This window comes from Cololabis saira, chromosome 21, assembly GCF_033807715.1.
Source record: "Cololabis saira isolate AMF1-May2022 chromosome 21, fColSai1.1, whole genome shotgun sequence".
Lineage (NCBI taxonomy): Eukaryota > Metazoa > Chordata > Actinopteri > Beloniformes > Belonidae > Cololabis > Cololabis saira.
The window spans coordinates 22,681,323-23,255,940 of NC_084607.1; the positions used below are offsets into that span (position 1 = coordinate 22,681,323).

The window sequence follows — 574,618 nt, forward strand, 5'->3', positions numbered from 1 at the left end:
GTGGATTTAATATTTGATAAGGCTTCCTTAAACATTTAAGCAGTTCATGCCAATTGTTCATTAAGTAGGCGTTCGTGCACACGGAAACAGACACAAACACATTCATAAGCACCATAAACAGACGTGCACACAGCGGTGAATAATCAGCCTGAGTCTCGTGTCTTCATGAGACCCGACAAGCGAGCAGCATCACAGCATGGATGCGAGGCACTCATGCCTGAGCAACTCTGAATCCCCACGAACATGCACTGGTCCAAGTGCACAGGTGACCATGTTAGGGAATGAGCAGCCTTACCTTGACTTAACCACCAGACGGAATACAATATATTGTATTAACTGTGTACAGAGGCAGTAGAAAGAAGAGTCAGCTCCGAATCTACCAAGATTTGACAAAAGAAGAGATGGGGAATGACCTGGGGGTGCTTAATGCAGGTGAAAATCAAGTGGGAAGGAAAGCGTTTAGAAGTTCTGGGGCATTACGAGCCACTCTCACACATACGCGCACACCTTTATTAAAAATCCCCTGTCTGTCTGTTGTGGGTTGACTGGGTTTGTTCAGCACCATGGACAGCTACCAAGCAGCAGAGCCGCTTTGGCGCTGTCCAAGGTGCTGAAAAAGTCTCGTTTGGAAATACAGTACACATCAATGCAGACCATTACTTTCTTGTTACCTCCATGTGTCTGCCTTTCCCTCCTCTACAGAGGAGTCAGCCCACCATGTATCTTTCTCAGAGACTCTCAAAATAATTTAATGCCTGAGGTTCAGTGCTGGGTCATTCTTCTTTAACCTCGCGGTCAAATACTGTCTAAGTAAAAATTATTTTTTACTTAATTACGTGTGACATCAGGAGACGGATGCAATCTCACACGTGCTGATTAACATCAGTATAGAAGAGAGTTTGATGCTAGTTTGTCATTCATGTCTTTAAGTTGTGACATCAACAGTTGTCACCAATCAGTAATTTTACACAACATAGATGAACATAAAAAGCTTTAAAAAAGCTTTCAAGGCATTGTAATAATCTTTAAAATGTCAAGGGGAATTAATAGGCATCCCAAAATCTAAAAATATTTGGAATAATGTTAATTTGTGATCTGTTGGGAATTATGCTTCACAAATTTCCGATCAATTGATCACACTCTTTTACATGCCAGGCCAGACGTTTTGAAAGCAGTGCTAACTGCTGTGAAACAAGTATATCAACATGTTTTAGACACTCTCAAGATGTATTAACAGCAACATGCTTATTAGAGCACTTTAGTGCTCCACAAAAGAAATGGGCTAGATGGGCGTAACTAGCATGTTTTTCCATTGTGAGGTTATGACTAATTCAACACACCATGTGTAAAAATACCGCTACTTGCCAGTTTGAAGTAAAGTGCCTTATTCATAAGTTGTGAATAATTAAGGTCCAGGGAATGCTGTTGGTGGCAGGGATGTTGGCTTACGGTGTGCTTTGTATGGGTTGGCACTTATGAAGACCTACAAAGCATGGGATTAGGCCATAGGCAGGCAGAACAAAAGTACAGAAAATTGGCATTCTGTTTTTTCTTTTTCTGACAAAAAAATGTAGATACAAATATGAATAAAATGTCTTTTTTCTATCTCAATTGGATAATAGTAAAAGAAAATGCAAATTTTATTTCACATTTGCTAGATTTTAGTTAGATTTAGTTAGAGTTTTACTTACATTATCCTATCAACACAGACTCACTTAAAGTTCACAGCTATAGCACTGACATTCCTATCAGGTTAAAATCGTTTTCATGGGGACCAACAGTTTCAGTGGCACATAACACAGAGATCTCTTAAATTACTTTTGATCACAGAGGACGTGATCAAAGATGCACCTGCAGCACTCCAAACAAACCACCACTTTAAGCATATAAAGACAATTTCCAACAAAAAATCCACAATTACAATGGGAAGCAGTTAAATGAAAACATTGAAAAAAGACGAGAATACCACTATTCTATTCTATTTCACTATCATAAATCATATCCCAGTGTAAAATGCAACACAATTCTTGCAATTGCAAGTCTATGTATGTATGTATGTCAATTTCTGGCAAGTTGTATGAAAACTACAGAGAATGTCAAACATACAATCTTTGATTTATTCTGATGGGACAAGACCTGAAGTAACTTGTGAACTGCCCATCAATTGTATTGACTGTGAACATTTTATAAAGGGGTCATTGACCTTAATTCGTCAAGCAATTCCATAGATATGGACTTGTGTAAACATCCACAAATGAGCAAATGTTCCACCTGTTTGCCCATAGTGTAAACACTTCAGAGATTAAACCACCCCAAAACAACCATATTTGAAAGAAATTTATATAATTGTGAATTGTGTATATGAAATTAAAAAAGTTATATAGATTAGTCAGTCCCTAAAAATGTCCATTTTGGAAAGTATCTCCAAACATTTCCTCTTGACAGTGTGGCACTCCAGCTGCACGGAAGCAGACAGGAAGAGGCTGCAGAGGGTGGCAAACACAGCACGGAAGATCATCGGCTGCCCTCTGCCCTCTCTGCCCTCCCTGTCTGACATCTACAGCTCCCGCTGCCTCAACAGGGCAAGGAACATTTTAAAGGACAACACCCACCCCGGTTTCCACCTTTTTGACCTGTTGCCCTCTGGGAGGCGCTTCAGGTCCTTACGATCCCGAACCAACAGACTCAGGGACAGCTTCTTCCCCAAAGCTGTGAACTTTTTGAACTCTTAAGCTACCTCACACTGTGCAATACTTCCTATTTCCTGTCCATAATGTCTATATATATTTAATGTGCAATACTCTTCCATCCTTTCAGTGCAATATTCTCCCACCCACCCAAGTGCAATATTCCTCCACCCATTCATTCATGTACATTTTTATTTTATTCTCCATTCACTCTTTCCTTATAGTGTATATATATATATTTATGTTTACTTTTTTTGTTCATTTTTGTTGTGTACAGTCTACTTGTTTATATAGTTTATATAGTCTTTTTGTTTTGCACTTTGACGGAGCTGCTGCCTAATTCCATTGTAGAAATATAATGATAATAAAGGCTTTCTATTTCTATTTTTCTATTTTTCTATTTCTTTAAAAACCTCTCTAAAACTCTGTTACACAACAGAACCACCAGATTTGGTACAATAAATGGTAGGATGCAATAGAACATTAGGTTGGTTTTTAGGTTGTAACTGCATGAATCCAAAGAGATATGCGCCCCAAAAATGTCATATTTGGTCAGATGGAGAATTTATTAATGAATTATTTAATTGTTCGTTCCCAATCTTCATGTACGATGGTCTGGTAATATATATACTTAATCTTACACTTCTGCTGTAATCTCACATGTTACCCTTATCAGGACGCTCAAAAATAGAACTAGTCAGGAAGGGTAAGTAAATAATCTGATCAGTTTGAAATGCAATGTTATGCTGGGAAACCACGGTTCTTGACACACATGTTTATCATTACTAATGACATATACCACCACATATACCACCTTAACATTACTGCAGACAAAGCAAGCACTCCGTGACAGCCTCTGTCTTTTGAACAATGCAGAATAGTAATAAAACAAAAGAGCAGCCCCACAAAATTTGATAAAGTGTGAATTGATTTGTCTTCCAATCCTTCCAGATCCCAACTGTGTTGAGTTTCTGTAGCAGTGTTTTTATGAACTGGCCCAATCCACACAGGCTTCATACCACAGACCACATTGTGACACTCCACAACCCCCCTCCCTCTTGGTGGTATGATACCGGGTCCTGAACAATATTAGGCTGTTGGTTGTAATGTTATAGCTGATGCCCATGAAAGAAATGTGAACTGTTTTGCATCACATCATGGAACTCATGGGACATCATGTCACCTCGTGCCAGAGCACATCTTATCACATCAGGTCAATTCTTGTCACATTGTATGACATCACAATACAGCATTCCAATAATGCTGTAACATCATGACTCACTGTGTCTCTTTGTTTCTGTATTATTTATAATAATAATAATAAATTTTATTAATCTGTGCTTTTCATGACATTTAAGGTCACTCTACAGATAAAACCGTTTATTTTTATCGTTATCTTAACTTAAAGGCTTTTTTACACTATGGCTGTAGATCCTGGGAATTAAAGGCTTTCAGTATCTGCCGTGATGATGCTGAGTAACAGTGTGCTTATCAATATTTACATCAGAAATTTAGCGCTTACTTGAGCAAAAGACTGATTTTAATCTTTAACTGCATTTCACTGAGGGATTATGTGAAACATTTCTGTCCTTGTTATGCTATCTGGTGTATATTCACCTAAAAAAGAAGGAATGGTGCGGTGAAAACAGCTAGCAGTTAAAATACATTTACCCACCATTATGCACACCTACTTATGTTTAATGAAAAACATTAGGAACTTAGAAAGAGTTTCTTTGTTTTGTAGTAGCATAAATATATTATGTTTGAGTCTGACATTATAGTCAAGCTCATTCAAAGCATGTGTGTCTGAAATATCACGTGAAACTTTGTTTAAATCTGGTATGTCAGTTTGGATGACTACACTGATAGATGGCGGTTTCTACAGAGAAGTCAGTTGCACACAGCCGCCGGGGCTGCTGGGAAGAGATAGGCTATATCCCAAGATGTGCGTGTGTGTGTGTGTGTATGTGGTGGTGGCAGTGTTTAAGTGTAAAAGTGTGCCTTCTCACCCTTTCTGACTAGAGATAAGGAGGGATTTTGGAGGTACCTGAGTATAGAGGGATATGGGGAAAACTGATTAGTGCCATTGACAAACACCAGGCAGTCTCTAAACACAACTGACAATTAACCGTCACCACCTAGGTAGCCTCACTCAATAAGAAAAACATGCACATCTTATACACACATGAAAGAAGCTTGTTGTGTAAGTCTGGGTGTCATGCTCAAAAAAAGAGACACAACGCACATCCATCACTCACAGGTGACGTGAAAGACTTGTCTCCACTGTCAAACTGATCTTCTGTCATACTGTATCTTTTATGTCTAACGTAAAGCATTTTATGCTTGCCTGCCACTATCCTCACATACATACACCCACTTTGTCTCTGTATTGTGTTCACTTTCTGTACAGCTATACAAATGAGGTTTATATTGTGTTATGATGATGCATTTGGAGCCTCAGCAGATGAAACATATTTTCATTTTTGAGGATATAAGGCATTCCACATGTTTACAAGTGGATGAGTGCCACATCCATCACCAGGCCTTGCTAAAGCGTACATAAGTCATGTTATTCCTTCTGGTGAAGGAGTAAGATGGCACTGCAGAAAGACATTCTACAAAAATAAAGAAGAGTAAAAACAGAGAACAAAGAGTGCATGATTGCAAGTAAAGAGAAAGACTAAGAAATCAGGAACTTTGAGGTTGTGGAGTAACTATTATCCAATAACTGAAGATAGGATAAGAAGCTTGCATGGCATAGGATATGAAATAAAAAATATACATTGTAATTTAAACTAGAATAATGAATAAAATTTAAAAAAAAAACAGCTGCTTTCTATCTCAGCACTGAGACATGATAAAAGTAAAATGACAACCGTCAAAGCAGAACAGGATTGACCGGCACTTCATAAGAGCTTTGTGTTTAAGTTATGAAGGTCTTGAATTGGGCACATTCAGATTCATTCTCCCCATCATAATTCAAAATGAAAGAGAATCTCTGTTCAGAGATTGTAGCTGAAAATCTCCTGGATTGAAGCCTCTGCCAAACTTTAAAAGCACCACTTGATAACCTGCTAGATAATGTCAAGGTTCCAAGAGTTTGTATAAACACCCCTGAGCTTAAATATCGTATTTGTTATGGACAAGTAGCACAGCATCTCCAAAAGCAAAACATTGCTTAAGTTCTGATCAAGACCCAACCCTATCCAAATAACGCAGAACCATTGCAGGGCCTCCTTCAGGTTGTTAATCGACATAAGGGCTGTCTATTGCTCATATAAGATTTGTTCACCTGAACTCCATGAGCAGAGGCCTAACCACCAGGTTCTCACAGATAAGCTTTCCCCCCAGGTCTGGCTAAGGGGAAAGCCCCAGTATTCCTAATCTCGGTGGGGTGTCTGGGTGCCTTACTGAATTAATCATAAGAGGTTTCAAATTGCTCTTTGTGCAACACTTCAACAAGGAATGATATGCCCTGGGACACCCTACTAGTGGTGGAGAACATAGCTCCGGGGATCACTGTGACCCACCATGATAATGTGGTTATTCATGACGGGGCCCATTTTAACTCCCTTCCATCAAATTTTTGCTTTTGTGACTGTGTTGATTAAGTGGTAAAAACTGACAACACTGACCATTTTACAATGTGCTTTGTTCACATCTTATAATCATATAAAAATCGTAGTTTTTGAGACGGGCCGAGTTTTAAAAAAATCATATCAGCACAGTAAATTTAGAAAAAGATTTTTTAAATTAATTTTACAAAAACAAAAAATCCAAAAAGAACATAACTCTTAATAACTTTGGGCCCATAAAAGAGGTCAACAAAATCCAACTTTACCAGAGCCAACCATAAAAAACTGAAGCATGAGGGAGACATATATACTGGCTGATCAGGCCATTTTGACACAGAGGGGGAAAACAATATATCTTAAAAAAATTACACCAAAAAAATTAACTAATCAATACAGTACTAAGCAATAACCCATGGGAAATAGAATCTAAACAATTAAACTCTTGAAATAAAAAGGTAAAAGCAAAAATCTACCAAAATAGGAAACCTAAACATCCCCTAACCCTTGTCTTTGAATCTAGTGGATGAGTCCAATAAGACTTTATCCCCACAGACCTGGCAACTCCCCCCTCACAGCAGCCTTTCCAGAACTGTCAACTCAAAGAAAGATCTATTAACCCAAAGAAAACCAAATCAACAAGGTGACAAAAAAATAAGTTAACTAAATGTTTGCAGCCAACAGTCAACTATTGCCAAAACTTGTTAATAAGAAAATGTCAAAGTAAAAGTGTAAATCTACTTGTGACTTTAAATTAAAACAAACATTTTTACCAGACTTGTTTGGTGCGTGTGTGGCGGTTCATGCTTCCATCAGAGTTTTATATTTGTATTAATACCTCTGCATGTTGTAATTGAACAAATATTTGAATCAACATGCATATTAACACTTTAAATGATGTGTTTACTTTCTGCTGTATGTCTATCCATTATGTCTGCTTGCTTATTCAGATTCAGGGTTACGGGGATGCGCTGTAGTCTACCCGAGCTCTTTTCCAGTGAAAGCTAGGGCTAGACCCTGCACTACTGCACACGTGCTTCCCAAAATGCCCTTTACTTGAAAATCCCTTTGAGAGGCACAGAAACACGCTCGCACGCATGATCATTCACAACAAATTCATGGACTTTCGTCTTCAACTACAGTCTCATTTCACAGTCTGCTCTTTACCCACCGTAAATCTCCCTGGAGGGATTTAGTAAATACAAAGCTAGTTTGTACTTTCCATTAGAGCCTAATTCTATTACGCAGTCGGTTCTTATCGATTCAAATGTTCAGGGAGACATACAAGAAAAGTAGCAAGTGGAGCCCAGCGGAGGCTAATCTGGCTTGAGTAGGGGGGCAGGAAAAGGTGAAAAGGCAAGGGGGTACATATGGTAAAATGAAAAAGTTAAAAAAAATAAAGAGAAATAGATTGAAATAAGAAGGGAAAGAGAGAACTCCACCTGAATGATCTTGGTTTAATCAATGGCACACTCAAGAAGATTACATCTTTTTGAAAACACCAATTTGTTCTGTTGACAAGAAGCTGACAAATACAATGAACCTGTAAAATATTTATGTTAATGTCACCGGAAGAAAATGTTCTATGCAGAATAAAAGTGCAAGTGCATTTTTTTTTTTTTTCTTTGAGAGATGTCGTATTTGCAGAAGACGATTTGCTTGAACCTGGTAATCCAAAGAAATTGACTTTAGTTACCACAGGCTAGTAATTTTACCATATCTTTGTCTATGCTTACCTTTGATGCTAACTAGTATTGCAGTTCATTAATCCCACAACATTAGTTGATGTCAAATCAGTCCATCCCCTCCAGTAATTGCTGGCTGGCCTTAAAGATGAGGTTTTCAACCAGTCTGCCAAGGTGTCTCAGTCGGAGCAGGCAGTGACAGCTGTAGTAGAAGTGACCTGTGTACCTCATATGTATATATATATATATATATTCCTGAGGTCAGATTATTGTCAAAGTGCTAGGAAGGGATATAGTAAAATATACTGTATATACTTTAATCTTGATACTATTAAATATAGTATATTAGGATATACAGTCATTAGCTAAGTAGCTGATGACTGGCTTGGAAAAGACCTGGTTATTATTACCTCCGCCGATGAAGCAGGGCCTCCTTGGTGGAGGTTGTGCTTTCTTTGGCATTGGTTTGTTTGTCTGTTCGCAAAATAACTCAATGTTTATACGGAAGAGTATTAGGGCCAGGCAGGAGAAAAATAAAAATAATATTTTAAAGGAATTTTTTTTTTTCATTATGCACTTTGAGAAAGAAGTCGAAATGTCGAGAAAAAAGTCGAAATGAGAAAAAAGTCGAAATGTTGAGAAAAAAGTCGAAATGTTGAGGAAAAAGTCGAAATGTCGAGATTAATGTTGAAGTACAATTTCGACTTTATTCACGAAATTGTATTTCAACTTTATTCTCAAAATTTCGACTTTATTCACGAAATTTTGACTTTTTTCTCGAAATTTCGACATTTTTCTCGAAATTGTATTTCAACATTATTCTCGACATTTCGACATTTTTCTTGAAGTGCACAATAAAAAAAAATCTTCCCCTCTCAAATATTTTTTTCCTGCATGGCCCTAATACTCTTCCGTAATGTTTATGAACAACTTTTTATGACATTTTCAGGATAGGTTAGCAATGACGCAGGGACCAATTGAGTAGGTTTCGGTGGTGATCCGGGGTGTTGTGCCAAAAAGTGATTGCCTGCCAAAATCTGATTTCTCCCCTGGAAATGGGTCTTTTTACCTGCCAAAAATTGATTGAAGGCCAAATACAGTTAATGAAAAGTAGTTTCTGCCTAAATATGACTTGATCTCATTCTTGAGCTTCATAATCTGAAAATCTGACGTTTTAGCGCTATCGTTCAACGTGCTGCTGGGTGCGCTTCCGCGACCAGAAATCAGAAGAAATCAGATTCTGGCAGGCAATCACTTTTTGCCACAACACCGGTGTTCTGCCAATTTCTGCTACCTGCCGAGAAATGCTACTTTATGGTTATGCGCATGCGCACAGTCAATTTTCAAAGTTTGATTGCCACGCCAATCATTTCTTGCACAAAATACACTACCCATGACATGAATCGCATTACACTTTGTGAACATTTTATAAAGAGAGAAAAAAACAATTCTATAGCTTTATTTGATATTCATTCAGTCATTCGCCTTTATTTAACCAGGCAGGTCATTAAGAACACATTATTATTTACAATAACGGCCTGGCAAGTGACAAGGACCAATTGGGGGAAACGGACGTGGTTTAGGGAGTAAAACACAGTAAAATAGTAGCTCTACAAAAGGTAGAAACCCATTAGGTAGCATTTTTTGGCAAAGCAGCAAAAAATGGCAGAACACCGGACCGCTGTCTGGATCCAGGGACGTGTTGAAGGGGACGGAGCTGATTGGCGGAGGTCTGCGCTTCCCGACTACGCTTTAGTTTCGCTGCTGTTGAGACTTTTTTTTCTCCGTTTACTGAGCTGATGGCAAAACACAACACTTCTCTACGTGGGAGACAGAGCTGATCTCCAGTTGAGCACTTTGGACAGTTCAGGGCACACAAACCTGAAAGCACGCAGCCGCCAAAATTAAATGAAATGGCAGAAAAATCGATACATTTAAGTTCGGGACTTCCTTACACAACCACAACCACAACATGCCACGGCGGCCCGGAAATCATAAAATAAAACCACAGTCTTACCGCAGTTGTTACGGGGGGGGGGGGATTCTCCTGGGCTTTGAATGAATAATAATCCGAACTGTAGTGATCTGCTCCAGTACCATAACCCACCTTTTAATCACCGAATTTCCCTCAAGACATCAGTCAGTCTGACTGGGAAAGATGAAGTTCGTTTATATTTTTGGGTAGGCTATATTAAATAGGTACTAAATGTTCATGGAAATTAAGAAAAAAAACAACAATGAAACATTTAAAGCAAACTAAATCTAGTAAGAAAATGTGTAAAAATGCATGTCTCCACTGGGCGGGCCTGGCCACAGCCCCGCCCCCGTTGGAGAACAGAAACACACATATTAGAAACCCACCAAGCACCATGGTGTTGGCCAACTTATTGTGGGTGTAAAAGTAGCACAGTAAAAGGTTTGGTTCATGTTTTCAACTGAGAGAGTTCACGTGTGTTACCTGCTGCGTGTGACGTCATCAGCTGTTGTTTTTTATGATTTCTGCAGGTTCCAGCTTCTCTTTCTGCTATACTCCATACCCTTCAACAGTTTTCCATCTGATGTTTATTTAGATTTTTACCTTTTTTACTTTATTATATACTTTCTAATAATTTTACTGAACTTTATTTTAAAGTATTATTCTTTTCAATTCAAAGGTCAGACATACAGTATCGTCATTCTCTGGGACATGCAGGTAAAGGTCTTTTGACAAGTTCCTCTTAGCCTTAACTTTCCTGATGTCAGAGTTGACCAGGTTGTCACTGGAAAATGAGAGGGAATAATACTGGAAACAGTGTAATACAAAAATAAATATTCTATTTCTTACCACTCACAAGAAAAAAAAATCATTTTTCTGGAAACCTAAAGACAGAAAGAAGAGCTCCAGCTCTCTGCCTGACAGTTGGACCCGCCCTGTCAAAACCCTCCTGTCTGAACTGTTCACCAGAAGCTACAGACGCCAGCAACACTACCCTTCCCTTCACAGGGCTGGTTCCCATTGCTTAGGTATTTTCTTTGCTTTAGGAAACTAATGCAAGAAAAAATAGAAATGAACACTAATAAGAAAAAAGCTATGCCTTCTTGGTTCAAAATTACATATTAATTATATTTCTCAGAGTTAATATACTACAGTCGTACTTAGGCTGTCCAGAGCAAGATAAGTTGTAGCAGTAAGGTTATCTAACCACTTGCTTTGTGCTCATTATACATGTAATGCCTTTCTCTATGAGAGGTAATTCCTTCTCATCATATCTCTATTGGAAGGTGCCATTTACAGGCCCAGTGAAGCATATTTCATTCAAGAGGTTCACTCACCAACTATAATCATTCTTATCAGTCAGTTGCCACTCACAATTTGGCGGCAACACTGACATGGCATCTATGTTATCTGTCTATGTCACTGCTATAAACTGCAATGTACTGATGACTCAAAAGCATGTCCCTACATATGCATTATTGTGACTTTATATAATTTTAGATTAAATAAATGAAAATTCTCATTTATAGTTTTTATAGAAGTGAAATACAGCCATGGACACCAAAACCACTTTTTTGCATCAGGCTGTAAATATGTTTATTTCATCCAGTAAAGGTGGACATTTCAACAGAAAAAGCCAGTGGAGACTGATTCATGTTTGGACTCTGCCCCTAGTGGTCCTTTGATGAACTGCACTTTTCCTTACTGGCGTAGTGGCTTTAGCTTTGAAAACTCAAAACTCCCCTTTGGCCATGATGCAAACACATTCACTGCGTGGTTGCACAGTTCTGCAGAAAACGCTGATTGAAACTGACAGCATGCCAGTCAGTTGAATAGTGTTGGGAACTGATTGTCACATATACACATGGACTGTTAATTGTGTATGTGTAAACAGATATTAAAGGTGAGTACAGCGAGACTGAGCCAGACAGAAAGGAAAAATAAAAAAATGACATGTCAGCAGGAGAAATCTGGGGAGCGTGCACCGTACAGCAGAGAGACTGCAGTCCTGTGTTTAGTGTCTAACCCAGACACTTCTTGCAACCAGAGATGTGGTCACACCTGACTCACCCTGCCTGAAGGGGAGAGTGTAAGTAAACCTGAAAAATAAGGGCAAGATTATAAGGGACATTTCTTCAGAGGCGTCAGTAGATGGAGGGTGGGAGAAAAAGGTGGTGGCTCAGAGGTAGCGGAGCGGATAAAGCAGGAGATGAGCTCAGACAAAACTGTGAAGGACCAAAGGCGATATCGAGGAACAGGGAGTTGAACAGAAAATAATTTTGAAAAAATAAAAAAATCAGAAACATATAAAAATACAATGCAGACGTCACTGCTGTGAGAATCTCAGAAAAGATTTTTGGTTTGCTGTGTATGTCCACTCTGTCAGAAGTAAAACACAAAGACAGATCCTGACCAAATATAGACTCAGTGCCCACAAACAAGCCATAGAAAGACACTGAAAGAGCGTGATGAGAAAAAAAAAATGAAAACAAAACCACATGGATATGAATGAACATGTGTTTGATTGTCAGGAATAAAGAGTCACTATTTGTTTTTGGTCAAATAGCAAGAGAAAAAGCTTGCTTTCTTCATTTTAATTGGATGAGGGCAACGTGGTCATTTTGAGTCTATTTTTACTTTTAAATCGAAGAAACTGGGAGACAGTAAGTAAGGCTGTTCGCACAATCTGCTAGACAAAGTAAGCCAACAATGGACTATAGATGGGGTGGAAGATGTTGTGGAACATCCACTTTGAAATCCCTCCCTTGTGTTTACAGTCGACAATAAGCAAACTAACAAGAGCACCAACTGGATTAGAGCTTCATATGCTGATTTTATCATTGATGAACACCCACAATCATACTTTGTGTCATCTTCCTCAATGTCGATTTGTCATCCAGAACAATGTTTCATTTGACAGCTCTGTATTCACAAAATGAAAGACAACGTTAGTCGAGCATGTTCTGCTATTTCTGGGTGGTTACTCTACCCTACCCAACCCCCACCCCCCAACATGAACTGTATATTGTTCTTATAGAGAAAACGAAAAAGTCCTCAACTTGGCCTGCAGTTTTCTTGGTTTTAATGGGATATCTAAATTGTCATTCTAAAAGTGTGAAACTTGCTTTTAATCCTGTATTTAATGGCTTCAGTTACCTTATGGACCATGACCAGATCGAGTAGTTAAAGTTTTGCTGCTTTTATGAGGCCGATGCAGAAGTTACAGGAGCATTAACAGAAAATAATGTTTAATTCTTGACTAAAATAGTGAAGACATTGCCTAAAGCACATTGATGATGATGTTGTTACTGGAAACATTTTAGGCTCTGCACATATTTAGATTGATGCCTCATAATGCCCATAGTAAGAAACAACTAGTTTTTGGTTGTCTATGCACAGCAAGAGTTTTTGAACTGAGACAAAAACCAACAAATGTATCTAAAGTGACATGGAGAGTAAAATATGCTCAAACCCGAATGAGTGTCAGCTAATTTCCAATGCTAAAAACATGACATATTCATCGAAGACAGTTCATCAGTAGTGAAAAAAAACTGCATTTCTAAAATAAGTCTCCAGTGATTCAGCTGAGCAGACAGGTCACTGTGTACTGCCACTCAGTCTCGCCCTGACAGCCAAAAGGTCTGGGTCTAAACTCTTCTACTTTTAGCATTTATGACTCATTTACACTCCTGCCAAGTGTTATGTGGGTCAGATGTGGGCCTGATGCCATGACCTTGGCTTAACTTGGATGAGGGATTATAAAGTCAAGTTTGATACTAGAGCATTTTAAAATAATAATAACATACTAAAAATATGATGATATTAGGAATATCAATATCCTGCTGAGCAAGCACTGAAAGCTTGTGGACTTAGGGCTGGATAATAAGCGGATATGGTGTCGACATGAAAGTACAGTCCATTGTACAGATAAAGGCTCTCCAGCATAAGGGGCCAGGATTGAGTTAAGTATTTTGATGGCTCAGGTTTGGCCTAAGGGGCTCCGAACAAAATGCAAATTGGGTCTATGTCTGGTGGATGTGGGGCTGAGTTTGTGCAGCAACACTCACCCTGAGCCAACGCTGTCAGTCAAGATCAAATGTGGTACACAGAAAACAGCAGATGTGGGTCATGTTTGGGCCAAACACACTGCTGTGTGGTTAAGGTCTGACTGCCACAGGGTGTCAGCGGTAGGATAGCCCCCTGCATACCGTATGGCACCAGGAGCAAACATTTACATTCAGCTTACACCGTCACACTGTATAACTAAGGATCAGATCAGTTAACAGATATGACAAACTCCCTGTGTCATTGGATCCAAAGAAGGATCTTGATGTTTCCCTGCTCTCAAATTAAAACCTAACACGTCCGTGTTTCTAGCAGAACTGCTGCAGTCAATGTCATCCAAACGCAGCAGACAAGTCAAGTAAACAACAGTGACTCTGACAAACATGTGAGGTGCATTTTAAATCTGTTGGAGGTTACGTGTGATTAACACACCCTCACACACACACTCAGTTATGGTATTTCATATGTACGCATTGCTTCACTTGGATCAAATTAACAAAAGTTGTGTTTGCTTCATCTACTTAGCTGTTTCTGTGACAGAAAGTTTGATAAGATAATTGCTTTTCAAGAATAACCAAGTTGTACAGCTAAAGATACGAAAGACTCACACTTACTCTGCCACGGATATCCGTCTGCAACCCCCACACAAAACCACACAGTCCCCTAAGAAGGAAAAGTGACGACAGTGCATCCTGCCCTCCAAGCTGCCACAGCTGTTTTGCAGTTTATCTGAAAAAAAACATGCAGTTCCCTCTTTTTCAACTACAATATGTACCTGTGAAGGACACACACAACATCTTGGTGTAGACAAAAAGATGGATAAAGGTGTATATCATGTTATATTGCAGCGTAAGATATGATGAAGTGCTCTTCCAGTGATACAAGCTGGACCCTTTCCACTCATTAGTATTGTGAGTGGATCCTTATGTCAACACAGAGGAGCTCTATGCCCCCACTTGGTCAGAAAAGACATTGCTACATAGAGTAGCTTTAATGTTTGTAATTATATGTTTTTTTTGTTTTTTTTTCTCACACTGATATTTATATATAAATGTTTTATTTGATACATCTTTGGGGGATTTCAGCAAGATGTCAGGGTCACAACTAAGCTCAGTTTCTGTCAGGCACAGAGGACAACCGAGGAATAGTGATGACCTTCTAGACATCAGATCGCAGGCAAACACATGTTAAACCTTCTCGTTTCGTCTGCTGTTTTACTTGAAAAGAGAAAATTACGTAACTTCCTAAATTTCCTGTAAAATATTGCTGTTCTTAAATTGTTTCTGCTTATAATCTATATGTTTATGGCTGCAACAAATAATAAAATAAGCCACTAAACAAAGTTGCTTTAAGCTCTGTCCTTTGACATGTGTCTGTAACGTATGGTATTATGCCAGAGGCTCCCGTTGTATGTTTATGACGCGGTAACTCTTAATTTTCTTCAGAAATAGAACATAATAACTCTCTCACAAAACGTGCATCTCAGTCAGAAGCAGTTGTGTTAAAAAGAGGATTTATAACTACATGCAGAAATACTCTACAGTTTGGACCATGCAACTGTAAATATCCATGCAAATGCAATATCAGAGAAAGGAGGCTGCAAAAACTTCAGAAAGCGAAGAGCAACATAACCTGGGAAAAAAATGACTTTGGTTGAGTTGGGCAAAGTTAAAAAGGAGGAGACAGGGTGGATATTGGTTCCAAAGTGACTTGCAGCAGAATGCACATGACATAGAGGCAGAGGCAGTTTAAACACAGCACTTTATTTAAAACGGCATCCAGTTGGAAGCATTTGAAGGCCACCAAATGCTGGTGGTCAAAGTGTGTTGATAATGGACATGAAACCGTATAAAAACATTTCTTCTTTTGACCTTGTTGATTTGAGATCTCCTACAGTAAGTTAAAGCTTATCTTAAAACAAATCCTTGCTGTTTTATTTCCATTGAAGATGTATGTTGCACAATGGCTCGGCCCCAGAAAGACAGTGAGATCACTGAACCCTCACTTTAGTCTTGACATTCATGTCCATGATCCATATGAACTTCTGACCGGAACCAAAGTCCTGTTTTCCACCCATCGCTGCACATGCAGCACACTATGTAAGCTGATGCGTCAGTTAAACTCACATTTATTTGCCATTTCTGCAGAACGCAAATGCAGCAGTGCAGTGAGCTCATGGCGGGCCCACGCACATCTCAATGTGTGCCTGATGGCTTTGGTGCAGAAATCTGGAGTCATGCTGGCGCTAAATATAGACAGGGGTTTTATGTAAGCTGAGGTGAATCATTCTATTGCACACATTTCAGTACATTTACTCACATCCACTGAGTAAGTGACATGGCACAGGTGGAAGAAAAGAATACTAGTGACAAACATTAAATACTATCCATTTGAAAGAAATTTGGGGGCCTGTCTGCTGAGTGAAATCATTTATGTTTTCATATATCAATGCGAATGATTGGATGATGTGTTCCTCTTACAATGCAAGTAATTTTAATATTTGATCAAAATGTGGAACGTGGTTGATTTCAAGTGTTTTAATGGATGCCAGATCTTCTTGCAAGCATCAGACAACACTAAGCTGATCCAACATTTACAACATGAATGCGCACAATTGCTCAGCCGCTGTCTGGAAACATGTTAGTCAGCACAACGGCTCACAGTCTGAGGTGTGCCATCAGTGTGTGAGCTTTGCTAAAGAGAAAGGGCGGAGTACATCCTCAAGACAAACTAAAATTATCCGCACGGATGCAGAGCAAACAGCGCTGGAGATCGATCTTGTCTGACACAAAATAATGGGGACAGGATGTGTTAAAATTAGTTATTTCCAATTAAGATTGAGGAGGAGGGATGCAGTGGAGCCCAGGATACACCAGGAGGGGAGGATGGGCGATACAATTCAACAGAGGAAGATCAAGTGAGAAAAAGAAGGTTTGGTGGAATAAAATAAGGAAGAGACATCGATTGGGGGGGGGGGGGGCATGAATACAAACACACACTTGTTGAATACAAACTAAAAAGAAAGCAAAGGGCAGATGAAAACATCCCACTGGCTTTTATCTTAAATGATCAGAGGAAGGAAATCTATTCTCCCAAATGAGCATTGTTATTCACTTCCTCTTTTCTTTCCATTTCTCTTTAAATCACATGCACACACATTTCTCTCTGTTACATCAGATTAGCTTATTTTAATCCTCAAGAGGTACATGCATAACAATTGAGCGTGCCTGGATTTTTTTGCTTCGATCTGATTCCTCTTCCATCTCTTTATCCTTTCATGTAGGACATGTTGGTCAGCTGATGAGGGTAGAACTATAGCATATATGTTCAGGACAATTATCCTTTTCTTTTATTTACCACGGTTCTAAGCACAAAACATGTTTGATAACAAAAACTTATTTGTCTAAAAAAAAGAGTAAATTTGATTAGGAATTCTTACCTTTATTCCCAGCTGATGTTAGATTAAAGTGTTCTTTTTTTCTCTTGTAATTGGACAGACAAAGAATAACAAACTGGTATTGGTACCCAAGGTTTAACAGAGTGGAATATTAAAGTAAAACAACACTGACATCTACAGGTTTACTTGGCTTATTACAGAATTTATTTTATTATTTTTTAAATTTTCTTTTCTTTTCTTATTCTTTGACTTCTACCTGTTTGACTCAGGAAACCAATAAAAAAAAATCCATTCTGTATTTGCAAAAGAATAAAAATGAAACATATGGCTTTTATATTAATACAACTGAGACTTTCCAACCAACTCATCATAATGAAATAAAGTTAAGTCTTAGTTGAGGAACAGAATTCAAATGAACAAATCGGATCAGTTCTTGAGGATGTCTGTCTGTTATTCTGCCTGTACGTGCTCAAGACAGATATCGGCTCTATTTGCTCTTAAACAAAATAAGCAAATACGGATGAATTATATACACGCTTCCTAGGGAGTTGACCGAAGTGTGCAAATTATATATGTACATCTGTCTTGAAAGATACAAATAAAGTCATCAGTAGTCCTTGGTACTCTTGCAGGATCATTTATAAAATCAGTAATATAAGATAGTGATAACCCAGTAAGAGTTTACAACAAACTCAACCTGAAAATCCATCCTGACCTGGAGAAGGAAGTGAGGACAGTATTGGAGCCTCAGTCACGGTGGAGAAAAGTGGCCTGACCAACAGAACATTGCAGTGGTCAAAGCAAGTCAAGACGAAAACATGCACGGTTATTTCATACTCTGAAAAAGATGGGAAAGACTAGAAAAGTATGGATAAAAAAGCCTATTTATGATTCTGCCAACATAAATATTTTGTTTACCCAAGTTAGAAGCCATGGTCTGTATGGGATCCAATGTTGGGTACCAGAAGCATAAAATCATTACTTGGGGTCGAAGTCTGAGACGCTTCACTGAGAACTCAATTGTCAGCTCCAAGCAAAGTTTGGAACTATTATATCTGAGTAAACTCAAATTATCAAGCACAGATGATCACAGAGAAAGACAAGGATTATGCTTCAGACACAGAAATATTTTAATGGACAAGAAAAAAACTTTTAACACATTTGAGATGCTTGAAGTTGTAGACAGACACAGCAGACATCTTTCTTAAAAGGACCCTCTTTAACAGACACTGTTAGAACCTCAGCTTTGCAGTGTTGGAATGTCAAAGAAACATATCATAGAGCACTTCTTGGCAGGTTAGTAAAAGGTGATGTCATTCCATCTCGTTCTTTTCAACAGATCTCGACATACTACAAAGCTAAAACATTAAACTCTTATGTTAGGTTTGCTTTTTGATCAGAAGCTTTATCGGGTGTGTAGAAAGGCGAGTGTGTGCAGATCTGAAGATTCTGACTTGATGGATCTTATCATTAAATGCTTCTGTGATTGCTACCATCTACTCTCAACAAGCACCTGCATTATGTGATAAGCATTTAAAGCTGGATTAGATTCTATTCCTTTGGCAAAATGTTTTCTGAGCCCAGAAAATTAAATGAAGAAGACAAAATATAACAGAATTGACATCCAAAGATTCACTGGAAGATGGGCGTTTATTTGATCTCGACGCTCCTGATGCGAGCCTCCCCATCAAATCTGAAGAAGGAGTATTTCTCTGCACCCATTCGGTTGGGGAAGTGGATTGCAGAGCCGTCGGACAAAGTCACTACGAACTCCGGCGGTGTGAATTCGATGAGGATCTAAGTGGCACGATGAGATAACAATAAAGAGAAAAATAATTACAAACACTAGGATGCTTCATAGTGCACCTTTCAGAAAGGAAAAGGAAAAGGAAAAGTTTTCGTTATTTTACCCTGTCAAAATCATGATAGAGATAGCTCGGATACATTGATGCACGTGTTTTTAAAAAGATCACAAAGCAAGAATAATGGGAATGTCCTCGCATCTACAAACACATGCACAGCAACACAATGTACACAGTTAGTATCTCCCACCGTGAACTCCTCTCCTTGTTGGAAGGGAAATCCTCCCTCTCGGTGCTCCTCACACCAACTACCGCCCTCGAATGAGTTGCAGACAATCGCATTCTCGTCTCCGTGGGCATTAAAACGAGGGTTGATGTGCATCGTGATATCCACCTCATTGGGGCCAATATTCACCTCAAAACTATCAGAGAAAGAATCACTCTTCAATCACGTTGACTCTGTGTCTTAATTTCAAAACGTACATTTTAAAAACCTTTGCACGCCATGACAAGAATTTTTGTTAGTGGAAACATTATGTGAATTATTTTTAACATAAATATTCATACATATAAGAAGATAGAGTTCAGTACTTACTTTGTAGCGTCAGGTTTAGCCACTCCAACAATAGTCATGGTTTGTCCAACCTTGAAGGACATGTTGTTTATGATCATTCCCTGTGCACAGAGAGGGAGGACAGTGACACTGCATTATTGCACGGTGAGGCGGCAAGTAACGTTAGGAGATCCATTGATTACAGCCTCGGGGAGAAAACAGTCCTGATGATGGATCTCAACTCACCAGGCCGCACTTTATAATTAGAAAAGCAGAACATGTGTTTTCAGTTATACTCCCATTAACTGGCTGGGCAAAGATCCCAGCTCTCCCTTTTCCTACTGTTGAGGAAATGTTCATACTTTGCCAAATTCTGTCCGAGGCCAAAAAATGTTAAAAAAAGATGAGGGGTTCCTATAAGTAAAAATTTCCACTGATAGTAACCACACATTGGAAAAAGTGAAGCACGGTGTTCTTTCTTAACTCAACTGCTTCTGTACATGTGGAGGGGAAATCTGGTCTGCAAAGTAATAATGATCTTGTAATTCACTTGCAAACGTACACATTTACAGTGTTTTTAAGATTACAGCATGCAAAATTAAGTGGCTAGAGAAATTAATATTACTCATATAAGAGGTTAAAAAATTATAAATTATAAAGGCACTCATTATATTGTGAAACATGTGCTAAACATGTACTGGTTTGTTAAGAAACAACACAGTAGAAAGCATCTGAAATCATGAGTTGTACCATTTCCAGTCAGAAAAACTATGAGAAACAGGACATTTTTTGGATATGTTTAATCATATATTGATATATATTGTGCATTGCTATCCAACACGAAATTTAGCTTTTTTAATTTATTTTCTATCAGATATTTATTTGAAATACTTATTTCTTTATTAGCTTTGATGAAAAGGAAAAAAATGAATAAAAAGCCCATAAAAAACAAACAAACAAAAAAATCACATACAGACTAAAATGACAGGCCAGGACAAAGTGGAGGGGCATGGGTAAGACATTCTCTCCATGTTCGAGTCCATCTGTAAAGTGTGTTGGTGACACATATCACTGAGACTTGCTGGGCTGGGCCGGGGTCAGAGGTGGCACTGCATCTCTCTGGCATCTGCATGCTGTTCCATGTCCTCACCAAAAGTAGCTGCAATCTGTTACTTTCCTAAACTTCTTACTCACACTATAACAATTTGAGACTCCTCACTACACGAAACAGTCCTAATATGTTCAGTATGACTACTAAACTACCAAAATCAAATAAAGGTCGTCCTCCTGGAACTTCTGATTGGCAAAAACAGGCTACTGATAATATATGATGCATTTTCTGATGAAATTGTCTTCCAAATGTCATTAGTGACAAATCACGTATAACTTGTTCTATTAGGAACATAAAATTGAGAGGTACAGCTTTGTTGCGTCAATTCTGGTGTCTGTATTATAACTTCATTTCATCTATTTTCAAAATTGATTTAAGCCACATTCGACTTGTCCAAAAGTGTTTACCCCTGAGGCCAGTAAACATCTGAAATAACACAAAGCCTTCGTTGTAAGCTGCTGAGTTTATGAACCCAAAGGGTGCAGAATGCATTTGTGCCTGCTTTTTTACAGAAACACTAAGAAGGTGTGGCTGAAAAGAAATGGACAATTGTCTCTACAGAATGTCTCTTTTGCAGTGTTAACATTCAGGCAACACAGGAAGGGTGAACATGATCATTTGACTTTTATTTCCAGTTTAAAAAACTGATTAAAGCATGACTATTAATCACGTGTGCACCACAATACATATTTTGACCATAAAAGGGATTATAAGGGGTCCACAAGGCCTTATCTCTGAAAAGCTGAATTAAGTCCTATGCTGTGATCTGCTTCAGTTGCAGCATAGCTCAGCTGCTTTAGTTACATCGGCCTTGGGGGAAAAAAAAGACCGAGAGCCAGCTGTCATTTCCACATTGACAACATGACCTAAGACTGTCCCTGTCAGTCATACAATACCGAGGAATAAAGTATTGAAAGTGTGTTGAAAATTGTACTTACTTTTGCCATCTTCACAGCTCTAAGCAGTCCAAGCAGATGTAAGAAGTAGTGAGATTGCTGCAGGGCCTCGCCTCTCTGCTGCACCCTGAGAGATGAGTTTATACAGAGTGGGAGGCTCCTTCAGTTTGACTGACAGTCCACACAGCAAATAGAAGAGAGGCTTTGCTTGGCCTCAACCAAAGCAAAACTATAGACAATGAACATGTAACCGTTAGTATTTAAGTGATTGTATTCCTCACCTAAGACAGGATAACTACTGATAGATCCGTTGTTGATTTGAGACTGGTATTTTACAACCTGGTGCAGCTGAGTATGTCTGTGAGAGGGAACACTGCCCAGAGTAGCAGACCAAAATAGAAATATATTTGTTGCCAGGGAGACGACTAAATATTTAGCCCAGGAAGCAGTCTCAGTATCCGTCCACTGTATGTAGCCCAGAAGTTACAGTAAGGTCCAATTTCAGGGCTGGAGGTAAGTCTGAGTAAGTGAAATTTATAGGGGAAAAATATGCCAAAAGTAAATTATTCGTTAGCTCTTCAATCTGCAGGAATGCCTGACTTACAGGCAGTAATAGGTTCGATTTTATTTTAAACCCAGAGCTGCAGTTGAAGCTACAAAGAGCAGGTCAAGATCAAAAGGAGCAACTATTCTTCAACAGTTTATCCCATTTCATTTGATAAAAAGATGATCTAATACCAAAGTGGTATGGTGAATTAGAATAAAGAACATATGTTAATGTATATGTGCAAAGCTTTGTTTCTCTCTTTTTGCTGGGAACATTTTGATCAGTTAATACATAAAATGATCGTGTTTGTTATTGTTCTCTGGTGAAAGGTATTCATTAGTGTCTGAATAGCTCTCTGTGTATGTGGATCAGGGTGTCTTTACAAGTCTTTCCTCCACAGACAGCCAGACTTGTAACACCACTCTCCTCCGGTCTGATCCCGATCACTGGAGCAACACAGCTCTGTTCAGAGTCCACTGTTATATTCACGTTACACTCTTCACCATACTCCTAAATGCTCTACATACATAACACACATAGGACAAAACATGTCCAACTGATGTCACGAAAGATTAATAGCAGATTATTGTCACTAAAATAAATAACTCTAATACAGTTTATCATTATGTCAGATCTTTGGCTCTTACTCTCACTACATCTAAAAAAGTGTCCAGTCACTCATGTGCAAAAGAGTAGATTTAAAGGAGCTTGAGGCCGGATTGTGGCAGGATTTATGAAAAAAATCCGTATACATTTTAAGTTTTCTAGTAATAATGTCAGATGAAGCGTTCCAAACCCAAAAGAATGAGCCCTCTAGTGTATCTCTCCTTTGCCTTGAACAGGCTGTGTGCTGCAAAATGTGCTGCAATTCGGTCCCGAATTTCCCGCGCTGGGCTGTGGATGTGACGTCACATGACGCTGCATGTGCGTTCTCCCCGTTCTCCCGTGCCGGCTTCACTGTTGGCTGCAGTACCCCCGACGGCCGTCGTGGTGAAGGGTGGCGCTAGAGAGTCTCATTTCTTTAAAGGAGCCTCAAGCTTTAAAAAAAAAAGTCAATGTTTAAAAAAATATTGTGTCATCGAACGATTGAACAATGTCTAAAAGAGAGTCTGCACTTGTGGATTGGCAGTTTTGTATTGACTGTGGCAATCAGTAAGGAAAATGCTGCTGTCGTTCCCTGCGTATGACTGGTTTAGTTCAAGCACCTGCTCTTCTGTTCCTTCTGCATACCGGGACCTGAAGACACCGTTGGAGAGACTCACCTGACCTGGACATCAAACTCTATGAAGCCCATCCTACCCTTCAGCTGAGTTTCATTTAGTTTAACTTAGAAAATGGGAATTATACCCTTGTGTCTCTGTGTTGTACTTGCTGCGTACAGTTTAACTAATACAAATAACCTTAACCTGCCTTTGTGTGTTCTGCTTGTAGAGCATACTAATCTGACTAAACATTTTGATTTATTAATTACATTTATGTAATTATCTATCTTATGTTGCGCCTCATTATCCCCAACAAGCTATTTGATTGTGACTGTGAAGAAACCCTTTTCACAATCCAACTGGGCATCAATGACAAACCGGTGTCATAGTTTTAAAGTATCTTAAATCTTAATGTTAGTATTTCCTTCATTACAATCATTATATGTAAACATCATTGTCCAGTTTCTGAGGAAATATTTAGAAATGCTCAGACTATTTTATTTCCCTGACGTTGGTTGTATTAGGAAATTGTATTTGTTATCTGAAAGTAATGCCAAGTATGTCAGCAGCACCAGATGTGAACTCTGTCAGAGGTTGTCTGATGTTGGTGACAGGCAAGTCTCCCAGCTGATGATAAATAAATGAATACTACTGTATACTTCTGTTTTTGTTTATCATCATTATTACTTTTGTGGATTGAGTAATAAATTCAACATCCTTCTAGTATAGGGAAACATGTCAGTACTGACAGTGTCTTTGTTTGTTTTAGTCAAGCATCTCCAGGCAACACCAGACACTGGAGGACTGCAGCAAGAGCAACAGAAAGTATCTCAAAAGAATTAGAAAGAGAAAAGCAGTCCATATCAAGAATTTATTGAGGAACAATTCTAAAATGGGACAGAGAAAGATGTGGGCAAGGAATTGTGGAAGGAAAAATAAAACAAATAAATAATCTGAGTGAAAGGCAACAGAGGAAGAGGAGAAGGAATCAGGAGCATTTTCAGCGGGAATCAAGTAAAGACAGACTCAACCAATAACCGTAGATAGTTAATGAGATGTTTCGCGTGAGAGCACCGACAAAAAGGCACTGTGAGAAAAAAAGTGAGAGGCTTGAAATAATCTTTTTTCTCCTTGTCCCTTTTCGCTTCCTTGGTCAAGACTCCCTCGACTTACAGTAAAGACACTGTGATATACAACCCAGTCCTGTCCTCACCTATTCTCCCTGTCACCCACAAGATGGCACTATAGAGTAATGAAAGCTCCTAAGATAGATAGATAGATAGATAGATAGATAGATAGATAGATAGATAGATAGATAGATAGATAGATAGATAGATAGATAGATAGATAGATAGATAGATAGATAGATAGATAGATAGATAGATAGATAGATAGATAGATAGATAGATAGATAGATAATGTTATTATCTATTGTCTCTTCAATTACCTCATATTCAACCTACAATTCCACATCAACATAGTATCCAAGCTGGTTTTCTCATCAAATTTGATGTGCGCTCAGTGCACAATAAGACACCAAGGGACAGAAGCATGCAGTTTTGCTCAGCCTAAAACTGTCAAATACATTTGCAGAGCAATGCTGACATCTAACCGCCTTCATGGTGAATTGCAGAAAATACTGGTCCACTTCTTTTCTACTCTTTACTCTTTTATCTTCAAGTTGGAACAGTTTCCAGATGTTAAAATGAAATGTCTATGACATCAACATACTGCAAAGATACAGCACAATATTCCTTTTTAAACTCCCTTTTTTTTTTACACATTTGTTCATAGCCATTTTTTAGGAGGCGTAAAGATCATCTAATATCACATTGTATTACCATAGTATCCAGTGTACTATACATTTTCTTACAGTTCAAGCTATAAACTATTTCCCTGTTCAGCTTTGGACAATTGTTGCTTATTTCTCTTTTACACAAGAAGATGTGGAACTGACCCCCAGATGTTAAAACACCACTGGCAGTAACAGCGACATGGTCTTTAGTCAGTCAGTACATGCTACAGTAAATACACACCTTTAAAACCAATCCATGTAGTAATATCACTTGTGATCACATGGGGGGAGGGTATACAGTAGATCTATGAAAGAGCTGCAACACTGTACTGATAAGAAGGGATGATCCACACCGTGTAATGTCATTTATACCACTAGAGTTGTGCTTTGTTGGGACCAGGCCTGCATACGTGGACTTTGTGCTCAGATGCTGCCTCCATGTGGTCAGCAGTGGTATTGCAACTCCAACCATCTTTCATTAATGAGTACTTCTAGATTGCATGTTTCATGTTTCAGCCTCTTTACTAACAACATAACCACAGGGAGTAATGAGCAACAACTTTACTCGCTGTCCTGATCCTCAAACTCAGAACGACATGTGGACACTTTAGGTTTTCTTTCATTTATTTTTTCATTTGATTTAAGCCACAACTAACTTTCCCAAAATTGTTTACCCTTTGGGGGAACCAAAGTCCCCAATAACAGAAGGCCTTCTTTGCAATCAGATGAGTTTATGAACCCAAAAAGAAGCTGAATGTGTTTTTGCCTGTTGTTCACACCATATTTCTTTCACATTGTCATCATTCATATATTACAGAAAGAATATTTATATATCAATCCCGTTCTGTGGAATCAGAGGCTGTGAGCTCTCCTCGCTTTAGATTTATTAACATTAAATTTTAGGAAATCAGAAATCAACTTGTATGGACAAGATAGCAGTAAGTGGATGGTGATATCTGTGCAAACTGTCATTTGTACGCACAAAAAGTTCTAATATGTTTGGAGGGAACCTGTCAATCACAATCACTGAAGTGGAACGACATTTTAGAGTCTCGTCAAAGACTTAAAATGGTTTGTTATGTCAGTTGTTATATATAAAGCTGTAGGTGAAAGGTTTAGGAAGCACAGAAAGGTGGAGTAAATAAAAGAAACAGATATAAATTAAAGGAAGAAATACAAGTGGTAAGAGAGAAAAGAGGAACTGTGAAAAAATGAGTAATGAAAATGATAAACTGTCTGATTTGAATATGTGAATTACCAGAAGCTGCGGTTTACATTTTTATCCCTGAACCCTCAAATGACAGCTTTCAATAAGGAAGTACAAGAGTAACACAATATGGACCACAGTGGCCCTGGGGCACCGGCCTTACACATTTGACATACCGGTAGGTCTGGAATCTGTGCCTAGTTAGCGTTATTGGTTTTTTTTGCTTTGGTTTTCGTTATCCCTCAATTACCAGGCTTGAAGCTGCGCTGCAGCGAGTCAGGTGCTGAGTTGCTGTGTTGCCTTCACTTGCTGGTAGGGCTGAAAGAGAAGTTGATTATTTGAAAAAACTATTTCAATATATCTTTATACATATTTGAATATACTATCAGATGGTTTTAGTCTTGTGTTTGAAGGCCAACCCATTGACTGTAACAATTGCCATTGAACCATTTTTTTTTCCCATTCAGGCACATGGAAAAAGCACCATGAGAAGCACTTTAATTCATGTCAAATCTGTTTCCTAAACATTTGCTGACCTTTGCATCGTTGGTGCCATGTTCTCTTTTATTAACAGTAAGCTACAGCATGTCTCAGTGGAAGATAAGAAAAGTCTCACTTGAAATAACCTTAAAACGTGCACATCTTGTGTTTTTGGTTAAAGGCGGGACAGGAAACTAACACTAAACACTTCACTTTTGTTGAGAAGTCCATCCTTGGGAAAGGAAGATTTCATAAAAACATGATGGATGAGAGAGCAGTGAACTTTGAACAACTGAGAAAAAGAGAGAGAACGCAAAGGACGACGAGAAAGTGAAAGTAGCAGAGTGGAGTATTTGTGAGAGGACAAAGGGATGAGGAATCATTATTCACCGTTGTAATATTTTGTCCTCAATTTTTTAGTACACTGTAGTGTACTTATTTAAAAATTTGAAGCTCATAATGTTTAACTTCGATGAGGGTTGCATAGTGAAAAGTATTTTTTGAGCTGAGCTGGAGGTGTCGATCGGGATCTCCTGTCGGAGACCCCAGGATAAGGAGATAATTGGCCGGGTTTCCCAGATCAGTTAAGTAGTTCTTAACAGCGAAAGACTTCTTTCAAACCTTCTTAAGGAGCCTGTGAAAGAAAATCGCGTTTCCCAGAGTTGCTCTTAGCTTAAGTATCTCTTTCATTAAGAAGGAAATGAAAGATGCTGCTGACCCAGTCTTTACAACCATCTTAGTGAACAAAGACTCACAGATCCAGCCGCGTCAGGCAAATCAATATCACACCAAGCAATGAGATATTAAAACAATGCACCCCGCACAAATTTTGATTTATTTTATACTTTAGATTTATATTGTTTAGCATTTATTGGTGACAGCAAAGGGGGAAAAAAAGAAAAATAAGGAATAACAAGTGTGTTCCTGTATATGCTTTATGCGCACAAATAAAACGATCATCATGAATATCATGTATTTGATAATTTGGCTGCTATACAGCATGTTCTCGCTGCAAATCAACCGCGTCACCGTGCGCGAAGCAGAACTGTTTATATGAACGCATTCGTGCGTCAGCACTTCAGTCCCCTGGACGTGTGTCGGACCGGGCTGTCAGGCAGCCGGGACACCTGCGCCGTGCCCGAGCCCGAGCCCCTATGTGATGACAGGGAAGCAGCAGCTGAAGAACGAGATCCTTTGATGAATCGTTCATACAGTCTCAAATATAATCAATGGTGTCGGTTTATATTAAAGAATCTTTTTGCCCAGAAGAAAAAAGAGCGAAGACAACGACCCATAACTATTTTCTTCTCTTGAAAAAACCCACCTGCCGACTCGCGCTGTATACAGCGCGAGTCGGGATGCAGCATCATTCAGAAGAGGAGGAATACGTGCGAGGCGGGGATGATCTCTGCAATCTGAAGCCCTCTATAATTGTAAAAAGAATTTCACTTATCACGGGTTCTTTTTGGAACATAACCCCTGCGAAAAACCAGGGTTTGCTGTAATTCCACGTTGCGATTTGCGAAACTCGCCTTCTCTTGGCTCATGTTTTTGAACGCACACACACGCCCACCCCGTTTACTCCCGGTCTCCGTGTGTGGGGAAAAAAAGCCTCACTGTAGCCAGAAATAACGGAGTAACACACCGTTTGGATGAAAAAGGGTCATTGAATTATATTTATCATCTTAATTTTTTATTATAACGCACAGGCAGCAGTGAATTAGTGCGTTAGGCAGCAGTGCTGCGTGTGAAAATGCGCTGATAGTGATCGGTGATCGATTTGCCTGGCATCGATTGATTTGGTTTCAGAACCGGACAGCTGCTCCAAAGAGCGTCTGAAAGAGCGAAACTAAAGGACGGTGTTAAGAAGTCATCTGGGAAACACCCGAATCTTAGGATTCTCTCTTAGTTCAAACCTTCTTTGAACCTCTCTTAAATCCTTAAGAGAGGTTGGATCTGGGAAACCCGGCCAATGAGGATAAACGCCCCTTTGATTCCAGTGTTGAAACTGGGATCAGTACATGGTTCAACTTTATCCTAGTAGCAGGGTCAAAAGTACTTGTAGAACACTTTACCCTAATATTTACCATTTCCAACAAAGTTTTTAATACCACAACAGGTTCTTTGTTCAAACGTGAGATACAGTAGTTTGTTTTGCATGTAAAAAGGTGCAAAGCCAAGTAAACAGGAAGTGGCGAGTGCTTCCTCTGCCTCCGCTGCGGTTTTTGTGGCAGAGAAGCAAATTCACCGTTATTAGATTCAGATCTGTAGAAAAACAAGAAATAGGGTGGAGCTTGTAAGCATGTGTCCAATGCAAAATACATGTTGTATATTTTCCTTAGTGATATATAAATTGCAAACATGCAGACATAAATATGAAGTTTGAGCTTTTTCAAGTGCCCTATTGACAGTACATTACACAATCAATCAATAATGCTTTTTCTCCACCTGTTTAATGGTAGGCATGTGAGGGGAAGAAAAAGAAACAAGACAAGAAACATTTCCCGTTTTTTTCTCACTCTGTTGACAGCTGCAAACTCAGCAGCAGTGTCAGCCGAGATGATTCCTGAGAAAATCTTTCTGACAATCCTTAACTGAAACACATTCAGGCAGTGTAATAACATCAAGCAACCCTGAAGTCAGTGGATTGTATAAAATATCTCTCCCTGAGGATGGGAGATATCCCCCATCATTCCACAGTCTGATAACTCCTGAGCCTGCCAGGATGTGTAGCAGGTTCCTTCTATTCTGTAGGAATGGTGCCAAAAGAGACAACTAACATCTATTTAATGGAATCACTTGGTTCATTTTCAAATTCTTAGTGAGATGGCAGGGTTATGACCACATGTATCACTTTTAACTGCGGCTTGGTGCAGATGTTTTTGTCATCCAGGTCATAATGAGTCTCAAAGGCTTAAATCAGGGCAACTGGACTTCCTTTGCTTTTGTTCTTGAAAGTTGAATCTCAAGAACAAAAGAAACAAAGTCCAGTTACCTCGATTCAAGCAATTCAATTGATATTTCCAACAGCGTAGTTTGATACCTCAATCACATAAGAGGATTTCTTTTCCCCAAAATGCACATACCCAGGATGAAAGACCTGCTGCAGTGGTGGGCCCACAACCACACACAGCTAGTTAGCTGTTCCAGCTGCAACATTCCAGGCAAGAGGATTTCCTCTCTACTATCGCAGGACAGAGGGAGAGACATCCTTCCTGAAGCTGGCACTCATATTATTATTTATTTATTTTTTTAAATATTTTTATTGATTTTGGTTTTAAAGTAAGAAAACATGACAAGGAAATATAAGAACATCATATTCTTCAGTGAGGTGTTACAAACAACATTCCGCTTGGTTCAAACTCAAGTATAGGCTTCTCTAGGGATATATGTCCATATAAGACCGTAGAGGCCTCTCTGCAAAGTTTGTGCACGCTCTGTTCCAATGTAGTCCAAGAATGGGTCCCAAATTTTATAAAACAATGAGGGTTTGTCCTTAAGCCAGTAGGTCGTGGCTTCCAGAGGGATGAGTTCCAATATACTTTGTTGCCACTGTGAAAGCTTAGGAGGTTTGTCAGAAATCCACTGACGTAAAATGCACCTTCTGGCACCAAACAAAAAACATCAAGCAGTTTTACCATGTGGGGTTTAATATTCAGAGTAGAATGTAATCCAAGAATACAGGAAAGTGGTTTAAGACCTAGATTTTTACCAAATATTACAGAAATTTCATCAGAAAACTTTCCCCAGAAACTTTTGATAAAGGGATGTAGCAGGGCGAGTGCTACCGGGGCCGACCGAAGGATGGAGAGACACGGAGTTTCGTGCAGACCCGTTTATTCAAACACGAAACACCGCCAACACGTGCACAAGCACATCAGCATACCAGCTTCTTCGACCTCTTTGCTGCTATCCAGCTCCGCCTTATAAGGCAGGCAGGGTGGAGAGAACCAGCCACTCAGGTTGATGGGACACAGGTGCGTGTGTCCCATCATTTTCTCCACCCTGCCACAAGGGACAATCAAAAATACAGTGGAAGTAAGACCCATCAGAAATCCTGCATTTGTTACAATATTTGGGAAATATAGGATTAAATTTATTCCGTAACACTGGTGCAATCTGGAGCCCATGAATTATTCTAAACTGTAACTCGTTGAACTTGTTGGTTGACAAACAACCACATGAGCTCAACCAAACATCTCCCCACTCATCATCTGAGATTGTTATGCCCAGGTCAGCCTCCCAGAGTAATTTAAGATGACCCATGCCCTCTGCTGGTGGGAACAAAGCATTGTAAAACCTGGTAGTCAATTTTCGGGGCTCGGGATCTTGTAAGACTTCTTCTACAGGAGAGCGAGAGAACCCACTCGGGTGTAGCCTTACTTTTGAGGAGACAAAACTACGGACCTGCAGGTACCTGAAAAAGTGTTTGTTGGGAAGGTCATACTGCTCCTTGAGCTGGTTAAAAGATTTAACAGCACCGTTAGCCACCAAGTCCTCTATAGTACATATACCCTTCTCAGACCACAAAAGAAATGCACGGTCCTCGAGACCAGGGGGAAAATCCGGGTTTAAATGAATGGGGGTGAGGAGAGAGAGGGAATCGCTCTGAGTCCCTATCTTCCTAATAGTTCTCCATACCTTTACTGTGTTCTGAAGAATAAGGTTGCCCTTTACTTTGTCTGAAACCCACTTTTTAGTAGCAACTCATATTATTTTAAAGGAGCATGAGGCAGGATTGAGGCAGGATTTATGAAAAAAATTCATATAGGTTTTAAGTTTTCTATTAATAATGTCAGATGAAGCGTTCCAAACCAAAAAGAATGAGCCCTCTAGTGCAGGGATTCCCAAAGTGTGGTGCGCGCACCCCCAGGGGTGCGCAAGCTGCCTCTAGGGGGTGCGCGAGATGAAAAATGTAATGGCGGTCTGATAATTTTTTTTTTTTCACACAATAAAGATGTGTAAATAAACATTTCCTTTGTAAAAATTTTAAATCAAAAACTGTAATTTTAATGAATAAATAAATGCAATGGCAAAGAGAAGAATAGATATTTCCTCACAAAGACTGTTACACTGGATATTTTCGAGTAACCTACATTACCCAGACCTATAAAGCTGGTAGAGGTGTGCCCAAATTCAGAGCGCACTCCACATGCGCTTTGCCACCTCGGTGGTAAAGCTTTATTCTGGGGTGCCAATGACGTGATCTGTAGTTTGCATTATTCGTTTTGCAGAAAATGCAGAAAACGGCCTGATGGTTTTATTATAAAACCATCAGGCCAACCTTAAGCCAAATAGTCGCCTCAGTGGCAAGTTTCTTTCTGCAAGGAGCAGTCAATCACTCGATTCTTTCTCTCTCTTCCTCTCTTCTTTTTTTCTACCTCTCCATAAAGTTACCGTCAATCCAAAACACTCGCGCTCCAGCGCGTGCTCGAGGGGGCGCGCATTGGAGCTGCAGCTCATACTAGTGTGTGTGTCGGGGAGGAGAGAGGGGGGGGGGGGGGGGTGAAGGAGCAGAGGGGCGCCTATAATTACGTGCTGCTGTTATTAATCATATACATTACACACAAACGCTGTTAAATACAGAAAATGCACATTTCAAATCTTTTTCAAACATGAGCAACGAGAGGCTCCTCAGTCTCTCTGTGAGCGTCGTCGCTCTGACGGCTCTGGTCCTGTTGACGACTAAAAAAAGGCTCCACGGAGCAACTTGTAACAGGCAATGCTATCAGAATACGATGCAAACAGTTAATCTTGGATAAAACATCTTTGTCGCAGGAGTCTAAGACTTCAATAATGGACGGGAACTTGTGTCCGCCATCCACCTTCCGTTTGATGAGTTGTCTGAAGGCTGATTTATGGTTCCGCGTTACACCGACGCAGAGCCTACGGCGTAGGGTACGCGGCGACGCACACTGTACGTTGTGCATCGCCCCGTACCCTACGCCGTAGGCTACGCCGTCTATTTAACGCGGAACCATAATTTAGGTTTAACAGTCCAGCTGCCGCGACACATCGCCTGACGGGGGTTTTACATGCAAAAATAAGATTTTTTATTTTGAATTATTTTGAACATCATGATTACATACTAATAGCCTAGGTTTAGAATACAACATGTTAGTAAGACTATACCAAAAAACAAAACAAAAAAGCATCACATTTTTGGGTGGGGGATTGGGGGTGCGTCAACCGGGTTGAGACATAGAAGGGGGTGCGCGGTTAAAAAAGTTTGGGAACCGCTGCTCTAGTGTATCTCTCCGTTGCCTTGAACAGGCTGTGTGCTGCAAAATGTGCTGCAATTGTGGGGCCGAATGCGAATGCGCGTTCTCCCCGTTCACCCGTGCCGGCGTCGCTGTTGGCTGCAGTACCCCCGACGGCCGTCGTGGCGAAGGGTGGCGCTAGAGAGTCTCATTTCTTAAAAGGAGCCTCATGCTCCTTTAAATGAAACTGGGATTGAAAAACAAAAACCTTGTTCGTGCAAGCCTACAAGCAAAACCCTTCAATGAGTATTGTTTTCCTCGTCACAACTACCAAGATTGGCATGAGTATTTCCAGTTTTCATACATAGGAGTTACAAGAGCTGCTGATGTTGTGATTCATTTGCATGTGGTGTAACATATATTGCTTTAGACTGTATCTTTTTATGTATTTTTGTATCTTTCTGTTCTGTATGCACATTTAAGATATCTGAGATATTTGTTGTCAGCGTTAACTGCGCACCCCCCGGCCGGGGGAGGCCCGCCCCCCCGGACCCGGCCCACGCCCCCACAGCGGACACCCCAGAAGCCCCGGAGTCCCCGCAGACGCCGGGGCACGCGGCCCTCGCCCTGCGACGACGGCCCAAGGCAGCAATGCTCCCCCAGGGCAGACAGCCACCCCCCACCCAGGCAGAGCCGAGCCCTCTGAGCAGGACCCCCACACCCCAGCCCACCCGGAATGGTCCGGAGACGCCCAGCCCGCGGCCCTCCCCAACCACCCCACCCACCGCCATGATCTTTCATATTATAAATGGAATCGAGTCCAAGTCCAGCAGAGACTTGTGAAATTATGAAACCATTGGCTTTAGGTCAGGGCTCATTGAGTTAATTAGAAGCAGTGTCATTCTTTAAGCAGTGCATATTGGGTCATTATTCTGCACTGCAGATTTTGTTCCTGGATGCTTTGATAGTTGTGAAACTTACCGTAATTGAAAGCAAAGATTCAAGACCCCTGTGCCAGATGCCACAGAGGATAACCAAGTCCCATCCACGAGTCACATTGGCACGATGAAATGATAAATTAGTATTTAGCACACTTCTAAATGGCCTATCCTCTAATCGTCTGGTCTTGTGGCCTTCTATGGTGTTATTGTTGCTCCGTAAAGTTAAACTGTATGTAACTATAACTCTTTTATAGGGCATTATACGAGTTCTTGTATAATGCCCATAGTATAATTCTCATAGTTCTCTGTGTATAGTTAAACTTTAGACAAACTGTAGACTTTACTCTCTGTTTCCATATTCTTATGTCATCAAATGTTATGCTTTTCCGCCAAGGCAGACATTTTAATCTTCTAACTCATGTCCTGCTTTTCTTCTGTTTTTCTATTTTTTAAGATTTCTTTCATCTCATCTCGTCATACTTCCTATAAAAAGTTGTTGCTCTTTGGAGCAAGATTGTTGAACATGATCAGAACCCCATTTCAACAGAGTAATTTTTTTCTCCTCACTAAATATTTCTTTCTCATATAATATTAGCCTTCGACCACAAATGTGGCAATGAGACTAGGAAAGTGTACATCAGTTGGCTGTTAGGTTTTTGTTTTTTTTTTTCCTCCAGGTTCTTACGCTCAAACTCGAGCGATAAAGTTCATGAGGAGAGTTGGATATAGAGTTATATAATTTAACAAAACCTACACAACAAAAGACACATCCAGTCTTAAAGCAAATTGGAATACTTTTAGTATGGACAGCAACATCAGCACTCAGAGGGAGTCAACTCGTTATTGACTTAACGCTGACAACAAATATCTCAGACATCTTAAATGTGCATACAGAACAGAAAGATACAAAAATACATAAAAAGATAGTCTAAAGCAATATCTGTTACACCACATGCAAATTAATCACAACATCAGCAGCTCTTGAAACTCCTCTGCATGTATGAAAACTGGAAATACTCATGCCAATCTTGGTAGTTGTGATGACCTGAACATGTATCTGATTTTGAGCTGCTGTATAACCCGAATTTCCCCTCTGGGGATCAATAAAGGACTAATTTATCTTATCTTATAAGGAAAAAGACAAAGTCAAAAACTGCATTGCATATATTGTACTCATGCTTTCTTTTTTATTTCTTTTTTCCTTTTACACGATCTCAAAGCTCTTGATGCGGACATCCCCAACAAAGCTGAAGAAGTTGTATTTCAGTGCACCGAGACGGTTAGGGAAGCGAATTGTGGAGCCATCAGACAATACCACCACAAACCCTGCCGGGGTGAATATGATGATGATCTGAGAGAGATAGAGATAGAGAGAGGTGCATAAAAAATGTTACTAACATCAGTCTACCTGTTGGATATACTTCAGATTAAGCAAAACACCATACAAGATTTACAATGGCACATATTTTGAGACAGAGATGTATGGTTAAGACGTGACTGCACACCTTGAAAGCCTGTCCCTGGTAGAAAGGAAAACCTCCTTCACGGAGCTCTGCTTGCCACTTTCCTCCACACTTTGAATTCAAAACCAGTTTATTTGTTTCTCCGTGGGAATTCAGACGAGGGTTGATGTGCAACGCAACGTTCTCCTCGTTGATGCCGATATTCACACAGAAACTATAGCAGCAAAGAGCACAGAGATTTATTTGATTTTCATTGTAATTCTTCACTTTCAAGGCAATTCAAAAACACACAACAATTGCATGATTTTCCTGTGAACCATCAAGTTTATTAATTCCTTGCAATGAGGTGAAGTCAAAAGCTAAGACACTAAATATTTTTCCTGTTATAGTGGAGTTAAGACAAGAAATAATCAAACAGGAAGACGTGTCACAGACAAACTTTTCACGCCTTAGTTAGTTTGGAGTAACTGAGGAAGAGAAACTAAACTAAGAAAAAGCATTCCAACCATTCAAAATGAATACTCACTTTTTTGCACCTGATGGGATTACTCCATTGAGAGTTAGAATTTTTCCAGCTTTGAAGGACATTTGATTCACAATCATACCCTGTGCACAAAGGGAGGAAGAAGACTGTTATTACAAGGCTACTGTGCTGAAATAGATATATCTTTTTTTAATTTCCTCTCTGGTTAGAAACCCGAAACTGTGAGAAAAGATAAAACATTTATTTCAAAGACATTTGATTGAGTCTTTTAAAACAATTGTCTCTACATTTGAGAAAGCATCGTGTTTATAATTTGGATTTCTGTTCATCATCTATGAGAATTTATGTTTGTATTTAGAAACAATATGTTTTCCTCAAGGTTTCAGAGGTTAGAAAATAGCCTGTTTATGTGAACACAACAAGAGTTAGAACCGTTTGTGAGTTTAAAGCTGCAGCTCTCAGGACAAATTATTTGTCAGTCAGTCAATTTTTCTGACTTTTATTGACACTGAGAGGAAAGCTTTAGAGGATTTACCTTGACAGGAATTGAGAAATTCTGTCCAAACAATTACACATTTTAAGGAAACCTAAGTAAAGCTGATGGAATTAGGGCATTGTTCTCAAACGATACTTACTGCCATTTTGAAGGTTTGCACCAGTCCGTTAACCACAGCAGAGAAGTGAAAGTGAAGCAAAAAGTGAATCTGAAGCAGGGCTTTATTCTTCTCTGTTCAATGACGTCACACAGAGTGGGAGGTGGTTGTAAAGTAAGGGCCAATCCCGATACACCCCCTACTTTCTACCACTAAACCTCACTCACTACCACTAGCCCTAAAAATGAAGCCACAAACCTTAGGGCCCTTGTAATCTTCCCTAGGGATTGGGACACCACTTGCTACTTCACTGCGTGGTTTACGTTCAGGTACGTAAGCGACTGCGTAGTTATGTTTGCACATACAGTACGTCACACCACATCAGGAAGCCGACAGTTAAAAGCAGGCTAGTAGCTGTTTTAATTTCTGCTGTAGCGCTGTTAATATGCCACTTTATAAAGTTTTAATATTTTTTCAGGCGTAAAAGTAACCGTTAAGATCCCCAACCTGGGCTCAGTTTATCCAAATAACGCCTGTTAAGAAATTTGCTCCGACGTTTTCGGGATGAGAACAGCCTGCCGGCTCGAGAGCTGATTTATGGTTCCGCGTTAAATCGTACGTCGCGCGTTGCCGCGTAACTTACACTGTAGGCTCTGCGTTGGTGTAACGCGGAACCATAAATCAGCCTTTATTCTGGCGAGATCTTTGCAACAACGGGCAAACGAGTGATTATGTACATTCACTGGGTGAATATTATGAAAGTAAAAAATATATTTCTGGCTAGAAATGTAATCAAAACGCATTTTTATGCAGAAACTAACTCAAAATATAGATTTTATTCACTAAAAAATAAGAAATGTCCGCCATGTTGTTTTTTTTTATTCAGTCTGCAAATGATGACGTAAAACATTCTGATAAATTTTCTCAGGCCCTCGGTCGCGAAGTCAGCATCTGAAATCCCTCGCTCTGAACGGCTAGATTGATACCCCCTATCCCTCGATATGTCCACTAACCCTAGATGAAAAGAGGAATTGGGACACCACTACCCTCACGGGAACGCGCAAAATTTAGGGGTAGGGCTGAAAAGTAAGTAGGATCTGATAAGAACATCTAGAGTTGACATAATTATGTCATATACACATTCTCAGAGTGAAAAAGAGCACTCCATGCACTCCACTTTTTTTTATCTATAAACAACACAACTACTTTTAAGTCTAACCTTTCACGATTCACAATATAGTAAGAAACAAAAATCATCTGCAGCTAACCAAGGTTTTAATTAGGTAAATACAACTTCACATTTCAGAAAAATATGTTCATCATTCTCAAGCACTGAAATAGAGGACTTTTTATTTGTTTATTTGTTTCCATTAAAGCTCTGCAGACTCTATTGTGACTGGTCCTTGGAACCAGGAAAAACATTTGCCAAATCCAATTTGGAGGAAGACCCAAGGCGGACCCACAACAAGTTTTATCTTTTGCCTGGCTTGGCAATGCCTTTGTATTCCCCCAGAAAAGCAGCAAGAAGTGGCAGGGGAGAGAGAGGTCTGGGCCTCACTGCTGTTGCTGCTGCCCACACGACATGGATTTGAATGGATCTAATGGAGAGATGGATGGAAGGTCCTCTTTAAATTGGAGATGCAATGCTAAAATTAAAGCTGCAAGCAGCGATGAACGGGCCCGCGCACCCTTGTGTACGTTCAGGCGTGCTGCAGTGGAAGTGCTTGTATGACTTGCATGTAGATTCTTCAGGCCTGGACATTTAGCGGATGACACCAGCCACGACTCTCTATATCAGGGATTCCCAAAGTGTGGTGCGCGCACCCCCAGGGGTGCGCAAGCTGCCTCTAGGGGGTGCGCGAGATGAAAAATGTAATGGCGGTCTGATAATTTTTTTTTTTTCACACAATAAAGATGTGTAAATAAACATTTCCTTTGTAAAAATTTTAAATCAAAAACTGTAATTTTAATGAATAAATAAATGCAATGGCAAAGAGAAGAATAGATATTTCCTCACAAAGACTGTTACACTGGATATTTTCGAGTAACCTACATTACCCAGACCTATAAAGCTGGTAGAGGTGTGCCCAAATTCAGAGCGCACTCCACATGCGCTTTGCCACCTCGGTGGTAAAGCTTTATTCTGGGGTGCCAATGACGTGATCTGTAGTTTGCATTATTCGTTTTGCAGAAAATGCAGAAAACGGCCTGATGGTTTTATTATAAAACCATCAGGCCAACCTTAAGCCAAATAGTCGCCTCAGTGGCAAGTTTCTTTCTGCAAGGAGCAGTCAATCACTCGATTCTTTCTCTCTCTTCCTCTCTTCTTTTTTTCTACCTCTCCATAAAGTTACCGTCAATCCAAAACACTCGCGCTCCAGCGCGTGCTCGAGGGGGCGCGCATTGGAGCTGCAGCTCATACTAGTGTGTGTGTCGGGGAGGAGAGAGGGGGGGGGGGGGGGGGGGTGAAGGAGCAGAGGGGCGCCTATAATTACGTGCTGCTGTTATTAATCATATACATTACACACAAACGCTGTTAAATACAGAAAATGCACATTTCAAATCTTTTTCAAACATGAGCAACGAGAGGCTCCTCAGTCTCTCTGTGAGCGTCGTCGCTCTGACGGCTCTGGTCCTGTTGACGACTAAAAAAAGGCTCCACGGAGCAACTTGTAACAGGCAATGCTATCAGAATACGATGCAAACAGTTAATCTTGGATAAAACATCTTTGTCGCAGGAGTCTAAGACTTCAATAATGGACGGGAACTTGTGTCCGCCATCCACCTTCCGTTTGATGAGTTGTCTGAAGGCTGATTTATGGTTCCGCGTTACACCGACGCAGAGCCTACGGCGTAGGGTACGCGGCGACGCACACTGTACGTTGTGCATCGCCCCGTACCCTACGCCGTAGGCTACGCCGTCTATTTAACGCGGAACCATAATTTAGGTTTAACAGTCCAGCTGCCGCGACACATCGCCTGACGGGGGTTTTACATGCAAAAATAAGATTTTTTATTTTGAATTATTTTGAACATCATGATTACATACTAATAGCCTAGGTTTAGAATACAACATGTTAGTAAGACTATACCAAAAAACAAAACAAAAAAGCATCACATTTTTGGGTGGGGGATTGGGGGTGCGTCAACCGGGTTGAGACATAGAAGGGGGTGCGCGGTTAAAAAAGTTTGGGAACCGCTGCTCTATATCAAACCATTCAAAAGTTATGGCAGAAAGTAGGGATTATAAAATATCGACCAATCAGAAGAAGGGGCGGGGCTAATTAATGCCAATCTTTATGTCAAACCATTCAAAAGTTATGGCAGAAATTAGGAACTATCAAATATGGACCTATGTTGCAACATGATACAGGTGTGCACCGATTTTCATGCATGTACGTCAAACTGTATTGTGGGGCTTGAGGCACAAAGTATTCTAGGGGGCGCTGTTGAGCCGTTAGGCCACGCCCATTAATGCAAACCATGAAATATAAAATTTATCGCCAGGCCTGGCTTGCGTGCACTTTTAGGGAACTATCAAATATGGACCAATCAGATGAAGGGGGGGCCCGCCTTTTGCCGTCTAGCGTCGCCACGGTAAGGCTTTTGACTGAGAAAAGTAATGCGTGTCGTTGCAGGATGGAGACGCACATTTTTGATGTATAACACACCTGGGTGCACGTTACGGTTCAGGCCATATTAACTGACGATGGATTGGCATAAATTGCGCCAAAATTACAGGATTAATTCAAAATGGCCGACTTCCTGTTCGGTTTCGGCCATGGCGCCAAGAGACTTTTCTTTAAGTTGCGGGTTTGAGGCACAAAGCTTTCTAGGGGGCGCTGTTGAGCCATTTTGCCACGCCCATTAATGCAATGGGTGAAGGCACAAGGATGGTTCTGTATCTAGATCTGTATCTAGATTCAAATTGCAGCTTGTTGGTATGCACTGGTTTTAAGCCAAAGACTAGATTTAACAAAACTATGGTTTTGTTTAGTTTTTCTGTTTTTTGGTTGTTGTTTTTTTTTCAGCAGTTTTTTTATCTATACTCATACATGCAGTGAGCATTAATTGATATGTGATGCGTGATTATGGTGGTTTAACTTGGATGGAGATCTCTTCTGACACTGAACAAAATCAACACTGGAATAAATGCAGAGATGATCAGAAGATCAATTTTGTTATCAAATTGGCATCTCAAAATGAACCAGTGTGCATGTAGCATTATCTATTATTGGTTTTGTAGGAGGCTGCCCCCAAAATCAACGGAAAAAAAATAATTTTAGACTAAATTTACCTTTCTGTCTTTGCAGCAGAGAGCTAGTCCTTTCTGAAAAGGACCTGCATGTGTCACATTTAGGGGGTAAATAAGTTATCCTCCCAAAAAGATTTAAAACTTCACTCAAATCAGAATATATCAAGCAAGAAACAGAGAAACACATTGAATTAAAGTGATGCATTGTTGGTGAATTGTTACTTACTGTTGCCATCTTGGGAGATTCACAGCAGACAGCTAAGTTCTAGTGCTAGTTCTAGGCTAAATAATGCTGCTTTTGCATTGCTTCCTGGTAGCAAACAGTAGAACGAAATGGGGTCTGTGTGTCTGCAGTTACATCATTTGTTTTTTGGATAAAAACATCTATCACATAGTATCATTTCTAGTTTCCAAAGATATAAAAATATAAAAGCCATAATGATTTGAATATATTTGGCTGCATTTGAATACAGGAATGTTCTGAAACTGTTCAAATATTCAAATAAAGTTAAAATATTACCATGCCCAAGCATTACAATCATTGAAATCTCTTATTACTGCTACTTTATTTAACAAAAACAATATTATTCACTGCATCCAAAATGTACCACTTACAACACAAAACAATAAACAATATAATACCGGTACTAATTTCAAACTATTATCTGTATTCACATTAGGAGTAAGAAACGTTTGCAAATTGCAGATTTGTTTTCCACATTTATGTCAGGTTCTCCATGTTTTGCAGAAACAGAATTACCATTTCCTTCTTTTCTGTTCCCTTGAGTGAGGTTCATTTGTTGCTTTTTGATGAGAACCAGGTTCACATTGCTGCACTTCCCCTACCGATGCTGCTGAAGCTAATAGGGTCACATTTGACTTGTTTTGACATTTAACAGCAGTAAAACATTATTTTATCCTGAAATGTCATGGCTTTTCCTAAAAAACAGCTAAAGTACTCAAAAATTAAAATACTTTAAAATTGTGCATATTCATTCAGGTGTTACAATTTTTTACACACCAAGACTGTGTTGGGTCAAATTTAACCCTTGCGTATAGCTATAGATGGGTTTTCGATCTATAAAGTTTAGTAAGATCAAAGTACCTACATGTATACATGTATACATGTATACATGTATACACACACACATACACACATATAAACATACAGTTCGCCCGGCCTCCCGGAACCCTTCCTAAACTGTCTTGACCTAGAAGTCAACTACAGTTCTAGTTCAGCAAATGCAGACTTGCATTCTCGGTAGTTGAGAAATGGCCCCTGTGCTTTTAGTTCTTTGACTTCCCATGATCCTCACTGTTTGCATCTGGGTCTCTTCAGCTGCTGTGTGTGTATGTTGTCTTATTTTTCCCTTCCTCCATGCTGGTCTGGCTGTTCGTCATCCTAGTTGTGTTTCTCCTGTTTGTCTGGTTTTCCTCATTTTGGATTTATTTGGTTCTTTGTTGGAGATCTTTTAGTAATACTGGGAAATCCAAATCATTTTTCACCAGGGTTTTCCCCTTTGAAATCATATTTTATACGGTTTTGTGACTTACTGTTTTATTTTGAAGCCCGTGTCTTTCTGTTTGAGTTCTTGTTTGACATTCCTGTTTCCAATCTGCCCTGATCGTCTGCACCTGTGTCTCGTTAACCCTTGTGTATATCTGGTCTTGTCTTTCCCTTGCTCCCTGCTGGTCCATACTGTTTGTTCGTCCGTGGTTTCTGCTCAGGTTTTTGTAGTTTGATTCTTGTTTTAAGCTCTGGTTATTTGTATCCTGTTCAGCAGTGCTTTTGGTTTTGTTTGGACTAATAATCACTGTTTTTGGAAACTCCTGGCTTCTGGGGCCTGTACTACGAAGCAAGTTCAACATATCCAGGATATCTTTTCCTTATCCAGATTCACTAAGCGGGACAATTGCAATCACGCTAAGCGGTCACACGACGGTGGATATCAATATTGGTATTGATATCCCAATATTGATATTGGTTCAGCGCATGACCAATCGCAAGCATGGAGAAGTCCGCTGTCAGAGCCGCTTACTTCAGCAGTGAAGAGCAAACTTTAATTCTCCAGAAATACGATGAGTATAGGAACATTATACAGGCAAAAAGCAACACAGTTGCAGCTGCAAAATCCAGGAAGGACAGCTGGCAAAAGATCGCTGACTGTGTAAATGCGTAAGTTCATAGGGATATAAACATCACTGCACCATCATTAGGGCATAAGTAGATCTGACTATAATTACAGTTGTCTATTCTGTTAAATGCATGTGTTGCTTAGATGTATTCGTATGGCGTGTATGACAATTGTAGCCTCATTCCTTCAGCTGCAACCCCAGCGGAGTAAAAAGGACATGGGAGCAAATAAAAAAATAAATACAAAAACATAATTCAAAGCGGTAAGTAGGCTTTTATATCTTAGAAGTACAACAAGTACAAGGCTTTAGTGTTGTTAGGATTTAATGAAATTATTGAAGCTCAAAACTGTCTAAGCTCTCTCTTCAAAGTAATCTCATTCTGATTAAGAGCAAAAGGTTTAAATTAGATTAGAAGTGAAATACAATACACATATTGTTGGAGAGGAAACGGGGGAAAAAGGCGACACCTTAAGGTGACTTTCCTTGAAGCTGGCTCTTCCAATTAAATTAATTAGCAATACACATACAATTTGTTGAGAGAAGACAATGGGCAGAAACAGATGTTTAGCATTGGGGGGTCTGGTCTGCGGTCTGGTTTGACACCTCAGATGGGAGACAGTTAAAGGAAATGTAGAGCTGGAAGTGACAAAGTTCGGGGGTTTTTTCCCGTAGCTGACTCCCTCCACCAATGAAATTCACTTGCAAAGAACATCCTCCTTTTCAGTATAAATTCAACTGGACTCGTGAAAACGTGGTGCATTTCTCTCCGACTCACGCGGTCTGAAAGAAGTGTACCCCGGCCGGAGACAACTGTACCTCCGGCCGGAAAAAAAACCTTGTGCTTGACATGATTAAAAGTTGAATTAACCTGTAATTCTTTCCACTAGTCTTTCTTGATTCACCAGACAAAAGAACAAATATCTTTCAGTGTTTCTATCACTCTCTGTTTTAGGATGATATCAGTAGGCTATACAAAAGCACAATGAAATAGCATTGACATTACTTGCAGCAAACCAGAAGAAAAATGACAAAAAGAAGACAGGAGGGGGCCCTCCTACGCAGGAGTACACTCCTGCTGAGGAGCTGGCCCTCTCCAACAACGAAGGGCGTCCTTTAATGGATGGGGTAGAAGGGGGTGTCTCTTCAGACCCTGGTGGCAGTGGCAGCTGCTCCCAACAGGCCACATTTGTACAGGGTAAGTGTCAATGTTAAAAGACTGAGTTGCTAATAAAACAAAATTATATACAAATTATTGTGGGAGTAAGTAACATCGTTTTACTTCCTCTACAGTTGATGGGGAGACATTGGTGCTGCTGCCACCACCACCCACATATACTCTGTCCCATACAGAGGTAACAATGGAAACAACTGCCATGTCATCTGTGGTTGCTGATCATGGATTAAATAGACCATTTACATGTCCTGTGTTTTCAGGTGGAGGATGATGAGACAGTCTCTGTCTGTTCAGAGAGAGCTTTGGCGGTACACTTAAGTCTTTTTTTAATCAATTTTATTCAGTTGTCAATTTGCCCATCTTAACACAGGTGGTGAGAGTGTGGACACTTGGCTGTAATTGATTTCCCTTTAATTTCTTGCCAATGGTGGTGGTCTGCACATGGGAGTAAAAACTGCTTCAAGTGCTCTCTATCCTAATATGAATCAATTGCTTCCATTGCTATGATCCTAATTTTGCAGGAAGAAGGAAATCTTCCTCCCCCTGAGCCTATGGCCTCCACATCTAGGCCAAGGGGATCACAAGTGGTAATGAATTAACCTTCATTTAAATAGGGTAGTCAAGAGTAACATTTGCACCTTTCTTCAAGTTACCATAGCAAAGTGACAATGCTTAAATGTCACAGCTACTGTATTATGTGTTTGATTTGTTTCAGGTTGGAGCAGACAATGTGAGAGCTCTTTATAAAAGGACTCTGGAGCTGGAGATCGAGTACAAGAAGTACAAGATAAAGAAAGTAAAACTTGAGGTGGAGAAACTGGAGTATGAAAAGAAGGTAATTCAGTAACGTAATTCATCATGGGAAACAAACTAAAATGTTTCTTCCTTTATTCCAGGAAACAAACTAAAATGTTTCTTCCTTTATTCCAGGAAACAAACTAAAATGTTTCTTCCTTTTTTCCCTCAGGAACGGGAGAGCAGAAGATAGAAGGATGGAAGGAAAAAAAATAATTATTAAAAGAATAACTGAAATACAAGGCCTGTTATTTCTTTGTTCAGGCAAAAAATTGGTCTGTGATGGCCTCTCTCACAGCCCTGCCAGTAGGGTAGTCGAGGGTGATGGGGTCCACCACATCAGGGGGTTGTTGGTCGACAGGAGGGGCCCTCTCCCTCCGTATGGTGGCGACATTGTGGAGCACAACACATGCTGCAACAATCCTGCTAGCTCGGTCTGGGGCCACTCTGAGCCCACGAAGGCAGGTGAAGCGGGCCTTCAGGATGCCAAATGTCATTTCTATCCTGACCCTGGTTCTGGAAAGGGCCACGTTGAATCTAGTTTGTGGCCCTGCATCAGGGTCAGGATAGGGGGTCATCAAGAAGGGCTGGCAGGCATATCCCCTGTCACCGACAAGCACTCCACTGAACAGCCCTGACGATAAAAAGGAATGATGCCATGATCAGTATCACAGAATGCAGTTTAAAGAACATAAGACATATATGCAGAGTAAAGTTGCCATACCTTGCTCCAGTCTGTGGCACAGTGTGGACTCCCTGAAGATCCGGGAGTCATGGACCGACCCAGGCCACTTGGCGTCGATGCTCGTGACCATGCAATTATGGTCACATGTCATCTGCAAAAGCATTTGTGGTTAACAATCCACAAGATAATAGCATTGAAGTCATTGTAGCATCAATGTGCATTTGACAGGACCTGAGCCGTGTCATTTTGTCCTTATGTGCATATATTTCCACATGTGCTAAAAGGGAATTACTTTTAATTATCCAGGCTACTGCATTTCCTGCAATGTGCCAGTATGACCAAACAATTAGTACCCTTATTAGATAACTTTATTTATTCCCAAGGGGAATGTTTAGTGTTACAGCAGCTATCACATAAATGACAGACTTACACAAGACACACGTAGCTTAAAACAAACACAATGAGGTGTGTGGATTACCATAGAGATATACATATGTGTATTCCCATGCCTGGAAATGAATTGCGTTACTGAATTACCTTCTCATACTCCAGTTTCGCCACCTCAAGTTTTACTTTCTTTATCTTGTACTCTATGTCAAGCTTTTTGTATTCTATATATATATACACACACACACATGGACAGTACTAAACTAGATGAAAATAAGTGGAGAACTAACAAACGGTTACAAGTTCTAACTTAAGGCAACATATTGCTATTAAGTGCCAAATTGAATGTACAATGTGTATTGCAAATTACCATTGCAAACTTTACCTGAACGTTGAGGCTGTGGAATGACTTGCGGTTGACATAGTCCGCTTCATTCTCACCCAGACGTGCGGAGATGGGAATGTGCGTACAATCTATGGCACCGATCACTCTGGGGAACCCTATGACGGGAGTAGGCTGCATTTAATATACAATAGTATACGTCATAGGGTGTACATTATTTATAGATGAAGTAGTTAAATAGGTTGATGTATATTTTACCTGCTATGGCATAAAACCCCTCTTTAACAGACTGCGTCGGCAAGTGGCCAGGGAACACAACAAATCCATCCAGCATGTCTGTGAGGGCACGTGCCACTTTATGGATGCCATTGCAGACTGTATTCTTGCTTAGATTTTCAGCATCACCCACAGCATACAGGTAGGTACCCGTGGCGAAGTACCGCAGGGCAATGCAGATGGTTTGGGGCACTGTGAGCGCACGACTCCGACGTGTGGCACTGGCCACATACGGGTCGAGCAGCTGACACAAATATGCCATGCTCTCCGTTGAGAATCTGTATCGTTCATACAGGTACTCATCAGGGAAAGCAAAGGGGTTTTGGCGGTCCCTGAATACGCGTTCTCTTCGGAGGGATCCTCTCACGATCCGCGCACCAAGCTCCACTGGATTCTCTTCGAAAGGGCATGCCATTTTCCAAGAGAGCTGATTGGTCAGTGGGCGGTGCTTTTACACCCGGCGATCTGTATCTCGAACATAACCTGCTCCGGAGCAGGTTAGCGGTTCAGCATAAGTTACCATGGCGATGTGCCCCGCTAAGAAGTGAACCACCGTCGTAGTCCTGAAAACCCAGGGTTAAACCTGAAGTTACCTCGCTAACCCCAAATCCCGCTTCGTAGTACAGGCCCCTGGTCTCCTGCATCTGAGTCCCACTCCAACCGCTCCCCGACAAAGTTCTGGCACTGCTTTCTTTCACCCATGCAATATTGCCAAATGAAAAAAAAAAAAATAATCTTATCTTACTCATTAAATAAAAATAATCTATTCAATGTTTTCTTTATTTAAAGGAGCTGTATGTAAGAGCAATAATAAAACGAATCATAAAATGACCCCGATATGTCAACAGACATTTAAAAATCATGTTAATTTCAAATACTTATGTCACTGACAACAGCACTCAAGCCAGGATATTCCAGTTTAAAAAGAGGAGTTGCAGCCCTCAACTGATGTTTATGTTGTCATTTTTTGTTTTGGCCTGATCTCCACCCTCCACCTATCTCCCAATCACGAAGTCAGTAATATTTCGGCATCCGGGTTGCCAGCTCGGCTCTAATTATCGCAGCAGCCGCTACGAACGTGTTGGATGAAAAAATGTCTAGCTTTCCAAAACCTAAAAGACCTCGTTATGAAAACGAGTTACGTCGTGACAAGGTCCGAAATAAAACAAGGATTTGTATAGGAGATGCTTTTGATAGATGGAGACGGCGGAAAGCGGAGAAGAATTTGAAGACAGACGCCAACGTTGCTGATTTTCTCCTGGACAGGTAAGATTCATGTGGTGTTGTCAAAAAATTACCTATCTGACATTTCATATATAAACCGTATTTTCGCGACCATACGGGGGCCGTGTGGAAAGGCGCACCCTCAGTTTTGTGTCATTTCTGTATTTAAAACACACACACGGCGCACCGAACCTAAAGGCGCCGTTTACACACACACACACACACACACACGCGCGCACGCACTGCAGAACACACACACAAGCACACGAGTGTGCGTATTTAAAAATAGAGCGGGAGCAAAACTTTGTTTGATTGTAGGCTACTTTATTTCAGTTTTTACATTAATCAAACCCATCGAAGTCTCATCCTCTGTTTTTCTGCATTAAAGAGCTCCGCTAAATCAGCTGTGCCAGTCCGAATTTCCTCGCTGTCAGAGTCTCTTTCCGTGCCGTGCGGCGCCTCAGACTTGCCGGCTTTTGCAAAAGCTCGCAAAATAGTCCCAGCAGACACGTTAGCCCACGCGTCAACAATACATCTGCAAACTGTGGCATAACTTGACCGGCGCTGCTTTCCACTCTTGGTGAAACTGTGTTCTCCCTCAGTCATCCATCGCTCCCACGCCGCTGCAGCCTTAAGGCTGATTTATGGTTCCGCGTAACACCAACGCAGAGCCTACGCCGTAGGGTACGCGGCGACGCACACGTACGGTGCGCTTCGGTAACATTTACGATTCTGTTTGGCTAATCGCCATTAGTAAATTTTGCAGTACATTATTACTTCGCAAAATAAACTTACTGTGTAGGACTCGTCGCTTGCCATGGCAGCCTACGTTCCTGCTGCATTCTGCAGCCTACCTGGCAACCTCTGGTCGGGGAGGAGGGGGGGGGGGGGGGGTTACACGCCGCTCAACAGTATTTTGAAAGTGACTGCAGTACCAGTTTTGGCTATTTCTTACACACGGCTCCTTTAAAATTGGACAACTGCAATTTCTTGTAAGCAAGATTAAATGCCTGTGTACAGAGTTCTGCTTTACAGACTGTCACCAATCTTATACGGTCTTTTTTGGCTTAGATATGAAGCCTTTACAGGCCAACACACGGCCAAAGTTCCGGGGGCCGTCCTGGGGATCACGCAGACAGTTCGGGGGGGTCGCCCACAAGGCCGGGCCGACCGGGGAGTCACCCACGGGGCGGGGCAGACGGGATGCGGGGAGCTGGCCTAGGGGCAGACAGGATGCGGGGAGCCGGCCTAGGGGCAGACGGGATGCGGGGAGCCGGCCTAGGAGCAGACGGGATGCGGGGAGCCGGCCTAGGGGCAGACGGGATGCGGGGAGCCGGCCTAGGGGCAGACGGGATGCGGGGAGCCGGCCTAGGAGCTGGTTTTGGGTGACAAAGGATCCTCATAAGCTGGCTCGGGGGGACCCCTAGTCCTTCGAGCCGGCCGAGGGGGAACCTGGGTCCTCGGCGCTGGCTGCGGGGGTCCGGGAACATCACCGGAGCAGTGGCTGATGAGTCCGGGACCACCGCCGACACAGGAGCAAGCTGGGGCTGGGGCTGGCGCCGACGCTGTCGTCGTCGTCTCCCCTGAGCCTGAAGGCTCCTGGGCCCACCCAGAGCCAAGTGTGTTCCCCGGAAGGGGGACTCCTCCTCCTCGACCCAGCGCATGTTCTTCGCCGACTCCAGGCAGAAGAACTCAAGCAGCGTCATGAGCTCTCCCGCTGGGTCCATCTGGTTGGTTCGTTCTGTCAGGGTGTGGTTGTTGAGGACCCAAATGCAGGAGAGCGAGAGGCAGGAGTTGGCAAAAAGGCAGAATTTATTGAACTGAACAAAACCAAAAACGCTGCAGAGCAGGATCACCAAGGCAGAGCAAAAAACAGGAATCCAAAAAACTAGAGGAGAACATGGAGGGAGCAAACAGTACGGACCAACAGGGAGCAGGGGAAAGACAAGACTAGATATACACAGGGGATAACGAGACACAGGTGCGGCAATCAGGGCAGATGGGAAACAGGAGGGGCAGAACTGAAAACTCAAAACTGGGGGAAATGTCAAAACCCTGACAAAATCAAAATGATAGGGTTGCACAGTTTCATAAAAAAAATTATATTGACTAGAGAGAGGCTTTTGAGCATTTCTTGTGTGATATGCTATGTTATACTGTTCCAGCTTACTATATAACTTGGTTACAAACCTGACCTAGGCTTGCGACCCGTCCCTTGAAATGCGGAATTGTTACGTAATTGGGAATTAAAAGTTGCGTTCCGTATTGAACCAATACGGAACGCAGTTTATTCCGTATTTCACAATTGTCCCATGCATGTCTGTCACACACGCACACACTAGTTAAAGGAGCATGAGGCTCCTTTTAAGAAATGACACTCTCTAGCGCCACCCTTCGCCACGACGGCCGTTGGGGGTACTGCAGCCAACAGCGAAGCCGGCACGGGAGAACGGGGAGAACGCGCATGCAGCGTCACATGTGACGTCACATCCGCAGGACAGTGCGGGAAATTCGGCCCCCGAATTGCAGCACATTTTGCAGCACACAGCCTGTTCAAGGCAACGGAGAGATACAAGAGGGCTCATTCTTTTTGGAACGCTTCATCTGACATTATTACTAGAAAACTTAAAACGTATACAAATTTTTTTCATAAATCCTGCCTCAATCCTGCCTCAGGCTCCTTTAAGCCTAATTAAGCCTAAATTATGGTTTTGCGTTAAATCGACGCAGAGCCTACACCGTAGGGTACGCAGCAACGCGCACCGTACGGTGTGCGTCGCCACGCGCGGATTTAAAAAAAAGTCAAGTCAAGATGTCTACAGAGGCTCCAGACACCCCACCTCGTCCTAAGAAAGGAAACAGACACCGCACCTTGTCCTAAAAGAGGAAACAGACACCCCACCTCGTCCTAAAAGGGGAAACAGACACCCCACCTCATCCTAAAAGAGGCTCCAGACACCCCACCTGGTCCTAAAAGAGGAAACAGAGGTCTCCCGGAGGTGTGTCAGACAGCATGCTGCAGGGGACCCTCCACAAACGTAATATAACATCCCAGAGGAGCCAGGCATCTGTTGCACAGTTCTTCATACCTGAAACATCCCTTGAGCTTGATATGGTATGATATGGGACATATATTATGCTCTTATTTATTGGTCATAATATACAGGTGAAGGTCGGAAAATTAGAATATATTGCTAAACTTAATTCGTTTCAGTAAATTCAACTAAACGTGAAACAAATATATTATTTCCCACTACATGCAAAGTGAGATATTTCAAGCCTTTATTTGTTATAATTTTGATGATTATGGCTCACAGCTTATGAAAATCCCAAATAAAATAAAAAATCTCAAAAGATTTGAATATTTTATTAAATCAATAAAGAATTAAATAATCAAAATTATAACAAATAAAGGCTTAAAATATAGTGCTTTGCTCAGTGGAGCTCATGATGTGAGCTCCTCATCACTGAACTTTGAGCAGACCTGTTCAGAGTTCCACACCACAGTTCTGAAAGACAAGGAGCTGCTTGTCTTTTGTCGTTTTGTCATTTAATTTAGGTGCGGTTCTGTTTAACTGCCCAATGCAGGCAGACTTTGTTTAATTTACGATGAGCATGCTCAGGTTCAGGCTGTTTGTACAGTCATGAAAGTTCAATGCTATTAAAGCATTTTGTTTTTTCATATATAATATATACATTTCCATGCATTTTAGACGTTTTGGGAAACTCCCTTTTTTTTTGGCGCTCGCGAAAATCGCTTATTTCTATTTCTGAAAGGTGGCAACCCTACTTCTAACTGTAGAAGGTCAGATACCTTAAAGAAAATCTAATAACACAACGTGGAGTTCTTTTTCAATTAAACAAACAACAAAGCCACAATGTTATGTTCGGTAATCCAGTGGTTTATCACAGAGGCAGTTTACATGATCTCAAAGCTTTGGATGCAGGCATCCACATAAAAGCTGAAGAAGTTGAACTTCTGTTCACCAAGACGGTTCGGGAAGCGGACTATAGAGCCCACAAATTAAATCACCAAAAACCCTGTCTGGGTGAATATGACGTGATCTGAGCCAAAGAGACAGAGATAAAAAAGAAGAACAGTGTACAGGCAGTTTGGAGAGACAAAATGTTAATACTAGTCTCCCCATTTAATTGTGGACAATTATCAGCTTCAAACCATTTCACTATGTCAAAATACTGGAGCCTTTATTACAACAGAAGGAAACACTAGTCAGACATAAATCAGTTATTTTAAAATCTATCTTGATTTACATGATAGTGTGTAGACTAGATGAGTGAGAATGAGATGTCTCATAAAGGAACCTTTAATGCATCTTCTGTGCAACTGAGGAAGAGAAACTAAACCCAAAAAAGTAATTTCACTTTTGTTTATGGTCATCCCCTGTGTATAAAAAGAGGAAGAAGACAGTAGGACTGTACATTATTGTGAAGTCATACTGAAATACCCCACTTTCTCAAGCTTCAACCAAAAATCAGATCATGAACTCTCTATGGTTCCCTTTCTGTGGTCAGAAATTATGATTCTGCTCTTTATTTTCCAGCAAAAAATGTTCTCACAGTCTAAGAAGAATTGGAAAAACCCTCTGGGACATGACCCGTAGACTGTCTGAAAGATGGAGATGACACTTTGTGCTGGATACTTATGTAAGAGTTTAGTAAGGACTAGTGAGTACCCGTAACTAAGAATGTCAATGTAAGAAACCATCTCCTGATTTTGCCGATTACACTCTTTTCGTCTTCTTCTCCTTCTGAGTTAGCATCAGCAAGAGGAATATCTCTTTCCATACACCTTGTCTTCGTAATCCTGCCTTGTCCGAATTCTCGAATAAAATGATCAGAATTGCGTTTTGGGTATTTCGCTTTTTCTACATTTTAGGCTGTAACATTTTACTTTTTTCCCTCTTTTTTACAGGAAGCCATTGGAGTAGGCTACTTAAGGCTGAGTTATGGTTCTGCGTCAAAACGACGCTGTATGGTACGCGTCGACGCGTACCACACGCCGTCACTGACGCCATCATTGACGTGCACCTCCCAAAAATTGTAACTACGCGTTGAGGCGATGCAGACCAAACGCAGACGAGAGGGCTGTGATTGGTTTGCTTGGTAGCAACACATTTCCGGTTTCCAGTTTGAAGCAGTCGTGAACTTTCAGTGCTCTTTTCTTCGTGTATGTGTGATTTTTTTGTTTTGGTTTCTTGCACAGTATCTCTTTGATTCACTGTGACCGGAAAAGTCGGATAAACCATTCAGGAAAAGATTGCGATCCCCTAGCGGTTGCGGGGGGTATTGCACCGCGGCGAAGTGGAGTGACGGAGAAGTCCGAAGGGTTCACGACGGCGTCACGGTGACGGCGTAGGGACGGCGTAGGGACGGCGTAGGGACGGCGTCGATTTGACGCAAAACCATAACTCAGGCTTAAGACACTCTGCCTCAGCAAACCATCTAACAGGTGCTGCAAACTGTGGATAAAGGCCACAGAATCCGAGTAAAGCAAGGGGTCAAAGCAGGTGAAAGAGGAGGAATCAATGTGTCAATGGGAACTTTTTGAACAGAGAATGCAATTAACTATACTACTACGATAGTCAGGAGAAGAGTAGCGGAGGATAGTGAATAAGCTACCTGGTCAGCCACACAAACCCAACAATAACTGAACAAAGACTGCACAGATAATGTTCAGTTAGGGTCCTGATTAAATGGAGCCATCCCACCAAAACAGTGTAGTGAGCTGAAGCAACTGCTCTTTAAATCTTTCAAACATATTTTGAAATATTTATATATTTCACAATTGGTGTTTGTTTGTTATTATTACCATTACTTTATTTTTAATGTATCTCTTTTTGTCATAAACTTTGTTTATGTCAGACTGAAGTTTTAACTCGGCTCACAGACCGGACACACAGCGTTACTCAGGAAGAACTGAAAAAGAGCAGCTGGACTAAAGGTCCACTGATGTACATGTGGCCAAGAACTGAGCTGTTTCCTGCTGACGACACCACCCAGTTTTGGTAGAGATGGGAACTCCAAATATGGCTGTCTGTTCATAGTTTTCAGTGAATTCAACCTGGGTGCTTACTGACATCTAGCGGACATTATTTGCTACTACAACATTACTTCAAACATAAAGTTGATCAATGATTGACCCTCTGTAAACAGAAAACCAAGTGACCTAGAAAGCTCTTGCAACCCTATTAAAGATTCTAAATTATAAGGACTAAGGACAGCTTAAATGTGTCTTTAGCTTAAAATATGTTGTTATTAGACAAGAGTTTTCTTGTTAGGATTGCTATTTTGTTTTTACCAGAGAGAACAATTATGTAGTTCTGATGTCTTAAAGTTTTGTCCAACTTCATTTTTTTTAGTTCTTAACTTAAAAGGTCTGAGAGCACGTACGTTTAATTTTTTCACTGTATGAATTGTTGAATACCTCGAGCTCAGATTGATGTATCTAGGTCATGGACAGTCCGGTGCTATCTTCACTTTAATTGGATCGCTCTTTGACTCATGAGCAGGATCAGAACTGCATACCCTTCTCATGTCATGGGAAAAAGGCAAAAAAGGGAGGAAAAAAAGTTGAAAATATTCACCAATCCAATAAATACATATGCTTCATTCTACAGTGGGAACGGGAGTGTATTCCAGCTGTTGGTGATGGCATTTCTGTGCCGTGTTCACACATGGCTTCTTTAAATAGAGCTTGACCCTTCAGTTGTGGTTCTGTGAATCTGTGTTCTTAAACAGGGATTTATGCAAGTGCCCTCCACAGAATCATGCCCCTTATTAAGGCACTGCCACCTGAAATGAAATTTGAGCTGAGATCAATAATAATTTGTTTATCCCTACAGGGAAATTGTGTTGTTGTAGTGTAAATTGTGCTGCCTACCCAAAAACAGGTCACTGCCTGTGTTTAAGGTACAAGCCTCCGATTGGATAATTACTGCATGGACAAAGTATAAAGATTGGAAGATCATGTGGTCTGATGAGTGCAGATTTACCATGTCCTGCCTGTGGGGCCAGTGCTATGATCTGCAGTTGCTGCAGCTGGTCAGGTCTAGGTTCAGCAACATTATGTTCCCAAAGAAGGAGGCCAGCTGATTAATGTAATACATGAATGTACATGTCTGAAAGATGGGGCATATCCTGAAAACCGAATGTACTACATTAATGTAATAAATGACCAGATTATTCCAGGAAGGGATTTTTTCATTCCTGATGGTTCGGACATGTTTCAAGATAACATCATTCTCATATATGGATTTGCCATGTCCGGACCTTAACCTCAGTGAGAATCTTTGAGATTGTGATGGAAAGACTTTGCATCTCCTCCATCATCAATACAAGATCTTGATGTAAAATGAATCCAACTCTGGAAGGAAACAAATGTGATTCTGCACAAGCTTATTGGAACGATACCACAGCAAATGTGTGCTATAATAAAAGCAAAAAGGTGGTAGGCTACAAGGAAATATAAATGTATTCATTTCAACATTCGCTATTTATTTTTTGTTCTACTGTGAATCAAATGTGGGTTTGTGTGTTTGTGTGTGTGTGTGTGTGTGTGTGTGTGTGTGTGTGTGTGTGTGTGTGTGTGTGTGTCAAATGTTTTGAATTAGCTTTCTCTTTCTATTTCAAGATTATATATTTTAATCACTTCCAAAATTACGCCATAACTCATTGATGCATCATCCCAACGAACAATGATTTGTTACATAGACACTTACAGTACATAAAAGTTATGAAGGACAATAAACAATGCAGGATACAGAGAACACACAAACCCACTGTTTATAAAATCACACACACTCAAATTTATGGGTCTGATTAAATACAAAACACCACAAATAATGTTCTGGGCAAGGAATAATCTACTACCAAAAAATATCAGAGGAATGTTGACAGAGAGAGAAAGGGGCTATAATCTAAGGGGAGAACTAAATTTTAGAAAACAAAGTACGAACAACAATGAAAAGCATGTGCATATCGAACTGTGGAGTGACTTTGTGGAACAGGAGCAGGAAATGAAACAAAGTACTAACATAAATCTGTTTAAAAAGAGATACAAAAATGATTTGTAAACAGGTATATGGAAGAGGAATTGGGTTAATGAGGAGTGTGATAAACAAATAAAATAGGGAAAAATGGTATATTATACTTGCTTAAGATATGTTTAGATATTTATGCGGATATTTCTGTAGTATATATTATATGTTGAGAGGGATAGTTATAATGATGTAATATATGTTATATATTTTTTATGTATGTAGCATATATATATTTATAAGGATATTTATGTAGTTTATATAGTGTATATTTATAAAGATTTATATAATATTTGTATTTTCTATATATGGATATAATATTTATGTAATATTTATATTTTCTATATAGCCTACTTATATGGATAATTATGTAGTAATAGGCATGTTTACGTAGTATTTATATAGACTATATTTATAGGGTATTTATAGGGTTGTGTATAATAATAGCAATAATGTAAATTCATAGTTATAAGGAACTAGGAAAAAGTGTATACTTCTTCCTACTCCTTTTTTCGAACCTACATATGAAGATGAACTGTTTATTTTTATTTTATTTTTATTTTTTATATACATGTTCGAAATAAATTCATTCATTCATTCATTCAAGGATATATGAACTTATAATATGTAAAAACCAGGAAATAACATATCGGTTTGTGTTTCCATGACATCGTTCAGGGGTGTTTCAAAGTGATTACAACAGCCATTGTAGGCAAATAAACGTGTAATAGGCTGCCTGAACTAAATGCTGATTTATCGTTATACCAACGCAGACCTTACGCCGTACCCTACGGCGTAGGCTCTGCGGCGCTTGAACGCAGAACCATAATTCAGGCTTAATACTATGAAGAGCGACCCCCCCTCCGCCATTGGTCCGCTGGTAATTATTCACAGCGTAAACGACGCTATTGGGGGACAGAAAGTCAACATACACCTCTCTCCTGAATATTGATGAGGTGGTAACAATTATGTTATTAAATACACCGAATACACACTGGCGGGTTTAAATGTTGGACATGTTGCTGTAATGTGTGTTAAAGTGTGACCGAGCCGCTCATTATTACTGTATAAGCGCAGCGTCGCTATAGCGGTATTAGTTGGAGACTGAGGGGGAGTGAAGGCTGCGAGTGGAGGAGTTTCGACTGACACGTGGACGAATTGTTTGGAGGGAGAGGTTTGGCGGTTGTGCATAAACTGATCTGTGAATGGACTAGGATGGCGGGTAGTGGCGATTGGGAGAGTGGGAGTGAGGATATGGATGAAAGTGACTGGAAGGTAGTACAGAATAAAAGAAAGGAGCGTAGTGGAAGTGGTAGTAGCTATGATGAGCGAGAGGAAGGCAGGGAGGTGAAGAGGAGGAATGAGGAGAAAGAAGGGTTTAAAGTGATTTTGAGGTTCAAGGAAGGGCATGATATAAGGAAGGTTAGTCCGGTGGAATTAACTCGCTGGTTGAAGGAGAAGATTGGCGAAATCGTGGCGGCGAAAGTGTTGAGTGATGGCGGACTGTTCATGAAGTGTAAAAACGAGGAGCAGAGAAAGAAAGTAATGAAGTTGACAAAAGTGTGCAATAAAGTGGTGGAAATAGCCAAGAAGACAGGCGATGGGCGATTTGTCAGAGGTGTAATCTATGGTATCCCTGTAGATGAAAAGTTGGAGGATATGAGGGCAAACATAAGAGGTGGTAAAGTTATTGGCATAAAACGTCTGCAAACAAGAAGGGGAGGAGAGAGACTGGATAGTTTGTCAGTCTTGCTGGATTTTCAAGACAAAGTGCTGCCAGATAAAGTGACTGTGGGATACATAAGTTACAATGTTAGGGCTTATGTCCCGCCACCTTTGAGGTGTTTCAAATGCCAGAAATATGGACACATTGCAGCAGGGTGCAGAGGTAAACAAAAGTGTGGAAAGTGTGGAGGGGATCATGAATACGGGAAATGCGAGGTTGGGGCACAGCTGAAATGTGTCAATTGTGGAGGTGCACATAGTGTGGCCTATGGGGGTTGTGAAGAGAGAAAGAAGGCAGTGGAAGTGCAGAAGCTAAGAGTGAACAGTGATCTATCTTATGCAGAAGCAGTGAAGGTGGTTCAGAGGGAGCACAGAGTGGAGAGGAGAGAAAAAGAAACAACAGAGAAGGAAATGCCAACTGAACGAAATGTGAGAAACAGTCAGATGGAAGATGAAAACGTATTGCTGGTAAATAAGGAGAATTTTGTGTATTTCATGGCTGAAGTAATTAACTGCACATTCCAAGCAAAAGGGAGATCTGAGAAGATTGAGATCATCGTAAAGAGTGCAGCAAGATATTTAAATATTCATGGAGTATCTGGGTTGAATGTTCAAGAAGAGCTTAAAAGACAGGGACAGTTGGACAAAGAATTATGTTCGCTGGATTAAAATTAATTATGTTACTTCTTCAGTGGAATGCAAGAAGTCTGCTGGCGAATGGACAAGAATTTAAAGGATTTCTTGAGGCTTTAAAAAGTAAACCAGATATAATATGTGTAGAAGAGACATGGCTGAAACCTAATTTAGATTTTGTGATTCAAGGATATGTGTGTATAAGAAGGGATAGAGAAGAGAGTAATGGGGGAGGATGTGCTACCTTTATTAGGCAAGGTGTTTCATATAGAGAACTAGAAAAAGGGAAAGATCTGGAGTATGTAGTGGTTGAGGTTTGGGTAGGAGATGGGAGTTTGGTTATAGTGAATTTCTATAATCCATGTCAGAGGATGGAATTGGAAACACTGGAGGCAATAAAGGGAGTAGATAAGAGGAGGGTCATTTGGTGTGGTGATTTCAATGCCCACAGTACACTTTGGGGAGGGGACAGAAATGATAGGAATGGTTTGATAGTGGAGGATTTGATGGATTCTTTGGGACTTGTATGTTTAAATGATGGGAGTTTCACACGGATTGATTGTAGTTCAGGAAAAGAGTCAAGTTTAGACTTAACACTAGTATCACAGTCCTTGGCAGGTATTTGTTTGTGGGAGGTGATGAAGAAGACAACAGTTGGAAGTGATCATTACCCAATTTTGTGTAAAATAGGTAATGAAAGTAGGCTGGGTTTAGAAGATGCATTAGAAAGGTGGAGGTTTGGAAAGGCCCAGTGGGATAAATTCAGAGAGATAAGTGAATCAAGTTTCAGGAATATAGATAGAGAACAGGATATAGAAATATTGAATGAAAGTGTAAGAGATGCTATAATTGGGGCTGCCAGGCAGACAATTGTAAGAAAAGCTGGAACAAAAAGGCGGAAGTTGGTTCCATGGTGGAATGAGGAATGTAGGATGGTAATAAAGAAACGTAATAAGGCTTTTAAGGTATTAAAGAATACTCATAATTTTCAAAATTTCATACAATATAAAAGAATGCAAGCAGTGGTGAGAAAGACTATTAAAGAGGCTAAAAGGAAGTACTGGAGAACATTTTGTGATTCAATAGGGAGAACCACACCAATTAGCCAAGTTTGGGGAATGATTAAGAAAATGGGGGGAGTAAGACGTGAATGGGGGTACCCAGTTTTGGAAAGTGGTGGGGTCCTGGCTATTGAAGATCAAGAAAAAGCAGATATGTTAGGAAAGGCTTTGGTTGAGGTACATAGCTCTGGAAATATGTCTGAAGAGGGGAGAAAAGGAAGACAGGAAACAAGTGAAAGAAATAAAGAGTTGCTGGAAAGAGAGGAAGAGAAGGATGATGTAATTAACACCCCCTTCACATTAGAAGAAATGAAAAGGGCGCTAGGTAAAGCAGGACTAACTGCTCCGGGAAAAGATCAGATATGCTATATCATGTTGAGACATCTGTCTGATAATTCATTAGAGGTCATATTACACTTTTACAACAAAATTTGGCAGGAAGGGAAATTACCACAAAGTTGGAAACATGCAGTCATAGTACCAATCAGGAAACCAGGAAAAGATCCTACTAATCCAAGCAACTATAGACCAATCGCATTGACGTCTCATATGTGTAAAGTCATGGAGCGTATGATCACTGAAAGGCTAACATATTATTTGGAAATAAGAAATCTTAGATCACAACATCAAAGTGGGTTTAGAAAAGGAAGGGGAACAATGGATCCAATACTATGTCTAGAAACAGAGGTGAGGAAGGCACAAGTCAATAAGGAGGTGGTGGTAGCAGTATTTTTTGATGTAGAAAAAGCATATGATTTATTGTGGAAAGAAGGTTTATTGATTAAAATGAAAAGTTTAGGTATAACAGGTAAAATGTTCAGATGGGTGAAGGAATTTTTGTATGAACGTTCTATAGAGGTGAGGGTGGGGAAAACATTTTCAGCAAGGTATGGTGTGGATAACGGAACACCGCAAGGAAGCATAATAAGTCCCTTGTTATTTTCAATAATGATTGATGATGTATATGAAGATATTGGACAAACTATAGGGAAATCTCTGTTTGCTGATGATGGAGCAATATGGAATACAGGAAGAAATGTGAAATATGTAGTCAAACAGTTACAGGAAACAATTAAAAGAGTGGAGCAGTGGTCATTGAAATGGGGATTTAAATTTTCCGTAGAGAAAACAAACACCCTTTTCTTTACAAGGAAGAAAATTGGATCAGAAGTCAAACTATATCTGTATGGCAAGGAGCTGAAAAGGGTGGAATCATTCAAATTACTGGGAATATGGTTTGATTCAAGGCTCACCTGGAAAGTACATATTGATAAAATTGGTGAGAAATGTAAAAAGGTTATAAATGTCATGAGGTGTTTAATGGGTACAGAGTGGGGAGCTGACAGGTCTTCTTTGAAAGCTATATATACAGGTTTAATAAGATCAGTACTGGACTATGGGTGTGTTGCATATGGGTCGGCATGTAAATCTTTGTTGGGGAGGTTGGACAGGATTCAGGCTCAAGCACTGAGGTTATGTTGTGGGGCTTTCAAAACTACATCTGTACCTGCATTGCAGGTGGAAATGGGGGAGATGCCACTGGAATTTAGAAGACAGCAACTCATGATGACATACTGGGCAAATTTGCAAGGTCACAATAATCATCCGACAATAAGTACAACTGAGCCATGCTGGGAACACGGGAAAAAGCAAATGAAGAGCTTTGGATGGGTGGTTGAGAGGAGAGCAAGGGAGATGGGAATACTGGAGTTGAGTTTTTCGCCAACTGTTGTGTTGCCGGCTGTTCCACCTTGGCTACTGCCACAGGCAGAGGTAGATCTGAGCCTCCTGGACTGGGGAAAAGAACAAGAGAGAAATAGTAACAGTGTAAATTCATACATTAGAAGGAATTACTATGGTCATTTACATATATACACAGATGGTTCAAAAGATCCAGAGACAGGCAGAACAGCAGCAGCAGTAGTCATCCCTGAAGTGAACATCGTATGCAGGAAGAGACTATCGGATGAATTATCAGTGTTTACAAGCGAAATGATGGCTATAATAATTGCATTGCAGTGGGTAGAGGACAGCAGGCCAGAAAGAGTGGTTATACTATCAGATTCAGCAGCAGCATTAAAGAGCTTATTGTATTGCAACACCACATGCAGAGAAGACCTATTATTTGAAATAATGATGCAATTATTTAGATTTAAGCATATGCAATTGTCCGTCATTTTTGTGTGGGTTCCTGCACACATCGGGATTGAAGGGAATGAGAGGGCAGATGGAGCAGCCAAAGGGGCTTTGAGGAGTGAACATCAACTCCATGTGAACATCAGCAAATCAGAAGTCAAAGGGGTGATAAAGAGACAAATCAGGAAAAAGTGGCAAAATGAGTGGAACAAAGAAAGTAAAGGGCGGTATCTTTTTAAGAATAAACCATTAGTTGGGAATGCAGGATCAGGCGGGCGGAACAGGACCGAGGAAAGAGTAATGACAAGATTGAGGAATGGGCATACTGGGCTGAATAGATCTCTATTTTTAATTAAAAAACATAATACAGGAAAGTGTGAACATTGTGGAGAGGAGGAAACAGTGGACCATGTTCTATTAGACTGCAACAAATATATAACAGAGAGAGATGTGTTAAAGCAGGAAATAAGAAAGCTAGGGGAAGTCAATATCATAAATATATTACGGAAATCTTCAGGTGATGAGTGCTGGAAAAAGCTAATACATTTTTTAAAATCAACTAGATTAATGAATAGGATATAAGGCCGGGTTATTTGATTTAAGTGAATTTGGTTGTTTTGTTTTGTTTGTTTGTTTTGTTTGTTTTGATTTATTTATTTATTTATTTATTATTTTGTTTGGTTTGTAGTGTTTGACATACATTCATTTTTAGAGATCGGTTAGATACCTAGTCCATATTCCAGATCAGTGGGTGGCGGTAATGCACCCGAAAGCTGTTTGCCAACCGCCAATAAAACTAAGAGAAGAAGAAGAAGAAGCGGTATTAGTTGACAACAACCGTAAACGTGTCGAGCTCGCGGTTCGCGCCTCTGCGTGTTTGTTTGCAGGTCGTTATCACAACAATTTACACGTCCTGCAATCTAGTACAAAGTTGGAGCGGCGATGGCATCCCCGGCAGCGGCACAGGAGCCCGGCCTGAGCCCGGGCTGCGCGCCCCTCGCTGACGCGCTGGTCCCGGCCAGCATGTTCGCCCCGGAGCGGGGCGGCTGCGGGGAGGACAGCGGGGATGAGAGCTGCGAGGACGGGGACGCGCTCAACGGCGAGTCCGAGGATCGAGCCATCGACTTCACCAGCAAGGTAGCGGGCCAGGCCCTGCGATGAATGAATGAGCATATGTGTGCGTTTCTCTGAGGCTGGGGTCTGATTGTGCGACACTGCACGCTGATGCACGGTGCAAGTAATGAGTCACATTTGTACCACAGTGTTTCACACCGCTCGGGACTGCTTTTACTGGCGTTTAATGGAATAGTTAGCCTTTCTGTGGCTAACGCTAGCGCCAGCTGACATCAGCTGCACAGACAGGACCTTTGCAGCAGCTGCTGCTCCACACTACCACATACAATAATAATAATAATATAATAATAATATACATATCTGGGGGAATGGCAACCAGAACACACCCTGCAAACCTGGAATATTTCAGACTTGTCACAGTTTTATAACCTTATATATATATATATATATATATATATATATATATATATATATATATATATATATATATATATATATATATTAGGGGTGGGGACGATATGGGTAACTCACAATTCAATACTGTGGCGATATGGCCCACAATAACGATAATATCACGATACACGATATCTACGATATTTGATATATTGTAAAAAATATCATCAACGATATATCACGATATATGTGAAAAATACACATAAAAAGGAAAACGTCTGTAGTTATTTATTTATTCAATGCCAAAACTTCATACAATGTGCAAAGAAAGTACATTTGTATAGAGCCTCACTGCCTCCTAGGCTTGTAAATGTAAACACTACAGCTGGACGAATTAATGTGCATGAACAATAGTGCGGTGACAACCGCGTAAATCCGTTATGTGTGTTGTAATAAAATATCCTTATTTCCGTCAGTTTATCGTTTATTTATTGCGACAGAGAGCGCAACAATATATTGCAATATCCATTTTTTTCCCCCACCACTTATATATATATATATATATATATATATATATATATATATATATATATATATATATATATATATATATATATATATATATATATATATATGTATATATATGTATATATATATATGTGTATATATACATATATATATATATATATATATGTATATGTATTATGTGTATGTATGTGTACGTGTGTGTATATATATTTTTATTTATATATTTATACATATACATATATATAGCATACATACTGATAAAACAGAACAATTGAATGTTTTCAGTATACCAGCATCATCAGGCTGTTTGCCTCTTGCGAAATATTCAAAAAGTTTTGTTAAGCATCAAGAATCATTAAATCATTAAAGCAACAGTTTTAACCTGATGTAACCCATGGTATTTGCATGCAAGAGACAGAGAACAATCAGCTTACTTCCTGGAAGAGTCAAATTACACTTTGTAAGGGTGTTTTATGTTCCATAAACAAATTGCAAAGAGTTGCATCAGATGGCAGTACTCTGTTGACCATTGGCTCCTGTCAGTTTAATCAGTTTGTTCACGTGCTATATCAGTTTTCTGATATTCTATAACTTTATCAATAACCCTATGGTTTTATACTTACCTAGATGCTTTTAATGACATTACCGTTTATAGAATAGAATAGAATACAATATATAGATGTATTATAGGTGCATTGTTACACAATGACACTGAATTTTTGTGTTTCTGAAGTGCTTTGAATTTACATCAGAGTAATGTTATTGTTACAACACAATTATAAACCGAGGACACATGTGCATTCATAATCTTGATATCAAAATAACCAAATTCACAGCTTCATTCAAGGATCATGATTATTTTCTTCTTTTTATAATGACCTGCATGGAAAAATTAAAGGCTTTTTGTTCCTTTTAGTTTCAATGAAATAACATACTTTCACAGCATGTAGTAAATTTGGTGGCAAGAACCATGTTTTGGTCTCATTTTACTAGTAATAGTAATCTACAGATTGTTAATATTGATGACATTAGTTGTGATATTAATATGTCAAATCCATGAAATTGAAATTACCCGGTAATATACAGCTCAATGCCATGTTTACTGTGATACTCCTGTTGCACTGGAGGGTTTTGGGTCCATATCAGTTGGAATAATGGTACTTGGTAATAAGTAACATTACCATATCTCGTGGGAAAACAACCATCTGTGTATGAAAATGCAAAGAACAGCTTTTGAACACACCATTCCCTTCATATTTTCTCTCTTGCTGATATCTGGAATATGAATCCTGTCTGTAAAAAAAAATAAAAAGTTGGGCATTAATAAAACTCTGGTTCACTGATATTATATAGAGGGCAACCAAATCTGATACATTGACATTTGTTATATTTTTTTATTACCGGTATCATTATTTTCAAAAGTAAAATGTTTTCCCTTTCTTTATTTTCCTTCTCTCTGGATTCCAAAAGCTGGCACTTGTGAGCCCCAATGGAGAGCAGTACGACTCTTTACTTCGGCAGCTTCGGGACAGAATGGAGGAGGGCTGTGGAGAGACCATATATGTGGTTGGGATGGGCTCTGGTGAGAAACAAACATTCCCTCTATAAAGTCTAAAGAAACAGTAAGGTGTAGATGATTTTCTTCTTTTTAATCGCTCTATTCGCTCTGTAAAATCTCGCTAGATGGTGGTGACTGGGGTCTAAATGAGAACGATATGGAGGCGTCTGTAGCAACTGTTCACTCCATGTGTGAGCAGCTGGACGCTGACCTTATACCTCTACGAGACCGCAACGAGGCTGCCGGGTTGGTGCGGGACTATCTGATCCGGAGACGTGTGGGCGAACTGGATTTTTTGGAAGTCAGGTTAGTAGCCAGGCCATCGCAGTTACAGCCCAGAAGTGGATTTCTCTTTGTGATTTGGATTGATTCTGTAATTCACTGATGTCATATTGGAAGGATAACACCACTTAAAAAAAAAAACAAAATAAAATTCAACCCTTTTAAGTTTTTATCCGTATTGGTTAACAGCGTATATATATTGGAATTGAATTGGAACAACAACAAAAAAGAGTGCAACTCTTTTTCTTTTTTTTGCTTTTTAATCATCGAAAATAATGCTGTTCAAATTATATTTTGATACTCTTCTGTCCCTCAGGGTTGCCGTGGTGGGCAATGTTGATGCCGGTAAGAGTACTTTGCTTGGAGTGTTGACACATGGGGAGCTGGATAATGGCAGGGGCTTTGCCCGCCAGAAGCTTTTCAGGCACAAACACGAGATGGAGAGTGGCAGGACCAGCAGCGTGGGCAACGACATCCTGGGGTTCGACCAGGAAGGACAGGTGAGCGCTAGCCAGGTGGCAGAAAGCAGTCGCCTTCCAGTTATCATGTTAGTAAGAACAGTACAACTAAAAGGATAAATGGTTTTGATGTTGGTTCCCATGATTCATAATTGCGCTGTACGATGGATTGCCATAAAAAAAAAAATCAGGTGTAGTTCTATAAGAGGAGGAAAAAGGCCAGTTAATTCTAATGTGTAGCATTCAGATGAAGAAAGACGGTGCCAGTAAATGTGGAATGTGATACATCTGTCATACAGGGTTCAGGATGTTAAGATAAACTCCTTTTTACGTGACATGAGGATGGTGCCCAAGTGTAATTTTGTCTACGTCCATCGTCTAGTTCTGTTTAGTAGTTGAAGTGTATGGTTTTACTTGCTATCCTATGTTTATATGCTATCTAGATATGGTTTATGATACATGCATGTCTGTGTACAGGTGGTGAACAAACCAGACAGTCACGGAGGAAGCTTGGACTGGACCAAAATCTGTGAGAAGTCCTCGAAAGTCATTACCTTCATAGACCTGGCTGGCCATGAGAAGTACCTGAAGACCACAGTGTTTGGGATGACTGGACACCTTCCCGACTTCTGTATGCTCATGGTTAGTAAGGGGGAGGGGCTATGGTTGTTGGTAAGCGGTGGAAATTTGTGTCCCTCATAGAAAACTATTATTATATGTTGCAGTCTGTATTAATGAAACATTTCAGGGATTACAGTGATGAGCTCTGAATTTAACACACACTTGTTTTATTACTTAATATTGGCTTAGACACAGTAGATTTCCACATAAAAGAAGTCAACTTTGTAATGGATATATATAGATATAGTTTTGTCTTTCCCTGCCTTTCTAGGTTGGCAGTAATGCGGGTATAGTGGGGATGACCAAAGAACACCTGGGTCTGGCTTTAGCTCTGAATGTGCCGGTGTTTGTTGTAGTAACAAAGATAGACATGTGTCCAGCCAACATCTTGCAAGGTCAGTTTTCTCCCATTATCATTTTTTTTAAAACACTTTTTACATTTTAAACAATATACAAAGGACTTTAAGTTAATTTCTTTGTTACTAATATCTAATATTACAAGGACGACCACTGACTCACTCACATTTGGTGCATTCAAGTGATCTTGCTTCTCTTAACAGAAACTTTGAAGCTCCTTCAGAGGTTACTGAAATCCCCCGGTTGCAGGAAGATCCCAGTTCTGGTCCAAAACAAGGATGATGTCATAGTTGCAGCTTCAAACTTCAGCTCAGAGAGGTGCTGAGTTTATCCAGGCCATGTGTGCAGCTAGAGTTTAAATACTTATGTGTAACCTGTTCTTTTGTTGTTGTTGTTGTTGTTTCAGGATGTGCCCCATCTTTCAGATTTCTAATGTCACCGGAGAGAACATGGACCTGCTGAAAATGTTTCTGAACCTGCTCTCCTCCAGGACATCCTACAGAGATGACCAGCCTGCAGAGTTTCAGATAGATGATACCTACTCTGTACCGGTACTGAGCACTGAAAGACTCATATCATGTACTTGGCTGTGAAAAAAAATCTCACCTTCAAAATGCTTAGCAAACTACTGGTGACATTCTATCCGTGTCTCAGGGAGTGGGAACGGTGGTATCGGGGACCACTTTACGTGGGCTCATACGTCTGAACGATACCATGCTGCTGGGGCCAGATCCTCTTGGGAGCTTCATTCCCATTGCTGTTAAATCAATCCACCGCAAGAGGATGCCTGTGAAGGAGGTTAGAGGTGGACAGACTGCCTCGTTTGCACTCAAAAAGGTAGGAAGGGAAACCTTACCTAAAGTATCTTCTAGTGCAGGGCTCGGCAACCCGCGGCTCTAGAGCCGCATGCGGCTGTTTAGCGCCGCCCTAGTGGCTCCTGGAGCTTTTTCAAAAATGTTTGACCTTTTTTTTTGTCTTTTTTTCTTCTTTTCCTCTTTTTTCTCCTTTTTTTCCTTTTTTCTCTTTTTTCTCCCCTTTTCCTTTCCTTTTTAATCTCGACATTTCGACTTTTTCTCGTAATTTCGACTTTTTTCTCGACATTTCGACTTTTTCTCGTAATTTTGAATTTCTTCTCGACATTTCGACTTTTTTCTCGACATTTCAAATTTTTTCTCGACATTTCGACTTTCTCGAAGTGCATAATGAAAAAAAAATCTTCCCCTAGTTATAACTAATATAGAAACATGCAGCATGTGTTGTACCTTCATTCTAAGACTTTTCATTTTTTTTGCGGCTCCAGACATATTTGTTTTTTGTGTTTTTGGTCCAATATGGCTCTTTCAACATTTTGTGTTGCCGACCCCTGTTCTAGTGGAAATGGTTGGATTTGCAAAGGCTTGACAGTCTTTAGGCTGTTAGGCTACTCATTACAATACTCATGATCCCCATGTCTGGTCCTCAGGGCCGCTGCACTGCATGTTTTTATCCCAGCTTTAACTAGAATCGAAGAATACTGCATTACTCATTCTGCAAGGTCTGAAAAGAAAACAATCTGGATTGTACAATAACAAATCAGAAACATTTGGGGTGATGTGGGAAATATTATTATCCCAGCTCTGTGTCATTGTGCATATGGAGCTGACTTCTGAAATGCCACTTAAAACTTTGCTTTAAACAAAAAAAAATTAAGAAAAACTTATTTTAATCTCGTCCATAGATGGCTTCAATGCCTCTTGGATCAAAGGCATTTGGGTTGCAGGATAACAGTGGAATTGAAAAGGACTATTCAGACTGTTATCTGCAACAAAAGCCAAAAGCCCGGCTCAGCAGTGAGGCTGCACAGTCTATCCTTCCATAACCTCTTATCTTTGTTCTGTCTTCCTAAAGATCAAGCGCTCATCCATAAGAAAAGGCATGGTGATGGTATCCCCTAAGTTAAACCCCCAGGCAACTTGGGAGTTTGAGGCAGAGATCCTTGTGCTGCATCATCCCACTACGATATCTCCCAGATACCAGGCAATGGGTGAGTAACAGTAACCACGATTTTGCTAAATAGATTTACAGAACTGTCTCTGACACCCGACAAGTTATTCACCTCTTTGGTTGCCCACTGTTAGAAAAACAATATGCATTAACTCATCTTCCACTTTTTGCAAATTCTCTCCCTCATTTTACAACCAGTCCACTGTGGCAGTATACGGCAGACAGCCACCATCCTGTCCATGAACAGAGACTGCTTACGAACAGGCGACAAAGCTTCCGTCCACTTCCGCTTCATCAAAACCCCCGAGTACCTGCACTGCGAACAGAGGCTGGTGTTCAGAGAGGGCCGCACCAAGGCTGTGGGGACAATCACTAAGGTGAACACATTGTTCGTTGGGATTTTAATGATTCGACCAGTGGTGGACAGTAACGGAGTAAATTTACTTGAGTACTGTACTTAAGTACATATCCAGAGGATTTGTACTTTACTTGAGTATTAGATTTCTTTGGTACTTATTACTCTTACTTGAATACATTTCCAAGACAAATATTTTTACTTTTACTCGAGTAAATTTCTAGGAAGGCTGAAGAGTACTTGTTACTTTCAGGTCTGCTCTTTTTCTTCTTCCCTAAAATCCTATTGGACACAAGCTGTTTTTGTCAAAGGAGGAGACCTATCAGTGCTCGCTCTCCACTGGGATGTACGTAAAGCGGAAATACGTCAAGCCTCCTCAAAATGATACCGCCAAAGTAGCCTGCGTTTGTCAAGACAGAGCCGCAACAATGGCTACGCCTGCGTCAGGAGAAGAAAGACAATCCGCTGAATCGTCTAAGTCTGATAATGAGCCGGACTCGGAGCAGGGACTTTCACAAAATCCTTGGCCGTATCTTAACTCAATGTTTGAGTTCGACCGAGTAAAAAACGAGGGCACAGAAAAACCACAGACAAAATAAAAAAATTTAATTAAATTAAAATTAAAAAATATAGTAATTTACTGATGTGGAAAATAAGAAATTTACTCTTACCCTTACTTTTACTTAAAGTAAATTTAAAAGCATTTACTTTTGGATACTTAAGTACCTTTAAAAGCAAGTACTTTTCTACTTTTACTTGTAACGGAGTAAATTTTGACCAGTAGTATTTGTATTCTTACTCAAGTACTGGGGTCGAGTACTCTGTCCACCTCTGGATTCGGCCCATTATGTTTAAAAGTAATACGGCTCCTAATGTGGTCTGAGAGGTTTATTCTCAATACACAAGAGTTTACTCCTCACGTATTGACTCACCTTCCTTCCAGCTGTTGCAGTCCACCAATAATATGCCATCAAACTCAAAACCCCCTCAAATCAAAATGCAGTCCACAAAGAAGACGCCACTCCGAAAAGAAGATGGTACCGTGGTAACTGGTGACGATGGAGCTACGATAGCACAGCCCCTGGGCCCAAACGCGTCACAACCGGTGAGTCAGTGAAAGATGTTCAAACATATTAACATTGTATAATAAAATACGCCACATGCGTCAAGTAGACGTGTTAAGAGTTTGTTGGAATTTCTCTTCTCTCTTTGAATACTTGTCCTGACATTCCTGATTCCTTAACTTCTGTGTCCTTTTATTTTCTTCACATTCAACATCCTATTTATCAACCTCTGCACTCTTTTCTTGTCTCGATTTATCCTCCTCCCCAACTCTGTCACATCACATTCCTCCTTGATCTTTTGTGTCTGCTTTGCTTGCGTGGCTGGCTTCCAAAGGGAGAGGGTGATGATGACCCTCAAATAAAAGAGGGCAACAAAGAGAACAAGGTAAAACGTGTTGATGAAACATAAGAACTGAAGTGTGGAGACCAAAATAGATGGTAAAGTCAAAAGCCTGGTATGGCAAAAAAATAAGGTTCAACTAGTTTACAGTTTTAAATATAGCTTTTAGAAAAATGAAATGTGAATGTCTTGTTTTGCAACAGCTAATCCAGACTTTGCACCGTCTGTCCTTTTGCAGCCAAAGTCTGGAGGTGGTGGAAGGAGAAGGGGCGGCCAGCGGCACAAAGGGAAGGGCCAGAACAGCAGCATGAACTCGACAGCAGCAGCCTCCTCAACAGGGACAGGAAACTGCTGAACTGCAGATAATCCCCTCGCTATCATTTCACCAACCGTCATTTCACATCAAAGATCGAGATGTTTGGAGCCAGACAAACTTACCCCTTCGCCTTTTGACACGAGGTCACGTTGTTTTTGTTTTCTGAAAGAATACACCTCTCATGCATTATCAAGTCTACTGCCTTTCACTACCAAAACTGGAAAGCAGTGTTGGTTTTGAGGTTTTCCTCACACGATGAGGATTCGTGTAATTTTATTTGTACCAGTGAAACCAGTCCTCAGGCTGCGGTGGAGGAATACCAGTAGCTTAAACAAGAAACAAGGATCCAGCCACAACATGAGCAGCTATAAGTTAAACTTCCTCTTACATTCCCTGTTTATTTGCAATGTTGTTCTATTTATACCGCAAATGTAAAATTGCTGTGGATTTGATTGGAAAGATGACATTTTTGCAAAATGTTTCATAATTACAAATGTAGCAGAGGGCACAGTGATTCAAAATCCTAGACAGATGGAAAATAAAACCTGTTATTTTATAATTATCAATTATTTATTTGGCATACACGCACATTTATTCCTAGATTACCAGAATCTATCTAATCTCACTTGTGCTCTTAGATTCAGTAGTTTCTGTCCAACTTCGTCAGTTCATGTACAAGCCTTATATCAGTAGTGTTTGTACAAATACTGCTCATAACTTGTTGCTTAAGCGGTTGTTGATTATAATGCAGTACTTGTTCCTCTAGTACTTATGCATTAATGCCTGTTGCTGTTTACATGTGACATTTTAAAAATCACATTGCAAAACAAAAAACATTGATATACAAACTAATAAACTTTTCAACAGTGCTGATTTCTGAATTTTTCTTTTCAAAAACTGTCTGAAATGTGTTTAAAATAGTTTTCAGCTTGGAATAATCTTTCAGACTTTTTCCTCTCTTCTATGTCTTTGTTTATTTAAAGTAGATTTAGAAATAGGAGTGTTGATGTCTCATATTTCACAGTTGGAATGAGGTGACTTGGTGGGTCATATTTGTATACAGGACTGTCTCAGAAAATTAGAATATTATGATAAAGTTCTTTATTTTCTGTAATTAAATTAAAAAAAACAAATGTCATACATTCTGGATTCATTACAAAACTGAAATATTGCAAGCCTTTTATTATTTTAATATTGCCGATTATGGCTTACAGTTTAAGATTAAGATTCCCAGAATATTCAAATTTTTTGAGATAGGATATTTGAGTTTTCTTAAGCTGTAAGCCATGATCAGCAATATTTAAATAATAAAAGGCTTGCAATATTTCAGTTGATTTGTAATGAATCCAGAATGTATGACATTTTTGTTTTTGTAATTGCATTACAGAAAATCACAATATTCTAATTTTCTGAGGCAGTCCTGTATATGAGATATATATTGTAGTATACATGATGTATATTCCTATTATTATATATGACAAAGTAAATAATTGATTACCTGCATTACAGCTACAATCATGGAAATCAAGACTTAAGTTGGTTGCAGTTTCTTTGAATGGGAAAACAAAAATCTAGGGATAAATGACTCACTGAACATACACATTGCATCAAAAGTACAAACACATTTAGGATAAATAAAGAAAAAAAAATGCAAAAAGTATAGATTATATATTTTTATGTAACATACAGTATCTACTCAGTATACATATTATACAAGTGCATTTTCTCTGGCACCGTTCAGGTGGCACATACTTTCTGAATCGCCACCTGAAAAGGCTTTTTACTCGGCATGTACAACTTTACAGTACACTTCGACAAGAGACATTTCTTGGATTTCAGGACATTGAGAAAATCTTTCCCCTAAAAATAGTTTGATTCCTTATACAGCAAATATGTGGTCAAACCCAGCATACACTTAGCTTCATTTTGGTCTTAAATTTGGCAACTTAGGATATTAAAACATCTTGTGTTTGTCGGAATGATGACCTATAAATGTGCAAGAGAAACTAAACATGTCAAACTCATGCACAAACACACTGAAAAGGACAAAACAGAGTACTGAAGAAGAACTTAGTGCCGAGACAAGTAGAGATTGCAGGATGTTGTTCTTTTAACCTTGTAGTGAAACGATATACTGGGAATGAATAAAAATAAAGTACGCACCAAACTATTTCCATGCTTGAATACATCCTGTACAAACCAGCTGCACTTTATGACAAGATTGACGGTCATTATTTGAGTGTTTCTGGAGTCCACGGCTGGCGTCGGAAAGGGGGTTTGAAACAACAGCTCCTTTAGCCGAAAACAGGCATCTATTTTAATTTGCATTTGTAATTACCAGCTGAAGAGACATTAAAAATACAGATACACAGCACAGGGTAACACGGAGCCACTTCGGCTGCATGTTCAGCCATCAATGTCCCAACTGAACAGGTGATGTTTCACCAACATGTCCTGCACTCCCTCCTTCAGCGGTTTCTGCTCCTTCTCCTGGAAACACAGTCAAAGCAAAAATCAACATGTCAGAGAGAGCAACTGTAACCACACAACTGTCTTTCTGCTTTAAGAAAGGAGGGAGGAGAAAGAAAGGAAGCTATTGAAATGGACACAATGAAATCTTATAATACTAATAAGCATTTGTTTCTACATAGTGGTGAGTGCTGAGATGCAAGGACTCAAAAAAATAACCTTATTATAGTAAAGCAGAGTTTTAATAAAAATCAAGTAATTTGCACATGTACGACTCATCACCGGAGGAAAAGCCTAACACCTGGCTTTTCCTCCGGGGATGAGTCGTACATGAGCAAATTATTTGATGAGAACAGGAGGGTTTACAAAAGGCAGCTAACTGACAGCCAGCATTCACTTTTTTTCCCCCCGCAATCGTCATCTTTGTGTTGGAATACTGCAACATCACACGGTTTCCCTTTGAAATGAATCACTTTACTCCAAAGATGAAGTCAAGGGTAGAGCAAAAATATTTAGTGAGCCAATCAGCGCAACAAATCAATAGGTAAATAAAAATTGTCGATATACAAAAAAAAAATATATATATATCATCTCTTGTAAGATGTTATACCAAGATTATCCAATTTATAAAAAAAATATATAGTTGTGAGATCAAACCTTATGGGGAATGAACACACACACACACGAGGTGATGCAGAAACATTGCATTAATAGCTTGTGTTCTTAGTGCAGGAGGTTTCTAAAACAGCAGGAAACATTTTTGCTCTGAATTCTAACATTTTTCTTTTAATAATAATTATATGTTCATGCTGATACTCCAAGGGAATCCTGTGGACATCATTTAGCTCACCTCTTTCTTGTCGGGCAGCTCACAGTCCTGGGAGAGACTGAAGGCAAACTTTGAGAGGACCCTGAGGAAACAAAAAACATTGATCAAATAAAGCTACATAACTAATTTATCCTTTTTAATGTAGGCTTTTTGTGTAACACACCACACACACACCCCCCCCACACACACCCCCCCCACACACACACACACACACACACACACACACACACACACACACACACACACACACACACAATAAATACTCTGTGTGTGTGTGTAAGTATTTATTTAATATTGGTAAAAACTGCATGACATAAGTGGGGATGGTGGAGGGGTAAGTACATTTAATGCTGCTAACCAAGAAGGGCCAACTGTCTTTAGTTCTTTTCTTGCGTACCTGAGCTCACACTTGATCTGCACCCATCCAGGACTCCGCAGGAATGACCATGGATGATACCACTTTTCTACAGCAGCCATGCTAGAGCACAACACCTCCAACCATAAATGCAGCACCTGCTCACTGGAAACATAGATGTGTTGAGAAGCAAATCCATACATTTGTGAACTTCAAAGATTGCGCATATTTGTATCATTTAAAAGTTATGTATTAGTAGTGTGCGAGTGAAAACTCACTTCAGGCCAACGCAGACAACAGACCTAAACTTGACATCCATCTGAGCGTGTGCTGAGTCGTGGCTCATGTTCACCGACTGCACTGCCTGGAAATAGCAGGCAGGGGGCACTCAAAGTGTATCATTACTGAAACCACTGAAATATATCCTTTTATGATGTTTGTTAAAACACTGATTGAATGTCGACTTACTCTGTATAGAAGCTCCTCTGGTGTTAGTACTTTTCCATCTTCATCTAACCTGGTAAATACAAAACACTGACTTGTTACTTCAAAACACAGCACTCATGGGAAACAATTCAGATGTACATGTTCAAATATTTGTTTTCTATCCATCTCATCTGGAGAACAAGTAGGGGGATGTTTGGTAGGGGAGGGAGGCTGCCTAAGATTTACCTGTAGGTTTTACACAGCACAAGTCTTGAGTAGACAGAATTGAAGTCCCTCTCCACCTCCCTACTGGCGGCCTAAAAGCACAAGACAGAATGGAATATTTTTTTATTTTTGTATTTCATATGAATATGTTGCAATGGCTGGAATATGCATATGCATCCACCTCCTCTATGAATAACCATGGGTGACAGGGCCCTCCCAGTAGAGATGCTTTCTTAAGTCCATGCTGAAAGATGGCTTTGAGGGCTGGACACAGCGTTCCCCTGACCAGGTCCGTCACCGCCTCCGTCACAGAGTCGTCCCCTGCAAGGGAATACTGGGAACAAATCCACAACATGTTTGTATCAATTTCCTATAGGACTATGACGCGATGATGACAGATAGTACATGGTGTTGGACATATGCTGGTCACATCAGAGCCTTTAAAAGCACTTGGCTAAACAATTTTCTGAGTCCTGGATGACATAGTTTGTGACATGCTTTGGCCAACGCACCACAGAGATTTAGTGCAAAAACTCCCTTTTCTATCATGTCACAACAACTCTTTTGTACCCGCTGGTTTTAGGGTCTGGATCAGCCACTCAACTTCTCTCTCCCTCCCGTGTACAAGGAGCTTCCCTTTTTACTGAAATGTCCTACAGCTTATTGTTGAAAACGTCCTGGATGTAGAAAATGCAGCATGAAACAAAGCTGGGTGGAGATTAATAAATGGACAATTCTACTCTGATCTGGGTCTGTTATGTCACAGAGCTCTACAAATCTGAGCAGGTCACTAAATATTCTCAGACCAACAAACCCCAAAACAAAAAAGGGACAGGATTTTGTTATTTCCAACTTTTTGAAAAGACCCCCCACCCTATACCGTGTACTTTTTAAGCTAAAAACATAAATTAATCCATACCTCCTTGCTTCTTTCATCTAGCATCTCCACAAACTTGGCTGGAAACCAACCTGTCACAAGAAGACAGAAAATGTATGTTGCAAGACAGATTACACCTTTACTCAGCATTATTACCTGTTGATTAGGCAGAAGAGGATACAAAAGTACACACCTCTAAGGCCATTGAGCTCTCCAACCCAACAGTGTTCATCCTTTTGTGAGATGATCTGACAAAGATGGAGAGAAAAACATGGTGGTCTAAAAAGCCCGAGATGCTTGAGCAAAATGAAATAGTATTTTATTTGTGAACATCTCAGTGTAATGTTCCTTGGACCAAATCGCCACATCACTGTGAAACAAATTCAATTTAGTGGGAATTGTCACTGTGGTTAATCAGGCTCGCAATGCAGCTCGAGGAAAGTTCAGCTCTGTTGAATTTTGACTGCAGTGCATCGTGATGAGCACTGGCACAATCCGTAGACAGAAGGCATTCATCCAGAAAAAGACGCCAAATTGAAAGAAAAGCGGATAGTGTGCATGTGTGAGGGAGAAGTCACTGAACTGTAAGACACAAGTTTGCCGTGATCTCCCTTTTCCTCACATGACCACTATCAGAGCACAGCACATTTCTGTTTTGCATTTCAGATTACCAAGTGTGCCAAACTCTTTTTTTCCGCTCCTTTTTCTTCTCTTGGGTAGTGAAGATACTTTGATTTCATTTGCATTTACTTTACTTTTAGTTGGACTGTTGCATCTCATTTCCTGGCAGCATAGATGCTCCATACAACAGTCAATTCTTTCCCACCAACAAAATCATAAGATAAATCTTTTTTTAAATTCTCTGTGCCGTGCCATTTTGCTAACCATCAAGCTAAATGCAGTGGTGATCACAGCAAGTCATTACTCACAGTGATGATGTCATTCTTTCTGAAGCCCAATTCATCATCATCGTGACGCTCGAAGTCCAATAAAGCTTTTGCCCTTCTCCGTCTATTACGTGATACTACAAGAAAGTTTTCATGATCTCGCTGGTGGCTCTCCATTGAGTAGTCTGGAGTCAGGTCCTAGAGACATGAAGCAAATAGTCAAGATAGACAGATGCGTTTACAGTGAGACCAAGAATCAGAAGAGTTTACCGTACATTTAGAACTGAACTATATATAGTATTGCATACATACAAAAACACAAATGCTTCTTATATCAGCGTACTCATATTTCCAAACAGGACATGACACACGGTGTCCGTACTCACAGTGCTGGAGTGACGAGGGTCCAGACAGTGGAAGTGCTCTGCAGTGCGGGCTATGGCCTCTCGCAGGGCGGCCACCAACTCCGTTTGCTTAATGTTCTTGGATTTCAGGGCTTCTGCCTCATCCTCTCCAAACAGCAGAGAGGTCAGAGTTGATTTTCTACGCAAGGACTGTCTCCTCACCACCTAAAATATATAAGGACGCAAGCTATTTTTGACATCAAAACTTAAGAATCAACACATACTGTATAACTCTTAATCTCTGAAAACCACATGACTCTGTTAAGTTTACAAAACTAAAAAAAAGGACAAATGTCATCTCTTCCTTAGTCACTGACAAAATAACATTTCACAACTTTTTCAGGATTACTACAGCTGACCTTGTTGAGACTGACGGGTGTGTTGTTGCCATTGTTGAGCTGGGCCTGTTCATTAAGGATATAGGCAAGATGTTTGTGACGTTGAGCTTCCAGGGTTTCTTGAGTTAATGTCCCCGCTAGCCTCATTGCTTCCCCAAGCACAGTAGGTCCATCTCTTAGTTGACTTGGCAAGTCTGACAGAGTATTAAAAATGGATGCAGAGTTCTCTGATGATACAAGCTCTTCCTCCTGGATTTGAGAAGCAAAGAAAGATAATCTCTTGAACACAAGTTTTTTTTTTTAAAAGTAGTTTGACTTTGTTTCTGTGGGAATGTTTCCTAGCGGTGATGGTGTATAATATCTGTTGTTACTGTATTAATGGCTTTGATTACTCATCTTCCAACCAAAAGAAAACTATGCCACGGTATCACACTGTTAAATCAAATTTAGTGGGGCAGTCCCATTACCTTGATTTTGAGCATGCCCAGCGTGATTTGGAAGAGCACCAGTGAACCCTGGTAAAAGAGCAGATCCCAGATCCTAAGGAGCAGACGGATGTCCACCACACTAGCAAAGGATGTCAGGAACCAGTGCAGTGTGATCAGCGACAACTCTGCATGAACAGGAGGAAGATGTTATATACGGCATACAAAATACAGTTTATCCTCATAAGAGTACATCCAGTTGACAACTGCACTCTATTTTTAAATTAACGCACACCTTCATCAAATGCCCTTATTTCCTATGTGATACCATGCACCACAGTGTCACCATATATTCTACTCATCTAGGGCTGGGCGATATGGACCAAAAGTCATATCTCGATATTTTCTAGCTAAATGGCGATACTCGATATATATATCTCGATATTTTTTCTGTGCCATAATTGGGGTTTCCCCCAAAGCATTATAGCATAGCATCTCTGTTAGCTTCATTTCTTTCTGAGGCAAACTCTTAAAAAAACTGTCAGTTTTAATACAAAGCCTCGTGCCAAATGTCACACAGGTACCTTTGTTAACAGAGGTCTGCACAATATCAAAATGTATAAAACAAATGAAATAAAAATAAACTGCCTGCATATATAGAATAAAAATGCTTAAAAATAAAACAAATATCCCTTTCCTGCATAACAATTAAATTAAAATACACCGTGCAATTAATACAATGTAGACAGTAACAGGCAGACTTTTCCACTGAGGTTGACAGTTTGTGCAAATCTCAAATAAAACATTCAAGTCAATTTGTCACAAAATAAGCTATATCAAAATCATTAAAAAAAAAAAATGTAAAAAAATTATATAATATAATATTTATTTATTTATTTATTTTTTAAATCGATATAAACGATATTGTCTCGTACCATATCGTGTTTGAAAATATATCGATATATATTAAAATCTCGATATATCGCCCAGCCCTATACTCATCCTTACCAATGTCATGCTCCTGGAGAAGGCGGTCAAGGGCTGGTAGGTACTGAACGATCAGCTGCCGGAGAACTCTCTGGTCCGTTTGGACTCCCAGCAGAGTTGAGGAGAAGTAGGATGGAGGAAGCAGGTCTTCAATCAGGGCACACATCATCCACAGTGAATCCTCCTCTTCCAGAAAAAGCAACAGGCAGGAAATAACCTGGATGGGATTAGGTAATTACAGATTTGGAAATGTCATAAATAAAGATGAAAGCGTTACCATAAATCGTACAGTTGATGGTGTGTATGTTCTCTCACCATGCCAGTGCCTTGGCAGTATCCAATATCTGGGTATAGCCACGCAAGGCCCCTCAGAACCCGTCTCAGCCTCGGCACTCCAACACTGGTCATACTACTGAAACATGCATTGGATGGCATCGTCCGCAAAAGGTCCTTCTCTATCTGAAGGCGGGGGTTAAGAAGGGAAAATATATCATTAGTTCATTTTCAGAAATACAGACAGATTGGGGAAAAAAAAATGTATTATAAAAAATACTGTGTGACCTAATAATCTACTTTCAATCAATTCCATGAGACATCTTTGTCTCGATATGTATTTTTAGCTTTATGGCAGTGGTTCCTCATCTATATCATCTTCAAGTTTGTTGATACAGAGTTGACTACTAGGTAAGTACTTTGTACCTTAACTTCAATTGTGTATATATTTAGGACAGGTGTAAAAGTTGGAGAGTTCACCTGTTTAGATGTTGTGGTGTCATCATTAGAGCTGTTCTTGACAATTTCTTTATAGGAGATCTCGGAAGTCCTCTTCTTCTGCAGCGCTCCAGACAAACGCATCCACAGCTAAAAAATGAAATTATTTTAAAAACAAACAGGGTCTGCTACAAACAATTCACCAATAGGTGGGATTCCAATCGCAAGGGTCCTTGGCAAAAACCTAGAAGGCTAAACTGCAGCAGCGCCAAGCTCCATTCCATCGTTTTAGTCGTCATGTCTCCATTACAGCGGCAGACACACCAGAATCCAATGGCCCTGCAAGCTAACACGGTATACCACTCGGTTGCTATAACATACCATTTTTACTGTTTGACAACCACCAATAAAATAAAGGATAATAATGAAGAACATAACAACAAAAAACAGAACAATGAACTAAAAATAAGAGGAATTTGCATACACGGTAATGATGGCAATGAGTGACAGGAGACCAACTTGAAGGAGACATTGACAGAGCTGAACAATGTTATCTCCTGTCAACAGCATATCCAATCAGCACCAAAACACCACCACACCCTACCCAGCAGTTTATCAGGGTCACACTAAAGTATCTAATACAAGCCAAGGACTTTTCTCAGCCCCAAATAACACCTATTGTGGAGTTTTTTCCTCAAATAGAGACACACTGACAGTCAGGGTCTCTGGATCCTGTTAATGGAAACCCCCTACTGGCATGAAAGCATGCTTACCTGTGGCCTCATGCTGTGTGGTATGCCACCGAGCACCAGGGAACGCAGCCGCTCCGAGCGTCGAAGGATGGGCTCAATGAGGTCCCAGGTTAGATCCCCCACTGTGTGGTTGTGGGTGAACTCCAGGTGGGCTTGCCAGCGCAGTCGCTGCTGGGGGTCTTCGCGCTGAGGTGAGCCCTCAGATCCCAGCCAGGACTTGGGCTCTCCACCATCTGAGAGAGGAGTTGGTGATATATCAAGCTTTAGTAACATTTGTTTTATTTCAGATTATGACATAAATAAAATGTGCAACCTCCAATATCAAGGGAAATAGAATACTGAAAAAGGTTTGACTGAAATTAAAGCCTGAGGGAGCCATGGTAGAACAAAGACTGGTTTTAGACATTTTAGAGACACACAAGACTCCTTTAAAAGTCTCCTTTAAAAGTGAAAGCATACACTTTGTGTGTTTATGTTAATAACTATCAAGGAAATATAACGCCAGACTGCTCAGTATTATGACAACAGTGCTGCTAATAGAAATATTGGATTAATTCAAGTAGAGAAAAAAGCTGGTTTTCAACCAGAACATTACAGCAGCCCACATTTTCCCAGCCTTCAACCCAATCTAAAAATATTATGAAAGAGCAGTTCTAAAATCACGAGTCCATTTGTGAACATAATATACTTATTATGCCCAAATACAAAGACTTCTTTGTGCTTCTTGACCTATTTGCAAGAACTGTACCAGTGTAAAAAAGAAACATGGGATGGGAAAGGAATGTTTGTGTGTGTTAGAAAAATACCCTCGGTGTTTACTTTGAAGCCAAACTCATCATACTGCAGTTCCTCCTGCTCTATTGGGTCTTTCTGTAGAGACAAAAATGAAAAACACACATTTAAACAGCACACATCTCACAGGGGAATATAGAAAGACGATTTAATATACTGCTCAAGACGGCTGAAAATCTTTTGCAAACTAACAAAATAGAGCAAAGTTTAAAAAAAAAAGATTTTGTTCATCTTTGCCATGAAAGTATGTATGCAGACTGTATGTTTAAAAAAAAAAAGAAAAAGAAAAGAGCACCTCCAGAGGCTGTTTATTACAGGGTAACTAAAGTAATATTTACCATTTACAATAGATGGGATCATAATTCATAATGTTGTTTATGAAGCTAATAAAGTGAACAAATTTACTAATGCACATTCTGTTTTGTTCTGACTACATTCAAAAGCACTTACTTGATGGTACTTAGCCAAAATGTCCTGTGGCCACATGCTTGGGGTGAGAGCAGAAAATGGTCCCCCAGGAGCTGGTGTGTAGGTACCTAACACAGAGGGAAAAGACACATCTATGCTCAATTCATATATTGATACATTTTACAAGTTGTGTTAAAAATGAAATGAAACCTTGCAAATCCTTACCAGACATTTTGTTAATTGAGTGAAAGGCTTCAATGTGGATAGACTACAATCACTCTGCAGAAAGTGCATCAGCTGACATGAACTCTGTGGGATGGAAGAAGACAGACGGCCAGTTACAGTTTTGGATTTCTTAAGAAAAGACAACAAACATCAGGGGACTCCAGGTGTTTTCATCGAGGGAATATTGGGGGTAGAAATGCTAATATGTTTATAAATGTAGCTGATCTAGTCATTTCTGTAACCATGTTTACAAAAGTCATGTGGTGTTTGAAATCCTCACGATATAATCTGGCATTTTGTCCCTCACATGGTTTCGCTTATGTTGTTTTAAGATTATCCACCCATTCAAAATTTCTCAAACATTTACCTGCCACTGTTTATGTAATGATTGCTTGAGAGTCAGGTTCTGGCTTGAGTGAATTTGCATGGCAGCTTTGTTCAATTCATTAGACTACTGTCTCAGTGGTCTCCGTGTTTGACCTGGATGATTCTTGGTGTTGCACAACACTTTCATAGTGCGGATTGTAAAGGGAAAAAACAAGGAAAACAAAACAAAGAGCTAAGCAAGAAGGCAAACCAAAGAAAATGATACATTTGTTTGTTTGCTGTCGATAACAGTTTGATATGAGGTCATAAAACATCCTCTTCTCTGTAAATAATGACAAAGCTCACACTCGTCTAGTTTACCACAGTCGCTGGATATTAACTGATAAATTCAGACTAAATGACAAAACTTCCCAACAACTCCAGATATTATTTACATGTTGTGAATTTATCTTGTGCTAAAATAACCATGTAAAATGAAATGCAACAATCTTAAAAACAGATGCATATAAGGAACCACAACATATCTTGAGAAAGCACCACTACTTGGACGGAGTAATTCTCGGCAGAAGCACTGTTACACACAATCAGAGTTTACGAGCGAGTACAACATACTTTGTGAATTATGCATTATGATTACTATTATAGTAATTCAAGCAATGGACAACTGTCTTTGAAGCTCACTTGACATAAGGCTTTTTTTTTACCCCACTTAAATTCAATCAAAGCTGAAAAAATCCTGTGCTCGTGACACAGAAATTTTATTAAAACTTAAATGATTTCATAGGCTAATAGCTACAGTTATTAAGTTGCAGTTTGGCATACTTACTGTTATGAACGCTTTCCTCAGTTTAAAAAAAGCACGAGGAAAATCTCAAGTCATACAACTGTTGGTTGTTTTTTTTGTCACTGAACAATTACACAAATGTCAGATGTCCCAAAAAAAGAAATGAAATAAAATCTAACATAATTAAGATAATGTGATGAAGAAAGTTAAATCATTAAGTAAAATATGAAAGCAATTCATGACTGAAAAGAGGCTTGAGAATGTAAAGTCAAAGTCCTTCTCCTCACTAGGGGCTGCATCATGTCCCTGTGGAAAGCCGTTGCCAAATGTAATGTTGGAGTGTATTTTAAGATGTAGAAAACAGAAAAGTTTGCAATTATACCTGGCAGAAGATATTGTGAGATAAGACAAGTTTTTTGTAGATAACAAAACACGCTTAAGGACTGATAATCTGATACATAGGTTTGTTTGCATTTGGATTACTCTTATTTTTAGATTCCCAGTGACCTAGAAAGAAGACTAATCAGTTTTGGAGAAAATTTAAGATATTCATTGTGAAAGTTTTATTGCAAATGCAGATTAACATTTTTAGAAATAAAATTTGAGCAACTAGTAACATTTGGAAATCATAATTATCTAACCAAAACAAGTACATGCATGTAAACTGGTCTGTCCAATACATCTACAAGTCTCAGTTCCTATGAACAAAGACTCGGTTAAAAGGGCACTACATAAAAACGTTTATGGATCATTTACAATTTACTTCACCACGGAAATAAATACATCTGACAATAAGGACTGGTGATTCTGTGAGAGAAAATATTCAGTATAGCTGTTAGAGGAAATGTACCGTAAGTGCAAAGTATACACCAAGATACACACAAGCAGACTACTGTAAACTGGAAAAGAGGCTCACCAGCATGCAAACACCCTGCCAAGATGATTCACTCTAGCAGCAGGCTCGCAGCCTTTCAGGGGGGATTTAAGACTTAAGAGAGATGAGAAATCAATTTGAGGTTGGATGGATGGCCAAGTGTCTTCAGAAAAGCTCTGTGTGTAACCCAGGGGAGTTCACGGAGTTTAGAGCTTCTCCCTAACAAGAACGTTGACAGTTTAATCACATGCCAAGAAAACAAACATCATAGCTCTTTTTTTAAAATCCATTGCCCACACTAATAACCTATATGCAACAATATTCTGACAAAGGCATTGGAAAGTTAATCTGAAACAGTCCATCCCATTTAAATTCTTAGTTTTCCAAACAGTCCTTTTCTCAAAAATCTATTCTGAATATGTTGTGGAGAACAAAAAGAAAAAAAAGGGAAATACATCAGGTTTTTATTAACAAAGTGTGCTAAAGTGTTTGGTTGCAGTTTTTCTTTGCTTATATACCTGCACTAAAACAAAATTTTATTGTAAGAGTTTTATAATGTCAGAAGTGTGAATACACTGTATTAGAAAAAAAAAAAAAAAAGACCCTTTTCCACCCTTGTCTGAATTTAAAATCCGACTAAACTTTTCCTGCATTAGGTCAGTTAGAATTACATTACCAAACATTTCCATTTACTAAATGCCACAATAAGTAGAGGGATAATTTATCAGATAATACTTTTATTACTTTATTCAAAGTTAAAGTCGACATAAATGTCCGTGATATTTCATTGCATCCTTTTAAAAATGTCAAATGTTTTGGTTGTTCTTCCACAAGCTTCTCACAAGAGCTTGCTGGAATTTTGGCTCATTCCTTCTGACAGAACTGGTGAAACTGAGTGAGGTTTGTATGCCACCTTGTAGATACACACTTTGTCAACTATACCTTTATTGTTAAAGCATTTGCCTCTAAGCTTTAACTTCCTGGCTGATGTCTGGAGATGTTTCTTCAATATTTCTACAGAATGTCTATTCTGCATGGGCTCGTACTTGGTGAAGTGCACCGGTCCCTGCTGTAGCTAAACTCCCCACAACATAATGTTGCCACCCTGTATTTGCAAGCTGGGATGATGCTCTCAGACTTGCAAGTGTTCCCCTCTTTCCTCCAAATGTAATAATGGTCATCAAGGCAAAACAGTTACATTTTAGTTTCACTGGACCACATGACATTTCTCCGAAAATGAAGGACTATGGCACTGCGCATTTGCAAACTGTAATATGACTTTTTTATGTTGCTTTCAGAGTAATGCCTTCTTCCTCACTGAATAGCCTTTCAACCCATGCTGGTACAGGACCGCAATTCTCTTCCCAATATCTTGATTTCTTTTGAACTTCCCATGTCACACAAGGAAGGAGTGTATTTGAGATGTGCCTTAAAACACATTCAAGCCTGAAAAGCTGTATACCGAACCAGCCTGTGAGAGGAGGCAATACATCCTCACTACCCCCAGCGACTTCTTTCTCCCCAGAGAAGTGCACATAGTGACTAATGTAGTCACTTTAGTCACTTAGTAATAATATACAATTATATTTAATGTGAGGTGTATGTGTATGTATATGTATATATATATATATATATATATATATATATATATATATATATATATATATATATATATATATATATATATATATAAATAAATAAAATAATTAAATTGCGCTACACATATACTCAGGATAGAAGACAGCTGGAATTGCCTTGCAAATTGAGCGCATAATCTCACCCCTATAATAATCTCACCCCTATAATTAACCTATCAAAAGCTTTCAAAACCATGACATAATCATCTACGGCTTTCCCAAATTGTTGAAAAGGGCATAGTAAACCAAGTGCGTGTCAATGTCTGACTTTGAGGAGAGTAGAAAAATAAAAATGTATCTTATAAAGTCTCCCTCTCATTGTTGTGGATTTTAGCAAACAGAAACAATTTTGGTTATCCTAATTTACCGTATTTTGCGGACCCTTAGGCACACCTCATTATAAAAGGCACAATTATCAATGAACGGATCTATTTTCATACATAAGCCGCACCGGGTTATAAGATGCATGATAAAACGTATATAAAACAAAAAAGACAGCCTGGTAAGTCGAACTTTATTCAACTCATTCACAACAACTCAGAATATTGTTCAGCTGTAGCTAATACAGAAAAATACACTCACGTTTTAAATCATTCGTCTTTCACAAATAAAAAGTGGTGGAGGTAAGCATCGTACTACGTTCTGTTCTCTGATCGGTTCATCGTTGCCAGCGTCCCTGTGTCAGCCGGGAATGGTCCGACAATCGGAGCGGCTTCGTAGCTTACCAAAGTCGCACTAAAACATTTTGACAGACCACTCTTAACTCTGCCTCTTTATATTTTTGAGTGTTGTTAATTTACCAAAAATAAGACAAAATGTGTAACAAGAGTAAATGTATTAAATTGATAGTATTTTTTTCTTGAAAAAATGTTCAGTAACAATAATATTGTGAAATATTTTTCGCTATAATAAATGTGTCATATGATTTCATCTTCTAACAGCCCTAGATGGTGACAACTTTTCAGCTTTGTGAGCAGTGATTTTGTGTCCATGTACTCTTCATTATCAACTAACCATCACTGTGACAAGGCATACGGGCATACATTTATTTTTCTTCAAAATTGCTGAGTCTATTTCTAGTACTTTACATAGCAAATCTTAAAAGCTACATTGATTTAATTTCTACCACCTTTTGCATGGATTGGTATAATTACAGAATTAACTCAAACAGTTAGCGGTCTCTAATGCAAGGCTTTACCTTTCCACTTGAAGGTATGGCAGGTTGCTATTTATTTAGATTTTACAAAACAAGAAACCATGTCTGATTTAATGTCATACAGTAAAGGGGGGGGGGGGGGCGGGGCTGTGTGTCTTTTTATGTTTTGTATGCTAACATACGGTTTCAACTGTAATTTTGTTTTTCTTTTTTGTAATCCTTTTACATTTAAATTAACATTTAAGTTCAATTCAATATAGTATATTATATACCGTCTATTCCAATACAAGTTGCCTCTCTGTACTTCCAGAGACAAAGAACATGACATTTTTTGCTAGATATAACTTTGTAAATTACAGTGTAAATTGTTTTAAAGTCTGGTGTCTGTGCACCCGAAGCATGGTCATTTTTTATCTATTTTTAAATCAGTTAGCTTTCATGTATTTGCTGGAGCTAAAGAGAGAACCAGCCACGATGACCCGCAAGAAAGGAGCATATGGCAAGTTGACATATGGCTCAGCATAAGGAAGAGCAATACAAATGCCACTTAAGTCAAATTTATAGTGGAAAATGCAATGTTGTTCAGTGGAGAAATAATCTAGAAGAAAAATCTAGAGGAGGAAATACGTAACTCATGACAAACAGAGATTGTGATCCATCATAAGCAAGCATTTAAAGTGGTAATGTAGTTCCTCTTAAAGGCTTAAAAAGCAAGAAAAATTGATGGTTCCTCATTTAAACATTGTGTGTGAACATTATTCTGGATGGTTTTGTTTTGTGAGATATCAACAGTCCGTAAATCCGAAGGAAAAATTCACCTTCTTCAATTGCTGAATATTACAAGAGTTGGAACAACTGGAATCAATTATCGTTGCTGTTCCATTAAGGAAAAGCATGTATAACAAACTCAATTATGACATTTTGTAGTGATGTTCACTCAAGGAAATAAATCTTGGACACACCGACTGACAAAACAAATGACTTCTTGGAGGAACTCGTGAACATCCTTTCCATTTTGAGGCGTGTCTTTGTTCACCTGTGTTTGCACACAGTAGTCACCACCCTATTGCACCAACAGCAGTAACATCCTGTTTTGGAGACAAGGCTGTGCATGGCAAAACTTTTCCTTTCAACAGCTTTTTTTCCTTTTTAAAACCAGTCTGTGTTGCCATGCCAGCCTGCCCAGGTAACTCCCCCTCTTTTACAGCTGTTCCCCGACCACAACAGTGGTGACTCATTTCTCTTTTCCCACAGACGCCACATCCCCAAAATACATCACTGGCATGTCACTTCCTGAAGACAAGAAGCCTCTGTAAAATACTCTAGATCCTATGAGGAAACATCAGCCTGCATGCTCATTCACAATAACATTGTGCTCTTCATAATTTCCCCCTGTAATCCATGTCTTTGTTTAATAACAGCTGTTTGTTAAGCGAATACATGGTGCTGTAGTTTATATGCCAAACTGAAAACACATGACATAAATAAGAGGTCACATGAAGTGTTAGGTTTTTGTGTTCTTATACTTACAAAACCTTACATTTCAACTGTTGCTTATTAATTGGCGTTACGTCAAACCACAGCTGACGTCCGATTCAGTACGAAAACAATTGCATTCAATTTGTCAGTGCAAGGCATCTTTATTCGCATTCAGTGACATATGGCACAAACTACAAAAAACGCGTAGCCCCATAATAAAGATACATCTTCCCCGAGATAATACTCCAAACTAATTTCCCAAAGACTCAGATTCATGTGTTCACTCTCACTTCTCATCTGATAGCCGTAGTGCTATTTAGCTTTGAGCTAATAGTTGCAAACAGCGGTGATAGTAGGTTGTCATTACTTACCGTGACATTAGTGCAGAAAAGGCAGTAAAAAATAAGGGTGATAGTGGAAAACCCTGCTGTCCTTCGATATGCAAAGCACCATATCCCGAGCCGTCGTCTCAGCTGTGATGATTCCCCTACGTGCACCTGCTGGCGACGTGCAGCTTCAGCGTATTCCTGCGCCCACAAGGTCTGTCCCGCTTATCCACCCTGAAAAGTAGTTCCGCTTCCCGGTGTTGTGCCGAAAAACACCGGAACTACTGAAACATATCCTTCCGCAGGGATTATGTGACGCAGGCGCCCCACGTTCATTTCCATTCATTCATTTTCTGGAGCGTCACACCTCCGTTGCCAGTTGAGAGATAAATGCCGCGTTCCATTTGTCCTCGGAAGTGGGGATTTCCCAGTTCCCAGTCGGAATTTTAAACTGGAACGCCCATCGAAGTGGGATTCCCACTGGGAAAGTGGGAGCGTCTTCACCACCCCCGAGTTCACATTCCAAGATGGCTGCCCCGGTTGTAAACAGTAGAAGAGAGCTCTGTAAAAATTCGTAGCACTTCATTCTAGTTTTGGTCACACTAAATCAGTCGTATACAAGTATTGTTCGGCATATATATGCTGCTATAGTGTAATTTACCTTTTTCATGTGGTATATGCGAACTACAAACTTGTTTACCTACTTTGTAACTGGAACGCTGATAACTCGGCTGTGACGTCATTCCGAGTTCCGAGTTCCGACTTCCGAGGTAAATGGAACGCAGCATACGGCAGTAGTCACGATTCACTTACAGGTCATAGGTAACTTATTATCGCTTATAAATGATGGAATAATAATAATAATGGATTTTATTTATAACGCATTTTATATTTAGTAATCTCAAAATGCTACCGAGTAGAAAAATAAAACATGAACATTTTTTTTAAAATATATTTGGTCTATTTGGAGAGCCATTTTAATTGTCATTGTCAACTGACTGTTGAAACGTTGTTAAAAAAATTATTAATCAATTTTCCAGTACCGTAAATGTACCAGGTTTATAACACACTTTATATTTAGTAAAGTGCTACCAAGTAGAAACATAAAACATGGACATTTTTTTTAGATATATATAACTGAGTCTATTTGGAGGAATATTTTAATTGTCATTGTCAACTGACTGTTGAAACTTTGTCAAAAAAATTATTAATCAATTTTCCAGTACCGTATCTCTATTATTTTACAGATTAACATGTTTTTTTTGTATCTAACCTATGCATTGATTTACATGTGCTTTAGCCTACTGTAAGAACGATCAATTCAATTCAATTCAATTCAATTTCATTTATATAGTGTGTATTACAACAGAAGTTGTCTCTAGGCTCTTTCCAGAGACCCAGTATATCCAGACCCCCGAGCAATTATTACATAAACATAACATAAACACTGGCAGGTTAAAACTCCCCTAATGGGAGAAAAACCTTAAGCCAAACAGTGGCAAGGAAAAACTCCCCTTCAGGAGGGAAGAAACATTGAGCGTGGCACTGTATTTCTTAATAGCTCTCTAAGTGACAGGGGTCTGCTGGAGCCTATCCCATGCTCTCTCCAGGCAACAGCCAGAACTACAAACTGGAAAGATCGCCACTCCAACACATGCGTTTTTTAAATTTTTCTTAAAAATGATTATATACTGTGAGAGAACATGCAAAACACCACACAGGCAGGCCCAAGCTTTTGAAGCAGGAACCTTCGAGCTGTGAGGCTACACACTTATCTTCTTGAGGGACTGTAAGAGTTGATTATTGCAGTTTTGTGCTAACCATCAGTTCCATTTTTAATCGCTTACAAATTCATAAATTTACTTCCAACTCCAGGAACATTTGCAAATTCATCACATTTTTTTTTTCTTTATTAGTGTGAAATTCCTACCCTGGTGCAGCTCCACCCTTAGGTCGTATATTTTTTCAAGGGGTAACAAAAGACCTCTTCTTGTCAGCACTGGTTATACATTGCTCAGGCAGTTAAATTAAGGCCTGACAGTTTGTCATCCACATGGCTCTACTCGCCATTGCATAACCACATTAAAACGTTACAAAGACAGACTTTTTTTTCAAATGTGCAGTTAGATTGTTTTTATATTGTCAAAGATGAATTAATTACATTGGTTCATTACTTTAAGGATAACAGCTTTTGAAAAGTAATTCTTCATATTGTTATATTTTATTTTTATATATTATTTTATAAATTTCACAGGAGAATCCGGCCGATAGTCGAACCTCGGATTCAAGAGGAATAAAGCGGTTTTCGTCCCGGTCGTTGGACACTGGATCAGTTCTATGTCCTCCGCAGGGGGCTTGAAGGTTCATGGGAAGTTGCTGAAACAGTCCACATGTGCTTTGTGGATCTGGAGAAGGCATTCGACTGTGTCCCCGTGGCATTCTGTGGGGGATGCTCAGTGAGTATGGAGTCTGGGGCCCTTTGCCCTGTCCGGTCTCTATATGATCTGAGCAGGAGTTTGGTTCGCATTGCCGGCAGTAGATCAGACTTGTTCCCGGTGCATGTTGGACTTTGGCAGGGCTGCCCTTTGTCACCAGTTCTGTTCAAATTTTTTATGGACAGGATTTCTAGGCGTAGCCAGGGGCCGGAGAGGATCCATTTTGGGAACCACAGGATTTCATCTCTGCTTTTTGCAGATGATGTTTTCCTTTTGGCTTCAGCAGGACAGGACGGTTTGTTTAATAACAAATTGAGTGCGGTTTGGAGCCGAGCGCGCTGCGGCTGGGATGAGAATCAGCACCTCCAAAACCGAGGCCATGGTTCTCCACTGGGAAAGGGTGGCGTGCCTTCTCCGGGTGGGTGGAGAAGTCCTGCCTCAGGTGGAGGAGTTCAAATATCTCAGGGTCTTGTTCATCACGAGTGAGGGAACGATGGAGCGGGAGATTGACAGACGGATCGGTGCAGCGTCCGCAGTTATGCGGTCAATGTACCGGACCATCGTGATGAAGAAAGAACTGAGCCGAAAGGCGAAGCTCTCGATTTACCGGTCAATTGACGCACTTACCCTCACCTATGGTCATGAACTCACTGGGTAGTGACCGAAAGGACAAGATACCTGATACAAGCGGCCAAGATGAGTTTCCTCCGCAGGGTGGCTGGACGCTCCCTTAGAGATAGGGTGAGGAGTTCGGTCACCCGGGAGGAGCTCGGAGTCGAGCCGCTGCTCCTTCACATTGAGAGGAGTCAGCTGAGGTGGCTTGGGCATCTGTATCGGATCCTCCTGGACGCCTCCCTAGGGAGGTGTTCCAGGCATGTCCCTCTTCCTTAGGGAGGTGTTCCAGGCATGTCCCTCCTCCCTAGGGAGGTCTTCCAGGCATGTCCCTCCGGGAGGAGACCCCGGGGAACACCCAGGACACGCTGGAGAGACTATGTCTCTTGACTGGCCTGGGAACGCCTCAGACTCCCCCCTGGAAGAGCTGAAGGAAGTGTCTGGGGTGAAGGAAGTTTGGGCATCTCTGCTGAGACTGCTGCCCCCACGACCCTGTAACAGATGAGCGGAAGAAAATGGATGGATGGACGGATGGACATTTTCATTTTCCAATATGTCCTAGTCCATATTATAGTACATTTTTACTCTTGGGTTGACAGTTTTGTCGCTATTTTATTTATCCACAAATTTAGCATAGGGAAATTCTGACTTTTATTTTTCTACACTAAAATCCAAACTTAAACATATGACTTGCTTTTGCTGTGTTTCAAGAGCCCCTGAAAGTGATTCTTGTGGCTTTGTGCCAGCTTTGCCTTTGCATAGTTGCAGTTGTGTAGTCATATCACAAACTGGTCCTTATCTTATCTAAGCAGTATGTGGAAACTAAATCAGCATTAGAACCAAATGATCAGCTATTTTTGCCTCTGAAGATATTCATGCATGGAGTTGAAAATTTTACATGATGAGATACTGCATTTTAATTTTGTGTGTGCATGTGTGTATGTGTGTGCACATGCACATGAAAAACCTTTGTAGTATTGCCTCCACACCAAGAACTTGTAATCCTTTAAAATGCTAATCACCATTACAATTACACAACAGTTAACCCTTCACTTCTGGGATTTGTCTTCCTGACTTCTTTTATTGAACTGTACCTGTTTTGCTTCTGAATCTGTGGAAGAGTATGCTGTTTCTCAAAAAATGAATTCAAAAGCTGACATATTTTCTTTCCTTTTTCTGTTTGCTGACACACTAAAGGGACTTTGTTCTTTTTCAAGCCCCTTGGAAAGTGCGAGCACTGTGTTTGCTGCACCCTGCCAGGGTGAATCACTTCATTAAAAATGCTGAACCCATCAACCTTGCCCACAGCTTTCTGGCCAAATAGCCCAAATAGTTCATTCACCCGATATGCCACAGCAGTCAGGGTGTAGTTCAGACCTTTGTTGCCACGTCTTACTCCCCGACTCTACCTCTTCATCTGTCATTGTTTATGTTTACAGAATCATGTGCACTGACAAGCAAGCCCTGTCTTACACTGCGGTTACCATGACGTCAGGCGGAGGCAGAGCGAGATGCCCAGAGAAGAGCGGGGAGACAGAGACAAACATCGAGAAATACAGAAGAAAGGAGAATACATGGGGGAGGAAGGAAAGCGAGGCGATGTTGCCACAATGGAAATATACATAAATAAAAGGAGGAGAAAAAGATTCGACTAACAAGATGTGTGTGCTTGTGTGAGTGTGTGTTTCTTTGTGTCTGCGGATGAAGGAGGAGGGAAAAGGAACCACTGAGAGCATGGTAAAGCATAAAGACAAAGCTACAGGAATCAAGGAAACTAGAATAAGAAGACATTTGGGCTGAAAGAGGGATTTTTCAGTCAGAAAAAACTGATATGCTCAGCATTGTTCTTGTGGGTTGATTCACAGCTCCAAGTCAACAGTTTGCTCACATTTTTGTGTCCTGTTTTTCGTAAAAGGAAAACTTTAGAGATCAACATGAATCAGTGTGTTATCCTTAATCCAAGCAAAAAGAGAAACAGAGATAACCACTTGTTCACACCGGATCAATTTGCTGCATTCTTGCAGTTATTTTTCAGGACAGAAGATGGCAGTGTTGCACTGCATCAAGCCATTATCAAGAAAACTATGCATGTGGGCAATACAGTTGATTAAATGGTAAAGGTAATTGTGCATGTATCCTTTTATATGTGGATGGATGAAAGCATGATGTGATGAAACTACACCTGTGAGTTAACATGTTTCAATGATTTTCATGCAAACCCATTTATAAGCCTACGCAAATGAATATATTCAACATTTTTCTTTCCACTGTCAAGGAGTGATGTAGCAAATTTTTTATGAATTGCAATGAATGTTACCTTGTCTGTAAGTACTCTTTAGAAAAAAATAAATTTTGGATGTAACCTGACTCAACTTAAAATCATTAAACCGTAACATGAATAAATCTGCATGTCTCTGCCGTCATACTGGAATTGCACAGGGCAGGCTCAAAGCACAGTGTGCACGTTTATGTAACTTGCATGATGCAGCCTCTGCCCTTGACATAATTCAGTTCATGTATGCAAATAAGTCCAGGCAAGACCAAGCCAGGCTGGGTCTCTGGGGCTGGATCGTGAGTTTTCCACACAGCTGTTGTCCCAGTCTCAGAGGGCTTATCCTAGGATGAGGAAGATTGAAGTTAACGGGGAACGGGCTCTGTTGCTACAAACTGTAATGGTAAATGATTTCTCTTGGGTGCTGTAATGGTGGTGGTATTTGTATTGGTGTGTTTTTAATCTATACTTTGAAGTATGGTGTAAAAGACCATTGAATGAAACCAAACTTCATACCACTATCATCAATGTGGAAACAAATAGATAAACAATCATATAAAACCACAACATGATAAAATTTAGTAAAGCATGTTGTAATTTATGTTCTTGTTTATTTTTTCTAGACCCTGGCATGGAAAAAAGGTTTTAAAAAGGAGGGTAAAATAGATCAGATGACCATGTGGCTTTTAATGCACTTCTGGAAAAAAATATATTTTGTAGTTCTTTATGTATGTCTTTATCATTGATGGAGGTCGAACCACTTGACAAATGAGGAACTGAGATACAACAAATAAGAAAACACCTTCATACACCCTGGGAGCTGATGTGATGTAATGCAAAGAGGGTGAGTTTGAGGGCGGATGCAAAGGTTGAGAGAGAGAGCAAGTGCTGAAATGAAGCAGAGACAAGAATGTGACTTTGATTTTTCAATGTGAGGTGTGAAATAGAGGACCAGATAGCAATCGTAAAACTATAGGGCACAATTTTTAGATGCTAATTTCACCACAGCAAATAAAAGACCAGCATTATAGCACTGCTGCAATAAAATGTATGTATTTCAGCCTTGAAACCCAATACTAGATAGTACAGCCAATAGGCTGTAGCCATAAAAGGCTTCATCATTTTTGTAATAAACAGGACTGCAGTTTGGTATCTTTCACAGCAATGACTTTTTGGCAATTTGTGAAGTGTTTGCACAAATAGACGTTGAATCTACCAACAGTTGACCCATTATGCTGTAATGCTCTTACAAGATGTGTTCATGGTCTGTTGTGTATTTTATAGTTGTGAATTATATACATGTGCCTGTTTTTGCAGGATTCATGTCAGTTCATTCTACACTTCAGCTGTAGTTATGTGGATATAACGGTAGGGATTATTTGACTTAGTGACAGACACTGATGAACAGATCCTGAAGGAACATAAATCCTTCTAACTTCCTATTACCCATTTATCTTTTTTGCATGCCCTTGAACATAATGCTCATTCACCTGTTAATCTGCAGTGTATATGTGTACTATATATATTATATGATTTCATGAACATGTTCACATTGAGGCACAGTGGACAAAGTTGTAATCTGAACACTGCTGACACAACTACAGTTTTTGTCAGCACTCAATTTCCATGCACTCATGCTCATTTGCTGTAGCTATCATGATGTTGCAAAAACAAAAGTATGTTCATTTCCAAGTAAATTTAACAAACTGGTCCCATATCACTCCCATAGTTATTGTCTATGAAAGAAGAGGTTATGGGAAAGGCATCTGAAAAACATGAAGTGCAATGCAACTGATTGCTATGCATTTCTGTGTACACGGGCACTTACAAGAGGTTTATATTTGTTTTTACTGTAAGTGTTTGCTAAGAGGATAAAAGAGCAAGATGTCCTTGATCCATATGCTGACTTCTTTCACTATTACAATAACAATGAGTGCGTAGATTCTGCATTGGCGGTAATGGCTGTAACCATGAAATCATTTTGCAAAGAGATGAAAACCTAATGGGTATAAAGCATGAAAATGTGTAGGGGAAAGACCATCAATCACTTAAGTTTTCATATGCTAAATTACAAAATGCACAACTGTGTGAGACTGTTCATACACTTTTAAAGAAAAATGAATAAAATAACTGTGGTGCCAACATATGAAATGCTATAAATAATGTTCATGGGTGCTCGGAAGTTGATGAACAATGTGTAATTTTCTATAGTTTTGCTTAAATTGGACCTAAAAGATAATCAGATTTCTATACACTGCAATGTTTCTAAAATAAACCCTATGCAATAAATAAAAAAAAGCCATTATAATTATAACATTGGTATATTGAAGAAAATATCAGAATGCAACATGCATAATGTAAGTGATTGTAGTGGCTGAGGGGTTGGTGCTGTTGCCTCACAGTGGGAAGGTTCCTAGTTTGACTCCTGGCAGGGAACTGTCTGCGGTGGATTTGCGTGTTTCCCCCATGCATGTGGATTTTGATGCTCTGGCGACCCCTTCTCCACATGTTGGGAATAAGCTGTAATGTCAAACAAAGCCATGATTGTCTTGGTGTGACAGAAATGTGTGAACTATGGTGTGTAAGAAAAGGTGACCCTCATGCATTGCTAAAACTAATTTCCAGTAACTGTTGTTAAACCCTGCTGTTTTTTTTAGCTTTAATTCTGGAATGAATGATTTGATGGGTTGCCATCAGGCTCTTTCAAAAATACAACTTTCTCTTTCAATTATCTCTCAACTCTCTTTTGGCTTTTTCCCTTAGAGGTCACCACAGTGGATTATGTATTTATATTTTACCTTGTCTTTTACCTCTTCCCCTGTAATTCCAACCCACTTCATCACATTCCGAAACCTACTCTTCGGTTTTTGCTTTCTTTTCTTTTGCCTGGCACTTCTATCTCCAACACCCTTCTACTATGATATGCACTTTCCCTCTTCTTTATGTGCCAAACCATCTCAGTGTAGCATCCCTCACACATACTGATTTGTGAAGGATTTTGGTTTTAAAAGATTGTTACAATGCTACATAAAAATAAAATTCACTGACCTATGACCTAAATATTAATGCACAAAAGCAGAAACAAACCCATATTTTCATTACAGTAGGCAAATTATGTTTCTGGATTAATTTAGAGTAATGAGGTGACCGGGGGAAGCATTTTACTTACCAACATAAATATTCAGTTATAAACAATTATGGTGATCAAAGTCAAACATGACCTATCCTTTATACTAGATCAACATTTACTCCTCAACACTTAAAAGCACTCTATATAGCAATATCACTCCAGACTCAGTGGGAGCAGCGTATAATAAGAAGGTTCATGACCCAGTGAAACGCTAGTAACCCCAAAGTCACCCCCACCCCACCTCCCTGTTTACAACAGCAACTGTACAATGTAGTACAATGAAGCTGTTGTACAACATTCTGCATTGCAACTTAAGTACAAATATTTCAATATAAACAATAGTTTAGGCAACTTAATCTAGAAGAAACATTTACACATCTACATCACATTTTAGTCGTTAATTTGGTAATCCTGATCAGGTGAAACCAGTGTTAATGCTGACCTTCTTTATGTCCCTTCTTTTTATCTCTCCTTCTCTCTGACATGAGAAATGGGTTTTTCATGGGAGAGGTTGCTGGTGGTGGCAAGGCAAGTCATTTCCCCTCATTGGCTGCAGCCTGACTGGAGTCACACACTTCACAGTCTGACAGTGACTCTGTAACCCAACTGGCCTCCAAACTCTTGCTGTCAACAAAGCACACGCTGGAAATGAGGCGTTACCAAAACTTGTTTATTTGAAAATGGACCAAGGGAAGAAACAGAGGTGCATGTTGTTTTGTGTTATAATTTGTTAAGAACCTTGGAAAAGAAAACAGACAACAAACATGGGTAAATGAATAGATCAGCACATGCACTACAGAGAGCAGGGGGCGAGTCAAAAATAGTTTGGAATGAAAAAGTAGTTCTCTAGTCAAATTGTGGAAGGGTGTGTCGTGTCTACAGCAGCTCCACTGTGTTCCACGAGAGTTCCTTCGTCACAATGACACCAGCTCATTCCTTCCTCTTGCATTGGCAGTGCTTCAAATGGGGATCCCCCAGGACATATGACCTACTAAGATATCCGTCCACAGTCAGAGATGGCTCGCTGGTAGTTGTTCTTTCTGACAGATGACTGCTCACCAATTTGTTCCTGGCCCCTCTGTAAAGTTTGTCTAAATGGTCTATCCAGCAGTCCTCTCATCTTGAGTGACAGGTCAGCCAGTATATCTTCCTCTGCTTGCATAAAGGCAGACCAAAAGCTACAATGACTTATATCACCTCTCTAAATAAGTATACATGTATGATTTGTGATGCCTAATTCTGAACTATTTGGAGCTTGTGAAGAAATTTCTGAGGGAAACCAAGCAGATGTGAGTTTGTAGTAGTAGTCAAGCTAACAAGACTGTGAACCAGTGTCAGGTATGAGGTAAGCTGTGTGAGGTGTGAGGTGAGAACTGAAGTGGCTCATGCCACAAAGATGGAAGTACATGTATAATGACTAGGTTATGTTGTTTATGTGGAAAGTAAAGGAAAGTGTGAAGTCAAACAGAACACCCGGACTCTTGGGGGGTGGATACTAGACTTATCAATGGTTATAGTACAACTGTGGGATTTGTTTAGGGAGAATGGTACCAATGAGTAACTTTTCTGTTTTATCATTGTTTAATTTAAGGACATTGGATGTCAACCAGGATTTTATCTCGGCTAGGCAGTCAGCAAGTGAAGAGGGAGGAAGTGTGGAGTCAGGTTTGGTGGAGTTGAAGAGCTGGGTGTCATCCACAGAGCAATATGGAACAACCAAGTGGAAGTAAGTAGTTGATGCAAAGCAATGCTCCCAGGACAGAACCTTGATAAAAACCAGTGGAAACTGGAAGCAAGTGTGAAGTGAAGGATTTTAATTGGATGAACTGATTGCGGCTAGATAGATAAGGTTTACGCCAGTCAAGCGATGTACAGTATGTGAGATACACCAATAGCACAAAGCCTGTCCAGAGGGATGTTGCATGAGATGGTGTAGAAGGCTGAACTCAGATCAAGCAGGATGAGGACCAATAGGGAACCAGAAACAGCTGCAAGAAGAAGATCATTCATTATTTTAATTAATGCTGTTTCAGTTGAATGGAGAGGACGGAAACCAGAATGGAATTGATCATACAGATTATTACAGGAGAGATACGTGTGGAGCTGAGAAGCAAAGGTTTTTTCAAGGATTTTGGAAAGGAATAGAAGATTAGAAGTGGTTCAAAGATTATTGAGGTCATAGGGATCTGCACCAGGCTTCCTACTGTAAATGTAGGAATGAAAACAGCTATCTTGAGAGGTAATGGAACAATTCCAGTGAGAAAAAATGAGTGGATTATGCAAGTGATAATAGGGGGGAAAGGAGGAAATCATGGCCGTGATAAGGGGAGTTCGAGGAGGATCTAACTGACAAGGTGAGGATTTTGATTTGATGATTAAAATCAGAAGTTTCAACAGGAGAAAGGAATACAGAAAGTGACTGAGGAGAGATCACTGAGGGAGCAGAGCCAGATAGATTTGAGTGGTTGGAAAGTGTAAGCTGCTGGTGTATATTTTGTATTTTCGAGCAGAAATAGTAAACAAGTGTATTACAGAAGAAGGTAGAATACATGTACGAAGGGCGCAAATCAGAAGGTTGAATGATAAAGCAGTGAAAACAGAGATTTTGAATCATGTTGATTCAAATGGATTAAACCAAAGTATTTAGTAAATTTAGCTTTCAGAACACAATCCTTACAAAAAGAAATATAGTTAAAAAAGCATGTTCTTGTGTACAGTGAGTGAGACCAGTGTTTCTATACAGACTTTCAAATTAACACCCTTAAGTTTTAAGTAATCTGAGAGTGGGGGTGAACCAAGGTAAGGATCGGAGTAAAGTGACAGATCTAGACCTAAGAGGGGCCAAGTTATTTAGCAGTTTAAAAAAAAAACATGTATCATTATAGTAGGAGACCAATTGATTGGGTATACAGAAACTGTCTGCACTGGGGAGACAGTAAATAGCAGCAGAGAGAGAGTGTCCATATAAATGAACTTGATATTTCTGAAATGCATGGTATTTGTTGGATTGCTTTTAAAGAGTGTTTAGTTGAGATTAAAAGACATGAACAATGCCAGACAACAGAAAAAATCCAACATATGTCCTTTAGAGTGTGTTGGAAAATGAATATATTGTTGCATTCGAAAACCTTCAAGACAAGATGTAAAATCCTGGGTCAAGGTGTCAGTGGTATTGTCCATATGAATATTAAAGTCATGAGTATTATATTGCAAGTGATGTAGACAGATGTGTCAAGAATGCAGCAGAGTTATTTAAAAACTCCTTGTTCGGTTTGGGAAGACGGTACCCTATGGCAATGATTGCACGACTAACTCCAGGTAAGATCATTGATTCAAAAGGGGTGGAATGCAGGAGTAGGGACTGGTGAGTGAGACTCTCCACTTGTTGGGGTAGAATATTGTTATACTTCCTCCCCAGCCAGATGGTCAACAGTCACAAACAGAGCCAGTCAAACTCTGTTAGTTACGAAACAGAGCCAAAGGAACCCAGCAGCCAAGTACTGCACAATCCCTGTCACCGGTTTATGGAAAACTGCCATGAAATACCAGAAGAGTACACACCAGAGGTAGGTCATGCCAGCCAACATGGTTAGGCAGTAGAATGGCAAAACAAAGAAATTAGCCAGCAACTCTGGCCCAAAATCCATGTGAGCACCCTGGCAGTTGAGCAGTCAGTAAGCTAAGAATAAAAACAGGATGAACTTCTTATTTAAGCGATCCATAAATCACAGTCAATTTGTCCATGCATCAAACAAGCGCTTTAACATAAAAATAATGCACTTTTGACTCTTGTTGCATCGGCAGCCAAACGCATCAGTATTCACTCCCCGAAGTCCACCAACTAGCCAATCACAGTATTAATTACAATGTCCTTGTACATTTCAGATATGTTTCAAATAACCCAGAAACCAATATCACTGCAAATATAATTTCCCATTTCAATGACATAAACATTCATCCAATCCACCTTGTCATCTTTCAGTAACTAATAGGAAATGATTATGAATACAAATGATAAACCCTGGGCAACAGTTACACAATGTCTGGCAATGATCTTTTGGCCCATGAGTGCAGATAAACACCAGCAGGACTCAGTGGTGATATTCACTGGTATTACAAATTAATGAGGTCCCTGTAGCTCTGATATACATAAACGGATAGAGACAGGGTTGCACACATTCTGTTAACGCTGGCTGTTGATAAGCAATGTTGCTTCTCTGTATGTGTATCCAAAAAGGTTACAGCCACGTGCATACACAGCAATACAGGACAATACTAAATGATGAGACCCTCCTTAGCTTGGAACAGCCTCAATTCAATCCATGTGTATCACATCATTTCTGCAGATTTGTGGACATTTATGTATAAATCTGCTATTGTACCACATCATAAGGCACTGTACCAGATTTACATGTGATGATTGGGCCGGGGCCAGGAAAGCAGGCCACACGGAAACATGAGAAGATGATCAAAACATGGTATTAAAGATCATGATTACACCTCCACCAGTCTTCTTTTGACAAGGTTGGGTCCTTGATTTTAAATTCAAAGACTTTCATCTATGTCCTGTTGAAAACATTGAGATTCATCAGACCAGATGCCAGGGATTTCAAGTTTAGGCTTCTGTAGCTCAAGTCAATACACTTCAAGGTTTGATCTAATTTGTAATCTGAGACTCTGAATTCTCTCAGCTTTAAAGCAAAAATGGCAGGTTTTCCGACTAATATGGCATTTTTTTAAGTTAAAGGCGTTTTATGATATGTTTCTCTTTCAGGCACAAGCAAGCACAAGCTCTCATAGCACTTCTTATTGTATTATCCAACTACCAACCTTACTTTGGTGGATGACCTGTTCTGTCTGCTCAACCAAAGTCGCCTACAAATCTCCTTGGAAATGTCACCAAAGGAGGTCCCACATTGCAACTTTAAAGATTTCTTGATGCCTGATACCATAAGACACCTTCAGAGGTCTCGTGGAGTCCATGTCTCAAAAGGTCAACGCTGTTTTGGCTGGACAGAGACCTATACAATATTTGACAGCTAGTGCATGTATTAGTGATGGTGTGGGGGCAAAGAAGGTTTGCAGCTTCAAGTAAAAAGGACATTTTCTTGAGATGTCCTTGATAAACTCATTATAAGTCTCTTCTATGAGAAAACGGAGGAAGCAGCCAATAACTCACAGCCATGAGTTATGGAAATTAAACACCAACAGTATGAAGCACAACAACATAATAAAAAATACTCTGCAACAAAGATTCATTTAAAACCCTGGGTGCAATTTGGAAGCAAAAGCTGCCTGAAATGTTACCACTGAGACTTCATTAAAACCTGTTTTGAGTAAATACATCCCAGTGGGTGTCTAAACCAAATGAGAAACAATAATGCCTCCAAATTTTTAATTACTCCTTCTCTAGGTGAAGTAGAATTCAACTGAGCACATTTAAAACACAAAATTTGGTATCTTAATTTTTTTTACTTTTATTTTCACAAACATGCAAATATATTGCATAATAAAGTTCACTCCAGGGTGTGTTCATGAATGTGTACTGTATGTGGTTGCACAAGTTACGCTTAAAATATCTTTCACAGTAAGTTTACACGTTATCCACACAGAAGGAAATGTTCAAAACCCCTAAAAAATCACTAAGTTACTTATCAACAACAGCAGCAAAACTTCTTTCACCATAGTTTTAGTCTGTACCTAAGCCATCACAGACAATGAAAAGTATTACCATGTGCCATAATTGATAGGCTACACAAGATCCGCTAGTAGATATCTTACTATTTTAGACTAGTTGGTCAGAAACCCAAGTTTGGGTATCGCACTTATGTGTTGGCCTAATCAAATGTATCAGCCAAGGATTCAACAAGAGTCTATGTTTCTGAAAAATGCACTCCAGCAGCAATGCAACCGAATGGTCAGCATTGTAAGAACATACTCACACAGCAGCAGAACAGCAGTTTGATATACACAGTGCCATGCATCTTGTACGCAAAATGAAACCTGTTGATCGGCAGCATCAGAAACTACGTGTCTGCAGTGGAATCATGAACTGTCCAGAGTTCACTGCTGCTTCCCAACAAAACAGCGACCCCATGACTGAATTGCAGATAAAATGAACAAAATAAAAATGGTGAAAGGATATATCCATCCATTTTCTATACCCACTTTATCCTTTGCAGGGTCACGGGGGTCTGCTGGAGCCTATCCCAGCTCATTACAGGTGAGAGGCAGGGGTAACACCCTGGACAGATCACCAGTCCATCGTAGGGCCACATATACAGACAGACAGAAACAATCACACCTACGGGAATTTATAATCATCAATTAACCTAGTATGCATGTTTTTGGACTGTGGGAAGAAGCCGGAGTACCCGGAGGGAACCCACGCAAGCACAGGGAGAACATGCAAACTCCACACAGAAAGACCCCCGCCGGGCCTGGGAGTTGAACCGGGAACCTTCTTGCTGTGAGGCCACAGTGCTAACCACCAAGCCACCGTGCTGCTGTGAAATGATATATAAATAACCAAAAAATATTGTATGGTGGATTTGCCCTAAGGGGGAACAAGGTAATAGCAGTCATTCAGGAGAGGCTCAGACTAGATCTAACAGGTGGATGGATGTTTTGCCCATGTTGCACCAGGTGGAGACCCGGACTAACGAAAGAGAACTCCTTCTACTAGCTTGGGAAGACCGTATTGTCTCCTGGTAAATGTTGAACGGGTTTATTTTCATACATAAGGCGCAGCGGGTCGTAACCAGCATGATTAAACATATAAAGCGAAACAAAACAGTCTGGTAAGTCGAACTTTATTCAAATCATTCACAATAACTCTGAATATCATTCAGTTGTAAATAATACAAAAAAATACCCTCACATTTTAAATCATTCATCTTCCACGAATCCACAAATAAAAAGTGTAGGAGGTAAGCGTTGTGCTACGTCCTATTTTCTGGTTGGTTCATTGTTGCCAGTGATAGCGGAGACCTGAAGTTAGTGTGAGGTTGGAACAACGTTGTATCCCAAAATCGGCGTTGGCTTGACATCTAATTACAGTAAGGTAACATTGACTAGATGTTGGATGATGATTGCTTGCCAGCACTACATAATTAGTTATTCTAACGTTGTCTGACGTTGCAACCTGTATCCAACCAAGGAACGACTTTAATACAACGTCCCCGTGTCAGCTGGGAATGGTCCAACAATCAGTCAAGGGGAGCGGCTTTGTCACTACCAAAGTCGCACTAAAACATTTTGACAGATTTTTGAATGCAGTGTACCTCATAAAACTGGTTCGAGGTCAGTAAGCACAACAAAATGCATACCGTATTTTCGCGACCATAAGGCGCAACTTTTTTTTTTTTTTTTTTTTTTAAATGTGCCGGGCGCCTTAAGAAACGGTGCGCCGTGTCTATTACCTGAATTACGGTAATGTAAGGCCGGCCACCATGTGAATGGTAAAAAGAGAAGGGGGCGGGGGAAGCCCCCGTGAGTTGCGACGTGAATGAGACTCCACTGAGCTGATTAATGCGAAACATTAAGGATTTGCTTGATGTGTAAAGTGAAATAAAATACAATCAAACTAAGTTTTGCTTCCGCTCTATTTAAATAAGCACACTTGTTCTGCAGCGCGCCTGTGTTTTGCATGTCGGGAACCGAGGAAGCACCTGCCGTGGGTTTGCGGGTCCGATCGCCGGTTCCCCGGGGCAGATCCGGCTGAAATTCCAGTGCTCTTTCCCCGGGAGCCCCTACAACAGTGCAGGCGGGCTCCTCCGGTCCCGGCTGGTCGGAACCGTCCACGTTCCCCGGTTAAAGCAGCGGCTGGAGCAGCGCGGTGATCGGCGCTGCTGCAGCCGACTTCCTGGTTCCCCAAGCGGGGTCCGATGACCTGGTTCCCGGCCGCTTTGCTAGCAGAGATTTCAGGGGTCTGTCCCAGGTCGGATCAACTTCAACCTGCGAGATTTTCAGGCAAATCTGTCGGTTTGATCTCCAGTAACCAAGATGCAGAGGATGCGCTCAGGAGCCGCCAGGCTCCCGCCGCGGGTTTGCCGGGCCAGGGCGCACCATCCCCGGGGCAGATCCGGCCGAAATGCCGCTGGTCTTTCCGCGGGAGCCCCTGCTCCCATACAGGTGGATGGCTTCGGTGTCGGCCGGTCCGAACAGGTCACATTCCCGGTTAAAGCCGCTGTGACGCGCGCTGCTGCAACCCGACTTCCAGGTTCCCGAAGCTGGATCAGATCAAATTCTCCTGGTTCCCACCCGCTTTAGGAGCAGGGATTTCAGGGGTCTGTCCCAGGTCGGATCAACTTCAACCTGCGAGATTTTCAGGCAAATCTGTCGGTTTGATCTCCGGTAACCAAGATGCAGAGGATGCGCTCAGGAGCCGCCAGGCTCCCGCCGCGGGTTTGCCGGGCCAGGGCGCACCATCCCCGGGGCAGATCCGGCCGAAATGCCGCTGGTCTTTCCCCGGGAGCCCCTGCTCTCATACAGGTGGATGGCTTCGGTCCCAGCCGGTCCGAACAGGTCACATTCCCGGTTAAAGCCGCTGTGACGCGCGCTGCTCCACCCCGCTGGGGAGAGACGGGCTCTGCGCGGTGGAGGATCCGCACAACGGGGTATGAAAAGTTTATTTACTGTTGTGCAGAAAGTGACTGACACCGAGGAAATTCGGACTGGCGCAGCTGAATTAGCGGAGCTCTTTAATGCAGAAACAGAGGTTTTGCTCCCGCTCTATTTTTTAAATAAGCGCTTGTGTGCTTGTGTGTGCGTTCTGCATGTGTGTGCGTTCTGCAGCGGGTGTGTGTGTTTTCCGGCCGGCGTGTTTTGCGGCACGCGTGTGTGCAGCTCTGCTCTGTAGACTGCGCCTTTTGGGTCGGTGCGCCATATGTATGTTTTAAATCTAAAAATGACACACAAAAATGAGGGTGCGCCTTTCCACACGGTGCGCCGAATGGTCGCGAAAATACGGTACATAAGATGCGCCTGATTATAGGGTGCACCGATTTTTGAGAAAAATTAAGGTTTTTAAGTGCGTATAAGTTGTTTTTTTCTGGTTATATAAATGTTAACTAGATGAGGTTGATGTAACTATGGGAAACCACTCTTAACTCTGCCCTTCATATTTTGAGTGTTGTTAATTTACCAAAAATAAAAGACAAAATGTCTAACAAAAGTAAATGTATTAAATTAACTGGTAGAATTTTTCTCTTGAAAAAATGTTCAGGAACAATAATATTACAGCCCTAGATGGTGATAACTTTTCAGCTTTGTGAGCAGTGATTTCATTATCTTGAAACTAACCATCACTGTGACAAGGCATATGGACATACATTCATTTTTCTTCAAATATGCCGAGTTTACTTTCCAGTGCTTTGCATACCTAATCTTAAAGCTACATTGATTTAAATTCTACCACTTTTTGCATGGGTTGGTATAATTACAGAATTAACTCAAACAGTTAGCGGTCCCTAGTGCTCATATGTTGAATGAAATTGTTCCATTAAATGTGTACTTACAAGGCTTTACTTTTGCATATCCTGGTTTATCCACTTGAAGGTATTGGAGATTGCTATTTATTTAGATTTTACAACACATAGCAAAGTAAAAGGGTAACAAAAAGGGGACTTTGTCTTTGTTTGACTATTTCTGAGATGTGGACATAAGTTGTTGAAGTCTGAAAGTGACAAATAATTACACACTTTTATCTTAATGTAAATGACTGCAAAGCCTGAAATGTTCAGATAGTAGTCTTTTCAAGCAGTCAGAGCATGCTTTTTCATGGCAGTAAGTGCTACCTAGGTTTAATTAAAAATTAAGAGTCTCCTTTCACCTCACCCGTCCTTGAAGGTTCTCTGCAGAGAATTAAATATTTACACTCTGTGTTTTAATAAACAAGTTTAGCAAGTTGCACGCACAAGCAATTACACACACTGGGAGTTTTGTGTACACATATTCAGCCATGCATGTATAATGGTGCATCTAAATTTAAAAGCAAAGCACCATCTGTCAAATACATCATACAAAAGACAACACAAAATGCATTTTAATGTTGTGATGTTTTAGGGTCTATGGGATATCACTAAACTGATCTGTTGTTTGCAAAGCATTTGTTCAAGATACTGTCAACTTAATGTTCAGTTGTGGCTAAAAGTTTTGCCATTGATGCATTTTGAGTTTAGCAATTTTCTTTAATACTTCAATATAATGTGAGGATCGTGGGTACAAATACATTTTTATCACAAAAAATATATAATTGATGTCAATAACTATTATGCTGACTGAATAATAAGAACAGATTGAATATATTGTCCTCTGGTGTTAGAGATGACCTCAGAAAAAATGTCTTCACAGCTTTGAATCAAAATGGTATCACATGCAAGGACATTTTTGCTAAAAATATTGCATTGTAAAGCACTATATCCTGCTATATCAGGAACTTCAAAGAAAGAGGTATAGCTGCAGAGAAGAGACCTCAGGAGAGCTTCCAGCAGGTACCTGAACCATGTACCCGAGGCAAAAAGGCTTAGAGACAAAAGGCAGTAAAAGGACAAGCATGCAATTCTAAACTGTGATCAAGTTGGAGCGAAATGGATCTTTGTCTGCCAGGATTTGGCCCAGAAGTGTTATCCAACATCCCAAACAAAGCTGCAGATATTTTTTTTGGTTATTAAAAAAAATCCCAGAGTAAAATAATTTGAGATAGAGGTTTCAGTGTATTACCTTTTAAAATCTAAGCTACATTATTAATGCTAACCCACACTATTCATGCTTTCATTATTCATGCTTTCATATAAAGTACATTTTTAGCCATATAATACTCAGACTGTGTACACTAAGGATTTGCTTATTTTGTATTCCTTCATCAAGTTGGTTTGAAGCTGCCTCAGTATTCCGACATTTTATTTTCAGGCTGCACAGCGTGTTTAGACAGTGAGTACATGATTAATATTTCATATTTCTAATAACATAAATGTCACTGCAATCTGCAAGTAAAATCTGCACTGATCTCCCGTAGCTCCCGCCGTCATCTTCACATTTCTTTCAATCTTCATCAACTTTAATCCTTTCATGTTATCAGTAGTTTGCTTTCAGCACAGATTCAAGTGTCATTATGTATACCTCATTTCTCTCTCCCAGTCATTTGTCCACAGTTGGTGCTGTCAATCCTCTCTCTTTCTGTCTCTCCAGTCATCTGAGACTCCCTCCATCATCTTTTTCATTCTCTGTTCATACACTCATTCACCTTCCTCCTCGCTGACAGACAGCCTTCCCACTTTCTGTTCTCGGCCTCTCTACCTGATAACAAGCAGGGTAGTGAAATGCTATGCTTCACTTGTTTCCTTCCCTGCTGCACATGAAGAATCTGAATGGTGAACAGGGAGAAGCTGCAGGAGCACTCCCGTGGAAACAGGCAGTTCCAACACACCCGAGTTCATGCACTTCAAACACATATGTGCACAAACACTTACTGTAAGCTACCCACTAAAATCTATTTGATTTATTCATTTTCACTGAGTCATTAGACTGGTAAGAGTTTAGCACCCATAATGAAATAATTAAATGTAAAAATGTTCAGTTGGAAGCAGTGATCATGAAGCAGGGTAAGCAGTGGGATATGAACATTAATAATGTCAGAATTCAAGAACATTAATCCATCTTGCTTTCCAGATCTACATCTCCATGATACATGTTACATAGATCAAGGTTTTTTGTTGCAAACTACTCAGAAAAAGTCAGTTTGGATCCATCCATACCCACTCCACTATGTTCAAGGTTCCTTACCCAGTGAGGAAAGAGGTAGGGATGTAGGCTGGATTTGTTTTGTACACTAAACAGCGAAATAAACAAAAGTAAGGCTGGACATTTTTTAATCACATAGTAGTGGTAATATTATTGAAATTCAGTCAGTAATTACTAATGGGTTACTGGTCATAGTTTGCTGTAATAACATTTGTTACCTATCCTTCACAGGACCTGCTTGACGAAGCCAAAGTTTTTATAGAAAACTCATGCAGGAATGCAGGAACATGGCAACAACACACAGAACGGCATCAGTTAAGACGCTTACACCCTTATTGTATAATGACAATCATTTCTTTATAAAAATGTACAAGATGAAATTGAGCCTCTTTTTTCAATAGTTATATTTGAGCAGATAATATAACAGATGCTAACTATTCTACCTTTGAAAATCAGACTGAAAGCTTTTTTATTCAATACAAAAAAGTTCACAGAGCTGTATTGTTATGAATGACCAAAGCATAATACCAGCCAATAAGCGGTTCTCTGCTCTTCCAGCAGTCTGACAGTCTGCACACAATGCTGCTACAAAAACAGATTGTTGACCAGCAGGAGCTGAATATTAGTTGACAGGGTAACCTCTCTTGACAGCTACACCTGTCTGAAAATAATGAAACTGTACAGACAAGAAACAGTCTGACAAACCGGATGTATGACTATGCACCCAGCCGAGTCTAATAAGCGAGCTTATGAATTACATGACATATAATGGTGCTTGCTGTTGGGCATTTGTTTTTTTTTTCTGTTCTTGGCGAGCCATGTTACAAAATGGACTCTCCAGGAATGAGATCCGGCCTTGCATCTTTGGCCTAACCCCAAGAGTTTCATACATAATATGATGCATTTTTTTAATCTAATGACGTGAAAAGTTGATGACCATAGGTGAGGGTGGGAGCGTAGATTGACTGGTAAATTGAGAGCTTCACCTTTCGACTCAGTTCCTTCTTCACCATGATGTACAACAATCGCACCGATAGAGTATGAGATTGACGGACCTATCCTTCCATCAATCTCATACTCTCTTTCCCTTACTCGTGAACAAGACCCCGATATATTTCAACTCCTCCACCTGAGGCAGGACATCTCCACCTATCTGGATAGGGCATGTGGAGAACCATGTCCTTGGATTTGGAGGTGCTGATTCTCATCCCAGCCGCTTCGCACTCAGAATCAGAATAAGAATCAGAATCAGCTTTAATGACAAAGTTTGAACATATCAAACAGGGAATTTGACTTCGGTTAACACCGTTGGCACCATTGTTGTTATTTTTTTCCAAAAGAGGATGACACTGGGATGGAGGAGGGAAAAAAGGCATCTTCACCCTGTGTATAAATACACAGTGTCAAGGTGCAAAAAACACCTCAGCACAGAAAAGCAATATACAGAGAGCAGCAGCGGAGCAGATAGGGAGGGAGCGGGAGCAGAAAAGCGTCCGCCATCACCGAGAGCAGGAAGAAACTCAACTCCAAACTGCCCCAGCACATGCTGAAGGCCACGGTGTGATGAAACCAACAAGACAACATCATCTGCAAAAAGCAGAGATGAAATCCTGTGGTTCCCAAAACCGGATCCCCTCCGGCCCCTGGCTACGCCTAGAAATCCTGTCCATAAAAATTATGAACAGAATTGGTGACAAAGGGCAGCCCTGCTGAAGTCCAACATGCACTGGGAACAAGTCTGACTTACTGCCGGCAATGCGAACCAAACTGCTGCTCCAATCATACAGAGACTTAACCGCCCTTGGCAAAGGGGCCCGGACCGCATACTCGCATAATGACTGAAAATGTCATGGTTTCTCAGTTGGATATGTTTTTTACTTGTTGACTCACTCTCCTGTCGTTCCAGATCCTGCCACCCTCATCAGCCAAAAATCCACTAATTCCCTTCACCTATGCTTCCCCAGCCCTGCTCCACACCTGGTTTCCCTCATCAGCAGTTCCCCTCATATACCGGCCCATTTCCACCTTCTAGTTTGCCAGATTGTCGAGTGTTTGTGCCTCACTTTCCAGCGTTCCCGATTTCTGATCAGTTTTCTGCCTGCCTGCCTGTCTGTCTGCCTGCGACCCTGCGTGATTCCGTTTTTTTTTTATTTTTGCCTGCCCCCTTGGATTGTTTGCCTGATCTGCCTGACTACCCGATTTTGACCCCTGCCTGCCTTTGACCCTGATTAAAGCCTCTTGGACTCTGATTCTGTTTGGCGTCGTGCTTTTGGGTTCTCTGTCTTTGAGCCGTGACAGAAAAGACAAGATTGGGTATATAAGCGGCTGAGATGAGTTTCTTCCGCAGGGTGGCTGGACACTCCCTTAGAGATAGGGTGAGAAGCTCAGTCACTCGGGAGGAGCTCGGAGTCGAGCCGCTGCTCCTTCACATTGAGAGGAGTCAGCTGAGGTGGCTTGGGTATCTGTATCGGATCCTCCTGGATGCCTCCCTAGAGAGGGTTTCCAGGCATGTCCCACTGGGAGGAGACACGCTGGGGAGACTATATCTCTTGACTGGCCTGGGAATGCCTCGGAGTCCCCCCGGAAGAGCTGGAGGAAGTGTCTTTGAGGGAAGTCGGGGCATCTCTGCTTACAGTATAATGCTGCCCCCAAGACCCGGTTTCGGATAAGCGGAAGAAGATGGATGGATATGTGAAAAGTTATGTGCAGAAATTACATTCAAATAGAATGCAGAAATATATGGTATTTCTGTGTAATGAAAGAGTATCATGGTAAAAAGTTGGGAAGTAAAAATGATGGTAAAATAGTAATGTAGTAGCCTAGTAATCTAGGCATACAAATTTAAATTCATCTCACAGGTACTGTACAACAAACTACCTTTTTTTGGAGCTCAGTAAGCTCCTGACTTCCGTCCGGGCAGCCACAGTATTTCAGCGCCCCTGACTTTTTTGTATTTTTTAGTGTAAATAGTGCATCTTAGCCACCATGCGGCATATCTTCCACCGGAATACCCTCCTATCCATCAGGGAATCTATGGCTTTTGAGTTTTCAACTTCTCCCAACTTTTTTGACTCCTTTGGAGGAAATAAAGGAGTGCGTTTCCGCCAGAGGAAATCTGAAATGCAGACTGACAGTTGTGCGTCCCTCCCGGTGCTACAGGGGGCAGCGGGCCGGGAGGAATGTTCAATGTACGCTCTCTGTGCAATAAAATGGATGAAATCAGCATTCTGCTAAGGACTAACAAGAACTTCCAGAGGAACTCTGCTCTCTTCTTCTGTGAGACCTGGCTGCATGATGGAGTTTCCGACGCCGCTGTGAAGTTACGTGGATTCCAGCTGATCAGAGCGGACCGGGATACAGAGGCCAGTGGGAAATCGAAGGGAGGAAATTTGTGTTTTTACTTAAATAGTAACTGGTGCACAGATGCAGTGATATTACACTAACACTGTTGCAAACATCCTGGAATAAGTTTTTATTGAGTGTTAACCTTACTACTCCCCAAAAAAGTTTTCCTCCATCATCCTCGCGGGAGTTTACATCACTCCGCAAGCCCCCGTCTGCTAAGCACTATAACGGCTGATTAAGCAGATCTCCAACGTGGAAACCTCTCAGCCAAACTCGATAGTTCTGGTGATGGGAGATTTCAACAGCTGTAATCTCTCATAGGAGCTGCTGAACTACAAACAGCTGGTGACGTGTGCTCCGCGGGACAACAACACCCTGTACCACTTCTACTCCATAAAACCCCATGCACCCCTTGGACACTCAGAGACCACAGCATTATACTGATGGTCCCCACATACAGGCAGCAACTGAAAAGGTCCAAACCATCCAGGACTATAGTGAGGAGGTGGACTCCAGAGGCAAAGGACATGCTCCAGGACTGCATGGAGTCTACTGACAGAAAGTCACTGACGGCCCCTGAGGATGAAAACGGCAGTTTTGCTTACACTGTATATTCTTAAATGGGCTTCTGTGAGCAGGTCTGCCTCCCAACCAAAGCCCTGGTTCTCCAAGCAGCTCAGAGAGCTAAGACGCCAGAAAGAGCAAGCGTACAGAGAAGGTGGCATGGACACATTCAGGCTGGCCAGACAGGACCTCAAGAGGGAAAAATGAATGGGATTCAGGCACAAAAGACTCTGCAGCTGTGTGGAGGACCTTCAGAACCATCACCAACTACAAAAGAAAAAGCCCTGTCATCACCCCCTCCACCGGACTGGCTGATGATCTCAACACTTTTTACACCAGATTTGAGAGACCTCATGCCCCCCTATAGTCTCCACTCCCCTGCTCCCTCCTTCCTCTCCCCAATGGCACTGTGAGCCCCCCCACTCTTCACGCCCCCATAACTCACTTACTCACTGCACCCCACCCCTCATCTCCCCTTCCCCGTCTCCCCCCTTGCCTGCCTCCTACCCATTACCTTCACAAAGAGAGACGTTATCAAGGTCTTCACTCGGCTGAAGCCCAGAAAAGCCCCGGGGGCTGATGGCGTCTCCCCAGCAACACTGAAGCACTGTATCATCCAGCTGTCACCGGTGTTTTCAGACATATTCAACTGGTCCACCTCTGAATGTTGTGTGCCACCTTGTCTCAAGACATCCATCATCGTTCCAGTTGCAAAGAAGGACAGGATTGCGTGCCTGAATGAGTACACGCCTGTCGCCCTGACATCTGTAGTCATGAAGAGCCTTGAGAAGCTCATCCTGTCCTACCTCAAACCAATCACGGACCCCCTCCTGGACCCTTTACAGTTTGCCTACACAGCAAATCATTCTGTTAACATCAACCTCAGCCTCTACGACATACTCAGGCACCTGGACCAGCCGAGCTCCTACTATATGTACCTAATAATGATAATAATGACTTGGATTTATATAGCGCCCTTCTAGGCACCCAGAGCGCTTTACAGAAATCATTATTCATTCATACACATTCTCACCAGTGGTGGTAAGCTACATGTAGCCACAGCTGCCCTGGGGCAGACTGACGGAAGCGTGGCTGCCATATCGCCTGTCTCATATCGCCACCAACATTCATACACATTCAAACACATTCACACGGGGCAAGGTGGGTAAGGTGTCTTGCCCAAGGACACTACGACAGCAAACTGGGACAGAGCGGGATTCGAACCGCCGACCTTCCGATCATTGGACGACCCGCTCTACCACCTGAGCTACTGCCACCTAGTCCCATCTGTCAGTGGATCACTGACTTCCTCACCAACAGGGAGCACCAAGTGTGGGCTGGCAGCCATCTGTCGGCCCCCCTCATCACCAACACTGGTGCTCACAAGGTTGTGTCCTCTCCCCCTACCTGTTCTCCCTGTACACCAATGATGGCCTTTCCAGCCACTCATCCATCAAGCTGGTCAAGTTTGCAGATGACACCACGAGCCTGGGCCTCATCAAAGACGACGATGAGACAGCGTACACGGACACGGTGTCACAGCTGGCAGCGTGGTGTACACTGAACAACCTGGAGCTCAACACCAACAAGACAGTGGAGATGGACATGGTCATGGACTTCTGGAGACAGGCTACAGAAAAGGTTTAATTTGCCAGTTAGCTCCACTAGTAGCTAATTGGGATGTAGTGAAAACCAAGCTTCAACCACCTGACTTCCGGGTTGAGGGTCATGGGGAACTAAGATTCATTGCAGTTCCTCAATTGGCTGCTCAAGACTGGCTCCAAAAGTGAGTCAATCTCCATTGACTCCCACGTTAAAATGTCTAACTTTACAGTCTGGTTTGAAAAACCATTTTGATCTCAAGGGGTCTGTACAAGCTAAGAGAATTTACTAAAGCATTGAAATGTATTTTTAATATGATTGAGTGACGGTTGGCTCAGCCAATGGCTAGCCACTATCACTTCCTCATCCGTAATTGTTATGCTGCCACACTTAGCAAAACAACCACCTGTTTGTATCAACCCAGCGTCGGCTAAATGCCAAAGTAATCTTTATTTCACCGTCAAGTCAACGTCTAAACATGTAAACGTCTAACGCCAGCACTCAAGATATTTCTGTGGAGATCTCTTTAAGGAGCTGGAGGATAGCCAAAATTAACTTTGATTGAGATATGCTGGGTTTGTTCCCATCAGCCTCTTGAGCAACTTGGCTGCACCCTGTATACGAAGAAAGACAGGCTTCAAAATTGCTCATCGTAAACCGAGGGTTCATGTGACCTAATGCTTCATTCATTTCTTCTTATGCAGTCTACGGTGAAAACTCACTGGTGGTTGTGTCTCCCTGTTGATTGCTCTGATGGAGGACCAAGTGAAAGAGGTTAACACATTTGGATTTTTGGTCCTGCAACTTGGCATCCTGGCACCTGGCTGATATTCTGCATATGTACATATACATATACATATGCATATACAGTATTGGTCATTGACATCCTGAAACCCCGTTTATGACAGGAATTTGATTGGCTACACACCTATTGCATCAGAATTAGCAATATAGTAGGTGACTGTCCTCTGGATCATTTTCAGACCCTACATCTTTCTAGATTTCGGTCTGATCTATAGGATTTACACACCAGGTTATTACCACATACAATATACAAATGTTACACCAAGTTACCTGAAATTAAAAACAAAATGCTTTCACTTATTCACTCGTCTTTGTATTGCTAAGTCTCAAAATAGTGTGTCTTAAAAAAGAAATTGAGGTCAGGATTATTACTGGATTTACCACCTGTCATGACTTAAAAAGAGAAAAGAAGACTAGCAAAAACCTAATTAGCAAGCTATTAACCATAAATAATCTAAACAATTTCAATGCAGCTTATTGTCGACATTGCCATACAGAAGGCCTTCTAGAAAACAAATTTAATCGTATTAATATAAATTCGGGCTTCTGGTCTCAACAACCATCCAGCCGCTTTAAATGGAAAGATGGTGCTGAGAATAAGAAGTGATGAAAGATGAATTATGCTGCTTATTTATAACCAATAAAAAAAGAGCATATTTCACAATTTGGGCAGGATTATTAAGTCAGCCAGTTTGCCCATATGGTTTGCTTTAGGCTGATTGTTGTAATAAATGATAGTTAATTTATTAATTTAGTTATCTTTATTTCACATTTAGAGCCACTGAGCTTGTATGAGGCAGTTTTCAAAAGCCATGGTGTTATGTGGCAGGATGGTGGTGTGGAAAGGCCAAGTAGTTCATGTCAGCATGACAGGAAACTTCCACTCATCCATTATGTTTTTTGAACTGACTCTAAACTTTAACCATTCTACAAAATCATAGTACAACATTAAATGTTTTTACATCAAACCCAGGTCCCTGGGCAATACGTCAACACACACACATACACAAATAGATAAAAAGGCTGATGTATTGAGATCACATCAAACATAGTGTGTATAAATAAATATTTGTGCCTAAAAAACTATTATTACATATCTTTTGTCTTTTATGGTCCAACTGTTACTCAGGTAATCCACTAAATGGATGGTTAAGGTTTGGTTTCCAGTTTCCTCAGGCAAGACAACCCACTGATATGTTCATGCTGTGTGTGTGTGTATGCATGCCTGGTGTCCTCGGGAAGATTTATTTAGTCGTCTAAAGTGACTACCTTATTAAAAACTCCAATACAACATAATCTTGTCACTTTGTTGCCACACAATGTCTATCAATGAGCCGTTCAAATTTACAGGACACTGTGACATCACAGACCCAAATTAGAGAAGAATTATTCAGCTTACTATTTGTTATTTCTACCTGTCTTCGCATTATGATTTCATTTTCTGACCTCGGAAGTTGGTTGTGTGAAGTCATAACACCGAAAACTAAAGAGGCCCAAGAGCTTGGGTGCTGAATCTGACTCCAACCCTTTAAACTGCCTGCATTTGACTGAGCTTTAAAAAAGGCATGGTGGCAAAAAAGTAGAAGCAATACTGTATTTGTCTATGATTTTAACCAAAGCATGTCACAGACATTTCATTAAGAGCCCAGAATGCATCAGGTTTTGAAAAATGGCAGGAGATGTTTCCTTTGATCAAGCAGTGTCATCAACTCAAAAAAATTGCAGTTGCATTCCCTAATACGTCTTTTTGTGACAACATACTTTCAGATGAAAAAATAAATAATATTAAAAAAAAACTTAAATAACTAAACAACTAACTTGCATGTGCATATGCGTAATGTGAAAAACCACAAACACTGCGTGTGGCAGAATAAGTTTGAGTGTGTCATGGTTTAGTTACACGCATTTGTTAGCATTTGCTCACAGCTACACTGGCTAAATACTAGCTCACAGACCCCCTAGAGAGGCTTTAGACTCTTAATCTTGTTATGTTTATGCAAGACATGAAGGCTTGACAGCTTTTCTATACTTTGTAATGACTGTTTAATGCTGCAATTGAGATTAGGAAGAAAAGTCAGCTGCTAAAGATAATCCTGACTACAAGCAGCGAGAGAAAAGGGAGGTACAAAAGCAACAAGGTCATGAAAAGGAAACTTAAAGCAAGGCAATTACAGCGCACACAAGAATGCAATTGGAAGAAGCAAAGAAGGAAGAAAGTTACGAAGAACGAAGGGGAGAGCAAAAAGAAGTCATAAGAAGATGATGAGAAAAGAGGATTGGGCTCCTCTTGGATGTAATTAAGGCTCCTATTGCCATTGACCGCTGGAGCTTGAGTTAGATGAGGGGAAGCGATGTGCAAGTGAAGATACAATGAGAAGGCACAAAACCCAAAGGAGTTCCACAGGGGTCTTCAGTGATAGAAAACTGAGATGGTAAAATGTTTGGCAAGCATTCAAATAAGTGGTCTGTCTGTCTATCTATCTATTTTCCTTCTTAATATTTTATTGTAGCATTGAAAAAGTGAGAAGATATAATAAAAATCAGAATGCCTGTATAGGGTTGTACCCCTTTAATAAAAAAAATGGTTTACCTTCAGCTGGAAGTAATTTGAAGGCTGCAGATGAATCAACTCAAGCGACGTCTGGATTTAGAGATTATGTGCATTGCTAAAACACTGTATAACACATCATTCTGAAAAATTGCACACTTGTGAAAGTGTCTTGCCTTTGTGAGAACAGTTGGGATTGTCTGCCTCCCACAGGACACAGAAATGAAACAGAACATTTTTGCTCTTGTTTGCACTGTAGCACTGATCCTATTACATTGGAAATGTGTTGAAACACACAACTGAGGACGCCCCTAACTAACAAGGATTCTCAATAACTTTTTTCTGATATTTGGCTTCAAGTGAATGTGCATAAACATGGTGATTACTAATATGAACAAGCCTTTATTCATTATCATTTAAAATGATCATCAAACCACAAGATATCACTGTAAGTGTGATTCTGGAAGGATTTTCAGTTTGACCCTGGAGAGCATAACTGATGATGACAGTTCACCACCAGTTCAGCTTGATGAAATGAAGCATAATGATGATTTGAAAAGTCATCATAATTTGCACTGACAGTTGTGGGATGGCAGAGCGTTGGGTGCCATTTCCCTTCTGAAAGGAGGTTTGGTGCTGAAAGCACCTGGCCACATTTGATCGCTGCTAATCCAGAGCTGCCCTGGGTGCTGTGGTGACTCAGTTCCATGTCGCACTTCATTCAGTTTAACACAGACAACCTCTGGGGACACTATGACTGATTCTTCCCTACAGTGTCTTGTTGCTGAATGTGTATGTTTGTCTCTTTATGTCTTAGAAAGAATGTGCATATTCTTTGTGACCCTGCAAAATTACAAATACACAAACATATGTGCAAAAGCCAGGCTCACTGTTGATGTCAAATGCTTTGACCGGTGGGAAATTGGAGGAAATTTAAGTCATAAGAAAGATATGTGTTACGACAGTATGACAGACAGAATTTGCAGAGCTGTAGTGTGCTAAGAGCCAATTACTGCTCGACACACTTGTGCCATCTACAGCCATCATGCTTGTGTTTGTCAGTATGTTGTCATTTTTAACTGCCAAAGCTTGACGAGGAATGTTGCCCTGCATTTGATCATAAGGTCACACAGCCGGTAATGGGTGCACTTTGATTTTTAATGAGAGCATTGTTGTGGTAAGAGAGTGGTCATCGCAATACAGGAGGCATGAGTAGTCAATGATAAAGTCCTTTAGTTAGAGCCAAACATGCTGCCAAAGCAGGATATTCAAAAACCAGGAACCAAACCAGAAGGCAACACAAAAGAAGAAACAATGATTTCAACAATGATGAACTCAGGGAGAAGAAAAGATGGGCAGAAGTACAAACAGAGAGACAGGTAGAAAGATGATGGACAAGCAGGGAACGAATGAGTCAAAGGACAATATTGTCACTGACAGACACCAAAGTGGTTATGAGACACAAGTGTGATCAATCAAGACTGAGTGAGAGATGCACAGGGGAAAACATGTTCAAAGTAAATAAGGAATTGAGCCAATGAGAAAACTTAAAAAACAGGGGCTTCACTAGAAAAAGATCAAGACTTAAGTTGCAGAAAACTAACAAAAATAGACAGAAGATATACATAAAATAAAACAAGGAAACTAATAGCAAGCAGAAACATTTGATTATAACAGAAGAGGTGTTGAACCAGGCTGCAAAATACAGATGGCACCACTTAGAATAGCTTTTTCAAGCATATTTCCAATCAGTGGGCATTTTCCATGTTGCAGCATGGTGGGGCTCGAACCATGATCCTGGCAGGGACTTACTGGAAGGTGAATTGACTCAGCATGAAACATCTGGTCTGTCTGAGTGGCTGCATCTGTATGCAGCTATTTTGGATATTCATCCATGTGTGTACATACACTGGACACAAAAAATAAAATTAACACTTGTCTTGTAACATAACTGTAATGTTGTGTCGATAAACTGCTGAGACTGTGTTGGTGTATTATACTTCTGTCTCTGTCTGTTATAGTTGCAGGTACCAGTAGGAGCCTACTGGGAGTCTATTGTAAGAGAAAACAGTGCTGCTCTACGTGATGAAATGTTTACTTTGCAAATCCTCCAATGACACAACTAAAAATCTGAAAAGAAATGAAATTACTATATCAAACTCTAAACACCAAAAATGTGATTATTTCATTCAATTCCTGGGACTACTAATGTTCTAGTATTCCTTTTTTTAAATCACGTACATCAAAGATGCTTTTTTGTTACTTTATTTGTTTGTCTCTTTGTGAGCAAAATGACTCCATCCATCCATCCATCCATCCATCCATCCATCCATCCATCTTATTCCGCTTATCGGTTCCCGGGTCGCGGGGGCAGCAGTCTCAACAGAGATGTCCAGACTTCCTTCACCCCAGACACTTCCTCCAGCTCTTCCGAGGGGAGTCTGAGACGTTCCCAGGCCAGCCGAGAGACATAGTCTCTCCAGCGTGTCCTGGGTCTTCCCCGGGGTCTCCTCCTGGTGGGACATGCCTGGAACACCTCCCTAGGGAGGCGTCCAGGAGGATCCGGTACAGATGCCCAAGCCACCTCAGCTGACTCCTCTCAATGTGAAGGAGCAGCGGCTCGACTCCGAGCTCCTCCCGGGTGACCGAACTCCTCACCCTATCTCTAAAGGAGCGTCCAGCCACCCTGCGGAGGAAACTCATCTCGGCTGTTCATGACCATAGGTGAGGGTAATTCTAGGATCGGTGACGCCGATCCGGGCAACGTAACGGTCTTTTGGTTTTTCTCCTCCATGATTGGCGTTGTGAACCGCTCTTAGTCTGGCCTGTCACCTAGGACCAGTTTGCCATAGGAGACCCTACCAGGGGCGTAATGCCCCCGACAACATAGCTCCTAAGATCACTCGGGCAACACAAACCCCTCCACCACAGTAAAGTGGCGGTTCAAGGAGGGGATTTTACTCACTCCATGACATACAGTACTATAGGTATGTTCATACAAAATGGAAAAAGTTAAGACTGAACATTTTTAAGCAATATTTGATGTTGACGTTGACCATGGTTTGGTATAGGGCAGTCATGACCAGCAAGCAGATACCTTATATCTTTAAATGGCTTGACTTATACAGGATTCTTTTTTTTCTATCTTACTATGCACATCATCATCATATGACATGTTTGCAACAGGGTTTCCATTATATATTTTAGTTGGCAAAATATCAGAATTAGTGTGTGGTAGACCCAGGTGAAGAGCTTTAAGAGCCGTTTCTAACAAGAATAAGCTAATAGTCTGTCACAGTGTTGTAGAAGAGTTTTGTCCCACTCTTTTTTATTTCTATTTTACTAAGGTTTGAAGGAAGATGTCAATGTACATTTTGATTAAAATACTTTCGATTCCTTTCTTTTCTGTTTTGATTCTTGCTGGTGTCCTTGGTCACATCATCTTCTTGCTTGACCCACTTTCTCAAAACTTATTTTGTTAGATGGGTGGCCTCGGATTTGACTTGACGACTTGACTTGGCTCCCAGGTCTCATAGCTGCATAACAACCCCAAATCATCACCCTATCCAACAGAGTGCTTGACAGAATATTGTTTTCTCCAGGGTGGTCTCATGTCAAGGGGAGACCAAGAAGTCATGTGGTACAGATGCAGACTTTGCAAACTGAAGCTATGCTGGGATGTTTTCATTAAAATGTTTCCTCCTGGCAAACCTAAACCAGCAATGTTTGTAGACTTTTTCTAATTTATTGTTATGAACTTTAACACTTAGCTTGCAAACTGAGTAGAGTAGAGTCTGAGATTTAATTTCTTTTTTTCTAGTTATTTGTCTGACCTTGTGTTCAGACTCCTGGGACTTCCATTCCTGGGATGATTTGCAGCTGTACTGAACACTATCTTCAAGTGAACAAACTGTCTCGCACTGAATAACTATGGGCTTCACATAGTTGCAGATCGCCTTATTACTACGCTGTATGCCCTTAGGTAATTTTAATTTCATAAACTCTTTTGAATAACAGAAAATTTATCTCAGCAAAACCCAAATCTACGAGACCAGGGAGCTGGATAGTAGAAAACAACCTTCATATTTAAATAAAAAAGGGCTACCACAGCAGTCTATCCACAAACCTATAAAAGCCTCATGATTGTTGACAAGAGACAGGCGAGTAACACAAGCAGCAACACAGGGATCAACATGGGAAGCATGACAAACACAATGACGAATAGAATGACAATGGACTAGCATGGGAGGCGGAAAAGACAAAGCTATATATACACAGTGACAAACACTCAAGGATAACGAGGCATTGGTGGTGTAAATTAGAACAGAAAAAAACAAAGTAAGTCAACAAGATACCACACATAAAGAAAAAAGACTTTCAAAATAAAACCGGAAGTCAGCAAAACAGCAACTCCTGTCTTTGAACTGAAGATATTTTGGAGCTTTGAAACATAAATTGTTACCTACTTCTGTCATGGTTCTGTTCTTTAAGGACCCAAGTGCAGGAGACAGAGGGAGGCTGGAGGCAGGAGTTCTCAAAAACAAAGGGGTTTAATCCAAAAGGGCAAAAGCAAAGCGCTGCAGAGCAGGATAAAATACAAAAACCAGGAACAGGAACAAAAACCACGAGGAGACATGGAGGAGAGAACAGTACGGACCGACAGGGAACCAAGGAATGACAAGACAAGATATACTGAAGGGATAACGAGACATGACGAGACACAGGTGCAGACACAATCAGGGCAGATGGGACACAGGCGGGGCAAGACAGAAACTGAAAGTCAAAAACTGGGGGGAAGTGTCAAACCCTGACAGTACCCCCCCCTCAAGGGACAGATCCCAGATGTCCCCAGAGTCCTAACCCAGGGTGGGCGGAGGGGGCCTGGAGGAGGGCCCAGGCCACACACGGCCAAAGCTCCGGGGGCCGCCCTCGGGACCGAGCAGACCAGCGAGAGAGCTCGGGGGGCGTCCCCGAGGCCTAGGCCTGGGTCTTGGCGGGGGGCGTGACGGGGATTCCTGGCGGGACTCGGGAACCTGACGGGACTCGGGAACCTGACGGGACTCGGGAACCTGACGGGGCTCTGGAACCTGACGGGGCTGCGGGACCGCCTCAGGAACAGAGGGCTGCGGGACCGCCTCAGGAACAGAGGGCTGCGGGACCGCCTCAGAAACAGAGGGCTGCGGGACCGCCTCAGGAACAGAGGGCTGCGGGACCGCCTCAGGAACAGAGGGCTGCGGGACCGCCTCAGGAACAGAGGGCTGCAGGACCGCCTCAGGAACAGAGGACTGCGGGACCGCCTCAGGATCCGGAGTCGGGGCTGGAGCAGACAGGATGCGGGGAACCGGAACAGGAGCAGACAGGATGCGGGGAACCGGAACAGGAGCAGACAGGATGCGGGGAACCGGAACAGGAGCAGACAGGATGCGGGGAGCCGGAACAGGAGCAGACAGGATGCGTGGAGCCGGAGTCGGGGGGCAGAGGATCCCCGGAGCTGCCCGAGTGGGGACCCGGGTCCGTGGCGCTGGCTGCGGGGGTACCCGGGTCCGGGGGTACCCGGGTCCGAGGTGCTGGCCCCCCCTCAAGGGACAGATCCCAGATGTCCCCACAGTCCACATCCAGGGCGGGCTGGGGGGGAACACGGGTCCCCGGAGCGGGATGAGGGGGGGGCACGGGTCCTCGGAGCCGGCTGAGGGGGGGCACGGGTCCTCGGAGCCGGCTGAGGGGGGGCACGGGTCCTCGGAGCCGGCTGAGGGGGGACATGGGTCCTCGGAGCTGGCTGAGGGGGGGCACGGGTCCTCGGAGCTGGCCGAGGGGGGGCACGGGTCCTCGGAGCTGGCTGAGGGGGGTCCAGAACCATCACCAGAGGAGGAACTCCAGCAGGAGCTGAGGCGTCCAGGACCACCGCTGGAGCCAGAAAAGGGGGCGATGCGTCCAGGACCACCGCTGGAGCAGGAACAGGCTGGGGCTGGCGCTGACGCCGTCGCTTCCCCTGGGGCTGAGAACCCCTGGGCCCGCCTCGAGCCAGGCGTGTTCCCCAGAAGGGGGAAACAGGCTGGGATGCGTCCAGGACCACCTCGGGAACAGGAAGAGGTGCGTCCAGGGCCCCCACCGGAACAGGCTGGGGCTGGGGCTGGCGCTGACGCCGTCGCTTCCCCTGGGCCTGCAGGCTCCTGGGCCCACCCAGAGCCAGGCGTGTTCCCCAAAAGGGGTCCCAGTACTCCTCCTGGCGCAAAAACTCCATGAGGGTGAGGTAGTCTCCCGCTGGGTCCATATGGTCGGTCCGTTCTGTCATGGTTCTGTTCTTTAAGGACCCAAGTGCAGGAGACAGAGGGAGGCTGGAGGCAGGAGTTCTCAAAAACAAAGGGGTTTAATCCAAAAGGGCAAAAGCAAAGCGCTGCAGAGCAGGATAAAATACAAAAACCAGGAACAGGAACAAAAACCACGAGGAGACATGGAGGAGAGAACAGTACGGACCGACAGGGAACCAAGGAATGACAAGACAAGATATACTGAAGGGATAACGAGACATGACGAGACACAGGTGCAGACACAATCAGGGCAGATGGGACACAGGCGGGGCAAGACAGAAACTGAAAGTCAAAAACTGGGGGGAAGTGTCAAACCCTGACAACTTCGATGGCTGCTACTCTAGGATTTGTTGAGGACTTCCATGTGTTAAAATGAAAAGTTTGCAGGAATGAGTCAACAATTCAATACATTTTTTCTTGTTCCTTTAATAAGTGTGTGTTAGTTCCTTAAAAAAGAAAGATGTAGCATGCAGGGTGGAAGGTCCCAGCAGCTTTCCCATAGTTGAAATGTTTGTGTTATTGTTGTTATTGTTTGTGTTATTTATTTAAATGGGGAAAGCTGAATATGCAGTTCTTGGACAGCCCATGTAAATCTGTATTTGCCCAGAATTAACTCAATAATTCATCTTTCTTTATATAAAAATAAATGTATTAAAATTAAAATTTGCAGTGATGTCAGGGAGCATTAAAAGATATGTTTCTGCCATGAATAAGTACGAGTGATAGCAATTTCATGTGAACTGACAAATGAATATCCCTGAATTTTGTTTGTACTAATGTGATATGTGAAGGAAACTTCACATTGTTCTTTAAATAACTTCCAAGTCGACACAGTCACTTTGCACAACTGTGTGTCATAAGAACAGAAGAAGTCCCCAGTGTTCTCTTTCAATCAGCCCATGCTGTCCAGCCACTGCTTTCTGCTAATGCCTGTTAAGGAACAACGATGTGGGTGTCTTTCAGGGAAGGCTTAGCGTGGGATAAGTACAAGAGTGCAGGGGTGCAGGAGATAAGCGAGTGAAATAACATCTACACAGAGCAGTAAACACTTCAAAAAAACTACCATGTCTCCTTCATCTCATCGAATCTCAGCTTACATTTGCTTTCACTTATCTTGTTTTCTTTTATCTCCCGTCCTCTTTTGACCACATTATTGATCCAACCTGATACACTCCAACTGGTAGTGATAAAAATAATGGACCAAATAATAACATTGTTTTGATATAAATATCTGTAAGGGATAATGCCCGACGAGGTGTACATTATCATAAATATATGTGACGGTTTGCCTCCGCGAAGTCCTTATATTTATGATAATGTACACCTCGTCGGGCATTATCCCTTACATATATTTATATAGTACACCTCGCAGGGCATTATCCCGCTTATACCGTATACAGTAAATATATTTGTTTCAAAGAATCAAAGTCCACAGATAGTTTCCTAAATCCTTTTATTAAGCTACATATATGATATATGTATATATATATATATATATATATATATATATATTAAGATTTGCCGGACTTCGGCTCTTTACCATCCTCTTCTTCTCTTAATCTCCGTTGCCGTGGTTACCATCTGGCAGTTGATCTAGCACAATGATATTAAATTTATCAGGCAATTTGACCGAACTTGTTTTCTAAGTGTAGGTTATTACTTTTAACCTACACCTGCCAGCCAATCAGAATCGAGTATTCGCACAGACCGTGGTGTAAATATATATATATATATATATATATATATATATATATATATATATATATATATATATATATATATATATATATATATATATATACATATATATACATACATACATATATATACATATATATATACATATATATATATATACATATATATATATACATATATATATATATATATATATATATATATATATATATATATATATATATATATATATATATATATATATATATATATGTATATATGTTGTCTTTTCTGTTTAAAGCTGTATTCAGGCACTACAGTATATTTTTGCCCTTTAGGTAAGAAGGGGTAATGTAATTATCACAAGAACTTCTCATGGATAGTAAACCCATCGAAATGGCTCTAGTCAGCACTTTTTGTGAATTAAATGCCCTCGTGCCAGTGAGGATTGGGCCGTTTTTCACCTTCCAGTGCACTCTAAACATTACTGAGGGTTATTACAGCCCTCTGTGGATTTAATTCCACATTGATTTAATGTGCGAATGCATACTTCTTCTTTTCTATTAAGCATGTTTTTCTTAATGTAAATTTTAGAATTTGACCAAGTGTTATATTCAGATTTTATATTAAACAAACACAGTATGGTCATATTTATACATAGAACATCTGAATGAAAATCACTATCCTGTATGAAAAATGAAAAATGACTATTTTTTGCATACTAGTATAATCTCTTAACACCACATCCGTCAATATCTCACAGATGGTCTTTTCTGATTGTTACAATGTAAATTTGTAATCCTAAAAGTATTATAATAATATGTGAATATCATTGAACCACAACATAATCGAAAACAGCGATGGCAAAGCCTTTTGACTTGATCCACAATCTTGCCTCTTCTCATCAAACCCCTTACCTAAATTACAAGGGATCTGTGAAAAAGTTAAATTAAAAATTTGTTCAAGCAAAAACTCCAACAGACATCTCAGCTGGAGTTAAAACTGATGTCTCGAAGGACTGAAACCTCAGATTTTCTTTTTCTCGAAGCTAATTCAAATATTTACAAGGCCATAATTAGCTGAAGTTACTCTATACTAATATACTAATTGCTGCGCAGTGACTGGCATCTAAAGCTTCTTTTTTGCATTCACGTTTTGATGTGAACTTAAGCTGCTTAAATTATACATTTTTCAGTATTCCAGTTGTCAGTGTGAGACAGCCAGAGAATAAAAGACCATTAATTAGTGCGTGTGTGAGTTGTTCCTTCCCTTGTGTATGCACACGTGTTTCCATCTAATTAGAAGCGAGTTCAAACCTCCACAATGGCCCTTCAACTGTGTAAATTATCATGATCATGTTTTTCTGAGTAGTCTGACTCCGTTCTGCCCTCTTGTTCATCTTATTGCTACTCGCATTGCCTCTCTCAATGATGTTTCTGCAGCAGCGAGGTAATTGCAGACTGAGCAGACAAACACACACGCGCGCACACACACACACACACACACACACACACACACACACACACACACACACACACACACACACACACACACACACACACACACACACACACACACACACACACACACACACACACACAGAGTGAAGGTCTTGCATGAGGAAATAGAGCACATTCAATATTTATGGGGCCACTCTGAGAGGTTATTTCTCCCTGAAATTTTCATGTCTCTTCTCAGGTGGAACCCTGCACAGACACACTGTACATGCGTATTTCTCTTAAGCCTTAGGTAAGAACTGGGCAAAAGGGTAAAATCTACTTTATGAATGTGGAACATGTCATCACAAAATCTGTAAGTGAGCATTTGGAATTCCTCTGTGTTTTTAAATAAATCACTGTAATACAAAATAGACACAAGCAACACACAACTAGAACAGCTGAAATAGATGAATCACAATCATACAGTATTATGAATTGTCACTATCTGACAGTGCTGGTGCTGCAAAAACTATCAACATTATCAAATACAAGAAAAGAATGAGGAAAAAAAAGAAATTAAATGATAAATCTGTTTTAGACCTTTGATGTCTATTTTCTGATTCATTTTTTATTCATTGTAAAACAGTGTTATATGAACAAAAAAAAATGCAAATAAAAGATTCAATTAGAAATAACTGGAACATAAATTATGCCCTCTTTCCGATTCTGAGAGGATACGACAGAACAAATGCCTCTTTAGTAAGCAGCCTTATGTTCCTCTAAAAGGACAAAGAGGTCTGTGGCCATGACAGCCTGTCAGTTGGCGTCCAATTCGTGATGAGCTCCGAGTGGAGCATAACAGGCCTGTAGTGTGGGCTCATGGTGCACAGCCTTCTGGGAAGGTCAGTCCTGCAGGCAGCGGGTGAGAGGTAAAGGTTAGTCGTAGAGCTACAGGGAGCATGAGGGTCGGAAAGGAGAGGTGAAATCAGCTTGTAGGATGTGAATGTGCAGGGATAAATACATGTAAAGTTGAAATGACTTGAATGACTTTGTTCTGTGCTTTTAATGTCCATAAACAGGATAATTTTCTCTTCCTTTGCCTCGAAGGCAATGCATTCTGCATCTGCTGAGGTCTTTAATTGTACCCAAGATTAAGCAGATGCAAGTCATTTAGTTCGAGGTTTAATGGTCTTTTGTCATTTTGCATGTCATCAAACTCAAATATTCTGGAGGATATTAACTGTCTGCTGCCTACACACAGTAAGTACAGTAGTTATCTTACACATCCATACATGAAACATGTGTCCTCTGTGACCACAGACATGGTGGGCAAACAATTCCCTAAAATGTGAGAACACAAACTGCACGTATGCTCTTGTATTCACATATGTAAAATTATAGATGAAAAACACTCATGGAGCCTTTCACGTCCTTACAAGGAGGACTGAAGACCGAACGCATGGCAAATGTATTTGTTGATTTTTTTGGGGAGTACTACAGAGGGGGGCTTGGGCTGGAGGACCCAGATTCATGCCCTGGAATGGCAACCAAGATGAACCACCTTGGGCCCCTGAGCAAGGCCTTAACACTAATTGCTCCATGGTGTGTGTGTCTCAGAAGTAAGTCGCTTTGGATAAAAGTGTCTGCTAAATGACAGTAGTAGTAGTAGTAGTAGTAGTAGTAGTAGTAGTAGTAGTAGTAGTAGTTTAACATATTTAACATTCATCATTTCAAACATAAAAGGCAAGTCAAGGTTTCAAGATTATGAAGAACAGAAAAGGGTTAAAAATAGGGAATACAACTGAGCAACAGTTGCTTAAATGAATAAGTAAATGGAGATGTGTAAGTTATTATTACACTCTCTAACTGTAGGTTATATGGAGCTGCCCACTCAGTGGGTAATAAAGAAGAACATAATCAACTCATTACCTCCTGATTGTGTTTGAAATTACTCAAAGATGAATATGCCTCGTTCGTTCATAAGCTGCACATGCACTGAAGGCTTTTGAATGAAAATCTGTCTTTACAATGCTGACATTTATTCGTGCAGTTGATTTGTGTATCAAATACACTGACACAATTTCAAGTGAAGAATAATCATATTACATAGGCCACGGTCACATGATGTTTTTTAATTCGGAATTAATTATTCAGAATTAAATAATTCCGAATTAAACTATTTTCCTTCGAGTTTACATGGAAATAGTAATTCCGAATTGAGGTTAACATGGAAAACATGTTTGATCGGCTTTATCCAATTCTGCTTAAGGTCTGGGGGTTGGGAATGGATCTGATTGGATAGGGGGGCGCACCAGAAGTTACGTCTACCGGAAGAAAAACAAACTTAGCCGCTTAGCCGCTACAACTTTGAAAAGCTCACAATTTTTATGTTTTCTGCCATGTGTTCTTTTAATTATTTCCAAGTCCTCCAAGCTATTTATTAAATAAATCGTCTCTGCTCTTGACCACCGTTTACTGTGTACTGCCATCTTGAAACTTTGTTTGGAAAACAAGCCCAGCGCGGAATATAAGTGTCATCGCGACAGACGGGCAAGGGAACAAGCATGCGGATTAAATTTTAATTCTGAATTAAAGAGGAATTAAACTTCCCATGTAAACGCACTCATAGTTGGGTTTTTCTTTCCCATTTCTGGACAAGTGAGTGTTTGATTCTGCTTCCCAGCTGGGAGACATAACCTCTCCAGCGTGTCTGGCTCTGCCTTGAGGCCTTCTCCCAGTTGGACATGAAGGAGACATCAAGGGGACATCCTCACCAGATACCTAAACCACCTCAAATAGTTCCTTTCAATGTGAAGGAAACTTCTCGCCCGATTTCTGAGAGAGAGTCTAGGCACTCTGCGGGGGAAACTAATTTCAGCTGCTTGTTTCTGGGATCAAATTCTTTCGGTCATTACCTACATATCATGACCATATGGATGGGGACATGGAGAAACTGGTAAACAGACAGCCGGCTTAGCTCCCTCTTCACCAGGATTCAAAAAATGAGCTGTGACTTGGTGATTTTGTCATTGTCTTTTTCTTTTCATTCTATGATGCACATCTTGTCAAACATGTATGCTCTGTGTTTAGCCAAAGAAACTTGAATTGTCTGCACCGAGCATGTTATTTGTGTTCAGTTTTAAATTGCCACAGCTGCATCTGTGGTCTGCTTTAAGGCTGAATGGGGCTTGCCAGTCTTATCCATGTTGCCAGTCACTTGAAATCTCATTTGTAGATGATTGTACCTAGATAGAAATGATTTAGTTCAAAAAGTCCTGAGATCTTGTGAAATCCCTAGCCAGCCTTAAAGAAATCCTCAACCTTTATTCTGAAGGCCCACGAGAGCTCCTCAGATCTCGTCACCATGACATAACACACTTCAGTAGCAAAGAGAGAAACACATCTCAGTTTCAAAGGTTAATTCAAGTCATGGTTGACATGTCACTGCCTTTTAATCATTGTCATCTGTTTGAAACACAAGTTTTGACTTTAATGGATCAGATTGTGTGGTGTTTATATGATATTTATATTTTATTTGAAGCATCAATGCCTGTAAAATATTTGTCATTCATTTGTGTCAGTTGCTGTAATTGAAAGAAATGTTTCCAAGAAGGTCAGTTATTTGCTTATTGAAAATTAAAATGGGCTTTAGCAGTGGAACCGTCTTAAAATGCTTCATATTTATCCTGCATTTCCTTCAGCTGGGAAGATTCAGAGATACCACCGTTCATGAGGAGTCTCATTGGCATAGCTGCCTTTGTGAAAGACATCTTTGCACACCAAGAAGAACTGCTGCTGGGTAAACAAGCATCAGGCATCAAGAAAGGCACTTGGGTATGTGAATGTCTGTTGGCGATTACTCAGAGCGCCGTGTTCATAAGCCTCAGTTTACATCGACGCTGAGCTGAGGTCTAACATTGATACGCTTCAGTTAACAGCTCTGAGACCCGGACGTGTTTGTGTTTTCTTTATCGGGCTGATATTCCATGACTGGAGTGTCACTGACTGTGCTCATAGTAGTGAATGTAACTGCAGAGGTTTGGCCTCAGCATCTGACGGATGACAGGGAAACGCTGTGTCAATGAGGCTGCGGGAACTGTGCCTTCAATCACACCCGAACACATCTATTACATGATGAATCCCACCATAGCCCTTTTCATCTCTGTTCACCGCTTTTATTATCCTTTTCCTATCTCAGTTACAGTAACACACACATGCACAAACACACACACAATCATATCCACCTGAGACTGTTTCACCAAATGTTGTTTTTATGTGACTAGAACAGCTGCCACTGGATAAACATGCTAAAAGGACCAGAGAGTTCAGAGGGGCAGATGCTTTCACAACTGACTTTTAATTCTTAATAGCACTGGTTGTCATGTTCAAAGTAACTTATTAAATATTTTCTCGTGCCCGCCAGAGCCACCTGTGCAAAATTCAAATGCAGATGCAGGAACAGCTCAGAGTATCTGCCAATGGCAGCAGTGGCACGATTGGGACTTAATCTCTCATGTAGCTGTCCAATACTTCAAGATGTCACAACTCGATGTGAACTTATGAGAGTTTGATGAAATGACCAGGTCTAAGAAGACGAATGAGCACGAGAGGGAAATCAACTCTAATGTAGGAACATGGCCATCTGTTTCGAGAGTCCTGTACATATAACCCATGCCGTATTAACTGGGAATGTTTAATAGGGATCAGTTGCTCCAGGCGAAACATTTTACCTAAAACTGTCATTCTTGCAAACAATTGCAGCATGTTTTAAATTTCATCATACACTTTTCATTAAACAATGTTACGTAACATTCCCTTAGGATATTTTCCAAATTTCACTCTGTGGCGTCATTATGACCCTTTGACTGACTCTGTGGCAGACTCATGATCACTTCATGACGCTGATGAGGAGGAAAGAGCACGGCAGTGAATAAAACTGACTGAAGAGGTATTAGTGGAAGACAGAAGTATAATTTTCGACCTCATTTATGCCAAACTGACGGAGTTGTGCTTTTCAGCTAATTTAGGAGTGATGGAGCTTAAATGCTTCCCAATTTAGTTGGGCAAAAATATTTCATGCTGCACGATTTTGTCAGTGGTTTTCATAGCAATAGATAATTAGTGGCAGTTATCTCAAACATGAGAAGTGAAAATGCAGGATCACTGGAATTTTGGATTATTTTTTTCACCTGAACTTTTGCATTTGTTTTTTGTAAATAAATCCAGCTCTCAATGCAATTTTTTTCCTATTTCTGATGATTTTATCTATAAAACATCCTTTCATTTCATTTCATTTCATTCATTGATTCATTCCAGACATGTCAGAACCATGGTATAGAGCATAAGAACGTTAACACTAGTAGAAATCATATATATATATATATATATATATATATATATATATATATATATATATATATATATATATATATATATATATATATATATGTATGTATATATATATATATATATATATATGTATATATATGTATATATATATGTATATATATATGTATATATATATGTGTATATATTTATATATATATATATATATATATATATATATATATATATATATATATATATATATATATATATATATATATATATATATATATATATATATATATATATATATATATATAATAGATATACATACACATGTACACACATGCATACACACACATTTTGAAAATACAATCCCTTGTAAATAAATTTATTTAAATGAATGAATATATGTAAACAGAATGTACACAAAATAAATACATCTATAAAGTAAATATATACCAAATGTGCACAGGGGTAGGAAGAAGTCAAACTTATTTAATCCTATCCCTTCTCCAATATTCAATATTTACACATGTCAATGTTTTATGAGTCTTGTGAATTTATACAAAAAAACAACAACAAAAAACAAACAAACAAACAAACATATATAGAGTAATGCAGAAAGTAATCTAATATTATTTTAATGCTATATTTTAGTATTGTTAATTGACATTCAGATAAGACTTTCATATCCAACTACACACTGATACTGCTATATACATTCACAACCACATGAATGTGGTGCTGAGAAAGAGTAGTAAAGAGTTTCTGTATGTTATCTGGTAGTTGTTTGTTTCTGGCTCCATACATCAGTTGAGCAGTTTGAAACTTTACCAGATCTGTGAGTTTTAGTTGGCAGGAGTTTCTAAATAACTCATTAGTGTGATCCTGGAAACCTGCCTTATGAACCGTTCTGATGGCTCTTTTCTGGAGTGTGCACAACGGTCGGAGTGAGGATTTGTAGGTGTTGCCCCAAACTTCCACACAATAATTAAAATATGGCAAAATAAGTGAGCAATATACAATATGTAATGGTTTGTTCTTCAATAGATATTTAGCTTCACTGAGGACTTTAGCTTGAACATGTTGAATGTGAGGTTTCCAGCTGATCTTGTGGTCGTTCACCACACCCAGAAACTTCATTTCATTAACTCTATCTACACTTTGTTTGGTCCAAATGTAATGAAAGTTCATTGATATCAAACCTCTGCTAAAACCATTGCCATATAAATGAATACAAAATTCAAATTCAACCACTCACTAATAAAACAATCCAGTGTTAGATAGTACAAAAATGTTCACTTCTTTTCACAAGCTACAACATGGTTTGGTTGAATTAAATAAATTAATGAATAAAAAGAGAGATAACATTCCAAAACGACCTCATTGGTAGTAGGGTGGACACAAAATGTATAAGGGTGTCTTTTGAAACATATTACATACAGAGCCGCCTGGGAGATTTGCTAGGCCCTGTGCGAAATGGCCAGGGGGGGCCCTCGCGCGAAATTTTTGGGGTTTTTTGGGTCGGATCGGGTGTCTATATGCGCAATTTTAACTCTCCAATTAGCAAAATACTGGATACCTTCCCCTGCCTCATCATCATCTGGGCTTTCCTCGACGCGGGGCCCCATGACTGCTTGCATTAAACTTCCATTTTCTTTAGTTTTTTTCGTTTTTCATCCCCTGATGGAAATTTCCTGAATCTGTCTCGTTCTCTCGACATTGTGTGACAGTTTGTTCCAACTCCACCGTCTGGATCAGAGCAGCTTGTGTCTGCTTTTGGTCTGATCAGTTGTATTGAACAACAGACACGCGCATCATTGCACATATATTTATTGATATGCACAGACTAGTACACATTTAGGTCCGTAATGGAACGTGACTGTTGATATTTATAAGGGAAAAAACGAAAAAATAAATAAATAAAAAAATTTGAAAATAAAAAAATTTTGAAAAAAAAAAAAAAAAACGGCCCATATCGCGAGGCCCCTTGGAGCGCGAGGCCCCGTGCGGTCGCACGGTTCGCACACCCCTTGCGGCGGCTCTGATTACATAGTTTGAATGTGATTTTGTGTCCAGTTCGTCCCTCACAACAATGATGGGGCTGTTGTCTTATTTGAAGCTTGTCGCAAGCAATTATTTGTCTAAATAATGTGAATTAGACAATTTTACTGCTCCAAATGAACTCGGCGCCTGCCTGATGAGCCACCTTTACCTCCGACTGAAAACTCAATGACAATGTGTAGACCGGACAGCGTCACCAACCAGATGTTGTGTAGTGTTATAGCTCACAAACATGAAAGTAAAACAAAACACATCCAAAACCAAAATAATGCCAATTTGTAGAATAATGTCAAAAACATGTGTATAATGTGTCATACAAGATATACTTTTTTCCAAAAGTCACTTTTCATTAAAGAAATTTCATGTCTTTAGGAAACACAGCGGTGAAAAAGTTAGTAAAAGCATTTGGTGCACAATTTTGCAGTCTGACTGAATCATCTAGTTTACATGTTTGGAGGTTCATAATATTAGAAATCAGGTGAGACACTCCTTATGTCTGTGCTTTTTTTTTTAAATCTGTTAAGATTTGAAAGTCACCTCATGTATTAACAACTAATAAGTAAATTAACACAGAAATGACAGTCAGTCACTAACACTTGTCCATCCATCTGTTAATTTCTACTTATCTGGCTTCGGCTCACGTGGGAAGCAGCCAAGAGGCCCAGACACTGCTCTCTCTGGCCGACTCCTCCGGTTTCTCTGGGAGAATACTGCAGTGGTTGGGCATGCTCAAAAACTCCTCCACTGGGTGGCATCCAGGAGGCATCCTAAAGACTGTAGATGCACAAAACCAACTCAGTTGGATCCTCTTGATGTGTAGGGGTTAGGACTCTCCTCCATATCCCTCTCAGATGGTAGAACTTCACAACATATCTCTAAGGGAGAGTTAGCACCCTGCAGGGAAATCTTCTGAGACATCTGAGTTGCTTGCATCTATAACCCTACTGTATATGAGGGTAAGAATGTAAATTTTGCCTTTTGAATTTCGCCACCACTGTAAAAGCGATACAAATCCATTTCATTATGCCCATGTTGTACCATATGAGAAAACACATAGTGCATACTGCTGGAAAAATCACAAGTACTGTTGGAACTATATTTCTATAATACTGAAACAGTTTCCCTGACAATGACCAAGTTAGAGCAACATTTTGCAGGTTTTTGCTCAGCACTGCAAGAACATTTCTCTCAAATATATAAAAAGCTGTGGGTGGATGTAACATTGGAATGATGGATGCCACTCTGTGCAGTTGACAGCAGAGCAGTCTGTTGCTCCATTGTGACGCCTGAGAAAGGTGCAAATCTTAATGGATGTGTTATGTGTGAGTACAGTAGGTGCTCATTCAGGTACACAAATATGTGCACTTAAGTACAGAAAAGAAAAATTATATAATAAGCCTGGGAGGGTCAGGCAAAATGTCCTTGATAGATAAGAGAGATCTACAGTTAATGTTGATGAAATGAAAGAAAAAATAAAGATCTGATGAAATTGTAGGGTGCAGTGACTGCGATGATAACGGCAGCAGTGTGTGAAGTGCATCCAATATAATTATCAGAATAACTATCCGGGTAACACCCCCCACCCCCTCCCAACTGGCCTTTAGCTGATTTGCCCGGCTGGGGAATTCAGCTGCTTTGAAAATCAGGCTGCCCTGATTCCAGCTGTAAATACAAATATTAGACATTATCGTCATTAAGGCTCTGATGCTGATAAGCATTTTGCTGACTGATGATAAAAGCAAAAGGGTAATGTCAAAAGAAAGTCTAAGCCAGTCTTACTTCCAAATGAATCATGGCGCTTGTAGTGCTGAGATAAGTTGAGTTGTTCACATTTTGAAATGCAGCCAAATTTGGTGGAAATCTGGTACAGAAACATGAACTCACACGCTTGCATAGAAGAATACATGAATTCCTCCCTGTGTTGTAACATCCGATTGATTTGATATCTTTAATCTTCTATCACGCTCAGTATTTATCACTCATACACAATCAATGGAGCTAAATCCTGCAGAGAGAACACACACTCGAATGATCAAGTTGAGTATAAACAAGTATGTTCAAAACACATTCAGAATTCACCACATGCCATTTATATTTAAGCACAATGAATAAAACATCTGGCAGAATCTTGAATGCATCATTCTACATTAAAAATGCAGAGGATCCTTCCAACAGGGTTTTAATGAGCCTGATTGGCTGGAGGAGCCATGTGAATGAGTACTCATTACAGTCATCTTATTAGGACACTATTCACTATTTCATAATACAGTTGTTTTCAAGCTCTCCCTTCACTGATAAATTAACATCTCTGTTGGTCTGCTGTTGGCTACAGCAGGACCCCACTGTGAACATCAGTGCCATCCATCCATTATCCATACCCACTAATTCCTATTCAGGGTCACAGAGGTGCACCCTGGACTGTTCTGTCTATCAGGGCCACATTTAGACAAACTACCATTTGCACTCTTATAGGGAATTTCAAATGACCAGTTAACCTGACATAGATGTTTTTTAACTATGGGAATAAGCTGGAGTAAACTATTATAAGCTAGAAAACCCACGTAAACATAGGAAGAACATACATCCTCCACACAGAAAATACAACCAAATACAAAATACAAACCTTCTTGCTGTGACAAAATATTATAAGGAGAACATGAAAACATCATGGTACAGAAAGTATTTGGGGAATAAACAAATCTACTCAGCAGACTCAGTGTCCTGGTAATTTCCAGCAAAGCTGGATGTAAGCTTTGTCATTTGTTATTAGCTCAAGGCTATCTCATCAGTACTGGTCTGTATGACTGAGCTAGCTACACAAAATCAAATGTGAAATTTCCGCCATGTCAACAGAGGATTTCTTGACATGGGAGTGGGTTTGACTCATGCTAAGATGACCCAGCAAGTTTTCCCCGTGGACTGTGTAAAACAACGGAGAAAGCATTAGGCAATGTGACCCACTGTTTTGTTTTTTTAAAGGAGCTTGAGGCAGGATGGAGGCAGGATTTATGAAAAAAATTCGTAAACGTTTTAAGTTTTCTAGTAATAAGGTCAGAGGAAGCGTTCCAAACCAAAACGAATGAGCCCTCTACCGTATCTCTCCGTTGCCTTGAACAGGCTGTGTGCTGCAAAATGTGCTGCAGTGCTGGGGCCGAGTTTCCCGCGCTGGGCTGCAGATGTGACGTCAAATGACGCTGCATGCACGTTCTCCCCGTTCTCCCCGTTCTCCCCGTTCTCCCTGTTCTCCCGTGCCGGCTTCGCTGTTGGCTGCAGTACCTCCGACGGCCGTCGTGGCGAAGGGTGGCGCTAGAGAGTCTCATTTCTTAAAAGGAGCCTCATGCTTCTTTAAAGATTTTTTGGCATTAGTGGTATTTATTTGAAGTAGGTAGACAGGAAAAGGGTATAGAGAGAGGGTGGAAGACATGCAGGAAAGAGCGTCAGGCCGGGATTTTAACCTGCGCTGCCTGCACGAGGGCCTGTAAATGGTGCCTGCTCAACCCTGAGCTAGCCACTGATTTCTGAAGAACGGTTTTCAAGCCTCTTTTTCTTCATAAAGGGCACAGACAGGTTGCTCGGCAAGCCAACAGTCGTTCCTTGCCTATTTCAGCGGATCTCCTCAGAAATATCTCCAGCGCTGTCAACAGACATTTACAGCAGAATATACTGTTTGACATGTTGACTTGATGACAAAATAAAAAAGATTACTGTTGCGTTTAGCCAATGGTGGGTTCATACAAACGGGTGGTTGTTTTGCTAAGCGTGGGAGCATGACAATTACAGATACGGAAGTGTTAACGGTTAGCCATTGGCTCACCCAACTGTCAATCAGTCACATTAGAAATCAATCCAATGCTTTATATGAATTCTGCTGGAGAGTTTGACAGTTTTCATTTATTGTTAATATTTGGCACCAGACAAGTAACAGGGGACACAATTCAGAACTAGGAAAAGTATTAAAAATGTGCATTTAAGGTCTTTTTGGGTGTTGTTGAGATGTTCGGGTAATAATGACCAGAACGGTGGACAACCAGCCAGAAGAGGACGGAAACAGACTGAGTAATGGCAGTGCTCCAACATCAGTAGCCAAGCATGTAAAGAGAGGATACAAGGAGTGATGAACATAAGAGAAATATGACAGGATTAAGAGATGGGGAGGTTTAAAAATGTAAAAAGGAGGAATGAAGAGATTCAAATGAACGTTAATAGTTTTATAATCACTGAGTAATTCCTGACATGCTTTTCATGTGGAGGCTTTTGAGTAATTACATGGGTGCCATGGAAGGTTTTTAAATCCTTACCACCACAGCTGACACAGATGTAATTTTGTTAGAAAAAAACATTGTGGACAGTTACTCTTCATCAATGCACACTAATATTTTCATTATATGTGCGCCTGCACATTTTTTTTTTTGAAATGTCAGGAATTATTAAAGATATTTTATGTACTGCACCATGACGTTCAAATAGCCAACAAAGTACTAAGTGTAAAAATGCATATGTAGTTTTGAATGGACTAATCAGTTATGCGTTTTTATAAATGCTTTCATGAACCATCTTTAACTGCATTTCATCTCTTTTTTTTCAAAACTCCATGAAACGTATACAGTAAGATGGAAGTCCTGCAAATTGGATTCATGCTGCAGACTACATGTCAGATGGTCAGATGGTGTCAATTCCCCATCTTCCTGCACCCTTCCTAAGCTGGACAAGCAGTGTCTCTTTCACTCAATATCTGTGACTCTATGAAACTGACAATCTGACATTCTCAGCAGCCTCACACCATTAAGCAAGAGGGGGGCTGTGTACTACACTAAATTCCTATTTGTGGCATTTGTCTGGTGTGAAATCCGTCACTGTGAATATCTCCCTAAAGATGTTTTTTTGGAAATCTCTCCTATTATATACAGCATTTACATGATTTTTGCATCAAACTCTGCTGCTTTATTGTTACCAGACATAATTAGACAACATGTCATCAAAAAACAGTGATGTTGATATTGAGTTTTGGTCTTTTCATGCAGATGTCCTCAAGCCAGTGCAGAAGAAGGTTTGCAGTAACATCATTCTTCTGCACTATAGCAGCAGATAGACCTAGAGATACTATGTATGGGAGTAGGAATTCTATTCTGTGTTTGAAACAGAATACTATGCTGCTAGCATGCACTGATTTTGTCACAATGCTTTGTGCATTATGAGGCATGCAAACAATTGCAAAACAAGTGAACATTTTACAGCTGATGAGTTTAGCTCACGTACTGTATTCCATCATGCAAATGGGAAACCGGATGGACACAACAGGATGGAAGAATAGTAAGTAGTCAGAGCTATTGTCTACACTTGCTTCCCTAAATGAGATAGGCCTACTAGCCATGAATGCTGCAGCTGAGACAAAATTAAGTGCCTTTATGTTGGTATACTCTATACAAACTACAAACAAAGTACGTACTGCATGCTGTAAAACGTGCTACGACTGCAGCCTAAGGAATCTTTAAATCAGCCTTAATATTACTGTATGTGTAGTTTCACTGAATGGACATAATTTTGTACCAACCAACCTCTTAACTTTAAAACATAGACTAATAGCAAAAGACACAAGTTAATGTAAGAAAAATATAATTCAAACCTGCCTGTTCATCACAGCCTGCCAATAGTTTGCCAATTGAAATAGACAGGTTTTGTCATAGTAGCAGCAGTGTTGTCGTTTTAGAGCAAAACTGATCTGTTCAAATAGGCTGAGCTGGACTTTGATCAAAAACTAGCCTGTGATGACTTTGCTAAAACAGTCGAACACATCAGTGCAAAAACAGAAGACAGTGGTTAGGATTTGATGGAAAGCAAAAGCATGCCCTGCCCCCACTTATTAATCAGAGAGCAGTACTTACAGCAACCTCTAGTTATATAGTCAACATCCTTTGTTTTTCCCAGAATTAAGAGCCCCGTCTACTAGGAAAAGGATTTGGTAAAAATGTACAACTGCAAAGTGCTAACCGGTGGGGTTTTGGTCAGAAAAAGGCTTTGAACTCTTCAGTTATTTATGCATGCTTAGTCTTAAAGTCCCAACATGATGTTACATTTGTTCTGCACTGGTTCCGTGAGGAGCTGTGCACTTTACACACTTACAGTTTTGTACTAGTTGTCAATTGATTACATTATCAAAAATATGTGAAAGGACCCTTACATAGATTCTTCCCTTTTTTGTGCTGTTGTCAACCCTTTAACTAATTGTTGTAAATGAAGAATAGAATTAGAATGGCCCAGTAGGGACTTAATCCGTGTTTGTTGTCTAATCAGATTTGTTCTTTCTAGTTTTTCCTGCTACTTTCTCCTTTTCATTAAATCAACTATGGTCATCACCTTTCCATTTAAAGCCAAAGGTTTCATGTGAGCCTTTTCATAAATCCTTTACTTATTACATAAAGGGCACACAATGTACTCAGTAATTAGTCACTTCAGCATACAATTAACTTTGTCAGCCAAAAGAAAGACTGTTGAAGACAAGTTTTCAGATTGATATGGCTTTTAGCTGCAGAGCAGAGGAATGAAGACCTGGAAAACTACAATCAAGCCACGTACATACAGTAACCATCTTGCTCCCTGATTTTTTTTTGCTTGTCAGCTGACCTTTGACAAACAGTCACCAAAATATGTGGGGAATGTCAATGTATTTCAATGGAGATTTTTTGTGATACACACCCATTCCATTGCGATCTATTGTCTTCCTGCTTACTTTGCCTCTTGTGGTCAGATTCGGCCTCATGGAATCTTCCAGGTCTTCATAACTCCGCTCTGCAGCCGCAACAAAATCCTCCAACTCTTTATTTTTCTTAAAACAAGTAATCCCTTGCACTTGCTTTGTGGTCTTGGGGTTAATTGTATTTTGTTTATTTCTTTAAATTTTACATTAAAATTGGAACCCAATTTTTGGCAATTCAATTTAACCATTTTATCAACATAGACAGTAAAGAATAGCCAACTTACACTTTATCCATAGTTTCACAAGTGTAGAGCTGCAGGGCTTTGACATGCTTCACACTCAAAGTCCTTCAGAACAGAGAAAGTGTAACTCTGAATTATCAGTGAAAGTTCAGATAGTTCTTCTGGAGAACTTCTGTTCTGCCCAGGGTTGCTGACAGTAGCCTTGTTAGCAAGGACTCTGCACATTCTTCTTCCCTCAGCTGTCACATACAACAACCGGAGGATCTGTCAGCCATCTCAGTCCCATTAAATGCTCTGTTCCAAATATCTTGAACTGTATGCACTGTTTTTATACTAAAAGTACTTTCAGTTTGTTTTTTTATTGCAATTTTTTAGTAATCTTTAAATGTATTAGTTTCATGTAAACAATTTTAGAAGTTTCAACCTATTCCACACAAAAACATTGAAAGGAAATAGTAATAAACTCTGATCTTCTCATTTCCATCTCATATGTATCGCCCAGTTTTGAAAGGAGGAAACTGAGCACGAAAAAACCCAGGAGGGTTCCCAGGATAAACAGTGTTGTGTAATTATTCAATGTTATTCAGAAATGACAACATGTAATCGTCAGATATTAATATGACATTTTTCTCTATGCACATATGGTACATGACATATTTAGTGTATAAAACTTTAAAAGATAGTTGCTCAGTTTCAGTAAAGGAGCTTTAGTATTGGAGAGTTAGTTTTAGCTCTTTCAGTGGTGCGTCTGCTTGTAGAAATATGAAACCTGGCTTTAACCTGGCTTGCCTAATTATAGAGCAATGAACAGTTGTCAACAATCAAGCAAGCTGTACTTTGTTTCAGAAGGACTGGGAATAATAGTAATGTTGTACAGGTATGTTGCAGTCATTAAGAACAAAATCAAGTCTTTTAGCAGATTTAAAAAGTTTAAAGCTTAGTGATAACTCTTGCTGAACACAAATGTGTAATCTTTTCATTGATTTCGGCTTTTAAACCTTAAAAGTTCATCAAGCTTTCAGCTTCATCTGTAGTTTGGTGAAGTATGACAGAAGGAGACTTTAGTCACCCTGAGTCTTTGGGCTGTCAATTAAATTTAACCATAAAGAGCTTTACATTTCTTTGAATTTAGGTAATTTAGCCATTTTCAGCCTGTTTCAGGCAAAATGTGCTCATGCAGCAACAATATATTATTTATTTAATTTTATTAAGGTAGTTTTGATAAAGTTTTGATACCTTTTGATGAAAGATAAATTCAAATACATTTGGCCCGGCTGATATCAACAGCTGCACAAACCTTAACAATTACAAACATTTGCTAAAAACAAAGAAGGTCAAACTGAGATTAGTCTCACAGTCACTTCTTCAATAAAGATGTTAAGCCCTTAAAAATGTAGAGCTCCTCCGTGTTTTCCATTTTCTTCTGGCACAATGTATATGCAACAAAAATACTCTAACACAATGAAGTACAATGACGGCTTTGACAGGACAGGATTAAATGTTAGTAATAAAAATGGGGAACGTGGGGTTAAGCCAGCCCCCTAATCCTGAGGCAATAAAGGGCTCTGTGTGTATGGTTTAGAGTTATGATTATTTAGAAATATGTGATATTATTGTAGCTGCCAAGTTTGGCTTAAACAATTCTCAGTAGGAAGGTTAAAGCAACAATGAAAAGAGGATAAAGCAAGGGGAGAATATTGTTAGAGAGAAAGGGGGAAAGAGGGTGAGTGATGAAAAATAGGAGGAAAGAGACAATTTGAAAGAGCAGTGTTGGCAGACACTGAAAGGGAAATTATTTTTATTTTTTAATGATACATGGATGGGAAAAAATGCAAGAAGGGGATAGAAAAGGAGCAAAAAAAAGGAGGAATAGGTTACAGAAGCAAAGCATGATAAATGATGTCATGCAGTCAAAAATAGACAGAGACAGATAACCAGTCTGGCAAATCAGATTTTTCAGCCTTCAGCTACAACAGTTGAGATTATGTAAAGACTGTTTTACACCTTTAATTGGGCTAATTAGACCTGAAACAGTTGATGTATGTATTATGACATACATTATGATCTATGCTGCTGGTACCACGGGAAAAAAAGAAAAGATGCTGGTATGATGTTGATCTTTAGTATTCTCTTTTGAATCCTCACCTGGCTTCATGAGATACATCTCTAAAATCATCACACCACCGTAGGCTTTATAGAGCTGAAAAGCCCTCCTTCAATATTTTACTGTTTGTATATGTAGAAAGAGAGTTTGCATTTTCTCCCCGTGCTTGCGTGGGTTTCCTCCGGGTGCTTCGGCTTCCTCCCACAGTCCAAAAACATGCATAGTAGGTTCATTGATGATTCTTAATTGCCCGTAGGTGTGAGTGTGAGTGTGCATGGTCTCTTGTCTGTATATGTGGCCCTGCTATAGACTGGCGACCTGTCCAGTGTGTACCCCTGCCTCTCGCCTGTAATAAGCTAGGAAAGGCTCAAGAGACCGCCGTGACCCTGCAAAGGATAAAACGGGTATAAAAAATGGATGGATGGGTATGTTGAATGAGATAGACTAAGATAGACAGGACACCAGTCCTTGAGGACCAGGATTGCTCACCCCTGACATATACAAACCTGTAGTGGCAATATTATGATGCTTACTTCAGCTGGTCTGATTTTAGTTCAGCAACATCATCCGTCCAGGAAATTGGTAGCAAATGTTCCTGGTAGTTTCTCCCACTGCACATTGGTCCTTAGGGACAAAAAATTAGTCTAAACCAACATGGTAAAGAAAAAGCAGGGTGCCACATATCCCTCGTCCTGAAGTTGGTTACTAGGACCCCACCTTGGAGCCAGACCTGGGGGAAGGGCAAGTGCCTGATTTTTGGCCCTTACTCATTGGGCCTGGCCGCGCTCAGCCCGAATGAACAACATGGGTTTGCTCTCCTGTGAGCTCATCACTTGCAGGAGGAGCTTTGCCGGTCAAGTTCGTCGTGTCATGGGAAAAAGTCAGAGGTTTGGGCATGGCATGCTGATCCTTGCCTTCATAAACTGGCTCTTGGGACATAGAATGTCGCTTCTGTGGAAGCCTCCTCAAATTTAGGTTGAGAGGTTCTGGCTAAATACAGTCGGGCTCACTTTAACACAAAGTACAGGTTTCAGAACCAATCACTTTGGTGGCTGGGCATTGCTCTACTCTGAAGTTACCCATGGTGAGAGGTATTGGGTTTTTAGTAAGCTGTAGTTGCTTACAACCTCCTGGCTTGGAGCCGGTACTTTGGGGTTTTCTCTTGAGGACAAAAGGGTAGCTTGCCTTTGCTCTGGGGAACAGATTCCAACTGGTTCCAACTAGAGCTGGGTATCATCACTGACCTACCGATACGATACCATTCCGATACACTAGGTCCCAAGTCGATACGATTTCCGATACGATTTCCGATACGATTTCCGATGCGATTCAATATAGATATTCTAATTACAATACCAATTTTGCTTTGGTAATGGAAGGGATTCTCAAAAAAATAATAAAAAAAAAAATAATAAAAATCGAGGGGCACGGTGCCGCAGCTGGTAGTGCAGCCCTCTCACAGCAAGAAGGTCCTAGGTTCAATTCCTGCCTGGGACGCTGTGGGTACTGAATGCGTGTTAAAGTTCCCCCATGACTTCAGTGCCCACACCCTGGGTGGGGTTGGCGAAAGGGCCTTTCTGTGTGGAGTTTGCATGTTCTCCCCGTGTTCCCTTGGGTAGCTAATGTGAGCTACCCTCACAAAAACATGCAGCAGGCCTTGGCTGTACATGCCCCCTCTGGCCATCCGGGGCGCCAGATGGGGTGGGGAGGATCTGGCCGTAATAACGTGATCCTTCCACGCGCTACGTCCGGCCAGAGAAGCCCCACCCTGTCTGGTGAAAAGAAGCAGCCTGCTCACTCCTCAGGTTAAGGAGGAGACCTGAGCTCAGTGCAGGGCCCTCCCGGGGTTGGTAGAGGGAGCAATGCCCAGGACCGACTTAGGTAGGAGCACTGGGTGGTAAAATTGGGATAACATTTTTTTTTAAATCGATACTTGGATTTATGTATCGATAATCGTTCCTACACATGTATATCGATAAAATACCGATATATCCATATTTTTAACCAAGCCCTAGTTCCAACTGCTTCTCCTAAAGAGCAGTTCTTGGAGTACCTGGTAGGTGTGCTCCTTTAGGGGACAGCATTTCCTACTGGGGGACTTCAATAATAATAGTTCTATCTGGAAGAATATGAGAGCGAGGAGCAGCCTCTCCAACCTGAACCTGAGATATGTTGTTTTGTTGGACTTCTGTCCTGATCACAGTTTGTCCATGCTGAACACTATGTTTGAATATAAAGGTGTCCAGAAGTTCAAATGAGTTTTATTTTGATGATAATTGTATAATTGCATTTGTGGCATGTATGTTTTGATGTTTTGGTGAAGAGCAGAGGTGATCTGTCAACTCATCACCTCCTGGTGGTGAGAAGATTTAGATGGTGAATGAAGATGCCAAACAGACCCAGCAGGCCCAAATATCTAGCAAAGGTTTGCTGTGGACGTCTGGAAGAAGAGTGTATCAGAAAGATTTTTAATTGTCACCTCCGGCAGAGCTTCAACCACAACTTGAGGAAGGTGGGGGGACATCGAGTCAGACTTGACCTTGCACCATGCCTCCATTGCTGAGACAGTTGACTGGAGCTGTGGCTGCAAGGTACTGGTGGCTGCTGTGGCACTGATTACCAAACTCAGTTGTGAGCACCCCAGGTGAATACCACACAGATTAGCCATTACAGAGTCCACAACTTATTTTTATGATCAATTTTGAGAAGACTTTGAACACTGATCCAGCCCTCCTATCATCAGTACAAGAACTTGGTGATAAACGGATGCAACTCTGATTGGGAATAAACATAGTGACTAGGTTAATTTAAATTGTTCAACTTTAAATTAATAGATAATGAAAGCTAAAAGTGATCCAATAAAATACGACTGACTTTCTATCATATACAGTAGTCTACTAAAGCCTTTTGATGACTCATTATTTCTCTATAGCAACTATATTTAAGATCAGAGAATATAGGGAAAAAGCAAGATAATTAGAAGGCCTTTCTAACTTTACACATCCCCTTAATCAGAGATTTGCTGTTTGAATTCATCTCTCATTAACTTCATTGGGGTCGCAATGGAATAAAGGAGCTCTGCCTCTAATCATACTGAGTTGAATAACTTTGCACATTTCAAGTTAGTTCTTATGAAAAGCCTGAGAAGACTAAATCTCCATATCTGACCTTTTCATCTTTTTTTCATTTTGTATTGTGGGAAAAAAAAAGGTTTTGTTGAGCAGAAGTTGGGGCTGGATCAGGTCCTGAGTGGTAATTAAAGAAACCTATCTGGTGAGACTCACTTCTTGTAATTGATTTTAATTTATGTTTGTACCACCACTACTACTACTTGTTACCCTCATTGGAGTGCGTCTCTTATAAGAGCCTGAAACGGTTTGGCATAATTTCTGTTGGATTTACACTTCCACATGTTTGCAGCCCAGCATTCAGTGGACTGCAGTCATGTTTCCAAAGTGGATGGGCTAGATCAGGGATCGGCAACCCGCGGCTCTAGAGCCGCATGCGGCTCTTTAGCGCTGCCCTAGTGGCTCCTGGAGCTTTTTCAAAAATGTTTGACCTTTTTTTTTCCTTTTTTTCTTCTTCTTTTTCTTTTATTTTCTTCCTGTTTCCTTTCCTTTGTAATCTCAACATTTCAGCTTTTTTCTCGAAATTTTGACTAGTTCCTCGACATTTCAACTTTTTTCTCAACATTTTGACTTTTCCTCTAAATTTCCAGCGAAATTTAGACTTTTTTCTCGAAATTTTGACTTTTTCCTCAACATTTCAACTTTTTTCTCGAGATTGTACTTCAACATTAATCTCGACATTTCAACTTTTTTCTCGACATTTCAACTTTTTTCTCAACATTTCAACTTTTTTCTCGAAGTGAATAATGAAAAAAAAAAATCTTCCCCTAGTTATAACTAATATAGCTACATGCAGCATGTGTTGCCTTCATTCTAAGGCTTATAAAAGACTTTTCATTTTTTGCGGCTCCAGACATATTTGTTTTTTTTTGCATTTTTGGTCCAATATGGCTCTTTCAACATTTTGGGTTGCCGACCCCTGGGCTAGATTAACGAGAATGTGAGAATTGCTGTTTCTAAAGGTACTGTATCTCTGCAACTCATCAATGCAGAGGATATGGATTCCCAGACGCCACATAATATGCAGACGGAGAATGCTGCAATAGTTGGGAAAGACAAAACATTTTACAGCTAAAATGTTGGAACTTCCTCGACCTTTTCAGGTGCGGTTGCAACAGAATCCTTGTGTATGTTGGTGACATCTATAACTTCTCAGATCACTGCAAAGAACCAAGTAGGCTGCAAGCCGAAGAACAAGTGATTATACTGTAGCACTGTGTTGCTGTCACAGTCTGCATGTGCAATGAGGCATCTCAAGCATGCCTTTGACTGAAGACCCTCCTTAATCATCATGTCTCACTTGGATTGAATTGGTTTATAAAAGAATTTGAAATTGAATAAATAGAACTGGAACATAATTTGACTGAAATGAACTGCGCTGAATTTGTTTACTTTTTTGGGAGGGTAATGTGCCCTGAGGTGACTATTTAATTACACTGAATTGTATTGAATAATCTCTGTTTTTGATCAGTCTGTTGTTTCTTATTTATGCAAAAAATATTCCAATAACACATCTGAGAAATGTGAGCCCTTACAAGGCCCTGAATCTTTGTTTGTCAGTTGTTGAATTGACTCATTTCAGTGATACAGCAGATAATATAAGTGCATGCCAATATTGAAATGTTGGTTGAAAAATGGTCTCATTATAGTCTATATTTTATGCATATAATTCCCATTACAGTGTATTGCTTTCTTTCCCTTCTGACTTCCCTTTGTTTTGTTGTCACTGATTTGTACATCAAGCTTTGTACACATACAATTATTATTCTTTTTCACAAAAGCTGCACTTTGAATACCACAAGCAAACTATACATCAGTGGATCTGAGGTGGTTTGGGTGTTTTTCAGAAATGACTGAATTGTTGACCCATTTGTATATTGGAGAGACCAGTCCCCTGAATAAAATAAATACACAAGCCACATTCTACACATTACATGCAGTACCCACATTTTGAAAAGAAACTTTAAACAGGTCCTTTTTGAAATTGCTTTTATTAGAAATATATTGCAAATATATAAATAGATCTTTTGTACAGAAAATGCAAAGGGGAAAATGTCAATATAAGCAAGGGATTCATAAACAAAACCAGGAAGCCAAGAGTTGTGTCCGTCAGTCCAAACCTTTGTCTTTTCTGTCCATATTTAGTCATTCATCACATTGATGAAACCCACGGTCTAATTAGATTTGAATACAAAACAACTAAAGGACTAAAGATTTAATAGAATTATGAGGATTTCTGCTTTCATTTTATTGAGCAAATGCAACAATGTCACTAACATGTCCAAAGAGAAACTAAACTGCTATGATGATGAGGTGAGAATTTGCTTTGCCCCCCTGGTTTGGCGTCCAACAAACGGTGGTAAATGCTTCAGTAGTTATAACTTACATTACTGTATTTGGTTCTAGTCTGGGCTTTGAGAGGTTTTTATACCAAGCTGTAACAACCTAGAAACTCCATATACTACAAATCAGCACTATGATTGTTTTAACTATTTCTTGAAGCTCTTTCTATCCGTGAGTTCTCAAAGGTAAATATTTAATGCTTTTGTTGCTGCAAGGTCAAGCCATTATTAGCTTACAAACAAATCAACCCGACATTTAATTTCTTCAGTAAGTTGCGGATGCTTCCTCTTCTCTGTCATTCTTGCCCAGACTTAAAGCCATTTTTGGAAGCTGCCGAGCCTTAAATCCCTGGTGCTGGCAAGGCCAATCATTTTGCTCTCAGGGTACCTCAGAACTGGCTTGTGTGTTTGGAATAGCAATGAATGCCTTGCTGCTGCCGCCGCCGCCGCTGCTGCTGCTACTGCTGCTATCTGTGAGTGCGGAAAACATTAACATCGATCTGACTGATGGGCCTCTGACACAGACTCTGCATCTAGTCTCGCCACCGTGGGGCCTTTTAGCAAGTTTCACCTCTCCGGAAGTGGGGGTAGAGAAATGGGAGCTTTGAATTAAAGATTCGTCTCCAGCACTCATCATAAACATTTGCTTTATCTGATTAAAGGGCAGTTTTATCCCATTAAAAATAACTCAAGAAACTCCTTGGGTAATATAACATGGCTACGTTGACATGATGATGATCAGAATATGCTTGGAGGTTAATACATTTGATATTCTTTTCGTAATTGACACAAGGAAACCTCTATGGTTTTGGCAAGGACTGAAGCACAAATACCTTAGCTGGAGAGTGTGAGTAGTATCACTGCACAAAGTAATAATGGCTTTGACTTATGGCTTGCTGTCATTGCATGAACTGTAACACAATAACTTATGTATCAGCCGAGCTCCAGTAGGTGTTATAAACAAATTATGGGAGGTATGTCTGCCCCACTTCCTCTTCTCTCCTGTACTCTGCCCACTCGGTGCAGTGGTATATACATATTCTTAATTAATTTCCTCCACTCTATTTTCATTCAATCATGGTATCTTCAGTTTTGGTCTCTACTTTGCCATTTCTTGTCTCCCAGTCAAGTTGACACACACCCTATATTATACAAGACAGATGATAAAAGACTTATTTACAAGTGGCAGGGTAGAAGGTGAAGTTAATTAACTGGAGAGAGAGCCAGGAGCTGTAAGACCAAAGGAAGAGGAATAAAAACCACTTATTTCACTAAGAGCAACTGGGCCAAAGCTAAAGGAGGAGCTGCTGATGCTGCATTCATTTAGCAATGACTTCTAATTGATGTATTGAGATAAGGCTCAAACCGTTAGATTATCCACTGTGAGCAAGCCCGCGTCACTTCAGCACGCTCCCCTTATGTTGTAATGTTTTTAATCAGAGGGAAATGGCTGAATTAAAAGAAAATAGTGCCTCAAACTGTGACATGGCCCTGATTTAAGACAAGAAGGCTGATTCTCACGTGCGTCACGGAAAATGATCTGTGTTAACCACCAACTTTAAATGGCTGGCCCGTCTTTGCCCTGCAAACCCCTCCATGTTGTGTATCGATATGATATGATCATCCAAATGAACAGCAGTTGGCAAGAATGTAAACACAAATCACGAGAAAGAGATGCAGCAAAAAACCTACATGGTCAAATCAAAAGTATTTGACAATGCTGTATTTTGGCCCTACTTTTTTTTTTTTTTTTCATTGTATGTCCACTCATTGATTCATTGTACACAACAATATAGTTTTGTCTCTCAAAAAAATACAGGGAATCATGCAAATATAAGAACTTCTCTTTTTATGTAGTACACAAGTGAGCTTTCTCTTATTCTTAAACCTTTATAACACATGACACGGCAAGTATTTAAAGTCAGTCCATTGATTTCCAGTAACCCCACCCCTCACCCCGTCCTGAACAACCCAAACAAACTCAAATAGACAAATAATCAACTAAAATTAGAGAAGCACACAGACATGTCAAGAGATCAGGCTGAGTATAAAACATCTATAGAAGTATTTCTAACCTTAATAGATATGTTTTTTTTTTCTTTTATCTAATGTACAAAATTCACAGATATTTCACAGACTGAAGTCCTTTTATCCCATCTTTGGAAACTGGGTCCAATCCAGTGGCAAACCTTAGCCCCACTTGCCTCAAGTGCTCTTCTGCTCAGAAACCCAAATAACTGAACATTGCTAGTGGAGTCGAAAACATCCTGATTGCATTGTGGATCGTGTTTTGCTTTTGTTTTTTTTCACCATTTCGTTTTGCTTTTGAGTGCTTGGCAGCTAGAAAGGAAAAGCCGGCTGTACTCGGCTTGTCAGAGCTGGATGAAACGTGACCATGAAATCAGTCACACCAGGAGATGTTTCATTTGTCCCAACTGACTTGGCTTTTCATTACTGAAATAGTTTCACATAAGAGCTATATACACACAAAAAGAGATGCGTTTGATTTTATCCCACAAGCTCTTCAATGGCTGTTATTAAAAAAAAGAAACAGCTTACCATTTATCATATATGACACATTATTCACACAGGCTAATCTCCCGTACAGTATGCTCGTCTGAAAGGAATATTAGAGAAAAGGTCTAAAGATAAAGGATAAATAACCTTGCTGGCAGGGTTGATATTGTCCTCTCACAAAGTTCAAATGAGGCTGCAAAATGAGCTTTAAAGGGGAGATGCTTTCAGTTGTTAGAAATCCTGAATAACTTTTTTATCTTGTATAGTTCTCCTCAGTTGAACTAACCAAGAGGATGAGTGTATACGGATCCATGCGTGGTCGGTTTAGGTGTGGCCATGATTTCATCACAAACAGCTCCACAATGATGTAGCTAGCAGGAGAACGACAAAGCTCGGATGAGTCAAAGAAAAATAAATCTGGATCCACACAGGAGTTTTGATGCAGAGGCGATTACATTACATTAAATACAGCCATCTCGTGACAGCCTTTCGCTGAAGGAAGTGACTGCAAAGTGACGCATTGTCCTATGATTCTCACACCACACGGGCTTCAACATCTAATCTGGAACACCACCAAATATCAGAGTATCTTATTTGTTTTGTCAAATGGGCCTCACGCAAGGTCATTGTTTGTCACTACACTGATAACTACAGTTGTTAGCCTTGTCTCTTCATCTGCGCTAAATGCAAAGAAGTACACAGTATATAATATATGTTAAATCCTCCTTTGAAGTTTCACTTTAACAGGGCATTGGTGGATTTCAAACTGAAAAATGCCTTTTGACTTTAGCAGCGTGTCAGCAGAGGAGAGAAACCAAAGCCAGCCTCTTACAGAGTGATTCAACATTAATTAGAGACGGCTTTTTCATGTCTTGCTTTCCTCTGGCTATGAGACAAAACAACAGTGATGACGCTACAAAGAGGAGCATCCCTAAAAACAAGCCACCATCCTGGCCTTCAATGAGAATATTTGCTAAGAAGGAGGCTTGTATTTATTCATTTTTAATCAATACTTTGTGGGTTGAAAACAATCTCATCACTGGTGATTTGAGTTTTGAATCATTTCAGAGAATTATTTCTCTTTTTTATAAATTCAGGTGCAAATATTTCATTGAGACCTTGTGGAAGGATAATTGCAGAGAGTATAACTTGCATCAGCACTGTACTAACAAGTTTTTTATTTTTAGAAACATTAGACACCAAGGTTAATTAATGCAACAGCAAGGTTTACCCTAAAACGTCAATTATAGTTTTGCAATCAGTGATAATCAGCCGAGGACTGTTTGAGTCCAGGGCCATCAACAGTTATTCCCAGCTTGTTCTGTTTACAGTGTATTTTTGAATGCTGTATTGTGTGGATGAGTGATTAAGTAACTGTCTACAAGAATGTGCTTTAATCTAGCTTTTGTTTCACGTTTTTTGAGTCTGGTTGTTAAATGACATAATCTGTGACCGTGGACGTGAGCAGAAGAGCAGTTGAGCCTCTATAACCTGAACACACACATTGATGTGTAAATATGTTAATACAAATAAAGAATGCAAAAAATTAAAAGTCATTCATGGTAATTATTAACAAACAGTATTTTCTGTCACAATTTATTTTTCCAGGTTGATGAACACGAATCGCTGCTGAAATGATGACCATCCTGATATTCTTAGATATTCCTAAATTACTGTTACACTTTTCTTCCGTGTCCATTTCTGTGTGCTTGTTACAGCAGAGGAAAGTGTGGGGAACTGAATGCACCAAGTTTCTTCCGTGGGTTTACATGCTTTTACTCATACCAGCAAAATATAAAGTAAAGTACAATTTTCACTGATTTGGTGAATTTTATACATGTTCCTTTGGAAACATTGTTTGTTCAGACATTTGGAGAGCTGAAAAATATGAATAAATAAACTTTTCCAAAACTGTATTCCATGTTCATCAAATGAGAACAAAGCCAGATGAGGCAGTACATCCCAGATATGCTATTACTCAAATACCACAGTGAGGAACTTTGATTTATGCAGACACAACTATCACAGCGGAACATTGAATCCAAGAGATGCAATGTTTGACCCTGACTGTGTCCACACATGTTGATAAAAACAAGGAAAAAGAAAAAAAAGGAATATATTTAACATGAAAACAAAGAGGAAGGAAGGAAGTAATACATAGATCAGTATGGAGATACATGAACATACTTTTGCATATTTCCTGTTCAACTTGCATTCAAGAGATTTAAGAAGAACACTTTAAAAAACCAACAGAAAATGAAAAGAAAAAGAAAAGTAGTTTAAAAATGTTATTCCCTGCCTTTAAAGATGCTCATCATTAAAAAGGGAAAAAATATCAGAGCAAGTTATGTTTAGGTAGTCCTGGCCAACCATGCTAAATCTGTCCTTTTTAAATGAACAGAATTAGTTGGATTCCCCTTGAATTTTACTTTGATCTCCAAGGGGCAGCCTCAATCATTACAGGAGAAACTGCGTCTGGACACTGTTGGCCAAAACATACAACCTATCATGTAATGAAGGCAGAGCGACAAGTAGACTATTTTCGACGAAAGACATCCAAAACCCTGATGAATTACAGTAGATTTTTCTTAAAGAACAGGACTTTAAGTGCAGTGCCTTGTTGGGGTTTTAAAGACTCAATAGGTGCGTTGTCCATTAGTGGGGGTTTTGGGTAGTTTTTCAGGGGCCATTGACGTGTGTCTCCATTAGCAGGAATGGTCCTGCAAAAGTGGCCTTCAGGAATATTTGCGGGGCGGAAAACGTTCCTGTCGTAGGAAAGGTACTTCAATTGGCTTAGAGGAACCACCTGGCAGGAGGCGATCTGCTCACATGAACATAGTATATGAGCACAACTCATTGGAACCATTTGAACCAGAAATATCTCTTTAAGAGTCCATTTGATGAATATGGAGAAAAAACAATGGATGGACTAATGAGGAGGTTCAGGTTTAGTTGGCATATTGCACCAATGAAGAGGTCCAATAAATTGTTTTTTCTTAACATTTTTTTTTAAATGCATTAAATATCTCTATATATCCCTTCCATGTTTACTTGTTTCTCCTTCTATTTCGTCTTTTGCTGCATTCCTCTTTTTCTTCTCTTTTTATGCCATTGGTTGTTTGCAAAAACTGCTCATTATCACGTCACATGCTGTTACTTGTTCGGTCAGCGGTTCAGTGCTACAGTGTAATGGAGACACGCCGGCTGAAGGGGCTGAGGTGGGAGTTGGCTCTTTTAGAGGTTCACATCTAGCAGTTTTACCTGGAACCCCCACTAATGGAAAAGCACCTTATATGGTCCTGGTCATTCAAATCAGAGTAGAGAACTTTTTCGAACCATTGCCCCGTATCATCGGCAGTCATCTTAACATTGTTTTTTTGAACAGAGGCTCTTGAAAACTCCACCATGAATCATAACATATAGCTCATTCCCATCCTGTTGGGATGGGAGGGCTACCAAACTCACGTTATGGGAGAATTTTCAAAGCGAAAAGTGATAGCTGGCCAGGCTACTGTCCACGGGAAATGTCAAAGCAGGGAAAGTAATGTTTGAAAAAAAAAAAAATAAATAATTATATATATGAAGAGTTTAAACTGTTCCTGCAATTCATTTATGAATGATGACTTTGAACAAAAATGTAGATATATACACAAATACAATTTTCACATTTTTAGGGCAGAGTGTCTCAAATGAAGGAGAATGTAAGTGCAATCAGAAATGTCTGCGATAACAGTATAATTTTGGAACATAACAAGTAAATACTTTTAGTGGAAAACTCTGGAGATTACACTCATGTGATGTCCAGACCATGATGAAAATACAGCTAACATGTATGACATCTGTACATTTGTACATGCCATTAATATTCTAATATTGTTTAGACTCAGACGACCAGTCACTGGGCAAAAATATCGACAAATATTAATTTAAGTTAGTTTTGGCATATACAATATAATCTGACAAGGCATGCCTACACCCGCTTACAATGACCACTGTGTACCACACGCACAATCATGAGGCTAAAGTGCAAGCTGACATGCCTGCCACAAGTTTGTTAATTAGGTTATCAATTAAAGACAACAACAGCATCAATTTCCATCACAGAACAGACACATCGGCAGTAATTAGAAATGTCCTTTCCCACTGTGCCTTTTTCTGTTTAATGCGAGAGAAAGGATTTGGAATGTATTGTGGTACTCACATTGAATGATGACAATAGACGGGTTTCTGTGCAAAGTCATCACAGAGGTGTGTGCACAACAGGGGGAGCAGGAAGCATTTTGTTTGGCAGAATAAAGCTCTGAAGGACAAGGCAGTTTACTTTACAAACTGACAAAAAAGATGGATTGAAACTTTCCAGTATACCATGAGAACCAGAATCCTTTCACAAGAGTAGAAGATAGAGAGGACAGGGCAAATTCCAAATGGCAAGGAAAGTTTCTGCAGTGGCAATGTTACATCCTGAAATGCAAAGCTCTGATCCAATGTTTTTAGACTTTATCTCTTTTAATTACACAGAGAACATAATTGCATTCATATAAAGATTCTTATGCACACAGATTTTATTTGCGCAGATGCAGGGCTTACAAATGTCTAAATTGTCAAGAACAGTATCAGGATCTGATCATTTCTTTGCGACTAATTTTCTGATGGAGGCGGTATTGTCCAAGCTACTGTCAAAGGTCCTGGAACCTCTGTCCCTCTGTAAAATTATTTTATATAGTATATTTACGGTGGATGCAATCCCTGTTAGATGTGGTGGCTTGTAAAGTAATTTCATAAAGAACAATTTTAAGAACAACCAGATCGGATCATTCAGAAAAACTGACTGTTCAGATTTTTTACAAATTTGAAACGCACTACTATGAAATACATTTTTTCTGAATGAGTTATTTTATTTTTGAGTTAATATGAATTTACAAATAATGAAAATCTTTTGCATTATAAAGAAAAAGTTTACTACAATCTTGTGACTGTCAGCTGCAGTTTTACCCCCTGGATGCACACACATCAATAAATGTCTGTAAGCAAGAAACCCATCTCTGATCTACCTTTAACAAGCTTGTGACCTACTTAAGTTCCCTCAAGCTGCAAAATAAAACAATACTGAAAAAAGGAGCAAAATAAAAGTATAATTTTAGTTCTTTTTTTATTTTTCTGTCACATATGTTCACATCTCATGTTACTTTTTATGAGGAGACAATATGAGTTCATGTGTAATTTGTTTTTAATGATCTCATTAAACATTAAGTTGCACCTGAGGGGATCATTCAATTGCCCTCTGTACTGTGTGTACTATGATCACAATTCTGAATAGCAGTCAGGCAAATGCTGTTCAGGACAGTTCAATTCATTTGTAGGACCATGATCTTTATTCACCTCACTCACAAAACAATGCAAGAGTGTTATGAAAATATGTTTAACACTTAATACAAAATCACTGTTTCACCTTAGTCTCTCTCTCTCTCTCTCTCACGATTTATAATGTTACACAATCTACAAACCCACTTTCCTGTCTTCCTCTTGTTAATATGTTAATTTCTTTGCAGTTATCCCTTTCTTTGTGACAAATACCGTTGTGATGCAAATACCTCAGCATAAAGAAGCATCTAAGAGAAAGGAAACAGGTACTGCATTTGACAACTGTTAAATAATCCATTGTCGTCAATTTTAACAAAGCGCTTATACCACCCTCTCATAGTTTCTTTCATTTAATAGTCTAAACATATTCTTGAGGAGGCTGCAAATGGATGCAGAATCCAGAACAAAACTTGAAACATCTTGGATCAAACAAGCTTGAGATGAATCATGGCACTGGTAAAAAAGGTCCGTAGGATCACAAAACGTGACCACACGGAAGAGTACTAAATTACACAATTGGCATTTGTTCCCTGTATATTAAATGAAACCCACAAACACGAAATAAGAATGAAAAAAGTGCTACCATGAAGTGTAAAAATTAACACTGTAATGACTCTCCGATCCCAGGCACAGTTTCACAGTACTTGCTTTTAGCACAATATTCTAGACACCTAGCATGCCAGAAACAAAAAGAAAGAAACAAAGGAAAGAAAGAAAGAACTAAAACCCCAAAGGCAAATATTTGTCCTACTTTTTTCTTCCCATGATCTTCAGATACTTGGTCCACAGGCTGACCAGGAAAAGAAGTGCTTAAACTCTACTCTCACGCCGCTCAACTTTGGTCCCCAGTCACAGCTTCTGCTGGGCAGACACACCCTTCCAATAATCAAGGATGTCATGCAGGTCCTCACCTTTGGCAAACTGAACCTTTTTTCGAAGAGCGTTTCCAGCCGTCACATAACAGGCTTCATCACGTGGGCCTTTCCGATATGGACGAAAACGCTCCCAGATCCGCAGTGAGCTCTCTGAGGAATACTCTGGGCTAGAGGAGTATCCAGAGTAACTTGAGTGATGGCGGGCAGGCGAAAGCTGAGAATAAGATGCTGCATCCCTGCGGGAGCGCGTCAGCGGTTTTAAGAACGAAACTCTCTGGGCTGGGGAGCCATGGTGGGACCCTTCATAGTAAAGAGCTGGGACGGAGTGGCGGTGCTCCGAGCAGTGGTAGTCCTGCTGCACCTCCAACTGCTGCTGCTGTTGCTGTACCTGTTGTTGTTGATGATAGTGGTGTGGCTTCTGGTTGTCATGATGTTGGGCACCAACACCACCACTGTCGCAACCACCACCACCCCCTCCAGCACAGCTCCCACTTCCCACTAAAGGTAACCTTTCTAGAGGTTCCCCACAGCCCACGGGACTGGCCCGGTCTGGATATTGCTGCTGTTGTTGATTACAGGTATCGGGGCTCCTTGGTTCAGGAACATCCAAGCTATACACTCTAGCTGCGCCACGGTCCCTGTCCCGGCCCACAGAGCCACAAGAAGCGGTGCTGCTCTGTTTCTTGACAGAATTTGCAATAACCACAGCTGCATCAGCACTCATTTGACGCTGAATGGGACGTGTGGCAGAGACTGGAGGAGGATGTCTGTATGGGGGAGTGACAACAAAGCCACCGCCGCTTATACCTGGGCGCTCGGACAGAGGGGCATTCAAAGCAGGGAGTGGTGGAGGAGGGGGTATTTTGTTGGGGGCAATGATTTGACCTGTCTCTGTGGCTCCTGGGGACAATGGAATTAGGCCACGCGTAAGGGAGGATGTGCTGGTGGGTGGGGGGGAAGTGGGATTGGAGGAAGCTGTTGGGTTAGTTGAGGCGGCTGAAGCAGCTACTGCTGCGGCATCCAGTTTCAATGCATCAATGCAATTGTTGATGATCTGGTTGACCTTGTCAACCTCCATGGCAATAGTGGAGATCTCTGAAGCAGAGCCTTGTCCATCATCATCTGAGTCATCAACAAGATCATCATCATCCCTCAAATCTTCCCCTCTTATCCCTCCATGGCCACCATCTAGCATTCTCTCCTTTCCTGCTCCTGCGCTTCTCACATCCATATAGTTTCCTTTAGTTGTGGTCAGGGCTTCTGAGAAGGCTGTCGCCATCTTTTCTACTTGAGGAATAGAAGAAAGTCTTGAGGAGGTGGTGTTGGCAGAGTGGAGCATTCCAGAGCTCGAAGATGTGGACAGTTTTCCTCCATGGTGGTGCTGATACTGGTGATGTTCCCTGGACTGCTCCTGAAGCTTGTGGACTGCTGATGGATCATTTGCTACTGCTGCAGCAACTTCTGGCCCATAGCGCATTTCCAGTATAGTTTTCTTGACACAGATAGATTTCTTCTTGTCATCGTGCATTCGTTTCTTCCGTAGACAATAGTACACAACTCCTAAAACTATAAGCATACCAAAAAGGCAGCCCACGATGGTCATTATGTAGTGAGTAGTGGTCGAGGGCGTGGGCAGCATGTCATCTGGATTTTGACTCCGAGTGGAAAACTGGAGGCAGGTGTGGTTATAGCGTTGAGAGTTGCGTATGGAGGCTACACAGAAGGTGTAATTGTTATTAGGCTTGAGCTTGTTGAGAGTGATCATCTGCTTCTTGTTTTTCAAATTCATTACATCAGATACGTATGTTTGATTGTATTGTGTTAGAATATACATTTTACTGTAAGGCCTCGGGATCTTAACAAGCAAAGACGCCGATAACATAGAAACATGATGGAGCTTAATGCTGGGACTGAAGCTGTCTTCTGGAGATGATGAAGATGTGGTTGGTTGGTGGTATGGCCCCACAGCACCAAACATCTCTGATCCGATCCCGGAAGGTCCATCCAGATCTGGTGGAAGGGAGGTCATGCCTGGGATCATCACGCCATCTCGGCAGTGATGGTGCAAAATGTTTTTGGCATTTCGCCCAGCGTGACCAGCAGAAATAGGACTCAGTAAGGGGTAGCCAAACATTTCCCGTGGTGTCTCACATTGGAGGCGATCATAGGTGTGTGACACATTGTTGAAGAACTCCAACCAGGTTAAGAACCCATAAAGATCACAACCACAATGAAATGGATTTGCTGCCAGTTCACACACCATTAGCCGATTGAGAACGGTGAATGTGGACGGATCAATTCGAGAGAGTTTGTTGGATGACAGGTCAATGCTGCTGAGACTGGGACACTCCCAGAATGCATTGCTGGCAATAACCTCAATTAGGTTGTGCTGCAGGAAGAGACACTGCAGACGGCCTAATCCTCTCATCATACCTTCAGTTAAGTTTGTCAGCTTATTGTAGCCCAGTTGAAGAACCTGCAAGAAACACAAAATACAATAATGGTAGCTTTATCATTTAAATTTTAATAAATAAAAAACATTATCGAAAAATAAACTTAAGTACTTAAAGTAAGCTAATTCGATTCCTGCATCTGAATTTGTATTTATTAACCTAGTCAGAGTGTCTTTAAATGTTTTAAGATCAAAACTTTTAACACTGATTTCATCATCACCTGTAGATTAGCTTGTCCTGCGAAGGCCCCGTCTTCAATGTAGCCGATTTCATTCTTGGTGAGGTTGAGGTCAGTCAAATTGGTGAAGCGGTACATAGAACTGAAAAGCACAGCTTTCAGCTTGTTTTCATTCAATCTCAAGTCATGGACCGTATTGTTGATGTGTTGTGGGATGGTCTCATAGGGAGGCTGGTTCTGACTGCATATAGCCAGCCAAACATAGCCTTTGTCTCCCTCAATAAGCCAGCAGTCCCCACTGACCACGTTGGGGAAATAGGAAAAGAATAAGAGGGAGGAAAAAATTAGAGGGAAGAGAGTGGAGGTACCACAACCACCCTGCATGATGCCAATGAAAAAAAAATACAGAGAAGGGAGGCTAAGATATAGGGTAATGCAGGGGAAAAGGATGTGTTTGTAGAAGAAAGGGAAGCAACAAGTGTTGCTTGGAAAAGTTCCCTATAAAGGGATGGGTCTGGTCTGGGTGCTGACAAGGGAGTGAGGGCTTCACAAAGCCAATCTTAGCATCATGATGATCAGCAGGGGACCTGTGTTAAGTCATTTCCTAAACTGAAAAATGAGTAGACACGGATTGTCTTCATACTCCCTCTGTAGGCTTCACTTGTGTCAAACTTGAATGGGTAACCCTTGGTATCACCTGTGGAGAAAAAACAAACAAGAAGTGTAATTAAGAAAATAATTACTACATGCTCTTTCACCTCATACAATATATAAAGTCATTATACTTTGGCTGATACTTAGTGTACAGTGTTTGCGCTTGTCGATATCCAAGACAGTTTTTTTTTTCCTTTTTAAAACTTAAAGTGCAGCATTAGTCACCCAAATGCTGACAGCATATTGTCTTTACAGACGTTCCCTCTCATGACATCATTCTGCTGAATCCTAAGCTCTCTAACCCATCGGCATGTCATTTGAATAGCAGTCAAGCATTTACATATGGAAAGGATTAGATGCCTGTTGCGTCATGAGACATTTTCCTCTTGTTGGCTCAATATCTGACAGAATTATGCTTATAAATACACTCAGATAGCACAAACATGTTCTCCAAGAAATGTATGCATGAGCACACATATACACAAAATCATGTCCTTGTATATTATACTTGCTGGCAAGTGACTCTACATTAGACAAAAACCTTTATCTTTTTTATTTTCCTAAATCTTACCACTTGCATCTAAGTCAATACAAAAAATTGCTTCATTCTTCTATTAATTTGACAAAAAAAGAAAAATGCAAAGAAAACATATTCCTACTTTGGCTGATAAGTCAAATGGCATTTTTGTGCTCTAAATTCAGGCTTCTCTCTAATTCTAGCAAAGAGCTGAACTCATTACAGTTTATTCTGGTCTATGCTCCCATGTGGTGCAAAAAAATCAGACCCATACCCTTTTCACTCTACTTATCACGCATGAATGCTGTCATGTTTGTCTTGTGTAAAATATTAACCAAAATTGATTATCACATTAGAAATACAGGAAGTGAAAAATGTGTTTCATAAACTGAATGACTGTATTTGACTAAAATATAAACAAATGCTTTTTACCAGTTGACCCTTGTTTGGGGGTATTCATTTAATGTCTGTGAGATGCTTTTGGTCAAAATGTCAGAGACACAAGAATATGCTTTTTAACCTTTCTAGCTGGGGATTTTTCTGCATGGAGTTTTTTTTATATTTTTCCTTTACTTGCATGGGTTTCCCATGGATATTACAGTTTCCTCCTAAGTCCTAAAACATGCGTGCCAGGCAAACTGGTGTTTCTAAGCTGACAGTAGGAGTGAGTGTGAGTGTGTGGTTCTTTGTTTATATGTGGCCCTGGGATTGAAAGGTGACCTGTTCAGGGTGTACCCTGCCTTTCAGGCAAAGACATCTGAGATTGCCTCCAGCAGAACCCTGTGACCCTAATTAGGAAGAAAGAGGTATGGATAATGGATGCAACGGTATCTATGATGACACCTTAATGGCTAAATCTTAATGGCTCACTAAGGTTGTGGTATGTAAGAAAATGTAAGATGTCAGTCTCTTCAAACATCTGAATATATGTTCTCAAATAGGAAAAAAAAAAAAATCTTCTTTTCCGCAATATGTCTCCTTTAGTCAAGGCAAGGCAAGTTTATTTATATAGCACAATTCAACAACAAGGTGGTTCAAATTGCTTTACAGAGACATTAAAACATCACATAAAGAAAAAAGCATGATTTAACCAATGACCCTTTATCTGCAAATATAGGTCTCCCGGGGAAAAAAAAATATTTGGATATGATAAACAATATAATCTGCTTTTCATCTGTCCCATTTCTCCTCTATTCAGCCCATCACGAGGGTGTTTTGGGACACCCCTTTGCTATTCATTGTCTTGCTCTCTCGTTGGAGGTTTATCCCCTCCACATGAGACATGATCTCATTTGGTGCTCCACATAGTGAAACCCAGAGGGTTTAAACGAGGGGAGGCAGGAGACACAGTATGTCTGCATGAGTACATGTTAAGGTATCAGATTATATCATTAGGAATAATGGAACATGCAGCGACACCTAACTCAAAGAGACAACAACTGGGCTTAAAACTGATCCATTTGTAACTGCAAAAATATAGGATTCAGTATCAGGCTTTACCCCCTTCACTGTTGCTGCATGCTATAAAAGACTTCTGAGCAATTTGGCATTTCATATTATGCACTTTTGAGGTGAACCTTGAAACAGTGATAAGCTCCAGGGAGAGCGGGAGTCTATCCTAGTTGTTAATGGATAAAAGGAGGTGTTTACTCTGGACATCAGACAGCTACACTGAGACAAACGAGACAGATAATCATCCACACTCACACTCACTGCTGTCAATTTGGAGCCATCAAGCAATCTAACATGCATGTTTGCAGACCGTGGGATGAAACCAAGTGCATGATGAAAACTCACTCAGGAATGGGAGTGTCCAAACCCAGCCTGGAGAAAAATATATCTACCCAGTGTTTAAAAATCAATGTTTGAGTAAATGTACGATGGTATCATTACTACATGTTGGACGTTGTACATTCAGTTTTGCTGATTTATTCTAGGAAGTCTACTAACATGCTAGTTTAAGCTTCAAGTGTCAACTGCTCTGTCATTAGCTAAGGTCGCTTTCAGGATGTGTACCTGTGTACTTGAGTACGGATGTCCTGATCCGATCACGTGATCGGAAATCCGGCCCGATCCCGTTGTTTCAGACTTGATTGAAATTGGACGTTGCATCCCGATCAGGGATCAGACATATATTTTATTCTCATTATTTTGATCAGCGCGTCAATCAGACTAAGGAAAAAATGCTTAACAACTGGTGTATCAACAAGTGACGGGTCCACGTAATTTTGCGCGACAACACTGCTAATATGGAGAAAGTTATGGGTGAGGTAGGGGTGCAGACTGTGGGCTGTATCACGCAAAGTGAGTTAAATAAAGTTGTTTGTTTTTGGTGATCTGTGCATCCGCACAGCAGTGTTACAGTGGAGGCAAAATGTGCTATAACATATAACTATTTATTTAATAAATAAAAGTTAAGTTACAACAGTGATTGAAAACCGAACGAAGCCAGCGTCTGTGTTGCCTTCCTAAGCAAAAAGTAAGAGTACAGTCTACAAAGCACTTTACTGGCCTTACTTTATGACACTGTTGCACTTTTATTTGCTTATTTGTTTACATGCCTGCTGGGTATTTTAAGTTGAGCTGCTGTTTTTATTTAATTCAAATTTATGTTCACATTTGCACTATTTTCACTAGTTAATAGTTGCACTATAATTACTTGATTGTTCTAACAACCTCCAAGGGAAGTGCAATATTTAAGTGCAAAATGATAAAATAAGGTGAATAAAATAAAAATAGGGGACAACCTGTATCTGTTTATTTTGTATTTGTTCATTTTTTTTAATGTGTTACGAAAGTATCGGATTGGGACTCTGTATCGGCAGATACTCAAAATCAAATGAGTCGGATCGGATCGGGACATCCCTAGCTTTGAGTATTGAAGTCATTTTGCTGTTCATATTATAATCTGACAGCAACTCTGTCACAAAATGAAGCACAACCACATTCAAAATGCTGATTATCTGAAAGGCATATGATTTAAAAAAAGAAAATAAAAAACACAAGAAATGCATTGGCACAAGTGGGTACCAGGGATAGTCTGTGCCACAGAGAAAGCTGAAGAGGACTAAAATTAAATCTGACTGCAAGTATTATGTTATGGTGCATTGTGTATGCGTCTTCCTTTGCTTCACGGGTTTTCCTTTCAGTATGCCTTTCTCACTGTAACCTCACCAAGTGTGCTGCTGCCTTATTAGCTGCAGCTTGGATGGGGAGTTGACCAATAGCTCGAGATATTCAGCCTGTTCAGTGTCCATCAAGGGCAAGATAAGCTTTATGCTTCAAGCCCGGACCTTTTCAGTCAAATAATCACAATGTTGACCAGGGAAAAACCTGTGTTATCTTGTTTGTTGATTTTTGTTTGTGATTGACTGAAATAAATATTAACTAACTAACATGTCCATCAGCCATCTCTTTTGACTTGGTGATGCATCGGTGAGCATCTACAGTATGATGGGTCATTTTTGTTCACACAAAAAAGATCAACTGCTGACTGTCATCTCTGCCATTGACCCATTGGTAAACCATGCAAATAGGCAAATGAGGTTAGAGGTTAAACTGGGCTGTTTCTCAAAAGAAAAGTTCCTTACTTGTAAGTACAAGTCAGGAGAACGTACTTTGGAGGATACGAAAACATATCTCTCTCTTTCTTTTTTTTTGGGCTCTAGAGGCCCTTTATTCAAGTTGCAAACAGGAAGGGGGTAGAGAGAGAGAATGGGAATGACATGGAGCAAAGGTGCGCAGGCCGGCATTCGAACCTGCAACCACTGCAGGAGGACTGTAGCCTCAGTATATGAGCCGCTTGCTTAACCCACTGCGCCACCGAACTGCCCGTCTCTCTCTTTCTGCAATTGGATTGGTATTTGTGTTCCTGATGATGTCAGCTGTAGGCTAACAGGCTAACAGGCTAACGCGTATTGCACTGTACACAACATCAACAACCCTCCTGTTGTCCTCATTTTCTGTATACACCCTGTGTCCTCGGGGTCAAAATGACCCGTCTTCACTAAACCCTCTAATATAAGCAGCTTAATTGAATTATAAACACCAAATGTAATTTGCTTGAAGAAACACCTTGTCCTTCACCACAATATGTGTGAATACCGGAGTTTTCCCTCTTCACTTGTATTTCTATAGCTTAAGAAAAAGAAAAAAAAAATTATGACGTTTTTTTGCTGCATGCCTGCCGTGTTGGTTATGCTGAGGACCATGTTATTTTTGCCATTTTTTTAAAGGAAAGTCTCTCTTTCAGCTTCAGAGTTTTCTTCTTCTTCTGAAGATTGATTGATCATGCATCAGGTTATATTCCTCCTCGTCTTCTTCTTCTGAGACATCCTCCATTTCCTCTTCCGAATCAAGAGTTGTCTTGCTGGACATCTGCAAAAATCAGCTCTAGAGCCTATTCAGCGTTATAACGCACACTCATGGCGTCAGCACAGAGAGAATTCGGGGTCCTGTCATCTGCAGCACCTTTATAACCCCTTGAAATCCACAAAAAAGAGCTCTGCAGGCTGCGAGCTTGTGTTGTTTATGTCTGCTACTGTCTTGTTCACGTTTACTACTAATTGATCTGAGACTGATCAAAGGCACAGCAATCTGCGAGAAGACCACCTGATTTGTCTTTTTTACTTCTGCTACTGATTGATCTGAGACACAACTAAAACATTGTAACATTCTGTGGTGTGGAAATAACTCTGTGACCTTGATTTCAACTCTATTTGCCTTACGGGTCATTTTGAAGACCACCTTTGTACAGCTTACATGGAAATGTGACTTAAAACAACATTTCATTTTTTCTACTGTTGGGGCCAATCTAGGAAAAGTCATAAAATTTTAAAGTAAAAAAATATCGTTTAGGAGATTTTCTTTGGTTTTTAACACAGTGGCGGGTCATTTTGACCCGAGGACAACAGGAGGGTTTTTAAATTGGTTATAAAAGCAAGCACACTTAACACTAAAACAACCAATGGGCCATATATTGCTCAAGTCTTTCTAACCATTACTTTATACAATGTGTTTTTTTTTTTTTTTTTTTTTTTTTTACCTTGTCTGCACACATATTATTGATTGATACCATGACGGTAGAAACCAAAAGTGTATATATGTGCATTATTACTATATGTAATATATACATATATATACGCACACATATGCGTACACATACATAAATATACACATACAAACCCAGTGTTTTTTTTTTTTGTTTTTTTTGGGGGGGGGGGAGGGGGTGGGGGGTGGTGACGACATCCACTGCCAATCCAGGAAGCAGGAACACACGGAGACACACGTCAAGCACTGGAAATCTGCAACAAAAAACCACAAACAAAGCACGAAACCGGCACGGAGCCATCCAAAACACGAACAGCAATCGACCTAAATCTTGAGATCTGATCGCAGTCTGAGCTAAGCTATCGCTACCGCTACCTAAACCCAAAAACTAGAGAGCCAGCATGCAGGTGAACAAGCCAGTGTGTATGTCTATGTGTGTGTGTGTGTATGTATACGATCATGCATGTGTGTGTGTGTGTGTGTGTGTATGCATGTGACTAAATGACTATATGTGTGTGTGTATGTGTGTGTGTGTGTGTGTGTGTGTGTGTGTGTGTGTGTGTGTGTGTGTAATAAACCAAACAAAGCTCCACCTGAAGTGTATCTATAGTGGGGGAGGGGGGGGAGCAACCCCGCCACCCGCGAGACCAGAGGCCGACAAGGAAGAGCCCGGAACCCAGGCCACCGGCAACCCCACAGAGGGGAGAAGTAGGAGGGAGGCAACCCACCGCCTGCGAGGCCCCCCCCCCACCCGGCGGCGGCCGAGGGGGCCCGCGGGCGGGGCCCCCACGGCGCGGAAAGAAGCAGCCAGGGATCCCGCGGCGGCGGACCGCGACCCAGGCAATCCCCGGCCACCCGGTCCGGGCCGGACACGCGGCCAGGAGGCCCTCACCCTTCAGGCCAACGACCCCCACCCGGCAGGGGGCCAGCCTGCCCGGAGAGACAGAGCCGCCCCGGCCGCCGACGCGGGCAGGTGCACCCGTCCCCCACGAAAGTGGCCCTCCAAGACCAGAGGGGCGCCCCGCCGTAGAGGCAGCGGGGGGGACCGGAGACGGGCCCGGAGAGAGGGAACCCCCCAACAAGGCGACACCCGCGCAGGCCCGACAACGGAGGGCCCCAGACCCAGGCATCCCATTCATTCATCCATTCACCTATCCGATACCTATACTAATAATAATATAATATACTATACATAATAATAATAATAATAATAATAATTAAAGCTGCAAGCAGCGATGAACGGGCCCTCGCACTCACGGCCACCGCCCCCCATAAGCATATCAGAAATGACACCACCCACGACTATGTCAAACCATTCAAAAGTTATAGCAGAAAAAAGGGACAACCAATCACAAGAAGGGGCGGGGCTAATTAAGGCCAACGAAGCTTAAGAACTCATTACAGAGTCCCATGACACCACCCACGACTCTCTATGTCAAACCATTCAAAAGTTATAGCAGAAAATCGGGACAACCAATCAGAAGAAGGGGCGGGGCTAATTAAGGCCAACGAAGCTCAAGGACTCCATAACGAATCTGATGATACCACCCACGACTCTCTATGTCAAACCATTCAAAAGTTATAGCAGAAAATCGGGACAACCAATCAGAAGAAGGGGCGGGGCTAATTAAGGCCAACGAAGCTCAAGGACTCCATACAGAGTCCCATGACACCACCCACAACTTCCTATGTCAAACCATTCAAAAGTTATGGCAGAGAAAAGTATTCTAGGGGGCGCTGTTGAGCCGTTAGGCCACGCCCATTAATGCAAACCATGAAATATCAAATTTATCGCCAAGTCTGTCTTGCATGCCAAATTTGGTGACTTTTGGTGAACTATCAAATATGGACCAATCAGATTTCAAAATGGCCGACTTCCTGTTCGGTTTCGGCCATGGCTCCAAGAGACTTTTCTTTAAGTGGTGAAATGATACAGGTGTGTAGCGATTTTCGTGCATGTACATCAAACCGTATTTTGGGGCTTGAGGCACAAAGTTTTCCGGGGGGCGCTGTTGAGCCATTTTGCCACGCCCATTAATGCAAACCATGAAATATTAAATTTATCGCCAGGCCTGGCTTGCGTGCCAAATTTGGTGCCTTTTGGGGAACTATCAAATATGGACCAATCAGATGAAGGGGGGGTGCGCTTGTTGGCGTCTAGCGTTGCCACGGTAACACTTTTGAAAGAGAAAAGTAATGCGTGTAGTCGCAGGATGGAGACGCACATTTTGATGTATAACACATCTGGGTTCACGATACGGTTCGGGCCGTATTAATTCTCGAAGGAATGGCATATATTGCTCCAAAATTACGCGATTAATTCAGAATGTTCAAAATGGCCGACTTCCTGTTCGGTTTCGGCCATGGCGCCAAGAGACTTTTCTTTAAGTTGCGACATGATACAGGTGTGTACCGATTTTCGTTCATGTACGTCAAACCGTATTATGGGGCTTGAGGCGCAAAGTTTTTTCTGTCTGAACCAATCAGATGAAGGGTGGGCACACTTTTTGGCGTCTAGCGTTGCCACGGTAACGCTTTTGAAAGAGAAAAGTAATGCGTGGTGTCGGAGGATGGAGACGCACATTTTGATGTATAACACACTTGGGGGCACGTTACGGTTCGGGCCGTATTAACTGCCGAAGGAAGGCATAAATTTCGCCAAAATTACACGATTAATTCAAAATGGCCGACTTCCTGTTCGGTTTCTCGACATGACGCCCAGAGACTTTTCTTTAAGTTGTGCCATGATACAGGTGTGTACCGATTTTCGTGCATGTACGACAAACCGCATTGTGGGGCTTGAGGCACAAAGTTTTCAAGGGGGCGCTGTTGAGCCATTTTGCCACGCCCATTAATGCAAACCATTAAATATCAAATTTTTCGCCAGACCTGGCTTGCATGCAAAATTTGGTGACTTTTTGGGCACGTTTAGGGGGGCAAAAAGGCCTTCCTTTTGTCAGAACAATAAGAAGAAGAAGAAGAAGAAGAATTAAAGCTGCAAGCAGCGATGAACGGGCCCTCGCACTCACGGCCACCGCCCCCCATAAGCATATCAGAAATGACACCACCCACGACTTCCTATGTCAAACCATTCAAAAGTTATAGCAGAAAAAAGGGACAACCAATCAGAAGAAGGGGCGGGGCTAATTAAGGCCAACGAAGCTTAAGAACTCATTACAGAGTCCCATGACACCACCCACGACTTCCTATGTCAAACCATTCCAATGTTATAGCAGAAAATCGTGACAACCAATCAGAAGAAGGGGCGGGGCTAATTAAGGCCATCGAAGCTTAAGGACTCATTACAGAGTCCCATGACACCACCCACAACTTCCTATGTCAAACCATTCAAAGGTTATGGCAGATAAAAGTATTCTAGGGGGCGCTGTTGACGCCCATTAATGCAAACCATGAAATATCAAATTTATTGCCAAGCCTGGCTTGCATGCAAAATTTGGTGACTTTTGGAGAACTATCAAATATGGACCAATCACATGAAGGGGGGGCCCGCCTTTTGGCGTCTAGCGTCGCCACGGTAACACATTTGAAAGAGAAAAGTAATGCGTGTTGTCACAGGACGGAGACGCACATTTTGATGTATAACACACCTGGGTGCACATTACGGTTCGGGCTGAATTAACTGCCGAAGGAATGGCATAAATTTCGCCAAAATGACACAATTTATTTAAAATGGCCGACATCCTGTTCGGTTTCGGCCATGGCTCCAAGAGACTTTTCTTTTAGTTGTGACATGATACAGGTGTGTAGCGATTTTCGTGCATGTACGTCAAACCGTATTGTGGGGCTTGAGGCACAAAGTTTTCCGGGGGGCGCTGTTGAGCCATTTTGCCACGCCCATTAATGCAAACCATGAAATATCAAATTTATCGCCAGGCCTGGCTTGCATGCCAAATTTGGTGCCTTTTGGGGAACTATCAAATATGGACCAATCAGATGAAGGGGGGGTGCGCTTGTTGGCGTCTAGCGTCGCCACAGTAACACTTTTGAAAGAGAAAAGTAATGCGTGTAGTCGCAGGATGGAGACGCACATTTTGATGTATAACACACCTGGGTGCACATTACGGTTCGGGCTGAATTAACTCTCGAAGGAATGGCATATATTGCTCCAAAATTACGCAATTAATTCAGAATGTTCAAAATGGCCGACTTCCTGTTCGGTTTCGGCCATGGCGCCAAGAGACTTTTCTTTTAGTTGCGACATGATACACGAGTGTACCAATTTTCGTTCATGTACGTCAAACCGTATTATGGGGCTTGAGGCGCAAAGTTTTTTCTGTCTGAACCAACCAGATGAAGGGTGGCCGCGCTTTTTGGCGTCTAGCGTCGCCACGGTAATGCTTTTGAAAGAGAAAAGTAATGCGTGTAGTCGCAGGATGGAGACGCACATTTTGATGTATAACACACCTGGGTGCACGTTACGGTTCGGGCTGAATTAACTTTCGAAGGAATGGCATAAATTTCGCCAAAATGACACAACTAATTCAAAATGGCCGACTTCCTGTTCGGTTTCGGGCATGACGCCAAGAGACTTTTCTTTCAGGTGCGCCATGATACAGGTGTGTACCGATTTTCGTGCGTGTACGACATACCGCATTCTGGGGCTTGAGGCACAAAGTTTTCAAGGGGGCGCTGTTGAGCCATTTTGCCACGCCCATTAATGCAAACCATTAAATATCAAATTTTTCGCCAGGCTTGACTTGCATGCAAAATTTGGTGACTTTTTGGGCACGTTTAGGGGGGCAAAAAGGCCCTCCTTTCGTCAGAAGAAGAAAGAAAAACAATTCCTACAGATACAATAGGGCCTTCGCACTGAAGGTGCTCGGGCCCTAATTAAAGCTGCAAGCAGCGATGAACGGGCCCTCGCACTCACGGCCACCGCCCCCCATAAGCATATCAGAAAAGACACCACCCACGACTTCCTATGTCAAACCATTCAAAAGTTATAGCAGAAAAAAGGGACAACCAATCAGAAGAAGGGGCGGGGCTAATTCAGGCCAATGAAGGTCAAGGACTCCATACAGAATCTGATGACACCACCCACGACTCTCTATGTCAAACCATTCCAAAGTTATAGCAGAAAATCGGGACAACCAATCAGAAGAAGGGGTGGGGCTAATTAAGGCCAACGAAGCTTAAGAACTCATTACAGAGTCCCATGACACCACCCACGACTTCCTATGTCAAACCATTCAAAAGTTATAGCAGAAAAAAGGGACAACCAATCAGAAGAAGGGGCGGGGCTAATTAAGGCCAACGAAGCTTGAGGACTCATTACAGAGTCCCATGACACCACCCACGACTCTCTATGTCAAACCATTCAAAAGTTATGGCAGAGAAAAGTATTCTAGGGGGTGCTGTTGAGCCGTTATGCCACGCCCATTAATGCAAGCCATGAAATATCAAATTTATCGCCAGGCCTGGCTTGCATGCAAAATTTGGTGACTTTTGGAGAACTATCAAATATTGACCAATCACATGAAGGGGGGCGCGCCTTTTGGTGTCTAGCGTCGCCACGGTAACACTTTTGAAAGAGAAAAGTAATGCGCGTAGTCGCAGGATGGAGACGCACATTTTGATGTATAACACACTTGGGGACACGTTACGGTTCGGGCTGAATTAACTGCCGAAGGAATGGCATAAATTTCGCCAAAATGACACGATTAATTCAAAATGGCCAACATCCTGTTCGGTTTCAGGCATGACCCCAAGAGACTTTTGTTTAAGTTGCGCCATGATACAGGTGTGTACCGATTTTCGTGCATGTACGTCTAACCGTATTGTGGGGCTTGAGGCACAAAGTTTTCAAGGGGGCGCTGTTGAGCCATTTTGCCACGCCCATTAATGCAAACCATTAAATACCAAATTTTTTGCCAGGCCTGGCTTGGGTGCAAAATTTGGTGCCTTTTGGGGAACTATCAAATATAGACCAATCAGATGAAGGGGGGGTGCGCTTGTTGGCGTCTAGCATCGCCACGGTAACACTTTTGAAAGAGAAAAGTAATGCGTGTAGTCGCAGGGTGGAGACGCACATTTTGATGTATAACACATCTGGGTTCACGATACGGTTCGGGCTGAATTAATTCTCGAAGGAATGGCATATATTGCTCCAAAATTACGCGATTAATGCAGAATGTTCAAAATGGCCGACTTCCTGTTCGGTTTCGGCCATGGCGCCAAGAGACTTTTCTTTTAGTTGCGACATGATACAGGTGTGTACCGATTTTCGTTCATGTACGTCAAAGCGTATTATGGGGCTTGAGGCGCAAAGTCTTTTCGGTCTGGACCAATCAGATGAAGGGTGGGCACGCTTTTTGGCGTCTAGCGTCGCCACGGTAACGCTTTTGAAAGAGAAAAGTAATGCGTGGGGTCGGAGGATGGAGACGCACATTTTGATGTATAACACACTTGGGGGAACGTTACGGTTCGGGCTGAATTAACTGCCGAAGGAAGGCATAAATTTCGCCAAAATGACACGATTAATTCAAAATGGCCGACTTCCTGTTCGGTTTCTCGACATGACGCCCAGAGACTTTTCTTTAAGTTGCGCCATGATACAGGTGTGTACCGATTTTCGTGCATATACGTCAAACCGTATCGTGGGGCTTGAGGCACAAAGTTTTCAAGGGGGCGCTGTTGAGCCATTTTGCCACGCCCATTAATGCAAACCATTAAATATCAAATTTTTCGCCAGGCCTGACTTGGGTGCAAAATTTGGTGACTTTTTGGGCATGTTAAGGGGGGCAAAAAGGCCATCACTTTGTCAGAAGAAAAATAATAATTAAAGCTGCAAGCAGCGATGAACGGGCCCTCGCACTCACGTCCACCGCCCCCCATAAGCATATCAGAAATGACACCACCCACGACTCTCTATGTCAAACCATTCAAAAGTTATAGCAGAAAAAAGGAACAACCAATCAGAAGAAGGGGCGGGGCTAATTCAGGCCAATGAAGGTCAAGGACTCCATACAGAGTCTGATGACACCACCCACGACTCTCTATGTCAAACCATTCAAAAGTTATGGCAGAAAATCGGGACAACCAATCAGAAGAAGGGGTGGGGCTAATTCAGGCCAATGAAGGTCAAGGACTCAATACCGAGTCCCATGACACCACCCACGACTCTTTATGTCAAACCATTCAAAAGTTATGGCAGAGAAAAGTATTCTAGGGGGCGCTGTTGAGCCGTTAGGCCACGCCCATTAATGCAAACCATGAAATATCAAATGTATCGCCAGGCCTGGCTTGCATGCAAAATTTGGTGACTTTTGGAGAACTATCAAATATGGACCAATCAGATGAAGGGGACGAGCGCTTTTTCGTGTCTAGCGTCGCCACGGTAACACTTTTGAAAGAGAGAAGTAATGTGCGTCGTCACAGGACAGAGACGAACATTTTGATGTAAAAAAAACACCAAAATTGCTGACAACAGTTTCGGCATATTGCCAGGCTTGAACTCCCAACCTCTGGCACCAAAGACTGCAATAAACTGGCTGAGCCAAGTCTCAGCTATTTCTTTCATTTGGCCTACTGGGTTAGGACAGACCAACATAGCGATAAAATGTCTGGAACTTTTTTTTCCTAATTTTTTAAATATTTGTAAGTTATAAATATTAGTAAAACCCTACTATTTTAATTATTACTTTTTCTGTAACCATTCTGCCAAGGTTGTAACCGGGCTGAGCCGGGAATATTTCTGAGGTCACCACATTACAGGGAACTGATTGGTCGGGGGGCGGGGCCGTCATCACCCTACTCGCCACTGATTGGTCGGGGGGCGGGGCCGTCATCACCCTACTCGCCACTGATTGGTCGGGGGGCGGGGCCGTCATCACCATACTCGCCACTGATTGGTCGGGGGGCGGGACCGTCATCACCCTACTCGCCACTGATTGGTCGGGGGGCGGGGCCGTCATCACCCTACTCGCCACTGATTGGTCGGGGGGCGGGGCCGTCATCACCGTACTCGCCACTGATTGGTCAGGGGGCGGGGCCGGCAGATGTTTGAATCAGGAAGCGGGAGTCAGCGCGAGAGCGACTGGCGGCTCGCGGCGATTTTATTATAAAAATAGGACAACCAATCAGAAGAAGGGGCGGGGCTAATTCAGGCCAATGAAGGTCAAGGACTCCATAAAGAATCTGATGACACCACCCACGACTCTCTATGTCAAACCATTCAAAAGTTATAGCAGAAAATCGGGACAACCAATCAGAAGAAGGGGCGGGGCTTATTAAGGCCAACGAAGCTTAAGGACTCATTACAGAGTCCCATGACACCACCCACGACTCTCTATGTGAAACCATTCAAAAGTTATGGCAGAGAAAAGTATTCTAGGGGGCGCTGTTGAGCCGTTAGGCCACGCCCATTAATGCAAACCATGAAATATCAAATGTATCGCCAGGCCTGGCTTGCATGCCAAATTTGGTGACTTTTGGAGAACTATCAAATATGGACCAATCAGATGAAGGGTGGGTGCGCTTTTTCGCGTCTAGCATCGCCACAGTAACACTTTTGAAAGAGAAAAGTAATGCGTGTAGTCGCACGATGGAGACGCACATTTTGGTGTATAACACACCTGGGTGCACGTTACGGTTCGGGCTGAATTAACTGCCGAAGGAATGGCATAAATTGCGCCAAAATTACACAATTAATTCAAAATGGCTGACTTCCTGTTCGGTTTCGGCCATGGCTCCAAGAGACTTTTCTTTAAGTTGCGACATGATACAGGTGTGTACCGATTTTCGTGCATGTACGTCAAACCGTATTGTGGGGCTTGAGGCACAAAGTTTTCCGGGGGGCGCTGTTGAGCCATTTTTCCACGCCCATTAATGCAAACCATAAAATATCAAATTTATCGCCAGGCCTGGCTTGCATGCCAAATTTGGTGCCTTTTGGGGAACTATCAAATATGGACCAATCAGATGAAGGGGGGGTGCGCTTGTTGGCGTCTAGCGTCGCCACGGTAACACTTTCGAAAGAGAAAAGTAATGCGTGTAGTCGCAGGATGGAGACGCACATTTTGATGTATAACACATCTGGGTTCACGATACGGTTCGGGCTGAATTAACTCTCGAAGGAATGGCATATATTGCTCCAAAATTACGCAATTAATTCAGAATGTTCAAAATGGCCGACTTCCTGTTCGGTTTCGGCCATGGCGCCAAGAGACTTTTCTTTTAGTTGCGACATGATAAAGGTGTGTACCGATTTTCGTTCAAGTACGTCAAACCGTATTATGGGGCTTGAGGCACAAAGTTTTTTCTGTTGAACCAATCAGATGAAGGGTGGGCGCGTTCTTTGGCGTCTAGCGCCGCCACGGTAACGCTTTTGAAAGAGAAAAGTAATGCGTGTTGTCGCAGGATGGAGACGCACATTTTGATGTATAACACACTTGGGGGCACGTTACGGTTCGGGCTGAATTAACTTTCGAAGGAATGGCATAAATTTTGCCAAAATGACACGACTAATTCAAAATGGCTGACTTCCTGTTCGGTTTCGGGCATGACGCCAAGAGACTTTTCCTTCAGTTGCGCCATGATACAGGTGTGTACCGATTTTCGTGCATGTACGTCAAACCGTATCGTGGGGCTTGAGAAACAAAGTTTTCAAGGGGGCGCTGTTGAGCCATTTTACCACGCCCATTAATGCAAACCATTAAATATCAAATTTTTCGCCAGGCCTGACTTGCATGCAAAATTTGGTGACTTTTTAGGCATGTTAAGGGGGGCAAAAAGGCCATCACTTTGTCAGAAGAAAAATAATAATAATAATTAAAGCTGCAAGCAGCGATGAACGGGCCCTCGCACTCACGTCCACCGCCCCCCATAAGCATATCAGAAATGACACCACCCACGACTCTCTATGTCAAACCATTCAAAAGTTATAGCAGAAAAAAGGAACAACCAATCAGAAGAAGGGGCGGGGCTAATTCAGGCCAATGAAGGTCAAGGACTCCATACAGAGTCTGATGACACCACCCACGACTCTCTATGTCAAACCATTCAAAAGTTATGGCAGAAAATCGGGACAACCAATCAGAAGAAGGGGCGGGGCTAATTCAGGCCAATGAAGGTCAAGGACTCAATACCGAGTCCCATGACACCACCCACGACTCTTTATGTCAAACCATTCAAAAGTTATGGCAGAGAAAAGTATTCTAGGGGGCGCTGTTGAGCCGTTAGGCCACGCCCATTAATGCAAACCATGAAATATCAAATGTATCGCCAGGCCTGGCTTGCATGCAAAATTTGGTGACTTTTGGAGAACTATCAAATATGGACCAATCAGATGAATGGGACGAGCGCTTTTTCGTGTCTAGCGTCGCCACGGTAACACTTTTGAAAGAGAGAAGTAATGTGCGTCGTCACAGGACAGAGACGAACATTTTGCTGTAAAAAAAACACAAAAATTGCTGACAAAAGTTTCGGGCATATTGCCAGGCTTGAACTCCCAACCTCTGGCACCAAAGACCGCAATAATCTGGCTGAGCTAAGTCTCAGCTATTCCTTTCATTTGACCTACTGGCTTAGGACAGACCAACATAGCGATAAAATGTTTGGAACTTTTTTTTCCTAATTTTTTAAATATTTGTAAGTTATAAATATTAGCAAAACCCTACTATTTTAATTATTACTTTTTCTGTAACCATTCTGCCAAGGTTGTAACCGGGCTGAGCCGGGAATATTTCTGAGGTCACCACATTACAGGGAACTGATTGGTCGGGGGGCGGGGCCGTCATCACCCTACTCGCCACTGATTGGTCGGGGGGCGGGGCCGTCATCACCATACTCGCCACTGATTGGTCGGGGGGCGGGGCCGTCATCACCCTACTCGCCACTGATTGGTCGGGGGGCGGGGCCGGCAGATGTTTGAATCAGGAAGCGGGACTCTCTATGTCAAACCATTCCAAAGTTATAGCAGAAAATTGGGACAACCAATCAGAAGAAGGGGCGGGGCTAATTAAGGCCAACGAAGCAAAAGAACTCATTACAGAGTCCCATGACACCACCCACGACTCTCTATGTTAAACCATTCAAAAGTTATGGCAGAAAAAAGGGACAACCAATCAGAAGAAGAGGCGGGGCTAATTCTGGCCAATGAAGGTCAAGGACTCCATAAAGAATCTGATGACACCACCCAGGACTCTCTATGTCAAACCATTCCAATGTTATAGCAGAAAATCGGGCCAACCAATCAGAAGAAGGGGCGGGGCTAATTAAGGCCAACGAAGCTTAAGGACTCATTACAGAGTCCCATGACAACACCCACGACTTCCTATGTCAAACCAGTCAAAAGTTATGGCAGAGAAAAGTATTCTAGGGGGCGCTGTTGAGCCGTTAGTCCACGCCCATTAATGCAAACCATGAAATATCAAATTTATCGCCAAGTCTGTCTTGCATGCAAAATTTGGTGACTTTTGGAGAACTATCAAATATGGACCAATCAGATTTCAAAATGGCCGACTTCCTGTTCGGTTTCGGCCATGGCTCCAAGAGACTTTTCTTTAAGTTGTGCCATGATACAGGAGTGTAGCGATTTTCGTGCATGTACATCAAACCAAATTGTGGGGCTTGAGGCACAAAGTTTTCCGGGTGGCGCTGTTGAGCCATTTTGCCACGCCCATTAATGCAAACCATTAAATATCAAATTTATCGCCAGGCCTGGCTTGCATGCCAAATTTAGTGCCTTTTGGGGAACTATCAAATATGGACCAATCAGATGAAGGGGGGGTGCGCTTGTTGGCGTCTAGCGTTGCCACGGTAACACTTTTGAAAGAGAAAAGTAATGCGTGTAGTCGCAGGATGGAGACGCACATTTTGATGTATAACACATCTGGGTTCACGATACGGTTCGGGCCGTATTAATTCTCAAAGGAATGGCATATATTGCTCCAAAATTATGCGATTAATTCAGAATGTTCAAAATGGCCGACTTCCTGTTCGGTTTCGGCCATGGCGCCAAGAGACTTTTCTTTAAGTTGCGACATGATACAGGTGTGTACCGATTTTTGTTCATGTACGTCAAACCGTATTATGGGGCTTGAGGCGCAAAGTTTTTTCTGTCTGAACCAATCAGATGAAGGGTGGGCGCGCTTTTTGGCGTCTAGCGTCGCCACGGTAACGCTTTTGAAAGAGAAAAGTAATGCGTGGAGTCGGAGGATGGAGTCGCACATTTTGATGTATAACACACCTGGGTGCACGTTACGGTTCGGGCCGTATTAACTGCCGAAGGAATGGCATAAATTTCGCCAAAATGACACAACTAATTCAAAATGGCCGACATCCTGTTCGGTTTCGGGCAAGACGCCAAGAGACTTTTCTTTAAGTTGGGCCATGATACAGGTGTGTACCGATTTTCGTGTATGTACGTCAAACCGTATCGTGGGGCTTGAGGCACAAAGTTTTCAAGGGGGCGCTGTTGAGCCATTTTGCCACGCCCATTAATGCAAACCATTAAATATCAAATTTTTCGCCAGGCCTGGCTGGCGTGCAAAATTTGGTGACTTTTTGGGCATGTTTAGGGGGGCAAAAAGGCCTTCCTTTTGTCAGAACAATAAGAAGAAGAAGAATAATTCCTGCAAATACAATAGGGCCTTCGCACTGCAAGTGCTCGGGCCCTAATTAAAGCTGCAAGCAGCGATGAATGGGCCCTCGCACTCACGGCCACCGCCCCCCATAAGCATATCAGAAATGACACCACCCACGACTTCCTATGTCAAACCATTCAAAAGTTATAGCAGAAAATCGGGACAACCAATCAGAAGAAGGGGCGGGGCTAATTCAGGCCAATGAAGGTCAAGGACTCAATACCGAGTCCCATGACACCACCCACGACTTTCAAAAGTTATGGCAGAGAAAAGTATTCTAGGGGGCGCTGTTGAGCCGTTAGGCCACGCCCATTAATGCAAACCATGAAATATCAAATTTATCGCCAGGCCTGGCTTGCATGCAAAATTTGGTGACTTTTGGAGAACTATCAAATATGGACCAATCAGATGAAGGGGGGGCGCACCTTTTGGCGTCTAGCGTCGCCATGGTAACACTTATGAAAGAGAAAAGTAATGCGTGTAGTCGCAGGATGGAGACGCACATTTTGATGTATAACACATCTGGTTGCAGGTTACGGTTCGGGCCGTATTAATTGCCGAAGGAATGGCATAAATTGCGCCAAAATTACACAATTAATTAAAAATGGCCGACTTCCTGTTCGGTTTCGGCCATGGCTCCAAGAGACTTTTCTTTAAGTTGTGCCATGATACAGGTGTGTAGCGATTTTCGTGCATGTACGTCAAACCGTATTGTGGGGCTTGAGGCACAAAGTTTTCCGGGGGGCGCTGTTGAGCCATTTTGCCACGCCCATTAATACAAACCATTAAATATCACATTTATCGCCAGGCTTGGCTTGCGTGCAAAATTTGGTGCCTTTTGGGGAACTATCAAATATGGACCAATCAGATGAAGGGGGGGTGCGCTTGTTGGCGTCTAGCGTCGCCACGGTATCACTTTTGAAAGAGAAAAGTAATGTGTGTAGTCGCAGGATGGAGACGCACATTTTGATGTATAACACATCTGGGTTCACGATACGGTTCGGGCCGTATTAATTCTCGAAGGAATGGCTCATATTGCTCCAAAATTACGCGATTAATTCAGAATGTTCAAAATGGCCGACTTCCTGTTCGGTTTCGGCCATGGCGCCAAGAGACTTTTCTTTAAGTTGCGACATGATACAGGTGTGTACCGATTTTCGTTCATGTATGTCAAACCGTATTATGGGGCTTAAGGCGCAAAGTTTTTTCGGTCTGGACCAATCAGATGAAGGGTGGGCGCGCTTTTTGGCGTCTAGCGTTGCCACGGTAACGCTTTTGAAAAAGAAAAGTAATGCGTGGTGTCGGAGGATGGAGACGCACATTTTGATGTATAACACACCTGGGTGCACGTTACGGTTCGGGCCGTATTAACTGCCGAAGGAATGGCATAAATTGCGCCAAAATTACACAATTAATTCAAAATGGCCGACTTCCTGTTCGGTTTCGGGCATGACCCCAAGAGACTTTTCTTTAAGTTGCCACATGATACAGGTGTGTACCGATTTCCGTGCATGTACGTCAAACCGTATCATGGGGCTTGAGGCACAAAGTTTTCCGGGGGGCGCTGTTGAGCCATTTTGCCACGCCCATGAATGCAAACCATTAAATATCAAATTTTTCGCCAGGCCTGGCTTGCGTGCAAAATTTGGTGACTTTTTGGGCACGTTTAGGGGGGCAAAAAGGCCTTCCTTTTGTCAGAACAATAAGAAGAAGAAGAATAATTCCTGCAAATACAATAGGGCCTTCGCACTGCAAGTGCTCGGGCCCTAATAAGAAGATTAAAGCTGCAAGCAGCGATGAACGGGCCCTCGCACTCCCGGCCACCGCCCCCCATAAGCATATCAGAAATGACACCACCCACGACTTCCTATGTCAAACCATTCAAAAGTTATAGCAGAAAAAAGGGACAACCAATCAGAAGAAGGGGCGGGGCTAATTCAGGCCAATGAAGCTTAAGAACTCATTACAGAGTCCCATGACACCACCCACGACTTCCTATGTCAAACCATTAAAAAGTTATAGCAGAAAAAAGGGACAACCAATCAGAAGAAGGGGCGGGGCTAATTCAGGCCAATGAAGGTCAAGGACTCCATAAAGAATCTGATGACACCAGACACGACTCTCTATGTCAAACCATTCCAAAGTTATAGCAGAAAATCGGGACAACCAATCAGAAGAAGGGGCGGGGCTAATTAAGGCCAACGAAGCTCAAGGACTCCATACAGAATCTGATGACACCACCCACGACTCTCTATGTCAAACCATTCAAAAGTTATAGCAGAAAATCGGGACAACCAATCAGAAGAAGGGGCGGGGCTAATTAAGGCCAACGAAGCTCAAAGACTCCATACAGAGTCCCATGACACCACCCACAACTTCCTATGTCAAACCATTCAAAAGTTATGGCAGAGAAAAGTATTCTAGGGGGCGCTGTTGAGCCGTTAGGCCACGCCCATTAATGCAAACCATGAAATATCAAATTTATCGCCAAGTCTGTATTGCATGCCAAATTTGGTGACTTTTGGAGAACTATCAAATATGGACCAATCAGATTTCAAAATGGCCGACTTCCTGTTCAGTTTCGGCCATGGCTCCAAGAGACTTTTCTTTAAGTTGTGCCATGATACAGGTGTGTAGTGATTTTCGTGCATGTACGTCAAACCGTATTGTAGGGCTTGAGGCACAAAGTTTTCCGGGGGGCGCTGTTGAGCCATTTTGCCACGCCCATTAATGCAAACCATGAAATATCAAATTTATCGCCAGGCCTGGCTTGCATGCCAATTTTGGTGCCTTTTGGGGAACTATCAAATATGGACCAATCAGATGAAGGGGGGGCACGCTTTTTGGTGTCTAGCGTCGCCACGGTAACACTTTTGAAAGAGAAAAGTAATGCGTGTAGTCGCAGGATGGAGACGCACATTTGTACGTATAACACATCTGGGTTCACGATACGGTTCGGGCCGTATTAATTCTCGAAGGAATGGCATATATTGCTCCAAAATTACGTGATTAATTCAGAATGTTCAAAATGGCCGACTTCCTGTTCGGTTTCGGCCATGGCGCCAAGAGACTTTTCTTTAAGTTGCGACATGATACAGGCGTGTACCGATTTTCGTTCATGTACGTCACACCGTATTCTGGGGCTTGAGGCGCAAAGTTTTTTCGGTCTGAACCAACCAGATGAAGGGTGGGCGCGCTTTTTGGCGTCTAGCGTCGCCATGGTAACGCTTTTGAAAGAGAAAAGTAATGCGTGTTGTCGCAGGATGGAGACGCACATTTTGATGTATAACACACTTGGGGGCACGTTACGGTTCGGGCCGTATTAACTGCCGAAAGAATGGCATAAATTGCGCCAAAGTGACACGATTAATTCAAAATGGCCGACTTCCTGTTCGGTTTCGGGCATGACTCCAAGAGACTTTTCTTTAAGTTGCCCCATGATACAGGTGTGTCCCGATTTTCGTGCATGTACGACAAACCGTATCGTGGGGCTTGAGGCACAAAGTTTTCCGGGGGGCGCTGTTGAGCCATTTTGCCACTCCCATTAATGCAAACCATAAAATATCAAATTTTTCGCCAGGCCTGGTTTGCGTGCAAAATTTGGTGACTTTTTGGGCACGTTTAGGGGGGCAAAAAGGCCTTCCTTTTGTCAGAAAAATAATAATAATAAAAAAAAAAATAATACAAAGAATTCCTGCAAATACAATAGGGCCTTCGCACTGAAGGTGCTCGGGCCCTAATAATTCCTGCAATTACAATAGGGCCTTCGCACTGCAAGTGCTCGGGCCCTAATAATAATAATAATAATAATAATAATAATACTAATAATAATAATAATAATAATAATAATAACCATCTTTGTATAATATAATATTGATAAATTATTAAGTTTTTGATGTCCTGCCAATGGAGGCTCAAATCCTCCATGGCAGGACCCTTCCATACCGCATTCTCACCGACACAGACATACAATCACGCACCGTTTCCCCCTCCCCGGGGGGGTCCAGCACCGCCAGAAGGCACCCCAGGCTGCACGGCGGGCCCCGCCAGGCCCGGGTAACCCGACCCACCCGTCCCAGGCCCAGGCCGGTGAGGGAACGCGGGTGATGTGGGACCCCCTCCCGCCCCTTGTGTTGAGTGCATGTGATTAATGCCATAAAAACAGGGAGGAGGGAGGGCCAAGTATCGATTGACACCGACCCCCCCCCTCCCGAACTACGTGTCCTTGTCAAGTGTATTTATAAAATGTTGAATGTGCAGTGTCTATTTTGCTGTTAAAACCGTGAGGCGGGGAGTGCCAGGCCCCGCGGGACAGTGCCCCCCACGACCCGGACCCCCCGCCTTTCGCCTATGTGCGTATGAATCGTGTAGGGGGGGCAAGAGGGGGAGCGGAGGCCGAAGCCAGGAAGCAGGACCAGCAAAGCCGCCCCTGATAAGACACCCGCGTCCCCCCACCGGCCGTCCAGTAGACGGGGGCCGGCCCCCCGAGCCGGGCAAGGGCCCCACCGTACCTCCAAGGGCGCCCCCGGCGCCGCCGGAGCCCCCAGACGGAGGGGGAAACGGTCCAACATCCTCCCATTCATACTGACAACATAAGACATAGATACCTGGGAATGGTGCCACCCCGCCGTCGCGCCCGCCCGTGCACCCCCCGGTCAGGGGAGGCCCGCTCCCCGGACCCGGCCCCACCCCCCCCCGAGGCCACCCCGGCGGACACCCCAAGGGTCCCGGAGTCCCCACATCCGCAGGGGCACTTGGCCCCCGCCCAGCGACGGAGGACCAAGGCAGCAATGCCCCCCCAGCGCAGACAGCCACCCCCCACCCAGGCAGGGCTGGGACCCCCACGTCCACGGCCCCGCCCCCCCCGGGAGGCCCGGAGACGCCCCAGCCACAGCCCCCCGCCCGAGCCCTCCCCAGCCACCCCCCCCCAACATACAATGTGTTTTTAATGGATTTTACACTTTTGTATGTCAATGATGTGATACTGTAAGCTTGTGGAAGGGAACAGGAAAAAAAATGAAAAAGATAGCAGAGGAAATTTTGAAATACACTTTATCTTTATAACTTTTACCACAAATATAAAGTCATAATACCTATATTCTTGCATGAAAAAAATATCGAAAACTGCATTCTGTCAAACAAAAATAAAGTTAAAACATTATAATTACTCAACTCGATTACTTTCACTTGTTGGTGTTAAATGCATTCTGGAATTCTTTGCCTTGTCAAGTCTATGCAAGCCTCCGCTCGATCGATCCTCAATAAAATGGGCAGCACAAGGACACATTCGGGAATATCATCTATTTTTGTTCAGGTGCGTTCTTGCAATTGGAACAGTACTTGAGCTGCAGATGATGACATTTCACAAGAACACATATTGAGAAACAGCCCTGGTTTTAAAGACCTCTATGAGGTAAAAAGTCGAATGGTTTCCAAAACCCCCCGTTGTTTTGTTGAGAGCAACAGTATTTAACCTGCAACTGAGATGGGTCCTGAAATTAATATCAACATCAGTCACCATTTTTGTGTGTTTGCCTAAACCTGATACAGGCAAGTTTTAAGAAGTGTTTAAGTAATTTATTTAACAAAAGGAGACATGTGTATCACCCTACACACTCATTTTGTTAACATTTATCCTCATGTAGACCCATGCAGGCAGATAATCTCTAAAATAAGAATAAGCACATCTCACATTATATGTGTGGAGCTACGACTCTTCTACGACTCTGAGTAGTTTGTAGAGTGGTAACTGTCTCTAATATAAAAAGACATATCTGTAGTACACTCTTTATTCACAAGGATCACTATAATGTGGGAATAAAAACATACATACACACACACACACACACACACTCACACACAGTCTAGGCAGGAAATGATTGGCAGTGATGGTTTTGGCGAAATGCACTAATAACTTCGTCAGCAGCATTAATTCCAACGGTGGTTTTCAACAGGACCTCGTGGTTGAGAGAAGCAGGTCTCATGAGGCAATTTGGATGCCCTTTCTTGTCTTATCAGTCTGTGTAAATTAAAGTGATACTTAAAGTGTCAGAGCATGTCAATAACAATAAATCAAGCACAATCTAGACTAAGCACTTGACAACATAGGTAAGATTAAAATGATCACTCCCCTTTCTTTGAAACACTTTAATGATGACAGGATTCAATAGGTGTCTTGTATTTATTATCATAATGGTTTTTTAGGTAGACGTGAAATATTTTTACGCACAAAATAACTGCATGTTGGCTTTACTGTTTTCAATGGCTGAGATAGCTGTCAAAGGCTGTAGTGTTTTGAATTTCATTGGTTTTCATTTGTTGTGTTTTACCTGTTTCTTTAGTTTTGCTCTTGTGTCGCCCTTGTTCCCATTTGTCCTGATTGTTGGCACAAAGCGCCAACCATCTAAATTCCGGGTTGAGGCTTATGCTGAACTAAAGCAATTGCCCCTCGGGGATAAATACAGTTTTTCTGAATCTGAATCTAAAGGTTCATTTCAGTTCCTCAACTGGCCACTAGAGACTGGTTGCAAAAGCGAGTCAATCTCCACTGACTCCCATGTTAAAATGTCCAACTTTAGAGCAGAAATAAACATATTTACAGCCTGCTTCAAAAAATAATTTAGTCTCAAAAGTTTGATTTCACACCCATGACAACTCTGAGGGGGTTTAATATTTTGTACCATGCCAGGATATTATATAAAGCATTATATTTATTTCTAATATGATTGATTAATGGTCGACTCAGCCAATGGCTAGCTGTTATCACTTCCTCATCCGTAATCGTCATGCTACCAGGAACCAGACATTTGTATTAACCCAGTGTTGGCTAAACTCATTTTCGAGTTTGCTGTCTACTCAACATGTTAAACGGTATATCTTGCTGTAAACGTCTGAGCTCGACAGATATTTCGGCGGGGTTCAGCTGAAGGAGCTTGGAAGAATGTTAATTTTGATTTACATCTGGTGGGCGTGTTCCAGTCTGCTTCTCAAGCAACATGGCTGCACCCCGTGTAAAGAAAATAGTCTTCAAAATTGGTCTTCAGAAACGTATGGGTCACATGACCAAATGCTTTGTCCATTGTTTTATGTCTGTGGTTGGCACCTGTGTCTCGTCACACCCAGAGAGTGTATATCTTGTTTTCCATTCCTCCCTGCTGGGCCATCTGTTTTTCAACCTCTCTCTTTCACACCCATCTGGTTGCCTGTTTTGCATTTGTTTAGCTCTTCTTTTTGGAATTCCTCTGTTTACTCTATTTATTTGATTCTACTTTTTTAAATAAGTGAAACGTTTAAAAGTTGACAAATTATTTATTTGTGCATTTCCCCAATTTGTAGGTGGAAGACTTAATATAAATACTCCATACACTACTATGTCCATAACAATACATGATCATTCTTTTCATTAATATACACATTTTTCCCCCAAAACATATTCAAGATCACATTTTACCTTTGTAATAAATGTGTTAAAAGTAAAACAGCTTAACAGGTTGTTAAATCATTTGACTTGTACATGTTTTCACCTGTGTAAAGTCACATTACAAAAGCAAATATTTTACTCCATCCACCGTGTGATACATATCTGGGTTACTCAGTATACAATCCCTGACTGATCCTCACTGTTGCCATAGAAACACACTTATGACTGACAGTACTGATTTAATCTGATTCTAAATAAATGGTTTGTTGTCTGCATTTGCATCAAATCAGCATGCATACTCTTCCATGTTTTCTATGGGCGTTCTATAAACATTGATTGTGACAGGTGTTGCAACTTGAGGGGATCCATATCTCTTCTGCACTATTACCAACATGACTCTTGGCCCCGGGCCCCTGTCAGCACAAATGTAAATTCATTGCCTAGGACCCCTTGTGCCTCTGGCTGCATATGATGCTGTCATTTTGAATTTTATCACCTGTGAATTATATGTGCTCATTGAACTGACACGTTAAAACAAAGAGGAGCACATTTATCCGTATGAGAGTGCCAGATAAATCTGCACTTTGCCTTTTATTTAATTTGTGCTAAAAGCCGTTTGTGATTGGTGGTTGGCTTACTAAAGCAGGAGCTCAATACACAACCAGAAAGGGCCCTTCTTCTATCATTGTATACGGGTTTACAGTAAGCACCTCTGTAAAAGCAAATCTATTGTCACTTTGCCGGTATGCTGCATTGATGTGTGTCTTAACCTAAAGTCAAATATCTTAAAGATCTTAGAGAATCAACTGTTAATGTGTTAATGTTAGAATCACTTGCTGAATGAGAGTCAGTATGGGTTTCGAACTAACCGATCCACAGCAATGGCACTAACGAAAATAATGGAAGAAATAACAACAGCATTTGATAACAAAAAATATACAATTGGGGTTTTTATCGATTTAAAAAAGGCGTTTGATACAATAAATCATGACATTTTAATTTCAAAACTACATAATTATGGTGTGAGAGGAATTGCTTTGGATTGGTTAAGTAGTTATTTACAAAATAGAAAACAATATGTTCAGCTGGAGGGTTATAAATCTGAATGTCTGAGGACAGTATGTGGAGTCCCACAAGGATCCGTTTTGGGACCTAAACTTTTTATTTTATACATTAATGATATTTGTGAAGTTTCAAAAACTCTACAGTTTGTTTTATTTGCAGATGATACAAATTTTTTTTGTTCTGGGGATGATTTGGGGCTTATCGCTGAAAATATCACCAATGAAATGGTTAAACTTAAAAGTTGGTTTGATAAAAATAAGCTTTTGTTAAATCTGAAAAAAACTAAATTTATGGTTTTTACAAATCGAAAAAAGGATGAAATTTCACTTTCATTTGCAGGAGAGAGCATTGAGAGAGTGTCTCTGTTTAGGTTTTTGGGTATTATTTTAGACGACAAGCTGACATGGAAAAACCATATAGCATATGTAAAAGCCAAGGTGGCGAAGAGTATATATATTTTGAATAAGGTTAAGTTTATTTTGAATACTAACACACTAAGAACTCTGTATTGTACATTTATTTTGCCATATCTAAATTATTGTGTGGAAGTGTGGGGTAATACCTATGCAAGTAACATCTCTCCTCTGTTTGTGCTACAGAAAAGAGCAGTGAGAGTCATTCACAGGGTCGGCTTCAGAGAACCATCAAACAGATTATTTATTTTGGCAGGTTTATTGAAAATAGTGGATATAGTTGAACTTCAAACCTTAAAAATAATGTTTAAAGCAAAAACAAGATCATTACCAGAACAGTTACAAAATTTGTTTAGATTGGAGGATGAGGATAACAGACATAAATTTGATTTCAAACATACTTTTGCAAGGCTAAACATAAAACAAATGTGTATTTCTGTTACAGGTGTAAAAATATGGCATAGACAAAGCAAGGAACTGAAAAGCTGCACAAATTTGGGTCAGCTTAAGAAAATGTTTAAAAAGGAAAAGATAAGTGCCTACAAAAAAGAAGAAGGAGAAAGAGGAAAAAAATAAATAGAAGAGTGGTATTTTTGTTTGTTTTCTTGTTTATATATGTATAGATAGATAGGTGTTCAGCAAGTAAATGTAATTGTATTTACAGAGAGGGGCAGGTAACATAAGTTTTCTTCTTCCTGCTCCTTTTCGTCATGGTGATAATGTGTACTTCTTGGAATTATGTACAACATTGTAAGAAGATATACCATGAACGGAATAAATGAAATGAAATGAAATGAAATGAAATGAAATGTAAGTCACTCTGGGAATGGTTATAAGGTCATTTTCAAATCATTTTAAGTCCATCATTCAACAATAACAAAAATAAAACTTTACACTTAGAACCCTTTATACACAGTTGCCAATCTTCTAAGGGGTGGATGTCCCAGCAAGTTCAACCAATAGTTATTTTCAAATATAGGACCATTTTGTCTGACAGTTGACAGAATGCCTGAAAAGGAAAAGATTTAAGATGTTGTCAAATCAGTTAAATGCTGTCATGGTTTTGAAACGAATGACCCCAAACCTCGATGAAATGAAGCTTACAGGCATGTATGTGGAGAGGCCCAAGTTACTTACTTACTTGATGTCAGACTTAAAGGTTTACCAGAGGTCTTCAGAGCCGGTCCTCGAGGTCCGCTGTCCTGCATGTTTAAGATGCTTCCCAGCTCTAACACACGCACAAGTCACACAGGCATTTATATAATGATGTGTTAAAGCATGGAAGCATCTAAAACATGTAGGACAGCAGACCTCAAGGACCGGAACTGAGGACTTCTTCAGGACACAGATAGTTCCTTCATTATTAGCGGGCACAACATGCCTATACATTTGCATATATGATGTTTTGAAGTTGCAAAATGAGAGCAAAAAAAAATATTAGAGGGGATAGGATAATGCAATCCTGTTGCTACATAAGAGAAACAGATGATGGAATTCATTCACTAGCTTTCCAACTAAGCAGCTAATGACATATCCTGGCAAGAGCATCAAATAGGGTTTGACACTCTTCTCGGCCAATATGATGTCTATTGGGTCTGGAGCTGCTGGTGATCCATGCCAAAACTTCCATGATTATTTTGGCACGTGTGCTGAACTAAGTTATTCTGCAGTTTATTTTCAAATCAATATTCATTTAAGCAACTATAGAAGGATCTGTTTGTAAAGCTGTGATTACTGCGCCGAGAACACCCGTTCGCTGTCAAGCAGCTTAACAAGTGAGGCTGATTCATAATGAAATCAGATTTCTTTTTTCTAAACGTGAATTTTCTTATATTAAATCATGCTTTGCCAAAAATTGTCCCTTCAAATTTTCACCACTTTAAAAAGGAAATTTAAAAACTGAATTCCTTTGATTTATTCCACCATGAGTCAGAAGAATAAAAAAAAGAATTTGAAGTGCTGACTTATTGCTGATGGAAACTTTGTGATGCAAGGGTCTTGCAACATGGTACCTTATGGTATAGACAGGGCTGCACATAAGTGGGCCGCCAGAGCGCATGCGCCGTCAAAATCCACAGTGCGCTGTCAATCTTGTGCTGTGAAGCGCTTTTGCGTACCAACAGCTGGGGCTCATATTATTGGTTGTGGCCAGACCAGAATACTAATATTAAAAAATCTATTGCGAGAGCTTTTCCCCATAACTGCCACTCAAAGTTGGTACTGGCCAATCACAGCGCGTCCTTACTCCCCCTCCATGCTCGTTGCGGTGGTAGGGATCAGCTTTACTGAACAAACCCCGACACGTCTCGTCAAAATGTCCAAGAAGCAAGCGCCATTAAGTAATTATTTTGGCGTTCCACCACCACCAACTACAAAGAGACGCCAAACTGAACCACTACCCGAATCGAACAGAAAACGTGTGTTCGCCGAGAAGTGGCTGCATGATGTTAAGCGTTCCTGCGTATCCTACCCCGTAAGCTCTGCGTTGGTGCAACGCGGAACCATAAATCAACCAGTGTCCGTCACTGCGTGCAGCAGTTTCCTGCACCAGCAAGACGCTACTCTCTGATTATGGCTCAAAGTTTATGAAAACCCCAAATAAAAAATAAATTAGAGAATATTTTATGAAATCAATAAACAATTCCATCATCAACATTATAACAAATAAAAGTTCAACAAATCTTGCTTTGCATGTAATAAGACTAGGTAATATATTAGTTTCACCTTTTAAGTTGAATTATTGAAATAGATTAACTTTTACACCATATTCTAGTTGAAATATTGAAATAAGTTAACTTTTACACCAAATTCTAGTTGAATTATTGAAATAAGTTAACTTTTACACCATTTTCTAGTTGAATTATTGAAATAAGTTAACTTTTACACCATATTCTTCACCTGTAGCAATATTCTACACCTTGGCTGATGTGGACATACATAGCATAGGAGGCTATTTCAGCTGCTATATGGTTGGCTGTCTGTACAGTCATGCAAGTTCAATGCTATTAAAGAACACGTTTTTTCATATAAAATAAACACTTTTTTATGCAGTTTAGAAGTTTTGGGGCTTTTTTTTGGCTCCTGCGCTGCTGAAATCGGGGCGTCCTTTATTTCTATTTCTGAAAGTTGGCAACCCTAGGTGCAAAATATGCCGTGAGCATCCCAATCTGGCCGATAAAAACTGTAACTTTTATACTGACTCTACAGACTAACACGCACCATAATTTGTTAATTCATCTTTATAAGTGAATAAATATCGTTTTACCTATAACTTATTCCTGCATCTTTTATCGATCTGGCGAGACGGGTCACCGCGTTTTTGGAGCCCCAAGTCACATATCCAGGGGCTCCTCTGAGCACCAGACCAAAATAATTATGTGCAGCCCTGGGTATAGACTACTTTTTTATTGTTATGGACATGCCAAGTAGTGGCATGTCCATATTGCAATCATCCAGAAAGGCCCAAAGGGCAATGTTGCTAGCATTTTGCTAACAAGCTAAAGTAGCAAAGGTCCCACTGCGCACCAGCGGGTATACAGCTCTGATGTGGAAAAACATTGTACAAATGTTCCCCGACTGCGCACGCTGTGGACTTCAACATTTTCAAATTTCATGAAGCTGTGATTTAAGGAAATTTTATGTCAAAATCCATGCCAAATGGTGCCATTCATTCGGATGGGGTTTTTTACCATGATCAAAAAAACCTATCCTTTAACGTAGCCTAAACCGGAATGTGCACTGATGCATGGCATAGATCGTTAGATGCGTCTCCATCGTGCCTCGATGAGCATTACTTTTCTCAGTCAAAAGTGTTACCGTGGCAACACTAGATGCCAAAAAGCAAAAAAAAAAAAAAAAGGCAAAAATTCGGACGCCTCTTGCTCGGCCCAACTTTATCATAGAGACTCGGCCCGATTGGCACTAAAGGACTGTACAACCTCATCATGCTACTTATTATGTTTTTTGCGATATTTAACTTTCAATTTAAAAAACGCTTGTTGCTAGGCAACGGTTTATCGTACAGACATCATTACAACATTGAAAAACCAGGGACGCGTTGTATTACAACATATTTTAGTGTCATCATGCCAGCTAATACGCCTTTTGAGATATTTAACTATTCTAATTTTCAAGCTAACGGAAATTTGGACGCTTATTGCTCGGCAACACGATATCGCAGAGACATCGATCCAACGTTAAAAGACTCGGGATGATGAGGACTACAAAATACTGAGGTTTCATTAGGCTGTTGTTTACAACTTTTGAGATATTGAAGCCAAATTGTCCCATTCTATCCTATGGGGCTTGTTACCATGGCAACAAAACCTATGCATTTTTATGGGGGATTATATGAATAAATCATCCGTAAATGTGGCCCGAACCGCAACATGCATCCAGGCCTTGGTTTGGTTTATTGGTCATTATTAAAAACTCCAAACATGGCCAGAACCACCTCCGACACAACCAAAACAACCTTAAACACAACCAGTACCACCCGAAACAAAAGCAGCGAGAGGGGACGAATGGGCAGTAGGGCATGCATGCCCATATCAAAATTTCCTGAAATTTTCTAGTTATTATTATTTTTAAAATTGGGGACAATAAGTGGAACTAAGACGGTCTGAATGGAAAGTAGGGTTTCAACTGTCAAGAAGTGGAATGGCAGAGCACCGAAACACAGAAAGCAGGCAGATACTGTATGGGCCAATCCCAATGTTCACCCTACTCACTACCACTAGCCCTCACCCACTACCATTTCACCCTCAAAATGAAGCCACAAGGGGTAGGGCCCTTGTAATCTTCCCTAGGGATTGGGACACCACTTGCTACGTCACTTCGCGGTTTACGTTCGGGTACGTAAGCTGTCCCATTTCACGGATTTTTGTAAGATCAGGTTGAAAATGTTGCAGCCTCACATTAAGCATGAATTATGAATCCACATTAAATCGACGCAGAGCCTACGGCGTAGGGCACGGCGTAGGGCGCAGCGTAGGGCATGGCGTAGGGTACGAGGCGACGCGCACTGTGCGGCGCGCGTCGCCGCGTACCCTACGCCGTAGGCTCTGCGTTGGTGTAACGTGGAACCATGAATCAGCCTTTATTCTGGCAAGATCTGAAAAAACTTTGCAACAATGAAAGTAAAATATATATTTCTCGCTAGAAATGTAATCAAAACGCATTTTTATGCAGAAACTAACTCAAAATATTGATTTTATTCACTAAAAAATGAGAAATGTCCGCCATGTTTTTTTGTTTGATTCAGTATGCAAATGATGACGTAAAGCATTCTGGGAAATTTTCTCTGGCCCTCCGTCGGCGAGTCAGCATCTGAAATCCCTCGCTCTGAAGGGCTAGATTCTTACCCCCTACCCTTCGTTATGCACACTACACATATATGCAAAGAGTAATTGGGACACCACTACCCTCACGGGCAAATTTAGGGGTAGGGCTAAAAAGTAGGGCCAGGGGGTGTATTGGGACTGGCCCTATGTCTTCGTTAAAAAAAGCCTTTATTTTAGGGAGAATTAAACAAGACCCAAATCAGACCTAAGATTAACTCCAAAACAACCACATTAGCAGCAGTACATAAAATAAAATATGCAATAATCCTGTCTTAACTAACCTAACTCAGTTCATTCCTTTCAAATCCTATGACCTTATATTAACACTTTTAAGCATAAACACAAATGGGTTTCAAGTGGGCGTATGTAAAAAATCTCTGTGACAAGAGAACATGTCGGACTAAATACATCTAAAGATATATTGTAGTTTAGTGTGCTTTGAATCTAAGGCTATACTTGCTCTTTATTTCCCTCTTCAGCTGAACCTTAAACCAATAACAAGTAACCACAGGCAGATGTCATGATTTTTAATAAATGTTTTCATTTACTACAGCAATTTGGTGCTGATGCACATCTCTATGGTAACTGTTCCCGAGTGGTCTCATGGGATGTTTGATGGGTTCGTTGTAGACTCTTTAAATGGAACAAGAACACTGAACAATGTAGCTCTCAGCATATTTAAACACAGATGCCATCACTTTAGGTCAGACACAAAGGATGGTGAGTACCAAAATAGTACTCACAATACACAATACACGTACAGACAGAGAAACACCAAGAAATAGAAAAGGCAGACATCCTCATCCACAGTGGATGTATGGAAACAATGGATAGATTGAAGTCATTAAACTATTTACCATTTAACTGAAAGTTTTTCAGAACCAAGAAGCCTGCATAAACCCCAGGCACTTGATTAAAAACAACTGTATGAACAATCACAAAGGTGATAATCATTTGAAACCCTTCACTCTCTGTGCACTTCCCTTGATTTTGTTTCACAATGCATTGATGCTACACTAACAACAAATATATTCAGATTTTGCTGTACATCATTTGGAATCTCTATATGTTTCTACTTTTCCACATATTCTACCACTGTATATTTCAGTATCCAGCTGCTCTAACAAGAAAACATGTATCAGGTAAATTTACGGTTCATGAAGAGCCAAATGTGTAACGCCAGGGATCGTTAACCACTGTCCCTAACTATCCGGATATCAGAAGGAGGTAGAAAGGTGAAGGGTCTTTGTAAAATGTTGTGGAGGATGGATACTAAACTCCTACTGCCCTGCATTTCATCTCACGCACCAGCACCTTCCACCTTCCCCTCCATCGTCCTAGTAAGAATTTACGTACTGTCATGAGACCACATTGTAAATAGTAATCCCCCAAAAAAGCCTCCTGCTGGTCCCATGTTCTAATTCCCTTCAGTTTGTTTCCATCTCAGCTCTTCCGTTTCACTTCCTTTTCCAGTTCACACTGTTGTTTGTGCTTCCCTCTCGTCCAGGCCAGTTCCCTGGAGTACCGACAGAGTAGTGTGAAGAGGTTGCGGCTGTCAGCAAAACAGTCTTTCCTCTCCACTTCACACAGGGCTTAGGGATGAGACAAACACCACTACAGACGGACGAGGCTCCTCTGAGAGCTTAACCTTGTGTAAGTCTGAGTGGAACAGATGATCTCTCAGTGGCCATAAAAGTAACCTGCTAAAAGCCGCAGTACTACTTTGTTGAGCAATGTTCAGCATGTTGCTGGTTTACTGTACTTCTGACAGCATTTAAAGATTTCTCCTTCAAACTCCTTCTTTACTTATATTTTTAAATATATTTGACTTCAAATATGAAGCTGCTAAGTGTGTATCTGGATGGTCTGCACTTTATTTTCATATCTTAAGCTGATATTTGTTAGCCAAGTAGGTCAGAAAAAATGTTGCAAGATATAAATAAATTATAAAGAGGAGATAAAAAAAGCAAGCGTGATGACGTAGTGGTTAGTGTGCTTCCTGGTTCAACTCCTGGTAGGTACATTTCTATGTGGAGTTTGTGTGTTCTCACCATGCTTGCATGGGTTTTCTCCAGGTGCTCCAGTGTCCTCCCACGGTCCAGAAACAGTTATTTGGGTTGGCTACATTGTCCATAAATGTGTGTGTGGTTGTCTGTATGGATGGACTGGCAACCTGTCCAGGGTGTACACTTGCCTTCTGCACAAACACCCATGACATTGAATAGGAAGAAGCAAGTATAGATAATGGATGGAGATGGGAAAAGCAGAAGAAAAGAAGCAAGAGGGGCTGTGGAAGAGAGCTGAGACGGAAGCTATGAGGGAGTGCATTAGATCGAAGAGTCCTGCACAATCCTCTTATTCAAGGCCACAAAGAACAGAGACAAAGTCACAGATTCTGCAACACAAATCATTTTGATGCTTGGTATTATTAGGAGAATTATACACAATGCAAAAAAAGCCAGGCTTTTGAGCATGAGCTATCAGAGAGGAATGAAAAGGAGATTTGACGAAAGAATGTTCCAACTACCTCCATCAGGTTTGATCTATAATTCATATTTTATTTTCCATTGTGCACTACTTGAGATCTTTTCAATCTCACTCTTCTTTTTTCATTTCTATCTGACTCTTTTTCTCTGTGTGTCCCTTTCTGAGTTCCTTCCTCCTGTGTTTGCATCTATATCGGTTTGCCAGAGTGGGATGTTTAGACCACTGTCATCTGTGACTGTCCATGCATGACATCATATCCATTTCTTGAATGCCTCAAAGGAAGAAGAAATGATGCAGTAGAGTGTGACAGAGGGGCCCGAAGGTCCAGGGATAAATGGAGCAGAGCACCTCAGTTGTCCTCCGACTGACCACAACATCTAACATTGCAAACATGCTTTTTTCTGTCCCACACTTGACCTGGAGAAAGGCCAGGAGACATGGCTCCATGGTGCGACATGGGCCTGTAAGATAAAGGGTGGTTGGAGAGTTTCCAGTCGAAGAAGCAGGTTGCATACCACCCAGAGCTTGGGTTTAAGCCGGGGGCATGCATGTTGAAACTCAGGCACAGTTATGGCAACCATGTGGAAAGAAGAAGATTGTTTTCTTGCTTGAGGCCAAGACAGGATTTAGGGTGGAAGCAGCAGCGAAAAGCAGGACATACGTGATTTGAACCTGGGCCAAGTGAAGACGAAGACTGGATGATGTGAACTAGCGATAACTGATGAATCAGTGAAAAGTCAGATATTACAGTGTAGACAATATTGTATATAAAATGTAAAAGGAAAAATAACAACGATTTAAACAGTAACTGCATGTCATATTGGATGTAAAATATTATATAAGATTGACATCTTAGACGTTGGCTAATGCCGATTATTTATTAAAAAAGAAAAAAGTGTTAATAATCTATGGAACGTCTAATAAATCATCCAGCTGATTGATTGTATAATTGCATGAACAGAATATTTTTTTTTAAAGATATCTCAGTCAGCCAACCTCTTAACATTGATGTCATTTTGTGGTAAATTATGGTCATTATACATATTTTGTTATTTTGGTTGTGAAATCCAAACCTGAATGATTTATTCAAATTCAGGCACCACCGGGTGTGTTCTGAAGACTTCCCTCTTGTAGCAGTGTGTTAAATGTATGTTTTGGAACACAATCAGAGCTAAACGCTCTATAGAAAAGCTTATCTGGGTACATCAGCTCATATGCATTGCCTACATCGCATGGTCACTGAAGAATTTCTGACATGAAAGACCCCGAGTTAAAAACCACAGTCTCAATCAAAGCCCAGTTCATTTCCTACTATCAGCTCATCTGTTATCCTGCAGCCTATCCATTTGTACTATGCTGCCATAGCAACAACTTATCAGTGCTTGAAGTGTGACAGCACATTCACTTTTTGATCACAGAGGAGCATAGGAGCCAACGATGCATAACATGATGATTTAGTAGAGATAGAGGAGCAGAAATCTGAATGAGACTGATACGGAGAGCACAGGAGAAGGAGGATGGAAAGAGTTGAGCTGTTTCGGGAATCAGCAACTGATTCTGTTTTACTTACGAACATAAAGACAGGGCATTGTTAGAAAAAAAAATAAGAATGGTGAAATGTGAAAATACTTGAGTTTTCGTTTTATGTATTTCCATGAATAAGGTCTTAGAAATGCACTGGGGGGAAGAATGTGCATTGCTCACCATTTAAGTGAGTCATGAATATTCAACTGTATCTGGCAGTGTTGAGGAATTCTGTCTGCAAGGCTTAAAGTAACTGCAAAGCATAAAAAAGAAAGACAAAAGCAGAGGAGATGTAAGGGAAAATGAATAAAAACATGATTTTAAACATTGTTGGGTGTTTTGGGGTTTATTTTTAGATCTTTAAGAATCCTCCTCACCTTAGACAACATTCAAATGTAACTTCTTGTCTAATTTAGCTCTGTGGGTTGCAGTTTGAATTATGGAAAGTTGGATGTTCAGTGAATTATAAAATTGGAAGAGCAAGCGGACACAGGGGGGGATCACTCCATGTTATATTTAAAAGAAGCACAAACCATGAGAGGTGTTAACATAGATCCTCTTATCTTACGAAACATTTCCCCTGGTATTTCTCCCTGAATCGCTGATAACTCATTAATTCTGCAGTCCATCTTACTGCATGGGCATGAACATTTATGACTGCAGTCAACCTGAAGCTGTCGTGACTCTTGGCAAAGGCTTCAACTTTGAAATAATCCGTGTATAAGGCTCTTCACCTGCATTTAGGATTCTGGATTCTGGCAGAGTCTGTGATGTTCATACATCAATTTAACACCCAAATCAGAAAAAAAAGTCAATATGACAATATGTCATATGAATATATGCAGAGCACTTTGGTCCAGAGCACACAGCAACAAGTCCAAAGGCCCGTTTCAGTGACGGTGTATAACCGCCCTTGTCAAAGCTCATTTACTCTTCTGTGGTGGTGGCAAAATGCAGAAATGAACATGGAGATTTTAGACTCATCAAGACACCTCTCCCAGGGATTCCCAAGCATTGTTCAGCAATATTTTCTGTTAAAAGCATAAAGTGTGACAATAGGATGTACACTGAATGAAGTTGACGGAAAAATAATGTTAAATATGTTGGGTTTTGGCTTCTTGATAAGTCAAGGTACATTTAAGAAAAACAGCATTATTATTTTTCTAATTATTTAATTTGCATTTTACATATTTTCCCAGCCTTATCTGATTTCAAGCTTTACAGATATTTAGTAAGATATTGCAATTTATATGACCCCCCCCCTCTGTTAACAGCTTTGAACCGCTACAGACGGTTGCCTTGTGAACACAAACCCCAAAAACGAAAAACGAAATAACTGTATCGATTTAGCCCCTGAATCGGAACAAAACAAACGGGCCACAGGTCTGAAAGCACCCTTAGACTTGGTTCTTTAATGGGTTTCTTTTAATTAACCCACTTAAATATGAGAACTCCAGTAGCTTCAGTTTAGTGATGGTGAGTAAAAATTAACAACGGACATTAATGACTGTCAAAAAGTTTCAAGCTGTGACATATTCTTCAATTAAATCAAAAGTGTAAGAGTTGATGAATGCTTCACAGAATAACTCAACTTAACTTTGCTCTTTTACAAATTCTTACATTGTTCTATCAGTCTGTCATTTTGGGAGAAATGGATTACATGACTGAGCTGCTATTTTACATTGTTTATTTTTTACTACCACAGTGACCGACTGTCTGCCTGATGCGTTGTGAAGTGAAATTGTGGCACTGTATAGGAAGTCTCTCAATGGAAAACAGTTACTATTAGACTCCAAGGTTGCTTGAGGGGAACACAAGATAGTTATTTACATCAAATATTAAATATGATAATGTGGAGTACAGTACTTTGCCTGATTTTCTTCATATATTTTCATTTTATATTCTTTCTAACTGATGATATAACCCCCCCATGTCCCAAAGCTTTCTCTTTAGAAAAACTGATGCCTTTATTTACTTCTGAAAGTAGATCAATCCTTCTCTCATGTCCCAAGAGAGCGTATGACAACACAGCCTATGTCTGGTTAGCTTTGCATAGCAAGAGGGATGGAAACAAGGATGGCAAGACGAGTTGTTTCAAGAGATTAAAAAGCATTTATAAAAATCACTAATTCTAGTGTCTGGTAAACCCTGAACTCAGGATCAGTCACCTTGGTGTCACACTGACATACTGCACGACACACTTCATGGTGTGTATGGTGGTTCGAACTGTTGCTGGTTTAAACCTTGGTTGGGGCTTTCTGTGTGGCTTTTGCTAGTTCACCCAATGCTTGGGGATTCTCCAGATACATCAGTTTCCTCCCACAGTCCAGTAGCATCTATGTTAGGTTAATTGATCATTCTAAACCGATCATACGAGTGAGTGTGTGCGATCTATATGTGGCCCTGTGACCTGTGCAGGGTGTTTTTCACCTGAAAACAGCGGGGATAGGCTCCAGCAGACCCACTGTGACCCTGAATGGGAAGACTCGGGTATAGATAATGAATGAAAAAGTGGCGAGAGAAGAGAAAACAAGAGAGGGACTAAGCAAAAGCCAGGTGTGTAAATGTCTGAGTTAAAGTCCCCTGTGCTGGTTTGACATTGTCACTTGACACCCCTGTATGGGCTGTTAGAAAGGCTTTAACAAGTTGAGTTTTTCCTCCATTGCTTTGCTGTACTTCTCCATGAAAGTCACACATTTGAGGGAAAACTAAATGAAAAAGATGCATACATCAGACCTTTTTTTCTTATTCCATCTATAATTTAAAAAACACTGAGATGTATCTTCAGCTCCACATTCATCAGCTACAACAGTAACATGCTGCTCACATGGTGATGCTTCAATTTTAATAACTAAATTATGTAATCTAATGAGGCAAATATTTCTCCCTTTTATTCTTTTTTTTAACATTTTAAATACATTTTTGACGCTGATACTTACATGGTGGTATTCAGATTCAGTACTTTTAGTTGTCATGAGGATTTCTTATTATGAGTGGCGTCAGTCTTTTCATCTAACCACTTTCAGGACAAAAATAAACATCAAACTAATATGAGTAACAGTTTGGCGCATTGTGTCATGATGAGAAAGTTAAGTTTCTTTTGCACACACTGGCAGACCAGACACAATATGACCGGGATATGATCTAAAATTTTTACTCGAGTTTAATGTTTTATTCATTTACATATTTGTCTTATTTGGATCACTGGTCAGACTTACCAACGACTAGTCTGTTGTATGTTTGAACGGGAGTATTGACTCATTGTATTAGCCATGAGTCAGCATTGAGTGCAGGCAGTGAGTCATGGTTGATAATTATGGAGATGGCAGCGGCTGCGTTTGGCCACAGATGGGTGGATCCTCATTCAGCAGCCTGTGGGACTGCATCCTCTGCTGACTGATTACAACATGGGTCAGCTGAAGTAAATACTGGGTAGGACACTAGACTGACACAGGCTGATACATGCAACGTGTGCTGAGAAAAAAAAATTTAAATTTTAAGTCTGTGCCCTCTTTCAACTTGGAAGTCATGTACAGATTCAAAGCCCTGAAATAGACAGCGCGATGAGACAAGTGAGTAGGGGTGGGCAAAAATATCGATATGGCAATATATCGCGATACTTTTCCAGCCGATTCAATATCGATATTAAAAATTTGAATATCGATTTTTTTTTATCCCCGATTTTTTTCCCATTATATCACCCAGTGCTCCTACCTAAGTGACAGTCCTGGGCATTGCCACTCTCTACCAACCCTGGGAGGGCCCTGCACTGAGCTCAGGTTTTATTTCACGTTTTATTTCATTTTATAATTTATTTTTTATATAACACAATTGCCTGTCCTTAAAAAATGAAAAATAATGGACAGAGGTTTATTTATTTATGGATTTATATCTATACTGACTGATCAATGTGCCTGTCCTTGGTTTTAGTACCATCTTTCTTGTGTTTATTATCATTTGCCACATAATTAAAGCAACCTCATACTAAATTTAATGTTAATTTCATATGATGTAAATAATATGAAAAACATATACAAATAAGTTGTAACTTTAGCTTGTATAGTTATAATAAAACATTGTTTTGACTCAGTTTGTCCCATGAATTGTCACTATAATCTGATGAACGTGCAACTCGGATTTTAAGATCCATCACTATCATCTGATGTACATATATACAACTTGGATTTTAAGATGTGTAATGCATTTTTAAATTTTTCGGTGAACTATGTAGAATATAATAATCGGGATATCGCATAATCGGGATATCGCAATGTGTATCGTATCGTGGGGTCCTTCCCAATACCCACCCCTACAAGTGAGGACGCCGCGACTGGGCCTAAGACACTTTTACTATACAAATCAGTTTGGTCATTCTGTTTTTCCTTTTTGATTTCACATTTGATCCTCATGTCTCTTTATACATAGTTCCAAAAATTAAATGCATTCCCCCCGTTTCCAGCCTGTCATCTACTTTATATCTTACACGGATAATGACATTAATGCTTTGGAAACAGAAAGGGGGGGACATATTTAAATGAAACCTACTCACAAAAGTCTTTGCGTACATAACAGTATACAACTGAATCATTTGTGACAGGGAGCAGGTGTGCTTTCCTTAAGGCAAGGTATTATTTGCTCCATAGAGGTTAAATTGGCAGTAATGCAACGATGCAAGTAATGTAGTGTATTTGTGTGTGGGTGTGCGTATGCTTCCTTTTCAGCTCGTGCTCCAACAACACACTTACAGTAGACAGCACATATTGTAGCATGTGAGCATCTGTACCTGCATAACCCTTAAATGCAGCTATGTAGAGCACACTGTGTAGGTGTCCGTGTATGCATGTGTAGTTTTTCATGCAGAGATTTTGAGCCGCATTGAGTTCCTACATGATTCCACACTGAGATTGTTTTGGTACGGGTTGATGCTAACAAACCGTCTGCACTGCTAAACTAGGGCACTGCCTGGCTGCGGGCAAATAAGAGATGGAGAGACAGAGAGATGGGGAGAAGTGTAGGGGGTGAGGTTAAGCGAAGGAAAGGAGTGAATGAATAAGTTACATACTAATGCACTGTACCATGAGGTGCACCTTACATGTCAGGGTTGACCCACTAAGTGCCAGGGTTCTCGTGTCCAGATCAGATAGGGTTGGAGAAAGCTTAACTGAACACTTTGTTGCTGCTCCTGTTAATTCTGGTGCCACTTAAACATGTGTTATAAAGAGTCACCGTGCCAACGGGAACATTGATTACAAGTGGGAGCAACTCATTGAGCGAGAGTAAGCCCTGAATAAGACCCAAAATCCAGACTGGTTGAAGATAAGACGTCAAGAATGTAGGGCAGGAGAGACAAAAAGAGAGAGAAGAGAAACAGGAGAAAAGTTAAAACTATTTCTTCACATAATTCTTACGGGGAATAAAAGATCATTGACGAATAAAATGGACAGGGACAAAATCAGAAATGCAGCGTCATGAGTTTCACTGGGACATGGCTGTAGAAACATATTCTGGGCTGCAAGGCTTCTCTTTATAGATTTCAGACAACACAGGAATACCGGGGAGATCTACAACAACAAATGGAGTGATGAGGGAAGTGAAGAAATGTCTCTGCACCCTGGAAAATTAACAGCTGGTTCCATGAGTCCATTCAAGTTGTACCGCAAGAGAGCTCTCCAGTGTAAACTACTGAAGCTGCATATAAAGCCACATGAACTCATACAGTATATTGTGTTTTTCTTTTTAATACTCCTACAACATAATTTGCTTTTAAGGTTGACACAGTATTATTCAGTTCAATTCAATTTAAAGTTGGTACCGCTGTGTGGAAAAACAAGTGAGCTGTTACTGGTGCATAATACTTAGAGTCTCCCCTTTTTTTCCCTAGCATCATTAAATATTTGTAGCTGAGTGATAAAAATGAATGGCCATAAATGAAGCATACAGTACCAAGAAATTGAATTCTACGAAGTAAGCTTTGCCAAAGCCCAGTGAGATGGATATCCCTCTCTCGTTTGGTCTTTGTCCAGTCCTAGATCTTTGGAACTGGATAAAATTCCTGCGTTGGTTTGGGGAATTGATTGGCAAAAATGCAATGTAATATACTTTATGTAATCATTTTTTCATTAGCGTCAATTCATGCGAGAACCAGGATTGTGGTTTTGTCACCTAAGAATGAAAGATTTATTTCTCCAGATGGTGCAGGCTCTCCTCCAGAGTCTGGCATATTGTAGCCCCATGTTTCTACAGTAGCGCAGAACAAACCAAACACTGGCAAAGGAAAGGGCCTTTAGAGAGGGACTGTTTTCTTTGTTTCTGTTTGTGTGTGTGCGTGCGTGTTTTATCATCTTTGCTCTTTCACTTGTAGTGGCCATGAAGAAGAGGGTGAAGCAGGGAGTTATACATTTGGATAGAGTTTGCAACTTTCCCTTTTATGTAACTTCACTCAACACACTGCTCATGCATCATTTCCTCTCCTAAATATTTAGTTTCCTCTCTAGACCAGCATGACATGTTCTTCTCTGCTGCAAGAGAACCGATCAATAAGACCCCTGAGCCCTTGACCCACACCTCTTACGTTATTCTGACAATACAAATTAAATGTATCTAGTTATCTCTGCACTTTTAATTAAATATCCCTTATTCCCTCTACTTATGTATAATATAATTCAATATGTTATATTACCGTGTACAATTTACACCAATACTCAATATTCATGGTTTACATTACATTTTATAATATCTTTTTTATTATATTTCTCGCATGTGCCATAAAACGTACATGGTGTTGATGGATTTTTCAAATGTTGTGTTTTTTGTGTATGCCACATTTATACGGCGCATCAACACAACACGAAACGCATTAGAAAATAATTCCTACGTGGCATTAAACTAAATTCTGATCTGAATTACAACAATAATAATATAAGCTTTGTAAAACAAATCTGTGTGCGAAGATAATGTATTGCTGTTGTTTTTTTACTAATATTATTTTATTTTCACTCACAGAGAACACACGAGGGAACCAACTCAAATGAATGCTTCCCTCTGAAAACACATCTTTTAATTCTCATTCATGAGTATCATTAACGGGAGGCATTATAAACTTAGTGGTTCATTTCAATCACGTTACAGGGTCTCGTTGCTACTTTGTCAGAACTTCATGGGAATAACACATGCAGAAAATAATAAGACCCTTTATGCATCCATCTATATCAGCTGTTTCAGGTGGAGAGTCAAAGGATGTTCTGGATGGATCACCAGTCACATCCAGAAGTGATTTTCCCACATTCAACTGTCTGTCAAGATTTCAAGTTATATAAATTAACATAATATTAACAGAGGTCTGAATGTGGCAGTGCATACACGCAAGAAAAGAAAGAAAATGGAAGCATGGGAAACGAGAGATACAGGGATGAGAACAGAGGAGCTAATGGAGAGAACAAAGGGCAGCAGATATCAAATGAACTGAGGCAGATAATGTTATGAAACACCCTTCCGCCTGTTAAATCTCTCTTACACAGACAAAAATGGTGAGAAAAAAGAATTACAGTGTGTGAGAAACATCATGAGTGCGAAAGAAGTTTCTGTTCTGTTGTTGGGAACATTCGCCCTCTTCAGCAGCACACAGACTGAGCGAATGGCAAAGAAAAAAACACATGCAGTAATTATGAAAATATCTTATCATTATTGCAGAAGCACCTGTTACAAAAAAGGTGTATTAAATTTAATTAAAAGATGATTTTAATTTGAAATGTGTCATTTTTAAAATGCCAAAACAGGAAAGAAAAAGATCAAAAGAGCTCTCTCTCTGAGCACACACACACACACACACACACACACACACACACACACACACACACACACACACACACACACACACACACACACACACACACACACACACACACACACACACACACACACACACACACACACACACACGGTTGTGGATACAACTCAGAAATACTTGACCTAAACCATTCTACTGTAACGAAAATCCTCTATGAGCGGCACAGATTTCCAACCAATTTAGTCCAAAACATCTTTTTGATGCCAAAAAAAAAAATCAAAGGTGCACAGGTAACTCTGTCAGCTGTGCCTGTTACAGATGGATGGGTCTACGCTCAGATTAAACAAATGTGCCCCTTAAACTGTGCCAAGACAGACATTTTTTTTTTTTGCTATATGGAAAGAACATTAAAATTAGAGTTTACCACCAAACATCGATGCAATTGCTCTTTTATGACTTTTGAATTTTTGTATTTTGAACAAATAAAGCCATGTATGGTTTCAGAGCACAGGCATCTTTTGAGGAAATTAACCTCTTTGGCACTATGAAGCAGATGGGTCATAGTTAAGGGGTTTCTATTCTGTTTGAGGGGTTTGGGGAAATTGCTATGATTGAGTTAATAATTTAGACTTAAGAGAGTACTTCAAGATCCTGTGAGATCAGTTTGGTCAAATTTTCATTTAAACAAACAATGAGCCTGAACACATCTGCAAATGAACCGAGAACCAAGTAATGGCTGAAAAATAAGTAAACAATGGCTATGGATTAAAATTCAATTTAATACCATTAGTGTTTTGGCATTTGAGTATGTTTTTTAATTTTAACTGAATTATAATGAATTGGATTGAATTAATTGGACTGTACTGAACTCAAAAAATAAACTCAGCCACCTGTTTGACTTGCTAAATAGAAATGTGTATATTTAATAGGAAAGTATTGTATAATCTGTTTTTAAACAATTATTTTTTGTTGGTGGTACATAAATCAAAGAAAAGTTGGGTGAACTAGTGGACATTTTTCAAGCCAATGAAGGGTAACTACTTCAAACCAACAACTCAGAGATCACGGATGTACAGAAGCAGGACGACTGACCACTGGATAGGGCTCTCCAGTCTCACGCATGGAGCGTGAGACTCACACCTTTCAACAGGTTTACACACATGGCATGACTTCACTGCACAGAAATTCCAACAGCCCTAGCATCGAGTCAAAAGGTAGACTACGCTACTATGCGCTGAGCTCTCAGCTCAGAGTAGCTGTCTTGAGTGACCAACCTATCAGCCAATCAGAAAATAGAACTTTTTGTTGCCAGGTAAGGTCTGAGTTTCAGCTTTAGGCGGTCAATGAATGCATAGCGGAGGTAAATTACAACACACACACACACACACACACACACACACACACACACACACACACACACACACACACACACACACACACACACACACACACACACACACACACACACACACACACACACAGTAAGGAACAGAATAACCACCACCGTTTAAGGGGCCCATTTGAATGTGTTTTTTTTTTCTTCATTTATTTTTTTGTTTGTGTGTTTCCCCGCAGAGGTGGTGAAAATTATATATCTATATATTCAACTGAATTCCGTTAATTTGTGATATATAATAACAGTTTAATAAAATGAGTAATTACGCGTTTTAAGTCGTTATTTTACAATTAAAGTGAATAGCAACATGTAATGTTAGTTTAAAAATGCGCTCCAGCTATATTGATGCTTGCTTTTCGTCTATTTGCTATATATTAAATGGTTTATGATCTAAATCGTTCTTGATCTAATGATTTGCACTGGAAATAATAACACACAACAGCCTGTCTAAATTAATAGGAGGAATATAATTTATTTAAAAAAAATGTTTTGTCATGTTTTAATAAGTGACCAACACCATCATTTTGCACTGCACACAGTTTTCCTGGTTCAACTACAGTACACTACACCCATATTTTGGTGGGGCTCAAATAAATTCCAGAATTTCAATGTTAATATATATATTTAATAAAACAACACCCTCCCACCACAGCTAGAAACAGAGACAGACAGACAGACAGACAGACAGACAGACAGACAGACAGAGAGAGAGAGAGAGAGAGAGAGAGAGAGAGAGAGAGAGAGAGAGAGAGAGAAACAGACAGACAGACAGACAGACAGACAGGCAGAGAGACGACGCTAGTTAACAGCACACAGGTGAGTCAGAGTGAGATGATTATCACCTACACCGGGATGCCGCCGTTGTTCATATTGTCAGAACGGAGGCGGAAAGTTGGCTTACCGGTTTCAGGTGATACGCCATGTTTGATGTGGAGCTGTGATATCCAGACTGTTGCTTGCAAAGTTTGCATTGCATTTTTTTCCCATTGTCTATTTTTATGAAATTCTGCCACACTGCAGATGTCTTTGACATGATGGAGTTCAACAAATCCCCGGACTTTGTCCTTTTACTTTATAATCTATCCGTCTTTCTGTAGTCAGTGGGTTGGGCTAATCCAAAATATCAAAAACACGGGGGTGTCCAAAGATAGACTGTTACCTGTGAAAAAGGTGTGCTCTGAAAACACCCCCTTCAGAACTTGGTACTTTCCTAATGATCAAATTAAATTAAACAGAATCAGAATTTTAGTCGGGCCAGGCCGCATCAACTAATAAATCGACCAGTCGACTGGGAGATTACAGCCTTAGTACGAACATATAGGTGAACATACTAGTTATTCAAAGCATTGGATCTTAACAGAATTAACAGGAATTAATTCATCATTTACTTTACTTTGTATTAAAAACTGCAAATTCTTGTGTTAGCACATAATCATCAGTAGCTGGAATCATCAGGGTTTTTTTTTTTTTAATAATTTTATTAATTTTGTTTATATACAAAAGTCACCTTAAGGCACACAGGAGGGAGAGCAAAAGAATAATGTAATGTTATTTTCATGTAATTTTAAGTACATTATATTTCTCTGTTGATTATTAAATGTTTTACCGACCTGCTTAATTTCTTCACATGACTTAAAGATTACATTACATTAAGAGACATGTGCAGGAAAAAAATGAAATTGTAGAATAAACGTGCAGTAGAGAAGGGAGTGCTCAGGAAAGGTACAGTTAAGATCTTAAGCTTTAGTTCTTGGTTGTTTTCTTGTCCTCTCATTTTCTCATTCATAGTATGGTTCCTCGTCTTTCAAAGCCTGGATTTCTTAGAAGTCACAAACAGAAGGTGCAAAGCAGATGAGGGAAAAAAAAAAAAACTTCATAGGAAAAGTGACAAAGCAAGAGAAAAAAAAAAGAAAGTTGGGACGACTGAGGCAGAGAAGATAAGTGGGTGTAAAAAGCACGGAAACTGTTGGTTTACCATCAAACATGTAAGCTCTTACAAACAGCTTTGGAGGAAAAAGTGGTTTTGCCTTCATTTGAAAGCGGGAAGGTGAGGTTTTAGACACAGACAACATCCAAAGCTACTTCACTCTGATTTATTTAATTATACATAAAGACATTAATGTGCTCTTTAGCATATACAGACGTTTATGTGCAGACTTAAACACCTCATACAGAATAATCTGCATTATTACTTTCCAAAATTCAGACTTTTATTTTACTAAATTAATTATTTCCAGTCAAACATTAATCTTCAAGTGTTGTCTAAATTGCCTGAAATAACAAATGAAAGTATTACTCTTTTTGCACTTTATTTTTTCTTTTATCTTTCATATTTTTTTAACGTACTCACATCCACAGAGATGTGGCAGTTGATTTGAGGGGACTTAAAACCAGTCCAGTATTAAGTTGGACTGGTCACAGATGGAGACTAAATTGGTGAAGACAACCTAAGCTTTGTGGAAAGGGTAGAAAGAAAAGCTTTCTGCACATTCTGCAAGAGAATTGCTGGTGGGCAAAAGAGAAAATACATATCCTTGTCATTATCTTCCACCCACCTATTCTTGAGCCTAATCTTTACATGGCTAGTTTTCCTAACATGCATGTTCAAAACACAGAGAGAAAACTTTTGCAAGCACACACAGACAAAAGATGGTGAGAAACAAAGACAAGTGGACTATCCACTGATGGAATATCAGTATTTTAATTCTAGTCTAGTATGAGATTGTTTTTTCTGCTTTCCCTCTCTGAACATTGAGCATTAATTGAGAGTAATGGAACTGATCCTGCAGCTCACTTTTAAAGACATGCATTAATGTGCAGATCGGGACTTTTACGACCCAACACTTCAATACACCTTCAACGGAAAGAAAAAACAGTGCCCCACCAACTGCCTGACTTGCTTGCTGATATATATTTTGCATGTTTTAGGTGAAGCAAAATATGTTAGAGGAAAAAAGAAAAAAAAGAGTTTAAAAATAGTTTTGTGATAGTTTAAACTAGCCTGTAAAACTTTAGTACAGTAGGTGTGCTCATATTTAAACGTCTACAACAGTTCTCCATCCAACTGCAACCAAGAGTGAAGTCAGTTGTGCCGCTGGTGTGCGTAATCTGCCGTCTACTGCCATTCATCTCATTTGGACTGATTTGAGCTGCCAGACATTTAAGATCCTCAAGAAACCACTTTGTAATGTGTCACTGCTCGTTAACTGGAGCCGCTTGATGTTTACTTTAACAAATGCATTAATAATAATCATGGGAACTTGAAATAGCCTAGCTGTTACTCCGTTCAAAAGTATAGCTTTAATCTTTACATCTGCAACCTGTTATTACAATGGCCTATTTTTCACCTTTAACACAGATTTCTGCTTCCTCCTTCTCTGCTGGTCTCCTCCGATGCCCCTGTAGGGCAACCCCTCTGCATCACAGTAGTTCATGCACTACTGGAGTTTTAACTAAGTGCCCCGTCCTCCAATTAGCATTCTTAAAATGACACCATTTGTCACAGACAATAGCAGTCTTTGGAAGATTGCAGGCATGGGCTAGACCGCAGCCAAGTTTAGATGCGTTTGAGAGTCAGAACGCATCAGTGCTCTTTTAGCACCTGTCTTCCCCCAAGGAGCAACGAGCACTGCTTCATTTGCTCTATCATGTCGAGAGCCAAGACCATTCAACACACTCTACATAGGCAATCATGCAGCACTCGGAAGCTTTTACAAGCGCTTTTCTTCAGGGTCAGATTGTAAACACAGAGTGCCCACAGTAGCACAGTAGTCATTTCTTGCATTCTGTAACACAGATATGTCATATTCTCTCTAGAGACTCTGCCCACTCACTTCATCTCCCCAGACGTACCTTGGGCTTTGCGTCACTTTCATCTGCAAAGTAAATTAGGGTTAATTATAAACCGCAGACTGAAGATTCTTTATTGTTCTTTGTGAGAAAATTCACACCCTGGAAATTAAAGTTTAGGGCATAAATAGTCATTTACGTTCGACAGTACAATCAGAATCTTTTTTCCTCATGTTATTTTTTATTGTATCGTGTTGCTTAATCTTTTTTTCCTCACACAAAAAGGTGCTAAACATATGGGACATGACATTAGTCATTACTCAAATAGACATTTTTTTGTTAATATTATAATTGTGCTTTTGTCATAGCATCACTTACCCAAATGGGCTTTCTATAATCTTTATGTTATACTTGTGTATTTATAATCCATAATCTTGTGAATGTCAATAAAAGTCACAATACAGCCCATTGGATGGTCAAATTGTTCATCCTACATTTTTACACTACTAACTTAAAAGAAAAAGGTGATGCAAATATTTAGTTTCCACTCAGACGTTTTGAATTAGGCTGTGCTTAAAGGTTGTAATGACAGCTTTGCTGAGGGGAGCCAGAAAATCACTGCCTACCGGAGCCTAAAATTTCAATAAAATGAATGCAGATGATGAAAGATGCAAATAAATATATTCACTTATCATAAAAAGGACTGTAAAGTTGCACTAGATGCACTTTTCCGTATAAATTATATTATTGCATGTTTTCTGTAAATATAACAAAAATCAGATCACAGCTGCATTTCGACTTTTATCCGTTAAATATATTCACTGGTAAATCAGCAGCAAGCACAGAGGGAGAGGTGAAGCATTTTTAATGCCTCCTCCTGGTTGTTTCAGGCTGCTGGTGCACCACTTGTTGGCAAGCCTGAGTGGCATTCAAGACCCTTGCATTAATACTCCTGCATGCGAACACTGGTCGAAAACATTTACGTGCTAACATCTGGCATCTGAGTGCACTGGGGAAGTATTTAATCGCCATTTAGACCTGTTTTTATTAACTCTGAAGTAGCCGTGGGTATTTATTGACCCCAACTCTGATCAGCATTGATGGCAACACAACACCTGGGTGCACACGCTAATTTTCATAAAAGGTCCTGCAAGAGTGAGCACAGCTCTCTTTTCCTGTTTAAAACTTACCAAAACATCTCGCGTGGGGTTTCAAAGAAATGAGAGCAACGACTCGCGGGCGAAAAGAGATGAAAATTATCAATTTGACCAGTCTGGAACGCAGCTGGCAGTTCACGCTGACTCTCTCTGTGTGGGCTGATATCCATAGTCCAGTCAGAAATAATAAACTCCCCTCATTATATTAGAAAGTTGTGCTTGAAAGAAACTGCATTCCAAGATAGACTGCAGGTTACAGCATAATGCCATCCCAGTTTAGTTAAGATAACTATAACTAAGAACCTGAGGGGAGTAATATATTTTTAATATGCATGGGTTTTACGCATGTGGACAAACTTGTACGTACTCTTTCATTAAAAAAGAAAACATCAACCCTCAACGGTAATTATAAATAATAAGTAACACAGGTATTTTGGTCAACTCCTTGTGCACAAACTGTTTTAGCTGTTTCAGGTTTGAAAAGTTTCTTTTTCAGAAAGTGTGTTTCAGCTCTTTTCACAGATGTCCAATAGGGTTTAGATCAGTGCTGATAGAATACCACTCCGGAACAGTGTAATGCTTTGTTTTTAGCCATTCTTGGATGTTTTACCTTTGTGTTTTGGGTCTTAATCCTGTTGAAGGAACCATGATCTGCAACTGAGATCAAGTTTCCTGACACTAGGCAGCTCATTTCCCTCCACCATGTCCTGATGATGGCATTAAGATTTCATCATTTCTCCACAAATTCAAGACACACTGTACCAGATGCAGCAAAGTGGCCCCAGAATGCGTCCTCTCCACATTTCACAATAGGTACATTATTTATTTTTATTTATGTATTTATCTTGTTTAATGTTTTATTGTTGTATATGTGAACATAGGCCGCGTTCAGACTGCCAGCCAACATCCGATTTTTAGCCCATCCAGATTGAAACTGGATGACTCTTTTGAAGTCTGAACAGTCCCAAACTGCATGAGATCCGATTTTTGCAAACCAGATCGAAACCACCTCCGGGAGGTAGTTTCATATCCGATCATTATCGCATTTGGGCAGATGCGTCTCAGTCTGAACAGCTCCAAACACTCAGATCGGTTTTGACTGTCCGTGACGTCACTCTACGCGATGCCAGACCAGACCCATGCGCCAAACCACCCGCCCATTTCGAGTTGTGGAGCTACGTTACAGGTATGGAGCAGTCGGAAGATGCCGAAAACAGCAGTCCTTGGTGAGCTGGCTCCATCTTGTTATTGTTTTTGTTGTCGCAATTACATGACGTCACACAATACACGCGCTGGGTGACGCCTCCGCTCCGACGTCGTTGCTACAGCAACCTGTCAGATCAGTCAATGATGTGGCCCAGTCTGAACTGAGCCAGATCCGATATGGACACTTGCTAAAAACAGTGTGGACAGTCAGCCCTGAAGATCGGATATGAGAAGGAATCAGATATGAATCAGGTTTGCCTGCAGTCTGAACGCGGCCATAGAGCTGATGTGACTTGCAAAAAAGCTCCAGTTTTGTCTCATCTGCCCAAAAGACATGTGTGGCTAATCAACAGCATTTTGACAAATACCCATCTTGGTTTTTTATGATTTTCTTTCAATAGCGAAGTTCTCCTCATTCGTCCGATTTGGAACCAAAACGTATTTACCTTGATCTCGGTGTTCACCTCGGATCTCTTTGGAAGTTGTTCTAGGCTCTTTGGTTACCACTTGAATTAACTGTCTCTTTAATTGTCATCAACATTTTCTGCTCTCCTCAGATGACTCTCTCGTTTGCTGTCCCTGCTCCATGTTCATTATGTTGATCACCATGTTACCAAGCAGCAGAGTGACGACTTTTGAACTTTTACATACTGTAGGCTGACTGCACGACTGACAACACTTGTGACACAAATTACAGATTACATTTTAGCTTAACATGTTTCTGGCTTTAAGGCTTTCATTAGTCAATGTCTTCATTAAATGATGATGTATTATTAGTTTTGTCAGTTTCAATTCAATCCAGTGACTTTGGGGATTTTGTTTCTTTATTGGAATGATACCAACAAAGTTGCTTACGTGTGTGGATACAAAAGGAAATAATTCAAGATTCTTACTATTGAAACACTTCATTTAGATGCACATTTGAGACATTTAGATAATTAGACACTAATTGTATGAGGAGGTCATGTGTAAGATTCAGAGTCTTGATCTACCAGCAAATACAGTAGAAGACCTGCAATCAGTTTTATTACAGCTGCAGAGCAGTTCCTGCTCTTTCTTAGGTTCCAGAGTTTAGTGCGTGGTGAGGTCCAAGGCCACAGAGAAAGACGTGAAAATATACTCTATAGTACAGCACAGACACAACTGTTGTACACTAATTGCTGTAAATGCTATTCTAAGAGTTTATATTCTGCTAAAGTCAATAACTTACTGGTAATGCCTAAAATAACACTGATTCCATATTAATCATTGTTTAAGATAAGGATCTTGCCAAAGTTCTGCAGTAGAGACTGTCCAGAATTGTTTGTTTGTAGTAATTAAATGATTAGGGCAAAAATGCCAAATAATTCCTTTATCAAATGCAAACGGATCCTGTAATTACATTACAGACCTGTTATGTAAGAAACAAAAACGCTGAACTGATTGGAAGATTATAGAATTTGAAAATCGGAGTGTGTAATGCATCACACTTGCTGTTACCATCACACTAAAACATCACTTGGAACAAGCTGGGAAACCAAGGAAAGGAAGGTTTCAGAGGAGGCCACACTGACGGATGACCTTTTTCTGTAGGGTTAGGGAAGAGGCAGGTCTTGTTGTCTAGGTTACATCTTCCATGACCAGATAGATGATATAACACTGTCCTCCAGTATTTCCTCAAATCTTTCAAAATTTTCTCGGACTTCTCACTGTGGAACACGCTTGAATGTACTTGACCTTTAGGCAGAACAGTGATATAAAACAGTAATTATTGAGTAAAACTGTTAAATGAAACTCAGTGTATGATTGTGTTACTGCTGTTAGTATAGTGTAGCTCTAGGGTGGAAATGCTCAGCCATGTCACTAATGACTTAATTTGCTTATGTCTGTTAAATATGTGGATAAAAAGTGCCAAATGGAGACATAAACAGACTGGAGGGAAATGCAAACAATATTTAATACAAATGTAATGTATTATTATTGTTATTATATATAACACTTACAATTTGGTGTCAAGGCTGTGACATGATTACTCCTCACAGACAAACTGAAAGCGGTGAGATGAGCAACAACTGAACCCCTGTCCTAATTTACAGGTGGGTGGCAGTTGGCACAGCAGACGGGGCCCATTTGACTAACTCACAAGTGTAGCAACATTTGATTTGATCAAATTGATCAATAAATAGCATCTATAAAATGATTTTGCACATTTGTGGCAATTGATAGAAAAGTCTCTTTTTTCCCCCTCGTATTTAACTTTAAATAACTATAATTTCAAGAAGTGGAACAGCTTTGCTTGACTACTTTACTAAACTAAACTTCTCCCATGTGCTAAGAGAATAATTCACCAATCTGCTGTTTTACAGTAACACAGGAAGTATATGTCGCACCTTCGTAATGTGACTACTGAAACTCCATGTGAGATTCCTCACACAACTCCTTACAGATATATATATATATATATATATACACATTGCCAGGAAAAAGTTTTTTTCTTTTCATTTTTCACACATCTGTCATTTTTTGACAACAAGGCAGAAGGAGTCTGTGCACATCCATGAAAGGGATGTTAAGATGAAATATAGATTACAATAGAAAAAAACAGAGTTGACATGTCTGCCTTGTGTCAGAGGGGATGAGGTCAAACGCAGGCTATGTGTTGATTGAAGTCAGAAAAGCTGTGAAAGGAGCACTGGATAAACTAAAAACAAAGAGGCAATAACAAAGAAACTAATGGCAAAAAGGAGTGAGAAGAAGGAAAAAGCACTGTGATTACATTTTTTTTTAAACGTGCCAAAAAAAAGAGAGCCATAGAGATACTGGAAGATACAGGAAGAGAAGACAGCTGGAAATGTGTGATGTCAAAGAGAGATGCTGAGGAAAGTAAATAGCTGTGTTTGAGATGACACTGGGAGACAGATGACAAAAACAAGCCTCATTATAACTCATATTGTCCCCTGTGCTTCTTTGGAGACTGTTGCAGGTTTCCTGACAACTTGGTGAGAGTAGACTGTACTCCAACAATTATGTCATTTTTTTAATCTTTCGTTCTCTTTTCCTCAAGCAAGGGGTGTATCTTCCCTCCATGATGTAACGATGTAAAGCTCCTGCTTTTCCTACTGATATCGGCTTATGTACCTTTTTTTTTTGTTTTCCTATCTATTTTTTCCCCCTTCCTCACTATTTCTCCACTTCCATTCGTGGGTGGCAGTATTTCTTGTTTTGTGCACGTCGGCATATCATTCCCATATGGTCTGTGATCATGCAGAAACAGAATACGCTTGAAAGAACAATGGCTTTGGTTGGAAGAACAGTGTTTTCTGGCTGCAACAGTAATGAGCTCTGCCACATTCTCACTGTTCCCTAAGCCAAGTGCACCTCATAAAAAATAGAAAGATAAAAAAAAAGTTCACAATTTTAGCGAACGCACACAGAAATTAAAGAAACTCTTTAAGTATATTGGGGGTGGATGGTTTGCTGATTTCATATACAATATTCATGTGCCCATGAGTTTTTCTGTGTTTTCCCCTGATATCAACTCAACATCTGTCGTAAAAAGCGATCACATAGGGATCGATGTTTATTCCATGAAGTACTCACCAAACAGAGATTAAACAATGGTGACACCTCCAGATATCCCTCAGATGTATGTAAATCCACTGAAAGTGCCACATTCAGTGACTGTAATGATCAGGGGGAAGCTAGTCCATATGAGCTGATGAAGCAGAAGAGAAAGAAAAAGAGACAGTGACATCTTGACTTGGACTGCACATACTTTTGGTTTTTACGTACTGGATTGTCAGCTCTGTGATCAATTTTACAAGCAGCAGTGCCCAAAATACTTAAGGTAGGGTGAGTCATTTATGAATGATGAAACATCTGTTCATATTTGAAAAAAACATGGAGAGCTCCCCGACAAAACACGATCAACCATGAATTCTCAGAATTCTGTTACTTTTAAACCTCGTTTATGCTTTATGCATCCCAACGGTGTTGTGGCGCAGAGCCTCTCTGTCAAAACAAACCCCACTCCACAGAGCTGCACATCGCCTGATATGCCCCTCCAAAAGTGCACAGAGTGTTGATGCAGAAACATGATATGTAGAATTGTTTGTTTTCTTTTTCGAATTTCCCACCACCATCTCTTCTATGTCATTTTCAAGTTAGGTAGAACGATAACTTGCTGCAGCTTCTGTAAAAACAACTAATGGTCAACATTTATCAGCTTCAACTCATGTAAAATATACTTTATCTGCTCCAATGCAATGTCTGAGCCACATACGAAAGGAAACATATGAAAGGACAATTGACACTGCGAGCTACAGCGCTGCAGAAAAAGAACATACATTCCTGCCCAGCAGCTGGGGATGCAAATACAGAGTGACACAAACAGTAATGCAGAATGTATAAACACCAGTGTTGGGGCTGTGCATATGCAACCTGGTTTCCTGCTACACAGAAGCATTAGTCAGATTTTACAATTTTGCATCAATATTAATAGATCAAACATGTTTTATATGATGGAGTTAGAGCTCAATCATAATGCTCAACCTCTAGTCATTATTTTGCTAATTATTTTCTCCACTGAAACGTTTGAAAAGATGGAATTTTGAAATGTTAGCATTTTTTCATTAGGCAAGCTAATAGTGAGCATTTCAGCTCTAATTTTTTATTTTTTTATTTTTGTACATGCCAAAATCTTACTCTTATAAGTAACGTAAAGTAAAGCATTTTTTTTCCCTTTTCTCTGATGCTGAACGTATTAGTCATATTCAAGTGATTTCTTGAAGGGGATCCCTGTAACCCCAAGTTAGTTTTTTTGCACAATTTGAAGTAAAGTACTAATAATATTAGTGACCCATTGAGAATCCATACAGGGTTTAACTGTACAAAGTGATTCCATACCAAAGAAACACATACATATATAGTATATTGTAAATAGTTAGTTAACTGATGAAATATTGTTCATTGATTTTGTAAGAGCTTTTTTGTATGCAAAGAGTCAGAATGTCTTTGAAACAACCTGTGCTGTTGCTTTCTTCAACTATTTACCAACCCATACATACACTGTGCACCAGCCAGGTGGCCAACAGGTCACTCTAATTCTAGGCTACCTACATCGTATAACCCTGACATGTTTTCCAGGTTTAAAAATTACACAAGGCTAGGTCTCAGATGACACACGGCTCCTCATTTAGTGCTCTAGTTTCCTCTTCTTGGCAATGCGTGTGCGAGAGCTGATAGGTGTGTGTGTGTCTGCATGTGTGTGAATCGAAACTGAGACCCCGCCACACACAAATTATGACCCAGTAAAAACTTCCTTCCTCGACTCTAAAAATACTGTGCATCCAAACTCTTTTAATGGCACATTTGCTTACTTGGGTAGAAGGCCGCGGCAGCAAGTGACATGAAAAACAGCACAGAGAAAAATGGTTGGATGAGACTCAGAGCTGAAGTCAGATTCAGTAAGTGGTGCCTCAGTTCTGTTCTTTCTTGTCAGCATCTTTGAGTCTGGTATGTGAGCTGTGAGCTGAATTGCTTGTTTGTTTACAGAGCGCAGCACACCTGCTTCCTCTATTATTTAGGATTCAACAAGTGAAAGGCTTATCCCAATAAAGTGGACATCAATTGACAGGATTTATGCTGAGCTTGGATGGGATTTCTTATTGTAAGTTATAGTAATAATTTAAAACAAATCAATACAGAGCTAAATACAAGAGAACAATTCCAGAACAACACACCAACAATTTTGATTCCTGCTATAGAAACCTTGAAAGGATGCAATTTAAGTTGCACTGAGGATAAAACTGACAAAATATCACACAGTTACACATCAGTCATTATCATCCTTAAAGGGCTCAACATGCTAATCCCAGAGCTTTGTTTTTATTTTATCTGCTGATGCATTGAAGAAGAAACACCGTTTTAAACCTAAAATGCAATTCACAGTATTTTAACTTGTCATATAAAGTTAAAAGTTAAATATTGTCTGTTCTTATTGTTTGTGTATTTTTTCTACAGAATAATAAAAGCGGATTTATCCTACCTATAAAAGGTGTGTAAAACTTATAGTTTCACAGCAAGTGTAGAGTTTAAAATGGTTTAAAAAAAATAGATGTGTCATTTTACAGAATTACTTGATTACATAATCCTACAACGTAACTGAAATGATATATTTCTAAAGTGTAAAAGACTGAATAAAATAGAAAAATCTAAAGATCTGTTTTGTCAGACCCTTTGGATTTTTTTTTTCTTTGAATCTAACAGTCAAAAAGAAAAAAGTTTAAAAGTCCTGTAACTCTTCTGCAAAATCCCTCTATGTGGGTAGTCCACATTCTGAGTGTGCACAAAGTCAGTGGACATTCATGATGATACTTAGATCTCCAGGAACACGCCCACATACCCCACCTACCTCCTCCTTTCAATGACAGGAGTGAATATTTAAGGTTACATGGATCCAGAAATATCATAGCACTCATAAATTATACATGTTAGAGTCAAAGTAAAAACAGGCAGCCACATGCGTGCACTGATCCCTGTTGCGACGTATCTGCCCATGAAACAAATGTATTCAAAGAAAACCCCAAGCTGAGTTTTTCTCCAAATCTCAATGGACTGACTGTCTGATACTTCATATTGTCTTTGATCATGTTCCCCTTTGTTCTTCTCCTTCCAACTCTGTCATTTAGGTTGGGTTTTTTTTTATTATTTTATTTTTCCTGAACTACTGTTGTTCACCATTTGCTTCTGGATTAAGTTTTTGCAATCTGATTACAGTACAATATAGGTCAGCTTATGCAACTTGCATGGTTCACTGCATGGGGGATGTCTCACATACTTTTATACACTCCTACAAACACTTCTTATGTGTTCTCCTGCTACTCATGGTCATCAATTCACTGATTTGATGTCTTGAGAACTGCATCGACTCATCTTGTAATGATGTTCCACAAAGAGAAATTTAGTAAATGGTCCAATTGGTGTCTCTTTCAGGCTCTAAATTGAACCCATGAGATATAACATACTTAAGAACATGAAATGGTTTGGACAAATCCAAATAATTTGGAGATTTATGAACAAAACACATGGAAAAGACAGTCTTTCTCTTATCTTCTGATATGTTTTCTACATTTGGGTGAGGGGAGGGCTTTAATGTAAATGTCAGCATAAATTAGTATGGGTGAAATGGAGCACATGCAAACTCCCCCTCCCTGAGACAGACATGCAGAGTCTTGCTCTTTCCTGCTTAAACTTTAACATTTTGCATGACAATACGATGGACAAAGCAATTATGTATGTTTATGTGCTGTCTCTTCTTAGAACGTCTAATTTCTTCTCTTCTCTTCTCTTCTCTTTTCTTCTCTTCTAAGTACACAGAATTTCTTTATTACTAACTACCACTGAAGGAACAAAGTACTTTGACTTGAGAACCATAATGACCATACATGCAATGCTCAGAAATGTGACTGCAATTACTGCCATGAATGCAGTTTCTCTTTAGTTGTTCTCCTGTCGCTGGCACCCTGACATACGCAGGGCCCTGATAATTACCTCAACACTGCAGCTTCATTAGCCAGCAGACCTGGTGAACGGATTACCACTTCAAAGACTCGGGAGAACAAATTATGGAGGATGATGGGAGCCCAAAAAAATATGAGGTAATGTTAAAAAGTTGAACATATGGCAGGAAGAGAGAATTAGATCGAGACATGTTGGCACGTGACATGCGTACACACACGCGTAAACCTGCTCTAAACTCTTTAGGCCTCCTGCTTAAAAATTTTCACTGAAACATTGTAATGAATGTTGCTGTGTGCCAGACTGTCACGCTGCTCGCGTCCTTGCACGGATGCATCCGCGTGAACCGTCTGTTCTCTGTTTATGGATGCAGTAATGCAAATAAGGAGGTGCAGGATGAGGTGAAATACAACTATCTATAAATGCGGAGAGAGAGCAAGTGACCGGGAAGAGCTGAGAAGAAGCATGAGACAAACCAGACATGGGGAAAACTACAAATTTTTAATCTTTATCTGTATGTCAGATAAAGTCAGAGCATATGCTGCATCCTAAAAGATGTAACCTATGTGAGCAGAATCATGTTAGACAGAAACCTGAAGAATTTCAGGGGTTATTTTGTGGTCGTTTGTTTGTTTTTTTATTTTGTAAATAGATGTAAAAGAGAATGCTCCCTAATAACAAAAAAGCAAAAGAGGAAAATAATGAAGAGAAGGTGCTTCGGTGACCCAGGAAACAAACAAAGAGAGGTGTGAGAACACAGCACTGTCTAAATGTGTATATGTGTATAGATACCATCTGTCCCCTGAGCTTTTTTTTCCCTTGTTTTCTTCCTTTAGCGTTATTAAGCTTTAAATGCATGGATCTTTAAATAAATGCAGGCAGTGTCTTGGCTCAACATTTGAGTAATAAGGATAGCCAATTAACAATATATTAAAACGTCTTTGCTCTTCAGAGTTCAGAATTATAAATAAAAATGTATTTTTGTGTGTTTTTTTTATTGCAGAATATGTACAAAGTGAGATTTTTTTCTTATTTGGATTAGTGTTTCTCAGTATCTCTTCTATACCTTACATTAATTTACCTCACACCTTGATCCAAAGCAAATAACAGGTAGGAAACACTTTTGATGGCAAAGCCGAGTCTAGTATCTTACCCATGGTGCTTTGATGGCAACGAACAAAAGCTTGGGACTGAATTTGCAACCTTCAAATTGAAAGGCAGTCGCTCTACCGAACCCATTCTGTTCTTTAGCTGTCTGATATCACATATCCACCTCTAACTTCTATGTGTTCAACCAAAATTAATTAACATACTGATCACTAATTTGACAGAAGTTGTGCTACTATTTTTATTCTCTCCAGCTGTGTTCAAAGCCACTGAATGGCAACACCCTCCAGGAGTGAGCTTGATGGTGAGACCTTGTGAAGTTGGAGAATTGGCCTGGAAATCTCCCTCTGTGTTTATAATGAGAAAGTGCTGAAGCTGTTGAGATAGCTGGAGGAGATTCCCACATCAATCTCAGCTTCTTTTGGGACTATTAAATCACAGAATTTTGCCTCTGAGTGCTTATCTATCTAATTCATAGAATCATTTTTACATTGTTTGCTACAAATGAATGAATGAATGGTATGAGTGGTACAAAAAACATGTGTGTATATACATATATATATATGTATGTGTGTGTGTATGTATGTATATATATATATATATATATATATATATATATATATATATATATATATATATATATACACATATAAACACACACATATAAATATATATATATATATATATATATATATATATATATATATATATATATATATATATATATATATATATATATATATATATATATACTTGCAGGCTGGAAATTTGCATGCTTTATACACAGTATACTGTAAGAGCCAAATCTGCAGGGGGTTTAGTGTTATGAAGCTGTAGTGCAACACTTCAAGGGTATGGAGATTATTTGCATGCACTGCAAACACTGATCTGAATTAATGAGTCAGAACACAATCCAATCATTTAGACAGTGGTAGTAATATATTTCCGATTAGTCCACCAAGAAGCCTGGAGTCCAATACACATCCAGGCTCATATATGGTCCACAGATGTACGGACTGATAAACACAACAAAAAGCAATAAGTAAAGCGTTGTATTTGAGCTGGATGATACAGTTTCAGGATGGTTTCTGAAATGTTGCTACAGGCATCACTGGTGTGTGAATGTTGTATGAATGTTCCGGTGGTGGTCGGGGGGGGCCGTTATGATTGGCTGCCACGTTTCCGTCAGTCTGCCCCAGAGCAGCTGGCTACATACAGTATGTAGTTTACCATCCCCAAGGATGAACTGACTGAATGAATAACAGTACCATTGTGAAGGCTTCAAGAAAAGTGTGATATAAATCAAATCCAATATTATTATATTATTATTTAAAAAAAAAGAAAGAAAGGGCAGTTGTTGTACACCAATCTGGAAATGAATGTAAAACAATTTCCAGTTCAAATTCTACAGTTTAAAAAGATAATTTGCATGTTGAAAATATTCAAGAGAGCTGCTTGTCTTGGCAGGAGTCAACTGATCACAATCAGCCTTTATTCTGGGATGCAAAACATTTTTTTAAACTCCTTATAGTCATCCCTTCACTGCCGTGCTATTCTGGTTAAACCTGCGTGTTCAGACTTCTAATTATGCTTTCATGTATTTTAAAAATTAACATGCTTAGTGACGCCTAAAGTGGAGCTCTTAGATTTTTTTTTGTATGTCTTTGGGAAAATTGTTGATTCTCCCTCTCTCTCTCTCTCTCTCTCTCTCTCTCTCTCTCTCTCTCTCTCTCTCTCTCTCTCTCTCTCTCTCTCTCTCTCTCTAAAAAGTGTAAACTCTGTGTGTACAGTTCACCATCTCCAAAGATAATTACTTACCACTGATGTTATGAGAAAAACCAAGTCCTGGTTAAAGAGACTCAATATAAGGACTCATCATCATGTCACACGAGTGATGAGACTCCGATTGTAAGCTAATTTAATGCTTGAGTTGTCCAGCGTTTCACTGGCAGCACACGTACACACAAACAGCATGCAGGACAAGGCTCACGCACACTCTCAAACAGACAGACCACACATGCACCGAGCATCTTTTCGTTTATCATTTCCAGGCAGCTCTCCACTCACACGTACACAGGAATACATTCTCACATGGCTTGGATGTCACACACAAGCACAGCCAGACAGAAACATAACCAACACAAAGTCTTGGTTCTAGACTGCCGCCTGATCAATAATCCCATTACTGCTGAAAAGGGCTCTTTTATTTGTTCTTATTGAGTTTTGGGGGTAGAAGAGGCATGGCTCATAATTAAAGCTGGATCTGCAAGATTGATGGTTAAATGGGGTGGATCAGAATTTAAGGAGACACTTGGGCGGTGGCGCGTGTTCAAAGCAGGATGATGAACAATCACAAACACCTAGCTTAACTTTTGTCTCTCATTTCCTGCTTTTATTTTTATTTTTCCCTCTGCTGCACAGGGGGCCCATCCCATTTCAAATCAAACTGTATGAGATATCTTCCAACCCCCTGTGGATGTGTTGAAGGTGGAAGCATTAGAGGAATACTGGCAAAATGCCAAGACACTTTTGAAGAAAACAAGTACACTCATCTCCAAACGGAGTCTGCACAACAGCTACTGTACAGCCACGATCCACCACGAATCCTTGGAGCCGTGACAAAGACAGGGCTTACATGTTTTCTTTTCTTTTTTTTCTCTAAGTGAACATGCGTAGGTATGAACATGCCAAAAACACAAGGAAGCATTGATGCATTCTGAATCTCAATAAACAACAAAATAATTTCAGTGGTCAATACTAAATTAATAAGCGTATGGTCTCAGTATTTGTGGAACACAGTGTATGTTTATGCAACAGCTCCCACAGGCTGTTGCTGTTATATTCTTGTCATCATTGGCATTCATGTAACTAGAAATCCCAGTATGGTATCACTGTGTAGTACACAGCAACACTGAGAGCAAAACAGTCGCTAAAGTTCAAATGCTTCGGAGGAGTTTTGTCACTTTTGGCCTACAAACTCTCTACATCAATACAAGATTTTTATCCTGCTTGACAAAGGCTTACAGCATAGAATTACAAGAGCTGCTCTCATGTCCAAATAAGTCTACAAAGAAGTGTAAGAGAAAACTGAAGTGGCTACAAATGTCAAACTTGGTCACATGGCTTGAATGACTCCTCGGTTGCATTCCCGCTGTGTTGGGTAAAGCCTCCAGGATTCCACATGAGATGGATTTCAAGTTCAACTTATTATTGCACACACAAATGCAACTGAGGCTGGAATGCAACATCAAAAGGCATGATGATACACAATGGCTTACTCTGCAAAAACCGATATCTATTCCATCTATAGACATACATTACTGTTTCTGATTGTATCTTCAATATCACTTTCAGATTCTTGAGTCATATGAAGTTCAAAACTATTTGCATGCAGTATTAAGGACTGAGCTAAGCATTTGTATTCACAGATGGCAACTAGCACGTAAAGAGCAAAATTTGATTATCTTTGATAAAGCACTCTGTGAAAAAAGTGATATAATTTATCAAAGCTTGAAAAATGAAAAAAAAAAATGAAAAATGTGCTCCTTTTCTATCATTTAAATAACAAAAACTCAATAAACTACAGCAATCACACCCTTGTAAGCTCACAGTCTGTTTAAGCTCTTTTGCCAAAACATTTTCCTTGGGAACTTTTACGTACAATTGTGTTGCTAAATTTTCATTTATTTATTTATTTTATTCCTCTTGACTCCGTTCTAATATGTTTAAGGGTTTTCTTCGATGTCCTGCCCTTTCAGATCCCTCAAACATAATTGAACTTTGACTTGGCATATGCATAACCCTGAAGCACAGACCCTTCAGACAAAAGCCAAAAGCTGACAACTGAAAACTTGGCTTTTTTTCTGTTTTCTGTCAGAAATAGCCCATGTGGACTCCTTTGTTGGAGGTTTTGGTTCAAATTAGCAGCATCTCTGCCTTCTACCCCGTTTGCTGCATCCTTCTGAAACCAGCTCTACGTTTCTGACAACACTATGCTGTATGCAGCAAAGATGTACTGCTAACAAGTTTGATGAAATAAGTACTTTTAGCCCAGGTAATGGAATATGCTGCTATTATACAGTTACGTCACGTGTAAGACTGAAGTACTCCTCTCCCTCTAAAATTAGGATTTAAAAGTCAGTTTCCTCTTATAACATAATTAGGTCATCAGATAATCAAGAAAGACAATAATGTTTGTCACTGACCACAGTGACCACAGAGTGAGTTTCCACCCACTGTTGTTGCCTCGTGCATCGATAGTCTCTTCATATTTTCCTGTATGTCCTTTAGTAGATCTGTCAAATTCAAAATGCCCCATAGGAGTCTCGCAAGACCTGTGGTGATTCAAAAAGACGGACATAATAATGACACCATAATTGCCCTCAGGGGCAAGCACTTAACCGAGCCCTTAAACATAACAGCAACAGGGATTTACTCTTATAAGCTGTAATTTTGCCAGCGGGTGTAGATGTGTGGCTGACTGCATGCATTTTCAGTCACAAATTAAGGAAATCACAGCTCCAAATCAGGCATGCATGTGACCTGGGACCTTAAGTATCCTACGTGATCAGAATTTTTTATTACACTTCTTCATTTAGGCTGCACACGAATATTTGTAATCACACATGCATTTCAACAACTTAGGTTGATTTAAAGTAACGCTAAAAACCTTCAGCAATTTTTTATTTTCTTGTAGCTTACCACCTATAGTTTGGAGGTAAACTTTAAGCTTTTACAACAGATTTTAAGATTTCCTCTTGTTTGTTGTCTTGTTCAGTCACTCTCATGACTTCAGTCATTTTCTGTTTTGTTATTCTTTTCGTGAGTATTGTTAAGATTTTAAGAAATTGTTTAAAGTTTTTATGAAATTGCTTGAAGGGTTTTCTATGAGATTCTACACTGATGGATGCTCTCAGGGCAGGACAGTCCCTGTTTTTTATGACTTTACTGTTAAGACTGAGTTCTTCTCGAGGTGAAGACAATGAATAGAAACAGATGTTTTAAAACTGATAGGTCCCATCCTGTTTTTCTTACAGTTTTAGTTGTCTTAGATCTTTGCTGGGTTGACACCTCAAGTAGGAAGCAATCAACAGAGATATAAGGCTGAAGGTGTGACATGTTTGGGTGTCTTTCCCCTCAGGCTCAACATTCACACCTATGACATACAAAACACCTCCTTTTTTCAGTATAAATACAACTGAATCGATGACCACCGTGTGCATTTCTCTCCTACCTCTGTGGTTTGAGAAAAGTGTACCTCCGGCCAGAAAATATTGTGCCTAATAAAGCTTGTATTGACATTTGATTCTGTTTACTGGTTTTCTTATGGTGCACCAGACAAGCGAACACGCAGATCTTTCAGTATCTTATGTTTGAATATTTGCCGTTTACATGATCAGCATATGGCACATCGGTCATGAAAAAAATATGCAACACTAACAAGACATACAAAGATACCGTCAGTGTTTTTTGTCGTCAACAGCAACATGAAGAAACAAACCCTGATTTAGTGTTCTGACATACCATCTCCATCAGCTCCAGTGTTGTTGATTTTTTTTCCCCCCACGACACCAACAAGAGCAAAGCTATAATTTTGATTCCCAACCGTGCCACCATGTCTTATACGGTTGTATTTTTCCAGTTGTCTTGAGACCAGCAACCTCATGACTGCAGGCCAGTTACAACTGTGTTCACGTGCAAACTCAAAGCTTTCCTTTTCTCACATGCCTACAGTTGATAACCGTAAGTGTCTATAAAGCTTTTGTGAATGTACTTTGTACATAAAATTGTCATTGCAATGTAAATGCATGTTTCTTGGGGGCTGGTGGCTTTAAAGAGGTGTCCTGTCCTAACTGTTTTTTTTTTGTTACAATAATGTTAAGATCTTAATTTTCCTTTTCCTTTTTAATGACAGGTTGGTTTTCGCGTGACATACATGCTGGCATGTTGCCCTTTTGGTTGAAAATGCCACATCATTACTTTCATTTCTATTTAATGGATGTCCACTCGTCTTTCATGCTAGGCTTTTATTTATTTATTTTCATTTTAAATTATGGGAAAGGAGCTGTTTCTCTCTTTTTTTACTCATTGAGGGGGGAAGACATGCATTAAAGAGTGACAGACGAGGAATCAAACTTGCGCTACCTGCATAAGGACTTCAGCCTTTGTAAAAGGCTCCCGCTCAACCCACTGAGCTATTTAGGGCCCATGAGCTGTTTCTCTGATTCGAGGATCTCCTCGGGATGACACAGCATTACTGGCTCCCACAGAGAAGCTGCAACTCCTGCTGAGTATGAAACTAGTCATGCCTAGTAAAGGTGTCCTGAAATGAATGTGCACCACAAAATGTTTTTGCCTTAAACCATGAACGAAGGGGTCATTTTGTGCGTGCATTATTGTATCACTCAAAAATTCCAAAGCCAAGCAAAACAAAATAAAAAGATAGAAAAACAAATGCAACAAAATCTCCCTCTTGATCATCTGCTTGAGGTTGCTATTGCATGGTAGTGGCATATGTTGCTGTCATGCAATACTACATCAGCAGTGATGTGATGTGACTTCAGTTCGGTAGTCACAATTAGAAAACAATGAAGGCAGGAACATCAGCAAAGTAAAGCAGTCGATGAACTTGTAGATGGAACAAAAATATGGCGACAATCAGTAATTTATAATGTTATTTAGTTGGAGCGTCACTATGGTAGATTATATGATATGTGCCTTGTGACAGATGTGCCACAACAGGTAGGAAAAGGACATGTGGATGCCATATAGTTACATAAATGTTTTAGAATAGATAAAAGATAAATAATGCAACATTCACCTGAAGTACTATTGCTTTACATTAATATTACAGACAGAGCAGCAGCACGTGACTAAAACCCTGCAAAGATGACACCCCAGATACACTGTTCCTGGCCTCCACATTATGCTGCACAGATGTATCAACCAGGAGTCTAACAACTTTCACCCTTAAGGAACTTAATGTTCCTTAAGGAGAATATCTAATATGTCTACATGGATCTACTGCTACAGAGTTGCTCGACTACTGCAGCTATTTTATCCCCAGTGACAGACAAGTCCTTCCTGAACTACCCAGATTCTGTTTCCATTACAGAAGGTGCATCATTCAGGGTTATAAGACCCTTAAAGTGTTCTTATCACTTAGTGCTCCATCCTCACTGTAACCGGTGTTGGCAAAGCAGCCCTACCCCCTCCTGAGATGTCTGACTGCCAGAATCTTCACAAAGCCAGTTGGAAAACCTCTACCATAGTCTCACAAAACTCAAGTTTTTGCTTCCACAACTACCCTACAACTACCCATCCTGCTTGGCTGCACACACCTGCCAACTGTCTCTGGGGTCCCAAAAGGTAATCAAACTTTGTAAGATCCCTTACTCAAAAAGAAAATAACATTAACACACACACACACACACACACACACACACACACACACACACACACACACACACACACACACACACACACACACACACACACACACACACACACACACACACACACACACACACACAAAGGAAAAAGTGTACAAAGAAATTTGACAGGTAAGGAAAAAGCCTCAAGGCTTTCACTTTTTTCACAAAAAAGTGACACATAAAAATGTCAAAATGTACTGTATGCATTTATATTTCAGTGCTTAGGTGGCCTTATACATCCCCATTTTCTGATGTACGAAATAAAACCAGCTGGGAAGAAATTCCTCACTCTTTCATTCCACCTTAAACACAACCAATGCTATTTATTTTATCTTATCATGTTTTATGGATCTCAAGTATGAATTCAGTGTCTTGGCACTCCATTAATCAGCCAGGCTCTTGTTTCCACTATCTACATCCGGACCAGATAAATGAGGGCTTATAAGGGTCGATTAATGGCTCAAAATCCCTTCTATCATAGTTGAAACAAAGACTTGTGCCACTCCAGTAGCGCTACTAAACAACCAAAGAATTCTGATAATTACAAAGAAAAAAAGCTTATGCCAAATAAAAGACAAAGGGCTTCCAGGAACTATGAGACCTTCAGCTTTTATTTCAAAGACACGTCTGGTGTAGAGTCAGCACAATGTTGCATCAAAAACAGGCAAGAATGTGACCGAGAGTAAAGTCTGCGCCACAATTCTCTGGTTCATTGGCAGCTACAACATCCATGTTTTATGTTCTTGTTTATTTGTGTATTTGTATTGATACGCTTTCTAGAGTACTTTCGAATAATTTGTCTTATCATAATGAAATATGCAGATTTTCTTCACATTTTTCACTGGGAAAAAAAAATCAGTTTTTTTTTAATGATTTGATGTGTGATCTCTTCGTTAGTGTGATGCCTTTCCCAGGAACACTGAATCTCTGTGTGACAACACTAATTAACATAAAGAAACACGAGGAACACAAAATAATGGTGAAACATGATGTCATGAGCACAAAGGTGACGAATTTGGGTCATTCTACTGCTTTACATTTCTCTTGCAGTATAGTGCGAATCGCTCTAATTGTAACACAGTAGGCGGGGAAAGATTGGAAAGGGAATAATTACAACAATTACTTCTTTTACCTTATCTCTGGCTGTCACACACAGCACTTACACATATGCACACAAGAATATAATAGCTGTGGTGAGTGAAGTACTGCTGGCACTAATTACTGCGCTGCCACAAAAATAGGTGCAATAAAAGTGGGAACAATAGATAATATGTGCTTAAAAGACACTAACGAATGCTTAAATCCCTGAGCTATGCCAAAACTGCCATATACACTCACATGGTGCACACAGAACATTTGGGTAAAGAACCAATAATTAAACTCTCTCACACACACACACACACACACACACACACACACACACACACACACACACACACACACACACACACACACACACACACACACAACAAGCAAATATACATTCTGGGCAGATGATTCAGTAAAGGTGTTTCATGTCTTAATTCATTATTTTTCTGGGATCACTGGGATAATTTGTTTTAGCAATATGCAAAATAAGCATGTGGTGAATGGCTTTAAGTCATAAATGTTAAGTTATATTTTTCTTGGTCCACCAAAATTTGAAAAATAAATTAACTCATTTAAATCAAAAAACCTATCCTACCTGTTTTGTCCGCACTTGTGTTTATGTAGAGCTCCTTGGCTTTTCTGATGTGTATCCCTTCCCAACAAGGGGTCTTCCTAACGCTGGTATGGGAGCTCGCACAGGAAAATGTGTGTTGGTTGTTTAGCTTTTCTTTGACTTTCTACAGGTCCTCCATGGTCCTGGCGCAGTTACAGGAGACACAACTGGGTCTGAAACTGAATTAAAAAAAATTCCAATAAAACACTAGGTTAATATCTCATTAATAAATGACAACAGCACATTTCATTCATTCTCTGAATCTACATCATCTTGGTTCAGGATTACAGGTTGAACCCCTTCTAGAAGATAGAAGATAGAATAGAATAAACTTTATCGATCCCCCATAGGGGAAATTCACTGGTGCAGCAGCAAACATACACACTCGACAATTTTTACAAAATATACACGAAAGTATGAAAAGGAATAAAATATCCTAAAAAAAATAACCAATAAATAGCTAAGTAATTAAAAAAAAGAGCAATATAAAAAATGAGCAATGTACAAAAGACCCGAAAAACGAATAATATATACATGTGCAAAGAGACAAAAAAGCAGCCATTGAGCAGATCATCATACTCACACAAATGGTTGATAAAGAATCACCAGAAAATGGTAGTTTTATGGACACTTCAGTCTCTGAAGTGAACCTTTGCAGGGCCTTCAAGTTGCCTCTCTTATTGATGTCAATGTTTTGTCTGCAATATCTGGTGATTTTGCCTTTTTTGGCAGGTTTTCATGACATTTGCCATTCCTGAATGAGTTGAATGGTTCTCGGAGGGATATTTCCAAGCTCCTGACCCGACAAAGAAGATCACGTCACTCTTCTTTGAGCTGCTTGCTAAACGCCATCATTCCTAGTGGCCCTTCAGCTGCTTTAGTACGAAGGGGCGGCGAATCAAAACTTGTTACTAGTCGACACCTTACTCCAACACCTGTTGTTCAGTTGTTACCATCTGATCATGGAGGTACATGGAGCTGTACCTTGATATAAATTGTATAAAACCTAATATGTTTCTTAGTTTAATTAAAAAAATGTTTATCTAATGTCGAAAAAATGTTCATCTGATAAATGCATCCACATTTAACGAGCTAGAATAAGAAAAGTATTATCTATCTATCTATCTATTTGCTCTTCCTCCTGTCCTACTCACTTATCCTCACTCTTCTGTAGTTTACCTGAATTAAAACACCGGGCCAGAAAAGCAGGACAATAATCATGATGACAATTATGGCTGATGATGCATCAGAAGGTAACAAGGTGGCAGATGGCTCAATCTGCAAGTGACTCTATATATAATGAGGCATTATGTTTCAGAGCAGGACACCTGTCATAAAAGACCTCCAGCCGTCAGCATGCAACACATGTGCCATCAATTAACAGTTTCTACAAATAACCATCAAAGAAAAGTGATAAACTTAGTGCGCTACTTTTACAGTCCATCCCTTCTGGTCCTGCTCTTTCCTCTCTGTCTCTCTGTATCTGTCTCTTTCTGTCTTTCTCTCTCTCTTGCAAGCAAACCCTCTCTCCTATAGAGAGTCTATCTTGGTTTGGAGGAGCCTGGGTGGCTGCCCCAGAATGAGTTTAGCATGTTATCTCATTCTAATAGCAATAACACTGGGCTGACCCTGGTACCTTTCTTCCTGGACAATTAACAAATATGTCTGCATTGGATGTGATTATACGGCAAAGAGCAAGCAAGTGGACTACAACACACTCACTGTACACACTAAGGACAACACATCTAAATCGGCTCCTACTTACAGTAAGATATAACTCGGAAGTGACAGGGTACAGTCAAAGTACATCTTATCCTGGGACCCTGCAGACGCTAAAAAGCACAAGCACTTATAATGTAGTCACACAAACAAGCAACACTAACTACTAGAGTTAATCTTAACACGGAAAAGTCTGCAACAAGTGAAGAAAGGATAGTGGAAGTTGGTATCATGATGCGCTGCAGGGAACACACGAGAATGTCCTAAATATGTACACTAGACCTCTGTGCAGCATGAAGTCATCCAACTTAGGTCTTTCTAGTCTCCTTTGATTCATATTTTTGTGTGCACACAAGAAAAAAGAGCTGAGTGGTATCTGTTTCCTCATCAGTTGATGATTATATAATCTTTACTTACCTTTTTCCCTCTGAAGTGCTGAAGCATGAATGTCAGTTATGTTACCTTTTGTAATTTCCCTCAACTGTTAAAAGTGTAACACTGACCGATTTGTTTGGCTGGGCTCTAATTCTATATTTATGTAATCTTATATGTATGCAAGGGTATTGTAAAGTTTCAAGCATGATATATAAAACCAGCAAGAACTTTCCAAACTTTGACCTGCAAGTTTTTTAAGCGTCTAACCCAGATGAAAACTAAAAAGGTTTGAGCTGCAGCTGCAGCTTCTGCTATCGCTTGTTTGCTTGACATGATATTTATAACACCACCCCCCAAGAAAACAAGTTATTTTGAGAAACTTCCACTGTATGAGGAGAGTTTGCATACTTGTGTTTGCTTCTCAACTCACATGCAACAGTGGAGTGGCATATGATTTGCTGAAGTGCAGTAAAAGACTATATTTTTCCCAACTTTCCGTAGTTTGTAGCCATTTCTGCCCCAGTCGTGTATTTACATCAACATGAGCACAGCACTGGCTATTCAATAATGTAGGAAAGTGATATCACCTGTTTCAATCCAACTCCTTATGTTCAACCACTGTGCGCTAGGCATGCTAGATGACAAACTATGTTGATCAATGAGAAGAAAATGCAAATCTGTAAGGGACTTAAATAAAATATCTCACCTGACATGCTGTCTAATCTTGCATGAATGGTAAATCTTGCTGGTACTCTTTCCGTCAGTCTGAATGAAGTCATGAGGAATAATAACAGAAAACTGAACGATCTCTGAATGACTCAATGTCATTGCTTTGACAGATAATATTATGAATCTCATGTCTGCAAGGGGCTATTACGGTTTTTGTCCAGTTCTTTAAATACAAGGTGATGTCTGATAAAGGCTAGGTTATGGTTGAAACTTGTTACTGATAGGCATGAGCTGTAAAGACTCAGGAAGACTAAACTAAAGAAAGCATCATACTTGTTGGTTTGCTGTGTTCTGTTAAAAGCAACAAATGACATTGTAATGCCTGGAATTCTCATATATATCATATATATATATATATATATATATATATATATATATATATATATATATATATATATATATATATATATATATATATATATATATACAGGGTCATTAAAAAAATACACAGCCAGAGTACCCTCAACTTCATATTTTGTTGCACTACCTTATGGGGCATCACTGCAATCAAGTAATTTCTTTAATTCTCAACTGCAAAAACAGCCTCTATAGTAATATGACTAATAGTTCTAAATCTAGTCAGAATTGTTTTATATTAAGCAAAATATATCTGCCAATAGGGTGATAAAAAATGTCTGAACTAGAATTAAAAAAAATAGCAAAATAGTCTTTTAACTTTCTGGAAACAATGCATTTTTACTTTCTTAAAAAATTGTTTTTGCAGTATACACTTGTAACAGGTACTTTGGTCCACTTCACATGCGCAAACTGCTCCAGTTATCTCAGGTTTGAAGTATTTCTTGTCCAGACAGAATGTTTCACCTCTTTTCACAAATGTTCAATCAAATGTTTTGTCCTCAACCATTCTTCGGCATTTCTGACTGTGTTTTGGATCACGATCCTGTTTGAGGACCAATGATCTACAACTCAGACTAAGCCTTTTTTTAACTTGGCAGCACCAAAATGCCTTGATAGTCTTGAGATTTCCCTTTTCACTGCACGGATTTAAGACACCCTGTGCCAGACGCAGCAAAGCAGCTCCAAAAGATAAGACAAACGTGTTTTTGTGTCTGTGAAGATAAAGCTTGTTATGACTTCTAAAAAAGCCCACTTTTGTCACATCCGTCCAAAGGACATTCTCCCAGAAGCTTTGTGGCTTGTCAATATTCATTTTTATAACTTCCATTTTTTTTTTTTTTATGATTTTCTTTCATTAGAGGAGTCCTCCTCAGCCATTTGGCTCAAACAGTGATGGATGGTGTGATCTAACACTAATATACCTTGATCTTGGAGTTCACCTCAAATCTCTTTGGAAGTTCTTCTGGGTTCTCTGGTTACAATTTGAATTAATTTATCATCGATTACCTCTTGCAGCCACGTCCAAGGAGTTTGGCTACAGTCCTGTGACGCCTTCATTTGTGAATGAAATTGGCTGCTGCAGTCACAGGAACATCGAGCTGCTTGGAGATGGGCTTATAAACCTTTACCTTTGATATGCTTGTCTAGAATTTTATTTCGGATCTCTAACAGCAGAGTGACGACTTTTCACCCTTTAAATAGTTTTGGATCAGAGAAGCTGAGTATTTCTCTTGCCTAACACTTACCATGATTTTATGTACACATATTAAAAAAAAGAGAAAAAGCCTGAAATGTGATTTGAATAGAGGATTAGTGAGACAGTTCACAGATGTATGGCCCCAGCTACCCGTTTTAAAAGTTGTTTTGAATTTCTTACAGCATAGGACAATTCTATACGATTTCAAAACATACATGTCACACGTTTTTTACATTGACAAATTATTTTGTAGCTTTTGGACAGCAGTATTTGTTATTTATTTATTTATTTATTTATTTATTTATCTGTTTTATTGTGAAACTCTTTTACACAATATAGACCAACATGTTCTGGAGTGAGACTACGTTCATGTTGGTGACCCATGTATGGTAATGGTGTAAATGTTGATATCAGTCAGTGAAAACTTGCATAATTTCACTACAATTGTCTCTCTTGGCCTCTCTTGGTGCCTGAAATCATTTTTCTTTGATAAAGTTCTGTGGGATTTTTAGCATACAATATTTTTCAGAAGAATAACAAATTAAGGGTAGGTTTGCTGTAGTATTTATTGCCATAAATACTGTTTATAAATGTGCTTTACAAAAAAAAATGGTAGCAAGGTAGCAATTATGATTAAATAAATAAATAACATTTGCGCTCAAATCAGGGAAGTCTAGACAAAGCATCCCAAACTGGAGTGAAAAACAATGTTAGGGTGATGTATTAAGTCTGGGCATAAGGGGGGATCTACAGCACTGAATATTGTCTTAAAAGCTGTGATCTCATCACAGAAGGAATTCTTTAAAGATGATCTATTCAAATCATGCATTAAATCCCCAGACAGAGATATGGTAATATGACATTATTGCACAAAATGACAATGAGTTTCTCTGTATTTCATACAAGCAGCATGTGCCTCACTATACCTGGAATCACAGACAGTCTATGCCCGGCGGGCATGTATTTTCCACACTGTGACAGAAAAGGAAAGAGAGCTACAGGCAGGTACACTCGATGTTGGTTGAGAGCCAACCAGCTCAGTTGTGTTGCAGATATACAAAGTTTGTTTTTCACTCTCTATCTCTCAGGAAAGAGGTGCAAATGAGGCTGGAGGAGTTGAAGAAGAAGTTGTCTCCTGTTACTATAGCAGCAAACTGCTGCTGCTTCATCTACAACCTCTGGCAGGTGAGGAGGAGGGATCTTTTTCTAACGAGTTTGGCCCAGAGGTTCTTAAACAATTTTTATAACAAGCAGACCATTTATGAAACAGAGGATTTCCAAAGAGAGAGCAACAGAAACACGGGACACCATGAGAGCTGAAGAGGTGAAGAAGATGGTATCAGATAGAGAATCAGAACACATTTCAAAATCAACTCTTTTCACACATTAGGAGCAGAACGCTTTGAGATATGACATGGTATATTTAATCTACAACAAATCTTTAGCTGTATTAAAGTTCATCAAAGACTGATATTCATGCTCAGATTGGGAAGTCATGTTGTACTAAATTCATTTTATTAGATGTTATAAAAGCCATTTTGTGCAAATGATCAGTAGGCATACAACACACCATGTGTTTTCATTCATTTAAAAATGAATACATTTAATTCATTTTACTCTCAAAATAAACATCAAAATAAGGTAACTTTATCTGAAAATAAAATTATTTTCCATGCTGAACCTCTAATGTTTCAATAGTGCAGACTATACTGTCTGAATGTTTTGTATAAAGAAAAATAATGCAGGACCTTCCTTTTAAAACATAATTTTATGTTGCTATAGTAACTCTTTTACTTTAAAAAAGGAATAGGCAGTGAGCACCTTTACCACATTATGGTTGACAAAACTTGCGGGGGCAAAGGAATAAATTAAGTAAAGGACTTCTATAACAAGAAAGCAGTGAATCACAGAGAAAGGAATGGTATTTTCAGATCCTTTCACAACTGCTGTAATCAATGGCAATAAGTTTTGCACAATCCTGCGGGTATTCAGCTGATTTCATGTCAAATATTCAGCCTCTGTGACACAATGGGAAGTAGGACTCCTATCTAATATTACAGAAAATAATCTTCAATTATTGCAAAACAAAAAACAAAACAAAAAACTTGCCTGTGAATAACAGTAAAATGAAAAAGAATTTGATCATCTTTATATGTGTCAATGTGGAAATGTAGCTTTTGCATGTGTCCTACATTAGGTTTCGCTTTCAGTTTTGGCTCAGTTGCATTGAAAAACAAGTGCAATAAGAAACACGCAAGACAAGGAAAACAGACATAGTGAGTTGGGAAATGGATCGTGCTTGTGAACCAATAGAGGAAGCAGTTGGGATTTCACTTCAGATTTCACACCTTGGGTACAACATTAGTGTATCACAAAATATCACAGACATTTTGATTGGTTCGTTTGCTGGATACAAGTTAAATATGAAATAATATATAAAACACTACTATGCTACTTATGCTTATTCTTTCTATTTTCTTTAACAGCAGATGAAATTAGACATATAAAGAGTTTAAAACGACTTAATATTTTCTTCTTCAGTTCATTGACAGCTTAACAAGCCAGGTAGTTCAAAGAAGGAGCTTTTGGGACATTATGAAGCAATTGTATATTTCTTTTACAATTATGTAGAAGTGGAGGAAGATTTAACCTTGCACCTTTTCAAGTATTTGGAGTTTTCATTTTAATTGCAGCTATTGACTTCTGTACATACAGGAGTTAGGAAGCTGCAGAGTCAGTTCTTCAGATGTTCTATTACTAACAGGGCTGCTCCCTGGGAATGGGTGTACTTGAAACACTCAAAGTGGCAAGTAGCAGATGGATAATGTTGGTTTTAATCGGAATTAGATCTTTAAAGATCTGATCTTTCAATTATATCTTTCTTTCTTTTTTTTTCTAAATTTTTATCCCTGATTTTTTTTCCCCTTTCTTCCCCCAGTGCTCCTACCTAAGTCAGTCCCGGGCATCGCCATCCTCTACCAACCCCCGGGAGAGCCACACTGAGCTCAGGTCTCCTCCTTAACCTGAGGAGTGAGCAGGCCGCTTCTTTTCACCAGACAGGGTGGGGTTTCTCCGGCCGGACGTAGCGCGTGAAAGGATCACGTTGTTCCGGCCAGATCCTCCTCACCCCATCTGCCCCGGCTGGCCAGAGGGGGCAGTGTATAGCCCAGGACTGTTGCATGTTTTTGTGAGGGTAGCTCACATTGCTACCCAAAAGAGAGAGAAGGGAGAACATGCAAACTCCACACAGAAAGGCCCTTTCGCCAACCCCACCAAGGGTGTGCCATGGGGGAATCGAACCCAGGACCTTCTAGCTGTGAGACGTGCCCCACTGTGCCCCACTGTGCCCCATGGAATTAGATCTTTCTAATGGAGACTGGCTTTTCAAATATGACAAATATGTTTATTTTTGCTTTTAATACAACTCTACTCAACAATTTTCGCTGGTCTTAGATGAACTCTGTCAGAAAGAACCTTTGACTTCTTTCACAAAGGTCGCAGAGAGGTGGTCTCGGCTCGCTTCCATTCGAGACGTGGAGCGGTGCGTTTGGAGTGAGAACATAATCGACACAGCAACTCCATTCATTGGCAACACATTGCCACATAGCATAAAAATACCATATAAAATAGTCAAAATACTATGAAAAATAGTCAAATTACTACCATGTTAAGAAAATAGATGATCTTAACTATTAAACAAGCAAAACAATAATACATAGCTTATTAACTGACCCTGTACAGAAGCTTTCTGGTCATTCATTCTGAGCAGTGACCAAATTAAATGTGGGCTATTGTAAACAGTTTTTGGGGATAGAAATTAATGAGAAACATGTGCCTGTCCAATAATTGCGTGATCAGTGACATATGAAGTTCTATTTGAGTTTGTTTTATAAGAATGTTTTTTTAGGTAGGGTTTGCCTCTTTATTATGAAATGAGTGCAAAAGTAATGACATAATAAATTAAAAAAAAAAAAGTTTTCTTTGTCGTTCATTAACAACCCTGAACCATGGTTGTATCATTGACCACCATTCACCACCCTGAACCACCCCCCAAACACAACCAGAACTAACTCAGACAGAAACAGAACATCCCCAAATACATTCAGAACCACCGCGAGGACACCCAGAACCACTCTGAACACAAGCAGCAGCAAGTAAGAAGTTCATTAAGCAGCTGCAAGAGGCAACAAATGGGCAGTTGGGCATGCACATATTAAAATTTCCCCAAATCTTCTAGTTGAATATTGTTGTATATTGTCACGAGTGGCGGAGTTTGGGTATAGCGTGGGTTTTACCATTCAACAACACCTCATCCTTCCCATCAAACAACTCTAATTCTCACTTTTATTGAGCCAAGCAAGCCTACTGTATATGCCCCAGAAAGCAGAGTAAAGTCACAAACATCTTCTGAAGAACAGCCTGACAGCTGTCAATCTCTGAGTGTGGGCTGTACATGGCGCTGAAAACTCAGACAGACGGGCTGAATCAGGTCCATCTTTGATACAGCTTAAATATAAAATAAACACAACTCTATTCTATTCAGATAGATATAGAACCAGCGGTCTATAACATCATTTTTGAGCTTTATAATAGAGAATAGATTCAGTGGTCACAAGGCACATTCAGGCAGGTGGTCAAAGCTACAACATTCTGATAAAGAGATTTTTTTATGAAGGTTACACTGACTCACCAATGGCTTTCTCTGCTCTGGCTGCCGCAGTTTACAGTCGACTCCTCCACAATCCTTGGCCCGAACAAAATAATACAGGTAACATGGAAAACAAGGTAGCGGTCAGAACACTGTTCAAGCTTGGTCTTTTAAAGTTTTGCCATCCTCTCCTTCATGGTGGCGAACTTGCCGACTACTTTCTCTGTATCGATGTTAATGTCCCGCTCAACAGTCAGCAGTGAGGTTAGGCGGTCTGGCCTCATCCGTGCACGTACGCAACTAGGAAAGGCAGGACTGCATGGGTTTTCAGATCCAACTCTAACTCAGAATTAGGGTTGCCAACTCCCTGAAAAATGAATAAGGGACACCTCATCAGCAGGGCCGGCCAACCCAATTGCCTTCACCCTTCCTGGCCTGGTGAATTCTTTAAGCCCCTTTTTTAATGAATGAAGAGATTTTTTAACTATTTGACTCAAACCTGAATTGAATTAGATTTTTGAATGCCATGAACACATGGAAAACAAATTATTATCTAGCAATTCACTCACACAAGTCTCGTCATGATTTAGTCATCAAAGAGCTATGTTTATATCGTCACTTTCTTGTTATCCTCTTGAAAAGAAATTGGCTTCAACCAAATGATTTCATCATCGTTGATGAAAACAACACCGAAGCCAAGTATGGATTGGTAGATGAGTTGAAACCGGTGATGAAGTCCTCTGGTGTGGAGGGATGTCCAGCTTACTAGTTTATACAGGTCGCAGTGGTGGGTTGTTAAAGGAAGACCTGTAGCAAAAAGGATGACTGAATGGTGGATAGTGGAGAGACTGATCTGACAAATGTCCAATAAAAAATGACCACAGACCCTGTGATGGCCTCCTGACCTTTCCTCTAGTGCTGTCACAGCTTGAATAGTCCCATCCACAGCATCACAGGGTATGGAAAATGAATAAATGGGTGTGACCAGATGTGTGGCATGGACCAAATTGGGAAAACTTTTGATGCTAACCCTGCTTCTGATGTGTATTTATATGAAGTTTTGTTGAAGGTTCACAGAGTAAGACTGCTCTCAATGCTTACGGTGAATGTCCCGAGCCGACTCACACAACTGTTCACATCTTCGTATTTCACTCTGTTACGTAGTTGCATGTCTCACTCTCCCCGAAGTCTTGTTCAGCTTGTCCCACTCACAATCAAATCAGAAATGAGAAGGTTGAAAATGAATCAGTCAAAAGTGCACCTGAACACAAACAGCCTTACTCATAGCTAGATGCAGTCAGCAGTTTCATATCCCCATGAAAACACTCTCATTGGTGGGTTACACAAGTGGCTCACACTATCGCAGAAGATTTACAATGTAAGTAGATTTTAAAAGGCTGTAGCTCTTTTGCCGTGATACAGAATGGTGGAAGCAAGATGAGGAATGAATGTGAATAGATCAGATTGGGCAAGAATGATTGTAAAGGAGAAGGGAAGAAAGAGTAGGACTGAGGTGCAAACGTCTGTCCACATGCACATATTCTCCATGTGTGTAGATGGGAAACACTGAGATGAAAGTTGATTTTAAACTGATAGCAGACCACACATGGATAAAACTCAGAGATGAGAATGAGTGTCAGAGTTTACCAAAGTATCCTTTAATCCTCTCATTGCCTGACTTTATCAACAAATGTCCCATATACAGATTTTATTTAATTTCCTCAAGTTGTTTTGCTTTGTTTTTATTATTCGTATTCTTGTTATTTCTCATTTTCAAGTTATTTCAGTGAACATTGTGAGTAGGGGTACCAAAGATTTGTCCATGTGTATGTATAAAAACGCCACCCTTTTTTTTACTGCCACTCATTGCCGCTCAAATTAAATGGTGTCTTCTGTTTTCTTCCTTTGGTTTCCAATCCTAAATTGGTAAAGGCATGGTTGGTTTGAGGAGATAAGTTTCATCTTCACAATTCCTTGTCCTCTGTTTCACAAAGCAGAAACTTCCCAGATAGCAAAATATGAATGAATCAACGTTAAAATATGGTTAGACAGAAATATTGAATCCATGTTGTAGCCAGACTGTGGCAGGGTGCAGGATTGGGGCGTGGTCTGCAGGGGAGAGAGGGAGTGCAGGGGAGTGGCGCACAGGTGACGCGGCTGGAACAGCTGACGGTACACAGGTGAATCTAATCATTCTCTGTGTATTTCAGTAGGTGTGCGGGCCCTGGAGACGGGAGAGGACGGACGCAGAGCGGAGCAGAGGTGCAGCTCTGCGGACGGTGCAGAAGCACAAAACTCGAGAGAAATTAAACTAAAAAGAAATAAAGATATTTCTGAACGAAACCCCGGTATCTGCTGTCTTAGTGACCCCCGTAGCAACTCGCAGTGCTACAGTGGCGCCCAACGTGAGGCACCAATGACAGCAGAACGCGGAGGAGAGATGGAGCAGACGGTGGCGGCCCTCGCCCAGGCGATGACCGAGATGTCGGCCGCGCTCCGGAGCCAGGGCGAGCGGCAGACGGCCACCCTGGATGCGCTGGCGGCGCAGCAGCAGGCAGGCAGGGGGGGTCGCCCGCCCGCTCCTTTTGCGGGGGTGTCCCTACAGAAGATGACGGAGGCGGACGACCCCCTCGCATTCCTGGACACCTTTGAGGCGGTGGCGGAGGCCTGCGATTGGCCGGCGGCGGAGTGGGCGGTGCGCCTCCTGCCGCTCCTGTCAGGGGAGGCGCAGATGGCGGCTCTCGCCCTCCCAGCGGCAGCACGCGCCACCTACGCCCAGGTGCGGCGGGCGGTGATGGACCGGCTGGGGCGATCCCCGGAAGACTACCGCCGCCGGTTCAGGGAGCTCAAGCTGGGGCCGACGGACCGCCCCTACACCTTCGCTCACCAGCTCCACGACGCGGCGGTGCGGTGGCTGCGACCGGACGACACAGGGGGGGAGAAGCGGCTCGTACAGCAGATCGTCCTGGAGCAATTTGTGCAGGGGCTCCCCACCCGGACGGCGGCGTGGGTCCGCTGCCATCGCCCGGGGACCCTGCAGGAGGCCATCACCCTGGCCGAGGACCATCTGGCGGTCCATCCGGCGGCCGCAGCAGCGACGGGACCCGCAGCGCGTCCCATTCCTGCGCCGCGCCGGAGGTTCGCCGCTGCAGGGGGTCCACCAACTACCACTAACACCTTTCCTTTTTCCCCTCCCCAGAGCTCGCACACGGTTCCGCCCGCGCCAACTGACCCTGCGGGGGCCCCTCAAACGCCTGGGCAGGGCTGCTGGCGGTGCGGCCAGCCCGGACACATCAGGCGGGACTGCCCGCTGATGGAGGTGGGCCAGGTGATCCGGGTGGCCGGTCCGCCAGCATCCTCCCCGGACTCAGGAGGGACATACCGGGTTCCGGTAAGGATCCGTGGGGGTATACACTCGGCCTTGGTGGATTCTGGCTGCATGCAGTCGGTAATTCACCAAAGCCTGGTGCGACCCGAGGCTTTGATGAATGTGTCGTCCTGGGTGGAGGTGGTGTGTGTTCACGGTGATGTGCATAAGTACCCCGTGGTACCAGTGGAAATTCGACACAAGGGGAAAAATCATAGAATAAAGGCCGCGGTTAGCTCCCGCCTTTTGCATCCTCTGATTCTAGGACACGATTGGCCGGGGTTTAGAAATTTGGTGAGTCAGTGTGTGGGGATGCAATCACGGCAGACAGGGACATGCGGTATGTGCGCTGTGCTCAGTGGTGACGCGAGGTCGTCCGACGCTGCAGACGGAGAGGGAGAGGGACCCGCGGAGGCTCCGGCGGAGGCTCGGCGGGACCCGCTGCACTCTATGGAAGATTTTCCACTCGAGCAGTCTCGTGATGATACTCTACGCTCAGCCTTCGACCAAGTGATACAAATTGATGGTCACAAGGTGCGCCCTGATGCAGCGCTCACATATCCGCACTTTGCATTGAATAGGGACAGGTTATATCGAGTGAGCCGTGACACTAAATCTGGCCGGATTATTACCCAGTTGTTGGTACCAAAGAACCGCCGGGAAATGGTTTTCCAGGCGGCTCATTATAACCCGATGGCTGGTCACATGGGGTGCGACAAAACACTGGCCCGCATAATGGACCGATTTTATTGGCCGGGCATTTGGGGGGAGGTGCGCCGCTGGTGCGCCTCCTGTCCCGAATGCCAGCTAGTTAACTCCCCGGCTGTGCCAAAAGCACCTTTGCAGCCGTTGCCATTAATGGAGGTTCCATTTGAGCGTGTCGCCATGGACCTCATCGGTCCATTTCAGCGGAGCGCACGGGGATATCGTTTTGTACTAGTCCTGACGGATTATGCAACACGTTATCCAGAGGCAGTGCCGTTGCGCACCATCTCGGCAACGAGTGTGGCGCGGGCGCTGCTTCAGGTCATCTCCCGCGTCGGGATCCCGAAAGAGATTCTGACGGACCAGGGCACTCAGTTTATGTCACGAACACTGAGGGAACTTTACGGATTACTGGGCATTACGTCGGTTAGGACCTCCGTTTATCATCCCCAGACGGATGGTTTATGTGAGCGTTTTAACCGGACGCTGAAGGCCATGATCCGTAAGTTCATTCACGAGGACGCTCGGAATTGGGATAGGTGGCTTGATCCCCTGCTGTTTGCAGTGCGTGAGGTTCCCCAGGCCTCGACAGGGTTTTCCCCTTTTGAGCTGCTGTTTGGCAGAACACCGCGTGGGGTTTTGGACCTGGTTAAAGAAAACTGGGAGGATGGTCCAAGCCCCAGTAAAAATGAGGTTCAGCACGTCTTGGAGCTGAGAGCCAAACTCCATACACTGGGGAGGCTGTCACGGGAGAATTTGCTCTCAGCCCAGGAGCGGCAACAACGGCTGTACAACAGAGGAGCCAGGCTGAGAAATTTCACTCCGGGAGATAAAGTGCTTGTATTGCTGCCCACTTCTAGCTCCAAATTACTCGCCAAGTGGCAAGGGCCCTTCGTGGTCACACGGCGAGTGGGGGACGTGGACTATGAGGTGGTGCGTCCTGACAGGGGTGGAGCGACACAGTTATATCACGTCAATCTCCTTAAAGCCTGGAGGGAGGCGGTGCCGGTCGCTCTGGTGACGCAGGTAAGAGAGAGAGATGAGTTGGGGCCTGAGGTGCCAAAATCGGCGAATCCAGCCTCGCTCGCTTGTGGGGACCAGCTCTCCGGGTCCCAGAGGGCCGACCTGGCCTCGTTGCAGCAGCAGTTTGCTGATGTGTTCTCTCCCTTACCAGGACGCACGAACCTCATAGAGCACAAGATTGTGACGCGCCCAGGGGTGACGGTGCGCTCACGTCCCTATCGTCTGCCTGAACACAAACGCAAAGTGGTGAAGGCCGAATTGGACGCCATGCTGGCAATGGGGGTAATAGAAGAGTCCCACAGTGGCTGGTCTAGTCTCATCGTTCTGGTGCGGAAGAAGGACGGGTCTATACGCTTCTGTGTGGACTACCGCAAGGTGAATGAGGTGTCACGTTTTGACGCGTACCCGATGCCTCGGGTCGACGAGCTCCTGGATCGGCTGGGCACAGCTCGCTTTTTCACGACACTGGATTTGACCAAGGGCTACTGGCAGATTCCCATGTCTCCAGAGTCTAAGGAGATTACGGCTTTCTCCACTCCGTACGGTTTGTACCAATTTCGCACACTTCCGTTCGGCTTGTTCGGGGCCCCTGCCACGTTCCAGCGTCTCATGGACAGAGTGCTGCGCCCGCATGCTGCGTATGCTGCCGCCTATCTAGATGATGTCATCATCTACAGCGACAGCTGGGCGGAGCATGTGCGGCAGGTGGGTGCGGTGCTCAGTTCACTGAGACAGGCGGGGCTCACGGCCAACCCGAAGAAGTGTGTGGTTGGACGGAGGGAGGTACGGTATCTGGGGTACCACTTGGGAGGCGGGCAGGTGCGTCCCCAGGTAGATAAGACAGCTGCGATTGCGGCCTGCCCAAGACCCAAGACCAAAAAGGAGGTTAGGCAGTTCTTGGGGCTGGCGGGGTATTACCGGCGGTTCATTCCGGACTTTGCTGACCTGTCCAGCCCCCTGACTGACCTGACCCGAAAGGGTGCCTCAGATCCGGTCCAGTGGACGGAGCAGTGCCAGCAGGTGTTTGAGAGGGTGAAACAGGCCCTCTGTGGGGAGCCGCTCCTTTATACTCCTGACTTTTCTCTCCCTTTATTTCTGCAGACTGATGCCTCGAACAGAGGGCTGGGGGCCGTTTTGTCCCAGCAGGTGGAGGGGATGGACCGCCCCGTGCTATACATCAGCCGCAAGCTGTCGGAGAGGGAGGGGCGGTATAGCACGGTGGAGAAGGAGTGCCTCGCCATTCGGTGGGCGGTCGGGTCCCTGCGCTACTACCTCCTGGGACGCCCATTCACACTCTGGTCGGATCATGCTCCCCTCCAGTGGCTCCATCGCATGAAAGATACCAATGGGCGGATCACACGTTGGTATCTGGCTTTACAGCCCTTTAATTTCAGAGTGGTTCACAGGCCGGGGGCTCAGATGGCGGTCCCTGACTTCCTCTCCCGCTCCGAGGGGGGGGGGAGTTGGCTAGGCCGGACGGTCCCCGGCCTGAGTCGGGCGATGGGGGTATGTGGCAGGGTGCAGGATTGGGGCGTGGTCTGCAGGGGAGAGAGGGAGTGCAGGGGAGTGGCGCACAGGTGACGCGGCTGGAACAGCTGACGGTACACAGGTGAATCTAATCATTCTCTGTGTATTTCAGTAGGTGTGCGGGCCCTGGAGACGGGAGAGGACGGACGCAGAGCGGAGCAGAGGTGCAGCTCTGCGGACGGTGCAGAAGCACAAAACTCGAGAGAAATTAAACTAAAAAGAAATAAAGATATTTCTGAACGAAACCCCGGTATCTGCTGTCTTAGTGACCCCCGTAGCAACTCGCAGTGCTACACAGACATTATAGAGAAAGTGGTTGGCGACAAACAGCAAATGTTGATTCAGCATGTAGTAGACGTTGGCATTAAAATTCAACTACAAAATAACCTTGATTCAGTGACATCTTTTCAACATTGGTTAATTGGCTGGAATTGGATGATTGTTTGATCCACAGTTACTCGTCAATGTTAACCAAAAATCTACCTTTTTGACCATAATTCAACATCGAATTAACATCTTTTGCTATCTGTGTATCTTGTAAAAACTGTGAATTTGGCTCAAATTTGATCTTTTTATGTGAGCGTCAGTGAATTCCTGAATAGGATTACTGATGTAATGGTCTCCAGTTCAATAAAAAAATAAATGAATAATGATAACAATAAAAACAATTACTTATATAAATGTCAAATAACACTGTTAAAATACACAATTGAATAAATTTGTAAGCAATTGTAAACACAATTGATGACAGTCTGTACTATTTACGTCACCCCACAAAGAATGTTTCCTGTTACAACGTTCACCCACACATAAGAATAAATTAGTAACTTTGAAAAAAAATTCTTGTTAACCGTTTTATGGAAGACTGACGATAAAAGGCAATTTTCTGAAGAGCTTCAGCATAACCAAGGGATAAATTGGGGAGCAGCTCTCCAGGGGCTCAGCTTCGGTACATATACTTTGTCATCATGGGTCACTTATCCTCAAGTGTCTTCCGCACTTTTCTTTTGCTTAATCGGATACAAAGCTGTCATTTTCTGTGACTGCTAGTGAACACAGCATTCAGGCTTGGTCCGTCCCCCCTGAATTGGGCTTTCAAGCACTATATTTACCGGGCTCAAGTGTTGATACACAACGGTTATGATGTGAGGCTCATCAAAACAAATCCACACCTCTGCAGTCCTTCAAACAATCCTTTTTTCCCTTTTTGTCAATGGCTTTAGTAAACAGATCAGCAATGTCAGCCGCTTCCTTAAGTCAAAGATGAAAGACAGACAGCTTGACAGCTGATTGTCAGGTAGGTGTGGAGATAAAAAGGGATAACAAGACACAAACTGCTGATATCCATTGAAATACCATGTTTAGAATTGATAAAATGATATACTGTTTTTTAAATGCAAGACCCGAGGCAGGTTTTCTCCATTATCTGTTTAAGGAAGCCAGCTGGAGTTTTTTATTTTCCTCTCACAGGAATAAAATTAGTTTACCAAGCTTTTGAACACTCTCATTTTCACATGGATAATGTTTCTAGCTTCTGAGATAAATGTAGAAATGTGTAAAGCACAGAGAAGGAAACTATTGACCTTTTTCAAAAGTCACGTGTCAATCAATTCCAACTAATTAGTTCATATTTCTTCATATCATTACTCTAGCATCAAGTGGAAACAAAATCATTGCCACTATTTAATATGGATACGCACGTAAGGCAAGACTTTGTTGTTGTTGGCAGACACATGGCACACCCATTGTACCTCTAAAACCACAAAAGAATCAAAAAATCCCCCCTGAGTATAGTTTGTGTAAAAAAGACAAGGTCAAACATGAAGGTCTGACCTTCATGTTGTGAGGGTGGTTTGTCGCAGTAGAAATAAATACATTTTGCAGCATGACTTAACTTGGATTCTTTCTAGCAAAATATCAGGATCTTCTGTGATTTGACATGATGCTCTGGGCTTTTCTAGTAAATTTGAGACCTAAAACATGACTGCATGTCCCCAAATAGAATTCAGAAGTCACTCTTGGGTCATCCCAGAAAGGTCCTCCCAGGCATTTGGCATTTCTGTAAACAATACATATGTATAATATGAATATTTCTGAAAAAGCTGGTTGATTTTTGTGGGCTTTTCTATTCTTTATTCCAGCTGAAAGAATCTGCATGTCCACCAAAACAAAGCCTCTCATTGATTTTCCTCTTAAAATGTTCCCATCGTCCAAACTCTATTTCATTCAAATTGTTAAACACCTTGTAACATGCTTCTGTCACACATTTATTTTCGAATTGTTATAAGTCTTTTTTTTTTATAAAAAAAAAAATGTGAGTCAGTATGAGAGTGAAATAACAACACTCTCACGAAAGCCTCATACTACAGCATCCAAGCAAAAGATTTAACACCAGATCTCCAAGGCGATGGTACCCATGCCTCCTCAGATGCTGTTTGTTTGGTTGTTAATCTGCAAAAGTAAAGTGTGAACTTTGTGGCCAAACTACCGACACAATACAAGGGTAGGCTTGATCACCAGACCAGTTTTTTCAATATTAGTTTCCATATTTATAGGTTTCAGCCATTTAGTGCAGTTTGCTAGTGGGAGAAATGTGGCCTCCATCTCTGATTATGTCTTTGAATAAAGCATACAATGATTAAGATTTTTTCAATCTGACAGTAAGGTATACTTAAGCACACATGTCATCTCTATACAACAAACGATTACTAACATCAAGTTGTTTCCCTCTGGCATCATAAATTAAGTTTGAGACATGTGGTTTTGACTAGATTGGGCTCTAGTCAGATTTAGAATGCTGTGTATAAATAAATAAAAAATATTGTCAAATTAAAGCAAAGAACAAATGGACTTCCCCTGCCTTGTCTCAACTGAGAACGAGGAGAAATCAATATTATTATTGATTGAGGGCAGAAGTAGTATTTGTTTGTGTTTTGACTGCTTCAAGCCTGCAACTTATTAGCACTTTACATTTTAATCTTCATGGCTGTAGACTTTCAGACCGAAAACCTTTAACAAAAATCAGCAGGCATGTCAGCATGAACCTCTTTTTTGTTTCCTCTTTAGATATGAATCAAGGTATGAGGCACGGAAATGTAAACTACGTAAAGGTTTTGTCATATTAGGACACGATAGGGGCTGGGGAAAGCAGCCAAAAGCAGGCTGCAGGTTATGTTTGGAGATCTAATCTCTAATCCCCTAACATAAACTTGAATCATTCTGCTCAGATTTACCCCAGGTGATTTATTCGGATGGACCCTTAAAAATACAGCTCCATCCAGCAATAAAAAATGCAAGCATTCTTATCATTCTGTGTATAACATTATAACCCATAAACATGGGTATTGACTCAAAGGTTTAAACCTTTTCAGTTGTCTTTATTGGTTCACTACAGTTCACTCCTCATGGCTGGGAATTGAGAATTTGGGAAATGGGATTTTTTTTTTTTTCATGTTAGTAGAATTTCCTCCTTTTGACGAAATATCAAATTGGCAATAGGGGTGGGCAAAAATATCGATATGGCAATATATCGCGATACTTTTCCAGCCGATTCAATATCGATATTTTTTTTTTATATCCCCGATTTTTTTCCCATTCTATCACCCAGTGCTCCTACCTAAGTGACAGTCCTGGGCATTGCCACTCTCTACCAACTCTGGGAAGGCCCTGCACTGAGCTCAGGTTTTATTTCACGTTTTATTTCATTTTATAATTTATTTTTTATATAACACAATTGCCTGTCCTTAAAAAATGAAAAATAATGGACAGAGGTTTATTTATTTATGGATTTATATCTATACTGACTGATCACTGTGCCTGTCCTTGGTTTTAGTACCCATCTTTCTTGTGTTTATTATCATTTGCCACATAATTAAAGCAACCTCATACTCAATTTAATGTTAATTTCATATGATGTAAATAATATGAAAAACATATACAAATATGTTGTAACTTTAGCTTGTATAGTTATAATAAAACATTGTTTTGACTCAGTTTGTCCCATGAATTGTCACTATAATCTGATGAACGTGCAACTCGGATTTTAAGATCCATCACTATCATCTGATGTACATATACAACTTGGATTTTAAGATGTGTAATGCATTTTTAAATTTTTCGGTGAACTATGAAGAATATAATAATCGGGATATCGCATAATCGGGATATCGCAATGTGTATCGTATCGTGGCTCAAGTATCGTGATGCATATCGTATCGTGAGGTCCTTCCCAATACCCACCCCTAATTGGCAAGTATAGCAAGTTGCCCAGTTTCGTCTTTTTTACTGAAATGTAACAAGACTTTCGAGCGTTTGTATCGTTTGGGCGCCATGTTTACTATTGATTGCTATGCAACACAAGCTATGCAACGTAACAACGTAGCAACACACTGTAATCGAAAAAGGGAATCTTTTGCAAAGGCATTGAAACACTGGGTATCGGTTCCCATCCACACTTGTCACCATACATGTGTTGCCAAGGTTGTCTTTGCACTCTCCATCATCATTCATACTCGACCATCATTGACTGATACCTCATGCTTTTCCATGTCTCTATCTTTTTTGTTAAACCCTTTGCAATTGTTGATTTACTACTGGATTTTTAGACTGTTTTAAAAAAAGTGTTCTCTCTCTCAGTGATGCTTCTTGGCTCTCAATGAAATAATTTTCATGGGTTGCATTGAGTTTTTTGTACTTTGCCTGTCTGTTCTTGTGTGCTTGGGGTTTTGTCCTCCTCTGAGCTATGACGCGCTGTGTAGCGAGACGGCGAGAGTTGATCTCTGAAGAGGCTAAAAACAAAAGAGACTTGTTTGGTTTGGTTTGATCATCTCACCACACTGCTTCCCAAACGTTGCTGCCCAAAGGCTTCAGGCTTTGCAGGGTTTTTTGTTCCTGCCATTAAAAAGTTTAAGATGCTTTCCACCTTAGTTCCGTTGTTTTTGTTTAATAAGAACATTTTAAATACAGGAAGAAGGTCCAGTGTTGTGGTTTATTCCAGTGTACTGTTGTCATGTGTGGTCCTGGGGATTCTTTTTGTAGCGTGCATTCTTCATGCTTACTAAATACTTTCATGTGAAAATGAAGTGCTGCTGCAGCCGGAGAGAACATTTTAATGCACTCAAGTTGCAAAAGACGCAAAACAGTAGAGGATTTTGTGTGTGTTAATCATACAGAATTTATACATGATTTATCCCAAAGAAACAAAAGTATACTTCATAAATAACCTCAAATCTTGCAAGTTTATGGTTTTGTCCTGGCTTTTCTTTTCTTTCCTTTTTTTGGTTATCACAGATTCTCACTAGAAACACCATACCTGTACCAAAGTTTACAATTCATTAAAATCAAGACTACCTGTTTTTGCAGACCTCAGTGATCTTGCTTCGGTACACAACAGTTAGATTAATGCATTTACAGCGTTCACGCTGGACAAAATTGACCACGAGTAGTGTAGCAAACGCAAGTTCATTTTATCCAGCCTGAAGCTTGTTCTGAGTGAAAGCACCTTCAGACAAGAAACAAAACAAACCAAACAATAATGTTTGCCTGCTATTGTACTTAGAACACTAAGCGAAATAGATGACTTAGCACCACAATACAGCCTAAACTGGTCTTTGAGATAGACACTTGGTCAGTGACTTAAAAGTTGTCTTCATGTTTTATCTTACCAATCCAAAAAATATCAAATTGTATCTTTTGTGTCAGAATCTTCTTTTCCATTGCATGATTTTGTATGGACATCTTCCAAGTTTTTGGAATCCAACTTAGAAATATAGTGTTTTTTTCTCGACTCCTGTTCTGAGATTTCTCTCTTAATGCTGCTCTTTGTAGCACCATTTCTATTTCCATCCGTCCGTTTATTTTCAATATCCTCTTCAGGGTCAGCTAGCTTGCATGTTAGGTTGAATCATCAATCAGCCTATCATGCATGTGTTTGGACTGTAGGAGGGAACTGGAATTCAAGGAGAAAGCCCACTCAAGCATGGAGAGGACATGTAAAAACACAAAAGCATCCAGCGTATGAACTGGGATCTTTTTTTTCTTGTGAGATGAAAGGTCATTGAGAACCACTACACCATAATTCTGACCTTTTTTTTGTTGTTGTTCTTGTGACAAAAGATAATTCCCACAGTGATAGCTTAAAAAGTTAAATGTTGTCCTATTAAAAACTGATTTTCAGAAAAATATGTTTAGCCTGGGCAGATCATTTTAGTTAATATGGGAAATTTAAAAGGTTAATATTGGATGGTGTGGATAAAAAGGAAAAGTGCAAGAAAGAAAAAGTAACATTATGCAAAAATAAATAAATAAAAATACTATTAAAAGAATAGAACATGTAATCAATGTAATCAGTGTACTTTATATGCCAAAAATACAAGCCGTGGCCCCAATTATAATACAAACAGATGCTTTAGTAGAGTGCGCTGGCATGTGCTCATCTAACTCAACTGTGCTTAGCTGTAAACATGCACGCTCACGTGCAAACACAGACACACCCACAGGGGGAAGGGGAGCTGGGTAAGCTGTACTTTCTCTCTGTGGAACTGCAGATGCAGAATGGGTGACGGAGATGAAATATTTATTAGCAGATCTTAGCAGTCAGTTCTAAGAGAAGGAGAGAGAAATGAAAAGATGGATAAAGAGAAGGGAAGAAGATGTTCAAAAGGAAAAGCGGGCAAAGAGAAAGAGGCCAATGGAAAGTGTCAGTATGTGTGAGTAAGAGGCAAAGCAGAGTGATAAAAGCAGACAGAGAGAGAGAGAGAGAGAGAGAGAGAGAGAGAGAGAGAGAGAGAGAGAGAGAGAGAGAGAGAGGGAGAGAGAGAGGGAGAGAGAGAGAGATGAGTGTGCAGCACAGATGCCAAATGAATCTAGGGCAGTTCAAAAAAGAAAAAAAACAAGGCATTATTCCAAAATCCACTTGGTACGCATGTGCAAGTATTTGTGTGTATGTGTGTGTGTGATAGTATTTTGTTGTGTTTTAGTGTGCTTGTGTGTGTGACAGCTACAGCTGAATACAGTGTGCAGCATCCAAAGAAAGTGTTAGACTTTAAAATACCAGTAGAGGTATCACATACTTTTTCATGTTTAACAGTTACAGTGCCCCTGCATTGCTCCTACTCTTCTTTTTTTTTTGTTTCCTCCTCATCAAGCTCCAAGACTTTGTATATGTGAACATGGGCGTGGGTTAAAAAGGGCAGGGGGTTGGCACAAAGCAAAGATCATGGCAGATGGCCTCTTTACTTAACACACATACATAAACTAAACACTAAATAGATATATACACCCTCAAAAATTGCACATTAAGTGGAGCACTCAACACACACATACATCACTGCAGATTTCTCCAAATAATAGATGCCACCACCTGCACCCTTTTGCACATATTTAGCCTGTTATATACAATTGTTGTTTTATCTGAATGCCGTATTGTGTCCGTTCATTTATGGGTTTAGTTAAAATTTTGAGTTTGACTGCAGTTTGAGTTTGAAAATGTCCTATTCAGTTAAGAGCGCTTTTTCCTCCATCAATCACAGATATCAAATGGTTGCAGTTAATTTGACTCAATCAACATTGTACAGTATATCTCTTTTATTATGTCCTTATCCGTCAGCTTCTCTTTTTTAGATAATGATATTCATTAAGGCTACACTGAGCTGAAAATATGATTAAGTCCATTCTCTACTGGTGCCAGAAAAACACCCCGAAAATAGCTATCCTAGAAGAAACAGCTGTACATTCTGAGTCATATTCTGCTTATTTTGCTCATGAAATTTTTAAATCCAAAATGAGTCCAAAAGCTTCACTTCGGTGATCATCCAACTACAGCTGGATTAATTTTTGTCTCTTTTTATAGCCAACAGCTAATGGCGCAATATGATCAGAATGCTAAGTTTCATGAACTACAGATGGTCATTTTTTTACTTGCACACATTTATCTCTAGAATGGCTACATTTTATTTACTTACTTCACGTGAGTTGTTCTCTTTTTAATGAATACTGATTAATTAAATATTACATTAACTTATTGGGCCCACTTATTGTATTAACACAGAAAGTAGTCTTTCACTTCTGAAGGTTTTGTATCAGGTTATAAAAAAATCAATGCGTAATTATGCATTATTTGGTCAACAACAACTAAGAAGCAATACAAGTCCGCACTCACTGCATACATTAGGGCATGATAGACAAAACCTGTATACAAGCAGAAGTTTGGGATATTTGTTGTTCTTGAACATTCTGGTGCGAGTTAAAACAATCTCAAGAGGGAAAGAAGTAAGCAATAATAGAGAAGCATTTGTTGCTGCGCGTCAGTCCATAGACGTTCAACTATCCCCAATTGAGAAATATTATTCAGATTTTTTTTTTAAAGATTATGTCTATAAAATACTATGATTTCTACGTGATACATTATGTCTACTGGTTTGACACAGAGGCAAGTGAATCAGAACGTTCTCAGCACAAAGCATTCTCACCAAATGTCATTTAAACATCATCCACTTGTGTAGGACTCTGTAGGGGTTTCAAATGTGATCTGTCATGAGCTAGGATTTTGGTTGGTTTGGGTTTTCATGAGGTTTTTGAGTTTAGTGTCTTGCTTTTTTCTACACTTTTTATTTTGTCCTTATAAAGACTGTAATCCAGTTTACTTTTATCTTTGCTTTATCTGCGTTCCTGTGTGTGGACTGCTTTGCTTTACTTTGCTTTCTGTCTTATTTTGAAGTAGCTGTTTCTCAGTTCCTAATACACCAAGTTTGGGCTTTTTTTGGCAGTTTCTGCTTAGCAAGTGAGACTCAGGAGAAAATACTTCAGAGCTCAGCTAGCAGGCTAAGAGGCATTCAAAAAGGAATACCATTTAATTTAGCATAAAATAAACACTCCAAACATGAATATAACTTAGAACAGACCATGAACTCCTTTGGTAAATGTGTTTATAAGTGTAATTTTATAATATGTGTTTTTAATTGGTTTTATGCCTTTTTATTTCAGCTGTCACAAATAAAGTTTAGTGGGGGTGAAAAGAAGAATCTAGAAAAACATCAAAGGATATCTTAAAATAGACTCAATCTTGTTTAACTAACCACAAGTTTAAAGTTAGAAGAACTACTGCGTATTCTCCCCAAAAACATGCTCCACATTCTGTTACACGGCAATTGAGATTTTTACTCATTTCTCTCCGGCTATTCTTTGTGCTGCAGAGATTTTTTGCTGTTTGAAGTCAACACAAGTCTCCACTGGATTCATTCTGGATAAAGTAGTCGGAGGAAAAACACATCTGGACATTTCGACTGTGCATGGGTAGATGCAGAAATTTAATTGGAGCAGTACTTTGGTTCCAGGGTCGCCCTTTCCTAAACGCAGAACACCTGCTGTTCGTAGGGCCTCATCTTCCAACGGGGGCCACATTTTGGACAAGGGGACGCATTTGCACAGTAGCGCATATGCACATCCATTGTGCATATGCGCTATGAGAGAAAAGAGACCTCTAATCTGACCGCGCAAGATTGGCGGCACTCGACATCAGGGGTGTGTGTGCAGGCAGTCTCTTGCAGAGCTGCAGAAGGTCAGATTTCAACATCTCTTTCAAAAGACATCACGAATCAGGAACGAGCAAGAGAAGAAAAAAAAAGGCAAAACACAAGGAAACTCGTGCTAAACGTGAAGGTGGGTGTGTTGTTGAAATAAAACTTTGTAACACAAACACCTAAGCTGCCACTCATTAGATAGTAATCTCTGTCTAGACTGGATGCATTTATAACATTTATTGGATGCCTTGTTAACACCCTGTGCGTTCACCTCTGTTGAAGAAAAGTGGTAAAATGACCAGTTGGTGGTATATAAGCTTTACATTTTAGTCAATATATTGGCTATAGTTTTATATCAATTTAGGTTGTTAAGAAGTTTTCAACCTCATTGATGACTTTGCACCCAGAAAATAGAGACATGTGCATCTGCTTTCAGTTTTTTGTGGGGGATTGAGGTGGTGGAAGATACTTTCTTTTGTTGAGTAATTGATGGCTATTTTTGACTCAGATTTGTGGATTTATTTCAGTTTTAAGTTTTTTATTTAATATTTATTTATTTAAAGTTGACTTTTTTTATTTTATTTGACTCATGTAGTCAAACTACTGTATCTATATATACAGTACATTTGTTATTATTGATAAAGGTTGTCAAGTTAAATGGCATGTTGTTATACGGTCATTTTGTACCTATGCTACATTTGGGATGGTGAGGGGTGTGAGGGTGTGGGGCGGGGGGGATTCCAAATAACATTTAGCCTAGGGCCCCAATTTAGCCAGTTTGGTTAATTTAAAGAGTGTCAGCTACTCTTGCCTCCCAGTCCAAATGGTCCAAAACCATGTTTCCCTCGCCCGGTCGTCCTTACTTCACTTAAATTCTGTAAGTGTCCGGTACCCTTCCCATTAAGAACCACATTCACGGGTACAAAACATACCAATGTAAGAAAACATTTCAACAAACCAATTGCAACCGTGCAGGGGTACATGAGCGTCCAAGAGCCACTTTTAAAAACAACCAAGATAGCTGCAGAATTGTTAATAACAATTTGGATCAACGTGTTTTTACTGTAAAACTGACAACAGCCTTTCACCAGCTCCGCTGCACGCCATTTTGTATTGTATTGTTTATATAAGTTTGATTGTTGCTCTGATTGTCACTTCTTTTTGTCTATTAGTTATATACATTTCCCTCCTGTCTCCAGAGGGAGTGTTTTCTATGTATGTTGCTACTGCCTCTGAAAATCAAAACTGAATCGAGAGGAACCAAATATCAAAGAGGAAAAGAACCATGAGGCCCAGCCAGGCTGTTGTTTCCCATGTGTTTCCCATATTTCACTTGTGGTTTTGATGTATGAAATTAAATTACATTTCAAACATACAAAATCAGATGCACATGAAGTTGAATGTTTTTGCAATCAGGAAATTAATGCTTTTCTTAATTTTCTTTTTTCAGTAAGGGTCAGACTTTTCAATGTATTGAGAATATAGAGTAACAACCCCAGACATGTATCGGAGGGATCTGTTATCATAGTAAATGTTAGCGTTCATGTAAAACTTTGGTTTGTTACTAACATCTGAACAACCTGCAGGACTTGCAGAACATCCTTTGGACAGATGAGACCTAAGTTCAGATATTTGATCATAATGTACGGTATCATGCTTTCCAGACTGTAATCTGAGTGTGTTAGCACAAGCACATCATACAACTGTCAAGCATGGTGGTGGAAGGGTGATGATTTTTGAGCTACTTTTCCAAACACAGGACTTAGACCCCTAACAGTCACCGATTCAAGCATGAACTCCAAGGTGTTTTACAATTTGAGTCTTTTCAAAAGCGAGGCCAACTGTTTGACTGATTCCAGGCCTCAGCCTGATTAAAATGTGTGTCAGGACTTTGAGATAACTGTATATACACAAACCTCAGTGAACTGAATTTACATTAAGAAAGTTGAGTAAAAACAATGTGACGGACTGATAAAGCCATTAAAAAATGATTATGATGAAAATGACTTTATGAGCACCTCTGCACCACCCATAATAATATTTTTTTTTAAATAACATTTTTCAGACAAATACAATCACAATGTATCCATATTGAAAAAAATGGTTGCCATGTGTTTAATGTGCTATAGACACTTCAAATTAAAAAAATAAAACTTTTTTGTGTCATTCATATTTCAGGTTTTACAGGGTTAACACATGGAGTATATTGGGTTTTCCATGAATTACTGAATTTCAGCTTAGTCTTTGTTAAATGAATCATGGCACAGTTTAATATGCCATATGTTCCTGTTCAGCTGAGGTTGTGTTGACTTAATTTTAAAACCTTAATTACAGTCTGACACCCTGAGTTGCCAGGTATTAATTTTGAGGCCTAACAATCCAGCATGGAAAAAAGCAGGCTTTGTTGACAAGGCTCTGACCTCATCACTTCTGGCACAGAGAGATCGTGCAGTCATTATATCATACCCTCACACAAGCCTGCAGGTGGATGACAAGGTGCTGGTTGGACCTGGCAGGCAGAGACACAGAAGTGCAAAACAGCAGCAACGCTGGCAGACCAGGACAGAGATGAAGGTTTTGCAGTTTAAAGGATTCTCCACATTCAAAAGATAGTCAAAGATGTGGATATCATGTCAAGATATCATTAGATTTAATGGTATTCCCAATCCCTAACAGCGATATTAGGAAAGGCAGGAAACCTAAATCTTATGTCATTTTATAGAGAATTTAGTTGTGAATCTACACTTTATAAATGATTCAGCGTGTATGTCTGTGTGTGTAATTTATTCTTGAGTCAAAAAAAGTACTTGCATATTTGTCTGTCCTAGAGGGAAACATGTCCGTCCGTTCACACATAAAATATCTCACATTGTAGGAGTTTGTCACGACAGATGAACCAAATTCTTCCCTCAGAGTGACATCCACCCTCTTTCCTTTAAACAGCTACTCCCTGTCAAAAGACATTTTGTCAATGTCGAGCCTCATAGCTCAATTTTGTCACTCCACTTGTCAAAAAAAGCCCTTAGTTCTGAATCTAGTAACATCCTTGGATAAGCTGGCTTGAAAGTGTTGTGGGTTTATTTATTTAATGTAAGTCCCCCAATTATTCAAACCCTACTCCCTTTCCATGGATCTACGTGTGGCTGTAAACAAATAAGAAAGATCACCTATGATCAATAAGTTTATATTAAAAGAAGTGTTTTCAAGACAGAGTGAAGCAGGACGCAGGTAGTGCACTTGGGGTTTCCTGTCAGTTTGTAGCATGACGCTTCAAACTCAGTATTGTACTGTATTTCTTTCTTCTTCCTGTTCTCGTACAACCTCTGCCTGTCTAAGATCTTTGCTTTCATTTCAGATCTCATCCTCTCATGTGCAGAGAAACAAAGGTCTGCCTGCCTCAACACATTCACGCCCCGCAGAGATGCAGTTAATGCAGCTACATCGAGATCCCTCAAAACTGTCAGTGGTGTTACATTTCTGAAACCTTGTCACCAAATAAGTGTCTATCATGTCTTTTAGTTTCTTGCCCAAAGGGACCTCCCACAACTTCCTGGCAGTAATAAAGTGACAGTTGTTGTGAAACATGACTGTCGTATTGATTGCACAGAGCACTCCAACAGCTGGTAGGCTGAAAGAGAGCACAGTGTGCCATGGCCAAGAATGCAATGTAGAGGAGTGAGCAAGTGTGAACGTCTCCCATGGGTTATCCCTCTCAGGATCTCTGCATAATCCCTGCTGATGGATGCAGAAATCGATTTGGAGGGTGTGTCATGCAAACAGAGGCCAGGAGGGGTGGAGCTGCTGGGGTGGGCTCCCGATCGGAGATTACCAATTATGCACCAACAGGCTGACAGTCCTGAATACCTGGAATATATATTTTATGCAGCATTATTATGGGCACACAGCGTATGCCTAGTAAATTAAATCTAGGGAGGCTTTATCCAGAAATTCACTTGACCAGAAGTTTATATTTTCACAATTTAGTGGACTTAAAGGAGCTTGAGGCAGGATTTATGAAAAAAATGTGTATACATTTTAAGTTTTCTAGTAATAATGTCAGATGAAGCGTTCCAAACCCAAAAGAATGAGCCCTCTAGTGTATCTCTCCATTGCCTTGAACAGGCTGTGTGCTTTAAAATGTGCTGCAATTCGGGCCCAAATTTCCCGCGCTGGGCTGCGGATGTGACGTCACATGACGCTGCATGCGCGTTCTCCCCTGTATATATGTTTATGGTTCTCCCGTGCCGGCTTCACTGTTGGCTGCAGTACCCCCGACGGCCGTCGTGGTGAAGGGTGGCGCTAGAGAGTCTCATTTCTTAAAAGGAGCCTCATGCTCCTTTAAGTGGTACGAGACAGTACCACTGTTAACAAGCATGAAGTAGGAGTGAATGAATAAAAACATGATAAATGTATGCATCAGAACTTATTATACATAAACTGCTCTTAAGGTTTTTACATTGGATAAATACAACCTTAGATTAACAACAATATATGATAGTTTACATTGTGTCATCATCTATTCAACAGTAAACTAAGCCGGAAGTGTGCAGAAGAAGTGTGTGGAAACTTAAGCACACCATGTCTCCATAAGAAGTAAGTAAGTGGTTCACATGCTGCTAATCAAATGCATTTGATTAATTGAGTATCAGTAAGAATCGGTACCACAACTACAAGAATTCTGGGACAATGTCCTTAGCACAAATGGGACATAGCACTTGACTTTGGCAAAAACCAATCACAGCATGTCATTGTAAACACTTCATGAGAACTATCAAGTGCGTTGATGAAGGAGTAGTTATGTGGGTTTGTTTTGAAAGCCACAGGACCTGAGCATTTTAATCAGCCATAAACTCCTCTGTATAGGAAAGTATTCTGGAGTCAACTGTGATGCATTCTCCTCAACGATCAAACTTAAGCTGAAATTGGGTCGTGCATCACGATGCTGATGCCAAACACAAAACAAAACTCACAATGGAAGGAAAGAATCAAAAGTGTTGCAATGACCCAGTGAAACCAAGGTTGCACCAGTCCAATCGTAAAATGGCTTGAGTGATATATATAACAAAATCATGTGGACAATGCAAAGTACCATATGACTGCTTCCATTGGATATAAATGGGTGACTTGCAGTCAGGTGCTGTTAATCATCAGCGCTTGATGAGTTGGTCAACAGCAGGCATGTAGACGTCTTTAAAAGAAGTTTGTCTGGGCCATTCAGGTTTGTGTTAATACATGACAAGAGGGAAAGACATAAGGAATGGTCTAAGAGAAGCCATTTTCATGTCACATAAGTCTGGAAAACACTATAAAACCATTTAAAACCAAATGGTATTTCAATGTTTTACACTGGCAAAGATTATTCACAAGTGGAAAGCATTCAAGACAGTCGTCAACATTCTGGGGAGTGGATGTCTCACACGAACTACAAGCCTCGCTGAGAATGTTAAATGCTGTGACAGCAAAAGAAGACCGGACAAGTATGGTTGGAGAGGCTCCAAGAGAAAACCATCATCTGTCTGAAAAGAACAAAAGGGCACAACTGAGGTTTTCAAAATGCCATCTGAAAGAAAAGTTTGAAAAAACACACACAGCAAACATATCTGGAACTGTCCAAGATGGGCATGTGTAAAAACCACACACTGTATGTCTGTAAAATTATGTCATACCCACTACCAAGCACAGCTGTGCAGGGCTGATGATTTGTGGATGTTTTGCAGCTAGACCCCTTGTAGTCATTGAATCAACCATTAACTTATATGTGAGACTTTTCTAGAAACAAATGCGAGGCCATCTGTCCGACAACTCAAGCTTGGAGAAAACTGGGTCATGCAAGAGGACAGCAATCCACAGCACACCAGCAACTCTACATCAGAATTGCTAACAATAGAAGGAAATAATTAAGATTTTAGAAACCACACACTTGCAATGCTGGGCAGGACCTTGAATTAAATAAAGTCAATGGTATGAAGAAGAATCCACCAGAATTCATCCACACTGATGTTTGAGCGAGACTGATAAATTTATACTTTCAGTTATTGCTGCCTTATTTGGATCTACAACCATCTGAACGATGGGTGCACTTATGCCCAGATTATTATTCTTTTCTCATTATTATTTTCTCTTTGACTTTCATCTTGCACAGTTTTGAAAAAGTATGGTGTTGTTTGTCTACAGTTGACTTTGGTTTTGTTTTTACACACACACAAACAAACACACACACACATACACACACACACACACACACACACACACAATTAGGATTAAAGGAGGGGTATATGAGGGCATGTAATGCAAAGGAAAGATAAATAGTTAAAGATAAATTAACTTCAAAAAGTGCACATGTTGCATTGTTTCGTAATAATTATATCTATTTTTCAAAAGTTGTAGGTGAGAACATAAAAAATTATATATCAATATCTGCTATTTGTAATCAACCTGTTTATTCACCATGAATCTTTGTGTGATGGAATTAAATTCACCGAAGCCCAAATTGTAGTTAATATTATCTGTATTTGTTCACCATTGGCATTATCATCATTGTTTTCCCCATGACTTTGCCACATCAATTTGCACTGTTTCCACACAAACACAAGTAACCAGGAGGAAAATTGGACTTTATATTATAGCATTCATCCGATCGTAAGATGAACCCAAACAGACATCACTATGGATGCCCTGAATTATGGCCCACACGGTTCAATAGTTTTTGGATTAAATAAAGATTACATAGCAACAAGGCACTGGCTTTAGCTGGTAGGTGGTCGTTATTTAGGTCCCACAAGCCTGCGTCCCATACTGATTACTTCTCCCTTTTTCCAGATATGTGATTGCAATTGATTGGAGACTCATCATTCCCCTAGGGGGGGGAAACATCAGAAAATTATGGCACAAATAAAAGCAGTGGGTGGATGGAATATGAAACAATATGAGGAAGCAAAATGGGTGTAATGAGATAAGTAAATTATTTAGGTCATATAGTTTGACATGCAACTCTGATGCATATGAGGCCTGGAATCAATGTGGTCCACCGTCCAATGGACATCAGGATTGAGAATGGCAGAGGATTTCCTCATTGATTGTAGTAAAAGCTAATTTACTACAAGAGAGGGAATCCACTTAATTAGCAAACTGATACGCCTCTCAGTTATTTTTTTAGTACTGTCAGAAGGAGCACTTATTAGCTATTGATCTTCCAGGCTATGTAACTATATGAACTTGTGGGCGTTATGTACAAAGACAAAAACTGCAGAAGCTCTCTTGCTCTGATAGTGTTTTCCTTTAGGACCCTCTGATGAACAAAAGCAGTAAAACTGCAGCTAAATTCTGCAAACAGGTCCTGTTCAAGCACACCATTTGGTCCACACCTATGGAGCCCATGGCCGTGGTTGCGCTCTGCACAGTCTCCTGCATTTTGAAACTCGAGTAGCCTAGGCAGTAGTCGAGTTGAGGGGGGATGAGGGGGGATGGCATCCCCCCTGAAATAAAAACAGTCAAAATCATCCCCCCTGTAAAACTGCCATCCCCCCTTTCCATCCCTTATGTCATTTCATCAATGAATGTGGTTTTACTGCTATTTCAACATTTAGAGTCATCACCAGAAAAATAACACCAGAAAATTTTGACAATTTTCACCTGTTTCAGGTAAATTTTCACTTGAAATAAGTAGAAAAATCTGCCAGTGGGACAAGATTTAACTTCTTATTACAAGCAAAAAAATCTTGTTCCACTGGCAGATTTTTCTACTTATTTCAAGTGAAAATCTACTTGAAACAGGTGAAAATTGTTGTTTTTTTCCAGTGATTAGATTTTTTTTACTAAAATGAGACATTTTAACTAGAAATAAGACAAATATTCTTGTTAAGATTTTGAGTTTTTGCAGTGATCCATTTTACTTATCCTGTGAAGGACAGAGTCATATTGATAAGTTCAGAAAAGTGTTTTTTATTGTTGTGTTTTGATGTATTTGATGTAAGCCCAGTGGATATTTAAAGCTTACAGAAGGCTGCATTTAACTGCTGCTATGTCATTCCTGCAGTATTTCTGCAGGTGTTTTGGTCAGTGCTATTATTTGTAATATATTATATTATTTATAATCAGCACAAATGATCTGTCCCCATATGATAAAATCCACCATCCCCCCTGATTTTTTTTTACAACTCGAGTACTGAGCCTAGGTGTTGACGGAGGCGCACAGCATCCGCTGTCAACAGATGCTCCTATCACCGTGGTAGTGACAGATCATTTTCAAAACGCTGTTTCCTGTTGCTGTGCCTATATCCCGTGCCTGGCAGTCCACAATGTGTGGGCGTATGGATATGTGTGGTCCATCGGTCAGGAGTCAAGCCTAAATTATGGTCCCGCGTTAAATCGACGCAGAGCCTACGCCGTAGGGTACGGCGTAGCGTACGCTGTACGGGCGCGTCGCCGCGTAGCCTACGCCGTAGCCTCTGCGTCGGTGTAACGCGGAACCATACATCAGCCCTCAGACACTGTTGCTGATGCTGGCATGAGCTCTCTCTCTATCTATCTCTCTCTCTCTCCCTCCCTCTTTCAAACACACACGCACACGTATCAAGATCCAAACCACCGACACAAACACGTACACACATACACGCATTTTCCCCCAGTAACTCATACGGCTGCTTGAGAATTAGAGGCAGGTATAACTCCAAGCCTCTCATTTGCAGGTAGGAGCCTATAAAGTGCTGGAAAGCTGGAGCATTTTCACCCTAGAAAAACACAAGCCCGAACACGCGCGCGCGCACGCAGCACCAGTTCTGATCCCCGCGTGATTCCTCCCTCGATACTAAATCCCTGCTCGCACATCTGTCTCTGCCCGGCCATCCTATCTCCGCACAATCCCGCGTCAACAGCAACCTGCAGCTTCATGTGACACTTTCAATCTGTGGCCAACACATTTAATCACTTCTGCCACAGCGTTTTGACCACGAACGTGCAGGAACCACGCCGTGTGAAATCAAATTTCCGCACACATTTTTTAATTTTTAATTTTTTTTTTTTTTTTTTACTATCACAAGTGTGAAATAAAGCGGACCGTGTTAAGACCGACACGGGGAAAAGCGTGATTTATTGCTCTGGTAAAAAAAAAAAAAAAAAAAATCAACCCTGCGAGGTTCTGTTGCACCACTGAGTCTGTATAGGGCAGGTGCGTTCTCGCCCAGCCGTCGCTTTTTATCCGCTGCATATAATAAATCATAGCGCGACTACATTCAAGAGAGAATAAACAAATAACTGTTCAATCTTCAACTATAGACAAAAGGTTTTTTTGTACAGTACCTTTGACTTATTTCGCTTCCAGATGATGCGTCCACCGGTTGGAGCAAAGAGAGAGATGCTCTTTTTTTCTTTTCTTTTTTTTTTCATCCAACGTTGCAGGCTCAGCACCACGGCGGGAGAGAATGACTGAGAGAGAGGGAGAGTCACAGAGGAAGAGAGGGAGAGGGAGAGGGAGGTTGAGGATGCATGAACCTCTGCTTAGAGTAATATACTTTAACTGCAATGAGCATCCCCCTCTGCAACCGGCTTCTTTTGTCAGTTGAAAGAAAACCTGCAGACACACTTGAACTACCTGTTAACAGGTGTGGTTTTATGAAATGGGGAATTGGTGTTGCTGCACTGAATAAAACATGGAATTGGCATATGATGTCAAGCATACATTGTGTGGGAGTTAGAGAGGAACGTACACTGCTCAACAGAGATTTTTAAACTCTATAGGCAATTCCTCCTTTCTTAAGACAAGGAAACATAAACACGCCCAAATGTTTGAGGGAGTCTTAGTCAAATCTTTATTAACGGTCTCGCCATAAGAAATGGGGAGATACAGACTTAGCTAAAAGACTACTAGGAACAGAAGTACCTTGTTCTGTAATATGAACAGTTCTTGACAGTTGTTAATTATTCAGCACTGAAACATGAATGCTAAAAGCAACAGCCAGCAAAAGTACAAAAAAATGAATCGTGGTGTTTTTCTCTGTTACAATGAAGAAAGCCAGAATAGAAGAGCAATACATGACAGTTTATTCCAAGAATACGTTAAAAGAAGTTTTGTTGCATCTGCTACTGACAATACAACTTTTATGATGTAGTCAAATGGTCACTGTGTTTCGATCACATGCAATAGCCCAGCCAGCATTTGTGTGTGGTTAAAAGTGAGCTGCAAGCTAAATCCTTAGCGGGTTTGTCTGCAGGTTTCATGGCAACCCTGTATGTGTTTTACCTACAGACTCTGACTGGAATCAACATGGTTTTCACTAACCAGGCCATAATACATGCCATTTGCCCATTTCAAGTCCAAGCTCACTTTTGTATCCAAATAGCTCACTTTTAACCCAGATGGGATCCACAAGTCCCATCCGATTGGGTAGTGGACTATATCTAATCAAAATAAATTGAAGAATAACTTCCACTGGGCAGATCACAGGATTTGCAGTGTCGCTGACCATGTTTATGAGTTTTGGGTACGCAATATGTCTTAGATAATTGTAGGTAACAGATTGAAAATGTTTAGTTTCTTCCCAAGTAAATAGCTCAAGGAAGAGTTTATTTTTTCATTTAAATCCAATGTTCTATTAGAGCATTGTCACAACAAACAAAGTTTATTGCGACATGCAGTCACAACATGGTCTTGGGAAAGCGGTGCCACAGCTCTAAGTGTGCTTGCTATAATTATTTCAGGCAACCAAAATTGAAAACACTTGAAGTGCTTTTCAAGAGTTGTCCATATCAGCTGGCTAATGAACCACTACAGACGGCATTTGATGGATCGCAAGGCAAACAATTCAGCTGTAAGGCTTAGTGACACGTGAAAAAACAATTCCATACACAAGTAAATGAAAATCACAATAGGAGCAGAATTTCATTGGGTAATTTTGGAGGCAGTTCATGCTCAAAGGAGCAAAGAGATCGTAATGAACCTGGCTTCTGATGACAAGAGTGCAGAGAAAAGTAAATGTCATATTCGTTGGTTATGACATGAAGTTTGGACATCTATTTATAAGTAAAAACTAGGCCTGTTCAGAGCTCTTAATGCCTTAGAGGACCTGTTGCTTTGTTATGTCCGCTGTATTAGTACTAAGCCCTGAATGTGCTTTTAATGGAGTGTATCACACTTTCCAGATAGTGTTGACAGCGTGCTACGGCAGCGACTGCATAGTGAGTATTGTTTGATAGAGTTTCAAATGCGTTCTAGATAGTCTTCAAAGTTGTGCCTGTATTTTTCATTTTTAAGATGTTGCAAGGATTGGTGTGAGGTTTGATAAGTGGGCCAGTCTGTTGCAGAGCAGCTTTGATGATGAGGCTCACAGTTTTGTTTGTTTTGCTGAAAGACTCACTCTGTTAGTAACTCCTTACTTTCCAGTCATGTTTTATATCTAACCATATGTTAGCCTAGTTTTGTTGCCCCTTTCCCAAATTATCTGAATAGATGCTTTACAATGATGTGGGTTGAGATGCATATTTTTGAACAGTGTGTCACTCAAGCTGTTGGAAAACCCAGATGCGACACACACAGAAAGGCCCTGATGATGTTTTGCATGTGTGGACAGCAGGGAGGACAAATCTGCCTGTTTCTCATGGAGAAAGTGTTGAAGGTGTGATCATACTCAATTAGCACCCTACCCCTCCTCATTACTCACTTGTTATTTATTTATTTATTTGTCAATGTCTTTCACACTCACAAAAGCAAGCGCACAAAGACACATGCAGACACACGTGTGTGCTTCAGTTCATTAACCAGCTCTCTCTCAATCTCTGTCTTTTTTCTCAATCACAAGAGGATCATTAGTTTAGACTGCTGTGGTTCTGGGTTTTATTAATATTTTTCTCTATGCCAGAGCCTGCAGAGTTAAGAAATACCGCAGTGGCTTAAGCCATCAGTCTATTGCCTGGAGCATATTTAGTCACGTATGGTGAACTAGTCTCTCCAGGTGGTTCTATGTGTGGTGGACAACATTGTAAGCAGGGGGTGGAGAAGCTCTGCCATTATGTCCTTAATGGTCAATGCGGATTCATGTGTACGTGTGTGAAAACTCTTTGAAAAAATGTTGCAGCTACTTGATAGTCTTACCTTCAAAAGATGTGACTGACAAAAAACACTACAGTGAAGTCTACACTTTTCTGTTTGCTCAGTTCAAAACCTTTAATTTCCCAAGACTGAATGTATTACCTACACGAAATTACTAGAGGGGAACAAAATGAAGTGAAGAAAATGTTTCAACTCTGCTGAAGACCTTTTACCCATCTTTACTTTTGCATATCTGATCCAGTTAACAGTTTTTGAACTAATGCAAGGTTATACTGCGACAGCTGTGTGTTTAAAGGCGCTTTTCAAATAAAGCTTGGCTTCATGAGCATACTGTCACATTAAACTGTTTAATGGTGGAATAAACAATAATAGCCTCCTTGTATATCAATTACACTCTCAATTACAATAAAATCACAAGTAGAATTATCATACCTCACCGTTTTAATCTGAAACAAACCTCAACTTTAAATTATGCTTTATTTATTGTACCTTTGAAATTAGAACATGTAAGTCTTATTTTTTATTTGCTTTTTTAAACAGCAAATTTTCATTAACAGCAATTAAATACACATATTTAGCCTTGACTTTATGATGACAGGAAACATGATGAAACACTGCCCATCTTGTCACAGTGCAATGTCCTGCTATAAAACACTGGCACTAGAAACTTACCTAAAATTAACATTCAGGCTCATCACACCCCAACGTGTTAATGTCTTTCCCCTTCACTCCCTCAGGAGTGCAGCAAGGGGATCTTCAACAGATGTTTTTGGAAGTGTTCAACGAACCCAACAAAAGGGCCGGTGCGGTTTAAGGTACTGGTTTATGCATAACTATGACACGATATTTGACACATGTGTTACCTATTAGTTGGCCGTTGTGTTGCTTCAGCTTTCCTATCTCCAGTGGGGGCTGAAACAACCTAGATGAGTTCACTGCATGACTCACTCAAACGTCAAGCCGAGTCAAGACGTGTTGTACTACAATCGTAGGGTGTTTTGACAAATGGCATGTCACAGATATTTCATCCGGACCGTAGGAAATTGTGACAACTTGTGGAAAGAAACTATGTCTCCCTTAAAGCCTTAATTGTCCTTGCCTCTAAATAGACCTGAGAAGTATTCACCTGGTATCTTCCAAGCACTGAGATAAAAATAGAGCCCTGCTAATGATTCCCAGGTCAAAATCTATGGCAAGAGGGAGTGAAGCTTTTGATATTCAAGCCACAACTTTGTGGAATTCTTTGCTAACTTATTCAGGCACACTACAGTATGTCTACTTTCAAATTCTTTTGTTGTTCCTCTTTGTGAAAGCCTTTGGGAATGGCAGATATTTCAAATATACAGTCTTATGTTATTTCCTTGAACTAGTCTGAAAAATAAAATAAAGCTCTAAAACTTTTGAGGGTAATCAGTTAGATTTTCAAATCTATGCACTAAGAAAAGTTACAGTCAAAATGTTAAAGTTAATTAATTAACCAATTTGGATTATGTTATATGATTTGCCTTAAGATTGATCTTCAATGAGACTGCAAAAAATCTTGGAACACTACAACATTGTCAGTTTTTTTAATAATAGCGTTGGATGAGCCCCACACCAATCAGAAAATGGTTATTATGTGAGTGTGGTGACCTTCTGATTCTAGAGATACAAAAACAAAGACGGGAAAAGACAATTAACCACAACAGATAAACCTGGACTAGATCGAATAAAGACTCCGGAACAGGTAAAAGGGGAGAAATAAAATGAAAAGCTTTTCATCTTTTATCACAGCTGCATGGCTTCCTCGAAGAAGAGAAGTATAAAAGCTGCTGTACTGTGCACAGTGGTGAATAACAACCCAGTCTTGCTATTCACTGAACTTGTTTCATAAAAAAATGTAAGGAATCCCATGGTTTCTCGTGAATGGTGGAACGAGAATGAAGCCTTCTGCCACAATTTCAAGGAGAAGCCATGTGGAAATTTTCAAAATGAATAAGAAGGCCGTGGTGAGTGGGTTTCGCTGACTAGACTTGTTCAAAATAATTGCTTTAGCCTTTCGTTATCTAAATGAATTTAATGTTATTTAAAAGTCTTGTCAACCCATTTGATTCTAATGTTTTAGACATCATGGCACAATGAAAATCACTTGGTCCTTATTAGGTCTTAAAATTACATTAATAAAATCTCAGAAGAACAGTAAAACATCCCATTAGACAATGGCAATATTTATCAAAGAACCACTAACATACAGATTCACTTATGGCTTAGTTTGTAAAACCATCTTTAGCACCAATATTCCAAAGTACTCGTTTTCTCTCTGAAGTTATCAGTCTCATATCAACTGGAGGGAATTTTTTGGCTCACATTTTTAGAGCGTTTCCTCAGTTCATCGAGATTGGGCTGGTATTTGTTTATGCACAGCTTTTTATGGAGTTGGAGTTGAGGGTTAGCAAGAGTAGACCTTTGCAGCATATTCTTTTCTGTCACAGCCATTCTGTTGTTGGTGTGCTTGAGCTCATTGACCTCTTACATAACCCAAACTTTAACGGTTGGACAGATGGCCTCTAAAATGTTCTGGTGCACAAGTAAGTTTATGGTGAATTCATTAACTCTGAAGTACATTGGTCCTGTGGTTATAAAACAAACCCAAATCATCTCTGTTCCACCACTGTGCTTGACAGATGAGGTGATTGAGGTAATTGCGCTGCTGTGCTGCGATTGATTTTAATCAAAGAAGACAAACTGTGTATTATAGCAGAACATCTTCAATTCTTCAATTTGTCCAGAGAACATTATTCCAGAAATCTTGTGGTTTGATTAGATACACCTTTGCAAATGAAGACTCAGCTTCTTCTATTTTAGAGATCAGCTTTCTCGTGGCAGCCTTTGGACACAAGCCACATTTGTGTAGTCTTTTTCTGATTGCACTTTCATTAACATTAACATTTATATGGTAACTGAAGCCTGTAGGGTCTGAGTTGTAACTCAAGTGTTTTACTTTTTTTGTTGCAATTTCTCACAGTGTTGCACTTTGAGCGTTGCACAGTCTGACCTGGACCTGGACCGTGGACAATGTTTATGTTTTCACATCAGCTGTCACAGTTACTCTCCTGCACCTGTCACCTTTTTTTTTTGTTTAAGCACTCCTGACCTTTTGGCTGATGTCTACATGGTCCGACAAACCCCGACGCATACTCAAAATTCTCTGTTCAGATTGCAGTATTGTTTACCAGACGTGGTATCTCGGCTTACTGGCCTCACGACTAAAGTGCCGCAAGTGTGTTTCCATGGTAACCACATATAGTATTGCGAAGAGGAGCAAAGTGAGAGGGAGAAACACACTGAAGCCGAGCACTGTAATGTCTTGTTATTTTTCTTATCTTTCCACCAGTTATTTCCTCCTCAGGTAGCTGTAGCTTAAATATTGTGTCAGAGCAATGGAGGGATGACTGCCTGCTACATTTGTTAAAGGCAGAAATTTGTTTTGACAATATTTGTATTGATGCCAGCCTGCTCACAGCCCATTGAGAGAATTGTCTGTAACATTTCCAGCTCAGCAAAGATGCCTACTTTGATTTATACTTCAAAAATGACTGGTCCAATGGCCTAATTGTCTGAGGATATTTCCAATGTTGCATCATTCACAGACACATAAGATGAAGCCTCATTGTGAGTCTTGGTGTAAGGTTGAAGGGGGGGAAAAATATAACTATTATCACTTTGACATGGTAGTTATGACCTGAATACATATGTACATGAGGAAAAGAGGGTTTTTCAAGTGTCAATGCTGGCTGTGTCATCAGCAGCCTCACGCATGAATGGAGGAGAAGGCAGAATCACCAGATTCAACTGGGATACAATCAGCACTCAGGCAGACGGAACACGGAGTTCCAGCTGATCCTGACAGAAGCCGTGCATCATTAAACAGCAATCACAAACGGGAATTAAAATGCACACATTTTCTGTCAAAAATTCCCATATATGCATGCAGACATTTTTCCGCACAAGCATTTTTGAATAATAATAGATAAAATAGATAAACTTGCTAGCTGGGATTTAGCTCATTATCCCACACAAATTAATGTGCACACTCAGTTTCATACAAACTTGATCCAGTCTTCTGGCTCTATAAATATTTGTGCGTAAAGCAAATGACTGAATTTTTATTAGTGCACTAACTTGCTTCTAAAAGGAGTGTTACTATGCAAATTAAACACAACTCAAAGAGCTTTTGCATAAAAGGAGAAACTCAGGGTAATGTGAGAGCTCAACCTCTGCTGCTCTGCTGGAATATTTATCTTGTGGGAATGAAGATAAAAACGCAAATAGTCCTGCAGCGCATACTTTCTCTTTCAGCTAACAACACTGCTTAAAAAATATAAGAACATAAATTTGCACACAGCTGCTTGTGTTGTGTGAAGAACATTGGAGGTGGAGGATGAAAGCTGTAAAATAATATGCACAGCCCTTTGGTAGCATCTAGTGGCAGTTTCTTGAAAACTACACCAGTATTAGCAAGCGTGTCTCAAACAGGGTGTGACTCTGATATTATAGTTCTTCAAGGAGCTGCCAAACAGTTATACACCGTGTATATGGTTATGTCTGTGCTGATTCGGGTGCAAAAATACCACATTACCTACTACCTTAATGTTATGTTCCACTAATCTGTGTGACAAATGTACAGTAAGGCAAATTTATGGAAAGAAGACCTAACAGTTCCATGGCCACTAGGTTGATTGTTCTGTGATGTTATAACGTGGAGTATTGAAAAGTGTCAGTGTTTTAGTCACATGACAATAAGACTTCTTTAGCAAAAAAGTCAACAAACAGAATATTTTTTCCTTTATCTATTTTTGTATTGGCATTTCTGCCCTTTAACATCACAACGTATTAAGTATAAAGCATCCTATACAAGCCTTTAGTACAGGATGCTATATGTGTGTCGACCACAAAGGGATAGCATTTATACTGGTGCTTTAAATTTCCTTGTGGTTGTGACTTTGTAATGTTATATAACTGCTTGGTGCCTTGCAATCTGAATCATAAGTTCCCTTAAAAAGCCCTGAAAGAGCATTTTCCTTTGCAATATAGTTGCCCTTCACATATGCACCAGCAAGATGTTGGGGAAAATCTGTAGAAGATCTCTTAAACCACCTTTTGTCAAACCAAATAATTGTATTTTGTTACAAATCCGCTAAAAGCTAATCCAGAAAGTTGGACAGTAAGAATTATAAAGTTGTTTAGGCCCTAAAATAGCATGTTTTACACAACTGATGGTGATAGGATTGTTGCACATTAGTGGTATGCACAGTAGTCACTGTAAAGATTGCAATAATAGGGCCTGTTTTATTGAAGATGAAGATGTACATTCTATAAAGTCAGCATCTGAAACATGCTGACATAACAAGCCATTATCTCAATTTAAAATAACATATCAGAGTAGAAATAACCACTATCACAAATGGACTGTAATCAGTCAAGTAGAGGAATGGTTTAGGCAGGATCTTTCTGAAAAGCCTCCACCTTTGAAACAGCTTGCAGTGGTGAAGGACATCCATGAGCATCCACACTTAACTGGCGACAACTTAGATGTGAAAAAGCCCTGCCATGACAAAGCACACCAGCTTCAGATGCAGAAATAGGGATTCAGCCGAGTTTTAATCTTGCTGGATAATTAAATGCAGCCACACAAAAGATAAATAATTACACGTTTTAATGTGTTGCAGGCCTGAATGCAAAACTGGATGCTTATTAACAGATGAAGCAAAGTTGATGATGATAAAAAATATGTTTGGTTTATACTGTCTACAAATAAATGAACATCAGAGTAAATGTAGGAACCATAATTGTGTGTGTGTGTGTGTGTGTGTGTGTGTGTGTGTGTGTGTGTGTGTGTGTGTGTGTGTGTGTGTGTGTGTGTGTGTGTGTGTGTGTGTGTGTGTGTGTTAATTTCTACAACTGACAACATGAATTTACTTTGATTATTTATAAAGTGTTATTCAATCTATTTTCATTAAGTTTGATTTCAAAGGTGCACATTTCACTCATCAGCAACTGAGTATTTGAAGGTAGTCAGTACAACCAAACATTTTATGACCATTAAGGATGTTTTTTTTTGTTATGAGCAGCAGCCATGTCCACAATTTGATCATTTTTCCTTTCATTATAGAGCCACCCAGTGGTGAAAATGCAGAACACAACAAATCTTTGGTACTGAAATAACTAATTCTGAGAGACCAGCCTTGTAATTTCAGTCCTTTATGTTCTCAGTTCAGGGGTCATAAAATCCTACAGTGACATGAATGCAGTTCCTAAATGTAGCAAAGCAGGAATGCAAGTTGTTAATACTTCTCTTAAACTGGTTAGCATACTTACTTCTAAATGTTTCTGGAAAGTCCTTTTCAAAACATGTCAGAAAAAAAATATAGAAAGAAATTCACATGCTCAAAAGCCCACAGGTTAACCTGATAAATTCCAATAACAGCTCAAGAACGAGTCAGTGAACTCAACACATTACTGGCTGACTCCTCCCCATACCTCCCCTATGTTGTGAACCTAAGACAAATATGGAATCTGTGGATTATGATTAATGTTGTCAGTAACCATCAAGTCATATGTCGATTTAAAAAAAGGTGAGCATTTCAAGAAAAATGTACATCTTTCAGAAGTGCGTTTTTAATATAATGACCAATGTACAGTATTTTGTGTAATACAGTAAAATTACTGCAAAGACCCATATTAGTGAATAAATCATCACTGAAGTGTGGACATTTTGTTTATCTTGCTTTTCTGCTTGCTTTTCATTTCTACAATGCATGTTTTTGCTTCGATATATTATATTGCAGGATATATACATATATTTATATATTTTATTTTTTTATTTACTTTTACTCATATAATTATTTTTTTCCCCCTATGTTGTAGTACTATGTTGATTGGAATATTCCCAGTCACCGAAACAAATGACTAGGAACTCTTTGTTGGAAGTTGAAGTTCCCTCTCGACCCTTATTAATGAATGGAACAAGTGCCCTGCGTCTCGTCTGCCGGTGCATCGGCTTGCTGTGTTTCACACATTACTATGTCAAGTTTTATATCTAATAGAGCTGGATTTAAATATTGATCTTTGTTGGATACACGAGCGAGCCCTGAAGCTGAGTGACCTGGTTTAAGGTTCGTACAAACTCCTGTCTGAAGCTGAAGCGGTTTGTTTTAAGGCTCCGGTGCTAGTTGTTGTAGCAGCGGAGCTAACGATACAAAACGATCATATTTAATTCCCCTTCGTTTCTGTTTTAATTTACAGTCATTTCACTGGAAACTCCTTAAAACTGTGCATTGCTGCTCACTAGTTTCATAATATTACGATATTGATGTATTAGTTATTTTATTTCTTAGTTTTAGCTCATTGCATGGATTTTCTAAATTACACATTTTTGTTGAAGCATGTTTTAACTCTTAAGTCAACTGAGGTTTTTAAAAGCTTTGTAAGTAAACTGACTTAAACCTAAATTCAACGTGAACTCGTTCTATTTACCTAATCTTGCTGACATTTCTTATAAAGCTAATACACATTTACATATCACAACAGATGGTATAATTAAGGCATAATTTAAATGCTTCAGAGTGAAATACTCAAGTGCTTATTTAGGTGGATACAAATGAAGCAGATCATTTTATCTCTATGCAAGTACTGTATTTTGAGGCCATAACGCCGGTGTCGTGCCAAAAAGTGATTGCCTGCTAGAATCTGATTTCTCCACTTTTTTTTTACCTGCCAAAAATTGATTGAAGGCCAAATACAATTAATGAAAGGTTGTTTCTACCTAAATATGACTTGATCTCATTCTTGAGCTTCATAATCGGAAAATCTTGTGTGAGAACTTGTGTGTCCGCTAGAAACTGAAGGGGTCGTATTTGTCTGCAAAGACTGAACTGCTGAACATCTTCATCATTTCTCCAGCGGGCTTTGAAAAAATAATTCTTATTAATATATCAACTGATACATTATGAAGTCTTGACAAGGAAATGGCTATTTTAATCCACAATGAAAAATGTTAATGTCTGGCCTCTCACCTGAAATGAGCTGGGATAGGCTCCAGCAGACCCCTGTGACCCTGCAAAGCGGGTATAGATAATGGATGGATGGATGGATGGATGGATGAAAAATGTTAATCATGCTGTGATTTTATTATTTTTCTTTTTAAATAGTGCATCTAACTTTCTTGAAACAACTGTTGAAGTGAGTAAAACTAGAGGGACCACCAACCATGACATCCCTGGTAAGTTTGCACCATATCCATCGTTCCTGTTGAACCCTTTACTCACATGCATTCAAAACCTTCAGATAAGGTTGCACAATATATTGAACATTTATTGTTACAGTAATGTCAACATCTGCAATATCAGTATAGGAAAAACAAACCCGAAGAAATATTGCAATAAAGGGTAGTTTATCTTTTTTTTAAATCACATACATCCTCTCATAGCATTTTTTTAAATGTTCTTTACCTCATTTCATTGTGGGTTGTTTTTTTTTTTACACAAAAATTAAATAAATAACCAGCTTAATTGGCTTGATCTGCACCTCTGAAACGCATATTTGTTGAGAGAAACTCCACTGAAAGAAGTCTGTTTGTCTTGCAGGGGAGCAGTAGTTCCTCCACCACAGAATACACTGTGCGCGTCCCCAAGTGAGTAACCGCAGATCATGAAATATCTATGTAGAAGTTTCTTGCTTTTATTTTTATTAGTATGCACTCCTTAAAGATCTTCCAGTGTGGGATCTACAAATCTTTTAAATGTAAAGCACTTTAGACTATGAATGTAAATATGACTTGATCTGCGTTTTGTTATGGGGAACAATCATCATCATCAGGATCGCAAAAAACGAAATATTGCAATAAGTTGTATTCTGCTACATTTATAAGTGTCACACATTAATACTTTGAATGTCAGTGGCAAACCAGACACTCAGTGCCCTGTTTTGATCTATTTTTAATCATAACTTTGAACACATCTCTCCTTATTTGGTTTTCCAAAATTTCTCAAGGGAACATGAAGGTGCTCCTCCAAAATAATTAAAATACTGTATTTCCATCCATCTTAGTCAGTAACTTTCCAATACACTGGTTGTTGCCAAGTACAAATACAACCATGTTGCTGTTGTACAAGTAATACAGTACATTTGAATTATTTTCAGTCTTTAGATAGGGTATTTGCTGACTGCTGTCTATGTTAGCAGCAAAGCAGGAAGACATAAGTATTTGTTTATATCACAGGACGTCATCATCACAGTTTTCAACAATGATATTGTGGGTTTTTTTCTTAGTGTGCTTCGTTACGCTTATGTCAATGCTGAAATTTGCAGATTATTATACTTTTTTAGTATAGATGTCAATGTCATTGTTGATCTGCACAAGTTAAGCAGGATTAGGTCATGCTTTTCCTGACACTGAGTGGGGGAAAAGTGGGTCAGATAATTAACTTCTGTTCTCTCTGTTCTACCTCTAGAAACACTAACAAGAAGTACAGTATAATGGCATTCAATGCAGGGGACAGAGTTAATTGCTCAGGCTGGACACAGGTAGGCTCGATACTTATTACTTGGTGGGGTCACAGGGGGCATGAAGAGGAAATAACAAGAATTTCCCCTTAAAAGAAAGCCCAGAGTTTTCAAAGATTGCAGTAATTCATCCATCCCTCTGTTTTCTATAGCTGCTTAATCCAATGCACAGTCACAGGGAAAACAGCAGTAGTGAAAAACTTAAGTACCATCTTAGACGTCAATATTTCTTCCATCTCCCTTTCCCTGACTTCCCAGGCCCGTATGGAAAGAGACATGAGTGCTCGGCGGATATATGGGGGGGAGGAGGAGACAACGGACGGAGGAGCAGGTAGTGAGTTTGGTAAAAAACAGCGTGAGGAAGCTCGACGGAAGAAGTATGGTATCGTGACCCGAGAGTTCAAAGCGGAAGACCAACCCTGGCTCCTTAAAGTCAATGGCAAAGCTGGCAAGAGGTGAGGGAAGAAGATGTTGCTTCTCTTAGGGTTTACTCTCATTTTTACAAACTCCAAGAGTCTTTCAGAATATAATTAAGAGTGTTCAGAGAGTGTAATTATTCATCTTTACATTTCAGTGGGTTCCTCTGTTGCGTTACTTTTCCAGTGTGGTACATAGAATATTTTTGTAATTTTTAAGAATTTTATTTAGGGAAGCTCAAAATTGTGAAATTCTAAAAGCGCTTTTGTGTATCTTCTCAATTCATCTTTTTAGACATTTTACAAGACCTTTGTCTACGTCTCTGCTTATATTTGTCAGGTTTAAAGGTGTAAAGAAGGGCGGCGTTACAGAAAATGCGTCCTACTACATTTTTACACAGTGTCCTGACGGAGCTTTTGAGGCCTTTCCTGTTAATGGGTGGTACAATTTTACACCACTGGCAAAGCACAGAACTTTGACTGCTGAAGAAGCTGAGGAAGAGTGGGGCAGGTGAGGATGGAAACAAGGAGGGATTGGTGATAAAAAGTAATTTTGAAGGAAGATCAAATGCACGTTACATCCGGCATTCTTTTCTTTTCTAGACGGAACAAGGTGGTGAACCATTTCAGCATCATGCTTCAGAGACGTCTTCGGGAGGGGGAGCGCGGCGTTGATGATGATGATGATGAGACTGAAAAGTCTGGGAAGAAGAAAAAGAAAGGGGGTGGGAAGGGAGGAGACCTGCGCATTCACGATTTGGAAGAGGACATGGCGATGAGCAGTGACAGTGACAGCAGCATGGGGGACGGTAAGGAGAGAGAAACAGGAGGCTCAATTCAGCCACTTCACAAGACTGGCTTAAAGCACTCATAGTACCTTTTTAAACTTTAATTTCTAAAGTGTTTCCTTTTTTCATTTAATTTTCTTTTGTCAGCCTCTTGAACTTTCTCATTTTTGTTTTACAGATGGCGAAAGCAAACCAAAGAAGAAGGACACGGGGAAAGGGAAAGGGAAGAAAAAGAAGCGAAAGAGCAATGAACACGAGGCTTTGGAAGACAGTGATGACGGAGACTACGAGGGTCTAGAAGTGGATTATATGTCAGATGAAAGCAGGTTAGATTATGAGAAACGTCATGGCCAGGATGAGCAGAAGTGCTACCAACTTAAGCAAAGCTAAAGGCTTTGGACTTCTCTTCACCTAATTATTGCTTTTCATTTCTCTAAATCAGCTCAGATGAAGAGACAGTAAAAGAAAAGCCAAACAAAGGAGAGGAGCTCCCTAAAGGTTGGTACTATTACATATATTACACATAACATATAGGAAAAGAACATTAAAATGTGAATGAAATACAGAAACCCTTAGAGCTTGATCTTTTGTTTTTCTTTCTAAATGTTTGTCTATTCGCAGGGGTTGATGAGGCATCTGAGAGTGAGGAAGAGAGTGAGGAGGAGAATCAAAATGAAGAGGAAGCAAAAGAGGAAGAAGAGGAGGAAGAAGGGAAGAAGACTCCAGTTCAAACGGAAAAGAAGAAGAAAAAAGGTTGGATGTGTTTACCGTGTAGTCTTTGGAAAATATAGAAAAATGTTAAATGATGCATAAGTTGAAAAAGTAAAAGACATTGAATGGCATGTGCTCATGCTTTACAGACAGCAGTGGCGAATCGGAGAGCTCAGACGACAGTGACATCGAGGGAGAGACGGCCTCCGCCTTGTTCATGGTGATTACTGTGTGTGTGGCGGAATACATGGATAAGACTTAATTTTTTATATATATGGCAATAATGTGACTGTTTTCATCTGTGGATCCCAATATTTTGCCCTCAAAGCATCACTCTATGTAGAAAAAAGCTGCAAACCACCCTAACCCTCTAAAAACCATCTTCTCCTGCAAGGCTGTGTGGGCACACAGGAGATTCTTTTAAACTTTATTCACATCCATTTCCAGAACTATCCATCACATTTGTCCCTTTGATATAGATAAGTAAAAGCTATCTTGGGTTTGGATTTCCCTGGCTACTGTGTTCTTTTTAGAGAGAGGAGGCTTTGTCCTTACATCACCCTCTCAAACAGCCACACTTGTTCAGTCTTTATGTAATTTTACAGCAGTGACATTTAATATTTAACATGCACACTGAGGCCTGTAGATTCTGAGATGTAGCCCTTGAGCTTTTGTAATTGTAATGTCTGACATTGGGGTGGGCTTTCTGAGATGTCTCACTCCTGAGAATATTGGCAGTTGAACTGTCTTGAATGTTTTTCACTTCTGAATTTGTCACCACTAAATGATGGACTCCAAATAGTTTAGAAAAGGCCTTGTTATTCCACATCTCTGAAACTGGAAGTGTAGGGATCCAACATGTACAATTACCCTCACAAGTACGCGTCAGCTTTTTTAGCATTTCTTTAACAATTTTCCAACTCTATACCCCAGATTGAGCAGTGTTTTGCACAGAATTCCATTCCATTCAGGACTCTGCAACCTCATGTTGGTCTTATTAAATGGATGCATTTTAAAATACACAAACTGGTTGTTTTTTTATTCCCCTGAAATATGATAAAATACTCGTTTTTTTATCTGGTCCTGTAACCACTCCTCTATACATAATTGCATTTTGTTGAACTTCATCCTCATTCTGAACATGTGAAAATCTGATGTTGAAGACCACTGCCCAGTGAAAACCTCAGTTGCATCAATTATTTTAACTGACAACAAATTTAAATTTGTGAAAGTGAAAGTATGAATGGTTCTTTAGTTCTATATTTATTTGTTTATGTTGTTATCAAATATCTCTTTCACTAACCCCCTCTCAGAAAAAGCGCACACCTCCTAAACGTGGAGGTGGCCGTGGCTCGGCCGGCAGCTCCAGGACGGGCAGCCGCCCTGGAACCCCGTCCATAGACCCCGCATCCACGTCCAGCACGCTGCGTGCTGCTGCCAGCAAGCTTGAGCAAGGTGTTCACTCACAAAACAACACATATGCATACACCCACACCAAATATTGATTTCATCAGGTCTGTTCAGGAGATAATAGAAGGAGTTTATTTGGGGATTTCTCTTTGCTTATTTGTTTCCATTTCTGCAGGGAAGAGACCACCTCAGGGTCCGAGTACTGACACACCTGCGGCCAAAAGACTTAAAATGGAGCCCAGCACTCAGAGCCCGGGTGCTTCTGGGAAGAGCACACCTCAACCCACATCAGGCAAATCCACTCCTAGCTCAAGGTACTTTATTCCTCCAAGTCTCCTTTTATTTTTCTTTTTTTTCTTTTGAGAGCAACACTGTTGAGCCAAAGACATCAGCAGAGCCACTTTTGCCACAAAACATCATCCAAACCATGAATCATGTCTTCTTACTCAGCAGTCTGTCTTGTAGAAACTAAACAGTTACGGGAAATTGGAGCGGGCCATTTACCGTATACTTCAATATATGTGATGCAGCAAGCAGTGATTTACTTAATTCTTGTTAAATTTACAAATTTCTTGTTGCAATCCATTTTTTTTCACTCCATCTGGTTTTGTTTGTGCATATCTTGCTAAATGGCTATGTATACAATGCCAAAAATGCAAAACAGCATACAGCGTTGCCAGGTTTGTGTCAGTTTCTACCACTTTAGCAACGTATTTTTATTTTCACATAGAAGGTAAAATGATTGCATGCCTCAACTACAGTATAATGTAACTTTAAATAAATAAAAAGGAGTTTTGAGTTTGTTTTTTTTTTATCAGCTCATATTATGGTGGTTCCTAAAAGCCATTGAAACTAGAAGCACAAAGCATATGCTATTAGTTATATTGACCTTTTTAATTTAATGTCATGGGTTTAAAGTAGCTCAATGCTGCATCTATTGTCTTAAACCAACCTGACCTTTGGTCAACTGTTTAGGACTCTTCATCTTTATATAAACATGAATGAAAAGTAACACCCAGGAAGTCACTTTACATGATGCAGCCCTCTCCTCTGAAGAGAGAGATTGGGGGTGAGTATATGTAGATTGCTCAGTCGTCCAGGTTAGGTTAATAAAATGTTGGGATATTTACACCTTGTAAGTCCACTGGGACCTCACACCCCACAGGAGAGCCAGATGGGTTCATGACTCACATGTGACTTCAACAATTGACAAGAAAAGGAGTCCCAGCAAACACCTCAGGTGTTGAGGATGCTGTATGAGAATTGTTGTTCACTGGATTTTGGGTCAGTTTTACCTGTCTATTATTTCAGTTTTGTTCAAGTGGTTTGAACAGATGGTTCCTATTGTAGGAGAAGCCACACTTTTGAGCGTATATTACATAATCACTCAGAAACTGCCTTACGAGACTGATGCAGCTCAGGATCACAAGGCTAACATCAAAATACAAATGGATATTCCGTACGATATAGTTGAATCATAAACAACAAGTCTAAGTGTGCGTTTCTGTTCCATTCATTTTCTCCACAGTGATGTGCAGCTAACCGAGGAGGCGGTACGGAGGTACCTGATCCGTAAACCGATGACCACCAAAGATTTGCTGAAGAAATTCCAGACCAAGCGCACAGGTTTGAGCAGCGAGACGACCGTCAACGTGCTGGCACAGATTCTGAAGCGCCTCAACCCGGAGCGAAAGAACATCAACGACAAGATGCACTTTTACCTCACGGAGTAACCATGAACAGATGAAGTTAGAGACAGCCCGGATTTGAGGAAAGAGCCAGTGTGTAGTAACTGAGACGCCTCAGAACCAGAAGAATCTGTCTTCACTGATTCTGCATTTTGTTGAGGATTCTGAATTTGGTGAAAATCCAATGAATCCTTGGATGGTTTGAATATTTTTGCAGTATAAACAGTTTAACTTCAATTTTGGTTAAACCTAGTGTTTAGATTTTTTTCTTATGTAAAACTTTTTGAATAAAATTTAAAATGGCTTTCTCTGTCCCTCATCTGTCTCATTTAACATGCTTGTTCAGCCTCAGGAAGAGCAAGCTGCAGTTTGTGGGCCTGACATGAAGTGATTAATAACGGGATTGCACAACAGTTGAGGACGTCTTTGAAGCTTAAAGCACAGCAAAACCTTACTACCCTGTCAGGGAATGTAAATAACTAAAGGCCCTTGTTTTTATTCACGTTGTCTGGCGTCACAGTAATTTGTTACATGGAACATTTTATTTTATTAGCTCTTTTGTGTTATCAAATCAGTAAATTTGACAATGGAGGGTTTGTTAGAAGATTCTGTATCACAAGATTGAGATTTCGTATTACAGCAGCATTATTGTTTAATCGGAGTCATTTAGGGACACATTTTCAACTAGCTACATACAACATAACTTGCTGTCGGCTGAATTTATACCAAAGTTTATGAATAAAACTTCTCAGACCGATTTCTTTGAACAGAAACATTCTTTTTCTTTGCTTAAACGAATACATTTTGGACAAGTTTCTCTGACATGACACACTATTGGGGAAAAGCTGTTTATTTTTCATCCAGTGCATCCACAGCTTTTTGATCGGGACTTCATTTTCTCACAATGAAATAAACTGAAAAATGAAAGCAAATGTTTTGACAATGAATACCATCAAAATATTTGTAGAGGTCTCCAGAGTACATCTCTGAACCTAACAAAGAATAATTATTCTCTCAGTACCCACATAATCACTGATGCACATCCTGAAAATACACCCACCAAACAGCACTGTGTCCCAGGTTTTCTTTGTTACAGGGATTTCATATTGAAAGATACTAAAATAATTTCGGGAGGATTTGGGACACTATGAAACATCTTTTTAATCACATAGCTCTTAAACAGTTTCAAGCATAAATATGAATGTACGCTCTTTAGCTGCCTATCAAATACTCAACATGTTCTTTCCCACTAGGTGGAAATCCAGACTGAAACTGAGTGTATCTAAGTTACCATGAACAAGACCTGAGATGAACCAGATTTCAGTAGACTTAATTAAGAATTTGCATGCAAATGAGTCAGAACAGAAGGGGCCCAGAACAAAGAGAAGGATAATGATTTTAAGGCATAATTGATGATTCATTCTTACGATTCTAGTAGACAAATTATTGTAACATCAGAGCTAATCTTTTAGGGGCAAAGTATCAGTCTGCACAGTGCGCACTCTGTATTCAGGCCAAGGCCAAAATGCTCCTCACAGCAGTTTTGGTTTAATCCAAGAGACCAAGGCTACATTTTCCATCACATGCCCAAATGATTGCATTTTGCTATTTTCCTTTCCAAATGAAATTAGGCTTAGGTAAAACATAAACTTGGCTTAAACTTTAATTTTCCATTCTATACCTTCTAATAGATTAGTCATCAGTTTTTTCTTCTTTTTTATTTAATTCACAGAAGCCGATACATTTGCATGACTTTAAACACATTTATGTTTTGGCAGATATTGTCACCTTCGGTTTGAAGAACTGCTACCATCTACTGGTTGCAGGTAATTGTACAAAGTTTAAATTTATTAAAGTGTACAAATTCAAGCTTTTCCTGCCTCATAATATTCAAGAAATGGAAACAACTGTTTAGAGATATATTATTTCTCATATTTATTAACAATCTGTCATATATCTGTTTACTCTTCACATGCTGAACCAGTCACAGCTGTCAGCACCCTCCAAGTTCACTTTCATTATTTTTAAAGTACACTTGAAATGCTTCAAACAGCCTGTATGACACAGAAACAGAGTAACACTTCAAAGTGGTGTTAATAAACACAATCTTGGCATTTTAAAGCTGATCCAACTTATGTATAAACAATATTCAAAAGGATTTTGGCTGACATCCTGTTCAGCAGTGTGTGCTAATGATGTTCAATCCAAAACTAAACGTCTCTTGCAAGATTGTAAATTGTATTTCAATTAAAAAGTCTCAAGATGCTTATTCACTGAACTGTGAGAGAAACAATGTGATGTAAAATATGCTGGGTCTATTAGAGCAGATTTTGTGGCGTTGAAATCTCGATGGAGGTCATTTGCGCAATCCCTTGAGTTTGGTTCGTGTCCGCACTGAGACGATGCAGGCGTTACACCGGAAGGTCACGACAGATGACAGATATCCGACGCTGCCGAGGAACTCTCTGTCCATTAAACACCGACTCCTCATCTTTCAGGATCTCGTGAGTGAAGCGATATCTGGCCTGGTCCCTGCATATGTGTGAGCAGGTCAAGATAAAACACATCAAACATTTATAAGTGTCAAAAAACTTCCTGAGGAGGTACGTGTCAAGACATTAACCATAACAATAAGTAGTAGTCAAATATTTGAACGTTTCATATTCAGTTTCTAAATATATGAAATTAGCCAAAAGTAGTATTTATTGAACCAAAGTACCGAAGTATGTAGAGGGAGCGTCGGGGTAAAAGCAGGTCCAGCCATTCGTTGGGGGCATCCTCCTTCACTAGACGCATGATACAGTCTGACAAAAGACTCAACCCAGCAATGGTGCTGCCACAAAACTAAAAAAAAAATAAAATAAAATAAAATAGAAAATAGTAAAAAGTAACAATAAGAACACAGGCCACACAAATGACAGGAGATGGTGATTGTTTACAGCAAATAATCTTTCCTGAGACCCACCTTGGCTGCCAGTTTCCTCTAGGGTCAATTTTAAAATTCTGGTTTTAACTTTCAGAGCTTTGCATGGTCAGGCTCCACCTTACATCAGCGATCTGATCCAGCCCTATACACCCCAGCTCGGGCTCTGAGGTCTGTGGATCAGAATCTGCTGATGGTACCTCGTACTCGCTTCCGGACCAGAGGAGACCGATCCTTCCAGGCCGTTGCTCCCAGGCTTTGGAACGATCTTCCACTCTCTCTGCGTTCCATGGAGTCTGTTGACTCCTTCAAAAGGCAACTAAAGACCTTTTTATTTGTGCAGGCTTTTGCCTAATTGTCTTGGGGCTGTTATGATCGTAAATGTGTTGTCTTGGCCTTTTAATCTTAAATTTGTATCCCTTAACTGTGTTTTTATTTTAACTGTGAAGCGCTCTGTGACCATGGTCTGTGAAGGGCGCTGTACAAATAAAGTTTACTTACTTACTTACTTACCTTCACACTGTCGATGTGGGGCTTGATGTAGCCAGTTTTGTCCAGGTCTAGAACGTGCACTGGGCCGAGGACGCTGCGACCGTCAGCAAACGCTTCCGTTCTGACGCGGTTCAGGATCTCCTCACACGCTGCCCCCCATCTCACACGCTCAGTCTCTCGATAGCCGTGAATGGCCTGAATGTTCATTAGTGAGCACCGCGCAAATAGATCAGCATCACCATCATCCCAAACGAATAAAAAGCTTTAACTTTGCTATAAAAAACATGAGAAAGAAAGGACTGCAAGTGTATTTGAAGTGTGGCACTTGTCCAAACTGTCTATGTAAATAATTCAGATTTGTTGAGAACTGGAGGCTAGGTACAGGAAGTGTTGTTAATAAGTTGACAACTATGGATTGATATGATTTATGTGGAGAAAAATTGTATGTATTGTAACTGTAATGTTCAACTTAATTTCATCAAAATTTAACCTTGAATCTTTAAGTTAGTTGTTCATATAGTATAACTATAAATGACTGACAAATACATATGGCGCTTTTCCAGGTGGGCATTCCACCACATAAAGAAAAAAAAACAACATCAAAACACATTTCAGTTACATGTTTGAAAAGGAGTGGGGGGAAGTATAAACTTAATTAATCCCACCCCCTTTCCACAACTAAACATAAATTATATGTCTGTATTTACTTTTAATACTATATACTAATTTGTATAAATATATATCATTTTTACAAAAATAACCTGTTTAATACCAGATGTAAGCTATATCATAAATATAACTGTGATATAAATATAATATAACTATGATATAAATATAATACGTATATCTAAGTATATAAACATACAAAGACAACATGACGAAATAGCAGAACACACACAGCTGGTGATCTTAAAACACAGTCTTCACTTTTACACCTCAAATAAACTATTTCTTTATATTTCTTCTTAAATTGTTTTATGTTTGTACATTCTTTTAACTCCAAATTCAAACCATTCCTCAGTTTAATTCCACGAACTGATACACAAAAACTTGTTGTACGCACAAATAAAGATTTGAAGTTTAGGTTACCCCTTAAATTATAACCTGCTTCCCTCCCATTGAATAATTTCTGAATGTTATCCGGTAGCGAATGGTTTTTTGCTTTAACATTACTTGTGCAGATTGAAATGCCACTAAATCCATAAGTTTTAGTACCTTAGACTGTAAGAATAGTGAGTTAGTGTGATCTCGATATCCAGCCAGAGGTGTCAAGTAACGAAGTACAAATACTTCGTTACCTTACTTAAGTAGAAATTTTGGTTATCTATACTTCACTAGAGTAATTCTTTTTCAGACAACTTTTTACTTTTACTCCTTATATTTTCATGCAATTATCTGTACTTTTTACTCCTTACATTTTAAAAACAGCCTCGTTACTCTATTTCATTTCGGCCTTTAAAAAAAACTATCCAGTTAAATTGCTCCATCCGGATAGAGTGAATTTGGTTGTGGTTGTTTCAGATGTTCTTGTCCAGTTTTGTTCTTACATCCGTTCCCTCAGATTCCTGCAACTAAACTTGGATGTACATTCCAATAAAGGTTAGGATAAATGATAACATGCCTCTGAAGTTTGACTTTTTTCACCATTACAATACTTATAGGCAACTAGTCATCATATCTTCTGCTCTCTGAAACACATGTTAATGCTCAATAGTACACATATATGGTTCTTTAATATATTTGCATTATACTAAGATTCATTCATTTTCAATGGTTTTTTTCCCCCTTACATTACTTTTACTTTTATACTTTAAGTAGTTTTGAAACCAGTACTTTTATACTTTTACTTGAGTAAAAACTTGAGTTGATACTTCAACTTCTACAGGAGTATTTTTAAACTCTAGTATGTATACTTCTACCTGAGTAATGAATGTGAATAGTTTTGACACCTCTGCAGCCTTGTGAATGTATCGTATTGCTCTCTTTTGAAGTATGAGTAATAATAATGAGTGTAACCTGGTTTTATAGTTATTGTCCCAAATTTCTGCACAGAACAAACGTACACCGTGATTGCGTGTCTTACATCGTCCCAATGGTCGAATTCGTATCGTTTCTTCTTCAGCCCTGGCTCCAGCTCCTGCAGGAAAGCAGCCTCCTCCTGGGCGGAGAGGAAGGCCGTCCTCACCTCCACCTGCGAGCCGACCGTCTGCAGCAGCTCGCGGCTGGACGCCACCATGACCTCCGCCCGGAGCGGGGACGGCCCGCTGGCGGCGCAGGAGCTCAGCCCACACCCGCGAACAACGCAAACAACCTGTCTCTGTGTTTGTTTAATTACTGCAAGCAACAGTTTCATCCTCCTGTCACTGTCCGCGTCCTTTCACGGTTCTGTTTACCGACACCGGTTGACGACAATCAGGCTACTCTCTGAGGCGCCATGTTCAGGCCGCAATGCACTCTGGGACGTGTAGTCCTCTTTCGTGTCTAAAGCCATTCGTGTTTTCGTTCATTTGCATTCTATGAAACTTGAGAAATATATATATGTGTAAGTATCCTGTGGCTTACATTGTAAAAATTAAAATAAATAGAGTTTAGAATGTGTATATTTACATCGTTTTTTGTTTTTTATTTCATTTGCAGAAATACATGAGTGACATAAATTTATGCATTTCCTATTTTTCAGGGAAAGTCTTATTTAGCACAGCCCTTTCAGATGTGTTGATACCATGGATCTATTATATCATGGTTGATACCCACAATCACATCAAAAAGCTAACATGAGGTTTAATTTTTTTATTTTATGTTATTCTTTTTTTTTCACCTGCGAATGCAAAAGAAGCAGCACATTATATAGACAATAATTTCAAACTTCACTTCGTCAATAGTCTGAATAAAAATGATACATTACAATCATATATTGAATTAAAAAAGCTTGTCTGTACAAGTGGTTTTCTATTAAACATGTTTTTAAATTTTATTTATTTGTTTATTTTTTTGCATATGGACTTCCACACATGCATATAAGCCACAAAAGAAGCTACTTTGATGTGAGCTCCCTTCCTGCACTCTTGTTTTCATGGTTTTGGGACATTACATGAAAAGAGTTGACCGATGAAGCAGAGATATGAGAAGATGTGGATGTTGCTGTTCTAATTGTTAACAGTGGAGGGCAGTGAACACTGATGACATACTTGGTACTTCCAGTTGGTACAGCGAGTTGGTACATCACTTCCAGTCTGGGGTGTGACACACATTTAATCAAAGTTACAGTAAATAAAGGTAAATTAAAATAATCATAAACCTCTGATATATTCAAGGGCTGCACAGTGAAATAAGTTACTTGGTGCTTAGAGATTTATTTGCAAAGGGCAAAGTAACTGTTGCAACTTCATTTTTAGCTTGATTATTTTTTTATTTATAATTCAGTTTTTATTAGGGTTTTGCTAAAACATTGTTCTTAAGTGACAATACTAAGAGATAAGGTTATAAAAACAAAGGGTTATAACAAAAAGGAAACCTATCCAAATCAAGAAATTAAAAATTTGCTAAGAATTTCAAAAACGTAATTATAATATAATAATTGGGTGTAATTAATAAATAATCATAATTATGATTTAATATGACATAGTACTAAATGGTTAGTAAAATAATATTAGATGGTAAATAAAATTGATTGATAAATAATTTTCCTTTTCTGCATTTGTGAAGTCTCCATGAGGGCAACAAGTGAATATTTTTTCTTTTTTAATATTAGTTTGGTGAAAGAAAGGACACATGAAATAAAGAAATAAGCTTTAAAGGCACATATAGTTGTGACTTCATCCTCACTGGAGACTTCCCCTGAAAAAAGTGTGGCCTACTTACCACTAAGGACAGGACAGGTTGCCATCCTCTCTCCTTTGCTTCGGCTTTCGCTTCCTTCTAAACGCTTGGTCAGTAAAATGCACCTAAAAAGGACACAAAGGAATCCTTAAAAAAAGAAAAGAAATCAGGTGTGAAAAGGGCAACTGTGAAAGAAAGCCTGGAGGAGATTGGGAAACAGATGGATAAATACGTTTTTTGTGCTGCACCAGCTGTCTTACACTCCTCATGAGTAACTTAGTAATTGGGGACATTTAAAAATACAGTATATGCACATGACAGAATTGGTTCTTGTATATGCAGGCGATGTATCATGCTCCTTCTGTGAGCCTGCTGGTCTCGGTCAGTGAGCATCCACAATACAATACAATACAATACAATACAACACACACACACACACACACACACACACACACACACACACACACACACACACACACACACACACACACACACACACACACACACACACACACGTAGCTGATGTGAGGCCCATTTTATTATTGGATCGCATGTTTTATCCTCCAGCACTGCATTCATCCAGCCATGATAAGTGTTTTGCGTTCACAGTCCCAGTTGGAGCACTCATTTAAAGCTGATATGATTCTCTGAATTATCATCACTCAGCTTTTCCTGGAGGCACCATTATGCCCTCTGCTGAATCATGCAATTAGAATGAAAATCATCAGGAAAAACCTTAAGAGTGGTCATTTTGTATGGCAGAGGTGTGTTCTTGTGTAATAATAGGCACTGAAAGGTAACAACGTTAAGCACTTTGTGTTTCATTATTTGTAGGAAAAGTGCTATATAAATAAAGTTTGATTTGAACAACGTGACAGGACAGATTGTTTGATAGGGTACTTTTTAAAATGAATAGGCGGTACAAAAGAATCTATATGACTGAAGAATTTATTCAGAATGGCGTCGTGAAATTTATGAGAGAACATACTGTGTTCAGGTTAGGCTCACATGTTTTAGTGGATCTTCTAACCAACACAAGCTCAGTGAAAGGGGAGGAGGAAACCGTTTTCCTTAGATTGCTTGTTGTAGGTATTTCAACTCTGTCCTCTTTTTCTGGCTGTGTGCACATTCTCAAACAGAGGGGATTGCCTGCTCTGCTTTATGTGTCTCTACAGTCACACAAGGCCATGAGGCTGAATTGAGGTTGATGTAGTAAATGTACTCCAAGTCACCTATTCTGTGCTTTTATACAAATATAGAATGTAATTTTAAGTAAACAAGATACCATATTCTATTTTCCAGAGATGCAAAACACAAACCTGATCCAGTCATTTGCTCTCATTATGAACAAATAGATGAGATTTATGCGCCGAGCTGCAACCTGGCATGAAGTGATGTTCAGCTATTAATCACAGTTTGTTTTTTTGTGTATAACGTGGACCAGTTTTGCAGAGGTTTGCATGAAAGTCTGCGACAGGTCCATGGAGGGCTGGGTTCAGCAGGGGCGGAGTGCTCTACATGCATACGGCCATTGAATTATTCAGCTTTATGAATCATTGAGTCACGCCACTCCCTTTTAGGCCTGTGCCTCAGAGCTGCAGCCTCACAGCCACAGACTACTTAAACATCTGACAGAGAAAGAAAAACAAGAGAGAATTATGGAGACATATTTTATCTCCAGAGATGCAAAGAATGGGTTTTCTAAGCAGGTTGCCATTAAACATATGATTCTATCATTTATTGAGACATTACATATTTAAGGTTTTCAAATAATTCTCGTGTTAATGCATCCTCCCTCTCTGACATTACTTTTTTTTTACTGAGTGACTCTCTCCTTTTATTTTCAAACATGCCCAATAAGATTTAAAAATGTTAAGTATCAGGAAAAAAGAAAACAGTCACAATTTATTCGCAAAAGATATTGAAATACCGTACTAAACATTTTGTCCTTACTTTCTTGCAAAATCTGTCAACATAAACCCATTATGAACCTATTTATTATGCGCAGTCCAGATCTTAAAACCTGTTTCTCAGACTGACCAGTACTGGCAACAATCTACACACACAGCCATACATTTTTTCAAGAAATAAACCATGAATACAGTCAGTTTAGTGAGTATTTATGTGTCTTTTATGGAATCTATGCATATTCTTGTAAGGGAACAGTGTTTTCTGCATGGATGGCCTTGGCATTGTTGCCAATCCATACATCTACTGGCAGCTGCCTGGAAGAACAGATTCAGACAGAAGGCTGCTGCTCCTAAAAGACTCCAGCTCAGAAGGGCGACAGATAATTTCATAGATCATCACACCCAAGTGTAAACACACTTCCATGAATAGACTTACCCAAGATAGAAAGATATATATTTTAACCCTTATGCACAGTGGTCATTATACAACAGCAAACCCCCACCCATCCCCCCCCTCCCTCTTTTTTTTAAGCATATGAATAGTTGGGTGATTTACTTGTGCATTTAACACTTTAACTGACAAGAGCATTTCATTACACATCCATTCACTTAAATCCATGTAATGAAATGCATGCTGAACATTTGTTCTTGTTTCTATCATTAGGAACCTAAACCAATGATGGAGAAAATGCAGTTTGAGCCTTTCATTATTAATTTGCAAAAGGATTGATATCCAAAGGAGTAAATATACTGAACCTTTTCGGAAATATGTTTATCAATTTTTTTTAAGTTTATTTCCCACCTCGTATCAGTATCAGTATGTCGTCATGCCTGTGTTTGTACCTCATTTGATCTTCAGCTTGTCAAATTCAAATTCAAATTCAAATTGGCTTTATTGGCATGAATGATAGTAGTCTTTGTTGCCGAAAGCATACATACAATAAATCACGAGACAATCAACATAAGAAACACCAATACAATTACAACAAATACCCAACACCAAATACATACATATACATACACACACACACACACATATGTATACATATATATACATACACATACATATACATTACACATATATAGAGAACTATTGTACATTAATAGGCAGGGAGACTAAGGATAAGGAGACTTAGTTGTCTGGTTGTGTTTCTCTCCATCTATGACATGCGCTGATATATTTAGCGGCTTCTAAAGAACTTTCCTTTTTTTCTCCAATTAAATGTAGGATTTTGTCCTGATCTGGAAGGGAATCAAAATCCTGGACTTGTTGTTTAATTTTAGGAAAGAACTTAGATCTAATGTCGTTGTAATGTTCACACTCTAACAGGAAGTGTTGTTCTGTTTCCAGCTGTCTGTGTGGACAGAGCCGACACAGCCGGTCCTCTCTGGGCTGCCAGGTCTGCCTGTGTCGACCCGTCTCTATGGCCAAGCTGTGATCACTGAGTCTGTACATGGTCAAAGTCTTTCTGAGTGTCTGATCAGTCACGCTGGTCAGATAGGTCGCCATTGTATATTGTCTTTTTAGAGCCAAATAGAATTGTCTTTGTCACCATCATTTCCCGGTGATCAACTTAACTTATTTTTCTCATGTTTGAGGGAGAGTTTTATTGTATTTCTGGAATAAGATTGGGTCTCCCCAAGCTCTTTGGGCTCCTGGGCCTTTTCTGTGGAGGCCACATTCATGTCACACAGATACGTAAAATGTAACATTTCATGCCTGTGACTGATGACAGAACAACAATAACAACAAAAAGATCAAGTCTGGTCAGAATCCCATCTCTCATCCTTAGCTTTGGGTTTGTGGCGCTCTCCGTGGTGCTGAAATGTCAATGTCCTGGCGCTGTCTATGGTGCTGAAATGCATTGCCCTTGTGGCGGGTCAGTCTCGCCCTCACAGTTGGAAGCCTTGCTTAAATGGACACAAAGCGGAACAACATATCGGATAGTCGTTTAAGGTCGCACTGTTATTGATTGGCATGTACACGTACACGGTTCCTCCTCTGGGTCGAGAGGAGAAAGGAATTAATTATCTTGGTCACCCTTAAATCTCTATATGCACAATGGCTTCCCATTCACAGAGACCACTATTTATGGAGTCAATCAATTAGGTCATGTAAGAGAATGTTATCCTGTGATGATGTGGGCCCCATGCAGCCTCCCTGCGTTCCCCGCTGACGCTTAACGAAACGTGACAGCAGCAGATTGCTGAAGGTGCCTCGCAGTATACAGTCAAAGAATATGACTCCACTCTTCCCTCGCTTCCCTTCCCACTTCCCATTTCAACTATGGAAGCACGAAAATGATCGGCAGCCTCAACGTGAAATGATGTAAACAATACAAATGTGTTAGCACAAGCAATACTGCAGTTATTCTATCCACCTCCCCTCCTCGGTTGTTTCCTCGGCGTTGCTGATGAAAATATTTGTTGTGTGCCTGGGCTTCAGTGCAGAAAATGCAGTCACACCTGTTTATATATATATATATATATATATATATATATATATATATATATATATATATATATATATATATATATATATATATATATATATATATATATATATATATATATATATATATATATATATATATATATATATATTTAAAAAACTCGAGGAGAGGGGAGAATCAGGGAAGAGGATCCTCGACTCAGTTTCAGCGAGGGAGGGAGAAGAGAGCTCTCTTCGTCCATTAATTTTCAAATGTCTGCTGCTAAGAATAGCCTCTCCCTTCCACCTTCTCTGACGAACACGCGCAGGCTCGCACGCGCAGGATTCTGACGCGCATTTACTCCATAACGCGCCGTGTGCGCAGTCACCGTCAGCCCGGGCTGCAGCTGTGTGTTTGCTGGAGCAGTATGATGCCAACAGCGTCCCACATATAGTCACACATATACGTGTTCATATGCTTATTAATAAGCAGCCTCAGCCTTCCGCATGGTCTTTAAGAAATACACTAATTATAATTGATGTGGCGAGAAAGAAAGAAAAAAATCGTTCTCTTTATACCGAAAGGGGTTTTAACGCATTAGTTTGGAATCTCTTGAGGTCCAAATCAACTGGGGACGGCTGTAGCCCGAAGCACCTGGAGAGAAAAGGGCAAAAAAATAATAAAAATAAAAGAAATGTGTCCACCCGACCCGTGACACGTCTGGAAGTTGGACAAGCTGCGTGCGTCACGTGCTGCGGCTGCAGATACGACGGGGCTGATTACCGAGCCGCGTAAAGGCTGATTTATGGTTCCGCGTTACACCGACGCAGAGCCTACGGCGCGCGTCGCGTAACCTTACGGCGTAGGGCTCTGCGTCGATTTAACGCAGAACCATAATTCAGGCTTTAAGCTGCTATATTCAGATGGTTGGAATTGTGAACACACACACTTGCTTGGTTCTCGCTCTTTCATTCTCGCTTCATCGAGTCCATTTGTCCCTCTCCTCCTTTCCCTTGGGGGGCTGCTGGTTGGGAAGATGAGGCCGTAAGGAACGTACGCCCTACTCCAATGAGAGAGAGAGAGAGAGAGAGAGAGAGAGAGAGAGAGAGAGAGAGAGAGAGAGAGAGAGAGAGAGAGAGAGAGAGAGAGAGAGAGAGAGAGAGAGAGAGAGAGAGAGGACGCTCTACCAGGACATTTGGGCTCATCGGTGCGGACGAAGGTTCGGGGCGGGGATGGTGAGGGACTTCTGCAACTCGAACGGCCAAAAAAGCGAGATGATGAGCGCGGCCAGGGCGGCGGAGCAGCGGCCGTCATAGCCTCGTCTTCCACCGACCAGACCGCGTCCCCGACTCCGCTGCTGCTGGACGCAGGTGAGGGACCGGCGGTGAAGGTGATGGGCGCAACCACAGAGGATGCTATTGAAGTCATTTGAAGAAGAGAAAAAAAATACACTTCATCCACAAGACAATGGTGACACCGGTGTTTCGAGGGAAAACGGTATTTTTCTATCTCCTTTCTATATACTCGAGATTATGCATTCTGAATTAAGACTCTTGAATTAGAAATGTCATCATTTTTCTGGTGTGGAAGCGTTGCCAGAGCGCACTTGTAAAAAAACAATTGTATAGGGTGGCGGGAGCCACATTATTGCCACACACTAAACATTGCGGATGTTCCAAAAATAAATAAATAATAGTAGCTCTTCCCTTTTTCGATGCCTTCTAAGTCTTCGGAGACGCGTCTGTTTCCAATATGCCAAGTTGAACGCTGACGACAGCCGTATAGTTATCTGGCTGTCCATTATTTTCTGATTCATATTCGACTAGCTAATTCATCAAGGCCTGGATTTATAGCTTTTCTTTACATTGTCATCATGAGTGAAGAAATGGACTGACAGAGATGTGCAGGGACATCTGGTTCACTCTGATACACAAGCATGAACCATGCAGAACATGAATCATTCATGTTAGCCTCACAATAATTTCATGTTGGGGTTGAATTCTGCTTTATACGGACATAAGAGCGGACCAAAGACACCCTACAACCAGTCAGCCAACCAACCGACCGACCACACATTCAATTTCCTCACACCCACATTTGGCCGTTGGCAGAGAAACACAGAGAAGGAGACGGTACATGGGCGTCCTCGTCTGCTGAAAGCCAGAGCCGCATATCAGCTGGTCGGATGCAGGTGTTCATCATAAGCTCCCGAGACATCCCGTTGTGCATATGAGACGTTCCGATCCGGATGGGATGTAATGTTGTGTGGCTGCACAGCTGAGCATTGGTCTCCTTCTCCGCTGCTTCGTGAAGACTGGTGTCCGGGATCGGCGTCCACAGCATGGCGCGGTTCGGAGACGAGGTGCCGGCCAGGTACGGAGGAGGGCCCGGCGGGGGCCCGGGGGGCCGCGGCGGCGGCAGGCAGGGTGGCCCCCACGGACACGGAGGACACGGTCACGGCCATGGACACGGACACGGTCCCCCCGGAGGGCCCGGGGGCCAGAGGGTGTACAAGCAGTCTATGGCGCAGAGAGCGCGGACAATGGCCCTCTACAACCCCATCCCCGTGCGTCAGAACTGCTTCACAGTCAACCGATCGCTGTTCATTTTCAGTGAGGATAACTTCGTGAGAAAATACGCCAAAAAGATCACCGAATGGCCATATCCTTTTTACCTGTGCAGTGAGTACACGCTGGTGGCTATATATATATATGTATATGCCTATTCTACACACAGGTAAGTCTAACGTGATTGGGTGGCTTCACTTTTATCTCATTTTGTGGAATGCAGACTTTTAATTATGTAACAGAGATGTAACAAGCAGACCCACCAGTTCAAGTCCATCTGAGGTAAGCTACATTAGCTGGGCTTTCAATTTATAGTAAATGAATAGGAACGGCTGTGGATTACCGGGCCCTATTACAAGTCTGTTGATTGCCATCAGTCATATTTGATTGAAATTTCATGTCACATTCTCGAGGGACTTGCTGCCTAGGCTGCACTGCCTGTGTTAGGTGTGTGTAGTAAGCATGGGAGGGGGCGTCTGGGGGGCGAGCTGGTTGCTGATGTCAGCATGTGCAGTACAGGCCCAACGCCTAGTACAGAGAGCAGGCAGAGAGTGGGGAGGTGGGGGGGGGGAGACCGAGAGGGAAAGCTGAAAATAAGCAGCTACAATGTGTGTGTGTGTGTGTGTGTGTGTGTGTGTGTGTGTGTGTGTGTGTGTGTGTGTGTGTGTGTGTGTGTGTGTGTGTGTGTGTGTGTGTGTGTGTGTGTGTGTGTGTGTGTGTGTGACCATTTCCTTGCAATAATGCACTCACTTTCACATATCAGCTTGTTGCAGGTATCTGGTGTGTAAAGATGAGTTAGGGAGATGTTGTGTGTATGGTTGCATAACTTACTTATTTACTTAGTACTGCATTTTTTCCCTACACTAGTTATTAAAGCTTATACTCTTAAGCATAGAAGATTCAAGTGTTGCTAAATGACTTTCATCATTCCATATGTGTCTTTGTATGCATACGCCATCATATAAGTGCAGCAAGTGAATTTATATAATAGACGGGTATATTTTGCACAACTCTTTGGAGAAATGATGAGTGACTTGAGGACTTTTGTATATGTGTATGGACGTGTGAGAGAATGCGTGCAAAATGTTGAAATCATTTTCCATGTGGGTGTTAATGACAGCAGGGGAAATTGGAGTAATGAATATATTGAGCTAGGCTGATGCTTGAGCCATGACATAACTGCACGCACTAATTGGGCTGTTCTGATGAAATGCAGGAACTGTAGTGACTCTGGATCAAGAATGTTCACCATAAATGACAGATGTGTTGATGAGAAAAAGCAAGATTATGTGAGAAATTTAGACTTCATTTTGTGAAATACTCGGTTTCAATTGAAGTCCTTGAAAACATGTGACACTTAAGGACTTAGAGAAATCACCACAACTTAACGTAATTCTCAATGTCAGTGTTAAAATCTGTGTTTTTCATAGTGTGGCTAGTGCTTCACTGTGCAAACTGCTGGTTTGCTGCTTCCAGATACTGCTTGGAAGAATAAACTAAAATAAAATTTTTATAATTATTATTTAAAAATATTTGGCAGTGAATTGTCCCTAGTCTGGACCATATGGGTCTAACAAAGGCATGAAAGCAGAAATAATGGGCCTGGATATTTCTGGATATTGTGGCACATGTTACATTCAGAGTTTAAAATATTAAATTTTATGCATTTCTTGAATACTGTGGGTGACCTGAACATAGACCCCCAAACGTAAAGCAAAAGAGAACCTTGTTATCTTTACCCTGTCAGTGTTTGTATAGAGTCATTGTAACTGTGAACCAAAGGATACCGGTATGTTGTTTTTAAATATGGACTTTTCTTTCTCTGATCTGTTTCTGTGGTTGTTCTGGATGCCTTCAAAGATACATTTCATTTTTATATCATATGTAGTATGTTGCTCATCTTTCTTTGAGATTTCTTTGAGATCATTTTGCATTCATTTGTGGTAATTCTGTTTCTTTTTGTGGGGTGGATTTTCATATTTTTGTGTCTTTATGGCACTTTTAAAACAACTACCTTAAATACTAATTTATCATTTTCCTTCATTTAATCATTATTGACCTTTTTAAAATTAGTTTTAGTCTTTAGTCTTCCTGTTTTCATCTTTTTACCATCAGTTCTTTGGCTTTCTTACAGTTAGTGTCTTACAAAATAGCTTTCCTTCCCACTTGAGCCCCTGGGCCTAAGAGTTTAATTACCTGACAAAATCATACTGATAGTTAATTTCCTTTTTTTTTTTCCTTTTTCTTTTTTTCAATGATCTATGATGTATACCACTGTACACCTGTATCTGACAGTTGACAATGAAAAAAGTATTTTTTTAGGAATTCCCTAGGACCTTTTAGTATTTTTTATTTCTTGGAAAAGACATGTTGATGACTTGCCCTGCACTGGACCATGCTGCTGTTGTCAGATGGCCATGATTCATAGAAATTGATACTGGTGTTGCATGAAGGCACATCACTATAATGGACTATGTAAATTCCAGTCAAATTTATACTTGTTTTTCAATTTCAGCACTTTGTGCTCCACATATAAACTAACATATTTCATCTATATGTCATAACTGTCCCTTCTACACTTCCCTAAACTCATATGTGACATAAAACATCAAACGTCAATAACTCATAGAGTTGCCAAAAGGCACCCAGCAGCTGGGGTTCTCTCACTGATGGCAAAATGGATTCAGAAGTTTCTGTCTCAATCCCCCAATACATTCCTGTTTTTAAGTTGTTTTTCAGTTTCAGTCAGCCATCTGTCCCCCGCTGGCCGGCATCAAAGTAAATGCTGTGTAGGACAATAATGAAAAGGGCAGACGAACTTCATAAAAAGATCTAGATATTATGTGATATTACTGTTGCCCTTGGCACCACACATACGCAGGATTAGGGATTGAATCAAAGTGAAGGTCCAGTAGTTTCTTGGACTTCAGTTTTACTTGGCTGAAGTGATTCTGAGGCCACTGGAGTACCATACTAATAACTATAATAAAATCCAATCAACTATAAAACAATAAAATCCAACAGAAATCAAAGCAAAACAAAAACAGGCAAGTAAACAAACTAGTGGGGAGACTGATGGACACAAAGACAGAAAGAGACACAGCACTGTATATAAACACATTATCACACTCAAGGGCTAAGTTGATTCAGATGGGGGTAATTTGGACACATCAACAAAGAAGGGAAAACTAAATATGACACAAGAAACAAAACACTTTTAAAACAAAACACAATTAAAACAATAAAGTATGAATAGAAAATAAAGTGTGAAATTCAGAGATTAAGCTAATAGTCAAATATAGGCTACTTAATTACAACTGCTCATACTTATATTCACACTATATTTTGTATGATGTCATATAAGATATTAGACTATTTGCTATTTAAAATTTTATGAGAGGAACCTATCAGTCCAGATGTGTTTCGACTTATGTATTTTTTGCACAATTAATGTATCCACATAACAAATTCTTGAATAGTAGTAGTTGCAGATTGTGCCTGTACTTTCATGATGATGTGAAATACAGCACACACTCGGGGAACACTGAAATGGAAACCTTATTTAATATCTTACTGGCTTTTGAATCAGTTTACTGTTTTGAATTTGACATGTGTTTGATTCAGTGTCAATGAATTGTACACTGAATTTATAGGTATCCACTGTGTTTGTAATTTGGGCTTTGCTGGCCACTAATTGAAACTCTGAAATATATACATAAACACACGCACATACAAATGCACCCACATGCAAACTCACACACACATACACTGTGAGCACACCATAAGGTATTGCCTGCGTCATCCATGTGCACTCAAGCGTCTTTTTTTTCTCCCTGAAATAAATGGAAAGGAAGTCTTAGCTGTTCTATCTATAGCAACACTGAGGTCAATATGAAATACAACACACGTAAATAATATGCCCCATAAAGTAACCATTCTTTCAATTGAAGGAAGTACAGTAGGAGATATTAAAAAAGAAACTGATGGTTTCTGAATTTCTAGAAAAAGAGAGCGGGCATGAGAGTAGGAAAACATTTGAGCTTCGGATACTATACACCCTGTGAGTTTTGTGTTTATGTGATTTGTGTTGTTTATTGTTGATAATGAGCAGCATTCTCTTAATTTCTGAGTTTTGATATAGTTTTAGTTTTGAAGACTTATGATTATCGTTTATGACAGTTATTCAAATTCAAAACATGTCACTAGATGAATATACATTGTATTTGGTGTAATCCTGTTCTTTTACCGGTGTCTTTCTGTTGTGATCTTGTTGTTTTTCACTGACTACAGATTGCTACTATTGGCTTTGATCATGACTGTGTCATTATTGTGTCAGAGTACAGATTGCAATGAAGTTGAGGTGGAACACAGTGTTCATATCCCAATATATCCTCCTACTTCTTTATTCAATACTGGAATCGATCACTGGTGCTAAATATCAATATATAACTGCCATATGTATCTCTTTATAGTCATGATCTAATTTTTCATGCCCCATTCTGTTCTATTTAACTTTTCACTGTATTTAATATGTGGTAAAGTCACAGGTTTTTAAACTATGTATAATGTTGCTGATGACATATAAAAGCCCCCATCAAAGACATAATACATTTAATTTACTTTAATATCATTTAATTTAATGTTTTATTTGTTAATATAAGTTAAATATATTCATGATTTGAGATTTTCAACACTTGTTACAAAATTAAATAAAAATAATCATTTCAAATCACAATACTTGAAGAATCATAATACGAATTGAATTGGCACTCAAGGATCTTTTATAGTATTGAATTGGAAGATAAGTGAATCATTCCAGCCTTACATTGCAGCAAATTGTGTACTTTGTACTATAGGAAATAGTTCAGAGAATATTATAAATCTGAAACTCATGAGACACAAAGGAGAAACGGCACAATTACAAACCCACGTGCCATTTCAGCACCACGGACAGAGCCATGGATGTACTTGTGACACTACAGAGCATACAGTAGTTCATCTATTTTAGTTAGAACACTGGTAGTTTAAACCACTCACAAGCGGTGCCTTTTGATCTCTTAAAGACATAGAACTTAACTTCCTCAAACTAGTAGGATAAATGTTTGATGCGTCAGGTTTAACACATCCACTGCTATATGAAACAATATCACTTTCCTGTCGAATGAGGGTAAAATTATTTTTTGCATCCCTGGGTTGGTTATTTAAGAAGAGGACATACACATAACATGCAGAACTTGTAACAAAAAATGACAGAGTATGAGGACTATGCACAGACTTGGCTTAAAAGGAGGTGGTACTTTGTAATTGTCACTGTACCACCTAATTAATATTTCTGCCTTTTAACCAAACTTACACCAGAATAATTAATTGTACCAAGGTATGTCATTTTTTCTTGTTCTTTTTACATATTAGGGAAAGTGAAATGGAACAAATTCTTTCTACGATGGGATTATCCTTGCTCACTGTATGTTACATCCTGCTTGTTCCAAGGGAAGGATTTTTAGCGCGTGCGCGCATGTGTGTTTGTGTGAGTGTTAATCTTGTTACTGACACCCAACAAGTTCATAACAGATAGCAGTCAATTCTCTAGCTTGTTTTTTAACTGAAATTTAGGCTAAAAAAAGACTCAGCTGAAAATTTCTATTTTAATTTATTTATTCTAAGCATTGTGACATGCGTATGGGAAGAAGGTGAAAAGAAGAAAAACCAAAGAATTGAAACTGGGAAAAAGAAAAAGAGCCCTGGGTGTTTTTTTTGGTAGATGGGTAGGTCGGTGATCTACATTCACTGCAGAATCTAAATTATTTAGCCACCATTCTCCATCTTGCCTCTGTCAGCTGATAACTTTGCATATTTCACATCAATGTGCGGAATTTGTTTCTGAATGCATAATGTGCTAATACATCTATCACAGTCTCCCATTTTGACACTGTTTTTTCATTTTAATTTATTCTTTCATTTGGGAAACCTACACGTGATCTGTCTGGCAGGATACACTCATATGGAGGTTTTTCATCTACTTAGCCTGATTATGTTCGGAAGTTTTTATATTTCATAACAGGCCTAAAGACACAAGGCCCTACTTCAAACCGTCAATTCGGGGAGCTTCTTTCCTCTATCTTTTATTTTAGTTTTAGTTTTATTAACTTTTTAGTGAAGTTCTTCAGTTCACATAAAGGTCAGAATGTTTGGAAAACTTGGAAAGCATCCTCATAATAATTTTTGTGTAACAAGATGTTAAGATAAAGAATATGTTACTGTTTAGAACAGAATACACAAGGGCTTTATACTGGATTAACTTCGGTGTATAAATGATATGAAGGGTTAATATGCATGTGATTAATGAAAAAGGGTTTTTTCTAGAGCAGATGAGACATTAGTGTACCATCCTATGGTATTGATATGCATCCTGGGGGATCTGATCACAGTGGACGGAGACGTTAGAAATACAGTAAAAATGCTGCTGCGTGGACCATATCTGGTGTCTGTGGACATATTATAGTAATTTAAAAGCAAATGTGTTCAAATAATGGGATTTTTGCTTATCCTTGCCTGTTTAAAAAATAAAAGAAATGAAGAATGCTTTGCATGTAATAATATTACCAATTATTGTCAACAAAGATATTTTTTCATTTGTTTGTTTGTTTGTTAATTACATTTCTGCACAGATTTAGGTTAAAAAAAAAAAACACCAAAAAACTGTATGACATTCAGAAGCTTCGATTTGCATGTCTATAAAAAAGAAAAAAAACAAGATAGAAATGGCCTAAAATGCGAAATTTTAGGTCAGCCAGCAAACCAGTGCCTGGCATGACTAGTCCTTGTTAAGGATGCAAAAAAAGTCTTATTGCCCAGACTAAAAGGAGGTATGTTGGGCTGCAAACTGCCACATTCGTTTAGCAGTGTGAAAGCAATTGTGTCCTTGGCTACGCTGAAGGATTGCGTTCTCAACTTAATTCCTCCCACCAGTGAAAAACATCAGCACTTTTGGCAGACACATGCACTGCATTGCTTACCAGGAGATATTCTTAGCTATTGGATAAGGCTATTGGCCAATTGTAGTAAGTAAAAGAGTGAGGCATGATAACACACTAGAAGAAGTGAATCGTCGAAGCAAAGTTCTGTATTTTTATATTTCTTTGAATAGTTGGTCAGCTATTGGGTCATATATGGTTTAGTGATAATTGGGGGTAATGGGACAACTGTGCCCGAAGATGCAAACACAGAGCTTTGAAAAATTATGACATTTGTACTGTCAAAAAGAAAGGTTATGCACATGTTATATGCATGTATAACTTTTAAATAAAGTCTCATCGCATGTTTTGGCTCAAGAGCCCTTCGGAGACACATGATAGCAAGGTCTGAACTTTGGGCTTTGAGATTGAGATTATGTAAAGGAAATACTCAAAAAGAAAGCAGAACAAAGAGATTGGACTATGGAAAAATTGGGAACTGAGAAAGGAATGAGGGATGTCAGTAAGACAAACATTAAAGGGAGGGACTATTCATTTATTTTCCATACCCAAATCAATTCTAGATGGAGACATTGGGGGACATTGCCCACCTGTTAACAGGTGAGGGGCAGTTGCAAGCCCATCACAGGGTCACAGAGGCAAACAAACATGATATACATTCATCAGTCAACCTAGTGTGAATGTTTTTGGACTTTATTTGAAAAATTTATCCGAAAAAAACCCACACATGTAGGGAAACGTTAAATAAACAAGGGAGAGAATTCAATTACCTGTTTGCATTTAAAACATCTAACAAAACCAAAAACATTTATTTACAGCATCATGTCTTAAGATAACCATAACATCAACTAGTAATGACATATCAAATCTACTTTTTTTGGTCCCACAAAGTCTTAAGTAATATGAGCCCATGCATACACACTGTGAGTGCTAATGTTAAGAATCCCTTGCCCTCGCCTTTCCCCTGTCTCTTTCCCTCTTTCTTTGTCACTCCTTTTGATTTATAAGAGGTGAGGTTTTGTCATCTCCTCTTATGTTTCAGTACTTGTACTTTTTTCACTCAAATGCATTTCATCATCCTTGCTTTCTCTTTTATCTCTATCTGCCTCTGCAGAATTGACTGCTTCTTACTTCTGTGATGGTAATTTAAAACATTTGTCTAAAGTATTTGGGATAATTTGCAGAGATTCTTGACAGGTTAAAAGTTATGCTTAGTACGATCATAAGTTTGCAAAAAGAAGCTCAGACAGAACAGATCATGTTTCGTGTGTATTCTTGCTACTTCAGTAGAGCTTTTTCTCTGTTTTATATATATATATATATATATATATATATATATATATATATATATATATATATATATATATATATATATATAATTATATATATTTATATACTTTATTTCGTTCATATCACCATTGATCATGTCAACGTCCCTATGGTGTTAAAAGTCAGTCTTAAAGAGGATAGTAATGGTTTGGCCAGGGCATATCCAGTATGTAAGGGGGTGTGTGAATGTGTCAGCCTTACCTTATATCTTTGATTCTTTGGTTATAAATGTGAAAACTGATCCATATGCTGAACCCCTAAAGGCGGACTCTGCATTAGATTGTCTGGACATGGCCAAACAACCAAGCGTATACAAAAGCCTCAACTTTTAAAACTGTTTTTCTTTTTATTTCACTTGAATAAAAAATATTATTTAGTTCTGTTATATGTTTTTTATGTCAGCCACAGGTTCTTGATAAAGTGGAGAAGTCTTTTATCCCTTATATCGTGTTCAAGTAAATGACTGTTGACCCATTTTTAATTTAAGATATCTAAAAAGTACTATTAGCTTTTTTTTGTATTAGAACGCTTCATGTTATCCTCAGAAAAAAGTATGTTAACACAACAAAACACATTTTCACCATTTTAGTAAATACTGAATTTAAAAAGAAGAAAAAAGAGGTGACATTGGCCCGGTTTCCCAGATCAGTTAAGTAGTTCTTAACAGTTAAGTAGTTCTTTCACAGGCTCCTTAAGATGGTTTGAAAGAAGTCTTTCGCTGTTAAGAACTACTTAACTGATCTGGGAAACCGGGCCATTTATGGTGTTAAGATAACTGGCATGTGCAGCCATCATTTAAAGTCTGAGAGTGCTCTGCTGATCAAATATGACTCAATTTGTCCCACAACACATATACACACATGCACACTTGTTCTTACACAATATTGGTACATTTTTATGAAGAATAAACATTGATATTGATAATTACGTGTCATTTGAGACACTATCACCATGAGCAAGAGATGAACTACCTATGAGTCTATTGGCCATACTGTATATTTGATCATGAGAGTTACTCTGAGGACAGAGTGTGAAGCAAAATAGAGGAGGATGTGTCTAAGAATGAGGATTATGTTCAGTATGATCCTGAATAAAAAACACATCCGATGAAGAGGAGGACCCAGATGGCTTACTTGCTTAGTGAGAGGTTTTTACATCCAGAAACGGTGATGTTTCATGGTCATAAAGCCCTTTTTGATGCAATTTTGATCCAATGCAGAGCACCAACAGAGAACATCATCAAAATGACTCAGGGGACCTACTATATATACTATGTTGCCTGCCTCAGATATCAAAACAACTTTGAGCAGTTCATTCCACCCTTTCTTGAGTCAGAAGATGTTGAGAAGATCCTGCTTAAGATGACCAACATGAAAGGGAGATGGGTGTTTTCTAAACAGCTGGAGAGAGAGCGTACGCCAGCATCCTTCACAATAAGCCAGACATGGAACGGAAAGGGAAGGGAAATTTTGACCTGTAGCACCACAGATGTTGCTATAGTTGCAGTTAGTTATGTTGAATGAAATTTTAAAAACACAGCCAACAGGAATTTTTATTTCTCAACTGTGCTCTCATAAAAGTCGGTAAGACTCAGATACTTACGTATTATCTTCAGAATAGAAAATAGCTGAGGGAATTATAATTTTTTCAATTGAAAAGATGAATGGCAAAAAAAAACCTTTAAAACACTTATCAATACATACCAAGTTAACTATGAGGTTAAAAATCAATTTTGGATGAAAACCTTTTTTCTTTTTTTTGAGTAGTTTGGGTTGAGTTAAGTCACTGGTCAAGTTTGACTTGCGAACATTAGAGTTGTAGCTTAACAACGCTTAACCTTTTCATTCTTTTATTTAACTCCCCCCCCCTAAAAAAAGCTTTGACGGAATATTTTTTGTGCAAAATACTACATTGACATCTATTCAAAGTTGACTTTGATATATTTTGCAATGAGCAACACTTGCAAGGGTGTAGTTGCAACAAACAGTTTTATTAAAACTGAGGTGTGGTGCAACTCATTCACAAGACCTGACACAGTGTTTGAATTTTAGTGTTTTAAAGAAATATCCTCCTCACAAAACTGAAAAGTGGCTACATAGTCACCAAATAAATATATAAATAACAAAATATTTGGGAATATTTGGGTTATCATTTGGATGAGTTTGAAGTAAATTTGGAGAGCGTGTCTGCATAAGAGGCATGGCACATTGTTTCTTAGATGTTAAAATGACAAGAAAATGAAAGATGTGCTTCCCAACACAATGTCTTACTTGCTAGTTCCAGTTTTCTGTCATTTTAAGGAGTTTAATTGGTAACATGAATATTTATTAGATACATACACATCAGTTTTTTTTCTTAAGAGAAGAAAAAAATAACTAAATAGTTTACGAAACTTTTTGGATAAAAATCAGGTTATATTGTGACATTTTTGTGCTGTAAACTATCGTTCTTGAAATCTGAAACAGTTCATCTTTGGACAAGAAATGCATTTCATGCTTTTCAGGGAAGAGATAGATATCGTGTGTAAATAAAATCTGAAAAACAAACGTAATATTTACTTTTCCTTACTTGATGGTGTATGGGCTCAAATTAATGCCATAAGTATTTTGTATCTGTAAATAAACTTTGTACTTGTAGAAATATTTTGTGCGTGTGCAAAAAATATTTGTACTTGCAAAAAATATTTGTACTTGCAAAAATATTTTGTGCGTGTGAAAAAAATATTTGTACTTGCAAAAAATATTTGCACTTGCAAAACATATTTGTACTTCTAGATACAAAGCTAAAAACGTTTTACAAAGCTACAAACTTTTTTTACAAAGCTACAAACTTTTTTTACAAAAGCTACAAACTTTTTTTCAAAAGCTACAAACTTTTTTTACAACTACGAGTTTTGGCACTGTTTTGACGTGCCAAAACTAACAGCCAATCAGCGATCTTTGGCACGGGTTTCAAAGCGTTTCTGAATAGCCAATCAACACATTGCATCGCCTACTGACGTCGCCGCCATATTGGATGTGGCAAGACTGGGCTGCAAACTAATACAAGTAAATGGGCTTATTTTCCTAAAGCACCTTTCTACAAAGAAATTTACGTTTTACGTCTCCTTTATTCATTCACACACGCACTAATATACTTGGGAAACAGTTAGGCACCAAATATAATATATTTAATTTTCTCAGATGGCAAAAATAAGAACTTTATTGATCCCACATAGGAGTAATTCATGTTATATCAGCTATAGAGAACAAGGTAGTGCCGAAAAACAATATATATCCCCCCTCACAAAAATAGAGACATATTTTTTTTATCAACAAAACAAATAAAAAAAAATTCAAATAACCAAATAACATATTTGAACCATTTATATCCCCCCTCACAAAAATAAGAAAAATAGAGAAACATATTCTCTCATTAACAAAGCATATTTTACATTTTTACACATTACATTACATTTTATTGTTATTTTATTGTCTGAAAAATGGTTCAAATATGTTATTTGGTTATTTGAATTTTTTTTAATTTGTTTTGTTGATAAAAAAATATGTCTCTATTTTTGTGAGGGGGGATATATATTGTTTTTCGGCACTACCTTGTTCTCTATAGCTGATATAATATATTAGTGCGTGTGTGAATGAATAAATGAGACGTAAAACGTAAATTTATTTGTAGAAAGGTGCTTTATGAAAATAAGCCCATTTACTTGTATTAGTTTGCAGCCCAGTCTTGAACATCCAATATGGCGGCGACGTCAGTAGGCGATGCAATGTGCTGATTGGCTCTCCAGAAACCCTTTGAAACCCGTGCCAAAGATCGCTGATTGGCTCTTAGTTTTGGCACGTCAAAACAGTGCCAAAACTCGTAGTTATAAAAAAAGTTTGTAGCTTTTGAAAAAAAGTTTGTAGCTTTTGTAAAAAAAGTTTGTAGCTTTGTAAAAAAGGTTTGTAGCTTTGTAAAAAAACTTTGTAGCTTTGTAAAAAGTTTTTAGCTTTGTATCTAGAAGTACAAATGTTTTGCAAGTACAAATATTTTTTTCACACGCACAAAATATTTTTACAAGTACAAATATTTTTTGCAAGTACAAATATTTTTTGCACACGCACAAAATATTTCTACAAGTACAAAGTTTATTTAGAGATACAAAATACTTATGGCATTAATTTGAGCCCATAATGGTGCACCATTTCACATCAAACATGTGTAGGCATGGCTGTTATTATCTGCATTGTTGTGCGCGTGACGTGAATCATCCTGCAGCCCATGAGTGTAAATTTGACTGCCACAAATTGACACACTTGACCACAATTGTTGGTCACTGCTGCTCAAGCTGAACGCCATCTAATCTCGTCGCTTGTGAGTAGTTGGTGTATTTCTATCTAATATCTGAAAAATGCAGTGAGAGCTGGTTGATGATGTTCTGCTGATGGATGCCAATGTGGAAAACAGGGGGATGGAAAATGAGTGATGGAAAGAAACCACATGCTGATTAAGGGTTCGGTGCTGAAACTCAACTGTGCATAGTTATAGAAATAAGGTGTCAAAATCTGCAACTGTCTAATGTTTTAGTAAAATCTCCTGTGCATATATATTACACAACATTTTTCTAATTTGATATGAGTCTGCGCTGTAAAATCATTTCATATCAGGTACTGCCACTTGTGTTCAGAAATGCTCCTGTGAAGGAATGTGCTGGATGTCAGAGCTTAGAGATCTGATATTTAGCCACACAGAGATCAGAAGAAAGATTGTTTAAGCAGTTTAAGTCATACATAATGACTGATGCTGAAAGGAATGTGAGAAGGAAATGTGGGCAAAACTCTTAAAACATCCATAAAATGTTAAATATGGATCCATATTACAGTCTTGATCCATACCAGTTCTAACATACTCGTCTATGTTAACGTTATATACGTTGAAAAGATGGTTCTCATTTTTCTTTTCATCTCTCCCTGCCCTCTTCATTTGTTTCCTCCTTCCCCTTTCTTTTAGCAGTGCGAACTGGCTCTGCTGAATAATTCAGTTGCAGGCTAGTTTGGACAAGTGAGTGTGTTGGCGCTAGGTTTGTGTGTCTGAGAATGTGTCTGTGTCTCTGAGTGTGTGAGAGAGATGGGTGCAGTGACGTGGGGAAGGGCTATTTTTGGGATTTGGATACGTGAAGAGAAATAATAAAGAAAGGGAGAGTCTGTGATGGATTGATTTTTATTTTTTCATTTTTTCTGAGTTCGTGTTTTGGTCACGTGTTGTGGCTGTTACTAGACAAACCCTGCTGGATTCCTTCGCTCTACCTGCAGGGCGTGTTGGCACACACTCAACCCCAACTCATCTCACTCAAAGCACAAATACACATTGGCAGTAAAAAGCAAGTGGCTGCACACAGTAATAAACACGTACTGTCAGGCGTGCAAACATATTAACAGTGTCTACCTTCCTTTAACACACAGCTGACGTGAAAGAAATGTGGCGTTTTCCTATGATATACACACCGAACAGCACAATCCAGCGTCAGCATCTTGTACAAAGTGACAGCTCGGCTGTATGCGGGTGATGAGGGAGTGGCAGTGGCAGGGGTTGAGACAGAGACCAGAGCTCGTGTATGAAAAGTGGATGCTGCCATCGCTATGGTTTGTCACTCAAAAATATTTGCTCCGGCAGTTGCTCCCGTCAGTTTCAAGAAATGCATGTGTTTAAGTTAAACTATTATTTTCCTTTATTTTTTTTCGGGAATTAACCATAAGTATCTCAGCTTTTTGAAACCTAAAAGTTAACATGTCTTGAAAAAGAGGTTGGTGATACAGTACAGAATAATCATTAAAAAGTGATTAAAAAAAACTCTCTTTTAGACTTTATATCAAATTGTTTTTAAAATTACCATTCGTTTTCCATCTTTAGTAAGATGGCCATCTTGATGACCAGCAGCAGTGAAAGTAGCTAATGGGCCAAAGATTATTGGACAACATATAACAAAGGCTTTCATGAGGAAAGTTTATGCTTTTTAAGTGAGTTTTTTGCTGCCAGATGTCTTTTTTTCCTTCTTTCTTTACCATTAGTGGTGCTGCACTTACGGGCAGTTCTCCACTGGTTATATCTGTAATGGGAAATAGGCTTTAACTGCAATTCAGAGGATTTTCTTCAAATTTATTTTTTTTACAGGAAAAAAAATTAAGCACTTCAACCTCTTCTCTTATCTTTATGGCTTCTGATTATCAAAATAATTAGTTTGGTTTCAACCACACTGCTTAATCCCATTCATCTGATCAAATCAGTGCTTCTGAGAGAAAAGTGACAAGAAAGTGCAGTAATTATTTGAGCTGCTCTGCTGCTGCTGCATAATGTAACAGGACACAGCGAGAAGGGGAGAGGAAAGAAGCGAGGGGAAAGGAATGAGGGATATAAATAAACTTACTTTCTGGCTCACTTCTTTCTGTCTTCTAGAAAGCAACACAAAATCTTTAATGAGGCACATTTTATCCTTAATTCCACACCCAGGCATTTAAAAAATAATTCCTTTGTGCATAAACACAGAGATGTAACAGTCCATCTGTGCCAGTTCACAGATCAGCTCACAGGTGTGGATCTATTGTGAAAATGAGCTCCAGCTCTTCGATGCCCCTAGGACTGCAACTTCTCAGCACTGACTCTTCTCAAATGCTTTTGACACTTTGAATTGTCACAAATGCATAGATTACCTTACACTTTGTGCACGTGCATCTAGGTAGCCTGATATAGTGAGTGGCTGGAGATTTTGTGAACATAACTGGAACACGACTAGCTACAATTGATCAAGACCTCCGTTCACCAATAATGCTGATATATGTTAAATGTAACAGGATTATTTAAAAAACCTGACCTTGGTTGATAAAAACATTGGCTACTCCTGTTTTGTACTTGCTGACAAGCATGGGATGTCCTTTTGTTACTATCTAGTTACTAGTAAGCTGGCTAACGCTACCTTCAACTTGTTGATTTAAATGCGTCTGTCACACTGCTGACTGGATTAGACTATACAACTACTGGAAATGTACCCTACACCTACAGTTAATTACAGGAAAAGCAGGAGTTCACCCAGGACTGGAGACCAGTCCTCACACTCACTCTTGTGGGCAATTTAGAATCACCACTTGACATGCTTGACTTTGGACTGAAATGAAAACTGAACGAAAAGAAACTGGACCGGCAGTTACATAGTCTTTAAAAAGATGCTTACAAGGTCCCCACTGTTGCAAGTTATATATAGATTATCAACCAGGCAAATGGCTACAGATACACCCTACTAATGACAAAATACAGCTTTACGCAAGGCCTAAATAATAATAAATGAATTTTAGAATTAGGGGTGTCAAATCAGCTCGTTAATTGCGATTAATTATTTACAGGCATATTTAGCGCGTTATGTTTTTGTTTTCTTTTAGACATTTTTATTGGTTACACATTAAACAATATACATATGGTCACAGCATTAAAGGTTATAGAGAATAAAGAATACAAGCATAGCGTGGCTGTTACATTCAAATATTTACAAGTATACAAGATCCCTCACCCAGCTATCCCTCCCCCGCCCACTACCCACCCACTACCCACCCCAACCCTCCCGACAACCCCCATTGTCCCTTTGAGTCCAGATGCACATAAAAATTATTGTCCATAACTCAAGTGTAAAAAATAACATTTTAAAATTTTAAAAGAAAAAAAAGGGAAAAAAAGGAAGGAAAAATAATAATGAGGGATATTATGAGGGAAAGCCGCCGCCTCACTCTAAGAATAATATTCTAGTTAAGCGCGTTATGTTTTTTAATTGCTTAATCTATTTTTTAATCTCTAATTTTACTTTTTCTGTTTGTGAGTTGTCTATTATGAAATTTGTGTTTGTGCAGTGGGTTTCTCGTGCTTGAGTTGTGGGTGGAAAACAATGGTCAGTCCCACCTTGAAGTGGACACTGATTGGCTGTCCCTGTGTGTGGGCGTGGCTAACTACGCTGGTAGACTCCCATTGTAGCTGGACAGGTGGGGGGAGGGGTGGAGTAGCGGAGAAGAGAAGTGAAAATGGAGGGTCCCCGACGGCAACATTGATAAAGGTAGAGTGATATCTGTTTTTTATGGGGACTTTGCTCACCAATGAAGCAGCTCAAGTTTAGCCACATAAACGCAAAGCACCCGGTCGCAGCCACAGCTAACGTTAGCAACGATGTTGCCACAGCAACACTCTTCCCAAAACTAAACTCGAGGAGAGCAACCGGCGCATGCGCACGTCTGCGACAGAGAGGATGGCGAATGTTCTTGCCAAGTGGATGTAAATGGCTAGGACTTCGTCTGTTCAAGTCTGTTTAAAAAAAACACACTTTTTTTGTTATATATCAATGTTTTGATCAGTCACAATAATGTAATGAATTTAAAGGAAAACAGCTTCACTTGAGGGCTTTTCTCAGCAATTTTTAGGTGAGATTAAAAAAGATTAGATTAATTAATTACAGATCTTAATTAACTAATCTCTACATTTTTTAATCGCTTCACAGCACTTTTTATAATTCATTTTAAAGTTTAAGTTTTAACTTTCAGGGTTTTGCGTGGGGGAGACCATCAGTTTATTTTTTATCAGTTTGTTTCAGCATTGTCACAGACATACTCCTCTTCTCTTCTTCTGGAGGTCATCCAGAAAACAGATATTGTCCCCACACCTGATTTAAGATGCGGGAGATTCTTCGTTTTAAGGGCTTTTATGGTGTACTTTTGTTACAGATATATATGGACAGGTTAATATGGTTTAAAACTTGATTTCATTTAGGCTGGTCATAATTCCTTTTCAAACTAGGTGGAATTATCTAAAAATAAGTATATTTCTTTTTTCATGACCTTAGAGTGATTTTTCTTTTCTTTCTTCTTAGCAACATATTTCTATAATGGCCCATAAAGAACAAACCAAACACGGATAGTTGAACAAAGTGATGTGTGTCTTTATTTACTACACTTCAGGTCCAGATGTCACTACGTTTGGCACGTTGAAGTTTCATAACATTTAGTATGGTCATGGTCAACAAAAACAGATTTGTTTTTATTCAATGGGCTCAATAATGGGGAAAAAAACAATCATAGACAACATTAATATCACACTGACTTAAAAGAACTACTGATTGTCTTTTGAACGATGCTGAATTTGTAAAACTTAACAAAAATGTTGAAATATCCAACACAAACCAACATTTTGGACTAAATAAAACTTCAAACTAAATAGAAAAAAAAGAATCGCTTACATGTTTTTGGCCAGAAACAGCAGTGTGACCTTGATATTACACAAATAAATAAATAACTAAACTAAAAGGATAAAAAAGATTCACTGACCCACGGACAAGTGGGATCTCTGTCTGAAGTGCGTCTGTCATTTTGAGCACAAGGCCGAATATTTGGAAAAATAATCATTTTTTGTGGAGTGCATCATCTTTTTGATTGTTGGGAGCCAAAATTGAAACGATGATTAAAATGTGATTAATTACACAGCTCTATGACAAGACAATAAGCCTCCTTTACGTCTCCCCATGATACAAATATTAAATATTTATACACACAAATATTTAGGGAGATATGAAAGGACCCCTAAAAAATAATCTTACAGATAAGGGAACTCATTCATCAAATGTGAGCAGAACAAATTTGTGAATAAATAGAGTGAAATTTATGCATGTCTGGCATTTATGAAAATGTTAGTAGTTCCAAGGTTTTCATTCATACAACCAAAGTCGACTTCTGCCTCCGACCACAGAGAGATCTTGTGTAAATAAAGAGTTCACTAAAAGATTGATCGTCATTATCTGACTTAAAGGCATTAAAGCGTTGCATTTCTTTAAATTGCCTGATTTTGACATGAGAATAGTGTAGGAAAAATAACGCTTTTATCCTGATGGAAATGTTTAATTTCCAAGCTTCTGATTGTGTTTCTGAAAATGTCACAAGGTTGATTGATTGGCTTTATAAGCTGTCCAGGTTCAGGAGAAGCAGGTGGAGGAAAAACTAGGTGAAGGAGCAAATTGCCAGCTGGAACAGGAATTGCTTCTCACACTCTTTCTTTTAACGTGTGCCATGTCCACAGGTAGACATGCACCTTTGCACCCTTCTTATACGGAGGCCCCTGGGTGGGAATTTATGCTAATTAATGAGCGGTGGAGATAAGATAAGAGGTTCAGATAAGAAGATAAAAACATTCTTATGATCAAATCCGTGTTTTACGTGGCGTCCATGAATCCAGAGAAGGTTTTAAGCAAGGCGGTGATTTATGTGCAAATCTGCTCACAGATTTACTAAGAATTCATTAAAGAGGCTCAAGGTCTTTATTTAGCTCTTATTCTTTTAGCTCTATTTCTATTTCTCCTAAAATATCAAAACCAGGAAAAAATTCTCTCTGCACAATATATTTACAAGTTATGTGTTACAAAATACAAATAAGCGTGACTAATAAGAACTGCATTTATACTAAAATGCCTACACTGTAATTCTTGCGTTAGGCTGGCATGTTCCCAAAAAGCAGGAGCTTGTCCGGACTTTATTCCTTCTGTATTTGTGTATTTGTTTGTACGGCATAAGTATGATTATGTGAGCTTGAATCTCTCACTCATGGAGATGGATATGTTAGAAAATAGTGTTCTAATTTTGTATGTACGTATGAGTAAACATGTTTGTCTATACATGTGTGCCTGCAGCAACATGAACAGACATGTACAGACAAGTATTTGTATAGGCAACTATTTGCATTCATGTTCACTTGATGGCATTTCTCTGGAGAGCACGATGGCTGCAGTAATCTTGTGCAGTGCTGTGTGTCAGCTGCTCACATACATTTGCACGTTTATGCGCCAGTATGATGTATGTCTCCCTCCCCTGTCCCCCCATGTGTGAATATGTGTATATGTGTACACACCACTCAGCAGAAGAAAATGCTGCAATCCTATCACACCCCTTTGTAACACTCTCACTTTATTCCTCATTCAGCATTACTCTTCTCCTCATCTATGCCTTTCTCTTCTCCCCATTGTTGTTTTCCTCTCCCCACCATGTCCTCCTTCCGTTTCTCTCTTTTATTCCTCACCACTCACTCCTTTCAGCCACGTCTGTGCCCACAGGACATTTTCTTTTTCTTTTTTCCTTCTTTTTTCTCTTTCATTTTAACCATCCATACATATCTTCTATCCAGCCCTCTTTTTTTTTTTAACTCGCTGATACTGAGTTGCTGTTTGTGTCCTCTTGCACTTGCTGACACGGCATCTCTCTTTCCTTCTCTCTGTCTCATTCGATATTGAATGGAGATTGCGCGATAGCGCTGGGCGTGATTGATGGGCAGGCTTAGTGGGAAAAAGGTGGACTAAGGAGAGATGCAAAGGAGAGATGCAAGAATGCTAGAGATGAAAAATGAAAGATTGGTGAAATAAGGATGAAAAAGAGTATGTGTAGGCTTAGAGGTGTGGCAGGAAAAGAGAGAGAGAGAGAGAGAGCTTGGCAGGGTAGATAGAGAGAGAAATAGATCAGTAAGAGAAGGGCAAGGGCTTTACAGAAACAGAGGGAAGATAGGAGAGAAAGTGACTATAAAGACTGTATGGAGCAGTGCCGGGCAAGGTTAATAAAAGGCCAGTGGACGTGTGTGCATATGTGTGTCATTTGACTCCACTGGTGTACTCTGAGGGACTCTTGTCTCCTTTCTTAGCGAGAAAAATCCATCTTCTACCTACAGTCCTTATTACACACACCAATAAAAATAATATAAAGCAAGTATTTGTGGAGACAATGGTGGAGAGATACAAAGACAACAGAAATGTAGTGTGGGAAGGCAGAATATTGTTATCTCTCTAAGTCCCGGTTCTTCTATTGCGCTTAAGTCTGAAGTCGCTATATATAGCAATTTAGGAAGGAGGAAGAGGAGATTCATTATTGAAGGTTTATGGTGAAGTATGAGTCATCAGTTCTTCTGAGTGTTTGCCTGTCTGTCGGTAACAATACATGTGTCCATGACTATTTCACACATACACTCGGTTCAAAATGATTTCACACCCCTGATTAAAGTTTGACCTCTCATGAGCAGAAGATGAACTGATCTCAAAATACATTCAAGTCAGATACTAAACATTAATTTCAGTGTTCGAGAAACATGAGTTCTTATACGTTTTCTTGCTGTAAATCTCAAACTTCCATACCAATACCGGTACATTTCTTTCATCCTCGGCACAGAACTCAGTGCAATATGCTCTCAAATGAACTTCTGAACATGCTCAATGCAGTTTGTATTCTCACGGGTGAATTAAAAAAAAAAAACTTTTATGCCACAGGGAGTAGCAGAGGGGCACAGTTTCATTTAAACAACACTTCTTCCGATGTTAAAGGGCAGGGGTGGATTGATCTGGAGGCAGAGGCACATCAGACATGAGAAGAAAAAGCTACATATGAACATATGACATTATTTGTGTCATTTCTTTGTGTAAAATAAAAATAAGAATGTTAAAGAAATGTGTCCTCTTTAACATAAATAATTGCCTGCTGATGATTACTTAGCTGCAAATAATCATCATGTACAGTCATGTTGAAGTGTCATTCCTCAGGAGGTGCTACCCATGTGTAGTGCACGAACATACACACATTTGTTGAGATTCTTTCTCCATCAGTGTCGCTGCTTCAGTGTCTCTCTCTGCTCATTCCTGTCACTTTTTTTTAAAATCCGGTACACCCAGCTGTATCACGGCCACATTCATCAATGCTTCTTATACATATGTGCATACAGACTCACATTTATATACTTACACACAAAAACATATACAAACACTCTCAGGCAGAACTTAATCTTAGCCGTGTTATAAAGCTTTAATGGTTTTCCAGCTCCTCCACATCATGACTAGATCAAACTAAAACCCATACAGTGCAGACAGTGGTAAAGTGCAGGGTATTTGCAGTTATTGTGGTGGGCTGATAGATCAGAAAATGATAATATCAATGCCAACATTGGTATTTATATTGATCAATCCCAGTGTAATAAGATTGATACTTTAGTTTCAGTTCCTCTCCTGTTTGCACTGCTGTGATTTCATCAGCGAGGTCACCTGGCTGTCTGAAAGCTGCTCTCTCCACGTGCCTCCTGTCGCAGCGGCGCAGAAACACCTTCCTCCACCTCCGTCCTCTTGTGCTTTGGTGTCGTACAGTCATGTGACTCTGCAGCCTCAGGCAAACAAACAAGCAAGCTAAGGAAGGAGAGCACCTTGCGGCTCTATTTTCAGGCTGAAAATGAAACAATAGCATGCTTTATAGTTTGTAAAACTGCTGATTGCGTCTCTAGGTGTAATAGCATGACTATTATGAATGAGGAAGTGATAACGGCGAGCCATTGGCTTAAGTGACAGTCAATCAGTCATATCAGAAATGAATCCATTTATTTAAATTCTCCTGACGTGGTAGCCTATAAAAGAATTCAGCCCGCTCAGAGTTGTCATGGGTGTGAAATCCAATGATTGAGACCAAAAAGTTTTTTTTTAACCAGGTTGTATATGTTTATTTTTGCTCTAGAGTTGAACATTTTATCATTGGAGTCAGTGGATATTTACTTGCTTTTGCACCCAGCCTCTAGTGGTCATTCGAAGAATCTGCAAACAAATCTTAGTTCCGCTTGAGCCTGAGTGCAGAAGTTAGATGCTTGGCTCTTGGTTCAGTGCCATTTGTCCTCCACTCCCTTCGCAGAGGATGCAGATAGTGAAGGAGGTGCTGCCTCTTCATCCACAGTCAAAGATACCAGTGTAATGTTAGATGAAGACGTCATGCGGTGGGTGCCACCCCTATTCTTTGTTTTATTGTTGGACCTTTGTAAATGATGTTAATAACATGTCTGGGGTGGGCTCTACAGTCCAGGCAGACAACCACAGATAATGCAAAGCTACATCGTGCATAATTAACAGGGTTAGGGGGTACATTTAAAAATCAAATGAAACAGATTACGGGTTAGGACAATATGCAAAATACTACTGGCTCATTTTTGGATATACTAAATAATTAAGAGTACAGCCGCATCTCCAAGGACCACTACACCACTGTGTTCAGGAATATCTGTGCATTAGTTTCACACATCAAGATGTATATGTTTCAATAAACAACTACCTCACAAAGAAAGGAGCACTAAGGAATGGTGAAACAGTGTTACTGTTCTGAATGGCTAGAAAATGAGATTTCTCTGAAAGCAAAGCTTCCACTTGATATACTGTAAATGTCCTCCTGACTCTTTTTTCTTTTATTACCACCTGTTTGTCCTTGATTCATCCATCTTCCTTTTTCTAATCTATCATTCTTTTCTATCTCCCATTTGGACACAAATACTTATTTAGGTCTTGCTGGTTCTGTGGCCTGAATGAGACAGGTGCAGTCCCTTGAGTGGGCAGTGTGTGTGTGTGTGTGTGTGTGTGTGTGTGTGTGTGTGTGTGTGTGTGTGTGTGTGTGTGTGTGTGTGTGTGTGTGTGTGTGTGTGTGTGTGTGTGTGTGTGTGTGTGTGTGTGTGTGTGTGTGTGTGTGTGTGTGTGTGTGTGTGTGCGTGTGTGTGTGTGTATTGTGAACTAGCTTTTTGCGTGGCAACTGAACCCTGCATTGCCCCTGCTGCCTCCTGCCACTCATAGTGTTGATCCCAAGCATAGATAAATAGGGATGGTCATGTCAGAAAAGCCATGCATTAAGAGTATACTCACATATATAATATATGAAACTTACCGCAAAACAGTATTCGGAAAATCATCCTCTGCTGTGGCAAAGAAAGAGAAATGTCAAAAGTCCATATACTGTATGTCCATATTTGTCTTCCTATAATATAACTGTATTCTCATTGGTACATCCAAGTTACAGTGTATTGAAATTCCCAGCATCCCATTTGGGTAGGCTGATACCGATTTACAAAAACAGAGGTTTCCATAATGTACAAGTGAATGTTGTGTTAGACATATGTTCTGTAGTTACAGTTTGGTTTTAAAGCTATGTCTTAGGCCATAATGCCATCACTGAGCAACAAATAACCTTGTGCCATGTAAGCTGTACTTTGCAGTAACATATTAGAGTTGTTCCTTAACTGATTGTCCTCACTCCATTTGAGTGGATGATTCTAGCCACCATCATTGCCAACTGCATCGTCCTGGCTCTGGAGCAACATTTGCCTGATGGAGACAAGACACCACTGTCTGAACGCCTGGTAAATTGTGATTTATCGCTGATTTTATTGGAGATGTGTGAAGTTAGTGTACTTGAAAAGGTTAAGAACACTGATTTTTTTTTCCTAATTAAAAACAAAATGGCTTGTTATTTCCCCCCTTGTGATAAATGAGCTCTTCTCTACAGCAAATCTTAAAAATTGAAATGCACTCCTGAATTTATGAGATCAGAAAGTCAAATTTGACACTCAAACTCTCTTCCATCTTTTTGCAGCCAGATTCAGGGGTTCCATCAAACATTGGCACAAAAAGAATAGAAAACCGAAAGTTCAATTGGTCCTTATTAGGTTTTAAAACGAGATGAACAACCTCAGATGAGCAGCACTGCATGACATATGACACCCTGTCATTATTTATTTAACACAAACTAAGCTGAAATGCAGCATGTGAAAAACTGGATATCCCAAGGTTCAATCACTTTTGGCAGCATTTACTGGAGATAAGACATAATCAGTTTCTCACATTGATGAGGAAGAATGTTGTCCCTCTTTTTCATGTTAGTGAGGTTTATGGAGGGCAGCATTTGTGATGGGCGGAGGTCTTGCACAGATGGCCGAACTGTAGACTCTGAATACTTTAATATACAAAAGAGTTCATGGCCAACTCGGTGACAGCATGGTGCCAACATCCCGTGCCCGTAAATCACCCGTCCACCACTGTGACAGCTTTTATGAGTTGTTTGTGCTGTGTTCAGTTCTTGACAAACCTGGCACTATTTGATATGGTTTCGTCTGACCCTAGGACATCGTTCCAGAAGTCTTTTTTTTTTTTTGTTGGTTTTATTGTGTTTTTTTTTGTTTCATTTTTACTTTTAGATCAAATTTTGCCAAACTAAGACATGCTGCCATGTTTTTTTTAAATAGAAAAAGCTTTCTTCAGGCGTCCCCTGCAATCAAATTGTGAAATGTTTTTTTCTAATTATGGTGTCATTTATGATGCTAATGAAGGCCTGCACGATGTGTCATGCAACACTTTCTTTTTTTCTTGGACAGTCTGACCTAAAAAAAAATCACATGTTATGATCACATAATTCATCAGTTAGTGAAATGTTTTGGACTAATGTTGTTCATCTGAGGTTATCTTTAACTGATTTTAAGATCGCATGGAAAGGACCATGTGACTTTTCATTACATGTAAATTAGTAAAAGTTAGGGACAGAAAGAGGCTGTATCTTAATTTTTAACATGTATTTATAAAGAAGGGTTAGTCTTTTGTTTTCCAACCCTTTTTCAGTTACCTACATTTTCCTTTTCTCATTCTTTGCCTTCTGTTTATTCCTCAGGATGATACAGAACCGTACTTCATCGGCATCTTCTGCTTCGAATCAGGAATAAAGATCCTGGCACTTGGTTTTGCCTTCCACAAGAACTCCTACTTGAGAAATGGATGGAACGTCATGGACTTTGTGGTGGTGTGTACGGGGTGAGTGGCGAGCACAGTAGACATAAGCCACACGCACACTTATGAACAAAAACACACACAAGCTGTTCAGCTGTAATATACACACACAAGGTCAGGGTCTGATGTGTTTTTTTTCCCCTTTAGCTTCACTTGTCATTTGTCAGTCACAAAACCTTTTTCTTTTATAAGGTTAGGTCACATGTTTCGGTGTGTTTCTACACACATACACGTGTGTGCGTGTGTGTGTGAGAGAGAGTGTCCTTTCCCTGCTACGCCGCCATAATGAGTGGGCCCCATTCTGGGCAAGGCAGCCGTCAGATCACAGAGTGAACTGCAGGTAGCCAGCAGCCTGGGTAGTGAACAAATGTCACCGCAGCATATCCAGAGGTGGGGGGTACTGTCGGAAAGAACACTGAAGTAGAAGCAAGAACAGGGGTCCTTTGAAAAATGATGTATGAATGCTGTGGGCTAACAGTAGGAAATAAATTGAACAATACGTATTCATTCCCTTGGGGGGGAATTATAATGTTGCAATATAAGTGACTTCTACAGTCTAATAAACTATGGTCGGAGTCATTACATGCATGTGCGTGTATGAAGTGGAAGCATTCGTAGGTTACATGAATTTTGCGGGTCTTTGCTGACAGCACATCAGTGGGACGAGTTTCCTCTCTTTCTGCGACACACACATGCAACGAGCGAGTACTCAGTCTGGCAGTATGTTCCTATGCGTTAATAAGAGCAATCGTGGCACCAAGCTCCTCTCAGCATGGCACAACAAAGTGACTGAGAGAGAAGAGAGGTGTGGAGACAAGTGTCAGCGAGATAGCAGGAAGGAGTTAGAAGGAGAGGAAAGGAGAGGAGGAAGAGTTAGAGTGGAGAGATCAAATAAAATCTGTAAAACTTCCGTTAAACATCTTGTCTAACTCAGTAGGCACTTGCATTTGAAGAGGGAAATAATTAGAAATATATTTGTATTCCCCTTCAACTTCTAACATCCCTCCGCAATCTTACCGTTGCAGCAGGAGATCTACCGTTGCATCAGTGATCTCCCCGGGAGATTCTGGGTTCAGGGAGATCACTGAGCCTCCAGGATTGATATCTTGGAGGAAAACACATGAAAAAACCGTGGTTGTTTTGTGATTCAATGATTGACAGATATTCCAGGGACAAAAAAGGAAAAATTGTCAAAATACAGTCTGAGAAGTGTATTTAATTTGATTGCTGGTTGGTTAACTGGTTTCTCCAGTAAACAGACACAGGATGGTGATTTTAATAGAGACCAGAGTATGTTGAAGTGTATTTGAAGAAGTGGTGATGTCCTTCCTGTTGGTTTGTGAGTACCGGGCTTTGTCCTGTTCACTTGTGTCACAGACAAGACAGTTAACTCACTTAACTTACCGTTAATTAGACATTGTTACAGTTTTCCATTCTAATGTAACTTCTACAAAATGCAGGTCAGGAAATTCAGTTTTAAAATCAGCCCATCATAGTGATATGCAGTCTCAACTAATATAACAATTAGATTTTCTTTTTCTAAATAGTGAACATACATGCTGACTGAAATCTGACACGTTTTGTACATTTGCAAACTGCATTGCTTTTTTTTTCGGCCGTGCTGCCCTTTGAAGATGAAAGACTACTTGGCCTTTTTACTCACCTTTGGTGGAAACCTTTGATAAAATACTGCTCAGTGTGCAGACACACACAAACACACACAGACCGGTCTGTAACACCCCCAGACGCACGCAGGCACACATTTCCACTTCAAACATTCCTTTCCTTTTCCTCCCTATCCTTAGTGCACTTTCACACGACAAACACACAAATGGAGCTTAACATGTTTGAATAGAAAACCCAAATAAGCCATTCATGCTTTTGGATGGACCTCTCAATTTATGTGCACGTTGTGCTGATTTACTTTTTGTAAGAAACTACCAAAATAGTTTGGCACAGGGGATTTTTTCTTTTTTTTAATTACCTATATTGATTATAAGCCCATTCCTCTTGGTTTACAGCCACTCATGCCTAATCCGTCTGTTTTACCTTCATGAACTTTTGAGACAGCAGATATGCAGAGGGGAGTTTAAAAAATAGCCAAAAAGGCAATGATGGTTCTCTCACCATACCTTTAGAAGTTATGTTTAAAACATATAATGTTCACCTTGGCCTAAAGGGACTTTTTTTTAACCAATCGTTTTCTTTTTTTTAATCTGAAATAATTTCAAACATGTCTAAATGGTGTATCTATCCAGGCATTAGCTTGGCCCTTCTATAATTTTGGAGCAGGCTCAGTTCATTTCAGCAAAACTAAGGTGCACTGTGGACTTTATGGGTCAATCACAGGGTTGAAACGTAAAAGTGGGGGATGAATTCACACTAGAAATCTGTGGGATGAAACTGTGCACCTGGACAACATTTCCTGCTGCTACTCGACCGTGTCACCTCCTGTACCGCTGTTCCATCCTCAAGGAGTGTTTCCCAGTTTAAAATGTGTCTTGAGGTTAGTCTGAAAAATTGTTGCAAATCCCTACAGCTTTTATATTCGTATAATTAATTACCGTACTGTGTAGGCCCGTTTAGAGCTACTGTCGACATTTTCTTCCATTTTCCTCTATATTTTGGCCTAAATTTGGGCTGATTTGACTTGGAATATGACGCTTTTTTCCACCACTTTCGAGCACATGCTTATTTAATCTAAAATACACAGTTCCTGGTAATGCATTCATTGTTTGGAGAGAAAACAATGTAATCTAGTGTGTTTAATACATTTAGCATTATTCCATTCATTCATATATATATATATATATATATATATATATATATATATATATATATATATATATATATATATATAGTTTAACTTACTACTAGTGCCTGTTAGGTTGTAGAGTGGGCTGTATTATAATAGACGAGGGAAAGTTTGCTTTTCCATTGGTTTTTCCAAATGACCCAATTTCCTGTGTACGTACTTAAATTATTGTCAATCAATGTTTTGCCTCTATCCTGCGCCCGTTTGCAGTGTTTGTTTATGTGCGTGTGTCTGTGTGAGTTTTGAAACATTTACATTAAATAAGGGAGGGGCGGCAATCAATCTGGCTCGTCCCTTGGCCCTGTTACCAAGGTGATGCAGAGATTCTATCAATGAGCCAACGTTCCTGTTGCCATGGAAACACTTATGAATGAGAAAGGGCCCAGTAACCGTGGAGACAGTGTGAATGAGGAACTGCTTCATCGGTCATAAAATGTTTGTGACGGTCGATGCTGTTTTGAATTGTGAATTCTTGATAACCTCATCATCATTAGTAGCGTCATCATCGTTTTCTCCATCACAGCCATCATCATTACTGTTATTGTCATTATTACTGATATTATTATGATCATCTGTTACTGTTGCCCTTAGTGTAATCTTTGATTTTTACATTTACTTTGCAAATATTGGATTTTCTTTAATGTTTTCTGTTTTATTTATCTCAAATAATTCAATAACAGACACCTTAATTTATCATGTATATGCAGATGTAAATATGTTAAATATGTTCATAATACGTTTGGTACAGTGTGTACCACTCTCTCCATTTCAAACAAGAACATATGGGGCTATTTATTGATCCTTTTATCTTAGAGTTAAAACCAGATTCTTGATTATTCATCTGCTGTCCATATTGTAATGTTTTATTGTCTTTACATTGCATTTTTATTGCGCCCCCCCCCCCCCTTTGTGCAATGATTACTTTCCGGTCACTATCTGTTGATGAATATCCTGACAGCATACACATTACTATCTTTACGTTCAACCAGCGTAATCTTTATTGCAAAGCATCTTTCTGGATAATGTATTCTAGACAGAAATAATGATGTTTTACCTCTGCTGTGGAGCATGCTGTGTAACAGAACCTGCTAATCATATATTTCTAAGACACTACTGCATTTCATGACTTTGATTTCTGCCATTTAAAGGTGCATCTTTAATTAATCTCACTCCCTTTAATTATTCTGTTGATGTTTGGGCTTTTTTTTGCAAATGTCTGTTCATTGTTCTTGAACATGTGGCTTGTTGCTGGAGCTGCACGTGCAGCTGAAGTACAGTACATCAATGCCATACGATCCTCTCCATTCCAAGTCAGCCTCTCATGAGGCATTTGATATCACACAATGTCATTACAAGGACCCTTGCCATCACACCAGTGATGGATCACCTTCAGCTGGGGGTCTTCCTGGTAATGCAATTCTATATTTAACATCATTAATAACTACATTCACCCGCAGACCCTGGGTTAGGGTTGCTTTTCCCTTCTAACCAAATTAGTAGTATTCAAAATGAAGCATGTGGAGCTGAAACATGTGATTTAAGACTTTGCTGTGTCACTGGTCTGGTGAAACAGAGGAAGTCGAGATGTGTGAGAGAGAAAGAATAAAAGAGAGAGAAGTGGGAAGTAGGGATGATTCACAGTGTGCGTCAGACGAGAGGACTGACTGGAAGTCTGGCAGCAGATGGGAACGTTTTAACCTTCACGAGCTGTTTACAATGCACACAGCACTAATGTTTTACTGTGTAGTTTAATAGTATCAAGAATAACAAAAGGCAATATCAATTATAAGCATCTCTGATTCACAACATCAGTCAGAGCCCTTCGTCTGCCTGCGTTTTTCTTTTATATGTATCTCAGTTTTTGTTCAAGTCGTGCTTCCTTTTTTATCCTCCCATCTCCCTGTTTCTCTGCGTCTCTCGATCTTTCTCCTTTTTCATTTGGTAGTCCCTCTCTCATCCTGATACAGAATACCATCGCTTTGGCGCATCCCTTCCTCTTCCTAATACACTTCTCTGTCTTACTTCAGTTGTCAGATGTATTGATCAGCTCAGCTCTCACAGGATTTACATACAGCGCTCATCCAGCCTCTTGTAATGGCTTTGCCTGGGTGTGTGTGTGTGTGTGTGTGTGTGTGTGTGTGTGTGTGTGTGTGTGTGTGTGTGTGTGTGTGTGTGTGTAAGAAAGAGAGCGAGAGAGAGTGAGTGTGAGAGAGAGAGAGCGGGAAAAAAATGTGAGAAACGGACTGACAGTGACAAGCCTGACTGGCTCAAATATTGATTTCTTGTGCACAATTCTGTGCATATGTCCTTTTCCCTCCAGGATTCTGTCAACTGTGGGCTCAGATTTCGACTTGCGGACGCTTCGGGCTGTGAGAGTACTAAGGCCTCTCAAACTGGTGTCTGGTATTCCCAGTAAGTCAATATGCAAAGACATCCCCATTTTATCATAAACAGCTTTTGTGCCTTAGTTTAAACGATTAGAAAAACATTTCTTCCTTTTATTAGATGTTTTGGGGGAATTGAAACGGAAAGGTGGAGCACCTCATGTCAGTTTTATATGCAGTTTCTGTGTTGTTTTGCATAATACACAAGCAAGAGTGGCTCTTCTGTGCACACTCTGCTACTTTTCAAAAATTTTACTGGCACTGTTGCCACTGCAGAGTTATTAATAGACCGCTCTCCACTACTAGCTTGAAATGACAAAGACCGGGCTTACTCATCAGAAAACTTACTTGGGTTTCTGTGAAAACCAACACCATGAATCATACCAGCATGCGATATACATTTGAAAAAGGTGTCCTGTTTTCGTGAAACATTGAAATTAAAACCCATCTCAAAGGGATGTCTCTTTGACCTTTTGTAGAAGAAAGAGTGTTTTTCACATCCGCTAAATGCGTTTATTGGCTCTCAGCAGTTTTACTCAGCTGGTGTCAAAAATAGACTGGAAAACAGGCTTTGTGTAGCGGACAGCTGCTTCTGGCTTGGTGCACATCTGGTGCACTGATAAGCACTGTCTTAAAGACCTGAGGTCTGCAGAGCCGGACCTGGGAGAATCTAACTGTTTTTGTTGAAAAATAAAAGTGACGATGAGCTGTGATGACATAAACTGTGCTCTTCAGGCTTGCAGGTTGTGCTAAAATCCATCATGAAGGCCATGATTCCTCTACTGCAAATTGGCCTGCTTCTTTTCTTTGCCATCCTCATGTTCGCCATCATCGGCTTGGAGTTCTACATCGGCAAATTCCACTCAACCTGCTTTGACAATCAAACAGGTAAAACAATGCATGCAGATGTTGTTTTCTGCAGGGATCTTTCCCCAAACAATACTGCACATGGCTCCACTGAGGCACAATACAAATGGTTTCAGTGATCAAACTGAAAATTTTGTGTGGTTCAGCTAAAAAAATAAAAACACATTTGTTTTAGTTATTTGAGTTGTTTGACTTATGATATAGAAGTAGTATGTTTTGCCGCCTGATAGTAATGGCATTTTCCATAAATGTACAGTAGGACTGATTCAGAAGAAGTTAAGTAACAGAAATTAAGATGTTTACTTATATATATGTGTATATATATATATATATATATATGCCTTTTCTTCTAATGTATTTCCACCCATGTTCAGATGAGATTCGAGAAGAGTTTCCATGTGGGAATGAACCGCCCTCGCGGCTGTGTCCAGAGGGCACCCATTGTAGAAAGTACTGGCTGGGACCAAACTACGGCATCACCCAATTTGACAACATCTTGTTTGCTATCCTCACCGTCTTCCAGTGTATCACCATGGAGGGCTGGACTGAACTGCTCTACTATGTATGTACCTATGAACCCATCCAAACCGCCAGTGATCGACTAATTCATAGAAACAGTACCTAGCTCAGGAAAACAGAAAATGTTTATAAAAAGCAAAGTATGTCTTAAAACAATGATAATGGGAGAATAATGGATGATGGGTTTTTCATTGTTATTGAGTTTCCATATGGTTAATTTGACTGATAAAAATGTAATGGTATGGGTTTATCATATAAAGCCTGATTTTAGGGACAGTGGGTTTTTTTTGACAGACTCTTAAAAACAATCTTACAGTGTAGCAGTTGAATATGTAAAATATAAGGGGAAAATGGATCATTTAAAATAATGAAACCAGGTTCAAATTATTTATTTTTATGTATCTTTTGAAATATCATTAAATGCTTAGATTTTGTTGTTAAAATTGAATACTTCCACACCATCAAGCTATAAAATGTGCACCAGAATGCATCCAAAACAAGACTGAGGCTGAATGGTTTCCTGGTGTCAGTAGCAACCATTGCCATGGAGACAAGAGGTGGATGAGGGTTTTTTGAGTGTTATTGTAGTTGTCTCGTTTCCCTTTTCCTCTAAGTTCCTCTTGGTCTCTGCATTCCTCTTTTTCTCCTTTTCACATCCTTTTCTCCGTTTCTCTTGTCCCTCTCACTCGGCCTCTCCCTTTTCTTCGTGTCCCTCCTTCCCGGTGCTGCTCTATATTTAAAAGGGCCTGTTCAGCCAAGTTATTCTTGCAGCTGCTGGGGAGTGTAGCAATAAAAGTTTAATGGTTGAAAAAAGGGTCTGCAGTACACTGGGTACACATCAGCAATACTGGCTTACATACAGGAGGGAGGAAAGAGGAAGGAGGCAAGACAGGACAGGACCATGAGAGGTAGTTCAAAGCAGGAAAGAGAAACAGGGGAATCTAGGCAGAATAAATTGAATAATCAATATTGAGGCTGATCAATGTCAGGGAGGAGTTGGCATAGAAAGGAAAAGGGGAAAATTGAAGGACAGAAGGGAGGAATGAAGGAAGGCAAGAATGAACAAACACTGAAAATGAAGGTAAGATGTGTAGAAAATGCAGAGGAAGGAGCTCCAAAAGAAGAGACAAAACAACAAGGAGAGGGTAAATAAGATGAGAGGGGAGTCTGGACAGAAAGTTGATAAAGACAGAGAGGGAATGAGCAAAGCATTTGCTATGCATTATTTACTGGACAGTGCAGCTAGATAGAGTGGCAGGTAAGCATTTACTTATTGAGACGACTTAAAGCAAATTCAGGTCACCCCTGCTGTTGCTTATATCAAAGGGTATCCAAGGCACATTGATTGGACTTTTTTTCTTGAGATTGAGCACTATGTATTGTCTCTTATATAATAAGAGCCTCTGCGGGTATTTAAGATACATAACGTGTTCAGTATTTGGATGTTTGTGGATACACCTAACATACCTTCGGTTTGTTTCATAAATACATTACACACTAGAATTTAAAGCAGCACAACGTAACTTTCAGCTTTTCTGAGTTTGGCGGCATCTTGTGGACAAAATCGGTAGTGTTTTACCAGAAAGAACACTACGTTTCCCATGAGCACCAGCGCGTACTGCCGGAAAACTCCTGTCCCATCGCGTGCATTTGTTTTGATGAGAGAAGACAGGACGCTTTTCTTTTTCACCAAGTGAACAGAAGGAACGCAAAAAAAAGATGTTAAACTGCTGGAAAGGAACTGGAATCTACCGGGATACCTTAAACAAGGAAACCAGGGAGCAGTATATGGAGAAAATAATGATTATTAACGGTCTGGATCCATATGAAATCACTACTGAAGACCCATGTGTTTCAATAAATTTGTATAATAGTACAACATACAGTACATGTTTTGTATCCTTCTTACTTCTCTTTTCTTTTTTTTTGACTGCTATATTATGTTGAAGAGGCGTGAGCAATATTTTTTTTTCCTCGTGAGATTATTTTTTTCCTCTGCAGCTACAAATAGAGTTAATATTTTTTCCTCAACAAACTAGTTTTATCTGAAGATTGGGGTTAATTGCTCCGCAGAGAGCTGGCCAGCAACTGCGTTTAGCTGGAGAAGTGGGGAATAAAACCCGTGTTTTGATCCGACGCCCGTCTGTGTGAGTGTTTGTGGTTTAAGGCTGTTTATGGTTCTGCGTTAAATCGACGCAGAGCCTACGGCGTAGGGTACGCAGCGACACGCACCGTACGTCGCGCGTCGCCACGTACCCTACGCCGTGGGTCTGCGTCGATTTAACGCAGAACCATAAATCATGCTTTACTGTGTGTTTGGTCGTTACAGCCGCGATCCAAAGCGAGCCGACGGCTCTTTCACTCTTTTACTTTGTTATATCAGATACTTGGCCTGCGTGGTTCTGCCTCCGAGCAGGAAACCGTTGAAAAGTTAAACCATTAGGGTCTTTTCCCCACGTCTGTTATGTGGAGCTGCTGCTGCTGCTGCAGCAACGGGTTACCAGCTCCTGCTGAGCTCTGCGCTCCAAGCCCCGCCCATTTTCGTCTCGACTCCGAATCGGGAAGGAGGGGGAAGTGACGTACGCCGTAAAGCAGTCAAAGTCGTAACGATTTGTAGTTTTTTAGTGTGGCAGGGTTCCTACCATGCTCCTCAAAGTTACATAGTGCCAGTGAAGGTGATACAGACTCCCTCAGACCATGACAGAGGTTTCATTAAACCTGTTGGAAGTTGATGTACCATCAGAATGACTCTGGAAATATTATATTAAGGTGGAAAAGTTACGTAGTGTCGCTTTAAGTCTATCATCATTTCATATCATCTACAAAAATGTCTCATATTATTCTGTAACTGGATGGGATTAGATTGGCCAACTGGACTCAATCAAAAACAGTCAACCAAGTGATAATTCAGTTTGGTTTGATTTTATCATCATCTGGGTGCAGAGTGACAGAATTGTTCCCCTGTATAATGTTTGTGTGTGTTTCCAGAGCAATGACGCCTCAGGGAGTGCATGGAATTGGATGTACTTCATCCCTCTAATCATCATCGGCTCCTTCTTTATGCTTAACCTGGTGCTTGGTGTTTTGTCAGGGTAAGAGTAAATCTGTGAGAATATGCATGTGACAAAAAATAACTCTTGGTTATTGCTCTTTTCCCCACTATAATAATTTAACAAATACTGGAATCATATATTGATTTGTTTTCTTTTTCTAGCCCATTTTATACATCCCACAGTAAAAACACATGGTAGTTATCTGCTTAATTTGCATTTTGTGTGTCCACTTAGGGAATTTGCCAAAGAAAGAGAGCGTGTGGAGAACAGGAGTGAGTTCCTGAAGCTCAGAAGACAGCAGCAGATCGAAAGGGAACTTAACGGTTATCTTGAGTGGATCTGCAAAGCAGGTTTGTGCAGTTAGCTGAAAATGTAGTTTTCACTGACACTGACTCACACAACCAGATAAATCTCTTACTGGTATTTTAAGTGAGTGCATCATGGTACATTTTGACCCACAGATTTGGGGAAATGGAAGTAGAAATTTTACTGCAAGTCTAATTTAAGGAAAGCCATAAAATACATATTGAACATTACAAGTGTTACACGCTGATTGCATTTGCATTTGCATTTACTTCCATTCTAACAAGTTTTCATCAATTTCATTCTCTCTAATCAGTTGGTAAATATCAACTTGTTTTGGTAATATTAGCTTTATAATGCTGATAATTCTTAAAAAGCTACTTAATGACCGAGTATTCATCCTCCTGTATTTATTGGACACATTTCTTTTTCAACTGAAAAAAAAACAACTAAAAACACTTTTTCATGTAAAGATGCCAAAAAGGCTAGATAAGACGAATGGAGGGGATGGATGAAAGATAAGAAATAAGGCAAGTTGGTCTGTAGATGCCAGAAAGAACAAACAAAACAGGAGATAGAACGAACATACATTTGATCTACTTAAAAAAAGATGATCAGTAAATCAATGCATTTTTTTGGTTCCTGGTGAAATTAAAATGTACAGTGATGGATTTTATAAAGAGTTTCTAAATGTTGTTGCTATATGGATTGTTGTTGCTATATATTATAACATTTTTGTGTATGATTTGTAGAAGAGGTCATCTTGGCGGACGATGAAAACGAAAATGATTATGATGGTATGAATTTGTACTGTGTGTGACCATTTAACCATTTAAAAAATAATAAAACTAATATGAAAGCAGAAAAAACACCAGTCAGCATCAATATGGTTGTGTTTTCTCTGCGACAGGTTCTCGGCGGAGAGCCACAAAGAACCATAAAAGCAAAGCTGAACTTCTAAACCCAGAGGAAGGGGAAGGAGATCTGGCAGTTGGTAAGACACACACACACACACACACACACACACACACACACACACACACACACACACACACACACACACACACACACACACACGGACAAACCGCATATACATAGAGATGCTATCTTATCTCACATTTCAGCATTACCTGACCCTTCTCTCTCTCTCGTGCCCTTTCCTTTACGCCTCCCTCTTCCTCTCCACAGATGTGCCTTTCTAATATCACATTCCTAATATCTCATCTTTCACCCTGTCTCTGACCTGCCCCTTGTAATCACATGTTGTTGCTCCAGTCCATCTTGCACCAACTGTCTCCATAAAGAAATGCTCCCTAATATTGTTTAGATATGATTTCTAGGAGATCAGCACAGGATCTGTAGGTATATACGTTGCCTCACAGGCCCCAATAACTGAACTATCTATCAACATTTACTGAAGAATAAAAACATAACGCTTTTTACTACAACTGAAGAATTTAGCTAAAGCGATTTTTTTTTTGTCAGGTTTGATACCCATATTTGTTTTACATATTTTTATTTACTTTTTTTTTTACACTACAGGGATATATGCTTGTTTATCTTGAAGTGAATGTGTCAATATTTACCAGATGTACACACGTATTTGTTACAATGTTCAACTCAGAACTAAATAGACACAAATATCAATGTGACATATACACTAGAGATTTACGTAAATGCCATTGTCCTTTCAGGTTTACTGCATTAATGAGCACAATATTACGATGATATTTTCTAGTATTTTTCTCTATAGTGATGTAAGCATGAACAATACAAAACCTGCTTCTTTAAATTTGTGTTATGTTATGTCATATTATGAAAGATAATAAGATTTGTCTTCAAGAATTTAACCAGATATACAGTATAGATTTGGATGTTACTTATTGATACTGTCACCAAGTTAATTCTTGTAGAACTAACCCCCCCCCTTCTTGTGATGGATGATGGTTGGTGTATGATCTCTGCATAAGCTTTGAGTGCTGATTGACTCACACAGTCTGAAGGATCATTTCAAAACGTAAATTAGAGGAGTTTAAAATTGCAGCTAATTGTGTCCTCAGTTAATAACTCCATATATATCTTTGTAATGATAATGAGCATTCCCTTAATGTGACAAGGTTGTGATGGTAGCATGTTTGCGTCAGCAGAGCTTATCAACACAGGAGCCAGGAGGCAGCACAGTACACGGTACTGTCTAGGCAGTCTCCAGAGTAATCCGGGATTTTGTTTGTCAGCATTTTGTCAGACACTTAAACTCTTGTGAATTTTTCTGTCTTTAGATCACCTTTGATGTGGTAGGCATAATTTCAGAGAGTTTGGTAATAACTCCAGAGCAGCATGCAATCCAATCATAAATCAGATGTTACCGACCAACCCCTGCTTCGTCATCATTTGTGCAGTTACAATGAATTCACTATGCACGGATATTGATGGTGGCTCTATATGCGCTGCAGATTTCTAGTACTGTATTACAATACCTATGAGTGTGGAACCGGTACCAGTTTAGCACCAATTCTCTACACCAGAAACAGAAAATGACCCACTAACAGCTAAAAATATCCCCTGGTGAATGATTATACTTCTTAATGATTGAGGTATATATGTGTGCAACTATGTCTGTTGACTGTGATCCATCACAACTGGTATCTATCTTTGTGCAATATGAGCAGAGTCCCACTGTCCACCTCAGTAAAGCTAATTATAATCACTACTTCCAGGTTCACCTTTTGCCCGTGCCAGCCTGAAGAGCTCCAAGCTGGAGGGATCAACCTTCAAGCGACGAGAGCGACGACTGCGCTTCTTAATCCGACATGTTGTCAAGTCGCAGGGCTTCTACTGGACTGTATTGTGTTTAGTGGGCCTCAACACCATGTGTGTGGCTGTAGTGCACTACGACCAGCCTGAACCTCTTTCAGATTTTCTAAGTGAGTACAAGGGCAGCACAAATGAGCTCCATAACGAAGACACAAATGCTGTCATTGCAGAGTACTTTAATGGAGGGAGTTAGAAAATTCTTAAGTAATCCAGGAAAAAGCTGAACATGACATTTAGCCAAATCGTATCCAATTGCAATAGGATGCTGTGCCGAAACCTTTTATTTTGTTTTAGATTTAGAAACAAATGCTGTGTAAGAAATGTGTATTTGGTAAATTTGTAGGTATTAAGTACCAGTTCTTTCAACTATTTGTTAACCATACCCCAACCCCCACCCTTCTTGTATTTTTTGCTCCTGTCCAGATTTTGCTGAATTCATCTTCTTGGGGATATTCCTGACAGAAATGTGTGTAAAGCTGTATGGCCTTGGCAGGCAGGCCTACCTCAACTCCTCCTTCAACTGCTTCGACTGCATTGTTAGTCCCGCTGCACTTGAGTACACACCCCACTCACAAATAAATAAATAAATGATAAGTAAATATATAAATATGAAACAGAATATGCTCTCAGCCACTGACTCACAAGCAGGTTTGTGCAGACACTTTTTTCACATGCTGACGTGTGCACATTATTTGCTGATGACGTTGACGAAGGCGTGCTTATATTTGTATGCATTTGTCCCAGGTGATATGTGGTAGTATATTCGAAGTGCTATGGTCCATCATCAATCCGGGCACGTCATTTGGCATCAGCGTGTTACGAGCACTCAGGTTATTGAGGATCTTCAAAGTCACGAAGTGAGTCACTGACATTTTTGCTTCCTAGAGTAAAATAAAGGACCTATTTTATGATGCTGTCAGCCACAACTAAACAAACACTTCCTGCCTCTCCTCATCAGGTACTGGGCATCTTTGCGAAACCTTGTCGTCTCCCTGCTCAACTCCATGAAGTCCATCATCAGCTTGCTATTCCTGCTCTTTCTCTTCATAGTTGTCTTTGCCCTGCTGGGCATGCAGCTCTTCGGAGGACAGTCAGTGCCGTTTTCTTGTGTCATTACTCCTAGTTTTTTATTATGAGATGGGTTTTTGTTCATTGCCAGGTTCTAAATCATTGTTTAAACTTTTTTTCTGAGACTAACTACTGCTGTACTTGTAAAATACATGTTTTCACCTTCACTAATTTACCTTCTTTGTGATTTCCCTCCCATTGCACGTTTCTGTCTTTGTCTCCTTTTGTTTTTTTTTGTTTTTTTTCCCCTACCAGGTTCAATTTTGAAAATGGTACCCCTCCCACCAATTTCGATACCTTCCCCGCAGCAATAATGACCGTGTTTCAGGTGAGCAGAAGATACAAATTTGGAGAGGGTGGGAGATAAAGCATAATGGTTGGAGAATCCATATTAAAACATGTTTGCGTTGCCGTCTCTGATATCCCTGTGTGTATGTGTATATGTATTCGTTTGCATATTTGTGTGATAGATCCTGACCGGCGAAGACTGGAACATGGTGATGTACGATGGCATCAAGTCTCAGGGTGGAGTCAACAAGGGCATGGCCTTTTCTGTCTTCTTCATTGTACTCACACTTTTTGGCAACTGTATCCTTCAGCAGTAACGTGATAAAGAGATTAAATGAGGTTAAACTTGTAAACACTTAGACCCACAACTGGATGGGCAGTGCCAGCGACCTTAATGGTCCTCTTGGGGTGAGCGAGGACAGAAATAAGAGGTTTTTATTCCAACTTTATGTTTACGGTAAGAAATGCTGCAGTCATCAAACAAGTGTACAACGCGGTGTCCACTATGGTGATGGTGACCCTTTTAAGACTGTCTTGAAAAAACAGACAATATTGGCGGTAAAAAAAAGCCTGGTTCCATAGGTTTAAGAAGAGGCTGTGTAATGTGATTTAAAAACGAAATACTGACCAACACTTGAGCCAGTACTCAGTTGAAAGACAAACAATTAGGCAAAGAGTTGAACACACTCTCCACAAGAGTAATGCCAGCCTCGGTTGGTCCAGACTCTAGAGGAAAGTCTCACAATCGGTGCCTCTAGGACACACACACACACGCACACGCACACGCACACGCACACACAGACACACACACACTGTCTCACCCAGTCCTTGCCCTCAGACATGGTATTTATCACTGTGTCACTAACTTATGGAGAAGCATTCATACCTGGAACGAAAAAGAAAACAAACCTCCTCACGAAGGCAATGATTTTATTTTTTTTCAGAAATTGTGCCTTGGGGGTGGTTGTCCCACAAGCATCGTCATCTTATATTCAGGTCAACATGGATTTTAAAGTGAATTTATTTGCATTGATATATTTATTTTAATTTAGCACTTTTATTTATCACTATGGTCAGTCTGTATTCAGACCTGGCACTGAGATTAACGTCAGGAATGTTACTGTGGTGTGAACGATATGCTGCTTTGACCTTCTTGTGCAATCCAATTAATGAACCTGCCAAGAATTATGCAATGTAAGTGGCTTAGCCAATTCTCTTATGGGCGTGTGGTATACAAATGAACAAACTAACAAATACTGGATTGCTTTTAACTCTGTGTTCAGACACTCTGCTGAATGTGTTCTTGGCTATCGCTGTGGACAATTTGGCCAATGCACAGGAGCTGACTAAGGTCTGATTGTTCAACATCTCCACACAATATCCGGTTTTTAAAACACTCTTCTACTGAATGGAGTTTTTTTTTCTATTTAACTCATTTGCATTCCAACTGCTTACCTCTTCATTCATCATTCACTTCTGATTTCCTTGTTAATCTGTCTCTGCAGGATGAACAAGAGGAAGAGGAGGCTGCCAGTCAGAAGATTGCGCTGCAGAAAGCTAAGGAGGTGGCTGAAGTCAGCCCACTGTCTGCTGCCAATCTCTCCATTGCAGCGTGAGTTTCTATTTTTGTCACCGCTACGCTGTTTTTTTTTGTTTTTTTTTACAATAGAGTTTAGGTGTCATGCACTTAGTCCTCAAAACCCTAAAGTCCCCAGATCTGAGGACAATGATAAGAGAATGCAAATACTAGCAAAATAATCTTCGGGTTTAAAGAGTAGGCTTCAGCAACTCAGTGAAAAACAAATGTATACTAAAATGTTTTGGAAAACTGTTAGAGAACCCGTCATTTGTGCAAGTTTGAACTCTCACGACATCACTATATTCGCCAGCTTCAGTTTTACCCCAGGCCCAACCATGTCCAAAGGCATTTGTTTTAGTTGAAATTTGATTAGGTCACGACAAATCACCTTTACTTTACTGCACATTTAAAAACAACAGAAGCTCACCCTTTAATAGGGCTTGGCTACATGAGCTCAAAATCAATATCACAATGAATTGAACATTTAATTTCGATTGTGATTAATATGCGATTATTGTAGGTTTTTTCTGTTTTTGTTTTAGGTTTTTTTTTCCCCCTTGTGAATTTTACAATTTCAAATGTTGGCCGACTATTCTTTTCTTTCTTTTCATCAATAATCTCAGTGGAGCAGCGTTGTCCCATTCTTGTCTGATGCAGGATTCAACAGTCCTGGGTCTTTGTTGCTTAATTTTTAATCATGATGCTCTAAATGTTTTTTTGTGGTGAGAGGTCTGGACTGTAAGCAGGCCAGTTCCGCACCCGGACTCTTCTCCTCTGAAGCCAGGCTGTCGTCATGGATTCAGTACGTGGTTTAGCATTATCTTGATGAAATATGTAGGGCCTTCCCTGAAACATCGCCTGGATGGGAGCAGATGTTGCTCTAAAACATCAGTGTTCTTTTCAGCATTGATGGTACTTTTCCAGATGTGTAAGCTACTAAGACAACTCCTTACCATCACATGCAGTGCTGGATCGTTCCTCTCCTCTGTACAGGAGAGTCCGTGTGTTTTTCAGATAGGATTTCAATTTTCGATTTTTCATTTTGTGGAGTACGTTCCTGAAATTGTTCCACACCTTTTTAATGCTGTTTGTGGGAGATTAGTGAACCTCTGTACATCTTTACACCTGAGAAGCTCTGCTAATCAGTTGTTCAATGCTTCTCCAATCACTTTTTTCTGTGTGCCAATTACTTCTCCAACCTTTTGTTGCCCCTTTCCAACTTTTTTTCAATGTTTTTGCTGTCATCAAATTCAAAATGAGCCAATATTTTCGATGAAATGGCAAAATGTTGATATGTCTGATATGTTGTGTTCTACTGGAAACAAAATATGAGTTGATGAGATTTTCAATTCATTGCACTTTGTTTTTATCTATATTTTACACACTCTTTTGGAGTTGGACACACACACACACACACACACACACACGTGCTGCTGTAGGCCGGCTCTCCACTGGTCAGATGAGCCTTTGATCTCTTCTCTTTGAATACACAGGGGTCTTTCCTTTCATTGCTGTTAAAGTTCACACACTCATACACACACATTCAAGCTCACAGCACAATATGGTCCGCACAGCAGGGAGACCATACGCATCACAACCACACGCAGTCCTGATCGTACCGCTTTGATACAGCAGCCCCCGCTCACACAGTATCACACACAGACATCACGGAGAGGCAGGCCCTACAAAAATGCTCGTATGTTCGTCCTCTTATTTATTACACTGTTTTGTTGTCACTGTTCGTACAGTGTACTGTACCTCACTGTGCTGTGAGCATTTGTGTCTGTGTCAAGGTTATGTCTATTTTACTTGGGATACTTGGGAAGTGTTTAATGTATTCTGGTTTAGTGAAAAAACGACATACTAAAATAGTATCATGACACTAAATTCACAAAGTTTGTTTTTCAACAGGACTATTCAGGAAACCTTACATGTAAATTTATACACATGCTGCAATCTTTTTGTTCTTGAGAAGCGTCTAGGGTACGGTTTAAATTTTGGATAAGCTCCAAGCAGTGCAGGCCTGCCACATGCCTTTCCACTGTCTCAGTGTGAATCCAAATCCCTAATTTGTGCTGTATAAAGAAAGGAAAGCAATTGAAATTCCACTGGAAATGGTCTATTTTTCCAAGCAAGGATTTCAAACTCCCTACCACCAGTGGTGCACGAAGAATCACTTAAGATATTCTGTGGGAGACTCAGGGAACAAGGCTTCCATGAAAGTTACATAAAACCAAGAGAAAAACAGTTGCAGGGCTACATAAGCCCAACTCTGAACATTCAAACACTCCCCCTCAAGCAGCCTTGCAAGTCAAGGAGAGTGCAGGGATTCAGCACCAAATCCATGCATTAGCTGTTAATTGCTTTAATTTTGCTTTTAAAATTGCTTTAGTTTTAATAGTTCAAGGCTGGACACGGTTTCACGGCTGTGATTCTGGTATCAATACTTCACACCTTCCACTATCTTTTGAAAACCATTTATCAGCTGCTCAACATGACTTAATCATGTCAGTGTTTGACTTAAACTAGCCACAAAAATCTTTGGCTTAAACTTTTGTGTACTTCAAAGATGATTAAATGTGTATAATACAGATAAAAGATATGAGATGCAGATAAATATACCTAAATAGAGAAAAATGAATAGTTCCCTGTTTTCTTATTTGCTTTTATAGGTTTATTCTATTCTATGCCGCTTTTGCTGTTTTACATAATCCCACATGAAATACGAAGCATAAAAAGAGGGACAATTTGTTAAAGCAGGTTGATCGTAAAGTTGTATGTATATATATAATATAGATGGAAAAAAAGGAATCATGAGAGGCAGTAATAACCGTCTGAAGACAGCATGGCATATATGGGACTATTTTTAATTTGAAAAAGGAGCAGACTGTTGAGGTGATGGTTTGTGTGAAAATCTGTTTGGATGCAAATGTTGTCATGTGCCTGTGTGCGTGAGGGATTGCATTCCAAAATGCCAGATCGTCTTGGCTTAAACTTTTTCTGGCGTTTGTTAAGTTTTGCATTTTAGACGTGTGAACCCTTTTCTTTTTTTAATTAAATGTTATTATTATTATTATTATTATTATTATTATTATTATTATTATTATTATTATTATTATTATTATTATTATATTTTCGGTAATGAGTTTCTTTTTACAGTCCGTTAATAAATAAAGCTGAATATTTTTTTTAAATGGTGGGTGGATGGCCCATTTTGGAATGAAATCCTCCTTCTGTTCTTTCGTGCCATCTCACTCACCAGCTGTTTCCCTCCTCAGCAACAAAGTACACAGTGAGTGTCACAACGCAACCGACCCCTTTCTGGACTGGTATTTATTTATTTGTTTATTCATTTCTGAATCCTTTCTGTTTGACTTTACGCCCATTTCTTGCTTTTTTTGTGTTGTAGAACAGCCTCCTGTCCTTTCCCCTTTTTGTTTTTCTGAACTTTCCTTTTTTGTAAATTGCATTCCTGGCTTTCTTTAGCTTTTTCTTGATTTGGCTCATTTTTAAGACGTACGTCATCTGTTGCCTGCACCTCGCAGTACGGCTGTTGCTTTACTGCGGTAGACTGCTGGGCCCCTGAGAGAAAAAGGAGTTAAAGTTAGTGCCGGTTTTGGAGGGTTAGAAAGGAGGTGGTCACTAAGAGTTTTTAAGTTTTTGGATGTGTCTGTATCAAAGGATACTCAGTCATATAAATCCATTTAACTTAGTGGAAATTCTGGGATGCTGTTTCGTCTTATTTTTCCTTTTTTGTTCGTGTGTGTGTGACATAAAGTTTATCAAATTTGTACACTTGAGTTGTTAAAGTATGGATTCTGATAGAAAATCCTGACCTTGCCTCAGTTTTATCCTCCACATTGTCCCCCAAAATAGTTTAACAAAGTAAGGCTGAGTGGCCTTATGCTTTGGGAAGCTGTGTAAACAGCTACAGTCTTGTTCTGACAAGATCTGCCCCGTCCTGTAGGTCTGTGGGCCCCAATGTGTCTTTATGTCATAGCTATTTTACGTACTTATATTTTTGTTCTTGGTTTTCACTTCATCACTTTCATGTCTTTGAGTGTTTCTTTACACGAAGTCAAGTCTACAACCACGCCATAATGCTGCCACTGCTGTCCTCCTTGCTTCATCTGCAGTAAAGATCAGCAGAAGAACAATAAAGGTATCAATAAGTCAGTGTGGGAACAACGCACCAAGGAGCTGAGGAAGCAGACTCTGGCATCGAGCCGCGAAGCGCTCTACAACGAGCTGGACGCTGATGACCGCTGGAAGGCAAGGAAAGGGAGGGAGGAGCAAAACAATGTAAAGGACAAGGCAAAAAAGCCCTTAGGCTTGTGCTATCAGTGTACACAAGCTGGCTGACATTTGTCAAATATGACAACAATCTGCAGCTTTTCCATTTTTCCATTTTTATTCTAGCTCAGAAATGAACCTTATAACTCAGTTTTTCTTCATTCCTTCCCCGTTTTTTTACGTCTTCTGCCCTCTTTGTAGGTCAACTTTTCACGCCACATTCGCTCCGACATGAAGACCCATTTGGATCGACCCTTAGTTGTTGACCCCCATGAGAACCGAAACAACAACACCAACAAGACGACTGCCAACAGCTCAGAGCTCTATGTCAGCAAGCAGCACCCTGCTGATGAGCTCCACAAGCAAACACGCATTCACGAGGATCACAGCCAAGTTGAAGGGGGTGGTGGCGGCGGTTCAGGACCATCCAGGCCTCCGCTGGATCGAGGGGAGTCGACAGAGAGTAGACGGAGCCGAAAAGGTGAGCATCACCACAAATCGCGTGTCCGGCTGGATGCTACGGTCATTCCCGGGCCGGGCTCGGAAGAGAGGCCTTCCAGACGCCATCACCACACACGGAGCGGCAGTCGGGGTGGAGGACAGTCGGAGCACAGGAAGCCCAGGTCACATCGAAAGAATGCTGAAGATGGTGAAGACGGTGGAGGGGAAGCTGGAAAATCGGGGCGACATAGGAGCAAAAAGGTGTCCGGGAGTGCGGAGGGAGAGCACGAGGGAGCCGGTGCTGGTGGCGAGAGGAAGCCAGCAAGAAATCGGCATGGAAATCCATCAGAGGGGGAGGGGAAGAGGATGTGCCAGCGCAGGAGGAAGTAAGTCTTTATTTTAATTTTTCTTTTATTCTAATGTCCTCTCACCCAGAAAGATAATCCCCCCCCTCCCTCCCTTCTTCCCTCTCTAGGGATTGCAGTGTCCCCAACCTCTCTACCACTCGTCCTATCCAAAAGAGTCTCTCCAGACAGAATAGCCAGTACAGCGAAGACATGGACAACCTCATGAATACCAAACTAGTATCTGGTTCCACTCCACCTGTCGAAAGTCGCCCTAATCCCGTTGCCAATCATAGGGTAGCCCCCGGCTTTGGATCTGCCTTCCATCTTGCCCATAGTGGCACTCATGGAAGTCTGGTCACGTTAGATAGCTACGGGAATATAGGACATCACCGTGCCAACAGTGTCATCAGACTGCCTCACCCTGACTACACAGCCATAGATATGCCAATTTTTCCATCCAAAAATGCCATACTACAAGGTAAGCTCAGCATGAAGGTGTGGTGTTTTTCCTCTACTGTCTTTCCTTTTTTTCCCTTTTTATTTACATTTTAAAAAAAAAAGCTTTTATTTTAACTCATATTAATCTATTGTCTCATCTTTTCATGCAGTCAACAAAAATGCCAACACAGAACCTCTGCCAACGAAGGAAGATAAGAGTGATGATGACGAGAAAGGAGCTGAAGGAGGACCTAAGCCCATGCCGCCATACAGCTCCATGTTCATCATGTCCACCACCAACCCGTAAGCGCACACATGAACATAGAATTATAAAAATGGCATATATGCAGGATAATGCACATGGTGAATTCATGAAATACATTCTGGAGGAGTTAACATTTGACACACTTGGAAACTATAAGGGGACCTATTATGGCATCTAATACCTATTTTAAACAGGCCTTGAATGTCTTAAAAACAAGCTTTTGATTGTTTTTGCTAAATAAATTAGAAATTCAGCCTCTGAGCCATGTCTTCAGCATCCCATTCTCTAACCTCATTATCTATGCTGGATTCTGAGTGGGCGGGGCTATGATAATGAGGCACTGTGCTGATTGGCTGCCTGAATGATGCGATACACCGCTATGAAAAAATGGCGGAAGCTCCGGCCGGAGGAGTTGTTGTGGGCGTGGTTTCACGCATCGGAGGCCAACCGATGTAAATCACATTTTAGTTACCTCAAGACAGGAGCAGAATCTGAACGGCTCATAGAAGTCACATCACACTGGATGGATCATCCGGGCGGCTGTACAGACACTGCAGAATTTGGTTGCTTTCCTCCTTCTCTGAGTTGGCAGGCTGAGGGGAGACCACTTTATATATATTAAAGCAAGACCTCATAATAGGTCCCCTTTAAGTTTAGTTTTTTCTTTTTCTTTAATTTTTCTTGATTAACTTGTATGTCTAAATGGAAGTAAAAATAAAAGTTTGACTTTGCTTTTGAAAAACCTGTTTCAAAAGGACTTTTGAAAGTTTTCTAAAACCAAATCCATACTGTAGTTCAGTTTGGACATATTGTCGCTGGTCTGACGTTATCAATATCATCTCAGAGAAAAACAAATGTCCTTGTGTGCTCCTAGGTTTCGTCGGTTATGTCATTACATCTGCACCCTCCGTTATTTTGAGATGTGCATCCTGCTGGTCATTGCTATGAGCAGTATTGCCTTGGCTGCTGAAGACCCAGTCTGGCCCGATTCACCTCGAAATAATGTAAGAAAGGATGCATGTTGTGTAACTCTTGTTTTACATACTGGAGTAGCTTTTCTCTCTATAACACAGTGAGTCAACTGGTCTTTTCTTTGTGCAGGTTCTCCGTTATTTCGACTATGTCTTTACTGGAGTTTTCACCTTTGAAATGCTCATAAAGGTAAGACAGTATTTAAAACCTAGAGTCAGTTTCTTTTGGATCCTCTTTACCCTAAAGTCATAACTTTCCCATGCTTTCTGTCTCTCGTAGATGGTAGATCTAGGGTTGGTCTTGCACCAGGGCTCTTATTTCCGGGACTTGTGGAACATCCTTGACTTTATAGTGGTTAGTGGTGCTCTGGTGGCCTTTGCCTTCACGTAAGTGTCCCCTCCTGCCTCCCCCCTTTCTCTCCTCTCCTTTGCTCCATCTCCAGTCCTGGCCTAGTCTAGCCTCACTGATAACTTCAAGTGCAGCCACCACTGGTTCCCCGTATTCAGCTCAGCCTTTCCTTTTATTCTTACTCTGTTATTTTTGTTCAATCTAACACATCCATTTTTCCACTTTTCTTTACAGTTCCCCACCCTCATTTAAACTTTTTCTCATTTGCTGTTATACAGTAGTACTCATGGCCATTTGTTTACATCTGGCCATGTTCTGACAGCTTTCTCCTTCCATCCATCTTTAGCTCCTGTATTCCTTCCATTTTTTTCATTTCCAGGCCCCTCCTCCTTCAAAGCCCCTCCGTAACCTGCTTTAAACCTCCATATATAAAAAACAAAGCAAAGTGCCCCAGCTTCCTTCCCCTATCCCTCCCCGTTCTTTCTCATGTGAGAGGTGAGGACCACCTTTTGCACCTGTAACCCTTTAGTGCCCAGGGCGTTCTAGAGTTAAAGGGCTCATTGCAAAGCCAGACCAGTTCATCCTGACTTCACTTCCCCCTTTTCCTCAAGAAAGCAGGTACCTTAAACTCTACTTCATCTGCATAGCTGTTATACTGGAAATGAATGAGGAATTTTACTTTTACATCATTTGGAAGAATATGAAGTGTAAAAGTAACAGTGCCTTTGGTAAAGTTAGATGTGCGTACTTTCTCCTCTTGCCAATCATACTGGTTTGCACTAAGTTCTTGTGATTTGTAGTTGATGTTGGCAAGCTAGGACGGGTTTCCGTCTTTCATCTTGTCTCTCAGCAACATCGAAAATGTTGATGCATAATCTGTTAAATGTTTATGCTCTCTTGGAATTTACTGGTATTCTACATCATTTGACCATAAAATGTGATCTGATCTTGATTTAAGTCACAATAATAGACAAACACAATGGTAACACTCAAACAATTATAGTTTATTGTGTTTGTATTGCTCTCGTTAAAAATTCACAGTGCTGGAAGAAAAACTGTAGCTGCTTGAACGTCCTCTGTGGCGTTGAGATCTTGCCTTTGACTGTGCAATTCCAAGGGATGGATTTCCTTTTCCTGGGGCTATTCTGTGGTGGATTTGGCACATTGCAAGTTGGATGATGACGCACAGCAATCACCAAAGTGCCAAATTGATGGTGTTCCAAACCATGAGACAGCAAAATATGATGTCATGATGCTGCTATCACCACACTTTGCTTTTAGGGATTATATGCAGATGTGAGCAGACTGTGCCATTTAGGATGAACATTAGATCACATTTTATAGCAAATTAATTCAGAGACTCAGTTAATTCCAAAGTGTTCACGGTTATTAATTATTAGCAGTACTGCTATGTTACTATACTGCATATAAATATATACAGTAAATATGTATGTTAATGTATGGATAGAAACTTGAACTGAAGTGAAAAATAAGTAATAATGTGATACATTTTTCATACCTAAGTATATAGCACAGTTTTAGTGAAATCAAGTAAACAAACTGCCGCCTTATATTTCTTTATGTTTTATTTTTTATGTCTTTTTTTCATTTTACATATATAAAAATGTCAAACTCTTTAGAATTGAGCTGACACCACTATAATCTAGGGGTTTAGAGATTATCTGCAAGCATGGGAGTATACACTTGGAATTAAGAAACTGCACAAAGTGCAAACTTGTACAATGTTTTTGCATGTCGACGCACTGTTCGGTTTTGGTTTAACTAAAAAAAAAATAATATATATGAATAATCCAGGTACACTTTGCTCTGTGGGTAGCACTCAATTTATCAGACTGGCTTTAGTCCAGGGTATAATCTCTGAAACGTATGTGTGTGTGTGCTTCTCACAAACATTTCCCCCTCTGTTTCAGTTGAATCTGTGTGTTTCTGTGTTTATACATCTGTGGAAGTCTGCCTTTAACTTTGTCTTTTACACCTCTTGTGTTACGTTTATACGTCTGTCATTTTTATTTCTGTAGTTCTTATGTCTGTTACCGGCTATATCTGGGGGAAAAGTTAAGTCTGTACCACGTTGCATGCAGTATTACAGTGTTGAAATTGATGGCATAAATGTTGAAATATTTGACCAATAGTTTTCCATTCATGTAAACCTGATTTAACGATGTGAGAATTTAACAACATTAATGTCTGTCGATGAGATCGGACCCGGTCAGAACAAACTCTTGTATGTCCAGATAGCAGCTTAATTCAATTACTAGAAATCCAGCAGCTCTCCAGAAAGGATCAGCAGCCTCGTTGGAGATGTTTATCGCTCCTTTAATCTAATTACTCACGTCTGAGGGCTGCATGTCCTTCTCACGTTTGCTGCTGTCCAGCTTATTTCTGCACTCGGGCGTAGAGTGATGTCCACACAGGATTCTGTCGCTAAAGTGAACGTCAGAATAGCAATATATGTTAAAAAATAAGTTTAGTATTGTTATGTTGAGTACGGTATGTTGATCTTTCCTACTATTCCCAGTAGCAGGAAGTTTTACTCCTGGACTTTAGCTTTATATATTTGGCCTTTCAAGGTTGAGTAGGTGATCATGTTATTCCTTAAAATAGTTTTTGCATTCTGGTTATAAATAATCACTTATTCTGAGATGAATACGAAAAATGTAATTTTTTTGAAGGTGATTTCCTCATTGGCACTTTTGTCACTAGTTAAGGACATACCTGGTCTTCAGACTCTATCAGCTACAGGTTGCGTGAATCTGCATGTTTGAGTGGGCTCACATTTGTAGGGTTAAATAACAACAGGCAAGCTTTCTGTTGTCTGTTTTTTTCCTTTCTCTGTCTCTCATGCAGAGTTTTTACCTTTTTTTCTGTGTCCATTTCTGTGTCTTTCTCCCATCTTTGGGCTTTTTGTCTCTCCTTTCCCTTTTTCTTGCTGTCTCTCACTCCTAACTCATTTGGATCACCAACAGAAGCGGCGCCGGCGGGTAAAGTTGTTACCTTATCTCCTCCTCATTTTCTCTCGCTGCACTGTCAGTATCCATCCTTCTGACAACAAACCTGTTTCCTTGTCAACCATCACGTATCTCGGCTGAAATTTATACTTGTCTATGGTTGAGTTGATTTTGATTCCCATCATGGAAAAACTCTGACTTAAAGATGACTAAACCTCATATTTACATGCATGATGTCTTCAGCTCGATCACAGTCGGGACACTTTGTACCAAAAAAAAAAAAAGGTTGGGGTGAGAGAAGGCAAGAGGAATTCTTAGGAGATCTTTTGGGACAGTTCTAACCAAAAGGTGAAAATAAGCAAAGTATCGAATTGTGCAGAAACTGAGGGTTTTACATAAACACGCCACGACACAAGTACATTGCTGTGTGTGCAGACTTGCACACAAAGACACACACTTGTACACAAACACCAGCAGTCTACCATCTGCTCTGACAGCTGTAAGAGCCCGGCAGCTGTGTGTGCAGCTGCTGCGTCTTCCGAGGGCCACTTTAAGGACCTTTAAACTTACTTTCTTCACCTTTATCTCAGCAGGTAATGCGCCTCACATTTCTATTTAAAAAAAAAAAGAAAGAAAAAAAATCTGTCATTTCGAACGTGTAAAAAGTTTCCAATTATGCTGAGAGGTTAGCACATTGATAGAGTAAAAGAAACACAATATAGTTTTTGAGGAACCCACTTGACTCCAAAAGCCCTTAAGTCAAGATTCCATGTTGTTTGAACAATACTGTAAACCCAGTTATCCTTCTAGAAATGAGCCCTAAGAAGAGAGAGTTTGGCTGTTCATTCAGGAGTTTACCATCTTTAGAAGAAGGGATAAAACCAAGTTGTGACTTCAATTTAATATTCTAAAATATTTTTTTTAACTTTATTTTGCAGTCTATTAATCTATTAGTCTAGTGGACAAAGCAGAAAAGCACTTGATCTTAATTTTAAGGGGTTGCAGTATTTATTTCTTCCTGAGTTCACAACTAAACTCTCTCCTCAAAATGTCTCAATTAATAATAAATTTCCATCACTTAGACTGCTGCTGAAAAGAAAGAAATAATGATAAAGTAAAGCAAGATTTCAATGCAGCATGGATAGATTTCACCATTAGCTGGGCATGTGCAAGCCACAGCTTTAGCATCTTTGTGAAGCATTGAAATATGTTGCAAAGTAGACAAATAGTGCTACCAGATAGCATTCGTACAGGAATGATATCAGCATGTGTTGTACTTGTAAAAAAAAAAAACACCTAACTCTAGCATGTAGCTACAATGCTAACCTCAGTGCTAACTTCACGCTTAGAAGTAAGACTGAAATGTAATATGATAGCAATACTGCATGTGTTGCTATGTATTCAAACCAGACGCAGTTACTCATTTGGAGTTAACTCGGATCCAGAACCCATGAAGGAATGGCTGCCCGCTCCCATTTTGGAACTAACAGGACTGAAACCGTCACATACGGCAGACCTTTAACTCGCGTTTGTGTTTCTTTGTTTTGGTGTGTTTGTGCGTGTGTGTATGTGTGTGTGTATAAATGACCGATTTTAGGGGGAGCAGTACATCAAAAGACTTAAGCACCATCAAATCTTTGAGGGTGCTGAGAGTGTTGCGTCCTCTGAAGACTATTAAACGTCTTCCCAAACTCAAGGTATGTTTGCACAGGAAATATTTGTCCTCAGACTTTATCAGACGTTTATAGAACTAAAGGTGCTCAACATCTCAAAAGATAAGGTTGTTTCTTTCTTTCGTTGCACATCTGGGGACCAAATCTTTTCCTGTGTTGTGCTCTCTCTCTCCCATCAGGCTGTGTTTGACTGTGTGGTTAACTCCCTGAAGAATGTGCTGAACATCCTGATCGTCTACTTACTCTTCATGTTCATCTTCGCTGTGGTGGCTGTGCAGCTATTCAAGGGCCGTTTCTTTTACTGCACGGATGAATCTAAAGAGTTTGAGCGTGACTGCAGGTCAGGAAGTATAATCCAAATGCTCCAGTCACCTGCATGACATTTAGCTTCGTCTACTTTTGTGCATCATATTTTTGTAATACTTCAGGTGTCTTCTTCCCTTACTCTGTGTCTTCAATGTCTGCTCAGAAATGCCAAAAATGCACAAGTATGAGACAAGTCTTCCCCCATTACTCATAGCGGTAAATGTTAATATTTGTATTTCAGAGGCGAATATCTGGTATATGAGCGTGATAACGAAGTGAAGGCGCAGAAGCGGGAATGGAAGAAATACGATTTCCACTATGACAATGTGGCTTGGGCCCTTCTCACCCTCTTCACTGTGTCCACTGGAGAGGGGTGGCCGCAGTGAGTATACATGAGCATTTGGGGTTCACCTGTTCACCTGTGCTTTCTGAAAACCTAAACTAAGCTCTGTATCACCACAGGGTACTGAAACATTCGGTTGATGCGACCTATGAGAATCAGGGCCCCAGCCCCGGTTACCGGATGGAAATGTCCATCTTTTACGTGGTGTACTTCGTGGTCTTCCCCTTCTTCTTCGTCAACATTTTCGTAGCTCTTATCATCATCACCTTCCAGGAGCAAGGAGACAAGATGATGGAGGATTACAGTTTAGAAAAGAACGAGGTGAGGAATGATTAGAGGTGAGGGGAAATGTCTAATGTCACGGATGGTCACAGAGCAAACAAAACAACCAAACTGTGTTTTTCTCGTTTTTGACAGAGAGCATGTATAGACTTTGCCATCAATGCCAGGCCTCTGACACGCCATATGCCTCAGAACAAGCTGAGCTTTCAGTACAAAATGTGGGAGTTTGTGGTCTCGCCCCCATTTGAATATACCATCATGGCTATGATTGCACTTAACACGGTCGTGCTGATGATGAAGGTAAAGCTTTTGCTGACATGAACATCTAAGTATCTGTTTTAACCTGCCTTTCTCTTAAAAACACATTAAACTGGGCTGTTTTAGATATTTCTGTTATACTGTTACACATTTGATTGACTCTTAACAGGATGAGCTTAGATTTGTCTCTGCATGTATTTATACTCACCCTTTTCCTGGTGGTGTGTGTGTATGTGCGTGTGTGTGTGTGTTCTTGTTTCTAGTATGACGGAGCTTCTGACACCTACGAAGCTGTGTTAGCCAACCTGAACATAGTGTTTACCTCCCTCTTCTCTTTGGAGTGTGTGCTCAAGATCATTGCCTTTGGAGTACTGGTGAGTTTATATAAGTATCTGCTAGAGTTTTGTGAGAATATACTGTTCAATCATATCTTTCTGAATCACAAGAATCATACCAGTTGTTGTGATATGTGGTTTCACTGTCTTGGCATGAATTTTTAAGCTTGGCCAGTATGTTGCTAGTATACAAGAATGTCCTTTGAAGGTGAAATGTAACAAGAAAGCCACCCAGATATATTTTATTTAAGGCAAATTATGTTACCAACATCCAAAATCTTACTCCACCCTTATTTAACTCTTCGGGGAAACTATTCAGTTTTTTTTTTGTTTTTTTTTGTTATAATCTATCTTGAAAAGGTACTTAAAGCTACTCTAAGTAAGTAAGCTCAATAATCAGTGCTTTCAAAAGGACTACAACGTAAAAAAAAAAAAAAAAGCATTTGGCCAACTCTTAGTTCAATCTAATTGAAGGCCTTTGCTGCAGCCCTGTCACAGTGTCACACGATGAATTGTTTCCATTATTGTCTGCATATTTCTCTAGAATGGTTGGAGGGTGGGGGGGGTATTTTGGGGTTTAAAAAAAAATGCAAAGATGCAAAGAAATAGGAAGTCAGCAGTAAAGTGTGCCGTTACTGGGGCTGCAGAGGAGGCTGACGAGCAAAATATGGATAGGGGAGATATTTTGGGGATGAGTGCTGAGAGGAGATAAAGGAAAAGAGGGGGAACAGTAAGAGAGTAATTAGAGGAATGAAAGTGAATGACATATAGCGACAAAAATAGAAGCAAAGATTAGACAGAGGGTGGTGATTAAACGAGAGAGGATTTGAATCTCGGAGAAGGAGCTTGAACAGAGTGTATATCATAAACATGAGTATCCATCCCTTAGAGTCGTGTGTGTGTGTGTGTGTGTGTGTGTGTGTGTGTGTGCGTGTGCGTGTCAAGGTGGTTTATTTTGATAGCCACCTCCCTTGTCTAATGCACAGTTTGGCTGCAGGGAGGATGTAGGAACAGTACTCACTCATCAGTATGTCCTGACCAGCCATGGGTCTTTCTCTTTGGGTCATTCTCCTTTTAGATTTAGATTGCACATGTTAAAACTCTAGTAAAGTACTATGGTTATATAATCTATGTGTATGGAAATATATTTGTTAATTGATAAAGTATTTAGAGATATAGGTAGAGGGCTATAGTACCGAATGAGTTGTTCTGCTTAGTGCCATACAATGACATGGGATGTTTGATGGCTGTCGTCTGATGCAGCACATTTCCTCCCGCGTGTGTCTGCTGCCATCAACCCAACAGGCTTTAACTGGTTCATTTGTCTCATCTAATTTCTTGCTGGTCTTGTCTGAGCCTGACATGTGTTTTTCACTTTCTTGTTCACTTTCTTCTTCTCTATAACGCTTGCTCCATCTTTTTTCACACTCTTTACCTCTGTATCTTTTATTGTGATATTATTCATTTCTCATTTTAATATCACCTCATTTTGCTTATTCAAACATGTCTTATCTGCATTTCATCTCCTCCCTGACCCGTTTGTCAATATCCTTCCTACCTTCCTCCATGTCTGATTTCCCACCACATCCACGTTCTTCTGCTTTTCACTGTCACCTCGTTGCACGTCATCTCTTTCCTTTACCACTTCCTATTCCTCTGTCCTCGCTGTCCCTGTAATACCTCTCTTTCATACTTCTTCTACTCTGTCGTCTCTCTTTTGTTCTGATCACAGAATTATTTCAAAGATGCCTGGAATATTTTTGACTGTGTGACAGTTCTGGGCAGCATCACTGACATCCTGGTCACAGAGCTTGGGGTAAGTTGCTGAATCATAGACATTCTTGTGAAGATGTATAGGATTTTTATTCATCTGACATGATTTTAAATGAGTAAAATGTGTCTGACTCGAGTATTTAATCAGTCAAGTTTGTATATTTTCACACCTATCACTTTTTACTTTAAAACGTGTTCTAGACAAGACAGAGTACACGAGTAAGACATTATATTTGAGTCAAGCACTACTCAGTCATTCCTGCCCATCTCTTAAAAGTCTTACATAAAAGTCCCTGGTGGTGGGATGGGGATCCAGCTTGCCAGTCCTGACCCACTGACAGCTTGGAGGATGCTGATGCTCTACAGCAGTGGTGTCCAATTCCAGTCCTCAAGGGCTGCTGGCGTGCATCTTTTAGATGTTTCCCTGCTTCAACACACCTCTCTCAAATTAGTGCACTACTGCCAGACTTACGTAGACCTTGATGACAAGCTGAGCTGATTTGAGCAGGGAAACATCTAAAATGTGCAGGACAGCAGCCCTCGAGGAACTGAGGACCCCTGCTCTACAGCAAACCACGTCACCAAGTTGAATCAGACCTCTATTCATCACTGCGGATGAAAGTTTGGAGCTCCAATTTAAAGGGGACCTATTATGGCATCTAATACCTATTTTAAACAGACCTTGGATGTCTTGAAAACAAGGTTTTTATTGTTTTTGCTAAATAAATTAGAAATTCAGCCTCTGAGCCATGTCTTTATCATCCCAGTCTCTAACCTCATTATCTATGCGGGATTCTGAGTGGGCGGGGCTATGATAATGAGGCTCTGTGCTGATTGGCTGCCTGAATGACGCGATACACCGCTATGAAAAAATGCCGGAAGCTCCAGCCGGCGGAGTTAGTTGTGGGCGTGGTTTCACGCATCGGAGGCCAACCTCTGTAAATCGCTCCCGTCGTTACGTAGCGAAAGGGAGCAGAATCTGAACGGCTCGTAGAAGCCACATCACACTGGATGTCTCATCCGGGCAGCTGTACAGACACTGCAGAATTTGGTTGCTTTCCTCCTTCTCTGAGTTGGCAGGCTGAGGGGAGACCACTTTATATATGTTAAAGCAAGAAAAACCTGTTTTTCATAATAGGTCCCCTTTAAAATTCTTAACAGTTAATAAAAAAAACCCTGAATAAAGGAACAAAACATGGCTCCCTTTAAAGCATTATAACCTGAAATAAAAAATATTTGAGTCACACCAGAGCTAGCTGCTATGATTTACTTAAAAAACATCCATATTAAGTTAAAGCTGCATTAACATGAAAGTTAGACTTGTTTATTGTTAGCTAGATTAAAGCCCAAAACTATATGGCATTTCCAAAGTACTGTGATTTACCTGTTTTGTTTGATGGAGTTTCTGATGTCAATGATTCAAGATTATATTTAAAGAGTAGACTACTGTAGCTGGATGTTCTTTATACATAGCTACTCTGTTAATCTCTCTTAATAGTTGTTATCAGTTCCATACAGTTGTACATAAATCTGTACACTGACACGTACTACGGTTCTGATTTGTGTCTGTAATGACTGTCTTGTTTTTTTTTTCTTTTCACATGCTTTCTTTAAATCGTCCACAAACTTTAACGACGACCTACCGTAATCTACTTTGCCCGATCCCCTTCTCTCCCCTCCCCTCCCCAACAACACCTACTACTTGCTGTGGTTCCAACTCAATCAAAATGCACTATGAATCCTCTGTGACCACCCACGGTTACTGGCTTGGTCTGGTTGCTCTTCCGATCAACCAAAAATCCCCAAATTTGCTGCTATAAACCATATGTCTGCAACATCCACGTGTAGATGGTTTGTATTTTTATTTCTTTATTTTTTTGGGAGATTTCTTTTCCTTTTTTTTTTGTTTTCTGCATCCCAGCCAAGAATGTGGCTGTAAAATAAGCATGCGTTGCCTGACTCCAAGCACCCACAACACTCACTGCATATCCTTTACTAAGAACTAATGATCAGTTTGTAAAGGATTGGACTCTTACGAATGAGTGGAATAGATTGCAGCATCTATCCACCGAGATCAAAGCTGTCATTAAACAAACAAATAACGTACATGCATTCACTTCCATATATGACGGAGAGTTTTCACTAACGACAGAGTCCAAAGCTTTGCCCCTGGCAGAGAGAACAAGCCCTGCATGATGATCCTTGCATGTCTTTGGCAGGAGCCCATCACTTTAACAACACACACATTTCCGCACTCACAACGATGTGTTATATGCAGTACAGTAAAGGAACCTGCATGTTTCTTTTTTCTTTTGCGCCGAGTGTCAAATGTTGTCTTTTGTGTCTTTACGCTTGTAAGCAGTTGAAGAATAAATCCTAAAAGCTTAGATGTCCTATTTGTGAAAGTTTAAATGACATTGGCAGGATGGAAAAACAAATCCTGTTTTGATTACAATAATAAATAAAAAGGAAACTGTAAGTCTTTATTTATTGCAGCTATACAAGGTCTTATAGGCAGTATTGGAGGTATATTGTGTATGCAGAAGATGACCATTTTTATATCTTATGTTAACCAGTTAAATTATCCACATGTGCGTCTCAGCCACAACTTGAACCGTGCTGCAGCTGCTTGTCATGTCGAGTTTAGGCTTGGTGCCCATTTTCAGTCTTTTTTCCTTAATCCCCACACCAGTCACGAGACACATGCAGCTGCATGTGACTGGTATCTGGTGGTTTTAACTTGCAAACTGACAGTTTTCATGTTTTTACTTTTCAAATCATGAAGCCTGTGGATTACAGGAAAATGTATTTATTGCTGCTACCAAAGGTATCTCTGTGTAAAAAGATTGTGCATGCAGCGGCAGCATGACAAATTGGGTGGTGTGAATGCACCTCCATGGTGGCGAGAGACTAGTTGGTTACTGAAACCCTCAACGCACATGCTGCCCTGGTGTTCTGAAGCTGACGTAAGCCAAATCATCAGGCCGTTGATACTGGAGAAAACCAATAGCTCACCTTGAACATAATCCCTTTTGTTATTCTTTGACTGTGACATCACAAGCGTGTAGGGCATGGCTTCTTCTATTCTGATTGTTGTAATGATGCACGAGCTGCTGCTGAATTTGCTGCTTTGTCTTGGACTAGTTTGCACCTGCATGCTGGAAACTTGCTGCACTTTAATAGTTGCATACTTGCCTTGGGAGAATTAGTGCATTTGGTTGTCTTTCCAAGAAAACGTCCTGACGTCCCTGCACTGGAACTACTCACCAATCCTACCACGACTACTAATATTATATCCCCAACTGAATGAAACTCTAGTGACATTTGGATGGTTTCCTTTTCCCTGTGTTGCATCGTTTGGTTTTGTCTGACCTAATGGAAATGAAAAGCTTGTTGGAGCCTTGCTGACTTGAGTTTGGTTTGCTTTGACTTGTTTGAGTCCTGATTATTTCATTTGTATTGACTTTGAATTCCCATCAGTTTGATTTTAAACAGCTTTTTTTCAGCTTTGTTTTGGTTGTTTGGGTTATTAACATGTTTGCACACTATGCAGTGCAACTGACTACTCTTTTGTGTTATTCCAACCCCAAATCCGCACTCTCCCCACGTCATCCTTTTCTGTTAATTCCTTTCCCCCTTTCCTTTCCTATCTTCAACTTCTCCATCTTTCTTTATCTGCGGTCATGATGTGCCCATGCTGTAGGATAATTTCATCAACCTGAGCTTCCTAAGGCTGTTCAGGGCAGCTCGTCTCATCAAGCTGCTGAGGCAGGGGGAAACCATTCGCATCCTGCTTTGGACCTTCGTTCAGTCTTTCAAGGTTTACTTTAATTGAATAACATAACAAATTGACAAATATATACATGAATTCATAGATGCGTGCTCAACACATTTTTATGTATACACAACCTTTCTAATGTTAAAGCTTTAATACATACTTATTACCAAACAATTCATGTATATCTCCTCAGGCTCTGCCTTATGTCTGCCTCCTTATTGCCATGCTGTTTTTCATCTACGCCATCATTGGGATGCAGGTGGGTGAGAGCATCAACCTAAAAACTCCTGCAGAGCTTTCAGAAAGCCTTTAAGGAAAAAAAAGTTACAGTCTAATTATGACGAAGAAGAAACAATAGAGAGGAAGGTTATATAACGTTACGGAAATTGGGGACTATCACGTGCTTTTCAAAGTTACTTTGGGATTAGTATTTAAAGTCTTTATGAATGGCATGGTTTTTAATGCTACTGTAACACCAACTGTTTGACAGCTCTTTGGAAATATTGCAATTGAAGAAGATGGCGAGAGCGCCATCAACCAGCACAATAACTTCAGGACCTTCGTACAAGCTCTGATGCTTCTCTTTAGGTGATTATTTGCTTTTTTGTGTAATGATTGCCTGAATACGTATATGTACAGAATATAGTGACTTATTTCCAAGCGTTTTTAGCAAATGTTTGCTGCCAAAATGACTTTTTTTTTTATTTATTTTGGAGAACTCCTTACAAACTCTTGTGTGAATCAGGGACCGTTTTTGTGCACTTGCAGGAGTGCAACAGGAGAAGCATGGCATGAGATCATGCTGGCGTGTCTGGGGGGTAATGACTGTGACCCCCTGATGCAGAATGACAAACCTGAGTGCGGCAGCCAGGTTGCCTACCTCTACTTTGTCTCCTTCATCTTCTTCTGCTCATTCTTGGTGAGCACAGGCTTTATAAATCTGCACCCTCTCACGCGAAATCCCTTAAAGAGCTTAAATTAAAATATAATTCTTTCGAGTATTGAGTGTTTTTTTGTCTTTCCTCCCTTCTGCATGTGTCTTCGTGTGTAGATGCTGAATCTGTTTGTAGCCGTTATCATGGACAACTTTGAATACCTGACTAGAGATTCATCCATTCTGGGACCTCATCACCTGGATGAGTATGTCAGGATATGGGCCGAGTATGATCCTGCTGCCTGGTGAGTGCTAACACTCACATGCAGAGATGTTATATCACTCATCAGATACAAAAAACTCGAAATATTTGGACGCATAATCCAAAACATGTCACGTTTAGTTCCTATATTATAGCAAACACATAAAATTACAAAGACACCGTTTGAATGCTTACATTAAGATTTATCAAATGTTTTATTGTATGTTTTTGCAGTGTTTTCTTTAACAAATCTGCTCAAACAGAGACAGGACCAAGCAAAGTCAGTCTTCGCGTCACAGTGATTCTGTGAGAGTCAAGATTTTAGAATGGAAAAGAAAAAAACAGGAGTAAAAAAAATACAAGCATCAGCTAGTTAAAACAAAGCGATGCTCTAATGGAACAGCTGCAAGGGGGCTGGAACGGAACTGAGTATAACCTCATCGGACATCAGGTTATCTCTGTCACACCGTTCAACCCCTCCCCACTTCTCCTCCCTCTGCTGTAATCTGTCATGAGAAACCCTCCCCTCTTTCCTAAAACTTCTCCTTTTCCTGGAATCTGCATACTAGCAAAAACTTAACGTGGCAACGTCTACACTCCCGACAAAACCTCCCTGTAGTCTAAGTGTCACCTGTAGACATGCTAAGTTTCCTGGTATCTGCATTCCAGTGCCTGTGTGTTGCCCTTAATGCTGTCCTAAAGACTATAGACTATAGACTGGAGCAATCTCCAAATTTACAGGAAAGATTGCTTTGGTTGAAAATCAACTGCAGGAACTTTACCCTCAACTTCCTCCTTTTCCACCTCAGGAACCAAGGGCTAAACAGATTACCGGGAGAAGAAATGCAGGGCTGGACGTTTTCCCTATTGGTCACATATTCCCAGGATGTTATAGCCACCTCTCACACTCAGTCATAGATATATGTGCTAACTTGTTAACTGAGTCATTCATGCCCACTTTAATCCTCTCAGAAGACACGAGGCCCATCGCAGGCTGCAGTGGTGGAGCATGCACCAGGAGAATGAGGAGATACCCTGATTGTGATAGAAAGCAGTGAATGTATTTGATAAAACATTATCCAAATATTTCATAGAGCTTACATCCTAAGACACAAGTAAAAAGCACAACAGGAGAAATGTGTGACACTGATAGATTTTGCAGTCATTGGCCTACAGTTGGGGTGTGCTTCCTGGTTTGACCGCTGTGTAGATGGCGGGTGATTAAAGGAGATGTCATGTGCCTACCTGACCTTAGACATCAGCCGTAATGCAAAAGAACCTGGGCTTTTCCTTAAGAAGCATTCTGGGCCGTTCAGGGGGATATTTATCAAAATGCACATTTTGGAATTGTATTGTCATAATAATAACAGACTGAAAAAAAGTTTTATTCCAAATTGATGAGCAGCTTTTCGTTATTTAACCTGGCATTGCCTCATTGTAGCAACATTTCTTTTCTCAAACAAACATGCGCAGGCGGGACAAATGACACATGGTGAACACCGAACATATATTTAAGAGGGAGTAAACCCGCACACCACGAGCAGCTATTAAGCAATTACCAAGCACATGGTTTTCCAGTGTGTGGGCTAATCCTTTAACCATACATTGCACACCACTAGTTAGGAGATGTTTTGGAAAAGAAGAAGGCAAGAGGCATGAAAATAAGGAGGAGACAGAGCAACTGAAAAAACCTTGAGATTTTGTAAAGTACTGGCAGTGCTAAGGGCTACATTAAAAACAATGTGCCATGCTGTGTTTTGATGTATGTATTCAAGTGTTAATGTCTCAAGAGTCATTCTTTTACGATATTGCAAATTATTTTTGGATACTGTGTTCTTCTTGTCAATCTTGTGCTCTTCCTCCCAATATCCTCTTTTCTTTCTGTGTGTGTGTGTGTGTTTTTCCTGTTTATGTCTGTGTTTAACTCCCCTGTATTCTTCTTGCAGCGGGCGCATACATTATAAGGACATGTACAGTTTATTGCGAGTTATCGACCCGCCTCTCGGCTTAGGCAAGAAATGCCCCCATAGGGTGGCCTGCAAGGTTTGGCTTCCATTCAAATGAAACCTCTCAACCACACTTGCTAGCCACAGCATCCAGGAATGGAGTGAATGCTGCTTTGTTTTCAACATTTAGTTCTTTCTGTTCTTTTTCATTCCAACCTACAACTTCTTTTCCGTCATTACTGACTTGCATTCTGAACTGCTCAGAGAATGTGCGGGACAATGCAGACACCCAGGAAAGCATGCGAAATGCACAAACTGACACTGGGAACGCACATCGAATTTTTTTTTGCCACATTGTAAAATGGACTTTTTTCTTTTCTTTTTTCCATTTTGAATCGTTTTGTTTCTTTTGCTTGCTCGGAGCCCTGGCTAGACTATAGCAAACCATGGTTGCCCACTGTAGTGTTGCATTGTTCTTGGTTTTTTTGGGGGGCTTGGGGGAAAGACAGAAACTGCATTGACACCCCTTCCTCTTCCTCCCCTCTCCCGTGTGAGCAGGCGCAGCTTGCCGCCTGCTGCCAAACTCTTCCCTGTTGGTCTTTGAACATGCACACACTCGCTCACACCGACTGAACTCACAGGGGCATGCAAACGTTTGGGCACACCTGGTCAGAAATTCAACTACTGTGGATTTTTTAAGTGGAACAGAATGGGGCTTGATCTCCAAAAGGCATAAATGATGTTAAGTATTAATTAAAGTTATAAAGATTTTTCTTTTTCAACATGTTAAGAAAGATTAATGTATCATCTTTTCACCCAGTACAGATTTTTTAGCAAATCCAGCTGGAAAGAAGATGATTCTGTCTCACATCAGGAAAGCATTATCCTTCTGTCGTACAGCTCGAGAGCAGAAAAAGAAGGAACATAGAACGATTCAAAAGAGATTTTCAGATCAGATCAAGTACAGTCAAGCAATTTATCATGTGGGTGTGGTTAATTATTTAACCACTTGCAAGTGATTAGATGCTAATTGAAATAATTGATCGCCACAAAGCAGGGTCAGAAGTTTGTAAGTGGACTTCTGAACACGTCTGGTGTGTTTTTGAAACAAATCCTGTGGACCTTTTATTGCTGATAAGCAGACTTGTGAATCAATTTTTGTTTGCATTTTTGTTTCAGCCAATGGAAATTAAATGTACAACACGGTAACGGTGTAACCCAGATCTACATGAGATACCTCGGAAGGCAGTTTTGTTAACAAACAAAACAACAAATGAAACAGTCTTTTCTGACATTTCAAGGCGATGAGCTTAGCACATTTGATTTTATGCTTTTTGGAAATGAGTTTGTCTTTAACTCACTAAGCCAGGATATCCAAACCTTTGCATTCTTCTTCTTACTCCTTTATAAAGAATTATATTAAAATCCTGAGGAACATTTAATTCTTAAATTACAATTCTCAGCTTCTTCTTGCTGTTTGTTTTCTTCCTCCCTTTTCGGTCAGAACAAGGGGAAGAAAATACAGCAACCCAGAGAAAAGACAGAGCCAAAGTCTCTCCAAATCAGCCCAAACAGCTTCTACCTGTTATATTATTTCTATTCTTGTTTTCCCACTTAATTTGTTTTTGGTAATTTTCCTCTCTCCTCTCTTATATCCGTCTAAATATCCAGTTATCTATCTTCATCTCTATAACTACCACTACTCTCTGCTTCTCTTGTGTTAATGGGGTGGTGGCTCGGGCTGATGGTGCAGTGGCAGGATCAGTTGCAGGGAAATGTATGACATGCTGAGGCACATGAGTCCTCCACTAGGCCTCGGGAAAAGGTGTCCAGCACGGGTGGCCTACAAGGTTAGAAAGGCCGTTTTTTTTAACCTGAGCCTTCTATGGGTGTCATGGGATGTGGGGAGGTCATAAAGGGGGGGCACAGACTTAAGCGCTCAAAGTGGTTGTAACCTTTAGTGTCATCATTGTTTCCTTGGTTCTGTTACTGCTTTTTTTTGTGTGTGGAAAGTCACGGTGGGCTGGTTGATGTTGTGGCGTTGTGTGACGACATGGAATCGCTGGGTGGAGGTAGCAGGACACTTACGTCCAGGGGTTCAGGTGGGATTGCGTATCCGCAGGAGGGAACGAAAAAGAGGGGCCTTCTCAGCTCGTTTGCACCGTTGCACGCCCAGACTCACGTATACAAACATGTAAAAGCTGTACACCTGGTGAGCAGTCTCTTTTTCATATATTTTCTGTAGGGTGATGATAGCATGTGTATACATTATTGCAATCAACTTTTCACCAACACATTCTTACACGCCAGCATGCACGTGCAGCAGGGTTGGGAAGGTCCGCCAGACTTACGTCCTCTGACTCGCTCCATCCTGTGGATGACACACATACACACACACACACACGCATACAAAGACACACACTCAGAATTCGGCCATACACAGATATTTTTCCATTTCTCAAGGTAGAGAGAGCAGGAGGCCTCATGTCAGTGCTGTGTTTTCTTCAGAGAGCCTTTGGTCGCCTTACAGAAGCAGTTCTTTTTCTGTCACTCTTAATGTGGCAGACCCCGAGCAGCCTTCTCTATCTGCAAGTCCTTGTATCTCTTTGTTCTTTGGTTCTGTCGTCAATGCAGTTCTATTCTGTTTCCAGCCCCCTTCATCTTTGCATATTGCTCCCCTTCCCACGCATACACGCTCCCTCACCTGCCTTCTGCATGGCTGATATCCACCCCCACCTCCTCCCCTCCTCCACACCTTCCCGTCAAAAGACCATACAGATGCAAAGATCTCACATGAACTATTTTCAAAACAGAAACATGCTGACTGATAAGGATATTCGTGATATCATGTGTTCTCGTGTGATCAGCTTCCCAGTTTCATGAGAAGTCATTGGCAGCTCTCTATGAGCCCTGGGGTGGGAGAAGGGTGGCTGGGGGCTTCCAGCCAAACAGCCTGTAAACACAAGAGATCGTTCCATTCCCAATCACCACTTTATCTCCAAAAGGCTTTGGGCAAATAGTACTGACTTTTTATACTATTTATAATTGCGAATTAAAAGGGACCTTAACATGAATGCAGTAAATAGTATGTCAGACCCACTCGATTTTTAACTGGATATGTTGATTTTTCAGCTTAAATTAATCTGATTGCACCAGTAAAATTCAAGATCCTCACAACTCATGTTGTCCTACATCTCAAAATCTACTTCTCCTTTAATCTTGGCTTTATTTGAAAATCTATCTCTTTCAGCTGTCATTCCCTGCATCACATGCTCTTTTTTTTTCTTGCTTAAGCTTTTACAATTATCTTGTTTTTGAACTATAAGCCTCCTTCCTGAAATCAGGGAAATGAGCAAGTGCTGTTTATGCGTGGTTTTACACTGCCTGTGATCATTACTGCAGCAGTCCAGTGGTGAGCTAGTTAGCCCTACAGTAAGAAGGGTTCAGATCTCAGCTGGAGTGTTTCAGCGTGGACTGCAGTTCCACTCATGCTTGTGTGGGGATTCCCCGAGTACTCCAGCTGCTTCCCACAGTCCAACAGCATGTGTGTTAAGTTAATTGGTGAGTCTAAACCAGTGGTGGACAGTAACGGAGTAAATTTACTTGAGTACTGTACTTAAGTACATATCCAGAGGATTTGTACTTTACTTGAGTATTAGATTTCTTTGGTACTTATTACTCTTACTTGAATACATTTCCAAGACAAATATTTTTACTTTTACTCGAGTAAATTTCTAGGAAGGCTGAAAAGTACTCGTTACTTTCAGGTCTGCTCTTTTTTCTTCTTCCCTAAAAGCCTATTGGACACAAGCTGTTTTTGTCAAAGAAGGAGACCTATCACAGTGCACGCTCTCCACTGGGATGTACGTAAAGCGGAAATACGTCAAGCCTCCTCAAAACGATACCGCCAAAATAGCCTGCGTTTGTCAAGACAGAGCCGCAACAATGGCATCAGGAGAAGAAAGACAATCCGCTGAATCGTCTGAGTCTGATATTGAGTCGGACTCGGAGCAGGGACTTTCACAAAATCTTTGGCCGTATCTTAACTCAATGTTTGAGTTCGACCGAGTAAAAAACGAGGGCACAGACAAACCACAGACAAAATAAAAAAATTTAATTAAATTCAAATTAAATTAAAATTTAAAAATATAATAATTTACTGATGTGGAAAATAAGAAATGTACTATTACTCTTACTCTTACTTTTACTTAAAGTAAATTTAAAAGCATTTACTTTTGGATACTTAAGTACCTTTAAATGCAAGTACTTTTCTACTCTTACTCGAGTAATATTTTGACTGAGCTACTTTTACTTGTAACGGAGTAAATTTTGACCAGTAGTATTTGTACTCTTACTCAAGTACTGGGGTCGAGTACTCTGTCCACCTCTGGTCTAAACTGTCCATAGGAGTGACTATGCATCATAGCTTGTCTCTTTGTGGGTCTATTGTGGACTATTGACCTGTCCATCCCAAACCCCAGTTCTCGTCTGATGATAGTCTCCAGTGACGACAAATTGTTAAAGCGGATACAGGAATTAATAGAATATTTTTCCATAAATCATCTCTTTGTACGCCATACCTGACCTTTCCCCTCCAAACCACTCCACAGAATGATCCCTCAGCTATTTCTACTGAGTTTGGCTGTTGGTCTTCTACGTATTGAAGAAAAACAGCAGAATGTTCAGGCAGGACTGCTTTATAGTCCCTTTGTTCTTCTGTTTTTGGTCACTTCTTCTCTTTACGCAATCCACCTCATAAACTATTTATTTTCTTCTTCTATGATTTCTCCCTTAAGCTTTGCATTTCACATTTTATCTCTCTTTGCTGGAAGTATCAGCAGTTCCTTTCACATCATACATCTAGATTATGTTCACTCAAAAAATTATGCATCTTAGCAACAGGAGAACACCTCCATAGTACGCTTTTTTCTGTTTTGTTTCCTATTTCCATTTCCATGGTACACGGCTCTCTCTCTCTTTCTTTCTCTCTCTCTCTCTCTCTCTCTCTCTCTCTCTCTCTCTCTCTCTCAGCTATCAATCCTCCAAGCCTTTACCCATTTTTCACACATTAGACCTCAGAAAATCAGCAGCGGGGCAAGTTGCTCCATCATTTCACGACGGCCCCATCAAATGTTCTTCTCGCTTCGGGTGATAGCCACATTGAAACAACTCACAAATTCATTTTAATGTCAGCAACAGAGACTCCTTTCTATGTACAGCTGCACAGCTGCTTTTCCTGTGAGGCATATTGTGTGTGCACTGCATGCTGCATGGGGGCGGGATGTGCAAGAAGGATTTGGGGGAAGATGGATTAAAGGAGAGGCATTTAACCAGAATGAGGTGGAAAGCATGGTACGCTGCATGTCAAGTTCTCCGCCGGTTCCGCTTGTCGTCTTTTGTCACCAAACAAGCACGGACGTCACGCTGTGAGTTTGTGCGCCTGTGTGTCGTCTGATTCTACCGTTAGTCAAATAGACAAACAAATGATCAAACCAACAAATGAAAACCAAATTGTCCTACTTTCTTAGAGCAGGCACCTCGGTTTGTTTTTGATTTATTGGTTTATCATCTGGTTGCTGTAAACCTCCAAGCCTCTAGGGGGAGGTCTGGATAATGGTGGCTGCTGCCCAGACTGTACAGCTTCTTCTCCTTTGAAAGCTCAAGGGCATGTGTTACACCGACCTGTGAGGTCATTTGGGTGTATGTTGAGAAATGGGAAAACGTAAAAAAGAAAATTATGTAAGTCGAAAGGCAAATCTGGGGGAAAAAAAGAGTATTGATATCTGTGGTACTCAGAGTTTCTTTCAAATCACAGAATTGATTGAAAATGTGAATTATTAAAAATTAGTTCTCACTGCAGCACTGAAAATCAAGCCTGCCTGATTTGACTTTGTACTTGAGTCATGACGGAGCGACAGGACCCCCTGTAGATGCAATGTGCAGCTCCTTCAAACTCAGACCCCTCCCATCTCCCCGCTCCCTGGTCCTGTTTCTGCCACAAACGCCGCCCCTTGGCGCCCCTCCCCCTCGTCACCTGGAGGTTCCACCGACACACATGTACACTTGCATCTTAATGTTCTCACCGCTCGCCCTGGTTGGCTTTCTCACAGAGACTGCTCCGTATGGACCTGCCTGTGGCCGACGACAACTCAGTCCACTTTAATTCCACTCTCATGGCTTTGATCCGCACGGCGCTGGATATCAAGATCGCCAAGGGTACGCAAGGTGTACACTCTCCTGTGAACTCAGTGATATCACATGCATTCTTGTCCCTTTCTTCCCTTATTACTGCTTAGTTAAGTCTGCTGTTTGTTTGCCAAACTTGGAAATCATAAGCTCTTCCTGAGGCATGTTCCTCTGTAGCTTCTGTGCTGTAGGCTTTCACCGGAAAAGATCATTCTACAGGACTGTCTCAGAAAATTAGAATATTGTGATAAAGTTCTTTATTTTCTGTAATGCAATTAAAAAAACAAAAATGTCATACATTCTGGATTCATTACAAATCAACTGAAATATTGCAAGCCTTTTATTATTTTAATATTGCTGATTATGGTTTACAGTTTAAGATTAAGATTCCCAGAATATTCTAATTTTTTGAGATAGGATATTTGAGTTTTCTTAACCTGTAAACCATGATCAGCAATATTAAAATAATAAAAGGCTTGCAATATTTCAGTTGATTTGTAATGAATCCAGAATGTATGACATTTTTGTTTTTGTAATTGCATTACAGAAAATCACAATATTCAAATTTTCTGAGACAGTCCTGTAGATGTGTAAAATGTTGCTAAAATGTGTGGCAGACTACATACAAATCCTCTAAAATTAACATGCTACTACCACTTTAACTTACAGACTGAATGTATTGCAAGTGTTATTATGATATGACTAATGAAACCCTTTGTCTTTTTGTTTTCACATTTGTATGTCATGTCTTTTCCCTTTTCCTATCAACCTGAACCGGTGTGAATGATGTATGGATTTCTGTGTCTTTTAAACCCTGTCATTTCATATTTGACCTGGGCACTGACGTCCATACATTTTGTGTATGTTACCTGCATGTGTGTGCATATTGGTGTTGTTAACAATGTGTCTAGGTGGTATTGACAAGCACCAGATGGACGCGGAGCTGAGGAAAGAGATGATGGCGATCTGGCCCAACCTTTCCCAGAAGACTCTAGATCTGCTGGTCACGCCGCACAAGTGTAAGTCTCAGAGTGAGGGTGCTGGCGCAGGCTTGTCGCTCGGCTCGACCACCCTGGCCCACCCAGTGCTCCCATGATGATTCACTTCACACCACCTGAGGTCTGCTTCTCTCAACCAGTCTTTCTTTCTTTGCTGTTGCATCCTCTGAGCAGCTGGCACGTCCCCTCACACATTAAAAAAAAAAAAAGTTAAACACTAAACATTCATGCACACTGTTAATATTATAACTCCTGTCCGATATAGAGAGCCCACCATCTGTCCCTTAACCCCCGTGCCTAAAATCAGAGGCTGCCCTACTATAGATCAACTGTCTATAGACATCTTTTCACTCCAGGCAGTCAGCACTCCAGACTAGATGTAAATTTGAGTATTTTTAACAAGTTACAATGAGAAGCTCACTAGTATCTCTTTGGTATTAAAGAAGCTCCTCATTAGATCCGTGTTTCCTTTGTTCTCTGTTTTTTAATCTGTGAGTGAAAAGACTACTTGCTGTATGTTTATATGTGTGTGTAAGAGACATGTGAACCGTTTACGTGAGTGAATGTTCACCTCTACTTACCATTCCTTGCGCTCAGGGTCCATACCAACGGGTCTAATCTTGCAGGGTAACTTGTCATTCTCTCAGCAGCGACAGACCTGACAGTTGGGAAAATCTACGCTGCTATGATGATCATGGAGTACTACCGGCAGAGCAAGATCAAACGCTCACAGGCTCTCCGTGATGAGCAGGTACTGCAGTCTCTAGTACAGTATAACGCCCTGCCTGCACCTGACCCCTTAAAGTTAAAGGCAGACTGACGTGCTGAAATAAAGAGCACAGGTGTGTAGCTTCATTTCCTCTAGCTCGGGCTGTGACAGCTTCTGTGAAGATCAGAGAGGAGTCCCCATTCAATCCACTTGAAAAGGGAAATAAACGGCCACGTAAAAACAAATGCGGCCAAAATAGGCAAACAGCAAACGCAGTGCTGCCATCTTGTGGCCAAAGTGTGCCGCGTGTTCAGCATTGACGTCATGGAGGAAAAAATGGAAAAATGGGTTGAGAATTACTGAGCTTTTCTCAAAACTGACACAAAAAATGAAACACGGAATCTCTTGGTTTAGGCTCAAATGTTGTCACAGCCCCAAAATGTGCCCTTACCTGAACATTATGGAAATATGCCCAATGGCTTCTTCCTTATATCGACTGCCTGCAAAGACACTGCATCTGCTCACCTTCCATCGCCTGTGCCTGTAGCCTTGGACTGTATGCACTGCATAATAATACTTCCCCTTACCTTCAAGTTTGCACTCTTCCACTTGTCAGAGAATAACCGACGGATTCACTAAGTCTGTTCTCCACATGAATATTGCTGTATTTAATCATTTCTCACATGAAAGTTTTGTCATCGTCCTCGGCTGGTTTCGGCAGCTGGATTATAAAGATTTGCTTCTCAGGACACTCATCAGTCAGGTTCCTTCTTACCATAATACCCAGAGAATGTCAGCATAAATACATTACTCAGAGGAAGCTATAGTTGGAGTCCCATCCAAACCACTTGTCTACTTTGAAATGCAATATTTGGGTTCGATCATTTTACACATTACAAACGACATGGGTTAGGCAGCAGAGAACAGCATGTTCCTGGTAAAACACACCACGCATTGCATCAAAATGCCCTTTCCTTGTTTTAGTGGATGATGAGCACTCTTTTATTTTTTCCCTCTTTATTTTCTTTTTCAATTATTGTTCCAGTGCTCAGGAAGCATGTTGTGTTTTTCCTCTGCATTTGGTTTCCTCTTGCCCTTTTTCATCCACATTAAATTCATCATTTAAATCAGTGCGTCCCAACCCCGGTCCTTGAGTACCCCTGCTCTGCAGGTTTGAGATGTTTCCCTGCTTCAACACACCCTGATAGACATGGCTGTGTCACTAACAGAGTTGTACAGAGCTCAATGACAAGCTGATGATGAGCATTAATCAGAATAAGGTGTATTGAAACAGGAAAATCATCTAAAACATGCAGGGGAGTACAACGGAGTATTAGGGCCAAACAAAAAAAGGAAATTACGAAAATAAAGTCATAATGTAATGAGAATAAAGTCGTAAAATTACGAGAATAAAGTCGTAATATTACGAGAATAAAGTTGTAATATATTATAAATATATAAATATAACTTCACAAGATGCTCAATATTCTTCATTTTAACACAGGGAGAAGACTGCTCTTCCTGTTAGAGTTCTCATAAATTACCACTTTATTTTCATAATATTATGACTTTATTCTCATAAATTACCACTTTATTCATTACGACTTTATTCTCGTAATGTCACAACTTTATTCTCGGAATTTTACGACTTTATTCTCGTAATATTACGACTTTATTTTCATAATATTACGACTTTATTCTCATAATATTACGACTTTATTCTCGCAACATTACGACTTTATTCTCGTAATGTTACGACTTTATTCTCGTAATTTTACGACTTTATTCTCGTAATATTACGACTTTATTCTCGTAATATTACGACTTTATTCTCATAATATTACGACTTTATTCTATTACGACTTTATTCTCACAACATTACGACTTTATTCTCGTAATATTACGACTTTATTTTCATAATATTACGACTTTATTCTCATAATATTACGACTTTATTCTCGCAACATTACGACTTTATTCTCGTAATGTTACGACTTTATTCTCGTAATTTTACGACTTTATTCTCGTAATATTACGACTTTATTCTCGTAATATTACGACTTTATTCTCATAATATTACGACTTTATTCTATTACGACTTTATTCTCACAACATTACGACTTTATTCTCGTAATTTTACGACTTTATTCTCATTATATTATGACTTTATTCTCGTAATTTCCAAAATGTTTTTGTCTTAGTTTGGCCCTAATACTCCGTCGTAGGGGAGGGCTGCTTGAGGACCAGGAGTTGGAAACACTGATTTAAATGACAACTGATCACCAGACCAAAACTCCTCTGAACATTGTCTATGATCGGCTCTGGATTAACTTGGTGGATTCCACGTCCTTGTAGACTTTATGTTCTCTAGGACCCTGAATGTACCCTCCTCTCTCCGTTCTGCTGGGTCAAACATTCATTCCTTTTCCACGGCCGTGTCCGCCTGGCCTCGCTTTAGGAGACGGCACCCTTTCTGTTCCTGCTCTGCTCCTTTTCCCTCCATTTCCCTGTCAGTCTGCCTGATAGCTGGCGACGGCCATGTTGTATATCTCAAACAGAATCGAACGCCATTACTGTTTCAGCGCGTGGAGCCTCCCACCCCTGACCACGACGGGGGTCCGGAACTTACCAACGCCCTGCCTCCGCCCGAGATGACGGGGACGGTCGGCATCCTGTGAGTTACATGTCGCTGCCATGTTTCCCACTTAAAGGAAACGATTTGTTGGTTTAAAGTGGTGTTTGTGTGTCACAGGCCGGTGGAGGGCAGCATCCCAGAGAGCCAGTCGTGGGTCACGGCTCGTGCCAAGGAGGTAACCCAGAATACCGGCAGCTGGAGCCCCGAGGGACACTCTGAGGACGGTCTGGGAAGCATGACCAACTCACAGGTAGACCATTCACAAACACACACACACACACACACCGGGTTTATACTCAACACACCTCACACTCAGATGAAGTGCATCCTTGCCATGTAAACATTCATGTGTTTTACTTTCATATCATCAAGCAAACTAAAGAACGATTGAGGACATCTGAATGGTAAAAACAACAGACAATAATCTTTACAGTGTTAAAGATTACAGAAGGATTTACATGGACACCAAAGTCCGGCTTCTTCATAACTGTTGCGTGTTTCATGAATTAGGTAACATCCACACTTAGTACGTATTTATTCAAAAACGCTGTTTCAAAATGAAACCATAGTGTGTGTCCACACTAGTGTTTGAGCTCCCTGTACGAGAATAATTACACGTATACAAACTGGGCGGAAACAGACTTTGTTGCAGCTTTGCTCTCATGTCTTTTTTTTCTGCTCCGACTTCAGCTGCATAACAGCTGTTGCTAAGGGTGACAGGAATCAGCGTTCACTTTCTTAATGTTGTTTATTTAGAGCAGTGATTCTCAACCGGGGGTCAGCAGACCTCTAGTGGTCCATGGTGTAACTGCAAGGGGTCTGTTAATCCGTGATGATAAAATATATATTTTTAACAAGATCCTCTGACATTTATAGAAATAGATTATTATTTTATTCAAATGTGCCAGAGACCTTTATCTACCTAAACTACAGAGGGCAACATTACCTTCTTTTTCTCTTTCACAATCATCATTCATTGAATTTTAGGGGCACGGTGGCGCAGCTGGTAGTGCAGCCGTCTCACAGCAAGAAGGTCCTGGGTTCGATTCCTGCCGGGGATACTGTGGGCGCTGAAGTGCGTGTTAGTTCCCCCATGACTTCAGCGTCCACACCCTGGGTGGGGTTGGTGAAAGGGCCTTTCTGTGTGGAGTTTGCATGTTCTCCCCGTGTTCCCCTGGGTAGCTAATGTGAGCTACTCTCACAAAAACATGCAACAGTCATGGGCTATACATGCCCCCTCTGGCCAGCCTCACGGGGAGGATCCGGCCGGAATAACGTGATCCTTCCACGCGCTACGTCCGGCCGGAGAAACCCCACCCTGTCTGGTGAAAAGATGCGGCCCTGCTCACTCCTCAGGTTAAGGAGGAGACCTGAGCTCAGTGCGGGTTAGGGTTAGGGGTTGGTAGAGGATGGCAATACCCAGGACTGTTAGGTAGGAGCACGGGGTGGTAAAATGGGGGAAAAAACCGGGATAAAAATATTTAAATAAAAAAAATTAAGAAGTCTCGCACTTACACTGTTAATATAAAAGTAACACAATCTGCATCCTTTTCAAATCATGAGCCCCCTAGCGTTTTAGTGGGCATATGCCATTCAGTTCTCAAAAAAATAAATAATAAAAACATATGCAGCAAGCTGTTGGGGGACACTCATTAACTTGCAAAGTTTAAGAAAAAATGTAATGTAATGTAAAAAACAAAACAAAGAAGAACACGATAAGCACAGTAACACAAAGACGAAGAAGAAAAAAAAGAAGTAGACGATGATGGTACAATTAAAAAAAAGACAGCTTGTTCTGAATGTAGCAGACTCTGAGCCATCGGAAAAAAAAAAGATAACAGACGACTCCTCAGAGTCGACCAAAACTTTGCAGGGGGTCCAGGACCTCAAAATGTTGAGAACCACTGGTTTAGAGTGTCCTTTTCCATGATACATTTTTGTCGAATCAGGGAAGGATAAATAGTGACGCAGAGGAGCAAATGAAAGTGATTTGGATCTAATGTTTATGTTGTTGTCCATTAACATTCTGATCTGTTGTTGTCTAATGTGTATAGATAACACATAAACGATGACATCTCACAGCACCCATTTATTTCACTACTTTCTGTCCTGGATCTCTATATTTCCTTACCTGTTTCACCAAGCATGTATATGTTCTGACAATAAGCAGAAGATACCACACAGATGCACCAACGTACAGAAAAACATGGAGACGGGGGATTTAAGAGCACAGTAGCTGCCTACGGGTGCAGAAGCTAAATCTTTATGAGCTATTATAGGAACAATCTGCAGCATGGGTTAATTCCAGTAATCAGCCACTTTTCACGCTGTGTGGTTGGCCTTGTGATATGTGCTTATGGTGGTGCAATATGGATGGAGATATTTTCCGACATGGAGCTGAAACCTTAGTGTGGATTAGAATTTTTATTTTCTTTTGAAACTGCATTTTGGAACAAAAACAGGCTTGTGTGGTTGTAGCCTGAGACTGACACAGAAACAGGAGCCTGTTGTTGGCCAGAGCTGCGACTTGTGCTTTGCTTCATGTTTGTCTACTGCTTTCCAGTCCAGTCTTCTAGATATTTTCTTATTATTCTGTAATACAGTTATAAACACACCTCCATCCAAAAACAGAAAGATAAGAACTCTCGACCATCCTTACGGCATTTTTGTCTCCACAGGATCATTATCATCTCTTGCAGCGTCTTACCTTAATTCTCCCGCAGTAACCTTCCATTGACCTTTGTTTGACTATCCCCATCATTAAAATTTGGCTTGTCACAAATTTTTATCTTAATTATTATACTTCACATTTGCACATTTCCACCTTACCAAAATCTTCAAAGTGACTAATTTCTATGTCCTTGTACTGTTTGACCTCACATCTTGTTACCTTGTAGACCTCCTAGAGGGCCTGACTGATCCCAGTATCAGCCACATCCAACCTTTTAGCACAGTCACCTCTCTAGACAAGTCACTGGAGGTATGGAGAGATTTCCACTAAATGGGAGCCGAGACTTAGCTGCAAGCCATAGCATCAGGACAAAGTGCCACATCTCTGTTTTAAAGAAATGTGGTTCTGCAAAATTAGGTCAATCCAATAACCCTTGCAGTCAAATTCAGGTATACTCCAAGTGAAATACAATGTTTGCCTATTTAAAAAGGGGAAATTTGCATGTGACCAGAACAACATCTTGGATTTTTTTATAAACTGTAGCATGTGCAAGCTAACCCTCCAAAGCAGCCATGGTTTTTACATAACTCAGGTCAGTGCTCTGCTCGACCAGCACCGTCATCTGATCAGTCGTGTTTCTTGCATTTGATCAGTCATGTTTCTTGCATGCCCTGTGGGCTGCACGTGGTTTTCTCCTCAAATCCATTCCTGCTGTTTTTCTCAAGCGCTTCCATCTGGCATAAATGCCATTTGACAAAGACAAATCCCCTTTTCCCAACATTTTACTGGCTGCACAGTTGGTAACGGTATGCAAACATGAAATTTGTTTGGAGTATAGTTGCAGTCTTAGCAGAATAATCTTTCAGTCATCGCTATATTAAAAACTAAAACAGAAGTCACTCATCGCATAATACATTTGTCGAATTATCCTACTAACAACATTTGTCCCTCAGTTCTTTGCTTCCGTTGGATGACAAACTTTTCCACCAATCCCTAAACTCGCTGTTAGTTCTCACGGCAGCGGGTCACGCCATCTCCTGCTCTCCTGCTCTGTTTGCAGACGGTAGAGATGAAAGAGATGGGGCAGGATGGTTACTTGGATACTGAGCACTTTCCACCAATGGAAGGCCACGGCAGGGCCGCTTCCATGCCGCGCCTCCCAGGCGACAACCAAGTGAGCAGCATTCTCACCTCTCCACTGTCTTCGTATTTTCCCCATTATGTCCATTCCTCACTTCTTCATGTTTGGTGAGATCACGCTTAGAAAGGTCGGACTACATGCTTAAATATGCGTTGCTGTGTTTCCTTGAATCCTGATGGGAGAAAAAGACACATTTCTGCAATAACTGGTTGGAGTACTATATTGCGATATCTGATACTTATCGCAACAGTCATGTTCCGTTATGGTGACATCTCACGAGCATGGAGATGTTCGACCCAACTGTTGCCTCCATGATTGGATTCAAAAGCAACTAGCAAGGCTAAGTCAGACCTTCTGTGAGTGTCTGTGTTTTTCTGTTTTTTGTTCTTATTATTATTTCTCTTGTTGTCTTCATTTAATCTCATCTTTTCTTCTGCATGAAGGTTTTTACTTGTGGTTGTCTTGTTTACCATCTCACTCCTTTATCATTCTTACAGTGTTACATATCTCGGTGAGTGCTCTGGTTGTCAATGGCACACAATACAGTTATAAACAAACACACACACACACACGTATTTATACATATATATATATATATATATATATATATATATATATATATATATATATATATATATATATATATATATATACTGTACACAGTTTTCTGGCCCCACATTATTTCTTCTTCAGAACACCGATTTCTGAGGCGTCTCTTCCTAAATGCACTGAACTAATTTTGAATTTCCAGGATTTGTTTTTTTTTTTTTTTGTTTTTTTTTTTAACCAGGATTGACAGGAACAAGCATATTAAGAATAACAGTAGTGTGTGTAGGTGTGTGAGTGTGTGTGTGTGTGTGTGTGTGTGTGTGTGTGTGTGTGTGTGTGTGTGTGTGTGTGTGTGTGTGTGTGTGTGTGTGTGTGTGTGTGTGTGTGTGTTTCATGCTTATATGTGTACTCAGCTGTTCTCTGTGCAGTCACTCTGGTCCTGTCACTCTGCTGTCTGCTGCCATTTGAAACTGCTATTGTGTGTGTGTGTGTGTGTGTGTGTGTGTGTGTGTGTGTGTGTGTGTGTGTGTGTGTGTGTGTGTGTGTGTGTGTGTGTGTGTGTGTGTGTGTGTGTGTGTGTGTGTGTGTGTGTGTGTGTGTGTGTGTGTGTGGTGTACTTTCTTTCTTTTTAAAACACGTATTCATTTGTGCGTATTTTCCGACTGTTCTCACTGCTGTTGTGACTGTGGCTCTCTTGATTAAGCACTGTCATGTGTGTATAAGACTGTTGTGGTGCCCCACTCAGACTGTCGATGGTAAGTGTCTCTTTCGCCTTCACTGCTGCTTTGGTGTCTAATCAAACCTTCTTCTGTCTTCTGTCCCTCCTTCTCTTTTATCCTTCTTTCTCCTCGTCATCTCTGCTGGGGTTGGACATCCCTATGTTTTCACTCGTTCATTCCTGTATCCTTTTTCTTTTGCATTGGGAATCAAATCACCCCATGTTTTCTTCACTCCTCTTCTCCCTCTCCACTCTTTCTTTCCTCCCTGATTTTATGTCTATGCTCCATGTGTGTGACGCGTGTGTGTATGTGTGTGTGTCTTCTCTGTGCTCATACAGCAGCGGAGGAAAGGGAAGCACCGTGGCAGTACCCTCAGTGTATGTACCTTGTCTCCTGTCTTCTCTCCTTTCTCCTCTTTCCCCTTTTTCAGTCCCTTTCACCCTCAGTCCCTTTTCCTATCAGTTATAGGGGGTAATGTTCCTTAAGACGTAGTACAGCAGCATTTTCAGCATGAAATCATTCGCCAACCTTATTTCCAGTCTTACCCCAGTGTCTGGAGTCTTTTCATGCACTCACTGTGGTAAGTTTGGAATTGGGCTGAACTCCGTCATGACACTGATGGCTCTTTGTCTCTCTTTGCTCAGCTGCTGCCGCCAATGCTCCGTTTGCTTTATGTCCTCATGCCTGTGTGCTTGATAACAGTGTTATCAATAGTCCCCCATCTCGTCCGAGTCTCCACTCACAGTTGCTCCACCTGCATGCAAGAAAATGTGTTGAAGTATGTTCAAAGCGAGGGTGTGTATGCGAGTGTGTGTGTGCATGTTTGTGAGAGTAAAGACTAGATAGAAAGTGGAGGGATTAGGGCAAATGGGCTCTTGAATGAACACATTGTTAAATTTCTCAGTGCTGCTTCTATTAGGCCAGATAACCTACTAATGTATACACAGCTGGCAATTTGTCTAATATGCAGGAACTCAAAAACGTGGTCAGCTCAGCTGCCAAAAGGATTTAGCACTGAAATGAGCTGATATGGTTCCATGCCCAGATCAGCAACTTTTGGCACCATAGTCTCTGTCCTGCTGTCCTCCCTCAAAGAATGGCATCTCGGCACTGTAGAGGGTCACTCCCATGCTGTGACAGAGCTCCAGACAGCATCTATTTACATGCATGGCTGCAGGAAAAGCACGCAGGAGTAGAAAACCTCTCAGCCCGGAATGTACCATGTTTGGGGCATTGGTGACTACTGGAGAAGAGGAAGAGTCTAACGTTACTTGACTGGTCAATCCTTTTTGTTTCCCTTAAAACGCAAGTTACAGACGCATGGAAGGCATGGCCATTTGCCATCATCTCCTTTCTTGTATTTTCTTCTTTTCCTCTTTTTCTTATCAGCAATTATGGTGACTAGCAGTTGCTTTTTTTTTTTTTTTTTACTTGTGTGCAACTAGTATTGTGTTAGAAACATAAGCATTTTGTTTTTTCTGAATACATTTTTTGAGTTAGTTACATAAAATATTGATCAAGTTTGAGGGATCAAATTATAACTTGCATGGCAGTGAAAACCATGAAAATAAGACCCCAGTTTCTTATTGAATGTATACATTTTAAAGGAAAATGGAAAAATAAACCTTTAGGTAGAATCAAATTCAATATTAAGTGTTTATTAGTTAAAGCTGTTCAGTTAAAGAAAATTTAAGTTTGATTATATTTTATCTTTTAACTTTCCTCAATGTCGCACCATTTTGAAGATTCTAATTTTTAATTTTATTCTGATAGAAGATTTTATCGCATCTCTTTACAGTGGATATACAGAATTGATTTGTGTTTTTTTTTTATTGTGGAAGCCAAAATAATTACGTTTTTCAGACCAATTTTGCTTTTTGGGCTTCTTTTCTTCCCCAACCCCTGTCCTCTCAAGTATTTCCAGTATTTATTTATTTTTTATAATGGCATGATTTAAGTAGAAATGTCTAGTTTGGGTGAGTTGCCGGAGGAAGGCTGGTGGAGGGCCTGCACAGAATCAGTCCCCACTCACACACACACACACACACACACACGCATCATCTCTAACCTCTCAGTTACATAAAGAAACACCAACTTCACAGCCAAAGGAAACGCCTCTCCCTCCATCCCGTGGTGGTTTCTCCTCTCGTTTTTTTCTCTTAGACCATTAATGACAGCAGTCCCATGAAGCGCTCGGCCTCGTCACTGGGCCACAGCAGGTCTGGGCGGGGCCACAGAGACAGAGACGACTTCAACATGGAACGCACAATACCTGAGGAGGGAAGGCCTTCCAGACATGGACACCGGCGAAAAGACCGGAGCCATCGAGCATCTGAGAGGTCCCTCTGTCGCTACAACGACGCAGACACAGGTGAGAGGAATATATACAGAAAATCAACATGAACAGATGCTGGATGCTTAAAGGGGTCCTATTATGAAAAACAGGTTTTCTCTTGCTTTAACATATATAAAGTGGTCTCCCCTCAGCCTGCCAACTCAGAGAAGGAGGAAAGCAACCAAATTCTGCAGTGTCTGTACAGCCGCCCGGATGAGCCGTCCAGTCTGATGTGGCTTCTACGAGCCGTTCAGATTCTGCTCCTGTCGTGACGTAACCAAAATGCAATTTACATAGGTTGGCCTCCGATGTGTGAAACCACGCCCACAACTAACTCTGCCGGCCGGAGCTTCCGTCATTTTTTCGTAGCGGTGTATCGCGTCATTCAGGCAGCCAATCGGCAATTCAATTCAATTCAATTCAATTTTATTTATATAGCGTCTAATACAACAAAAGTTGTCTCTAGACGCTTTCCAGAGACCCAGAACATGACCCCCGAGCAATTATTACATAAACAATGGCAGGTAAAAACTCCCATAGTGGGAGAAAAACCTTAAGCCAAACAGTGTCATGGAAAAACTCCCCTTTAGGAGGGAAGAAACCTTGAGCAGGACCAGGCTCATAAGGGGGGACCCTCCTGCCGAGGGCCAGACTGGGGGTCGGGGACGTCAACAGCACAGTAGGCAGGTGGAAGCAGCAATGGGATGACCAGGGGTGGGGACCGCAGGCCAGTACGCAGCTCCCGAAGCTCCGGCCCAATCAGCAAGTCCCAGGTTAGGTGCAGGGTCGGGGAAAGGTTGAGAAGGGGCAGGGCCAGGGAGAGGAGTCTTGACGGACAAATCTCTCCCCCGCCTGCCCGGGCCGTTACCCTGCCCCTCTCACTCCCACGCTGCAGGTTCCGGGGTTGTGCATTCAGAGATGCTCTTCGCCACCGGCAGAGGATGCTGCACCATGAACAAAAGAGAAAAAAGAGAAGAAAAGGGGGGGCAGCACAAGAAACTACAGGAGCAACTCTAACACATTAGAGTTTACACTACCTAGAGATTTACCAACACCAGCTAGAGGTTTACTAAACACTAACTATAGGCTTTACTAAACAGAAATGTTTTAAGTTTAGTTTTAAAGGTGGAGGTGATATCAGCCTCCTTAACCCAGATTGGAAGTTGGTTCCATAGTAATGGTGCCTGATAGCAGAACGCCCGCCCTCCAAATCTACATTTGGATACTCTAGAAACTACGAGTAAACCTGCACTCCGAGAACGGAGAGCTCTGCCAGGAACATAAGGCACTATCAGGTCTTGCAAATAATGCGGAGCTAAGCCGTTTTGGGCTTTATACGCAAGTAATCAAATTTTGAATTGGATTCTGAATTTTACGGGCACAGCACAGTGCCTCATTATCATAGCCTCCCCGCCCACTCAGAATCCTGCATAGATAATGTTTTTAAGACATTCAAGGCCTGTTTAAAATAGGTATTAGATGCCATATTAGGTCCCCTTTAAACTGAAATAAGCACATTTTAGTTGTTTAACAAAACTACATTATATGATAATTGTGTGTCTGTTACTTCATGGTGTTTATTCCTCACCTTACCCCACTTAACTTTGTCATCAGGCCTGGGCACAGACCTGAGTACAACCACCCAGTCGGGTGACCTCGTATCAAAAGAGAAAGATCGCGACCGAGACCGGGGCCGGTCCAAAGACCGTAAACACCACCACCATCATCACCACCACCACGGCTCCATGGACAAGGAACGCTACGTAGCAGAGCGAGGGGGGGAGCACGGACACAGGCACTCCCGGGACAGAGACCACGACCGGGAGAGGGAGAGAGACCACGACCGGGAGAGGGAGAGAGACCACGACCGGGAGAGGGAGAGAGACCACGATCGGGAGAGGGAGAGAGACCACGATCGGGAGAGGGAGAGAGACCACGACCGGGAGAGGGAGAGAGAGAGAGAAAGGGACCGGCGCTGGTCGCGATCACCCAGCGAGGGCCGCGACTGCATGACGCACAGACAGGTGGGCTTCGGGGTCATTTTGAGCATGTAGTGTCCAATTTCAAGGAGCATCATTTTAAAAGCTAGATTTTTTTGTGTGTTTTATTGTTAGAATTCAACAGCCTCTACATTTTTTCCGATACTTTAACACTCCATGGGCCTGATTTACTAAAGGTTTGCGTGCGTAAAAACGTGTGCAAACTTGACATCACCCGCAAACCAATGTGCAAGCTGATCTACTAACAGCGTGCAAAGAGGACTGCGCCTCTCAAATGAGCAAAATAGCACACGCTATTCATTTAGTACTTTTGCCCTGATGAATAATCAATATGGGGCGTACCCGCCAGAAAGCGCTAAATACTGGGAGGGGAAAATGCAAATAGGTTCATTTACCACACGCAATGAGATTTACCAAGCCTGAAAGTAATTGCGGGGATTGTGATTGCGTCTGTATTTAATACGTTCGAAAGGAAGGTGCTAATCTGCCCAGCATTACGCAGGGATGGCTGCTGTTATTGTGCCGTATTCAGCACCCCTGCCGTGAAAAGCACCCCCTCATACACACTCACACAAACACATACTTAGGAGTTTATATTATATATATTTACAAATATTATGGAAGACAACACAGTAAGCAGGCTATTAATTAATGACATCAATAACCATTTACCCGACTTTTGTTATCTGTGATTGTGATTGTGGGAAAGTATGACTATTGTGGAATCCATGAGCGCATTTAAACATGAATCATTAACACAAAACTGGACGCTAAACAGAACGTGACACGGAATGAGAATATAATTTTTGTCATTGTGTGTACGTTGTCATTTGTAGTAAATTAAACATGAGCATTTAGTCCTTTTTGACATTTACTCGTGAATAAGAGATCTGTGGGTAATATATGTCGACGAGGGGGTGCTTTTCACGGCAGGGGTGCTGAATACGGCACAACACTTTTGGTAATGTTTAAATTTCTTTGCTGTAGTTCATGAATGTGTTTATTTGCCTCTTCCACTAATATCTCTAACTCCAACTCGTCAAATTTCATTTTGCGCTTGCGACTATCCTGCTTTCCATCCAAACTCTCCATGGCGCAAACCTTAAGACACGCAACACCTCATTTAAATACTGCGGTTTGCAACTGTTGCAAACCGCAACAGTGATCAACTGTTAGTTGATCACCCGCAAAACACACAACAACAGCACGTGCAAACTTTTTCAGTGCACACGCAATTTAGTACTCTTTATTTAGGATCTTAGTAAATCAGGCCCCATGTTTGATGTAACTGCATTAAAGAACGCTCTCAGGTTATGCAGCTTCTGTTTCGAAAGGAAAGGTGTTATTTATGATTATGTCCTGACCAGTGACAAATGTTACACGTGCAGCAAGCCAGACAGATATATAAAATGCATCTGTCTGATTTACTCCATGAATAACTCAGACAGATGCATCCCAACTAGAAAGTTAGCTCTTGAATCAATAATATTATGAAACTGTAAAGCCTTATGATTTTTCAATCCTGGTCTGCGACACGGTTCTGTTCAAAATAGCAGAAGTACAATGTGTCTGTGTACATTTGACTTTGCTTTTTTATCTTACTACAACCACACAACATATGTTATTGTGATGGCAAACATGAGAGATAAAAGGGAAAATGTTTAATGTCTCTTACTAAAAAACCACAATCCAAACAAATATGCATGAACATGTATATTTGAGAACTTCCTGCTGTTACCTGTGTAAATGTTTTAATACTACCAGGATCCTGTCTTGTCCCCTCACTAACTTCCCTTTTATGTCATCCTTTTCTAAACATTTCTACGCTATATTATTCCACTTTAAACGAATCAGTTTGTTTAATTATTTATATTAAAATATAAAGACTTATTAGTTAAAGAGAAGGATTTGGGTTTTTCCCATTTTCTTTACGGTTTTTTGGGGGAGCTTTGAGAAAGATGACATGTTAAACCTGGATACGTACCCCACACCTCATTCTAAACAACACAACACATGCATGGATGATTTGTCATATTTACCCTGTGCAACAATGCAGCGCAAAAGTCAAAGGCCCCCCTGGTGTTGTTGTTTTTATAAAGGTTATAATGACCATTTGTATTTTTTTAATCCTTTTATTCAGATGCAAACAGAAAATACAATAATATATTAGATGTAGACCGATTAAATGATGTGCTAATAATCCGTCATTTTGATCATCAGTAGTCAAATTCTTTTTTTATCTCTTTTTAAGGAGACTGCTCCACACATATTTTTGCACTGATAATAATTAGGATTTGATTCTAGGTACAGGAGACCCAAACTCTCTGTCTGTATCTTAATAAGACTGGAAAATAGATATAAATATCATTAAACCTTTGGTAAAATAACAATACAAGGGGTCCCTAAGACATTTGTGCAGTGCTGTACATTTGCTGGTCTGAAAATCAACCCTTTAACCTTTTTTCTCCTGTCATTTTTTTGTTTTCTTTCCTCTGCGTGACATGTCGCTTCTCTCTGTATGGTACTGTTTGGAATTTCATCCTTTTTTAATTCACATCTTCTGGTCTGCTCCTGTTTGATGCTTTTAATTTTTGCCTTCCCCCCCTTCCACTTGCATTATGACTGGCTCTATTATTCTTGTCTTGTTTCTCGATCTGTCTGCCTCTTTCTCTGACATTCTTTTTTTCTGTTTGTTTTGTATGCTCTCTTTACCATCCTCTGCTTTATTCCACATGTTTTGTCGTTGAATTTTGTGGTTCGTTTTTTTTATTTGCTTTATTTCAATTTTTGTGTAGGGCAGTAGTTCGGTCAGCGGAAGTCCCGTCCCCTCAACCTCGGGGACCAGTACGCCTCGCCGAGGCCGCCGACAGTTGCCTCAGACACCTGCAACACCTCGGCCCCATGTCACATACTCTCCTGTAATCCGTAAGGCCGTACCCGCGCCTCCCGGGGGGACTCAGGGCCGACACCCGGCCCCGGCCACTCGCCACTTTTCTCCAGAGCCTCCCCAGGGTCAGGGTCCTCCCCCCGCTGGCCTCCCACTCGCTCACCACGGCGCAGCCCGCCAAGGCCATCACCCACCGCCTCGCTGGGGAGATGCAGGTGGAGGAGGGGGGTCCATGGAAGGGGACGGCTGCTTTTACGACCAGGAGTATCAGGACTATGAGCCGCACCATGAACCACCTGCCTATGAGCCAGGCCCCATGCAGGGTGGCAACCCCCACCCCCACGGCCTGGCCAGCCACCCACTGCCACCTCCCACACAACCACAGCCTCACAACCCCCACCCCCTTCCTCCCCCGCAACCTCACCCCGTTAACAACCCCCACACACAAGCCACTCGCACCTCACCCATGACGGCTCGCCACGCGCCTCCTCCCACCACTGACTTGACAGGGCCCGTGCAGAACCAGCCAGCTGCTCAGCGCCGCCTGCCCAATGGCTACCGATCTTCATCGCCTTCCACACACCTCCATGGACCCCCACATACCGGGCCTCATAAGGTTCCGCCTCCAGCCGGGCACCCGAGGGGGCCCCGCAAGGGCCTGCATGAACCCTACAATGAGACGGAGGAAGATGATTGGTGCTAGCCTCGGGGAACGGTGGAGGGACGTAGGAGGAAAAATAATTGATCACTGAATCGAAAGAAAATAGAAAAGCTCTGAGCCAGAGCAGTGACTGCCAAGGGAAAACCACCATTTTTCTTTCTTGTTTGTTCATTGTTTTTCCTCTCCTCCACTTCTTGGGGTGTCCCAGGGATGTTGAGCTAGATGAAAGGATGGGGCACCAGGATGAAGGGGTGGTGCAAGAATGCTAAAGCAGAATCTGGAGAAACAAGTAGCGTAAGACAAGGTTAAAAAAAAAGAGAAAAAAAACGACCTCCTGTATTCTGCTTGCATTGTTGTTCGTCATCTCTTGGTGCCGAAAGAGACCACGCTGAAACTGCGGTTTCTGAAGAAGGCAGTAGGAGTGATGGACACTTCTCTTTGTGTCTTAATTTATGCCTCTGGCAATGAGCTATAGCCACTTACAAGATGTCAAGAGTTGCGACTCGATAAAAGACACTTTAAAGTAAGAGACAAAGGAAAAACCTCTTTTTGTTCTTTTTGTCTTTTGGTTTTTGTTTCTCTAAGCTAACTTCTGTCAAGTTAGCTGCAAAAAAAAAAAAAAAAAGTATGGAATCCAACCCTCCCAGCCACCAGGTGAATATTGATGAGTTTTATCATCTGTGTTTTTAAATAAGAAGAAAACTGACAAGGAGCCTCTACCTGTGTGAGGTGGGAAGGCTAAGTGGATGGGAGCGTTGGGGAGCGTCGCAGACGGGTTGAAGAGTCTCTGCCGAAATCTTGAAGACAGGATGGGTGTGTTGGGAATATTTAACACATTCCTCCCAGAGACAAACCCTTCGGCCGACCTCAACCTATGATCTACAAGAGAGGAAAAACAAAAAAAGGTAGTGATGGGTGTCGGAAACAACAAACAAACCAATAACTGTTTTCTGCAGTATTTCTTCTTCTACTTCTGCAGCTGCTTCTTCTTCCTCCTCTTCTTCTACTTCTTCAAAACATCGAAGCTTGAATCTTCAGTTGCACCCCACGCAGCTTCGTTTTTTTTAGACTTGCGGAGTTGTACACCCTATGGAATCCTGCATGAATGAAACAAAAGAATACTAATAATAGCAACAATGAGAAACTACTATCTGTGGAGGGAATTTCTCCTCTGCCCTTTCTCTTATGGTCTGTAGGGTTTCTCTCTTTTTATTAAAAATGCTTTCTGTTTCTCTCTTTGTGCTCTGAATGACATTCCTCTCTCATTCCTGAATGTCTGAATGACATTTTTTTCTCTCTCATTTACACGAGAAATCAAAAGACAGAGGGCTATGGGGAGATTGGATAGTTAGTGTATGTTTATCTAGGGGGAACAAAACAATTACTTTTTGCTTGCTTGTCTACTGTTTGTTCTGTGCCAAATGCCTGCCACTAATACAGCTGGAATTGCACATATTTTTTAGTGAAAGTAAACTTTTTGTAACCAAGGTTGTGAGGAGAACATTATGTAATGGGTAGCAGGGTATAAATGTGGATTTAAAAATAATTATAAAATTTTTAAAAAATCGACAAAAAAAACATAGTGACAGTTGAAGTGAAGTCTGACGAATCAGTAACATTTCAAAGTCTTCCAAGGTCCGGGGTTCAAACAAAGGCATCAGAGAGGAAGAGACCAATAGAAAGGCACAGAAAGGAGAGAAATTCTCAATATCTGTTTTCTTTGTCACTAAAAAGTAGTATAGTGACTTGTAACGATCATAATGATTGTGAGAATGAGACAGTTCTTTTTTTTTTCTTGTATTTTGTTTTCATTTCAAGCTCAGCAAATCCTTTCTCCAACCCCGGGGTGGACGTCTAACTGTCAGTCACACTTTAGGAGAAATGAAACAGCAGAAGAACAAATATGAATCTGAAACGATCAAATAGAGCTGGAGTCAAACAGGAACCGTGTCTCATGAACGGTGGTAGAGCAGTTACACCATCGCTTGTGGCCTGCAGGTGGCGTTGTGTGACAGCAAAGCTCCCTTTATTCCTCTTCTGATTGGGTGTAGTTGTGCAGCATTGGTGGCATCAGTGAAGTTCAGCTCATTCTTTCTCTCTCTGACACCACCTCATCTGGTGTTTGCTGGACTGCAGTGTAGCGCAGTCCTTACGGGTTGGAGGGACGATGTCTGGGCCCTGCCGCGCTCCTGGTGACGCCTGATTTCTGTACATTTCCAACTCCTGTGCGAAGATATTTTCTATCGGTGTATTTCTCTGTGTGCCTCAAACTAACACTGGTCACCAACACGCACCACCGTCAGCCCCAGCATCCGTGTCGTGAATCTTTTTAGTCGACCTCCGTTTAACCTGAAGGCCTATCACATGTTGACCAGAGAATGCAAAGAAAAAAAACTGAAACGAAAAAAACTGCCTATTAGTGTCTTTCCAGCCTTAGTGGAATGTCACAGACAAGTATTTTTCACATCACCACACTTAAAGTCAGAAAGCATACTACGTATGTGCTGTAGCTCCTGGTTGTGGTGTGTAAGTGGGTTTCTGTGTGTATGCGCGTGTGTTTCTGAGTTTTTGTGTTTGAACTTTGTTTTGATTTCTGTAGTTTGTCTCTGAGAATCCTTTTTGAAATTTGAACATGTTACATCGTTGTAACAATGTGCAATTGTGTGTCAGGGTGTGTGTGTGTGTGTGTGTGCGTATGAGAGTGTGTGTCTATGTATACACAGTATGTGATGTCAGAAAACCCCCGAATGAAACATGCAAAGGCCCAAACATTCACGTTCCATCTTTGTGTATATGCTGCAGTAAAATCCACTAACACGCTGACTAACCACGCAGTCTTTAAAAAGCAATGTAAAGTCGCTACGGGGAGATTTTTGTTTGTTTGTTGTTTGTTTGTTTTTTTAAAGTACAAAAGATTTTAAAAAGAAAAAAAAAAATCTAGTTCCAGAAATGCATGTGCTATGTGCATGCCACACCGTGGGTTAAAAGTCATCTTCAGGACATAAAAGAAAAAGCACATTAATTTAATTCAGAGGAATTAAAACATTTAAAAAAAAGATATATAAATAGATAGATGTTTTTCAAAAAATAAAATAAAAAACAATGTTTCCTTTTTTCCTTCTATTTTTGAGAACAAAAAAATGTTAAAAAAAATTACAAAAAAAATCTAAAGAGTTTAAAAAAAAAAGCAGAAGAGACTTTGGTCAAAGTCTTGGGGTTTTTTTTGTTTTTCTTCTGTTATACATGGGGTTGAGACGCAACACATCCATGTTGAGGACACCATGAAAAAAAGAATGGTTTTTAATGAAAAAAGAAATACAAATAAAACTTTCAAAAAAAGAACATACAGTTCAGAAGATGGTGTATTGTCCCTTCTACTTTGTGTGAGGGTCAGGGGGTGCAGGAGCGAGCAAGCTCTGTTGATGTGCTCGCTCAACTGGCTGTTGGACCTTTGATCTCTCATTCACTCCCTCTTTTTTTCTCTCTAACTCTGTCTCTCTCACACTCTTACCTGTTGCACTCTTAGCCAGTCTCACCGCTATTTCTACCAGTGCATTTTGTAATTCCAAACAGAACTCTTCCTAAAGAATAAAATCCAGAGAGAATGCACACGGTGTTGCCTCTGTTTCTTGTTTATGCCTCGACTCTGGTCTTTTTTACTCCTGTGTGTGTGTGTGTGTGTGTGTGTGTGTGTGTGTGTGTGTGTGTGTGTGTGTGTGTGTGTGTGTGTGTGTGTGTGTGTGTGTGTGTGTGTGTGTGTGTGTGTGTGTGTGTGTGTGTGTGTGTGTGTGTGTGTGTGTGTGTGTGTGTGTGTGTCACAGAGCTCTGAGGCGCCCTGGCAAACTATTTCAGAGTACATTGCTGTCATCCGACTCTAGCAAACTTTATCTTTAAAGGTTAAATGTCTAGAAAAAAAAGTATTAGCCTACTTTAAATGAATGATAGAAAAACCTCAAGAAAGTAGTAATTTTGCTTTGAACATATTGATGAAATAATAAACACAATAATGAACATAATTCAATTTCAGTCGAACAAAACTGCACCAAAAAGTAACTGCAGATTGGAAACGTCTATAATCGTTCATTGATGTTTATTGCCTCTTGGGGGCATTAGCTTTGAACACATTTGTTGTTTTAGAAACTGCATATAGTGCTACTAATGAGTACTGATTTTGCTCAAATGCAATCCATAGTCTGCAACCAATTTTACAATCTTTAGTATTTGAGAAATACCTCATGTCCTGTGTCCCATGGACAATATGTCAAAATAGTAGTAGCCATTAAGACTATAAACACACGAAGATGAATCGCTTAGTATTTCATAAACGTTCTTCGTAAAGACGGAGACGTGTCAGTAAATGTGTGTCCCCATGAATGTACTCAATAGGTCTGAAGATGCTGTGAAATACATGCCAGGCCTGTAGGTGGCGCTGTGTTGCTATGACGGAAACAAGCAAAAAAACGCGACAAAACATTGGGTATGAGTACTTGTGCAGGAATCTCTAAACAGAGAAGTACGAGTGACGTGGAAGCGTTTCAGAAAAGTTCCTGACAGGCAGTAACAACGGGGCCACATAAAGGGCGTCCTCAAATCTTTCCACTCTGACACCTGGCATCAAAACTCTTTGTTTACAGACCCCCAAAACGTCGGCTTCATAAGGATCTCTATAGGATGGTTATATAAAATACTTTTTCATTTATGCCTGAGCTTGTCTTCGTGGGGATGGAGCCTTAGACCGACCTCCATCTGTATCATATCATGAATGTTTTTATAGTAGAATATGACATTCCAACAAGGACTGCTGGTCTAGTATGTACTACATACCCTGTACTACATTCTAAAGGCAATCGTATATATTTCGGAAAATGGCCATTGTTATGTTTACTCTACTCACATCGTGATGTGCTATTTAGATGTAAAGATGCAGCTCTCAATAAGTCAGTTTGCAGATATTTAAGCTTACTTCACAGTTCTTCATTTAATGACTGCAGAGCTTCAGCCACAGTTGATGAAGTCGCCAGTGAGGGAGCATTTTTACCAGTGCAACAGTGTTAGATCCACTCCTCGAGTTTTACTGTTATTATCAAGCCTGATACTATTGCAGCCTATTATGTTTGTTCTTTTTAGAGCATATACCGGTAAGTGTTACATAAGAGGACCACTCACAGTTGTTGCGGTCTGGGGAAGTTAGGGCTCTCAGGCTAGACGCTAAAATAACACATTTTCAGTGCTGTTGTAAAACAAAATTGATCTCCATACATTTCAGATCTGTTTGGTGTACAAGTTATACTGCTGAAAATCCAAATCACACAATATATGCCATAGACCAGTGGTTCCCAACCTTTTCCAACTCAGGGCCCACTTTTATGTCTCAAAAATGTTCGCGGCCCATCTCAGACCCCATAAATACAAAGGCCATATAATGCATTCTCAGAGCACTTTTTTATTGAAAGGTATCAGCATCAAACGTAAATAAGTCAAGTGAAATGCAGTCCCGCTGCAAAGTGGTCCGACCGATAACAACAAAAGTTCTTATCGCTCATTTGCTTGTCACATATCTAATACTTGAAGGAAAACAATACAAAATAATGAAAATAATATTTAATCATTTTTAATATCATTTTAAACATAACTGAGTTTTAACATTTAAAACAGTATTCTGTATATTTTTATATAATTATATTCCCCCACCACAAAAAATCATACTTTTTTGGAAATGATTTGAAAATGGGCTTTCAGAACTCTGGTCACTGTATTGGTAGGAGCTCACTGAAAAATGTGTGAAATTCCCCAGCCTGTCCGTTACTGGAACACCTCAACCTTAACGTAGTTACCTCGAGCTTTCAGCCATGGGAGAAGGTAACTGTAATAATGATGAAAGCAACCATAAGGAGATCAAACAGCAAGTGCTGCTGTCTGTGGTATTAGCTGTTATGCAGCCAAAGTCTGCATTTGATAACGCTTCAATTGCATACATTTGCAGAAGAAAAGCCCCGGGGACACCGGTACTGGATGAGACCAGGAAGAGCCAGTGTCTATAAGCGTTGAGTGGTCATGTCATATGCCATTACAGCAGTGTGGTGTGTGTAGAGATTGTTTCAGACACTGTTGAACCGCTAGTGTGTCATGAGTGTAGTGCTGAAACTCCCCACATCAACCCAGAACTTTTCATTAAACAAAGGATGGTAGCACTGCTCCGTGTCAGATCATAGGTTATTAGTATAGTCGATTTATTTTTGTATCTGACAAAAATGTGTTGAGATTACTCAAAACCCTGCATTTACATGTATACTTCAACATTGAAATTGTTTGTACATTATTCCTGTATTATACTTGTGATTTTATCAAGTATACAACAAATAATTCCAGTGTCACACAGCACTCATTCACCAGGCAGAACAGCCAGTCAGTGACGTCACTGACCGTCCTGATGATTTAATAACAAACAATAATGCATGTCATGTGTTTGAGGTGCCGACCACCCACTTTAAGAACTACTTTTTTGAAGATGTCTTATGACATATCATAGATGTGATTTTTTTCTTGTACAGGTTCTTGAGAGGAATATCTGACTCTAATAACATTTTATATCCCATATTTTCATGTTTCTATAAGGACTTCCTTATAAAGGAAATACAGAAGAATGTTGAGGTCACGGTCGTGGCAGCTGTGACATATAAATAGAGAAGGTCTGTTAAAATGGGGAACCGAGAGAGAACCGCAGAGATGGGTGGCCGTTTGTCTTTGTACCGTCACTATGAGCTACAACTTTCACAGTCTTCAGTCTTCTGACAATTATTAGAGTAGCAGAACGTAAAGGTACAGCTTTAAGCAGAAAACGATGACTAGATTGAATCATACTCTTTCTCAGATTGCAAATCAATCAGTGTGGGAGATATATTTATTTTAATTTTGAAATATATGCATAGGTATGTGGAACACTTGAATGCAATAACACTTGCGTAATAAAGAGATGGTAGGTGAGAGGTAGAGAGTATGAATGGAAGAGTCACACACACACACACACACACTTCCAAGAGAAAGTGAACAGCGTGTGTGTGTGTCTGGTCATGCATTTTCACATGCATGACCAGACAGTTCCGGCCACACCCCCCGGTCTGTGTGCACAGACAGGCCGCTCTGGTTGCAGCCGGAAGAATGGGCGCAGGATTGGGGCCTCATGGGGCTTACTGAGGCACTTCCCCCCACATTCCTGCTTGTTGTCTTGGGTTCGACCCCTTCCCCCAAAACAAACACAGCCTCTGGTGAATCCCTCTGTGGAAGTTACACGAAGCTTGCTTACATCACTTGAAACTTGTGAATGGAATTAATTGTAGACGAAAATGTTTTGGAAAATAAATAGATATTTATGTTCAAATAAAAAAAATAAAAAACATGAGATGGCTTGATGAATGCACGTAGTTTTTCAATCTACAGTTGCATAACCTAAATTATAACGGTTTGAAAATGAATCAGAATAACCTAAAATACACATAAGTAATGATTTTGGACCACTGCCACGTAGGCCACTTCTTGAGAGCAACAAGAGTGTCGTTGTTTTCAATGTTTGGCTTGTCAATGGCTTTACAACCCCCCTCCCTCATTCTTTGGTCCACAACCTCCTGAATTGTCCCAGCTTTTGTCTTGCAAATGTGTGTGGGGGGAAGAAACCACCTTCTTACCCGCCCAGCAAGTTTCCCGTTAGATTCGTGTACACACACACACACACACACACACACACACACACACACACACACACACACACACACACACACACACACACACACACACACACCACTTTCACACGTAGCACTCGTAAAAACACACATTTCTGGGGGGGGAATTACGCAACCAGGCATCACAGCTATGTGTTTTGTAGCTGACATGTGCTTGTTTCAGAGGAAAAACATTACTTCAGAGTGTTAAGTACAAAAATCGTTTAATAAATAATGAGGTAGTTGTTGCCATTGAATGTTTTACATTTTGAAAACACTTCATATTCTGTCAGCACAATGACACAAAGTTGTATTTACAATCCGGAGCCAGCTGGAGGAAAGTGTTCATGACCCCCGGGTCCTGCGTGTCCCCCCGCCAGGACTCCCCGGGCCCGGCACACAGCAGGTCCGGGCAGGTGAGAGGCGTGTCTGGGACTGCCCGGGTCACAGGACTCAGCACTTGAACGCAGCTGGTGCGTTCATGGCCCAACAACGTGTCCAAAAAAAAGTCCATCTCGGCGGTTTTTTTTTTTTCAGCACGCCGCTATGGCCGTGTGGAGGTGTATGGGGGACGAGGAAGGCCCCAGGTTACTGCTGCACTTCACGTAGTCCACCAGAACCGAACAGGAGTAAAGTCCGTGTTCGAGTTTGGCTTTCTTGCAGGGCAGGAAGTCCGGCTCCGCCGCCGCCTTGCCGCGTCTTTTCCGCGTGTTGAGCGTGCTGGGGCCGCCGGGGGCAGCAGCCGGACCCCCGGGGTCCCGGGCTCCCCCCGGCTCCGTGTACTCCGTCTCCTCCACCGTGCACTGCGGCTGGTCCGCAGCAACGCTGTCCTCCGCCGGCTGCGCCGCGTGGTAGATGTCCCGGGCGGACTTCATGACCAGGGACAGCAGCAGGCTGCGGTGCAGCCGCACCCCCCCGCGCTGCGTGCGGGAGCTGTACAGTTTCCCCAGAGCCACCACCATGATCCTCTTGGCCTCCGCGCTGACCTCCATGTCACAGGTTGTTTGAAGCATTCAGTCCCCCTCGCAGGTTAAAAGTTGCGCAACTCGGACTCTCCCCCGATGACTTCACGCGCAGACACAATGCGAAGCTGCGAGCGCGACCAGTACTTATCACCTCGCTGACGTCACGGGCCGTCGTCATACGATAGCCCCGCCCCCTCAGACTGTTGTTTCAAAGAGCAGCTGATTTAGACTGGTGTGGGACTTTTTAATGCAAAGACCACCCAAACCTTTTGTTGAAAAAACAGAGAGAAAAAAACTCACAGGTAAAAATAGTTTAATGTAAAAAAAAATACAAACAAAACTGCGCACACCAATAATCTGTCAGTCATTTTTATTGTCCCTCGAGGGGAAATTCATTTAGCAGTATTGTGTTGTGTAGCAGTACTGTGATTCTAAATTGGCCAAATAGTCCATGGGCCAGAGCCCAAAATCTCACCTGTCAGTACCACTCAAGGTGACAAAATGTACTTAGATGTTTATTCTGTATATATGTCAAATTTCATATATATATATCAATATATATATTGCAAATTTCCCCTCTGTGGGACTATTAAAGGATTTCTTATCTTATCTTATCTCAAGAAATACCACATTTGTTTATTACTGCCTAAAGAGCGAAATTACCGGAGTCAAATTCCTTGTTGGACAATGTTCGAACCTGGCCAATAAAGATGATTCTGATTCTGATTCTGATTCTGATTATAATTTTTTGCAAAGACCACCCAAACCTTTTGTTGAAAAAACATAGAGAAAAAAACTCCCAGGTAAAAATAGTTTAATGTAAAAAAAAAATACAAAAACAAAACTGCGCACACCATAATCTGTGATTCTAAATTGCCCAAATAGTCCATGGGCCAGAGCCCAAAATTTCACCTGTCAGTAGAATAGAATAGCATAGAAAGCCTTTATTATCATTATACTGGTACAATGAGATTAGGCAGCAGCTCCGTAAAAGTGCACACATGCAAAAACTATGTAACCATGTCAAGACTGTAAACAACAAAATGGGAAACAGGAAATATAAATATATATAAAAATGAGTGAATGAGAGAATAATAATGTACATGAATAAGTGGAACAATATTGCACTTGACTGGATGTAAGAATATTGCACATAGATGATTAAGGAATATTGCACATTATGAGGTAGTTAGGCAGTACCACTCAAGGTGACAAAACTTACTTATAATTTTTGAAAAGATCCATGTCTATAGATGATATTTTGGGATGATAACCCTTCCTGAGTGTCAGCTCAGGAAGGTCCCCTTTAAAATGATACCAAAGACAATATTGTGAAACATTGACAGATATCCTGTACTTGAGTCTAAACCAGGACATGCAGCAGCATCTAAAATGTAATTTTCTAAAGGGGGTGGGTAACTTCATGAGCTGATAACTTCGAAACAGCTGCCACTCAGGAAGGGTTATCATACCAAAATATCATCTATAGACATGGATCTTTTCAAAAATTATAAGCAAGTTTTGTCACTTTGAGTGGTACTGATATCTGGTCTGGCCCATGGACCAAAAGGAGGTTTCCTGACTGCAGCTGGCCTCGTCAACAAGGCCCCGGACCCCCCTCTCCCCCGTCTACCACAGACTGTCCCCCCACCCCACTCTACGTTACACAACGCAAAGACCCCACTTCTGACCTTATGCATCACATTAACACACATCCCGGGTCACCTTTGTACAGACTCATTACTCCAGCACTTTAAAACCAACATGTTGTACATTTTTTCTTTTAATATTATTTGTTCTTTTGTTTTGCACCAATCAACACAACAAATTCCTTGTGTTGGTTAAACTACTTGGCAATAAACTTCTTTCTGATTCTGATTCTGATTCTGAGTGTGGAGAGAGCCGTGAAAGGAACCAGCAGATCCCTGCGACTCTGAATCAGCACAAGCGAAAATAGATAATGGATGGATGGATCTCTCAACCTCACGAAAAAAGAATTAACGTATACGGTTTTCGTGATTAGTTAGGTTAACTTAACTTTTTCATTTTAAAGGGAACATATTGTTTCTATGCTAGAGACCATTTATGCAAGTGTTTGAAGTCTCCACTAATACAAAAGTTTCAAGATGACTGTTTCAGAAACATGTGAGTAAAGTAATCATTCAGATTTGCATGGATCTGTGACCTCACAGACCTAGATCAGTCAGTCAGTTTGTTAGGTCTAAATCAACATTACATAAGTTCGTAACGAGGAAAGACACAGAGACTGCTTGGAATGATCCTTTAACGCATTTCTGCAGAAGGGGAGAGCACAAGAATGCTTCTCCAAAGGTCCTCCTGCATTATGCTTTTATTTAGAAACTTAACAGAGAGTGACTGTTTATGAGAGGAAGAGATAAAGTGTGATTTAATCATGATATTTCAGTAGAATGATTGAACCAGGACAGTCCAAAACCTGAGTAGATCAGGAAGTGGCTGTTGTGACATCTGTTAACAAAGCATGTGACAGTCTTCAGAAGGACAAAAAAAGTTTAAAGGTTAATTAACCTTACAAGTTTTCAAAAAATCCAAGTATACAAGCGCGAGAAGACAATCGATTATTGAGTGAGGTGCGTTCGATTCCGCGATGCTAGGTGGCGCCACACGTTGGCGTTCTTTCGGTTCTTTCTTTCTTCATTGGCTCGGCTAAGCGTGGGTTGCGTATACTTGCCGGAAAACTCTAATTAGGACCGCATTATTTGGCACTAATAGCTCGAACTCAAGAGCTTCAATTTGGTTTGAGTACAGCCCAGCTAAGGTGTATACATGACTTTTAAAAATTCGATATCGGTCGGATTAAGGCAACAATTCGACTTTCTGTTAGTGCATGTAAACGTACTGAGTGTAGAAATATTCAATGGGGGTAGTGTAGTTGATGCCACCCCCTAAAATCCGCTGCTATGAACCAAGAGTTCAGTCATGGCTGAAAAGGGAGCTTTTGCACTGCATCTCTGGTATTTTGACCACCGCATGTGCCAGATGTCCCAGTGAGACTACAGGAAATTGCTTCAGCTTTTGAAAAGAGGTCACAGTATGTCTTCTTTCACTCATAAAATACAAATATGTGGAGTCTGTTCACAGAAAAAAAAAGTAAACGATTGATGTAAAATTAAGCTATTTGGTAAGCTACACCAAACCCTGACATGCTTCTCCACACAAATATGTCAGCGGGGACTGTAACAAATGTGAGTGGACTGCTTGATATCATCGTTTTTCTTCGTAATTCCCAACGTTACTTAGTCTCCATTGTTTTCAAGTTGGATAAAAGATGGATTGCTGCAGTGTCTTTGAAAATTATTCGTGGTCAACAATTATCAGCTCCTCTTCACATGAGACATGTTTTAGGTGCTCCATTGGTATGACCGAACTATATGTCGATCTGGAGTACACGAAAGGAAACTATAGTGCTGCAGAAAAGAACCTGCTATCGCCAACTAGAGTTTGGTGGTGTCATTAAGGCCATGTTTACACATAGCTGGGTATTTACAAAAATTGATATTTCCCCCTCTATGTTTTGAAAAAAAATATAATTTACACGAACCTGCATAAATACGCTGTTAAGGGGCACTATGGGCATGCCAAACCTACAGGCGGCAGTGTAACGAGAAGCATAAAGTCATGCTAGCCAATCAGAATCCTGGAAAAAAAACCTCAACAAATGACACGAGTAACTTAAAGTTTCTTCCAAGATGGAACAAGAGTCTTTCGTTGGAGTGACAGAGAAGTGGAGTTACTTTTAAGTGTGATGTTAGAATATAAAACACGTAAAATCCAAGAAAATATTGACGGTGGCCAAACAAATTGTAAACACAGGTCGCACACATGACACTAGTGACTGGTTTTTGTCGAATAATGTGCCGTTCTGAAGCCTAAATGTCCGTTTCCCTCTGTTTACAAGCAAACGTGAAGACGGGGTTTTTGCAAATCTCCACTTGGGCCGGAATTTTCAGAAATTATCGTTTTTGCTGACTTTGAGCTTCGTTTTCGTGTAAACGAACAGCCAAAACGCATGAAAACACCACTGTTTTTGCTGCGTGTAAACAGCGCCTAAAAAGCGACAGAAATAACAGAAAATTAACATTAGCATTAACGGCAACGACATAGTAGTTGCTACATATAAGCATAAATCAGGGTTTACAGACAGGCTATAACAAGCAGATTACTTTGAAGATGCAACGTTCATGGGCTATAGTGTTTTCGTAGGCTAGTGATCTATTTATAATCTATAACTATCTGACACAGAATGCTTTTTGACAGAAATGAATGCACTGAGCTCAGACAGCTTTGTGTTGTGTCACATTAAAACTTTAGGTGCAGCCAAACTAATGAAGAATATTTGTTCGGCTATTCAAAATCCGTCTGTTGTGCTTTATCAGAGTAAACGGTCGGTGTGACAATGCAGGTTATGTTTAAGCAGCAAGGATCTCAATAGATGGTGACAATATTTCCAATATTTCATGCAATTACAGAAATAATTAAACAGCATTGACAGATTTAGAGATAGTAATGTTTCATTTTTTTGACAGGCGACAGCTGGAACAGAAAAGGTCTGAGTGGAAACTATTTCTGTCTATATTTAGTCCTTTTTAAATCAGGAATGATCGTCATTCCACTCCTGTGGCTATCTGGAACAGTCAAGAAGACTGCCTTCATAACAGTCTAAGCTCTCCTCTGGTCTCACCCATCCCCCCCAGTGAGCTGCTTCCTATTGCAGGAAACAAGAAAGGGGGGTGGAAGTGAACAGACAAATGCCCATATTAAGCACATCCTGCTCCTGTGGGGCCTTGCAGAGGAAAACCCATGACGTGGGTGGGAGCCCGTGTTTCCTGAGGCCATTTAAAGCAACAGTAGTATGGATTGCGTCAGGTTCTGCTGCTTCCTTGAGACCATATTTGGACAAAGAAAGCCGTTCCTCCACTTTGTATAATGATGAGAGACTTGACAGTGTCACACTCCATTGATGCATGCACTCATTTTAAGATAATTTTGAAAAGTGATACACAGTTTTGCTTAGTATTTGTTGCTCAACCTGATTTTAGTTCTTCAGGGGAGATGGGGGAAAAAAAACACATCTCTTTTCTTTTTCAGGATGCTCAGTTGTTCCAAAGGAATTTGTGGTATGCAGGTGATTGTTTCACGTGTGGCTGCAGACAAAAAAAAACACCAACCATTGGTTGCAGACAAAAGCGCCCCAGTGTTTCCATTGTTTAAATAGGTGTTGGAAAATATGCTTATCTTTGGGTGAAAAAAATGTGTTAAAATCAGCAGGTAAAATATCAAAAAAAGAAAACTTCCATTTTGACAAGAACAAATAATGATTATTGTCTTATTTTCTATGGACCAGTTGGTCCTTTTAATGATACACTTTTGATTTTGTCATTGCAATGCATATAATTGTTAAATGCAACAACAAACTCAAATGTGTGAACTCTATCTATCTATCTATCTATCTATCTATCTATCTATCTATCTATCTATCTATCTATCTATCTATCTATCTATCTATCTATCTATCTATCTATCTATCTATCTATCTATCTATCTATCTATCTATCTATCTATCTATCTATCTATCTATCTATCTATCTATCTATCTATCTATCTATCTATCTATCTATCTATCCGGGCCATCCATCCATCCATCCATCCATCCATCCATCCATCCATCCATCCATGAAAACCCGATTTTGCTGCATCTGCATGTAGGAGTGAAACGCCAGTCCAGAAACAGATTTAAGGGTTCCCCCTAGTGGACACTTAGTGGAATTGCACCAAAAATGGTCGCAAAATGGTTGACATTCAGGAGCTGTAACATGTGCAGTCACCTCGTGCAAATCTACTTTCTACTGTTTTTCACTCTTCTCATAAATAGTGCATCAGTTTCGCTGGGTTGAACCAAACTGTTTTCAGTATCTGTGAGCACAAACTCACTAAGACTTTCCAGAATTTCTCAAATGCAACCCATTTGCTTTTTATTCTGACTATTTTAGAGATAAGTGGACCTTAGTTACAGCTATTAAAGGTGTCAAGCTGTAATGTAAAACTCAAATTATAACTCCACTCTATCCTCACCTCGTTGGAATAATGCTGCAAACAACAGACAAAGCACCTATTAACACGGTTTTAGTGTTCATCAACTTTGGAGAAAACACCTAGGGCCCGATTTACTAAGATCCTAAATAAAGAGTACTAAATTGCGTGTGCACTGAAAAAGTTTGCACGTGCTGTTGTGTGTTTTGCGGGTATTTAAATGAGGTGTTGCGCGTCTTACGGTTTGCGGCGCAAACTTTGCGCCATGGAGAGTGGATGGAAAGCAGGATATAGTCGCAAGCGCAAAATGAAATTTGACGAGTTGGAGTTAGAGATATTAGTGGAAGAGGCAAATTGTTGTGCCGTATTCAGCACCCCTGCCGTGAAAAGCACCCCCTCGTATATTCAATGATAAGTAGACCAAGAAAAAAAACAACACACTGACACTTCAATATATTTATATATACACACTCACACAAACACATACTTAGGAGGTTATATTATATATATTTACAAATATTATGGAAGACAACACAGTAAGCAGGCTATTAATTAATGACATCAATAACCATTTACCCGATTTTTGTTATCTGTGACTGTGATTGTGGGAAAGTATGACTATTGTGGAATCCATGAGCGCATTTAAACATGAATCATCAACACAAAACTGGACGCTAAACATAACATGACACGGAATGAGAATATCATTTTTGTCAGACGAGGGGGTGCTTTTCACGGCAGGGGTGCTGAATACGGCACAACACCGGGGTATGACAACTGCAGAACAAGTATAGGCGCACAATAAGAAACACTTTTTTCTCCATGAAAACACGTGATTTATTTATTATCACAAATAAAAAAATTAATGTGCCTCCTGTGGCAACCTTTTGCTGAATAATACTCGATTTAACATTCAAATAAAATATTTCTCCTTTTGCATGTGGAGATTAGCACCTTCTTTTCGAACGTATTAAATACAGACGCAATCACAATCCCCGCAATAACTTTCAGGCTTGGTAAATCTCATTGCGCGTGGTAAATGGACCAATTTGCATCTTCCCCTCCCAGTATTTAGCGATTTCTGGCGGGTACGCCCCATATTGATTATTCATCAGGGCAAAAGTACTAAATTAATTGCGTGTGCTATTTTGCTCATTTGAGAGGCGCAGTCCTCTTTGCACGCTGTTAGTAGATCAGCTGGCACTTTGGTTTGCGGGTGCTGTCAAGTTTGCACACGTTTTTACACACGCAAACCTTTAGTAAATCAGGCCCCTAGTGAACTCCCACACTTCCTTTAGTTCAGCAGGTCCCTCTGTAGACACAGAGGGTAAATTACTTGTGCAGGACTGTACAACCTCTCTCATTTTCTCTTCCATCGTTACTTTGTGCAGCCTCGTTACCTCCACCACCATGGTGTCAGTTGTACAGTAGCTGTGAGGTAGTTTCATTGTTAATAGTTCCATAAAGCAATAAACGGTTGTGCCAAGAACCAGCTTTGACATGTGTCCAAATGTACTTTAGCCTATTTGACCCTTCCGAAAAGCAATCGACTCCGCCTTCAAATAGAATAGAAACAAGTTTTTTGACATGAAGACAGGGGCGGATCTAGGGGGGCCGAGGCCCCGCCTGTAATCTGATAGGCCCCTGAAGTGCTCCTGTTCTGTCAATCAACGGGCAAGCTGAGAATTTGATGATCAGTGCTGCAGTTTCACCCCCAAACTGGTGCTGGCAGTGCGCCTGTTGCGTCAACACAACTGAATAGAAGAAAAAACAGCTCTGCGCACTCTAGGTAGGACAAACAGATTATGGTAGACGTTATTGGACAGTTTGATTTGGAGGGAGGATTCACTTCCTTTTAAAATATTAGTGGCGGGCTGAACGTAATGTGAGGATTGCATTTTCATTTCTGCTTCCAAAGAAAGAGGATGAGGTTCAAGTCTGCCAGTCAGTGGCGACCACATTGAACTTCAAACTACACGGCAACACCGTGCTTTGGTGAATGAAATGCTCTTGCTGATTTTGTACAGTAAAGTTTAGGTTTGTATTAAACTAAACTGTAACTAGCCAACATTGAAACTATTGGCTTATAAAATTACCAACCGCACTTTTTAGCTTTTTAGAGTGCAGAGTCGGTGAGCGCTCCAGCGCAGAGTCGGTGCAGCGTGTGGCGCGCTCCAGCGGAGTGCTCAGCTGCAGCTCCTTAGCTCATCTATGGGAGAAGTTAAAGGGTGGGGCTGCCAGTAGCTCGAGGCGAGTTCCTTTTTATTTGTTCGTTTGTTTAGTTGTTTGCGTGTTGCTGTGTGCCTGGTGATTTTCTAGTTCCCAGTGAGGAGGGTTTGTGTTCCTTTTTGAGTAAGGAGGTTTTTTTTGTACATCTCTCTGTGGATTCCCTGTGGGAGTTTTTTTGGGTTACAATTAAACAACGCCGTGTTTTTTGCTAAGTTTAACCCTCTCAGGTGTCGTGCGCTTGGGTTCAAAGAATGAAATCCATAACAATTAATTTGCAATTTCGTTGTTAGGGTAGCACTTTGACCTGATTGTTCAAAGATTAATTAGATTGATTAGATGTTAATCATAAACTGTCGTGTTTGTCGGGTATTGAGACAGAGAGCATGAAAAGAAAGATGCGGGGAATTGCTCAGTCAAGCAGCGCTATTTCTGGATGAAAATGGTGGTAATACTGTTGGACCCTGAAGGTTACATTTGGCCCCATAATGGCCCCTGTTTCAGAAAAATCCTAGAACCACCAGTGCATGAAGATATGTCTTTTGTGCTCCTCCATGTAGGAATACTACTTCTGTCCACACGAGGGCAGTATATCACAGGGACGTTCATGTTAATCCCTGGTGCAGGACACAGAAAAGTGCACGTCTAGAAGGACAAAGTGATGTTATGAGATGGCCTGGCCCCACTCTTTACCTCAATGACACTACCAGCAACCATTTTCAAGTAACATTAAGTTAACTGATCAGTGTTGATACAAATCATAGATGAGAGCACAGATTAGATGATGCAGCTCCTTTTCAAAAGCCAGTGTTCTGATTGGAACACTATATATATATATATATATATATATATATATATATATATATATATATATATATATATATATATATATATATGTGTGTGTGTATATATTGTACCAGCAAAGCCAAGGCTTGGCTGTAGAGAAATAATAATTCCCCATTTAATTATCAGGGTCTGTATTGTTGTATATTTGTTGAAAAAAAAAGAAAGAAACAAAAGGAAATCCATGGCTGAGTTAGTGTCAAGAGTCATGGCTTCTTGCCATGTCTACTGCATATTTATCACTCATCATTCACTGTCAGTCTGGTATTGATTTAATTTGAAAATGAATTAGTTGAGTTAAAGATAAACAAAATCTTTAGCGTTTTATGGAGTATCATGAATTTGATTTCCTGCTGTCTTGCTTGAACTCTTTCAACACTGGGTGACTCACTAACAAAGGAAATCAAGATTACTTGATTTAAGTATGCACACAAAGTGACTGCTGTCTGTTTTTCACACGATGACACACTGTACATGCAAAGAAAGTAGTTTATATTTTGTCTCACCAAAAATAGTCATGTTTAGCCCTGGTCTGGTAACGCTGCCTGTTGGACAATAAATAAATAAAGATGTTCCCCTTGAGCCTCATTGACCTTTGCTCCATTTCTCTGAAGATTATGTTAGAAGGCACATTTTGACTCACTGCCTTGCTGTTGCCTCACATTAAAGTGGTGCTAGGGTCAGATTAATTTGAGAGATACAAGAGTCTGTAAAAACACATGAAAATAAGTAAACATGATACAATAATAAGAAAAAAGCTCAAAGTGCACTTTCACTCTCCTTTTGTAGATATTTCATGGATTTTCCCATACTGTTTACTATTTTAGAGATGCTGCATTGGCTTCTACATTGAGGAATCTTCATTTCACATTTTACCCTTAATCCCCACAGTACCACAGAAATTAGCTCCCATTTTACTCCTGTAATTGGCCACATAAGATAACAAAAATTATAGTTTTCAAGTCAACATATTAAATCCATTTTCAAAAGCTGACACATTTTCTAGATGTTTTATGTATCTGGAACATGTTTAGGTGAATAAAGTAAGAGTTTCCATACAAAAGCTGCCTTTAAACAATATCTGTATAGCTATACAGCAGCCGGTTTCAGGGGGATGGAGTTAGCGTCTTAGCTCACATCCTACATCACAGGGTGTGCCTCTTTTGAAATCAGCGCTTCAGCCTTGCACTGCTTTCTTCAGAGATACAACAAAAGCACCATGCCATGAAGCTTAATGGAGATAATATGGCGAAGCTGGGTAATTCTGTTCTAATCTGGGTCTGTGATGTCACAGTACCCCACTGATCTGAACATATCACTAACTGGCATGTTTTTAGTCTGAACCACCCATAATGACAAGGCCATGTTGAAGTATTTAAAACAGGTTCTCAAGCACAGGTTTCTATTTATTTGTTTGATCAAGTTTTGTTGTTGGTTTCCTTTAAACATGTTATCAAGAAGTTTTCTATGTGTGCAACATAGAATGAATCAGTGGGCAGAGTTGGCCATGCTCCAAAATGAAGGTCACCAGTTCAAGCGCAGCCATGTGTTGACAAGGGGGCAAGACAATGAACTTTCAGTTAACCCCTGATAAGGTCATTCAGTGGCAGATCCAGGATTTTTCTAGGTGATGGGCCGTCAAGGGGGCACATGAGTCACGGAGGGGCCAAGTAATTACCCAAACATCACTGCAAAAATCCCTTTTATTTTAATTTTACAAAGAGATGATACTTACAAACACACACACAGGACACGACATCACATAGCCATTCGATTTATTACCAACAGCAAAATGATGCTTCGACACAAGCAAGTTGCTTTTAAATAATAGCAGCTTCCTAATTCAATGTTTGACAGACTTAACTGAGTGACTGCATTGAGTAAATGTGGTTTTGCACAATAATGACATCCAACATTTATAACTTAAATTACATGACAAAGAATTTTTGTAATGTTAGTAAATGTTGGGGTGTCTTCAGTCCGCCTTTCGCAGGACTGGCGTTCAAAACCTTCTTCTTCTGCAAGTTTTATTGACAGTACACATTCATGTTTTGTGCATTAATGCTAGTAAATGTTTGGGGATGGAATTACACTTACTTGTAATTTTATCATTCTAGGACAGAGAAGAGATGAGTGACAGGACAGGCCCCGGCGTCCCCACCGCTAGAGAACCAATGCACCACATATTCTAGAGTAGATATATTGACAATCTTTTATTCATCAGTCATGAGTAACACCACCCTTTGCTGGATGCTCATATTATCCATTTCTGATACATTCCAGACGTTGTTGAACATGTTAGAAAGCGAGCTAATTACTATTCTGAATCTTGCATGCAACCTTGTATTATTAACTCTTCTTCTTCTTGAGAATGACTCTAGTTCAAACATTCACAGCTAAATGACTCCAATATTAGGACTAGCAGTATCAGGCCGAGTTAGAAGAGTAAGGTCCCTTTCAGGCCGACTGTAACAGCGGCACCACTGTGCTCCGACACCCATTCATTTTGAAAGAATGCACAGAGAATGACAGCATGACACTGCTGCCACAGACTGAATGAGGAAAAAGGTGTAGATACACACATCAAAGCTTTATTTTTATGCATTTGGCAAACGCATAAGCGATACATATCAATTTCATAAGGACATATGAAATTTTAGGAGGTTAATAACTGCTGAAGTGGGAGGATAAATGGAAAACAACAGTGTTAAACCCAAGAGTGTTGTGGGTCTAGATGAGCAACGAAGATAAGACAAGTAAAAATGAGCTCAGGCCAAAGTTGATATCAAACAAACTATTTTTTAATGTTTCTGTTCAACACATAGGGCAGAGGTTGTTACACATTTGAATGTGAAGCATTCCAGTCTCCTATTTGGCCCCATGATTCAGCTCTTTATGCCAAATATGCCAAGTGCTATGACCAAATGAGGAGAGCAGCAGCTGAGTTGAGCATGTTCATAAAACATGGAAAATCAGTCATACGTGGCAGTGTCAGGCTGAGGACACTGAAGTGGCCATGGCGAGGAACAAGCAAACCATGCATATATTTTTAAACTAGAGTAAGTTTTTGAAACATGCATCTCTGTAATGTTTAAAATATTTAGAGAGCACTGAAAAGTATGAAGGAATCAAATGAGTGTTTTTCCTGTGTTAGCCATTTTTTAGCTCTTAGCTTAGTGAGATTTATGTTACAGTACACATTAAATATATTTTAAATAATAATAATCGTCTTTTTAGCACTGAAATTAATCCAGTTGGCATATACAGGACTGTCTCGAATTTGAATATTGTGATAAAGTTCTTTATTTTCTGTAATGCAATTAAAAAAACTAAAATGCCATACATTCTGGATTCATTACAAATCAACTGAAATATTGCAAGCCTTTTATTATTTTAATATGGCTGATTATGTCTTACAGTTTAAGATTAAGATTCCCAGAATATTCTAATTTTTTGAGATAGGATATTTGAGTTTTCTTAAGCTGTAAGCCATGATCAGCAATATTAAAATAATAAAAGGCTTGCAATATTTCAGTTGATTTGTAATGAATCCAGAATGTATGACATTTTTGTTTATGTAATTGCATTACAGAAAATCCCAATATTCTAATTTTCTGAGACAGTCCTGTAAACCAAGAGGGACTGGGTCGAGGAGGAAATGTTTTGCCAAGGCACATTTTGGCAAAATGAAAAATGATGTAAGCCTCAATGACTTGATGGATTAAAGAAAATGGTCAAGCAAAGTACGAGTCTGAGATAAATTGTTACAAATCTTTTATTAAGGTATTCATTATTTAATCCATGTTGATATTTTCTATGATTTGCATTTCTTTATTTTACAGTTGTTAATGTGCAATTACTTTTGATAATGTTGGGTCACAGTTACAGGGCTTTCACAAAGTCATTGGCACTTGGAAACAGAGAAAGAAGGAGGATGAGCCGAACAGGAGGTCTACTGGTGGTGCGGGGTTACAGAGGCCAAAGAGCAGGGGCAAGGACATGGGCAGACTGGTTACTGCACAGGTGGTGAAGAAGCTGTGTTTTTTGGGTAAATATATACCTCATGCTGCGAGTGCACAACAAACAATCTGTTCTGTGTATGAGTCTATATATAATATACAGCATTTATCTATACATGTATAGAACCATATTTATATATGCACGTTTTAAAGACAAAAGGACTGCTCATGCCGTGCCACAGCTTACCATTCAAGTGTGTAGGTCTATACGTTTCATGATGTGTAAACACAATTCGCTTTACATGTGCAGATAAAAAAATCAAATAAAAAGTTATCAAGTGTGCACAGTCACTCTCACGCACCTATTAAATATAAAGCACTGTGCAAATAGGCTGTGAGCGAGGGACTTCTGGGAGCCGGATAAACCTTTGACATGTATCGTAGCCATGCTTCAGATGCCAACTGGGGCCTTAAACCAGTGTCTTCTGGCGGTAAAAGCTACAAGGAGAAAACACCAGTGCTTGTTGGTGAAGTGTGGAGATGTCTGTATTTGGGTTGAGCTGCTGTGTTGTGATTAACAGCCTCACCGATGGCTCACTCTTGACATTTCAGCCCCATATGATCCAGAATATATAGTAAAGAGTCATTCAGTGGGTCGCGGTTGAAACATGAAATCGATCTACAAGCTCACTGCTGTTCCCCCTTAAAAGCTTCTTTATGTTCACTGTGATGTGAAACTCCTTTGAACTTAACAAAACATGATGCAAAAACTTAAAAGATAAATCTAAGTAAGGCTGAGCAGACTGAAGCACTGCTTTCAAACGCATGACTAAACTTGTGGAAGTGAAACACGATACCAGCTGCATGAAGGACAGGAAGCACAGAACAGTCTTCAAAAATACTGGAGAGGTACACAAGGGAGGAGTGCCCATGTGGCATCTACAGACAAATGCAAAACTGAGGTTTTTCTATGTTATTAGCCTTACTGAATACTTATAAAGGTACTGCATTTTTGTTCTGTCCGCACATCTCCCAGCTAAACCACCTAAGTAAAGTCATTCTGTAGTTTTAAATAATAAAAATAGCTTGAGTTATAATGTATAATGCTTCTGCAAGAAAGAGAGCACTTTCAGACAACACCGCATTGAAAAGGAAGCAGGAGTTCCTTCCCACCCGTCTTCAGGAAAGTAGAAATGTCTTTTCACAAGTAGTGTTCAGTCGTAATGGAGAGCATTTCAGATTCCGAGTCAAACCGGAACCATTTCCACTTTTATCCACCTGCAGCAGGAACGGTGATTCCCCTGTACTGACACACGTTCAGCAGATCAACATCCACTCAACAGGACTTAAAAAAAAAAAAAAAACATCAGTCATTGACATTTCTTATTCAGACATCTCCAGCGACAGAAAGGAAGAACACTTGGGATTCAACTCAACAGTCTTCTTGGATATTTACAGTGTGAGTTTGTGTCCATCTAATGAAGAAACAGACAGGCATGAGGGGAAAATAATTACATGTTACATCTAAAGGGGGATTGATTGCTACACAACATTTCTCAAAAAAGGTGCATGAACCACTGGTTCTTCTTATTAAGGTGCAGTAATCACCACTCTACCGCTCATGGAAGGTGCAAAATCATTTCAAGCTCCAAAATAAAAGCCTTTTCAGAACTTCCAGATTAAAAGAGATGCAATAGATAGATGAATCCACTACATACTTAAAGACATCTGCACGGTACAGACTCGCCTTCTTGGTCAAAGAACTACATGGCATGCACGGATAGTAGCACAAAAATCACTTTACCTCAAGCAATACTGCCTCCTCATGACATCACTGCACCAGTTAGCTTCTGCTTACTATTTCAATTAAAAGGCACATTCTTTTATCCAATGATCATTAATGACTTTTCACTCATTTCTATACAAAGACAAAGCTAGTTGAGTTGTCAGATCAATATAACCTTTACATTTCTACAAGTAGTCATCAAAACTGTGAGCTAGATGTTTTATCAGAGGCAAACCCTCCAGATTCACATCCGAACAAGAAAGAGTTATCACAGACACAGTCAAGCCAGCTGATACAGTCTCATTGTTGCTTTTAAGCTAAGGAGATGAAATGCGTCAAATTTAGCAGTTCAACTGCTCATTCCATCCCTTTCACTGGAAAATAAAGATAAAAATAAATGACAGAGGCTACTATGATAAGACTGCTTTGTTATACTCCTGCAAAAATAGCACTTTTCCTTATTTAACAAGAGCTCTTTCAATAAAAGCTGAATATTGAGATTTTAAAACAATCCCTCTCACTCTCTTTGCTCATGCCATTCTAGGCATGGGCACTTGTATAAATATAATTTGTCTTCTAAAAATATGACCAACTTTAATCGCTCGTTGCCCCTCAAATCTTCTTTACAATCATCTTGGTAGAAAGCTTTTCCCCTCTCACTTTTCAGGTCATGAACAGAGTAACATGCGAAAAAATGTAAAAAACAAAGAAAGATGGGAATATTTTGATAAGACACGGCACAGTGAAACACTCGAGTGTGATTCTCTGCCATCAAAAACGGTGAGGTGGGTTGAAGAAGACTCGTAGGGTGATGAGGGGAAGATGCGATAGGAGGAAGAAGTAGTAGTGTTAATTCTTTTTAAAGTCTATTTTAAATTTAGTTCCTTTCCCGCAGCTGGAACACAGGTTGTCAGGCTTGCATAGAGAGAAATGCCACCGACACCAAGATTCTTTATGCTCATCACCTCAACCCCTAGCCTGTCCATCCCAGCCATCCCTTCCTCCTCAGGGTACGCTGGTAGCTCTCCTTACCACCTTCACCTCAGGGAATGTATTCAAAATGCAACAGTGGATGCTTACACACCTTAAAAAGACAAGGGGAGGCAGAGGCCAGACCCCCTCTTACACTCTTATGATTCTTTTTACAGTCATAAAGCAAAAGTTGTAAGTTTTCACGTCCTGGTTATATCAGGGTAACAGCCGTAGCCCCTAGCAGTGTAGTACAGACAATCAAAATGTGAGAGATCAGTGTGGGCCAAAAAGTGAGGAGGCAAGCACAACTGGGAAATACTGGTTTGTGCATCACCAAATTACACCCTTCGTCGGGGGCTCAGCGTTCAAAACAGCGATCCTCCGTCGCCGCTGACGCTCGGCAGAGATTCACCCGAAGAGCCACCTGATTCCATGCTGGCGCCGCCGGTGGCCTCCAGAGAGGTGGGGTCAAAGCCGGGGTCGGCCCCCAGTGTGTCGTCCTCCGTCTTGACCCCGTCAGGTAGAAAAGCAGAGTAGGCGTCGCTCTCAGCCATTAACAGCTTTAGCTTCGGTATCCAGCTCTTGCGTACCACTCGGCGAGCGTTGGTGCACATGTCCGCTGCAATGGCGTTCATCTCGCTCTCTTTGAAGCTGGTGGCGAAGTTCTGGCAATAAACTGACAAGAGGAAAAAAAAAAAAGGGATGGGAATAAGTATAGCTGCTAACTCTGCTTGCATGTATGTAAAGACAAAGAGGGCGAAGGCTTTTGTTTTGAATTTTATACATTTTTTGTAATTACTTTTAAAATCATCTATACATCTTTAATATGCGATTACAGACTCAAGTCTACCTCTGTTTATCCCCCTCCTCTACAATAACTGGACCGATTTGATTGATTTCATATGATTATTCTTGGCAGTGGGGGCAGAATCTCCAGACGATCCCCTCATCAAAAAAATTGTGATTTGTGAAAAGATTTTATTCAAATAATTTTAGTTGCTAGCTTCGAAATTCTCAAAAACAGGACATTTGTTATGTACATCACTGAGAATAAAAACAAAACATATTTTAATATTTTATTCTCTTATTCATTCATCCTCACAGGCCTGTGCATTCAGACTGTAGTGGCTGAGAACAAGAGTTGGTGATCTAAATTAAGCTCTACAAGTATGTGTGGAGCCTATGAATGTTGAAAAATGTTTATAAGCAGTTTTCCTGAAATTACTGCATTCATATCGACCTTTTCTAGCCTTGTTGACCGCTCAAAACCCTTTGGAATGCAAGCCACATTTAGAGGCACATGGAGTTTCCTCCCACAGTCCAGAAACATGTATGCCAGGTTAATTCATGATTCTAAGTTACCCATATGAGTGAGTGTCTGTGGGTATTTGTCTGGATGTGGCCCTGCGATGGACTGGTGACCAGTCCAGGGTGTAACCCCTGCCCTTCGTCTAAGGAGAGCTGGGATAGGCTCCAGCTGATTGGTGGTGGTATATAAAGTGGACGGACCGACACTGGGTGCAGAGGGAAAATGTAGGGGAAGATAGTTCAGTGGTTGCATGCATGAGTCGACAGGCTGACCGCTGACAGCTCAGCTATTAATACCAGAAAAACGATATCGAGTCACACAGGTTGAAAATGGGTTACTGTGTTAGCATTATGATCATGGTTGATACAATTACAGCTTATTATCTTTTCATTGTTCAGAGTACAGTAATCCCTCGCTATAACGCGGTTCACCTTTCACGGTCTCGCTGCTTCACGAGTTTGCATTGTGCATCGTGTTCTGCATTCTAATTGGCTAAACGGTCTCTCTGCTTCTTCACTTCCTGTGTCAATAACGTTGGTCGCTTAGCAACAATGCTGAGAACGGTCGATGAGCAGCTCAAGAATCGGACCCTTTGATGAATCGTTTATTACAGTTCTCAAACATATCGATGGTGGCATGTCGGTTTATAAGAATCTTTTTGCCTAGAAGAAAAAAAGAGCGACAACAATCCATAACTATGTTCTTCTCTCGGAAAAAACGCACCTGTACCATGAGCTTTAGAAGAAAAATACGCTACAGAGCGAGTCGGGGTGCAGCGGCACAGTCAGAAGAGCAGTGAAATATGCGCAAGTCAGAATTTGTCCTACTGTACTGATTGTATTTTTCATTTTCTCCTGTTCAAATTCAAGTACTCGGGTCACGGTGCTGATCTCTGCAATTTGAAGCCTTGTATAATAATTGTAAAAAATATAAAGGTTGCTACTTCACGGATTTCACCTATCAAGGGTTCTTTTTAGAACGTAAAGTAAAGCAAAATGCTGTGTCATTATTGTTTACATGAGCAAGGGCAACACACAACTGCCCTGCTGTAGAATACATAAGTACAATGATGTAACCTGCTCCCTGGCAGGTACAGTATGTGAGAAGGTCATCACCTCTCTCATGTCCGTCAGTTACAGCTTGTTGGCTTACACCACAGCCTGTAAGCTCCTCATCTGCCCAAGACTAACAATACAGTCAAACTTCTCATCCAACTCTGTCAGGAGGCATATAAGCAAAATTCCCAGTATGCTGAACTGTGCTGTTTTAAAGACTGAAATATAGAATATAATATTCAATGGCACTCCTGCAGATGCTGGCAGAATTGAGAACGGATCAGCCAAGGGACAAATCCGTCGCCCCCATTTTACTAACGAGATGCACTGTAGGCACATTAGCGCTTCTTCACCAAGCCAGCCAGAAGTTTCACTGAGTCATCTGAATAGCTGCTCACAATTTCTGGTCAAACATTCCTCGGCTCATACAGAAAATACAACTAAATAAACACACAGCTTTCCTTTGGGTGTGTGCTCCCCGTGTTTAGTTTCAGGTTGAATGTTGCAAACAATCTCTCATTAGTATGCCGATCCAAATCTATTCCTATAAAGTGACCATTGTGACATTAACACCCACTGAAAACTTCCTTCTTGATTTTTTTTTTTGACATTTCCTCTTCCACTGTAAATCCTCCTGTTTTTTTGTTAATGATGGTTTACATTTGATTTTCTCAGATTATTTCTCACAGTTCAGTCACATTTAAGAATAAAATTACGAGTGTTATTGTTTCAACTGAGACCTCTCGTGCTGGGAGTCACATTTTCTGTTAATCAACTTTTTAAGCACCCTCTTCTGCAAGTATTTGCTTTAGAAATGCAAATTGCATTGCGATTCCACATTTTTTTCTTGGTTATTTACTAATTCCGTATTTTTTCACCATTTTATCAAATGATACTGATAACATGATCTCACAATGTTCCTGTCTGAGTTTTTTCTATAAAAAGAAACAGCTCAATCAATATCCTTCAAGAATCGGGACTTTGTTTTGTTAATTTTCTCGTCTCTTAGCCGGGAGACGATTGTGCATTCCTGTCTGAAACTACCCAGTATCACAAGCAAATGTTGTATGCAAATTGTTTGCATGCTTGTGGGCAGGCTCCGACAGACAGACAGACAAAATGTGTAGGCTCACATTTGACCGCATGGAGCACTCTGTTGTCCAGTGGCTTGCGGCTTGGGTCATTGGTGGACGAGCGAATGCCTGTTCCACAGCTATTGGCCAAAGTATTCCTGGTACATCAAAACAGAAATAAGTGGCACAGAAAACAAAAATAGTTGCTTTATCCCTCTTAAGCCAACAGTCAAAAACTACTTTTCTTTCTAAATCAGAGCTACGCTTCCTCTAACTGTACATGAAACACTTGCAGAAATAGACCCAGACAGCGGGAACAAACCTGTCAAAGAAGGCAGCCAGCAGCCTCCTCAGCAGCACCTTGTGTCTGGTCCCCGCGCTCACATGACAGTTCATTAGCTGGGCCCGCGATATGTACACAGAAGTTCCTGCAGAGACAACACATGCAAACAGTATGTAAAAAAACATGGAAGTATACATTATCAACAATTATTATCCATTCAAACTTCTATTTTCTGTTTTATTAGTCATACAGTATAATGATGAAGTCAGAAGCTTTGCTTTTATTGGGACTGAGAAAGTGTTTATTTAGCGGCAGCTGTGATTCATATCACATTGCTGTGGCTGGAGCAAGGAGTCTGTGCTTTAGCTCTGGTTTCAATGTGTCTCTTCTCTATTTCTGCTGTGATTTTTTCAAAATATTTTTTAATTTACATTTTGAATTTGCACTTTAAACACAATCTTGAATACGTAACATTTATTTCTTGTGATATTTGTCATTGCCTTTTGTCACTACAGCAGAACAATACCTGCTTTTTGGAACGTTCACTTCCTCATTCACTTCTCACACATAGTATTGTTAACTCAGAGATGTAACCTGGCCCACAGCAAACACAGACACTATCACAGGATGTCCTTGACATAAACACAGAGTCACATGTGCAACACGGTCCTGCATTTCAGTGAAAAGCTCAGTCATCTGAGGACCGCTTCCTGTAAATGTGTGTGTACATATCAGTACCATTTGCCAAGCCCGGTTTAGGTCCTTTGATTTCGTCATTTTGGACCTGTTCCTACATGATTATAATGACTGGAAAGCTGGAAAATGCATTTAATAGAACCAAGAATAAAACATGTCACTATTGGTGTGAAGCAGTTGAAGTATTCCACTGAAGTATTAAAGTAAAACTGAATAAAATATCAAACAATAATGTACTTCAATCCATCTGTGTACACCGTGTACAGGTCTCCAGTCCATGCCAGGACTGCAACATAAGGTGAACTCCATCTGCAGGAACCTTTTGAAGGAACTAGGTTCTTGTATGGGGCACTGTCATTGATTACAACCAATCACAAAAAAACAGTCTGATAAGACTTCAGAAAGATAAATCACATTCCCAAAAGCAGCCCTGGTAGGAAAGAGACACTTCGAAGAAAACCCTTAACCTTCAGGATGGACCACACAGTACTTAACATTTCCGACTGGTCAAGTGTTCACAGCGTTTCATTTCTACCTTTCTGCCTCGCTCACGTCTCGTTGTCATTATCTGTAAATACAACATTCAAACTCAGAATCATCCCACTTCAGCCAGCTGAGAAGATACAGGGAGTCGAGCTCCAGAACGAATGAGGAGAGAAAGCTCTAATTCTGTCAAGAAACCAGAACAATCAACCTGGGTACCAGCAACGAACTAACAATGCAAACTATTTAAATGTACTTCAAATGAGATAATAAAAGATGAGCAAACAAAAATATAAAACATGCTTAAATCAAAAAAAATAAAATACACACACACACACACACACACACAGGCCACTTTATTAGGTCCACCTTGCTATTACCAGGTTGGACCCCTTTTGCCTTCAGAACTGCCCAAATCCTTCGTGGCATAAATGCAACCAGGTACTGGAAACATTCCTCAGAGAGTTTAGTCCACAGTGACAATGATAGCATCACGTTGTTGCTGCAGATTTGTCGGCTGCACATCCATGATGAGAGTCTCTCGTTCCACCACAAAGGTGCTCTATTGGATTGAGATCTGGTGACTGTGGAGGCCATTTCAGTTCAGTTAACTCTTTGTCATGTTCAAGAAACCAGTCTGAGATGATTCTTTATGACATGGCGTGTTATCCTGCTGGAAGTAGCATCAGAAGATGGTCCACTGTGGTCATAAAGGGATGGACATGGTCAGCAACAATACTCAGGTAGGCTGTGGTGTTGACACGATGCTCAGTTGGTACTAATGGACCCAAAGTGTGCCAGGAAAATATCCTCCACACCATTACACCACCACCACCAGCCCCAACCGTTGATACAGAGCAGGATGGATCCATGCTTTCATGTTGTTGACGCCAAATTCTGACCCGACCATCCGAATGTCGCGGGAGAAATCAAGACTCATCAGAACAGGCAACAATTTTCCTTCTTCTGTTGTCCAATTTTGGTGAACCTGTGAGAATTGTAGCTTCAGTTTCCTGTTCTTAGCTGACAAGAGTGACATCCATCCGCCTCAAGGTTTGATGTGTTGTGTGTTCAGAGATGCTCTTCTGCAAACCTCAGTTTTAACGAGTGGTTATTTGAGTTACTGTTGCCTTTCTATCAGCTCAAACCAGTCTGGCCATTCTCCTCTGGCCTCTGGCATCAACAAGGCATTTGCACCCACAAAACTGCCGTTCACTGGATATTTTCTCTTTTTCGGACTATTCTCTGTACATCTTAGAAATGGTTGTGCGTGAAAATCCCAGTAGATCAGCAGTTCCTGAAATACTCAGACCAGCCCGTCTGGCACCAACAACCATGCCACGTTCAAGGTCACTTAAATCACTTTTCTTGCCCATTCTGATTCTGGTTTGAACTGCAGCAGATCGTCTTGACCATGTTTACATGCCTAAATGCATTGAGTTACTGCCATGGGATTGGCTGATTAGACATTTGCGTCAATGAGCAGTTGGACAGGTGTACCTAATAAAGTGGGTAGGTAGGATGGAAGGATATACACACATATACATTATATATATATATATATATATATATACATATACACACACACACACACACACACACACACACACACACACACACACGCACGGAGAAAGAGATGAAACTAATTGATTTTAAATAAAAAGGTCTGACTGATTTCAGGCTCTTTAGTCACAGGAGAATAAAATCTGTCTTAAAACACTAATAGCAAAGATAAGCTAAAATAAGAGTTTTTTGCTTCCAAAACTACAGCTGATATCCTGAAAGTATAATGCTTCTCATGCTCACTTTTATATAGGATTTTAGCTCATAGTAAATGGGTTTTCAGTTATTTAGTGCCTCTTTAACTTTATTCAGGTTGTACAGAGTGCTTTATATCGTATTTCTCATTTAGCCATTCACACAAACACACTCACACTACAGCTCTGCTATTACACAGTCACTCTAAATACAGCAGCACTTTGACTTGCACACTCATAAGATTGAGAATATCGGCAGGCAGTGTAGGGTTCAGTGTCCTACCCAAAGACACTCCAAGACGTCTGGTGTTAGAGCATGATTCAGTGTCACTTTTCCTGAAAATGATGTTACCAGGATATCAGTCAAGGCTACTCCAGAACCTGTTTAAATCGTTTAGATCTTTTTCTTCATGCCTTTGCAGTTATGCATCTTAAGAAGAGCTGGATTTTGTTACTGATGACAGGCTAGATGGTCCCTCCCTGGATTTCTTCCCTTTTACACAACTACTCCACTTCTTTGTTGCCAATTTCTAGGGTTCACGGAAAATACCGATGATGACAGATCCAAAATGAATAAAATCTGTTTTAGGCTTGCTAAATAATACATTACCTGAGACTAACTCCAGCTTCTCAGCAGGGTCTCCTTCCTCGTACAGTTTGGGGTGACAGCGGTTGCCTATCTGAGCGACAAGTTCAGCAGGAAGACATGTGAGATCTCGACCTCGCATCCGACCCCGTGTCTCTGTGTGGTCTGGCAGAGCTTCAACACGCTCGCCAGCTGCTGCAGAGAGACAGAAAAGTCATGCCACTTAGAAACATACATGATCCAATAATTATATATATATATATATATATATATATATATATATATATATATATACATACATACACACACACACACACACACACACACACACACACACACACACATACCTATGCACCTACACATACGCACACCAAATCGTTTCGGTACAGGGCTGACGCTACGGTGCACATGTGTACCGATCCGAATACAATGTTGGCTAGTAGCTAGTTAACAGGCTTGTTTTGGGTGCAGACTGCGGAGCATATTTCAAATCAGAGTTCCCACACCGACATCTTAAGTGGCGGACTGGAAGTTTGTAGTCAGCACCATTGATATACATAGTAAAGGCATTTAGATCTTTTTTTTATATCTATGGTCAGCACCGGACTCCCACGTAAATCTTTTTTCCACTAGCAAACGTCATGGCTGATGCACACAAGACGCCGGAGCTTGAAGACCCCCCTTATCTTTAAGGTCTCCTGTTTGAGACCACTTTGGTGAAAAACAACAATGGACAAAGACAAGAAATATCAGGCTGACATTCAACAGCAACCGGGCCTGTTTCTGGCAACACGTCAAACCTCATAATGGATCTGAATCTGCACCATGCGAATATCGCTGCTGCGAGGAGAGAAACCAGCACCGTGTCGACGCCGCTACCTTTGACATCCAAACAGCTGTGTGCCAGTGATTCAGATTGGGCTAAAGCAGCCAATAACTAGTGCCATTGGTGTTCTTATGGCGGCAGATCTGCGACCACTCAGTTGTCGAGAACACAGATTTTAAACACATGTTTTATATTTAGTTTAATATGAGAAAATGTTATTTATTGGAGGACTTGGTAATAGATGTATGCAGTATTCCTGTTTTGTATTCTTACACATACATAATATATATATATATATATATATATATATGTATATATATACCGTATTTTCTGGACTATAAGCCGGTACTTTTTTTATAGGTTTTCAACCATGCAGCTTATACAAAGGTGCGGCTATTCTGTGGATTTTTCTTCCACCGCTCGGTGCGCTCTAACCGGAATTAGAATCAAAACTAAGACAAAATAAATGCAAAGAAGAATACGCTACTTCTTCTTTAGCAGATAGAAGTAGGTAGAAGCAGATTTCAAACAGATAAATAGATAAATAAATACCAGTTACTTTCTTTTGGTTCTGTCCTGTTTTAATCAGCAAAGTTGCTGCCGTGTTAAAAGACACTGTTAGGAATCTATTTAGGTACAAACATGTACATCATTTACAGTTCAAAATCCTTCTGTACATGTAGTAAATATCTAATCTAACAACATAAATATCTGCGGCTTGCATATCTTTTTTTTTTTTTTCTTTTTTTTTTTTTAAATAGAGCGGATGCGGCTTGTATGCAGGTGCGGCTTATAGTCCAGAAAATACGGTATGTATAATTTATTTTTTTTTTTGTTTCATTTCTAAATGAAAATGCATAAACTGTTGTTTGCAAAAGTTGAAAATTAAATTAAGAGCAATTTTTATGTTGTGAACCGTACCGAACCGTGATTTTTGTGTACCGTTACACCTCTAACACACACACACACACACACACACACACGTATGTGTGTTTGTGTATATATCAGGCTCAAGCAAGAATTATTATGAAACATTTAGTCTATTACCTGCTGCTCCCATGTTGAGCATGCTGTACATGGTATACATGTTGCAGATTTGCCTATATTGCTCCTCTGCACTTTCATCTGTCCCTTCTTCTTCCTCTTCATCATCATGGTAGCTGATGGGCGAGTCACTAGCGTAGGTACTCAGGGTTCCTGGGCTAGCACCCTCTGACACACCAGGCGCTGCTGCAGAGCTCCCATTGGTGCCCCCACTGATCCCACCACTGGCCACCATGCCTGCCAGGCTGGTTGTGGTGACACCCATGCCCATGGCCATTCCCAGGGCTCCGGGGCTCTGGATCGCACTGCCCCGCAGTGCCTCCTGCGAATAACGTGCTGCCTTTCTGGCCCCTCCTCCTCCTCCCGAACCGGGCCCACCCCCATCTCGGCTGCTGCCACCCTCCCAAAGCCGCTTGGCTACGGGAGTGCAAACCACGGAATAAGGAGCCGCTGCTTCCGGCTGGCCAGTGTGCTGCTCCAACTTCACTCGTGATACCAGAGGCAGCGGTGTCAGGCTGGAGGCAGGTCGGCCTGCGCTGTTGCTGGTCTGTGTTACAGGACTCTGGGGCTCTGAGGGCGGGGCTTCCTCAGCGTGAAGACCCTGGGAGTCACAACTGGGGGAGGATACCTAGAAAAGAATATGAACATAAATCCCTAACGTCAGCCAGGTCAATAAACCACATTCTGTCACCAAACAGAAATATCAATTAGCTCATGAGCTTCACCTTGAGGAAGAATTCAGTGCCCTTTTCCATGATTTGCTGAATCTGCAGGAAGCCTGCAGTGTACATGAGAAGAAACTGGTCTCCCACTGTCATGCTGAGACGACCCGTGTAGCAGAAAGCCAAAATCTGTTGGAAGCTCTGGGGCTGCACAGCTGGCGGGAGCTCCACTACGGTGGGGTTCGTCTCATTACCGCTACCACCTGTACCACTGCTGCAGTTGCTGCTGCTGAAGAGGTCTCGGAAATAAGAGCTGCTCGCAGCAAGAACAGCTCGATGAGCCTACGGCGAAAAGGGGTAGGTGAGGTGTTGCCTTTGTTAGAACTTTTGAGATTTAAAATAACAAATGTAAAGTTTCCGCTCTTTGTAGTTTAATTTAAACAAATATGCTGATATATTCATGAAGAGACATCCCTCCTGTCAGAGTTTTGGTGAAAACTAGACTTTTTAAACTAATTTTAACCTTGTGGTTGGTTTTTACTAAAAATACAAAAATAAATCTTAAGTTTTTAAATTGAAAAGAATGATAGCCCCTATAAAAAGTGATTTGACGATTGTGTTTAACAGTTGGATAACAACTATGCCAAAATAGAATATAGTTCATCTTGAGAAAAGTAAATGGCGTTTGGTTTTGGTTGGCACAGATGCAACACACTGCTTTGAAACTTAGCTGGAGTCTTTCTGTGTGAAAGTTTGTATTTTCTCCACATGTTTTATTTTTTCCTCAAGGTACTCCTGTTTACTCAGACAGTTCAAAGACTTGCATGTCTGATCGATTTTAACAACAACTGCCCCCATGACTGTACAAACAAGGAAGGATAATGGCTTTCAAGCCTTCATGCAGCGTGGCTACCCCACTGCAATTAGACCACTTGTTTACACTCTATCCCAATCTTTAACTTTAACCTTTACTTCAAGATCCATTACCAAAATGAAAAGCATAGCATCTGGATGTTTCATAGGTACCTTGAATGCATGGCCCTTGACCACAACGGACACATCGCAGTAGAGGCCCTGCAGCCGCTGCTCATTTAGACACTCTAAAACGTTGTTGCCAAAGTTCGGGATCGCCATTTGGAGGGTCTGGGCCATGGTGCGCCTACGCACAGCACCAATGGGTTTCGCTGGGAAAAAAAGGTGGATAGAAAGAAAAAAAAAAAAGGACAGAGTACAAAAAAGACAGAGGGGAAGTGAATAAGACAACTTACTTGTATCACTGGGCTTTTTTATGTGAGACAAGACTATCTCCAGACCTCAGTGATGCTGAAACAAACTCACAACAATAACAAATAGATGTAATATCTTGTACTTTTCTTCCATGCAAGGAGTATTTCAGAAGGCAATGTGTGGAGGAGGGGGTGTGATGTAACACGACGGTGCTAAAAGACAAAAGGCTCAAAGAGAAAAGGAAAAAAGGGTGAGGAATGTCAGACTCTTCCATTAATAGACACAATAAAATGCCTTATAGTGTTTCATTGGCACAAACTGATTCCAAACATACACTTAATCTAATGGAGTCTATGTTATTACGGCTAAGCCAAAGCATTTAGAAGGAAATGCCTTTATTCTAGAGAAAAGCATTCCTGAATAAGAATTATATACCTTGGCATTCTCTATTCACATGGGCCAATAACATTTCTTCACACAGTCCTACAGAGAGCTTTTTGCAGGCAGTTTGGCAGTTTTCTTGAAACTTCCAGGGACAGACTCCTTCACATTAATCATATACTGCACATAACTTCAGCCTTGCAGTAGTTGCTATTGCCAGGGGTAGGCCTGCTAAAAGCTTTTTTTATTTTCTGTCTTCTGCGAGCTATAAAGTCTTGGGTCTTTAGATATCTGGGTCATGTTCTGTTATTCTAAGTGGGAAAGTGTGTGTGTGAGACCTAAACAAAAAGCCATATTGGAAGTTTCAATTCACTTCAATGAACAGTAATATACCTCCATATCCTGTATCTTCATTGTTACACCTTTTAAATTACAACAAACCAATGATCACTTTACTGCGGATATAAAGACTGAGTATAATACTGATTGGTATAGTGGTATTATATGCAGACACTGTGGACAAAGATACCAGCCATTTTCTTCTTGTCTGTATTTGTATATGCAGTACTTCATTATTCACAAAGTAACAGCATTCCTTCTGCTTCACATAAGTAAACTGTGTTAGTCTTCTGCTCTGCTCTACTGGTGAGTCCACATTGCATTTTATTTTCCACAAACCTTCGGTTAAGACATAAGATGTCAGATGAGAAAACAGGCCTGCAGTGCACAAAAGTGGACAAGTACTGTCAGACCTACATTTCCAAGTAACGCTTTACCACTTAAAAGTGTTGCGTGTGTGCATAATGCAGTTGTATACACGCAGAGAGATCAATCCCCACAACATACTATCCAATAATGAGGTAACAAACTGCCTGAAGCCCACCCCGTGAGAGGTATGCAACCAACTTTGGTGTGACTGACTGATGAGGGCCAGAGTGAGCTGCCCCATCATATCCAAAGCCTTTCATTTGGGTCCTCGCCAAGCTCCAGGGTAAAGAGAAATGCTCTCTTTGTCTCTGTCTCACTCAAGCTCCCTCTCCCTCATACTAAAACACAGATGCGCACACACAAACTCAAACAAACCCACAAAAGGCACACTGAGTCACACACAGGCATTAGACAATACTGCTTGTTTACAGTTTGGCGAGCCGCAGTGAGCACACATGTGTGCACAGAAAGACACACAAACACTAGGCTGAGAGCAGGGTGTGTTTGCACAGTTTGCTCCAACAGTAAGAGAGAATGTGACTGTGTGTTTGTGTGTACATGTGTGTCTTTATGCACCAAGGAAGGGTGGCGCGGCCTGCAGAGATGAGAGGGATCATCTCAGGTTCTTATGCCATTAAATATATAGAGTGCAGCAATGCAAGTGAATCAAGCTCTCTCTGTGACTTAGATTTCATACCAACCAGCCTGGAGAGAAAAGTAGGTCAAACATACTTGCAACATACTACTAACTCAAAAACTCCAGCACAACACAACCTTATCGGATTGTATGAAGCTGCATAGGTCTGAAAATGTCTCAATCAGAAAGCAATTCAAATTTGCAGGTTACTGTGACATTGCCGATCAAGATTACAGAAGACATTCCGGCTTTCCTATCTTTATCACCAACCAGATTCTGATAATGCTGCATCTGCTTTACTTCTGAAGGGAGCGCCAACATTAAAACGTCCAGGCTGATGCCAATGCAGAGATAAAAGTTTTAGTTCATCAGCTGAAAAGTGAGCGCTGTCTTCAAAACTGAGTGAATATCCATTGACCCCCAAGTTAAAATGTCCAAATTTGCAGCAAAAAGTAACATACTGTATTTAGAGTTGGTTATAGTTTCCATAGCTAGAATTCACATCTTTGACACCAGATCAGGTGAAATTATGTAAAGCAATACATTCATGTATAATTACGAGTGTGGAATTTGGAGTAGAAGCTGGCAAGCTATCATCATGTCCTGTAGTTGTCACTTTTGCTACAAAACTTTGTGCTAACCCAGCACTGGGGTCTCAGGACAAGTGGTTCACTCCAGCCCCTAAAACTAGCTGCTATGAATGTTGTAAATGTGGTTGAAAAAGGAGCTGTTGTACTGTACCTATGGTATTTTGACCAAAGTTTATCACAGGGCTTTCAATATGATCTCAGGAAACCGTTTCAGCTCGTCATAAAGGTTATAATATTTCTCCTTTAAGGCTGAAGAGTTTTAATTGTAACCCAAGGGAATGCTTTTTTTTTTTTCTGCACACCGACATGACTTATGCTGTGTTTGGATGGGACAGCTTTCAACACGTTTAAGAACTGTATACCCGCTTTCTGGTTAATCCATGTAGACACTGATAGAGCTGGCAAACACTTTTCCTTCTATAGGCATTTCCTGGCTCTCATGAGCCCATGCATGCATACCTGCACAGCTCCCCTCAAGTCCAGACAACTACAGGTCTGGTGTGGGACTACTTATATCACAGCTATAATAAACACTTTCTGAACTCCTTCACTTCATATTTCTGAATCTTTACACTCTCTCTACAAAGATGCAGAGGGAGCAGTGATTCAGTCTCCCTATAGGAGGAGGGGGGGCATGGATGGATGAAGGCACTCAGAATGTCAGCACACCTCGCTGATACCTGCCTCAGGTTGACTGTGTGCTTCTCTTTACAGAAGTCAAACGGTATTCGTGGGAGGGTTATATTAAACATGTTTTAGCAGACGAGACAGTACTTAATTCCCCCCCTCCCTCCTCCTCCTAGTGTCTTGACAGCGCTTTAATGTCCCCGTCCTCTGCCACCGCAGCGGGCCTCTACGGACGGCGGCTAACGGCTAAGCTAACGCCGGTGTTCCAAACATTTCGGTTCGCCCTCAAACTCCCGACGGCCGCGTCGCGCGCTCACCCCCGGCTTGCGCGGCGACGCGCGCTCCCGCGCCGAGGAGACAAACACCACACTTACTGCCTGAGCCGACGGTGGAATGGTGCTGCGGCGCCGGTTGTCAAGCCCAAAATGTAGCTAATTTAAATATTTTGGTGATGGTGGGGTGGAGGGGGGCATCACACTCTCTCTCTCACTCACACACACATACATATACCACCACCCCCCCCCCACCCTGCCATTCTCCGGTCTACCGACATCAACAGGTCATCCCGGGACACGCAGCAGCAGCAGCAGCTGAGGGCGAGCCCGGCGGAACCAGTGCGGCACGGAGAGGGGGAGAGGGGGGCATGAGGGGGGTATGAGGGGCACAACAAGGCACAATTCTTCGCAACCGGCGCTCATTGCCAAAAAAATGAAAAGAAAGAAGAAGCAAAAGCCTTTGACTGCTGCTGCAGCGTTTTCGCGTGTTTTGCCAGCCACGTGAAGTCCACCGCATTAACATCGTAAAAAATAAAAAAATTTAAAAAAATAGTAAACTCGTTGCTTTCGTGTTTCACATTAAGCTGGAAGAAAGTTTGTTTTGTGCCAACCCCTAAACCAAACGAGCCCGGTCTCATGCCTCCTGCCTAACCCCAGAAGTTCAGTGGTCCCGTATCACCATCATCATCATCGCCCCTAAAGGCTGATTTATGGTTCTGCGTTACATCGACGCAGATCCTACGGGGTAGGGTACGCGGCGACGCGCGCCCTACGCCGTACCCTACGGCGTAGGCTCTGCGTCGATTTAACGCAGAAGCATAATTCATGCTTAACCCATCCCTCCTCTCCTCGCTTCTCCTCTCCTCTCCGGGCGACCCTGACGGGACAGCAAGCAGCGCAGCGGCGGAGCAGACACTCACCCCGTCGCTGGGAAAGCCTGGTGCAGAGCGGTGCTTCAGCGGAGGAGACGCAGGTCTCTCTCCCCGTGGCTCTCCTCGCTCCCAGCGGCCATTCAGTGCAAGCGGAGCGGCGATCGCAGAGCCATCGAGGGCGGCACGGGATCCCAGGAGAGTGCGGAGCGCAGAGCCACCGATCGCGCAGAGCAGAGGAGGAGGAAGACCATGAGGAGGAAGGCCAGCATGACGCGCTCGTCATTCAATCGCATGGTCGTTTTGGAGCGCAGTCTCCATTTAGGGGGACTGTTTGCGCATTGGCACAGCAGCAGAGACAGTCCCAGCCCCGTCTTCCCTCGCTCCCCGCGTGTGAGCGAGGGGGGAATTGGGAAAAAAGTAGGCCGTGTGCGAGTGTGTGTAGTTATTTAACTTGAGTGAACTCGGAGCGCACATAGCACTGTAAAAACTCAAAATCTTACCAGGAATATTTGTCTTATTTCTAGTTAAAATGTCTAATTTTTAGTCCAAAAATTTCATTACACTTAAAACGAGAGTCATTACCAGAAAAATTACTTATTTGACAATTTTCACCTGTTTTAAGTAAATTTTCACTTGAAATAAGTAGAAAAATGTGCCAGTGGGACAAGATTTATCTTTTCATTACAAGCAAAACAATACAAAATCAATGTCAGCTGGGAAGCTGACCACTCATTCTGAGCTTAGCTTTGATGGTACCAAGCAAAAAAGGTTGTTTTATGTACAAACATATCCTTTTAAACTGATTTTATGATAAATTGAGAAACAAAACAAAACAAAACAAAAAAAAACAAAACATGTTATCCACAGTACTGGAGATGAGGGGGGATGGCATCCCCCCCTGAAATAAAAACTGTCAAAATCATCCCCCCTGTAAAACTGCCATCCCCCCTTTTCATCCCTTATGTCATTTCATCAATGAATGTGGTTTTACTGCTATTTCAACATTTAGAGTCATCACCAGAGAAATAACACCAGAAAAATAACTTATTTGACAATTTTCACCTGTTTCAAGTACATTTTCATTTGAAATAAGTAGGACAATCTGCCAATGGGACAAGATTTATCTTCTCATTACAAGCAAAACAATCTTGTTCCACTGGCAGATTTTCCTACTTATTTTAAGTGAAAATCTACTTGAAACAGGTGAAAATTGTTGTTTTTTCCAGTGATGAGTCTAGTTTTAAGTGTAATGAGATTTTTTGACTAAAAATGAGACAAATATTCTTGTTAAGATTTTGAGTTTTTGCAGTGAGAAAGTAGGGATAAAGCCGCGCCCTTGCTGGCTGTGAACAATCAAAACTGTTATGTGCAAAATGGCACCTATCATTCCCACGCACGCATATTTGGCATATGACATGCTGTAGGCCCCGCAGTCGCAATATTTCTAGCACCCTGCAGGGAGTGTTAGAGCCTGTAGGTCAAAGGGCTTTTCTCTGTAGTCTAGCAACTGTATATTTTCCGTAGTTCCCATATGTTACACACAGTTTGCACACAGAAATATAAATATTCAATTTGTGGGAATATAGTAATTAAATGCCAACAGAAGTAATAATACATATGTTTACAAATACTGCAGTTTGGACGTATAGAACATGCCAAATCAAATTAAAGTTAGTGATTCCTATGTTTTCTTAGACAAGCAGTATTAACGCAAAACATTTAACTTTGTTCAGGTACTAAATATCCATTTTTTGGCACTTTCCAAACATTCTTTATGCAGGGCCAAATCAAGACTGCAGATGGGGCGGTCAAGTACGTGAATCCTCCTCTTCCTCAGCCATGCCTTTGTAATGTGTGCCGAATGTAGTTTTGGATTGTCTTGTTAAAAATGTACAAACTTCCTTGGAAAATATGAAAGTATATGTTGCACTAAATTGCCAATATAATTTTAAACGTCAATGCTGCCATCACTGAAGTGTAAATGACCATTACCGAGGAAACAGACATAACCCAGAACCATCACAGAGCTTGGCTTGGTCCGGAGCAGATGATACCCATTTCTTCCATGAAAAGAGTTAGAATGCTGAAACCTTGCAGCCCAGTACTGGTTTCCACTTTGTGATGGTCCATTCCAGATAGTGCCAAGCTCAGATGAAATGATGCTGTCTGGACAAGTTAACATAAGGCTTTTTTTTTTTTTTACAGTAAAGTTATTTAAAGGCATTTGTGAACATAGTTCTGTAGCGTTATGCTTGACAAATTTTTCCTGACGTAATCTCTTGCCAGTTTTTGATGGTCTGAAAGAGTGACAATTGTGACTGTCCAGATAAAGCTTGACCTGGTGATTGTTAACCACCTCCAGATTCTTTAAATGATTTACCATTATGCAGCGTAGAAGGATAACCTTTCAAATCACTTTCAGTATTTATTCGAGAAACATTTTGGAATAGTTGAATGACTTTATTGGCAAAACATAGCCTCCTTGTCCATTTTTGACTCAGCCTTTCATGGATTATTTTTTGCACCAAATTATTATAATCACATTCTGACACACGTTTTTTTAAAACAAACATTTCATTTTTTTTTTTTTTAATTTTAAAATATTTAACATGAAAAGAAAGCCATTGGATTCATACTGCCACTGTAAAAGCAATAATTACATGCATGTTTTTGTTTTTTAAATGTATTTTTTACTGTGTCCCAGATATTTCTGATTTGGGGTAGTATGTTATACTTGAAAACCTTCATCAACCATAAATAAATTATATATATATATATATATATATATATATATATATATATATGAAAAACTCTTGTATATATTATGTCTTGTATTAAGGATGAAGAAGATTTTCGATTTCTTAGCTGTAACTAGCCAAATAAAATGATTAGCTCTACACCATGTTTTTCTTATTTCAACATTAAAGGAGTATTCTTTCCTTTTCTCCTTTCATTTCTAAATTCATATCTGCAGTGCAGTTCTTAGAGTTGAGAGAGGACCATGTCTACCTTTGTGTTGCATCACTGTCCTCATGATCATATCCAGTTTTTCTGCCAGTTTCAATATGTACATTTAAAAAATGTATATATTGACTCACTGATCGATAATGTTAGATAGATAGATAAATAAATAGATAAGACTTTATTGATCCCAGAAGGGGAACTTTTAATGAGATTTGATTGATTCAAATTTCTCTTAAATACTATAATAATATATAATAATAATAATATATAATTGCATTTATCTTGTTCCCTCTTATGAAAGCAATAAACCGCATTTAATAAATGCCAGAGGACTTTTGTATTATTTCACTTTTTGTCGAATGCAGCATGTCTTTTGAACTATGACATGACATTTGTGTTTCTGAGCTCATATAGAGTTTGAGATACACAGTCTTGATTATTAATGTAATCTTGACATAAACCAAAGTATATGAATTACTCAAAAATGTCTGCTAATAAATGTGTTTTGTCTTTCAGAAAAAAAATTATTGAGGGGCAGCCATCTCACAGCAAGAAGGTCCTGAATGCTTGTTAAGTTCGCCCATGACTTCAGCACCACACCCTGGGTGGGGTTGGTGAAAGGGCCTTTCTGTGTGGAGTTTGCATGTTCTCCCCATGTTCCCTTGGGTAGCTAATGTGAGCTACCCTCACAAATGCAACAGTCCGCGTTTATACATGCCCCCTCTGGCCAGATGGGGTGGGGAGGAAGCGGCCTGCTCACTCCTTGTAGTGGCAAGGTAATCACTTAATTGAATGCTATTAAATGTAGTAATGTTTTCAAGTCTGACACTGAAGCCAGGAGAGAAACAACTGTGCAGTTCCCGAGTATAACACTGATACATATATGTGTAACCCGAGTTTTCAACTCACTAAAGCAATGATTAACCTTAAACATGCTGTTGGGATATTGATGTATGGCCTTCAGGCTATTTACAGTCTCTCAAGCGGTCTGAATGTAAGGGAAGTCCCAGCTGGTTGAAGGAGGAACTTTCTCATTGATGACTGGCTTTTAAAAAAATATAGGACCACTTGTCCGACCTCCGGTAAAATTACCGTAGTAGATAATACATAACTGTGGAAAGTTGGAGAAAATACGCCAAATGATAGGAGGGTCCCGGGGAGGAGTAACCTCAGGCCCTGAACTGTATAAAAGGTGGAAACTTTCAAGTGAAACTTCAGACTTAGCTCCGGGGCTTCTTCTCATGCATGGTACATTGTAACTCTACAATAAACAATCAGTGGACTGTGAACCAGCTGAATCTGTCTCATCATTGATTCTTCGTGGCTTCTCTTCAACTCATTGATATAGGCATTTGACTTATTTAAAGAAGTATAGTTTATTGAGTAATTGGACATCAAGACGAGTCACAACATCCTCAGGTTAAGAAGGAGACCTGAGCTCAGTGCAGGGCCCTCCCGGGGTTGGCAGAGGATGGCAATGCCCAGGACTGACTTAGGTAGGAGCACGAGGTGGTAAAAATGGGAAGAAAATCGGGGATAAAAATATATATATATATAAAAAAAAAAACTTATTGAGATAAGTCAAATGCAACTCTTTCCTTCTCTTGAAAAGTCCCAGTATGTAGTGTCCCATGTACAGACGCTAAAGCCTCTTCCTTGCAGCCGTCCTGAGCTCGAGTCCTGGCCACTGGCCCTTTGCTGCATGCCTTCCTTTTTTTCTTTACCAATTTCTCTCTTTCTCTCTGTCTCTCTCTGGTTTCAAAATAAAGGCTACTAGTGTCGAAGTAAAGGTTGTAAAAAGACAAGTCCCACTATACAAATATTTTTCATCATTTCACTAATTTAACTGCTGAACACTAAATGTCTCCTATAAAATGAAACATGCCATGTTCTGTTTTAACCTATTTGGAATGTCCTGCAGGCCTCAAATGTATAAATGGATGTATTATAAATTAAATTAAGTTAATGGGAAAAACATGAAATCTCTTGGGTTCATGCTGTCTGCAAGGGAATTTTGTGAAGATTTCTGCAAAAACTTTTGAGGATGTTTTATAATAATAGAAATTAAGATCTCAGATATATAATTTACACAATTTTTTCGGAATAACTTTGTACATAGATAATGCATCTTTAGTGCAATTACAGCTTTGAATCTTTGGCAGAAAGATACTCCATACTCACCATATCATTCCTGCAGAACTTTTTTTTTAAATTGAAACCGTGTTGGGTGGTGAGTGTCAGTGCACAGACGTTTTATGGTATCTCCAATGACAACTCAATAAATTCAGGTTCAGACTCTGGCTGGGTCACTGAAGGACTCTTACAGTTTTACAGTTTTGAGTTTTTTGGCATTATCCCCCAGGCCTTGATGGTGATGAAATTAAGCAAACTTTCACCTCAGCCTGAAATTCTGACCATGTTTGTAAAGGTGTTTTGCATTTCTTATATATACTGTATCAATCTCTAATCTGAGTCATCTGACTCATGTCAGTGATGCAGCAAAATATTTTCTCAGCATGATAGTGCTATCAACATGTCTGGTACTTATGAGATAATGCTTCGTGCCCATTTTCCTACACAAATCACACTGGGAATTGTGAAAAATATTCAGTCTTTAGCTTGTCCCATCAGATGATAATACACCTTGTTGTTTGATAATTATTTAGGTTCATTTTGGCAAATTCCCAACTGGCTGTCATAAATCTTTCACTGAGGAATTTCCTCTTTCTGAGCCTTGTGCCATAAAAACCTAATTGGTGGAGTTTTACACTGATGTCTGTTCTTCCCTAACCTTTTCCCACGTTCACAACAGAAGTCAAGAGTTTCAAACCATTTGTTTGTTGGTTTCCTTCCAGATCAAGATCCTTCATTCTGGCTCATTAAGTTAGGCCTTCCTAAGCTTACGCTATTCTATGCGAACAGATCACAGAAAAATAAGAGACAAGATTAAAAACAGAATACAAGCATCAAAATGAACAGTTATTCCATGTCAATCATAATTTTCCCCCAAAATAATACCAGTCGCTAAGTCACTTAAACTGGCTCTGTTCAAGATCAGATCTCTGTCAGGAATTTTTTTTTTCAATCAATGATTCCATTATGGAGCATAATTTTGATGTTTTATTCGGAACAGAAACATGGCTATGAAAATAGTAAGATTGTCTGAGTTGATAGAGTCAACGACTCCCAATTTCAGTTTTCTAAGTGAAAATATAGAGTATAAGAGGGGGGGGGTGTGGGGGGGGGGGGGGGCTGTTCAGCTGAAGGGTCTGTCTTGAGCCATGTCTATGAACATCTACAGGCCTCCAAAACACAATGCAAACTTTTTCAATTATTTCAATGACATGCTCTATGTGTTGATTACAACTGTTTAATCATTGTGGAAGTGTTTAACATTCATGTTGACAATCCCCAAGACAGAGGGGCTAAAGAACTATAGCCACATTTTCATTTCACTTTTGCATGAAAGAAAATCGAATCCCTGAAAGTTCAATAAAGGTAGCGCTGCATGGGGTCGGTGCTCCTATTGATTGCTTTGATCACTGTTTTTCAAATAAGTGTAATTCTCATAACCCTCCGTATCTTGTCTTGCAAACCTTCTCTTCAAAAGAACGAAAACGAAAATCTCAACGTTGAAGAAAATGGACTAAAACATCTTTAGCGTTTGATAAATTATTGTGATCCGCGCTACAGCTATTGAGAAAATAGCTAGATGATGAAGACCCTGGGTGATCATTTAAATTATAATTCTGAGGTAAAGCCCTTATGTAGTGTATAATGATTAAGTAGTGTTACAGGACAACTACATCATATAAATGAGGCCAAAAAGAGCTGGAATATTTATTACTGTAGATTGAGCAGCTGTGTTACATCCAGCACTGCCAGAGATGTGGATATTAGCAAAAAGTGTTTCCACTAAACTTTTGTGGATAACAGGATAATCAAATTATCTGAAAAACCACCTATGGGAAGCATAAAAAGGGTTTTTCAATATTTGGAAGTTTTTTCATTTTCTATATTTGGTTTTGCGCAAATTTAGGGGTAATGGAAACGCAATTATGTGATGTGCTCAAAATATTTGGATTGACTTAACATGTCAAACAGGCAACACACAAATGGAGGAATACTTTGTACTTGATCATCAGTAAGGGTCCTAGCATTTCCAAGGTCTCTGTGACTGATAACTTGTCAGATTTCTTTAAAAGCATTTCCATTCACTCAAGTAGCCAAAGAGAAGTCATAAAAATACTTTTTTTTTTTTTTTTTTTTATTGATCTTTTTATAAGAAACAACATACACTTAAAACATGGAAACGTGTAGTCAAACAGACGCATTATACATTGTCTCCTTTTTTTTTTTTTTTTTTTTTTTTTTTTAAAACACACAAAACCTAACAAAGGAACAGAGTCTCTGTAGCGTTAAAAAATAAATAAACAGATGAGCAAGAAAAGAAACTGGAAATAAATAAAACATAAAAAAAAAAAAAAAAAAAAAATTTTAAGGAGATGAAAAGAAAATTAAGGGAGGGGGGGGGTCAGTCGGTGGGTAGAGTCTTCAACGCGGTAAAGTGGTCTATGAACGATTGCCATTTGCGAATGAATTTAGCTGAGTTGCCTTTTACAGAGTATCTCACCTTCTCCAATTTAAGAAAAAACATAACATCACTAAGCCAAATAGAAATAGACGGGGACCTGGGGGATTTCCATAAAAGTAAGATACGACGTCTTGCTAAAAGGGATGTGAAAGCCAATACTTCTGACTGTGTGTGGCTGATATGTGAGGAGTCAACAGAGAGTCCGAATATTGCTAAGAGAGGGGCCATAACAACTTTTTTACCCAGAACTTTAGACATGATCACAGAATAATCACTCCAAAATTTCTGTAACCTAGGACAGGAGAAAAACATATGACTTAAATTGCAGGGAGAACCCTGGCATCTGTCGCATAAGTCTGCAACATTCGGATATATTTCCGATAATCGGGATTTTGATAGGTGGGCTCTATGCAGCACCTTAAATTGAATAAGTTCTAGTCTAGCGCAAGGCGTGCTAGATCGTATGCTACGGATAGCTTTATCCCACAGCTCCCCTGTGAAGTTAAGGCCCAACTCTCGTCCCCAACCCTCCCGAGCTTTATCTACAGAATGATCATCAAATGTCATACACAGTGCATATATCTTAGATATCAGAGACTTTTGACTGAGTTTCATAGTTAGAAGATCATCCCACGGTTGGTTCGCAGGAAGGGAAGGGAAGCATGGAAACAAAGCAGAGGCGCAGTGTCGAAGCTGGAAGTAGCGAAACAAATGGGAGGCAGGCAAATTGAACTTTGACCTCAGATCTGAGAATGTGGAAAAGATACCATCCTTATATAGATCCCTGAAGTGCTTAATGCCCCGGTTGTACCAAATCATAAAAGTGGTGTCTATTAGTGATGGAGGGAACAGATGATTCTTAGTAACAGGTGTATAGATGGATGGAGAAGCAAATTTAAAGTGGCGCCTAAACTGTGACCAAATCTTAAGGGAGGAAAGCACCACAGGGCTATTTGTAAACTTAGAGGGATTCAATGGTAAAGAGGAGGAGAGTAGGGCCGTTACAGAGGATGAAGAGAGTGACTGAGCCTCCAATCTGCACCATAATAACTCAGGAGACTGAAGCCAATAAATTAGTTTGTGAATATGCGCTGACCAATAGTAAAGCATAAAGTTTGGTAGTGCTAGACCCCCATTAAATTTAAATTTTTGGAGAAGCGAATATCTCACTCTGGGTGTCTTACCGGCCCATAAAAAGTTGGAAACAATTTGGTCAAGTGATTTAAAAAAAGATTTTGGTAGAAATAAAGGAGTGCATTGGAACAAAAAAAGAAATTTAGGCAATACAGTCATTTTCACTGTGTTAATTCTTCCTATCAGCGACAGTGGTAGGGAGTTCCACCTCTGTAAGTCCGCCTTCACTTGAGTTACCAGTGAGGAAAAATTAGCGGTGAAAAGAGAGGGCAGAGTGCGGGTCACATTAATCCCTAAGTATCTAAAGCCCGACGGGCTGAGTTTAAAGGGGATATCAGATTGTTTGAGTTGTAAAGCAGAGGAGTTTATGGGGAAGCATTCACACTTGTTAAGATTGACCTTATAGCCGGAGAAGGATCCATAATTCTTCAACAGAGATAATATTGGTGCAATGCTGGTTAAAGGGTCAGATACATATAAAAGGAGGTCGTCTGCATAAAGTGACAATTTGAGTTCCACATTGGACCTAGAGACTCCGCGAAATAGAGGAAGAGTTCTTAGAGCAATTGAAAGTGGTTCGACGGATAGAGCGAATAGCAAAGGGGAGAGAGGGCAGCCCTGTCTCGTGCCACGTGATAATGTAAAATAAGTGGAGTAGTTGTCATTGGTGTGAATGCTGGCCTGAGGGGAAGTGTAAAGAAGTCTAATCCACGATATAAACCTGTGTCCAAATCCGAATTTATGAAGTGTTGCAAAAAGATAGTTAAATTCGACACGATCAAACGCTTTTTCAGCATCAATTGCGATAACAACTTCAGGGAGTGGAGAAGAATCTTTAGAGAGAATCACATTAAGAAGTGTACGAACATTATAAAAGAGCTGGCGTCCCTTGATGAAACCATTCTGCTCCTCAGATATGATGCTAGGAAGGATCTTATCAAGACGAATTGCTAGTGCTTTGGCTAAAATTTTGACATCCACATTCAGTAAAGACAAGGGCCTGTAAGAAGTGCATGATTCAGGGTCCTTGTCCTTCTTCAAAAGGAGGGCAATGGACGCCTGCATTAAAGAGGGAGGCAATGAGCCATGATCAAGGGACTCATTGTACATTGAAAGTAAAAGGGGGGCTAATTTGTCTTTGAATTTTTTGAAAAACTCAGCTCCGAACCCATCGGGACCAGGGGCCTTGTTGCTTTGCGTAGCTTCAATGGCGGCAGCAATTTCTTGCAAGCTGAAAGGAGCATCGAGGCCATTAGCCACATCCAAATTAATAGTAGGGACAGTGATATTATCAAGAAAGGAGGTCATTTCTGCTGTGTCAAGTGGAGATTCTGACTCATAGAGAGAGGAGTAGTATGACTTAAAAATTGTGTTGATGGCGATTGGATCGGTGGTAAGTGTGCCATTAGAATCTCTAATGCTGGGAATCAGTCTCGACGTTGCTTGCCTTTTTAATTGGTGAGCCAATAACCTGCTTGGTTTATCGCCGTGTTCATAATAGTTGGCATGAGCGCGTAATAGGAGCCGTTCAGAATCGGCTGTCGCTATAAGATCGAATTTTGACTGCAAATCAAGCCGTTGTTTCAGTAAACTCGGACTTGGGTTAACTGAGTTTAGTCTGTCTGTGTCCTGAATTTTAGATGTGAGCTCCTGTAATTTAGCCCTGCGGATTTTACTGGCGTATGCTGAATAAGAGATAATCTGTCCTCGCAAATATGCTTTGAGTGATTCCCATACTAGCGAAAAACTGGTAGAGTCTGTTTTGTTTAATGCAATGAAATCATCTATTGAAGCAGATATAGAAACATTAAATGCATCGTCGGATAAAAGCAATGGATTAAACCTCCAGGGAGAAGAAAAACGGGGGCGCTCAGACCATGTTATATTCAAAGTTAGAGGGGCGTGATCCGAAATAACAATTGGGTGGTATACGACAGAAGTAACTTTGGGGAGAAGAGAGCCATCAACAAAAAAATAGTCAATACGTGAATATGACTGATGTACTTGAGAAAAAAAAGAGAATTCCTTATCTCCAGGATGTGAGAACCTCCACGGATCAACAAGCCCGTTCTTGACTGTAAAATCGGTAATAGATTTTGACATAGAGGATTGAGTCAAAGTACGAGGATTCGAACGGTCCAAAGAAGGATTAATAACACAATTCAGATCACCGCCCAGTATTGTAATATGCGTATTTAAGAAAGGGAGGTTGCCAAACAGCCTATCCGTAAAATTGGGGTCATCAAAATTAGGGGCATATATATTCACCAACAATACAGGGTTACAGTATAGAGTGCCCGCAACAATAAGATATCTACCATTCTTATCAGATATTGTCCTGGAGACGGAGAAATTGACTCTTTTGTTGATCAAAATTGCTACTCCTCTAGACCTAGAATCAAAATTTGAATGAAAAATATCACCCACCCAAGCTCGTTTGAGTCTGAAATGATCTTTATTTCGCAAATGAGTTTCCTGAAGGAAAGCTATGTCAGTGTCCAAGCGTTTCAAATGTGAAAAAATCTTTGATCGCTTAATTGGATTATTCACACCTTTAACATTCCAGCTAGTGAATGTAATGTTTGATCCAGTATCAGGCTTGTGCAGATTACGATCGCTCATAGGCATTCTCTGAGAGAAAATAAGACCGACTCACCCACCACCAGAGGAGATATAAGGAAAAAAGGTAAAAGGGAAAACCAAAACAAACAAAACTCAGGAGTATATACATACCTACAGAGACAAAAAGCCAACATCCCATAACCCCCGCCCACCCACCCAACGCACATTAGATGATCCCATCCCCAAACGATGGAAACAGCCGTGCTGGCTTCAAAGGAAGCCATTCTCGAAAGGAGATGCTTTCGACTGTAAAGCTAGATACAAAAACGAAAACAAAATTAGCTCCTGCAGAGTTAAAACCTTAAAAAAATAAAATAAAATAAAATATGAGGCATATGAAACCAACAATCTGAGCCATTCTGACGAACGCTGTCTTGTCAGGGTAACAACAAACGTTAATTAAATTAAGGAGATCTTTGGCCTATAGAACAATGATATATATATATATGTACTCGCACACCCACACAGACGCGCACACACATGCACACAATTTAAGCAAAGACAGGGGTGTGTGCATATTTTCTAATTAAGGCATCATACCAGAGAAATGATTAGGCCTTCAATTTTAAACGGTGTTGTTCCCATTGATAGTTAGAAGAGAGAGAGAAAGAAAAAAAAAAAAAAAAAAAAAAAAAAAAATTAATAAATAAAAAAAAAAAAAAAAAAAAAAAAAATTTCGACATAAAGTCCCATTTTCTGAATTGACTCAGTCACTCAACCCGGGCCAGAGTCCCGCATGGAGGCATATGAAACCAACAATCTGAGCCATTCTGACGATCGCTGTCTTGTCAGGGTAACAACAAACGTTAATTAAAATTAAGGAGATCTTTGGCCTATAGAACAATGATATATACATATATGTACTCGCACACCCACACAGACACGCACACACATGCACACAATTTAAGCAAAGACAGGGGTGTGTGCATATTTTCTAATCAAGGCATCATACCAGAGAAATGATTAGGCCTTCAATTTTAAACGGTGTTGTTCCCATTGATAGTTAGAAGAGAAAAAAAATTAAAAAAAAAAAAAAAATAAAAAAATTAAAAAAATTTAAAAAAATTACGACATAAAGTCCCATTTTCTGAATTGACTCAGTCACTCACCCCGGGCCAGAGTCCCGCATGGACAGCAAGCTGGATAAATCGTCCCAGAAAATTAGCTGGTAGTCACTTTTTTTATTTTCCTGATGAATGCCAGGGCTTCATCTGGCGACGTGAAGTCACGCTGCTGGCCATCATGGGTTACACGCAGCCGGGCTGGATACAGCAATCCATACCGGACTCCTTCAATCTCCCGCAGCTGACGGCGCACGTCATTAAAGGCAGCGCGCGCCCGCGCTGTCTTGGCTGTGTGATCCGGGAACACGGAGATGCTCATACCCCGGACTTTTATCCGCTGCCGCTCTCTCGCCTTTCTCAGGATGTCAGCGCAGTCGGTGTAATAATGGAGCCTAGCCACTATTGCGCGGGGCCGCTCCCCGGTCTTCGGTCTCGGCATGAGGGTGCGGTGGGCTCGGTCCACCACCGGCTCTGCGTCGAGGGAGAAGGCTTCCGCCAGGAGCCTGGAAACGCCGGCTGCAGATGAAGAGTCAGGATCCTCCTCCGGGACGCCAATAATCCGCAGGTTCTGCCGACGGGACCTTGACTCCAAATCCTCGCATCTGTCCTCCAGCCTCACATATTCTTTCGACAAGTGATCAACTTTTTTCTGGAGACCAACGATGTCATCTGAGCAGCTTGAGAGCGAGAGCTCGATCCCAGCGACCGTGGCTGCGAGACCCGCGACGTCCGCCTTCATGGAGGAAATACTGCCAGAAAGATCAGCTTTAAGGGAAAGCAGCTCGGACTTAATGGACGTTAAATTCTCGTTCAGTGCTTGCTGAAGCTCTGACCTAAATACAGCCGCAACATCATTGCGAAGAGCGGAGAGAAGTTCGGTTTTAAGCCGGCTGAACTCCGCAGCTGGAACCTGCGCAGCGCAGGTGCTCTCCGGAGGAGGGGGATCACCGCGGGGCGAGGAGACGGCATGAGCAGCAGGCCGCGGGTTAGCTGGAGGGTTATTCCCCGCTTTGACGGACTTTGGAGGCATTTCCGTGGTAAGTCGTCGAAGTAACCGCGTTGAAAATAGGTTAGTTAAAACCAAAGCCGTGGGAGTGATACAAAAAGTGCCAATAAATGCTGAATTAAAATTAACTCTGCAGGAGCTCCGCTAATTACGTCTCACCCCATGTAAAGCTAAGCCGGAAGCCTATAAAAATACTTTTTTTTAAGGATAACTCAACTGAAACCTTTAACCAAGTTTACTCTTCCACCTACACTCTATCCTGTAACTCAGTAAATGAACGACTTACGTCCACTCCATTGCTCCCACAAACTGGTAAGAAGAAATCTGGAGAAATGTCCCACAAGTTATAGTAATATATAGTTATAGAGTATCAAAAAGCCGAACAGAGGTGGGGAAAGACTGGACTCCGGGTTCACTATGGTATCTATAAAGAGAGACTTTACAGATATATATTACAACTGAGGAATGCAAGGAAATCCTTCTTTCCTTACAGTAAATCATAAACAAAAACGTCAATAACAGTCGTGCCTTGTTTGCTAGTGTGGACAGGTTAACAAACCCTCCTGTGTCAGTAGCATCTTAACTCCACTCTACAAGGGCCTGCAATGAATTTGCCAACTTTTTTACTGAGAAAATCCAGAAGATTAGAAAAATAGTCAGTGCATCAGTATTAAGTCCAGGAACAGTGGCGTGTCCTATCAAAACCAATTTGGACAAAATTACACAATTTTATCGAATCAACTACAAAAACCTGGACAATATCATGTATCAGGTAAACACATCCTCCTGTTGTCTTGATATTTTACCCACAGCTTTCTTCAAGTACGTTGTTGGGTGTTTTCCCCAGACCTTGAAGACAGTAGTCATCAAACAACTGCTGAAAAAAAAATATCTGGACCAGTTGCTAATGTTAAATTACAGACCCATCTCAAATCTTCCGTTCATCAGTAAGGTTATTGAAAAAGTTGTTTTTCGACAGTTAAAATAGCTTCATAACTCTGACCAACCACTTTGACATCTTCCAGTCCGGTTTAAGTGCACACCACAGCACTGAGACTGTCCTTGTCAAGGTTTTCAATGATATCCACATTAATACATACCATGGGAAAACCACAGTGGTGGTATTATTGGACCTCAGCGCAGCATTTGACACCGTTGACCATGATATATTACTAGAGCAACTGGAGAATCAGGTCGGACTTTCCGGCACAGTACTTGACTGATTTGAATCTTACTTAAAGGACAGGGACTACTTTGTGTCAATAAGTAACTTTACATGAGAATTGACAAAATTTACATGTGGAGTTCCCCAAGGTTAATTCTAGGACCCTTCCTATTTAATGTCAACATACTTCCGCTAGCTCAGATAATAATAAACAACAAGATAAGTTACCATAACTACACAAATGACACACAAGTTACACTACAATGTAATTTTATATTACTATTATTTAAAAAAATAAGGAAACAGCTGATGAGAGTAACAACAGCAGCAGGACAGCAGGTAGGGTCTAAATTTGAAAGATGAGTAACTGGGAAGAGAAGGAGATCTGCGAGCTGCTCAGCCTCGGAGCCGAGATGCCATGAACCTGCGTATATCCGGAACCATAAAGAATGGTCCATTGTTTGGAAAACTGGCCACAAAAATGACAAACCGGGGCTTTGCAAGAAGCAAAACCCGGCCAAAAAAACGCTCATCCTGATGTTCATCCATCCTCGTTTTGAAAATTACACCTGTCTGACGCAGCATATTACCCTGGTGATGTAGGGACAATAAGTCATTCTACACGCCCACACATGTTACGTTATGTTACGCAGATAATGCCCCCCAACTCGCCTTCCCAGTGACTACTTTTCAGATTTTCATTATCAAAAGCACCTTGAACTGCCTTGTCACTGAACTGTGCTGTACTAATAAACTTGCCTTGCCTATTTACGTAACATACTGTTGTTTCTCAAGAGTAATTTCTATCACTTGTCAAAGCGCCAGTTTAAACTAAATTAAAAGAGAACATGTCTAAAACATTTTTGTTTGCACTGAACACCAATGCCAGGATGGGAGAATATTATTATCTCATCGTCATTATATATATAAAACCATAGAAATTACACATTAGGATGTAGCAAAAAAACTGAAAATAGTTGAAACATCTTTAATAGCAATTACCGTACTTTTCTGTTATGTATCTCTTACAACTTTGCCGAGGAATGTCTTTTCAATCTGCAGTTTTAATGACATCTATATTCCATTTCCTGTCTTTTTGTGATATAAACAGAAAATACAGGCACCTGGCTCTCTAAGATCTTAAGAAAAATGGAATACCAATTAAAGCATTTGCACATATCTGTATTGGACACTCCTGTAGAAAAGTATTCTGTGTTTGACTCTGAGTGTCATACTAAACAGCTACTTTTGCTTGAAGACTAATTTTTAATTTGAACATTTTCTCATTTTATTATGTGTGCACAGCGTGTTGAAGACAATTTATATTTTGAATTATTGCTTGAAAGTCTCAGGTCATATTTCACAGATAGCAAACATAAATGCTCTCACGTTAAGGAAAGAAAAGATGAAAAATAAAATATCACCTGTGGAAGTGACAGTGTGCTAAAAACACCATCCAATCCTTGTTTTTAAACTAAGCAAAGTCACTGGACCATTGGCTTGTCTGTCAAATTCCTTTCTTTTTTTCAGTTAATGAGCATTGCACATTTGCATGTTTTAGAGGAGTTGCTTTGGATGCAACATCTTCTACCCAATATTTAATTCATGTAGGGCTTTTTTTCTTTTTGCCACTTTTTTGTCACTTTCTTTCAAGTGCGTTTGTATAATGGCATTAGTGGTGCCTTTAACAGTTAGTACCCCCGTTCACACATATGCTCAGTCTCTTTAGCCCTTATTTCCTGCCTTTCTGTACTGTGTGAAATGCATAGAGGCTGAATGTTGAAATATTTTGTTCTGCCACTGTTTACCTTGTTATAACAAAAGGCATAACTGCTGCAATATGAGTGCTTTTTTTAAACAGCAATCCAAAAAGATATTAGACGTACAAGTTATGGCTACAAAGAAGAAGAAATGTTCTTGGTCTAACTCCATACACTCAAATTTGTGAGACAAAAGTCAGAAATTGTGACTTTAAACAGTCACAAATTTGATTGTTAAAAGTAAAACAATCTGGCTTAGATAAATTTCACTGAGCCAATATGACTTTGTATTAGGGTCTTTTGAAGAAAATAAAAATGTGATGTGGAATACATGGTAAAATTCAGAAAAATGAATGCAGAAACTTTCTAACATTTTAGACTCAAACTTGTGAGAAAAACCTGAATTTGAGACTTAAAACAGTTGCAGTGCAGAGATGAATGAAAAAAAGAGATTCTGACTATATAAACTTTATTAATGAAGTTGGTGCAAATGAATACAAGACATTTTATGCCTCTTCAAATAGGGTTCTCTATCTATCTATCTATCTATCTATCTATCTATCTATCTATCTATCTATCTATCTATCTATCTATCTATCTATCTATCTATCTATCTATCTATCTATCTATCTATCTATCTATCTATCTATCTATCTATCTATCTATCTATCTATCTATCTATCTATCTATCTATCTATCTATCTATCTATCTATCTATCTATCTATCTATCTATCTATCTAGCTATCTATCTATCTATCTATCTATCTAGAATGAATGGGAACAAAGGTCATTTGCAGCAAAACAAACTGCATGAATGCAAATGAAAGGGATGCAGATAGAACGATGAAGACTCAAAGAGACAACTGACCCTTTGAAAGTAGTCTGAGTAGAAGGCCCATGATTTCATTGACTAAATGGAAAGACTGACACCTTGTGGACAAATGGAAGTGTCCAGTGATTCAAGTTCAGAAGCACCAAAGTCAAGCTTCATTGTGCCACCGTGTGTTTGTTAAAGCATGTTTTAACATTAATTTTACGGTAGCTTATGCCAGCTAATTTTTGTACTCTCTTTGTGTTAATTACCACCTATACACACCATGTATCCCTTCCATCAAGAATACGACTAGTAGGTATGCACCTGCTTTAGGAACAAAAACAACCAGTTTTGGTTTCTGTAAAACAAGGTGTATTAGATGTTAATGTTTAGCTAAATAAAATAAAAGGTGGTACTTGCTGTATTGTGTTGTTTCCATGACTCCAGCAGACAGAATACTTTGTTTTTATCATGCCATATTCACTTGCATTATAAGTTACATTTATTGCTGAAAACAACAAAAACAGAAATATCAAGACAGATTTCTTCCAGTCCACCATCCCACTCTATTACTGTCTGAAATTTGCTGTAACGCACAAGATACCTTTTTGTGTGTGCGTGTTGTTTATGGTTAACTTGTAGTTACCACACATTCTTGTGTCAGGATTTAGTTTTGGTACAATGGGTGCAGCCTAATCTGAGAATGTCATTGACTCAATCATTTTCTCCTTTTAGAGCCTCTCCGTTCTTGCTCTACTTTCGTTCTACATTAGTTTTCATAGCTAAAGCGACTGACCTTGACTTATTGAAGCTAGCTTCTACTTAATTACTGTTTCATGTCTTGCCAGCAACTTCCGCAAGGCATCATCTCCACCTTCTACCTTATACACAGGTTCCCAGTCAAGTACAGCTGTTTTAATCCAACCTCAACCCAGTAGACGCTGAACCTTTGACCACCACTACTGCCACCATCTTCACAATGTCTCTGTATTCCACTTTAACCTTGCCAGCTCCTCATACAGGATTCCTGTGGCCTCCGTATGTCCTCACTCTGATCCTGCACTTGACACATTTGGGTTCTGTCATAAAAGAGCTTTTCAAATGTTCTCATTGACATGATAGCCTGATCGCAGCCAGTGTTTACTTTATATGTTACAGTCTCTCCATTCATCTTTAGTTCTTTTCTGTTAGTTATTCAAAGGGAAGAACCCATCTCACCATGTGTGTTGTACATTGTCACAGTACTAACTCTCATGGTGTTTTCTGATTAAACTTGCAGTGCTTGGTTTAATGGTTTGTCCCACCACATCTGTTGCACCTTCTGCGGTCCTGCTGGGAGTTTTTTGCGACCATCCTCTAACAACCTGCACTGTTTTCTGTCATCTTTTATCCCACAAACAAGAGGATGACTGGGGCCTCATCACAAAGATGCTGCTGCTCTCTACTGGACATAAACTGAAATTACAGCGGTCACTCCATAAAAGCACCTTGCATTGCAGTTACAGTAATTTACTATCATGAAAACAGAAAAAAAAAAAAAATCTCAAAGCTGAAAAAGCTGAACAACATAAGAATTAGATTGTCTTTTAAACGATTATCAGCATAAGATAATATAAGTTATCGTTTCTCTTGGGTGCTACCTCATGCCGTCATTGTCACTGAAAAATGCTAAGATAAGTAACTGCGGTCATAAGTAGGCTGATGCTGAGTAGCTCTCTGCAATTACGTTCCTTCCTGTTTGCACTTGTTCTCCATGGAGATTTCTCTGTATGCATTGCTTCTATTGAAATTGATAAATCTAGGAGCTTTTTAAATATAAACAAATATTAAAATGACAACTGTTATCATGTATCAGTGCCCAGTGTAATCAAGGGGAGTTCAATCTTTTGCCAACAACCACACAAAGTCAAGTAAGACTCACAATTGGAGGGCTTTAAATAAAATGTATTATTATTACTATTATTATTATTGTTGTTTCATTCAGCATTTCTTTTTCTGTGTCTTATTGTATTTTTGTGGCTCCAATAAGTGTTACTGCAAAGATCTTTTATCTTGAAAGAAAAAAACTAAAAGTTTCTCAAACTGTCATGTTTTCCATCTCACCTGGCTTCGAGTAAGTCGGGTCAGGTAGGAGGGACTGATGCAACAATCCTGAAAAATCATGGATTCATCATGATTGTTTTCTGGATATGATCACAATGAAAGATCAGGTGATGTCTTCCAGCCACATTTCAATTTTCTTTGCAGGATCTCTCAAAAAGAACATTTGTATGAATCCATGTATGTACATTATACGTGTGTAGAACGTTACAAAAATGATCAAACTGATTAGTAAATCAGTTTATAGCTGATTGAAAACCTGAATGTGAAAGAGATTGAACTGCTTTTTAAGACTATTTGATCTGGGGTCATGTTCAGCACCGCTTTGCAGCTTCTTCCAGCAGCACTTTACAGACTGAGGAGATCAACTGTAATAAGAATAAAGTTTTCCTTGAACTCAATGTAGATGAATGTCAGCCAACATCACAGAACATCAGCTCATGTCTGACCAAACATCTCTGACATCTCTGACAATGACTTTTTGTGATATACATAAAAATAAGAACATTTGCAAACATCTCTTGGCTTCCAAGTACAGTTAACACTTATCACTGCTGTAGTACAATAATTTGAGCTTGATCTGCAACTTCAGTTGACATTTGTCCTGTTTCACCCGGAGGTGTCGCTGCTACAGTTGTGGAGCTCTGCCTCCCTCTTGTGGACTATTTGGGTATTACAAGTTCAATGGGACACCACTGAAGTCTCAGCGATAAAACATCTTTTCATGGAGGCATGTCATCATTCAATTGATCATGAACATTGATGTGAATTACAGAAGACTGTGTTCTCTTTGTTATTTTTTCAGTGCAAAAGTCAAAATAGAAGAGAAAGAGAGAAAGATATAAAGAGAAAGAGTTTATATGTTTTTTTAAATGATTTATTATTTTCACACCAAATTCATGTGAATCATGGAAATACATGTATACAGTATAAACAGTTCAATGCAATATCAGAAATAAAAAAAGAGCAGAATTATTTAGGAACGCTTTTAAAAGTGGTAGAAAACTTTTGGTAGTGGTAGAGAGCTTTTTTAAACCGAGCTGTAGGCAGACCGGAAAAACTTTTTTTGGGACTTTTTCTGACGAAAGAAACCAGTTCAAGCAGCTGCTGACTATTGTAACATTTCTATAGTAAAAGGGCCTGAATTTATAAGTTGTCCTGTTGTCCAGTGCTTTTTGTTCACATTTTCACCACCTGAGACCCGGTGCCAGACCCGGATTAACTCAGTGTGGTTCCCCAGGGTGACCAAACTTGAAGTGCCCCCCTCCTCCCACATTTTACGGTAAAAAAAAGGGAAATTTACTATGGTTATAAAGACCATAGATTTACATGAACGTATTGCTGATGTACATGCTCAACACTCGTACTACAAGTAAATGTAAGACAAGCAACCAACTAAGAGTAACATAGACATGAGTCTACAAAACGCCATACTACACTGATGCTCCAATCAGAATGTAACTCACATGCCAATTAACACCACATGTTAACTATCATCATTTCTATCATATATATGGCCTGTCTGAGGACTACATGCAAAACTATAACAGCATATGACTAAACAATCAGACAGGCCTCCTGAATGAGCTGATGTGAAGGTGGGGAACAGCACACTCACTCAAACGCAATTTTTTTATTTTATTATTATTTTCAAGTATTTTTATTATATCATTGGTTACTGCTGCACCTATTTGCTCATCTTCCAGCAAATATAGAGAGAAAATAACAAAATATGACATATATGGTCCAGTTAGTCTTTTGATTTGGTGCCCCCTCATTGGCTGGTGGCTCTGGGCGCTCGCCCGGTTCAGTATATGGATAATCAATGCATATATATGCTTTAGGTTTTTACCCACTTGGTATTAACCATTAATATATATGCTGACAGAAAAAGAAAAAAAGATGAATAAGTGAAAATTAGTGAATTTACAGATAACTCAGTAATCTGCTCTGTTCCACTTTGTAACCAACGACATGTAGGTCCTACTAAGTTTCCCTCATTCATTTTTTTTGATCATGTTGATTTGAAACTCAGATATTCAGTCAAACTGTTTTGTAACAGTTACAGACGTTCATGGAGCAATAAAGAAATCTGAAGAATCTATTTGTTCACTGTTGTTGGCGAGGAAAGGCCCAGAAAGGTCCAAATGTTCAAGAACTATAAAATAAATAAATGTTCAGTTTTTTACAAAAACAAACTCACAGTCTGATTATTGAAGGAAACTCTTTTTGCGGAGTTTTACACAGTCCCTGAACGCACCGGCGGCTTGTTCCTGCACTTGCACAGGTATCGTTCGTTTTTCTTGTTGTCGTGCATTTTATGAACGCGACGAGCTTCTGTTACCGTGGCAACCGAAAGCAGCTTCAGACCTACAGTACATCTAGCAGCTTAAAACCTACATTTAGCAGCTTCAACTACACCTGTCTCACCTGCCGGAGCTCCGCGGCATCACACCCCAGACCGACCTACAGGTGAGTCTATAGTTTATTTCAACTGCAGGGGGCGCTGTTCCGTCGATTTCTGCTGCTTTGTCGAAGAATGCTAGCGTCTGTCTATCGATTTTTATTTTTTTTTATTTTTTATGTATTGACAAAGTGATATATATGTATAAGGTTTTTAATTTTGTTTGATTTATTTATTTTATTATTTTTTTTGTGTGTTTTGTTTATTTTATTATGTTGTTGTCCTTTTATTTTCTAAAAAATGCAAAAAAACAAAAAACAAAAAAAAAAGAAACAGATGCGCAAGCGGAGACCACGTGACCGCAGTAGGCTACCGCGGCGCCGACGGAGCACACTTGCATACACTTGTTTGATTTTTATATATTTTATCCCAGGGGCCACAAATGAAGATGGCTCCTGGTGCTGCGCAGGCGCAGGCTGGACCCCGGGGCCGCCTGCGGCTGCGGGGGTCCAGCCTGAAAGGTTGCCACCTTTCAGAAATAGAAATAAGGGATGCCCCGATTTCAGCAGCGCAGGCGCCAAAAAAAAGGGACATCCCCAAAACTTCTAAACTGCATAGAAATGTATTTATTTGTAATGAAAAAACATAATGCTTTGTTTTAAGTTTAAAGTGCTTTAATAGCATTGAACTTGCATGACTGTAAGCCAACCATACCAGCAACCAGGGGCGATTTTAGCATCAGAGCTTTGGGGGGGCTCAGCCTACCAAAGTTCATGGACCACAGAACCCCTAGGGGGGTCCGGGGGCATGCCCCCCCGGAAGAAAAATTTGTAGATTTTAAGTAAAAATGGATCAATCTGGTGCACTTTGAGGTCAAAATGAAGAGACTAGATCTATGAAGACCTATACACATCAATATCTTCTTTACTGTTCTGTGGTTTTACAGCGATGAAAAAATAATTGTTTCCCTATATATATTCTGCATACAGGTTATGGTAGAATTTTGCTTGCATAAATAATACCAAAATCACTTCAGGGGAGACTCAAGTAAAGTAATATTTTGCTTTGTAGGCAAAAGTAAAATTAAATCAAATCAAATGGAACTTCCTAACTTATTGGCTGGAATAATATTCCGACAAGATAATAATATACTGTAAGCTAAAGCAGGAGTTTGCAGTCAACTAGTTGAAAAGCAGCCACTTGCGATTCTGAAGGGCTTAATTTCATTCAGAAGACAAGAGACCCGTTTGAAAATATGTTCTTCACTTATGCCCATATTGTTTCTCAAAAGACATTGCATCCATTTAGACCCGCTTTACTGCGAGCTAGCATGATGGCTGGCTGGCTTGGTGTGTCATGGTAGCCTTGCCAATCGTTATTGGATTATAAGTTATTTTGTTTAGCTACTACAACGGTATGCGCTAATTTGCACATCAATATGCGCTAATTGAGTAACTAACGACTCTGACTGCTCAATGCTCACCTCACAGTCTCATCATGAGTGGGGACTGGGGAGAATGATTGTTGACTGTAAAAGGCTACTTCGTTGTGTGTGTGTGTGTGTGTGACCTGTGTGAAGTGAAGGGATAAGGCACATAGATGGAGGAGGGAGCGCCTGGCAGTAGCGGTTCTAGAAACTTTTCGGGTGGGCTGAGTCAGGGCCCCCTTGGTGGGATGAACCCCCCTAAATGTTTGTCAGCACACCCTAAGAACATAGAGGGGGGAACTCACACACAGCGCATTGAGTGGAATCAGAAACTGCTAGTAATGACCACCAGAGGGGGAAAAAAAAAAAAAAAAAAAAAAAAAAAATTGTCTCTATTTTTTTGGGGGGGCTGAGACTTCTTTTGGGGGGGCTCAAGCCCCCCCAAAAAGGGCCTAGTGGCGCCCCTGCCAGCAACTGAACTAGCCTCTGCTCCTATGGTAAATATAAATATAGCCTATAGGTGAAGATCGGAAAATTAGAATATGGTGTAAAAGTTAATTTATTTCAATAATTCAACTTAAAAGGTGAGACTAATATATTACATAGTCTCACAGTCTTACATGCAAAGCAATATATGTTAAACCTTTATTTGTTACAATTTTGATGATCGAATTGTTTATTGATTTCATAAAACATTCACATTTTTTGAGATTTTTTATTTGGGGTTTTCATAAACTGTCAGCCATAATCACCAAAATTATAACAAATAAAGGCTTGAAATATCTCACTTTGAATGTAGTGGGAAATAATATGTTTTTTTCACCTTTAGTTGAATTTACTACGAATGAAGTTTTTTTTGCAATATATTCAAATTTTTACGACCTTCACCTGTATATCATGACATATGTCCGTATTGGTTCAATACGGAACGCAACTTTTAATTCCCAATTACGTAACAATTCCTTATTTCAAGGGACGAATGGCAACCCTAGGTGCTTCTTCTCACTGTCTCCCTCAGATCAACCGTCAACAGCGCCTGGAGCGTCACAACAGCCGCCGCCACCGACCAGCCTCCTCTTCATCACCACCCTTCATACTCGACCCACAAGCAGCATGGCATATCCATGGGTGACGCGCCTCAGAGACACGCTGGTGACCAACATCACCAACGTAAGCAGCGCCTTGTCTTATGCATTGTAATATGATGATGATGATGATGATGATGATGATGATGATGATGATGATGATGATGATGTCTAGGCCCCTGTGGGTAAGGCCCGCCGCCGCAGTAAGACTATTCCTCGTCCAGATGTCACCTATGGAACACCCAGCGAGAGGAACAAAAATGGGGGCGTGGCTGAAGGTAAGCCCCACCCCCAGTCCACCATGATTAAACACAGTTCTCGTGTCAGCATGCAGAAGCATCAGCACAGCTGCAGAGCAGCTGGAGATGGTGTCTGGTTCTGGACGGAAAAACACAAACGACAAACTACATTATAGGAACATGTCCAGGTTTTGTGTCATTTGTTTTTGTTGCTCATCATTATTCTGGGAGGAACCTGGTGTTTTAGCTTCAGGTAGCACCAGAGTTTCTGTCCCGTCTCACTGACATGTGGACGGACTGGTCCTCTGATTGTTGGAAAATCAGGTGACCACCTGAGCCGTTCGTGGCTACGCAACTAATGGCACTTTTCCACTAGTACCTACTCAGCTAGATAACAACAACACTAAAGATGTAGAACCTGGAGGAGATGATATATGTGGTGCTGGGTCTGTGGCTTGTGTTTAGAATAGAATAGAATAGAATAGAATAGAATAGAATAGAATAGAATAGAATAGAATAGAATATAATACCTTATTTATCTCCCAGAGGAGAAATTAAATCGTACAGCAGCCAAACACACACACACCCAACGGTTTATGCAAAAAATTTAAATAGCGATAACCAATAAATAGTTTGATATCAAGTTAAAAAATGAGAGTGAGAGAAGCTTCAAGCGGCAACGCTTTTTAATTTTTTTTAGTTCGTCTCGGCGCTGCTGAAAAGTCTGTCGGTAGCCACGAGCAGCTATGAAGTGACAGAGCTCCCGTCTAGATCCCTTTTTAATTCTCTCCTCAGCCACCAGGTTTATGAACATCTGCACCTCAGAGTTGGATCACCAAACAGACTTTTGCACTGCCATTGCCTGTCGAATAAAATGAACAAGACGCCGCAAGCCGCTCTTCGTCGGTGGCCTGTAGTGTGATGACATCAGATGCAGGACGACTCAGCCGCTTAGAATCTCGGAAGAATAGATACAGAAAATGTAGTCGCAAAACCGAGTCGAGTCGAGTCGGGCCGATTAGGTACTAGTGTAAAAGCACCATTAGTTTGGTATTCTGGCTGTGGTGGGTCGGTGCAGATGCCCCAATTTGACAATTCCACATCACAATGCCTGCATTCAGGGCTTATCCATAACTTTGCGCGTTTTTCAAAAATCATAAGTATTTAATTTAAGAGTACGCTTAAATAACAAATAAAATGAAATAAAATGATAAGAAAAGAGGTAAAATAATAAAAAGCACAAGTTGTTAAAAAGTAAGGGCAGTAGAGTACAGCAGGTAAGTATTTAATTTAGGAGTACGCTTCAGTAAACAATAATGTTTTTAGGCCTGATTTAAAGGAGCTGACAGTTGGAGCAGACCTCAGGTCTACAGGAAGTTTGTTCCACCGGTGAGGAGCAGAATAACTGAACGCTGCCTCACCTTGCTTGGTTCTGGTTCTTGGGACAAACAACAAACCAGATCCAGATGAACCTCAGGGGTCTGGGAGATTCATAGGAACTAACAGATCAACCATGTATTTTGGTCCAAGACCATTCAGGTCTTTGTAGACCAGCAGTAAGATTTTAAACCCTATCCTTTGACTCACTGGAAGCCAGTGTAGTGATTTCATGACCGGTGTAATATTGTCCTATTGTTTCCTGGTGTTTGTAAGGATTCTGGCGGCAGCGTTCTGGATCAGCTGCAGCTGCCTGATAGATTTCTTGTTAAGGCCTTCTACCAATGTTTTTCCGGTGGTAATAGGCAAATTTAGTGATAAACTTTAGATGGTTGTTGAAGTTCAGGTCTGAGTCAATAATTACACCAAGATTTCTGGCTTGATTTGTAGCTGTGAGGCCATGTGGTCCAGTCCAGACCCGGTCCCAGAGCTCAGAGGTTAGAATCGCAGTTGTGGTCCTGGGTTTCTGTTCTGTCACTGAATTTCTCCGAGAGGATAGATAAACCAGTAAATACTATCTACCTGGAAGGAGTTTCTTCAGGTATTTGCAAATAAGAAACTATGTAAGAACGAATCTGCAAAATTTCAAGACCTTCGAAGGCTCCCATCTTGACAGATGCCTCCGGCCTATGTCTCGCTTAGAAAAATCGATATCTTATATATATATATATATATATATATATATATATATATATATATATATATATATATATATATATATATATATATATATATGACATGTCTTGTGTCTCAAGGTTAAGAGCTATTGGTTTAATATATTCAGTTTAATTTCCACAATACAGCTTGAGGCCGATCCACTCATTATTATTTTAGGAACATCAGATGATGTTATAAAGTTAAGCAACTTCCAACAATGTTTCCTCTCCTATAGTCTTATTATTGCAAAAAAGTTAAAGTTAAAAAGTTAGGGGTGCTGTTTATCTAAGGTTTGTCTAAGGTTATTCTTATCTATTTTTCTTTCTTTGTATTTTGCATTCCACATTTTGTTTCTTCAGTTATGTTCTAAGAAAACATGAAATCAAATTATTCTTCTTTTAAATTTTATTTAAAAAAGTGGTTAATTAGTGGTCAAGGCTGTCAACATTGAATTTTAGTGCGTAATTTTCCTGGCTTGCTGCCCTGCCTGTCGGTGTTTGTCTGATGTCACCTGTCATGTTGCCTATTAGTTTGTCTAGTCATAATGTTGCCTTTTTTGCATGGCTTTTTATTCTGTGTTTAGTGCTTTTGTCTTGTTTGTTTTTGGCCTGTTAGTTTGTTACTGTGTCTTGTGTTATTAACGTTGATGTTACTGTTGCTGCTTCATGTTGTTTCTGTTTTCGTTTGTAGCAATTGTCTGTTGTTGAGCTTATGTTAACCTGTGTGTTTATGTATTTTAGCTTAGTTTTTACCTCTTAATCTCTATTCTGATATAGCCTTTTTATTCGGAAATGTTTTATTAATTGTAACCTATCTAATAATTCCTTCTTTTAGGTTGACTATTTCTACACCAGTCCAGGGACAGTGGATGCAAAATAGCCTTTTTGGCTAATTCCGGCACATTTTACATTGGTTTAAATGTGTTATTAATGTGCATTGTCCCTGTAATCTAAACCTTTAAATGAATAAAACAAAAATGTGTGATAGGAAGGCAGAGACCCTCTCTCCCTTCGGGTCTGGTCCAGCCTCAGTAGTAGGTAGAACTGTTCCTGTTGTCATGTCGGCATCACGTCATCGACCTGTGTGTTCTCAGCTCTGTCCAGCGTGGATGTTCAGCCGACGAGTGAGACACTTCGACCTCCAAATTTCGTGGATCTGAACCGGGATGCGGTGAAAGCTGGTCTGTCGACATGGAAAGATATGAAAAAGTACCGGGTTCAGAAGCAGGACGCCGCAGTCCGTAAGGTCCACGTTCCAAGAGAACGTGGCAGGGCTTTGCCACCGCCACCGCCAGACATCGTGTTTGGAATCGCCAGCAGGTGGGATATCCCGGAAACCATCATTTATCATTGATCATTGATCAATATTAACTGATTAATGAGTGACGGATGTGTCTTCAGGCCGTCAACACCTATTGCTGGCGTCCTCTCGCACGAGTACGGTCGGCGCTGGCTGGAGGAACACCTGAGAACCAGCAGCCATAAAAGGGTGAGAGAGACACAGCGTGAAGCGCTCGCGCGTGCGTGCGCGCGTGCGTGCGTGCGTGTGCGTGTGCGTGTGCTTAACTATCATTCTAGGGGCCCTGTTGTACTTTTCTTGTGTGGGTTCAGGTGAGCACAAGATGCGGTCTGGTGATAACCTAGCTGTTTAATCTTGAGACACAATCAACTTTACTCACTTCTTATAGAGGGAATGCGCATGACGTCACAGATGCGACTTCACAGCAGGTTACGCCCACTGAGTGGCAGAAAGACTTTCAGTTTGAGCAACTGGAAAACATCTAAAATGGGAAAGAGCTGTTGTGCGATCGACTGTACTCATAGATTTAGCAAGAAATCGGAGTTATTGTTTTACAGACTGACGAAAAATAAGCTTAAGAAAGACAAATGGGTCGCTGCAATTCACAGAAACAACTGGATTCCAGGCACTGAAACGTAGATTTGCGGTTCCCATTTTGTATCAGGTGATGTTGGATTTTTGGGTAGCTAACGTTAAATGGTCAAATCCTAAAGTTAGGTGTCCTCATCACTTTAATTTCTACAACAAATCCTGCCTTGAAGTAGGACCAAACGTCAAGACTTTTGTATGCCTTCAAGCTGTATTTCCCCAGCGTAGAAATTAAGTACATATAAATATCAGGACACTGGATTCGTGGCCAAATATCAATGTCCATGGACCACTGGTTCTTGGGGTAAACGTACGGGTCACTGTCAAGTCCAACTGCCTTTAATTTAAGCCGATAATCGGCTGTTATCCTGTCTTTTCCACAGTTTCTCCTACTAGTTGCAGCTGTTTTTGCCACTTACTGCGAGTAAGTCTCCAGTCTCGAGTCCAGTCTCCCGCCGGCTTTGGTTCAACGGTCTAACGTACCATCTCCGATGGTGCTGGCGCTGGCGCCGTTTCCTCCGAGGATGCAACAAAATCAGTGCTAAAAGCTCCTCTCCTTCCGATGATGACATGTTCTTGTGTTTGAAATCCGAAATCTGACTTTGAAATCCGCTACTGCTACTACCGCTACTGCTACTACCTCTACGAATCACTTTTCCAACTGCTGCTCTCCTTCGCCCCCTATCGGTAACCGCCGGTATGGCGCGTTCTCGTCGTGTGGTACGCGAGGTACGCTGGGAGCCGAACAGACGCATACGCAGGCACCAACGGCGACTATATTCAGGCTTTAAGGGGGCGTGGTCCAGTGGGAAAGTGACGGTAATGCATACCCTCTATAACATAAACAGTGACATAAAACTTGAAGAACACAGAACTGTGTCGAACTTAGGGAGTCTCCCTCGTCTGACAGCATGGAACCGTCACTACAATAAAAACTAACAGTTCGTGTTCAGTTTACCGTTACCATGGCAAAAGTAAACAGGCAGATCTATACATAATTGTCAGTTGTTTTCAACTGTTAAAATGTGGTGTTTTGTCTGGATTAATGTCAGTTATAGTTGAATACAAACTTCACTCATGTCCCGTAAGAATGCCCTGTGAAACAGATGTTGGGGTGTGATTTCTGAATTACTGTCTTGGAAAACTGGTCATGTCTGATGGAACCGTGTCGTTACAGGTTCAGATGAAACTGACACAAACCAGAACCAGCCTGCTGAGGAGGAGGAGGAGCCCATCTCTGCCTGCTGTGCAAAAACCATTCAAGCTACCTCAGATCACAGAGGTAAAACACACCTGCACATAAACACACACCTGCACATACACACACACATGCACATAAACATGTCTGTGGTGTTGGATGTTGACTGAGGACTAACTGTTGCACCGTGAATTAAAGGTATTATCCCTGATTTTGGAGAGCTAGCAAGATTTGAAAGTGGCACCTCCTCTAAGCCCCGCCCCCTCCTCTAAGCCCCGCCCCCGCCTCTAAGCCCCGCCCCCTCCTGTCAGCGCTCCGTCCAAAGCCACGCCCCCACAAACTTTGGGGAACGTGCATTTGCAGGAGTCCAGTTTTCCAGGACATTTTGGACAGCACATTTTCAACAAAACTACCCCATGTCTCATTCACCTGTAAGCGGGGCCGGTTTTAGGGGGGGGGGCAGGGGTGGTGCCCACCCAAACGTGCATCCTGCCCACCGGCGTCTCCATCCCGGCGAGAGCGGAAGAGCGCCGGTGCGGCTGGCGGAGCGCTGCGGTGCGCTGCAGGCTCTACAGCCACGGCTACGCCGTAGCCTACGGCGTACCCTACGGCGTACCCTACGGCGTAGCTTACGGCGTACCCTACGGCGTAAGCTACGGCTACGGCGTACCCTACGGCGTAGCTGTGGCAACAGAGCCTGCACGGCACCGCAGCGCTCCGCCAGCCGCACTGGCGCTCTCCGCTCTCGCCAGGATGGAGACACCTCCATCCCCACGGACCCCCATACTGCTTCCGAGCCAGAGCTGCTGCGGCTCTTCACGTGTCCCCGCGGGCTGCTGCTGCTAGGCAGAGAGTCCTGCAACAGCAGCCTGGACTAACGGCTCTGCTCCCCGCTCACCCACACAGCGGGGACCGAGCTGCTCGGGAAATAACTACATAATAACTACATACTGGGGGTCCGTGGCAGAGGGCAGGGAGGGGGGTTACACTGGGACACTGTGAGCCCAGGAGGACCTGTGGGAAGTGGGCACGGGGGGGGCTGGAAGCGAGTGCGCGGATGGTACAGGGCGGGAGGGCGTGGTTTAAAATGAAGGCATCTGATTGGTTATTTCCCTTCCTGCCAAGTCTCCGGTCCTGGACCAATCCGTTTCATTCGGACCGAATGGGCGGGGCTTAGAGGAGGTGCCTCTTTCAAATCTTGCTAGCTCTCCAAAATCAGGGATAATACCTTTAAGAACTAACTGTTAACATCCTTTTATTTTAAAGAGAACAGATTTCAGAGATGTTGGGCTCCTCTTACTCCTCCCTCTTCTCTATACATCCTCCTCTTCCTCCTCCTCTGGAGTAACAGGTGACTTCTTCTCTGCTTTGTCTCCAGGTGGCTTCAGTCCTGGACACCTTCAGGGACCCAGCGGCCCGTGAGCGGGCTTTCAGGGCTCGTCAGTCCACGTCGCTGTCCAGGACAGAACATCAGGGTCCTGGGACAAACGGTCAGGACTGACCTGAAACAGATAAGAACAATAAAATATAAATTCATCAAATCTTTGCCGGCTGAATGTGAAGTTTTCCTCTTCTTGAAAACATTGTTTAACGTGGCCATAATGTGTTAATGGTACAAGCGCCTGGAACCCGAGCAGGTTTGAAGTCCAGGTGAGGAATAACCTTAAGACTGGTATGACTGACATTTTTAATCATCTGGCGTCAACATCCAATGCTGTCAGGTTTCCATACTAAAACTGAAATCATCCAACGCTTGATGGATGGATGGATGGATGGATGGATGGATGGATGGATGGATGGATGGATGGATGGATGGATGGATGGATGGATGGATGTAATTACAAAAACAACAACCTTCCAGCAGGAAGAGGAGGAACAGAGCTGGACAGACTGTCCAGTGCCGTACACAGATTTGTTGTCCCCAGCCTCAGGACCAGCATCAACGTGCAGGATTGGTGGATGTGGACTACGTCTCGGATGAATTGAAGTGACGACTCATCACCTTCGACCTGAAGTTGGCTGCACAAATATATCCTGATGCACCTTAAAGGGAACCCTGGCTATTAAGACATGTAGGTCTTAAAAGATAAATGTTGGTATCTGTAGCACTAGACATTTCTGCAGCAGTCTTGCGTTTCAGCAGTCACCAGAGATGGTTAATTAAATTACCTTCACGGAATCACGACAAAAAGGCAAACACACGTCTTCATCTTTGGTCAAGAGAATCCTGAACTCTTTTTTCTTTCTCCGACCGTTTATTGCGCATGCTCAGAACCGTGCGCGCAGGCACGTTATAACATCATCCCATCATGTCATTTAGTTACAGCAACATGGCTTTGTAACTGGTATATTGTCTAATATACTTAACACTCCCACTCAAAGACATGTACATTAGTAAATTAAACCATGAATTCAAAATAAAACACTTTTCATTCTGGCGAACTTGTGAAAATGTCAAAAATAAATTACACCCGACAACTTTCACTTTTATCCAAACAAATACCTCTTGAACCTCTCAAGTATCACCTTTGACACTGGCTTGGTAAGAACATCAGCGACCATGTCCACAGTAGGACAGTATTCTATAGATATTTTCCCTTCTGTGTGTGCAGACCGTACAAAATGATATTTTATATCAACATGTTTGCTTCTCTGTCTGCATACTGGGTTCTTGGACAAAGCTATCGCTCCCTGGTTGTCCTCATATATTTTAACAGGTACATGTTGGTTACTGCCATCCAAACCTTTAAGTAGTTGTACAAGATACATACTCTCTTGAGTAGTGGCTGCAAGTGCCATGTACTCCGCTTCACAGGTGGATAATGCCACCGTCGGCTGCTTTCTACTCTTCCAAGATATGACAGGACCACCCTCATTTAAACTGAAACAGTATCCAGTTGTACTCCTCCTGTCACTTTTGTCAGCTGCCCAGTCAGCATCACTGTACCCTTCAAGCTGTAAGTTTTTCTCACATTTTTGGTAGTGTAGTTCTTGATCTACAGTGCCCTTTAAATACCTCAGTAGGTGCTTTGCTGCAGTCCAATGCTGCTGCTTCGGTTCTGCAAAGTGCTGTGACAGCTTACTAACAACCCAGCTAAGATCAGGTCGAGTAGACGTCATAATGTATATCAGGCTGCCAACCATCTCTCGATAACCAGTTGGGTCAACAACTTCACCCTCACTGTCCAGGTTTAGCTTCTGCTCACATGGGGTGAATCTTGGTTTGCATCCGGACATTCCAAATTTTTCTAACACCCTTTCTATGTGTCTCTTCTGTGTCATTTTGACCTCTCCTTCTTTCTGAGTAAAATCAATACCCAGAAAGTATTTAATCGGACCCATATCTTTCATCTTGAACCTTCTCTTCAGCATCTCTTTTACATTACTGAGTAAGGTATTGTTACTTGCTGCTATGAGCAGGTCATCTACCCACACCAACAGAATCACTTTCCCATTTTCAGATTCTTTACTGTACACACAATGATCAGCATCATTTTGTACAAAACCATTTTCTGTCAGGTGATCATGTAGTAACATGTTCCAGTTACGTCCAGACTGTTTCAACCCATATAATGATTTATTGAGTTTGCACACTAAGTGCTCTCCTGTCTTTGACCTGACCTCAAAGCCTTCTGGTTGCTCCATATATACCTCGCAGTCCATTGGAGCGTGGAGGTAAGCCGTTTTTACATCCATTTGGTGTACGGTTAAGTCTTCCTGTACAGCCACCTGCATCAATGCTCGAACAGAGGTCATGTTAGCTGTTGGTGAAAAAGTCTCCTTATAGTCAATCCCTTCCACCTGACCATATCCTTTTGCGACATACCTGGCTTTACAAGTCTCAGATCCATCTGGGCTTTCTTTTACTGTATATACCCAGCGGCCTCCCACTGCTTGTTTGCCTCTTGGCAGGGTAGTCAGATTGAAAGTTTCATTCTCTGTGAAAGAGTTCATTTCTTCTTTCATCGCATTAGTCCACATTTCTGACTCCTTAGAGTCCATAGCCTCTCTGAATGTTTTTGGTACACCATAAGTCACCCTGTAGAAATAATCTACATTTTCACTCTCATCATCATTATACTCAGCTTTACACTGGTAGTCCTTTAAATATTGTGGAGGCTTTCTCATTCTAGTGGGATATCTCCCTTCTCCTTGAGTGTTATCTGCATCGGTTGTACCAGTCTCTGTAGTCTCTTTAGATTGTTCCTGACTCTGGTTGACTACCTTCAGTGGTACATCATCATAACTCTCAATGTCACAATATGTCTGAGTCTGGCTATCAGTGATACTCTTCGTGATGAATTTTACCTGCCTATACTTTAGGACTTTTCCTGTCTCCGGACTGTACACATTGTATGCTGGACTATATTTGTCATAGCCTACAAAGATCCCCTTTTCACACCTCGAATCAAGCTTCTTTTTGTCCTGCTTATACGCGTAACATTCAGAACCAAATATGTTCATGTTGGACAAGTTAGGTGTCTTTCCTGTGAAAACATAATAAGCAGTCTGCTCTAGCCGCCTACTGTAACACCTGTTGCGGACTTGGGCTGCTGTCTGTACAGCATATGTCCATAACTGCTTGGGTAGGTTGCTCTCCAATAGCATGCAGCGCGCCATCTCAAATAAGGTTCTCCAACCTCTTTCAGCAGTTCCGTTTTGATGAGGCGAGTAGGGTGCACTAGTCTCGTGTTTTATCCCATTACTCATCAGTAGTGACTGGAATTCTCGCCCGGTAAATTCTGTACCGTTATCAGAACGTATGCATTTAATCTTTCCATATGGAGCTACATCTGCTATGAATTTTTCTGTAGCTTTTCTCGTGTCACTTTTTGCTTTGATAAAGTATGGAAAAATCATGCCACTGTAGTCATCAGTAAATGCTATTGCATACCTGTACCCATCCTTGCCTGCTGGTTCTATAGGGCCGCATAAATCTGTATGTACTAGCTCTAGTACAGCTGTAGCTTTAGCGTCTGCCTGCCTGTTTCTGGTTTGTGTGAATTTACCCTGTATGCATATTTCACAGTTTTGACTGGACTTGTCATTTTTCCCTTTTATGGACATCCCTTCAACCAACTTTTCCAATTTTGCAACATCATCAAAATTACAATGACCAAGTATCTTATGCCATGTTTGTATGTCATGACAACCACACCCTTTGTCGACATTTTCATCATCCATTGTGCTAAGGTAATACAGCCTACCATACACATCCATTTTGAACTTGGTACCATCTTTGTGCACCAGCCAGTCATCACCGTCCTTGAAGTGGACCTCAGCTCCGCTGGCCGTCGCTGCCTTGACCGAGAAGATGTTCTGTGGAAACGATGGGATGTAAAGTGCTTGCTTGAGTGTCGCTTTTACCTGTCGTCCGTCACTGTCCAGCAAGAAGACCTCAGCGTCTCCCCTCATTTTGGCCATTTCGCTCACTTTGGTGCCGTCTGCAAGCTCGATCACGTGTCCCTCAGGTTTGAAGCTCTTGTCGATCTTCGTGAACTTTGTGGCGTCGTTGATCATGTGTGATGTGGCGCCGCAGTCGACCATGAGACCTTTCTTGTTTCCATGTCGTGTGGGGCAGTCATTCAGCTTGAAACAGAAAGATGTTGATGCTGCATCCTTCTCTCCATCAGCTTTCCTCACATGGTCACCGCCTCGACCTCGACTGCGCCCTCTTCCACGTGGTGGTGTGCTCCATCTGCGATCCTCTCTCCTCCTTTGGGTTTCATCAGGACATGCCCTGGACATGTGTCCCTTTTTACCGCACGTGTAGCACTCGATATCTGCCAGGGCCATTTTCTTTCCTCGTCCTCTCCCACGTGACCACGTTGCACCGCTCTTCATGACAGTTTCTTCATTCACATCACTTTTTCCATATGTTTCAGTACTCTCATAACTTCGCAGTTTGGTTTTAAACTCACTGAATGTTAAAACATCATTTGTCTGTGTAACGTGCACGACGAATGGCTTGTATGAGTCAGGTAGTCCTTTAACGACCATGGCTATCTGAAGCCCATCACTTATCTGTTCGTCTGCTCTCCTCAATGAAGTGAATATATTCTCTGCCCTAATAATATATTCAGTGACTGTTTCATCACTAGTCTTATAGAGCGAGGACAGTTTACAGTACAAACTCACAACACGTGGCTTGTCTTTTCCTGCGTAGTGCTCGCGGAGAATCTCCAGTGCTCTTCTTCCATTACGTTTGGCGTCTCTCATCACCAAAGATAAACTCTTGTCGTCTAGACATTGCACCAGCTCTGCATATGCCTCTCCATTCTTTATCTCATCTTCATTTAGAGCATCTTCGTCATCATACGCAATATTCGGATCCCCCGCAATTACATCTCCGAGTCCGCGCAGCTCCATGTGCGCGAGAAACCTAGTTTCCCAGAGCTCGTAACTTTTTTCATCACCGTCGAATAAAAGTCTCATCCACCTATGGCCTGCATGACTGGGCCCATAACCTGTAGCACTAGACATTTCTGCAGCAGTCTTGCGTTTCAGCAGTCACCAGAGATGGTTAATTAAATTACCTTCACGGAATCACGACAAAAAGGCAAACACACGTCTTCATCTTTGGTCAAGAGAATCCTGAACTCTTTTTTCTTTCTCCGACCGTTTATTGCGCATGCTCAGAACCGTGCGCGCAGGCACGTTATAACATCATCCCATCATGTCATTTAGTTACAGCAACATGGCTTTGTAACTGGTATATTGTCTAATATACTTAACAGTATCAATTATAACAATGTGATATAAAAAACCTTTTTGATGTCTTCGTTTTTATAAAATTTGAAAATATAATTTAACTTGTAGGTCGCCATTGTTGTTTACACCGCAATGCACTCTGGGTAGTGACGTCAGTCGGTTGCACCTGCTGGCCCCCGTACACTGTTGTGACTGTTCAACGAGATAATCCAGAGGATAAACATGTCATCTGTTCAGCCATTTCAATTTGAACCCGAGCGCAAGGTCAAGGAGGAGGACAACACTGAAAACCCATCTCAAAACGAGCCAAATGAAGACCAAGAAAGACGGGATGAGGCGAGAGTGGGACAAAATCGATGGTATCTGTGCAGCAACTGCGTCTCGATGCCAACAGAGAAGGAGAGCGTTTGTTGTCAAGAGCTCATGTTTTTGTCAGCAGCTTAAAGTTCACTTTAAGCTATTGTGTGATAAAACTTATTCCAATATCAATAATTTTGGAGATTATAAGCATCCACCGCTGTCCTATGCTTTATAAATCATTAGGACCAGCACCAGAAACACAGATGAAAACACAGCTAAACATTAAGGTGACGGCACACCTACAAAAAAGTAAAAAAAAAAAATACAGCACCATAAAGTATGAACTATAAAAACACAATAAAAGCACCATAAAACTCAGATAGGCTTACCGACCAGATTTGGCTCCACCAAAATTATCAGAATAGTCATTAAATTAAATAATGATGTTCTTGCCTATTTGAAGCGAAGTCTGCGCCTCCCCGTTTCGTCAAACTCCCGGGCAAGTCCACTCAGCCTCTGGTCTGTCATGGTAACATCAAACGGTGGACCCAGCACGTACCAAAAATAAATACAGAAATCCTTCAAAAAAAGGGTACGCACAGCGTGTACAGGATTCCGGCTGGCGGCGCCACTGCATTAGGATATACAATTTAATGCACTGATAAGAGGCGCACGACTTTGATCATTTTTGCAGATCTCTCGTGCATCACAGCACACGAGAACTTTGAGCCAGTTTGCCTCAACCGAGACGTATGGGCTGCCCTCGTCAGCCTCCACGACCGGGAGAGAGCTGCTCATCTATGTTTTAGATACCTGTCGCAGTTAAACAAACGCAGCTTATCTTCCCAGAGCAACCGAACTACGTCATCGCCCCCAGAATGCATTGCACAGGTAAAACATGGCGCCTCCCGCAGGTCAAAATATGTAATAAACATTGTAGATTTTTAAAGGAATTACATTATTTTATGTGTTTCTAACAACATATTTTAGTATAAGAGAACAATTGTGGCGTATTAGGGCCTACAAGTCTTAATAACCGGGCTTCCTTTTAAAGGTATAGTTGGTCACACACTCCTCAGTAGAAACTTTTCTACAAAATGGCAAGATATAAATCTACACTTTTTACACAAGAGAAAACACAATAGGTTTCGAAATATCTAGCTCTCATTGGTCGTTTATATCGTTGAAAGAAAATAGAGGTTATAGTAGGCTTAGGCTACGTGAAAAGGAGTTATTTGTATCTGCACTCGATTTCTGGCACAGTAAAATTGAAATTGAATTGCAAGAACTGAATTTGAACTGTGAAAAGTGAATGTAGATTCAGTTTTTCAATGCAATGATTCAAATTGAACAATACAAATTCAAATTATGTGATTCAGATTCAGTTTTTTAATGCAATTATTCAAGTTGAGCAATTAAATTCAAATATAAATTATTCAAATTCCGTTTCTAGTGGCACATATTTCTGCCCATAGATTTCATCTCTGCTTTTTGCAGCAACACTTATCTGATCCTCCTCTGGACCGAGCAGAGGATCCACTGAAATATACACTATATCCAAACCTATACCACCTAGCCAAACAGTTCCTTGTGACACCAGCCTCCTCGGTTCCCTCTGTAAGAGTATTTTCCAAGGCTGGAGGATTGTCTTAAAGAAAAAAAAGAAACCATTTGAGCCTTTTTACTGTGCAAAAGCGACTTTTCTTGGATAAAAAAACCTGCAGTAACAAGTATTTTCACAACATTGTTTTTAAATTATTATTGTTTCATGGTTACATTACTCAGAATCTTTAATAAGGTACTAAAAGCACGTATGTACAACACACCTTCTCATTCAAACAAATGGGGAAGCGTGTCCAAACTTTTGGTCTGTACTGTACATAAGTGTGATTATATTGATATTATATAGATGCATCACATTCGCAGGGCTTTGTTTGGTGCCATCGCTACTGCCAGCAGATGTCACCCAGAGAATTGAATGAATCTTTGAGTAGGGAACTATGGAAGGTTACGGGTTTCGGGGATAACTGTAAATCTCCCATGAATTCATTAAATGTATCATACATTTCATAAAAACATAATTAAATAATTCAATTTACTACAAAATAATTAAATATATAATGAAATCATTAACTACAACATAGAATGATGAAATACGCGATTAAATGATTAAATCTACCTTTTTAAATAATGAATTTAAATACTATAATGTCCTTTTTTAAGAAAACTTTTATTTAAAAACATATTTAATGATTTCACTGGGTATTCATTTATTTCATGCCTCTTGTGTGAGTGCTGTTGTCATGAAATAATTGAAACTGTCAAACCCAGCCATCAAACTCAGTGGGCGGGGCTTGTGCGGCTTGTCCACAGACCGTGACGTCTGATTGAAAGGAAGTTTTTTATTTTTTCTGTCCACTTCATTTACCACTGCATCTCCTGGACACTCGAATATTTTTCTTGGTTGTTTCCTTGCAGTCTCTTCCAAACCCACGGGAAGACAATGACAACCTAAATGTTTTGAGACGGGAGCCGACTTTCAGACCTACAGTCGACCACTGCAGTCAAGCAGCCGTCATTCGTACTTACGTGGTCACATCAGCCGCTCTTACATTTCATGTGCGCTCCTATTTCAGTCTTTACGGAAAAAGGCGGCTGAAAAACAGAAAGATATGAAGTACTGAGTTTGAGATAATGCTGCAGATATTTTTTTCATATATTTCTTTCATTACTTTGATTACACCCATACTTCCATCGTAATATTTACACACTCTTACTATAAAAGAAAAGGATGAAACACTTTTTTCTTTTTTTTTACTTCAGGTTCTGTGTGGCAGAGACTATAAAAAATAATTCTTGTGTTTCATCTTTTTCTTTTATAGTAATACTGTGTAAATATTATGGTGGAAGCATGGGTGTAATCAAGGTGATGAAAGAAATATATGAAAAAAAAAAATCTGCATTATCTCAAACTCAGTACTTCTTATCTTTCTGTTTTTGAGCCGCATTCATTCATTTGCCGTAAAGACTGAAATATGAGCGCACATGAAATTTAGGAGCGGCTGATTTGACCACGCAAGTACGAATGACAGCTGACTTGACCGCAGTTTCTCAGCCTACAGTCGGCCGTCGGGTTGAGGTGTCCCAGCCGTAACTCTTTTTGTTTTCTTCTTTTCCTAAACATCCACGCATGGACACACGCACACACACACACAGCCAGGAAGTGAGCAGGGTCAACCCAGTTCACTACATCCGTTTTTTCGCACAAGCTGCTAACCGTTATATAATAGATCCATGCTGCTGACACACTTAAAGGAAGTTGTACACCATGGCCTCGTCTCCCGCTGCAGGACCTGTACAAGGTACAAGGCACAAGGTAAAAGATAATATTACATTGTATCTTTCTCGTTTAGTATGTGAATATGAATACAAATGTCAGTTTAAGAAAAAAGTCAGGTTAGTACCGTTGTTCTCTCAGAAGTAAGTCGCTTTGGATAAAAGGTGCCTGCTAAATGACAGTAGTAGTAGTAGTAGTAGTAGTAGTAGTAGCAGTAGTAGTAGTAATAGTAGTAGTAGTAGTAGTAGTAGTAGCAGTAGTGGTAGTAGTAGTATGAAATCTTTCCCATAAAATGATCAACTAGAACTGATCAGCAGGGGCTAAGTAGCAATAACGCAATAAGTTTGCTACTGACAGATATAAGTACTGGACAAAAAGCAAAAGACTGATCATGACATGTCTTTCTTTCTTCCACAGCTGAGTCGCTGAGCAGGAACTGGAGAAATAACAACATGGGGAGCCAATGCTCTTCCCTCAGAAGAGACAAAACAAAGAGAGACAACAAAACAAACCAAAAGAAAGAGGAAGTTTCCGACACAGAACATTCTCCTCTCCTCCAAAGACAGACTCTGCAGGACAAAGGGGAACATCTTGAAGCAAGATCGGTGAATGAGACTCCATGCAGCCAAGCTGGATTCACTTCCTCAGAACAAAATGACTTCAGTGAAAGTCTGGCAAACGAGTACACGTTTGCAGGCGTTCATAACCCGAGGTGAGATTTCATTATCACTCCAATAAAGGTGTTCACATTTATTTTCATTCTAATTAAGGTTTAGTTAACAAATTATAAGTCACCTTACTTGTGTTTGTCTTTTATCAGCCCTTGCCTGTCTGATTCGGAATCATACGCTGCAGAGCAAAAAGGTGAGTTTTTCTTTATAAACTGAGGATTAACCTTGATTGTAGATGGACACGAGGCATCAGCCGCTGCTGCTAATGTCCACAGACTTTATGCTGCAGTAGACCCTTTTTGTGTTTGTAAACAATGATGACGTAGACATGCGCACGCATTTTGGCAACAGAAGTGTGGCGGAGATAAACAGCTCTTCAAGCTATGCAAGGGGATTATCAACTAAGGACGGTGAATGTCTCCTTAACAAGTTGATTTTTGACAAATGGTGTCCGATTACTAGATCCATGTTCTATTAATGAGTGGGTTGAAGACGTGGTGCGCAATTGAAAATAGAAGTTTACAAGATGTAGTATTATTTTACCAGAAAACAAGCTTAGATTAAAGAGATTTGGAGAGAGACTTAAGGAATTGGAGCCTGTGCAAATGGTAACAGACGGCAAACAACAAACAGGAACTGACGCAATAGGTTACCGCCAAAACACTAAAAGTATAGGTTCTTGGATGTTTTGTTGTGCAATGATTTGCCCCATGGCTTTTTATAGATAACTTGGATAAGTATGAGAGTACTGCTATGAAATGCCATGACATGTTAGAGTTTTGTTTTCACAGAAGCTGACTGGGTGGACAACAACAGGGCTGATCTCATTCAGAACATTACTGAAGTGATGCGGATAGCAGATCTGATGCTTCAGAGGGGAGTTATCCATAAAGAGATGTACAACCGAATCAAGAGTGAAAGTGTGGCGCAGGATGGGATGAGGGAAATCTTCAGCACTACCACGTGTACAAAATCTAAATCTGCCTTCTACAGAATCCTCCAAGAAATTCATCCTGAGATAAGTCCTAGTATGTCAAGTTTATTTACTAGTCTCTCTTTAACATGAATGATGAAATAGAAAGATAACTTGATCCCACACTAAGAACATTGCCTGTCGTCAATATTAAAAACCACAGATCCAATTGTTTCCAGCATATTTCGTTGGAAAATCGTACTGATTGATGGTTTAATGTAAACAATTTCAAGTGTAGAAAAAAGGTAGAAATTTTGCTAAAATAGTAAACTGTAAAACCTGTCTCAAAACAAACCAAAAAAAATTGAATGGATTAATTTTTTTTTACTTGCAACAGAAGATTTCATCAAAGAAGTCATCAAAAGGAACAAAGAATATTTGAGGGAAAAGTGTTCGTGGCAGCTTGAAGGCACCGGAAAATCTCGTGACGATGAAAAACCACTGGACAAGATTTACACAGAGCTTCACATTGTTCAAGGAGAGAATGAAGATATCAATAAACAACATGAGATTTGGGAAATTGAAGATAAATCAAGGAACCAAACAGGAGAGGAGATTAAAATCAACTGCAATAATATCTTTAACACCACTCCAGAAAACACGGCATCATCTAAGCGAGACGAAAGACAAGTGAAAACCATCAGGACTGTGATGACCAAGGGAATAGCTGGAATTGGAAAAACTGTCTCTGTGAAGAAGTTCATTCTTGACTGGGCTGACGGTCGTGCCAATCAGGACTTGGACTTCATTTTCATGTTTCCATTCAGGGAGCTGAATCTGGTCATAGATGAGGAGTTCAGCCTTGAGGAACTAGTGAGGGAATTCCATCCACAGCTTAGTGACAAAGCACCAGCAATAATATTTTCTGAAATAAAAACGTACAAAGTCCTGTTCATTTTTGATGGTCTCGATGAAAGTCAGCTGAAACTGAAATTCAAAGACACCAAAAGACTCTCAGAGCCCTCAAAGAAATCCTCAGTGGACACTCTGGTGACCAACCTTATCCGAGAGCATCTTCTTCCTTCTGCACTTGTCTGGATAACATCAAGACCAGGAGCAGTTCAACGTATCCCTCGAGAGTATGTTTACCTTTGGACAGAGGTCAGAGGTTTTAATGATCCACAAAAGATTCTCTACTTCAGGAACAGAGTTGAGGACAAGGACGTTGCTGAAAGAATCATCAACCTCATCACCATGTCACGGAGCTTATACATCATGTGTCACATCCCCATCTTCTGCTGGATTGCCTCAAAAGTTCTTGAGTATTTGCTTTTAAAATCAGGCAACATTCAAGATGAAACCATAAAGACACCGACAACTCTCACGGAGATGTTCTCGCACTTCTTTCTCATCCAGATGACGGTTGCTACTGACAAATACGACGAGGAAGAGAAGACTGAAGCAGAGGAGATCTTCAAGTCAAATGAGGAGTTCATCTCCAGATTAGGCAGGATGGCATTTGAAAAGCTGGAAAAAGGTGAAATCATCTTCAGTGGGGAAGATCTGAAAAAGTACGGCATTGACATGGACAAAGCTGGAGTCTACTGTGGATTCTGTACAGCGATATTCAAAGTGGAGAGTGTGTTCAATACCAAGAAACTCTACTGCTTCGTGCATTTGACAATCCAGGAGTATTTTTCAGCTCTCTTTGTGTACCGAAGTCTAGCAAGAAAATCCATCGAGTCCCCAATCCTCAAGAACTTTGTGCAGGGAGGAACTGAGGAGGATCTTGAGTCTGTCTTGGATGAAGATCCAGTTAATATCCCATTACAATCCTTGGTGGAACTTACAATATGTAATTCAGCTCAGAGAACCGGAGGGGAACTGGACATGTTCCTCAGGTTCCTAATTGGTTTGTCCTTACAGTCAACACAAGAACTGCTTTACGGCCTGATTCAGCAGACAGAGGAACACTCTGAAGTTGTTGAGGAGATCGTGAAGAGTCTAACAGAAATGGATCTAAATGACTGCTCACCTGAAAGATGCCTGAACCTTGTCCACTGCCTGGTTGAGCTGAAGGACACTGCCATACATGATGCTGTCCAGCGGTATCTTGCACCAAATCAGAGTCCAGAAACACATCTGTCCCCTGTTCAGTGTTCAGCTTTGGCAGATTCCATTCTCATGTCCACTACACCTCTGGAGGAATTCGACCTGTTGAAGTTCAGGCCAAAACTACAAGGCAAATTTAGGCTTCTACCAGCGATGAGGAACAGTAGAAAAGTAAGGTGAGTTGGTTGATTTAAGTCTTATATCTGTACTGGTGAAATCATTATTTTGGACTTTATGTTAAAAAATAAATCACTTAAGCACATCTTTTCACTTTTGCCTGATATTTTTATGTAATTATTTGTTTGTTTAAAGAGCATATTGCAGGTTAGAATTTTTTCAAAAATGATACCTGACCTTATGTGAAAATGACTATGTGAGAAGTTAATGTAGGATTTAATATGTTTTACAAGACATAAGGGCACGTATTCAGAGGAAAAAGTGGCTGATTTTAGCCAAGCTCGTACAAACGCTTTTTTTTTCGAACACCGCGTCATATGACGTCACACCAGGGAGCAGTCTCCACAGCTGCCCCATCTGACTGCCCAGACCCCGTACACACGTAGCCGGGTATCTGCTAAACCGAAGATATTTTCCTACGTTTGGACCTGTCATCCACATGAAAACGCAAATAAACGAATGTTTAAAAAAACTCCGGGCAAAGTGAAGATTTTTGAAAACTCTGTTTATGTACATGCGTGTAGACAGAGACAGAGAGCAGAACAGTTTTTTGCTCATATGTGACTCAGATCTGATTTGTTTATGACAGTGTGAACAGCACAAGTCACATGGAATCTGATCTTTTCAAATCAGATTCAGGTCGCTTCCATATGTGGTTCTAAATCGGATACAGGTCTGATGTTTTACAATGCGACCTCAGTGTGAACAGCCAGGTCAGAATGAATGCGACTTTGACGTCACACGCAGAGCCCCGAGCCGCGGGGGAGAAACGGGAGACGGCGGGGGTTCCTCCGGGCCGCCCCCGCCTCTCCTCCTCCCCTCCCCACCGCTCACCTCTTTATACGACCTCAGATCAGACGAGACAACCTGCTGAATTTAAGCATATTACTAAATAAAGAAGCCATGATTCAAATCAGCGAAGTGGTCGTGGTCGCATAACCTGCCCGTTTTACAACGAGCTGGACCATGTGTTAGGTGATAAACCCAGCTGAACGCCGGAGAGCAGAGCTGACACTCCGAGGAGCGGAGCTAGAGCCCTGCGATAGCGGGACTGTTTTCTTCATCCCGCTCCCGCTGCATTTCTGACCATTACCCGCACCCGCAACGTGTGTGTTCCACTCCCGCCCGCAGTGTTTACATCCGCTCCCGCCCACTCCCGCAAAACTCTGAGAATTCATGCCCGCACAATGTTAGAGATGCAAGAGAAATGTCCTTGACAAATCTATCTGATTTAATGTTAACATGATAATTGTGGAGCTTGATGGATAATTGGCAGTTCACAGGCACCTGTTGGATGCAAATCCATCATTGTCATCATCACACGCCTCTGCGCATGCGGGTCAGTTCAGGGCCGCGATGCGTTCACACTCGAGTCGGATATAGGACACATTTTAAAAGATAATGTGAACAGCCACACAAAAAAATCGGATATGGGAAAAAATCGGAATTGAGCATTAAGGACTGCAGTGTGAACGTAGCCATTATGCTCCAAAACAACAACAAATCTGCTCTGAGTCTGACGTCTAACGTGCGATCCAGAACTGCAGATGATCCACCATCTGTCCTCCAAGCTATTTATTAAATAAATGGTCTTTGCTCTTGACACCGTTACACCGACGCGGAGCCTACGCCGTAGGGTACGCGGCGACGCGCAGTAGGGCTGCAGCTGGGCTGCAGCTGGGCTGCGTCGATTAACGCGGCAGCTCCGCGGCGGACACCGGGGGGACTCCAGCTCGTTACCCGAGAATGAGGCGCCGCTCCCGGGGAGCTGCGCCGCAGAGGCGGCCCGGAGGCCGGATGACCAGATGATCTACAGGTTTGGAATGCTTATAAATGTGGTCGAAAACGCAGATCTTCGTTTATGTGTGGAAGGTTTTTTTTTTTTTTTAACAACGATGTAATGTGGATACTCATTTTTTATAAACGAAGGGGGGGAAGTATTCGGTTTTAAAAATACCCGGCTATTTCGGATGCTTTTAATCAGAAAAAAGAGAAGATAATAAGCCTGTTTTCTGTTTAGAAAGTACAAACGTAGACAGATTACAAGTACTCACCCGTTTTTAAGGAGTTATTTTCGGAGTTTCTTTCAGGAGCACGGAGCAGGAGTGCTGCAGTGAATAAAGGCGGATTTATGGTTCAGCGTAAAATCGACGGCGTAGCCTACGGTGTAGGGTACGCGGCGCACGCAGCGTTCTGTGCGTCGCCGCGTAACCTACGCCGTAGGGTCTGCGTTGGTGTAACGCGGAGCCATAAATCAGCCTTTTAAAAAGCGAGTTTCAGCTGTCAATCAAAAGAACGTGGGGGGCCTAACGGGTTTCGTAATTATAAGGCTGTGGCCTGTCATATTGGTGTGAATACACATTCACAACCTCTTCAGTGTCACAACTAACATTAAGATCCATTATTTTTCCTATTGTTGAATTCACCGCGCTCCCTGATGTCACGTCACTTCCGGTTCAACTTTTTCAGATGCGGAAGTAAAATACTCTCACAAAAACAACTCCGGAGGTCACTGTAGTATATATTTATGCGTATTTCAATGAAAATTCAGTTCCTACATTATTTTCCTACACATTGATTCACAGGGGTCTCCAACCTGCAATATGCTCTTTAACGGTGTCTAATTTTGGAGGGTTGTTTCTCTTGACTGTTGCAGAATCTCAGGTGTGAATCTAAACCCTTGGACTTGTGGAACTATTTCTTCTGCACTCCAGATGCCAAACTCTGTACTAACTCAACTGCACCTGGTAAACAATATATTTATTGATGATGGTGTTGAGATCCTGACTAGTGCACTGATAAACATTCAGTGTAAACTAGAAGCTTTCAGGTTAGTAAAAAAAGCAACTTGTGTGAACTGTCCAAAATATCATGCATGTACTCTGTAGGGAAAGCTGCAGAAGTAATAAACACTATCAAAAACCGTGAATTCTGATGTAGGGATATTTGCACACAATTCACAGCCATACTGACACACTGATCCTCTGTACTTAAGATTTTTAGACCACAACCTTGTATTTTCCACACTGGGAGGGTAAAGAGTGTGTTCTGTCTTTGTCTTAGATTATAACCAGTTGTCATCTCAAAAATGTTGCTGATGTTTTACTGTATATGAGTTTTATATGAAGTATGATGCAGATTTGAATTACATCCTTGCAGGGTACGGTGGAACTACCAAAATATTGTCTGCCATTTCAGAAATGATCAAAAACGCAATGAGTGTTGACTTGCTATTGCTTTGACAACATTTTAGTTATTTTAAAATACTTCAATATATACATATGTATGTGTGTGTGTTCAGTCAAATTTTCTCAGTTCTTAAAACTAATGTTAAAATCACGGCAGGTGCTCAGAACAAGGAGTGGAACATGATGTTAATTGCTTTGTTTAGACTTTAACTGCAACTATCACTTGTGACAAGTTTTTATTTTTTTTCCTCTTGTATTTTTGCAGTCTCTCGGGAGATTCACCATCAGAACTACTAACTAAACTGGAACCAGTTAGTTATCCTCTCATCTCCAATCTGAGAGAGTTGGAGTTGAGTGATATGCGTACAGACTCATTATACTCCATGACTGCGGTTGGGCTAAACAGCCCTAAACTGGAGAAACTCAGGTCAGTTTCAGTCAAGCTATTCCCACACAACACTTACATGTGAACTGTAATCTCTGGGTCCCACCAGGCACAGAAGCACTGTGATTAGAGAAAATGTGAATCTGGGCCACACTCTTCAATGACAGTGGTACCACAAGAAGTGTTTTGCTGTGTTTTCAGAAGCATCCTTGAGGCAACTGTCCACTTTGTTCTTCGAAAGATACCTGCTGATCTTTCTGTCACAACTGAATTGCAACAATTTACAAATGTTAGATCAAATTGCCCAGAGGGCAGACACAAGAAGAACTTAGAGAATCTGATCCATTTTTTTTTGTTTTTTACTTTGTCTGCACACATATTAATGGTTAATACCATGAATCTGATCCATTTTTAAAATAAAACACTAAGAGCTGACCCAGACTTGTATATTGACATTGTATCAATCCATGGAGACTTTGAGTGTATAAATCAGAGATTGTGAGATAAAGTGTCAGATAAAATGTCAACAATGTAGTAGAGGTTCACTTTGCGCTACGTATGTGTATAATGTGTGTGTGTGTGTGTGTATGTGTGTGTATACATACCGTATATATATATATATGTATGTGTGTGTCTTTGTATCGAGTATATGTATATTTATTTGAAATTATTTTATTCTTTCTGCATCAAAAGACTGAACCGAAATCCTGGAATCTCCAAAATCTGCAAGGAGCTGGCAACTGCCTTTACAGTCAAACCATCCAATCTGCTAGAGGTGGAGCTGAGTTACACCAACTTTGACGATACAGAGATGGAGGTCCTCTCAGGGTCACTGACGAGTGCAAACTGTAAACTGAAGGCACTGAGGTAATTTAAACAATGTTGCTTCATTTTGTATGAGTGAATGTGTAAAATATATATAAAGCAATTACACAGCAGCAAGATTAATACATTTATGCAAGTATTTTAGGGGCCGAGAAGCAAGTGTTTTTACATGCAACCACCGTGTTTACAGAGAATTTTCTTAAAAAAATAATCGGCCACTATGAGAAAATATTTTATGGTAGAATAGAGACAGCAATAAAAACCCAAGGTGAGCAGAAAACCATCTCTAAATGTGCAACAGATGCGTTATAATAAGCACAGGAGACCACACTGTTGTTAGCTAAGAACAGTAAATTGAGGCTACAATATACATGAGCTCTCCAAAGTTGGACCATAGAGGAATGGTAAGATGTTGCCTGAGCTCGTGACCTGGTATGAACTGGCAGAGTTTAGGCCCTTTAGAACCAATTGCTTATTGTTTGAATGGACATCTTGGCTTTGTATTGTGGTGGAGGTCTGCCCAATAAAGTGACATGTGAGTCTCTCATTTTCCGTAGTAATAAATGTTCAGCAATTAAATTATGTTTCTATATTTTCCATGCAGTCTCAGTCATAACAAACTAACCGTGAAAGGGTGTGAGATACTGGCATCGGCCCTGAACTCCAGACCTTCCCCTCTCAGAGAGTTGGACCTGAGCTACAACGACCTGTACGCCTCAGGACTGATGGAGCTCTGTAAGGCCCTGATCAACCAACATTGTGTCTTAGAGACACTAAGGTCAGAACAATAAAAATGTCTTAATCACTTTTGGTGCAAAAGCCTTGGATTTCCACAAAAATAAGAGCAAAAAACAAGTCTTGATTGGATTTATTTTTTTGAGATTCATAGTTTTATTATCATTTTTCATCAAGACGAACAGCAAGGAACAACATCACACCAACAGAAAGAGCAACCCCTTAGGAAATTACATCAGCTCAATTCCAAATCCAATGAAAGATAGAATGAAGAAAGACTATAACTGAGCTAGGAATATGTGAAAACAAACAAAAAATAAATTAAGTAAGTAAATAAAATAAATAAATAAAAAAAAATAAAAGTAAAACAGATTAAAAAAAAAAAAAGGATAACAATAAGAAATAGATAACATAAATAAAATTGAGATGGTTAACATATATGGCAATGGTACACAAGGCTATGTATGAATTGGACTTCTGTCTAATCTCTCAATATAGGTTATCCACTTATTCCATTTAGACATATATATATATATATGTGTCATCTGCATACATCATTAATTTGTGTGAGGAATCACCTATCTGAATGCCAGGGAAGTTAGGGTCTTTGCGTAAAGCTGCAGCGAGGGGCTCGAGTGCTAATGCGAAGAGAAGAGGGCTGAGCGGGCAGCCCTGTCTTGTGCCCCTGCCGAGTTCAAATGGTTGGGAGAGAGTGCTGTTAGTCAGAACTGATGCTCTGGGTTGAGTGTACAAAAGCTTAATCCATCCCAGGAATTCAGTGCCGAAGCCAAAGGATTCTAGGGTGTAGAACAGAAACTGTCATTCAACCCTGTCAAAAGCTTTCTGCGCATCAATGGAAAGAGCAGCTGCAGGGGAGAGTTCGCTACCTGAGGACCACATTATATTAATTAAACGTCTGAAGTTGTCAGCTGAGCTCCGGGAGCGTATAAAGCCCACTTGATCTGGGTGTACCAATGTGGTGATCACTTTGGTGAGACGGGCTGCAAGGATTTTAGCTAAAATTTTACTATCGCACCCAATCAGACTAATTGGTCTGTAGTTTTTACAGTCAAGAGGGTCCTTATCCTTTTTAAGTATTAGGGATATGACAGCGACAGATAGAGTGGGCGGTAGTCTGCCCCTGTCTTTAGCCTCGTTATACATATCTAGTAATAGTGGGGAAAGTTCCTCTACATAGACTTTATAAAACTCGGCTGTGTAGCCGTCAGGGCCAGGGGCCTTGCCAGAAGGGAGGTTTTTAATCGCAGCCGCTATTTCCTCCAATGTAATAGGCTGATCAAGCAAAGTCATCTGGTCCTTTGACAGTGTGGGAAGGCCAAGAGGAGTGAGAAAAGCGCCTATCTCCTGCGCACCTGCTTGGGTTTCAGAAGAGTAGAGTTTGATATAGAAATCCCTAAACGCTTTATTTATCTCCTCTGGGTCTGTTATCAGCAAATCACCTTGAACTCTTAAAGCTGATATGGAGCTTAGTGCCTCTTTCTGCTTAATGTATCTAGCCAGCAAACGACCAGCTTTGTCCCCCTCCTCAAAAAAATTTTGTCGAGCCCTGAACAATGCAAATTCGGCTTTACGTGTTAGAATGGTGTTCAATTCATATTTGAGCCTGGTAAGGGTAGTTAGATGGGCAGAGGATGTTTTTTGTTTAAACGCTCTCTCTGCTATGTTAAGTTTATTTTCCAGCTCCTTCTGCTTGATAATGCTTGTCTTCTTTTTTAAAGGAAGCATGCCGTATGATGCAGCCCCTGATGAAAGCCTTAAGGGTTTCCCATATTATGCCAGCAGAGGGCGCAGAGGGCAAGTTAGTCTCCTTGTAAAAGATAATTTGAGCTGTTAGATATTCTTTAAAATCCAAATCCAATAGAAGGCTAGAGTTAAGTCGCCATCTAGAGGCAAGCAGAGTTTTTTTAACGGGAAGCAAGCGGAAAAATACAGGAGCATGGTCCGAGAGGAGTGTGTTACCAATAGTGGAGGAAACTATAGAGGAAGTGATAGAATTGGAGATAAGAAAGAAGTCTATTCTTGATAAAGTACCATGGGGGGATGAGTAAAAGGTATAATCTTTCTCGGAAGGATGTAGTAACCGCCAAACATCTACAAACCCATAGTCTCTGCACATATCCCATAGCACCCGAGCAGCCCTATCTGCCTGAGAGGCAGGAGGGCTCCGGTCTAACACATGATCTAATACTAAGTTAAAATCTCCCCCCATGATAATTGGATAATTCCCAAGACTGTTTAGATCAAATTCAAGTTTTCCGAAGAAAGCAGGGTCATATATATTTGGAGCGTACACATTCGCTATGATTAATGTTTGACCTTGAACCACAGATAGTAACAGTACATAACGACCAGCTTCATCTCTTAGTTCTTTAAGACACTTAAATTGTAATCGTTTGTTGAGTAAAGTCACGACTCCCCTACTTCTGCTGCTCCCGCATGAAGCAAAAACTTGACCCACCCAGCCCCAGCACAGCTTTTTAACCTCCTCTGGCAACAAGTGAGTCTCCTGTAAGAGCACCACATCACATTTCTGGGACTTAATGAATGACATAATTTTCTTTTTCTTTATAGGATGGTGTATTCCCCTTATATTCCATGTCATAAAATTCAATCCATGTCTATTGTCTCCTGCCATTTTAAAAGATATTGAAGATAATCTTTAAATAATAGAACCATCCAAATATGTGCCAAGTGAGTGGCATGTGTATCTCCATATGATTATAAACAAATAAAAAAGAAGAAATATAACTTAAAGTGTCCAGCAGGGGCTGCTCAAAGAACACAAAAGCAAAATTCGGGTGATCAAAAGAAAACTTCACCCCGGTGCGCTTAAGCTGCGCGACCACAACAAGAAAAAAAAAACCACTTAGGTCCATGAGCACTGACAGCCACAGCTTTCCAGAAAGACGGCTGTGTAGCAGTAAATCTCATTACAATATTTAAGTGAGACTGGGATAACCTCAAAAAATTATCAAAGGAAACGTTTCTGATAGAATAACATGCAGCAATCTCTGAACGATCTTGCTCAGTAAGGTGCTGTAAGAGTTCAGCCAAACAGAATGGATAAAGTACATCAGAGTGAGACCTCACCACCGCTGGTTAGATCTTCTATGAGGAACCCGCGGTTGCTGGGAGAGAGTGGATGAAGTTGGCAGCTTTCTTCGGGTCTTCAAACTCGCGTCGGCCGTCAGTTGTTTTTATTACCAGCACGGCGGGATACATGAGTGAGAATTTGACGCCTCGGTCGTGCAGAAGCTGCTTGCATTGATTAAACTTGGAGCGCATCTCCACCACCGATCTGGAATAATCCGGGAAGACCATGATGTGGTGACCGTTCCATGTCACTCTCCCTGCCTTACGCGCTGCTGTAGCAATCCTCTCTCTGTCCTGGAACCGGAGAAACCTGGCGATGATGGGCCGCGGAAGGAGTCCCCCGTCTGGTCGGCGTCTGGCGGCGGTCCTGTGCGCCCGGTCGATCTCAACTCCTCCGGGAAAGTCCAAATGCAGGAGTTGTGGGATGGTTTGGCGCAAAAAATGCAGAATGTCGCGGCCTTCACTTCCCTCAGGGAAACCGACAAACCGTAAGTTGTTACGCCTGCTCCTGTTTTCTAGGTCGTCAATTTTGCGGCGGAGTTGATCAACTTCGGTCTTGGTGGCCGGGGGGTCGTTTACCAACGCCTTATTAGCATCCTCCAGAAAGTCCAGTCTGCCCTCCACATCACCGATCCGTGTCGTCAGCTCTGCTATCTTGCTTTCAACAGCTGTGGTTGTTCGCTCTATGATGCTGAGTTTTTCCTCTTGTTTCCCTGATGTTTCTTTGAGCAGTGCATATATTTTAGCAATATCCGCAGACAGCGAGGCATTGCCAATGTCGGGTTCGCTGGGCTCTGCAGGCTGGTTAGCATTAGCACTGTGAGCTAGTCCGGATCTGGATGTCGCGTTTGAGCTGTTCCTTGTAGAGACGCAAGTTAACTTCGTTTGGTTAGGCATCTTGTTGGGTTACTTGTCGATGTTACAATTACAGAAAGTTCAATAAGTTCCCATATCTCACGTATTCGCGTATTATACTGCTTCCATCGCCGGAGTTCCCTTTCAGGCTGCCATACTAGCTGATCGCCTCACGTGACCCCCCCTTGATTGGATTTATTATCATTTTTGCATATGCACACTTTACTTGAACTGTAGATCACAAAAAGTGGGGACCACAGTGGGTAACATATAGAGCACAGGGTGACATACAAAAGTGGCAGCTGCAGCACATTGGTGGATTAAATTAATTGGAAGCTACAAGATGGCGTACACACCGTTTTTTATTCCCCTCTATATAAATCAAATCAATATTTGCTACAACAACCTTTCCCCTTTAAACTAGCATCAATTTTACTAAATACACTTGCACCCAACCCAAGCTGAGGAATTCAGCTCAGTATAGGTTGTTCCAAATACCTTGGAGAACTAACCACAGATATTCTTTGTAGACCTCCTGAACTCCTTTTTGTTTCTTTATGTAACCCCCGACAGACTGTTTGTTAGGATCAGGGCTCTTGGGGTCATGTTCAATTAAATAAAATTTTATTTATATAGCATCTATTACAACAGAAGTTGTCTCTAAGCGCTTTCCAGAGACCCAGAACATGACCCCCAAGCGATTATAACATAAACATAACAAACGCTGTCAGGTAAAAACTCCCCTTGTGGAAGAAAAACCTTAAGCCAAACAGTGGGAATAAAAAACTCCCCTTTGGGAGGGAAGAAACCTTGAGCAGGACATGGATCATAAGGGGGGACCCTTCTGCCAGAGGCCAGCTGGGCAGATCAGGGAAGAGAACAGACAGAAGGAATGAAGAACAGAGAAAGGAGAGACACAGACGCAATGGCTAACTGGTGCACTATAGGGATGACTATATAGCAGATGTAGACAGCAGACACTGAGGGAGTCAGAGGGCGGGACTGATGTCAGCAGGCATCTACCAGATATCCAGACAGACATGTGGAAGCAGCAGTGGGATGATCAGAGGGTGGGACTGCCTGTTTTTCTTCTTCAAAAGAGCTTGAATAGTAAATCTTGACCCCCGTTTCCTTTGAGATCTATGCCTAAGAGAGACATTACCAATGCAGTAGAACTGCGTTGTCTTGTTGGGATTTCCGATATTAAACTGTCTTCCACAACCTTATTTTGGTCATGGACAGCACATAATCAGTGATGTACAGTATCTTGAGGTCACTGGTTGTTTCAGTTCTCTCAAACCTCAGACACCCTTACTCAGGCGACCCTGTCTATGTTGATCAAGCTGCAGCATGTGCTCTGGCAGCTCACACACAGATCTGCTCGTTTTATCCAGAGCCATCTGGAGGTCTTCTCTGCTGCCTCTGTGCTATTAGCAGCTGCCTGCAGAGGGACTGTGCTGCAAAGTCTCTGCACCCTAGTTCAGCAGGGAAGCACCTAGCCTTCCAGCCTTGTCTGTGGCAGTCCTGACTATGTCCTGGTACTTGCTCCTCTTCCGCTCAAAAGCCTCCTCCAAAGGCACTGTTGGCTCCAGCATGATGATATATTTGGTCTTGTTTGATAGCAAAAGGATGTGAGTTCTGAGTGTGGTGTTGGCGCCCGCAGTACCTGCCTTCAGCCAAGGTTTTGGGTCGCGGCTTAAGATATGTTCCAAGGTCCCCTTCTTCTGGCAGAGGGTGATGGCGGTGAATCACTCAAGCCCCAGCAATGCAGGGGACGGGGAGGACAGCATAGAGGCCCCGACAAGGAACTTTATGTGGTGTGGCTCTGCCCACCACAGGTCAGTCCTTGTGATCTTCCTTTCCACAACTTGTTCCTATCTAGTCCAGGCACTTCTCCTCCTCCACCACTGCTTTCATTTCATTGTGAACAAGTTGCCTCTGGTCCTTCCCTGGTGCTTGGTCATAGCAGGGAACTATGGTGGCTCCCAGCCCCTCCCTTGCTCTGGCCACAGTCTCCACCAAGACTCTATGGAGCCAATGGGACTCTGTCAACTTAACTGCTACCTCTTCATTCCACTTCCTGCCTGTCCCAGCCCCAGAGAGTTGTTACAGCTGACTATGATCCTACAAAATACCGGACGTTTTGCAAGTGTATGTAGACGAGTTGGTTGTGTTTTGAAGGCAAAGGCTGCTCACTTCAAATATTCATTTGAATTACATAGTACTTATGTTCACCCACTTTGCATTTTGTAAGTTCATAAAAATAAAATAAATAATTGAACATATATTTTAAAATATTCTGACCAATTGAGAACCAGCAGCTTAAAAACCAGTTTTAAACTCAATAAGTTATGTTATTTTTAATTGTTAATGAAGAGCATTATTTTTTAAATGTAAATTTTTCTAAAATTCTGTTTTGTTTTGTTATTATTTATTGTTATTCTTCCTGTAGGTTGTCCTTCTGTAAAGTGACAGGAGATGAATGTTCCTCTGTGGCGTCGGCTCTGAGGTCTGACCACTGCAAGCTCAGAGAGCTGGACCTGAGCTTCAACTACCTCACTGATCAACACATCAAACTGCTGACTGAAATACAGGAGGATTCACGCTGCAGTCTGGAGAACCTCAAGTATTTTACATCTTATCTAAATTACAATAATGGATGTGATTTTTACCCATTATCCATAGAGATGTAAAGCTGGATAAACCAATACAATAAAAATAATGTGTAAATGAACAAAAATATCACAAGCCACTTTATGACAGTGTATTTCTTGTTTTACCTTTTATTTCTTTATATGTCATTAGTGTGGAGCATAATGAAGAATGCTGGGTCGATCTGAAGCTCCTAAGACAATGTGAGAACATAATTATCTTTTGGTCTTTGGTGTGATGTGTACACATGTTGCAAATAGGTTTTCAAGTGTTGGAGACTTGTCACATTAATTTTAAGCTATTATTCCATGTCAGTGTATATTTTCGAAGTGATAACCATGTTAATAATAGTCTATCCTGATTACTCTTCTTTGATCGTTATGTATTTACAAACTACAATGGTAAAATATCTGGAACAATCCTTTCTGTCCTGATTGCAGATGCCTGTGATCTTACGCTGGACCGGAATACCGCTGGAAAACAGATCATTGCCGCCAAACAAACGGCATCATATATCAATGTGAAGCAAATGTATGATTCTAATCCAGACAGATTTGATGCAACTCAAGTGCTGTGTGAAGAGGGTTTGACTGGTCGTCATTACTGGGAGGTTGAATGTGATTCAGATTCATGTGAAGTTGGAGTCGCATACAAAAGTATTGCCAGAGATGGACAATGTTTAAATGCATATTCCATCGGGAGAAATGAAAAGTCCTGGTGTTGGAAAACAGATGGAAGTTTTTATCACAACAATTCCCCTCAAATATTCCTAGTATCAAACACAAGAAACATAGGAGTGTATCTGGAGTGGGCAGCAGGTATTTTATCCTTCTTTGAAGTTTTTCCTGAAACACTGACTCATCTATACACTGTACACACAACTTTCACTGAACCGCTGCATCCTTGTTTTGGACTTGATTGTGGATATGTTTCTCTTAGGAAAATACACAAGGAATAATGAAAAAAGGCAACAGTTGTGAGGAAAGCAGCCCCCAGTATTGCACACTTATACAGTGTGATGTGACTTTATAGAGCAGATGTGTTTGGGGGAAATGTAGCCCTCCTCCTGTCTAAATCACACAGACCACATTCCTTGTCTGGGGCTTGAGATGCAGAAGGGGCCTCAATATGGGAGAAAATAGGGAATATGAATCCCTTAATATCACCATGATTGACTATCAATGTGTGAGTTACAGCTCTGAGGAGAATACTGCATCAATATGAAGAGGTTGCAAGTAAAAGAGAGTTCAAATCTCATGTATGATAACATAAAAAAATGAATGTACATTTTTGTATTTCTGTGAAGAAAAAAAAAACAAAAAAAAACAACAATATAAAACCAACCTGGTCCTTTAACCAATTTACTTTGAGTTACAAATGCTGTGCTCAAAAGTGTTTGTTTTATTACTCTGCCATAACTGCATCTAGTGTATGATAAAACTGAGGTCAGAGAAAGTTACTTATGGCACTTTTCCACTAGTATCGGCTCAGCCCGGCACGGCTCGGCGCGGCTTTACACGGTACCACACATGTGTTTTCGCACTGCCAGGGGAGAAGCGGGCAGGTTTGAGAAGGGTATGGCTGCAGACCCGGAGGCAGCAGATCTGAGCAGCAGATCTGAACCGCAGTTCTAGGCGTCATAGAGCCCCCTACTGGATTACTTTATAACTGCAACTAAATCAACAGTTCAGATCGAGACTTCTCGTTTTTTTCCGGCAGCGTGCTCTTTTCTCCTTTTCTCAAGATGGATGACGACCGGAGTGTGAGTATTACCGTGAATCACATTTTTTGTGTATTCTTTTCAAGATGTATTGGCACTTAATTGGTCTGCAAAAGTGATTTAATCAATCAGTGAAATTCCTAACATGATCCACAAACTATATTGTTAAGTTAAATTTGACAGAGAAATTAACGTTAATGACTCTATTTGCCACGATACATTACATGAGAAAAGCATGAAGGTCCTATTTTTATATATATATATATATATATATATATATATATATATATATATATATATATATATAAACATGAACTAGCTCCAATTTTATGACTAATTTTGTAGCATGAATACTACTAATACGTGGCACAATTTCTATTGTCTGCAATATATATTTTTCATTTATTATGTGCAATAAGAACATGATCTCTGGTATATTACCAATCATTACCAAGATTAATCTTGTAAATAATGTCATGGTTATTATATTGATTATATATTTTTACTATTATTGTTAGGGTTGTTATTTTTTTCGTCCCAATAATTCATTGTTCATATATTGTTTGTTATTGCTACTCTTCAATCAACTGTGCAGTTGCTGCTGTAACTGTGGATTTCCCCATTGTGGGACAATTGAAGGAATATCTTAACTTATCTTTTTATTCATATTATACATTATGTGTGTTTATATAACTATTCACATTTATATCACTATATAGCCTATATTTAGATATTTTGTGGACAGAAATTTAGCTAATCCAGTGCATAAGATGAAAATGTATATTTGTCCGTTATTAGGTTTTGGCCCAGTTTTGTCTGTAAAACAGTGTAAAAATATTAACTTGGACTAATTGAACACTCTTTTTTAGGTACACATAACAATCCAGAAAGGAAGGGCCTTGCCCCAACTTCACAGATGCACATCATGCTGCAATAACTACCACTGTCCATTCTGCAGCCCTACAGTTTACTACCCCTCCCCGTTGAACAAATGTCAGATACACATGGATCTTCATTTTAACAGAGCTGTTAGCCATGAAGGTAAAGTTTGAAAACATTCTCCCTGTGTGTGTGCATGTAGTGCATGCTGGAACTTCATTGTTGATGCAGGATTTGTATTTTTAAGTGACAATTTGTAATGGAAAACTGATTATATAATAATATTTATATCTATGTGCTTATGTTTAAGAATACACCATTCACAGATGTGGACTGGGATGTCGGCCGCAGCTGCATTATCACTGTCCATACTGCAGTTCAACAATAAAACGGAAAGACGATTTTATTAAACATATACATTGGTGCAAGAAGAAACCAGGTTCCAACCCTACAGTCCCACCAACCACCACCACCCCCCACATTTGCTTCACCTTTTATTGTAATTATGTGACTCACCTCATTTCTCCAAAAGGTATATGTTAAATGTAAAAATGTCCATAAAAAAGTAAATAAAACAGTGGCAAGATTAATCTGTTTTTCATTAATATGTCTAAATTACATGTTGTATGCAGATCCATCTTTCATTTCATATACATCTTTATACATCTCCCACATTGTTACGGAGGAATTTTGACCCAATCTTTTTTTAAACGGTGCCTCAGTTTTTTGCAGTTCAGTTCTGGATCGAGAGGAGCCAGATGTTGAGGCCCAACGCATCAGGTGAGGACTCCTCCTGGACGCCTCCCTCCGGGGAAGACCCAGCACACGCTGGAGGGACTATGTCGCTCGGCTGGTCTGGGAACGCTTTGCGATCCCCAAAGATGAGCTAGACGAAGTGTGGGGAGAGAGACGGCTGACTGAGCTTCCTTGCATAGGCTACTGCCCCCATGGCCCAATCCCGGATAAGCAGAAGAAGATGGATGGATGGAGTTCTGGATTTTGACAAGCCAATTCCAAAAACCTTGATTATTTTGTTTTCCAACTTTTTCAGTGTAGATTCACAGTTGTGCTCCATATTAATGTCCTTTCGAGCAGTCCAGTTTTGACTAAGGTTATAGATGTTTGAAGATGGATTCAGATTTGCTTCAAGAATGTTCTGGCAAAAAAATGTGTTCATGATCTATCGGTGACTGGTAGCGTCCTCAGTCACTCCTGCCTATAGGGGTGGTGGAGAAGAGTCTGTTTTGAAGTTGAACCTTGGATTCAGGCATTGAGTGTGAAGCAGCAGGGATGAAAATCAGCAACTTCAAAATATGAGACCATGATGAATAAAAATGCTGGAATGCCCTCTAAGTTCGGGGTAGGTGCTTCCTCAAGTGGAGGGGTTTGAGTATCTCCAGGGTTTATTCACAAGAAAGAAAGAAGAATAAAGTGGGACATTAAGAGAGATTGTGTGGCATCTAAACTAATGAAGACTGCATCGCTCTGTCATGGTAAAGTTAGAGCTGAGTCAAAAGGCTTTGCTCTGCTTACCTGTCAATGTTCCCACCATCATCTATGGTCATGAACTGTGGGTAAGAGTGGCTGAAATTAGTTTCCTCTGCATAATAGATGGATTCTCCTCTAGTGATAGGTTGACAAAATCAGTAATTGCTGCTCCAAATCAAAAGAAGCTAGCTGGGGTGGTTGCATCACCTGACTAGAATACTTCCTGGACACAGGTGTAGAACTGGGTAGGGACACCAAGAACCTGAGCCCACTATAGTAATAAGCCACCAAGTTGTTTTTCCGCTAAATATTAAGTTAGTGGAGAGGCAGGGTCATATCAGGGAAAGTTGAATTATGTGGAAGAGACTGCCTGTATCCTGCAGTGCACATTGGCAGGACTATTTCTAGATATTTGAGGGGATTATGCAAGATTTTGTCTGCGGGCCCCTATTAGGTTAAACTCCAGTAAGACGAAGATTAAATGATGACGCTTTCTGGATGGAAAGTGAAACGTCTTCTGGAACAAAAAAAAGGATGTCAAGCCTGTGGGAGTTTGAGATCAAGTGTTGGTGTATTAATCTGTTATGCTGCAAGAGGTAAACAGGCTAAACATGAGAATCTAAATTAAAACTTAAATTCAGTCAGAAATAAGCCTAGTTTACAAAAAATAACTAGCTAACTAAACTAGCATTATAGTATATTATGGCCATTAACAGGTAAAAAACCAAACTAAAACCATAATCCGTGTTGTTTCATTTAAATTCCTCACAGTTGCATACTTCAATATTTTTTTTAGCTGGCTGCAAATGAGGAGAGATTATTTAATTTCCCTCCCAATCCTGTATATTAAGTAATACCTTTTATTTTCTGGACCCTAGTGGCTATTATAGGGTCCTACGAATATAATTTGCATATAACAAGAAACAGCTCTGAACACGCACAGTTCATGAGTGCACTCATTACTTTCCTGTAATATTAAAAATCTGTGTGAATTATCATATTTCTGTAGCAGTTGTGATAAACCACTGAATTATGTTCTGTGATGTAATTACCTTCAATAAATTATATTGTAAAAGGAGTCTGGGGGATGGTTATGCCCCCACCAATATCAAAAGCAAGCTAAACCCATTCCTGGACGCCTCTAGGAAAAGGTGTTTGGGTTTGTCTAACTTAGAGGAGGGTCTGAGGCAGAACCATGCAGTACAGGAGGCAAGTTTCAGGAGGCAAGGCAGTGCAGCCCCCTCACTAGAAGGTCCCGGGAAGAAAAATTGGAAGAAAATCGGGATAAAAATATAAAAGAAAAAAGAAAAACCTCTCGGCTTGTCTGGGAACCTCGAGATAGAGACATACAGTGGTGCAAGAAGGTATTTAGTCAGCCACAAATTGTGCAAGTTCTCCCACTTAAAAAGATGAGAGAGGCCTGTAATTTCTGTCATAGGTAACTTCAACTATGAGAGAATGGGGGAAAAGAATCCTGAGTAAAATAAGTATTTGGTCAGCTACAAACAAGCAAGTATTCTGGCTTTCACAGACCTGTAACTTCTTTAAAAGGCTCCTCTGTCCTCCACTCGTTACCTGTATTAATGGCACCTGTTTTAACTGGTTATCAGTATAAAAGACACCTGTTTTAACTGGTTATCAGTATAAAAGACACCTGTCCACAACCTCAAACAGTCTCACTCCAAACTCCACTATGGCCAAGACCAAAGAGCTGTCAAAGGACGTGAGAAACAAAATTGTAGACCTGCACCAGGCTGGGAAGACTGAATCTGCAATAGGTAAGCAGCTTGGTGTGAAGAAATTAACTGTGGGAGCAATTATTAGAAAATGGAAGACATACAAGACACTGATAATCTCCCTCCATCTGGGGCTCCACACAAGATCTCATCCTGTGGAGTAAAAATTATCACAAGAACGGTGAGTAAAAATCCCTGAACCACACGGGAGGGCCTAGTGAATGACCTGCAGAGCTTGGACCAAAGTAACAAAGGTACCATCAGTAACACACTACGCTGCCAGGGACTCAGATCCTGCAGGGCCAGACGTTCCCCCTGCTGAAGCCAGTACATGTCCAGGCCCGTCTGAAGTTTGCTAGAGAGCATTTGGATGATGCAGAAGAGGATTGGGAGAATGTTATATGGTCAGATGAAACCAAAATAGAACTTTTTGGTAGAAACACAACTTGTAGTGTTTGGAGGAGAAAGAAAGCTGAGTTGCATCCAAAGAACACCAAACCTACTGTGAAGCATGGGGGTGGAAACATCATGCTTTGGGGATGATTTTCTGCAAAGGGACCAGGACGACTGATCCGTGTAAGGGAAAGAATGAATGGGGCCATGTATCGTGATCATCAGCAGGGCATTAGAGATGAAACATGGCTGGGTCTTTCAGCAGGACAATGATCCCAAACACATCGTCCGGGCAACAAAGGAGCGGCTTTGTAAGAAACATTTCAAGGTCCTGGAGTGGCCCAGCCAGTCTCCAGATCTCAACCCCATAGAAAATCTTTGGAGGGAGGTGAAAGTCTGTGTTGCCCAGCGACAGCCTCAAAACATCACTGCTCTAGAGGAGATCTGCATGGAGGAATGGGACAAAATACCAGCAACAGTGTGTGAAAACCTTTACAGAAAACGTTTGACTTCTGTCATTGCCAACAAAGGGTATAACAAAGTATTGAGATTAACTTTTGTTATTGACCAAATACTTATTTTCCACTATAATTTGCAAATACATTCTTTAAAAATCAATATGATTTTATGTTTTTTTTGTCTCTCATAGTTGATATATACCTAAATAACAGGCCTCTCTTATCTGTTTAAAGTGTAAGAACTTGCACAACTGGTGTCTTCTTAAATACTTTTTTGCCACACTGTATGACATTCCTCTCATACAAAGAGGAAATGGGTGTGGAGAGGGAAGTCTGAGCTTCTCTGCTTTACCTGCTGCCCCAGCAACCTGAATCCAGATACAGTGGAAGGTAATGGATGAAAAGTGGGAAATTCAAGATGTCTCCTTAGTGAACAAAGATGGGAGAGAAAATGCTCGTCCTACATGTGTTACATTTTCATGAGGTCACCACATGGAGAAGAAATGGTTTCCTGGGAGAAATTAAATGAATAAATTATGTACCAAGAAATAGGATGACAAAGATGCTTTACTAAACAGTGATGATAAGTGGAAAAAATCTAAAGTAAAAATGATCAAATGAGCCTCACTGGAGGAACTCTGCAGAGGTGATTTTTAAGATCTTGTAGTTCTTTTTTATAACCCCACAGCCTTAACAGTTTTATTCTAGCAGCTTATCTTTTTGATGATTTTCATGTTGTGTTTTATAAGTTCTTTGAGCATTACTTTATCCTAATTGTGACTCACTATTTTTATTTATTTATATATTTATTTTTATTATCTTTTAGTTGTCAAATCTGGATCCAGGAATTAGTTTACTGAACATCCATATGTATGATGCTAAACGATTTAACATTGTCTTTGTTTTTTTTCACGGCACATGTGGGGCAGCATGGTGGCTTGGTGGTCAGTTTTTGTTTGCATCTTTGCATGTTCTCCCTGTGCCTGTGTGGGTTCCCTCCAGGTACTCTGGCTTCCTCCCACAGTCCAAAAACATGCATGTTAGGTAAATTGATGATTATAAATTGCTCGTAAGTGTGAGTGTGTCTGGCTGTTTGTCTATAGATGTGGCCCTGCGACCTGTCCAGGGTGTAACCCCTGCCTCTCGCCTGTAATGAGCTGGGATAGGCTCCAGCAGACCCCCGTTACCCTGCGAAGGATAAAGCACGAATAGAAAATGAATGGATGGATGATATTTGACATGATTTTAATCTCGATCAAAAATGTTGAGGGCTAACATTTAAGTACGGTAGCAAAGACATGATTCCTTGCCAGTTCCCCAAATGCTGCAAAGTAAATCAGACTTTCTGGATCATAAAATTACAATCATTACCTTCACATAGCACCGCCTAAGGAAACATTTTAAAGCACTGTAAATAGTATAAATATATAGCACACAGTCAAAATCATTGAAAAACAAAGGAGAGAAAACAATAGTTCAAAGATTTAAAGTATGGTACAAATCCAACAGACATTTATAATACAACTGTGAAAATGTGTTTGACATACTTTGGCCATATAGTCACAAGATTACAATATTATACAACAGCTGCAGGATAAACAGCTATACAACAGCTGCAGGCTCGAGGACCACGTCCATTCCTGCTACAGTGACGTAGCACATGTTGTACATATATGTTTCATAATCATGATTAAACTGAGACCCCAAACACAGTGAAATCTTCAGGGATCTGTGAATAAATTTGCACATAATCATCATCTTACTAAAATAATTACTGACATTCTTGAACACCCAGTAAAACTCAGACTGGATTGTAAGAACATAAGGCCACGTTTACACGTAGCCGGGTATTTACAAAAACGGATATTTTCCCCTCTCCGTTTTCAAAAATATCCTCGTTTACACAGACCCGCATGAAAACGCTGTTAACGTCATGCCAGCCAATCAGAATCCTGGAAAAAACATCAACAAATGACACGTGTAACTTCCAGTTAAGGCTGATTTATGGCATCGGACGCGCTCTGTCCTGAAACACTGAACGCATTATCGGCCCCACGTTCTACCACGTTCTTTTGATTGACAGCTGAGACTCGCCTTTTAAAAGGCTGATTTATGGTTCTGCGTTACACCAACGCAGACCTTATGGCGTAGGGTACGCGGCGCACTCACCGAACGGTGCGCGTTGCCGCGTACCCTACGCCGTAGGCTACGCTGATTTTACCATAAACCATAAATCTGCCTTTATTCACCCGCCCGAGACTCGCCTTTTATTCGCCCCACCAACCGCCCGTGCGCTCCTGAAAGAAACTCCTAAAAGAACTCCTAGACAAGGCGGCAGGAAGAAAATGGAAGCAGGTCTACCGTCCGACCAAAGTGGGGGAAAAAAACGAACAAAATAACGGCGTGTGGTGACGCAATCAAACAGCGAACAGCGTGGAGTGAGCGGCGTGTTCGTGGTGTTAAAAGCAGCAAACATGTCAGCATGTCAGATCATTACTGGGATGTGGGGGAAAAGCAGAGGACACGAGAAATGATCAAATAGGTACCAGATCTTGTTGGATCCGGCACAAATTAAGCCCTAATAAGATTAAGATAAGATTCTTATTATATCTTATCAGAACCGTCCCTGGCGATCTCCCTCCAGCAGCTGCCACTTTATTGAGGTTCTTGTATTGAAATGACTGTTTCCTACAGCGCTTTACACTTTTTTTTCAACTTTCAACCGGCTTTCAACCGAGCGACAGGAAGAAAATAGAAGCAGGGCGTGCGACAAAAGTCCAGCTCAAAACGACTCCGCGTCGCTCGCAACCAGTGTAGACAGTGCAAATAAAAAATAAAGCAATGGAACTGTTTTTGACGCTGACGCTCGCTCGCTCGCATGCAGTGTGGACACTGTGACGGAACGAGAGTCTGAGAGAATTTAAAACAGGTAAAATAAAAGAAAATGTTTACGGTGGCCAAACAAATTGTAAACACAGGTCGCACTCATGACGCTGCTGGTGACGTTTCTGTCGCATAATGTGACGTAAATCTCCGTTTTCCTCCGTTTTCTCTGTTTAGACGCAAATGTGAAAACTGAGTTTTTGAAAATCTCCACTTTGGCCGGAGTTTTCAGAAATGATCGTTTTTGGGGGTTTTCGTGTAAACGAACGGCCAAAACGCGTGAAAACGCCTCCGTTTTTGCCCCGTGTAAACGGGGCCTAAGTGTCTTCATGAGTGCCATTCAGTTTCTAATTGTTAGTGCTCTCCAGCTGCTCATTAATTAGGAACCACTTTATAAGAAGAGGACAAAGTGCACAAAGTGCATCTTCATCCTGAAAGTCTTGAATATGTGGTCATGCCACATGCTTCAAAAGAGTCTCCCTGAGTCTGGGTCTGCTGGAGGTTTTTTACAGTCCTGTTAACCAAGTTTTTACTCTCCACTGTCACCACATGCTTGCTGATGATGGAGTACTTTTTTACATACATGTATGTTGTTTCACTATTTAAATAATAGATTATCTATTTTCCTGAGGAAAAAAGATCCACTAACAACGTCAAAACCAGGATGGAGCGGTTCAGTGAAGGTTGTGCGTACAGTGTACAGATGGGTCAGTGTTTCAGGAAACACTTCAAAAAAGGATAAAATTCCTGCTGGCCAGTCCAGATACACTCCTACGTTGCTTGTTTTTGACACCAAAAACATTTGAGGGGAATCATTGTGATGAAAACTTCCTTCAATTTCCCAGCACCAAGACTTTTCATTTCCTCCTAAGGAAAAGTCACGTGAACAGTCGCCATTCCTGGGAATACTTTTGTAGGCAACTCCAACTTTTCCTGAACTTGACTCAAACTCAACCTCCCAGTAATGACGACCAGTCAGAGCCTCCTTACACAGCACTTGAGGTGCATCAAATCTATCTGGATGATCAGGATATTGTTGTATCTTTCCATGTGTTGCCATTTTGTTCTCCTCAGTCAAAGAGATATATTTTCCAGCTGTGTTGGGATCCAATGTCAGATCACAGGCATCTGCAAATCAACACAGACAGAATTACTGCAGAAAAATAGTGGTGGTCTTTAAATGAGAGAAAGCATTGAAATGATCAGTATAAGCTATTGTCAGTGAGGATAAAGTGGTCCCTCCACTTAATAAATAAACTGTAACAAAGAAGAACAGTTGTGAAATTAGCCTGATGGCCTGAATACATATAAAATATAACTTTGGAACACTAAAACACATTTGCAACATGCATACATGTCACATCAGATATTTTGTTTACTCAGCTATTATTCTCTTCACCGATGGAACAAACTTTCAGAATGCATTAGGGCTCCTAAAACTCTCCATTGCTTTAAAGGGGACCTATTATGGCATTTAATGTATATTTTAAACAGGCCTTGAATGTCTTAAAAACAATCTAAAGCTTGTTTTTTCTACATAAAACAGAAATTCAGCCTGTGGGCCATGTCTCTAGTTTTACCGCTTCTAACCTCATTTTCTGTGAGGGATTCTGATGGGAGGGGAGGTTATGATAATGAGGCTCTGTGCTGATTGGCTGCCTGAATGACGTGTAGCAGGGGAGGGAACAAAGCCTCGCTCTGGGCAGAAGAGCCGGCTGCGTACACAATGCGTGTCCCATGCGAGGGAGCTTCGGCGACAAAATAAATTCCATTGCTTTATTTTTTTTGTATTGGACTGTCCTAACTGGCCGCGAGTTTAACGGTTTCAGTGTGGAGAGAGAGTGTCCGATGTCACGCTGCTCGATGAGATAGTCAGGACGCTCGCATGCAGTTACACGGTGTAAACGGATCTTAAAGCCTGGTTTACGGTTCTGCGTTAAATTGGCGCGTACCCTATGCCGTAGCTCTGCGTTGGTGTAACGCGGAACCATAAATCAGCCATTTGTTCCCTGAAGAGAGAACCGGGTCACCTCATCTTCACACAGGAAGATTTAATTGAATTCTAAACAGTTACACCACAGTTATTTACTCCGATTCATCATCATTTCATTTCTTATGTTACAAGACAAATGAATCATGTTAACTGTAAATAAATCACAACACTGAAGGTTCACAAATGGCAACTTTATTGTTAAAAAAAAAAAGTTTTATATAAATAACATGTATGCACTATTGCTGGCTCAAGGAAGGACCGTGCGTCTGCTGAAGGTGTCGTTGAACAGCTTCAGGTTCATTGCTTGGAAGATCTGAAACCATAAACAGACGAAAAATGTATTACTAATAGAGCTCCGGTGTTACCTAACACTCCGTTAGGTAATACTGGAGCCACCGGAGCTACTCACCGGTCCGGTCCGGTCCAGTGAGCAGCTCCGGTGTTAACTAACGGTGCTCTGGAGCTAAGCCAAATACTTAGCCGATGCAAAGATAATACTTGTAGACAAATATAAATAACATAAAAAAATAACGTCACTTACCACTGACTCGTGTGCAGTTGCTGGGTCCGTACTGTGGGCACTGATCCTTTTATGAGGGTAAATGTCGATGCAAAAACTGTCCCTCGCTGTGGAAACAGTCACCGCTTCTAAACAATGGCGGACGCTCTAGCCGGTGGAGTTGGTTGTGGGCGTGGTTTCAGCAGCGGAGGCCAAATCTCTGCGCATATGGTGACGTCACCATAGGCGCAGATTCTGAACGGCTCGTAGAAGTCACATGACACTGGAAGATTCAGCCGGGCGGGGTGAACAGACCCTGCAGAATTTCGTGGCTTCCCATCTTTTCTGTGCTGGCAGGGTGAGGGGAGACCACTTTATATATGTTAAAACAAGAAAAAACTTGTTTTTCATAATAGGTCCCCTTTAAGTGAATGTTGAAAACCTTTTTATTTACTGATGCATCTCAGTAATATACCACAGTACACTGCAACCTTTATTTCTTGCATCTCATTCGTCTTATTCTTTTCAACTAATATTAGATTAGATAGTTCTTTATTCATCCCTCAGTGGGGAAATTCGCTGTGTATCCATCTGTCTTTAATTTTGCTTTTAAACTCTTTTACTTTTTAAAATGTTTTTATGTAAGGCCTCTTGAATTGTCTTGTACATGAATTGACATGAAGAGGTAAATATGTTCTTACATTGTCTGAGTAGCTTCAAATCGACCCAGCGTTGCTCATTTTGGTCCACACTGGTGTAGTAAAGAAGTAAAAGGTGAAAACAAGAAATACACTCCTAGGTCGGTTCTTCAAAGTGGTTTAAGATCCTTGTCTTGTTTACATATTCTTATTTCATTGGTTCATACAGTATTTTCTTTTCATTTACTGTATCTCATTATTTGCATCTCATTTACTTTATTCTTATCCATTCATGTCTGTCTGTTATTCTGCTTTAAAATTATTTTACTTTTTAATGCATTTTTTAAAAAGTTTTTTTTTTGCATGTGAATGGTCTTGTACAAGAAGATTTACAAATAAACTTGCCTTGAATATTCCAATCTTAATCTTTTCATGGCAATGAATGTCTTTCAGATAACCTGTAAAACATACTTGAGGTTCTCCAGACTGCAGCGTGAATCCTCCTGTATTTCAGTCAGCAGTTTGATTTGTTGATCGGTGAGGTAATTGAAGCTCAGGTCCAGCTCTCTGAGCTTGCAGTGGTCCGACCTCAGAGCTGACGCCACAGAGGAACATTCATCTCCTGTCACTTTACAGAAACGCATCCTGCAGGAATAAAGCATAAATAAAAACAAACAAAGTCAAAATTCATTTTCACCTCCTAGCATGGCCTGAGTGTTGTCCATTACCATGCTCTTCTAACTTTGTGACACGCGCCCCACATATGTATATTCACAGATGCGGATGCCTTTACTACTGCTCTTTATTAATGACGCATCAGCACAACTGACATATTCAGGCAGAAAAAAAGTTGTTTTCTTGTAGATATCAGGGACAGGAGACCGCGACAGAGTCAGGAATGAGTATTCCTAAAAATAATCTAATATTCCTTCAAATGACATCAAAATGTATATTTTAACATGAAAATATCTCTTTTGTCCTTGTGTTTAATCAGATAAAATGGATTCTCTTTACACAGGGTTTACTTTCATAGTTTGAAGGACATAACTTAGTCAAATTTCAATCTGGCTTTTAAACTGCGTGGTTTATCGACTGGTTCTCTGTCCCCGCTCACTTACTGGTCAGGAATCCTTTGCCGCACTTTTGTGTACCAGTGATGAACTGTATTTTCTGCATTATAATCCGTGGAACCTTACGTGTGAATTTTGTTTTGCTTACTGACCTCAAACCAGTTTTATGTGGTTCACTGCATTCAAAAATCTGTCGAAATGGTCAACAACGAAGTCACTCCACTTGATCGATTGTCGGACCATTCCCAGCTGACACATTAAATCCAAAGATAACTAATTATGTAGTGCTGGCAAGCAACCATCATCCAACATCTAGTCCATGTTACGTTAAGCCAACGTTGCCAGCCTTGCACTAACTTCAGTTGATGCTATCGCTGGCTATCGCTGGCAACTATGAACCAATCAGAGAACAGGACGTTGTACAACACTTACTTCCTCCACGTTTTATTTGTGGATTCGTGGAAGACAAATGATTTAAAATTAAAAAAGTTTGTGTATTTGTCTGTATTAAAACTGAACGATAATCTGTGTTATTATGAAAGAGTTGAATAACAGTTGACTTACCAGACTGTTTTGTTTCGCTTTATATATGTTTTATCATCTGCCTTAAAACCCTGTGTGCCTTATGTATGAAAATAGACCCGTTCATTGATATTGCACCTTATAATGTGCCTAATGGTCCGCAAAATACTGTACAGATTTTAGTGTAACATGCATGGTTCATCAGTGTAAATGTGTGTGTTTTAGGGATGAAACTTACTCAATTACTGAAGTTGTCGACTGGTACTAGGAAAGGTGCTAAGTGTGAACAACAACAACAACTGTTTCTCTAAGTCCAATGCTAAGTTCCTACTTGGCACGGATATGCCAAGCAGGAAATAAAAGTCAAAGTAAATGTCAGAATCACTGCATATCTAAAAATTCTGTACGTCTCAATTTTTTTTTATCGTGGGTTTCAATGAAGCAATAAAGTAAATCCAATCCATGCGCAAACATTATATTTCAACATTTTTTTCTTTTGTTTTCATTCCAAGTTCCTTATTCTTGGCAGAATCTTTTGAAGGACATGGATGCAAAGCTGTTTATTGTTCTGACCTTAGAACTTCCAAGACACAGTGTTGGTTGATCAGGGCCTTGCAGAGCTCCATCAGTCCGGAGGTGTACAGGTCATTGTAGCTCAGGTCCAACTTCCGGAGAGATGACGGTCTGGAGCTCAGAGCCAACGCCAGCATCTCACAGCCTTTTACAGTTAGTTTGTTGTGACTGAGACTGCATGAAAAAAAAGACATAACAGAATTCAGCAGCTTAACATTGCAAGTTCATGCAATTATTTAAGAAAATTATTCGCTGAGGTGTCACTTTCTAGATGGCTGTAACCAGTAAAGAGGTTGGACACTAAAAGTGTCTAATTATTCATTACACAGACTCAACAGAAATATTCCTCAGTGACCCTGGTCCACCCTGACATGATGACTTCACACAGCTGCAGCAGATGTGCACACACGTGATTTAAATCTCTGGTTCCCTATCGACACATTCTATAGCCCAATGTGCTTCCCAGTGTCAGAACGTTTGGTTGAAAAGGAAAATGACCAAAAACACAGAGTTAACAACACCAAGAATGGCTAGGAGCAAAATATTATGCCGTGGAAAAAGCTGAAATATGCCATTTGGAGAAGAAACCCTCCAAACCCAAGACAGGTGGAGCAATTTGCTCATAAGAAGCTGAGCAAAATACCCGTCTACAGGTGCAGAAGTCTCAGAGAGTTGTTTTTAATTGATTACCTCAAAAGGTTGTGAAACAAAATATCAAATTGAGAGTATCAACTAATTTGTCTTTTGGAAAGGATTCTTTGAGCCACAGTTGAGAAGCAATGTCTCATTTGGATTAGTCATTTTACAGTAAATTACTGGTTTTAAAGCAACACAATGTAACTTTCAGCTTTTGTTGAGTTTGGCGGCTCCTTTGGACAAAAGCGGTAGTGCTTTACCAGAAAGAACACTACGTTTCCCATGAGCACCAGCGCGTACTGCCGGAAAGATCCTGATCTCCTGTCGCGTGCATTTGTTTTGAAAGTGAATGAACGGGACAGACTTTCAAAACTACTTTTCTGTTTTCAGCAGTGGTTTGCAGGATGGATAGCGAAGAGGTAATGTATCTATTTTTGGCTAAACAATATAATATGACGATGTTGAAAATCACTAAGTTCATGATTCTGAAAATATTATATTAAGGTGGAAAAGTTACATAGTGCTGCTTTAAGTTATTTAACAGACCATAGTGACCTGTCTTTCTGTAATAGGGTGTCAAAACACATTTGTCCGCATGTGCATATTTCGTTCGTCCGTCCGTCCGTCCGTCCGTCCGTCCATTAATTCGTTCGTTCATTCCTTCATAATTTTACCCTAGTGTCTCCAGTTTACAGGTTGAGCTCGTCAGTGCACTTGAGAAGATCTCCATCTCTGTGTCTTTAAAGTTGGTGTAATTCAGTTCAAGCTCTCGCAGGTTGGACGGTTTGGCTGTGAATGCTGTGGCCAGCTCGTTGCAGATTTTATTGATTCCAGAATTTCGGTTCAGTCTTTGGAAACAGAAAGAAAAAAAGTTAAATTGAAAGTAGGAATTGTTTATAAAATACCATCCAGAGTCACCAACAGTGAATATAGACATAAAAACCACGTGTTTACATTATTCTATACACTATCTGAAATTTGTGAAGCATGTGCAGTACAAATGTGTGGACCTCATGTTTCTTCAGACCATAATGTTTAAGGATAGGTTTGTTACATTGGAAAACCTAAATTGTTTATAGGAGTGAGAAAAACGGAGCTATGTTGTCTAACTTCTGACTTTGGACCAGTCCTGGGAGTACCACAGCCTGACCTGCCATTCTAACTGGTTTCCTCTTTGTGGCTATGACGGATCTTTTAATTTCAGGACCCGTAAACAACGGCAAGTGGAGCCAAAAAAGATTGGTCCCCACCTGAATTCGTATACAATGCTAAGATTCTTGTGGTGCAGCCTTATGGAGCTAGAACAGTCTCATAATTCACAAATGCACAGACCGATTCACAAATGCAATTCACACGTGCGTAGGACAAGATACACAAATGTATTTTTGATGCACACACAACTATAACCGGATTCACAAACGTTTTTTTGTCTGTGAGCTGCGTTGGATTTGCGTGTGACTTTTGAGACTCCCCTGACGTGACTCGATCCACAAATGTGTTTTTTCCCGTGTTGCTGTCTTGTTTATTTATCTTTACTCCACCAACTCGAAATATTGAATCACTTTTCTAAGCGAACGGCGCGAACGGCGCGAACGGCGCGAACGGCGCGAACGGCGGCTCAAACAGCAGGTGTATCCGCTCCTTTAATCTGATTGCTTTATGAGTAAATCGTCCCCCACGTGGGTTGCGCTGTTATGATTGGCTGAAACAAAGGAAGACATCTGATTGGTTGCAGATCCTTCCGTGTTAAAAAAAAACAACATATTTGTGGATCGAGTCACGTCAGGGGAGTCTCAAAAGTCACACGCAAATCCAGCGCAGCTCACAGACAAAAAAAAACGTTTGTAAATCAGGTTATATTTGTGTGTGCATCAAAAATACATTTGTGTATCTTGTCCTAAGCATGTTTGTGCATTTGTGAATCGGTCTGTGCATTTGTGAATTTTGTCCGGTGCATTTGTGAATCGGCCTGTGCATTTGTGAATTTTGTCCTGTGCATTTGTGAATCGGTCTATCCATTTGTGAATTATGAGACTGTTCTAGCTCCATACAGCCTTGCTCCTGATGATTTTTGTCTTTTTTCACCTTCCCACCTTTGAGTTTATTTTTATTTTGGTAGGCAGGGCATCCAGTTAAGCTGCTGGCACACACCTAACCCTTGTTCTCATCACTGTTTTCCCTGCCAGTTTATACATCTGAGGTCCTGCTCTCCACTACTTGCCAGGCCGTTAAACTTCGTACTAGTAACGCCAAAGATTCCTAGTTCTGCTTTTTGATTAGTTTGTGTTTATCCTGTAATTTTTCTAATCCTATTGTTTTTGTGTGTGTTTTTTTACTAACCCTAACCCCTGTGTGAAAACTTCATGTATCCCCTCTATGAACCCTAAAATATCCATGAGCAGAGAGACTCAGCTCATGGACATATCTGTAACTGACCTGAGTTTCTCCAGTTTAGGGCTGCTTAGGCCAATTGAGATCACAGAGACCAATGAGTTCGTGCACATGTCACTCAACTCCAACTCCCTCAGATTTGAGATGACCGGTTCAATATCTGGTGCCAGTTTATTGAGCAGATCTGAAGTCCACTGGCCCGAGAGACTGCAGAAAAGGAAAAAAAACAGAAAAGTGTCATAGCAACGCAATAAATTTGAGTTTGAGTTTGAGTTCCAACCGTCCCACTTAACATCTACTTGCATTTTAAAATTATTTTTGTAGTAGTTTATGAAAACCAGCAAGGATTTGGCTCAACATTAGAAACATGTCAGTAGAGGTTAATTTCAAAGAGATGAAATTTGGTTAAAACATTGGTAAGTCACCAAACATTAATTTGATTATCATTTTTGTTTTGACATATTACTGTAATTCTTTAGCTTCTGCGACTGGGTATTTTTTTTCAGTGTTCACACACAGTCAGAATGAATTAAGAAGCGACAACAAATTCTTTGAAAAAGGTTTTACCGACCTGAGAGCTTCCAGTTTACACTGAGTTTTTATCAGTGCCTCAGCCAAAACTTCAACGCCTCTTTCAGGAAAGGTGCTATTTATCAGGTGCAGTTCAATTAGCACAGAGTTTGGCTTCTGGAGAGCTGAAGAAATTGTTTCACAAATCCAGAGGTCCAGATCAACACCTGAGATTCTGTAGAAATTAAAGTGGTAAAGTATATATATATAAATTGTTATTTTCTGATATGAGGGGACATTGTAGCAAGCCTTTATGATGCAATTTTCTCCCATTGGAGATTAAATAAATTAAAGGATGAAGAAGTAATATCACACCTTTCACAACTGTTTCTTCCTCTTTTTTAAATTTCAAATTAACAATGTTTTCCCACATGCTTATGATTTATTTCCTGTGTATATTTTGTTTATAAAAGTGATTTGGTGACCATTCTGATAAGCTAAGGGCAAATGGACTGTGCTACCAATTGCTGTAAGATGTTGCGCAGCAGCTTCACCATAGGCTACTGTATTCTTACAGTCACTGTTAAGAACATAAACTATCCATAATATAGTGGTATCAGGTCTACTGCAGCACACCTGAGGCCCCGTTTACACATAGCCGGGTATTTACAAAAACGGATATTTCCCCCTCTACGTTTTGAAAAATTCCATCGTTTAAACAAGATCGTTTTCAAAATCTCTTCGTTTACACGAAACCGCATAAACATGCTGTTAAGGGGTGCTATGAGCAGCCAAACCTACAGGGGGCAGTGTAACGAGAAGCGTAAAGTCATGCTAGCCAATCAGAGTCCTGGAAAAAAACGTCAACAAATGACACGTGTGAAGCCTGAATAATATGGTTCCGCGTTAAATCGACGGCGTAGCCTACGTACGGTGCGTGTCGCCGCGTACCCTACTCCGTAGGCTCTGCGTTGGTGTAACGCGGAACCATAAATCAGCCTGGACTGCCAGTTACTTCCAAGACGGAATGAGAGTCTTTCGTTTGGAGTGACAAAGTGGAGTTACTTTTAAGTTTGACTTTAGAATATAAAACAGGTAAAATACAAGAAAATATAGACGGTGGCCAAACAAATTGTAAACACAGGTCGCACACATGACGCTGGTGACGTTTCTGTTGCATAATGTGACGTTCTGAAGCCCAAATCTCTGTTTTCCTCTGTTTAGACGCAAACGTGAAAACAGAGTTTTTGAAAATCTCCACTTTGGCCGGAGTTTTCAGAAATGATCGTTTTTGGTGACTTTGAGCTCCGTTTTCGTGTAAACAAATGGCCAAAACGCATGAAAACGCCTCCGTTTTTGCTCCGTGTAAACGGGGCCTGAGTCTTATTAAACTTGTCATCAAGGTCTGTGCAACTCTGTTGATGACACAGCTACTTGCGTCATTGTGTGCTGAAGCAGAGTAGCATCTAAAACATGCAGGACAGATGGATTGAGAAACACTGGGCTCTTGTATTCTTACAGTCACTGTTCAGAACATGAGGTATGCATAGTAGTGGTGTTGTGGGATGGGGGGGTGGCTAATTGTTAGCCTGTCTGCCCATACCCATTGACTTTACAGAATTTCTCTCTTGTGAACTTGTTCCCACTCCTGTAAAAGTCGCCCAAAACGCCTATCCAAGGCATACCCAAAGTAAATTGAAAGCTGTTCTTGAACCGTTTGAAGTACAGAGAAGGTTTAGGTCTCTTTTGAAAGGTAACACTCTGAAGTTCTTCCCCCAACTGTCAGAATCACTGTAACTACTACTATTATTCGGTAATCTCAGTTTGAACACACTGAAATAGAAGGTTTTTATTTCAGCCGGAAATTTGTTTTGTAAACAGATGTCTGCAGATGAGTGAATCTGTGTCTTATTGGATTGAAAACACACTGAGACCACAGCCTGAAGCATTATCTAGTGCAAGTTCAAATTTGATAACAATACCACGAAAAATGAATATTTTACACATGTTTTTGTAAGACTATGTCTTACAAAGATTTTTTATTATAACAATAATGTCCCATGGGCATAACTTTTGAACCGTTGAACATACAATCTCAAGGCCTACATCGTTGTTTTCAGCATTTCATTGGCTATACAATTGCACCATCTTCTGGGCAATTGCCTAAGTTTTTCTCATGTCAAAAAGCCGGACGTTCTCGTCCCGCCCCAACACAGGCGCTCATTCGCTATGAGGGGACAGGAAGCTCTTGTATGGCCAGATGACCTGACAATCACAGGAGAGCCGTACGCTCCATTTTACCATTGCGGTCTCCCGTCTGAAAACGTGCAGGACAGAGTTACAGACGTGTAAAAATAACAACATGTGCTTCTCCGACCCAGTGGTGTAAAGTAACTAAGTACAAGTACTTCGTTACTGTACTTAAAGGAGCTTGAGGCAGGATTTATGAAAAAAATGTGTATACGTTTTAAGTTTTCTAGTAATAATGTCAGATGAAGCGTTCCAAACCGAAAAGAATGAGCCCTCTAGCGTATCTCTCCATTGCCTTGAACAGGCTGTGTTCTGCAAAATGTGCTGCAATTCCGGACCGGAATTTCCCGCGCTGTCCTGCAGATGTGACGTCAAATGACGCTGCATGCGCGTTCTCCCGTGCCAGCTTCGCTGTTGGCTGCAGTAACCCCGATGGTCGTCGTGGCGCTAATGAGTCTCATTTCTTATTCTTGCCTCAAGCTCCTTTAAGTAAAATTTTTGAGAATTTGTAGTTTTATTGATACTTTCATTTTTCTGTATTTTTTTTTTTTTACTTCGTTACATTTTCAAGGAAAAAATCGTACTTTTAATCCACTATATTTAAAATTGGACATGTCGTTACTCGCTACAAATTAAAGTCTTACATTAAATGAAAATGTAGGCTATTGTCGGCTACACCGACGCAGAGCTACGGCGTAGGGTACGCGGCCACGCACACCCTACGCCGTAGCCTACGGCGTAAGGTGTGCGTCGATTTAACGCGGAACCATAAGGCGGACGTAATTGAGGCAACCATGATAAATCAAGCGGGAAGGGGGGCGCGTGACTTGCCCGTGATTGCCCGGCGGCGGCTCCGTGACGAGACACCTGGGGCGGACGGGGAGACTCGGCCTCCATACCGAGAAGGAGGGGGAACTGCGCCGCAGAGGCGGGCCGGAAGGCCGGAGGAACCGCTGTCGCGTCGAGGACCGACGAGGACCGAGCGGCAGCCGACGCGTGTCCATGGGCACCATTCTTTCATTCCACCCCTTCTAAGGTGGTTTTGGCATTTAAAAGTTCAATCAGTTCAAGAGTCTCCTTCATCCTCCTTCAGCTGGGATTGCTTAATTTTGTCACTGCATATACAGGCTGGGGGTGTACCTGTCAGCGGGGCCAATGGGGTACAGCAGCAGTGATGAGCAAAGGGAGAAATTAAAATGGGGTAATGGAGACAAACGCTAAAGGGGTCAGAATAATATCACCATTATTTAGAGTTGTAAGCAAATTCTTGGAATAAAGCCACTTTCGACAGCATGACAATGTTGGGACTTCATTTCTTTGCAATCCTTTTGAAAATAATTTTGTACTTTGTACTTTTTACTTTTGTACTTAAGTACATTTTACACCATGTACTTTTGGTACTTTATTATATTTAATTTGAGGTACTTTTATACTTTTACTTAGGTAATGTTCTTAATGGGTACTTTTTACTTTTACTTAAGTAACTTTCAAGCAGAAAATCTGTACTTTTACTTAATTACAATATTTTTGTACTTTTTCCACCTCTGCTCCGACCATGGTTAAGATGAAGAGCGGCTGTTTGTGGATATTTACTGTTATAAATATGTATTTTGGACTAAATACTTTACTGGATAGGATCTACTGGACCTTTCTGAATGTAACCAGATGATTTTTTTTTTTTCCTCAATATTTCTATCCCGGTTTTTTCCCATTTTTACCACCCTGTGCTCCTACCTAAGTGACAGTCCTGGGCATTGCCATCCTCTACCAACCCCGGGAGGGCCCTGCACTGAGCTCAGGTCTCCTCCTCCTGTAACCAGATGATTTTTGTGGGAATATTTTTGCCTCGACTGTTCCAGAAGCCTCAAAGGGTAAGTTGCTTCATCTGCACAAATCTTTCTTTGTTTGTTTGTCGTGTCGATATGTACTGTACCAGCTGCTATGATTATAACCGGAAATGGTTTATATTGCTGGAATCACAAGAATCTTTGCTTTCTAAGCAAGATTTGTAAGGTTTGTACAAGATTTATAAGATTTGTAAATTACCTAGTTGTATACATTTTGGAGTGAGTGTGCACCGAATATGGACGGACATCAGAGCGGCAACTGATTCATGCACTAGTCTTGTTGTTGCTTCTTTTTGAGTCCATTGCAACAATAGGCAGTTTCATTTGTGTCCATTTGTACTGCTCTCTAGATGTCAAATTCAAATTGAGAAGATCCAGAGAATTGTTTTTCATCACGGAGGAACATTATTAAAATTGCTGACCAGGCTAAGTGACTGTACACATTGTTGCAGTGTACACCAGGGGCTGATTCAAACTTGCTTGTGATATGCTAGTCTGGAGTGTTACCATTGCATAGTGTGCATTTTAAGATAAGAAATCCTTAAACGCCAGACAATGATTAAAAGACAAATTACATCTAGTTATAAATTAAAAAAATTGATGAAGTGAATTTTTACTGTAAAATGGCAATTTAATCAGTGCAGATATACCAAGTGACCAACTCACATTACTTTCCTGCAGTTCCTCACAGCTGGGAGAAGCCGGAAAATACCTCTTCTTGTCAGCTTGAACTTCATCAGGTTGAATTCATCCAGAGGTGTAGTGGACATGAGAATGGAATCTGCCAAAGCTGAACACTGAACAGGGGAGAGTTGGGTTTCTGGACTCTCATTTGGTGTAAGATACTGCTGGACAGCATCATGTATGGCAGTGTCCTTCAGCTCAACCAGGCAGTGGACAAGGTTCAGGCATCTTTCAGGTGAGCAGTCAGCTAGATCTATTTCTGTTAGACTCTTCACAATCTCCTCAACAACTTCAGAGTGTTCCTCTGTCTGCTGAATCAGGCCGTAAAGCAGTTCTTGTGTTGACTGTAAGGACAAACCAATTAGGAACCTGAGGAACATGTCCAGTTCTCCTGTCTTTCTTGGAGTTGAATTAGCTATTGCAATTTCTATCAACTCATCTAAGGGTAGATCAACTGGATCTGCATCCAGGACAGACTCAAGATCCTCATCGGATCCTACCAGCAAGAAATTCTTGAGGATTGGGGACTCGATGGATTTTCTTGCGAAACTGCGGTACACAAAGAGAGCTGCAAAATACTCCTGGACCGTCAAATGCACAAAGCAGTAGAGTTTCTTGGTATTGAACACACTCTCCACTTTGAATATCGCTGTACAGAATCCACAATAGACTCCAGCTTTGTCCATGTCAATGCCGTACTTTTTCAGATCTTCCCCACTGAAGATGATTTCACCTTTTTCCAGCTTTTCAAATGCCATCCTGCTTAATCTGGAGATGAACTCCTCATTTGACTTGAAGATCTCCTCTGCTTCAGTCTTCTCCTCCTTGTCATATTTGTCAGTAGCAACCGTCATCTGGATGAGGAAGAAGTGCGAGTACATCTCAGTGAGAGTTGTCGGTGTCTTTATGGTTTCATCTTGAGTGTTGCCTGATTTTAAAAGCAAATACTCAAGAACTTTTGAGGCAATCCAGCAGAAGATGGGGATGTGACACATGATGTATAAACTCCGTGACATGGTGATGAGGTTGATGATTCTTTCAGCAACGTCCTTGTCCTCAACTCTGTTCCTGAAGTAGAGACTCTTTTGTGGATCATTAAAACCTCTGACCTCTGTCCAAAGGTAAACATACTCTCGAGGGATACGTTGAACTGCTCCTGGTCTTGATGTTATCCAGACAAGTGCAGAAGGAAGAAGATGCTCTCGGATAAGGTTGGTCACCAGAGTGTCCACTGAGGATTTCTTTGAGGGCTCTGAGAGTCTTTTGGTGTCTTTGAATTTCAATTTCATCTGACTTTCATCGAGACCATCAAAAATGAACAAGACTTTGTACGTTTTTATTTCAGAAAATATTATTGCAGCTGCTTTGTTACTAAGCTCTGGATGGAATTCCCTCACTAGTTCCTCAAGGCTGAACTCCTCATCTATGACCAGATTCAGCTCCCTGAATGGAAACATGAAAATGAAGTCCAAGTCCTGATTGGCACGACCGTCAGCCCAGTCAAGAATGAACTTCTTCACAGAGACAGTTTTTCCAATTCCAGCTATTCCCTTGGTCATCACAGTCCTGATGGTTTTCACTTGTCTTTCGTCTCGCTTAGATGATGCTGTGTTTTCTGGAGTGGTGTTAAATATATTATTGCAGTTGATTTTAATCCCCTCTGCTGTTTGGTTCCTTGTTTTTTCTTCAATTTCCCAAATCTCATGTTGTTTATTGATATCTTCATTCTCTCCTTGAACAATGTGAAGCTCTGTGTAAATCTTGTCCAGTGGTTTTTCATCGTCACGAGATTTTCCGGTGCCTTCAAGCTGCCACGAACACTTTTCCCTCAAATATTCTTTGTTCCTTTTGACGACTTCTTTGATGAAATCTTCTGTTGCAGATAAAGACAAATTAAACCATTCAATTATTTTTTGTTTGTTTTGAGACAGGTTTTACAGTTTACTATTTTGGCAAAATGTCTTTGTTCTACACTTGAAATTGTTTACATTAAACCATTAATCAGTACAATTTTCCAACGAAATATGCTGGAAACAATTTGATCTGTGGTTTTTAATTTTGACAACGCTGTTCTTAGTGTTCGGGATTAAGTTATCTTTCTTTTTCATCATTCATGTTTAAGATAGACTAGTAAATAAACTTGACATACTAGGACTTATCTCAGGATGAATTTCTTGGAGGATTCTGTAGAAGGCAGATTTTGTTTTTGTACACGTGGTAGTGCTGAAGATTTCCCTCATCCCATCCTGCGCCACACTTTTACTCTTGATTCGGTTGTACATCTCTTTATGGATAACTCCCCTCTGATGCATCAGATCTGCTATCGGCATCACTTCAGTAATGTTCTGAATGAGGTCAGCCCTGTTGTTGTCCACCCAGTCAGCTTCTGTGAAAACAAAACTCTAACATGTTATGGCATTTCACAGCAGCAATGTTAGATTTATACAAACTGTTTTGATTCTGTGGAGCTGAATGAAGAGGATATTCAGATTGAGATTGACATTTTAACCAGATACAATAATGATGAACTCACCTTTCTCCTCTACAGTGGTTGATTCAGGATCAGGCAGGCATGGGCTAATAAAAGACAAACATTGAATTATTGATAGACATGTATTTCCTAATTGTTAATACAGCATCTGTAACTAGATTGCACAAATAGTGTCACATTTTATTTTGTATTTTTACTGTGTTTCTCATCTCGGGTTATCAGCTCTTCCATGCACAGTGACCACACGGCAGTATCATCCTCATCCACATCCCCAGAGTTCCATTCAGAACCAGACATGGAGAAGTTCCATTCAGCGTCTATGCTCCATATGTCTGGTACAAACTCCCAGAAAGCCTCAGATCAGCTAAAACAATGAGTGTGTTTTAGTCCACGTTAAAGACACCCCTGTTCTCAGCTGCATTTGAATAAAGCTCCAAATCTTCATCGATACTTTTAAGCTTGAGTTTCAAAACTACTCTTTTTTTATTTGAACCTTAAATCATGCCTTTTATTTCTACTATGTGATGTTTAATGTCTGTGTAAAGCACTTTCATTCACCTTGTTGTTGAATTGTGCTATACAAATAAACTTGCCTGGCCTTGATATCAGTTATAAAGTTTATAAAAATATAAACAGTGTCCACAAACTTTCTGAACTTTTAAAATGGAGGTGCTTTGCTTAAAATGTCTGTAATTCCTAAAAGGCAATGGCCATATTCCTGTGAACTCTCCTAGATTAAATTTTCCAAACCATGTTTAATCTTTTTGAATTCTCAACAAGGACTAAATACACATTATAGTGAAGTGGAGTTTGTGTTTGTCATATTCATTTGGACAGGGTTGTATGATGTTGCATGAGTGCACACATCACTGACTTCCTCAAAAAAATGAACATGAAAAAAACAAAACAATATTAAAGCTGCAAGCAGCGATGAACAGGCCGTCGCACCCTTGTGCACGTTCAGGCGTGCTGCAGTGGAAGCGCTTGTATGACTTGCATGTAGATTCTTCAGGCCTGGACATTTAGCGGATGACACCACCCACGAGTCTTTATGTCAAACCATTCAAAAGTTATGGCAGAAAGTAGGAACTATCAAATACGGACCATTCAGATGAAGGGGGGACGCGCTTTTTGGTGTCTATCGTCCCCACGGTAACGCTTTTGAGAAAAGCAATGCGCGTTGTCGCAGGACCGAGACGCACATTTTGATGTATAACACACCTGGGTGCACGTTACGGTTCGGGCCGTATTAACGGCCGAAGGAATGGCATAGATTTCGCCAAAATTACACGATTAATTCAAAATGGCCGACTTCCTGTTCGGTTTCGGCCATGGCGCCGAGAGACTTTTCTTTAAGATGCCCCATGATACAGGTGTGTACTGATTTTCGTGCATGTACGTCAAACCGTATTGTGGGGCTTGAGGCACAAAGTTTTCTAGGGGGCGCTATTGAGCCATTAGGCCACGCCCATTAATGCAAACCATGAAATATCAAATTTTTCACCAGGCCTTGCTTGCGTGCAAAATTTGGTGACTTTTGGGGCACGTTTAGGGGGGCAAAAAGGCCCTCATTTCGTCGGAAGAAGAAAAAAAAATTCCTACAGATACAATAGGGCCTTCGCACTGTCAGTGCTCAGGCCCTAAAAACAACCAAAAACTTGCATGTCCTTAGAAGTAAATAACTGCATTCTAAAAGACTGTTGTCTAAAAGACGCCATTTTAAATTCTGCATGCATGCACTTATGTGCCAGATGGCTGTAGCTTCTCTGCTTGCCTGTGTGAGTTTTCCTCCACTGATCTCGCCTCCATGTTTCCCACATCTTCCTGCAGGGATGGCCGTCTTTCGAGGTTAGAAGAATTTTCTCCCCTTTTTGCTTTCTTTTTTCTTTTTTGCCGTTTCATTGTCTCCCTTTATCTCATCCCTTGTGAGGGAAGTTGGTATTTTTTCACTTCAGTGGATCTGTCATTAGGAAAGCATTTGACAAGAAAGACAAGTAATGAAAAAATGACATTCTTTTTCTTGGTTAGCGTTCTACTCAGAACATATGAGCTGTCTTATAAATGTTTTTAACTGAGGTTTTGTCCCCACACATATACATATATATATGTGTCTGTATATATATATATATATATATATATATATATATATATATATATATATATATATATATATATATATATATATATATATATACATACATACATACATACATACATACATACATACATATACGACACAGATATAGTGAAAAAAATGTTTTTACCTTCTTGTTTTCTGTCCAGTAGCAGCTGCAGCAAGACATGAGACTGTGCTGTATACTGAATGCTTTTGAGTGGGTTAGCTCGTACCTAAATATGGCAATAGTGATCTACGCCCTCCTTGCTCTCTGGCTTCCTGTCTACGTGTGCTTGTCTGTATATGGGATAGTTTAGAGAAAAACAAAAGAGAGAGGAAGGGTGGGGGTGAATTAACCTCTTATAAAGCTCTCTTAGATTACAGCCCACTGAGCTGGACTGCATTTTCATATAAGGCTTGTATTTTAGGATATCAGAGCCACCTTAAAAAATGACTGAATTCACATTTAAATCCAAATTAACTCATGAATTTGTTTTAGTTTTTGAAATACTCCCCAGCATTTGTTGGCTAACGTATGGACATGTTATTGACAGCTATTTACACTAGTACTGGTCAGGAGGAAGATTTGTTGTGAAGCCCAGAGAACATGGTTAAAATTTACCTCAGTTATTCCAAGCTAGGTATTTTAATTTGGCTCATGATCATGAATCTGTCCAGTCACTGCAAGTTCACATGTGGCTACACAAATGATATCTGAAACGCGCACCGCCAGAGCTGAAAGTTTATGCTGGGACGTGCAGCGGTTTGAAGTACACAGCCTGTTGACTAGAAGTCCACTTGGAAGGTCCGGCAATAATGTGAGGCAAAGGTTGCTCAACCAAAAAATTCAATGTCATCGTTAAACATTAGCCCCTTTCACACAGAGATTCCGCAATATTGGTGTAAAGAAGTCCTGCCAATAGGCCGCCTTTGTTGGTTCACACAGAACCATACAACGCCGGCATAACGCCGCTCCCGTCTGTAAATTCACACAGCATGCCGGCGTTCCGCAATCAGGGGGCGGGACGACAGCGTCAGCGTCTAGTGGCATGCCGGCATGCCGGCTGTGTCATTCACACAGACCCCGTTTCGGCTCTGTGACTACCTCCGCTGCCGGCTTATTGGTGGGGCCACTTGGCCCCCCCATTCCGCCTCCGTGACTTTCACACAGAACAGCGAGGCGGCTTAAAGGCGCAACGTTCCCGCCTCGAACTGGCTGTGTGAAAGGGGCTATTGCTTACCTTATTTTAGATAAAGGCTTTAATGGAAATTAGCTCCATATCACTAATTTCTTGATTTACTATTGTATGGTATTGGGCCATGTATATTATTCATTGCTTTATTTTTGTATCCATACTCTTTATTATAGTTATCTTGTTCAACCTGTGCTTCTAGTAAACTTAATCTTTGACCTGAAAACTGAAGGGTTGTTACTGAAGAGACGGTTTCCCTTATCTGCCCAGACAGACATTGTATCTCACCCATGTTGGTCTAGTGAAAATATTTCTTCATAAACTTCACTACACACTACCAGGGGTATAAGAAGATATTCTAAACAGTCGAGGCTCAGCCCGTTGTGTCACACGTAATTGCTATGGGCAGAGCCGGATTAAATAAATGGACTACACTAGGCAGACTGTGATTTTTGGGCCCCCCTCCATCGATGTTATTTATGAAACCTTAAACTTACCAAAGTTACTAATAAAAGTTAATTCACATTTTACATAGCATAGTCATAGTCAAGTTGGTTCTTTGTATTCCAAAATAATTCATGTGTTGTATATTAAACAGTCTATCGGACTATTTTTAGATTTTTATTATTTATACTGTGGCGGACACAATAACGGACCTCGCACCCATCAGGACTGTATGGAAGGGGGCGTGGTCACAAGCATTTATTTGGTTGCTTAGCAACGTGTGTTTGTTTACAGTTGTCAACTGACAGTTTCTTTTGGTCAGTTGGATTCCGCTGTCACGGAATAAAGACGTGTTTTACCAACCTCTAGATTCGAGCCTCATCTTGCCACATTGGTGACCCCTTGTTTGAACATGTTTGAAGAAACAGAAGACATATCGTCTTCATCTCAGCAGCCTCTGCAGCCCGCAAGTTCCGCTGCGGTTTTGAGGCTCCCTGAGTTTTGGCAGGAGGACCCAGGCTCGTGGTTCCAGCACATCGAGGCGCTTTTCCGGCTACGGGGAATCACGGAAGATGATTCCCGGTATCATCTGGTCGTCGTCGCCCTTGGCCAACAGTGCACCCGGCGGGTCCTGCAGCTGCTCCGTGCGCCCCCGCGGAAAGACAAGTACGCCGCGCTGAAGCAGCTGCTGCTCCGGAGGTTCAGCCTCTCTGCCTCGGAGAGAGCGGACAGACTCCTCTCCCTGCCGGGTTTGGGTGACGGGTCGGCGGTGGAGCTGATGGACCAGATGTTTCTACTGCTGGGCCAGGACGATGGTGGATTTCTTTTTCCACATCTTTTCCTGCGCCAACTGCCGCCGCCCGTCCGCGCCGCGCTGGCGAACTCCAGCTGCCTCGTAACGGGCGACCACCGCGGCTTGGCTGAGGAAGCGGATCGGGTCCTGATCGCTACCCGGAGTCTGGCCGTTCACCACGTCGCAACAACCGCCCAGCGATCGACGTCGGAGGACGCAGACCCAGCGGTGGTGGCTGCCGTGAAGACCCAGAGACGACACGGGACGGATCTCTGTTTCTTCCACCAACGGTTCGGCGCCAAGGCGAGACGCTGCGTCCCTCCGTGTCAGTTGGAGCCACCGGGAAACCGGCGCTCAGTGGCAGCGATCGGCGGTCAGGAGCTGCTGTTCATTGCAGACTCTGCATCAGGGAAACGTTTCCTGGTAGATTCAGGCTCCCAGCTGAGCCTCCTCCCGCCAACCGCCACGGACCGGTCGACTGGAGGTAACGGACCGCCGTTGAGCGCCGCCAACGGCTCCTCCATCACCACTTTCGGGACCCGGTCAGTGACTGTTTGTTTCAACGGACGCCGGTTCGAGAGTGACTTTGTCATCGCCAGTGTTGCTGTTCCTATCATCGGTGCTGATTTTCTGTGTGCTAACGGTTTGCTGGTGGACGTTGCAAACCGCAGATTGATAGATGCAGTGACTTTTATGACTTTCCCGTGTGAGACTGGGGGATCTGGACCGCTAGCACACGCTAGTTTTTTAGCAGCAGGTAACGTGTTCCAACGTCTGCTGGCAGAATTCCCGCGGCTGATCAAACCTGTTTTTTCCACCGCGACAACCAGGCACGGCGTCGAGCATTACGTCACCACCACGGGCCCCCCGGTGTTTGCGCGTGCTCGTCGGTTAGACACACAGAAATTAGCCATTGCTAAAGAGGAGTTTGCCTCTATGGAGCGTTTAGGCATAGTTAGACGCTCCAAGAGCCCCTGGGCCTCACCGCTCCACATGGTCCCCAAGGCAGACGGTTCGTGGCGCCCGTGTGGGGATTTTCGCCGTCTTAACAACGTCACGGTGCACGACCGTTATCCAGTCCCACACATTCAGGATTTTTCCGCACATTTAGCAGGGACAACCATCTTTTCAAAGGTGGATTTAGTACGCGGTTACCACCAGGTTCCCATGAGAGCAGAGGATGTGCCTAAGACCGCTGTAATTACCCCGTTTGGGCTTTTTGAATTTCTGCGCATGCCCTTTGGCCTGAAGGGGGCAGCGCAGACCTTTCAGAGGCTGATGGACTCTGTGTTACGAGACCTCACGTTCGTGTTCATTTACCTCGATGACATTTTGGTGGCCAGTTCCTCAACAGAAGAGCATTTGGCACACCTCAAACTGGTCTTCCAGAGGTTAGATGAACACGGCCTTATTGTCAACCCGGCTAAGTGCCAGTTCGGCCTGCCGGTTATTGATTTTTTAGGGCACCGGATTTCAGCTCAGGGTGCAGTTCCACTGCCGTCTAAGGTTCAAGCGGTGGCAGAGTTTCCCCGCCCGGCCTCGGTTAAGGCGCTGCAGGAGTTTTTGGGTATGATTAATTTTTATAACCGTTTCCTCCCTCGCGCCTCCCACCTCCTGCAGCCGCTTTATGGAGCCTTGCAAAAAAAGAAAGGCTGTGACCCAGTGGACTGGACACCTGACCGCATCAGTGCTTTTGAGGATGCTAAGTCTGCCCTGGCCAATGCAGTACTTTTAGCTCACCCATCACCTTCGGCCCCCATTTCTTTGACAACCGACGCTTCGGACATAGCAGTAGGGGGAGTCGTAGAGCAGCGGGTGGCAGGAGTTTGGCAACCTCTTGCATTTTTCAGCCGCAAACTATGTGACAGTGAGCGAAAGTATAGTGTTTTTGACCGTGAGTTGTTGGCGCTGTACCTCGCCACCCGTCATTTTCGGTTTTTTCTAGAAGGCCGTTCATTCACGGCATATGTAGACCATAAGCCGTTGATTTTTGCAATGTCTAAAGTGACAGAGCCGTGGTCCGCTCGCCAGCAGCGCCATCTAGCGTCCATCTCAGAGTTTACCACGGACATTCGGCATGTCGCGGGTAAAACAAACCTGGTGGCCGATTGCCTGTCACGCGCGCTGGTGTGCCCTGTAAACCTGGGAGTTGATTTTTCTGCTATGGCTGCTGACCAGGCTGATGACCAGGACATCGCGACTCTTAGGTCTGCTGGTACCGGTCTCAGACTAGAGAACTTGGCGGTAGAGGTCGGAGGTCCAGCTCTTCTCTGCGACATCTCCACTGGTCGGCCCCGTCCGGTGGTCCCAGTTTCCTGGCGCCGGCGGGTTTTCGATTCCCTACACTCCCTCTCACACCCTGGTATCCGGGCGTCAGTGAAACTGGTTGGGGCCAAGTTTGTCTGGCCCGGCCTCCGCAGGGAGGTTAAGGAGTGGGCAGCTGCATGTGTAGCATGCCAGCGGGCTAAAGTTCACCAGCACACAAAGGCGCCCCTGGAACCGTTCCCCATTCCAGCCAGGCGGTTTGACCATGTCCACATCGACCTGGTGGGCCCTCTTCCTCCATCGCAGGGTTACACGCACCTCCTCACCATGGTGGACCGTACCACCAGGTGGCCCGAGGCAGTGCCCCTTTCCTCTACAGGGTCAAAAGATGTGGCGCGTGCTTTCCTGGGTGCCTGGGTCTCACGGTTCGGTGTCCCGTCTGACATCACGTCTGACAGAGGCCCCCAGTTCATTTCAGAACTTTGGTCGTCGTTGGCAGAAGCTTTGGGAGTGCAGGTACACCGTACTACTGCATACCACCCACAAGCTAATGGCCTTTGTGAACGTTTTCACAGGTCCCTCAAAGCAGCACTGCGTGCTGCGCTCTCGGATGGTAACTGGGTGGACCGCTTATCGTGGGTCATGCTCGGTTTGCGCACGGCCCCGAAGGAAGATTTAAATGCGTCGCCCGCAGAGCTCGTGTTCGGTCAGCCACTTCGTGTGCCTGGAGAATTTTTGCCTGAAAGCTCGGCTCCGCAAATTCACCCAGCAAGCGATCCCTTCGCATCAAATCGTTTTTTGACCCCGGGGCCCATTCACCACTGTTTTCCGCGGACATTCATTCCTTCGGAGCTCAAGTCGGCTCAGTTTGTTTTCGTGCGGCATGATGCTCATCGCTCTCCTCTACGGCCTCCATACGACGGCCCCTTTAGAGTCCTCGAGAGAGGCCCTAAGGTTTTCTTGCTAGACCTAGGTGGCCGCAAAGAGCACGTGGCACTAGATAGGCTTAAACCCGCACACACTGTAGCGGATGAAGCTGTGGTCCCGGCCCAGGTCCCCCGTCGTGGACGCCCTCCACTGAGACCTCCTGTCGATGCTGCAAAGGATGGACGTTCTAATTTACCACCGAAGACTGTTATTTTTTCTCCGCAGCATCCTGCTCACACTGATGCTCCTGTGGTGGTACAGGAAGGACGGCGCAGCCGTTATGGTCGGCTGATTAAGCCACCAGTGAGGGACTGATGGGCCCTTCCAAGGACAACCTTCTGGGTGTTCTGGGGGGGGCTGTGTGGCGGACACAATAACGGACCTCGCACCCATCAGGACTGTATGGAAGGGGGCGTGGTCACAAGCATTTATTTGGTTGCTTAGCAACGTGTGTTTGTTTACAGTTGTCAACTGACAGTTTCTTTTGGTCAGTTGGATTCCGCTGTCACGGAATAAAGACGTGTTTTACCAACCTCTAGATTCGAGCCTCATCTTGCCACAATACGTTATTACAACGCTCTATTCAGAGCCGGATTAAATAAATGGACTACACTAGGCAGACTGTGATTTTTGGGCCCCCCTCCATCGATGTTATTTATGAAACCTTAAACTTACCAAAGTTACTAATAAAAGTTAATTCACATTTTACATAGCATAGTCATAGTCAAGTTGGTTCTTTGTATTCCAAAATAATTCATGTGTTGTATATTAAACAGTCTATCGGACTATTTTTAGATTTTTATTATTTATACGTTATTACAACGCTCTATTAAATGCTATTAAATTATCCTTATCTTATCGATTGTGAGCATTTTGCAGAAAATCTTAATTAAATGTGTTGATTAAATTGAATAGTTAAATAAGAAGTCAAATCTACAAAGACCAATTAAATAAGAAGTCAAATCTACAAAGACCAATTAAATAAGAAGTCAAATCTACAAAGACCAATAAGATTTGCAGTAAGACAAAGTGTGCTGTAGTATGTATGTCTGTATGTGTATATGTATGTATGTGTATGCGTATGCGTATGCAGAGCCGTTTGGGAGATTTGCGAGGCCCTGTGTGAAATTTTTTGGGTTTTTCGGGTCGGATCGGGTGTCTATATGCGCAATTTTAACTCTCCAATTAGCAAAATACTGGATACCTTCCCCTGCCTCATCATCATCTGGGCTTGCCTCGACGCGGGGCCCCACGGCTGCTTGAGACCCGGGCGGATCGGTGATTTTTGTAACAAATTTATCAAACGTGCCTTTCAGAGAGGCATTAAACTCTTCCATTTTCTTTTGTTTTTTTCTTTTTTCATCCCCTGATGGAAATTTCCTGAATCTGTCTCGTTCTCTCGACATTGTGTGACAATTTGTTCGAACTCCACCCGTCTGGATCGGACTAGCTTCTGTCCGCGCTTGGTCTGATCAGTTGTATTGAACAACAGACACGCGTCATCATTGCACATATATTTATTGATATGCACAGACTAGTACACATTTAGGTCTGTAATGGAACGTGACTGTTGATATTTATAAGGGAAAAAACGAAAAAAAAAAACGAAAAAAAAAAAAAAATTGGGGAAAAAAAAAAACGGCCCATAGCGCGAGGCCCCTTGGGGCGCGAGGCCCCTTGGGGCGGGAGGCCCCGTGCGGTCGCACGGTTCGCACATCCCTTGCGGCGGCCCTGTGCGTATGTATGCGTATATATGTATGTATACTAAATATAGTAATAATGCACAGAAATATATGCCTTAGGTTTTTACCGTACCTGTATAGGATGCCCCCTGGACGCCTCCCTCGTGAGGTGTTCCGGGCATGTCCCACCGGGAGGAGGCCCCGAGGAAGAATCCGGCTCTGGCTATGGGCTAAGTAAATTACACTTTTGATTAGAATAATATTACAGGCTAGTCTACAACAAAAGATGTCAGCTTCTACAAAAGCACCGAACCTTCAAAAAAAAAAAAGAACAAAAAAAATGGGCATTTTGTATTTCTGTACTAATGTAAAATACCTCTGTCCTCTCTCCTCCCTACAGTCTTCTAACGACTACGTCAGTTGTCTGCAGCTACATTGTCTAAATCAGCATCCTAAAACACCCAGCGGCTCCCTATTTTATGCTGAAAAAAGAGTCACTGGATGATAGCATGTTTGAAAGGGTTGACTAACAATTATCTTCGGCTAAATGCTTCCAAAACGAATCCCTGATCTTTGCCCTTGATGAAAAGATCCCAATGATCCAGCAATACCTTGGGGCCCTGGGCTCGTCTGTCCAGTCGAGCATCAGGAACCTGGGGGTGTTGCTTGATTAATCTCCTTCTTTGGATAAACATTCAAGGGCTGTGTCAAAAAATTGCTTTTAGCATCTAAGGAACATTTCTAAACTTAAGAGTATTCTTTCGCGTGCTGACTTGGAGATAGTTTTACATGCTTTTATATCGTCTAGACTGGACTTGTCAAACTCTCTTTTTGCCTGTTTTAACAATAGTTTTTTGAAGAGACTACAGATTGTCCAGACTGCTGCAGCCATGCTTTTAAATGTTGCTCTTAGATGGAACCACATCACCCCTATTTTAATCTTCTTCACATTGGCTGCATGTAAAGCATTGAATTGATTTTAAAATTATTTTACTGACTTTTAGAGCTTTTCATGGCTGAGCCTCAAAATATATTTGTGATCTTTAACTGTTTATGCTCCAGCTCACTCACTCAGGTCATCAGAACAAAACCTATTATCTGTTGAGATCAGCCTAGGTGCTTCTCACCGAGTTGTTTGATCATAGAGAGAAGTTTTAGTAGTTTTATTTAAGCAAAATCACCCGGCGTTATAGTTATACAGAATGCATTCTGGAGATCAAGCCTGCAGCACTCTGTCTGCCTCCGAAGTGATCTGATCTGCGTGGGGGCCGCAGACTGTATTTAAACCTGCACCTTATCAGTTCAGACCCAGGCTGTTCCTTATCCAAGGCCATCTTGTAGCCCGGCATGTTTGCATAGTTTTTATAAGACAGCAGAGTTTAATAAGTCATATGAGGACACATATGATGGTGATGATATATGAAATAGACAAAAAATCCAACAGTCCCAGGATCCCGTTATAAGACAAGAGGAGATCATGCTTTTCAGTCCATCGCCTCTCGACTATGGAACACTCTTCCTCTTTCTATGACCCTGACCAACAGTGCCAAAACGTGCCAAATGTGTTTTTTGCCCTTTTTATAGGGAATGTGGCTATAAAATACTTCGATGATTTGATGATACATGATTTCGTAAATGTAAAATCTCAATCCAGAAATCACTGCACTCTGTGCGGGTCTCTCTGTGGGTGTCGCTCTCTGCTCTGTGCAACTGTGCATCACTGATCCAAGATGGCTGCCGCGCTCCAGAGTTTACGCTCAACGGTAGAGGCCTGATGGATGAAGTCTTGTTCAAGTGTAATATCTCGTTTGAAAGCTTGCAACATGTAAAATGTCAGCAAAGTTTACGTAAATTCCCAAAAGCCACGAGAAGTCAACAAAATGGCTGCGACCGGCAGCATATGAAAAGACGGCGGATGAAGCAGTTCTTCTGTTTGTTCTTCTTTTATCCTGCGCTGCTTTTTTATTGTAAAGCATTTTGTGATTTTTATCTGTGATAAATGCTCCGGAAATAAAGTTGATTCATTTAAAAGTTGAAAATGAAAATATTCTGTGATAGGTTCTCTCTTTTTTGAAGAATTACATTTAGTTCTGGTTTTGCCATCCAAATGCCAGGACTATTGATCAGAACATTTTTTGTCCACTATAAACATAGACAACACCGTCTCCTGCAGTCAGGTAAAGGGGCAGTGTACAGTATCGACCCTGTTTTCAACAGCCCTGAGAATCAAAATGTGATGTTTGTCATTTTTTGACTTTTCATTTTAAGCATTTAAGTTTCTTAGAGTTAAACTGCCTTATCCATGTACAAAATGGCGTCCGTATTAATGGTGCCATTGGTGTAAACCGGAGTCAAGTTCTCTGGCAATAAAGCTTTTTCTGATTCTGAAAAGTTGTAGGATGTGCTCTGTGTTACTATGCATACTGACGTGTTGAAAAATGTACAGATCCATAGATTGAAATAGAGCGCTCTCTGCTGTTTGTAAAAAGCTTACAGCACCTGGTACTTCCACGCAGTCTCCCATCCAAGTACTAACAATTGTGAAGGAGATATGGTCCAGATTTTAGCTCACAGAAATGTTTAAATTATTTAACGTCATGCATTGTTTAGTAAAATATTCTCTCTAGTGGCTTTTTGTGGTTATAACAGCCAATGCATTGTGTACAGTGTTTTCTTTTCTCGCTCTCTCTTTCTCGCTCAATCAAATCAAATCTAATCTACAGCAGAACCATCATTTCATTTAAAGCAATACCAGTTAAGCAACAGTGGAAATCTTTCGAAAGTAATGACAAAAGAAAAAGGAGCAATAGACTGAAGAAGAATACATTTTGGAAAGTATTGTAAAAGTGATTTAACTTCCACCCCAACTGGGGGACCCCTCTGAGTAAAAAAGTTTATTTGTGTTTGTTTAATGAACTAACGTTTTCTAAAACCCTACAGAATATGTTGCATTACCCATGATTGTTTTACTTAAATCCTTAATCTATGTGTGTTATGTTATTTTCATTTTCCTCTCCATTTTGATAAAAAAAACATCCCAATTATAGTTGATTTTGCTGACTCAGTATGCTATTCTCCAGCTTGGATAATGAAGCCGCTGGAGACGTTCATTCAGAGAAGTGTTAAGTCATTATTCTCTCTTTCTATTATGCAAACACAGACATGGCACTTATGAGACTTGGTCTGCGATTAGAGCATAATCACCTGGCCTCCGACCTCACTCTGGACCAACGAGAGAGCCCCTGACACCGGGGTGCAGCCCTGACGCCAGCCCTTAAATAGGCAGGCAATTTAGAACACAAGAGGGGCATCTCAGAGATTAATGACCTCCTCTCTGCATGTGTTTTACTATTTCTTATCTCCTCTCTTTCCCCCTTCCAAGTCTCATCTTTACTAGCTTTTTGTAAATTTTCTGGAAAATGTTGAAAATACATGAAAAAACATAAAAAAAATGTGTCTTTTTGTATTTAAGTTAGTACTTTTCCTTATGCTTCAACTATGCTACATTTGGCCACCAGAGGACTCCATGTCTTTCTGATTCTTATATAGCACAAATAAAATATAAGGGAAATTTGGTTTTGTGTTTGTGCTAAGGGGTCAAAATGTCATGATTTACATAATTTTTTCTCTTCTCTACGTTTCTTCATCATGACATGTGAACATCCATTGATGCAAAAAAAAATTCACTTATACAGCACAATTTAACAAGAAACTAAATCCAAGCGCTGAATAAAAACATACAATTCATTAGAGCATTTTGTGATTTTTATCTGTGATAAATGCTCCGGAAATAAAGTTGATTAATTTAAAAGTTGAAAATGAAAATATTCTGTGATAGATTCTCTCTTTTTTGAAGAATTACATTTAGTTCTGGTTTTGCCATCCAAATGCCAGGACTATTGATCAGAACATTTTTTTTCCACTATAAACATAGACAACACTGTCTCCTGCAGTCAGGTAAAGGGGCAGTGTACAGTATCGACTCTGTTTTCAACAGCCCTGAGAATCAAAATGTGATGTTTGTAATTTTTTGACTTTTAATTTTAAGCAGGGCCAGATTAAGATGGTCCAGAGGCTGGATGCAGTTTTGTATAACTAAGAAAGTTAATGTTTTTCTCAATGGAAAAATAAAGAAGTAAATCTAAAAATGCAGAAATATTAAAAATTAAAAAAAATAATTTATTTATTTTTGCCATTGCCACTCTTTCATGGCTGCAGTAATATTGATTCTGGGAGCAAAATCTGCTAATGAAAAGTGAACCTCCTGAGCAGAAACTATGAATGGACCTTGTGGGTCAATTATGTTCCATGGAAAGACTGACTTATGGTGTAAAGATTAAAAAAGGGATTAATCAACAACGGTGCATTCAAGTATTCAAGAGAAAGTAGTTTCTCCCCAAGCCTCCATTTATGCTGTCTTTTCTGTGGCTTTGTCAATAGCCAGTAACCCCCATAACAGGAGGCATTATTGATGAGGTGTGTGTGATCAGTACAAGGAACAAGGAGATGTTGAGATTCTTAAAGCGATAAAGCGAAAAGTACAAATAATACATTCAATTTTTTTAATTCAAGGAATGAACCTAGACAGGCCTGCCCCATGTCATAGATTGTGTTACAACTTTTATAAGAAGAATTTGTATTTACAGCCAATTGTTGGAGGGGGTCCAGTTTTTGTGGTGTCAGGATTTTTTCCCTGATTTTTGGGGATGATGTGGTCGAACTGGCATCATTGACAGAGGACATTCAGCCCTTGCTGGAGGGCTTCAAGGGGGAAGTGAGCAAGGCCCACACTTAAGAGATAATATCTCCTGCCCTCTCAGGGAATGCCTCTGTATTCTCTTATAAGTGCTGGAGAAGATGTCCGGGGACAGGGATGTCTGGGCCTCTCTGCTTTGGATGCTGCTCCACACCCCAAACCTGGATAAGCAGGAGTTAGGGAGTACAGATTGATGGATGGATAAAATAAAACATGTACAAGTTCACATTGCAGCCATGCCTCTCAATATTTCAATTAAACACAGTGGCAAGCAAAAAAACACTTTAGATTTCATGTTTTTATCAAAACAATGGAAAATTGTTGTACAGAATTAAAGAAAAAATACACAAATAAAATCCTTCATGACATTTATATATAAAAAAATTTTTTTGAAAAAATGATAAAGTCAAACTGTTTTTAATGCAATATATAACAAACGCTTCAAATAACTACACTTTTTGTGTATTGGTTCATATGTCAAGAGATTAACTGCATGAAACCTGAAAGCGGTGTCTTCTAAACCCTACCCTTTTAACTCTAGAGACAGGAAGCAATCCCATCCTGTATGATTCCTGGAATGGTGGGAATTAATATAGACATGAAACTTTGGCCCTTATATCAAACAAAATGTATAAATAGGTTAAGACTGTTTAGTTCTGAAAATGTATTTTGTCTCGTTATTTGCTGTAAGTCTCTTCTTGGCCACTTGAGGGCAGAAGAGTTCTTTAAACTTGTCAAAGCAGTTTGTGCCAAAATGTAGCCAGACGATATGACGAGGAGGGGTGTGTGTCAGACTTTAACATTAAGCAGATGTAATTTATTCCGACTGAGCAAAAAACAAAACATTTACTATTAATGCAAAGAGTGTGTGCATGCATGTTAGCTGGGATGTTAAAGATTAAATGTGCAACACAAAGGTCACTGAAACTGGCTGGATGCTGGTTATAATATTGTAGATCCTCAATAAAAAGATTATTATTAGGAGAGTAAAGTTGATATTTTACCATAAGTATGTGTATATAATGTTAGTTTTATGACATTTTGATAATAAAAGAATAAAGTTAAACATTTACAAGCAAAAATGAGTCATATTATCATCATCAAACCAAAGCTGAACAATTAAAGAGTTACTATGATAATTAAATCATAGTAGTACAATACAAAAGATATAAGAGCAAAGTTGAAATTTTCCAGCATAAAAAAAGCTAATAATGGATTAAAGTTGCAATCTTATGAGTAAAAAGACAAGTCATAAAATGACAATAAATTCAGTTGTATGAGGAAAAAGTAATTATTACAAGAATAAAAGTGTAGTTTTATGAAAAACAAGTTGAGATATGGGAGTAATAACAAAAATATTAATAATAGAAGAATATAGTCATCATATTTCTGAGAAAATGAAAAATATGGAGCACTTTGAAGTTCAGTTTGAGTTCAAATTAAAACCGATTTATGACGCAATACTACTTCTCATCACAGGAGGGAAGCAAACCACAAGGAAGTTCAGCCATGAAACAAAAGCCACCACACAGTGTGCCCTTTAGTGGGGGAAGGTAGGACTTCAAGAAGAGGCTGACTGTTTCCACTTATTAGCTTTTGTCAGCATGTATATGTCCCCCTATTGGGTCAGAAAGGTTGTTTCTACATAGAGTGACTTAAAGGACGTATTTAATTTTTTGGTGCATCAACATCACATCACAGTACTATCAGGACCCTGAGAAGAATATGCAAGAAACTGTTTCTTTTGTTTTCCTTTAAGTGATGTGCTTATTTTGTTTTTCAAAGTCTCTTACAACATTCAAGTTTCATGAAAACCGGAAACAATTATGTGTGAATGAATCACTGCAACCCAGACAGCAGTTGTACGGGGACCCATCTGAGATATAAATGGGCTGAAAATGGGGCCCCATGGATTCCATGTTAATTCCACGGGAACTGCTCACAATGACTAACCGTTGGCTGATTGATACAGTAGCATGGGCTCAAAATTTGATGTCTTATTTGAGTCCCACTGGGGCAATCATATAAATAAACCTAAGAGGGCAATTCAAATGGCACCAATATGGAACCAGTGGACAACCCCACAAAGGGCCATATTTGTCAGGCCATGTCTGATGGGCCCTACATCTTAGTTAGTTGGAGACTGACATATAGAACATGTCAGAAACGTTCCATTTCCTGGAAAGCCATCAAATGTTCATGACTGGCCCTGCGTTTGTAATATTTCTGCATCCAGTACGAAAGCCATGTGCAATCTTTACATTTTTGAAGAGCTAATTGTGTTCAGATAAGATATTTTTGCTTAAATTAAGAAAATTTGGAGTTATGAAATAATAGGCTTATTTCTACAGGAGCTGATATGCAGTGTGTCAGAGTTTGGTTGGGTTTGTCAACAATTAATCAACTATAACACCATCAGTACAAGTCAACTCTTTGATTGATAATGGTAATATTTTTGTCTTGGTTTGTGTTTTAATAACATACGAACTGGGTCTTAATCCCTGCACTTAAGGCAAGTCGTAATCACCTTTCACAATCACATTCTGGCCAACTAACTATTAAATATGGTCTTTAAGAGTTTGGCTTTCACAAGGCCTCTGCCTTCTGAGGTGACTAATTGCATCCAGCAGTCATCCAGGTGTAAAAACAATGAGCTGGAATGAAGGCAACTCAGCAGAATACAGGCTCTGCAGCGTTGTGACACCAAGGACCTATTTCTCAGACTGGTGCTTCAGACAAATCCAAGACGCCAAGACTTGAGGATGCATGACTGCTCTCCAGCTGGTCAGGTCTTTGTCTTTGCAAATCACAGAAGTCTGACCCTGCAAGCCCAGGTATTGTAAAAGGTTGAAAGGTTGTTAAATATACCTCCACACTAACTGAACTGACAGTATTTGAAAGGAACCGACCCAAACGTGGATGTAATTATAAGCCATACTCTTTAAAATAAAAAGTAGGCTAATCTACTTTTGTGATGTGCATGGAGTAGACTGCTGAAAACCTTGGTTTTATATGCAAATATTATCCGACTGTATGTTTTTTTTTTTAATCTCCTCTGGCTAGTGAAGGTTAGGGGTAAGGGAAGAAGTCATTGAGGTGAGGGGTTGGGCTAAAAAAGAAACTGGACAGTAGGAATGGGCGATATTTTACCGTTCACGATAAACCGTCAAAAAAATTCCTACCGATAAGAATTTGTCATCTCGCGGTAAAAACGATAAATTCCCGTTGATGACGTTTTTGTGTAAAGCTGATTCATGGTTCTGTGTTAAATCCACGCACAATGTACGTGAAGGAAGGAAGGAAGGAAGGAAGGAAAAAAAAGAAGGAAGGAAGGAAGGAAGGGAAAAAAGAAGGAAGGAAGGAAGGAAGGAAGGAAGGAAGGAAGGAAGGAAGGAAGGAAGGAAGGAAGGAAGGAAGGAAGGAAGGGAAAACAAGGGAAGGAAGGAAGGAAGGAAGGAAGGGAAAAAAGAAGGAAGGAAGGGAAAAAAGGGAAGGAAGGAAGGAAAAAAAGAAAGAAGGAAGGAAGGAAGGAAGGAAGGAAGGAAGGAAGGAAGGAAGGGAAAAAAAGAAGGAAGGAAGGAAGGGAAAAAAAGAAGGAAGGAAGGAAGGGAAAAAAAGAAGGAAGGAAAGAAGGAAGGAAGGAAGGAAGGAAGGAAGGAAGGAAGGAAGGAAGGAAAAAAAGAAGGAAGGAAGGAAAAAAAGAAGGAAGGAAATGAGCAAGAAAGAAAGAAAGAAAGAAAGAAAGATTCCCATTGATGACGTTTAGTAGTATTTAGTATTCTTTTAGAGCAGTGTTTTGGGGGCTCCAAAGACTGAATGTGGTGATAGATTTATAGCTACAAAGGTGGAGTTGAATTGGTATTTTTTTTTATCGTCATTTTTATCGTTATCGGATAAATGCCAGAATTTATTGTGATAATTTCTTTAGTCCATACCGCCCATCCCTACTGGACAGTTTTTGTTTCATGTAAAAAGGGTTTCATAAAAACTTATATGATTTGTATATCAACCAATGATGAGGATGGGGTTTTGTAAAAAACTGAGTGACAGTTACTTTATGAATAGGAATGAGTATAGAAGATGCATGTGTCCAACGTCGCTGTGCTTCGTTCTGTTTTCTACAGTATGTGTGTAGATTGAATGGTGTAACTACTTTTACTACTTTTAATTAAATGTGGGACGCTGTAAAAAGTACATAAACAGGATGCAATGATTTACAAATTCCATAAACCGATACTTTATTCACAATAGGACGTTAAAAAACATATCAAATGTCAAATATGAAAAAAACGTACCATCTTTAGAAAGTAAGAGGTCATTTTGAATTTGATGACAGTGACACATTTCACATAAATCCTGGGAGGTGAGGAGGCTGTGCGCTGGAGTTTTGGAAGATGAATGTAGTCCTGGGACTCACGCTGCTCAATAGGCTGTCATATTTTTTCTTTTTTTTGTGCCAAATGTTTGCACTTGACGAAAAGTCTTAACAGCAGTCAGGCCAGTTCAGCACGCTAACTCTTCTACTATAAAGCTAAATTTTCATAGTGAATGTGCTTTGCAGCTTAGCACTTAATAATAATAATAATAATAATAATAATAATAATAATAATAATTTAAACCTGAAAGCATGAAAGAAAGCGATGAACGGGCCCTCGCGCGTGCAATTTTCATCAATAAAAGTCAAGGACTCAAAACCGAGTCAGATGACACCACCCACAACTCTCTATATCAAACCATTCAAAAGTTATTGCAGAAAATAGGAACTATCACATATCGACCAATCAGAAGAAGGGGAGGGGCTAATTTGCACCCATTAAGGTGAAGGAGTCAAAACCAAATCAGATGACACAACCCACGACTCTGTATGTCATACCATTCAAGAGTCATCAAATCAAATATGGACCAATCAGATGAAGGGGGGGTGTGCTTTTTGGCGTCTAGTGCCGCCACGGTAACGCTTTTGACTGAGAAAAGTAATGCGCATCGTCGTAGGATTGAGATGCACATTTTGATATATAACACACCTGGGTGCACGTTACGGATCGGGCAAAGAAGCGGCCGAAGAAATGGCATACATTGCGCCAAAATTACACGATTAATTCAAAATGGCCGACTTCCTGTTCGGTTTCGGCCATGGCGCCAAGAGACTTTTCTTTAAGTTGCGACATGATACATGTACCGATTTTCGTGCATGTACGTCAAACCGTTTTCTAGGGGGCTCTGTTGAGCCATTTTGCCACGCCCATTAATGCAAACCATTATATATCAATATATATCAAATTTTTCGCCAGGCCTGGCTTGCGTGCAAAATTTGGTGAATTTTTGGGCACGTTTAGGGGGGCAAAAAGGCCCTAATTTCGTCGGAAGAAAAACGAGGATAAAAACGAGAAAAACATTTCCTACAGATACAATAGGGCCTTCGCACTGTAAGTGCTCGGGCCCTAATAATAATAATGATGATAATAATGAAATACAACTTGACAATCTAGCATCACCAATAATGTCAGCTTCACTAGATCAGAAAATATTACACTGATGACCAGACAACCCTTTTATCTTCCTCCTGGAGACGGTCTCAGGTTGGAGAAATGGAAGAAGGGATGTCATGGACGGCAGCTTTCTGTCACCTCTGATTAGTGTGACAGTGTGTTATCCCTGCGTGCCTGTGTGTGTGTGTGTGTGTCTGTGTCTGTGTGTGCATGCAGTATTTATTGGCCCATATAGCTGCATTTGTGCATATGTGCATACATATTTGAATACATGAACGTAAGAAAATGCTCATTTGCATGCATCCATGGGACTTGTGCAGGTGTGTGGGTAACTGTGTGTGTCTTTTAATGCAACTGGCTCACCACATCTGCCCTCTGGCCATGGCTTCATTAGCCATTTCATTAACGTCAAACTTTATTTACATCGGCAGATTAAAGCTCTCACTCACACACACACATGGATATGGAGACCCATCCTCCACACAAATAATGTCAGAACCAAGATGTCACGCTCAAAGTACATTATTACAATTAAAGTGAGACAAGAAACAGGCTGCACAAAATCTTTTTCACAAATTTGAAAGAGACCATCTTACGCTGACTGTTCACTTTTATTTGTATGAGCTTCCATTTCGTGAAGGCTGTGTATGACTGATGTGTTTGAAAAGTAGAAATACAAGAAAAACTGGTGCTGTGGCCACCAAAAGGTCCTACTACCTCCACTACACCCAGGTTTGGAAAAAAATATTTTCTGCTGGGGTTTTTTGGGGTTATTTTTTTCGATTTGTTTCCATGATTCAGGCTCTCATCATTACTGTAGACGTCTTTGTATGAAACGATACATACATCCTGCTTTGCATTCACCATTTGTAGTTGGGTTTGGGTGTGTTCATCGCAGCATACGAGGCTGACTCTGGTGCCCACTTTTCCAAGTAGTCAGATTTTTTTTTTGGCTCATGCCATTTCCGGACCATATGTCCGTCCGTCCGTCCGTCCGTCCATCCATCCGTCCATCCATCCATCCATCCATCCATTTTCTGCCGCTTATCCGGAACCGGGTCGCGAGGGCAGCAGTCTCAACAGAGATGCCCAGACTTCCTTCACCCCAGACACTTCCTCCAGCTCTTCCAGGGGGAGTCCGAGACGTTCCCAGGCCAGCCTAGAGACATAGTCTCTCCAGCGTGTCCTGGGTCTTTCCCGGGGTCTCCTCCTGGGGGGACATGCCTGGAACACCTCCCTAGGGAGGCGTCCAGGAGGCATCCGGTACAGATGCCCAAGCCACCTCAGCTGACTCCTCTCAATGTGAAGGAGCAGCAGCTCGACTCCAAGCTCCTCCCAGGTGACCGAACCCCTCACCCTATCTCTAAGGGAGCGTCCAGCCACCCTGCGGAGGAAACTCATCTCGGCCACTTGTATCCGCGATCTTGTCCTTTCGGTCACTACCCAAAGTTCATGACCATAGGTGAGGGTAGGTGCGTAGATTGACCGGTAAATTCGAGAGCTTCGCCTTTCGACTCAGCTCCTTCTTCACCACGACGGTCCGGTACACCAACCGCATAACTGCGGACGCTGCACCGATCCGTCGGTCAATCTCACGCTCCATCGTTCCCTCACTCGTGAACAAGACCCCGAGACCTTTTCCCGACCAGAAGGCGCAGGGAAGCTACCCTCTCGTTCACCGAGGTAAACTCCAACACATTGCGACTGAGCTGGGGGGCTATAAACAAGCCCACACCAGCCCGCCACCTCTCACCCTGGGCAACTCCAGAGTAGTGGAGGGTCCAACCCCTTTCAAGGAGCTGGGTTCCAGAGCCCAAGCTATGTGTGGAGGTGAGCCCGACTATCTATAGCCAGTCTCTCTCAACCTCATGCACAAGCTCTGGCTCCTTCCCCCCAGCGAGGTGACCATATGTACATGTATATTTTTAATATTGGTCCTACATACTAAATTAGACTTTATAAATGAGACCCCTTGGGTGGCCTGGCTGGGCCAGAGTATGGCACTAAGTAAGTAGCAGGCAGCAGTTACCTTCAGCTATAACCAAAAGCCTGCTACTAACCGGAGGCTAGTGCTGTTAGCCGCTTACCCAGGCAGTGGTATGGACAACCAGCTCTTTCAGTCAAGCCATCTTGCAGGTTATCCAGGTCATTGGCCAATGCGCCCAGAACTCCGCAAGATCCCAGGTCTGAAAAAGCCTCAATGACTCCAAGGCAGTCAGTTAGCCAAGTGTTGTCTCTTCGAGTTCACCACAAAGCCCCATATCATTATACATCTTTCATAAGTGGGAATTAATCAAACTGGATCCTTGATGAGAACACTCAAGTGAAGTATTTGAAATCTTCATTGCGAGACATGACTGGTTTTTAAGGTTATGCTAGTTATCATCATTGCTCAGCAAGATCCAGGGCGCTGGCAAAGAAACACGGATGCAAAGACTGTGTTTTAAAACTTTCAGCGTTTTTGGAAAAAAAAAAATATAATAGGTATTCAAAAAGAGTCAAAAACCCTAGGTCCCGAAAACGTTTAAAAGTAGGCTTAAAAAAACAACAACAAAAGAACCCTGCAAAAGACACATTTATCAACATCCTGTTTATTTCACTTTTTTGCACAAAATACAAAGGCCAATGAACCTGGGCAGGACTGAGGCAGATGCTCGGTGCACCTGTTATTGTGCTCTCAACCGGAATATTTTACTTTTGCCTATTATTTATATATTTTTTTAATTATTCTCATGAAAAAACTATCAGAGGTACTTCTTTCATTAACTTTATAGCTCTTCTGGCCTTTGTTGTCATTTTGCTACCAGTAGCAATTAATCTTTGCCCTCATGATTTTTCTTTCTTAAACATTTACCACCATGCACACTCTCTCTTCTGATACAGTATATTCACACCTTCTATGATTTCTGGAAACTTTATATCATCCTGTCCCAAAATATAGTTTTTAATATCCTTTTTATACCAAATTTATGATCAAAAGTACCTAGTGACAGGATGTGTATGGAGTGGAGCTCCACTTTCTTACACTCTAAACTGGAACCATGTGAGTGGTTAGAGTAATGGCATGTTCCACTAGTACCTACTCAGCCTGGCTCGGCTTGCCTCCACTCGGTTTGGCACTTTCCCACTAGAGGTCTACCCGTGCCTTGTAGATACTTTTTCTGTAACTACTCAGCCGAGGTTCTAAGCGGGCTGAGTCGGGCTGTATCTGACGTGATCATACTACACGCCACCGATTGGTCGGGGGGTTGGGAGTCAGATGTCTGAGTCAGCTGAAGAGCGACTCTGACGGCGGCTTCTTGTTCATTTTATTCAACAGGCAATGGCAGCGCAAAAGTCTGTTTGGTCCAACTCTGAAACTGGTCCAAGTTGAGTCGAGCCGAGCTGAGATGAATAGAGCCGAGTAGGTACTAGTGGAAAGGTGGTCTATAGAAAGGCACTCCATTGGCTGGAAGTCGCATGGTTACCAGTTCGCAGTGGAGGTCAGTGGAGCTCCACTACATCCACAGTCTACAGCAAGGCCCTTCTCTTCGGGACAGGAGTCTACATCTTTAACCGTGGTCTTGTATTGCTCTGTAGTGGCAATTCATGTATAGTTACATTCTCTTGCATTCTTGAGCATCCTGCAGTTATATCAGAAATGAGCATGGATGGATGGATTTGGATCAGAATTAATGCAGGGCAGCACTAGTTAGCATCATAGCTCAGCAAATACCATGGCACTGATGGAGCCCTGGGGACCCAAAGGTTGGGTCCACTTGGGTATGATTGAAGCTGGACAAGTCTTTTGGCGCTTTTCCACTTGTACCTACTCAGCCGGGCTCGGCTAGCCTAGTGGAATAGTGACATTTGTTTCAGCTCCAGTAATACTTGTTTCAAATGTTTCAGAAATGAGAAAAAAAGATGGATATATTTGAATTGTAATATTTATTTCTAACTACATCTTTGCTGCACTGTGCCTGTCTGGTGGACCTACCTCTATTTTTTGGGCTTCTCTATGTCAGTTGTCCATGAAGATGTTAATTTTCCACTCCAGTAAAACCATCTCACAGGGGATTTTCCACAACTCCCCCAACCATTACCACCTCTTGCCCTCCAGGCTTTATTTAGTATTAGAGAGGAACAAAATGAGATTAAAGGCAAGTTTGGGTGGATATAATTAAAGGGGATGCAGAGCAGACCTGATTCAAGGTTTTTTTCTTTTTTTTTAACCCATACTTATTAATTGGGATATTTCTCATTCCACTCCTGAGGCCATGGCAGATTGCAGCATCAGAAACCACAACCCACTGAAGAGAGCTTTCTGAGCCATTTATGTGCCTAAAGTGTGGCTTAAACGAAATGTTGAATAGATGAAAGACAATCAATACTGGACAAAGGTGGTGGAGGTGGGACTGGAAGAGGTCCAGAATCAATGACCAAGGGGAAAGTTCTTAAACTTAAACAGTGCAGGTACACTGAGCCAAAAGCATGCTCATGAAACTTTGATAAAACCATCATAGTTGCACCTGATTTATTTCCTCTCTCTTGAAACTAGTGCTAATGCTAAATTAAAGGAGATATTATGCCCTTTTATTTCAAAAGGTAACGCTTTTTGCTGAGGTTATAATAACATGTCTTGAATATTCACTGATCCAAATAACGCACAATTACTCCCTTATTATTGAAGATAGGACTGCTGAAGTAATGTAACAGCTAAAATAATACGGCTGTGGTTAATATACCATTTACACGTTCTGGATGGAGATATGTGAAGATTTACAAAATATAAAATTTACACAAAAGTTTTATTTTTGTTAGATTTCAATCTAGGAGAGAAAAAAAAATCCTAAACAACGTCTGATTCCCAAGGTGCCGAGTGAACCAGCTACATGAGGGGGTACCAGAGGCTGTAAAATTACCGGACAGGCAAGCTGTGATATCACAAGTAGGTTTTCTGAAGAACAGTTTTGAAACCTGTTTTTTCTCTGACATGGTGCAATGTTATAAATGATTAGAACAAACAGACGTGGGAAGCTGGCTGGACCACACCACCTCATGTCAATCAATGTTGGCCGTGGCTTCCGACTCCTTTGGCTGATCCATGTTGGATCCAATGTGTTTGAAAATTTTTGTCACATTCAGTCAACATCTGCTTGCCGTCTTAAGGCTGAATTATGGTTCTGCGTCAAATCGACGCCGCGCGTACGCCACAGCCATGACGCCGTTCTCAACCCTTCGGACTTCTCCGTCACTCCATTTTGCCCCCCGCGACCGCTAGGGGGTCGCAATCTATTCCTGAATGGTTTATCCGACTTTTCCAGTCACAGTAAATCAAGGAGATAAGGACAACTATTGTGCAAAAAAACAAAACAAAAAAAATCACACATAGACAAAGAAAAGAGCCCTGAAAGTTCACGACTGCTTCAAATCGGAAACCGGAAATGCGTTGCTACCAAGCAAACCAATCATAGCCCTCTCTGTCTGCGTTTGGTCTGCGTCCCCTCGACGCGTAGTTACAATTTTTGGGAGGTACGCGTCAGTGACAGCGGGGGCTACAGCGTAGGGTATGCGTCGACGCATACCCTACGCCAGGGGTTCTTAACCTTTCTGACCTTGGGGCCCAATTTTTTCAGTACAGAGTGGCCCGGGGCCCATTAAATATTAACACTTTATAGCAGGGGTATTCAACTAAAACTTTAAGAGGTCCATTTAGAGAAAATGTACTCAAGCGAAGGTCCAGAACATCATAATATATATATATATATATATATATATATATATATATATATATATATATATATATATTCAAGTAGCCTCATAGTTGTATCAACATCTGCATCTGACTGTTCGTGGATCCATTGCGTCTTTCCACACGGCGCCCGTATGGTCGTCAAAATACGGTAATTAGCTTGACTGTATATACAGAGATGAGAAGCGTAACAGGTGGAAACGAAAGTTCAACCCGGAATGGACAGATTCATCCTGGTTCAGTCTTCCCACTGGGACAAAACCAGTGTCTCATACGTTCAGAGACCGTGGCGTTCAAAGTGCGAAAGTGAAACGCCACTGAAACAAAACACAAAGTTTTTCATCAAACATATCCACTCAAGTCTGAACTGAAGTCACAGAAAATAAACTGACCATCTTAAAACATCCTGCCCATATTGCTGTGAAGCAGCTTTCTCCACAATGAACAGAATTAAAACTAAATGTCGTTACAGGCTCACCAATGTTTATATTCATTTATTATAAAAATGTGTTGAGACAATTAACAAAGAAAAATGGAAATTCAAACTGCTGGTAGAGAAATAAAATAAGATAGCATTTGAAAAATAAAATAAAATGTATTTTATTTTTAAGAGAAAAAAATGTGTAATTCAAGTTACACATGTTAAGTGGCAAATATGTACTTTTTTTAATATAACAGTCAGATGCAGATGTTGATACAACTATGCATATATATATATATATATATATATATATATATATATATATATATATATATATATATATATATATATATATATATATATATATATTATGATCTGGACCTTCGCTTGAGTACATTTTCTCTAAATGGCCCTCTTAAAGTTTTAGTTGAGTACCCCTGCTATAAAGTGTTAATATTTAATGGGCCCGGGCCACTCTGTACTGAAAAAATTGGGCCCCAAGGTCAGAAAGGTTAAGAACCCCTGCTCCAGACCCAAACCCACCTCTGTAGCCACTAAACTACCATTGGATTACCCTCTCCCATAAAGCTAAACATCTTCAAATTTACCATTTTTACTCAGTTACTTTTAGTTCCACAATGTCCCAGATTCTGGTATGCCATGTTGTATGAGTACACATATTTACAGTGTGTTAAATGTAAACATAGATCAGTATTTAGTTGGCTGTCCACATCCACTGGACAGTGAGTGCTGTTGTTCTTGTAAAATGTGTCATTCATGTCACTGAGGCTTTTTTTCCCCCGGGAGCAATGTCACTCTCAAACATTGCTGGGTATTTATTGGTCTTGGCATAAAGTGAGAACTCAGCCTCTAAATGCCTGCAGCAGCTTTGTCGAAACACAGACATAAGGTTCAGTCTGGCCCTAATTGTCAAAAACACTGCAACTTTCGCAGTATTTTTTTTTTTTTTTGTTCCAACCCACTGACAGGACATGGTGATCAATATAGTATGTATAAAAGAAGAAGAAACGATCTCCATTTGAAATTCATCAGTAGTCCCAGAGCTGTGGAAAGAAATCTACAGATTACAGTTGCAGTAAGAAGTGAAACATGGTGAAACAACCTCTGTGCTGATAAACCCTGAATGAAGCTTCCAAACAACATCCAATGGACCTAAATAGTAATGAGTTTTAATTCCAGACATAAGACACAACCTGTTTTTCCCCCTTAAATGATGAACAGATTTTTTATTTCGTGTCCCTTTTCATTTGCAAATAAACAGAAAATCAGTTTTAAAATGTTTGTGCCCAAACTTTTTTTTGGGCCTTTCTGCTTAACTATGTTTCTTTTATCTAGTTGCTTTTCTGCTTGTATTGTTTGTATTGTATATTTGCTTTTATCTGCCTGTTTTCTGAGTTATGCCCCTTTGTCTCATGCACACTCGATATGCATGACTGGTATTGTGGCCAATTGATCCACGATTAGTTGTCAGTGCTGAGACCAGCAAGTTGCACTGTGAAGCACTGACATAATGAACAACCTCAATGGCTGAGAAAGAACCAAAAGCAGCGTAGGTTGAAAAATAATTTGTATTGGGGGCTGTTACAATAAAAAAAAAATAGATGCTGCAAGATTCACCAAGAAGTTAATGTTGCTGAGCAGTGATCTTTACACTGTTGGAATCTCGGAAGTTTTCCCTTTTCACCATTGACTGTATAAGAACTGGACAACCCCCTGTCATGTCACTCATACATTTTCTGAAGAGTGCTTTTAAAGCCTACTTTTTATTCGTATTGCGTGGTGCCATGTTTCAGATGGGGAAAAACGAGCATGCCTGGAAGTCAGCTGGAACTATAGACTGTATAAAGCAATGGACGAAGCATTAGAGTGTGTCACCCATTAGTTTCTGAAGGCCCATTTTTCTTCATATGGGGCGCAGCCATGTTGCTTGCCAAAATATCTGCAGAAGGGCCATTAGATGTTTACATTGCAATATACCATTTAACATATTGACGCAATGAGGAAATCAAAAATGACTGTCGTGTTTAGCCGATAAATACAAATGGGTTGTTGCTCTGCTAAGCAAGTAGCATGACTGTCATACTCTGACCTAGAGTGAGGGTAGTATGCCGGAAGGCTGACTATAAAAAGTGTAGTTTAATCTTAGATTATGTGATTTATTGCCCTTTAAATATTGTCCAATTAGCAAACAAACCAATACAGCATTCAGCCAAAATATATTTACAAAATACTAATGAAACACCATTGGGTCTACACAGCACCACAGCCCTTCTCTGACTACCCAGGCCGTGTAGAATCCTACAAACTGAACTAAAAGTACAGTAAATGTCAGGTTTGCATTTTCCCATTTTAAATGTAGTTTCATTGGCAATAGAATAAAAGACAATTCCTTGCAACTCCTATGGCCTCAACCCAACTGGGTGTCAGTGTCAGTGGAGGTCCATGCAAAGGAAGTCAATATGAAAGGGTAGCCTACCTAGAAACGTTTTCATTTTCTTCCATGCCAACCCGCAGCCAATTCCAGCTGTCTGTTAGTACTGTTTAGTATTTATTACAGCACAACAAAATATATTGTCTTTTAAATTCAAAATAACAATAATAATAATTAAAGCTACAAGCAGCGATGAACGGGCCCTCGCGCGTGTAATTTTCACCAATAAAGGTCAAGGACTCAAAACAGAGTCCGATGACACCACCCACGACTCTTTATGTCAAACCATTCCAAAGTTATGGCAGAAAGTAGGAACTATCAAATATCGACCAATCAGAAAAAGGGGCAGGGCTACTTCATGCCAATTATGTTGAAGGACTCAAAACCGAGTCTGATGACACCACCCACGACTCTGTATGTCATACCATTCAAAAGTTATGAGAAAAGTAATGCGCATCATTGCAGGATGGAGACGCACATTTTGATGTATAACACACCTGGGTGCACGTTACGGTTCGGTCCGCATTAACGGCCGAAGCAATGGCATAAATTGCGCCAAAATTACACGATTAATTCAAAATGAACGACTTCCAGCTGTGATTCATGTTACTGACTTGTATATGTCCATTTGTCATTTTGCAGCCAGACATGACACTGCCCACAAATGTATAGGTATTATTGCCAAACTTTTTCCACATTTAATAACTTAATCAGTATTGACTTGTCCCTAAAATGCTACGTTGTCAGCTATTCTCATGTGTCATATACTCTTTGGTTTCTGTCAAACGTCTAATAACATACAGTATAATATACATTCCCCCATTTTCTATTCTAAAACTCCTCAAGTCTTCTGCTTATGTCTCTGGTGAGCAGGGCCAGGACTTGAAGAAATAAAGACATCCTTGCCTTTATTATGAATGAATACCAGTTAAATAGGATATGTCGAGCGGAATCTTTCAACCATTGTTTTGTGAAAGAAACATCAATTAATTATTTCAGTCAGATGGGTTGAGACGTTTGTAAGATTTTTTTTCCCCTGGCTATTTTCATTTCTAAAATGAACTACATACTAGTGGATGTTCACTCAAAGCACCTCCAACAAGCTTCCTCCATCTTCCCGGGGAAGTTTAGAAATTGAGGATCCTTCAACATTTTTAGCTGAGACTGAGCACGGAGAGCATAGGCAGGGAAACAGAGGATAGAAAGAATGAGGAGGCACACATTACACTAATTAGATGAGTGCAGTAAATGCTACAAGCCTTAGCTTACCCTCAAGCCTCCTGTTAGTTTGAAATTTGATTGGATTTTATGTCAAAGCTATGTTGGATTTTCTTCTCTTCCATGTTTGCATCTGGGGTCTTAAACCTCTCACCAGAGCAAATGCTTTATATTTTGTATTTTGTCTCAGTTAGTCAGCTACAAATTGGGGTCAGAACAGAAGAAATTAATACATTTGCAAGGTTATCACTACGTGAACATGGAATCAACATGGGGAAAAGATTCTCTACCCAAAGGGCTTTCAAAATTGCTTTAGAGGAGAGTTTAGCTTTGGAAAATGAAGGTAATGGGTTTTTTGGAATATGAGGGGCATGAACGTATTATGAAAACAAAAATTACAACCATGTACCGATTATAATCAGACAATGCCTACAGTAACATACAATACCACCAGTGGTCACTAGGGACAAGACAAAAGACTAATTTACTGGAAAATGTGATTCCGCTGTTTTGTTTTGACTAATTTTCATTATGGCATCAAAGTTTCCTTGGAGTAAAGGCTTCTTTTTCAAAGGGTTTACAGCTTAGATGGACTTTGAAGGCAATTTAACACTAAAAACAGGCAGAGCCATTGCACAGTAACTGGCTTAACTATAGAAATCTACCTCACTCACACTCCTGCATGATTTCTATAGTTTGGGTCCAATGTCAAGTATGGTATGTGTAGAATAGCGTGATCAAAAGATAGTTAATAAATAAAGGAAGCAAATGCACCTCACTTTAGCTTTAGCTTTTAAGAATGCAAAAAGTGCTTAAAGAGAACCAGCGATGCAAGAGGAGAATGTGGTTTGGGTCATGATTAGGGAGAAGAGGGAAGCTGCATGAATGAATTAATATGTAATTCCATGCTGCATATTAATCGTCTAATCACTTAGGAGGATTTTTATTCAGTCAGAAAACTATTGTATGCCGTCTTTGGTTGCGAGACCCTTTGAGACAGCCTGTAGCAAAGCGTGTGCTACGGGGGTCACAGACACAGCGGACACCGGGATCTGTGCAGGACTTTTTATTAGTTTTCCACGTGCACAATTACTCAGAGGCCTCGTCAGCCGAGCTGCTCGTCCCCTCTGGTCTGCTTCCGTCCTTCTCCTGTCTCCAGAGCCCACACCCTACTGAAATACACAGAGAATGATTAGATTCACCTGTGTACCGTCAGCTGTTCCAGCCGCGTCACCTGTGCGCCACTCCCCCGCACTCCCTCTCTCCCCTGCAGACCACGCCCCAATCCTGCACCCTGCCACATACCCCCATCGCCCGACTCAGGCCGGGGACCGTCCGGCCTAGCCAACTCCCCCCCCCCCTCGGAGCGGGAGAGGAAGTCAGGGACCGCCATCTGAGCCCCCGGCCTGTGAACCACTCTGAAATTAAAGGGCTGTAAAGCCAAATACCAACGTGTGATCCGCCCATTGGTATCTTTCATGCGATGGAGCCACTGGAGGGGAGCATGATCCGACCAGAGGGTGAATGGGCGTCCCAGGAGGTAGTAGCGCAGGGACCCGACCGCCCACCGAATGGCGAGGCACTCCTTCTCCACCGTGCTATACCGCCCCTCCCTCTCCGACAGCTTGCGGCTGATGTATAGCACGGGGCGGTCCATCCCCTCCACCTGCTGGGACAAAACGGCCCCCAGCCCTCTGTTCGAGGCATCAGTCTGCAGAACAAAAGGGAGAGAAAAGTCAGGAGTATAAAGGAGCGGCTCCCCGCAGAGGGCCTGTTTCACCCTCTCAAACACCTGCTGGCACTGCTCCGTCCACTGGACCGGATCTGAGGCACCCTTTCGGGTCAGGTCAGTCAGGGGGCTGGACAGATCGGCAAAGTCCGGAATGAACCGCCGATAATACCCCGCCAGCCCCAAGAATTGCCTAACCTCCTTTTTGGTCTTGGGTCTTGGGCAGGCCGCAATCGCAGCTGTCTTGTCTACCTGGGGACGCACCTGCCCGCCTCCCAAGTGGTACCCCAGATACCGTACCTCCCTCCGTCCAACCACACACTTCTTCGGGTTGGCCGTGAGCCCCGCCTGTCTCAGTGAACCGAGCACTGCACCCACCTGCCGCACATGCTCCGCCCAGCTGTCACTGTAGATGATGACATCATCCAGATAGGCGGCAGCATATGCAGCATGCGGGCGCAGCACTCTGTCCATGAGACGCTGAAACGTGGCAGGGGCTCCGAACAAGCCGAACGGAAGTGTGCGAAATTGGTACAAACCGTACGGAGTGGAGAAAGCCGTGATCTCCTTAGACTCTGGAGACATGGGAATCTGCCAGTAGCCCTTGGTCAAATCCAGCGTCGTGAAAAAGCGAGCCGTGCCCAGCCGATCCAGGAGCTCGTCGACCCGAGGCATCGGGTACGCGTCAAAACGTGACACCTCATTCACCTTGCGATAGTCCACACAGAAGCGTATAGACCCGTCCTTCTTCCGTACCAGAACGATGGGACTAGACCAGCCACTGTGGGACTCTTCTATTACCCCCATTGCCAGCATGGCGTCCAATTCGGCCTTCACCACTTTGCGTTTGTGTTCAGGCAGACGATAGGGACGTGAGCGCACCGTCACCCCCGGGCGCGTCACAATCTGGTGCTCTATGAGGTTTGTGCGTCCTGGTAAGGGAGAGAACACATCAGCAAACCGCTGTTGCAACGAGGCCAGGTCGGCCCTCTGGGACGCGGAGAGCTGGTCCCCACAAGTGAGCGAGGCTGGATTCGCCGAGTTTGGCACCTCAGGCCCCAACTCATCTCTCTCTCTTACCTGCGTCACCAGAGCGACCGGCACCGCCTCCCTCCAGGCTTTAAGGAGGTTGACGTGATATAACTGTGTCGCTCCACCCCTGTCAGGACGCACCACCTCATAGTCCACGTCCCCCACTCGCCGTGTGACCACGAAGGGCCCTTGCCACTTGGCGAGTAATTTGGAGCTAGAAGTGGGCAGCAATACCAGTACTTTGTCTCCCGGAGTGAAATTTCTCAGCCTGGCTCCTCTGTTGTACAGCCGTTGTTGCCGCTCCTGGGCTGAGAGCAAATTCTCCCGTGATAGCCTCCCCAGTGTATGGAGTTTTGCTCTCAGCTCCAAGACGTGCTGAACCTCATTTTTACTGGGGCTTGGACCATCCTCCCAGTTTTCCTTAACCAGGTCCAAAACCCCACGCGGTGTTCTGCCAAACAGCAGCTCAAAGGGGGAAAACCCTGTCGAGGCCTGGGGAACCTCACGCACTGCAAACAGCAGAGGATCAAGCCACCTATCCCAATTCCGAGCGTCCTCGTGAATGAACTTACGGATCATGGCCTTAAGCGTCCGGTTAAAACGCTCGCATAAACCATCCGTCTGGGGATGATAAACGGAGGTCCTAACCGACGTAATGCCCAGTAATCCGTAAAGTTCCCTCAGTGTTCGTGACATGAACTGCGTGCCCTGGTCCGTCAGAATCTCTTTCGGGATCCCGACGCGGGAGATGACCTGAAGCAGCGCGCGCGCCACACTCGTTGCCGAGATGGTGCGCAGCGGCACTGCCTCTGGATAACGTGTTGCATAATCCGTCAGGACTAGTACAAAACGATATCCCCGTGCGCTCCGCTGAAATGGACCGATGAGGTCCATGGCGACACGCTCAAACGGAACCTCCATTAATGGCAAAGGCTGCAAAGGCGCTTTTGGCACAGCCGGGGAGTTAACTAGCTGGCATTCGGGACAGGAGGCGCACCAGCGGCGCACCTCCCCCCAAATACCCGGCCAATAAAATCGGTCCATTATGCGGGCCAGTGTTTTGTCGCACCCCATGTGACCAGCCATCGGGTTATAATGAGCCGCCTGGAAAACCATTTCCCGGCGGTTCTTTGGTACCAACAACTGGGTAATAATCCAACCAGATTTAGTGTCACGGCTCACTCGATATAACCTGTCCCTATGCAATGCAAAGTGCGGATATGTGAGCGCTGCATCAGGGCGCACCTTGTGACCATCAATCTGTATCACTTGGTCGAAGGCTGAGCGTAGAGTATCATCACGAGACTGCTCGAGTGGAAAATCTTCCATAGAGTGCAGCGGGTCCCGCCGAGCCTCCACCGGAGCCTCCGCCGGAGCCTCCGCGGGTCCCTCTCCCTCTCCGTCTGCAGCGTCGGACAACCTCGCGTCACCGCTGAGCACAGCGCACATACCGCATGTCCCTGTCTGCCGTGATTGCATCCCCACACACTGACTCACCAAATTTCCAAACCCCGGCCAATCGAGTCCTAGAATCAGAGGATGCAAAAGGCGGGAGCTAACCGCGGCCTTTAATCTATGCTTTTTCCCCTTGTGTCTAATTTCCACTGGCACCACGGGGTACTTGTGCACATCACCGTGAACACACACCACCTCCACCCAGGAAGACACATTCATCAAAGCCTCGGGTCGCACCAGGCTTTGGTGAATTACCGACTGCATGCAGCCAGAATCCACCAAGGCCGAGTGTATACCCCCACGGATCCTTACCGGAACCCGGTATGTCCCTCCTGAGTCCGGGGAGGATGCTGGCGGACCGGCCACCCGGATCACCTGGCCCACCTCCATCAGCGGGCAGTCCCGCCTGATGTGTCCGGGCTGGCCGCACCGCCAGCAGCCCTGCCCAGGCGTTTGAGGGGCCCCCGCCGGGTCAGCTGGCGCGGGTGGAACCGGGTGCGAGCTCTGGGGAGGGGAAAAGGGAGAAGCATTATTATTCATTGTCGCGGGACCCCCTGCCGCGGCGAACCTCCGGCGCGGCGCAGGAGTGGGACGCGTTGCGGGTCCCGCCGCCGGATGGACCGCCAGATGGTCCTCGGCCAGGGTGATTGCCTCCTGCAGGGTCCCCGGGCGATGGCAGCGGACCCACGCCGCCGTCCGGGTGGGGAGCCCCTGGACGAATTGCTCCAGTACCACCTGCTGCACGAGCCGCTTCTCCCCCTCCGCTTCGCCGGGTCGCAGCCACCGCACCGCCGCGTCGTGGAGCTGGTGGGCGAAGGTGAAGGGGCGGTCCGTCGGAGCTCCCTGAACCGGCGGCGGTAGTCCTCCGGGGACCGCCCCAGCCGGTCCATCACCGCCCGCCGCACCGGGCCGTAGGTGGCGCGTGCTGCCGCTGGGAGGGCGAGAGCCGCCATCTGCGCCTCCCCTGACAGGAGCGGCAGGAGGCGCACCGCCCACTCCGCCGCCGGCCAATCACAGGCCTCCGCCACCGCCTCGAAGGTGTCGAGGAATGCCAGGGGGTCGTCCGCCTCCGTCATCTTCTGCAGGACGACCCCCGCAAAGGGCGCGGGCGGGCGACCACCCCTGCCTGTCTGCCGAGCCGCCAGCTCCTCCAGGTGGCCGTTTGCCGCTCGGCCTGGTCCTGGAGCCTGGCCGACATCTCCGCCATCGCCTGGGCGAGAGACGCCACTGCCCGCTCCATCTCCCCTCCGCGTTCCGCTGTCATCTTATTGTGCCCCATGTTGGGCGCCACTGTAGCAAAGCGTGTGCTACGGGGGTCACAGACACAGCGGACACCGGGATCTGTGCAGGACTTTTTATTAGTTTTCCACGTGCACAATTACTCAGAGGCCTCGTCAGCCGAGCTGCTCGTCCCCTCTGGTCTGCTTCCGTCCTTCTCCTGTCTCCAGAGCCCACACCCTACTGAAATACACAGAGAATGATTAGATTCACCTGTGTACCGTCAGCTGTTCCAGCCGCGTCACCTGTGCACCACTCCCCCGCACTCCCTCTCTCCCCTGCAGACCACGCCCCCTGCACCCTGCCACACAGCCATTGTCCAACTGCTGACACTGTATAAAGTAGAACCCCTAATTTGGAGATACGGCAAAAGATTGAATCCAATATTCTTCTGCATATTCATCTTTCATCTGTAGCAGCCCAAAACTGCGCAGTGTCTACAGGGCAATAACTCCCTGCGTGACGTAGGGCTGTCATGTGACTTCTGAAAAGCATTTGCACCTGCGGTTTCACTTCCAGCTGAATGTTGGCTTGATCTCAACTACAGTGTACTCAGAAGAATGTCACAGTAACCAATAAATGTGTCCGCTTAAGGCTGATAGTGAAACAGGCAACGCGCACGTTCTTAAAACAGCTACTGACATAGCAGCCATACTCTTTAATTGAAAGTAATTGATTTAATACAGTACTCTTTTTTCCCATCATTCAACTGAACATTTAGCTATTTAGCTTTTGTTATATTCATTATTTTTTTGTTTTATTGTCTTATTGTCTCAATGTATTGTCAGTCTTTCAGACCTGTGACCAGCAGCCTGGTCAGTTATTCTGGTTATTTTCTTCTCTGATACAAAGATTTAATCTGGTTCTTCTGGATTGCATTGGGTTTCCAGAGGGCAACACTAACGGACCCAGAGAAAAACTGCCTCTGGACGCATTTGGATAGACGCACAATCCATTGGTTATTAGCAATTTTCCTGTTGAACCAATAGGGTATCTTCACTCAAAGGGTTCAGATCTGCTGCAACACACACCACTACAGGAGATCCTTCCTGCCCACAGCAATAAACCTTGACAATGATCCTTTAAAGAAACTTAAAGGAGCATGAGGCTCCTTTTAAGAAATGAGACTATATAGCGCCATCCTTCGCCACGATGGCCGTCGGGGGTACTGCAGCCAACAGTGAAGCCGGCACTTGAGAACGGGGAGAACGCGCATGCAGCGCCATTTGACGTCACATCCGCAGGACAGCGCAAGAAATTCCGGCCCGGAATTGCAGCACATTTTGCAGCACACAGCCTGTTCAAGGCAACGAAGAGATACACTAGAGGGCTCATTAGCTTTGGTTTGGAACGCTTCATCTGACATTATTACTAGAAAACTTAAAACGTATACGAATTTTTTTCATAAATCCTGCCTCAATCCTGCCTCATGCTCCTTTAAATCAAAACTACAATGATTTATTTTCTTTTGGGGATTAATACATTAATTTGAATTGAATTAAGTAAAATGTAATTTAATTTAATTAAACTGCAATGCCTTTTTGGATGTTAACAATAATGGCTCATAGACATTACCGTGTGAGTCATCACATAAGGCCCCACCCAGTTGCGATTGGTTCGGTACGTTCTGTACCAGTGGAAATGACTTGGCTCACTTCAAGAGAGAACTTTTGAAGGTAATGGGCATGGTTGACCAGGCTATGTGAACAAAGGCTGGACCAAAAACTACAAAGAAAAGACGACAGTCAATCTTTAATATATTTTTCAGAAAAGTCCCATCTGAAGCTGCTGCTTAATAATATATGACCATGTGTAAATCATTATATATTCATGTTGAAGCAAGGCCATGTGTAAATATAGGTTTTTATGCATAAGTTGCCTTCAAGTGATTTAGTGAATATGCATAATAAAAGAGAAGAGAGAAATAACTTGGGGTTTCAGAAAGAAAGTAAGGAATACAAAATAAAAGGGAACAATGTTGAATAGTAAATAAGGACAATTGAAAGAAAAGCATGAAAGACAGAGGGGAACTGCATGATGGGGAGGAAGTAAAGCAGACTTAAAAAAAGAAGAAACGAGGCAGAAGGAAAGAGGGATGATAGAAAAAACAACTAATTACAACAGTATTTATATATTAAAGCACCTGCACAGATGGGATGGAAATCCCACACACTCCTGCACACACAGCAGCCGGCTGGTTACAACACATGTTCCCTTTTAACCTCAAACAGTCCCTTGTGAACTCCTGGATGATACATTACAGAGTGCACTCGACCTTGTGTGTTTGCATGTGTGTGTGTGTGTGTGTGTGTGTGTGTGTGTGTGTGTGTGTGTGTGTGTGTGTGTGTGTGTGTGTGTGTGTGTGTGTGTGTGTGTGTGTGTGTGTGTGTGTGTGTGTGTGTGTGTGTGTTGCCCCATTTACAGGCCACAAGGGTGTGGTTTTATATGATGGGTAGAAGGTTATGTCAACATTCTGTCTATTGATTCCTTTGGCTCTCTGTAACCTTTTTACTTAAAGCCTTTTTAGCCTTGTGTTCATCTGATCCCGCTTCTCTCTCCTCACCTCCACACTGCATGCTGGGAGTTTGGGTGAAAGAGTGCTCAAAGGTTGCTGTTGAGAGGTGTTTGAGATGTTTTGGAGGATTAATTCAAATTACTTGTTGGATTGTTTCATTAATTAAAAGGTAGAATAGTTGAATTTATTGACTTTTAAAATGAAGTAATCAAAAACCTGCAATCCAGTTGGGGTTTTTCATCATCATTCCCTGATGAGGGTTTGATTGCCTTCCCCCAAATCGACGTGGGGTTTGACTTGTAGTGAAACCTTAATATGCTGTGGAGAAAAGTTCTGTTCGTCATTGGACAGCAGGTTGGTTGTGATGATGCCGTACATGTATACAGCTCTGCTACGATCGCTGCATGTGGAGGCAGAACGAAGATTTGAAAGCAAAGGTTTATGAAACACAACATCAGGTCCACATATTGGTCGAAAAAGCCTCCGAGTGATTTAAAAAGAATTCAATTCAATTGTAATTAGCTTAATTTATATAGCGCCATATCACAACAAATGTCATCTCAAGGCATGTCAACCTTACCCTTCAACTCATTCCAAATTGATCAAATTGTACAAAGCAAATAATATAAGAATAATAATTATTGCTTCTATTGCTTCGCAAAGGAAACCAACAGTTTGCATCAAAACGTCTCTTTGATACAATCCTCCGTCCTGAGCACCGGGTGGCTGTGGAAAGATAAAACTCCCCACACCACACCACCACCACCTTAATCACTTAGTAACCAAAATGCTGGTTGTTGTTTTTTTGTTTTTCTTTCAATTTTCTGCAAACTCTAGTTCTGCAGCAATTGTTGACACCCAGAACAGGGTATGATCATCCCTTGGTGTCATATGTAAGGGGGAAGCAAGAGAAATCCCTGAATCAGGTCTGAAATTCTGTTTCCATTTCTATCAAACGGTATGTTGTACCAATCATGTGAAGAAAAAGTGTGTGTGTATGTTACCTCAAAATAGATCTCAGTAGTCCAAGTTACTACTAATTGGCAACAGCAAAACATGAAGGCAAGACTGAATTCAGAGTTGAGACTCACCCCTGAGAGTGAATTAGTTTTTTTTCCTGCTGGCTTAGTACGTTTTCGTCACAGAACGGATATCTTTAGACCATTAGATAATTGTACTCATTTACATGAAAACAGGCTTTGTAGTCTAGCATGTTGCAGCTGGTTGCTTGTGCCGATTTTCCATGGCATGGAGCATTGTCGTCCTTTTTTATTTGTTCAGTGAAGTCATTTGTCATGGTTTTGGGCTTTGAATTATCTAATTTTTCGCATAGTTTCCTTCAAATGTCAGCCTTGGTTTACTTGTGCTCTTTTATTTGTTCACATGCAATACTGTGAAGTAAACTGATCGTTTCAGTAAATGCCTCAGTTCAGCTGATTCACCTAAAACATTAATTCCTTTGAATGGATCTACAAGCTATGCTAAGCTCTACAGTAGTTTTGAAGACCAAACCCGTTTTTTGAACCAGACTGTAAATATGTTTATTTCTGCTGCAAAGTTGGACAATTTAACATTGGGGCCAAAGGAAACTGACTCGCTTTAATAGCTACCCCCTAGTGGCCAGTCAAGGAATAACCCAGAATAATCTACAATAATCTATTTTTGTGAATTGTCCAACATGATTCAGACGATGGTACTGCAGTGTAGTGCCAAATCGATAGATGAATCTCCTATTAAGGTTTAATTCGGAGGCTGATTACTAGAAGAGCGTTGGCTTTTCCATCATCTCATATCCTTTGTATGGTATCCACATAAGGAGCTATTAATAAGCTACAGGGTAGAAGAGAGGTGCTGGATTTACATCAGTCAGTCATAACTGTTTCCATTTTAAGACATTACTATAATTGCCGTAAACAAATGAGATCATTGGGGAGACAAGGCAGTTTTTGAGCACATTATGCCTCAAATAAAGAGAGGCTGTGTATCCTTCATTCCAAGCAAAGCTAATTGCTCAGTGATGCTTAAGAGAGAGCAAATGCACAAGGTGATTTTGGAGAGGGAGGTCACGTGTCAGTTCTTTAATAAAGTAAAGAAGAGTATTTTGTTTTGGAAATTTTGTTGAAGAGAAGTTTCTGACATTATGCATGATGTAATGAAAGGTCTTGTCTCTCAGGAAAATAGGAATATATAACAAGGGCTGTGGGAAAGAACAGATACAAAGTAAAGTAAGAGTGTGCTTAAAAATGAAGAGAGCTGGAAGCAAATGAGTGTTTTTAAGTGCTGTGAGTGTTTGTACGTGAATCTTTTAGCCCAAAGGCCAAGATAGAATCTGATGGACAAGATAGAGGGAGCGATGGGAGAATCAAGGAGAGGCATGAGGGTGTGAATGTTAATAGTCTCCTAGATAAGACTTCCATAACATCTCTGCATCTCATTTATGCCGTCCTCACCTGACTCTCTTCATCCCTACTTCACCCTCTCTGATTGTTCCTCCCTTCCCTAAAATACACCCTTCTCGCTCTCCTCTCCTAATGCATTTTTCTACTTATCCGCTTCGTTTATCCTATCTCTCCCTGCTTCTCCATTTTCTTTGTCTTCCTTCAGCAACTCCCCCCCCCAAAAAAAACAACAGCAAAAAAAGACATTAGCAATGATCAGAGGGGGAATCACATCATCCCTGTCCAACACCTTCACTTACAATATCTGCACGTGTGTCAGTGGTTTTTATTTTAACACATGGCTAAGCATGTGCATGTTTATTCGTGCCCCAGAACATAGAGTTTATAAATGCAAGTGTGTGGGTTATATGCATTTCTGCCCTGACAGGAGACATTACAGCAATCTCCCATGCTGCAGGCACTGAGGAGAGAGTGGGAGAATGTGCTTGCCACTGCAGTAAATGAGGAAAAAAAGAGGAGACAGGGGGAAAAGTGCTGCAAAAGTTGCTGAGGCACACAGAAGAAAAGAGAGAGAAAAAAATAGTATCTTATCATTAATTGGAGATACCGCCTCTCCCGCTTCTGCCAAAGAACCAAACCATGAAAAAACTTTTTCTTCTATAGAACACATTTAAAAGCATTTTCTTGATCAATAAATATTAAATTTTTCCTTTGTAATTTAATTTGTAAAAACAAAGTTAAATGCAGAAGTAGTTTATGAAAAATGTATTCTTCACTGCTGCTAAAGAAGTTGAGGACAAGAAACAGCTAGTGTTGAAGTTAGAGGAGATGCAGTTGATTACATAGCCACTAGGGGCCAGTTCCTAAGGCAAGTCAATATTTATTGAAAATCTTCATTGATTTGGTGGACTTGATATCCACCGACTGGCTTCAGGCTGGCAATCAGAAGCTAAGGTTGGAGTTGTCGGCCACTGCATCAGGAGGTTTCCAGTGAAAGCTCGACCACCGGTCCGCAGCCTGGACCCATCTAGGCTGGTCCACAGCTGCAATCTGACTGCTGTTGCTGCTGCAGGCTGCACCCGCTGATCGACCTAGCCTCAGTCTTCCATCTGGGGTAGCTGCAGCAGAGCTGCCGCAGTTCTTGTTTCAGTTGTCACCCCGATATTGACATTCAAAATGAGAATGGATGGATACATTTATTCAGAATGAACATAAGATAATCTTCGTTAGCATTATTTGTTAGCATGAGCAAAGCTAAAATAGTTGTTACTTAAGTAAAGTCCCTAATGACTAACAGTCTCCATGTACTCATTGTCAGATTAATTGTTGTTGGCCGAAGTCAAGAAGGCAAGGATCCAAAAAATTCTTGTTTCAGTTCTTGTTTCAGTTGTCACCCCGATATTGACATTCAAAATGAGAATGGATGGATACATTTATTCAGAATGAACATAAGATAATCTTCGTTAGCATTATTTGTTAGCATGAGCAAAGCTAAAATAGTTGTTACTTAAGTAAAGTCCCTAATGACTAACAGTCTCCATGTACTCATTGTCAGATGAATTGTTGTTGGCCGAAGTCAAGAAGGCAAGGATCCAAAAAATTGTGTTTCCAATGGCACTTTTCCACTAGTACCTACTCGGCTCTACTCATCTCAGCTCGACTCAACTCGGCCTGGTTTCTTTTCCATAACAATTCAACACCTGGAGCAGAAGTAGGCAGGGTTGGAGCGAAGCTGCTGTGACATATTTGATTGTGTGATCTAAAGGAAGAAGACAACAACACTAAAGATGTAGAACCTGGAGGAGATGATATATGTGCTGCTGGGTCTGTGGCTTGTGTTCGATATCAAGTTAAAAAATGAGAGTGAGAAAATCTTCAAGCAGCAATGCTTTTTAATTTTTTTTTGTGCGAGCAGCTATGAAGTGACAGAGCTCCTGGTGGATCTGGTCGTTCCTTATCGCCACCAGGTTTATGAACATCTGCACCTCAGTTGGATCATGAAATAGACTTCTGCGCTGCCATTGCCTGTCGAAAATGAACAAGCCGCAGTCAGAGTCGCTCTTTCGCTGATGTCCGCCTCCTGACTCTGACGTCTGACTGGCCAACCCCCCGACCAATCGGTGGCATGTACTGTAGTGTGATGACGTCAGATACAGCCCAACTCAACCCGCTTAGAACCTCGGCAGAGTAGTCACAGAAAAAGTATCTACTCGGCACAGTTCCCTAGTGGGAAACCGAGTGGAGGCGAGCCGAGCCGAGCTGAGTAGGTACTAGTGGAAAAGTGCCAAAGGTGACTATTCAGAAACCTTCGGGTGATGTCATAGAGGGTTGGTCCAATTCTTCTTATAAGGTCTATGCCGGCACTTGATTAAATGACCATGAACAGGTGTAAGCACCTCTGTCCAAACAGATACTTTGGCAGTTTGAGATTGTTTTTGATGAATCTTTACATCTTGTATGCACTAAATTATTTGTATTCTTATGTCCTGATCCATTAAACCTTACAAGTGTATGGGTTTACTTTTTCCCTATTACTGCAGTCAAGCCAAAATTCACCATTCAACATTTTTTAACACTCTTATCTGAATCTGAAGTTATGAATTGTCCTAGGTTTATTTGCGAGTGTGTTGGGCAACGCCCATGTGCTCATGTGAACTCTGAACTTATAAATGTATATGAACATTTGGTGAATGTGTATATTCAACTTTGAAACTGCTCAGCCGAAAATCGGCTATAATGTGCATCCTAAAATGGCCGCCTTGTCAGAAACTACAACCCCCCAGCATGCCTTGGGGGATGGGGCGGCGCCTGAGAGCGACGCGCACCCAATCCCGAGCGAGGCACTCTTCATCCAGCGAGCCGGGACGGATGCGTTCTGCTGTCCAGCAGCTTTTTAACAGCTGTGGGGGGGGTTCAAGGAGCCGTCGGGGGCCCGCACTAACCGGGCCGGGCGTAAGATCCGATACCAGAGCGCTGCGCTCTCGACTCTCACTCTCTGCCTGCTAACTCCTTTCTTTCCTTCGAGCACTCTCCCACACCAGGGACCGGGACACCCGGACCCTGGTGGACCGCGAGACCCTCCCGCAGCCCGGCGACACACACACGGGACGAGCCGACGTTCCAAAGGGAGGAACCGGCCCCCGTGCGCAGCGAGGCGGCGTGTTGAGGCCGAGATCAGGACCAGAGAGAGCCGGTGTGAGGTTGCTCCAGCCACTTTTCACTTTTTCTTTGAAGTTAGGAGCAGGAGAGAGACTGAGCGGCTGCGGAGACTGAGGATCCCCGCCAGAAAAGCGATCGGCGGTGGGATCAAAAGCCGACCCGACGTGAGCCGGGAGACTGACTGGGAAACTCCTGCAGGACCGCGCCCGCAGGCGACGGAGCCTGCAGCTTCAGATCCGGACTCCCGAGGACGCGTGAGGCTGCGTCCTGGGCGATCAGTCACTTAGAACGGTGTAGACCTGAATTTATGCTTAATGAAATTACTGTGTGCATATTACGGTTATTTGTTCATTTGGTGGCGCCGTTTCGCCAGTTGATCATGGTTTAAAACACCGGGATCACCATCCGGTCTAAATTGCACGTGGCTTAAAGAGGGTTCCGCCATCTTTAAATACCACAGGAGCCCCGCCATCTTTAAACACTGCAGCCACGTTTTAAACCGTAGATGGTCGTTGATATCATGTTTGTTATCGCTTGATTTCTTTTTCATTCCATGCATTTAACTTTCATTTAATTTTTATTGATGTTTTTCTGGTTAGTTAATGGTTTTGTTTATCGTAGTGTGCATCAGGATTTATTTGGGGTGTTACGTTACCATCTTTTGACACCTATATGTAAATAAATTCTGATTGATTTCATTAATGAGTTCAATTTCAATGTATTTTACAGGGACAGTGTTTTGTGTGTTGTTTCATACAATTTTGGTCACAATTGATTTGTTTGACAGAGCTCAGTGCTCGAATCTCACCCTTCAATTATACATAAACCTTAATTTCGGAGACTGATTTTCTGCTGTGAAAAGTTATCATTTCCCTGCTTAAGGAACAGGGTGGTGCCCCGAGGATTTTTTATCATTTTGATCACTCAATTTGATAAATAGTCGACTTAATTATTAATAATTCTTGAATAAAATTATTAATAACTGGACAGCCAAGCTAACCTGTTGCACAACAAGTGTGTGATTGTGTCTCGCGATACATTTGCTGTGTGTAGTTAAGTGAGTTTGCTTAAAAAATAAAATCAGTTATTCTAGCTGCTTACAGTTGAGCTTATTCTGCTTAATAGTCCAGAAATAGTTCACTATGAGTAATTTCAGTAGAGAAACAGAGCATTGGAGCTTATTCACTTAGCACTTGATCTACACTATAGTGACACATCTTGCACAGGGAAAATAGTGACTTAATGAAACCACTCACACACAAAATTGAGTGATTCACATTACTGATGAATGACATCGGACCAAAGAGTTCAATTACTGCCTCTAAAATATGAGTGTTGCCAAAGGCCTTCAACACTAAGCAGGCGTATTACACTCAGCGTTTTCTTAACATCCATCCTCTTCTGTCTGACTCTGTTTCTTGCTGTCTAATTGTTGAGCTACAAATCTGTCTACACTTCTGCCGTTTTCTTTTCTGTTTTTCGACCATAATTAAATGGATTATATGTGAATTACACCCAAAACTACACTGTTACACATTAAACTTTTTTCCAGGGCTTTAATAAATTTGATCTTCATTTCAGTTTTTTGTACTGTTTCAAACCCTTGAACGTCTACCATATAAAAAAAAGTCTTCTTGTTAAGTAACAATATCTTAAGCAATAAGTAATTTGATATTTTTTGTTAATTTCTTGTATTTTAACCTGCATTTCTTGCCGTGTGTGTGCTTGGCTTTTGGCAAGATAGCAAAATCATTTATAAAGTTAAAAGTTATATAATGTCAGAGGCTTTCTATTCCACATAAGGCAGACAGACCCCTGCCCTTGGCAATAAAAAGGACACAAAGAGAAAACAAAAAAGATCAGTGTATTGCTGTCTCACCTTGTTTCAATACATTCACCTCTGTCTACCTTGGTTGTCATGGCGATAGATGGAGACTTTCACTTCGCAGCAGGGTCAAAAAGCTGTGAATAAAGAAGACTGCAACTGTCACACTTAAGACACAAATACACACACTCACACACCATGAACAGCTGACCTGAACCCAGACCCTTCAATATAACATTTCAGATAAAGGCAGAAAACTGCAGGTTGTCAGTCAAGCATCAACAGCAGCCACAATGAGGCCACCCTGGCACAAGTTTTGATTAAAGAGCAGCTCTTGAAAATTTAGAGGGCACAAAAGCCACTTTGTGGTGTTTTGTTCATCAGTGGGCATTCATTAGCTGCATTTTCATCTAGTCTTATAGAGACTTTAAAAAAAACTTTTAAATTTCTTCAGTCCAAAACTTGGCACCAAAAAGGCACCAGCTAATGGGGATCCTTAATAAATAAATAAATAAATAAATAAATAAATAAATAAATAAATAAAAAGTGGACATTATAATCAGTCCTAATTTGTATGCATTGATGTTGAGCAAACAGACAAAGCCTCTTGAGATTAATCCCCAAGGCATACTGCTCAGAAGTCACCATTTAAATGATGTTGAAAACAACTGTAATTGCCTACCTTACCCAAGTACATTTAGCTAACACACACGCGCAGGGCTTCAGAGGGGACTGGGGGGGGCGGTACCCTCCCGGTCCGGGGTCGCAGGCCCCGCCACCCCGCAAGATTTTTATTTTTTATTTTTGTTAACATTAAAACTAAAATTGCAAGTATAATCTCCAAATGTATTTTGGGTAAAATCATTCGTCATCAACAGCCGTCTATCAACGTCATACGTCATCATCGATTACTTGTCAACAGAGCGCAGTAAAGCTATAAACACAAAAGTGGAGCAATAAAACGCAAAGAAAAAGAAAAAAGGGAGCAAGAAAAAGCCAAATTGCCCAAGCTAGACGCATATTTTGTTCGCCCTAATCCTCCTCATGTGGGAGATGAACCACGTTGTTAGCAGCGCTTCATCCCCGGGCACCCGGACGAGTTCGGCAAGACTTGCCGAGTACCTTCAAGTAGTGGTGAGTAGGCCACAATACTTCAAGTTCAATTTGAACTTTTTTGTGAATTTATGGGCTGCCGTGCCAATTTTACTGCACTACTGTCATTAGTTGAAGTGGATGTCAGATGGTGATTTCAGAGTGATCCGGAGGCTCCGTGGTGCTGAACTCCTACAATGCCTGAAATGTATTCATTTTATTAGGATATGTTTTTGTTGTTCTTGTGGTTTGTTGGACTTTGTCATGTTATATCATTATATGAAGTGGGTTTCCACTATCTGTGGTGCTGATAAATACAATCAAACACGAGTCATAGGGGCGGACATTAAATTTTATGTTACCCTTTTGCAAGTAAACATAATTATTCCGAAATTTTTTTATCATTTTAACAAATTTGAGAATTATCTTTCACAATCTCTAATAGGCTATGATCTGCTCTTACACCTGGTAATGCTACTCTGCTCAAATAAGGCATGCATTTTTTTTTCACTATAGAAGATCATCTTTAGCCCATAAAATACATAGTTATCTATTTAACCAGGATAAACCAGCTGTCTTGAGTTACCAATCTATCGGCCAATCAGAAAAAGATCATTTTTTGTTGCCGGGTAAGGTCTGAGTTTCAGCCTCAAGCAGTTCATCCCCTGTAATACATCATTTGAAAACAGAAATATTACAAGTTGTTTTAGCAAAAAAGGGAGGAGCGACCAGGAGAAGCAAGCAGAAGAAAGGGATAGAAATAAATAAGAGAGAATGGAGGAGAATTCAAGAGGTGTAAAATGTAAAATAGTCTAGATCCACCACTGCTTGGATGCTTCATGAGGCCAAAAATACCTGGTTTGGCAGTAAAATTACAAATGTTTACATGGGCTTGCATTGCCTGAGGACAAGGCTACCTTTAAGAAATTAATTTCCCTTCAGTGTATCATATTAAAATTGTCCTAAAGAGATTTTTTTTAATTTCCCTTCTTACTTACCTTTACATTTTAAATACTTTATACAACAGATTTTAGTTGGTTTAGAGAGTGCCATTCCACAAAGCTAGTGGGAATATTTTTTCAAGTGAACCATTTATTGTTCTTGCTTTCTTCTGAGGGGAAATTGGAGCACTGCCATTTTACTGGCAAGATTGTTAAATACCTTTCTATTAAACAGATACAGCTGGTTCTATATGGGTGTATGTGCATGTGCAAAATGTAATGAGCTTAAGGAATTGCAAGGTGTGAGTTGAAATTGTAACTATATAACATCATTCTTTTATGTAATTACATCTCTTCGATACAAGGTTGGTAAAAGCAAGGATGCCTAGGGGGAGATCCATCTTTTCCTTGGCTCTCGCTTACTAACACACACAATTGTTAAATTTCCATGGTGGCTCTCGGGGGGGTAAAGACATTGATATCCTGCTGACAGGAACAGAGTGGTATATTTTCCTGAACAGCTGCAGATGCAGCAGGCTTTACACCACATTATTAGCTATTAGCTGCTTCAAAAGCAAAGCAGAAATTTTTAACCTAAAGACAAAATGTGTCCTTTTCATGTTTCATCTTTAAGATGACACGTTGTCTCCCTTTTTTTCAAGAGTTGACACACGTTCCTGAGGTCTTAGTTAATGACATGCTTTGATCAAACTATAATTGCCCCATTTACACAGCCAGTTCATTCCACATATTCTGCCTTGCTGTGCTGCAGCCTGCCTTGGGATGTAGTAACAGAGCAGTAAGAGAGGTTAAATGAGTGGTATGTGAATTGGTGATGCATCATAGCAATGGTGCCAACAATGTTTAGTCTTGCTATCAGAATGCCTAGCCAAGCATATATAGAACAACTTTGTGCTACCTAATTCAGAGTTACTGCAAATGCAGCAAGATCATTTACAGATTTGCAATGACAAAAATTGGTCTTATTAGGTGTTATTAACTAATCTGCATCTACCTTGGTGGTTTTGAATTGTAGGCCTTGGTTTCAATTAAATTCAAAATACTTTATTGATCCCTGAAGGGAAATTTACTTAAAGGGGACATATTATGGCATTTAATGTATATTTTAAACAGGCCTTGAATTTCTTAAAAACAATCTAAAGCTTGTTTTTTCTACATAAATCAGAAATTCAGTCTCTGGGCCATGTTTTTATTTTTTCCACTTCTAAAGCCTTTTTCTGTGGTTCATTTTCAGGGCGGGGGGGGGGCTGTGATAATGAGGCTCTGCGCTGATTGGCTGCTTGAATGACGTAGCAGGGGAGGGCACAAAGCCTCGCTCCGGGCAGAAGAGCAGCGCCTGCGTAGCAAAGCGTGTCCACGGTTCTGCGTTAAATCGACACGTACCCTACGCCGTAGGCTCTGCGTTGGTGTAACGCTGAACCATAAATCAGCCTTTAGTCACCTCGTCTTCAAACAGGAAGATTGAATTTAATTCTAAACAGGTACACCATGGTTATTTACTCCAATTCCTCATCATTTCACTTCTTATGTTACAAGACAAATGAATCATGTTAACTGTAAAGAAATCACAACACTGAATTTTCACAAATGGCAACTTTATTGTTAAAATATATAAATAAAATGTATGCACTATTGCTGGCTCAAGGAAGGACCGCGCGTCTTCTGAATGTGAACAGCTCCAGGTGCTTGAAAGATCTGAAACCACAGAAGAAAAATTTATTACGGTACTAATAGAGCCCCGAGCCCGGAGCCCCCGGGTTCGGAGCACCGGGTTCGGAGCTCCCCCGGAGCCCCGGGGCTCCTCGACGGTCCGGTCCGTGAGCAGCTCCGGTGCTCCGGAGCTAAGCTAAATACTTGCCCATGCAAAGATCATACAAATATAAATAACATTTAAAAAAAAGGAACTTACCGCTGACTCGTGTGCAGTTGCCGGGTCCGTGCTGTGGGATCTGATCCTTTTATGAGGGTAAATGTTGATGCAAAATCTAATTTCTACTCTCCCTCGCTGTTCAAACAGCCACCGCTGCTGAACAATGGTGGACGCTCGAGCCGGCGGAGAGAGCTGGTTGTGGGCGTGGTTTCAGCAGCGGAGGCCGAACCTCTGCGCCTCGGGTGACGTCACCCTAGGCGCAGATTCTAATCGGCTCAAAAAAAATCACGTGACACTGGGGGATTCTGTAAGGCGGGGGTCATAGAGCTTGCAGAAATTCATGGGATTTGGGCCGCTCGGTGGCGCAGTGGGTTAAGCAGCGGGCCATATACTGAGGCTACAGTCCTCCTGCAGCGGTCACGGGTTCGAATCCAGCCCGCGCACCTTTGCTGCGTGTCTTCCCCGTTCTCTCTCTCTACCCCTTTCCAGTCTGCATCTCCAATAAAGGGCCACTAGAGCCCAAAAAAACCTTTAAAAAAAAAAGAAATTCATGGGATTTGTCTCCCCTCTGCTGGCAGGGTGAGGGGAGACTACTTTATATATGTTAAAACAAAAAAAAACGTGTTTTTCATAATATGTCCCCTTTAAATGATAACCTATATTACATAAAGCATGCTTCTGCTGGTTGTGGTTAGTTTGTTACATTCTGTACGGGCGGAAATGGCTACTTAACTGAGAAGAGTTTTTGTGTCTGTCTTAGTGCTCCGGATCACCTCTCCCTTGCGGAGTGCTACAGGGTTCTATTATCACCCCCCTTCTTTTTTTCATTATATTTGCTTCCGCTTGGATTAGTTCTCTAAAAACATGGAATTTCATTCCACATTTATAATGATGACAGCCACATTTATATTCCACTGAAGCATGAAATAGCTTACTTTGGTAAACAATTGATAAGGTGTATTGATAAAATAAAGAACCTACAGCAACTTGCGTGGGTGTAAAACTGGACAGCAACTTTACCTTTAATGCACATATTAGTTCAGTGGTCAGGTCTGAACTATGTGCAATTGGTGCCAAGGTTAAGTCTTTTCTTTTTCAACATCCCTTTGAGATTTTAATCCATGCTTTTATCACAAGATGTTTAGATTACCCGGATGTACTTTATGTTGGGATTAGCAAGAAGTCACTTACTCAATTGCTGCTGCCCAGCTTTCGATTGGTGCAAGAAAACAAATGGATATTACTCTGATTTTAGCATCATTTCATTGGTTTCCAGTTGGTTTATGCAGTGATTTTGAATTTCTTTTGAATTTCTTATTTAAATGTCATCATGGTCTTGCTCCAAAGTATTTGTCCAATCTACTTCAGCCCTACACTGTGACCTCCTTCAGCTGTACACTCTTTTGCATTGCCTCAGGTGGCAGATCAGTTATTGTTGTCTCTAACACAAAGAGGAAGCTTAGAGGTACCGGTACTTTTTCACTCGATGGTCCAAAATAAAGGAACGAGATTGCCTTTACATATCAGGCAGACAGATTAATTTCCTGTTAAATCCACTCTCAAAACATATTGGTTCACTCTGGCTTTTAATTCTGTTTGAGACCTTGGCTTTACTGTTTTGTTTTTGTTTTTACTTTTACATTTATTTTAAATTTTGTAATATTTTTCTCTGAACCCATGTTTGTGTTCAGCACTTTGGTAAACTGTATTGTTTCTACACTTTGCGAGAGTGTTCATTCATTATCATTTCAAAAGAGAATTGTTCTTGAAATAAATGGGTAGGCTATATATGACAGGGCTAACATTTAGCCACACTCTACTGCTAATTTAGTCGGGGGAGGGGAGAGTTAAAAAATGTACGTACTAGCAACCTAGCTTTCCCAAGTGAGCAATGCAGTTTAGGGTTGTTTACCAAACCAGTTAAATTCATACACCATCAAAAACTATTAAGATTAAGCAACTTGTCATGTAAAGACAGTAAGATGAGACCATTCACTTCCGGCCAGGAACAGCTGAGGAAAAGCTGAGGAACAGCTGAGTTCTGAACAACAGTTCAAACAGAAACGATACTGGTCAATATGGGTCCAAAGAAAAACCCATCAGTGGAGGAAGTCGATGACATAAAAAAGTAACTTGACTTTCACACAGAAGAAGTTTCTGCTGTAAGATTACAGCAGAAAAACATCCTGGGGCTGGTTGAGGAGGTGAAAGCTCTACGTCTGCAAAATGCTGAGAAGAACCAGCGGCTCGCCTACTTAGAGAGTGGGGTCGCAGACCTGGAGCAATACACCAGGATGAACGATGTTGTCATCACTGGGCTCCAGATTAAACCCCGGTCCTATGCAAGAGCAGTGACTGCGAACAACGAGGGGGAACCCGCCGGCGAGCTGGATGTGAGCTCCACCGAGCAACAGGTGGCTGCTTTTTTGCAGTCTAAAGGGAATGCTTTGGACTGTAATAATATTGAAGCTTGCCACCCTCTACCAAGGCGAAATAGCAATGATAAACCAGCTGTTATCATGAGATTTGTGAACAGGAAGCACAAGATTGCACTCCTAAAACAAGGGAAGAAGTTCAAAGGAACGGATGTTTTCATCAATGAGCACCTGACGAAGATCAACGCGGACGTCGCTAAAAAAGCACATTACCTGAAAAAAATAAAAAAGATCCAGAGTGCATGGACTACAAACTGCAAAATATTCATCAAGCTCAACGGAACACCAGAGGAGGCCAAAGTGCTGATGATGAGAAGCATGGAGGTTCTGGAAAAGTATCAGTGATCAAGACTAGCCAGTCAGTAAGATAAAAAGCACCTGAACAGCCGAACACAACCATGGCACATTCTGAAAGAACGCACTCATCTACATCTGACAACAGCAATATAACAGAGTGGATTAGTCAACATGGAAACCAGGATCTGCAAACATTTTGGTGGTAAGACGCACTGAATTAAGTGCTCATTTGTGAGTGAGCAGTCTCGACCAATGGCGTGCGTCGCTGGCCTATTTAAGGGAAGATGACGGTGAACCCGGAAACAAAGCGCGACTCTTCGCCCAGCACTGCGGGTTCCGGTCAGTTTCCTGTCTCGTTCCTCTCGTTTACCTGTGGCCGTGTTTCCGCCGCTGGGCTTTGGCCGGCTCGTGTCAGCAGCGTATCTTCGGCAAGATTCCATGCTTAATTGCAACTGGTACGTAGTCTATGCTTGTTTCAGCATGCTGTGATGGCACCTTGTTTGCTACTTTTAATTCACTGCCGACCTGCACCTGATCGCTTTTTTCAGTACGTCCGGCGTTCAGCTTCCTTCCAGTCTGGCGCAGCTGCGCATTCTGGGAGTTTTTGAGCCTCACTAGGATTAATTAAGACGCCTGGCATCATCTGGTATGTGCTCTTTTAACGAATCTTAATTCCGGCAGTTATTATTTGTAGCATCGACTAAGTGTGTTGTATTCCAAGACACATACATATACATATAAAATAACTACAAATGCATATCAGAACAACATGATGTATTTCACTAGGTATTATCTTTCCCAACACTTGTAACCCCCCCCACCCCCCCCACCTCATATGTTGTAATGTGATGTCCCAGCTTCCCTGAAGTGGTCGCTATCAATCGGGTTTTTAGCGCGCTCTGCAGTGTTACTAACTTACAAAAATGAAAATGAAGCAGACAACACCCAATTTAAAAAAAAAAAGAAAGAAGGCAAGTGATGGGTCCAATGTTGCCCCAGCAGCAGAAGATATTAACGAGGCTGTAGCTGATGGATTAATTATGCAAGTTAATTTTAAGGTAAGATATCAATCACCCTACCCTCTTATAAATCTGTTTAAGGAAAATATTTGACTTTTTTTTTTTACTCTCTCTCTCTTTCTGTCTTCTGCTCCCTCCCTCTCCTTTTTGCATTTGGACTTTAACTGTTTGAAGTTAAACTCGAGTGTCCCTGTGTTATTGTTGCACTGACATAGTGAATAAAATACGTTGCGTTTGTTAGATACGCTTCTTCTGCTCTCTAACTCTGCCGCTTGCTGTCCGTGGTGCAGAAAACGGATGCGTATTGCGTAAAGGCCCATTGGCTGAATTGACGCCACCGAGGGAGGAGACAGAGAGAAACTCAGGCTTTATTGAAGTAAACCTGCTAGTGAGCAGGTTAGGTTCAGAGGCTCAGTTGCCGTAGTAACTGACCCAGAGTTTGAGTTAAATCGCTTTCTGGAACTGAAAACTCCGGATTTCCTTGATCTCAGGCTTAACAAACTCAGACTTTTCACTAAACCCGCTTCCTGGAATACCCCTCTGGGTCCAGTATTGAATTGTTTAAGGACTGGATGGAGGAAATGTTTACGATGAGAAGTCATAAAACGATTTTTATATGTGGAGACTTCAACATTGACTTGCTCAACCCAAATAATCACAAAATGACAAACGATTTTATCAATACAATATACAGTATGAACCTGTACCCAGCTATCACCAGACCCACCAGAATACGTCCCACTGTGCCACTCTTATCGATAACATAATCACAAATGACATCTTAAATAAGACAGTAAGCAGAATATTACTCAGTGACATTAGTGACTATCTGCCTGTGTTTACAGTATATGACGGAAACTACAAAACTCAACAACCAGACAAAACAAAAAATACTGTGTACATAAGAGTAATATCAGAAGAGTTAGTTAGTTAGTTAGTTAGTTAGTTACCCTGAGTAGCTAAGTGCTCTTAAAAGTGACTTATTGATGCAAAACTGGAACATTATAAACAATACTAACAACGTCAATAGTGCATATGATATATTCTTGAGAATATTTAAAGATTTATATAATAAGAATTGTCCTGTACGAAAAATCAACAAGAAAACAATGTATAAAGATCATCCATGGATCACAAAGGGACTACAGAATGCTTGCAAAAAGAAGAACACACTCTACAGAGAATTAATTCTAGAAAGCAAAATACCTGATACTGTAACACCTGAGGGAGAGAAGGATTATTTTATTGAAAGGAATCTAAGTTCAATGTTTATTACAGCAGTGGAAAAATAAAGTCATACATACTGTTACTAAATGTAAAAGCAAAAAATCCACGTGACGACATGGATATGTCTGTAATTAAAAGGGTAATTGAGGGTATTTCAAAACCACTTGCATACATTTGAAATGTATCATTCATGACTGGTACGTTCCCAAATAAAATGAAAACTGCAAAAGTAATACCTCTGTAGAAATCTGGGAACAGACACCACTTCACAAATTACAGACCTGTCTCTCTGCTTCCACAATTCTCCAAAATTCTTGAAAAGCTTTTCAATAATCAGCTGGAAAATTTCATAAATAAACACAAACTACTCTCTGATTGTCAGTATGGGTTCAGGACAAATAGATCTACATCATTGGCATTAATAGATTCAGTGGAAGAAATTCTAGTTCTATAGATCAGAAACAGCACACACTTGGAATATTTGTGGATTTAAAAAAAGCCTTTGATACAATAAACCATGATATTTTACTTACTAAACTGGAACGGTATGGCATCAGGCGTACAGTTTTACAGTGGGTGAGGAGCTATCTGAGTGACAGGAAGCAATTTGTGAAGCTGAGTGATTACTGTTCCAAATGTTTGAGCATTACTTGTGGTGTCCCCCAGGGGTCAGTGCTGGGACCAAATTGTTTATTCTTTACATCAATGACTTATGCAAAGTATCTAAAGTACTAAAACCTGTTCTATTCACTGAGGACACAAATCTGTTCTGCTCTGTTACTGATTTACAAAAACTAATGCTTGATGTCACGACAGAATTGTTTTAAAATGAAGGTTCACTGTTAACAAATTATCATTAAACATGAGTAAGACAAAAATACTGTATTTTGGTAATTGGAGAAGTGATATGCAAATAAAAGTTGAATTGGATGGCAGCGATATTGAAAGAGTAAACAAAATCAGATTTTTTGGAGTAATAATGGATGATCAAATTAGCTGGAAATCTCATATTAAGTATGTACAAAACAGTTTCAAAGAGCATTGCAGTACTTAAAGCTAGGGTCTACGATTTTACATATTGTACATTTTTATCAAAACCATTTATAAGGTTGTTATGGCCCAATAGTGTTACCTATGAAATATGATTAGCAAAAAGAACCAAAAGAAAATATTTCTTCTATCTGCTGTAATCCTGCAAAGAAGTCAACCAATAGGCGCCATTCGGCCTGAACGGCACCTATTGGTCAATCTGCTTGAATGTCAGTGATTGGACAGTCCTCACCCTACTCCCCGCCTCCCAAAGTACGGCAACACGAAGGACATATTGAAGCAAGCGCTTCAGCTTCACCCCACCTGTTTACGCTGCCAGAACCATGACGGCTGGCTTAGACTACAACCACCACGTCAACAGACCCCCAAAGAGACAACATGACGGCTCTTTTCTTGTTTTTCTCACGCAGACACGAACAAACACCAACACACACGGCTCTGCGTTGTATTTGTTTTCCAATGGACTTTTATAGTGATTTCAATCTGGCGCCGCTTGTTTTTGGTCCTGCTGGCTCCCGTACCAGAGGGGGTGTGTCGGAGGCGGGAGCTTGATGTGAGGCAGAGCACAGGGGGGGAGGGAGTTTGTGTGGGGAGTAGGTGTCTTTTTTTTTTTTTAAACTCAAGATCGTAGACCCTAGCTTTAACAGAGCAAAACAGGTTTTGGATTACAGGGCCCTCCACATTCTTTACTGTTCACTAGTTCTTCCATATTTCACTTACTGTGCAGAAATTTGGGGCAATAACTATAAAACCACGTTACACTAATAACTCATACTTCAAAAGAGAGCAATACGATACATTCATAAGGCTGGATATCGAGATCACACTAACTCAATATTCTTACAGTCTAAAGTACCGTATTTTCGCGACCATTAGGCGCATATAAACGTCTCATTTTTTTTCAAAATGTGCCGTGTGCCCAATGTGCGCCGAATGTGTGTTGTCCGGAGCTCTCATTGCGGCTCCCTCGCGGGAGCGCTTTGAGAAACACCATGCGTTCCGGAGGAACCGCCGCCCGAGCTGCAGCCGACGCGTCCCCGCGAGGGTGGAGGTTCCCCAGCCCGATCGCGTTGATCGGGCCAGAGTGGCCAGAGAGCTGCGCGCCTGGCTCGTGCCGACACGCTGAGCAGTTCTCCTGGTCTCAGCCCGTCGGGCTGCGGATGAAGCCCGACGGGCTCCGGATGAAGCTATATACTTATACATATTATATTTATATCATAGTTATATTATATTGATATCATAGTTATATTATATTTATGATAGAGCTTACATTTTGTATTAAACAGGTTATTTTTGTAAAAATGATATATATTTATACAAATTATTGTAGATGTAGGATTGTATTGTATAAAAAATAAATACAGACATATAATTTATGTTTAGTTGTGGAAAGGGGGTGGGATTAAATACATTTATACTTCCTCCTACTCATTTTCGAACATGTAACTGAAATATGTGTTTTGATGATGTTTTTTTTTTCTTTATGTGGTGGAATGTCCACCTGTATTTGTTTTCTTATCTTTTTTCTTGTTTTTTATACATGTTCGAAATGAACAAAAACGAACGAACGAACAAACCATTTCAATTCAGATCAAGCACAAAATAATCTGATTTTTGATCTTCACCACTGAAAACAGATGTAATATAGATTTATTTAAGGCTTTAAGCTTAGTTGAGTTGACATCCTTATTGGAACCTCTCATGTTTAATTGTATCTCTTTGGGTCCACTGGAGGGAAATGCTGAATGGAACTGAATCAGGTACAAAATATGGATGGATGTTTAGCTGTAGGATCTCATAAAGCTTTTAAGATCTCCTTGTCAAAGCAGAAATAAACCAACAATCATCTTCATGTGAGCAGTTGGCCTACAAATAAAAACCTGTTTCAGAAATCAAATTTCATAAAGTATTGAACTAACAAAGACCTGAGTTTGACAGGATGAACTGACAACAAATGGTGATACTGGTAATCCTCTGAAACACCCCTATACCTTTATCCTCTAAATCTTCCTAAATAATAGACTTAAAAGGTTTCCCGTCATTGGACGATGGGAAACAGCAAATGATTGCTCTTTCTGTTCCCTGTCACTTTTCAAGGCTTTAATGAATGATTGATGACCCCTCTTTCAATATTTATCCATCATCAAGTGGCTGCATTGAGGCTGCCATAAAGAGGCTGTTAAATGTTTAATCCCTCAATCAAAAACTGTTCAGTCTAACTCCCACTTTGATTGAAAAAAGGAAGGAAGTGCCCCCATTATCTTCTACTGAACCACAGACAACCTCCCACGTATGAAACGGAAACACATACGCAATTTCCAACACATCACTGCATCACTCTATTCTTTTAACTGCATTACATAACAGGATCTACTTGACAATTTTTAAAATTAGTATACCTTTTGGTTAGTAAATCAACTTTTACTCGAAGTAAGATTAAAGTTGTGCTAAGAAAATTGGATTTAAAAAAGGAGAAGAAGAACACGAAAGATCACTGAGGGGATTTTGGCTGCCTCATTTGAATATGATTGTTTTATCTGAAATACTGCGCATCCACCAGATTTCTTAAACTATAAAAAAAATGCTAAATTCAGGTGTACACTTTGGGAACCATGCATGAGCCATGAAAACATTTTGTAAATTAAGAAATTAGGAAGGGGATTTTAGCTGTAATGAACAACTACCTAGATTAAGACCCCATATTCCATATATGCATATTAAACTCCAAGTATATTACCGCATTGTGGCCCCCAAGTCTTATTCCAGATATATGCCAATCTATGTTTCCCAAAACAAGGATTTTATTTTGAAAGTACTTGCTAATAGATCACAAAATAATGTCTCTCACAAGGTGTTATTAAGGTGATTTTTCTAACCACTGACCTAGCATGCAGAATATTGCACCTCAGGCTTAATCCTGTCTCTCAGGTAGCTTCACTGTGTGGACATGAAATTCAGCAGCTACACAAACACACACACTCTCTCCACCACTTTCAGATGCATTTTGTATTGAATTTGCATTTGCCCTTGAGACTGTCTCTACATCCTGTTAATATTCTTTTCACCATTAACAGCGTTATTGCGCACGCAAAACCTCCCTCTCTGCTGGTCCCTCCGGTTATCTCACCATTCCCCTCCTTGTTTCAATAAGTGTTTCTGGTAATAACTCTCCTTTCTGCATGGACTAGCTCTTTTTTTCCCGAGAGAGAAATCAGTTGTGTGCGGTATTTGTCTTGCGTTTGTTTAATCTCGTTACATGTGTCACGTGTGCATGTGAACATTTCTTATTCCCACCTCTAATTATGTGCAACTGCTTCAGTGGTGGCCTTGTCTGTGAAAATTGCCAACCTTATTAGCTTGAGCACAGTGAGCTACACTTAAACCTCGGGCTGACATCAACCCCCACTCTTATTTATTGGTCCAATAGGGTTAAAAGTGTTGGAAAATGCACACAGTAAGCCAGACAGAGACGGAGGAAGTAATAACAGGGGCAGTGTGGAGGAGGTAGTCATAACTGACCAACCTCAGCTTCTGTAAGCAATGTGGGGAGTCATATTCTGTCCTCTTGCTCCTACAGTTTTTGCTTCTACAGTTTATGCCAACTGTCCATCAATCAGTGTCAAGGAGTGGTTGGATGAGGACCCAGATGCTGGAGAGCGAGAGGCAGGAGTTCAGCAAAAAGGATTTATTTAAAAAAAAAAAGGCAAGAACCAAAAACGCTGCAGAGCAGGATCAACCAAAAACACCAGAGCAAAACCTGAAAACTTGGCAGGACACATGGAGGAAGGAAACAGGCGGGGCCAACACACGGCCAAAGTTTCGGGGCCGTCCTCTGGACCGGGCAGACCGGCGAGACAGCTCGGGGGGTCGTCCCCGAGGCCGGGCAGACCGGCGAGACAGCTCGGGGGGCCGTCCCCGAGGCCGCGCAGACCGGCGAGACAGCTCGGGGGGTCGTCCCCGAGGCCGGGCAGACCGGCGAGATAGCTCGGGGGGTCGTCCACAAGGCCTAGGCTTGGGCCTTGGCGTGGGGCTTGGACAACTTGGCGTGGGGCTTGAACCTTGACCTGGCGTGGGGCTTGAACCTTGACTTGGCGTGGGGCTTGAACCTTGACTTGGCGTCGCTCAAGAGCCTGAATGCTCCTGAGCCCACCCCGAGCCAGGCGTATTCCCCAGAAGGGGGATTCCAGCTCCTCCGGGTGCCGCCAACCAGGAATAGAGAGTTCCGCCTCCCGGTACAAGTAGTCCCAGAAGGCAAAACTCTCTCCCGCTGGGTCCATACTGGTGGTTCCGTTCTGTCAAGGAGTGGTTGGATGAGGACCCAGATGCAGGAGAGCGAGAGGCAGGAGTTCAGCAAAAAGGTTTAAAAAAAAAAAGGCAAGAACCAAAAACGCTGCAGAGCAGGATCAACCAAAAACCTGAAAACTTGGCAGGACACATGGAGGAAGGAAACAGGCAGGGCAAAACAGAAACACAAACTGGGGGAAATGTCAACCACTGACAAACCAGTCCCTTTTTAGTTCCGTCCTTTGGGGGCAAGAAGAAAGACTTAGGTCAAATGGTTACGTGGTGTAAGTGGTCCTTTACCAAGTGCTATACTTGATTAAAAACAGCTGCAAAGATAAAGAACTTTACTGACTGACAAACGTGTGGTGATAAACTGGTGGAACCTTTTTATGAACTTATTTTGATATGTGACAAGTTACCATTCAATTTTTTGATTTGTATTCAGCGCATTGACAATATGAAATATCTACTGCAGTGAAATGCTCCCAACACTCTTAAGTGGGCATTTCTGCTTTAGAACAGTTAATATCTTTATCCACTCACTCAGAATGAAATGTATTGTAAATGTCTCTACTTATTCAAGTAAATCTGTCCTTAAACTCTCTTTTTCTCCAATTATTTTCTAGTTTGATATTAAACTTACAAGAATAATTACAAATTGACTTTAAAGCCACTATAGAAAGACAGAACCCTCAGGGTAATGCCTGATTATTGCTTCTACATAGCAACTACACATGTAGCCTACATATATAACAAACACTGCTTTTGATTTTAATTCTTGTCCTTTGTTGGTCGTGTTCCTCTATAATTACACCACCAAACACTGAGTGGTGGTGCAAGTGCTCTTGTACATTGCTGTAGCTTGTTTGTGTTAACTTCCTATATGTAGCTCAAACACAGCAATGAAGCAAATGAAGCCCATTTTATTTGAGTTGGAGCTGATAAACGTTGAGCATTAGTAATTTTTAATTACATTGCAGCAATCCATATTTCCCCTGGACTTGACAATGATGAAGAAAGTTGCACTGGTAAATACAAAAGAATTAGTACAACGCTACTAAGCAGACCAAAAACATTTGTTGTGGTATGCGTTAAAGCAAAGTGCTGTTCTGTATGGTGATATGTTGCCATACATAACGGTAGCTTATGACATAGGGCATAGGGTCCCCTGCTATGACATAGGTACACCTTCCATTGGACACTGCCAGAAGAGGAAATTTTAAAATAGACCATCTCTATAACTTCATCACAAATGTAAAGTTATGAAAACTATATCTTTCCATGAAAACATCATAAAACTACATTCTGTGAAATACATTGCCTTTTTAAGTCTACACTGGATGCATCCTTGATAAAATTGGAGTAAGAACATATCCAGGTATTTCTTCTGTTCCTGGTCAGATAGGTACTTGACAATTGAAACAGCACTTCAGTTGTAGTTGATGACATTGCAAAGAATGCAAGAACACAAGTATACTAAAAAAAAAAGATACAAATAAAGCATTAGAGCCTCTGCCAAACACCTGAAATATAAATGTAGACTGAAAACGCAAAAGCAATGACAATTTAAAATCACCAAACAAAGGAAACTAACACACTTACATTTCACTACCCAAATTTGATGCATCAGGAAGTTTCCCCCCTGCTGCTTGAGTGTTCTATTACATGAGTGAAGTGCAGTGTGAGGTCTCTTATTGGTTTTCATATAACTGTTTTTGTTTTTAGAGTAGAGGTGGAGACATAAACATGCAGGCATCGACTTATGTGGAAAGGAAATTACACTGTATTTCACCTTTAAGGTTTTATCTGGATATAGTTCTAGATTAATATTTGGTCCTTACCAGGTTCTGAAACTACTACAAAACCATATAATTACAACACAACATACAACCAAATATTATTTAGGATTAGGGGTTGCCTATAGGTGTTATGACACTGTCCAATAATTTCTCTGACAACTCATCGGCAGGAGCTGTGATCCAATCAAAACTATTTTAGTCCTACAAGAGGGCAGGTTTGGAACAGATGCCATCAGAACCCACCTCCCACAAGGGAGAATTTGGTTCATATGTTTGATCTACCGCTGGAAACATGGAAGAATTAGCTCCCATGAACAATAATAAAACTTGGATCTACAACATGTCAAAGTAGTGAGAGAAGTAATGTAACTGTCGGGAGACAGGCTGCTGTAAAAACCCACATGAGACATATGGACCCATTACACATTTTGCTTTGTATTCTAATTTGAGCAGCTGTCACCGTCAAAAACAAAAGTTGCTGGTGACTCATCCTGAAATTCATGCAAAGGTAAGTATGCTAAAGCTAACCATATAGCATGACCTACTTGTATGCTTTTGCTGACTTGTGAACTGAAATAGCCTACTCCCTTCTATTCATGAGATAAAAGATCAAACCAGCAAGATGGAAATAAGACTAAAGTCTAATTACTAAACAGAGGAGGCCTGTAGGCAGCAGATCATAAAGTGGGAAAGAAATCAGTGTCAGTTGTACAAGATGGGAATAGTGTAATTTGCCATTTGTTGTGAACACTACATATCTAATTTCTGAGAGAAAATCTGCTGTTCTTTATTTATTTTACGTCCATTTTTATGCTCCTCTCTGCAGGGCAGGCCTTGACTTGCCATTGGGAGCAGTGGGAAAATTCCTCATGGTCTGTCTGGCCCACTTTTCAAAAAAACAAAAACAACCCACACCCCCATGGCATAGTGAAGTGAAAGAAACAAAACTAAAATAGAACTAAGGAGCGACAACGCCAGTCTGGGAACAAGTTTTTCCTTTTAAACAAGACACAGGTCAATTTACTCAAACCAGTAGACATGGTTCCAAGGTTAAAAATTAATAATTTATTAAACAATTGCTTTCAATAAAATGTTGAATCTAAAAAAACTAAAACTTAATGACACAGGGAGGGGAAAATTACTAATTTAGGCTGAGAACTGGTCGATGGACCTAGGCTACAGCAAGGAGAGAGCCACCAAAAAAATAGTAACCGACTTACAGTAAATCACCCGACATGTGGCAGACACTCAGTGAAACCATCCACAATTTCCACAGACACAGTATGACACAACAGGCTCTGCAAATAAAAAGTGAAAGAAAAATAAAACAATTTACCAGAGAGAACAGAAGACAATTACAAAATCAAATACTTTAAAGTAATAAGATACTTCATAAAACAGATAAATTCACACTGTCACACTCATTCCTCCAGTATGGGGCAAAGCCCAATTAAAGCCAGTGTCCCTGTGGCAAAACAGCTGTAAGCTGTGATGTGAGGCCGGGAAGAACAGCAACAGCGAGAAGGGCCAAGCAGGGGGCAAGCAGATGCAGAGCAGGTTGCATGCTACCATATATGAACCTACCTATTAACAGTAAAATAAAATGGAGTACTGCTATCAGCTGATGAAATTCCCTGTGGAGTTCCTGGGTTCGCAGCACTTTGTGGACCCAGATGGGCGGACGTGCCGGGCCTTGAGCTTCCTCAACAAATGCACTGCTGCAATAGAAAGAAAGCTTCCCAAAGTGCGATCCATGGTGAAACAGATGTGCATAATATAACATTATATATATATATATATATATATGTATATATGTATATATGTATATATGTATGTATGTATGTATGTATGTATGTATGTATGTATGTATGTATGTATGTATGTATGTATGTATGTATGTATATATATATATATATATATATGTATATATGTATATATATATATATATATATATATATATATATATATATATATATATATATGTGTATATATGTGTATATATGTGTGAAACATCCAAAATGACTCAAAACCCGAACAGGCTTTGCAGCTTATTGCTTTTCACAGATAGATATAAAAGTGACGCCACTGGCCTCTCGTTGGGCATGGACCCCAAAAACCAGCAGGAATCCCTGCTAATGCACAACAGCCCAGGGCTATAGAGGGCGGCTCTCCCCCTCTCTCATTATCTTCTCTCTCAAACTCGCTCTCACGAACATGAACTTCTTTCCCGAGCCTGTAAGCTGTGAAGGCCTGTAGCACTACACAAGAACCTTTGACTGAAAAGTAACACTTCAGATCACAAGGAGGCAGTAATGTACATTTTTGATGTTTGCAAACGGTCAGCAGCACAAAAGGAGACGAAAAAGAATAGTGCAGCCAAAGAATAAAGAGAATTAAAGCTGCATGCAGCGATGAACGGGCCCTCGCACCCTTGTGCATGTTCAGGTGTGTTGCAGTGGAAGCGCTTGTATGACTTGCGTGTAGATTCTTCAGGCCTGGACATTTAGCGGATGACACCAGCCACGGCTCTCTATATCAAACCATTCAAAAGTTATGGCAGAAAGTAGGAACTATCAGATATCGACCAATCAGATGAAGGGGCGGGGCTAATTTGCAGCAATTATGTTCAAGGACTCAAAACCGAGTCCGATGACACAAACCACAAGTATTTATGTCGAAGCATTCAAAAGTTATTGCAGAAAATCGGAACTATCACATATCGACCAATCAGAAGAAGGGGTGGGGCTAATTTGCCCCAATTAAGGTGAAGGAGTCAAAACCGAGTCTGATGACACCACCCACGACTCTGTATGTCATACCCTGGGGCGCCGAAAAGGGGGGATAAAGGATACGGATTATAGGGGCCCATGATTGAGGGGGGCCCAGAGAGGCCCCTAATGATGATCAAAATTATAATAAAGAAAAATTATGACACTAAGTTATTAAATAACATATAATCACAAATGTTTTATTTTCAATGCCCTGGTAACAATAACTTTATTTGTTTTGGAAACATCAACGCCTGCACAATTTTAATGGTTCCAGATTTTTCTCTCCACTGATTATAATTTCTATTTTTTCATGGAAGAGTTTATTTCCAATTTAAAAATCAGTGTTGCAGCAAATAAATTAATCAAAATGAATTCCATTGTATTCAGAGTGCTCAGTTCTTCCCCTACTGTCATGTTGCTCTTCTTTCACAAATATGGTAATGATAGTCAAAAATACCATTAAAATGCATTGTATGTAAAATAGCATCAACAAATTTCGCTGTGTTGGGGGGCCCGGTAAAAATTATTTTCATAGGGCCCAAAATCCCTAGCGGCGCCCCTGGTCATACCATTTAAAAGTTATGGCAGAAAATAGGATCTATCAAATATCGACCAATCAGAAGAAGGGGCGGGGCTAATTCAGGCCAATGAAGGTCAAGTACTCAAAACCGAGTCAGATGACACCACCCACGACTCTCTATGTCAAACCATTCAAAATTTATAGCAGAAAAATAGGGACAACCAATCAGAATAAGGGGCGGGGCTAATTTGCACCAATTATGGTCAATGACTCAAATTCGAGTCCGTGACACCACCCACGACTCTCTATGTCAAACCATTCAAAAGTTATAACAGAAAATAGGGACAATCAATCAGAAGAAGGGGCGGGGCTAATTCAGACCAATTGAGGTCAACTACTCAATACCGAGTCCAATGACACCACCCACGACTCTCTATTTCAAACCATTCAAAAGTTATAGCAAAAAATAGGGACAACCAATCAGAAGAAGAGGCGGGGCAAATTTTCAGCAATTATGGTCAATGACTCAAAACTGAGTCCGATGACACCACCCACGACTCTTTATGTCAAACCATTCAAAAGTTATGGCAGAGTAAAGTTTTCTAGGGGGCGCTGTCGAGCCATTTGGCCACGCCCATTAATGCAAACCAATAAATATCAAATTTATCACCAGGCCTGGCTTGCGTGCAAAATTTGGTGACTTTTGGGGAACAATCAAATATGAACCAATCAGATGAAGGGGGGGCGCGACTTTTGGCGTCTAGCGTCACCACAGTAACGCATTAAAAGTAATGCGCGTTGTCGCAGGATAGAGACGCACATTTTGATGTATAACACACCTGGGTGCACATTACGGTTCAGGCCGTATTAACTGCCGAAGGAATGGCATAAATTGCGCCAAAATTACGCGATTAATTCAAAATGTTCAAAATGGCCGACTTCCTGTTCGGTTTCGGCCATGGCGCCAAGAGACTTTTCTTTAAGTTGCGACATGATACAGGTGTTTACCGATTTTCGTGCATGTACGTCAAACCGTATTGTGGGGCTTGAGGCAGAAAAATTTTCTAGGGGGCGCTGTTGAGCCATTTTGCCACGCCCATTAATGCAAACCATTAAATATCAAATTTTTCGCCAGGCCTGGCTTGCATGCAAAATTTGGCCACTTTTTAGGCATGTTTAGGGGGGCAAAAAGGCCCTCCTTTCGTCAGAAGAAAAAATAAAGAAAAAATTCCTACAGATACAATAGGGCCTTCACACTGTCAGTGCTTGGGCCCTAATAAGAAACAAAGATGGAAGGGACAGAGATGTATCTTGTGTTTTTGTTTGCTTTTTTATACCGTGGTAGCTTTTGCGATAAAAAGGATGGAATTCGAAGAGGATTTCCTGAGGGCTGAGCAGGAACGACAAGAAATTCAACAGAGAATTGTTCATAGGATTGCTCTACTCAAAGTCACATCGGAAGAAATAATTTGTTGCCGAAGACAGAGGTGAATGGTGAGTGAAATCTTTTACTTAAACACATTTTTTTTTAAATTAGTTCTGAGCAGTTGTTGCCACGGACTTGACTGTAATTTTGTGCAATATTCTGATGTTTGGGCTCACGAGAGAAGTGAAACGTGATGGACAGTGGTGGTGCCGACTTTCTTAGATGAACAGTCGATACAGAACTTCAGAATGTCACGGGAAACCTTTCGGTATCTTTGCAATCGACTGTGACCGACACTGTTAGAACATAAGCTTTTGTCTCTGCGCCCCCTTCCAACAGAGGGTTGCTGTCGCCAAGTGGAAGCTTGCAACCAATTCATACTACCACAACATTGCCTATCTGTTTGGGTTAAGCCGTCCAACTGTCTGTAAGTATTTAAAGGCCTTCTGTTCTACCACCAAGGAAACATTGCCGTTGCCAGAAGTGATCCAACTGCCTAATGCTGAAACACTCCAGGAGACGGCCATCTACTTTGAGAACAGAGGGGGATTGCCACAATGTGTGGGTGCCATAGATGGTTCTTACATACCAATCTTTGCACCACAAAGGTATCCCGCAGAATACTACAACAATAAAGGTTGGTATTTGATTGTGCAGGCAGTGGTTGACGGTACAAAGTAGTTTTGGAATGTGTTCAATGGACTCACCGGCAGCTTGCACGATGCCAGAGTTTTGAGGAAGTCAGGACTATGGGGGATGGTGGTGGGTCAAGGGATACTATTCCCTGGCCAGCATAAAATCATTGGTAGCCTCAACATAGGTTACTACATTTTGGGTGATGCCAAATATCCCCAAATGAGCTGGCTGATGAATCCTTTTGCAGACAATGTGCACCTCACTGAGCAGCAGATGCAGTACAACATCAAAATCAGCAGAGCCCACGTGGTTGTGGAGAATGCATTTGGAAGATTGAAGGGAAGGTGGCGATGTCGTCTTAAAAGGAATGACCATGACACTAACTTTGTCAAGTCCATAGTAATGACCTACTGTACTACACAACCTGTGTGAGCAATATGGGGAAGTTTACAGGGAGGAATGGGTTGTCCCAGCTTCCTTCAACCAGCTTATGGTGCCACAACCAGCCAGTGGAGATGGTGGCGTGTGCTATGGCCACACGTGCTGCTCTAACGCAACGCCTAACTGATAAATAAATCAATAAAAGGAAAACAGGTCGTGTAAAATTCTTTATAAAAAAAAGCAGCAAACACACACTGAAAAAATACATTATTTAAAAAAAAATGTAGTCCAACTCAGATGTTGGGGCTGGAAATTACGTTTGTCATACCACGTTTAACAAGTTAAAAAAAATAGCTGCCTTCTCAACACTTCTTTGTCTGCAGCTTGTTTTGACTGCTCCGTGAGCAATTGTAAAACTTGCTCCCTTTTTCCCCTGGCCTCCTTCCTGCTCTCTTCCTCCATCTCCTTCATGGCCTCCAAAATGTTGGCCTCTCTCCTTCTTTTTCTTGTTACGATAACAAACCAAAAGAGACTTCATGAAAAAAATTTAAAGCCATTTGAGGCTCGCAAAACACATTTTCCATTTCAAAACTTAAAAAAATTACTTACTGTTGTGTGCTGACGATGGATGATGAGGGGTGCTGCAGGTTGCAGAAGAGGATGCCTCAAATAACTCCGAAACATTAAAAAGCATGAGTTCACCATAAAATGGCATATCATCATTGAACGCAACACTATGCGAATGTAAAGTAAACAACATATCCTGGATTAGAAAAAAAAACAAAACGTGATAACAATACGCAGCAAAACACTATTTACGTTACAGTTTGAGGTAACTGAAAAGCAGTGTGTTTGAAAACAAATAATAGCCTAGATGCTAATGTGCTAGTTAACTTTGATAACTTGGGTAAAAGACCAACAAATAACTAAAATATTTTTAATTTGATGGGATAGCATGGTGCCCTAAAATCTTGGAATAGCAATCCTTTATTTCCTTCAAGGGATACGAGGTCTTGAGTCGCTATACGGTCTGCCTCACCCGGCGTTGAGTCTCTGGTTGGAGTTACCGGAGTGATTTCCTAGTATTGAGTACAGCAACTCGTACCACTTGTTGGTTTTCAGTGTTGGGCAAGTTACATCCAAAATATAATACATTATATATTACTAGTTACTGTCATTTGAAAGTAATTAGTTACATTACAATATTACTATATCTGAATTGTAATGCGTTACACTACTTGTGTATTACTTTTGAGTTACTTTCAACAAAATAGCAAAAAAAGATAAATCTTGTCCCACTGGCAGATTTTTCTACTTATTTCAAGTGAAAATTTACTTGAAACAGGTGAAAATTGTCAAATAAGTTATTTTTCTGGTGTTATTTTTCTGGTGATGACTCTAAATGTTGAAATAGCAGTAAAACCACATTCATTGATGAAATGACATAAGGGATGGAAAGGAGGGATGGCAGTTTTACAGGGGGGATGATTTGGACCGTTTTTATTTCAGGGATGATTTGGACCGTTTTTATTTCAGGGGGGGATGATTTGGACCGTTTTTATTTCAGGGGGGATGATTTGGACTGTTTTTATTTCAGGGGGGGATGATTTGGACCGTTTTTATTTCAGGGGGGGGGGGTGATTTGGACCGTTTTAATTTCAGGGGGGGATGATTTGGACAGTTTTTATTTCAGGGGGTGATTTGGACCGTTTTTATTTCAGGGGGGATGATTTGGACTGTTTTTATTTCAGGGGGGATGATTTGGACCGTTTTTATTTCAGGGGGGGTGATTTGGACCGTTTTAATTTCGGGGGGGGGGGGTGATTTGGACCGTTTTAATTTCAGGGGGGGTGCCATCACATCACCCCTCATCCCCCCTCAACTCGAATACTGCTCACACGGAACTCAGAACTTCTTCATAAATAACTCCCAGAGAGAAAAAAAACACCAGCAAGCTAACAAACAAACCAATACAGCTCTCAGAGTTAACAAAACGAACCAGCAATCACCAACTCGCAGCTGTTTTAACCTCTCCTCCTGATGGGCTGCAGGTGTGGTTTAAGGCTGATTTATGGTTCCGCGTTGCACCAACGCAGGCCATACGCCGTGGGTTACGCGAACTACTGCGTACCCTACGGCGAAAGTCTGCGTCGATTTAACGCGGACCATAAATCCGCTCTCACAGCGCGACTGACTGTGAGCCCGGCTCGTGCAGCTCCTCGCCGACTCCGCGCTCATATATATTTAATAAATGTATAAAGCCCATATATTAATAAAGCCTCACTTGGCCGAGCTCTAACGCTGAGACCATGGTAGATTTAAGTTACACGCGGACACGCCGCACTGTTGACTTTTCCCTGCCGGCTCTGCTCCTTGAACAGTCCCCACACAAACAGTGTCCAGCGGCGCTACGTTCCGCCGCCCCGCGTTCCCAACGCTTTTTTCTGTTGTCGGGATGTCTCGCGGACGCGGTGTTGGTGAATTCTTTAAAAAACAACAGCTAAACGGGTTAAAATGCGTTGTAACGCGCGTTACTTAGATTGTAACGAGTAAAATATTACCGAAAATTTATTAGTAATGCGTTATATTACTGCGTTACAGCAAATAGTAATACATTACTGTAATTGCGTTACTTTTGTAACGCGTTACCCCCAACACTGTTGGTTTTTCGTTCAGATCCCATTCTGTGTTATGGTCCTTAAAGCGACACTACGTAACTTTTCCACCTTAATATCATATTTCCAGAGTCATTGTGATGGTACATCAACTTCCAACAGGTTTAATGACACCTCTGTCATGGTCTGGGGGGGTCTGTATCACCTTCACTGGCACTATGTAACTTTGAGGAGCATGGTAGGAACCCTGCCACACTAAAAAACTACAATTTTTTACGGCTTTGACTGCTTTACGGCATACGTCACTTCCCCCTCCTTCCCGATTCGTAGTCGAGACGAAAATGGGCGGGGCTTGGAGCGCAGCTCCGCAGAAGCTGGTAACCCGTTGCTGCGTTGTGGCTGCAGCAGCTCCACACACAACAGACGTGGGGAAAAGATCGCTAATGGTTTAACTTTTCACCGCTTTCCTGCTCAGAGGCAGAACCACGGAGGCCGGCCAATTATCTGAGATAACAGAGTAAAAGAGTGAAAGAGTCGTCGGCTTGCTTGGATCGCGGCTGTAACGACCAAACACCTTCCACACAGTACCACAAACACTAACACAGACCGGGTTGGATCAAAACATGGGTTTTATTCCCCACTTCGCCAGCTAAACGCAGTTGCTGGCCAGCTCTCTGCGGGGCAATTAACCCCAATCTTCAGATAAAACTAGTTTGTTGAGGAAAAAATATTAACTCTTATTTGTAGCTGCAGAGGAAAAAAATAATCTCACGAGGAAAACAAAAATATTGCTCACGCCTCGGAGCCTCTTCAACATAATATAGCAGTCAAAAAAAAAAAGAAAAGAGAAGTAAGAGGGATACAAAACATCTACTGTATGTTGTACTATTATACAAATTTATTGAAACACATGGCGAGTCAAACATTTACCAAAGCAGCTGCCAAACACTCCTAAACAAGGTAGCCGGAGACGGTGGTTCTGCAGAACCGTGGCAGTAAATCCTTTCTAAAGAGTGCAGCTCCGACGAGGAGCTCCATTCTTTGATAGGGGATTTCATATGGATCCAAACCGTTAATAATCATTATTTTCTCCATATACCGCTCCCTGGCTTCCTTGTTTAAGGTATCCAGGTAAATTCCAGTTCCTTTCCAGCAGTTTAACATCTTTTTTTTGCGTTCCGTCTGTTCACTTGGTGAAACAGAAAAGTCTGTCCCGTCTTCATTCGCTATCAAAACAAATGCACGCGACGGGACAGGTTCTTTCCGGCAGTACACGCTGGTGCTCATGGGAATCGTAGTGTTCTTTCTGGTAAAGCACTACCGCTTTTGTCCAAAAGATGCCGCCAAACTCAGAAAAGCTGAAAGTTACGTTGTGCTGCTTTAAGATTCATTTAATTTAATTTAGCTATTCTTTATTTTTTATTTATTGATTTAATTTGCCTGAAGATGATTATTTTGTACTTCAGACGTTACTCAACAGTTACTCAGTACTTGAGTAGTTTTTTCACCAAGTACTTTTTTACTTTTACTCAAGTAATTATTTGGATGACTACTTTTTACATCTACTTGAGTCATATTATTCTGAAGTAACAGTACTTTTACTTGAGTACAATTTTTGGCTACTCTACCCACCTCTGTAAACAACATAAACAATCAAATAGAATTTAAAAAACAGGCTAAATGAAATGATGTTACACACTCTTGTACAGTAGGTGGCGGTATGCTCCTTAAAGTTGGTTGCGATCCTCCAATAAAACAGAGAAGAAGAAGAACGTAAACAATCCCATTCTTACAGTCCTGTTATATAGAGTGCTGTTTCAGGCAAGATAGTGACAATTAATGTAAGCATGACGTCAGCAGGGTGGACATATTTCAAAATAAGGGACGACGACAGAAGCAAGACAGACTGCGGGCTGTCGGCGCGGCTAACCGGCTAACGCGGATAACGCGGCTAATCGGCTAACCGGAATGTAACAATGGGATTGTTTATGTTGTACTGTGAGTTACGTGGAGTGTTTAATAAAATTCCCTGTGAGTAAGGTTTGTCCAGTTTGTATAATTAAGGAAGATATCATTTACTGAAACATGGAACAGCTGGCTACAGCCACAGAGCTGCTGCTCAGCCAGGCTGCCAGGCCCGGGGAGCCGCAGGGCGGCTCAACAT

General features: G+C 40.8%; 15 protein-coding genes across 42 annotated transcripts; 5 read left to right on the plus strand and 10 right to left on the minus strand.

The window, feature by feature from the left end:
• Positions 1 to 18,487: 18,487 nt before the first annotated feature.
• lgals2a (lectin, galactoside-binding, soluble, 2a) lies at positions 18,488 to 22,105 on the minus strand. Its single transcript, XM_061711082.1, has 5 exons — positions 22,025 to 22,105; positions 21,786 to 21,870; positions 19,779 to 19,858; positions 19,434 to 19,605; positions 18,488 to 19,178 (listed from the first exon to the last, which is right to left on the minus strand). Exons 2-5 carry the CDS (start codon positions 21,792 to 21,794, stop codon positions 19,032 to 19,034), a joined length of 408 nt encoding a protein of 135 aa, XP_061567066.1. The 5' UTR covers positions 21,795 to 21,870; positions 22,025 to 22,105; the 3' UTR covers positions 18,488 to 19,031.
• Positions 22,106 to 34,897: 12,792 nt separating this feature from the next.
• On the minus strand, positions 34,898 to 36,750 carry LOC133421874 (beta-galactoside-binding lectin-like). The gene is made up of 4 exons (XM_061711665.1): positions 36,698 to 36,750; positions 36,105 to 36,184; positions 35,621 to 35,792; positions 34,898 to 35,466 (listed from the first exon to the last, which is right to left on the minus strand). The coding sequence occupies exons 1-4, from the start codon at positions 36,701 to 36,703 to the stop codon at positions 35,320 to 35,322; spliced, it is 405 nt and encodes a 134-aa protein (XP_061567649.1). The 5' UTR covers positions 36,704 to 36,750; the 3' UTR covers positions 34,898 to 35,319.
• Positions 36,751 to 45,275: 8,525 nt separating this feature from the next.
• On the minus strand, positions 45,276 to 47,121 carry LOC133421553 (putative nuclease HARBI1). The gene is made up of 4 exons (XM_061711207.1): positions 46,689 to 47,121; positions 46,473 to 46,588; positions 45,740 to 45,851; positions 45,276 to 45,649 (listed from the first exon to the last, which is right to left on the minus strand). Exons 1-4 carry the CDS (start codon positions 47,119 to 47,121, stop codon positions 45,276 to 45,278), a joined length of 1,035 nt encoding a protein of 344 aa, XP_061567191.1.
• Positions 47,122 to 62,364: 15,243 nt separating this feature from the next.
• Positions 62,365 to 71,735, plus strand: gtpbp1 (GTP binding protein 1). 2 transcript variants are annotated; one of them, XM_061711823.1, is made up of 14 exons: positions 62,365 to 62,679; positions 65,008 to 65,119; positions 65,221 to 65,401; positions 65,694 to 65,877; positions 66,313 to 66,477; positions 66,728 to 66,851; positions 67,017 to 67,131; positions 67,220 to 67,364; positions 67,468 to 67,650; positions 68,701 to 68,836; positions 68,995 to 69,173; positions 70,095 to 70,256; positions 70,550 to 70,600; positions 70,794 to 71,735. In XM_061711823.1, the coding sequence occupies exons 1-14, from the start codon at positions 62,485 to 62,487 to the stop codon at positions 70,908 to 70,910; spliced, it is 2,049 nt and encodes a 682-aa protein (XP_061567807.1). In that variant the 5' UTR covers positions 62,365 to 62,484; the 3' UTR covers positions 70,911 to 71,735. The 2 variants fall into 2 exon arrangements, with proteins under 2 accessions (XP_061567807.1, XP_061567808.1); XM_061711824.1 differs by lacking the exon at positions 70,550 to 70,600.
• A 558-nt stretch (positions 71,736 to 72,293) lies between these two features.
• On the minus strand, positions 72,294 to 88,791 carry sgsm3 (small G protein signaling modulator 3). Its single transcript, XM_061712049.1, has 21 exons — positions 88,610 to 88,791; positions 81,982 to 82,065; positions 81,799 to 81,884; positions 81,363 to 81,426; positions 80,578 to 80,789; positions 79,847 to 79,954; positions 79,409 to 79,552; positions 79,115 to 79,310; positions 78,149 to 78,294; positions 77,703 to 77,930; positions 77,326 to 77,508; positions 76,982 to 77,137; positions 76,246 to 76,300; positions 76,095 to 76,144; positions 75,357 to 75,509; positions 75,197 to 75,267; positions 74,993 to 75,041; positions 74,803 to 74,888; positions 74,567 to 74,689; positions 74,191 to 74,251; positions 72,294 to 73,361 (listed from the first exon to the last, which is right to left on the minus strand). Exons 2-21 carry the CDS (start codon positions 81,986 to 81,988, stop codon positions 73,278 to 73,280), a joined length of 2,262 nt encoding a protein of 753 aa, XP_061568033.1. The 5' UTR covers positions 81,989 to 82,065; positions 88,610 to 88,791; the 3' UTR covers positions 72,294 to 73,277.
• A 17,759-nt stretch (positions 88,792 to 106,550) lies between these two features.
• On the plus strand, positions 106,551 to 282,980 carry gtf2f1 (general transcription factor IIF, polypeptide 1). 2 transcript variants are annotated; one of them, XM_061711115.1, is made up of 14 exons: positions 106,551 to 106,560; positions 275,874 to 275,946; positions 276,311 to 276,357; positions 277,178 to 277,250; positions 277,488 to 277,684; positions 277,986 to 278,156; positions 278,249 to 278,454; positions 278,612 to 278,759; positions 278,876 to 278,931; positions 279,055 to 279,186; positions 279,294 to 279,364; positions 280,458 to 280,599; positions 280,730 to 280,868; positions 282,083 to 282,980. In XM_061711115.1, exons 2-14 carry the CDS (start codon positions 275,935 to 275,937, stop codon positions 282,285 to 282,287), a joined length of 1,599 nt encoding a protein of 532 aa, XP_061567099.1. In that variant the 5' UTR covers positions 106,551 to 106,560; positions 275,874 to 275,934; the 3' UTR covers positions 282,288 to 282,980. The 2 variants fall into 2 exon arrangements, with proteins under 2 accessions (XP_061567099.1, XP_061567098.1); XM_061711114.1 differs by lacking the exon at positions 106,551 to 106,560 and adding an exon at positions 274,683 to 274,840 and having other exon boundaries at positions 275,876 to 275,946.
• LOC133422068 (protein phosphatase 1 regulatory subunit 29) lies at positions 148,583 to 265,048 on the minus strand. 2 transcript variants are annotated; one of them, XM_061711966.1, is made up of 4 exons: positions 264,941 to 265,048; positions 230,460 to 230,656; positions 160,371 to 161,025; positions 148,583 to 160,173 (listed from the first exon to the last, which is right to left on the minus strand). In XM_061711966.1, exons 3-4 carry the CDS (start codon positions 160,710 to 160,712, stop codon positions 157,672 to 157,674), a joined length of 2,844 nt encoding a protein of 947 aa, XP_061567950.1. In that variant the 5' UTR covers positions 160,713 to 161,025; positions 230,460 to 230,656; positions 264,941 to 265,048; the 3' UTR covers positions 148,583 to 157,671. The 2 variants fall into 2 exon arrangements, with proteins under 2 accessions (XP_061567950.1, XP_061567951.1); XM_061711967.1 differs by lacking the exon at positions 230,460 to 230,656 and having other exon boundaries at positions 264,941 to 265,009.
• Positions 282,981 to 284,152: 1,172 nt separating the features above from the next.
• alkbh7 (alkB homolog 7) lies at positions 284,153 to 288,102 on the minus strand. The gene is made up of 4 exons (XM_061711116.1): positions 287,741 to 288,102; positions 285,679 to 285,852; positions 284,962 to 285,086; positions 284,153 to 284,774 (listed from the first exon to the last, which is right to left on the minus strand). Exons 1-4 carry the CDS (start codon positions 288,008 to 288,010, stop codon positions 284,654 to 284,656), a joined length of 690 nt encoding a protein of 229 aa, XP_061567100.1. The 5' UTR covers positions 288,011 to 288,102; the 3' UTR covers positions 284,153 to 284,653.
• A 6,934-nt stretch (positions 288,103 to 295,036) lies between these two features.
• cacna1aa (calcium channel, voltage-dependent, P/Q type, alpha 1A subunit, a) lies at positions 295,037 to 385,971 on the plus strand. 19 transcript variants are annotated; one of them, XM_061711359.1, is made up of 50 exons: positions 295,037 to 296,478; positions 319,765 to 319,871; positions 321,173 to 321,312; positions 326,424 to 326,515; positions 327,223 to 327,375; positions 327,729 to 327,916; positions 330,862 to 330,965; positions 331,161 to 331,276; positions 331,982 to 332,026; positions 332,140 to 332,223; positions 333,947 to 334,153; positions 334,467 to 334,579; positions 334,788 to 334,900; positions 335,002 to 335,133; positions 335,367 to 335,439; positions 335,582 to 335,699; positions 336,683 to 336,750; positions 336,905 to 337,011; positions 340,257 to 340,307; positions 341,115 to 341,280; positions 341,473 to 342,098; positions 342,188 to 342,537; positions 342,668 to 342,800; positions 343,637 to 343,766; positions 343,864 to 343,923; positions 344,014 to 344,120; positions 347,070 to 347,084; positions 348,649 to 348,748; positions 348,904 to 349,064; positions 349,272 to 349,412; positions 349,493 to 349,694; positions 349,791 to 349,955; positions 350,177 to 350,287; positions 351,981 to 352,064; positions 355,725 to 355,841; positions 355,993 to 356,058; positions 356,290 to 356,387; positions 356,568 to 356,718; positions 356,851 to 356,978; positions 358,882 to 358,978; positions 364,992 to 365,097; positions 365,979 to 366,086; positions 366,713 to 366,816; positions 369,333 to 369,448; positions 369,527 to 369,659; positions 373,141 to 373,254; positions 374,828 to 374,866; positions 376,653 to 376,860; positions 378,439 to 378,848; positions 381,620 to 385,971. In XM_061711359.1, the coding sequence occupies exons 1-50, from the start codon at positions 296,160 to 296,162 to the stop codon at positions 382,412 to 382,414; spliced, it is 7,671 nt and encodes a 2,556-aa protein (XP_061567343.1). In that variant the 5' UTR covers positions 295,037 to 296,159; the 3' UTR covers positions 382,415 to 385,971. The 19 variants fall into 19 exon arrangements, with proteins under 19 accessions (XP_061567343.1, XP_061567344.1, XP_061567350.1 ...); XM_061711360.1 differs by having other exon boundaries at positions 374,831 to 374,866; XM_061711366.1 differs by having other exon boundaries at positions 369,357 to 369,448.
• A 4,323-nt stretch (positions 385,972 to 390,294) lies between these two features.
• On the minus strand, positions 390,295 to 391,181 carry ier2a (immediate early response 2a). The gene has a single exon (XM_061711524.1). It carries the CDS (start codon positions 391,098 to 391,100, stop codon positions 390,621 to 390,623), a length of 480 nt encoding a protein of 159 aa, XP_061567508.1. The 5' UTR covers positions 391,101 to 391,181; the 3' UTR covers positions 390,295 to 390,620.
• Positions 391,182 to 403,947: 12,766 nt separating this feature from the next.
• nacc1a (nucleus accumbens associated 1, BEN and BTB (POZ) domain containing a) lies at positions 403,948 to 422,352 on the minus strand. Of its 5 annotated transcripts, none has more exons than XM_061710927.1 (8): positions 422,047 to 422,349; positions 417,708 to 417,865; positions 416,745 to 417,023; positions 416,023 to 416,647; positions 414,174 to 414,341; positions 410,667 to 410,772; positions 410,405 to 410,502; positions 403,948 to 407,583 (listed from the first exon to the last, which is right to left on the minus strand). In XM_061710927.1, exons 1-8 carry the CDS (start codon positions 422,279 to 422,281, stop codon positions 407,273 to 407,275), a joined length of 1,980 nt encoding a protein of 659 aa, XP_061566911.1. In that variant the 5' UTR covers positions 422,282 to 422,349; the 3' UTR covers positions 403,948 to 407,272. The 5 variants fall into 5 exon arrangements, with proteins under 5 accessions (XP_061566911.1, XP_061566910.1, XP_061566912.1 ...); XM_061710926.1 differs by having other exon boundaries at positions 414,174 to 414,344; positions 422,047 to 422,347; XM_061710928.1 differs by lacking the exon at positions 422,047 to 422,349 and adding an exon at positions 421,226 to 421,928 and having other exon boundaries at positions 414,174 to 414,344.
• A 21,722-nt stretch (positions 422,353 to 444,074) lies between these two features.
• LOC133421554 (cilia- and flagella-associated protein 77-like) lies at positions 444,075 to 453,056 on the plus strand. Its single transcript, XM_061711208.1, has 7 exons — positions 444,075 to 444,147; positions 446,071 to 446,222; positions 446,313 to 446,415; positions 449,564 to 449,789; positions 449,871 to 449,958; positions 451,535 to 451,639; positions 452,934 to 453,056. Exons 1-7 carry the CDS (start codon positions 444,075 to 444,077, stop codon positions 453,054 to 453,056), a joined length of 870 nt encoding a protein of 289 aa, XP_061567192.1.
• Positions 453,057 to 461,700: 8,644 nt separating this feature from the next.
• LOC133421821 (NLR family CARD domain-containing protein 3-like) lies at positions 461,701 to 481,471 on the plus strand. 2 transcript variants are annotated; one of them, XM_061711598.1, is made up of 16 exons: positions 461,701 to 461,942; positions 462,321 to 462,615; positions 462,724 to 462,767; positions 463,366 to 463,602; positions 463,885 to 465,775; positions 468,433 to 468,606; positions 469,230 to 469,391; positions 470,043 to 470,216; positions 470,779 to 470,952; positions 477,331 to 477,504; positions 477,684 to 477,733; positions 477,971 to 478,061; positions 479,250 to 479,292; positions 480,120 to 480,291; positions 480,440 to 480,628; positions 480,852 to 481,471. In XM_061711598.1, exons 1-16 carry the CDS (start codon positions 461,861 to 461,863, stop codon positions 480,911 to 480,913), a joined length of 4,014 nt encoding a protein of 1,337 aa, XP_061567582.1. In that variant the 5' UTR covers positions 461,701 to 461,860; the 3' UTR covers positions 480,914 to 481,471. The 2 variants fall into 2 exon arrangements, with proteins under 2 accessions (XP_061567582.1, XP_061567583.1); XM_061711599.1 differs by lacking the exons at positions 480,440 to 480,628; positions 480,852 to 481,471 and having other exon boundaries at positions 477,971 to 479,292; positions 480,120 to 480,213.
• Positions 481,472 to 485,437: 3,966 nt separating this feature from the next.
• On the minus strand, positions 485,438 to 505,512 carry LOC133421705 (NACHT, LRR and PYD domains-containing protein 12-like). 2 transcript variants are annotated; one of them, XM_061711429.1, is made up of 12 exons: positions 505,456 to 505,512; positions 504,966 to 505,151; positions 503,234 to 503,277; positions 502,850 to 503,086; positions 500,683 to 502,570; positions 495,981 to 496,154; positions 495,455 to 495,616; positions 493,693 to 493,866; positions 492,383 to 492,556; positions 490,689 to 490,862; positions 490,281 to 490,330; positions 485,438 to 488,215 (listed from the first exon to the last, which is right to left on the minus strand). In XM_061711429.1, exons 2-12 carry the CDS (start codon positions 505,091 to 505,093, stop codon positions 487,686 to 487,688), a joined length of 3,735 nt encoding a protein of 1,244 aa, XP_061567413.1. In that variant the 5' UTR covers positions 505,094 to 505,151; positions 505,456 to 505,512; the 3' UTR covers positions 485,438 to 487,685. The 2 variants fall into 2 exon arrangements, with proteins under 2 accessions (XP_061567413.1, XP_061567412.1); XM_061711428.1 differs by having other exon boundaries at positions 500,683 to 502,573.
• Positions 505,513 to 533,767: 28,255 nt separating this feature from the next.
• Positions 533,768 to 537,970, minus strand: LOC133421555 (uncharacterized). The gene is made up of 4 exons (XM_061711209.1): positions 537,788 to 537,970; positions 537,207 to 537,698; positions 534,047 to 534,389; positions 533,768 to 533,850 (listed from the first exon to the last, which is right to left on the minus strand). The coding sequence occupies exons 1-4, from the start codon at positions 537,968 to 537,970 to the stop codon at positions 533,768 to 533,770; spliced, it is 1,101 nt and encodes a 366-aa protein (XP_061567193.1).
• Between the last annotated feature and the right edge of the window lie 36,648 nt (positions 537,971 to 574,618).

Coding starts and splice junctions, on each gene's coding strand:
- lgals2a (XM_061711082.1), bottom strand. Junction 19,606..19,778: donor GCTAAACCTGACGCTACAAA/GTAAGTACTGAA, acceptor TTTCTCTGATAG/TTTTGAGGTGAATATTGGCC. Junction 19,179..19,433: donor AACAAGGAGAGGAGTTCACG/GTGGGAGATACT, acceptor CGTGCCACTTAG/ATCCTCATCGAATTCACACC.
- LOC133421874 (XM_061711665.1), bottom strand. Junction 35,793..36,104: donor ATCCCATCAGGTGCAAAAAA/GTGAGTATTCAT, acceptor TTGCTGCTATAG/TTTCTGTGTGAATATCGGCA. Junction 35,467..35,620: donor ACCAGGGACAGGCTTTCAAG/GTGTGCAGTCAC, acceptor TATCTCTCTCAG/ATCATCATCATATTCACCCC.
- LOC133421553 (XM_061711207.1), bottom strand. CDS start 47,121: ATGGCATGCCCTTTCGAAGAGAATCCAGTGGAGCTTGGTGCGCGGATC. Junction 46,589..46,688: donor GGGGTTTTATGCCATAGCAG/GTAAAATATACA, acceptor CTCCCGTCATAG/GGTTCCCCAGAGTGATCGGT. Junction 45,852..46,472: donor TCCACAGCCTCAACGTTCAG/GTAAAGTTTGCA, acceptor ATGCTTTTGCAG/ATGACATGTGACCATAATTG.
- gtpbp1 (XM_061711823.1), top strand. CDS start 62,485: ATGGCATCCCCGGCAGCGGCACAGGAGCCCGGCCTGAGCCCGGGCTGC. Junction 65,878..66,312: donor GGTTCGACCAGGAAGGACAG/GTGAGCGCTAGC, acceptor GTCTGTGTACAG/GTGGTGAACAAACCAGACAG. Junction 67,132..67,219: donor TCAAACTTCAGCTCAGAGAG/GTGCTGAGTTTA, acceptor TTGTTGTTTCAG/GATGTGCCCCATCTTTCAGA.
- sgsm3 (XM_061712049.1), bottom strand. Junction 79,553..79,846: donor ACACCACAACATCTAAACAG/GTGAACTCTCCA, acceptor CCCCGCCTTCAG/ATAGAGAAGGACCTTTTGCG. Junction 75,268..75,356: donor CATGGTTATTCATAGAGGAG/GTGGATGCATAT, acceptor TTGTGCTTTTAG/GCCGCCAGTAGGGAGGTGGA.
- LOC133422068 (XM_061711966.1), bottom strand. CDS start 160,712: ATGCAGGGTGGTTGTGGTACCTCCACTCTCTTCCCTCTAATTTTTTCC. Junction 160,174..160,370: donor CAGGACAAGCTAATCTACAG/GTGATGATGAAA, acceptor TGTTTCTTGCAG/GTTCTTCAACTGGGCTACAA.
- gtf2f1 (XM_061711115.1), top strand. Junction 278,932..279,054: donor AGGAGAGGAGCTCCCTAAAG/GTTGGTACTATT, acceptor GTCTATTCGCAG/GGGTTGATGAGGCATCTGAG. Junction 279,365..280,457: donor CGGCCTCCGCCTTGTTCATG/GTGATTACTGTG, acceptor ACCCCCTCTCAG/AAAAAGCGCACACCTCCTAA.
- alkbh7 (XM_061711116.1), bottom strand. CDS start 288,010: ATGAAACTGTTGCTTGCAGTAATTAAACAAACACAGAGACAGGTTGTT. Junction 285,087..285,678: donor CCCACATCGACAGTGTGAAG/GTAAGTAAGTAA, acceptor TTTTTTTTTTAG/TTTTGTGGCAGCACCATTGC. Junction 284,775..284,961: donor CGCTCCCTCTACATACTTCG/GTACTTTGGTTC, acceptor ACACATATGCAG/GGACCAGGCCAGATATCGCT.
- cacna1aa (XM_061711359.1), top strand. CDS start 296,160: ATGGCGCGGTTCGGAGACGAGGTGCCGGCCAGGTACGGAGGAGGGCCC. Junction 334,580..334,787: donor TCAACTGCTTCGACTGCATT/GTTAGTCCCGCT, acceptor CATTTGTCCCAG/GTGATATGTGGTAGTATATT. Junction 349,695..349,790: donor ACAGTTTAGAAAAGAACGAG/GTGAGGAATGAT, acceptor CGTTTTTGACAG/AGAGCATGTATAGACTTTGC.
- ier2a (XM_061711524.1), bottom strand. CDS start 391,100: ATGCTTCAAACAACCTGTGACATGGAGGTCAGCGCGGAGGCCAAGAGG.
- nacc1a (XM_061710926.1), bottom strand. CDS start 422,281: ATGACGAGCGCGTCATGCTGGCCTTCCTCCTCATGGTCTTCCTCCTCC. Junction 410,503..410,666: donor CTGGCTGCCTTCTTTGACAG/GTTTGTTCCCGC, acceptor TTGATGTACCAG/GAATACTTTGGCCAATAGCT. Junction 407,584..410,404: donor AGTGCTCCATGCGGTCAAAT/GTGAGCCTACAC, acceptor TCCTCTTGTCAG/TTTATTGCCAGAACTTCGCC.
- LOC133421554 (XM_061711208.1), top strand. CDS start 444,075: ATGGCTCCTGGTGCTGCGCAGGCGCAGGCTGGACCCCGGGGCCGCCTG. Junction 446,223..446,312: donor TGGTGACCAACATCACCAAC/GTAAGCAGCGCC, acceptor GATGATGTCTAG/GCCCCTGTGGGTAAGGCCCG. Junction 449,959..451,534: donor GAACCAGCAGCCATAAAAGG/GTGAGAGAGACA, acceptor GTGTCGTTACAG/GTTCAGATGAAACTGACACA.
- LOC133421821 (XM_061711598.1), top strand. CDS start 461,861: ATGCTGCTGACACACTTAAAGGAAGTTGTACACCATGGCCTCGTCTCC. Junction 461,943..462,320: donor TACAAGGTACAAGGCACAAG/GTAAAAGATAAT, acceptor TTTCTTCCACAG/CTGAGTCGCTGAGCAGGAAC. Junction 469,392..470,042: donor CCTAAACTGGAGAAACTCAG/GTCAGTTTCAGT, acceptor CTGCATCAAAAG/ACTGAACCGAAATCCTGGAA.
- LOC133421705 (XM_061711428.1), bottom strand. CDS start 505,093: ATGAAACGGCAAAAAAGAAAAAAGAAAGCAAAAAGGGGAGAAAATTCT. Junction 493,867..495,454: donor CCTAAACTGGAGAAACTCAG/GTCAGTTACAGA, acceptor CTGTTTCCAAAG/ACTGAACCGAAATTCTGGAA. Junction 490,331..490,688: donor TGCAGTCTGGAGAACCTCAA/GTATGTTTTACA, acceptor TTACTACACCAG/TGTGGACCAAAATGAGCAAC.
- LOC133421555 (XM_061711209.1), bottom strand. CDS start 537,970: ATGACGGAGGCGGACGACCCCCTGGCATTCCTCGACACCTTCGAGGCG. Junction 534,390..537,206: donor GAGGGACATACCGGGTTCCG/GTAAGGATCCGT, acceptor TTTGTTCTGCAG/ACTGATGCCTCGAACAGAGG. Junction 533,851..534,046: donor GGTCCCTGACTTCCTCTCCC/GCTCCGAGGGGG, acceptor TGTGTATTTCAG/TAGGGTGTGGGCTCTGGAGA.